The sequence below is a fragment of the Lathamus discolor genome, chromosome 6 (assembly GCF_037157495.1).
Source record: "Lathamus discolor isolate bLatDis1 chromosome 6, bLatDis1.hap1, whole genome shotgun sequence".
Classification (NCBI taxonomy): Eukaryota; Metazoa; Chordata; class Aves; order Psittaciformes; family Psittacidae; genus Lathamus; species Lathamus discolor.
The window spans coordinates 47,176,271-47,682,537 of NC_088889.1; the positions used below are offsets into that span (position 1 = coordinate 47,176,271).

Below are 506,267 nucleotides of genomic sequence, written 5' to 3' on the forward strand. Positions count from 1 at the left end.
AGCTAAAAACCCTTGTTTGTAGGCTGGGAAATTTGACTGAAAAGGGAAAGTAAGCAGAATAGAGTGTTTATGTTAGTTCACAAATGAAAGAGAATGATACTTTAAGAATTATGGGAAGCTTCCATGTGGATGATGTTGAAGACATGGTTATGTAAGGTTGCATGTATACTGTATTTCTATGTATAGTACTTTATGCAATTTCCTTAGAATAACTCTGTAGTACTTGAATTTAATTGCAGACCTATAGTAAGATTAGAAATACTGCACCATGGCTTTAGAAGAAATAATTTACTACATTAAACTTAAAATCACAATCCTTTAGTGCCCCATGTGTAAAGTATTTTTTGAAGTCACAGTGATGTTGTATAAAGGTTGGTTTAGTTCAGTTGTTTTTTATAGGCAGTGCTGTATGAATTCTTATTTATTTTATTACAGGTTGTTTTACTAGTGCATGTTGAAGATTTGGTTTGTAATTTGTCGTCTTAAAAGGTAGAATCTGGAATTCTATATTGAAAATTTAAGTCTTGTTAAATTTATTTATTTATTTTAGCATCTTTATTAGTAATGCCAAATTTGAAGAGACTGGTTGTTTTCTACAACTGAATGTTGTTCACATGTTCAAATACAACTTTCAGGTTTTGAAATTCCATATTTGTAGCTTAGCAGGAAGTGTAAGATTTTGTGAGGAGACTATTGCGGCAGATTTGCTCTGTTTTATTACTTTCTTTCTGAAATATTCACAAATGGTCAGTGCCAGAAACAGCCAGGCTAAACTGCTCTTTAACTTGACTTAGTGCTTATGTAACTTTCTAATTTTATTTGTAAATGTTTATATACATTTTGAAACTATGTAGCTGTCAAATTTGAGTTTGGTCTCATTAGAACTGGCAAGGTAAAGACCGTAATGGTTTGAATAAATAATGGTTGTATATTTGCTATTCCCAGAAATTATACTTCTTTATGTAATACACAGTCCGATTACTATATGCCTAATAAGCAGGAGTGAGGTTGTGAACACTTTGTAAGACTCTACTGTCAGCATGATATATAAGGCAATCTTGATTCTATAGTAATACTCAGGATCTTTCTGACATGAATGAGAGTTCAATGTCCCGTGTATTCAAGATTGGTTCTGACTGTTAATTTCTTCCTATGACCTTCCTGAAGAACCATTGAACAAAGCTGGTGAATTGTCATTCACAGACATTTTTCACTTTAAAATTACACATAAGTGATTTTAATTCACTTTGGGACCTGATTCCAGAAAAGTAAATTGATCTGACCTTGGAGTAATGGTATGTCAGTTTGGCCTAACTTCAGTCGTTGATTTTAGCATTTGCTATATAAATGAACACCGAGAATGTGGTCTTGCAGCTGGCTGCTTTCTGAAACATGTTTGTTTGGTTTTTTTAATTACTGACAATGTATTTTTTTTCATGTAATTTCCTTTAATATTTTATGCATCAGTTACTGTGGCCATCAGTACTAGCTCATAATCATCCAAATCTGTGGTAATTTAATCAAATGTGAAAATAATCTAAACAGTAAGAATTCTGATGCCACTTTTACAGAATTTTACTATTGATATCCAGGTTTTCATTATTACAGGAGGTGCTGCACTTACTGAGTGTATCTGTAGCTTATTTTGGGCTTGTGTGTCTGTTGTATGATTGTTTGCAGTTATGGTGAACTTGACTTTATAAGCATAAGAGCGCACCTTCATTGATATTTAAAGCAATTTATCTAGCATGGTTTGGGTCAGAGCAACTTATCTGCAGTGATGTGTGGTTCTAGGGTCTTATGTGTGAGTGGGCAGGTTTTTTTTCTTTGTTTTAACCCCCTCACAATATCCCATCCAGTAAAATTGTCTGATGACAAAATAGATCTTGTGAGTGCTACTGGTGACAGGCTGTATAGTTAGTATTCTCCTTGTTTTCAAGAATTTAAAACTAGGGTGGGTTATTTTGATACAAAATGTTTTCCTTCCTGATACTCTGGCACTCTGCTTTATAAAATAAAGATGATACTTTTTCCATTTCTTCTTTTTTATTTATTTCAATAAGATTTTGTAGGTAAGGAGTAACATTTTTGGAGCTATCTTTACTTGGAGTTTCTGGAAAACTAAAACAGAAAAAGCTTTTGGTACTTAACAAATAATAGCTTGTGCATATTTTTCTACTGTAGATAAGGTTTTCTTCAGAAATATTCTTCTTCAGTGTGTATTGCTATTTACAAAAAAGTGAAGTTTTGTGCTTTTCTATAAATGGCCATAAGTCATAGTCTCTAAGTCAGAGTATTTATTATTATTAATACTGTTTATTGTCTCTAAAGAATTATTGAGTATTGAAATATTCTGTGGAGTTGAACAACGTGCAATAACTTTTATATCATCATTTTTATATACAGTAATTCAGTATTTACGTAGGAAGGCACTGCAAAAAAGAAGGTATATCAGAAGCCATGGTAAATGCAATGGAGAGTGCTTGCACAGTTTTCTCAGAGGAAGTCCAAAATTGGTATTGGGAGGTTTACTTTACCAGTCATAACTGAACAGCACAGCTGAATACAAAGCACTGTGTATTTAGAATCTATTAACATTTAGCCATCTGAATTAGAAGTTTTATAGTATATATATTAACAGCAAATACAATGGTCTTGAAGGTAGTTAGCAGCTACAAAGCATTGAGAGTTGTAGAGAAATCAAAGTTATTTTTGTAGTTGCAGCTCTATAATTAGCTGATACGGTCTTGGCATTTTATGGTGATAATTCTTCAGCTAGTGGTAGTTGCAAGAGAAACAAAAGTACATGCTAACTTTTAATTCTGTCATGTTTTATTTTGATAATTTATTGTTTGACTTCTGTCAGTTCGCTGTGTTTAGGATAGTCAGCTACTCAACATTGCTACTTTAGAACTTCTTTTTGTCTCAGTTCTTCAGAAATGGTTAGTCACCCTTTTATTGCAACCAAACTGAATTAGTGCAATTCTCTGTTGGCTGGTGGGCTAATTTTTTTTTTTTTTTTTTTTTTTTTTTTTTGCATAAACTTCAAGTTGTTCATGATGTGTTGCCATAGGCAATTCTTTAAAACCATAATTTAGTTTCAGTGGACTCTTTTGAGAACATTGAAAATCCCTCATTATAATTTCCTAATTGCTCATAAAGGCAGTCTATATTTATATACTTACGGGAGATTAGTGCTGAAACTGTCACGCCTGATCTCTGCCAGATAGATAAGATTTTGTGAATATACGACAGAAAAATTCAGTCATTTAAAGAGAAAAGCAAGCTTAGAAATACAACTTTGTCCATATATTATATACAGAAAAAACTTGGTAGTTTGGAGCAGGGATAGGAAATTCAGTATTAATGTCATTCTGAGATCAGGAGTGGCTTTTGTTTTCCCAGACATAACCTTGTCATATCTTGTAACTTTTTATAAGACGCAAAGCCAGCGTTTGTACTTACTCACTCTGAATAAATTCTTATTTTGCTTAACCAGAATTCACTATCCTGGTGTCTTCCACCATGTAAGCTCTAATTTATTTGCTCTTCCAAGTGGTGGCTTGAAGGACCTAGTCTGAATTAAAACTGTGAAGTTCAAGTGAAATATATGTTCCTGCTCACACCTTGAGTCCCAGTTTCAAAGAGAAATACACTGCACTGAAAGAGATTATTTTTTTTAAGGTGTTGTTATTTGGTGTGGGAGTAGGGCCTTGTGTACAAGAACGTGGGGGTGTATTATGATGGGGAACAGAGGTGGAAATGATGGGCAAACAGTGAAATACGCTTGCTAGCGTTTGTGGGCTCTGCGTGGGCTATCTAAAATGAGATTTGGACAGATGCAGAAAATCTTTGTTTTGGCAGATTTAAGTCACTGGGATTGAAGTAACTGTGTTTTTGGGAACAAGAAAAAGCCCTACTCCTGTAACAGCGTTCTGGTTTAGGAAGAAACTTGTTAGCATATCTTTTCCTTTTTTTTTTTTTTTTGTTTAAATGTGAAAGTTCATAGCACTGTAGACTATAGAAAAAATGTGTTAAATAATCTGTACTGAAATTGGAAATGAAACTCGCGTCTTAAGCGAAAATAATGTAAATCTTGTTTACCAAGGTAAGTCACAGATTTTGTTTGTTTCTTTTTAACTTATACCACCAGATGGCAATCTAGCATATACTTTTGATCACCGGTGAGAGTGAATTTCGAGCATGTTATGATATACTGTCCTTTCCTCATTTTGAATTAAATAGTGTTGAAGTTGCTTGTAACATCACTGATTTGGGCCTTACAAGGAGTACTTGTGATATGCGAGGGATTCTGCAATACTGTAATAAACTTTCTTTTCTGTATTCATAAAGACTTGAGTCAGATTGCCTCAACTTTTAAAAACAAAGTGAAACTTTGTGGTATATAACAAATCATTAACATAGGCTATGTGTAAAACCCCAGTAAAAGTAATTTTTAAAATGTCAAGAAGAAATTTTGATGAAAATTTATTATCCAAACCATTCTGTTTTAAATAAGTAGTCTTCCAGTGAAGGTTTTTTTCAGCTTGACTAAGATCCTACATTTTCAACTGTGAATTGTAATGGGATTCCTCTAGAATAAATAAATGAAAACCCCAACCCAAACAAAATAAAACTTAATTTTAAATTCACAGGAGTCCTTTTCTGTGAATGGAATGTTAACTTGTGCTAAGTGCCTAGTGTTTGTAAACTAGGCAGGTAGTTGACTGACTTAATGTATGGGCTGAAAATATCCAACAGAATGAGTTTGGATAATTTTGTGAAGTTTTTGTAAGGAAGCAATGTGTTTCTTTCAGTGGCTTTTAAAAAACTTTATATACACATTTTTGTACTTCAGTGGAAAATAAGAATGCAGAGGCATGTAAATCTTTTAAGCCACATCTAAATTTTGGTAGTTAAGCCTGTAGTTATCCCTGGAGAAAAACATTTTTGTCTCCTTACCCAATAGATGCTTAGGTCACTGATATTACCCATGCTTTTGAAACTGGTGGCATGCATGTGTTTACCATTACAGGCTTTGTAGACATCTTCTACTAGGTATTTGATCTATCTTTGGTGGTGTAAGTTGAGCTTCAGAAAGGTAAAATGCCCACATCAAAAAGTGGTTTAGATTTAGATATTATTTTTTTTTTTACAGCAGGATGATTATTTAGTTCCTTCTGTAAAATTCATGTTACTATTTTATTGCCAGGCTGCTACCACTATAAAAATTATGAGTTATTGTTTGGCAGCAGCAACAGCTGTGAAGCCTGCCAAAAGCTAACTTAGAATCAAGAACTCATGTCAGCCTGAATCCTTTAGTAAGAGGGAAGAGCTTATTTTGGACAATAAGCAAGTAGCGTGTTGTTTGTGCTAAAGGCAGAAAAGTTTTCCTTATGTTTAATTTGTAGACAAATTCTGTTGATGCCTTTAAAATACCAGAGTCTGTCTAGAATGTATTTAGAAGCAAAAGCATAAAATTGTAGATTTACAGTTAAATGGCTTGAATAGGGTTTCATAAAACACATGGTGGTCCCAATTCAGATTATTTGACCTGTGCGACTCTCACAGCAAAATGCTGCACCTTGCAGTTGTCTCCAGTAAAGCAGAGTCACATGTATATATATATACACTGTGTGTTGTATATGATCGTTTTGGATAGATATACTGCAGTGACCTGATGTCATTTTCTTTCAATCATAGATTAAAAAAAAAAAAAAAAAATCAAGACAGCTTCGTGTTAAAAAAATTAGAAATACAAGGCATTATACTTTATGTAGATGAAACTTCTGATTAAGCGTGGTTCCATAAACAGCCAAATCTCAATCTTGGAGCATGGGGGAAGTCCTGGAAAAAACCTAGCTATGTCCTAAGGAGATATGCATTTCATTATGCTGTAGCAGTTGAATATTTTTTTTCATTAAATATATGGGCACAATGCCTAGCAAAACAAAACTCTAAGGTATAGAAGTGCTATGAAAAGGTTTTTGCAAGTTCACTTAGCAATTTAAAAATATGAACTCTAACTAAAATATTTTGCTAATTAGGGCAGGAAATTGTGTCCCAAAACAATGCACAGGCTACTTTGTAAAGCTGAGTATCAAACAAAGAAAAATGGAGAGACTTACAGGTGCAGTTCTAAAAAGGTACAAATGAAAGCCTTGCAGTCCTTAGCATATGTGTATAAATAACATTTATAAAAGGATAGCAGAAATAACTATACATAGTAGGTTCAGATGATTAAGTCATCTTGGAAATCAGATTTGCAGCTGCTTATGCAGAGAAGCAAGAAATGGAAGTTATTGTAAGCAGGCTGAAAATATCTTCTGACAGAATCAGCTTGTTCTGTGATCATCTGATTTACATCCCCGTGCTGCACAAATCAGGAGGTTCAGAGTTGCTGAATTTGATACATTTCAGTGCAAAATTGGGTACCTTGATCTGTGAAAATGGAAGTGGGAGCTCCGTTTTCATTAACACTTCACCACTATTGCTGTTTTGACCAGACAGTATCTGGGGAAAAATCAACACCTAGTGATGCATATAATGCTTCCTGCAGTACCTTAACAGTAGGGGGGTTTTGCCTCCAGGATAGAGAGAAAAGGAAAAGAATTGCTTCTTATGAGCTGGGAAAGCAGCGCAGTTGGCTCTGGCAGTGAGGGGGTTGACTGACAGTCTGCAGTGCAGTGGAGTTAGCTGAGCTCCCTATATGGCTGTGGATTAGCTATATGCTAATACTGATAGGAGAAGAGGAGCTGTACAGAGCGCAGTGAGCTGACGGTGGAGGCGATCAGAGTCACAGCAGAGCTGACTCCTCAAGAGCCATGGCTGAAGGGGGTGAAGGAGGAGAGGATGAAATACAGTTCCTACGAACTGTAAGTATCTGCTTTTTATAGGTCATGTAATACATGATTTTATGTCTCACGTCTATTCCTTTCCTGTTGTATTAAAAATGAAGTGTTATTTTTGTGCTGAGCTTTGCCAAATGGGAGAATTGATTTAGTCAGTGGGAAAAAATAAAGCAAGAATATGAGCTTTAATAGCATCAAGCAGTCTCAGTGTGTTCTTCCCTGAATTTGCTCAATAGCCAGTTTGGTATAAGGAGACCTATTTCCGCTGTAATCCCCTGTGTTTGAAGCGTCCTCGTCAACTTTGTACTTGGGTTTCTAAATGTAGCATGCCAAATATCTGACCTCTGAAACTTCTGTCTAGGTTAGGTTTCACTGGCATTAACAGAAGCTTTGCAGATAGGAGAGCCTTAAAATGATGAATAAACCAAGCAAGCCTTTGATGACCTGTTCTGATAAACACAGAATGCACACTTGTGTGTAGGGAATGCCAACAGATGTTGAAGTTGAGGCTTTGCAAATGTTTGGGGTCTCTTCTCTGCTTAAAAGAAGCTTATTTTAAAAGGAGATAAGGATTTCTTTGGGAAGGGGTGTTAATTAGTGAAATGGTATTTGCCTGGTGTAACTTGCTATAAAGAGCCCTCACACCATTCTTTCCTAAAGCTTTGCGCAAATCTAGTATGACAACTGATTTGGACTTTTAAGCAAGTAGTGGTCATGCATTAATTTTTGGGAAGAGGATAAGATCTTTTTCATGTGTCATCTTGTGTCTCTCATTATTTTTACCCTGCATGACTAAGAGTTTGTTGTTGTGTAACTAGCATGAAAAAACTGCTGCTGATGTGTGTATTCCATGCTCTTTCCATACTACCTTTACTTTTCATTTATTGCAAATAATGTTCCAGAAGCAGAATCCTCTAGAGTTGATACAACTTTAAAAGGATGAGTCTCTAAAATACAACATGCTAAGTGTCCAAAATAGAAAATTACAAGGCTCATTTCTGGAAGGCTGGGAATATATATTTCCGGGAATTAAAGGTTGGAGAGTGGTGATGCTTGCTGCTGCTTATGTAGATTGTTTAGGTGTGATAAAGTGTCATTAGCACCTTTAAGCCTAGGAGAATTTCAGGGAGGGGAGAGAAATGGATAATTACAACAAAGTGTTCTTTCCAACATCCCTTAACTTCACTTTTTAGAGATACCTGTGTTACATAATTTTGTAGGTTACTCAGCCTTTAGGAGACAAGAGCTTTAAATGTTCTTCATCCTTTCACTTTTTAAGATGTTGCCTTGACTGAACAGTCTTCCTCAGTGATGAAGTGATAAGCTTTGCCTATTCGTAGATAGCCTGTGTGTGCTACATGAGATGGCAATTTCTGCTGCTGTGACCCATTGTTTCTAGAACTCTAGTACTTCTTCCCAATGGGTGAAATAAAGCACTAAATAGAGGAGGGGATCAAAAATGGGAACAGCAGAAGTGAGACTATGCAGATATGTTCCTTCTACTTGGTGCTAGGAAATCTTTCAGAGGGGAAAAAAATTGACTAGATTTCTGTCATTGAAGTCCCAGTTTCTCCTTGCTGTGAACAGTCATATCAATTACTGCTGTCTCTTTCCCATTATAAGTTCTTTCACCTTTGTGAAGAAGGGATCAATTGTTGTTTTGTAGTATATGGAGAAAGGAATGGTTTATTAAGTATTGAGAACTACAGTGATGTTAAGCTTTCAGTAATTAGTACTTAGAGCTTTTATTGTTGCTTAAAAAGTTTGTGCATACAAATATTAAGTACAGTACATCTTTACAACTTTACAACTTTTTCAATGAAATTGTTGATCAGTCAGGTTCTTCTCCAGATAAAATGTTTTCTTGGAATTTGGCTTGCTAGTGAATGTTTCCCAGACTTGTGTAGCAGAATCTTCCTTTGAAATTGTTGATCTTCATACTCCTTATTTTTGTGTCTGTAGACTGAAGAATATTTTAAGCTCTTAGAGATAACTCTTCCTTGGTGAGGTATAAAATAAGATCCAAAAGTATCTTTCAATATTTTTTGAAGGAGCAAGACAATTAACTCTTAAAAGCCTAGTAAAATAAATTTTTGCTTCCTTAAAGGAAAACTTTGCATTTGTCCCCCATTTTTTGTTGGTTATGAAGTGTTTTTTCTTCTGGATTTAAATTTCTATTTAGTTTTATACATCATTTTTAGGCTCTCTGCTTATATAGAAAGGCTGGAAGCTCAGTAACACATAAAAGTGGTACCTGTATTTGCTTTTAGGAAGCAGCAAACTTTATAATCTTTGATGGAAGGCTTTTCACTATATCACTGTCTGTTCCCAAGGCATTCCTCACATTTGATTAATTTGGCAGCAATGAAAATGACAAAGACCTTAAGAATAAATTACAGAGAGAAGACATCACTTCCATTGTCATCATTTTTGTAGTAGTAGTGTGTCTTTGGTGATCATTTAAAGTAAGTCTTAGTTCTTGTGTGAAGTCTTTATGAACAATGATAGCATTTAAAGGAAGGTATTTCTAATAAAGTGTAATTTCCTTTATTAATTTTTCCCTGACTTTGTAAGTTCAACATGAATACGAATAAACAGTTTTTACTTACACTGCTACCTTGCTGCTGTGTCTTAGTTATGAAATCTTGATTTTTTTGTTTCTGTGGTAATGTTTGAATTGTTTCTCTAGTTTTCTGGTTGATGGTTTTCATTTGGATTTGACCCTGGATATTCAGTGTATGTATTCCCACTTGCATATTGTGTATGGAAGGAAGAAGCAAAACACTTGTTATATGTGTGTAATATGCAATGCTGCTATTTTTTATTTCCTGCCCTGGTAATGTTTGTTCTGCTTTTAGTAATCAGCTACTTCACCCTATCATTTGTTTGTTACCCCTTCCTAAGGTATGAATACATGAGAAATTAATGAAGGTAATGTTTATGCAGATTTAGGTGAGACCTTTGCTGTTTTGAGATAACATGCTGAGGGATATAGAGGGGGCCCTGTTACCCTTGGCAGTGTGAATATACGAGTGTAAAGCATTGTCATTCAAGCCTTTCCTAGCTACTGGGACTCTACTATTGTGACAAGTTGACAAAGTCCTTGTCTCTCTGGAACTTATTCCCAAGATGTCTGTCATTCTGACTACTGCTGAATTAATAAAAAATTAGGCGATGCCTTAGAGCAGATAGCTTTTGTCTTCCTTCATCAGAAATACCTATATATTCTCTTGCTATCAGAGAGCATGAATGGGGGCTGGGGGAGGTCACACCCTGCTCAAAGCATAGAATCAGTTTAAATGTTCTTATAAGGAAGCATGTCTAAGTTGTTTACCATCTTAAGAGTCCAAATTGTGATGGTAACAGTAGTTAATAGGTATATTGCTTTGTTACTTTTTTTGAAATGTATTAGTGGAAAGTATTTCCACTTATTTTAATACTTTTTTTTTTTTTTGAGATGGCTCATAACACATTAGTCAAAGTTTTGTCTTGTTTTTCATGGATCTGAACAAGTGTGTGTTGGTGTGCATGGGTATTAGTGTGTGTTCGCATGTGTCTGTGTGACTCCCCAGCTGGTTACAAATTCATTTCTCTGAATTACAAAGGCCTCTAACAATGGATTCTTTGACTTTTGCTTATTTAGCTCACTGGTAGTGTATCCCTAGTGACATAACAAAGGATGTGTGAAGTGGAAACATTAACATAAGTAGTCCTTAATAGTCCAACTTAATATCTAATAGTTATACTACTAACTGCACACTGATATTCTGTAGCACAGATCTCTATGGCTTGATTCAGTAAAGTATAAATATCTGCCAAGTAATGCTCACCAATAAATACCTGCAAACAATTGTATTGGACAAATGTCCAAATGTCAGAAAATAAGGGATGATATTTCAAGGAAGAAGGTTTTAGCAGTGGTTAATTAAAACCTGAGAAAGTATGGAAAATGTTCTCAGTGAGTTGTGTATGAGATTATATAAAGAGATACAGAAATTTGTATATAGTGGAAGTCACAAAGGCTAAGGAATGTATTAGATTAAATCAGTGGAATTTTTCTGAGGCCTGTTTGAAGGGAGCTGGCACAAGTTCTGCAGGCTTCTTGAACAGCTGAGTGTGATCCATGGTATTGTTTTCAAATTAATTAGGACATTTTGTCTTTTGTTACTGAAATGACTGCATCATGAAATTCATGATACAGTAGTTGTCCATTAGTCAGTGAATTTCTTTTAGGAAAAGGGTAAAAAGAAAGGAAGAATAATGTTATATAAAACTTGAGTAGCTTCTGAGAACTGGTATGTACTGGGAGTTGTTTAAGTGTTGATTTTTATGTATTTTTTTTTTTTTTTAATGTTTAGCTCTGTATTGTATGAGGCACTAGAAAATTTGTCAAATTGTAAATCTAATTTACAATATTACACAGACCTTCAGCAAGGAAATAGTCCTAGGCAAAGATTGAGCATGAACTCTCTGTTTTGCATGTAGTGACAAACTGGGCAAACCTATTCACAAAGTTGACAACACATGCAGGGAGTAAAAGCTGGCAATACAATGGGTGAAATGAAATAAAGCAATGTTATTTACAAAGAAGGACACTACAAGTTCTAAGCAACTTAGAATAAATTCATAAAATTAAGTATTACTTACATGGTAGAAACTGAAGGATAATAAGGCACAAAGAGTGCTTGCAGGTAGCTATATACTAAAAAGACTGAAAAAAGCATTTGCTAGGTGATAGTGTCTTGAAAGGCTATATCAGGTGAGGGTTGCAGAAAGGAGAAAAGGCAAATAGAGTTTTACAGATATAGCAGGTGGACATTGAAGACTTAAATCATTATTAGTCAGAGGAGAAAGCTGATTTCTCCCCATCAAAATGAAGATAGCTGACTTAGGGACACACTTCTGAAGGTCTTGACATTACAGGCTGCTGCTGTTGGAGATCATTTGTTGTTTGGGCTGTTTCCCTGCTACCTTCCTTATATTTTGTTTAGCATGGATTTATAGAATAAACTGTAAATCTATTTTTTCCTTCAAGGACATAGAGCATGTTCATGGATACATTGTACGACCTTGCATGTTGTATTATAGCTAATGATAGTACATATATATATATATATATGATGTATGTATACACATTGTATACACATATACATGAGATATATACAAGACATGTAATTATATGTAATGAGTTCTGTTCTTGCAAGCTGCTTCATATTAGCCCAGTCTACACCAGTTACACAAAGCAACATTGCACTACATGAACTCATCATTATGCTTTACCTGTTTCTTTCTACAGCTTAAACTAAAAAAAAAAATGCAATTTCAAAAAGAAATCACTGCATGTATCACAATAGTATACAGTGTATTGTTACAAAACAATTGTAAGATTGAATATAGTCATGGTCCCTTTAACTCCTAAAGTAGATATAACTAACTCCTTGTCAGTTTATTTTCCTTTATTTTTTCTTTTTCAGTTTGGTTTTTTTTTGGGGTATTGGTGTCAGTGCAGGTCTGGTGAAATAATATCGAATTTGTTGCAATCAAGCAAAGTTCTTCAAGTCTTCAACCTTAGAATGCTATTGAGTTAAAAGCCTTTTTAATAGGATTTAAGACCAAGCAATAATACAAGCATGCATTTCCCTATTTTCTCTTAGCCCTGCTGGTGGCTGTTGTGGGGATCCATCCTCTGCTCAAGCTCTGCCTTGTGGTGGCTGAAGGGGGATTAATATCTTCGGTAACAAACAGCAAGTTTGCTAGTAATTTTTGTGGAATGCAGCAAGTGGGTTGCCTGATCTCTGTGCCTTATTTCTAATCCCCTGCCATGCTAACTGGGTATGATTCATATTGAAATCCAGCTGTGAATATTGCTTCTTTCTCAGTTCCCATGGCAGTGCTGTGACCAGACAGCCAAATGCTGCCAGGTGCATTAGGTACAGATTCCAAAAACTAAAACAGAATGGTGGGCAGGGAGGATAAGAAAAGGAAATTTGTCATGCAGTTATTTAGAATATATTTAATTCAATCGCAGGACACTAGTTTTAAAGTCATGTATTTATTGACTTCTTTCATGAAATAAGGATTTTGCAAATGGCACTTCATAATAGTGCAGATATATAATAAACACAGACTTTTGTAGACTGTAAAATTATCATCTCAGTGGCTGTGCTTGTCAGCCATTGTGCACCTGCTGTCAGTCAAACTCTGCCTTAACAGATGTGGTTCAGCTGTAAATAGGAGCTGACGGCCAGTCAGTCAGGTAATCTCATGTTTCCAGTGCCCTTTTCTGGCACTTCATGTCTGTAGTGGGGAGTGGCAGCTTCAGTCAGTACAAGCAATGGCAGAGACAACAACAACATAAGGTGAAAGATTCAGTAGTAACATCAGGTTTGTTCCTTCTACTGGGCTTTTATCCAAATAAGCAAGTGCTAGTTCCTCAGTAAGATGAGTAGTCAGCACACGCCTGAGCTGTTTTTAGTCCACAACAAACATCTCTGTCAGTCTTGAGCATTTCAGCTACTTTGGCATTTAACTGGGTTCTCCAATACCTTGTACCAGAAAATCAACTTCCCTTTACCCAACTGAAACAGCTTTAATTCTCTCCAATAACAACATAAGATGAAAGAACTGTAACTGAAATAAAATCCTTTATAAATCACTTGTACAAACAATAGAGTTTCAACTTGGTGACTTGAAACAACTGTTTAGCAGAAGATGCAGAACTAATTTAAACACTAAAGATTTAACATGCTTTCAAATTGCATCAGCAGTACCATGTACAAGCGGGAGTACAAGGATAATCAAGCTTAGAATATATACTAAAATGCCTTGGATGAGTCACTAAAATGCTTAAGGCCAAATGACTTCCATCTCCCAAGACTCCCCCTGAAGTTCAACTGTATTGTCTCATCTTTTCTGTATATGGAGGGTGCCCTCAAGACCTATACACCTGGTACATATTAAGGATATTTAATGTCAATAGTTAGTAGAATTCAGAAGCTGTTTGATAATGTGTAAAAATGTTGATACGGTCAGTGCAGTCACTTAACATTTTGATTTAAAAAAAACCAAACCAAAATAACCAAAACAAAAAACCAAACAAACAAAAAACCCAACCTTCCCAAACTGTCTGTGTTACATACTCCATGCTACTAGCATGACTTTCTTCTGAAATGCATATCCATTTCTATCGCACTTTCCAAAAGATCAAAATCAATAGACTTTATAGTTCATATGTAGCCAAAGGTGGGAAAGGTAGACTTTACAGTTTGCAAGACCTCAGTCTGATCATGCATGTCATGCCTGCATTTGTTGCCACCAGAAAACTTTTTTTGTGAAGAACATTTACAGGACAAAAGATTCTTTGCTGCATATATGTTGACCATCCCAAGATAAAGTGTTAATGGGGATTAATAAGATTTGATTTCTTGATCAGTTACTTTGTATGGGAAGTGATTCTATTTATAATGTATGTCAAACCTTCATTTAAAAATTTGCATTTTTATCTTATGTGCATTTATGTACATTGCAATTAATAAGGAGTGTGGTTTTTGAAATGCATAGAATAATAGTAACTGTCAAATTTGCAGACCCTAAACATTTTCTGTGTGAGTTGCTGTAGACTGTATTTGAAACTCCTCACTTGCTTTCTTTGTGAGGTTTTGCAGATCTCTTGGAAATAGTCCTGCCTGAATAATTTATAATTCAGCCTTCATTATCTTCATTTATTTTAGTTACTTTATTACTATCCCTGGAAATAGCTGTAGGTAATGTGGTATAGGTGAAGTTACAGGGAATGGCTCATGCTGACTAGTGCTTCTGATGGCTGAATCACTAAGGTGTTTCAACTACATACATGCGTATTTATCTATTTATTTTTACACAATGTAACAAAAAATGTGAGCTTTCAAAAATGTTGAGAGTTTGCTTACTATACTGCTTTTATACATGTCTATGTTTATAATGGTTGTACTTCTAGCAGTTCTTAAAGCTCTCTTCAATACTTTAATTTTTGTACAGATGGAAGATTTGATTGATTTTTACATAATGAAATGAACTATGATAGGACATACAAAAAGAAGTTTCAGTAATATGTGTTAATATAATGTGTTTTACAAGAGAAGGAAAATTCAGCAACTACTATAGGACTGATTTTCTACTCCTGTAGTTTTGAAGCAGGGCTTTCATGCAGCCCTGAAAAGATAAACTTACTGGACTGGCCAAAGTTTGTTTCATAGAAGTGAATATAATGGTGTTACTGGAGAAGAGTATAAGATGTGTGATTATACAATCTTTACCAGTGATGTGAACATTCTCCCATCATTACTTCAGTTTAATGTGTGAAATAGTAAGAGCTTAGTATATCAAACTTGGCTTGATGAAGAGCTGCTTTACTTTACTTGCGCAAATCAGCCTTAGTTTCAGAATTGTTTCAGTTAGGTATTTTGGCCCTGTTCTCTTCTATGCGCAGCTCTTCTCTATGGTATGCTTTTAGGATTGCTTTAAGAGCAGCACACAGCAGCTACTAAACCAGCTAGACAGAAACTAATGGTGAGGTCTAAAACAACTTGGTGTGTTGTTTGTCGTAAATATTGTTTAAACAGCCAGATTATTCTTCCAAGATAAAACACGTTCTAATCATTAAGCTGTTACAAAATTTGGAGTTTCCTCAAAGAGGTAAAAAGTAGATTATGACCTGCAAATACAGGTTTCCACCTAAGAAATTATGTTGATAATGTTGAATATTTTCCTTTGTTAAGGAAGAGAATTTTATCAGAAGATGACATAGTTTTCTTATTCTGGCTTTTAGTCAATTTTGCTTTGAAATGCCACAATTTGATGAGTCATGTGAATGCCCTAGGTAGACTAACTGAAGGTAAGTTACAGAAGCTGTCATTAATGACCTTTTAATGTTAACCAGAGTATAGTTCCTATTTCTTGTCATACAGCTGGATAAGCAATAAACTGTAAAGTTGTATCCACTTGTGCCTTGTTGAGAAAATTTCTTTGAGAGAAGCTGAATTAGGAAGTACAGTCTTTGTGATTAAAGTGAAATTCAGGAAGCTTGATGGTATGGAAGATTCTGGATTCACTTTGAGCATGTAATTTTCATTTCATGATCAAAGTTTGGTTTTGTTAGAAAGATTTACACACTTTTATTTGCCAGGGATCTTCGCAAGTCAGCCTCTCTCAAGGTTGACCTTAGGCTTAAATAACATCATTGTCTAAATAGGGGCCTGTATATAAGGCTTAACTTGCCAATTAGGGTGGTAATATGACCTTTCCTATCCTTGCCAATATGAAGAACATTTAGAATCATCAATCAGAACAGTCTAAAGGGTGAAATATGTCCACAACAACATTAAAAAAAAAAAAAAAAAGGTTTGAGGGGCAGGTGCGCCAAAATCTTCAAGAAAAAAAAAGGCCAAAAGATGATAGTGGTGATAGTCTGTTATAGTTAATGTGTGACATCAGAAGAATGTTTCTAGTATTGTTTAGGAAATTAAACACATAATTGCATAACTGTGTCATGTATTCATGATATCTAATTTTATCCTAATCCATTTACTACTTTTATCTTTCACATCAGTCTTTCTTTTCTTTGATTATCTAAGAAAAACAGAGCAGTAATAACAGTAGCCAATAATAACATGGGAGCTGCTGGGAGATTATCCTGAACTTGGGCTACTTTCAGGCAACATCAGTTAACAGTATCCACCCTCTTTATTTTTGTGCATCCCTTAAATCTCCAGCGCCTATTGCTGTAGGGAAACTCCCTACCAACTAGCTGTGTAATTTAGCTATCTCAAACCACCAGATTCAGATACTGACTTCTGTGGACTCTTTTCTTTTCATATAATTTCTTGAACCAGACATTTTCACAGTAAACTGGAGACTGCAGTTTTTACAACAGAAGTTACTTAGCTATTCTTCTCAAGTGCAGCTGCAGAGGACAAAGGCAAAGACAAAGCTGTTATTTACTGAGAAGTAGGTATATTGTGTAAACAGAAGTATATGTGAGCTTTTAGCACTGCTGAGTTGGCCCCCATCAGATCATGTCGCTGCCCAGGTGCTTTTTTATTTGGTGGTTGATGTGGCATCTCAAAGGTGACATACCTCCTTTTTTGTTCAAGCAGAATGAAATGTAGTCGGGGTTCTTAGTACGCAACCTTCATTTGGTTTCTTTAAATGGTTGTAGGTTCTGTACTTATACTGATCAGTTGCAAGGTTACTGGTTTGATTGTAGGATAACTGTGCATTGATTGTATAAGCATTTTGGGGGGGATACACAAGGTGAAGAGTTACAATGCAGAAATGCTGCCTTATACAATGTTGTGCAATGTGCTGATGTCCTAAAATAGAGGTATGAAGCAATGGCAACACCTGCTTCTTCCGAAGTATTTCTTCTCCTGTTACAATATTATATATGTATAGCAATTGCTGGTTACTTTCTGTCTAGTACATGCATGGTTTGCATGGCTCCTATGATTACTAGCTGTGCTTGGATCTCTGGCTGCAGGCCTTGGCTTCAGTTATTTGCAAATTAGTATAATAGTAACCTGTAGAACTTGATAAAATGTTACAACTATGTGTAAGCGTCAGTCCTTGGTAGGTACGTGTGATGAAAGTGTACTGTTGCTAAACAGTATTTAGTTGGAAGGCAAATGTGCTAGACCTGAAAGCTTGCAAATTCAAAACGGGGGAACTGATTTTATTGAACAGCCAAAAGTAATCAGAAATTTAGTTTATACGTTTATATAAATATTTTAGTGTGAGAAAATGAGACACCATTAATCAAGTAGAACAACCACTTCTTATGTTACACTGAGCAGTATTAATTTCAGTCCAATGACCTAATGGTGGCTGGACTTGAGAGAATTATCTCAAACCATCTCAAGTGAGCCATGATTTAAACTTGGGATTTAGCCTAAGCAATGTGCTCTGAAGGACTCTATTGTGCTTACTTAAATTAAGGACAGCTTGAAGAAGAGCAGCTGCAAATGTTAATGTCTAGTACCTGTGATTGAACTGTGATTGAGCACAAATACATAGACTATCTTGGCAAGCAACATTTTTTTTTTTTTAATATATATCTAAAAATATACACATATATATATGGTTTGGTTTTTTTTTTTTGAATGATTTTCATTTAAAAATTGGCAATACTGTTGCATCCAGGTAAGGGCTAGGGTTTGCAAGGTGCTGTACAAACACAAGAAATCAATACATTTTCTGATATAAAGAGCTTCCGTTGATGAACAGGCTGCAGATGAGTACATAAGGAAAATAAGACTTTCCTAAGTATGAAAAATATTAAATCATAACAATTCAAATGTTGCACTGCAAACTGAAGGTGTTAAATAACACTCTAATAGTAATAAAAGCCCAAATAAACAAAACCAGAAGAGAGGTAGTGGCTTATGTCTACCAAAATACATAAGTAAATAAATAAATAAATTTGAATATTTTGTACATGGGCATTTGTGATTAGTACCAGAAATTTGTCAGACATGGGAATTTGCTTGGTTGAAGGGATTGCTGCTAAAGGAGGGATGAGTAGCAAGAGGTATGAAATATGATAAGGAAAAGATGCAGTTATCCCACAGAGATGAATTGACTTTTTTTTTTTTTTTTTTGTGACAAGAACAATAGCAATACCATAGCTGTTTAAAAAAAAAAAAAAAAAGGAAACAAAAAACCCCCAAACAACAACCCCCCCCAAAAAGAAAAATCAAAAAAAATCCAAAAAAAAAAAAAGTAGTATGTGGGTGGACTTGACTAGGGAGACAAAGAATCTTTATATTCATTCACTGTGACTATGCATTAGTAGTAAATATTTACAAAGAGAGAGATTGGAAAGATGGAAAAAGAGAGAAGCTGGGATACCAGTTTAATACTTGTTTCTGCTTCAGCTCTACCTGAAGCTGTAAAAGCTAGACTGAGAACAGCTGTCCTCCTGTCTCTTGTTCCTTGAGTTCATAAAAAAAATTTCAAGAAATTGTAAGAAATGGCAAGATTTTAATTCATTTTGACATGCATAACTTGCCAAAATTCAGAGTCTTAAAAGGCATTTGCTTGCTCTTGATAGAAAATTATATATAAGTAGGTTTTTTTTTTGTGGAAAAGAAGAACTTCAAAGTGGAATCTACATTAAAAAATGAGCAAGGCCCCATCTTCTTGATTACAGAAGGAATGTAGCAAATGGATAAAGATACTTTGCTGAGAGCACTGACATTCTTTGTCATTACTCCTCCAAGTTCATCTTCGTAAGTTATTTTTCAGACTTGTGAAGTCACTAAGAATTTCCAGTCATTCTGTTTGTTTGCTGTCTCTGCCTTATTTTTACCTCACAGCGTACATCTGAAGTATCTTTGCTTATATTAGTCTTGCATTTACTTTCATTTCATGTGGAAATATTTATGTATCACAGCAACATAGAACTGGAAAGAACTTTTAGAGTTATTGAATCATTTTGGACTGTTGTTCAATTGAAAACCTAATTTGGCTACTGCTTTTATCAAGTACCAACCCATTGATCTAGTAATCTTTCTTCAATTTTTCATCTTAAATGTATTTATATATTTTTAAGTTTATTTTTTTATGCGTACAAACAGTGTCACCTATCAATATAGCTACAAGAAAGAATTCTTTTCCCTCTCCAGTTTTGCCTTTTCTGAAATAAATAGCCTGAGTTTGTTTAGCTTACATTCATATGACTGGATTTTTGGTTTCCTCACAATTTTGTTTTTCTTGTTTATAGTCCTGCTGCTGAGTCTCACTCACAGGTGACAACCAGTTCTTGGACAGTGAATAATACTTGCCTATTTCCTTGGCCAGGACTTGCTCACCTTTCATAGCAAGGCCATACTGACACATTTTAAAGAATATAAATTCAACCTAGAGATCAGCCTAAAAAGAGACAATACACACTTTTTTTTAATCCTTTTCTGATAGCTGCAGAGTCTATGACTATGCTAGTAAATGATATAGCCGCAGTCAATTCTCCAGCCTTGAGGCAAAATGGAAGCATGCAGCTTTATGGGCATATAGCTTAACTAATTCCTCAGGGTGACCTTATTTGTACTGCCTTTTGAGAACTGTCCCTAACTTCTTTGGTACCCCAAGTCATGCAGTCACTCTCTGTACTGTTTTAGAGAAAGTAGTGAAATATGACGTACCTAAGTAGTCACTAGTATATATATTGGTATGAGTTAGAGGAGCATCATACTGCTTTTGATTTTCTTACATGTATTCTTTTTTTATGGTTACATTTCTCTCCAATATCACATTTTAGTTTTGAAGGAAGTAGAATTTTAATTGAGAAAGAAGGAATATCCTTTCTCCTTATAACATCATAGAGAAGAATCATAGAAGCATTTAGGCTGGAAAAGACCTTTACGTCTGTGTCCTTAACTGCCACATCTACACCTCTTAAATACCTCCAGGAATGGCCGCACAACCACTTTGCTGGGCATCCTGTCCAATGCTTGACAACCCTTTCAGAGAAGAAATGTTTCCGAATATCCAGTCTAAGCCTTCCCTAGTGGAACTTGAGGCTGTTTTCTCTTATCACTTGTTACTTGGGAGAAGAGACCAACAACCACTTTGCTACAACCTGTTGTAGACAGTAATAAGGTCTCCCCTGAGCTTTGTTTTCTACAGGCTGAACAACTCCAGTCCTCTGAGCTGCTCCTTGTAAGGCTTATTCTCCAGATTCCTCACCAGCTTCATTGACATTCTTTGGACATGCTCCAGCACCTCAATATTTCTCTTGTAGTGAGGGGCCCAGAACTGAACACAGTATTCTAGGTGCAACCTCACTAGTACTGAGTATAGGGGCACAATCACTTCCTTAGTCCTGCTGCCCATGCTATTTCTGATACAAGCCAGGATGCTGTTGGCCTTTTTCGCCACCTGGGAGCATTGCCAGCTCATATTCAGGCGGCTGTCAACCAGCACCCACAGGTTCTTTTCCACTGGGCAGCTTTCCAGCCATTCTGCCCCAAGCCTGTAGTGTTGCGTGGGGTTGTTGTGGACCAAATGCAGGACCTGACACAGCCTTTTTGATCCTTATAAAACTGGCTTTGGCCCATCAATCCAGCCTATCCATATCCCACTGTAGAACCTTCCTATCCTCCAGTAGATCAACACTCCCACCCAACGTGGAGTTGTCTGCAAATTTACTAAGGGTTCACTCAATCCTATCATCCAGATCATGGATAAGGATATCAAATAGGGCTGAGCCCTGCAAAACAACACTTAGTGATCAGCCACCGACTGGATTTAACTCCATTCATCACAGGTCTTTGGGCTAAGTCATCCAGACAGTTTTTTACCCAGTTAAGTGTATACCAGTCCAGGCATGCACCAGTATACCCTCTGAGATTGAATTTGATGGCAGAAAGTCTTTAGTGCCAAATCAGGAAGAAGAATTTAGGAATAGTTCTGTAGCTTGTTTGTAGGCCAGAACCCTCCAGATCAGGCTTACAGTCTTAGCTGGTTATTTGCCACTGAGAGCGCTGTCCTGAAGTAGAGCAGGAAGGGCATTCCTGACCATTGAGTATTTGTCCTGGAATCATAGAATAGTTCAGGTTGGAAAGGACTTTAAGATCATCTAGTTCCAACTCCCCTGCCATGGCCAGGGACACCTCGCACTAAACCGTACCACCCAAGGCTCTGTCCAACCTGGCTTTGAATACTGCCGTTCACAACTTCCTTGGGCAACCCGTTCCAGTGCCTCACCACCCTAACAGTAAAGAACTTCTTTATATCTAACCTAAACTTTAATTTTTTGAATTAATACGTTTTATGAAAGTGTCTTGCCCACCTACTGGGAAGTATTTTTTATAGCTGTAATTCTTTTGAGCATGGGATGCCATTCGTATTACCAAATTCACCAGTACAAATGCAGTCCCTAAGAAGAAGGGGAAAGATTGACGTCAGAATTCCTTTGTCTTTCTTTGGATTTTTTTTTTTTTTTTATATTACAGTTAAACCATGCCCCTCAATTTACTTGGAACCATTGTTGACAAGAAGTAATTATATTAATATGGTGAAGTCTTGCACTGCACAAGAAACTTATCTGCAGTTCTCAGGCAAAGATTTCTAAATTAGAAAAGCTGTGGCTGGAGTACTTGGTTAAAGTCTGTAAAAATCCCTCCCCTGAGCTTCCACTTAGAGGTAGAATTTAAGTGACCTAATAAAGCCTGAAAGTGGTGCAGTGTCATTTATTTGGCTGCCTGTGTGCTTCCAACAAATGTTTCAAAATGCTGTAATTTTTTTTTTCTGTGGGAGTCTTAGCTCCATGGTAACCATATCCAGTTTAACTCTTACGGAATCTTGTCACTGCAGAGAAACCCTCTTATCTAATGATAAAATCAACTCCAGTTTCCTTTCAACAGACTGCCTTTCCTTCCCACCTCTTCCCCTAGGCAAAGTTTTGTCAAGTATGAATGCAAATGATGCTCTGTTTTATGATATTTCAGAGTAATTCTTTCTGTTTTCTTCCTGAACAAGCAGAGAAAAAATGGTGAGGACAAAGGAATGCTAAGATGATGAGTCAGACTGTATTCTCACAATTTGCAGGACCAGTACCATTGCCACATTTTGAGGTCAGGACATAGGAAACAAAGTATGATAAGTATGGAAAAATTCTTGCATGAAATAATGCTGAAATAATTGTGACCTTTAGAAAAGAAACAGTGCTGTAACAGAGGTAATCTGTAAATTGCATAGGAGTATATTTGATTCTGTTTCATAGTATAAAATAAATTTTGAAGGTGAAAGATGACAAATTCCATTCTAAAAATTATATTGAGGTAAAAGTCTCATGTTCAGAAAGAACTAAACACTAGAGGATATGGGTTTTATGTTAAGAAATGTACAGGGGTTTTGCAAGGAGTTCTGCACCCTAGTACATGAGAAATAAAGTAACCTCTATACATTCAAAGATATAGGAGGAAGTTTCCAGAAGAATGTTTTTCAGATTTGCATGATAATTTGTGGAGTGTACAAGGAAGGAGAAGGTTGTTTGTGAATGTTTTCTACATCCCTCAGAACAACAGAGTTCACTACAAATCAGTGACATGTCAGTAGCTAGACCAGTAATCTGCTGCTGAAATGATTTGATCCAAAACCTAATGATATATATTTTTGTGAATTTCAGTTATTTTCAGTTAGCTGTCTGCGTATAACCAAGGAGAGAAAGTTCTGTGTGGTCTTGAAGTCTGATGGCTGGTGCATACTGAATATAGATGTAAATTTTTTTTTCTATATACCTCTTCTCTAATAAGCAGATACCATGTTGGCAATCTACAAGGGCATTAAATTCTAATTAGTCCTTCTGTCTACACTTCCAGGTTACGATCATTGTACTATTGCTTAGCTATCATAATGCAGCCATGCTGAAATACTGATGAATTGCCTTGAGACCTTCTTGTTTGTGTTGAAATGAACTTGTGTGCTACTGCTTTGATAGGAGTCACAATGGATATTGTTTTTTTTTTACTCTTTTTTTTTTTTAGCTGTTATTCAGAATTACTTTTTTTCCTGCTTAGTTGAAGGCATAGCTATGAAAAAAAATAGCACAGCTTGCAAACTGTACATTTTCTTATAGCTGAAGTTGTTTTGTTACTTGCTTGTATCTTCAGAGACTTTAATGGTACTACTACATATATTACTCTACATACAGCATTTTTAAAGGATGTCTCATTTCTGTGGACCTGAATCTTACTAAAACAAAAAATTGTTTCTTTTAAATTATTGGTTGTGCTTGTCCCCTGTTGCATGCAAACTACTGTCAGAAATCAGAGAATCATAGAATAGAATCATAGAATAGTTAGGGTTGGAAAGGACCTTAAGATCATTCAGTTCCAACCCCCCTGCCATGGGCAGGGACTTCTCACACTAAACCATACCACCCAGGGCTTTATCCAACCTGGCCTTCACCTGACTGCCATGATTTTTCAAATATGATGGCCAGTGGCTTAGCAACTTCATTCGCCAGCTCCTTCAGGACCCGTGGATGGATTCCATCAGGTCCCGTGGACTTGTGTACATTCAGGTTTTTAAGATGGTCTCGAACCAGATCCTCTCCTACAGTGGGCCTAAGGTCTTCATTCTCACAAATTCTCACAAATCATGGGTTCCCTTCTAGCTGAAATTCTTCACTAGGAAAACATGGTGTTTAATGCTCTCTACAATGATAACATAATTTTGTTAGTAAAGTCAAATCAATGCAGCTTGTCTTGTAGGACTTGAAATAAACTGGTGAGCAGAGTAGGAGTTAGGAATAACACATTTGAGGGATGCTGTGGTTACAGCCTTAGGACCATGTGTATGTATTTTTCACACTTAACATATGAATTAAATTTATTCTATATTCCCTGTGGCTGCCACTGGCCAAAAGTGTTGTTGTGGTTTAAACCGATCCATGCAGCTTGTCCACTCACTCCCCACCCACTTCTTTCCCTCCCTCTACTCCTGGAGGGACGGAGAGGAGAATCGAAAAGAATGCAACTCCCATGGCTTGAGATAAGAACAGTTTAGTAACTAAGGTATAACACAGATCACTACTGCTACCACCAATAATAATAATGTTAAAGGAAATAATAAGAGGAAAGAATACAACACCTCAGCACCAGCCGACTGATAACTTGCCCCACTCCCCCCAGCTGAGCACCCACCGATACCTCCTCCAACCCTGCAGTCCCCAGCCCTTCCAGGTCAACTCTCGGTTACATCCTGGGCATGATGTGCTGTGGTATGGAATACCTCTTTGGTCAGTTTGGGTCAGGTGTCCTGTCCCTGCTTCCTCCCGGCCTCCCCTCCTCCCTGGCAGAGCATGAGGCTCAGAAAGTCCTTGGCCAGACCAAACATTTGAGCAGCAACTAAAAACATCGGCGTTATCAGCACTGTTCCCAGGACAAAAGATCAAAACACAGCACTGCACTAGCTCCTAAGAAGGAGAAAAATAACTGGTACTGCTGAACCCAGGACGAGTGTGCAAATCAACTTCACAGAAGCAAGTCATAGTTTATTTTTATTATTTTTGAAAATCTTCTAGGGTCTTGTTTTTCATTAACTAGATGATGAAGTAATTTTTTTAACTAAGCCTTTATTTTTTAAACTAAATATGTAGTTTTATTAACTAAAATATTTTTGTCCTAAATACTCAGAGTATACTCTCTAAAACAGGGGGAAGCACAGTTTTAAAGGCTGGTAATATTTGGAAAGGATCTATTTTCAGGTGATTCAAGAGAGTCTTTTTGTTATTTTTACTATACAGTTATGTGATGAATACTAATTACTTGTTAAAAAAAAAAAAAAGAAAATTTAATAGCTATGATCTTTCTATTTTTTAGTGTGCTAAATTGTTTTTTAAGCTATCCTTTCAGACCTTTTCAAAAGCTTTTCTCTGGATTAAAATTTCAGTGTGTCATGCAAAATCAAATTTCCCTGCCTCTTTTAGGCACACTTACTGTTATTTCTACTGATGATATACATTAGTTTGACTTTTTTTCATTTCCTTTTTTTTTTTTTGTGTAAAGTGTTGCTAATCAGAGTTCATTGGTTAAAAAATAAATTAACATAATCAGAAATTTCTTCTGAGCCACTGCGATTAGTCTTTATTCAGTCTTTTACCTGAGAGTGAGTTCTTCATGTCTTAATGTGTGTGACAACACATTACTACTGTTCAGTGAGACAAATTGTCTTCTGTAAATATTTTCAGGCATACAGGGAGAAAATTGAGACAAGTGGGTTTATTGCCTCTTTTTATTTTTTTTTCCTGAGTACTAACATATATACAAATATATGATATTTGTATCTCAAAATTAGTATCCATTACTTTAGCATAGTAGAATAAATAATAAATGAACATCTGATTTATTGCAGTATTTTCTTTAGTGCTGGCTATACACTCTACTGGTCAGGCAAATCCAAAACTGAAAGTCATCTTTCTGGAGTTGGCTTCATGATTAAAAACTCCATCATCTCTAAACTTGAAAATTTGCCGATAGGTCATTCCGATCGTATGTCTTCCACTACACAATAAGCAACATGTTGTTCTTTTCCGTATATATGCTCCAACTCTGCAAGCTGACCCTGCAGAAAAAGAAAAATTCTACTCTGACCTGCGTCACCTAACTCAAAAGATTGCTATAGAAGATAAGATCATAATCCTTGGTGACTTCAACACCCGAGTAGGTAAGAACTTTGAAGCCTGGAAAGGAGTACTAGGCAAGCATGGTGTTGGTAGCTGCAATGATAACGGTCACCTCTTGCTAGAGTTTTGTGCAGAGCAGCAGCTTACCATCACCAACACTATTTTCCAGCAGAAAGACAGCCGGAAGACAACCTGGATGCATCCTCGATCTAAATATTGGCACCTTATTGATTATGTCTTAGTGCTCCAGAGAAATATTCGTGATGTCTGTCACACCTGAGTGATGCCTAGTGCAGAATGTCAAACAGACCACCGCCTTGTGCATTGCAAACTTCCACTTGAAGCCCAAAACTAAGAGGGGCAGCATTCTGAGGAGGAGGCTCAATGTTAATAATCTCCAAATAGCTGCAGCAAGGGACAGCTTTCAGGCTAACCTTCAAACTAGGCTTGAAGACCATCTTATAGATTCTTCTCCTGAAGTGCTTTGGCAACATATTAAAAACAGCATCCTGCAGACTTCCGTAGAATCCATTGGGTTCTCCTTAAAGAAAAACAAAGACTGGTTTGACGATAGCAACTAGGAGGTCCAAGAACTGCTGACAAAGAAGAGATCTGCTCATCAAGCACACCTCGCCCAGCCACTTTGCCATGTAAGAAAAGCAGCCTTTCGTCTTGCGTGTAGTAAACTCCAACAGAAATTTCGAGACATCCAGAACAAGTGGTGGCTCAACCTAGCAGAAAAGACTCAATTACATGCAGATTTGGGTGACCACAGAGGATTCTATGAGGCTCTAAAAGCAGTGTATGGACCCACATTTCAGGTTCAAAGCCACTTACTTAGTGCAGATGGCTAAACGCTTCTTACAGATAAAATCTCCATCCTGAGTCGTTGGTCTGAACATTTTCAAACACTCTTTAGTGCTAACCGTGTAGTCCAAGGCGAAGGAATCCAGCACATTTTACAACATCCGGTGAAAAACGAATTGGATTTAGCCCCTACCATGGGAGAGACTCTTAAGGCTATACAGCAGGTGAAAACTGGCAAGGCAGCTGGGGTCGTCGGAATCCCACCCAAAATCTGGAAGCATGGAGGCCAAGCACTTCATGCTAAATTTCACAACTAGCTGTGTGCTGTTGGTAACAAGGTAAATTACCATCAGATTTTCATGCAATCATCATCACTCTGCATAAGAAAAAAGGTGTAAAGTCAGACTGCTCAAGCTACCGAGGTATAACTCTGCTCTCCATTGCTGGAAAAATTCTTGCAAGAATACTATTGAACAGATTAGTACCCGCTATCACAGAAGAGCTTCTACCTGAAAGTCAGTGTGGTTTCAGAGCTAATAGAAGTACCACAGACATGGTATTTGTTCTCAACAGCTGCAAGAAAAGTGTAGAGGGCAGAATAAGGGGCTCTAAGTAACTTTTGTTGACCTCACCAAAGCTTTTGACACTGTGAGCAGAAAAGGCCTGTGGCTGATCTTGGAATGATTAGGTTGCCCCCCCAAGTTCCTTAAAATGATTATTCTGTTACATGAGGATCAGCAAGGCCAAGTCAGATATGGTGATGCACTCTCTGAGCCCTTCCCAATAACCAATGGTGTGAAACAAGGTTGTGTTCTTGCACCAACTTTATTCACAATCGTCATCATGATGCTCCAAAGGGCAATGGTAGACCTTGATGAACAAAACAGCATTTATATTCAATATTGTACAGATGGGAGCCTATTCAATCTAAGGTGACTGAAGGCCCACACTAAGACACTAAATCATCTTGTCCGTGAACTGCTTTTTGCTGATGATGCCGCCCTTGCCCACACAGAAGCAGCTCTGCAGCGTTTAACATCTGGAGGCTGAGCTTTTTGGGCTGGAAGTCAGCTTGAAGAAGACAGTTCTCTACCAACCTGCACCACAAGAAGAGGAGCATCATTCTCACATTACCATTGGCGAGTCAGAGCTTAAGTCAGTTCAAGCAGTTCAGCTACCTGGGGAAGCATTATTTCCTTGGATGCCACGATCGCCAAAGAGACAGACAACAGAATAGCAAAGGCATATAGAGCCTTCGGAAGACTCCATAAAAGAGTCTGGTGCAATAAACACCTGAAGTACAAAGATTAGTGTCTATAGAGCCATTGTACTGTCTGCTCTTTTATATAGGTCTGAATCATGGGTTATCTACCGCCATCACCTGCAACTCCTCGAATGCTTTCATCAGCGCTGCCTCCGTACAATTCTAAACATCCATTGGACTGACTATGTGTCAAATGTCCTTGAACAGGCAGGGGTCACCAGGATCGAGGCCATATTGCTGAAATTGCAGCTGCGCTGGGCAGGGCACGTCTCTAGGATGAAGTATCACTGCCTCCCTAAGATTGTGTTTTACGGTGAACTTGCCACCAGTTGCTGCAAGAAAAGAGATATAAGGACTCCCTGAAACAATACCTTAGCCTTGGCCATATTGACTATGATCAGTGGTCCACCTTGGCCTCCAATCGGGAGACTTGGAGACACACCGTACATAATGCCATTGACTCCTTTGAGAACTCACGCAGAACTAGTCTCGAGGAGAAAAGACAACATAGAAAGAATCGTGCCCCGCCTATACTACCCAAGGATATCTTTCGCTGTGTTTTTTGCAGCCGGATTTGCTTATCGCACATTGGCCTTTTTAGTCATCAGCGCACTTGTAGTAAGCATGGGTAAAGCCCTTCCCAAATCTTCATTCGCGAAGTCAAGCCATGACGTATCTGGTTTTATAGAGATTAGTATTAGGTGATTTCTTCTTCTGTCTCAGATGATCCATAATCCACAATAGATTTGCAAGTCATATCACTTCCTGCCTCAACCCTAATTCACCAACTAATCCGTCCAGTTCAGAACAGAAAATTCAATTTGTTTACCTGTATGTATTTTGTCAGCTGCTTATTTCTTCTTTTTTTTTTTTTTTTCCATGTAATGATATCAAAGAGTTATAGCCTTGAACCAACAATTGATTATAGTTGGTGTGCTAGAATCTCAGACCATGAAGATGATCTTAATTCAGGTCACTAATCTCACATCTGTTTCATAAATAGTTCTCGTAACGTTAATCAAACATCACATGATAGCATTTAACATAATTCAAATAATACAATATCTTGATTATGAAATTGTATTGAATATTACCTGTTTTGCGCTTTATTTATTTTTAAAGACGAAGAGTCCGAGGTCTAGGAAATACATCACTTAGAAGATAGGAAGCTGAAAAAAGTAGAACATTAACGTCCTTGACCAGTTCAAATATAGAAAAGAGTTTTATTAAGAAAAATTATTGAATAAAAAAATAGTTAAGAAAAAGCATTGAAATTAAAATATGAGATTAGCACTTAAACTGTGGAGAGACACAAAATTATGTACTTTCTGTTCAAAAAGCAGAAAAGTGCCAATCAGGTCACTGAATTTGTGCTTAGACAAATAAAAGTAATGTGTATTGGCAAGTTTCTCTGCAAGGAAGAAGACACAGAGAAACAGAAGCTTGTAGGAACAAGGGAGGCAGGAGTCTCTTCAAATGCAAACCAGTTCTGGCCTCTTTTTGCCAAGTTTGTTGGTCATACTGAGAACAGCCAGTTCAGTTTTGAGATGCTGAGGTTGAGATGTTTAATCAAAACCGTGAGGAGAAGCACTTCATTTGGGAGGTGGGCTTTATTGTAAGTTCTCAGCATATGTTACCCAGTGCAGGGTGAAATGCATCTTGGGAGAAAGCATTTTATACTTTTTTTAATGAAGAAAGATTAACAGGAAGGCAGCTGGAGTAATGAATGGCTGATTCATCTGAATGTGCTAAGATCTATGAAATGCACGTTTTTCCCAGATGTGGGGTTCAGATGTGGCTTATGTGAACAAAGTAGCTGTGAATGTTTATCTTAATAATCATATAATGTTCACCAGAGATACATGCAGAATATTTGAACTGTAGATTGTACTCATGCTAATGGTGTTATTAGTCTCCCAGGAGCATGCTACGCTACTGCAAGTGTTTAAATAAAATGTATAGCAGGGTCTCATCAGGAATTTCAGGCTTTACAAATCTAAATGCCAATTTTTCATTGTTGTCCTAAACTCTGTCCAGTTAATGTGATGCATTTAAAAATAAAACCCATTTTAGAAATTGGAGTTATTTATATAAATGACATAATCACCATGAAATTGTAGTGCTAGCTACAGGCTCTATGGCCACAGTAGACCCTGTAGTTACTTACTTTTTTCATCTTTTATCAATGATGGGAGTTGTTCCTTTAATATAAAATTAGTTTTGTTTAGAGTTATCAATTCTGAAATTATTATATTTAGAAAATACAACTTTTCTAGTATGCTGTAGAATCATCAAAGAGTCTTTTTATACTTGATGTTAAACAAGTGACAAGCTAGTCATGTGAAAAGAAATTTGATGTCCCAACTACTGTTACATGGAATTGGAAAGATCAGCAAGTCTGTGTAAGGAAGTTTTCTCAGGCTTGCACTAGAAGATTAGTCTAGATCTTTCCAACATTCACAGCTGCATTTTGTTTGTGCTGATTTTTACATGTTAATCAATGTCCAACCTTAATGGAACTTACAGAAGTATTTACATATTCTTAGTGTCTGAGTGGCTGTGTAACCCTTTAAATTTTTCTGTGAATAAGGAATGGCTTATGTAATTCATTTAGTAAATTTTATTGCATTTTGACTCACAGTTGGCTAAAAAGCTTTAGCAGCAATTTTATGTTAACAATATTATTTTCTGCAGTAAACTTTTATTTGTACTTTACTATGTAATTTGGAGCTTCATGTACAGAACTGCTGCTTTCTGTACTTTGTTTTGATTTCTGTTGGTGGCTTATAGAAGCTAGTGCTAATAAAATTAGTTTGATGTGAGAATAATAAAACAGTGCATTAACTAATGGGTATCCCAGCTATTCTTGCAGTATAACCAGAAATGCTTGAGGGTTTTGTGTTTATATGCTGTATAGGATTTCTACTAAGGGTAGGGAAAAGAATCAATTTTGCACCAACTGATAATCATCAAGCCTGTGATTGATACATATCCTTCATCATATGATGAAGGTATGTGATGTCTGGTCATCATATACCATAGTCTTTAGTGATTGTATGCTATATGATGCGAAATTGTTATATACCGTAGTGTTTCAGAGTGTCACAACTCAGGTATGGAGAAAACATTAAGAGCTAGGAAGCTCTAATACAATAATATCTTAAAAGTATTCCTAGTTTCTACAGGTGGGTACAAATAAAATCTGCTTTTCAGAGAGCTGGATTTAACAATTTCAAAGATTATTATTTCAATGCAGGCTATTTGTACAGTTGTGTATAATCTTAAGTGAACTATAATGCTATGTATAACAGACTTCCTCTATTATTTATAATAAATTTTAAATAAGCCTACTGATAATGCAAAGCACTGATATTATGTATAATCTCTACTCTTCACTGTTTTGTGTGATTTGGGGAAAAAAGTAAGTGTATTTTAGGAGATTAGTTTAGTTTTTTCAATAAGTTGCTCTAATGTTTTTGAGGCAGGATTTTGATACTGCCCCCATAATGGTTTTCTGTCATATTCCATATTTCTGTCATATTAGCAAGCTATTGTGTATGATGTTCTGTAATCTGAGAGAAGCATTTCATACTGTGTGGATCGTAAGACATTAGGAAGAGATAGTACCTCTGAAATTAATGTGCAGAGTCTCACAGATATGCTAGAAGCTTTCTCTGGGAAATTTTCATATATTGACGAAGTATGCTATCTGGTTTACTGCATAGGTGATATGACTGCTAATATTTTATGATGTACTGCTAAGACTGGAAGCGAGATCTCAATTTTATCTCAATTATTTGTGCAGTGGAAATGCATAGAATGAAAAAGTTTGGTGGTACAAACCCTTGAAATCTAGTTGAACCCCTTCTTTGTCCTATACATGCAGTGAAAAAACTACTTAAGAATACTTCTGTTTAATGACATGCTTTGCTGCCTATCAGGTTCTGTTATCTACTTTTCTGCTTCATATTTCTCATAAATTGAGAGGGAATTTCATCTTCAGACTTTTTTTAGATGGAATAAATTGGAATCACAGACTGTTGAGGCAGGAGCTAATATCTTGGTGAAGAAGCAGGGTAGGAAGTGCTAGTGTGAGAAGTGACTTGATGAGGAAGGAGATAGTTATGTAGCTTTTGAGATACAAAAAAGAAGGCTGCTTCTGTCTTGCGAATAGATCATATTCACACATTTGTGCTTCCTGTTCAGAATTGGGGATATAAGAAGGATTGAAATAAAGATCCTGCTAAGCAGTAAGGGACTGTATAATAAGGTAGAAGGAGGATCATTGACATGTTAAGTAAACTGTGACATTTTCTTCTTCCTGTCATGAAAGGGGTGGTAAAAGTCCCTGACCTTCTTTGTCACTGTTGACCATGAGAGTACACAGGCTGTTTATGTTTGGATGTATTTGTATGACATGGAGGTCTTTGATTGGTGTCTGCCTTTAAAGAGACGTTCCCAGACTCTTGTAGATGAGCTGAGATAAGCTTGTGGTAAACAGGTGTCTAACCTTTTGTACTGACCATGACAATCTATGATCGAACAACTGTCTATGTGGAGTGAACTTTGAATATTTATGATGGCATACCTCAAAGAACAGACTTAGTGTAGGGATAAAGAGATCTTTGTCTTATATTTAGGACTGCTTACAAATAAGGAACAGATTAATTCAAGTAATGGAGCTGTATTAGCACTACCTAGAACAGCACATAGTTACATATTTCTCAGTAGAGATTCAGCTTAGAAACAGATCAGCGTTTTCCCATGATTAAAAAAGTGTTTATAACTCTATTGTATATTAAATTGTCTATATTTATTTATATTCTGTACTGAGTTGGTTGGGAGATTCGGCAACAAAACATAGTGATTTAGAGTTTGCAGCAACTTCTTTATGTACTTCAAAACAATTTGGTTTTGGGTTTTTCTTGGTGTTTTTATTTTGTTGGGGGGAGGTGAGGTGAAGGTTGTTGTTTTATGGTCTTGATTTTTGGGGGGTTTGTTTTTTTGGTTGGTTTTTTTTTGTTTGTGTTTTTTTGTGTTGGTTTTTTGTTTGTTTTTGTTCGTTTTTTTTCTTCCCGGGCATAAAATTATCACACACACTGTGTCTTTTTACATCATGAAAGACAAATTTTAAAAACAATGGTTGTGCATTTGCTGTGCCTACGCACATCAGAAGTAGCCAGAACTCTCCTTTAACTAAAATAGAAACATGAGGTGTGGGATGGAGAAGGCAAACAATACAAAACTAGGGAGAAACAGTTCTAAGGTTGATGTAGAAAATGAAGAGTGAAGAAAATCAATTTGTGACAAAGTCTGAGGTGAGAGAAGGTGCAAGGAATTGTCATGAGAGATATGCTGAGAAACTGAAAAAAAGGACTTGATGGCTAGGTTAGGTAGGTTCAACTTTTTGAACGCTTGCCTTTAAGATCTTCATGTAGAAGAGCAGCTGTTAAAAACACATCTAAATCCATAAGGGTTTTGCATATTTTGTAGAGAATATAATTTATAATAATATAGTATCAGGTAGGTTACTGTAAATCTTTGGAGGCACCTTTTGAGTTCCCATTAAAACAAAGACCATGAAAAAGTGATGGGTATAGGCCCTAAGCTGATGTTCCGTGAGCTTTTCAACTGGTGATGTAACTTTTAGAAAGAGAAGGAATGGCTGAGGTTAGCAGTGATGCAGAAAACTTCATCTAGAAATAAGAGGATACTTTAGGAGCTTTATAATTCACATAAGCATATTTTCCTTTAGTGAACATGCTTGAAAATATAAGAACAGACTAATTTTATGAGAGCTTCAGACATCTTTGAGCCCTGTACTAATGAACAGATACAAAACTAAGAATGTAGAAGTGAAGGTTTTGCTAAGTTTGGGAGTAGTAGGTTGTAAGTTTTCTATTATTCCAGCCAGTTTTAGTTTGAACTAATAAAACTGTACTCTGTTGAAGATGGAGGAGAGAGTGTGAGAAAACTTGGAACATGGCAGAGAGCCCTTTTCCACTGTGATGGCAACATAAAACACTTCATAGTTAACATCGTTTTCATATCTGCCTTTCTGCAAGCATGTAACTCTTCATACTTCAGCATATCACATTTGTAGGGGACTAAGACAATTAGGCTTCAAAGAGGTTAAAATAGTTGTACATGGGACAGTGTTATTTGAAATAGCTTTTTCTCTGTTACTATAATTGAAATCTGCAGTTTCATCTGAATATCTAAAAAATACAGTGAGTGGTGCCTTTGCAATTCAGTTGCTTTTTCCACATTATAATTGTATGTAATTTATTTACAGTATGTCTACAAATAATACAGTATCCAATTGCATTAATAAACTGCAGATGCCCTCAAAGTATGAGAAATTAAATCTTGTAATTCCTGACTTCTTTAGAAGAGCTGTTAGTGGGTAATTTAATTGTGCAGTAGATTTAGAAACTGCCTGACCGTAAAATCTGATTTTATAGGTCAGTAATAACTGTTGAAACATTTCTGTATTATTTTAATTATGAGGTCAAATTTTTGTGCCTTTGCGCAAAGAAAAAAGTTGTATACTAATTTGGTTTTGAGATAGCGTGGTGTTTGAAATAACACACCGATGTTTTAGTTGCAAATTTCTCAGCATTATTCTCAGACTAAAGCCAAAACACAGCACTGTACCAACTAGTAGGATGAAAATGAACTGAATTTTGAATGAAATGAAAAGTCGCAGCTGAAACTAGGACTACGAGTATCTAAAAAACCTCAGAAAATTACATGGCTTCAAACATTAGCTGGTGGTAGAGTGTAGGTCAGCATTGAATCTGTAGAACTGAGACCAGAAGGTATATGCGCAGGTCCTATAAAAAAAAAATAAATAAAAAATCTGATAACCTCATTTTGAAAATCCATGCTTTGTACTTCATTCTAATGATTTCTGGACTTTTACAAGAATAAGAGTTACTCTTTTCACCTCTATTCTGTGATACCATTTTTAGTCATCTTCAACCTCCTGGCTTATTAATGGCTCCAGAGTAGTAATTTGAGATGATGTTTATATGGAGATTATAAATTTAGCAGAGCCAGAATATTTGTTAATCAGGGAACGATATGAAAGGAAGTGAGCACCAGATTTTACAGGTGGGAGAAGGTGGTATCAGCTATGTTAGTTTGAAGAGATTTTTCTCTGTAGTACTGTTGTATAATTGTTTTCATAGTTTCAGTCAGTGTCTTGAAGTCCTACTAGCTTGTTTGTGTTTAGGAAATTGTTGTGTTCTTTTTGTGTAACTTCTCAACAAATGGATAATTTGTTTGTACTCAAGTTTTTTTTCCCTCGGTTTATTCCCATTGCATAAGGTCTCTGACAGATATTTTAAAGCACACTAATCTCTACATGAAATAGAAGCCCTAGAAATAGAAAAACAGTATCCGAGTATGTATAGAAACACTGAGGGTAAAGCAGCTGTGATTTTTGTAGATTTCCGATCCTAGATTTAGTAACATCTCAGTGTTGCAAATGTGAGTCACAAGTGAGAGAGCTTTACGGTAGTTGTCTTTTATTTCCAAGCTTAGTCTTGTCTGAACTCATACAAAAGTTGGTTCTCATCCATTCTGTGAACTTCAGACACCTGATTTGTAACTGATTTTCAATCTGAAATGGGTAAAATTGTTCTAATCAATGATCTGCTGCATGTTTCTCCACTGTCTTCCCTGATGTGAATCTTAAACAAGACTAGTAACAAAACTGACTGTGCTAGCCCAGCTTTTTTAGAACATAAAGTTGTTTTCTTAAAGCCATCTCCGATAAGCAATATTTGTTCAGAGTTATTTCCTGTTACAAGTGACTGAGTTGAGCCTGGACTGAACAGACTGGGAAGGGAGAGATGGTTTCTTTCCTGCTGCTGAGCTTGGGAGCAGTGCGGGCTGGGAAGATTCTACTGTGGTGTAGCAGTAAATCGGAAGTAACATGAAAGTGGGAGGCTACAGCCTCTGAAGACAGAAAAAATTTTATGGGCACTCTAGATTTCAATCAGCCAAAAAGTAATTGATCTTTGTAAAACCAAATTTTGCAGAAAGGACCTGTACGCAGGGGCAAAATAGGCAGTTTATGCTCCTCTGTTTATACTGTTGGATTTTCCCTCCTAACATATATTTTTTTCCTTATTTAGACTAGAATAGACTAAACTAGTTCAGTTGGAAGTGACCTACAGTGATCATCTAGTCCAACTTCCTAACTACTTCAGGGCCAACCAAAAGTTAAAGCATGTTAAGGGCATTTTTCAAATGCCTCTTCTTAAACACTGATAGGCCTGTAGCATTGATCACCTCTCTATGAAATCTGTTTCAGTGTTTGATCACCCTCTCAGTAAAGAAATATTCCTAATGTAAAGTCCAAACCTCCCCTGGCACAGCTTTGAACCATTCCCATGTGTCCTGTCACTGGATACCAGGGAGAAGAGATCAGTACCTTCCCCTCCTCAGGAAGATGTAGAGAACAATGACAATACCCCTTGGTCTCCTCCTCAAACTAGACAAACCCAGACTCTTCAGCTATTCATGGGACGTGCCTTTCAGCCCTTTCACCAGCTTTGTTGCCCTACCCTGGGTACATTTAGGTACCTTAAAATCTGTTTTATTTTGTGGAGCCCACATATTTCTCACTGTTTAAATTCTACTATTTGAAATGAATCTATTAAAATATGGAATTTTATTTGTCTACATTTTTTTTAAAGCCTCTCTTTTTTCTCTTGCGGAAGTCACTATGAAGAGAAAGTCTAGCAGGTACACTTCAGATCTCTGGCTATCTCACTTCTATGTCTGTTTGTTTTGAAGTGTGAGTGGGACTATGTAACTTCACTCAGTGATCTACACAGTGGTTAGAAAATTAGTGAGGTTTTGTATATCCATTGCAGGTTTAGATCATAGAATCATAGAATAGTCAGGGTTGAAAGATCATCTAGTTGCAACCCCTCTGCCATGGGCAGGGACACCTCACACTAAACCGTGTCACCCAAGGCTCTGTCCAACCTGGCCTTGAACACCACATGGGATGGAGCATTCACAGCTTCCCTGGGCAACCCATTCCAGTGCCTCACCACCCTAACGGTAAAGAATTTCTTCCTTATATCCAGTCTAAACTTCCCCTGTTTAAGCTTTAACCCCTTACCGCTTCTCCTGTCACTACAGTCCCTGATGAAGAGTCCCTCCCCAGCATTCCTATAGGCCCCCTTCAGATACTGGAAAGGCTGCTATGAGGTCTCCACTCAGCCTTTTCTTCTCCAGGCTGAACAGCCCCAACTTTCTCAGCCTATCTTCATATGGGAGTGTCCTGGGTTCAGCAGTAGCAGTCATTTTTCTCCTTCTTAGTAGCTGGTGCAGCGCTGTGTTTTGACTTTCAGCCTGGGAACAGCGCTGATAACACCGATGTTGTTAGTTGCTGCTCAGTAATATTTACTCTGGCCAAGAACATTCTGAGTCTCATGCTCTGCCAGGGAGGAGGGGAAGCCGGGAGGAAGCAGAGACAGGACACCTGACTCAAACTAGCCAAAGAGGTATTCCATACCACAGCACGTCATGCCCAGTATATAAATTGGGGGTAGTTACCCAGAAGGGCTAGATCACTGCTTGGGTCAGGCTGAGTATCAGTGGCAGGTAGTGGGCAGTTGTATTCTCTTCCCTTGTTGTTTCCATTATCATTATTATTATTGGTGGTAGCAGCAGTGGTTTGTGTTGCACCTTAGTTACTGGACTGTTCTTATCTCGACCCGTGGGAGTTACATTCTTTCTATTCTCCTCCTCATTTCTGTGGGAGTGGGGGGAGATTGTGTGTGTGGGGGTGTGTTGGAGGGAGCTGTCAAGTGACTCTGTGGTTCTGAGTTGCCGGCTGGGCTTAAACAACGACAGGGAGGTGCTCCAGTGGCCCTCCTCTGGACTTGTTCCAACAGTTCCATGTCCTTTTTATGTTGAGGACACCAGAACTGCACACAGTACTCCAAAGAGGTCCCACAAGAGCAGAGAGTAGAGATGAACACAAAGCTAAGGAATCTATCTGAAGCAAAATGTGGATCTAGATTTGGAGTCATAGAATATTTGAAGATTCATACTCTAATTGTCTTGCCAAAACCAAATTTCATATGCATTAACATATTATGGATGTCAAGCAGTAATTTCTGTGGAAGAAACCCATAGTGGGAATATAACAGTTGCCCTGCAGTTTGAAATGGTGATAGATTTTGTCATTTCCTTTTTTTCATATGTTAAGAAAGATACAAATCTAACTTAGCACATGCAAGTATAAAATCAGCCCCAGTATTCCTGATAAGAAAATCTAATTTAGCTCTCCAGTGATAACTAAGCTTTCATAGAATCAGGTAGTATGATTGTGAATTTTGAAAGTTCAGGCACATAGTAACTTGTAAACTTGAGGAAGAAATTTTGTAACTCTCAGAAACAAAAGAATATCTGCCTTTGAAATGGGATATCAAAAGTAAAGCTTTCTTCTGTTTTATCACTTACAACTGTATGCTGCATTGTAGACTCACATTCTTTGTGCTTAGGATTGCCCTGGTCTATATGTAGGACCTTGCAATTGGCTTTTTTGAACCTCATGAGGTTCACACAGACCCACCTCTCAAGCCTGTCAAGGTTCTTCTGCATGTCTTCTCTTCCCTCCAGAGTGCTGACAGCACCACACAACTTGGTGTCATTGGCAAACTTGCTGAGTGTGCGCTCAATTCCACTGTCCATGTCGCTGACAAAGATGTTCCAATACTGACCACTGAGGAATGCCCTTAGCACTGGTCTCCACATGACATCAACTGTTGACCGCAGTTCTTTGGATGCGACCATTCATCCAGTTACTTACCTACCAAGGGGTCCATCTGTCATATCCATGCCGCTCCAGTTTAGAGACAAGGATGTCATGTGGGCAGTCTTAAATGCTTTGTGTAACATCAATTTGTTAGACACTGAGAAGTAATTATCTTAATTTTATGGGAAGTTATTCTATTCCCATTAATTGTAGTTGTTGTCAGTTGTAGATCCAATGAAATGAGAGCATGGCTGAGATGAGTCATCTGTGAAAGACCTTTCAGGAAGCTCTCATATTCCCACTCGGTTTGCTTGAGGGTACTGATGGATTTGTCACTTTTTAAAATACTGCTACTGCTTGCAGATTTGTAGGTATCTCTTACTGGAACAGCAATAACTGTAAGATACCTGTAAAATCACTATGCAGGGCAAACTGCCATGCAACTGTTGAATTTTTCACTTTTGAGGATATATGTGGTAGATATGATTCATTCATGCTCTGTCAGTATCTATCCCTTCCAGTTCTTGTTGAAACCTGGAGTATATTCCACTGTCTGTAGTCCAGCTTGAGTAATATGTGTAAACACTTGATATGGGGTGGACAGCAGTTGAATATACTTCAATTTTCATGTTTTTTTTGTGTCATCTTTTCTTCTTTATTCTAACATTTTTCATATATTTTGTATGAAGGCTGTTAAGATATCTGCTGTGGTTTTCAAATCCTATTTGAAAGATTTCTGTGGGAATTTTCACCTCATCTGATGCCTTTTCTCTTTTAAACTGTAACAGATGTGGATGATTTCTTAGTATGGTGAGCTTTTTGTTTTAAAGAATTGCTGAAAATATCAGAGACCTTACTTCTGAAATAAATCTCCAGCAAGTCGTAATTCAGGATTGTAACAGGTAGTTAAGTTTAAATATATATGACAGTAATTTATGATTTTCAGACATTTTTATCAAAACAGGAGTGTAATTCATCTTAGCAAGCTCTTGTTTGAAGAGTTTTACTCATAGAAAACAGTAAACTTAACAGGTATGTGTGTATACATAGTGCAATAACAGCATAGTAGAGTATGGACTAAGAAATGGAAGATGTAGCTGGATTTCAAAGGCATTATATCCTCATATTAAATGTATTCTAAAATAATTTGTATGTATTATAGCTCACTTTCAAAAGATTCTTTCAATTCTGCAATAGAGGAGCACTGTGTGTAAAAGCTCGTTAATGTTTTCCACATCCCTTGATATATCTGTACTTTGTCTGGATATACCCATATATACCTTAATATATCTGTGCATTCACTTGTACAGAATAACCATAGATATTGTAGTTCCTTTAGAATTGTTTTGCTTTATAATTTATGATAATTGTGTGTAAATGTAAACGATTGAGCCTGATTCATACCTATTCCTTTCTTAACCAACCCATGCAAGCCTTATTTAACTATTGGCTATTCACAGGCCTGCTGTGGTTCTGAGACCTGGGTAAAAGACCTGGGTCTTGCAAGCACTCAGTAAGTGTTTAAATGCTACTGCCCATTTTTCTGTAGTGGTTCTGCCTATACCTGACAAGTACAAGACTTAAATTCGGGTAACTGCAACACCATAAAATCCTCTCTCAGAGTACTATTTTTAAAACATATTTAAAAAGGTTTCCCCTATTATCATGTAGAAAGCAGCTAGCCTGTAACTTGATACCCTGACTGAGCAAATGTCTGCTTTGTTTCATCTTTTTGTAGAGCCTTTTCTAATTTGTTTTGAGATCCTAAAATCTTAGATAATAGTTTTTCCCATTGCAGCTCCCTAATTTTCAAATCTGTACTCTTAAGTATCTTGCCAACAGTTGGTATAGACAATACATAAAACCCTGAATGGTACTGGGTACTTAAAGATCCACAGTTTTTGTCTGTCACATTGAAGATTCCTAGCAAAAAACATTAGTCCAAAAGGGAAATCTTACATTCTTTCAGAAACTGCAATGTTAAATAAACATCTGAAATATTTATATTTGCTAGTTCAGGGATGTAATCTTCTATACAGTATATATGATTGAAAAAAATATGCTAAATACTTTGCACATTCATTCCCATTTGAAACAGATATGACCTAATGTCTGTTGCTATTGGTATCTTTACTAATCTGGTAGTGGGCATGCACTAGGATTCCAAAAGGCTGACAGCTTCTATTTGGATTACTTCTTGCTGTCATATGCCAAGATTTTTAAACTGGTTCATCTGTAATTGAGACAAGACACTGGATATTCCATTAATATTTCTGATCACCTGTTAAACAGTAAAAACTTACGAGTTAAACCATACAGGTTGAGTTTATTATGCCAAAAATTTTATATTTGTGAACTCCAGTTACCAGCAAATGGCTAAAATGAAAATGAATTTGTTGTTATGGCTATCCTATATTATATCTTTCTGTTGCTAACTGCTTGGTCTGCCAGTATATCCCTTGCATCAAATGTAAAAGAAATGGGGAAGCCAAAAATATATGCAAGAATGTGCATGTGCAGTAATGTTTCTTGCATTCATTTCTCTCTCCAAAAGGATGCTCCATTAAAATGAACTATAATGCCCCCCTTTCCTAATGAATCTCATAATTTCTTCATTTGCTCATATAATTTTATGCCAGAAGTCATGAATGTCAGAGGTTCTTGCCAGTACTGACACTGCAATTCATAGAATCATAGAATGGTTTGGGCCGGAAGGGGACCTTTAAAGATCGTGTAGTCCAACCTATGCTGCAGGCAGGGTCATTTTTCACTAGATCAGGTTGCTCAGAGCCCTGTCCAACCTGACTTTGAACAGTTCCAATGATGGAGCATCCACAACTCTGGACAGCATGTTCCAGTTACCACCTTCATGCTAAAAAAGTTCTTCCTTGTGTCCAATCTAAATCTTCCCTCTTTCAGTTTAAAACAGTTGCCCCTTTTCCTGTCATTACAGGCCCTGGAAAAAGTCTCTCTCCACCTTTCTTATAAGCCCTCTTTAAGTGTTCATAGGCTCTAATAAGGTCTCCAGAGCCCTCTTTTCTCTAGGCTGAACAATTCCAACTCTCTCACCCTTTCTTGACAGAAGTGTTCCAATCTGACCATTTTCATGACACTCCTTGGGACCCACTGTAACAGATTCATTCAGTAGGTAATGAAAAGTACTTATGCAGAATGCGCCTTTCTTGGCTGATTCCACTTCCTTGATCAGCATGGGATATGTTTTGATTCTTTTAATCAATCTGTCATTTTGAGAATCAACATGTGTACTTAAAGTCTCTTCATTTCTTCAAGCAAGACAGGATTTTGCCTGATTGAAGATGACGTATTTATTTTGCCACTGGTATGCATCAAGCTGGTGTGCGTGGCTAGTTCAGCTCAGATCTGTGAATAACGGTAGGGTTAAAACTACCGTTAAATATCAAAAAGCAAGATTGAAATCTAGAGATAGGTTGCATTCACATGCGGGATCCCCAGTCTCATGTAATGATTCATCTTCAACTAGATTCTTCCCAGTTAGGAGAGAGATTGCCTGAGATTCATGAGCTTGGTATGTTAATGGGATTGTATAAAATGTATGTGTGTCCATTTGTTCCTGACTGAAAAATACCTGATTTTATTGACACTCATTTATCAGAAACTATTAATCAGGAAGTTCCATCAAGGATTAGGAAATATCTAACCCCAGCCAAATTTTGGCCCAAGGGTATTTCTTATTTTCCAGTCCATGCTGGAGTGAAAATTAAGATTTTCTCCTTCCTTACAGTTTGAAATCAAAGGAGTGATTTTAAAGAATATTTAGTACTCAGCTTTTATAACAGATAATAAATATTTTAGATGTTACTTTTGGTCTTGATATTTGGTGTTTGTTCTTTTGTTGTCACTATCTTATTTCCATAAAGGAACTGGGTGAGGAGGGAGGTGGGGAAAGCTATGATACAGAAAAGATCAGACTGTTAATGCTTCAATGGCAAGTCTGCAGCCTGGAACCTGTATTGAAAAGAAGCAGCAAAATGGTCGATATTGATATACTTACTTTCTGAAGTAAGTTTTAATTCAGAAGTATTAATGTGTATGAAAACAACTGACTACATTTTAATACTGTCTAATGATTTGCTTATTCAGTCATGCTGATGACCTGATATAAGATACGGAAGTATGTTCCAGAGTTGAGATTACACTTTGATTCAGCCACTGCTGAAGGAGTAAACTGACAACAGAAACCCCAACTCTATTTTTAAAATCTTCTGAGAACTGTCAGATGGTGGTGTGTGAATTTCCATCAAATAACTTTGCTGTCATCATGAGGATCCATTTGCAGTGAACTGGCTGTGTTTACTGGGAGAAATTTGTGTTCTTACTGAGGGAAGAAAGGCCTCAGTATGTTACTACCAAATAAATAAAGACTTTTAATTTATAAAAAGATGCTAAAGATCTGCTCAGGATGTCATTTGTTTGTGGTTTTGTGTCTATACAGCTGCACTGCAGTACTGTAAAGTTTATTTTAGGATGTCCACACAGAAGTGCACACTACACAAATATTTTGGTCCCAAAATACAGACATCACAGTCATGCAATTGAACTAGGAAGAGGTCATATGAATCTATCCTCTTATGCTTTCTTTTGCTTAAATGTCTATAAATAAATCTTCTGGCAGGCAGTATGTGTTAATTTCTAAAACAAAAGTGTGCTTAAACCCAACTGTCATGTTGTAAATCATCATAAACCCCACAAACAAATGAAGGAAACCAATATCCAGAGCAGATCTTAAATCAGTGGTGGTGGTGGAAAGTGGATCCTCAGCAGGTTTAGCTTTACTTTCATTACCTGTTATCAAGTGTTTTTTTTTTAAATTAAAAGCCAATAATAATTACTGAAGTAATCCTAATAGTAATATGTGAGATTATAGGTTTGAAAAGTTTGTTCTTTTCAAATGTGGAAGTGGTGCTCTTTTAAAGTAGCTTTCTATGAAGCTTCTGGTATAGAATGAGTGGAATCAATAACTGTATCCATTAAGAAGCTGGAAATGAAGTAAATTATGGACTTTTTTGTTGTTGTTGTTTAAAAAAATTGATCATTTATTTAACAAACACATAAGTAACTCATACTAGTATTTAGGAAGTCTTGGTATGCTTCATCAGCTTGCTAACTTGAGTCACCTTTCTTCGTTTTATTTCTTTACTGTAGCAAGCTGAGGGATGTGTTTCACAGTTTCAAATACATTGTTAGCCTTGTACCAGAAGGTGTGAAATTCAACTACAGCAAAGTGATTTATCACTCTCTGAAAAAGAAAAAAAGTTCTGTTAGATCAAGTGAAAAGTACTTTGACCACACTGTTTTGAAGTTTTATTAAAGATGGTGTATTACCCATGATGAAGATGGATATTGACCATATCTGATAAGCTGTATGATCTTCCTTTTTAATTAAAATCTGGCTAAGATACTTTGGAGTTTTCTTGAAAATGATACTTAAATGTTTTATATAATTTGAATGGGTATAATTCATACTTTTTTTAACAGTTTTTCTATATTTAAGTGAACCTTCAATACATTTTCTAAAAGAAAAAAAATGCAATTCCTCATATTAATTTTAACATTTATAATTTTACTGATTTAGGAGTTCTACATAGTTTTTAGTACTATCTAGGAGAAGAGAATTAGACTCAATTTTTGTTTACCCAACTTTATAAGGCTATAGTAAACCTGTTTGAAAACAAATATATTTTTTTTATTTACAGTTATTTGCTATTTTATAGTCTTATAGGTGAAAAGTGCTGGGCAAAAAGTGTGTATATATATTTTGCCTTATAGATCTTAAAACCTGTAATCAGAATTGCAAAAGGGCAATAACAAAATATTTACACCTGTCAGCATCAGAATTAAGTTACCAGCAAATGTCTGACATGGAATACCTCTATGAACATACATTATTTTTAAATGTATATTTACTGTATTTTAATTGTGGTGTTGCATTTAATTTCCTTGTTGGAATGAACAGTTGTCTTGGTTTGTTTTCCTAGACTTTGTCTTGTTTCTTCTGTTCAAGAAGTCACTTTCAGATTAGGGCTAGGTTTTGCTGGGAGAAGTGCTTTATGAGTAACAAAGAAGAAATTAAAAAAGACTTGTTATAAAGACATTCAAACCTTAGCATGCACAAAGTTTTAAAGTAAAAACTTTAGTTCTGTATGCGCATTTTGTAATTAGAGTAAATAAAGCCAGGATGTTTGTTCTCTGGAACTTAACAGTATGAAATTATTGTGATTTCTGTTTTGTTAGCATCCTGACTGACAGTGATAGAGAAGCTAATTGTGAGATGTAGTGGTAATCTTTTTGAGAATATTTATTGTAATTTGATTGGTAATTTGTTGGTGGATAAAAGTATGAGCACTAATGACAAAGCAGTTAAATTTGGAGTGCCTTGTTTCTTGTGTGCTCAAGTGTTGTGGGAATAAAATCATATAAATAAAACTTATTCAGGAAAAGAAAGTGAGAAGACAGAACACTAAAGTACATTTCCTATTCTAATATCTTTCTTCAGGTTGTGCATTCCTTCTAATGAGACAAGATGAAAACATATGTAGATAGAAAACAGGGCAACATTACCTTTTTGAGTCAGGTTCAACCCAACATGAGGGTCTGTTGGAGAATTAAGTTGTGGATACTCTAATGTATATTACAAATCATGTTCTAGCATACAGTAGCCATTAAGGATTATGTATCAGTTATGGTATCTTAAAAAAACAGAGCTTTAAGTGACCTGATGGTCTCTTAATGAAACTGACTAAACTACAGAGTCACTGAGATTGGAAGTGATCTCTGGAGCCAGGTTGCTTATGACGTATTCCAGTTGGGTTTTGAGGCCTCTAAAGATGGATACTCCACAACCCATCACTGTGTTTGACTGTAATCATGGGGAGGTTGAAAGGGAGGGGGGAGAAGAGAGACACAGAGAGAGGCAACCTTGGAAATGGGATAAATAGGTAGAGCACTGACGGTAGGAGGTTTTTTAGGGTAGCAAGTACGTGAGCAAGCTGTGAACCATTGTAGAGGGGCCTTCTGAAGTTAAGTAACTGCAGTAACTTAGTAAAATGGCAGATGAAATTCAGGCTAAATATGACATTATAGACATGAGGGAAGAATATAGAAATCCAGCTTCATGTTAAAAATGATTGGCTCAGAACTGAAAAATCAGATCATGGTGTTATAATAGTTCAGTGAAAACACCCACTTGGTACTCATTCCTGGCCAAAAATGGCAATCAAATATTAGAAATTACTAAGAAAGGGATAAAGAACATAACAGAGAACATCTTTTTGCTATTGCATAAATATGTAATTTTTTTCATACTTTGAATAGTATGTGGAATTCTGGTTACCTCATTTCAAGAAGAAACCATTAGACCCAAAAATATTCAGGGAAAGTTCAGATGAGGATCAGGACTGTGATCAGATGAGGAACAACTTAGTAGTTCATGATGAGGATTGGCAGTAATCTTTACTGACTGCAGGAACTTGGAAATATTAAATGGAGCATGTGGAAAACAGGTTCAAGACAAACACAAGATTTTGATTTTTCTGTAGCTGATCTTCATCAGTGCAGAGGAAAGGAGGTTGTGAGTAAAAATCTTTGCTGGATTCAAGAGGAAGATGGACGGGCAGTGGATGGATGGAAGGCATATCCACTCCTTGTTTAAAAACTATGTCTGGATCTGAAAATTTCCTGATCTGAAAATAATGGTGCTTGTCCACCTTGAATCCTGGATAGCTGGAAAGAAATCATGGGCAGTGTAAGAAAGTTTCTTCTGTACTTTGAAGTCATGATCTTTGCAGAACTAAGTCACCAAATTAGCACATGTAAAACTCTGGCAAGGATTTGTTTGTTCATCTACTATGATTTACATCATGCTTTCTTACTGCACTTCAAATTTTTCTAATGGGGTCAGATTTAGGAGAGATTTATTTATTTTTTTTCCCCCTTAAGAAGAAGACAATCCAGTTCCATGTCCCAGGGCACCACTTGTCAAGCTCCAGCTTTCAAGTAGAAATATTCTTCTATTTCTCAATTAAAAGACCGTAGTATAATTTTAAAAATGGGTGAAAGACTGTACGTTAGAAGTGACTGGAAATATTTTGTGACATTAGCCATGTCACAACCTGTGCATTTTGAACAAAATTCTGCAAAAACTGCAAGTGCACTGCTTTGCAGTGACACCATTCCCCTTGTGAAGGGAAGTGGTGGGCACCCAAAAATTTACTGAAAATCACTAGTTAGAGCGTCGAAAATTCTGCCTAGAATTTCTTGTTTTGCTAAGAAGAATGCAGCCACTGTAACGCTTTCTGGTGAATTTTCACTTGTTCTAATGTTTTGTCCAAAAACCATGAAAGGAATACTGTCATGTGGAGAACTGGCTTGTAGCTAGTGTTCAAATGCTAATAAAGATGTTTTCTTATATCCTGCGCTTCGTGATACAGTAAGATACATGAGTGGGTTGTTGTCTATCAAAGAGTAAAGGTGGCTGTGGATTTTTACTTCCTTTGCAATGCTGATCTATATTCAGAAAGTGTCACAGTCTCACAGTAATCAGGCCTGTAAAAAGGATCAACTTGATATGCCTGCTTGTTTTGCCATAGAAAACAGGAGTTCCGAGTTTCTTTGTTTAGCTGATATGTTTTGGTTTTTTAAAAGTAAGATACATTTCCTCATGGAAGAGATATTTTATCAAGTAAAACTTCTACATGGTGTTGCATAAGTGCATACTTTCAAAACAATTCTTTGTTGGTTTACATGAAAGTTATAAATGTGCAAGCACCCACGTGCATGTTTATGTGCTGTTGTAAAATATAAGCAAAATATGTATGCCTTTTTGAGGAAGCAGCTTCTGCTTATGATCTGCAGGTTTAATAACAAAGAGACTGATTTTCCAAAACTGATTAGGTTTCAGTGTCATGCTAATTTTATCAGTTCATTTTCAGTACTGAATATGATAGAGACTATAGAGATTTAGTAGATGATGAATTGATAGGTAACAAACTAAATCTGTCATTTTCCAGCTAATTTTGAATATTTTATATGTATGTTATATCAGTATTAGTGGATTGATGGTTTTGTACTTTTTAATATGAAACATATGGAAGCGTGTCTACTGTTGAATGCGACCTCTAAACAGAATTAACTGTATTGTATAAATGACCATAATTCTGAATTCTGGGATATATATGCAACATAAATGAAGAAGGAGTTTCATTAGCTGTTGGAATTTCTGTGTTCTCAACTTCCGAGTTGAGAAATTAGTGAACTGAGCAGAAGCAAGTTCATGCCTGCAGTACATCGATTCACCTTGGTAATTGACTCTCCTTGCAGCAAGTCAAGTCACTGATTAATTAAAATTGATCTTGTTTATGTTTTGGTTTATTACTCCATCACAGGAATCTCATTTTCAGCTCACCACATTTTGTGAAACATGTGAAACTTGAGGAGGAAGACAGTCTGAAGAGCAAGGCTAAATACTATCTGGTAATAAACCACTGAACTGTGGCTCATTAAAAACTTCTTAAAATTAGATAAACTTTTTAAATATTAGATAGTATGCTGCTTAATGCTATATGACTGAAGGCTAGAAATCACAGTTTTCAATTAAGGAAATTGTTTGTTGTTAGACATACTTTTGCAAAGAGCCAAGTTCTATTTTGGTAACTTGTTCTGTCTTTAAAGAAGATACTGACTGAGTGACTCTTCTTTAGAAGCACCTTTGTTTCTCAGCCTATGCAGGTGTTGCTGGAGAGTGCAATTCAGATTGCAGCTTCAGCTCTGGCCAAAGCAGCTAGAAATTTATGTTTACAATACACACAGTTAAGCATTTAGAAAAAATCTCCAAAGCTCTCTTTTTTCTTTTTGCAAAGTCATGCATTCAAGTGGATAGATAATATAAGACACTTAGTAGATTCTACAGGATTTCAGACCACCTGGAATACATTTTAGTAATATCAATGTGTTTCTGTGTATAAACATTCTTAGAACTGGGGTTTGAGTTAACTGGTCTGAGACCTTTTGCTAAAGGACTGATGTATGAATCCTAGCAAGATAAGGGATTTCTGGTCAGAAAGGGAGAATTTTCACTTGCTCTTCATTCAGGAAAAAAAGTGTAACACTGCTGTTCATCTGTGTTTGTGAATAGATATCAATTATGCTGGTACAAAATGGATCTCATGGTTAACTTTATGTACTTACTGACAATGCTACTGGTGGAAACCAGATATTAGTAATTAATAGTTAGAATGTGTGTGCTTTTAGAAGATAAGTAAATCATGGATGTATTTTGATCAACCTGAAATTATGCTCCTTGAAGCAAAATATTCACTGAAGCAAAACCTTGAAAAAATTAGAGAACTTTGATATGACTGCACCATATTACACTTTTGATCTGAAGAGATGTAATGTGTGGTGGTGAGAGGTGTTAATCTGTAACAGTACTTCAAGCTGATCAGAAATTTGAAGTGGACTTTTTTCTTAAAGTAAGCACATTAGATCATCTGAGAAACATGATCTAGATTAGCACTTCTCTAGTGAGGTGTCAGACCATTGCTTACAGAGGTCCTTTTCAGGCTGCTATTCCTTGCACTCTTAAACCTGTTCTATTGAAAAAACAATAACAAAACCTACCAAAGCTAAACTGACTAGATTAAATAAAATTTCTAATCAGGGAAATATCAGAGCTCACATTTAAATATTTTAGATTTTCTATATTCCTCATTGGCAGACTGAGTCTCTAGGAATTTGTGTGGTTTGTGGTGTTTGTTTTGGGTTTTTTTTTTTGTTATCCTTAACTAACAACTTGTCTCTGCTCATCACGAGCCTCCACATCTCATTGGGCATGCAGGCTTCTCCTCACAGAATTATAAAATAGTTAGCATCATACTAAAAAAGGTATATTGAAGTAAATAGATGAAATTATGTGTAAGTGAAGATCAAGGTTAAATAAGTTTTAGAATGCCAGTATTTGTGTGAGAAGACTCAAGAAAAAGAGATACTGTTGAGGCATGATCTGCAATTTCATTATAGGATAACAACTCTATTAAACTCATTTCTATTAGTGTCTTCAGGCCAGAAAAGCAATTTCAGACCTCAGCTAGGATGATCTTACTTTAGTAAGTTCACTGTAATGCTGAGTCATCTTAACGGCAAATCGTCTTATTTGCAGATTATATGGCTTCCACTAGCTCCTTATGCTCAGTCCACCTACACCTGAATGATAAACTCTTTCAAAGTCTTCTCCAAACAATGCTGAAATACACTATTATTGCCACTTTTTAGAAACTTTAGTAACATTGTTCATCCTATGTTGCAGATAAATGTTTGTTAAATGTTGTAGCACAAATGAAAAGGGTACATTTGAAATTTAGGGGAATAATGTAAAACATCAATGTTGAACGCTGTCCTTACTTAAGATATCAGCAGTGTTTGTATTTTGGGGTTATGGCATTTAATGATTGATAAAGACTTAGTGATTCCAGTGTGTATTCTAAAAAGAAATGCTGATTTTTTGAAATCTAGAAAATTAAAAAAAAAATTCATTATGATAGGAACTGTAGGTCTTTTATGCATGTGGAAGTAAAAAGAAAATAGTTCATTTATTTGAGTAATTCTCATTTTAAGTAATTTTTAATGTATGTTGTCTGATGCATAATTTTATTTCTTAGAAAACTGTGAAATACAATAGGTACTATGTATATGTTTCTGTGGAATGATGGATACTTTAATGTAGTAGAGAGAATAAATATGATTTCAGCTATGTATAGGTAATTTAATGTAATCCACCGATAAAGGCAGGGTAAGTGGCAAATTTCAATTTTATTCTAAATTTTGCTATTTATAAATTTGTATTTCAGTATTTTAATCTTTTTAAATGTCTGAAATGTATATGTTCAAAGATTTATCCAGGAATCAGATGATAAAAAGTGTTTTAAAAATCTTTATTTTTATCTTACACGTTCTGATTTTTTTTGCCCCCAAATAGATATGCTTCTGATGCCAGAGGTTTTTTTAATTCATGAACAGAGAGATATAGTAATGAGTGTTTCATTATACTGTTTGGATTTTTCGACTTAAGAAGAAGTTGACCGAAGAAGAAATAGACCAAAAAGAAATTTAAGAAGTAGAAATGTCTCTAACCAATGAGTTTGAAAGCTGAGACTTTCAGAGAACATTTTACAGAAGCAGCAAGGGGAAAAGAAAATCAATTTGTTTAGCATTAATTGGCTAATTCAGTTTACCTCCTACTTGACTGTACATTTTAGGATTGTTTATAAAAATTTTTTTAATTCCCATTCTGTACTGTTAAAAATGCTACTGGTTGTTATGCAAAGATAGATAAGGAAAATGCTGCCTGTAACTGCTGATTAGTCTGTGTCATGGGTGAACAGCTGTCCGTTTTAGTAGTAGCAGATAGGCAGTGAAATGTCACCTGAAAGAAAGGCCTATAACTTGCACACACTTGCACGATCACACAAGTGAGAAACCTGCTTTTGAATTCCCATTTTAAAGTACATGTTAAATAAAGTTAATTCCTTTGGTGAAAATCACACTGTCAATCCCAGCTTTTATTTCAAGTGCCTGTAACTGTCTACTGTCATAGTACTGCAGTTGCATAAGGGGACTGGAAAAAGCAGCACTGCTTTTAGAACATAATTGTTCAAGTGATCCGAGTTCAGTACAGGCGGCTGTTGTGTATCTTCTTTGACAATAATAATTGACACCAGTGTAACTTCATAGTTGGATGGGACACTGCCATATCATATTGCTCTTGTTTTATCAGCTTCCGCCCCCTAGGAAACTTCTATGGAAGGTCTTTTGGTGAACAGTTTGCATACCTGTATAAAAATAAATTTTTCTGTGCGCTATTCTGCAAGTGATGTTTTCCATTGTTAGTGGACAAGTTTTGGAAGGTAAAACAACTTTTAATTCTGTATATACATTTGGCACAGTGGAGTACTAAAAATAATCTCTTTTGGCTCGCTTATATCAGCTTATATCACATGTTAAGAGGTGAATAAGTGCTTGGCACTTTATCAGTAAGTGTGTCTCTTGCGCTGCATTATGTAGCAATTTGTAAAAAAGCATTTAGAATAATTAGGATAAGCAAACAATAGGGCTATTGTATGTCACTTTTTCTGAATGTTCTTATTATTGGAATATGTCTTTGGAGGAGTAAGTACTTACGAGTTATTTGAGCCATTACTTGAAAAGTGATTTTTTTGATCTTTGGTCATCATGTCTAAATTAAACAAGGCCTTAAAAGTGAAGATTGTGCATTCAGAGGACCTGTGATGAGTGCTTACTGCGCTAACAAAAGTAATTTGTTTACATTTAGGTTACTGTTGTTTGAAAAATCACAGCAACAGGTTTTTATTGTAAACTTTAAACATGTTTTACTGAGTAAAACTGAGTAACAGTGTATTGACAGTTTTTTACGGCACCGTACCAAGCCACTGCTAAGGAGCGTACAGCACTTGTGAAAGTCCTGGAGACAGTACATCGTCTTTGACACTTTGATGTGGTCTTGAATATAAATCTATACATAAATATCTGTTTACATACACTTCAAAGGAATCTCTGCATATGTACATGATATCAGCTGTAGAAGTATGTGTTCATTTTAAATGGATTCCATTTTCTAGAATTTCTGAGCACTCTAATGTGTATGTAACTTCCAAATATTTACTTTTTTTTCCCTTGTACCTTGTTTTGTAACAGGATGACGAAGTAGTACTTCAGTGTGTTGCCAGTATCCACAAAGAACAAAGGAAGTTTTGCTTGGCAGCTGAGGGACTTGGGAATCGCCTGTGCTTTTTGGAACCAACATCAGAAGCTAAAGTAAGAAGTCAAGACTCCCAACTGGTGTAATGAATCAGTGAAACTTAACCTACTTATTATTCACAAATAAATTTAACTACAGTTTCTTTAATGTGATGCTAGATGCTGCTTTTGTTTGCTTTTCTTTTGTGACTGCAACATGAGATTTCTTGGAGATTCTAAGTATACTTTGAGATATACCTATTAACAGTCAAAAGCCACTATTCTTTATCTAAAATAATTTGTGTAACTGAAATACTTCATATTTTCAAGATAAGGCCTCCAGACTGTTATTAGGATTTAAGTTCCCAAAAAATCTTATTCCTATTACTGCTGTAGGTTCAAATATCTTGATATACGGGATTGATAATTTTAGAAACATTGTCACCTATTAGTTTCTGGCTTTAAGCTTTGCTTCTGTGTTGATTAATCGGAAAGTTGAGAGTACAGGGAACAGAATTATCAAGTAATTTATAAGCTTTTTATAAGCTTTAAAGAAAACTGGCCAATGGAAAAAAGAAGCTAGACAGCTGTGAAGAAAAAATAAAAGAAAACAGAGTAATAAGAGAAGCTTCAGAGAAGAGATGAAACTTTAGACTTGTGCTAGAGCAAAATATTAAAGTGTAAATGTAAACAGAGAAAGATCTCCTCATTCTCTTTGTTTTCTCTGCATCATTTACTTCTCCTTTATATCTCTTTGTCTTTTCTTCTGATAAATTATTTCTTCTGGGTTTTTTTGGTTTTGGGTTTTTATTTTTTTTTTTGGTTGGTTGGTTTTGGTGTTTTTTATAGTAGGGTCTTTGTATCTTTTCTTTTGAAATGTTGGTATGTGGTCCTATTTTTAGTCTGGATATTATGACCATGCTACGTCCATGGTTTTATTTATGCAGTATGAGAGGTCCTTGTCCTAGGACCTCTAGGGTGGAAAATTATGCTGCATCTAAATTTGCATTTCTTTGCATTCCAAGAGTTCAGTTAGAGGAATGGTGTGTATTACTGTAGAATGGCCTAGATCTACTTGCATTTCGTAAATGTCTTAGTAGCAGATTACAGAAGCTTCTGAAGTTTGTTTACAATCAAGAAATTCAGAAAACTTGTATGCAACTGTTTTAAAAGAGCTTACAGAGAGTGTTTTTGAACTGCTGGTCTTGACTGTGAACAGTAAAGAATTTTGGAAAGGGGCATTTAAATACATCTGTATGAAGGGAAGTGTAGACAGTTAATCTGGATGATTAGAGAGTACAATACTTAATAACAACCCTTAACGATGACACTTACTTTATTTAAATGTCGATGAAATTTTGGTTATGAAATAAAAGAGACAAAACCAAAATGGCACATATCCAGTGGACTAAAACAAAGTTGAATAGGTGTGCTTCTGATTAAATTCTACATGGTTATGTTCTCACTACTGTGCTATTGAATTTGTTTGTCAATTAAGACATCTTTTAAACTAACATATGCAATTTTTTTCAGATGATAAAAACATTGAGGAACTAGCAATTGGTGAAGTCATGCCACACATGCAAGATCTGCAGTGCCTTGTGTATTGTTAGAAAGTAGAGGTATATTTAAGGGCTGGCAGGCTAAGTTCTAGTAACTGAGCACATAAAGATGCTTATAAAACGGAAAATTATTCTTGCATTTTGTAAAGAATGTGGAGGTCATGATGGATGACATGGATGTTACACAGTCATAAGTTCACTGAATGCTGAATGATGATGTGCTCAAGGGACCTAGCATAGTTTTTAGAATTACTATCAAAAGAATCTTACTAGGAGATAGAAAGTTATACTGTCTCTGCATTTCTCTATCTATCTGTCTGTCTATCTATCTATCTATTTATGTATTTCCTCTGTGGCAGTGCTGCTGAAATACAGGGTACTGTCATGGCATTCAAATTCATATTAATGTCAATAAAATTGAGATTGCTTCAGGAAGTGCTGTGAGAATAACAATTGGAGGAGGACACAGTCTGTTCAGTTTAAACAAGGAAAGCTTCCTGCCTGTAAGCTTCCAAAATAGGAACATTGATAATAGAAGTCCTTTTATTTTACACAGCAGAAGACTGTCCTTCCTGTTACAATGGTATTTTTTTACCTGAAATGGATTCCTTATGCCTTTCTGATCCCTGAGAATTACTTTCTACAGTTAGATTTCTTCTCTGTGTTAAGAAGAAATTGCATTGAAGAAGATTAAAGGTGTGTTTACCAAAGAAAGTCCGCAGCAGAAAATCACAGTGTTGCCTTCTACTGTCTTCCCCAGTTGATTGCTTTACCAAAGCCAAAATATGTTTGCAGAAGATGTGACAACTTCTACACTAGTTGAACATTGGCTAAGTATTGTTAAATCAAGAAAAGCCTGTTTTTCCATTCAAGTAGTTCTGGAAAACAGAAGGTAGACAAGAAATAACTAAATGTATCTGTTCGTTTTAGAATGGAAAGGTGTCACTTTAAGATTAATTTTTTAATCTGAGTTCTCAGTAATCAGAAGATAGAAGTAGCTAAAAGTAAAGGGATGCAAGAAAAGAGGACAAAAAATTTCTTAAAACCTTACAGAGTTAAAAATGGGGTTTCTATGGTTAGCCGTTAGCTGATTTTGGTAATTTTTATGACATGCTGAAGGGAATAACAACTCTAACATACTTCTGTTCGAATTTTAATATAGATCCATATGCAACTTGCATATTATTTCTTTACAATAAAAACTATTGCAGTGTTGGTTTGCTAATAATTTGTCTTTACTACTTCATTGCTGTTTTCTTTGTTTTTAAAGTGATGCTTTAAAAATTGATGTATTTCAAAGCTGATAGTCTAGTGCAGCAACGTTGACTTCTATTGATAACTAAGAATATACCTAAAAAATAATAGCAATATACTAACATCAATTTTAGTAGCAGAATTGTCAAATAAACTTACATGCTTGAAAAGAATTATAACTAACATAAAATTTCTGTCCTAAGGACAGAATGTAATAATTTACACATCTGGTAAAAGTAAACCTGGTAAATCAGTACCAGCTGTACCAGCTCATGTTAGTGGCTTTTATACTGCAGACGAGAAGCTGTGGCCAAAGACATGATTAGTGAGCATATTGCCTACAAGAAATTAATATTATGATAATGCCTGGAGGAATCCAGAAAACTGGATTCAGAAAAGTGAGGTATCTTCAGTGTTGTGAGTGTGTTGATGGAAAACTGGTAACTCTACATGAAAGACCTGTAAATAACTTTATAACTTAAATAACTTTTAAAAAAGAGCAGCTGTCAGGGCAGGACTGTCACTTGTTTCCTTAAATTTCCTTTGCAAATTTGTGTAGGCTTCCTACATCAACTTTGTATTTTTGTGTCTTTTCCTGTATGTATGGACAAGGCTATGCAGAGGTGTGCTGGAAGAACTCCCCAAAACTCTCACTGACTTTGAAGGACTATTTATTCCAAATTCCTGCTTTCTTTTATTGTATATCGTATCAGCCTATTAATTCTGCTACATAAATGTACTTACAGTGCTTTTCCCTTTCACTGGGTACCACTGCACAGAGTCTGCCTCTGTCTTATTTGTACTTTCCTGTCACACATTTATATACATTTATGATTCCCCTTGAGACTTTATTCTTGGACACATCTTACTTTGGACACATGAATGCAAAGAAATTAAAAAAAAAAAAATAAAAAATCTGCTGCTCTTGAAGTGAATGTAAGTTATGTGTTTCAAATGCAGCAGACAGGTTGATCCAACAATTGAGAGGATGTAAAATAGTTAATATTGTTATATCTCAAGATTCTGAACCTTTGCTATTTAGTGACAGCTATAAATATGTTTGGAGTGTTGACCTTATATGTCACATAAGATCATATACCTTCTCTTCTGTTTTGTCAGTGACACTGGAGAAGAAATACAATGTTCATGGTGTGATTCTAAAAGACAGATAACAAGTAATATGTACTTTTGGATCTGAAGATGTTTTGGTTTACTGTGAGAAATACAACTCTAGGAAAAATTGCACTGACAAGTTATGAGGAATGGATTTATATTATTTTGATAAAGGAATTAGCATGTATCTCAGTAGCAAAGGAGTGAGCATTTTTAAAATTAAATACAGGTATGTTCAAACACACTTTTCATCCTGCTCAGCTGATCTTTTTCTACACTTTTTGTTTTTACAGTATGTTCCTCCGGACCTTTGCATCTGTAATTTTGTCCTTGAACAGTCCCTATCCGTCAGAGCCCTTCAAGAAATGCTGGCCAACACAGGGGATAATGCTAGTGATGGGGTAAGTAAATTGACATTGAAGAATATTAAATTTCTGAATATGGATTATTGTTCTCATTTCTTTCTTATCACCAGGGTTTTCCAGGAGAGGGGCCTCATGTCATAGCAGATTCTTCATTTTTCTTGTTTTTCTGGGGCATTATTGCTCAACTACTGTAATCGTATCAATTTGTCTTTAGCATTGAGGGGCAGGTGCAATTAGCCTTTTGAAATATTTCCAAAAGTCAGAAACATCATCTTCAAATATCATTTATTACTGTCAGTTCAGACCTAGGTACTGAGAAAGGAGTAAGAGAATCCTTGACTGAGTTTGGATTTTATGAACCTGAGGAGAATATATGAGATGTTTTTGTCTGAAACATAAATAATTGCCATAAAAACATTATTGTATTACAGTGCTATTTATTAATGGAGAAAGCAAAATAATTTTCTCATCATGTAAGTATTCTATCTCATTTCACTGAGCTAAGAGAGTATTTCAGGTATTTGGATTTAGTTTGATTTATCCTCACATGAAATTAACAGCTAGAAATTAAGTCCTGTCAATGAAATGAAGTGACAAATTTAAATCTATTTTAGTTCATATATAAATACACAATATTTATCTTTGTAGTTGCGTAACCAAATTGTTTCAGTATAATTTCAAGTTATTTAATCTGTGGTAACAAGTAAGAACTGCTGGATAGAAATAATTATTTCAAAATTCTCTGCTTTGGGTTTCTTAATCTTTTGCTATATTAGCACAAGCATAGTTACTGGAATGCTTACAATGTAGTGTAATGTAACTATGCTTGCATTTCATATTACTAATGTTTCAATTGAATTATTATTTAAAATCTAAGATATATTAAGAATGACTGAAAAAGGACTTCCACACTAGAGTGATGAGGGTGCCAAAAAGCTTTATTCTACATTATATATTACTGACCAAATTACTTAAGAACTGTATTTTTCATAGAACTTCAGAGGTATTTGGCAAAAACGTGATGGTGTTATAAGTAAAAATGAAGCCTAATCCAAACCCAAGATACAGATTTGCCTCTGTTTTCAGTGGTCTGCATGAACAATAATAATTTTTCACTGATTGGGTAAACCTCATTGCTGGTGGTGGAGGTCAGACAGACTTAGGTCTCATCTATGCATTAATACTTCTGGAAGTTCTAGAAGTAACACATGTTGCATCTGTGAATGGCTTTCCAGAGGTAATTTAGGTAAATTGTCTAGTTCTATATCCTTAGGTAGAGCTTGTGTTTCTCTAAAAGGAAATAAAATTGACCTATAATCCCCATTCCCATGGTCTCACTCTCAGTTGATTGCCGTTCTGTTATCCTCATGTGTGTAAATTTTAGGAATTTAAAATGTGACATCACCTTTATTGTTTTCTTCTATTCAGTGAACAACTGAAATCTGAAATAAAAAAAGTACCACTACTTCTTAATTCATGGGGTGAGGTATTATTAGCAAATGAATAATAAGACTTTACAATGTTTATGTGCTATGACAGATTCCATATTTGCTTTCTGGCACCACGAAAACCACAAAACATGTGTGAACAAAAATCCTTTGCATTTCACTCTCAGTTAAAGTTAAATTACTTGTAGTCACATGTAGGTCTCTTAAAGTTGACTTAAGCCTTGACTTTGTTGTGTGTAACCTGAGTGAATCAGTGCTTACCGTACCTGTTAGATTTCAGCTGCCTGGTCAGATCAACTTGCTGTTATTTTCCATGATGCTGGGCTTGAATTGATTTTCTAGCATAGTCCAAAAGCCTGGGTGGAAGACTTACCTTAATTTGCTTGCTTTGACCCTAACTCTCCAATTTCAGCTGAACTGAATTGAATGTTTGCACTCTTCTAAACCAAATGTGATAAAACTCTATAGCTTTACTTCTCTTATGAAATTAAATGGCAACTAATTATGATGCATATAGTCTGCAGAGCTGGATAGTCTATCAGTTTTCATTTTTATGTAGAACCAGAAAATTCATATTTTCTCTCGAGCTGAAGTTTGGTTTCTCTCTGGGATTCATATACTGTGCATTCTGTTTCAGTGTTTTCTTCCTTTTTGTAGTACAACCATAGAAAATAATGTCTGGGAGGAGGGGAATTTTAGTAAGTATCTTAGAACGGAGAATCAGAAGGGTGTTTTATTTACTTGAGGCTAATTTTTTGAATGTCATATCCGTCTATGCAGAAGTGATGTATTCAAAATGCGTTATTATTTTTCTAAAGATAAAAAATGTCTATAGTATCAATTTTTTTCTCTTGAATTATAATTGCCAATCAGCCTGCAGTCTTTCATTGTTGCAGAGCAATTCACCACTTTAAAACAGTCATAAATTTTGTCTATTTATAAATAAGAAGCATTAAAGCGCAGCTTAAGCATTTATTACACAATAGTGAACCTTGTTTTTTACAGGAAATCCAAGTGTAACTCTAGCTATGACTGTCTATGAATGCTCCATTCCCAGCAGTGTTCAAGGCAAGGTTGAACAGGGCCTTGAGCAACTTGGTCTAGTGGGAGATGGCCCTGCCCATGGCTGGGGGATTGAAACTAGATGATCTTAAGGTCCTCTCCAACCCTAGCCGTTCTATGATTATATGATTCTGTGATTGTTTGTTGTATGCTTTCGAAAGGAAACAAATATTTTTTAAAAACGATTTGTTTTTCAAAAAGATAAATGTTAAGATGGTCAAATATATCTCTTTACTTTTAAAATTTTCATTTGAAAGCAAGTTGCCAAAGCTTTATATCATCCCCAAAAGTAAGGCACTAATGATCTAAATTACTCTTTTTTGAAAAAATTAATGAATTGCTGCAAGCAGCCAAATGGAACTGTGGAGTTTCTTACTATGGAGTGAAAGAACTTCTAGACTAAAACACCTTATGACTTCATCAGTAAATATTAATGGCTCAAAGTTAGGATATATTTTTTTTTTATCTGAATTAAAAAAAAAAAGGAACAGATTGTAATTTAAAATTATTGACAGAATGAAACTTTAGTTTTATGCTTTCACAATTTTATAATGCTAAGTAATAATACTGCAGTAACTACCTTTCATTCTATTAAAGAATATTCTTTTTTTTTCTTTGTGAGCTTGTTTCTGTTGTACTTAATGCATGGAAATCATATCAGTTCAGTTAGGAGAGAGATACATATTCAGGACGTGTAACAGCAAGATATGTAAACCATATTCATATAGAAGTATGTGTATGCACTCATAGGGGGAGAATTATTACTGTCTGGTTTATGCTTATTTAATTCTCTAAGTTAGGTGTAGTTCCGCAGGCTAAAATAATGAGACGAATTTTGTATTTAATCTATGTATAATGGCCATAAGTCTACAAGAGTAGTTTAGGATAAACTACAGACAGTGTCTTAAAAAGCCCTGAGGTATCGTATAGATTGTGGACGCTGTTTGCTTAGTAAACTTGGTGGAATAAAGTAATTTCTAATGAGAAATCATTTTTCTTGTTGAGAAAATGTCATGGTTTAAGCCCAGCCAGCAACTCAGAACCATGCAGCCGCTAGCTCACTCCCTCCCTTCTTCTTCCCCTGCTTCTGGATGGATGGGAGGGAGAATCGAAAGAATGTAACTCCCACAGGTTGAGATAAGAACAGTCCAGTAACTAAGCTATAACACAAATCACTGCTGCTACCACCAATGATAATAATGATAACGGAAATAACAAGGGAAGAGAATACAACTGCTCACCACCTGGTGACCGATACCTAGCCCGACCCAAGCAGTGATCTAGCCCTTCCGGGTAACTACCCCCAGTTTATATAGTGGGCATGACATGCTATGGTATGGAATACTTCTTTGGCTAGTTTGGGTCAGGTGTCCTGTCTCTGCTTCCTCCCGGCTTCACCTCCTCCCTGGCAGAGCATGAGACTCAGAATGTCCTTGGTCAGAGCAAACATTACTTGACAACAACTAAAAGCATCAGTGTTATCAGCACTGTTCCCAGGCTGCAAGTCAAAACCACAGCACTGCACCAGCTACTAAGACTGAGAAAAATGACTGCTACTGATGAACCCAGAACAGAGAATTACTGCAGATTCATACACTGACCTCATCTGCTATGACAAGGTGACCTGACTGGTTGATGAGGGAAAAGCTGTACTCATTGTCTATTTGGACCTTAGAAAAGCATTTTACACTGCCTCCCACAGTGTTCTAGAGAAACTGGCTGCTTGTGGCCTGGAGAAATGGATTCTTCACTGGGATAAAAACTGGCTGCATCGTAGTGACCAAAGAGCGGTGGTAAATGGTGTCACATCTAGTTGCGACTGGTCACCAGTGATGTCTCTCAGGGCTCAGTATCAGGGCCAGTCTTGATTAATATGTTTGTTGACGATCTGGATGAGAAGGTTGAATGCAACCTCAGTAAATTTGCAGACAACACCAAATTGGATGGGAGTGCTGATCTGCTTGAGGTTAGGAAGGCTCTGCAGAGGGATCTGGAAAGACTGGATTGATGGACTGGGGTCAACTGTATGAGGTTCAAGAAGGCAAAGTGCCGGGTCATGCAGTTGGGCCACAACAACCCCATGCAATGCCACAGGCTTGGGGGAGAGTGGCTGGAAAGCTGCTCGGTGGAAAGGACCCTGGGGAGGCTGATTGGCTGCCAGCTGAACATGAGCCAGCTTGTGCCCAGGCAGTCAAGGTGGCCAACAGCATCCCACCCCCTATCAGAAATACTCAAATACTTTGTTCAGTTCTGGACCTCTCATTACAAGAGAGATACTGAGTTGCTGGAGCGGGTCCAGAGAAGGGCAACAGAGCTGGTGAAGGGCTTAAAGCACAAGTCTTATGAGGAACGTCTGGAGAAGAGAAGGCCCAGTGGGGACCTTATCGCTTTCTACAACTACCTGAAAGGAAGATGGAGTGGGGAGGTGGCTGATCTCTTCTCCCAAGTAACAAGTGACAGGACAAGAGTCAATAGCCTCAAGCTGTGCCAGGGGAAGTTTAGGTTTGATAACTGGAAATATTTCTTCACCAAAAGGGTAGTCAGGGATTAGTTGTACCAGTGTATCATTCCATTGGATTGCTTTCTATATTAAACTGAGTTTGGAAGAGTTCTGCTGTTTCAGATTTTTCTAGAGGAAGAATGTAACTTATTAGATTTGGGGTTTTTGTTGTTGGGGTTTGTTAGTTTGTTGTTGTTTAGTGTTTTTTGGTTTTGTTTTTTTTTTTTTTTAATGCGTCAGCCTTAAAAATACCAGTGATTCACTTAAAAGCTTTCAGTAAAAAAAATAGCATGAGGTGCTTTATTGCTTGCTCTCAGTATGTCTATATTTGTTACATGTCGAATACATGTAATTTTCTTCTGACAACCTGTTTGTAATTACAGTTGATTTTGCTGTTAAGGTTTTCCTTGTTGATTAAAAAAGCATTGTAATTTATGAAAGAAGTATTGTATACTCTGTTACATAATGTTTTTCTGGTTTTCTTCTCAAGCAGGGGTAAGTTCCTGCAGGATATATAATTAAAACGATTTTTTAATGGGTGACATATTTTGGAGGAGCTTTTGGAATTTTTTTTATTTATCGTTTCTAATCAGCCTTTTACAAGCTCAGGAGTGTTGCATCCCAACTAGAAGGTAGTGCAGCAGGAGGGCCAGGAGACCTCCTTGAATGGATAAGGAGCTGCTGAGGAAAATTCGAAGGAAAAAGGAGGCTTATAGAAGGTGGAAGCAAGGACAGGCTGCCTGGGAAGAATAGAGGGATGTTGTCCGGGAAGCTAGGGACCAGGTTATAAAAGCCAAGGCCCAGCCGGAATTAAACTTGGCTAGGCATATTAAGGATAACAGGAAGGGATTCTATAGGTACGTAGTGAATAAAAGAGTAGGGACAACGTAGGCTCCCTCCGGAAGCTATTGGAAGAACTGGCTACCCTGTATTTGGAGAAGGCTGAGGTTCTTAATGACTTCTTTGCCTCGGTCTTAACTGGCAAATGCTCTGACCACACCACTCAAGTCTTGGAAGGCAGACGCAGGGACTGTGAGAATGAAGACCTTGGGCCCACTGTAGGAGAGGATCTGGTCTGAGGTCATCTTAAGAACCTGAACACACACAAGTCCATGGGACCTGATGAAATTCATCCACGGGTCCTGAAGGAGCTGGCGAATGAAGTTGCTGAGCATTCTATATGTTGAGGTACAGAACGTGGTAGCTTCCTCAGCTTAATGTCTTCTAAGTTGTATTTCTGTAGAACACAAGTTGTATGTAGCATATAATCCTATTGACTTAATTGGTAGTTTAACTGGTGCATTGTTCATAGATTGCAAAATCGTTTGCCTACACATGTATAACCATTATCTGAGTTCCTTGAACTGCCCTTTAATTATCTTGGTCCCTTTCACATGAATCCAAGGAAAAGAACTGACCTTAAAGGCAATCCCCTTTAGCAGTATATAACACACTAGAGAGACGATCCTTGTTCTAAAGTTATATTTTGGGGAATCAGCTTTCATATTCAACAATTGTCTAAATACACCTGAAACAGTAAGACCATAAAGAAAATGTTCTTTTAAATGAATAAAAAGCTCTGTGTGAGAGGAGTTTCAAGCTATAACATGAGAAGTTAGGCATTCTTAAATCAGTGATTTCTGACTTATTATCGGGATTCTTATGTTAGACCTTCTCTTCTTACTCAAGACATATAAGGTGCAAATGTTATAATCAGGACTGAGAGAAAAGAATTAAGTATAATGTTGCCTGACATAGTATAATTAGTATCAACATTAACCATGATATCCATTCCTAAAAAAGTGCTTCATGTATAATCGGGGGAAAAAAAATAAAAATAAAAAATCAAATCTTAGTTTCAGTGGAAAGTACCACAATAAATCAAGGATTTAATTTCTTGGTCATATTGTTAATTTAAGTTTGAATGGGCTTGTTATTTATAAATAACTAGGAAACAAGATAGTAGATGCAGAAAAAAGCTGAGAGAGGCAGACTTGAAAAGGTGTAAAGCTTGTTGTCTGTTGCTCCATAGGTAACATTCTGGTTAAGATTCTTTCCTTGGAATTTATTTTCTTCTGGTCACCAAAAGGAGCTGAAAAGATGGTGTCAAATTCTCTAAAGGAAGCGTATGGAAAATCTAGTTTTGCCTCTCCCTGATCTAGTAATAAATTTCTATATCCAAAACTAATATCTGTGCTTGGTTTAACTTATAGATGGAGTTGCTCTAATTAATCTGTCAAATGCTTAAGATAACATTAATTCTAGCAAGAAGATATCCTTCATACATGCTTAAACTATTCTGGGCAATGGGTGCATTTTTCCTCTTTCAGATTTCAATTTGTGTGTATATTTATTTTGCTACTTTTCTTTTTTTAATGCCTCTGAGAAGTTTATAAGAAAGGTAAGTAGTATCTTTATTTAAATTTTTTTTTTTTTAATGCTGTGGTTTTACTTATAATAAAAAATAGGTCACAATAAGAGTCTTTGACCAAATATTTGTTCCCTTGGCAGATATTTAGCTAATGCTGTAGCTACTTCATAATTATGATTTTTGCCCAGCATATCCATTTCATAATTTGCTTGGTTATTTGCAGTTATTACTTGAACTATGGTAGTTCCTTGTGCTATTACATAATTGTGATCATAGTCCACACAGTGCAGTGCTCTGACATTCTCTGTCATTTCTGCAGGCAGCTCAAGGAGGTGGACACAGAACCCTGCTGTATGGCCATGCTATACTACTTCGACATTCGTTTAGTGAAATGGTAAGTGAATGAGCACTTGCAGAGAATGAGTAGCATGAAATTCAAATAAACATGTTTTTATCTAAGTCAAAAATGTATAAGTTTAGAAGAAAGTTGTTTCTAAGTTCTCTTCTTGACTAGATAAGCAAATAGGTTGCCGTGTTTCAGCACAGTCGAAGTATCCCTTATATTTTAGATTCAGATTCTTCAATCCATTTCACTCAGAAATGTAGCTGAAAAGCTCCTTTAGCCAAGGATTATTTCTGTGTCATTAAAGAATCCATTTTAATGATAATTCCATTAGCGAATTGCTGCTATCACAAATGAATTTATTGTGTTGTGTTATTTTTTCCATCATATTTTGTAAGTTGTTTCTTTTAACATCCCATAGTTCCCAGAGACTATGCCCACAAACATGCTATCTTCAGGCTACTTTATATAAATTTTGTTTCACTACATTGTACAACTGGAAATTTTTTACTGTTGTGGACCTTTGACTTACTAGGGCCCATGTAATTATACCTAAGTGAAGCTTTCATGAAGAAAACATATTACAGTAATTCTGTAATACGATGTTTGCCTGTTCCTCTCTGCTGAACTATGTGAAACTTTGGAAAGTAGAAGCTAAACTGCACAGAAGAATACTGCTTAAGAGGAAAAGTGTTTTGAGGTTTTAAAGTAAGGAAGAGCTTATATACATTAAGCATCATGCTTAATTAATTTTAAAAAATTGAGCACAGGCTGATAGTAAGATAAAGCCATGTGACTCCATGTGAATGTATTGATTTGGCATGTGCATTAGTGGATACTGATGGGTTTTTGTTTTCAATAATTTTACTGTTTTGCAGTATTTGACATGTTTAACATCATCAAGATCCCAGACAGATAAACTTGCATTTGATGTGGGACTGCGAGAAAATGCAGCAGGTATGGCAAGTTATTTTTGATGGAAACCGTGTCACACATTTCTTGTTTTAGAATAAGTGTTGAGATTGGTGACACTGTAAGCTTATGAATGTCATGTTTGTGTTCATTAGAGAAAGTGATGACTGTCAATACTGATGACTTTTGAGAATTTAACTGGGGAAGTTCAGGTTAGATATAAGAAAAAGTTCTTTACTGTGAGGGTGATGAGGCACTGGAATGGGTTGCCCAAGGAAGCTGTGAATGCTTCATCCCTGTCGGTGCTCAAGGCCGGGTTGGACAGAGCCTTGGGCGACATGGTTTAGTGTGAGGTGTCCCTGCGCATGGCAGGGGTGTTGGAACTTGATGGTCTTAAGGTCCTTTCCAATGCTAACTATTCTATGATTCTATGATTCTACTGACTTTGTGTAAGAATATGAGAGTGCCTTTGAGTTACCAGAACTGCAATGATACTGGTGATAATCACAGAATCACAGAATCCCAAGGGTTGGAAGGGACCTAAAAAGATCATCTAGTCCAACCCCCCTGCAAGAGCAGGGTAACCTACAGTACATCACACAGGAATGGTAAATGTAAAAAAATGCAATTGAATAATTTCAATGTGTTTCTTTTCTGATTGTGTGGTTGAGCACTTTCAATATAATTAAAGTACAAAAAGCCATATATAGGTGCATTCAGCATATATATGTAACCATACAGCAAAAGTATGCAACTTAAAATGCAGGAAACCAGAAAAAATGTAATCAGCGCATTGCTAAAAAAGCTGAAGAAAAATAGAAGCATAAAATGGAGCAAAATAATGAGTCAGAGTGGAAGAGATACATTACAAACAAGAAATGATGAGAAGGTTTTAAAATCTAATTAGTAGATTTCCAGGAGCACTGCCAGTAACAGTGTTGCTGACAGAAATACAGTAAAAATGATTGTGCTTCCATGAAATCCCATATAAATTATGAGATGCCACTGGGAGCTATGTTAAATGAATTTAAAAGCAACCTGGCCACAAAGAGCACAAATAGGTTTACATGCTGCTGTATATACATAGTGTTAATGGTTACTGAAGGCAATGGGCACTCATCAGAAAGTGACAAGTTACCTTGTAGTACCCAGGCCTAGACATGTACCTTGAAGGGAAAATCCAAGTACCTGTATAGAGATCGCACTGTATACAGACTTTCAATAAAGAAATGCCAGTTGTATTAATATAAACTTGTGCTCTCAATTGCAATTCATTATTTTGAAAAGAAATTAAAATCAATATAGACTAATGGATGACGAAGGGGTATTGCTCATGTAGGTGTCAAAACGTTTGTGGACCATGATTTTTGAAACTTTTCAGGTGGCTTTGCCTATCTGTATGACCTTCTGTTATGAATGAGTGAAATTTGTCTTTCAGTTATTTGTAGCCATAGAATATTATATTATATATGTCTCAGACAGATCTTAGCAGCTTGTTACTTGATCATATCTTTAGTTGTTGCCTTAGATGGAGACCATTGTTTTAGGCATGTCGCTAAAAGGAATGTATGTGTTCTATTTCTCTGAGAATAGGTTCAGTGAAATCTGTCTTTATGATTTTATAGTGTTTTTATCAGAGTTATTGTGCATGCGTCCAGAGGTTTTGTAATGAATATCTGTATTTGTCTCATGTTGGTATTTGCTTAACTGTACATACACAAATAAAACCTTGTACACATAGGTAAGATATAAAAAGCAACACATGAAAGGAATACTTAATTCTGGTTCTGTACAGAGGATTTTGGTAACTACTGCATGCTTGTAAACTGAACCCCATACAGTCACTTCCACTTGCCCTACTTCCCTCTCCATGAAACTGTCCTATTGAATCAATTTCAGCTGAAGGAAGTATTCTTCACCAACAGGTGTTGAGTGAAAAGCCACTAGATATTTAAAATTACTTTCTTTTAAAGATTTAGCACTTCATACTTAAGGGATGTAAAATTTATTTATTGTCTTCTTTAGTTTCATAACCTTCAAATTTTAAGAAGGTATTACATGAAATTTTTTAGTTGATCAAACAGATTTTTGTGTTATGCTACCAATTTTACCTTGTTTCATTTTCTCCCACTTCATTGCCCAGTGAGAAAGCTGTATTTAACTTTTCTTCAGGGTCTTAACTAAACCCTGAAGGGTGTGAAATTGTGGAATTAATTAGGTAATCTTCCCAGACTTGGTGTGTGCATGGGTGTGTGTGCAAAGTAATCTGGAATATTACAGTTAATGTGTAGGAAATGTTCTGTGGTTATCACCCTTAGGTTTATCTATCCTGTAGTTATATGTTCTGTAGTGCTAATGGAACTGCTCCCAAAACTGATATTTATAGTATAGTAATACTGTAAAGTTATGGAGTATTTGTTTCAAAATTCTGTATTCTACAGCATAAATGTAGCTTAGAGTGGAAATGATACAGAAGATGGTGAATTAAATATGAACATTAAGCAAAAGGAGAGATATAAGGTGATAATTAAGACTGAGGTAACTGTTGGCAATTTGCTGGCAGTGAGAGCCTGGAAGTGAGGGCAGTTCTGAGCAATGTTTTGTAAGTGGTTAGTTGCTTTAAAAAAAACATGCAAAGAGAAATATTAGCTTCAGTGATGGCAAAGAGTGGTTGACAGAAAGTTTCAAGGAAAGAAAAAAAATTGAAATGGATTGAAAAGAGGAATGAGGTGGTATTAAAAGGTGAATGTCTTATAAAACAGTTCTTTACTGCAGTATTTCAATGTTGTATAAGGATAGCCTTAAGTTTCCTGAGAGCTGTCTGTTTTGCATACACTCAATAAGTATCTCTGTTCTTTAGGTGAGGCATGCTGGTGGACAATACACCCTGCTTCTAAACAAAGGTCAGAAGGAGAAAAAGTTCGAATAGGTGATGATCTTATCTTGGTCAGTGTGTCCTCGGAAAGATACCTGGTAGGTTTGCTTGTTTAGCAAGTGGACACATGATGGGAAAATAAAAGGTGCTGTGAGGAGTTGGGGAAAACGGTTGGGATTCTTATGAATGATATCTTTTTTCTCATGTGGGAAATAATGCCTAGTTGTAATGAGCTATTTTTTTTATAATTATTGTTATTTATTTATTTATTTATTTTACCTCAGGGAAAGGTTTCCCTCTTCCCCAAAACAAGACTATTTCCATGCCTTTATCCCAAGGCATATTTCAGCATTTTCTGTTCTGAGAAGTTTTTCCTCTTGTAACTGTGGAAAATTTCTAAGGTGCAGCTGGAGTCTCCTGGTTAGATTTAGAAGAGTTAATTTTAAGAGCAAGCGACTACTCTTTTTGAAGAATATTAGTATATTTAATTGATTATATATTTATATTTTGTTGATAAATCAATATACTAAATATTTTTAATGAATAAATTTCACTGTTTCTTGTTACTGTTGCCTTATTTCAGCATCTCTCCATATCAAATGGAAGTATTCAGGTGGATGCCTCCTTTATGCAGACGCTATGGAATGTACATCCTACGTGCTCAGGAAGCAATATTACAGAAGGTTTGTCATTTTGCTTATTTAGAAATGTATTTACTTTAGATTACTTTGTATTGCTTTTCATAAAAAATCATAATTAAAAAAACCCAACCAAACAAAAAAAAAAAACTAAACCAAACCAAAAAAACCCCAAACAAAACCCAACCAACCAACCAAAAAAAATAACCCCATCACAACAAAAAAAAAAGCCTTAAAACTGAAACACCCTTAAAATATTAAACGAGAGAGCTTAATGCAAATAAAGAAAATAAGCATAGGAGAATAATGAAAGGGAAAATGAAGAAATATAGCTACATCAGCTGAGTTAACTGTAGAAAAGCTAAATAAGTGCTGCAACTTTAGAATAGGAAAGGATAAAAAGCTGCATGAGAAATTAGGATGGAGAGTGCAGCTGTGGTGGTGTGACCTCGGCTGGACCAGGTATCCACCAAAGCCATTCTGTCACTCTCCTCTTCAGCTGGTCAGGGGAGAGAAAATGTATCAAAAGGTAAAAGGCTCATGTGTTGAGGTAAGGATAGGGAGAGCATTCACCAGTTACCATCACGGGTAAACCAGACTTGACTTGGCGAAATTAGCTTAATTTATTACCAGTCATATCTGACTAGGGTAATAAGAAATAAAACCGAATCTTAAATTAACTTCCTCCTATCCCTCCCTTCTTCCAGGGCTTAATTTTACGCATGCGCTCTCTATCTCCTCCCTGACAGTGCCTCAGGGGGATGGGGAATGGGAGTTATGGTCAGTTCATGATGCATTGTCTTTGCTGCTCCTTTCTCCTGAGGGGAACTCCTCACACTCTTCTGTTGCTCCAGCATGGGTCTCTCCCATGGGGTGCAGTCCTTCAGGAACAGGCTGCTCCAGCATGGGTCTCCTGTGGGGTCACAAGTCCTGGAGCAAACCTGCTCCAGTGCAGGGTCCATTCTCCATGGGGCCACAGGTCCTCCCAGGAGCCTGCTCCAGAGTGGGCTTCCCACAGAATCACAGCCTTATTTGGGCATCCCCCTGCTTTGGTATGGGGTCCTCCATGAACTCCAGGTGGAGATCTGTGCTACCGTGGACCTCCATGGCTGCAGGGGCACAGCCTGCCTCACCGTGGTGTGCACCACAGGCTGCAAGGGAATCTCTGTTCCAGCACCTGGAGAACCTTCTCCTCTCCTTCACTGACCTTGATGTCTGCAGAGCTGTTGCTCTCAAATATTCTCATTCCTCTCTCTGGCTGCTGTTCCACAGCAGACTATTTACTGTTCTTACATATGTTATCCTAGAGATGCTTCCACTATTGCTGATGGGCTCAGTCTTGGCCAGTGGCTGTTCTGTCTTGGAGCATTGAGCGAGCATTGGCTCTGTTGGACATCAGGGAAGCTTCTAGCAGCTTCTCATAGAAGCCACACCAGTAGCCCTCTCCTTCCCCTCCCTCCCCCCTGCAATCAAAACTTTGTCACACAAACCCTACACAGCAACAGATGACTTTATTGTCTTCAGTTTAATTCTGGGGAGTAGGAGCTGCACAATAACTGAAGCCAAAAAATGTAGATTTTGTACAGTGTAACAGTCACTAGGCTTATGTGAGCTGTGGTTGGGTCCTTTTAACCCCAGGTGGTTTAAATCAGCATCCCACAGTATGTCTGTTCACTGGCCCATAAAAAAAATGTCTCAAAGTGTTTGTAGGTTTTCATTTTAAAAGCATATGAGATATGGATTTTCCTTGTTATACTTTCTGATTGCTTCTGCAAGAAATGTGTTATGCTGGAGCTGTATATTTATAAATGGCTATCTGGTCCCCTGCCAGCATGCATCATAAATAGAGTAGAGGTTAACTCTGGAAATGTCCCTCTGTTCTCAGGTTTCACAGGCAAAAAAAAAAATAAATCAAGCAAATGGAAAATATAGTATAGTAAAATCTATAGTAAATAATCTGATAGTGAAATTTAAAATTTGTAACAGATGACAAGCATAATGAGCTACGCAGAGATTATGGAAGATCATCGGTATATGTTAGAATTCTGTAACAGGAAGGATTTGGCAGCTAAATTTCGTAAGTGATTACAAAATCACATGGTGGTTGAGGTTGGAAGGGACCTGCTCAAGCAGGGCCACGGAGAGCAAATTGTCCGGGGCTATGTCCAAGTAGCTTTTGAACACCTCTAAAGCGGCAGACTCCACAACCTCCCTGGGCAGCCCGTGCCAGTGCCAAGCACCCTTGATGAAGTGGTTCCTGGTGTTCAGACAGACCCTTCTGTGTTTCAGTTTGTATCCGTGACCTCTGGGCCTGTCACTGGGCACCACTAAAGAGAGACTGGCTCTCTTCTCTTTACAGGTCAAACAGTTGCAGTTCTCTCAGCCTTTCCTCATGTGTGAGATGCCCAAGTCTCTTAATCATCATAGTGGCCCTTTGCTGTACTTGCAGCTCCTGTACTGTGTAGCTCAGAATCAGAAACGTAATTCAAAATTGCATAATAACTATAAAAAAAAAAAAAAAAAAGATAGAGTGGGGTAAGCAGAGAGTTAGGTTTTCTGTGTCAGTTTTTTCTCAAAGTAATACCATATATCACAAGACTTAGTAGCTTATCTCAGGTTGAATGGACAGACTGAGAAAGTGGGATTTCCTGTCTAAAATTGGACTGAAAATTAGACAACATACTTTTTGTGATGTGTCAAGTATCTGTGACGGAACAGTAAGATCAGAAATGTTTTTGTGGGGTTTTATTTTTTTCTTCACATTCTTTCATTGCTTTGACCTTTATATTACTCACCAACAGGATAATTGCCAGTTACTGTTTTCCTAATTTACTAATTTATATTGAATCAGCCATACAGTATGAAGGGTTCCTTTTACCCTTCCTCCTTTATGTGTGTTTGTTCTTTTAAAAGGCATCAATTTCACTTACAAGGTCGGAACAATTTGGACTGAGGGGCTGATGAATCATTCTCCTCCTACACCATTTTTTTCTTTTCTTTTCCTTTTTTCTCTGATGCTAAGTGCCTGGTTTTGACCTGTAGTCTTTGTGTTAAATGGATTGGAAAGTTTGCTTCCATTAAACTTAATCTTCAGAACTGCTAAGTGTTTTTTTGTCCTCTGTCTCCTGCTGCTGCTGCTGCGCAGTTTAAATTTTGACACAAATTATGAATGTCAGAACAAACTGATGAACTCACCAAATTATTTTGTACTGAGAACATTTAAATTGTACTAAGGGAGAGGAAACTCTAGTATACATTTGATTTAACTTTTACTTAAAGCATTCAGTTTTCGAAACAGTAATTGTTGCAGAAGTTGCAGGAGTTTTTGTTTTCTTTTTCTGTTCCAGAATCTTGATTTTAAAATGTTGAAGTGCTTTCTTTTTGTTTTAATTTTCAGAAGTATTTTTAATTGGAAAAAAATACTAAAAAATAATTTTGTCATACTAAGTTTGTTGTTCTTGTTTAATTTCAGTTATGAGTGAAAATTCACATGTAGATTTCACCTCAGTCTTTTGAGTTTTTTTAAATTTTTTTGAGGGTGTTATTTTTATATTGTCAGTGTCAAAGCTAATGGGTACATGTGCTGCTTCTACAGGATATCTTCTTGGTGGGCATGTAGTACGTCTTTTCCATGGCCATGATGAGTGTTTGACTATTCCATCTATGGATCAGAATGATTCACAGCACAAGTAAGTAGCTGTGCAGTGATGCATTGTTATACATTTCCTTCTCTCAAAAAAGTAGATTGTTGTTTGTCAGTTGAATTTGAGATTAGATAAATTAAACAGTCTTTACTGCTGTTTGTCATTAGGCAGTGACATTGTTACAAGAAGTTGAGACCTACTAAGCAGAAAATTAGTCATGATTTCTTTTACTTCTGACATTCAAGTAGTTGATTTCCAGTGAGGTTTCACCCTGTTATGTTATTTATCTTTAATGTGCACTACTGTAAGCAAGCATTAGCAGGGAAGATGGCAATTAAATAAATAAATAAAAAAAGTCTAAATAGTATTTTATATATTTTGCACCTCTTTCCAAGTTTTGGAGGTGCGTAGTAGACATAAGACCAACTTTGTACTGTGTCATAGTTGTAGGAGTCACTCTCACATTATACAAACCAAGATGAATACATGAAAAAATAATGTAGCAAAAGGAGCAGGGCAAAGAGCTATAGAAAATGGTTGTGTTTATTTCCATCTCTTTGTTTAATCTGTTTTATGCATTCTATTAGGGCTATTAAATAAGCGAAGTAAGACAACCGTGATAATTTCTCTTTTCATAGAACAGACATTTAATTTTCTGAAGGGTTCTGTAGAGAATAGTCCTTAACAACTCACACAGAGAGTATTCTCTGTCAAGAATCTTAAGGTCTTTTATTATAGGTCAAGTGAAAATACAAAGGGTGGACTTAATGAACATCAAAAAGACAGGCTTGGCAGAAACTCAGATGGGTGTATTGATAGAATCAAGAAGAAGATGAAGAAAAATGTTACGTGGATGCCATTGTAAATAAGCAGCAATTCTTTTACTTGCAGTTTCATTATTGTAAAAGCAGGTCACTAATGCTAGTACAGTGTTGCATATAGAAAAGGGTTAGAGAATTTAGGTAGTACCAGAATTTAAGAGGTATAAAAGGTGAACAGAGATCTATCTATAGTATTCCTTCACTGAAGGAATGGTTGATTTGGGCCAAGGAGAGATGAAGGAGGTCTAATAGAATGGAAATTAGTTATTAGTTTTGAGCTGGGGAGGAGTCCTACACAGTTTAAAGAGAATTAAGTTGTAAATGTATGTAGCACAAATAAACACAAGAGGATGATCTTCTGAATCTTTTCAGTAGGAAAGTACTTTATGAAACTGGAGGAGCTTGCATTCGAGCAAGGTCTTTGTGGAGAGTAGAACCCCTGCGAATAAGGTACTGATATTTTTTGAACTTTCTTGTTACCAACTCTTGCTATGTTAACAGGAATTTGATTGTTACAGACCCTTAAGGCAGGACATGAGTAATATGATTGTCCTGTTATATATGTAGTATGTTCATGGTAAATAATAAAAAGGAATCTATCATGATATAGTCATATGGGGAATACTAGTTTCACTTATTTCATCAATTATGTTTTGGTGTCTCATACATTTAGCTGGAGTGGAAGTAACATCAGGTGGGGACAGCCTTTCCGCCTTCGACATATTACGACAGGAAAGTACCTGGCTCTGAGTGAAGATGAAGGACTTGCAATGTTAGACAGAGAAAAGTCGGACACAACATCTACTGCCTTTTGTTTTAGAGTATCGAAGGTAAGTAACATCAATGCAAATTTGTATTAAATGTGGAGGACTCAAATACTAGATCTGTGTTGGTTCAATGACTTTCTAAATTACTTTTAACTTCTAAATTGTAGTAATTGACAGGGATTATGCATTTAACTACAGAGGTAAATAACCTGAGTCAAGAGTAACAGAGGTTTCCTTTAGGGAAAAAAGGGATGATGAATAAATTTTAGAGTAAACTATACAGTTGACAGGTTAAAAACCCAAGATTGGGTACTAATACAATGCAAGATACAGTGGTTTAATATGAATGCTTTAATCACTACAGAACCATTTTAGTTGGAATGTCATTAGAATGTTATTAATTCCAGCTCTACCTGTCATAATTGAATTCAACTGAATTCAGTTCAGTTGGACAAAATTCTGCCTTAACTGTTCTTTGTGCAGTGTTTTGATAGGTGAATTGCAAGGAAAATTTATTCAGTGATTTCTAAACCATATGTTTTTAAACTGTACTCCTTAGTGAGCTGCTAATTGCATGCTACTAGCTTTTTCATCATTTCCAGCTGAGAAAAACTGCGAGAGAGAATGAAGAATGATTATGGAGGTAGCAAACTTAATAACTTTTTTCCAAAAAGCGAAAGGTTTTTACACCAAAGATGATGCAAATTTTTTACATGATTTCATATTACTTCTAAATAGTTGCCATAGCTGCTACAGTAGAGTTTTTTATTGAGTATGAGAAGTTAAATGTTCCATATAATTCTGAATGCTCTGTGGTCCCTGAAGAACAGTGAAAAAGAATCTTTAAAGTTAAGTATATGGTAGGTAAGATCTAGTATTCAGAGTCTAAATCACCAAAATGCCTAAGGTGCACTCACTAGCAATTAATTATGCAGAAATCAGTAATGACTGTGTAATGCATTCATCTCTTCTACTGTGTTTGTATATAAAATAGTTGTTGATATACATTTTTATATGAAATGCAAGTTCAACACCTCTTCATCCTAGGATTTGTGCTGTCCTCTATAGGAAAGAGTATTTTTATCTCACAATAGATTATAAACTTGCTTTTTCCTGTGCCAAGAATAAGAATAGTTGTTTATTGTCTGGGCAGGTGAGAGCTGCACAGGCCCATGGGTAGAAACATTAGTGTTTCCAAAGTTGACATGAACAAGCAGTGACAACTTCCTGAAGAAATAAAGATGGGGTTTTGGAAACAAGAGAACCTCAGAGGTTGATTTGGACTGCAAGAAAGAAATCAATCATAAAACCAAGTGGTGATTGTATACAGATTGAGAGGAAAATAACTGTAGAACTGATAGGTAGTCTACATATATGCAAGTGTGATTATCTTAATTTCTGCATATTTGTACTTGTAAACCTTTGTTTTCTCTTCTGCATCTTTTCAATGAAGAAATTTTCCACTTTCCTGGACTTTAACATGGCATGAACTAAGGGGAATTTCAAGATAACTGTCTAATACCTTCCTATCCAGCTATGTACAAATCTTTAAAAATAGGATTCTGGAATATATGTCTGTTTACAGCACTCTAGTCCTTTAGAATCATGGAATAACTCTGATTAGAAAGGAATTTTACTAAACCTTGGGAATTCATCTAGTCCAGCCTCCAGGTGGGGTCAACACTGAATTCAGACCAGATTGCTGTGAATATACATTGCTGTGGAGTATCCAAAAGGAAATGAAACATTTCTCCATTGAGGTATTCGCTCCGGTTTCGAAGCTGGCAAAAGGGGATTTTGTGAAAAAAAAAAAAACAAAAAAAAAAAACAAACCAAAAACAAAACAAAAACCAAAAACAAACAACCAAAAAAAAGAGATTATATGTGCCAGTAGGCAGAGCTATCTGGAGTATTCAGGAGCCTGTAACATGTGACTTAAAGCCTTACTTTTCAAGTAGTTGTTATAGAGACCCTTTTGTTGAAAAAAAAATACATTAATTCTCAGCATTGTTACCTACCAGTTCAGCAGTTGGTGTGTTCCTTGCATTTCAAAACCTGTGATTGCATTCATATTGCATTTACTTTCACTGTTGTTTTTTGGGTTTTGGTTTTTCTTTTTCTTTTTGCTGGGTAATACTGGAAATTGAAACAGATATTTTAAATTATGAAATTCAGATTAGAGCTTTCCTTAATATATCCTTACACAAATAAGAGTAGAAGGGAGCTTTTAAAAAAGTGAAAGAGTATGCTAATGAACCCCCAAAATTATGCCTTTTGTTGGGTTTAATGTGAATCTTACTTTCCACAAAGTTTTAAAATGTCAACCTTTATATTTTAAGGCAGTGGTTCCATAATGCCTTGTGACCACAGAGGCAGCAGTTTCCCTACAGCAGATGGAATCCTGCTTTGAAATGGGATGTTCTCATTCCAGCACAGTACTTGGCTCAGTATACTCTGCAGAACCTTGATTCTGCTTATAAATTTCTTGGAGAATAAATACAGTGAAGAACAAGAGCATATTTAAAAGTACTTTTTTAAATTATTATAGTCTAGAATTAATATTTGAGATTTCATGTTTTCATGATGGTATATACAATTGACAATGAAGAAGTTATTGGTGTAGTCTGAGTAACATTCTGACACATTGAAAAGTCACAGATGACTCATGCAGAAGGATATGATATTTTAATATTACTGCCAGCATGTAGCTATCTTAGGGGCTCAACATGACATTAGGATGTCGTAATAGGTGAGTACTAATCATAAAGTTTAAAATTATAGATATTACAGAATCCTTTACTTACAATAGTCTCTAGCAGTTCAAGTATTTATTTGTAAGTTTATATTTTACAATTATCATTTCCCAGTAAGCACTGCATTTTAAACACAGTATTAAAGCTTTCTTTTCCTACTTATTTTATATGGGAGGAGAATTGAGACAGTAAAATCATTTCCCCCCCCCCCCCCCCCCCCGGGTTGTAGAAGTGTATACAACAAAATACACAAAGTTTAGTAAGCCACTAGCAGGATAGGTGAATTCAACGTATTAGTCCTCTGCTCTTACATTTGTAGAACTTTTATCTTTTTTCTGTTGTTAAATTGAGATAGCTATGGCAGTACTTTTAATGCAGTAACTGTGCAACACCAAAAAATACAATTTTAGTTAGCTCAGGTAGGTTAGATTTAATAAGAGTTCAGCAGTTGCATTGTCTTACCCTTCTTGGGGGTACGTAAAAAACGCTTGAGATTTCAAGAGTTTTTACAAGAGGACTGTTGAAAAATTGTTATAAAGTTGGGTTTATTTGTCCTGTTTGTACTGCTGTTCCATACTTTCCTTCTATCACATAGGAATCTATGACTCTATTAATTTTCTCATCTTCTAAATCTTGCCTGTCTTCTAGTATATTAGCTTGGGAAGTTTGCAAATTTTGACAACTTTGCCCTCAAGGTCCTGTGTTCATTCCTTCTTCCGTTTTGGGGTTGGTTTTTTTTTTTTTTTTGTTTCTGTTATTTTTTCTTTGCCATCTTCCAGACCCATGATGTGATTTGTTTTCTTTGAATTGACTAATTTTCTTCAACTTTATTCATTCGTGGCCTGAGGGAGTTAAACTGAGAATAGGTTGTGAAGAGAGAGTTTTGAACGAGAAAGTGTTTGGATATTTTGCTGCTAAAATATGTACAAATATCCAGATAAGAGATTTTTTTTTCCCCTTCTCTGCTGATAATCTTTTGCTGATTATACTTCTCAGCTGTTTGAAAATACACCCTGTCTTTACACACTGCTATCAAATGACTTGGCTGAAATCCTAGACAAACTGGACAGAGTACAGGGAGCAGAACTTCATGAAGAAGAATTTATGCTGTATTGCTTAAAGGGAAGACAGCCTTCAGGCTCCCAAAATAATTCTAAAATTTTGTTTCTGAAATTAAAATACCTTGGTTTTCTTTGCTTACTGTTGTCCAAAAGGGTCAGTGTGGCTCAATTTTTTAAAAAGTAACTTAATTCGGATCACTTGTTGATTTCTTTCATTGAGATTTTCCTTCATGCTTGATTAGAATCATAGAATCATAGAATAGTTAGGGTTGGAAAGGACCTCAAGATCATTTAGTTCCAACCCCCCTGCCATGGGCAGGGACACCTCACACTAAACCATCCCACACAAGGCTTCGTCCAACCTGGCCTTGAACACTGCCAGGGATGGAGCACTCACAGCCTCCCTGGGCAGCCCATTCCAGTGCCTCACCACCCTCACAGTAAAGAACTTCCTCCTTATATCCAATCTAAACTTCCCCTGTTTAAGTTTTAACCCATTACCCCTTGTCCTATCACTACAGTCCCTGACGAAGCGTCCCTTCCCAGCATCCCTATAGGCCCCCTTCAGATACTGGAAGGCTGCTATGAGGTCCCCACGCAGCCTTCTCTTCTCCAGGCTGAACAGCCCTAACTTTCTCAGCCTATTCTTGACGCAGATGTAATATTTCAGAAAAATGTTTTAATCTTCAGGGTACTATGCAAACCCAAGTAATTAATTTCTGTCAGTTAATGAATTTATGTTATTTTATTGCATTTTATTGAACAGCTTCACAGTAAATATGTATTGAGAGTTCATCCCTATCTGTATGTGATAGTGCAGTCCATGTAAATATGATGTGACACGATTTCCCAATAGTCTTGATATTGTAACTGTATCCCCAAGGAATGTTTTTTAATTTCATTCGACTTCATCTTGGCATTATGATGCTGTCTGTTTCAACTGTTGAAATGTGACAGCTACATTCCATATAAATGAAAGTAGATTAGCATAGTTAAAATAGAACTTCTCTTTACTCCACAGATGTTGAACATTCAGTAAACTGAAATGAAGTAAGAAAACCCGTTACACATAAAAATTTAAACTGTGTCTCAATGTCTATCACATTTTGTGTACTTAACAACAAATGAGCAACTACCAACACCTAAGTCCATCAGCATTTGAAATCATAGAAAAAAATTTATAACCTAATTACTCAGAATTGTTGGCTTAATCACACATATGTGCATGCATCCATAATTTGCTATTACAGAAATTGCTGCATAATTCTGTTCTTATTCCTGAATTCAATTTGGAAAGGAAAACTATTTTACTAAAAAAAAAACCCCAAAAATGTCAACTTGCTTTTGTGTTGGAGACTTAAGATCCTCTGGTTGTACATGATGAAGAATGGGATTAAGTAATAGGTTGGGCTTAAAAATTGTACTGGATATTCCAGCTGAGCACTGAGCAATGTATTTAAAAGAGATTTGAAAGAATCTAATTCCTCTTAAAAATGGATAAATGGAAAAATAAAATACACGGCGGGGGGGGGGGGGGGGGGAGTTAAAATCAAAATAAATGTAAAAGCTAAACTGTATGTATTTAAAAAGTTTCATCTTTGCTCGTTGTTGCAATACAGGGGCATTATTCCTCTTGTATAGAATTCCATGGTTTATCCTGTTCTGGTACAGAGATTAAATGCCAGCTTTTATCTTATCTTTTTAGGAGCTAAAAGAAAAGCAGGACTCTAGTCTTAAGCGTGACATTGATGGAATGGGAGTCCCAGAAATAAAGTACGGTGATTCAATTTGTTTTGTCCAACATGTGGCTAGTGCTTTATGGTTGACTTACAAAGCGCAAGATGCTAAATCAGCACGTTTAGGTCCCTTGAAAAGAAAGGTAATGTTTAAGTTTTTTTTTTCAGTTACTTGTAAAATGAATGTTAGTTGCATAACATTTTCTGTCTGTCCTGTTTTTTACCATTCTACCAATATGCCAATTGTGGGTTTAATTGTTCTGTGCTTTATGGAAAATAGTGTATTGAAAATGGTGTAAATGTTTCCTTCTAAAATGATAAACAATGGTGGCTATTAACATAACTATGTAACTGAAGAAAAATTTTGCCAATAAGAAATGCATCTACCTATTTTTTCTTGCCAGAGGAAATTATTAATTTCGGCTCAATTTTTATTTTTGATACTGCAGTAAAATACAGAAATTCCTGATTTGGGTGGTGAAAATCATTGTTTTGAGAATCGGTACTGTTTAACAATGTAAACTTATAAGTCATCTTACTTTCATTGGTATTTCAGATTTTTTAATACAGTGTACTGTATGAAATGGTAATTTAACTTGTTACTTAAGAAATGGCCCTAGAGGCTCCTCAAGTTTCTTAAGGGGTATTAATGAAAAATTTCCTGCCAAAATGTTAGATATAATTTTGATGTGGCATCAAGAAGGTCTTTCTCTCAGCCTTTTGATTATAAGGTATTAGTATATTCTAAATATAATGTTATATTCTTAAGGATCATATGGCCTGTTATCTCTTCAAACTTTTTAAGTTTCATTCACTATTAGCTGGTTTAGTACTCCCTTTGCATAATTGCATCATTGCCAAATGATTCTTTAACTCTGTATACACAGATTTTTTTTCAATTTTAATCTAACATTAGAACATTAAAAAGAAAAAAATTCCTTACTGAACATAAGTTGTGATTTTTTCTTTAATGGCTTGTATGAACATTACCAAGAGGAGGTCCTCAGCACGCTCCTGATACAATCTCGTTTATTTGTACAACACACATGGTCATAAATAGGCAGCGAGTGTCTCTGTCAGCAGCCTTGCTGTCAGAGAAATTCTTCTTTGTATGCCAGTCATTCAGTATTTTCTTAGTAAGAGTCATTCACACAAGGTTGGCCTCTTCCTTTCCCATGCCAGTGTTGGGTATAGGATTCTGTTTCCTCAGAGGGTCTAATTTTCCTTCTTGAAAAGGCAGCCTGTAGATTCTTCCTCTGTATTCAAGTGAAGAATTTTATACTAGCTTCCTGTAGAGTTTAGGGTTTTTTTCCCCCACTTTTCTGCTCAACAGCAAAGGACTAAAACAACTTCCATAATTGCCTGTCACTTTTATTCTCCTTTCAAACTGTTTCATTCATGTTCAAAGACGCCAAATCTTTTGTTGCCCTCTCACCTGGAGAATTGTCTCCTGTTAAGGGCCTTCAAACAGAAGAAAACCCAAACCTTTTTGCTTCCTGTAGTTGATATTTCCGTGAAGGCAAGAAACAGTTTTTTATCCTGTGCAAAATATAGTACTAGACTATAATATAAAGAATTTTTACATCCCTTGGGGTAAAATGATGGGTCCTTCACCATCATCTTGTCAGGAGATTTTTCACTTTCAGTCACTGTAATCCTTTTCAAGCTGACTGCAAAGGGTCTGGGTTTGGAGGGGGGGAGAGGGCTGGGGTTCCAAGTAAAATTTTCTGTTGTTTGGCTTTGGTGTAGTTTCATGTATCTAGTTATCATGCTGTCTTTGCAAGACACAAATACGTAAGAAATTCTGGCTTCATTTGTGAGGCTTCTGTTGCATGATATCTGCCAGAATTTTCATCTGTTGCATCTCTCTCCGAGATCTTGGTAACCAGGGGTTCAAGACTTTGCCAGGTAGTGATAACGTTTATATCAATAGCCTATTAAATATTTCTCCACCATCCAGCATGAGTGATAGATACCTTTCTTTCCAGTTTGAGAGCTTGCTTCTATGCAAACTGTGAACTCCTACAGAGCTCCAGAATGCTAGAGCTCAAAGAACAGAGAAACACATTATAAGTTTTGGATTCACATCCTGGAGACCATTGCTCAGGGTCTTGGTCAATACCAATGCCCTGCTGTACCTCAAGAAGCAAGGCAGTGCCAAATGCCCCCGTATATGCAGGGAAGTGGTTTGTCTGAGGTACTGGAGTAGGCAGTGCTGGATGCTTCTGGCCATAATCTACTTACTGGAGTTCTAAATAGTACTTTCTTGTCATTGTGGTGTTTCAGGATAATTTAATTGAGGTTTGGAGGTTGTTACTTTTTGGTCAGAGAAATAGGGAAGATTAAGTCCTTCTAAAAGACTTATCTCATCCCTAGTCTGCTGCATACTGAGGGAGAAAAGTGGATATCTGCTACGTGTGAAGATTCAGTTACTTTGCAAAGGTGTTACAACTTTAATGTCCTATCTGTCATTTTTTTTCATTCCTGTACCATTCCTGTAGCTCCAAATTCTGGAGCCTGTTTTCTTATTAGTTTTGTGATGGGAAGAACAGTTCTTTAGTTACTGTTCAGTTAAGAGACTCCTGGATCCTTCTTTATGTAATATTAAAGCTGATGAAGTCATCCACAGTGTGGCTCTATACAAGGTACTTAAACAAAGAGGAAAGTTGACAAATATGTAAACTAGTCTCCTTAAAGATAATATTATCAATATACTCATTCAGAAATACCTTCCTAGTCTTCTCTATCATATTTGTGGATTTTGGGGTCCAGATAAACTCATGGGGTGAAGTTTGTCTCTTTTAAAAGCATTACCTCTGCATGTTGGAGCACGTGTACTTTGAATTCTTTCACATACAGGCATATACGCAGTTATGTTTTTCTAATTGCCAATATGTGAAAAAAGCTGTTGGTAAATAACCTTCCCACATGGGGCAGTAACAACTTATACAGCATTATTAGTTTCTTGTTAATTATTCACTGCCTTCAGAATTCCTCAACTAATTGAGAAGTTGGACAGCAAATTTTCACCATCTCAGAGTTAAAAAAAATACATTCTTCAGTGGACGATTCAATAGATTACATATTGGGCAGGGAAAGGATAACTCACATTTAATTCTTATAAAAAAGCAGTAGTATTTTAATGGCTTGTTTTTATGCTAGCTTTTGGTGAAATTCTACTTTTATTTAAGGGGAAAAATTAAAACCCACTAAAGGATCTCTGTAATTGCTTGAGTTTCATAAGATATTCATATATGGTTCTGATGAGAATCAAACATAATGTGCAGGGAATAGTTAAATGATTCAGAAGTTACTCACAAATGTGATTACTCCTTTAGCTGCGTTGTAATTTTTATAATGTTTGTCGTTCCTGCTTGATTTTCTTGTGAGTAGTCTTTTCATGTGTGAATCTTTAGTAAAGTATGCTTAAGACAGTGAAGATCCTCTTTACCTGACAGCCAGAATATAGAAAGAATGACAGTTTTTGTTTCAGTCGGAAAATATTTGATAAGCATGTTTAATGAACTATAAGATAATAAAGGCACATTAAAATATGTCTCTGAATAACTTTTATGTGAGACTGACAGATTTTTAATAAGTTAATAAACAAGTATCCAGATAAAGTGATTAACAGGTAGCAGCTCAGCATGTATGCAGTTATTGTTTTCAGTGTGATATTGAACTAAGTTACAAAATACGGAAAAGCACACAAGTTATTAACGTAACTATTGTGATAATTACTGACTTTTAATAGGTTATATTACACCAAGAAGGCCATATGGATGATGGTCTAACTTTACAAAGATGTCAGCATGAGGAATCCCAGGCTGCTCGAATCATTCGCAATACTACAAGCTTATTCAGCCAGTTTATAAGGTAGTTGTTACCATCTTTTATAATATCTTTTTTATACTTGGCTTTTGAACTATTCTGGACTTATAAGAGTTACTCTAACAGAATCCTTATTTCCTGCTTTCAAGTATTGGTATTTAAAAGTTATTAGCCATATATTTTTACTGACTTACTTTTGCAATTTTGGTGAGTAATGCCATTAAATAGATAACATAGCTTATTTAAGTTTGTTTACGTGAAGCCAGAAAAAACTGGATCATAGTCCAGATTAAAGAAAACATGCTCAATGATTTTAGTGTTATTCCATTAGTAAGTATTCCATAGTAGCTAGAACTTCACAGTATTCATAAAAGAATTCTTTTTCCTTTTTTGAGTGTGAAAGTTCCATGTTTACTTCACTATAGCTCTTTCATAGGATATGTTTTTGGCAAATTTTAAGGTAAAATACAATTCTGTGTCAATGCATATTTGTTTATAGTTGTTGAGATCAACATATGAGTATGTATACACAATGAAATTGGTAATAATGTATATAGTACTGAAGAAACCGTTTTTTCATAGTGCTTGGCAGAAGTGTTATTAAGATGATCAAATGGCCATTCTTGTACTACTGCCTAATAGAATTAAAATAAAGAAAAATGAGTTTATAATTAAGACTTTGCTTTCAGGGAACCCACCCCTGAAAACATTACTTCTTCAGTATGACAGTAGTATACACTACTCCTTTGTATTTCTTGTTCTGGTTTTATATCCTCAGCACCACTTCAGCTCCTCCTAGATTAAATTATTTCCATAGTGAGTCAGACTCTGAAAAATTGGGTTGTCACCCAAGACTGAGCAAATGCTGGGACAGGAAAGAGGCATGCGCCAGGTCCCGCATCTGGTATCAATACAGGGTGGGGTATGAAGGGATTGAGAGTACCTCTGAGGAGAAAGACTTGGGGGTACTGGTTTATGAAAGATTGAATGTGAGATGGCAGTGTATGCTTGCAGCCCAGAAGGCCAGTTGTATCTTGGCCCACATCCAAAGAATTGTGGCCAGCAGGTCAAAACAGGTGATTCTGCCCCTCTGCCCTGGTGAGACCTTACCTGGAATACTGAGTCTGACTCTGGAGTCCTCAGTACAGGAAAGGTACGGACCTATTGGAGTGTGTCCAGAGGAGGAACACAAAAATGATCAGAGGGATGGAACATGTCTCCTGTGAGGAAGGGCCTAGAGTTGGGGAGAAGACTCCAGGGAGATTTTGTTGCAACCTTTTGGTACTTAGAAAAGGGCCTATAAAAGAGATGGGGAGATACTTTTTAGCAGGGCCTGTTGCGATAGGATGAGGGGTAATGGTTTTAAACTAAAAGAGGGGAGTTTAAGGCTGGACATGAAGAATTTTTTTTCAATGAGTGTAGTAAAATACTGAAACAGGTTGCCCAGAGAGGTGGTAGGTGCTCCAGTCCTGGAGGCATTCAAGGCCAGGCTGAATGTAGTTCTGAGCAACCTGTCCCTGCTTATTGCATGGGGGTTGGACTAGATGACCTTTAAAAGTCCCTTCCAACCCAAACCATTCTGTGATTTTATGATTCTGTGGTTCATTATGCTACTGATAACTGGGACTCCTTAAAATGCTTTTTATTTTTAAATACACCCATCTTTATTTCTTATATAGAGTAGATACAGTAGACGTAATTAAAAGTTAGAATTACCTGTTACTTTTGTGTTCTTTGTCTGGAAGACTGGGAGTGTACAGCCTCATTAACTGCTACTATTTTAGTCCATCTGCACATTATGCCTGTATTATCAATAGGATTTTAAACTATCTAAATAAAATTAGTTATTGTAAGAAAGGACTTTGGTACGTCTTTCATCTCTGTTTCATCTTTGTGTTTTTCTTTTCTTTCCATTTATTTTAGTCATTCTGTTTCTTTACATCAGTTCAGAAAGGGAAATGTGATTCCACTTCAGGAAGTGGATGTAGAATCTGAGCGCTGGACACCTAGACAATAGATATTTGAATGATTTGCAATTGATTTAGATGTCAACAGAATATAGGCTGCTACATAATACTGTAAATTACAGTGGGAAAATGAATAATGCTGCCAGTCTTTCTCATTGTTTTCCATAGTGGAAACAACAGAACATTATCACCCACTGCCCTGCCTGTTGAGGAGATGGCTCAGACTCTGCAAGACCTGATTACTTATTTTAAGCTTCCCGAAGAAGACCTGGAACATGAAGATAAACAAAACAAGCTTCGGTCACTCAAAAACAGACAAAATCTGTTCAAAGAGGAGGTACAGAGAGAGGAATTGTTACATTATTTTAATTTTAAGTGTATTGTGTCACAAACATTCAGAAGAACCTAAATATTATCATCTAGATGTATGCATATGATTTATAATGCAAAGTTCCATAGCTGGGTATATATAATTAATATAATATGTCTATTATATATAATAGACAAATACGGTATGATAACTTGCTGTTGCATATTTTTTGCTTTCACACTTGCCATAGGCCACAAGCTCTCTCATAAAGTTTGGTCTTAGTACTTCTGAGCATCTTTCAACAGATGTAATTTAAAAAAAAAAAAAACATTGTGACAAGAAGTTTCTTTTTCTGTCTATGAAGTTTTACATTCTGGATACTCCAAACAAATACTAAAAAGATAGATGTTAATTGTGATGTAAAAATTTTATGTAAAAAACAGTCTGTTCACAAAAATTATGAAAAGCTTTATTGTTGTCTTCATTTATTCCTTACTTTCTATAATGCTCAGCTGAATAAGGAAGCATGTAGAATCATTTTCTAAAATAGATGATTCTGTGATATTGAGAAATACATATTCAAATCTTGTATGCACAATAATTTGGTTTTGTTGTTTTGGTTTTTTTTTTTTAATCTAAGATGATGCAACTTTTTGATGTGTGCAGGAAGAAATCTTTCAAAAGGACAACAACAAAATCTCATTTATATACAGTTCACTCTCCTTTCTGTCATATGTGTTTAGGGAATGCTGGCAATAGTTTTGAATTGCATTGATCGCTTAAATGACTACAACAGCGCAGCTCATTTTGCAGGATTTGCAAGAGAAGAACACGGTACAGCATGGAAAGAAATTTTGAATCTACTTTACAAATTGTTAGGTAAGGTCTTCAATAGTCTACTAATGCAAAAAGCAGGATATGTATTCTTATATTGAACTTCCTTCTTCACCACCAGAACACTTCAAGTGTTATTCATGCTGTCATGTAAATTACAGAATTTCTTCCATATACTTACTGATAGTTATTGCAGAGAATAGAGTTTCATGAACAATGATACAGAAATAAAATAAATCTCAGCTAGGAAGATGATTGGCGAAGCCTGCAAGTGTGGTGTTTTGGTTTGTTTGGTTGGATTTAATTTAAATGTACCTGTGCTATGCAAATAGGTGTGAATTATTATTTTAAAAAGCAGAAAAAGAAAAAAAAAAAAGAAAGCTGTCTTTGAAGCTGAAGAGAAGCCTGAAGGTATTAGTTGGAACTTGTAGGTCTACTGAATCTGTTTGTCACCTGAGGCCCAGATTTAAATGTTAATAAAAATAATTATATAAATCAAATTAAAAGACTTTTTTCAATTTCAACACCATACTTCCTGGAGGAAACTGCTTCTGTGTTGTAGTAGGGTCAAAATTTACAGTAGAAGTATGTATATATGTATTTCTTCAAACCATTGTTTTGATATCCAAGTTTCATAATTCCTTATATAGAAGAATCTTGTCTTCTGGTGGAGTTTGAATACATTCTGATTTAATTGTAAAGAAAATTTGTCCTGAATCATAGTAAAATATGCAAACTGAGAGTTAGAACAAGAATAAAACAAACTAGGGTGTGTACTTTGAAGAGTGAGGTTATTCACGTAGCACAGACATGCAAATGCTTCTGGTGGAATCTTCTCGTTGCTTTAGAAAGTTATGAGATACCAATGCCTTACTACAGTCTTACGAGTTTAAAGAAAAGCAGGATGAAAAAACCCTTTTTAGTGATATTTAGGCCTTTTCAGATTTTGTCTTGATTTTCTTCTAAAGGTACTTCTTGAACACTCTTATTCTGATGTAATAAATATTAAGTTAATGTTTCAGAATAAAAATCCATGACAATTGTAAGCAAAAGATTTTTTTATGATAAGTAATGACTTTTTTAACTTGAGTGATGGTGAACTTTCAAAATGAAGTCAAATAACATTATGTTCTGTGCTGCTGAAGACTGAAAGCTTATCCATTCTATAACATGTTTTAATCACAAAGTAGAGCTAAAGAGCAGTAAACCCAACCTGCACTTGAGCTTAAACTTCTGCATATGATCTTCTCACTCATTGGTAGGAAGAAACAGAAAAAGTACTTCAGCCTCTCAATCATGACGGTGCTTGACATTTGCTTTAAACAAGGCTGGTAGATAGTTTCTATTTAAGTTTAACAATAAAGTAAAACATAAATAAAACATTTTTTATTTCTTAAAATTCTTATTCATCTGGTAAACCCCTGTCAACTTCAAAACCAGCATGCTCTTTAGAACTTATGTCAGTGACAGATATTATTACATTAACATATATGTATATGGGATTTTCCTACTTATTATTTTGTGAACTTGTTATGAAAATTGTATTAAAATATATATGATTAACATTGGTGACTTAAAGAGGAAATATCCTGTTATAACATTGTACCATGTTTTTTTTTTCCAGCTGCTCTTATTCGTGGCAACAGAAACAATTGTACCCAGTTTTCCAGTAACCTTGATTGGCTAATAAGTAAATTGGACAGATTAGAATCTTCCTCAGGTGAGACGCATTTAAATCAATATCAATCAATTACCAGTACACCACACCCAGATGTCTGACATTATAAATGTCAGGGCAATTTTCCTTGAAACAGCATATGTTAGAAATCAAATGCTTTATTTTTATTATTTATTTTTAGCAAAGTATTGCAGATACTGTTATTTATCAAGCTTTTAGATTGTGTCCAGTTGTGCAGATGATTTAATGACAACATTATTTCTGTGGCCTTCGTATAGGTATTTTGGAAGTGTTGCACTGTATCTTGATTGAAAGCCCAGAAGCTTTAAATATAATAGCTGAGGATCACATCAAATCCATTATTTCATTGTTGGATAAGCATGGGCGCAATTACAAGGTATGTTTGGAAAAGCTGAGGATGCATTGATAACTTTACAATGATTTCTGGAAAAAAAATAAAACAGAAAAACAAAAACCCAACCCATAAAAACAAAATCAAACAACAAAAAAACTCCAACCAACCAACCAACCAACAAACAAAAACAAAAAACCCACCCAAATAAACAAAAATCCCAACCCTGAAATTACATGATTCTAGTACTTTTAAAGGAATTAATAACCTTGAAGTGCATCTGCAAAATTGCTTTGCTGAGATTAAAAAAATGTGTAATATACAATTACTTTTCAGTTCCAAATACAACAAATAGGTAAGAAAAGCATAGTTGAGAAATACTGACATTATGAACTTTGGATTTGCTGAGAAAATGAAACATTCTGGTGGCTGTAAGCACATAGACAGAGTAGCTTGGGTTTTGATGCAGGGTCTGCATTGTTGTATCAGCAGACAAAACTGAATCCTGCAAACTCATTCCTAACTTGAGTAATAATAATAGTAGCAGAAAAGAACAAAATAAAATGAGAAATCGGAAAAATAATCCAAATATCTGAAAACACAGGTGTTCAGAAGAAAGAAAAAACCCAGAGTTATACCAGAAGAAATAATGGTGGAAAGTAATTTAGACATCAATGTGCAATTTAATATGACAGAAGAAGGTGAACAGAGTTTCTGGCTGCAAGCAGGATGACATCACAACACAGAGGAGGATATAGTTTTATGTGTGGTTTTCTGATGTGAGTTTCCTTCCTCAATTCAAATTTTATTTGAAAAACTTATAAACTGGAGGAAGAACAAAAAACGTTTTAGTGAGCTGAAATTACTGATTTATAGGAAAAGGTAATATAGAGAACCTAACCAACTATAGATATGGAAAAGAAGTATTTTTAAGCATGGTTAAGGAGTACAAACTGATATAAGCAGGCATAAGAAAAAGGTTGAAATTACAGTGGGAAATGTAGGTTACTGTTTTAGCTGTTAGCAAGATTATTGTGCCATGCCAGTCACCTGCAAAGAGAACTTTTCAGCTGAGCATCTGAATATAGACTTCATAGTGAGAACTTAAAGTAGAAAAGGGAAATGTTGTACACAGGAGAAGAATTAGACTTGCTAGTGTATTTGTGCATTTCCATTTGTTATATACTTGACTAAACATCATTAAGTAATGTGAATTAATTGATGTATTTGTAACTCCAGAAACAGTATATCTTGTTCTCCGAATAGATTAAAAATTCTGTTGTGATTTAGGAAGTAAAAAGCAGTAACATTATTAACCAAAATCGGTTTGGAAATTATTGATTTGAAGGATTTTTAAAATGAAAAGCCTTGTGTCAGAAATATGGTCAGTGAGGGCATGCAGATTATTTAAACAGTTTATATTCAAGGTTACTGATGATCATTAATGTTATTAAGATGCTTTCCAGCTGACTACTGGTCAGAGTTTCTGGGGTTGTTTAAGTTACTACCTCTATCCCTCTGCTAGAGGTTTCTGCCCAGCAGCAGAGATGATAGAAAGAAAAATGCATGGTCCTAGGCCATAGCAAAGTTTGCAGTATATTTGATTAAGCTGTTGTTGAGGGTGGTTTTGTGCTGTTTGCACTGTAAAGGAGTTTCCAAAATGGTAATCAACAGTGTGAAAGTAGTTCTCTGTCTTGGAGATAGTCTGTAAGAATTTAGACCATTTGAGCTCATTGCTTGAATGATTGCTTGTCTGAGCTCAACTGCATCTTTAAGCTTCCCTGTTTTTTGCAAAAATGTACAGCTTCCTCCCTCAGCTTCAAACAGCACTATGTTACTGTGTTTTCTCTTCCAAAACCTTTTGCTCCAGTAATCTGTGGGAGAGCTATGTCAATCTCTTTCACTTTTCAACTGGGGGGGGGGGGGGCGGGGGGGAGGCAAGCTGAAATTTTAGAATAAGATCTTTCTGAAATTCTGTTTTGCTTTATAACTAATTCTTTTAAGTATTTTTAATTTTAAGAATAAATGGATTACTTCTTGTATTGAAAATGTGCTTAATCAGAACAGATTAATATGAAGTCCGAGAATTGCATTTGAGACTTATCCTCTAATTTTGCCAGAAAGTTTCTTGGGCTGCAATAAATTTCTCAAATTTCATTTTACATTTCAACTTTCTAATGAGATTCAATTAAAAAAATATTAAAGAGTTGGCATACAGCTGTTCTAGCTTTGCTTTTTTCCTAATCAAAATTGCAATAAGGAATATTGAAGGAAGGGGTTTTGAGTCATTTTGCAAACTCTTTGTTCTGAATTTGTGTTCCATCTATGTTTGATATCCTCTTTCATTAGTACAGACTACACCTGGTCCATATATGTGAAAAGTATGTAGAAAACAATAATGGTAATGTGTACTATATTCCTTCCTTTAGGTCTATTCTGACTGTAGATTAAGCAGACAACTTAATAATAGTATATGCCTTTACCTGAGTTTCTTCTGATATATATATATATTTTAAGGTTCTCGATGTGCTTTGCTCTCTCTGTGTCTGTAATGGAGTTGCAGTTCGTGCCAATCAAAATCTGATTTGTGACAATCTACTGCCTAGAAGAGACTTACTCTTGCAAACACGCTTGATTAATGATGTGACAAGGTATAGTGACATCTTTTATTGTTATATTAGAAAAAATGGGACTTACATGTCTTTAATAATTAATTGAAGAAAATACTGTAACCGAAGAGATCGTCCACAGTTTTCAATATTGAGACATACACCTTAGGAATTATTTAAGTATTAACTTCTGAAAAACGAATGCCGTTTGTAATGGAAACTGTGCTTAAATAGAAATTGCTAATGTATAGTAATGTCTGTTCTGAAATGAAAGATGAAAGTTGTTTTCTTCTCATTCAAAACAGAACATGTTTTTACCTAATAATTATTATGGAGAATATAAACATAATGTGAGCTACTTGCATGTTTTAAGAGGGAGTCTATTTCCCTACAACCTCACTCTGTTTTTTGATTTTGGGAAATGATCTTGTTATTCCTCTTTTGACTATAAGGTTTTCAAAGGATGAAGCCTATACCTTAGAAGATTCTACAGCAGCTTTGTAAAGTTATAAAATGGCTCACTGTTTTAAAGATTATAAGCAAAATGTGGACATCTATACTCTTACATATTTGCAAAGTAAATTTGACTATTATACAGCAGTATAATACATATGTTGCATTTTTTGTTACACTAACTGATTTCCATTTTCTTTCTTAGCATAAGGCCAAATATATTTTTGGGTGTTGCTGAGGGCTCTGCACAATACAAGAAGTGGTACTTTGAGTTAATAATTGATCAGGTTGATCCATTCTTAACGGCAGAACCCACACATTTACGAGTTGGATGGGCCTCTACTTCAGGTTATGCCCCCTATCCTGGAGGTGGTGAAGGATGGGGAGGCAATGGTGTTGGTGATGACCTGTACTCTTATGGTTTTGATGGCCTTCATCTGTGGTCTGGTAGGTACTTTGTTCACTTCTGCTTATTCTTACATTTAGGAGTTACCTACCTTTACCTTCAGTACTTGTTTATACATAAGCATGCTTCTTTATAGTGAGCTACATTCAGAACTCTGGGATATGGTGAAGTTATTTAGAATTTCAGATCAGATTTTAGTCAATATTGAATTATACTAATTAGGCTTTTTAGCAGATAGCTTCTGTTTTCATGATTTTGATCAAAGAAAGGTATTTTCCAGATCTAGATGAATACTGACTGAAGTCTATCTGTTAAAAATCACTGAAGGTCTTGATCTCAGACAGATTAATCATATATGTATGTTAATATACGTTTGTATTATTCTTTCCCCTGAGTATGTACAGGTGAAGTAAATTGCCATTATTATCCTCACATCTGTTGATAGATTTAATACATTGAATAAATTAAATATAAGTTTTGATGGTTTGGAGCATCAGGAATTGCTATGCTATTAGCAACCTCTGGTTTTAAAGCATAAATTTGTGTGGTGTGATATCAAAATGAAAACCTGCAGTTGCTATGCTGTTTGAAAATATATTTTTCATATAATCTAAAATATGCTTAGCAGAAAAATTAGAATTTTTCTAAGTAGTGTGTCTAGTTATCTAAGAGACTGTCAATTAGTATTGCAGTGAAGCTCTTATGCTTGAAGTTTATAAAGAAGGGAGTTAGCAAATGTGTATCTTGTGGTCACTTAAGCATCAGAGATGGTAAACTTGTGATCTTATTAGCCATTCTTTGTTCAAGTGAATTGAAGATGTTAGTGGGTTAACAAAAAAGTGGATGTCACTGCCTATGCATTCTGTATATTTGAGTATAAGAGCTCTAGAATAAAAGCAGTTTACAGGAGGGCTCATCTGAAGTGTTGCAGTTCAAATAATTTTTGTAGTAATGAGTGTGTTACAAAGAATAACCACTGAGGAAAAAGGAGAAAACAGAAGAATCTGCTGTGGAGAAGAATTAGTGAGAGCTCTCTGGGGTGCAGAGTTAGCTGGAAAGCGGCTTTGAGCAAGGCTGGTGGGTTTTTGTATGGTTATCCCTCACCCAATACTATATCCAGGGAACGGGAACTAGAAAGGGAAAGCTGTGTGTTTTTGTAAACAGACAGCTTTGTCACAACTGAATACTTTTTGACCATGTCAATATATGTAGCTGTAGAAAAACACAGCAAAGTGTTTTGCCAAATTTTAAGAATCAAATAGCATCACAGGAAATGCTGATGGTTGTAATATACTTAATTGAACTATTAATAAGGAATGAAGGAGAAAGAAAAGCAGTTGGAAGCTAAACAGTTGCTAAAATTTCTAGATTTTACATATGTATTATATTTACATAAATATTTAAAACAGAGGTCTGGCAATAGATTTTATGCCTAAAATGTATAATGGTCTGTCTTAATCGGTAAAAGTCTTTTGTTCAGATAGATTTTTTTTTTTTTTTTTTTTTTTAAGAATAGAAAGGATTGCTTTTTATTAACATGGTTTTAATATTATCTAAAATTGTATTTTCTTTTGCTTACACCCTTGTTAATCATAAATTGTTTGAGAGCAAATTTTATTGGCTGGATCTCTGCCTCAAGGTAGAATTGAACTGAAAACCAAGTTAATTTTCCAGAATGAGATGTGGAATTTGTTTTTTTTTTTTTTCAAAGTTAGACAATTCTGCCTACCTTTTGTCTGAAATGTTCAAACACTGACTTGGAAGTGTAACATTTTGTTATAAAGGACATTTTGTAACAGGTTTTTTTTTTTCACCAGGAATTTATCTTTCTACATTTCCTGTGAAAGTCTTTTAAAGTTTGTTCGGAAGGCTTGGAAAAAACTTCAGTATAGCACACTCTGTAGATCTGTCTATATTTAATGGGTTTGTTTCTTGAGTGTGTAGCCATCCAAGAGCATTTAGAAGTTTGGGGGGAAAAAATAGGCATTATTTTCGTCTTTCTCTGTACAGTATTTAATGATGAAGTAGCATGTATTTTTCCTTCCAGATCTCTCCTGTGTATACAGTAAATTACGGTTATTTTTTAAATTGATTTGTGGCTTGTGCTGTATTTACTGTACGCTATTCAAGGCATGTAGACAAAATCATTTATTTCCCCATATTTTTAGTGCCTTGAAATGCCATATACAGATAATTTCTCTTTAATTGTTCAGAAAAGAATATGTGGGCCATGCAGTTAAAAGGTGTGTTGTAAATACAGTGTACATAACTATGCTGAGTTTGATTTTTATGAATCTGAATTCTAACTTTTCCTAATTTGAGTGTGTTTGACTTTCAGTTATATTAGCATTGTTCTAGCGCGGGATTTTGTATATAAAATATCTTTCTGTGTGTCTGCACATACGTAACTCAATTTTATTTTTTTCAGCACTACTGAACAATTCCCAAATGATAGAAATAACGATTTTTGGGAGTAGGTTGGGAGACATCTGTAGAAAGGGGTGCATAAATCATTAATAAAAAAATAAACTGTAACTGAACATCAGAAATACAGTGCTGGAAGGTCTCTTAAAGCTCATATCCTGCAGTAAGGGAGAATTCAGAGTATTTAAACTGTCCTGAAACATTGACTTGATTTGTTCATAAGAAGTTCCAAACACAGTGATTTGGGATAGTGCATAACTGCTTAGTTAGGCTTGCTTTACACTTAAAATACAATGTTTTCAGTGGAATTGTTCCGAAAGGAATTCCAAAGAGATATTCCTTAACTAAAAATGTAATCATACTCAAGTGCAATTGAAAAACTGCAGTTTTATGTAAGTGTGTGTAGTTATATTACGTCAGATGTATTATCTCTATTTATCAATATTATTATTGCTGAGTGCTGTTAATGGCAGTCTGGTTCCACCTTCCCAGGTAGGGAAAATGAAACTCCCTCTGTTTAGTGAATGGCTTGTAGCTGAAAAAGAAAACCTGGCCCATTAAATTATTAATCTTTTTTTTGATAACTCAGCATAATATTCTGCCTCTTGATACTGTATGCCTTGGTTATAATCACAGCTCCAGTTAGACTTATAGAAGCACAGAATGGTTTGAGTTGGAAGGGATCTTTAAAGATCTTCTAGTCCAACCCATGTGCTGTGGGCAGGGACACATTCCACTAGACTAGGATACTCAAAGCTCCATCCAACCCGACCTTGAACAGTTCCAGTGACATGGCTTCCACAACTTCTCTGGGAAACCTTTTCCAGTGTCTCACCACTGAATATTCACAGATATGTGACTGTGATATTTCACAAATAACAACAACAACAAAAGGATATATCGTTAGCTTTATAAAGAGGACATCATTTACTGTCCCTCAGTACTCTTGCATTAGACTACTGCGTGAACTTGTGTGATTTCAGCCGAGCACATTCTGTCTTGTGAACAGTGTCAGAGGTCTCAGTTTATGCACTTTTCTGCTCTATATTGGTTTGAAGAATGACTCATTGTCTCTAAAAGCAGAATCATTCATAAAACAGATGAAGGTAAGATTATGTCTACATGACTACAAACATAAAACTTGATGTTTTTTTGGAAATAATTTAAACCCATGAGAGTCTGCCTAAAGCTTCTGATTGCTAAATACTTTTATTTTAGGTCGAGTACCCAGAGCTGTAGCATCTGTCAATCAGCATTTACTAGCATCTGATGACGTGGTTAGCTGCTGCTTGGACTTAGGTGTACCCAGCATTTCATTCCGCATTAATGGACAGCCTGTACAAGGAATGTTTGAGAACTTCAGTATAGAAGGTTTTTTCTTCCCTGTTGTAAGCTTATCAGCAGGTGTAAAGTAAGTAAAACTTAATTTTACTTGTTTTCTTTGCTGTCTTTTCACACAAAATATCATCAGGGAGACAGGAAACTACTGATTCCTTTAGTGATGACTTCATTTAAGGGTGAAATGTCAGCCAGTTACCAATTTGACCAAGTCACAGTGTCTGAAAATTACTATTTTATTTGGTGACCTATGGGAAATTGATTTTGTCTCATTCCAATTATCAGTGAAAAAAACCCACATTAGGAACACAGCACCACATTTGGCACTAATAAAATTAGAATCATAGAATCCTAGAATAGTTAGGGTTGGAAAGGACCTCAAGATCATCTAGTTCCAACCCCCCTGCCATGGACAGGGACACCTCACACTAAACCATCCCACACAAGGCTTCATCCAACCTGGCCTTGAACACCGCCAGCAAGAAGTAAAATACTTGAGTCATCATAAAAACTGTTACTTTATTCATAGTAGGAAATGCAAAGGACTGATGAGAAGCAGTTTTGGAATCTTGTTACTAATATTGCCCATTTGTACCTGTTTTGCAGCTAAAATACTGAGATTAGAATTCACCATTTTCAAGCTTTGATTGTTCTCTTTAATTCGTTCAGAAAACCTTCTGCAAATGTGAATCTCCTTAAGTGACCAAAATACTTGTGTTAAGATTAGAAAGTCAACACAACAAAAGACTCTTCACTGTTGTTAGGACCAGTTTCTGTTCAGTTCATCTTAGAGCATCTTCTTATTTCTAGTATTGGTGGGTCACAACTTTAGGAAGAAAAGGCATAAGAATAATTAAAGAAAATTCTTCAATAAGAATGGTTGAGATTTTTGTCTTTTGTAGGCTGAGCATGATTTCTGCACAAAATCTTGGAGAAGTATGAAAATTTTTCACTATGAAAAGGTGTTAATAATCTAGATGTCCATAGCTGCCAGAAACTGCCAAGCTTAGAAGAAATAATCCGGAGCTGAGTAAGATATTGTGGTAAAGGAGTGAAAAAAATGCAAAGGGATTACTTTTATTTAAAGGAATGTTTCTCTTATAAATGGTAATTTTTGAGAAATGAAGGTTTGATATGGCTAGAATAGCCAGTATACAGCTTTCATAAGTGAAAGAGAACTCAGGTTATAACTAGTTCATATATTTAGCAATTGGAAAAAAAAAATAGTTCTTTTTTTTTCTGAGGCAAAGTAAATCAAATAATTGGTTGTCTTTGAGCTTTTCCTTCTGTTACCAATACATAAGTACTTTGAGCATCTCATGCTTAAGAGAACCTACCAGGTGAGAATACTAACAGAGACCAAACAGAATAAAAGAGGCTGGGGAAGGGCTTAATAAATCAATTTTCATTTATTCTCTGAGAGTGTCCTTACTATGCAGCTGCATTAGTACAAGGGCTTTTGAAAATGTTCATTACCTTTTTCTGTAAAAATATGTCTGAACTTGTGTAATTATTTTTCTTCATTTTTTATTTGATGTTTATGTATTTTGTGAGAAGATTTTCCCTTGTCATTAATAGCACCTGATAGCAGTAGCAGGTTATAATGTTGTCTTCTGTGTCTAAAACAGTGGATGTGGGTAGGTGATGGTGTTATTGATGTGCTAACCTGAATGCTTGGTAACACTTTGATGTTTATCAACACTTGAAATATACGAGTATTTTTGTAAATGCTATTGAAATAAATGTTTAATTTTCTAAACTATTTATTTATAATGGCAGTGTATGTCGACTATTTAAGAGTATAATTTCTTGGTTTGAAATTTCACAGAGTTCGTTTCTTGTTTGGTGGGCGTCATGGAGAGTTTAAATTTCTGCCTCCTGCTGGCTATGCTCCCTGTTATGAAGCATTGCTTCCAAAAGAGAAGATGAAACTGGAACCAGTGAAAGAATATAAGAGAGATTCTGATGGAGTGAGGGATTTGCTGGGTACAACACAATTCCTCTCCCAAGCTTCGTTTATCCCTTGTCCAATAGACACCAGTCAGGTATGTTAGATATGCAATAACAGGATTGTAAAATTTGTCTTAACAAAATTTAAATCAAAAATATGAAATCTGAGCTTGCTTGCCCCCTTTCTAAACAATTCTTTGTGTGTTGTGGTGTATTTAACTGAAGTAGTTGAACTTGGATCTACGAGGTTGGTAACTGGAACCTTTTCTTATTTGTGGAATTGTTATGCTTTTTTCTTAGATTGCTCTTCCTTTTCATCTTGAAAAGATCAGGGACAAACTAGCTGAAAATATTCATGAACTATGGGGAATGAATAAAATAGAATTGGGATGGACATACGGCAAGGTATGTTTTGGATGTCCTGTGTGGGTATAGTCACCTGTATTAGGTTGTCTCCTACTAGAAAACCTGGACTTGAAAGTTGAATGGAGTATTTAATGGTGGTCTATATGTTACTAACAAAAGGTGAACATGTAAGCTAGCAGGAGACAGTGATATTAACTAGTGATTAGAAGGCAAATATGGAATAAAAATAAGGTACATATTTTAGCACTACTTGTAATTAACCATTTGAAAAAATATTTTAATTGAGAACCATACTAGCTATACCAAGATGGACTTCTACTAAAAGTCATATGAACAGTAAGTAAATCTTCAACTACCTTTTTGGTTACTCTAGTGTTGGGGATCGAAGTGATAACAAGCAAAAAGTCCGTTGTGGAAATTTGCTTGTGTTGATAATAGAGGCAGGGTTTTGGTGACTTTACTAAACATTCAAATTCCTCAAAGCTCAGGTTTCTTACTTAATAAGTTACAGTTAAAGCTTATCATTGTGACAATCCCTTATGATATCACCTGACAGCTTGAAGAGAATAAGGCCATGTAGTCAACATCATTTAAATGCATATGACAAGGCATTCCCTTCCCATGGATGTCACCAAATGAAAAAAAAGTTAAAATGTTAGGCCAAGAATATTTGGAGATGGAAAGCAGCTGTATGGAGTCCCCAGCAACAAGCTGCAGAAACTGCTGAAGGGAATGGTAGATTATTTTGAGCCTGGTGGGCCCATGACACTTGAGGCCATCAGGGCAGAGATGCAATATACAGATCGAGGGGTGGACTTAGCAATGGACACTATTGCCTAGGTGATTCACAAGTGTGAACACTGCACACAGGCTCTCTTGCTCTGAAAGACTGTTACAAGAGATGGAACCCAACATCATGGACTGAATGGACTCAGCAGCTTTATAGGGATTGGTGCATGCACTGAGGAATGATCTCTTTGTCTGTGTGTATGTGGATGTATATATGTAAGATCGATAGTATATTGAAGATGTGGCACCTGAGCATGACGTGAATGGTATGGAATAAGGGGTGGATACTGTCCTGGGTTCAGCAGTAGCAGTCATTTTTCTCCTTCTTAGTAGCTGGTGCAGTGCTGTGGTTTTGACTTTTGGCCTGGGAACAGCGCTGATAACACCAATGCTTTTACTTACTGCTCAAATGTTTTAGTCTGACTAAGGACTTTGTGAGTCTCATGCTCTGCCAGGGAGGAGGTGAAGCCGTGAGGAAGCAGAGACAGGACACCTGACCCAAACTAGCCAAAGAAGTATTCCATACCACAGCACGTCATGCCTGGGGATGTAACTGGGAGTGACCCGGAAGGGCTAGTACACTGCGGGGTTGGACTAGATATCGGTTGGTGCTCAGTCAGGCTGGGCGGGGTGAGTTATTGGTCAGCGGGTGGGGAGGTGTTGTATTCTCTTCCCTTGTTATTTCCTTCATCATTACTATTATTACTGGTGGTAGCAGCAGTGATTTGTGTTATACCTTAGTTACTAAACTGTTCTTATCTCAACTCGTGGGAGTTGCATTCTTTTCTGTTCTTCTCTCTGTCCCTCCAGGAGCAGGGGGAGGGCAAGGGTGTGGGGGGGAAGAGAGCGACTGCGTGATTTATGGCTGAGTGGGTTTAAACCATGACAATATTAAATTCAGAATACTATATTAAATTCAACAATTAAAATTGGTATATAAAATTATGCAGAACACATGAAATAACTGTATTTTTTCTGATGTTACTCATTATGAAGAAGCATTATGAAATGCATTATAAATGAATCATGGGAAAGTTCATTTAGATAACGATGGTTAACTGTCAATGAGCAATATAAATGATATTATTTACAAGGCCCTTGTAATTGCAAAATATAACTTATTTTTTACTGTGATTCTGGCTTCAATGTGGTATAGTAAAAGTACTCTTTTCTGTTGCTTTCTTGCAGATACGGGATGATAATAAAAGACATCATCCTTGTCTTGTGGAATTCTCAAAATTACCTGAGACAGAGAAGAATTACAATCTACAAATGTCAACTGAAACCCTAAAGTGAGCTTGAAATTTAAAAGAAAATAAAATTGTTGTTGTTTTTTTTTTAATTGTTATCTTTATTCAAGCTTTTCATACTGTCGTAAGATATAAAACCATCAGAATACCTCTTTCAAATTGTGTTTTGCTAACTTTGCTAGAAGTTCCAGGGATACATTCAGAACAACTTAAAGAGTCTTGTCTCTACAGAGACAGAAACGAAGAAACACCAAATCCTGTTGGTTTTAGTGGAGTGGAGTAACTCTGAAACCCCAGATTTGTACTTTTTTAGACTTTGAAGGTTTTATTTAGTATTGCTAATAAGTCAAAATATTTGGGTTTTGTAATTCCATTATTTTAAATTGCTTCCCTGGTTTTAAATATCATTAGTTCTGTAAACCAAAAGAAATGTGCAAAATGGGTGAGCACTCTAATGCTGTGTTTCACTACTGCCATTTTATTTATGTTGGCAGAACCCTGTTGGCCCTTGGATGTCACATCGTTCATGCTCATCCAGCAGCTGAGGAAGATCTTAAAAAAGTCAAACTTCCTAAAAAGTATGTACTTTATGGTAACTATTATATATTTTTTGCCACTAAAGTATACTAATTAAACGAGAACATGGTAAGGTAATTTAAAAAATACTTGATATGAACCACATACTTCATACAGATTTACAGAACACATGATTGGTCCATTACCTTGCCTGTGGTTGTGGTGGACTGTGAATACTCTACATTACATCACATGGGGTGATTCACAGAGACACAAATAGTCATACACTTAAACCATATGTAAATATATCTGTGTTACATGATCTTAGAATAGATACTGCAAAGTTAAAAGCAACATTTCTCTGCTTTTCTATCACTTAGCAAAGAACAGTACATGTATAAGATGGTAAATTGATCTACTTGAAAAAGGATATACCATTTTCCCATTGCTCCTTCTTTGCACCTCTTTTTCCCACCTCTCCAAGAAAATGCTTTTTCGACATATACACATTTCCAGAGATATTATTAATGCGTTTTTTAATGATGAGGAAAAAAAACCAAACCAAAAAACCTGTTCTTATAATGTTGCACATTTCTAGGAAATGTACATAAGTAGATTATTGAATAAAATACAGTCAGGTTTTTCTTTAATTTGGTAGCTAAACTATGGCTATTTAGCTATAAACCAAATTAGGTGGATGATATTTTTCCTTTAAACATCCTTAAGTTATCAGTAATAATCATCCTCAAAGTGACAAAGATTAATCAAGGATTACATTTGTATTTTTGTGTTTTCTGTGAGGATTCTGTGGTTTTCTTGGGACAGACTGAAGCGCTGTCCTGCAACAAAACTTGAAGACATAAACAGTGGTTTGGATATCTGCCATTTCACATCAGTTTATCAACCCATAAGATGGCTTTTTCCCAAAATAGCTTTATCCACAAGAAACAAAGGTTTTTAAAGAGAGCAGTAAAATAGATAGTTCTATGATATGGAGATGCTAATCTTGATTCAGTTGATGGCATTAAGGAAAAAAAAAAAAAAAAACAGAAAAAGAACTTTTCCCAAGGTCCATACAGGTCCATCATAATACTCTTTTGATACTATTGTCTTCAATAACAGAACAAGTCAATCTTAATTTCTGACTCTTGTTAAAATAGCTACTGCCCACATGAATCATCCTAACAAATGGAAATTATCTGTTTTGAGCAAGAATCTAAATATGTAGTCTTAATACTATGTAAAAGTATTGCAGAGGGTAATATCTGCTAATGAAAAAATAGCCAAATTTACTATTCAATGAAAAAGTGTTAAGAGCAATAGTTGAAATGTTTTCTTCTGTGGGAAAAATGGTAAGCCAGTCTTTCTAAACTAGTACATTAAAATATCATACTTAATAATGCACGTAAAATAATTTCATAAGATGTCATCATGCAGATCTTTAAAATATCAATAACTTGAAAGATTTAAAATGGCAAATATGAAATTAGATGAAGAGTACTTGATTCATAAAAATCTGGATTTTTTGTAGCAACTGTTTAGGGATGCATATCCAGTTCAGGGTCGTATTTAATGAGATAGGATGCAAGCAGGTGGAAAATGAGTCTGTGCTAGAACACAGTTTACCCTTGTCAATGACCAAAGACAATGCAGGATTTTGCAAAGAAATGGGAGAATAGGAGATTGAAAAGTGGAGAAAGTGAGCCCTATGGATGCCACATAGAACACTGTAATGCCATCAGTGGAGTATCTTGACTCTTTGTTTTCCTTCATTGACTTACAGTTACATGATGTCAAATGGATATAAACCTGCCCCTCTTGATCTTTCTGAAGTGAAATTGTTACCTTCTCAAGAATTTCTAGTTGACAAACTAGCAGAAAATGCTCATAATGTCTGGGCAAAAGACAGAATAAAGCAAGGATGGACCTATGGCATTCAGCAGGTAAGGACTACTTTAGCTACATTGCATTAGTCTGGTACATTGTTGGACCTGCATGGCTGCAGCTGCAGGAAGTATGACACCATATTTCTATGCTTCTTTTTCATTCTTATCTTTAGATTTTTGATATTAACAATTTGGGCTTGCATTCGTAGAACTGTTCTTCATCAATATTGTTTTTCCTCCTGTAATCTTAACATTATTTCAGAGCACAATCTCTCATCATACAAAATCTTTGTGATGTTTAAACAGTTTTCTTCTTGTTCTTTTTTTATAACCTCTTTTAGGATCTTAAGAACAAACGTAATCCTCGGCTAGTGCCATATGCATTATTAGATGAACGTACTAAAAAATCAAACAGAGATAGCCTCCGTGAAGCTGTTAGAACATTTGCAGGCTATGGTTATAATATTGAACCACCTGACCAAGAGATAGGTAAGTACTTTCAATAAGAATCGTGCCATTTTTTTTGCCTCAGTGCTGGGAAAAAATCATAAACCACTGAAATAGGTAGGGAAAACATAAGATATGAATAAATAATACCATGTTTTTGCAGTTGACTTTAATGAAAGGTACAACTATACTTTGTAAATTACTTGTATATTACTTAGATATATTTTTTAAAGATAGATTGTAGTTAATGATATGACAATTCTAATTTCCATGATTTTTAGATTGAAGAAAATCTGGAATGTGAGTGGACGTAGTGGTTTTCATTGGACCTAAGGAAAGAAAGGAAAAAAAGGTGGAATTAATTGAAAACAATTTTTTATAGTGGTATGCAGATTTGGTTTGACTGCTTCAAGTCAAACTCAGTTCTTAAGAAGTAATCAAAGAAGTGCACCAATTTCAAGATTTTTTCTTTATTGGTATCAGGAGTATAAATTTGTTTAGACTTTTTCTTCATATTTGCTATACCACTGTAATTTTGGACAAAAAACAAATTCAATTTCTGACTCTAAATAGCAGAAAACCACTCATCCTGTATAGGATGTGCTAGCCTCTGTATTCTTATTACTGTTAATCTTTTTGTAACATTTACCATGGAGTTTCTTAAACATCCAATGGTAGATAATGGCTGTTTTCAGAGATAGAAAATTCTGGGTACAGATTAAAACCTGAACAGTGGCATTTATAGTTTCCTCTAATTATAAAAGGTGGGATTTTTTTTCTCTGTTTATTTTTACAGCTGACCAAATGGTGGAAAAAGTCAGCATTGACAAGATACGATTTTTCAGAGTAGAACAGTCTTATGCAGTGAAGTCTGGAAAGTGGTACTTTGAATTTGAAGCTGTGACAGGTGGAGATATGCGTGTTGGCTGGGCCAGGCCAGGCTGTCGACCTGACATAGAGTTGGGAGCTGATGACCAAGCATTCGTATTTGAAGGAAGCAAAGTCAGTACATCTCTACCTTTTTTGACCTATGAAAAGGCTAGGCAGAGAACTACAGTATAGGTTTTGTCTTATACTCCAGCTCAAATACTCAAATATTTCTGAGTCAAATAAATATGTCTGTTTCACGCTGGATAGTATCTGCTTTTTTGTTTTGATCGCTAAATTATGCTAAAAGAGGTGGGTTAGTTTATATCTATCTTCCTAAGATATACCCAACCAAGTAAAGAATTTTGTTGTAAGCATAATCATGATACATCATTCACTTCCTTTTTCTTTTTTTTTTTTTTTCAATTTAAATGGTGTTTTACAAAAATAAATCAGTTTCTTCAATAACTAGAAGAGATAACTACAGTTCTGTATTCCCTTTTCTGTCTTTTCTGCTTTCTGCACATTTTTTCTTCCCAAATGTGACTCCTAAAGGACTGGAAGGATGATAATGATATTGCGTATAAGAAGTGGAATCCAGTGAATAATGGTTATCATCCACGTTCTAAATTGCTCTTTACATATTAGAGTGCCTTAGTCTTTCTATGTGAAATAACTAAGATAATTACCCGAAAGCCATGATCGGTACTTTTTGTATTACTTTGAGATCCAGGAAGGTGAAATATTTGTTTGACATTTTGTATTTTATTTTTTAATTTTAGCACAGTGTTTGTTTACTATTTTATTTGTTTATTTACTCCTTTAGGGCCAGCGTTGGCATCAAGGCAGTGGATTCTTTGGACGAAGCTGGCAATCGGGAGATGTGGTTGGCTGTATGATAAACTTGGATGACAAATCAATTATATTTACTCTGAATGGAGAGTTGCTTATAACCAGTAAAGGTTCAGAGCTTGCGTTTGCTGACTTTGGAATAGAAAGTGGTAATTTTCTTGTTATACTTACATGGTGATGAGAAGACAAAGCACATCAAAACACAGAAAAAACTAATCTCTCATGATGGCTTAGTGAACTGAGAAATAATATTTTACTGATGTGTAGTGCAGTCTGAAAGCTCACATTAAGTTAAAAAATATTTTAAGAGTGCTTGTGGCACAAATTAATTTTCTTTTTTTTTTCCTTTAACCACAAGTAGATATGAATGGGATTTCAGCAATCAGAATCTTTGAGCCTTGCTAGGCTTACTCACAGGACTGAAATTCAGCATTAAGAAGTGGTAGTAAGAAGCACCTTGAAAAATTCCCAAAAGCTGAACATGTAGCCTCAGATTATTTTACTGGAGCATACACATATTATGTTCTTGTCTGTGAAGGACAAAATTGAGTACTATGTGGCGAAAGTCTGTACCAAAAGAACAAAACCTTGCAACATAAATTGAGCCTGATTTGTGACTTGTTTGTTTGTTTGGTTGGGTTTTTTTTGCTTTTTTCAAGAGTAATATCTACATAACTGCATTGAAGGAGGCAGGGAATATTTTCAAGCTGCTTTATTTTTTAGTTGACATTTTCTTCTGAATCGTATTTTCTCCAACCAGTAGTATCTTCATGCCCATCAGCAATTGTCAGAAGACTTTGCAATTGGTCTGACCACTGATAAGGTTTTTCTAATGGTAGGTACTGAGGGACTGCCTTAAGAGAGTTTTTCTGAAGGACTGAAGTGTAGCAGAGAAAAAATTTCTCCTTTAGAGGCTGAACTGTTGGCTTTTCCCTGAAGTTGCTCCAAGTTTATAGTTACTGATGTCAAACTATGTTTTAAACAGATGTGCTGAGATACCTGAACCTCCTTTTGAAATTTCAGTGTCTTCAGAGAGCATTAGTATTTGTTAATAATTTTAATCTAGCCAAAGATTTTTTCCAGCATCTAACTCACTGTATAAAGGCATGTTTAGTAGTCTAAAAATTAAGATAACTGATTCTTCTAATAAATTAATAACTGATGAACAAATCTTATTTTTTCAAATCTGGTTGTCCACAAAACTACTTCTTGACTTTTTTTTTTTTTGTCTTTCACACATATCTACTACTAATTACTAGTAACAGTTGTTAAACTGGTTTAATGTTTAAATAAATAGAATGGTATGTGTAATGTCCCTTCATTGCCTAAGTCCTCAGGGGTTTTTGTAGCAATTATATTTAATTAGAAATTAGTATTTAAGGTGGCTTTAAATCCTTGCTACTGTCATCACTTCATGTGCATTACTTGTAGGAGCTAAAGTTTAACTTACATTAGATGGATCCAGAATAGAATGCTTATGTTCTCCAAATAAATTACTGTTGGGTTTTTTTTGTTGTTGTTGTATTGTTTTTTAGGTTTTGTTCCAATTTGTGCACTGGGTCTATCTCAGATTGGTCGTATGAACCTTGGAATGGATGCCAGTACATTCAAGTATTATACAATGTGTGGCCTTCAAGAAGGTTTTGAACCTTTTGCTGTCAACATGAACCGAGATGTTGCTATGTGGTTTAGTAAACGCTTACCAACATTTGTCAATGTGCCAAAAAATCATCCTCACATTGAGGTAACATTACATGTTAGGGAGACACCTGTTTGTCAACTGTTTGTTTAGCAAGATGAGACATTAGACCCTTACTAATACTTACTGTCATCAGATAGTTTGTCATATAAATCTATTAAGTCATTCATAGATAATTCCAGATGATCTTGTCTATCTTCAACTTCATTTATGCTAGTATTAGTATCCATATGGATATACCTTTCCATTCTATTATGTCTTATTTATGTTGTGGTTAGCTACTTGAAACATGCTGATTGTGATTTCTTCGTACCATTTTTTATAGTCTATCTTACATTTGCTTTCAGTTTTTAAACCTCCTCTATTGCACATTTTTCTTAAATATCTAACAATTGTTCAACTGAATTCCGCATCACTTAAAGTAATAGAAGTGTGAGCTAAACAGAGACTGATTTAGTCCACTTCTCTAAAACAAGGGACATTTAAGTATACCTGTGTTGTCCCTGAGTGATACCTGTTTCATTCATTCTTATGATGCAACAGTGATAGGGATTCCACAGCTCCCTAACTAATCTACTTTAGAGCAGAATAATATATCCTGTTTTGTATAAAATATTCTATATTAATATATTCCACAATTATATGTTTGAATTCCTGATCAGTTTTTATCTTTACTGTAATCCCTAGGCTATTTACTATAACTTAGGAGTTTAGCCAATTATTCCATAATACTTTGAACATTTCCTTCTCAAACAAAATACACTTCACTGAATTTCAACTAAATTATCTCAGGATTTTTCTCAGTTTATCAGGATCATTTCAACTGTATTCCTCACTTTAAAAGTTTTTGAAATGTTCCTATCACTGAGATTAAAACATACTCAATTTTTCAGCACAAACAAAAAATATGTCAGCCTCAAACTTCGTAACAATCATTTGAAGGATTCTAATTAATATTGCCTCTCATTATGGTGGAAAAATGACTCATTCTTTCTTTTTTTTTTCTGAAAAAAAGCATTTTTTTAAGTTATTTTTGCTCTCGAAGTGAATGAATAAATTCTGTACTCTTTTTTTTTTTTTTTTTTTTAAATGCTATTTGGAATAACTTCCAGACATCTACTGTAGACAGGAAGGACTGAATCTGTTGCTTCCATTGCTCTTCAGGCTAGTTTCAATATCAGAGAAGAAAGTTTGAAATGGCTTCATTGTGGAAAATTTGACTGTTTCAGTTGTCTCATCCTCTAGTTAATGAAAAATTGCTTAATGAAAATTTTCATCATTTTTCTTGGAATAGTATTATTTTAAAACTATTATTTTTAGGTATGGAGAATTGATGGAACCATTGAGAGTCCACCTCGGTTAAAAGTTATTCACAAAACATTTGGCACACAGAACAGCAATTCAGACATGATATATTGTCGTTTGAGTATGCCCATTGAGTTCCACTCATCGTTCAACTTCAGCATGGGTGTTGAAAATGCCTCATCTGATATTTTCCAAAAACGGTTAGTCTTGGTTTTAGTTACCCCTATTTCCTGCTCTTGATGTACATGTAAAATGTTCTATTATCATACACTCAAGATTTCATACTTGGTTTTGTGCTAAGCAGACAGTAGCACAGGATGCATGTTACTGAGCTTATTTTGTTCTTGGTGCTTTTAATAAATTTAGAACTCTGCAGATTGCTATATCCAGATAAGACAGAACCGTTTTCTGAAAAGGTACGTCACAAGGTTTACAGTTATTCATTGCTAGGGGGTGACCATCCTTTTAAAATCATTGGGATTTGCAAAGCTCTTCAGCCACGCTGGAAAACCAGCTCAAGAGTTTTGCCCACTGGATTAATGCTCATCTGCAATGTTTTTCAGTAGCTCATTGTTACTGGAAAACTAACTAATTAATGCAAAGAAGAAAAGATGGTGGGACAGATTTTTCAAGATACCTGGCACTAATAAGTTCAGCACCTTCCAACATTGCCTGCATCTGAAGTGAATTGATACAAATTTCTCATCACCATCTCTCTCCACCTGAACTGAAATCAGTTATGTTGGGTGTATATTTGTATCCTGTACAGTCTTTGTGTACTCAATTTACTAATGCATGGTCAGTACCCAGCAGGCATGAGTACACTCAGTGTAATATTGAGAATTTTTTCCCCTACTATTTTTTTTAAACTAATTTACGGATGTTTCTTTATCTTTAGAAAGCATAGCCAAGAAATTGCTGCTCCTTCTACTACAGTAAGTAAATAAATTTTGATGATTAGTTCTTCTTCCTTTATGAAGCAGATTTAGTTGTGGCAACATGTTCATTAGAAAATGATCTGTTGAAAGAAGCCTTTTTAATAATTTGCAGTGATATAACAATTTGTATAAATAACAATTCCCAGAACTGTATGACTTGTGGCATTAACCTCACAGTCTTAAACCACTAGTGTAGCTTTATTGTTTTGTTTTTTTTTTTATTTAAAAGCATTTTAAATGACTTATTAAAAAAGAGTTAATTTCTATTATTTGTTTGATACATAGAAGATATTTTTAATCAGTATTTGAGTATTCCTTGATACAGTAATTTATATTTCTAATATGTTCTTTTCCTCTTTTCAGTATTTTTATTCGCTACGGATATTTGCTGGCCAAGACCCATCCTCTGTCTGGGTTGGCTGGGTAACACCAGACTATCATTTTTACAGTGAGAATTTTGACCTAAATAAAAATTGTACAGTGACAGTTACTTTAGGTGATGAGAGAGGCAGGGTTCATGAAAGGTATGGGTTTATTTATCACTTACTAAGAATGTATTTTAATACTGTTGTTCAGAAGTGAATTATTCACAAGCTTGATGATGTTTTAAACACTAATTTAAACTAATGAGAAAATTGATTATGGAGTAGGAGTGTTCTTTGCTCGTTTATATATGAATGTGTTTTACATAGATTCATTAAAATGAGTATATTTATCATTAATGTTCTGTTTGAAATAATGATTTGTGTTGCTGCTTTCTTTTAACATCCGTATTTGGTAACTGTGGATGAACCTGTTACTTGTTTCAGTGTCTTTTATCAGCACATGTAAGCATGTCAAATTGTTTCATAAATATAAAAAAGGAACATAAATAAAAGTGCTCATAGTCTGATCTCTTGCCTACGATGCTTACATTATTAAAAAAAAGGGAGTTTGTTAATGAGGAAACATAAAAATAATAGTGGCACAAGCAACTTTGAGGTTGTCTACCTGTTATTCCATTCAGAAGTACATCTTTACTGAATGCTTAGTAAAATTCAATATGACCTATGATTTGTTCTTGCTGTTCTTTCAGTGTGAAGCGCAGCAATTGCTATATGGTTTGGGGAGGAGATGTAATTGCCAGTTCCCAGAGATCAGGTCGCAGTAATGTTGATTTAGAAATTGGATGCTTCGTTGACCTGGCTACTGGAATGTTGTCATTCACAGCCAATGGAAAAGAGCTTGGCACTTGTTACCAGGTATTATCAGATTTTCAGGAAGCTATCTACTATGCTGGTCATTTTGATGCTGTTATAATCGTTTTTTTTTCCTTGTTCAGAAATGTAACTGAGCACTATTTATGTGACAATAACATGTTTTAATTTTATATCCTGTTTTATCCCTCCTTTTCTCTCTCTTTTTTAAGGCTACATTTTTCTAACTTCTTACAGTTGTCTCAACTGTGGGGGGAGGACTATTGGTAGATCTGTTAAGAAAACTAGAACTAGATCACAGAATCATAGAATGATTTGAGTTGGAAGGGACCTTAAAATTATTGAGTTCTACCACCTCTGCCATGAGCAGGGACACTTTTCACTAGACTAGGGTGCTCAGTGCCCCATCCAGCCTGGCCTTGAACACTGCCAGCAATGGGTCAGCCACAACTTTTCTGGGCAACCTGTTCCAGTGCCCCACCATTGTCACAGTAAATGTCACCCTCATAGTTCTAGGGCAACAAACCCCCACAAATCTTCACTACAGATAAAACTTTAGTGTTATTTAACTAAATTTAATGGAACATTGTATACTAACTCTATTGAAAACTAACTGTTGAAAAAAATGTAGCGAACACTTCAGGTAAAGATACAATGGTATATTGCAACAGGAGTGTTACATGAGCCGGTAAAATATTTCCCAACTTTTCATTATTTCAAGTAATTTAAATATTTTCTATGTGTTTTCAAAGTAGTGAAAATAGTCTTCTGTAGTTTTCATATGCATTTCTTGAATATTCTTCCTATAAAATAAAATCTTTAAAATACTTAATCTCTTACCCAAAGTGCAGCAAACGACTGATACTTCGCTGGTAGAGGCTGAAAGATAATTGTTATAACCTTATAATCATTTGCACATTTTTAGTTTTCTTAACTGAAGTAGAGGGACAACGTTTGTATGCTGTTTTCATTCTAAAATGCCTACAGATCAACATATTGAGGAGAATAAATTAATTTTGTGTAGTTCTTGATGTAGCTATTGAATACTAAGGTGATATGTGGAAAAAAATTCAACCTCTCTATAATAGAACAGGAAATGAAAGATAGTGTGTGTGTATATATATATATGAGATTTTGTCATTAATTGTCAGGCCAATGCTAAGGTATGTGTAGCAGAAAGGAGATCTTAAATAATGGTTCACAAGATGCTTTGTTTTATTCTGAATTAGTAATGGTTTTCTGACCGTCAAACAAGATCAGAAATTACAAATTCTATTATTATCACTAGTAAATGTCTATCTTTGGTCAGAGTCTGAGACATACATTCTCTCAGTCAGGTAATTTCAGGCTTTAATGAAATAAACCCCACATTTTATTAGTAGTGTCTTTCAGTCCAGGATACCTTTTGTTTCTGGATTTGGGTTTGGGTTTTATTACTTGTAAAAAAAAAATAAATTAGAATGTACATACCAGTCCTTAAATTCTTTTGTCTATCCTGATAGTCAAAGTTCTGAAAAAAACACAGCCAAGCACCACAAACAAGCAAACAAACAAAAAAAAAAAAAAAACCAACCAAACCACAAACCTATTCTGCATACAAATTTTTTGGTATGTGGTATTATTTTACGTTAATTTAAGTTATATTGTATTTTGGAGCTGTTTTCTCATCTAAAAAATTACAGATTTTTTTTATTTCTTCTTCATGACTGTTTATTATTTTTCAATTCTTTTTAGTTTGCTGTCCTCAAAGTTAGAAGTTGCACTCCTTCACAGCACAAGTATTGTAATTGTACTTAGTGTGCAGAATGTATATGCATAGTACACAAAATACACAATGATATGAATAAAATATTTAATTGAACTCCTGAAATCCTGAATTGTTTGTATAGAACATACCTTTTCTTTGCCACCCTGGAGCATTGAAATCTTTTTCATAACATGCCATTTTAGAAGTATCATTTTAATTCTTCTTTTCCTGGCAGTGGAGGTGGATGATCTTGTAGAGAATTCTTCAGAATAAACTGGTATTACTACTCTCATATGTACTTTGAGCCCAGCTATGGAAAAATCAGGATAATTTAGCTGTCAAAAAAACCCCAAACCTGACCAGACAGTTTAAAATGCAGCACTGTGATTTAGTGTAATTCACTGTAGTTTTTGTAAGACTGGAGACAAATGCTGAGCCTGGAAATAAAGAGATCTTTGAAAAAGTTGCATTCTTGTACTTTTGGAGTATGGATCAGAAGTTCACTTACCTTCATAGGAAGTAAAGATTTGCGCTGTCCTTACCAAATGATGCTCTGTCACGCTCATCTTGCTCCCTTCTGGTTCCATCTCTCAGATTTATTTATTTATTTTTTTTTTTAATTAGCTTTTTGGGGAGTGAAATATTTTATCCAGCATAAAATGTAAAAAAAAAAAAAAATCTAAAAAATGTGTGTTGGTCTGAAAAGCTGTATTCTACTCTCAGGCTGTGTTGAGGGTGCTTTTTCTATAACAAGAGTCAAAGGATGTAGCAGTAAAGTGGCTAGCTTTTTAAGGAGCTGCTCTAGAGTTAGAATCAGTGTTGAGAGCACATTAAGCAGTAGACACATCTGCCTGAAAGTTAGGTGAGCCTGTAAAGATAATTAAATGCAAGATAATTCAGCAAATGGTTTACTGTATTAGAGGTGAGCTACAGGTAGATGCTAATCAACACTTTAATACAATGTCTGCAGTTACTTGATACTGAAGTGTAACCTGTGTAGTATTTATTATATATCTCATAACATTCTGGGAGGAGATTCTTGTTGCTTTTTTAATTTCTTAAATTTTTTAATCTCATTTCTCTTCTAGGTTGAACCAAACACAAAGCTTTTTCCAGCAACTTTTGTACAGCCCACAAGCACTAACTTGATTCAGTTTGAACTTGGTAAATTAAAGGTACAAAATATTTTCTATAAAGGTGCTTTTTTTAATGTTTATTTCCACAGAAATTCCTGTTCAGTTGAATTTGTTTAGGAAGGTTGAATCAAAGGTGTGACTTTTTATTTGACTTTTACATTTACTTGAGTAAATGTAATCATTATATGAAATTAATTGTTCAACAAATCTAAACTGCATTTGTCAAACTAATGTTATTAGGGGAAAATGTTGTAAATGTTTGGTTTTTTTAACAGATTTTATTACAATAACATATTTCTATGAGTTCTTTGCTATCATTAAATTATACTTCCTTTGGGTATTATAGGTTTATTCATGATCAGATGTTACGAAAATTATTTTAATACTCTTGTTTGTTTCAGAATACCATGCCTTTATCAGCAGCAATTTTTAAAAGTGAAGAAAGAAATCCTGTTCCTCAGTGTCCCCCTCGTCTTGATGTGCAAACTATTACACCTGTTTTATGGAGCAGGATGCCAAACAGCTTTCTAAAAGTAGAAACTGAGCGTGTCAGTGAACGTCATGGGTGGGTTGTACAGTGTTTGGAACCTCTGCAGATGATGGCACTACATATCCCAGAAGAAAACAGGTACATTGGGAAGAAGCTATGGTGACTTGATGTGGACCAAATGTATTGAAAGCTGATATCTGGGTGTTAGTTAAACCTGCCTACACTGGAGCTGATGAGAATTTATCTGCTGCTGTAATATCCTATTTGTGAAATTTAAGTAGATACAGGAGGCTGAATAACTCTAATGCCATGTGACGATGTTTGCATACACAAAATGACTGATTTTATTTACATTATAAAATAATGTCTTAAATTTCTAAGTCTTTAAACAGATTTTCTCAACTTGAACCCTCCCCCCTGCCCCTAGATAGAAAGAACATGCAAGTACTGCTTTGCTGATTTTTTTCTGTAATAAAAACATGTAATCTGTTCCTGTTTCATCTGCTATGGATTAACATGAACTAAGTTTTTATGTTCTTACTGACAAGATCCTGACTTTCTTAGATTTTCGTTAGGTTTTATCCTCAGACTAAGGATAATAAAAATGTATCCAAATATCAAATATTGTAACCAGTGACAAATAAAGTATAAGCAAAATCATGGCAGAAAGGTAATGTATCTGCTGTACTTTCATCAGCTATTTACAAATTCATTTCTTACAAAAACAAGCCCTAATTTAGCATAGCTTCCAAAGAAGCTTCTCTGACTTACATTTTTCTTTTCTTTTTCTATGGAGTACTAATTATAGATAATCTCATCAAATTATTACCACCATTTACTGTGGTTTAATGATGCACGTTAAGATTGACGGTATCAACTTTAATGTTAATGGTTTAGAGTAGAACTGACCAAAATATGCAGACATTATAAAACTTTTCTTTTACAAAATTGTTATTAATGGAATTGACTGGTGTTCTGTTTCTGTATTTCATAACAGATGTGTCGATATTTTGGAACTATGTGAACAAGAAGATTTGATGAAGTTTCACTACCATACTTTAAAGCTCTATTGTTCAGTTAGTGCTCTAGGTAACACTAGAGTTGCTTATGCACTTTGTAGCCATGTGGACATATCTCAGCTGTTTTATACAATAGATAATCAATACTTACCTGGACTCCTGCGTTCTGGATTCTATGACTTGCTAATTAGTATTCATTTGGAGTACGCAAAGCAAGCCAAGCTTATGATGAACAATGAATTTATCATTCCAGTTACAGATGAAACTCGAACTATTAAATTATATCCTGATGAAACAAAGAAGCACGGATTACCTGGAGTGGGGCTTAGCACTTGTCTGAAACCAAGATTTAATTTTTCTACTCCATGCTTTATTGTGACCACTGAAGAACGCCAGACATCCAGCCCAGAGATACCGCTTGATACACTCAAATCCAAGGCCATAAGTATGCTAACAGAGGCAGTACAATGTAGTGGTACTCATATACGAGACCCTGTTGGAGGACAGGTTGCATTCCAGTTTGTTCCTGTCCTTAAACTGATAGCAACATTGCTCATAATGGGTGTTTTTGATGATGATGATGTGAAGCAGGTACTGCTCCTCATTGATCCCACTGTGTTTGGAGATCACAAGGTGCAAACAGAAGAGAGGACAGAGAAGGAAGAAGTTACACAAGTTGAAGAAAAAGCTGTAGAAGCTGGGGAGAAAGCAGTGAAAGAAACGAAAGCTCCCATGAAGGGCTTATTGCAGACAAGATTGCCAGAATCTGTTAAGCTTCAGGTGACCATTTAATTAAATATATCACAAATGTTCTACTGTTGATGAAAGAAAGGTAGTGCTTTCTGTCTGTTCTATAGTTTGTTAAATTTGAAATCCTGGAGATTTTTATTCCTCTTTGGCTTGTTACCTAACATTAATAACCAATTTTTATGTCAGTGCAATTCTTTCTATATGTATCTACACTCAAAATGATATGCAAATACTTATTTCGTAGGTGTATTTAAAAGAGGGAGGGTTGGACCAGGGGATCTTTAATGGACCCTTCCAACCGAAATATTCTGTGATTCTGTGAATTCTACGTGTTTTGGAGTGAAAGACTGAATGCTGTATAGCATTACTGATCAGATAAAAAAGCTGCATAAATTTGTCCCTTTACAGTGTTAAAAAAAAAGGGTGGAAAAAAAGTCTCTCATTTTTGCAGTCTGTTGCATTGTATAGGATCCACTGCAGTTCTTCTTCAATTAGTTTGTTAAACTGTTGAACTTAAGTTTTTTTTTTTCTATCCTAGATGTGTCATTTGCTCAATTATTTCTGTGACTGTGAGCTACAACATAGAGTGGAAGCAATTGTATCATTTGCAGACCGTTATGTATCAAAATTGCAATATAATCAAAAATTCAGGTACAATGAACTCATGCAAGCCTTGAACATGTCTGCTGCTTTGACTGCCAAGAAAACTAAAGAATTTCGGTCTCCTCCTCAAGAACAGGTAATATTAAAGAAATGGTTAATCTAAAGATTAAAAAAAAGTTCTTTATGATGATAGAGTTCTGACTTCTAAACTACCATTGGAACTGCTAGGGAACCAAAATTGAATGTGAAATAAATTTATTAAGTTGCCCCAAAATACTGAATGTCAGAATGCTTATACCTGTACTCCAGAATTCAAGCTCTAAGATGACAGGATTTCCCAGCAGTATTACTGCCCAATGCTGAGGAGCCAAGATTCATCCAGTTCTGCAAAACGATAATTTGATAAATTTGGTTGCTAAAAGTTAGCACAAAGTTGGTGTTGTGCTGACATCTGTATGATGAGAATAGTCTTTTCTACCTCCAGGAAATAACTTTATTATTAAGTGTAACTATATTTTGATGTTAAAGCTTACCAAGTACCATTGCTTTAGTATTTCCTTTAGGCTGTATTAGAAATCTGTGCTTTATTTCAATTTAACTATAAATTTAATCATAAATAAGTATGGCTAAATATTAGAATACATCTTAGGCTATCTCGGTGTTTTAACTATGTTTTAATTCCTTTAAAGATTAATATGTTGCTAAATTTTCAACTGGGAGAGGATTGTCCCTGTCCAGAGGAGATCCGGGATGAGTTATATGAATTTCATGATGATCTTCTAAGTCACTGTGGTGAGTGGCAAGCTTTTTGTTTTACCCAGTTCATGGAACTGCATTCTTTTAGTGACCTGTAATTAGCAGCTTGTGGTTTGTGTTTGGACCCATGGTGCTTCCCATATCATCCTGTGCTTGTATTGTTAAGGGTTGTCCTATCATCTTATGCTACTATTTCTGAGTACCCTATTAGAATCTCCAGCAGCCATCAAGCTTTGATTTTATAAGCCAGTTTCAGTTTTTCAACTTCCTTAGCCTTAGCCTCAGCCAAGGATGGGTATCTGGGTGTGTTTCAGTGGGTCATTGAGTATCTGGGTTGTGTTTCATCATCTTACTTCTGAGCAAGTATCAGAAGTTCTTAAAATCAAGATTTGTATCAGTAAGGTTAGCTACGTTAAAGATATTAATTTAGTTGTTTTAACATAATTTGGTTATGACGATCCTGAGTTGACTGTTATTCATCCTTGCTTCAAGTGCTCACCAATAACTGTGTCTTTCATTTCAGCATTTTTATTCCATGCATTAAAGTGAATAGTTAACATCGTTGCATGTACTCCTCTTTCTCCCCATTTTAATTAAGAAAGATATCGTCATCTCCATTGTTCAATGACTTAACATTTGATCTGACCTCTGTTTTTCAAATATATTGCCTATTTGGCATTAGAGAGTTGTCTGAGACTCCAGGATGAAGATTATAGAAAACCTTCAGCTTGCTTGGAAATGTCGTAACTCTAAAATATATTCATTTTACCTTGAAATCTTGTTGGTGGTATTGATTTAGCTTAGCTCCTGATCACTCTTCATTTTTTCTACTGATAGTGGTGGTGGGGTTTTTTTGGTCTTTTTAGTGGTGTACTTTTATTACTGTTTACTGCATTATAAATGTGTATGTTGAATAAGAGAAAGAATTGGAGATAGAGAAAGCACAGTCTCATGATTAAAATAGTTTAGCGATCCTCTGGATTCTAAACAAATCCCTATTCATTACGTTGTACAGGTTTATTACTGGTGGCCACTGTGGATAAATGCTCCTCATTAGCTGTGTCCTGACTTAGTCCTGAAAATCAGTACTAAGTAATCACAGCTGCAGTTAAAACGAACAGAAGTTGTGCTTGGAATATTTAATCATCTTTTTAATACTAAGCATTCTTGGTGGTCTAAGTGGAAAAATATGCATGCAATCAAGTAAATAAAGGCTGCTTCATAATGAATATAAGCAAATAGCCTGAATTAAAATTATTCAGGCAGTCTTAATCCTAGGATGTCCTAACTGTGAGTGGTTAATTTTGCCAGCAAAATAATAGTCCTCTATCATAATTTTTGTGTGTAAATTGTTAGTTGTAAACAAAACGAATTTTCAACAGATTTTATTGCATAATATCAAATTGACACTTATCTGGGTTGGAACCATCTGTTCCGGTGCACAGACCTCTGCCACTTGAATTAAGCAATTAGCCAATAGTAATATGAGATGGTCAGCTTCTGAATGAATTGGAACTCTGAGAGGATGGAGAATGAATAATAAACAATACAGAGCAGTAACAGACCCCATCTCCTCTGATTCAACACTGTCTTACCTCATCATTGTCCATTTCAGCCTCTTAAAAGTTCTCCCCCTTGCTGTCTCTCTTGCCTCTAGGTCCTAGCTTTTTTTCCAATGCCAGATATGATCTTGCTTTCTGTAACATCCTTGTCTGCTTTCTCTTTCCTCTCATAGGCTACATTTCCTGTTCTTACTTTTCCTAGTGTCTGACTGTAGCCTTGCTTCATTCTTAGCTTTGTATGTTGTCCAGCAAGTCTCACTTTTCCCATTCCTTAAATTCCATAGGTAGTCTCCAATTTCAGTTTCTAGTTCACTCTTTTCTCCCTCTGAATTTTCTTCTTCCTAGTCACTTAGTCACTCCTAGTCATAACTTTAGCTCTTTCCTCATGGTAGCTGCCAGTGGCAAAGTTTCTCCAGCTACATTAATTTTCCTTTCTTAGCTTCTTTTTTTAATATCAGTTTTAGCCTCTGCAATTTATTATTTTCCATCTGCTCCAGCTTGTATCTCTTCAGTATTCTGTCTGGAAGTCTTTTCCTTTTTTCAATTTCACTTTGACCAGCAGCCAAATAGCAAATGCTTGCATCTCAGCACAGCACAATTAGCCCATTTCTGAAGGGAACCTACTTAGATGTTCTGTACTTTTGCACATAACACACATGGTATCTGATCATCACTAAAAGGTGTGAAAGATCTGAAAATGCTTTAAATGGTTGTGAAGCAACGTAGTGAACTGAACTATATTAAATGTAAACTGACATCCCATCTCATCATTTACATTTTCATGAATAACATATCACTGGTACAGTCTCTGAACATCTCCCTTCTTACAGTTTTAAATCCAGTTAATGTATTTATTTATGACTGCTAAATATGTATGTAATTATGACTGTATAAATATGTATATGAAAAAATGTACTATTTTGTGAGATACAGCCATGCAATTCTTTAGCATACATTCTGCAATATGAAATAAAGGATCACGTATTTCATCAAATATTACTTGAATCCAAATTAATTGCCATACTAGAATCCTAGAAAAAACAAAACAAAACCAATCACCTCTTTGGTCATAATACTAGAAAAAAAAATACTGTAAGTCTGTATGTAAGAAGTATGTGTACTAAAATAAGCGTAATTTGAGGGGTGCTACTGTAGCTAACATCTTAAAGCTGCTGGCATTACTACCTACATTTTTCCTGTATAAATTTGCTGATTAAAAAAAATCCTGTAGATATTTGGTATTGGTTAAATATTGAAGGAGTTAATCTTCAAAGGTTTAGTTTTGTTTCTAAACAGTTTTATTATCTGCTAAGGTATACCACTAGAAGAGGAGGAAGAGGAAGAAGAAGATTCCTCCTTTACTGGAAAACTCCGTTCTTTAATGTACAAAATCAAAGGTCCACCAAAGGCAGAAAAAGTAGAACCTACAGAAGAAGAAGAGAAATATCCTAGTAAGTTTTCTTTCAACATAAATACTTCCATGATGCAAGTGTTAAAGATGTACTCTGTCAACAAGAGTGTATTTTCTGTTAAGAATTCATAGCAGACTGAAGGAGACTAACTGCTTAAGTTCCTTCTGCCTCTTAGAACAATCATCCTACATACTAAACATCTTAGATCCAATTGTTACAAAGAAGTTAAAATTGGTGGAAGATTTTGAATCCTGATCATTAACTCTGGGGTTGAAAATTTGCATATTCTTCATAAAGAAATGCAAAAAGTTATTTATGACACAGTAATCTAGACTCAGCCATTCTGAACTTGAGAAGTTTTCATTCATATGGTTTGTTTTTTTTCTAAATACAAAACTTTCTTCTTTACAGCTTTAGCTGCATTTCATTTTTCTTTGCTGCATGAGAAGCTTTATGCATCCCAGTACCAAGATATTTGTGACAAAATGGTTTTACAGTTCTGTGTTTTTGTATTAAAAGGGATGTCTTTTATGTATGATAATAGTGACTATATACATTCATTAAAACTAGTAACTTGTTCTGATTTATCTCAAGCATCACATACATGCAGATACATATTCCATACCATATCCTTTCTGAATTAATGTAATATTCAATCTATTTCACTAATTAAACAAGGAAGTAATATCTTTATCTTCACAAGTACAAATTCTGTATTCCTAAATGCTTAACAGAATTTTCCAGAATTCAGTATTGACATTCTTTATTCTGCTCTTTGATTTTATAAATCTTTCAGATGTGTCTCTACAGAGCAGAGAAAAATACTGATCAGATGTCATCAGTCTGCTTGAAAACTTTTCACTATAGTTTATTCATATCCCTTCACAGTGAGCTTTCATGTTGCTTAAATATACATAAGGAGACTCAATTTATCATAATTTTTTTTAATGTTCCTTTCTGCAGCAGAATATTATAGGGGAAGAGGACTGGAATATTATTGTGTTTGCTGAGTAATACTAACATGTCTTTAAAGTAGAAGTATGTCACTCAAAACATTTGAAAAGTTTGTGTATATGTTTTGAAAATAATGAGATGAGAGGCACTTTAATCCATAAACCTAAGAACAATATATATATGGGATAATGTATTTTACATCAGTGAAAACAGCCCTTCCACCTTGTACAGCTGAGTAAACACAGCAGAGAACTGAGAGTAACTGTTGAAACAATACAAGAATTTATTTAACATTAATTAGTTTAATGGTGTTCAAGAATAAGCCAATAGAATGTTGTTATTCCTTTGTTTTCAGATCTGTGCTGCCCTGAGGCAGTGATTTATAGCATTACAGAATGGCCAAATGGCTGAGGCTGGAAGGAACCTCTAGAGGTCATGCGGTCCAGTTCCCCTGCTCAAGCAGGGCCACCTAGAACAGGTTATCTAGGACCATGTGCAAACAGCTTTTGAGTATCTCCAAGAGTGGAGAGTCGACTACCCATGGTCAGTGTGTGCCGGTGCTTAGTCACCCTCACAGTAAAAATATTCCTTTTGTTCAGCTGGACTGTCCTGTGTTTCAGAGTGTGCCCATTGCCTCTTGTCCTGTCACTGGACTCTGAAAAGAGCCTGTCCCTGTTTTCTTTACACCTTCCATTCAGGTATTTATATAGATTGACAAGATTGCCCCTGAGCCTTCTTTTCTTTAGGCCGAACAGTCCAAGCTCTGTCTTGGTTGATGCTGAGCAAATAGGTTGATGAGCTTTCTTCTTAAAAAGGCCTGACACTCCATATTGCAAGGCACTGGCAGTTTGTTGGGTTTGATTTATATAATGTATATATCATCTGGTAACGTATATATCCATTTTGTATATTGTATTAAGAGAAAGCTGCGCAAAGCTTGACAAGTGTTAATCAACGAAAGTGTTACTCTTGAATTAAAGTTAGTTCTTGCAAGAAACAAATGTATGAACCCTCTGCACACAGAGGAATGATGGATAAACTTCGCACTGTAAGTCAGTTTTTGTAATACAGAAAGATGGAAAGTTTGTATTTTCTGTAGAAGAGTAAATTAAAATTACATTTGCTTATATGCAAATATACTTGCCATATTTCACGTCTTCTTACTACTTTATCATGCCTAATGGTGTAAAGTAAGCAGAAAAGAAGACTGAGAATTTGTTTCAGCATGTTTTCTTCATATTCCTACAACCATATTTAAAAACATTATCCAACAAGTATTTGAACACTTACAGGATATAATATGTTTTGTTATATACCTTTATTCAGAGGAAATAAAATAAATTCTTCCTTTTTTTTTTTTTTTTTTTTCTACTGCATTCAATCAGTTTTAACTTGTAAGTACTACCAGAGCTTATAATGAGTGTTATACTGTACGTGAACTATTTTTGGTTCTCTGAAATGCTGGATTTTCAGAGAAACCAAGCATGCTCATAACCACAGAGGGATGTCATATATAGCAGCTGGTCATTTCTTCATAATGCTTTGAAGAATATTATTTAGTTGGTTAACCAATTTAAGAAATAATGCACATGCATTAAGTATTTGATAACTGCATGTAGTCATTTTAGCAATGGAAAGCTGAAAATAGATAATTGCATGTATTACTGGTGCCTCGAAGATACACTAAATGAAGGAAGCATTGAAATAATGTTACAGATACTTAACCTGTAGTGTTTGTTATAGGGGTTCGTTCAACCCCTTCGCTTCTTGAGAGCAAAATAGACCTTGTTAGTAAATGGAAGTTATCTCAAGTTGTGTCTGCTTCAGTTGAGTAGCAATTTGTCATTATTATTTCATCTCTGCAATATTTCATGTTGCATTTTGAAGGTATATTGTTATTTTGGCTCTACTTTCTCCAATAAATTATTTATTGGTTCTGTTACCAGCAGGGAAGGACTAGTAGCAAAACAAAGTGTTCGTATTCCTCCTACTATGCCTTCTTAGGATATGTATACACATAAATACACATACATGCACATAAACACCCCAAAACACTTGAAATCACAGACTTTTTAGTCTATTATTCCTGTACATGTACATTTTTATACCCTGTTCCCTAACAAAGGAGGGCCTAAAAGGAAGGCAGGTGGGACAAGTTTCAATGTGTCTGTTTTTCTAGAAATTTCAGATAAGTTTTCCTGTCTTGGGCTTCTCCTTGGAATGCTTTCTCCTTGAAGTGATGCATAGTACAAATACATATATGGATGAAGTCATTCAAAGAGCAATGAAAAATTATGTATTCTATTCTATTCTTGACAGTAGCTGGAGACTATGATATGTAGTGCATATGTGCAATTCCACTTTACCCCCAGGAATTCTGGAATTCGGAGAGTGAATGGCAGTGCATGTCTGAGGTACCTCCATCCTCTTATGTCCATGAAGAAGGGTGGTGGTGTGCATGGTGTGTACTTATTGCCAAGACTAAAAGTCTCTGGCCTCTATCATCTGGTCATACATACTCAGGCTGTGAATATCTGTAGGAAGGAACTATTTTCTACAAGGAAATCTTCCTTTCCTGTAAGCATGACTTCATATTTACTAAAATGGACTTTTATCTTAGGAGAGGAATTTACACTAGTGCTAATGACGAATTAGTAATTAAAAACAAACAAACAACCCCCCCCCCCAAAAAAAAACCCAACAACAAAACACCACCACACATACAAAAAAAACCACAAAACAACAAACCCAAACCCACTCTTCCAAAAATAAACAAACAAAAAACCCCAAACAAGCTGGAACAAACAATGGAACTGGATTGCATTGAGGTAATAAATTAGTGTTCAGTGTGACGACTTTTGTATCAGTGAAGTCATACTATAAATCAGGCAATATATGGGGGATTTATCATGCATCCTTGGAAGACTGGTAAGGCACTGCAATTTCTTTTTAAAACTTGTTAAAATTAGTAACTATTTTAGCTGGTTATTGATCACCATGCCCATTATTCAGATTGCTCCTAGCTTCTGTTACAAGTTAATCTGCTGGCATTAACACTACTCCTTAATGCATTTGTGTCATCATACAATTCTGAGATATTTCCAGGTAAATCATATTTTTGAAGACAGTGTAGATCCTTCGCTTGAACAGCAAAATAGCTAAACATTCAGCAAGTGAGTGAGCAGCCACCCTGGCTAGGCCCGTAATTGGATGTTTGGTTTAAAAAGGCTATCTCATTCTCCTTCTTGGCAGTTTTATAAGTTTAGAACAGATTTTATTTCCTCTTCCCCCCGGCAAAACTGATAGGTAAGCTGAGCTCACATTCATGAATATTTCTGGGGTAATTGAACTCATACTTGTCAGCCAATAAACTGTTTACTGAAAACTTAATTAGCAATTTCTGTATTCCAAACCTAGGCTGATGATCATCAAAAACATAGTATTTCTTTGGCATTATAAAATTAGGTTTCTGTCTTTCCTAATGAACAGGTGTTTGTGCTGCATGTAGTGCTATTTTATAAATCTTAATGTAGGATAAATTAAAAGGTTAAATATAGCTTTTAACTTACAAGGATGATTCTTAAAGTCATGATCAACTAAGAAGTCTTTTTTGCCAACACTGTTGGTATTGACTTGAATGCTAAGTAGATGTTTCTTGTTTTCCATCTCCCAAGGATCACACTTACCTTGAAAGATCTAAGAATTAATTTTCAAGTTGAAAAACCCTGTACAGTCTGCTTGGGTTCTCTTGCTTTCTTACAACTACCTCATGGTCTACTGTTATCAGATATTTTACAATACATTTTACGAGACCTTTTTCGTTGTGGTAATAGCTAGTAACATTTTATGTATTTTACTCTTCTAGCTACACTGAAAGAACTCATATCCCAGACTATGGTGCGCTGGTCCCAGGAAGATCAGATTCAAGATCCAGAATTAGTTCGGATTATGTACACCCTCCTTCGTAGACAATATGACAGCATTGGTGAGCTACTGCAAGCTCTGAGGAAAGCGTACACTATTAGTGCTGTCTCTGTGAAGGATACCATTAATCTGCTTGCAGCACTGGGCCAGATTCGTTCACTTCTCAGTGTCAGGATGGGAAAAGAAGAGGAATTGCTAATGATTAATGGATTAGGGTATGGAACTAACATAATTTTTTTTCTAAATTTGTGTTAAGTTTTTTGTTCTATTAGTAAATGCTTTCATTTTAGATCCTGGATGAAAATTACTGCTCTACTAAAATGCAGATATGTACCAGAAATTTTCGTTTTCACAGGTATTTCCAAGATGGCTCCAATTGACCAGTTTCTCTCCTTTACAATGGTTGTAAGGAATCTCCATTATTCTTACTGTTTCACAATAAAAATCGTATTGTTTTTATAGAAATTCTGAAAACTAATCAGTTGAATTCAGCAAGTAATGGTTAACAACTCATTAGTTAATATGTCACAGTATTACTTTATTTGTCCCTGATGCTGAGTTTTTAAAGTTGCTGAGAATTCCAGGGAGGATAAAGGGTAGATTTTGTCTAAACTCATCAAGTGTGTAGCCACCTTCCTAGAGGTGCAGTGTTGAGAGTCATCTTCAATTCCCAGCTTTCTCTGTTTCTGTAAAGCAGGCATGATGTCTGTTATTTGCCATTTGTTTTTAACAGGTTGACATAAAATGGTAGAAATGAGTGGATTCCCTATTGAAACACATGAAATGTGTTCTGGATTATGAAATACAGCAAATTCTAGAACATGAGGATGGTGGGCATAGTGAAAATGTTAAAATATTCCTATTTAAGGGGACTGTATGCTGGTTTATATCTTCTGACAGATGGTCTTAATTTTGGAAATATTGATGAAGCACATTTAACAGATAACCTTGAATATTAAGTCTGTCTATTGTCTTCTATGTTGTGAACTAAAAAAATTAATTAAGGGATGTTACTGTAAAGGCAACATTAGATTCAGGTCTCTTGATCCCCACTCTACCTAAAACAACAGAATATATTCTTTTGCACTTAGATCATCATAGAATATATTTTTTCTTTAAACAGAACAGATGGTAAGAGTAATTTAAAGATGAAGAAATGCCATTTTGAAATAATTTAAAAGTTTAGATTCTTAGAGAAATGACAGCATATTGAAATGTGAAACATTTAGTTGTTAGGTGTTCTTGTATTATGCTGAAATCTAAGAATTTAAAATGATGTTACTACAGCAAATGCATATTTCTGACATCTCTAATAATGCACCATTGAGTCAAATTAAAATAGAGTTTCTTAAAACACATGGTTGCCTTTTCTTCCATTTCAGGGATATAATGAACAACAAGGTGTTTTATCAGCATCCTAACTTAATGAGAGTCTTGGGCATGCATGAGACTGTTATGGATGTGATGGTGAATGTGCTTGGAGGAGATAAATCTCAGGTAATTCCACCCTAATTTTATTGTGTGTTTTGCATTTTGAACCTTTCTAAAAGTATACTAGGGTGTTTAAAAAGTATTCAAATAAAAATATATCTTTCTCATGTAAGATAGATTTTGCCTGTCCAAACTGAAATGCTAATGTTAAAGGTAGAACAGTTTTTATAGTACTAGAGAGAAAAGCCCAGCATTCTAGGACTTAATTTTTTTTAAAGTGAGTGAGAAGTTATAGGTGTTTCATTTGTCTTTTAATAGGACTTTAAAAGATTTTGTTCTTATTTTATATTAAATGTATATGTTAGCTGCATTTATGGGAGGTGTTATTGGCAATAAACTATAATAAGAAACTAACACCAACTCAATTTTGGAAGTATTTTGAGCCTATTTTACTATCGTGTGCTTATCTTGCCTCTGGCAACTTTTCATTACTTGAGAGCCTTCTATGTGCATCTCCACCCCTGGTTTTTTGCCTCTTTGGTCACACAGCACATACACTTCTGTAAAATACTTATACATGTGTCTGGCTATACCGTCACAGTGTTACAAAGTCTTCATATACAGGGTTTGGTTATTCTGTCATAATATGCTCATATTTGAATTCAAGACAAGTTACAAGTAATTATCAGATGATTAATATTTTGCTAATTTACAGGTGTTGCAACCTTCAGTTTTGCTACAACATGTACATATAGTAAAAGTTGACAAAAAAAAACCCACTCAAAACAACCACCCCACACTGCCTTTAAGTAAATACTTAAATGTTAAAAAATATTTTTCATACAAAATCTTAGTAACACAGGTACATGTTTGTGCATGCCGCAGATCTTTCACTCTGCCAGGTAAGGTGTTCTGAATAAAAAGGAGTAGGGTTGGAAATTGAGCATTCCTCATCAGCTGTGGTTTTATGTTCTCATTTGAAATTCTCTGTGTGTTTGCCCAGTGAGTTGCTTATATACAGTTGAAGTGTAGCCATGGCATCAGCCACTAGAACGCTGTTTTTCCTGCTCTCAGTCGAGGCCCTCACAGCTAGATTGTTACTATATTTCCTTTTGTTTTCTCTTTCCAGTTTGATTGGCATTTCTTTCTGTACAATGTTTTAGTTTCAAGACATGGAATGAGCAACTTGCAATGTAGTCTCTGATTTAGGGATTGGTAAATTTCCTAGGTTGTGGCCACAGATGATTTAAACTACATCACCAGCTTCTTGAATTAAGTGATTTTATTATGAGACTGTATTGAGAGATGTGGTAAGAGTGTTACAGCTCATACAAGGGGTAATGGGTTAAAACTTAAACAGGGGAAGTTTAGATTGGATGTAAGGAAGAAATTCTTTACTGTTAGGGTGGTGAGGCACTGGAATGGGTTACCCAGGCAAGTTGTGAATGCTCCGTCCCTGGCGGTGTTCAAGGCCAGGTTGGACAGAGCCTTGGGTGACATGGTTCAGTGTGAGGTGTCCCTGCCCATGGCAGGGGGGTTGGAACTGGATGATCTTGAGGTCCTTTCCAACCCTAACTGTTCTATGATTCTATGATTCTGTGATCCAACCTGGCCTTGATACTTCTCTGAATGAATGGTGGGAAGGTAAAAACTTGGCAGTTCAAACTGAAGAAAACATATTTGGCTTCTTTCCAGCTGTGCTATTAATAAATGATTCTGAAACAGGTGAGAAGATCAGTGGAATATGATGTGGCTGAAGGTATCCCACTACTTTAGGAGTATTTTGCTACTGCAGGCTAACAAAATCCTGGAAAGGCACTTAATGGTGAAGTGTATATCCCAGAAAAAAACTGGATGAGCTTTGAGCGTTTCCATAATAGTTGGGTTTTGGTATGTTATCTTCAAGCCTAAAATAGTTATTTTAAAGACTGTCTTCAGATCTTCTAATTCTGGAATGGCAATGTCATGTTGATTTCTGATGTTGGTTTTTCATTCATTTTCAGAGAATCCTGAGCAATACCCTTTTTGGCTGTCAGAATTCAATCATTTTACTTAAAAATTGTTTCTTACTGATTGAAAGTTTTTAGAATTATGTATTCCTGATGAATTTCTAAAATGACAATTTTTAACAGAGTTGCTGTTACTGTAATTTTCTAAACAAATTGTTTCATACATTCTGTCAAACTCCCAGTAAATTTAGGGGGGGGTGTCAAAACTTTGTTAAGTGTTTTCATGAATGAATGATTTTTTTTTTTTTCAGTAAATTTCATCTACCCTGTATTTAAGAAGAGAAATAATATTTAATGCTGCTTGTACCTAGTAGATCCCTCATGACTGAAATAGACAAATGAGCTGCATTCATTAGCAAGAAAACTGTCCCAAAATAAAACAGCAGTTAATCGAGTCTCTGAAAGTTAGCAGTGCACCTGATGTATTGAAAAGATCATACCATATAGCTTTTAATTAGGTAGTTACTTTTTTGTAAAGATTGTTGTCCTGTAAGTGAAAAGGTTGCACTTCTCAGAATGAGTTAGAGTTATGTGATAATGAAGTGAACATTTACTGGACTTTGTTATAATAAAGATATAAGCAATTTGAAAGATATGAAGTGAAGGAGGCAGGTTGTCATAGGAAGAAGAAAAAAACACCCAACCATGATATTGTGATTAAAATGCTCGGATATCACCTTGCATATTGTAGAATATGTATATACTATATAGAATATATTCCTGCTTGTGCCTGAAGGGTCACAGTCAGATTATTCAAAAAAGAATTCTCCTTGATGGTAATGCATTTTCTTATTGATTTTATGAGTATCCTTAGGACATAGATCTGCAACTGGACTTGACACTTTTTAGAAAATCCTATATAATGGTAAATTAAATAAATCAGGTAGAAAAACCTTCAAACAAGCACCAAAAATCTGTCCCATGATTTTTGATCTTGTTCTTTCACCACATTTCAGTAATATGTGAGAACAGCGTAACTTTTCATCTCAGATGTTATGGATAATTTCAACTAATGAAACATTCTTTCATGAATGCTACAAATGAAATTATTTTATTTTCAGAGGAGAAATCCTTGCATGTAATGTGCAGCAAGTATTGGGTTTTTTTTTTATTTTTTTTTTGAGGATTTTTTGTTTGTTTTAAAAGCATTGGATAGTTGCAATTTAATGTTTTGGTTTGTTTTATCAGGCTTACGCATTATGCAACATAGGAGTCTGGTAGAAAAGTCTTACATGTATATTCTTATTACAAAATGGGAGGACAAACTAAGGCTCTTGAATCCTCTTTATGCTGTTATGACCTAATATTAGAGATAGAGCTTGTTATCATAATGCTGCTAAGACAGAGATTTTGTATAACTGCATTTTCTGGTCTGTTGATTGCTTTATGAGAATTTCTCCATTTTTCCCCTTATATGTCCCCTATAGCCCTCTGAAAAATGGTTTTTCAATGTTTGTGTAACCTAATGACCTAATGGATACAAAACTTAAAAGGAAACACAGGCCCTTTTTCTTAAGTTAGAAGCAAAGCAACTGTTAGCTGCTTATCACCTTGGTAACTTCACTGTAATTTCCTTGTTAGGCATGCAGGAAGAAGAATTGGAACAGATTGGTAATTACCATATTTCACTGCTTTGTCAACTTTCTTCTTCAGCAGATCGTTTTTCCGAAGATGGTGGCAAGCTGTTGTCGATTCCTGTGCTACTTCTGTCGTATCAGTCGACAAAATCAAAAGGCCATGTTTGAGCATCTTAGTTACTTACTGGAAAACAGCAGCGTTGGACTGGGTACGTCATGTAACTGTAACAGCTAAAAGCAAGACCAGGATATCACAAGACTAGTATACAAGTTCTAAAGCACGTTGAAGTATGTGATGAAGCCCCTCTGAATCTTAATCCACTTTGTTTTCACCTCTAACTCATTTTTTTTTCCATTTTCCTTTCATCCTTATGTGTCTTTGAATTGTGTTAGAAACAGAATAGCCTAAGTCTGTGTTTTTAAATACCTTGAAAAATTTAGGATTAAACTCAGTTTTGCATTCTTTCCATTCAAAATAGTTACGATTGAAGTGAGCTATAAACTGAAGGACTTGGGGGCAGGGTTCGAAGTGGCAGTGCTCGCACCATCACATCCAACTGGGGAATAAGCCAGGCCAATCAGAAAAGTGATAAATGCTCCTTAGCTGCCCACCAAGAAGAGAACCAGAAGACCAACCACCTCATGAGTGTGTATGGATATGGTGAATCCTCTTGCACCCCTCTTGGGAAACCTGCATCCTTGATTACCTCTTTGAAATGCCTGTGCAACAACATACACACTATGGGGAATGAATTGGAAGAATTAGAGATGGGCGGTCACAGGGCCGTGGTCTCATTGCAGTTACAGAGACATGATGGAATAGCTCACCTGACCAGAATGCTCTTGTGAATGGCTGGCTGCATGCCTTTTAGGAAAGTCAGGCCAGTAAGGTGAGCTGGTGGAGCTGCTCTTTACATGAGAGAGTAACTAGAAGGTATCAAGCTCTGCCTTGGGAAGGATGAAGAACAAGTTAAGAGCTTATGGGTAAGAATTAAGGGACATGCTAACATGGGTGACACTGTTGTGGGTGTTTACTACAGGCCACCTGATCAGGAGGAGCAAGTCAATGAGGCTTTCTACAGTCAGCTGAAAGTAGCCTCATTATCACAGGCCCTAGTTCTTGTGGGGTACTTGAACCAGCCTGATACCTGCTGGAAAGACAACACAGCTAGGCACACACAGTGCAGGAGGTTCCTGCAGAGCACTGATGATACCTTTTTGACACAGGTGGTGGAGGAGCCAAAAAGCAGAGGTGTGCTGTTGCACCTTGTACTAAGAAACAAAGAAGGGTTAGTTGGGAATGTGAAGACTGGGGGAAGCCTTGGCTGCAGTGACCATGTCATGGTGGAGTTCACAATCCTGTGTGGGGGAAGCTGGGCAATAAGTAGGTTTGCAACCCCGGTCTTTAGGAGAGCTAATTTTATCCACTTCAATGATATCCCATGGGTTAGGGCTCTAGAAGATGGGGGGGGGGGGGGGGGGGGGCGGGAGGGGGTCAGAGAGAGCTGATTAATACTCAAGTATCACTTCCTCCAAGCTCATGATAAGTGCATCCGTATGAGGAAGAAACTAAGCAGAGGCAGGAGACTTGCACGGATGAGCAAGGAGCTTCTGGCAAAACACAAACAAGCAAGTTTACAGAATGTGGAAAAAGGGACAAGCCACTTAGGAGGATTATAGAAATGTCAGAGTATGCAGGGATGCTACAAGGACGGCTAAGGTCCATTTGGAATTGAATTTGGCAAGGGGTGTCAAGGACAACAGGAAGGGCTAGTTCAAGTACATCAGTAGCAAAAGAAAGACTAGGGAAAATGTGGACCTGCTGCTGAATGAGGTGGGTGCCCTAGTGACAGAGGATGCAGAGAAGGTAGAGTTACAGAATGCCTTCTTTGCTTCAGTCTTTACTGCTGAGTCCAATTCTGGGTCCCCAGTTCAAGAAAGACAAAGAACTACTGGAGAGGATCCAGTGGAGGGCGATGAAGATGATCAGGGGATTGGAGCATCTGTCTCATGAGGAAAGGCTGAGGGAGCTGGTCCTGTTTAGCTTGGAGGGGAGATGATGAATATGTCAAGGGAGGGTGTCAAGAGGCAGGTATCAGACTCTTTACGTGGTGCCCAGCAACAGGATTAGGGGTAATGGGCACAAACTGAAACACAGGAAGTTCCATTTGAATGAGGAAAATCTTTACTTTGAGGGTGACAGAGCACTGGAACAGGCTGCTCAGAGAGGTTGTGGAATCTCCTCTGGAGATATTCAAAAAATGCCTGGATGTCATCCTGTGCAACCTGCTCTTTGGGAACCTGCTTTAGCAGGGGGGTTGGACTGAAATGTCTCCAGAGGTCCCTTCCAACCCTAACCATTCTGTGATTCTGTGAAATCTAAGATTAAATTAACCCTTTATGTTGGTTGCCTGTTTTATCTGGCTTCACTTTTCTTTCTTCTAAAACTTAGGCCACTGATAGCAATTTCATATTTTTCCTTTAAAGCACTAAATATATGTTTTTTAATGTGTGCACATGAGATTTTATAACAGAAGGAAAATTATCTTGGCTAGATAGACAGCTATATTAATAGGGTATATTAAGGCAAGATAACATGTGATTACACAGCGCTTTAGCTATTCATTGAGACCATTTCAATGCCTGCATTTGCCCTTATTGAACACAATAGATGGAATAAGACTAAAAGAAAGAAAACAGGTGACACTGAAGCCTGAAGATGTCTCTTTTGGATGAATATTTTAAAATAAATTTTAAAACCCTGAATTGATAAGGTTGTGCAGAATTGTATAGTGAATACATTGCTAAATAAATAGTATAATATTCCTCTAATTTTCTATGTTGCTGATACTGATTTCTTCTCTGCATTTAAAACCACTGTGGTTGAAAAGACAAGTCAAGTTAAGAAAACAAAATCAATCAGCACTTTTATTTTAACATTGTTCAAAGCAGTTACCATATTCTTGACTGAAAAACAGCCGTACAATATACTATTAATGTATTTATGTTCAAATTCCAGTGTTATTGCTGCCCTCTGCTGCATGAATATGATTACTGCAAACTGTATTTAAGTACTAACTTTTTTCTGCAGCATTTCCTTCAATGAGAGGTTCAACACCACTAGATGTTGCAGCAGCCTCTGTAATGGACAACAATGAGCTTGCACTAGCACTGGAGGAGCCAGATCTCGATAAGGTAAACCACTCTGCGATCTATTCATCTATTTATTAAATAATGTACTTGTGCTAGAAGGGAAAAAGGCAAGTTTAATCATCATAATTTTTGAATATATCTCCTCAGAAATACTTGCTCTAGGTATGTTCCTTCTCAAAGGTAAGATTGACTGAGCAGTACTTTCCATGATTTGCTTAATGTTTAGTAGGAATCACAGCAAAAGGGCTTTATTTCTATCTTCTGCATTCTTTCACTATTGTTATCAGGTAGAAAGGATGACAAAAAAGAAAGGCATGAAACAGGAGAAAGGCATATCAAGAAACATTGTTTGGGGAAGAGCAAATTTGAGAACAAAGAGGTGAATGTGAAGAAATGAAGCTGGTCTTTTGGCTTAAATAAAACAGAAAGATTGATGGGAATGTAGGTGAGAGCTAAGGGAATGGAAGGGCAGGTATTTGAAAAAGGAAGTTGGAACAGGAATTTAGGATAGTTGCAGTAGGAAACTGAATCCAGAAGTCAGATCATTGGCAATAGTTAGGAATAAAGGGAAGTATGAGAAGAGGCAGGTTGAACTAGAAATTGTGGATAAAAGGATACACACACACAAAAAAAAAAAAAAAAAAAAAAAAAAAGAAGCATGGAAGTTATTTGTATATCCTGGAAAGAAAACAGATTAAGAGATGGAAGATGGGTTCACAGTCAGAATGAAAAGGAGGAAATTGGGATGGAAGTCATATGTGCTAGCACAGCATTTGAGGAACAGAAAATGAAAGGCGGAGTTTAATATGAATGGAGGGGAACAGTTAAGCACCTAAATGATAGCTTAGCACAGGAAAAGTCTCTGTGCAGTATGGGAGAATACTGTGATGAGAGTAGAACGTGTTGTGGAGTGTTTGTGATCAGCATATGCTGTGGGAGAGGAAAAGTTGAGAAACAAATAAATGGGAGTGTGAAGGGGATAGTTAGAAGGCAGAGACAAGAATTTTTTAATGGGGAGGGTGTGAGAGAGCGCAGGAACATACTAATTAGATAAAAGTATGTAAAGAACAATTATCAGTTTTGTATCACTTGCAAAATTGCTGAGAGTGCACTCTGTCCTGCCATTACTAAAGATATTAAACAGCACTGGCCCCAGTGTCAATCTTTGGGATACACCACTAGTGACTGGAATGCCACCAATGAGTGTCTTACATTTTCATGGAAAGTACTGTAGGCCAAATCACTTAAACTGAATTTCACTGTTGACTTTAAATTGCATGTTCCTCATATACTGATTGCTTACCTTCGAATACTTGGCACCACGTAAGTGGTGAATGTTTAAAAGTAACAGATATCAGCACCAACATGCTGAAAAGTCAGGCTGTATGTGTCTTAGACTGGGTCTCCCAAATTCATCAGTTGTTTTATCTGTAAAAGTGGTGACTTATTGCCTGACTTTGGTGAGTCAATAACTTTATCTAGAGCAGTAGGTGGATGTTATTCAGTAAACAAATCTACATACTAAATAACAACAAAAAACAAATAGTGTATATCTATCAGTTCATGAATGTGGCATACATACTTTACTCACCAAATGACAGTGTTTCTATTCAAGGAAAATTTGTATCATAAAGCTTGTGTTTAAAGCAAATAAATTACACATAGACAACTTCTGAACTTTTATTGCAAATTTGATCTCTCTTTACTGCAAATGCATGAATGCATAGAAGGTAGAGGGCTGGCCTTATGACATACTGTAGTAAACTGAATAGGATTAAATTTGTAGGGTTTGGTGGCAGGATTATAAAATCTAAAAAGAGATGGAGAAGAGATGTATTCTCCTGATTTTCTTACATTTTATATGAGCTATATATGAGCTGTATCTCTAGACTCCTACAAACGTGTGTTCACTTATACCTTCTAAATGGACACTAGAAAGCTATCATGTCTGTTAGGAACTGTGTACTTTTCCCACCAAATGCACTGAGTAACTTCCGTACTGTATACTGTAATAAGCAAATTTTTCACATCAGCCCATTTTTCTTCTGTTGCAGTCTTTTGAAGGCAACTTACGTACTGTATCAGCAGAGGCATAATTCCTCTTCGCAAATTCTTAACTAGTTTCTCTCTTAGGGCATTAGGTAATGACAGTAAATGTGATCTCATGAATGGTGGAATTGCTATAGGGTGCTTAAGCAGAATAACGTATCTCCCTTTTCCAAAACCTATCTCCCTTTTGCCACCCATTTTTGGCTGCCTTCCATCCTAAGAAATTATAATTTGCATCTCTTTTTACAGGTTCATGAAAGGTCCTGGTGTTCATTACCTATTACAGAATATATTTAAGGGCTATAATCATGTTCATATGTTGTCCTTTGTGTATTTTCAATAAAAACAAAAATCACATTTGTGCAGTTATCTGCTAATTTCCATTTAAATGATTGAGAAAATATTCTGTAAATGATTGAGAAATTTAGTTTATTATAATTAATTAAATTTGTCATCATATCACAAAGATTTCTCTTAAAGATATTCCTCTTAATAAGAAATGTTGTGCTAGGAATTTACACATTACCAAAAATGTAAATCTTTTTTAATTTGAGAACTGAACATGAGCCGGCAGCGTGAGCTCACAGCCCAGAAAGCCAACTGTATATGGGACTGCATCAAAAAAGTATGTCATGTAGGTCAAACGAGGTGATCCTGCCCCTCTACTCTGCTCTTGTGAGACCCCACTGGGAGTACTGTGTGCAGTTCTGGTGTCAGTATAAGGACATGGAGCTGCTAGAGAAAGTCCAGAGGAGGGCCACAAGGATGATCAGGGGGCTTGATCACCTACCATATGAAGATAGGTTGAGAAAGTTGAGGCTGTTCAGCCTAGAGAAGGCTGCGTGGAGACCTCATAGCAGCCTTCCAGTATCTGAAGGAGACCTACATGTATGTTAGAGAAGGATTCTTTATCGGGGATTGTAGTGCTAGGACAAGGGGGTAATGGGCTCAAACTTAAACAGGAAAAGTTTAAATATAAGAAGTTATTTACTGTGAGGATGGTGAGGCACTGGAATGGGTTGCCCAAGGAAGTGGTAAATGCTCTACCCCTGGCAGTGTTCAAGGCCAGGCTGGAACAGAGCCTTGGGTGACATGGTCTAGTGCGAGGTGTCCCTTCCCATGGCAGGGGAGTTGGAACGAAATGATCTTAAGGTCCTTTCCAACCCTAGCTATTCTAGGATTCTGTGATTCCATGATTCTGTTTTCAGCCTATTAAAACTGATATTTATCAGTCTTTGAAAAATTTAATTGTTTGCATGGCTGTTGGAATTATAGTAAATAAACTTATAACACGATATTTATTCTGTTTATAGCAATTTAGCCATACATGGCTGTTGATGTGATTTTTGAAGTTGCATTTTGACTGTTGTTTATGTAATGTAAAAAAAAAATAATATCAGAATTCTACAATATATTATTTTACTTTTCACATTCCACATTTCGTCTTGTTCTATTGTTGTGTCATCATATAATAAGGTAACTTCAGAAATGAAAGTGTTTGACTTTTTGACATCATCACCAAAAGCAAGAACTAGAAACTAAGACTGATGCAGTTATGAACTATGTTGGTAGTTTCTCAGGTGAAACACCTATGTAAAAACCTTGTATTAAAAAAATTACTATGTTCATTTTGTTATTGTTTTATATTTATTGTGATTGTTTTATATTTATTTTGAAAAATGTATTTCTAAGCAGATGAATAAGTCATTGCTTCTGTGTTGTAGGTTGTTACCTACCTTGCGGGTTGTGGCCTGCAGAGTTGTCCAGTATTGCTGGCTAAAGGATATCCAGACATTGGATGGAATCCAATAGAGGGTGAACGTTACCTGTCATTCTTAAGATTTGCAGTTTTTGTTAATAGTAAGTGTGATTTCTCATCATCCAAATTCTATCAAAAAGTTTCCTTAAAATTACTTTTCTGACCAGAAAATATGTTGATATATGGAGAGAGGTTAATGCATACTGTTCTCACTACAAATACAAAATTATTGGTGTATGTTGCTTATTGTAATTTTTTGAATCTTCATAGTTGCATTTTTTTTCCTTACTCTTTTTGCAACTTACATAATTTAATAATCTGTTGAAGTAGCAAATTATATTAGGAATTAATTAAATAAGTAAACTGTGGTATTTACATATACTAGATATGTTGGTTATAAACATAACTGGTGAGCAGTGATTTTAGACCTTTCTAGGCCCCTTATAGCACTGGAATATTTAGAGGTTTGTAATTAAGCCATTTTGCACTACAAAAAGCAAATTTCCAATCGGTCACGCTTGCATAGTTGCGAGGGATTGGTGTTTGTAAAGCACCCTGACTGTGTACCTTTAATCTGATGTATTGAAAAAAGAGAAAAGTCTTCTCCTTTGATAACTGTCTTATACTTGCTTCTGTGGGCCATTTCCTTTAGAAATTTGTGAAACAAATATGCTAAAATCAAATTTAGGTTAATCTGAATGCCACTAAACAAAAAGCATTCTCCAATTCGTGTGGATTTTTTTTTTTCATCAAACTAGTTGTCGTGGTTTAAGCCCAGCTGCCACACAGCCCGCTCCTTCACTCCTCCTTTCCCCCCCCCACCCCACCCCCACTGCTCCCAGAGGGATGGGGAGGAGAATCGAAAGAGTGTAACTCCCATGGGCTGAGATAAGAACAGTCAAGTAACTAAGGTATAACACAAATCACTGCTGCTGCCACCAATAATAATAATGATAAGGGAAGTAACAAGGGAAAAGAGTACAACACCTCACCAATACCCAGCCCGACCGAGCAGTGATCTAGCCCTTCCAGGTAACTGCCCCCAGTTTATATACTGGTCGTGATATGCTGTGGTACGGAATACCCCTTTGGCTAGTTTGGGTCAGGTGTCCTGTCTCTGCTTCCTTCCAGCTTCCCCTTCTCCCTGGCAGAGCATGAGACTCAGAAAGTCCTTGGTCAGAGTAAATACTGAGCAGCAACTAAAAACATCGGTGTTATCAGCACTGTTCCCAGGCCGAAAGTCAAAAACACAGCACTGCACCAGCTACTAAGAAGGAGAAAAAATGACTGCTACTGCTGAACCCAGGACACTAGTAATTTAGATTAGGGATTAGGTGAGATCAAATGATTTGTCTTCTCACTGCCCATCTGGTCTGCCAATATAGAAAGTGTTGTAAAGGACAGCTAGGAACAGCCAGAAGGGAAACAACTTTAAACAATCTAATTTTTAGATTTTGGCTGTTCTAGTCATATAATGTTATTAGTCTGAAATTAGCAAATAATACCTTAAACAGAAACAATAAACATGTTTCCTGTTCAGTTTCTCAGTTGATAAGGCTTTAGCTATTGAATTGCTAAACTAAGTTGATAAACTGCTATAAGAAGTATAAAACACATAGTCATTGAGTTAATAAAGTGTGTTTCTCATTGTTGATTTTCTAAACAGATGTTAACAGCACTCTGTAAAGTTAGATGAAGATAGCTTTGATCTTACTTGTAATAGTTTGTATTAGACTAGATATTAGGAAAATGTTCTGTACTGTCATAGCAGTGAGGCACCAGAACGGGTTGCCCAGAGAAGTGAATGCTCCATCCCTGGAATTGTTCAAGGCCAGGTTGGACAGGGCTTTGAGCAACCTAGTCTAGTGGAATGTATCCCTGCCAGAGGATGCAACCCCCTGCAGGGAGCTGGAACTACATAATCTTTGTGGTCCCTTCCAACCCAATCCATTCTATAATTCTGTGGTGAATAAACTTTGCTGCATGGTCCGCTAGTAGAATGAAGTTTTAGTTTCAAGTGTTTCAGCTGCTTTTTATCTGAAAAACAGTTATGGTTGGGGTTTTTAATCTTATGACAGTTTTAGAGGCAGCACTTTCAAAAATCAGATGACTAATTTTTCTGTGTCCCCTGCTTGAGAGGACAATTACAAATATAGATTAGTCAAATATTTGGGTTGTTGAGATAAAAGCAAACACACTTCTAAAGGGATGAATGGATTTTAATTCTGGCAAATGTATCCTTGGAATAAGCAAAACTTTTTTTCTTCAAGCAAAATTCTTCATTACCTTGGCCTCTAAGTACATTAGAGCAGGCTTCAGGATATTAAAGCTGTTTTCAGCAGTTCAGTATCCCATCAGAAGGGGCATGGAGAAGAAATATAAATACAGAGAAGGTCAGAGTAAAATTCTAGTGGCAGATGCAGGGTACAAGAAACTGTAAACTGAAAATGTAGACTAATTCTTGATAAACTTCTGTTGACTTTAGTAGAGCAGCATTAAAGATTAATTCGATCTCTGTGCTTAAAAAAAGTTTCTTCCTGTACATGCTAAATTAAAACTATCTGCAAGGGGCTTATGCTGATACATGCTTTCTTTTACTCTAAATAGCACTCCTCGCAAAGCATATATTTGGTGTGCCAAAAACTGCCCAAATTAAAATAAATTTTTACATCTAGATCTAAAATGTATTGGAAGTGAAAGACTCAAAACAATATTGATAGTGCTTTTATCAAACTAAAAATTAATTGCATGATATAATTTTATTTGTATTTGTTGTTTGATTCTGCAGTATAGATTCAGATGGCCCCTTACAATTTTTAAGGGCATTTTGTATTTGCCTCCTCAAAAGATACAGGAAACATGCAAGGATTCGGGAACATCTAGTAGTTGTAGCTGAATGTTACACATGTTTGGAAAATTGTTTGTAGAACTATAGAGAGGTATATGGTAGACTTTTTGAGATTACATTTTACTTACTGCATTGTTTAAAAAATCTTCATTTAAAAGGTTTTATCTAAATGAAAGTAAAATTGTCAAATTCAAGTTTTAAAATCCTGCTTTTTCCCTGCTGCATGAAAAGAAGGTGAATGAAAGAGATTGAGGGGGGGGGAAAGAATCATTGGAAAGTCAGTAAGCAGGGCACCAAATCATAAAATCATTTCTGTCGGAAAAGACCCTTAAGATCGTCGCATACATCCATACACCTAACACCATCAAGTTCACTGCTAAGCCCTGTCCTTAAGTGCCACATCTGCAAGTCTTCTAAAATACCTCCAGGGATGGTGACTCAGCTGCTTCCCTGGGCAGCCTGTTCCAGTTCCTGACAACCCTTTCAGTGAAGAAATTCTTCCTAGTGTCCAATCAATCTCCCCAGGCACTCCTGAGGCTGTTTTCTCTCATCCTATGTTTCATATGAAGATCATACCAGTGTTTTAACTGTGGGAAATACAAGGCTGACATATCTGAAGTATTTAGCTGCTCTTTATTGAGCCAATCAGTCCCAGTAATCTCATCTACCATTGCCTTCTGTTGATTGTGGCTTCCTGGTAACACCACTGCTGCTCTCAGCTAAACCAGTTTCTCATGATACTTTTCTGGTAGCTCCTAAAACTACAACATTCAGTTTAGTGTAAACTTGCTACTTGCGTTGGTTTAGTATTGTACCTTGCATGTAGAATATAGATACTGATGATCTGAGCTACTGACATCACAATTTCATTGACTGTGAACTGTTTCTTTTCCTGTAATTTGCTTTCTTCCTAACATCCCATTAATTTCATATGGATTATCAGTATTCTTAATTATTCTTATTCTTATAATTATTCTTATTCTTACTGAATTTCTGAACAGTTGTATTTAACCATAAGCTGCTTTTGACCCTATTATTATCCCTGTCATGCTTCCATGTGCCACTAACTGCAGTCCATGAAGCAGTTACATGAAAAGAGTTCATTTATATGAAGGCTTCTTTTCCTAATGACTTTTATTCAGCAAGCATCTAGATCAAAACCTGTCTGTCTGTATTCAATTATACAATAGTTAAACCCACTCTTTTCCCTTTTCAAATATACATACGTTTTTCCACTCAAAGCTGTTATAAATTGTGCTGTTTCAGGCAAACCATGACCTTTAAATTATAAAACTATATAAATTATAGTAAAGATGAACTATTCAATTTCAGGCATTAAATACCAAGCAGAAGGTTTAACAGGTCTTTAAACATGCAGTAGAAAAAATCAGGAGATTTTAGTCTAGGTATATTTAAACTAAAATAGAATTTGTCATACTTTAGTTATATTGAAAAGATTAAACTCTGAGATGAGTTTTCTGCTGATGAAGTACTAAGAACAGAATGTTAAACAATATTCCTTGCTTCAGCTGGCCCATTAAAAGTCAAATAACTCTCATGCCCTGTACTAGGTCTGACTGGGATGGAGTTAACTTTCTTCAACCCATATGGTCTCCCCATTCAGCTCCTCCTTCCTGGGCCCCAGTGAGTAGGTCCAGGGTGGCAAAGAGGTTGGGAGGAGACACAGCTAGGACAGCTGACCCCAAATGACCAAAGGGATATTCCATACCATGATTTTGTGCTCAGCAATAAAAGCAATAAAAGCTCATGGAAAGGAGGAGTGGAGGCGGTGTTCATGGTTATGATGCTTGTCTTCCCAAACAACTACTATGCATGCTGAGGTGCTGCTTTCTAGGAACTGACTAAACATCTGACTGGGAAGCAGTGAATGAATTTGTCTTTTTGCTTTGCTTGTGTATATAGGTTTTGCTTTCTATGCTAGATAGTTGTTATTTGAATCCATTAGTCATCACACTTTCTATTTTCATCCTGTCCCACAGGAGAGGCGAGGGAGGAAGAGGCTGGGGGAGTTGGCTTGTGTTAAAACTTGCTTCTAAAAAAATAGCCTTCTATTGCCTCTTGGGACTATTAGCCTTTATGCCAGAGACTGTAGTATTTGCCATAAAAAGCAAATTAACCTTTGCTGTAGTAAAACTTTTGCAAAGCAAGTCACTGTCACTTTTAAAGCTCGGTTTTAAAGCTTTTCATAAAGCACACCTAATGCTGCCAACTTGATACCTTTTTGTTTCCAAAAATAAGGATGGGGAATTTTTTTCTGCTTTGTAAAATTTAGGGGGAAAACTTGTGTCTTCTGACTTAAGGATACCTTTCAGGAGAAAGTATGTATAGTGCTTTTTTTTGGTCCTCAGGTGAAAGTGTTGAGGAAAACGCAAGTGTTGTTGTCAAGCTCCTTATTCGACGGCCAGAGTGCTTTGGACCAGACCTTAGGGGAGAAGGAGGAAATGGTTTGCTGGCAGCTATGCAGGAAGCTATCAGGATCTCAGAGAATCCTTCTCGTGACCTTCCCTCTCAGGCATATAAAAGAGAAGGGTAGGTAAATGTGAATGCTTGTTCGGCAAATGGTGATTTAATAGCTGTTTTAATCAAGCTTGCAATATATGGATAATAGGCCTTGTTATTCAATGTTATACAAACATAGAGTATTAGAGATTTACACCCACAAGCAGTTGTCAGATGGAATTTGTAAAATGTGAGCTAGATAGAAGTGGATTAAGAGTTACAGAAAAAGCCTGAAGGGTAAAGCAAAGAAGAGAACGCTGTTGTGGAATGAAGCTAAGGTAAAGTGAAAGAGAAAGATAGAAGGCTCATGTGAAGTCATTTATTACTGTTCAATTGCATGCTTACTCTAGGGGTAAAACCCCAGTAATTCAGATCCAGGGAAAATTAATATATCTAATTAATAGTCTCTGGATCATGGACATAGCTCCAGAGAGGAGCTATAAAATTACATTAGCAAAAATACTCTGGATTTGTTTGTTTATGTTTTAGGGATGATGATGAGGAGGAGGAAGAGGAGATTGTGCATATGGGCAATGCAATCATGTCCTTTTACTCAGGTCTTATAGATTTACTTGGACGCTGTGCACCAGAAATGCATGTAAGTTCATTTTGTCACTTGCTCAGAAAATGTAGATTTGTAAACAGAACTGTACGTGTCTAACTAAACTGTTCTCTATTCAAAGGTATCTTCCCTTCAGAAGGTGGACTTTAGTATGTTTCTCGCTATATCTAGACAGATATGTTTCCTGCAAGCTGTTTATAAGGAATCATGGTCTTCTTATTACTTATGGTTTTTTAATATATCTGAAATTATGGGACTTTGTATATGACTGTGGAATGAAAGCAAAGATGAGCTACTAGTGTTGCACATTTATACTACCAGTGAAATTTCTGAAACTTTCCCTAGAAAGCCATAAAATAATTTTCTGATACAGAACAGCTTTTGTGTGCACTGATGAAATATGTTATCTGCACCACATGGATACACGGAAAAATGTGTAAAATAACTGTTTTGACTGCAATGCCTGTAACAGCCACATGCAAGACTTGGTTTTAGTTAGACAGACTTCTGCTTGTCAGGATTTAAAATTTGTTAGTAATACAAATCCAGCTGAAAATGCAGTATGTATCTCAAAACAAGAAGCAAGAAATTTGACTAACAGCTTCTGGCTACCTCTTTGCAAAGGTATTAGCTGTATTTTCTGTAAAGCTGTGTGTAGGAGTCTGTTGCCAGATGTAGTAGTTTCATGTTAAGAAAATTACTGGAAGAGGTTTTCAGAGACAGAGGTTGTGAATACCTAATTTCTGCTAGAAGTTGAAAGGAGTTGGTCACCTCTTCATTGTTAATACCTTCTGAAATTTTTACAGCATGGAAATATTGGAAAAATGCGTAGATGCATAAGGCAGGTTTGCATTTGTCTGTAAGGTAAAGAGGCAAGCTCAAAACCTGGTACTATAGGTTCTGTAAGTAATAAGTCTTTTAAAAATTTCCAGTTTTGTCACTTTGTCTGATTGCTTAAGGAATCTTATCCATATTTTGTGTGTTATTGGGAATTTATAATATTGTGAAATTAGCCAAATTAGGACAGATACAAAAGTAGGCTCAGCTGAAAATCAGCAACTGCTTTACAGTTCTGGGAGAAGTTAAATTTCTGTGCATTTTTTTTCCCAGTGTTTGAATAAAAGCATATTAAGATCTGTATTTTAACGACATTTCTCTTATGTAATAAATTACTTAATTGATTAACTTTCTCTAACAGCTTATTCAAAGTGGAAAAGGGGAAGCTATTCGAATCAGGTCAATCCTTCGATCTCTAGTGCCAACTGAAGATTTGGTTGGGATTATAAGCATACCACTAAAGCTGTCAACAGTTAACAAAGGTAACTTCAGTACTTTTATTGGGCCAGTTCACCTTATATAAAAATCTTCCGGCACATATGACTTCTGGTGTAAAATAGAGAAGTTTTGTTAGAGCTGAGTACAAAAAGAGAACTTTTCTTCAGATTTTAATTAGATAGCTATCAATTAGAGCTGATTCAGTAGAAAAAATACTCCTGTGGAACACAGAATATAAGGACATAGAAATATTTTACAGGATCTCACTGTAATGGGCTGTCCATCTCAGTGCTTGGTTTCCAACAGTGGCTGTAGAGATGCTATTTTTTTTTTGGGGGGGGGGGGTACGATAAATAAGTCTGGACAGAGTTCCTTTGTACTTCCACATTATCCAGTTATTTTATTAGAAAGATTAGAGTGTACCTCACTGCCCATTAGTATCTGCTTCTGGACCTGGTGTGCAAGAATGTATCTAATCCCTGTGGAATAATGTCTGTACCCACAAACTCCTGTGGCAGTAAGTTCCAAAAATTCACTATTTGCTACATAAAGAAGTGTTTTAAGCATTTCTGTCCATCATATTTGAAAAATCGTGGCAGTCAGGTGAAGTTCCCGACGACTGGAAAAAGGGTAATGTAACCCCAGTTTTCAGAAGGGGAATATGGAAGACCCAGGGAACTACAGACCAGTCAGTCTCACCTCTGTGCCTGGCAGAATCTTGGAGCAGATTCTCCTGGAAGGCATGCTAAGGCACATGAAAAACCCCGAGTTGGCTGGTGACAACCAACATGGCTTCACTAAGGGGAAATCCTGTTTGACCAATTTGGTGGCCTTATATGATGGGATTACAGAACTGATGGATAAGGGCAAAGCAGTTGACATCATCTACCTGTACTTGTGCAAAGCTTTCGAAACTGTCCTGCACGATATCCTTGTCTCTAAATTGGAGAGACATCAGTTTGATAGATGGACCACTCGGTGGATAAAGATCTGGCTGGATGGCCACACTCAAATTGCTGTGGTCAGCAGCTCAAATGTCCAGTTGGAAAACAGTAACGAGTGGTGTCCCTCAGGGATCAGTGTTGGGACCGGTCTTGTTCAACATCTTTGTCAGTGACATGGACAGTGGGATTGAGTGCACCCTCAGCAAGTTTGGCAATGACACCAAGCTGTGTGGTTCGGTTGATACACTTGGAGGGAAAGAATGCCATCCAGAGGGACCTCAACATGCTTGTGAGGTGGGCCAATGCCAGCCTCATGAAGTTCAACCAAGCCAAGTGCAAGGTGCTACACCTGGGTCGGAGCAATCCCAGGCACAGCTACAGGTTGGGCAGAGAAGAGACTCAGAGCAGCTCTGTGGAGAAGGACTTGGGGGTGCTGGTCGATGAGGAACTTAACATGAGCTGGCTTCAGTATGTGCTGACAGCCCAGAAAGCCAACCATGTCCTGGACTGCCTCAAAAGAAACGTGACCAGCAGGTCAAAGGAGATGATCCTGCCCTTCTACTCCACTTTCTTGAGACCTCATCTGGAGTATTGTGTGCAGTTCTGCTGTCCTCAACATAAAAAGGACATGGAACTGTTGGAACAAGTCCAGAAAAGGGCCACGAGGATGATCAGGGGACTGGAGCACCTCCTGTATGAAGAGAGGCTGAGAAAGTTGGGGCTGTTCAGCCTGGAGAAGAGAAGGCTGCGTGGAGACCTCATAGCAGCCTTCCAGTATCTGAAGGAGGCCTACAAGGATGCTGGGGAGGGACTCTTAATTAGGGACTACAGCGATAGGACAAGGGGTAACAGGTTCAAACTGTAACAGGAGAAGTTCAGGTTAGATATAAGGAAGAAGTTCTTTCCTTTTAGGGTGGTGAGGCACTGGAATGGGTTGCCCAGGGAAGTTGTGAATGCTCCATCCCTGGTGGTGTTCAAGGCCAGGTTGGACAGAGCCTTGGGTGACATGGTTTAGTGTGAGATGTCCCTGGCCATGGCAGAGGGGTTGGAACTAGATGATCTTAAGGTCCTGCCCAACCCTAACTATTCTGTAATTCTATGATTCTATGCTGTATGAACCATGATTTGTTTGAAATAACACAGCAGTCTGAGAAAGCATTCAGATTCGCTGTCTATCATGCCTAACAAACAAGAAATAGACAAAATTGGGGCTGTTCAGCCTGGAGTAGAGAAGGGTGAGTGGAGACCTCATAGCAGCCTTCCAGTGTCTGAAGGGGGCCTACACAGATGCTGGAGAGAGGCTATTCATCAGGAACTGTATTGATAGGAAAAGGGGTAATGGGTTTAAACTTAAATAGGGGAGATTTAGATTGGATGTAAGGAAGAAGTCCTTTACTGTTAGGGCGGTGAGGCACTGGAATGGGCTGCCCAGGGAAGCTGTGAATGCTCCATCCCTGGCAGTGTTCAAGGCCAGGTTGGATGGGGCTTTGAGCAACTTGGTCTAGTGGGAGGCGTCTCTGCCCATGGCAGGGGGGTTGGAACTAGATGATCTTAAAGTCCGTTCCAACTCAAACCATTCTATGATTCCTTCCCCTCCTTCTGTTGTCCTTTCTGTTTAACAGGAATTGTCTATTCCGCTTTACAGTCAGAGGTGGTTTTTCTGATACACAGTTAACTTTTGTGTAATTGTTGTCTTCCCCTTTGGTTCTATGCTTTTTTAGTCTAGCTTACTGTTGTGGTTTAAACCCTGTTGTCAAGTTAGCCACGCAATCCACTCTCACAGACACCCCACACACACACCCTTCTTGCCAATGGGGAGGAGAATTAAAAGAATGCAACTCCCATGGGTTGAGATAAGAACAGTTTAGTAACTAAGGTATAACACAAACCACTACTGCTACCAGCAATAATAATAATGATAAAGGAAATAAAAAGGGAAGAGAATACAACTGTTCACCACCCGCTGACCGATAACTCACCCCACCCAAGTAACTCTCAGTTACATCCTGGGCATGACGTGCTGTGGTATGGAATATCCCTTTGGCTAGTTTGGGTCAGGTGTCCTGTCTCTGCTGCCTCCCGGCTTCCCTTCCTCCCTGGCAGAGCGTGAGACTCACAAAGTCCTTGGTCAGACTAAACATTTGAGCAGCAACTAAAAACATCGGTGTTATCAGTGCTGTTCCCAGGCCAAAAGTCAAAAACACACCGCTGCACCAGCTACTAAGAAGAATTAAAAATGACTGCTACTGCTGAGCCCAGGACACTTACATGAGACAAAAATGAAAATTCTTAACCTTTTTTGCCTTCATAGTTGCTATACATTTTTAATATTTGCAGTAGTATTTATCTTTAATCATACTATATAAACATTCTCCTTATTTCTAATGAAACAAGCAGATTACCATTCATTTTTAAGCTTTCATTTAAGAGTGAAGTAATAATAAATTGCAAAATAATAAGGGTTTTTGAAATAATAGAAACTTAATAATCTTCAGCACACAAGAAAACAGAACAATAATATAATTTTCACTGAACATGTCATTTTACACATTAAATGCAATTATAGTGTCTTTCACTGTCTTGCTTTTTCTTGTTTTATCAGTTATCTACTATTAAAAATTAAATTATATATTTATGTAGATGGTACAGTAAATGAGCCAGACATGTCTGCAAATTTCTGTCCTGATCATAAAGCACCCATGGTACTCTTCTTGGACCGTGTCTATGGTATTAAGGACCAAAGTTTCCTCCTTCACCTACTGGAAGTTGGATTTTTACCAGATTTAAGAGCCTCTGCTTCTTTGGATACAGTAAGTATTTTACTATGGAGTTCAGGTGCAGTGGCTGAACATAGTGGCTCCATAAGTGTAAAAAATAGAATTTCAAGTCAAAAGAGCTATTTAAAAAAAGATAGTGTGGGCTTGCTGTAAAGACAAACAGTAATAATTCACTTACTATTAATTTAGGTTGTTTAATTACAACTTAATTAGCAATTAATTAATGCTTATGATCTTAAGCATTCAGCGCCACTTTATGAATCAAGAGTGCAATATAGTTTAGAAACTTTTAATGCAGGCTTACATTAATTATACAGTAAGTACATTTCGTATACTGTAATACGCCTACTGATTACTTTTATTGTGTCCTTCCAAGAGTTACACTGAAAACTCATATATGTGTAGATATGAAGAAATCAAGTGAGGTCAAAAGTGCTACGCAATGCTTTGTGGTTTTTGCTAACCTGTTTAAAGAAAGAAGATGCTTTTTTTTTTTTTGCTCCTATTGGTTCAGAGTACAGTAGGGCAAGAGATGAGTGATAAGCGCATGACTTGGATTTTACTGATTGAAAAAGAAAAAGCTTTTGTCCTTGTGTTATGAATGGATATAATTTTAGCAATCAGTCATTAAGGGGACTGAAGAAGTATTTAATTATTCTGTTTTATAGATTTTATATCTAGTAACCTTTATTCCATATGATACTAACAGTCATTTACTACTTCACACAGGTTTCTCTAAGTACTACAGAGGCAGCTCTTGCGCTAAACAGATATATTTGCTCAGCTGTGTTTCCATTACTCAAAAGATGTGCTCCCCTCTTTTCTGGAACAGAGCATCACGCCTCTCTTGTTGACTCTATGCTTCACACAATATATAGGTTATCCAAAGGACGTTCCCTTACGAAAGCACAAAGAGACACTATCGAAGAATGCCTGCTTGCTATTTGCCAGTATGTATTATACTTTGTGTACAAATTGATTTATTTTGTACAGTATGTGTATTTTAGGAATTTCTTTCTTTGTGTATAAAGAACTAAGATTATTTTATTCTTGTATGAAACAAATTACCATATTGCATGATAAGATTTGTTTTTCCTAAGAGAAAACAGATTTGATTTTTCCATTACGGGTACTGCATTACACAAACTGTCATGTTGATATGAGCTTTATGGTGATACAGGATAAATTCTGATTATCTGTAAAAACAAACCCCCAGTAATACCAAAAGTGTTATTGCAAGTCTGACAGTAAGTATGTGTCAGGGAATTAAGGGATTGATGTCTGTGGTTCTGATTGGGGGTGAAAAACCATAGCTGTAGTTAAAAAAAAAGAAAAAAGAAAAAGAGAAGAAAAGCTACCTCCCACTCTCCAAATCCTAAAACTGAACTGAGCACTGAAGACATATCAAGAATTGAAATGTAGATTTGCCAACTGAATCATAATTCTTGATCTTTGTTATAAACTGTAGTGCTACTTGTCTGGGCAGTGGACTGTGAAATTAGTAATGCAGTGTGCATTTTCAGTTTGTGCATAGCACTGGACCCCTGCCAAAAAAGAGGATAGAGTGGAAATGGAGAAGATTTGGAAAAGCTAAAAAAAAAAAAAGGATCAACATAAGGAATAATTTTGCTCCTTTGGGAACAGCTTAGGAGACCAGGAATCTTCAGCATTAAGAAGTGATGACTGAAAGGGAGATATGAAAGAAGTGTTTTTATCTTGATTTTGAGTCTATTGATCACTGAAATTAAATAGCTAGAAAAAAATGCAGAGTAATTTATTCAGTCTTCTAGTTGAGATTTATTTCTTACAAGAATAACTGTGATGTATTTTCCTGATCAGTTAGGAGTGTGTTGTTGCTTTTTAGTTTCATATCAGAAACCATTTTGTTAGGTAATGTTCTGTTTCTTTTGCTCAGATTGTTCTCTCTATGTATTCTGAAAAATATCCAGCACCCTTCCCTCTGCTGTTGTCTGACACAGTCATACACATTGTCTGTTCACCTAAGAGAGTCCAGAAGTAACACATCTTCCTGTGCTACATTCTTCTATATGTAGATGAGGCATAGCAAGGTTCCTTAAGCACATATCATTGGTTTTTCAAAACACATTTATAATGATTTGAATTCTAATATGCAAATTTTTACTGGACTGTATCAACTTCACTAAGAATTTAATATTTTTTTTTTAAATTACAGCCACTTACGTCCCTCTATGCTACAACAGCTGTTGAGAAGGCTAGTTTTTGATGTGCCCTTACTCAATGAATACTGTAAAATGCCTCTCAAGGTAAATGCTTTACTTTCTGTACATACGTTCCACATAAAACTTACTTCATGATAATCTGTCATTGTTATGTTTTTAAAAACCAGAATGGGGCAGGGTGAAGCACAGTTTTTCTGGAGAGAGATGGTTTAAAGGGTGTACTGCAGTCATCTTTTGCAATGTTTTGAATAATACTGAGGCCACCAACTACAAATGACAGAAGTAAAATCAATTCGAATTTGTAAAACTTTTTGCCAGAATCTGTCATGTCCTGCTTTATACCTTTTCATTGACTCTGTTTTATCCTCTGAGCTAATCTGTACTCACATGATGACCATCCTGAAATATTGTAATTTTGCTACTCACTGTCATCTCTGAGAATCCCACAGCAGCAGCTGGGAATAATACACACTTTATACTTTCAGAGTATGGGCTCTGTTGCTTTCCCAGAAAACAAAAGAAGAAAAAGAGACTGTTTTTATGAGCCATTAGAAATTAAGAAGCAGAAATAAAAAATGATACTTATGTAACTGTTTAAATAGATACTGGCAATTCAAAGTTCACTAACCAGTATGTTATTTTGTTAAGTACTGATGTTTTGCGTGCTTTTATTTTCCTTGAAAATTCTAGCTTCTGACAAATCACTATGAGCAGTGCTGGAAATATTATTGTCTGCCTTCAGGAATGGGAAGCTATGGAATTGCAGCAGAAGAAGAATTACATTTAACTGAAAAATTATTCTGGGGAATATTTGATTCCTTGTCTCATAAGGTAACAACTTTAATACACATTACAGTATGGGGTGACTAGAAAAGCATTACAATGATAATTTGTTGTGACAAGTGCCTGTTTATCAGTTCATTCACCTAATATAGGGGATATGGTAATGAATGCTTTTAATGAAGTAACTTTCTGATGAAAAATTGAATGCTGAATCTTGAAAGATTCTCTCCAAACTAATGAAATATAACACATTTGTCTTGATACAGCCATATAGTTTTACACTAGTAATGAGGCAGATTGGTTGCTGCACTAACAAGTTGGTGATGCCACCTCTCCTATTTTAGCTCTACTAAACTTTTAAAAATACTTTTTACTGGCAGAAAATTTATTTTAAGAAATGTATGTATATGCTTGTCAAATAGTTGGTGTATGCACAGTAAATCTACATTGCTTGCAGACGTAAACTTGTTTGGCATTTTGGGGGGGGATTTTTTTTGGTTTTGTGGGGGTTTTTTTCTTTGTTTGTTTTCTGGGGTTTTTTTATTTAGTTTTCTGGTTATTGCCCAGCTTACGAAATATAATGCAACGTTCTTAGAAATAATTTTTTTCCATTTTCCTGTTCCAAACTGTGATCCTGGGATTTTTTTTTTTTCACTTGCTTATTTTTTCTCTGAGTAAGAAATAGTTGCATTTCTGATAGGAGAAATGCCTTACTCAGTTAAAACTTTTTTTTTGCCTGATTGAGCTCAAAAATCAGGTTCTTGCCATGGAACAACAACAAGTTTTTCATAGCATTTCTGTGAATTTCTGTATGAGTTCTTATTGACTGATTTAGATGTTTGTTTCTGTAGGCATTCTGATTTATAGTATCAGTCTCTGCATTATTCTGCAATTACTTTTTAAGCCTTATTTGCATTTGGTTCTGGTGACATTTACTTCTCAGTGCTGTCACAAGTGCAGAGTGTCAGGAGGACCCCACGCAGTAAAATGTTTCCAATTAGATTGTCTTGGCTTTTTACAAATAAGTGAAGGTGATATGTTTCTGTCAATATTGATGGCCCTCTATAATAGTATTTTCATATTTCTCTAAATGATCGTAATTGTGTAAATCTGCAACAAAACTAGAGGAAGTTAAAGCCTCGAAATTTTAAGCATTCTGCTTGCTTTGATATAAACATGAAAATACTTGTTGATAAAATTATAATGGAACTTAATATTATGAATATATATACAATGGTATAATATACTTTCAGCATTTTCTTAACACAAAGTGGTCATTCAAATTTATAATAGCATATAAGTTTTCTAATAATGAAGCAAGAGAAATATTTTTGTAGTGTTTTGGGGTTTTTTTTTTGTCGCTAGATATGATTTGCGTCTGTGTTGTAACATCAAAAAGATGCCTGAGTTATCTGAGTAAAATTTATGAAAATATTATAATAACATTAAACTCTTGCACTTTAGTGTTCATCAGTAGATCTTAAAGCCTTTTAAAGCTATATCATCGTGCATTTTACAGCTAGGGAATCTGAAAGATAGAGAAGTGATTTTTATTTATCCTAAGCATACTAAGAATGTTGTTTCAAAGCTGGAAGGAGAACCTTGGACTACTGTGATCTGCTGCCACTTCTTCTAGCACATGTTTTTTTATGATTTAGTGTGTAACAATTGACCTTGAATATGTTTGATGGCAAGTTGCTAAGGATATATTCTTCAAATGTAATTCTACCTTATATTTTTATATATCAAGTACATCTGTGTGCTTTCTAGAGCTAAAATGACTATTCAGAAAAGCAAATGAACCTCTTAGGAGGACAGTTTTTGAAAAATAATGACCTGACTTTGCCAAAGTATAACACAACTTCCTTTAACCAATATGATTTAAACTGAAACAGATTACAGGAAAAGAAGGAGAAATTACAATGGCTTCTGCAGCTAACATAGCAATTAGTCAATTTAGAACTGAAGTTGTATTTCATAGATGGCTGTACTTCTATAACTAGGCAAACAGTAAGGCCCCTTACTAGCCCAAAGAAAGCTTAAGAATCGTACTTGTATGGTATATACATGATATATGGTATATACTTATAAAAGTGCCAGCATCCTGTTATGTTAATTTGAGTAGTCTTTAAAATGTATCAAGTTGGTATCAAGAAAAATAGATGTCGTGGAGGAATAATTTTGCTCTACGCTTAATTTTTAAATGTGCTTTACATTTTGTTTGCATCTTCTAATATTTGGACGTATGGCTGCTTGGTTTTCACTAACATTTTGCATGTTTTTCTGTTGGATTTTCCAACCAGTTCCTATCTCTCCTGCAGAAGTATGATCCAGAGCTCTTTCGAATGGCTTTGCCTTGTCTAAGTGCTATAGCTGGTGCCTTGCCCCCTGATTATTTAGATACACGAATTAAGTCAACTTTGGAAAAGCAGACTTCACTGGATCCAGAAGGAAATTTTGATCCCAAGCCTGTCAATACAGCAAAGTGAGTCATAAATCATAGTAATTTCCTTTCCTTAAATATTGTTGTACTGTTCCTTATTAACAATTTTTTCTCCTTTGTAGGAAAAGTTGGCTAGTCACTGGCTTTTAAATGATACTAGTACTTTTCAGAAGTAGTGTAGGGATTTTTGCTTCCTCCTGCCAAATACTTCACTGTGACATATCCTGTTTACTCGATATAAAACATATTCTCAGCACTGTATGGACATTAAGTATTTCCCTGTTACATGTGCAGACTACAAAACAAATTCTATACTTCTTATCTACTTTATGCCTAGTAATTCAAATGTTTGAGATATGTACACTTGTAATAGGTTTGATGCTATCATTATTTAGATTGTGCTTATGACAAATTGTACAAGATCAACAAAATCTGGTAAGTGATTCAGTTGGCCTATTGCCCAATTTTTATAAAATCCCCAGTTTTGAGAATTGATCTCAATCTGATACAGAAAGGTAAGCAGGTTATGTGTGACGATTTAATAGAGACTTGGCCTTTCTAATAATCTTGTGCTTTTAAAATTCAGTTTTCTAATATGTTTATATTCAAGAACTGAGGTTCACTAGTTGATTCTTGCTATTAAAGTCTTGCCTTTGCATCATTATGCAATGTGAAACATCCATACAAATATTTTCCGGTATTAAGAATTGTCAAGAAAAATACCTGTAGGTTATGGTGAAGCAGTGGCTTTTTCTTGTGATTTCAGTGTCTAGTAGGTGCAGCTGTTATGTATTTGAAGATTCCCTGTAAAGGCCATTATAGCTCTTTGTTTTGCAGCATTTCTTCTAAAGAAAATGGAATGGCAAAGCCAAATATCTTGCCTTTGTGTGGAAGTGAAGCACTCTGATTAGTGCGATATTATACTGACATTTTTTTTCATAAATCAGACTGTATTGACTTATGATTGAATGACCATACTCTCCTTTTTTTACAGCCTTGTGCTTCCTGAAAAGTTGGAGTATATTGTCAGCAAGTATGCTGAACATTCCCATGATAAATGGGCCTTTGATAAGGTAGGGATTATTTTAATACTGGCAACTGTCAGGAAAGGACTAGTTAATAATACCTGGTATGAATATTGTGAGAGAATGGGACAGTTTAACTGATAGGCCCTTGGTCAGAATGCGTTAATGTCTGCGTATTTACAGGTATGTGGAAGAAATCTTTTGCTCAAGAAAATGAACTGAAATTTGTCAGGTTTTCAAAGTGGGCAGAATTTATTATGACAAATATTTGAAGGAAATGAAAAGGGGCCACTGGCTTTGGGGTTTTTTTTTTTTTTTTTGCTTGTTTTTATTAATAAGGTTGCATAGATCTTACCTTCATTTTGCTTGGTAATATTTTTTGAGTGGAAGGCAGAGATTCAGTTTTACTGCAGCAGCTCTGTGATCTAATAGGGTATCTGGGAAGTCTAATGTCCTTTTTTTATTTCAGAAAATGCAGCTTTAAGAAGGCTCTTCCTCTAGTTTTCTAAGTGCTCTGTCACTGTGTTGTGTTTCTGTTTCACTACTTCAAAATAGCTACAAGATGAGACAATATATACTTTTTAATATTTCAGTGAAACATTAAAAAAAGGCCTTTTTACTGTTACATTTGCAAATGTATTTTACTGTTAATAAATATAACTGTCAGAGTTAAATTTGAGCAAAATGAAGTTTTGGGGAGTTGACAATAATTTTTGATAACTGTGTTGGAAATTTTCTGATATTGAACTAATTAATTCAACCCAAGTAGGAATTTTAAATCTCTTTCATTCAAGGAAAAAGAATTTGGGTTAAGTAACTTATTGTAACTATTAATAAAAAATCAGTAACAATTTTATAGAACACTTACATAGAAATAACAATTCTGTTGTGTGGGGCTGTGTATGCAAATTTGTAGAGGAAGATATATATATATATATATATACACACAAGGATATAAATATGCACACATTTATCTTAACCCGTAAATATCAAGTAGTATTGTTTGAGGTAAAAGATTCATTAAAGTTACATTCTTTAGTGCTTGAGCTATTAACGTTATATTTTCTTATCTGTGTTGCTGACTTTAACCTCCCAAAGAATAGACACTTTCTTTACCTTAGCTAGTACCATCTTCATGCTTGAGCCCATTTCAAAGGGGCCACTGTGTATTAGGCTCAGACCTGGCTTCATGAGACCTGCTACTCATAGGTGGCATCTAATTTGTCAGGACCATGTTTTATTCCAGTGTATCTACAAATGGATGCACGCTCTTATAAAAGAAATTTCTGTGGCACTGAGTAGCTATTGGAATAGCTTAGCAATTCAATACAACGAAGTAAACTGGACAATTCGTCATTACTCATCTATGTTGTTCTCATCTTATTTCAGTATATTTATTTTGCTTTCAGACTAATAGTGGCTGGAAGTACGGTGTTTCACTTGACGAAAATATGAAGACACACCCATTAATAAGACCTTTCAAGACTTTAACTGAAAAGGTAATAGAGGAAATTTCAGCTGCATTAATAGAAAGTAGATTGATTTGTGTACTTTTTAAAGTCCATTTCAAATATATGCTGTAAGAGACAAATTAGAATTCTTACAAATAATTCTTACAAGAATTCTTGGAATTCTTGTGGCTGTTAAGAATAGAAACATTTATATGCTCAGGTAGTTGGCTGGATGATCTTAGATAGAGTCTTGTATAATTTGCTTCTGTTAGGCAGTCCTCCTTGGCCTGAGCCAATTTGTATTCAGAGTATCAATAGCACAGGATTTTCAGGCCTTTGTGGATGAGGAATGACTGGCAGCAACTCCTGGGTTTTCAGATAAAAGTGTAATTTAACATAGCTGAAGGCAATTTTGTCTTCAAGAAAGATGGTAGAAAAATTTAAAGAAAGTATAGAAGATGCTTCAGTAGAAAATTGGGAAACATATTTAAACTATTTTGAATAAACTTTCATTTGAATTTCTTGACTGGACATGAGTATCTTCTAGTTGTCAGAACTGTGGACTGATTTGAATTCTGTTACATATTTTTCAGTGAATCATTGAGTGACTCATAAGTCAAATATTTGTCCCTTTTTACCAAACTTGTTCAAAAAATGGAAATGATAAAAAACCAAGAGGGATTCAAAAGGTTTAATTTCCCAGGGTTTGTAAATTGCTTTGAAGTCTTTGGAGAGGAGCTGAGGAATTGTTGGTTGAGTTGTTATTAAAACAGTTCGAAGAGATTTTTCTGAATTGTTTCAGATTAGACCTTTTGAACATAAAAATCAGGTCTTTCCATGCAAAGTGTCATGTTAAGTAATTGTCATAAAAATTCTTATTCATGATATGACCTGAAATACTTTTCTTAGGTTGATTTGAGAGGTCTTAATATGACATACTCAGAATTTTCTTTGCCACAACTTTTCAGATTTTCTGTAACACCTTTACTTTTCAAAAGAACGTTGGAATAAAGGCTGTTGCCTAATTTTTTATCAATGGCTGTATTTATATGAAGAGATACATAGATCAGTGACATTCTATGAGTGGATATAAATATAGAAAGACTAAAAAAAGGCCTTGTGCTGATGCATTCAAATGTACATACTTGCCTAACTAATTTCATAGTACTTGTAATGCCATCAGTTTTGTATTATTTTGGGCTAGAAGAATTAATGAAAAAGTTTCCAGAAGCAAACTACATCATTGCTCCAGAGCTCACTTGAATGCTGTTACTGTGTAACAGATATTCCAGAAATAAATGCTACTAGGAATAAAATGAACAAAAAAGTAAGTATTTTTAAGTTTTTCTCATGTGTCCTCAGATATAATATTCAAATTTTGTTTGCCATTGTGGCATGTGGCAATTTATAAAGAAGGACAGAATATTTTTATTGTGTGCTTGTTACTTGCTAAATACAGAGAAATTTGACATTTTCTTCTTCAAAGGAAAAGGAAATTTATCGTTGGCCTGCCAGAGAATCACTGAAAACCATGTTGGCCATGGGATGGAGCCTAGAAAGGACCAAGGAAGGAGGAGAAGCAGTAATACATCAGCGTGAAAATGAAAAGCTCCGCAGCATATCTCAGTCTAGCCAAGTAAGGTGGAATTGCTTAAATTTAGAAAGCAAAAGACTTGTTTGTTAATCTACTAAGAAATTATAAAAAACTATGTTAATTTTATACTCTTCTAATGAAAATAAATATTTAATGTTTGAGTTCTGAGATTGGAAGTCATGTCACTATAATAAAAACTGTGAAGCAACACTGAAGAGGGGATTGCAAAAAAGACAACTTTAAAATGATAAGGCTGTCACTATATCCATTTTCTCAGAACACATGGAGACAGTTTTCATATACTCATTTAATAATTGCATGCTGAGACTGCTGCTCACTATGTGTCTTGGAGGTGGGCAACTATTTAAAACTATGACATGTGTTGGGGAATTTTTATTGTAGCCCTTGAGGTGAATTAAACATTCGTGTTCAAATATAGTGAATAATATAGATAAATGCATTGGAGCTCTACTACTTATGGGGGGAGTACACAAAAGATGAGCCACAAGCTGATCCCTTACATACAGTTGCACCAGCACTGATTATCTGTGAGCATCAGGCACCTTAAACATACATTGGGTTCATTCCTCAGCAGCAGTTTTGCTTAACACAAGTGGCCCCTGAGCACTCTTGTTAGAAGACAGCATTTCTTATCTCTTCAGCAAACTTCACTCCTTACAGGGAGTCCTCCTGTTTCTGGCAATTGTGCTTCCAGCCAGCTGAAACTTTTCTGCAGTGGGCCTTCTTGCCCAAGAAGATACATGATAAAGACATGATTGAGTAGGGAATTTCAGCACATGTTTAACTTCAGTGCGGAATCACTGATATATATGTGATCATTTACATTTAACATAGGTTAAATAATGCTTAATTTGAGCACTTAAGGTTTGCTGCACTGCAGCTCTCATACTTTAAAGACTACATAAATATACCACACTTCTTTTTCTTAGTCTGTAAATTGCATGAGACAATAACCTATTTTAACTTTATGTTGTGATGTCATGTCTTTAGTTCATTAACACTCTTGCCACACTGTTCTGTCATGTATTGAAGGCGTACCTTGTATGCCAAATGATTGGTCCCTTCTCTTAGGCTGAAAAAGCATAGATCTTAGCAGGTAACCATTTGTTGCAAATAGGGCAATTTAAGTATCTTCAGTAACCTTCTTATTTCTGCAGATGTATTCTGTTAATCATCCTGTGTGTCTTCAGCACGTTGCAAATAAAAGGTGAACACAGGTTCTACAAGAAAGTTTAAAAGTGCGAATGGTGTTACTCTAATCAGATCAACAACAGAGATGATGTATTTCAGTATCTGATTCTTTTGTCTGAAATACTTTTACCTGAAAATAAATCCTTTTTCTTTCCTGCAGGGAAATGGATATAACCCAGCACCACTTGATCTCTCTAATGTGATGCTTTCTAGAGAGCTTCAGGTTTGTATTTGTGTTTTGCATATATTGTGCTGAAAAGAATTAATATATTTGTTCTTTTATACTTAATGACTCGAATTTTGTCAGGTTTTATGAGCCTACTTGTGACTGTGTTTGTGATATGCTTTTGTAAAAAGGTGCAAGCCATACTATTTATATATATATAAGGAAGAGATTTCTACTATTGATCCTATTGGTGCTTCTGAGTTCATAGAAAAAGTTATCATGTAACTAGGGAAGGGGCTGTAAACAGCATGTGATATATATGTACCCTGTGCCTATGCTGACTTCAAAGAACAGCTGAATGTAGAAATGATACTTAATTGTGATGTTTCTTTACCACAATAGTGTAAAATTACATAGAATTGCAAGTTTTGTCACATCCTAATTTTGCATCTTGTGTTTTCTGATGGCAACGTAGGGAATGGCTGAGGTAATGGCAGAAAATTACCATAACATATGGGCCAAAAAGAAGAAAATGGAGTTGGAAAGTAAAGGTAAGCCAGAATCCTGTAAACCACACACACAAAAATAGACAAAATAAAAAGACAAAAATGAGGGAGAAGAAACAGTCTGAAAGAAGACAGTGTAAGACAATCAAAATTGAATAATTCCCTTTTGTTCTTGAAGCAAATCTTGCAGCAGAAAAACTTACAGTTCTTTCAACTTACTAAAGGTGGAGGTAGTCATCCTTTATTGGTACCTTACGACACATTGACAGCTAAGGAGAAATCGCGAGACCGTGAAAAGGCACAAGAGCTGTTTAAATTCCTTCAAGTCAATGGTATAATTATATCTCGGTAAGTTGCACATTTTTTTTTGAGATGCTTGCATTCTGTGCAGGAACCATGATGATTGTCCTTATCTCACTGCAGTCTGTTAGTAACATAATTACCATTTAGCATATCTTATGTAAATCAGAATCCTTGTTATTTTTATGTTTAGAAGGACCTTTCTGAAACAGTGTAGACAGATAACATTTTTAATAAGTATGTGATCACAGTAGACACAAAATGCAACAGTAGTTTAATTAAACAAGCAGATGGCTCAAAACTTCTAAATTACCAGCCAGCAGTGTCAGTAAGTGTAATGGAAAAATAAATCTGAGATCTGATACTGAAACACATCTATGTAAAAGTGCTTTTTAATTCATTTTTTTAAGAAAAATGTTGGTTTGAATTCTGTGGAGCAGTAAGACAAAGTGGCTATTTTGTGGGCATTTCATACTTCTGCTTGAGCAGAAGTGCAGACTTTTAAATTGAGTTGCTGTGTCTGGAAGTTGGCTCGCTTGTGGGGACATACACTGTCAATGAAATGAAAATAACTTATTATACTATATTTTTTGCCTTATATGATAGAATTGTAAATTAATATACTGTAATTATCATCTTTGTTGTATGTGAAAACCCAAGGACTTAAGAAACTGCAGTTTTGCTGGCATTTTTGTAGAATAAACTATATTTATGAACAATTTTTTTCTGTATGTGCAGAGTCAGGTGATTTCATTTATTTCTGTTTTTCAAGTCTGTGTCTGTAGTGAAAGTATACACTCAGAAATGTATACTAATTGATTATTAGGATCTTCAAAAGGCAACTTTGTTGGCTTCAGCAATTAATAACGTTTTTAAAGGTATTAGAAGACAGCTCTAAATATACATTTCTGCTTTACTAGAAGAAAAATTCCCTCCTGCCACATATGTAGGCTCTCAGCCTGAAACCAAAATGTAGGTATGCCAGCAGACATTTTTGTATCTTCTATAATTGCTTTAGAGCCATTGAATAGGAAAAGCAGGTTTAGTTCCTGTAAATGAGTAATCCTTTGAGATACCAATGGAATTGCTCAAATACAAGTTTTAATAATCTCTTTGTGGCTGCATCTGTTCAGGTTAAGAAGACAGTGTTTCCAGTGTTAACTGATTGAAAAAGCCTGCTCAAACTCCATATGGGGTAGGGGCTGAGAGTTTTCAGCAATTGTCTATATAAGGGTGAATCACAATTATCATCTTCTCAGTGTTTTCTTAAAATGACTATATGCATATTTCAAATATATACAAATTTTCTTTTTGAAGTACTGATTGCAATTATCACATTTCCAGAATGTCAGTCTTGAAAATGTTGGGCTAATCATCAAAACATGGGAAATTCTTTTTAACGGGAAACATATAGGCGGCATAGTGTGCGTATGTTACATATACCATCTGCCTCTGTTTTGATTTTTGCTCCTCTGTCTTTGTCAAGAACACTTTTGAACTACTTTTGGGTGTTTATGAGATACAGAGAAATCTCTCAGGCCTTAATCAAGTGTAAGTTAGAAAAAACATGGTATTCTGTTAAGCATCTTTATTTTAAATCTCTAAATCTCTTTTGGTATCAGCTTTTTTATTTAAGAGAGCTACCAATGTCTTTCAATTTACAGGAAAGTACATATAATCTCTCAGCTACCATGACTTATTATAAACAAACAAACAAAAAGATAATATTGTCAGTGATCCCACTGAAAATACACATAAATACTTAGATAGATTACCCACTCCAAGAGTGAGGTAGCAGGAGATGCTTGACAACCATGTATACCTGTTAATACCCTTGATTCTCCCAAATTTACTCTATACCAGTGCTAAGGAATCTCAGGACAAATGATCATTTCCTCCATAACACAACAATGAATCCAGCAACTTTCCTGTTTTCTTGTTCCTTTCTTGCTTTAGCCTCAGTGCCACAAACTACCAGTTCCTCACTTAAGGTCATTTTCTCTAATTGAGAAAGGGAGTTCCTATCTGCTATTTCAAGAGTCTGAAGTAGCAAATGAAGTAACCATTTTGGGTAACAAGGTTTCCCTTAATGTTTGTTCTGTACTTGGCAAGCCAGTTAGATGTATGGTGGGCATAGACTACCATATGAACAGGAAGTCTCAAGTACAGTTTAGTCTTTTTAAGGTTGGAATAAAGAGACCATGAAAAAGTTGCAAACTAAACAAATATACAAGGAAGCTTCAAGGAAACGAAGAAAGAAAGAATTAATGACTTGTAAAAACAAGTATGTTTGAAAGCAGAATAAATTCAAAATCTATAAAGTTATGTCACCAAGATGCTTCAGGAATTGGCATGCATGTCATGCCAGGAGAGGGTCTGTGGACAGGCTAGATTTTTTCAGTATTAAAACAGAAGGCTACAATGGGGTTTTAATACTGTCTTCAAATACTTAGTGCAAGGTTACAGAGAGAAAGAAGTCATTCTCTCTTCAAATTAACAAGTTGTTACAAGGGAAATTCCAGTTAGATGTATGAAAGTATTTTGCCTTTATTTTTTCCACAGTGAGGGTGGTCAAACATTACAGTAGGGTCTCCAGCATACATTATGAGATTTCAGTGCATGAAGATACTCTGTACATTATTGGACAAGGTTCTGAACAACCTGATCTAACTTTGAATTTAGCTTTGACTGGAAATGAGACTTGGCTGAGATGACTTTCAGAGGTTCCTTCCAAGCTAATTTTTTCTGTGATCCTAAAGAATTTTAGAATTTCAGTAAGGTAGGTTTTATATGTAGCTGAAGTAAAATCTAATATTTTAAATCTAGGCACAGCTAACCATACATGTTTTTGTTCCTGTTTAATATATTTGAATGTACTAGTCATGATTTAGGTCATTAATTTATCTCAAAGAATACATAATACATGCACATTCGTAAAGTATCACATACCGTTGCAGTTTTTAAATTACTTTGAATAGGATAGTGGTTTGATAGTTGCATTTAGGTTTTCATTTAGTAATTTAAGTCATTTTGACTTCATAAAATTCAAGGAGAAAAATATGAATAATGAAATTGAGTGTAGTACTTAGACTGATTGTGTAAAGATGCAATTGCTGACTTCCTAAACATTTGGCACTTTGATCTGTGAACAGTAGAAATTGAGTGGCCACTGCATTGCTTTGTTGGATTAAAGTGAACTATGGCTTCATTTGTGCAATAAGGTAGCTCTCTGAAGTCCCTATTCTAAAACACATGCATTTTGGAAATTTTAACCCAAAGCTATTATTCCACTTAGAGAAACATGAACTTATTTTAACATTTCTGGCTATGTAGATGACGACTAAGAGTTGCTGTGGAAGGTCATTTTCTTCTTCTTTTGAAAATTAACACCAAAAATAATGAGGAATGAAATGTTTCATAGTACTGTCATTGTCAGTGATACTTATCTTAACGTTTTCTAAAACAGGGATCTGAATGACATGGATTTGGATGCTTCATCCATGGAAAAGAGGTTTGCCTTTAAGTTCCTGAAGAAAATTTTAACGTACGTTGATTCTGCTCAAGAGTTTATTGCACATTTGGGTAAGCTGCAGTTTTTAATTTGAAAATAATTAAAACTGTTGATAGCTAAATATCTGGATATTGGTATGTTTAAATTTGTAGCAGCCACTTCTTTCATTTAAGAAGCTTGAATTCTGTCTTTTAATTTGAAGATTGAATTCTTGGGCATCTTTAACTAGCTAAACTCTTTCTGCTGTTTTATTTGTATTTTAGCAAAAATAAGATTACAAAGATATATCAAAGAGCTATTATTTATTTTTAGACAACTTCTTATTTGTGTCTGCCTTGATTGTATCCTTGCAGAAGCCATTGTAACCAGTGGAAAAACTGAAAAATCTCCACATGACCAAGAAATAAAATTCTTTGCCAAAGTGAGTGATTTAGTATTTCAAGTAATGTACATATACACTCCATTATACAGAACTTGGAAATTTTTAATGTTAGACTGCTTTTCAGGTAATAGAAATATATCTATCCCATTTTTTTCATGGTAAGTAATAAATTAAATGTTATCAAGTATTTCAAAATACTTTCAAAACTATTTCAACACATTTGGTAGATCCAAATATTTCAAAATATCTGCTTTGACACGAGAAGGAACATAGAAATTAAAAGGCAGCTTATTTATTATATGAAATTAAATACTCTCACTGAATATATAAATTATTTCTGAAAATTTTTGCCCTGGTATACCACTGAAGTGCATAGTATCATTTAATTAAGAGGAAGAAATATTTCTATGCATAGTGTTGTTATATACATTTGTGTACCTAGAAAAAAAGTGTTGTCAATAATCAGATTTGAAGTAAGGAATGCCTAGAATTTAATTTAGGCTCTTAAAAAGAAAAAAGCCCTCTCCCTTTGTATCTGTACCGGAGATTTATGTAAATAGTGGAGAGGAAGGGTCCTCTTAGTTCAGTGTTACTTATCTTTATTGAATGTGAGAAGACAAGCCTACAGTATAGGATCCAAAATAGATTCGTGTAACTTTGTTTATTATTTATATCAATTTTAAGTAAAATTGTAAGACTTAAGATTTTAATTTTTATTATTTTGTGTGTGAAATGAGAAAATACAGCTGCTACAGAACTTGAAAGTTCTTTGAATAAACTCACCAATCAGAGCATTGTTGCAACATTTACCATTTTGCTCTGTGAAAAATACATTTTGTATCTGTATTTCTTAGGTTCTTTTACCATTAGTTGATCAGTACTTTACAAATCACTGCCTCTACTTCCTGTCTTCTCCAACAAAAACACTCAGTAGCAGTGGATATGCATCAAATAAGGAAAAGGAAATGGTAGCAAGGTAAGTAGAAAATTAAGATGTATACAGGAGGGTTCTATATTGAAAATCAAACAACTCTTAGATTAAAAGGAATGATAGTTCAAAAGCTCAGTTTCCTCAGATAGAAAGTAAATAAATTTATTCTCTATCAGAATGGCAGTGAGTGAATAGAATTCCTCATTTTAGTATTCTTAAGTACATAATTAAAGAATTAAGTATATGTAATAATACTAACAATATCTAATTGTGGATAACATCAAAACCAATGAATGGTTCTGTGAGCAATGGAACTATAATAAAGCTTAGTTTCTGATCGGTTTGCATGTCATTGTTGATGGCAGTTTCTGGTTGAAGCTTATCCCACAGTGGAGTTATTTAAATAGATTCACATTTAAATTTTCAGATATCAAAAAATGTGAAAATACCATGATGCAGCTTTTTAGGTGTCATTATGGATTCTTCCTTCTCTACAAAATTAATTCTGCCCCCAAAATGAAATTGCTGGAATTTAATAACTTAGATGTCTGTACTGTTTTATATTTGACTCAAAGTCAGCCATTTGACTCAAAGTTATTCTAGAAAACTCAATTAAAAAGAGACAGTTGCCTTTTAATTTATAATGTGTTGCCTTTACAAAAATACGGGTTTCATTTTTCTGCAATTAACATTTAAAAATCAGTACTTAATTTATTTTTAGTGATGACTGTCATCTAATATTTTTGTTGCCAATTTTTTATTCCATTTAGGGGTATGCCACCAGTTATTTTGTTTGGGAAATTTTGTGTCATAATCTCTCAAACTGTATTTTATGCTCATGCTTTCTTACATTGCAAACTGTCAGATTCTTAAATTTATTTTGCTTTCCTTCACTAAGTTGAACAGTTTACTTTTCCAGTGGAAGACTAGATATAAAATTTGAAAGTAAAGATAACTTGTTACATAACATCAGACCTAGCACTGAACTTCCTTGATTCTATTCTTCATTTTATCTTCCAGTGTCTCTTTGCATTTCTCTAAATTATTATTACCCTTTTGTTTCCATCTTCTAGATGTGCAGTAGTTATTATAAAGCAGTTGCCCATAAGACTGAGTGGACATAATGTCCCTAAAATTCTGTTTTACTGAGCTTTCAGATATATTATATACAAATATACAAGATAGTCCTCCAGTACCTGTGGAAGCCAGCTCAGGTTCAGGAGGATTGAAGCTTTGTTTAATTTCATTTCGTTTCATTTGAATTCAATTTCATACTCTCTTTCTGAATACCCTATTGCTTCTCTGAAGTTAGTCAGGTCAGCTTAATAAAGCTAGAAAGATGATTACTGGTGTTGTACAAAACACCTTCACAAAAGCTCATACATGCAGGAAGTTAGATCTCTAGTCTGCATATGTGCTATTATAAATTCAAAAATATAAATCTTTTTCCATTTGTCACTGAGCAAAGTGACTATCAGTTATTTTCATCTTATAGGAAGTATAACATTTTCTTACTATTGTGATATAACAATGACAATCTCTTGTTAGTAGGAGACCATAGCAATTCGTAAGGTATATTTTCTTCATTTTTTGTTACATCCTAATTCCATTTGTAATGTATAGCACAGATAATAAAAATGTATGCACAGCTGTCTTTACTTTCAGAAGTTGAAGTAGTCAGAGTTGGTGATTTTTGCTTTCTCTTAATTATCCTATTATTTTAATAAATAGGTTAGATATGCAAGTTTCTGACATACTTGCCAGAAGCTCTTCTCGTTTGTTTACATTTCAGGATTCATCTTATCATCAGTAGTGGCTAAACACGGATTTATTTATTTACAAAGGATATCTTCACAAATTGCTTTAAATAGTGTGTTATCATCATGCATGATTCAGGATGTGCATATTCAGGAATTATGTTGTGTGTTCTCTTTCATATCCCTACTACTCTTTACCTCTCATTCTAAATAAATCTTAATCTTTGTCTTGTCTTGTATTGCTCTTTCTGTTCTTTTCTACTTTAGCCTGTTCTGCAAACTAGCTGCTCTTGTTAGACATAGGATCTCACTTTTTGGTAAGTTGCTAAGAAAGATCTTTATGATAAAGTTAAAAACATAAAGAATGCATAACCACTGCTTCTATCTCACCTCTGCCTTTTCACAAGCTATAGGAAAAAATCTATGAAATGATGCATAAACTTCCAATACAATTAGTGAATTCACTGAATGTGCCTCTGAAGCTAACAAATAACAGAATATGTAAAGTGTTGGAGAAGGGACAAATAACAGCTTCTAGAATTTTTAGACTCCTTTTAAAAAATCTCATGCCTTTGCATTTAATTTTAGATTTTAAAAGCCATCTTACATCAATCGTTTTGATTTCTGTCATCCAACTGTTGAATCCAATAGATTAATTTCTTAATATCTTCTAGGGAAAAATAACATACCTTTTTTCAAAGGTAAAGATAAGAAAATTAAAAAAGAAATGTGGATACTACAAGATAGAAAGTTCAGAATGTTGCAGCATCAAGTAATGAAAGTGAGCCAAAAGTAGCCACTAGTTATTCTTTTAAGCTGTTGTATGGAAATGGACTTAAGAAATTGAAAGTTATTTCTAGAACGAGACCTAACTCTCCCTCCAGTGACTTAGGGTGGTAGACTTGTGTCTTGTTTAACCTCTGCATCTCTAATAATGACATTTTGGATTGTTAGATTATCCTCCATTTTCTATACTGTTGTGCTCTCATAGTATCTCTTTCTAACCAGGGAGTGATTCCTCTACAATGGTGAACTGCCTGCACATCTTAGCTCAGTCTCTTGACACACGGTAAGTTCGCAACATTTGTACCAGCTACAAACTACATAGATGTCCCCAAGCTTTTCAGGAGCAGTTGGATTATTTCTCTGTTTTTTTATTCCTTACTTATCAGCAGTATCAATAATTCAGATATTGACCATATTAATATATTCCATCTAAAGGGTTTCATCTCATTTTTCTGTTCAATGCCTGTCATTAAAACACTGAAACTTTTGTCACCATTTCCAAGGGTATTTGAAGGCTTTATTGGGAGATATAAATGACACAAACTTTGGAACTGCAAGTATTGATACCTGTAGAGTATGTTGAGACAGTTTAGTTGATACTGGGAAATTTGGCTTTAGAAGTATGAAAAATGCCTTGACATTTGTGCACAGTTACATTTGCAGAATTTTACTGTTTACCATTGAAATACTTCAGTATGTTAAAACACAGGCTGCAATAGTTTTCTAACATGAACTGTTTTCAGGCCTAGTTATATTATACAGCAGCCTGACAGTGAGCTCATTGTGAATAATAACACTGGAAAGCTTCATTAAGGTCTTGGAGAAGAGTGCAAAAACATTGAAGAATGGGACTGTGATGGTGGTATTGCAGTAGCATTTTCTAGATTTATTGTGCTTTGAACATGCTTCTAAGCATGCATCCTGACTTGCATATCTAATTGCTGTAGCTCCCATAAAAATTTAGGAATTAAGAGTTACTTTTCTTGAGCATATAGTACAGAGAAACTTTCTCACCACCTATGATGTCTGCTGAGAAGGCATTGTCTTATTGGAAAGCAGATGACAAAAATTGGAAAGCCATGACTGAGAAGCAAGCTCTTCTTATTAATTTGTATGAAATATTCCAAGCTAATGCTGCTTACTACTATGTAGATGTAACTGTCCTTTGCAGTTCATAACATAAAGTTCATTGATATATGTGTATGTTTTCAAAGATTGATAGAATGTAACGTACATACATATCTATAAAACTACTAAAGATCAATGCAGAGTTAATATTTTTCATTCATTATTTTTCAGAACTGTTATGAAATCAGGATCTGAGCTTGTTAAAGCTGGATTGCGTGCCTTTTTTGAAAATGCAGCTGAAGACCTGGAAAAAACTTCAGAAAATCTTAAGCTTGGAAAATTTACCCATTCACGAACACAAATCAAGGGTGTTTCACAGAATATCAATTATACTACAGTAGCATTGTTACCCATCTTGACATCAATTTTTGAACATATTGCACAATATCAGTTTGGAATTGATTTACTTTGTAAGTTTTTTATTTAATTTTTTAAGTTTATTGTATTATAATACAAATGCTTTTTAGTAACGATTGCATGAATTCAAAGGATGAAATTCTGTTTTCACTAACACGCATATTTCCAGAATTAAATCTATTAGCTGCATAGTACCTTATTTCTATTTCATGTTTAAAAATAAGACTTAGTAAGTTTCAAGTTACTTATGTACAATACTTCTGCAAGCATTGAGAGAAAGAAATCAAAGTTTCCTCTAAATTGCTCTCTTACCAGTTGTGTGGATGAGACTAGTTTCCTATAGAAAATTAAATTATCCTTATTTTTGTTGCATATTTTTACGTCATTAGATTGAAGGAGACAACTCACTGTTAATTTCTTGTGGTTTTTTTCTTACACTTGAAAACCACTGTAGATATTCTAATTTAAATTTTCCTTATTTTTAACATCATTCAGTTTAAAATTACTGAAATGCTTCAAGATTCAGCAATATGCTGTTCCAGCATTTTGTATATATTTGCATGATCACAGTTCCAAAGCAGAAGATAATTGAGAAAATGATAGCCCACTTTCTTTAAAACTGTGGGGAGCCTTTAGATCATGTTCCTGGAAGTTAAACATACAGACTGATGTTGTTTAACTTAAAACTGTACGCTGCAAGTGTGATAATCTGCAATACCTAATTAGCAAGTATTTGCTGGCCTCTTGAAATGTCTGCTCTGTTAGGTTTTGGCATGAATGTAGATGACAGTGCATTTAAGATAAATAACAATAGAATGTTCAGTCATACATACACTAGAAGTTTTAGACACTGATTTTCAGATTATGTAAAATGTTTTTTATATTTAGAAAGTAGTCTTTATTTGAATAAATATTAATATCTACCTCTTGTTTTCCTCTAGTGGGTGATGTACAAGTTTCATGTTACAGAATTCTTTGTAGCCTATATTCCCTTGGGACTGGGAAAAACATCTATGTTGAAAGGTATTGAATGAAAAACAGCATGTAAAATCTTTTCATTAGGAGTGTGTTGTTTAGGTGATAAAACAATTCGAATGAAAGGTGAATCTGAAACAGTGTGAGCATGTTTAAAATATACTTGAGCTGGAATATAGTTGCCTATACCTTAGAATTCAACTCCACTCCAGAAAAAGCAAAAAACCAAAAAAACAAGCTAAAACCATCCCAAACTAAATAAATGCCAACAATTCCTCCTGCATATGGTAGTGTATCTGCAGGGAGTTTTGTTTTTCGCATAGGAAAAGCTAATTTTTTCCATGAGTTGCCAGCAAGCTTCTCAGATTTTGGCTACCACATGTTGCAGTGGTAAGCAGGCTGAGTACTAAGTAGGCTGTGTCTGTCTCACACCCAAGGTTACACAGAGTTCTTAAAATAGTCGTCCCGAGCACAAAATCTTGCGCATATTTAGAGCATTCTGAGAGATTTTAACTCTATAAAGGAAAATAGCAGTTACTTGGAATTTAAAAAGAGTAGAGTCTGCAATTCCTTTAAGCATCTAGTTGCACCACCTTTTCCTACTGCAGTTGTCTTTTTAGAAGGGAAGAGTGATCAGGACAGATATAACCAAGGAAATGAATTTAGATTTTTTAGATTTTTAGAACAGCTGATGAAATATCTGTATCACTAATAAGAAATAAAAACTTCTGCGCAAGTTAAGAAATCGTAGCACTTTTTAAAATGTAGTTAAATATGACATTAACTGCTGTATTTAGTCATACATACATATCCATATTGTTCAGTTTAAGACTTTGATTTCACCTGTTTGAGGCTTCTCAAAATGAAGACTGTGAAAGATGCAAGAAAGTCCGTTGTAGCAATGGTGTAATAGTAAGTGCTTCTTCATGACTGTCATCAGTTGGTGGTCTTTTATCTTGGTTGGTTTCTCAAAGACTAGATTGATTTCATTATATTTCAAGTGTTTTTCACTTCCTCCAAGACTTGCATTTCAGTCTCTGACAGTTTTTCCTCATTCTTTGGAGCAAATGTTTCCAGTTAGTTGTGTTCCTAAAATATTTTGCCTGAAGGGTTAATTTGGCTTTAAGTATCTTTTACTCTGTTAAGTCAATTGAACCACTCAGTTTCCTAAGTGATTTATTTTACATTCATTGCTTTCTATGTCAGTGACTCTGAAATTATTTTTATCTTTTCTAGTTTCTGTCCTGCAAAATTATAGGCTTTTCCTTGATTTCTCAAATTTAGGAAATCCATATGACATAAAGTAGCAGTGTACTTAAAGAGTAATTTTCTTAGCCTTGTTGTGTAATTGTTCACCTTCTTTTGACTTCTTAGAATCCTCTTTTCATATGGAAAGATGGGTATGCATTATGACATTGTTATGCATGTGATTAAATAGCCTTAGTGCATTTGATGTTAGTCTTTTCAAATTACTTTTTAATATGTGTTTGTGTACATTTATATGCACACCCCCCCAAGTTTTTTCCTTGATCCAAAAGAAGGCAAAGATGTAATAATGTTTCCTTTTTAGGAAAATTTATGAAATCTCCTATATATATAACACTGTAACTTTCCACACAATTTAAATTGGAAGAGAACTTTACTGTTCTTTTAAATTTAGTAGGAATTATAAAATTATCAAAAATTTGATTTTTAATGAAATGTTCTGTGGTTACTATCTATGATACTAATGTATCATGTATTCTGTTGCAAAATGTACTATTTATTGATGGTCAGAATGTAAGGCAAATGACACAGATTATAGGTGGAAAAACCTATACACAGATTATAGGTGTAGGTTTCTTTATGATTTTGTGGTAATCGATTTCTGCATTTTCCATTTCTTTGATGGCAGTAAAACAATAGTAAACTGTAGTAATTCTGTACAGAGATTGAATGAGCATTCACTCTTGAAACTGTAATGTGAATCATGTTACATGAAATACCCAAGTGAACAGAAATCCTTTTTATAATGTTTTTTAATTATGTGAGGCCATTGCTTTTGCCAATTTCTTTTGTTTCTCCTAGAACAAAAGAAGTTGGAGGGTAGAAAGTTGCAAAACTCTTCATATCCCAGCATGGTTATGAAGTAAACATTGACACAGGCAGTTGAAGATGAAGTACTAGATGGATCACAGTTTTTGACTTTAGGTCATAAAATGAGGAAGGCTTTGTTGACTCAAATGAACCTTAAAAATATTGTAGTTAGCCCTGAAAGCTGAATGATCATAGAATCAGAATAGTTCGGGTTGGAAGTGACTTCTAAATGTTTAACTCCTCTCAATGAAGAGGAACATCTTCAACTTGATCAGGTTGCTCAGAGCCCTGTCCAACCTGACCTTGAATGTTTCCAGGGATGGGGCATCTACCACCTCTCTGGGCAACCTGTTCCACTGTTTCACCACCCTCATTGTAAAAAAATTCTTCCTCATATCTAGTTGAAATCCACCCTCTTTCAGTTTAAAACCATTACTACTTGTCCTATCTCAGCAGGCCCTCCTGAAAAGTCTGTCCTCATCTTTCTTATAAGCCCCCTCTAAGTACTGAAAGGTGACAAAAATGTCTCCCTGGAGTCTTTTCCAGCCGGAACAATCCCAACTCTATCAGCCCTTCTTCATAGGAGTTGTGTTCCCTCCCACTGATCTTTTCTGTGTCCCTCCTTTGGACCTGCTCCAACAGGTCCATGTCTGTTCCAAAAAAAGGCCATGAAGCTTCAAAGGATGAAAGGTTGTACTACTTTTATCCAATCTGTATGTCAAGCATAACAAAATCTGTGAGGCATCTTGTATAAACAGTGCTTCAGAAATTCAGAACTTCATAAGAGTACCTTAGCCAATGTGGGTCTAGTCTTATGCTGAAAGGGACTGCTTCAGAATCTCTTGCACCTTCATCTGTACATTTCCACCTTTCTTTTTTTTTTTTTTTTTTTTTTTCTGGTATGTAGTATGTATGCAGGCAGATGATGAGCATGTTTTGTTGCTGTTGGTTTGGCTTGGTTAGTATTCGTTTTATGGTGAGGTTTATTTTTGAGGGGATCATTTCCTTCATCCAGCTTATCAAGATGCTGAGTTCTACTGCTAGTACAGAACAGACAAATAGGAACATGCAGATGTTTTTTTGGGGGGGATGCTGTATTGCCTCTTTCAGAACATGCCACACAGAAACCCAGAAAGTCATGAAATCAGCTTTCAGTGAGTGGCAGTAGTGTTTCTTGCAATTTAACAATGTAAATGGTAAATGTGTGAAGCAAAAGAAATATATATTTATATATATGTATACATATATACAGAAAACAAGTAAAATCTTGAAAAAGGGTATGACTGCCAAAATAAATTCTGTGCATTTGCTCCTTGTTCAAGCAAACTGCAGCTATTATAATATGCAGTTACTAATCTATTTTTTGTGCACATTCTAGATGTGTTTTGTGTTGTTTGTAGTTGCACAGTTGCACTATGGAGCAGTTTACCTTTTAACATGGAATTTTTGGTACAAGCTGATTTGTTTTAAAACTCTGTTTCTTATACCAACATAATTTCCTGAAATTTTATCATGTGAGAAATGCAATTTTTCAAAATTGTCAAAGAGTATTAAAAACATAAATTAAATCAGAGTCAATATTGGTGCTTTATAATGCATGCTTGACATTGAAAGCCTGTGAAAGACTTTTCCTCTCAGGTAAATTTTGGTGTCTCATGCAGGCAGCGTCCCGCACTTGGTGAATGCTTAGCATCTCTTGCAGCAGCCATTCCAGTAGCATTCCTTGAACCTTCTCTCAATCATTACAACCCATTGTCTGTCTTCAACACAAAAAGTGCAAGAGAAAGAGCAAGTAAGTACTGTTCCTCACGGAAAAAATGAAACAAAACAAAAACACACATCTGTTTGCTCCTCTCCAACTAATAGTAATAGAAATTGTAATAACGTAAGGGACCTGAATGTATGCCTCAGTAGAGAACTCTTACTATTGCTCTTTCATTACTTGTCATTTTAGCCTTGCTCTGCTTTATTGAGACTGTGTTAACATTTTTGTCTTTCTCCTAGCATATTTGGATTATTTGGATGTATTTCTGAATGTGGTGTTTGAATTCTTTTCTGAAGCTGCATACTGTAAAATTTGAAGCTTAGTCAAAGATCATATCTACATTACAAAACCTCTTAGCAGATTGTATACTTATGTTCTTACTAGCAACATGCAAGAGGTGCAATATCGTATTTGTGTGAACAGGGCAATTACCTACGTATTTTGTTGTCTTACCAGTGCTCCACTGCATTTCAGTATAGGAAATGCCTGACAGAATATGACTTTGATTCCATGAAACCTTAATCCAAGGAACATGAGTCTTTTACACAGATTTTCTTCATTTGTTTTTCTCCCCCCTTATTCTTGATGGACTCACATCTTAAAGTATTTCAGTATTTTCCTCATTGATCCACTGTAGGAGTCATTACATGCCAAAATCATTGTTCCTTTTGGGGAAGGAGGGTGGAAGTAGGTAGATCAATTCCATATGCTTCCTAATTTTTTTATATAAAAGCAGTTAATGAAAAGCTTGTTCTAGCCCTTTGTTCCTTTCAGCTTTACCTTATAGAAGCAGCACTAGTGGAAGAAGAATTTTACTAGAGTGACTGGCATTAGATTATGATGGGTTCTTAATTGCTGAATAAGCTCTAAGCACCCTTCAATTTCTAATACAAGCGTCTGGCAAACTGAATTCTTTCCTGTCATTTTTGTTGGGAGATAGATGTGAAGAGTTTGTGAATTAGATACAGTTTCATTTTAATCTCGCCTATGATTTTGAGCTGCCTTTTTTTTTCCTTTTCCCTGAAGTGGATTTAATCTTTTGCAAATTGACATGAAAGTTTTGAAAGGTTATGAAAACAATGGCTGGAGTTTACCCAATAGCGATATAAGCTCTCGGTTCTGCACTTTTATATAGCTGGGCTTCGCACCAGATAATTGCAGGATACCTTATGGTAAAGCCGTATCTTTGTGGCATTGATTGCCTACGTCAGTGCTATATGCACATTATCAGAAGGGCATCATTTATGAGATGAGATCCTCATGTATGCCCCAAAGTTTTAATACATCTGCCCAAGATGGTGAGAGAAAAAAAAACTGAGTGACAATGTCATTTAGGGTTTAAACATAGATGAACATATATGTTCCCTTTTATTTTGTTAATTAATACTTTTCTTTTATACCCTTACTTGCAGTTTTAGGTATGCCTGATACAGTGGAAGACATGTGTCCAGAGATCCCTCAGTTGGATGGACTAATAAAGGAAATTAATGATTTAGCAGAGTCTGGAGCAAGATACACTGAAATGCCTCATGTAATTGAGGTTATCTTACCCATGCTATGCAACTATTTATCCTACTGGTGGGAAAGAGGGCCAGAGAGTGTTCCTCAAAGCACTGGGCCTTGCTGTACAATGATAACATCTGAGCATCTGAGCATCGTCCTTGGAAACATTCTGAAAATCATTAACAACAATCTGGGAATAGATGAAGCATCTTGGATGAAAAGAATTGCAGGTACTCTAAATATTTGTAAAGAGTAATTGTACCTAATCACATTTCATTACTTTGCTACACTTTACTGTATTACTCAGTGCTATAGTAATAATAAATTGTAATTGAAAACAAGAGGAAAGAAAGATAAAGAATAGATAAATAACAATAAGAGAAAGATATTTTAATTTTTAAAAGGTTTTTTATTGTTATTTTTATGCATACATTGTAGTATCACTATAAGCAGAGTGCTTTCTATACATTGTAGTAGATTCTGAAAATCTTACCTTTGCTATGCACTGTATAAGAGCCTTAACATTTAATTTGGAGTTGGACCAATGGATCAAAATCCAATTATTTTCAAGACATCCAAGAACTGACTATTGTAGTAGGGGGTATAAATCACATGAATTCTATTCATGAAGTAATCAGGTCAAAAGGGAAAGAAAAAGTGTAAGGTGAAATAATCACAGAAGTAATCCAAGTTCAGAATTAGTTGCTTTGCCTGAGTAACTTCCAGCTATTAAATGAGCAGAAAGATTTCACAAAATGTCCTGTAACATTTACTAGCTAGCTATCCGAAGAAATATACTGTATCCAGATTTTATCATTTGTCTTAAAAAACAGTGTAAAAGTATAATATATAGTAAGGTGGTTAAAAAAATCTACGTAAAAGTAATAATTTCCTGTGAAATTGTAATGCCCATTGGCACTGGGTTTTCAGTGGTATTTTACATACTAAAAGTTCTTTAATAATAATAATGATTCCATTAAAATTTAGTAAGAGGTCTGCTGCTTAACTGTAGAGACCACTGCTTGTAGTTTTGTAGGGGCTGCTTATCTATGTAAGGAGACAATGTACTAGTGAGGTTCTTACAAGGAATTTTGGCTTAAGTGATCTTCATTTTATGACAAACGCTTGTAGAAAATAGATCTATGACCTTGAATTAGCATTCATTCTATGCATTTTAACTTGCCCAAGGCAAAATAGATGCAGGAATTCTTGCAGAACACCGTCTTCTGACTATTTTCTGACATGGTATACAAAAAAACACACTTAAAAAACCCCAAACAAACAAAAAAATCCCAGTATTTTTGTGAGGACTTTGTGTCTCAATCCCTACATTGTTTATGTTCTAAGTTAGAGATGTGTGACTTGCCAAAACCATGATAGTTTATTTGACTTAAAAGTGAAATACTTACAATCTGAGCTCCCAGTAACTAGCTTTTAATCTCTTAATATACACAAAAGCTATATTTGTAGTTTTATTAATAATCTTATGATAGTCCAAAAATATGTGAAGTGTTATGACCTTTATGCTTTCTAGAACTCCAGAGTTCATATTAACATCAATTGCACATTAATCATAAGATTGTCTATATTTTTCTATGTGCAGTTTATGCTCAACCCATCATCAGCAAAGCTAGGCCTGATCTGCTGAAAACTCACTTTATTCCAACACTGGAGAAATTGAAGAAGAAAGCTATAAAGATCGTGACAGAAGAGGAGCAACTGAGAGCAGATAGTAAAACTGACACCCAAGAAGCTGAGCTGCTCATTCTTGATGAGTTTGCTGTTCTTTGTAGAGACCTTTATGCCTTCTATCCAATGTTGATACGTTATGTAGACAACAACAGGTAAATAAAAAACAATAATTAGATTCATATTTATTAGTTAAGGTACTGGACTCCATGATCAGATAATCAGAAATGTATTTAATGTTATGCTGAGAATCAGATCCTAAGTATTTTAAGATTCTTAATTTATGGAATGATGTACCTTGAATACACAACCTTTTCTCAAATGCATTAGGCTTATTTAGTTGTATTGTAACTACACTATTATCATTAATAATGCTTATCCTGACTAGACTTGCTACATACGCTACTGCAGTTCAGTGGCATTACAAATGAATATGCCTTTCACAAACTAAAAGATGGCTAAAACCCTTAAAGGGTAAAAAACCATTTTGCCTCACTGAACCAATCTATTTGTAGATAATACCACAAAAATGTTAATCCTTTGTGTTGTTTTCTGAAGATGGAAAAAAAAGTGGGCAACATTATATTGCCTTTAGAATTACTAGAACTTTTTCTCATCAACTATTTACAGGATTATTCCGTGCCTACACTTTCGCTTTCTTTTGTCCCAGAACATGACCCCAAGATGCTCTTCTGAAGAGTATCAATAGTGTGTCAGTATCTACAATATCTTAATTATATCCTTAACAACATTGTTCTTTACGCAGTCGTTGTCCATGTACATTTTTTAGATGTTACTACATATTGGGCTAGTTAGAAGCATTTTCATTGCATGCATGATCATTTGTCATGTGAACCAATTTACTGAGAATTATTTGCTTTTTGTAGATGAACTCAAGGCTTTACTATTCCATACCCTGTTGGCACGGAAAAACTTCAAATTCTTTAAAACCACAGTTTTAACTGGGCTATGGAGAAATCCAACTGGAAAGATAGAGTTAATGCACATAAGTTATAACATAGTAATTCCTTTCATGTCTGCTGTCAGGTGCCCACATTATGCATGGTCATATTAATGCATTTTAGTTTGGACATCTTTAAGAGGGCTGCATCTGTTAGTCCATTTGCCCAAGTTTTCTGAGCATCCTTCTGCAGACAGACCCAGACAGAAATTGTATTAGGTCCTGGATTACAAAAATAAATCAACCAAGTGAAGCACTCATACGTTATAGCTTTACCCGCTCATTCATTTCCTTCACACCCTTACAGTGTTTGTTTTTAGATTGATGGTTGGAGGGAAGGGGATGGAGAAATAGTCAGGGAAGTATTTTTGCTTTTCAACCAGGTCTGTATTTTAGTCTGGTTCACATAATAGGCACAAAACTGTGTGTTGATAACATGGGAAGGAGGAGCATGAAATAGAGAAGAATTAGGAGTTTTGTTGGAGCCTAGTTAAACTGCCATGAAAAATGGTCTCTCTAACCATGGTCATGGAAAATTGAGGTGATTCTCATTCAATTCCAAGATTAACTACACAAATGTAACCTGATCTGTTAAATAGAGATTGTTATATTCGGTTGTCTTACTTTAAATTTCTCTTGTTTTTGTAATTAGAGCCAATTGGCTAAAGAAACCAGATGCAGATTCTGATGAACTCTTTCGAATGGTAGCTGAAGTTTTTATCCTGTGGTGTAAATCACATGTAAGGCAATATATACTTTTTATTCCGTTTAATTCTATTTTTCAATTTAAATGTGGTAACTGCAGGTGAATTAAACTTCTGGTGATTTCCCCCCCCATTTTTAGAATTTCAAAAGAGAAGAACAAAATTTTGTGATTCAGAATGAAATCAACAATTTATCGTTTTTAACAGGCGACACCAAGAGCAAGATGTCTAAAGTAAGTTAATAAAAATTTATGGATCAGTTAAGTCTTCAGCATGTGTTTAGTATGTTATAAAAAGGCTGTGAAAATCTAGTCAGATTGCAGGGTAGAATAAATTAAAAATAGTATTGTTTCTTGATGATAGACATGACGACTGTACAAACTGTAGGCTATCTACCTTAGAGTTACTTGTTAAATGTCTGCTACGTAGTCAAAGACAGAAGATAAAAATTGAAAAAAAGTAATGTATAAGAGATTATGGGTTGTAATATAGTGTTGATTTAAAAAAAGATAAAGGTAAACTCTTTTATAAAAGCTAGTGAAGAAAAATTGGTGGCCTAATCTTTTTCTTGTCAACATCAGTCAGTATTGTTCTGTCAACACTGACAGAGGAATGCTGTCTTTGCATATGCCTCTTTATTCATAAATATAGTGTGCCACACGTGCACTGTTTCTCTTGCTTCGTATTAATGACCACATTAATTTCCTTTTTGCTCATTTTCAAAATGACAAGGTGCTGACGTGATGTCTGGGAAGTACATTTGTTACCTGTATAATAGAGAAAATGCATGTTATCAAGGTAAAAAATGTCACTGACATTAGCTGAGGAAGACTGCCTTACTCAGCTAAAGCCAGATGAAGCCTAATTCCAAGTGTTGGTGAATATAGCAAAGAACCCTTTGTTTTATTCATATTTGTAATGTGTTTGGTGTAATCCTATTTTGAAAGTGTTCCAGGGAAGTGGTGGGGTTTACGCTTTTTGTATTTCACTGAGTTATGATTGTAACCTAGCTACTGTAAGTCCAGCTTTAGACAACAGAGTCACAGAAAATATGCTATTATATTTCTTAATTCTCTTAAAAAGCATTTGCTTAATTTCTGTTATTTTTTTTTTAGTTCTGAAATATGGTTAAGCCAAACCCTGATATTGGAAAGTTTACAAGCAAAAAATTAACAGATTTTCTGCTTATAATTAGTTCCTGGCTGGTACTGAACAGCAGTTCAGACTATATATAGAATTCCATATTTGAAGAAAAGGAAATTTTTAATGTGTTTTTTTTTTTGTTTTCAAGATGCACCTCCCTGAAATTGTGTGATAGAATTGAAATGTTTGCACAATCCTCATTAGTGAGATGCGTAGTGGGCACAGTCCAGGCTGTTTGCTGATCACTGGCACTATAACAGTCTATCACGTAGTTCTGTACTTTTATCATATGGCAATCGCTACACATACATTTAATTACATATACTTCAACTTTTATACATTAGAATTGGCCTGAGGAGGAAAAAGTTAGGTGTACTGTTTATTTCAAGCATGGTAGGTTAGAATCAGGTGATTCATCTTAATCAAAATTGTGTCTCACTGCAGTGTTGATAAAGGGATAATATGATGTAAACTGCTAGTGTCATAGTCAGTCTGGAATGACGGGAATGACGAAACAAGTCTTTACAAAATGAAGCATAGGTATCCTTCATACTGCTCCAATTATTATAACATCACAGGAATTTAACATCAAGAATCTATATGCCCCAACTTTGAAAGAGTTTGGGTTTGAGATTTCATTTTCAAACTCCTGTTGTGCATATTTAAATATAAAGATACATTTATAAAAGTATTCATAGTGTATTTGTATATAACATGGAAGTAGATGCATATGTAAATGTACTTTCCTTCATTTGGATATACATTACATAACATTATGTATAAAGTTTATATTTTTTATATGCATATAAATTTTGTAAGCTTATTAATAAAAACATCGTGTTTAAGGGCACTGTGCATGGTTATTGCTAATATAGGAAGAAATAAAAGTTTTTTTAATGTATTTTTCATGACTATTTTATTAATATATTACCATATCTGCAGGAGTGATTGCAAAACAGCTGATCATTTAGATAGGCATTTGTTTCATGATGAATTAAATTTCGTGATACAATACGTGAGGCATCTTTTAGAAGTTTTGTGTTGGTTTTCTGTATATGATTTCTACGCAGGAAATTGATGACATTTCATAATGTATAATGTAAATGCCCTAAACCTAGCACATTCATTAAAGCATATATTTAGATCTGAATAGTATTTTTAAAAGACTGCATGGTTTGGAATAAAAAAGGAATTTCCTATGTAACTGAATTTCAGTGTTTTTTACAAGGTTTGATATTTATATCTGCAGAGAATAATCAGTAGAGGGCATTATATCAGGGAATATTGTTTTTATAATTTCTTGCTTTAATATTAAGATTCAGCTCAGGAAGTACTATGCTAACAGAATAATTAGCACTTTTCTCTTTATCACCACTTCCTCTATACTAGCATTACTTTTTTTGGAAGTAATCATATCCAATATTTATCCAGCATGAGACTGTGTAGATAACTGTGAATATGAACATTGCCTATTAACAGTTGGCCCGAGGCAGAACAGTCTGAGGTCTCTTAAAGGGGTAAGGCCCCATCCTGATCTTGGGCTGCTTTAGACAACTGTCTGTCTTCCAACAGAGCGTTTTTCCTAAGATGCTAAGTACTCTGATAGCACAAGTATGTAAGGTGTGATATACCATGTTCTGTATCTTCACATGCCATATCCAGAAAAAAAAAAACGTGCAGAGGATGAAGGATTTTGTTATTTATCAGTAACTAACAGCAGTGGTAACAAACGATTCATCATTACATTCAGTAAATTGATAACTTACCCATTGTATTTGGATTATACAGTATTACCATTGTTAATATTTTCTCAAATAAATGTATTAACAGCTGAGCAAGTTTTTAATTTTTCTTTTCTGAAAAAATGGCAGCAGATTGCTCGGAGGGGAATGGTAAGTTAGAGAACTGAGAGAGACTGGTAACAGTTTGCACTGAAATAACAGATTTGTAATAGGAGTGTTGAAATGGAGAATTTAAACGTATTCAACTCCACTAATCTGTTATTTGTGAACTTTTCATAGGTTTGTTGGTAAAATAGTATTTTTATCAAGATTCAATGTTGTCTTATTGTAGTTTACAGTTAAGTGATATAAAAGACTAAGCGCGTACATTCACATGTACATAATAAATGTCTAATACGTATGTGGGCAATTTTTCCTGAGTAACTTTTGCATCTAAAAGAATGTGTGGCTGGATATATAACTCAGTTGCTAAAAATTTGCATAGCCTACTGAAGCTTATTTGACTGGCTCTCATTCTTAGTTTTTTTCTTAATCTGTTTTTTAAAAGCATTTGGATAGACCTATTATAGAAGTTTGAGGCAGACATAAGATCCAAGTTGTATTACAAAACTACATTGTGGCATGTGCCCATTTGCAATATGTAATACATATTATTTGCAAATATATGATAATTAGAGCATTTCATGTTAGTATTTTCTGCAAGAGTTTTAGATCTCTTCGTTGAGACTATTTCTATGGCATACAATATGTTTCCTTTAGATACACTATTGTAAATCATGAGTGGCTTACTTTTATGGCCATCACAGTAAATGAAATATATTAACGTATCGTCTTTACTTATCTTTGGTGCATATAAGCTGAGCCATGTCTGTGCAGCATTTGCATATTTCACTCAATTGAAATTTTTAATTAAAATTTGTTATTTGTCTGAATAAGGTATTGAAGATTCTAAGATGCTAAACACTTAATTTGATGATTAGTCTTTCAGTGTTTCTTGTAGCTGGTTTTCTTCACTATGTGATATAAATATAGTAGAATATAAAAAGATATTTTAATAATATCTTGGCTTCAACATTTTGAGGCTAATTCGAGCATAAAAAGAAAACAAAGTTACTGTTAGACCTATCAGAGAAGTGGAGGTTCTTGCGTTTCTGTTTTTTTGGTGGGTTTCGGTGGGTTTTTTTTCTAATGTTTATTTTTAACCAACAGTTTTCTATTGTATTTTCCCATGCCTGGTCAAGGATTCCTACAAGTAGCAGTTTATCTTCTTAAGATTGCCTGACACAATGATAATATTGACTATGGAATGCATGTTTATTTAAGTGTATTTGTGGTATTAACATCATAAACAGGAATAAAAACTGTGTAGGTATAAGAGTAAGTTACAGTTGAGTATATAGTGGTCTCAGAACAGGTACTGCTGAGAGATAGGAGCTTAAGTTTTCTCTCAGGCTGTCTTCAAAATAGTAATGAGCTATGCAATGGGAAAATACTTCCATAAATGAAATGCATCTTCACAGTGATAGTTTGTTTTCCATTTCTAAACATAATTTTTCGCAACCATATTTTGGTGGGGAAAAGAGGTAGAAATAGCTATTTTTCTTGAAAATGTGAATACTTTTATTATTGGACTATCCAGAGTTCCAGACACCTTTCTCTTTTTAATGATCTTGGGAAAAAATGCAGTAATTAATCATATTGATGTGCTTACTTATTAGATGTACTTCCTTGTGAGCTGAAGCAACAAATAGTAGTGCTGAATAGCAATAGATAAATTCATAAGTTCAATCATTTAATAAGGATTAAGCTGAATAATTTTTTTCACGAAGATCTCATTTGATTATACATTTACAGGCTATTATTATAGCTAAAACTTATAATGTTTTAATTATCGTAGTAAAGCTGAGTCAGTTTATTACTAACTTGTAAAATTTTCATCTTTTCATCTCTTTTACTTATGATTTTTTCCCTTTATTTTTCTTTCATACAGGCCATGCAAGTAAAGGTACAGGTCAAAGTGCATGATGTGTCTTTGTTTTAGATTTAGAGATGATCAGGCTCCAAGCATTCTTTCCATTGATCATAGCAGTGGCGTCACAAAGTGAAAGCCCAGGTTCCACCTCCTATAAATTTTCTGCAAGTTAAAGGGGCAGTATTTGACCAGAGCAGATGAAATTCCCTTTTGCACTCTCACATGTTGCTTAACGTGCAAATGTTGTAAAGTTGCCTTTTATAATTATTTTAGGTGCATATTCTGCCTCTGCTGTCTTTCTGCATTCTGATTTTTTTTGCTAATATATTAAAGCAGTTGTAAAAGCAGTACCTAAGTAGAGTCATCAGAAATGTGTATTTGGCTTCTGATATTCATGAAAAGTATGTGAGAGAAATGCATTAAAACCTGCACTCTGTCAGTAAATGAATAAAGATTTTATTAGAACCAATAAGTTTAAATAAGATACGGAGTTCAAATCCCACCTTTTTACAAAATTAAAATAGTCTTTACTAAAGATGCAAGGTGTGACAAAGCCTTTGAACAATTCTTGTTTCTTTAATGTTTCTTTTATTCAAAGCTTGCTTTGTCCCCAGTGAACCACAGTTCACCTTCGTTTGTATCATTCATATTATCTTCTTTTAATATGAACTTCTGATATAGATGAGTACTTTGCAACCTATGGTATGTTCTTCACTGGTGAAGCAAAATGGAGTGTAAAATCCTTTCATCTTTCCCTTCACCCTGTGTGTGGAGCAGCTCCCAAGGTGCTGTGAAGAATTTTTAATGAATTACATTGGAGGAATAAGTTAAAAAGTGAGCAGTTGTATTAATCTAATAGATCTGATTTCATACTTTGCTATTGTCAAATTTTCCCAGTTATATAGAGTAGGATTTAACAAATGCCGTCTGGATAATCTCAGAGAATTGAAGGTTTAAGGAGGGCTTGGAGTACTAGAAATACTAATTCCATCATATTAACTAGTTTTAGCTGATTTATTTTTTTAATAAAGACTTTGTTTATGATTGTATTTTTATTTATTACAAATCTACTGGAGATTCTGTAATTATTTTTCTGTATAAGTTTAAGAAATGTCCGTTTGTGTATTTAGATCCTCAAACAAGTAAGATCATTATGTGCTGTTAGACAACCAGATTATCTCATTCTTCCTGTTGAGGTCCTTTTAGCACAGTTAATTATTTAGGCAAAATCTATCCACTTTAATGAAATCAAGTTATTGCATTTACTCCTATAGTTGCTTATTAGAACTGCAAGGGACATAATTTGGTTGCCATTTAGGCTTCTGTCTGTGACTCTACTTATATATTTATCAGCAGGACTTGTGAATTCACAGGTAGAAGAATTTGATGGCAAAGGCAGAATGGTTCTTTTAGATTTTAAAACTATTCAGGTTTTAAGGTTTACCTATCCTGTTCATACCTTGTTATTAATCTCAAATTAAAATAAAATTGGATGTGTAAAATGTCCTCAAGCCTAAAACCATGAAGATGCAGAAAAAAGTAAACAGTATCTCTCCTTTTTTCTTTTTTTCTTTTTTTTTTTTTTTTTTTAATATATCAATTATATATTTGGTCTTCCTTATTTAAGATGCACAGTGACGCCACTGGAATACAGTGATACATTGTGGGATTTGTTTGTCTGTTGTCAATGTAGAGTACAAATAATATCATTATTATAGTCATTACATCACTGCTACTTCTAAGGCACTTCCAAAAGCAAAGCTTTGAGGAGTACCCTCTTGCAATTGTTAGTTCCTTAGGAAAGGAAGCCACATCCATTGTGTGTTCCCTCTGACCTGCAAAATGCTCAACACCAGCTACATTCGCAGAGCTTCACCATCTAGAAAACTGAATTTGCCAAAATTTACCACTGAGTACAATACATATTGCTGCCTTTTTTTCTTCCAGTGATTACTGTGATAATCGTGTGGTAGTAATTGGTAAATAATGAATTGCAGTGGATTCTGCTGTATCCATATGTCAAACTACACAATGTATTATAAAAGCAGTAGTCAGTAAAACCTTATTGACAGAGGGAAAAGGATGTGGAGGGTTAAATGCAAGCATTTGCTGTTTTGTAGTGTTGTATAAGTCTGGAGGCCTAGTCCTGAAATCTTATCTTAGGCAAAACTCTTCTTGAGTGTAGTAGGAGTTTAATCTAGATACAGAATTCAGAACTGGGCTACTTTTATGTTGTTGTTATTTTTCATATGTTCATTAAATGTATGGGTCTATTCTAAAGGTTTTGATCTGCTGTCTCATAAATGAAAAAGTGTGTGAAATATTGTTATACAGTGTCTCTTGTAAGATGATAGGGCAGATGTTATTCTGTTGTGCTGTTTACTTCTCTGTCTCGTTTTCCTTTTCCTATTTCTTATGATCTCCAAAGATGCAAAAGACTTAATTTTTCATCCCAGACTTGATTATATTAACCAAAGCTAATGGGCAAGGCTTTTCCCAAAGGCACTAATTCATTAAATGCAATAAGATTGGCATTTTATTGCATTGAATAAGTCTTTTAGATGCTGGTATTTTTCAGTTGAGATAAATCAGACAATATTCATTCATTCAAACCCTGGATAACTATGTAAGTTTCTAATAAAAATTAAACATCCTGAATTTTGCTCTGCAACATGGAGAACTAATAGTGTCCCCTGAGACTGACTCAGCTTTTAACTTCAGGGTTGTTTCTGATTTGAGAGGCAACATCCAGAAAACATAGATTCATATGTCTGAATGCACACTCAAGGATGGTACCGCTATTAAAATATTAGTTGTTACAATTTCTGCACTGGCACACACCAAAAGTATTCCTTTACATTTCCTGCATAAGACTGTACACCCTTCCTCTAATGCAGCATTTTTCATCAGTTGTACATGAACATAGTTTCCTTGGACCATTAGGGGAAGAGCATGTTAGAAAAGTTTAAGAATTGCAGTCATTTACTTTTCTATTTTTTTAATTGTAGTCTGGAGGACAAGATCAAGAGAGAAAGAAATCAAAACGCAGAGGGGATTTGTACTCCATACAAACATCCTTGATTGTAGCTGCACTTAAAAAGATGCTTCCCATTGGTTTGAACATGTGTACTCCTGGAGATCAAGAACTCATCTCTTTGGCTAAGACTAGATACAGTCATGTAAGTGTATACTTTCTTGAAGTTTTTAATGCAAAATAAGCAGTACTTTATAAACTGAACTTTGAGGCAGAGATATCTAAGTAGTCAATATAACTGAACGTATCAATGTGCTGTAAGCAATTACAGCTGCTAATTGCGCTTTCACAGGAAAAAGTGCAGACAGCTGTCATCATTTCCATGTCATTTTCCATTTGTATATAATGTACATTTTTACATGTGCAATTTCATTTGGATCAAATACTGAAATAGCATTAGTTAGCTTTAATTCTCTCTTCAAAGTTTAATCCTTGTTTAGTGGTCAAAATTAAAAAAGGCCTTTGTCCCACACTCTTCTGTTAACCTTTAGTGCACTTGGAAAAGAAGAGAGTTTGAGGTTCAGTGTGAAAATGAGAGCTGCTCTAGGTTGTATGTGGTCTTATAAGTCATAATCTGAATTCAGAAATATTTTACTTTTCTACAGAGGGACACTGATGATGAAGTCAAAGAACATTTACGTAACAACTTACATTTGCAGGAAAAGGTAATGTAAAAAAAATCTGTCTTGAAGATGCTGGTGTATACTTTTAGAACACAGAAGTCACAATTGTTTTGTTTATCATGAAATGTAAAAGTAATTTTTAAAAAGAATTGCCCTTTCCCCCCCATTTTTTTCTGTAAGTATAATAGGTTTATTTGTAGCTTTGGGTGCTATTTTCAAATTTCAGGAATTCTTGTAGGGTGGAACAAGCATAAAAAATTGAGATATTGATAGTTTTAAAGCTATAATTACTTAGAATCAACTTGATCTGAGAAGAAAATAAAATTAAAACTACAGTGTTTCAGCTTCTCTTCTTGAACTTAACTTTCAGTAATGCTTAAATACTATTTCTAAGAATAGGTACATTTTAAAGTAACTATGATAAGAAACACTTGTGTCATCTTCAGATTTTTTTTCAAGATCATTTATGTTCCTACTATTTATATGCTGAATACACTGTCAAAGGTGATATCCAAATGGAGTCCTCAGCATTCTGTAAATAGTAAATAATTTAGAGCATTGCCTACAGTCTTTGAACATAATATGAGTAACTCATCTGTCATGGGAGATGACTGTCTGGTTGCTGTAAGTCTGTACTTACATAAATTTAAATTGGACACAGTAAGTAATTCTACTGTGTTTTTTCTATTTGTGTCTTGCAAAAAAACCTAAACCTTTGGCTGTAACTTCACCTACTGAAATTCCAGTTGTCTTTTGTAGATTCCATCAAACAGCTTTCCACCTGTTAGTACAGAAGTTCAGCAAGGAGTTAAATTCAATCCCAGTACTAAATTAGAGTCTAATGCCATTTTCCTGAGCAGCTAGCTGATATTAATTTTGACTAAAGGGGAACACATGAAGTGGGAGTATCTGCAGCATTCTTTATTATACTATGAGAATAACAGTGGTGGTGGTCAAATGCAGTATATTCATTCAGCAGCTTATGTACAAAATATGTTGATTTTTTAGTCTGATGATCCAGCTGTGAAATGGCAGTTAAATTTATACAAAGACATTCTGAAGAGTGATGAACCTACTGACCCTGAGAGAAATGTGGAACGTGTGCAGAGGATATCTGCTGCTTTGTATCACCTGGAACAGGTAAAAAGTCAAATGTCTGTACTGTGTTGGTTTTAAAGTAACTTTTTTTTTTTTTTTTTTTTTACCTTCTAGAGATTATTTTGACTTCAGTGAGTATCATTATTAAAGTTTCCAGATAAAAATTATTTTTATGCATGCATGCAGACTTGCACACACACATACAGATGCATATATGCAGTTTTTAACATAATCTGTTGTGCTTCAATTTAGCTTCAGGGAAAATTCAGTATATATTTGCCTCTGACTTTGTGAACAGCCATAAAAAGCATAGTATACAAATCATCACCATTCAGTAGCTGAAAACTCTGTAATTTTAGGAAAATATGTTTGCAAGTGTACTTTCTGTTTCTGGGTTTAGCCTGTCTCCTGCATCTGCACTTGACGATGCTGTAGCAGCTTTTGAATAGGTTGCCTGTCTATTGAAATGATGCAGTTTAATTACGAAAAGGTATTTGTACTCTTCCAAAATAAAGTTAACCCACCTCATTCACAAGTGCTATGGCATAGAAATTCACTCATATAAAAAATTGAATATGCATAGTTAGAAACAGACAAAATAACCATTCTGGAGCTTTACCAAGGAGTCCCACATGAGATACTCTGACATCTTGAGCTTTTATGTATAAACTGAGAGGTACTGTACATAAGGCCTCCAGTATTTTTTCTTACACATGAACACTATTTTTTCAGATGATGGGGAGCGTTTGTAACATTTTCTAATTTGCTAACTACATTAACCACTAGTTAACAGAAAATTTTGAATAAATGTTGAAGAGTTTCCACTATATGTGCTAGAATATATTTTTCCATAGGTTGAACAACCACTGAGATCAAAGAAAGCTGTTTGGCACAAACTCCTGTCAAAGCAACGCAAAAGGGCTGTTGTTGCATGTTTCCGAATGGCACCATTATACAACCTGCCAAGGTAAATAGCATAAAGGTGGTTTTGGTTTGGTGTTTTTTTTGTAACTTCTTTACATTTCTGAGTGCAAATATTACTTGTGTTTCTTGTGTGTATACATGCAAGTTTGTTGACTGTGATTTTGTTTAACAGACTAAAGAGTTGGCTGTCAGCTAATTCCTTGCAGTAACAAAATACTTGTCTCCTAACAAATAACCAGATGGGGAAAAGACCATAGGAATTACATTGCTTCAAAACCAAAATGCTTCATTTTTGTCAGCTGTTACTCTGTATAGTTCCCCAAGTTATCTGTGTAAATTGTTAAGACGTTGCTGTTACTGTCCCCTTTTTACTCTGCTTGCTGGTTTTACTCGTTATTTTCCTGTGTTTGTATTATTTTTTCTTTTTTAAACTTCATATGGCTATTCCTCTCCTATGGCATGAATGCTTCATTGTCTGAGACAATTTTTAGCTACTGCTACTGAATGTTACATGCATTAGAGTGGCTAGTGGTGCAGAGCAGTGCAGAATGATATTTTGTACTTGTGTTTTGCTCTACTTCTTACTGCAGTTGCATGTAAATACCACAAAGTCTGAGATAAAGTGCATCCTGTGCTTGGTTCTGTCTCCTGCTCTAAACAGAGTATTAAGACCATGAGGCATTGGGGTCATTACCTTGTTCTTTCTCAACAACTCTGCTTTTTATTCAGACACGCCCTAAGTACATCTTTTAAGTCTGCTTCTCACCTTCTGCATTTTTTCCACCTTTCATGTTTAATATATTTGTTCAAAGATTGTTTGTAAAGTATTTAACCGAAGAACTGCATTGCATTTTTAAATGCCAGTCTACATGCTTCACGTTGGCTTAAGGTCTCTAACTGTGCCACTAACATACAGGAAGAATATTAGGTTTGCACAAGACAAAAAAACAGTTTTAGAAACTGTTTTAGCCAATTAACTGTGGCGTTGCAGGCAAGACTTAGAATTGTAAAATCAAAGTGGTCTGGGTCAGAAGGAACTTTTAAAGGTCATTTAGTCCAACCCCCCAGCAATGAGCAGAAACTTCTAGGTATATCACTCAGTTGATAGGTGCAGAGCAAAGTTTTAAAATTCACTAGTTTATAGACACACATTTTCTTCTAGATTAATCATAGGGTTCTGACAGGAAAATAAGGCTGTCACTATTATGCACCTCTGTCTCCATCATTTAAATTGATTGTGGTGTTAAGACATCTCTGAACCCTAGAGAGATGATTTCAAGTGGGGTATGATTAATTCTAGGAGCTATATAAATCCCTTTGAACCAGAGTTTAATTTTTCCTCGTTTTAGTTGCAGCTTTCTATTGGAAATTTGAAGATTTCTGGAGATTTAGTTGGCTCTCAGTATAATTTAATGTTGATTTCATACTTTAATTTTCTTCAAAATTTATCCTTATATGTACCATATTTTAGTAATTCCATGATGATACTTCAGAAATTAAAATGTTTATTGATGTACAGGTCTTTGTTAAATGGTAGAATATTTATGCTAGAAGTGAAAGTAATTTTTCTCAGTACTTCCTTTTCTAGAAGTGCCTGAAGATACAAATTAAACAATTATATTTAAAAAGATTTTTATTTTTCAAGAAAACAAAAATCAGTTAAGTTAGGAAATACTAGTGTTCTGTGTTTAATTGATGTTCGTGGCTTTCAAAAAGTGTCTTATGTGATGTTTTCTCTGAGATGGATGTATGTATGTATGTTTGATGTTTTAAGGAAACTAATTTGTAAATATTTGTCTTACTGTCTGTCTTCTGTATATGCACATAGATACAGCAAAGTTGTACATGGCAATTTTTCATACAGTTTACAAATTATATTCTTTCTGACTGTTGAATTTAACTTGTGCCTTTCTTCAATGAAAACCTATATGCTTTTCTTCAGACACAAAATTAGCAATTTCTTCCTGAGCACCTTTCAACGTGTTTGGCTGGAAAAAGTACATGAAAAAACTCAGTATGACAGGCTTATACTCAATTTAATGGTAATGTAACTTGTGGAGAGCCTCTTGCTTATGCACACACTTATTCCTTCCCAGCCATGATTTGATGTTATCATAAAACATGAATTTGTACAATTTTCAGAAGGGATTCTGATTGGTCAGTTTTTGGAATTTGATAATAATAATAAAATGCCACCAGTAAAAATAAAATGCAGGAGAGCACAGAAGGTTGGCTCAGTAGCTGTTCCATTATAAAATAGTATTTCATGTGCACAGTGTCAGTTCAGACAATTTATATAGCTTTTCTTTGTGGTGCAGGATAAAAGTAAATGAAAAGGCAGCGTGAAACAACATTTGTAACTTCATGTAGTGTGCCTCAAAACAGAATTGTCCCCAAAATGTAACATAAGGATGGAATGGTTTGGCCATTAATATATGTAGCCTTATTGCCAGGAGCTGTATTTTCTGTGGATGTTAGTTAAATGGGTACTGTGTAGTAGTAATTAATATGCCTAGGAGATTTCTAAAATTGGTAATTTTCTAGAGCAGGTTTTGTGTATTTCTAATCAGCATCTTTGAGGACATATTAATACTGCCTTTATTTGGAACTGAAAGGAAAGGAGCTGAGGTTAGTCTTCTCTATGTGGAAGAAAGCAATGATTGTCTGCAGATAACATGCTGGAAAGCACTCGATACTTATTTTGTTGTTTGGGGCCAACTTCTGCTGTCTCAGTGTCATAAATCTAGTAAACAAGATTTACATCTCCTAGGTGTAAACCCCATCCATCTTTAAATCAGTCTGTTCACGTGTGTAATTTTTCCCATGCTTGCTAAGGTTCCAGTCCTGCAGTTTCATATATAATGTATGTTAGCACTCCCAAAGCTTTAAAACCGAAAAGTAACATATGCACACACGTATAGAAAAACAGTAAGAATATTCAAAGGTACGTGCTGGTTTGTCACTGAATGTTAGTTACGTTTTGCATTTTGTTTCACTGACCAATCAGAGGATCAGAATTGTACAAATATGTATCCTTACTAATCATTAACCACCTGAGCTGTTATACTATGTTCTGTTACCCCTCTTGATCTCACTTTCACAACCCCCCCAGGCACCGTTCTATTAACCTCTTCCTCCATGGCTATCAGAACTATTGGATAGAAACAGAGGAATATTCATTTGAGGAGAAACTAGTTCAGGATTTGGCTGTAAGTACTGACATAATTGGGCATATTTTTCAGTGCCCACTTTAGTGTATATTTCATGTTTCTGTTATAACCTATATTTAATTTTTGTGTACTGTATGCATAAAAATTAAAAAATATTATTCCTTATGCTTCATGGCGTAAGGTAATTTTCTGCTGTGGTCAAAAAGGCATTCATCCTGTGATGCACACTGCATTAAGGTGGTTTATGCCTTCAGATGAACTATGTGATACTCATTATTGGGAAGAGAAATGGATTAGATGAACAGCCAGACTATTTTTGTCATTATGGTAATTCCTATGTTCCTATATTTTATTTACTGTTTTTTTAAGCTTGACGCAGTTAATCCTTTTCCCCTTTCTAAATTTTCTGTTGATGCATAATATTTAATTTTAACATTTTCAGCTTTGATCCAAATTAATTTTGCTTTTTCCTTTTTGATACATCATAAGGAGAAGTAAACATATGCAGCCATATTCAGCAAAAATTAATTTACCTGTGTACTTGATAAAAGTGAGCAGTAAATTTCAGCATTTTGTTACTGAATATTGATTCAGAAAGCCTACTACTTTTTTTCTCTTCCCCCTCTGTAGTTAGTTTGTCTAAAATGCTTCCAAAGGGCCTCTAGTATCTAAATGCCATGAAAACGAATATATAGCTTCATGGATCATATGAAGACATACCAGCAGATGCTTCGGCATTAGCAAAACCAGTCATGTTGTGTTTATAAAGACCCATTGGTATAGAAGGTTGTATGATATTTAAAAAATCAAAGCTAATATTCTTCTTATAGTCATGCAGTCATATTCTTTGTTGGGGTTTTTTTTCTAAAGGAAGAAATGAAGCCACTAATCAAAACAGTGATTGCAATTGTTTCAGATTTACTAAAGCAGTAAATTGAACTCCTGTAACCACAATTATTACTATAATTGCAATAATTCTACAATAACTACAAACCTTGCAAAGGGGTGATTACACAAGTAAGGTAAAGGTTATATGCTGCTCTTCTGCCTGGCTCTTTTGTATATCAGACTGCCAAAAAATGTTCAAAATTGACAATAAAAGCAGTCATTACATTTGTTGAATCAAGGTTACCTAAATATGATGTATGTAAGTATTGTGGCAAAGAGTAGTCTGAATAGGATGTATCTGATGATATTATTATAACAGTTCCATTTACCAATAATACTTCTGCTAAATAATTGAGCTGGGATTTTCTTTCGAGTCTGGTCCAGTGGAAACATAATTTCTGCTGAATAAGGCTTCCCTAAGATTTTCACTGTCTCATTTTCAATACCTTGCAAATGAGAAACTTATAAAGTTAGTATCAATTATGAATAGCAATCAGATATTCTTAACTCCTCCTGAGACATACAGGCAAGTAATATTTCAGGTTATGCTATAAGCTGTTTAGTAAGGTGAATACTGGAAGTTAATACAAATTGAAGAGAATAAAATTACCGAAAGCTTAATTACTCAGTTTTTTTCTTACTCATGAAGCTTAATTTGTATGTTCTGATATAAATCTTGAGACAGACACTTCCAAAAAAAGATGAAGAGGAAGAGGAAGAGACTGAGAAAAAGCAGCCTGATCCACTTCATCAGATTATCCTCTATTTTAGTCGCAGTGCTCTCACAGAGAGAAGGTAAAAAAAGCTGTCTTGAAAAGCACATTGAGTAAAAGCACCAGTAATTGAATATCTAGTAACATTAAAGAAGTGATTTAGCATAACTTCAGTTCCTTAGAGTGCATGGTGAATACTTTTTGCCTCTCAGTTTCATTAAAGTTTTCATGTATTTAAATTCAATATAACCTCTTTATTAAGATAAATATTGACTGTTTTTGAAATTTTAAAAGCTTGGTAAATATCCAGTACAGAAATAACTGAGCATGAATTCTTATAAAAACATAAAGTCTACAGGAACTACTGGTTTATTCAGATTACCTTCCCCTGGTCTCTGCTGCTTATAGATGTGTGGTGATGGTGCTGGTATTCATTACATTTTATTCAGTATATCAGAAAAGGTTTCATTGACGATCAGCATGAATCTCTTTCAGTGACAGTTTCTGCTTTGAATTTAGACTGTTGATTGGAATATGTATTTTTTTATGAGTAGGGCACTTCATATGCTTTTTATGTATGACTAATGTAATCTTGCCATCTGATTGATTGCTATAATTATTCTAACTATATCTCCATTATACTTTTCTGCACCTACAACAGCCAGTGATCCTTACTTATCCAACATAAGTCCAAAAGTCCATGATGTCCAAATATACCTCTAAACTGTTTAATTAAAAATTAGACTTGGTTTGAGATAAGAAAATGCATTCAGAACATGATTTTCAAGTATAATTGTGTTTTAAGTAGCTGTGTGTTTCTGTTTTAATAAAATACCCTTTAATAAAATGGTATTTAAATGTTAGTAGGAGTATGACTTCTTTTTATTACTATATAATAAAATAATTTTGCTTATTCTTTACTCTTTATAGCAAACTAGAAGATGATCCTTTATATATTGCCTATTCCGCTATGATGGCAAAGGTAAATATAGTATTTCAAGCTCCATCCCTCACTCCTCTCAGGTGCTTCCTGTTCATTTTAGATGCTTCCCTCTGTTTTAAGTGTAAATTCTACTTGTAATTTCTATATTTTAATGAAGTAAATGCTGTTCAGTTATATATGTATAAAATGAGACATTTCCTACATTAATAGTATGAAATACCAGTAGGTGCAATCCTATTGGTATCACTTGGCACTTTGTTTTGTATGGGATTAACTCATGAGCAGTCGTAACATCAGTTATTTTTATTCTTTGGGTAATTATTTTGGGGTTAAAATTTTAAGTCTGTCAGAAATCAGTTGACAGGTTTTGCAACATACTGATCACAGCTGACACATGTGAGGAGAGTTTGACTGTGAAGAAAAATATTATGGGTATAAATAGAGATATGAAATAAGAACACATAGCCTGCAGTTACAGGGTGTATGTGTAGTTGAATGAATACAGTGAAGTACTCACACATTAGGGAATATCAGTTTCTTATGTGGATGAGAACAAATATTTATAATGACAGGGATTTAAAATCTTCCTAGTGCCTTTAATTGTTGCTTGAAAAGAGAATTCTTTGGTCATTTTTGTAGAAATACTATAGTAAAAATAGACATATTTTATAATAAGAAAAATCTTGTGCTTTCTCTTTCTAACATAAAAAGAGCTGTCAGGAAGCAGAAGAAGAGGAAGAAGAAGAAAAGGAAAAGACATTTGAGGTAAGAGTTTAAATAACATTTCTTTCTCATTGCCTAATGTGCTAGTGTTTTAACTATTTCTTCTAGAATAAATGCAAGAATAACATAGTTATTGAGCTGATTAGTTATTGAGCTGATTTTCTAGGTTGTTCGTATAAAACAAATACGGTGCATTCTGAAGTTTTGGAATCAAACAATCCATATGGATTATGGAGGCAGATGGCCTTCAACAACTTCAGATTTCTCACAATTCTTTTTTTTTCTGAACCAGTTCCACTCTGTATTGTGTTCTCATTTTTATTCCCAAACCCAGGAGAAAGAAATGGAAAAACAGAGAACTCTCTATCAGCAAGCTCGCTTACATGATCGTGGAGCTGCTGAGATGGTCCTTCAAATGATTAGTGCAAGCAAAGGTAATATTCTGTGCAGCATTAAAAGTATACATGATGTACATATCATTGGTATAATGCTACACATATATAGAATGTATTATGTCATTATACTTATGATACATATAACTTGTATATGGCAATGAGGCAAAATAAATATCCATTGCAATGATACTAGGTAAAATTTCCAGACTGCTTTTCTGGTTAAATAGTTCATAAGTGCAAGTTCTAATGACTGCACCCTCGTTTGACAGGTCATACAGGACCCATGGTTATTGAAACACTGAAACTTGGTATCGCTATTCTAAATGGTGGGAACACAATAGTTCAACAGGTAATGCTTTCCTAATGACTGTGAATCTTGCTTGTGGAAAGAAGGAAAGTAATTTTGAGAATTTTAGTGTTATAGTGCCTTTAATTTTAAGCTAAACAGTGAAGAAATATCAGGGTATTTTTGGTACAATAACAATGACACTATTGCTTGCCAGTGACTTGCATTTCAAATGGTAATTCAAAAAGTTGTTAGTTCATATAATTCTAATATAGATTTTTTTTTTTCCTCCCAAAATGTACACCTTCTAGAAAATGCTAGACTACCTGAAGGAGAAAAAGGATGCTGGATTTTTTCAAAGTCTCTCTGGCTTGATGCAGTCCTGCAGGTAAAAGCATAAATCATATTATTACAGTTTCAGTTTTATTCAAGTTGGTGGCTTATCACTCAGTGCAGGTGGATTTGTTAAGATTTAAATTACAGGAGTCACAGACTGTAGAATTCTTGTTGAAAATTTTTGTGAATAGAGGAACGGTATGTTAATCTTTTAGAGTATTCTTCCAAAGGAGAAAATAAAGCAAAGACTGTGTATGCCTTTGAAGGCTTAGTTTGGAGAGGCAGAAAAGTAAACTGTAAAGGCTCCTTTACTGGCCCAAGATCCATCAAATTTTCCACCTGGGTGGTTATAAGGATAGAGAAAAGCCATCACTGAAGGAGAGACAGGCCAGTGGAGCTTTATCAGGCTTTCAGTTTCTCCACATCTCTGATGAGTTACATAATCTCTGTTTCTTCATTTGAATCCTCTTCAAATATATGTCAGGTTTGTTAGAAATGGCACGTCACCAGTGAGACTACAGTAGCCCATTCCCTTGATAAACCGTAAGTTCTAGTTAAGGTGAAGGACTCATAGAAAGAAGTTGGGAAACTGTTGGTATTTCTGATTACACTTACAGTAGAGAACCTCCTTCTTTTAGTCTTTTAAAGCAACAGGAGAGTTCTGAAGGAGTAGACTGGAAATTAGAATTGGAGGAGCTGTGTGGAAGGAATGGTGACCTGCACTGCAGAAATTATTGCCGAGTAGTTGCAACCTAATTAAATAACATCTGACTTCTAATTTTTACATTTATATAGAACAATTTAGCAAGGATTTGCTCAAACAGGACCTACAGCAATGATATTACCAATAGTGTATGTGTATTGTTCAGGACTTCATTAAAAATTGTTTTGATCAAATGACTTGAACACTTAGAATGAAAATGATGCTTTAAAAATGCTTTTAGTTTTAATGATGTTGCTAGATAGAATATGTGACTGCATTGCTTTTAACTGAAAAAGAAAATAGATAATCATAGAATTGTATTTGAACTATCTGAATGAAAGTATTCTGATTCCATATGTCTTCTGAATAACATAATAATGCATAATATATGCAGTAACAATATAATAGAAATAGTAGTGATAACTTAGTCGAAAAGAGTGTGATGAAGAAATGTCCTTTTGGAAGGCAGATTTAAATCAATATAGAGAGTAATATTTCAGGTTCCTTTCCCACTTCTCATTTCTATATGAAACCATGAATGACTGGAAGTGAGGTTAGGTAAGTCGTGAGACCTAACTTGAGACTCATTTCTTTCCAGAAATCAACACTGGATCCTCATTTTCATCACAAGCTCTTTTATTTAATGTTCATATTAAATAAAATAAGAGGCAATGCATGTCACAGTGGGTCAAAGCTAGTTGTTAAAGACCTCCAGAGATTTCCCAGATGAAAATAATTTTCCACTGTGTACTACAGTGGTTGTTCCTGTTTGTTTTTTTTTCCAATGAAAGTGTTCTTGACTTGAATGCGTTTGAGAGACAAAATAAAGCAGAAGGCCTGGGGATGGTTACTGAAGAAGGAACTCGTAAGTAGCATGAAATTGATTCCAGTAGTGCTTCAAACGTTATTTGTGCTTCCTTCTTTAACTAGAACTGTTATTTACTGTGGCTTGAGTTTTCTGTCGATAAACTTACTATAAGTAATTCTAGGCTTTGGGTTCTGAGTATGATTTATATTTACAATATCTGTAGCAGTAATTAAGAAAAACATTGTAACTTCCAATATTCTTATCTTGTATTCTTGTTATTTTTCTTTGATCCACAGTCATCGTTCGTGAGCGTGGTATGTTTGGGTTTACAGTTTTTGATACTATTGTTGCAAAACTGTGTTGCAAATACAGAGAGAAATATTTCATTGCATCTTCCAGATATATTTAGGTTTAGCTTTATGGTCTGCAGCAGGTTGTGTGCTCAGCTTGGATAAACAGTTTGATGCTTATTTAATAAATGTCATTCATATTTAAGGCATGATTTTAGTTATGACTAACAATTTATTTATTAGATATATATCCTGTTGTGCTTTTTAAAATTATTTTTTAATTTTTTTAACCATGGATGCATTGGAGTGCTAAATATTTTGGCTTTGCTTTTTCTGTCTCAGTTTTTCTTTTCATTATTATCAGTTTGTTTCTTTCGAATTGCTTTACGCTTTTATGATACTGTCTTTTACTAAAATTCCAGTTGTAAAGGTTGCTGTAAGATTGTGTTCTGCATATTTAATCATAACAGTTGTCACATAATTATTGTATTTATATATTTTAAAGGTGAAAAAGTGTTGCAGCATCATGAATTTACTCAAGATCTATTTAGATTTTTACAACTCCTCTGTGAAGGGCATAACAATGGTAGGTGAACTGAATTAATTTGGGGGAAAATGTATGATGAGTCTCTGTTCTTAAACAGAATTGAACAAAACTGAATAGATTCTAATGGCTTATTCCTTCTAACTCATTTAGTGTTCTGAGCAGAAACTGATATGCCAAGAACTTGAATTGTGGAGTTCAGTTTGAATTTTTAAGTCTTAACATAATTTCAGTTTTTATGCCAATTATTAATAGTAAAGCTTTTTGCAAGTCATGTGGGTAACAATTCTTCAGTTGCATTTACTTTATGATCTACTGTAGTTCAATTTCCACCACATAAACATCTGTACCCAGCAAGCTACTTAAAAAGGATGCATTCTGCATGTCTCCATGAGAGCATGAAAACAACCTTGTATTTGTTAATTCCTATATATATACTAACCAATCACAAATCACTTCTTATTTCAGATTTTCAGAATTACCTACGTACTCAGATGGGCAACACCACAACAGTGAATATTATCATTAGTACAGTTGACTATCTCTTGCGTCTTCAGGTGAGGCAAAACCAGAGAAAAATGGAATACAACATATTTGCCTTCTCTTCATTTTTCTAAAATCACATTTTACTGAAATAAAATGTGAAAATCCTCTCTTCAGGTATTCTAAAATGAAGAATTCTGATTTAATTTATTTCATCTCTTTTTTCCTTTTAAAATAGATGAGCTTTCAGAATTCTGTGTGAAACCAGGTGTTTGTTAATTTACTTCATTTTTCACTTCTTCAAGGAGCAGTTTGATAAAACCACAAAAAGTTATTTTCATAAGAAACAGATTGATACAAAATGCTAAAATTCATCTGCTGCTGATTCAACTTTTGGTGATACAAATGCAAGCATACTGCATACAGAATCCAAAATTAGACAATGTATCATTGTTGATTTTTTCTTAGGAATCAATCAGCGACTTCTATTGGTACTATTCAGGAAAGGATGTTATTGATGAATCGGGACAACGTAACTTCTCTAAAGCTTTGGCTGTCACCAAACAAATATTCAATTCCCTTACAGAATATATCCAGGTAAACAAAATGTTTTACTCGCAGTGCCAGCAATGAAGTTCTATGGCCTGATAATATCCTATCACAAATCTGTAAATACTTTGGCTTTATTTTTCTTAAATTTGATAAAGTTACATAGCATCACTGGTCCAGTGTAAAGTTAATACTAAAACATGTGAATGGCTACATATTTAATATGATACGATTGAGTATTCATACACTAGATAGCAGAGACCTTGGGAAGCTTTCTCCTGTAGCTTCATGGAAATCTGAAGTTTCTCTATTTTATTTTTTTTTTCAGGGAGAAATCCTATGAAATAATTAATTTTTAAAATTGTATTTCATATAAATAAAATGTGCTTTTTTTTCTTAAATTTTATAGGGTCCTTGCATAGGTAATCAACAGAGTCTGGCTCATAGTAGGCTGTGGGATGCAGTTGTTGGCTTTCTTCATGTGTTTGCCAATATGCAGATGAAACTTTCACAGGTATTTTCAGTAGTCAAATAATCTCTTTCATGTGTTAGTCAAGTGAAACCTGTAAAGCAGTTAATGTGCTGCTACTCATCAGTTATGCATGGGCCTAATGTAATGTAGAGACCCAAGACTAAATCTCACGACTAGCATCTTCATATCGCTCCTTTCAGCATTAATCATCACAGTGCACTCACTTTTTCGAATATCAAACTCACTGCTTCCAGCTCCATTATACCTCTCTGATAATGAATGTGGCAGTTTGTTCAGTTACCACAACCTGATGATCTGTCAGAGCAGAAACACAATTAAAAGCATTTTAATTGGCTTCCGTGCTACAGATCAGTAAGGCAAGAGAAAAGCTGGGAAAAATTCAAAGAGGGAGGGAATGTGGCAGGCAGTCAACTTGTCCCATTAATCCGTCACAAGCATGGAGCAAGAGGGCAATAAGCAGTGTTCATTTCACTGTGCAGAGCATTGTGGAATCCCAGCCCTCCTCACAGTTTCAGGCTTCTGTGTTCTTTTGCAACCGCTGCTAAATGTACCCATACAGTCAGGCCACTGGGAACCGAAGGCAACCGTGCAGTCATTTTCTCACTCTTGTTCAGTGCTCTGCTACCCTCTGACTTACTCGTAAGATTTCTACCCACCCTACAGAAGTATATCTGAATTTTCAGGGTACTTAACAGTTTTAGGTCCTTCATCTTAGTCACAAACCCATGTTAGACTATTCTGTAGTTAAACTGAACAGTTGTAGTTCAGTTTGAGTGGTAATGCATCCTGCCGCTAAATAGTCCCTGTGAAGTGTGAAAGGGTGAATTCTTTCTGAGGTGAATACTGCCAGATGTGCCAAATAATCAATTTTGTGATTTTTTTGCTGTCCCTTATCTGCCCTTTCGTACTCCTTAATGCTTTATTAAAGCTTATCTTTATGGTATTAATACCTCTGCTGTAGTAAGTTACCCTCATATTGTATAAGATCCCTGGTAGTAATCATAATGAAATGACAATGAAATCTTGAGGAATGTGAACTACATTTAGATGATCATCCTGCATACTGCTTTTTTCCAGATGTATTTATAGTTTTCCAGATAAAAACAAATTAAAAAACAACCTTATATTTTTTTAATTTTTTTTTTTCCCAGGACTCTGCTCAGATTGAATTACTCAAAGAACTGTTAGATCTGCTAAAGGATATGGTAGTGATGCTCTTGTCACTGCTTGAAGGTTGGACCTGTTTTTGTTTATGGTCAATTATGATTTTCCCAGCTTCATAATGTAAAGTATGATAGCTGTGTTAATCTTTCTAAACTGTTTTTAAATTGCCTTTATGTAATGTCAGGAAAAAAATATTTCACATTTATTTAATAATTATTGTGGAATATACTTAAGTCTTGAAAAGAGGGCTGCTACAAAAAAGCATATTGAAAGAAAAATTACAACGTTTGAGAACATTTGTTCTGTTCTCAGAATGAATATGAGATCATTTTCTTTAACATCTAGCAATGACAAATAACTTCCTGTTTTCACTCACTGTTTAGGCAACGTTGTAAATGGAACTATTGGAAAACAAATGGTTGACACACTTGTAGAATCATCTAGCAATGTAGAAATGATTTTGAAGTTCTTTGACATGTTCCTTAAGTTAAAAGATCTGACTAACTCAGATGCTTTCAAAGAGCATGACCCAGATGGTAAAGGCATCATTTCAAAGAAGGAATTTCAAAAATCAATGGAGGCTCAAAAACAATACATACAGTCAGAGATTGAATTCCTGCTGTCCTGTGCAGAAGCTGATGAAAATGATATGTTTAACTATATTGATTTTGTGGAAAGATTCCATGAACCAGCTAAAGACATTGGATTTAATGTAGCTGTATTGCTAACAAACCTTTCAGAGCACATGCCTAATGACTCACGCCTTCAGAGCTTACTTGAACCTGCAGAAAGTGTTCTTAATTACTTTGAACCATACCTTGGCCGCATTGAAATAATAGGTGGAGCCAAGAAAATAGAAAGAGTTTACTTTGAAATCAGTGAGTCCAGTAGAATGCAGTGGGAGAAGCCACAGGTGAAGGAATCTAAAAGGCAGTTTATATTTGATGTTGTAAATGAAGGTGGAGAGCAAGAAAAAATGGAACTCTTTGTGAATTTCTGTGAAGACACAATCTTTGAAATGCAGTTAGCATCCCAGATCTCTGAAACGGATTCATCTGAGAGGCCTGAGGAAGAGGAAGAGACAGAGTCTTGTTATGTAATGGATATTGGAGATGATGAGGAAGACGAAAAGTCCCTGGAATCTGCTTCAGCTTTTGCAATGGCCTGTGTTGCAGTGAAGAAGAATGTTGCCAACTTTTTTAAAACAATCACTGTGAAGAACCTAAGGAAACAGTACAGGAAAGTTAGAAAGATGACAGTAAAAGAGATGGTGAAACTGTTCTTCTCTTTTTTCTGGCTCCTATTTGTAGGGATGTTCCAACTGTTCTTTACTATAGTGTGGGGAATTTTCCAGATTCTTTGGAGCACTGTATTTGGGGGTGGCCTAGTTGAGGGAGCAAAAAATATTAAAGTGACTAAAATACTAGGGGACATGCCTGACCCAACACAGTTTGGAATTCATGATGATGTTATGGAAGCAGAAAAAGCTGAAGGTGCTGAGCATGGCATCAGAGCTGACCTTGTGCAGTTTGCAAAGGGTGAAAAGGGAGAAGCTGACATCATATCAGACATTTTTGGCATTCATACAAAGAAAGAAGGTGCCTCAAAACATGGTCATGATGCTGGGCTTGGAGATATTGCAGAAATCCTTGGTACTGATATCCAGTCATCTTTGGAAAACACAGTTCGTAAGAAAAAAGGACTACAGGTATGCTAAAGAGATTTTGTATTTCCTTGCAAAAAATAATAATAAGACAAACATTTTACTGAATTTTCTATTAGTAATTGAATTATTTGTCAGTTAACTGATTCATAAATGTTCTTGGTGAGAACATACTTTATAATCTGTATTCTTAAAAAAAACCCAACAAACAAGACAGCAGAGTTTATGTGCCCAGTGTGTTTAGATTTCACTGTAGTAAATTGTTATTGTGCATTTGCATTCAAAACAAAAATTGCTAGCAGCTTTCTAGGCATGGATTTTGGTTTAAATGGTTTACAGTTTTGTTTATTTTGCATGCCCCATTTTCCCACAGTATATTTCAATCAGTTTTATGATCTACTTTCTCCGTAATGCCTTGTCATTATCATCTTTCTTGTACATGCTTTACTGGTCTCTTTTTCCTATTATTTGAAATAATTTTTCCCAAATTTGTTGTTACTGTGTTTACCATGTCATCATTCTTTCCTCATATTCTGTTTTATGAACAGTATATTTTGTTCCACTCAGCTGAGCTAAATATAACTTGTCATTCTGTTTGAAAATGGATTGAACTAAATGTCAAAACCAAAATGCATTTGTCATATTTGGAAGGCATTATGTTTCACTCTACACTTTAGATCTGTTTCTACTTGTTATTCAAATATATCTTCCCTTTCTTTAATCCACCTCTTTACAGTATGCTTTCCAAATATTTTCAGGATGAGCCTCCATTGTACAACTTCTTAGTTCATTAAGTCCTCTTCATTTGTATGCTTTTCTCAGAGATTTATTGCCTAGATCAAACTATATATTTCTATTTACTTTTATTATTTATTTATTTATTTATTTTTATGTGTGTACTTCAAAGTTACAGTCTTTTAAAAAAGGGATTTATTAATTCTTCTCCTACCCCTTAGAAGAACTAGGCATTATCAAATGATCTCTGAATAACCCTTCACCAGCTTGAAATCTTAGGGGAAACTATTTGTGGAAGTTACACATGCTTTCATTACATGTACTAGAGGAGGTTCCCAGATGAGAGGTGATATAAGGGAAACAAAACTGATTTTTTGTAGATTCTTTCTCTACTTATGTGTGAGGCAGACATGCAGGTGATTAGTGGGGGAAAAGCACAGATAGCTGTAACTTTAGAGTCCTTTGTGAATCTAGGACTTTGGAGTCTGCATCTCTTGGATTTCCAGTGAAGCTTAGTTATTCAAGCTACATTTAAAAATGAGTTTACTTTGGTCTTGCAACACTAAACCTAAGCGTGTTTGAAATCCAGGCTCAGGCTTCTTTGCTGCAGTTAGCTGTCTGTAAAATTGTATATTGCTTTTTCCTTATCTCAAGGGGCTGTTGTAAGCACACACTTGGGTGGTTTTGAGGGGTGCAAGTAAAGGTTTAATGAGCCATCAACCTCCCTAAGACAAATAGTTTGAAGAAAATATTGTAAAAGTTGTTTAAATAATTGTGTAGTTTTGACTGCATCAGTTGATCTTGGCAAAACCGACTGGGTTTTGTAGTATCTGATAATTACACAGGTCTTTTTCAGATTTTTGATGCTATCACTGATACACTGTTCTTCATTTTGTATTTGGAATGTGGCAAACTGATGCTCATTTTCTGCATAATCAGTAACTGCACTGAGTTTTCATGAGTGACTATTGTATTATGGTATGGTCTAGATGTAGTTAATTACCTTCATCCTCAACTGGTCACATAAGCTGTCTGATAACCACATATAATTACTTTACATTCTTAAAGGTCTTTTCCAGCTTAGTTGATTCTATGATTCTAAGTTGTTCAGTCAACTGAGCTAGTTACAGTAGTGGTAAAACTATGCTGAAAAAGGCTATCAGAAGAATTTCTGTAATTTTCACTGTTTACATCTAGTCTGAGCTCTCTATTATTTAAAACCAAATACTTTAAAAGTGCAAACTGGTGTAAAAAGTATAACGTGGTAATTATTGTATTTGTATCTTAGAAAACAATAACTAAAGTTACCAAAATGTTATTTGATTGGATCCATTTTGAGAGTTAAAATACTTTTTGCAGATATCTGAAATTGCAAAGGCTGAAACAGAAAGAAAAGCAGAAGCTGAGAAGGCTGAGTAAGTTACACAATTCCTGTTTGATTCCTTGCTAATTCCTAATGCTAGATAATTTCTCCAGAAATAATCCAAGCAATGCTCAGTATTCAAAGCACTTTATGTACACTTTGTCTCATCAGTATTTTGAAAACCAGCAGTCCCTAAGAGGCGGCAAAACCATCTCAATAGGCAACAAAATGGTAATCTGATTTTTGTGGCCTTTGACAATTCTGCATATATAAACCTGTGGCCATTGTCTTTCTAAAAATTCCAGTAACCACCTTTAAAAATGAGCACCAGGCTTGGAAAAATCTCTGCAACTTGTCATTATTGCTGTTTACACTTCCACTACTACGCACTATAATTTTCAGGCAGTAGTAGTTTAAATAAATATTATTACTGCTGTTTATCTGTTTTCAAGTCCCTACGTGCATTTTATTGTTACAGAATTGTTTTGATATGATCTGTCTCTCTCTTCAGTCCCTGCAGGGATGTTAAACATTATTTTCACTGTTTAGAGCACTTCCAGTAATTAAAAAGTGCACTTCAAATCTTCTATGGCTTTTTCAGTACAGGTATCCAAAGAACCTGTTGATGAGTGTTACTCAGTACGAAGACAATAACTAAGATAATAACTAAGATAAGCAATTTCTGAAGCTGTTGTTTCATCTAGGCCATGTTACATTATAATATTAAGTTGGTTAATGTTTAAATGGCTCAAATTACACCTTTTAAAAGTTTTGTTAAAACATATCACTGCTGGGCTTTTTTCTTTGTTGACTGATTTTGGTCTCCTGATTTAGACACTAGTGGCATATTCAGCAGAGCTTCAGTGAAGCAATTTCTAATTATCTAGGAATTTTCCCAAAATCTCCTGTGCCACTCATTTTATCTTATTTTTGACTTGTTCACCTCTTTTTTTCATAAGCATGATCTCCTTCTACTTCTATAATTTTATTGGACTTGTTTTCCTGATTCCCTGTTGCCTTGTCTGCCATGCTTAATTCTGCTCTCAAGTAATTCTGCAGCATATTCAAATTGCCTTCAGCTTACAAATCTGAGTTTAATGGCTTACATTCTGAGGCCACAAGAGGGACTTTTTTTGGTAGAAGATAAATACATTCTTGGACACCCATCACATGACTCCGACTGCAGTAGTAGTGTGATAAGGCGAACTACATACTGCATTTCTTTATCCTCACACCTTGAAACTTTCAACCACCTCAGTGCCTCAGCTTTCTTTTACATATATGCAAATTCAGCTGGGTTTTTTTTTTTTTCGCATTTGTTTTTTAGTTTAGTAACTAAATTCCCCTATTACTATACACAGTCTTGATACTTAATTTTCATAAAGGCAATTCAGTGGTACAGGAGGAATGATTGTAATCTACATACTTTGTAAGCTGTGACCTTCCGAAGTAAACTTCCTTCTCGTTAGTCATTCAACTCTGTAAGAACAAGGGCCTTGACTGAAATTAATACATTTTATGATACTGTGATTCAGGTATGATCCTGTGTACCAAATCCCAAAAGCTGTATTTCTCTTTTTCAGCCACAGGCTCAAAAAATTCCATGTGAACTCTCAAATTTTTTATGTTACTTGTGTTGGGTATATATGTACTTCACTGGTTTTGGCAAACATTATCCACTTCACACTTGATGCAGTAATTTCTGTCTGGTTTTTGGCTTTTTACCACATTGATCTCTCGTCAACAACTCTATCCGTGCATATAATTTGAAACTAAGGTTCCTTTTTTTACTCTGGTTTGCTCTCTACCTCAAATCTTAGAATAATTTTTCTTGCAGTATCAAAACTAGCTTTCAAAGCCAAACTTTCTGAATTGGGATTCTTTCTAAAGGAATGCATTTACAATACAGAAGTTTGGCTAGGTATTTTTGTTTTGATTGCCTTTCTTCTAGCATGGAAGATGGTGAAAAACAAGATAAAGCAAAGGAAGTACAATCCGAGCAGCTAGAAGAGGGAAAAATAAAGAAAAAGAAGCGGAGGCATGGACAAAAGCTTGAGAAACCAGAGGCAGTAATGGCTAACTTCTTCAAAGCTTTGGAAATTTATCAAACAAAAATGCTTGTAAGTTATTCCTAAATTATTTTAGTAATTGAATTTTTTTTAGGTACTGTAGAACTCTCATATTGAAGGGAGAGACATCATCATAAAAAGAACATTGGCCTGAGTTTTCAAATGACTGGCTGTATTCAGTCTGTTATGATTTTTGTAATACTTCAGAGAGTTATATACATGAAGTCTTTATGTGTGTGATATCCCTTATTTTGGTCTAACAGGACAGATAAACCTCCTGAGCTCGTTGTTAGGAGCTCCCTATTTTCCCTAATCTAACTTCTAGAATCTGTAATTCTAATTTCTGTGAGATATTTCTTTATTCTTAAAAACATCAGATGATGAACTCTATGAATCTGTCTCAAGTAGTTTATTGCAGTATTTTAGCATTCCTATGCCAGACTTCCTTCTAGAAAATTTTCCTTATTATTTCAGTATATCAGTCCCATTAATCCCATTTACCATGAAATGGCAGAATAGGCTGCCAAAAAATGCCCTTCTTTGTTGTAACTGGTGAATGAAGGCAACACAATTACATATTTATTTTCTTAGAAACTTTCTTACCTTGGTGTTAGCTAAAGGCTGCTTCTAATTTTCTTGATTTTTATTTTTTTTTTAATTTCAGCACTACTTGGCAAGAAATTTTTATAACTTAAGGTTTCTTGCTCTGTTTGTTGCATTTGCCATCAACTTTATTCTTCTATTTTACAAGGTAAGATTATACATTGTTCTTTAAATGGTTTGTTGTTACTTTCAGAGGAATATTTAATGATGGTTTCAGCGCTTGTTTAATAAAGTCCTTCAACATGAACTAAAGCATTTAGATATGAAATAGTTAATATTTTAAATTTTGTAACTAAAATTTGGATATTAAACCTCCTCGGTTTTTATTTTGTTCACACTAAATGAAAATATTTATTTCATCCCTCCATTATAGTTGAGCTTGTGTTTCTAGGCATTCTTTTCATTTACTCACAGAAATCTGTTACTGTTTGAATTTTAATCTCGTCATGGGAAATTTGAAATCCAACTAAAATAACTCACATGTCAAAACTGTTGCATTTTTTTTCTCTCATTTGTTTTAAAGATACTGAGAGACTTCATCTGATTATTCTCAGTGGTTATATTTCTGCTTTTTCTAAAGAACCGTACTGACTTCAGTTGGGTTTGGCTGATCAGTATAAGATTAATATCTCAGTTTAACTAGATCAGCTCATATGTTTTAGTTATATTTAATTTGTTTATAATTTTTTTTTCTTCATGTGTTTCAGGCTCAGGGGCATGTTTGCTTCAATTTATTTTTCTGTGAATTTATTCACCCGTAGTGAACATGAAATGTTTTTTTTTGTTGTTGCCATTTTTCCTATTCTCCCATTTCCATGTGGGAGTATAATTCAGCTTTCATACTTATTAGTTCCATTTTCTCTGTTGTCATTGCCAATATGGTTGTTCGTGACTTTTGATTAAGATATTTCTATACTGGGATTGAGACTTTTATTGATGGGTATGGGCAGGAACAAGAAATGTAAACCAAGAGAGTCCTTTTCAGAGTGTTTTTTCTGTAACCAATGAAGAAGCTTATTTATCCATACTTTAAAATTAATCTTAGGGTTTTACCTGAATGTCATGAGTTGTTCCAGGTGTATAACCCAGTGATACAAAGTAGAACACCTTCACTAATTTTATTACTGAATCTTCACAACCTCTGTCTGTGAAAAGGAGTAGAATTCACTAAAGAACACTCCCATCCATAAAAGCCTCAGGTTTCTTTCCTTTCCTTACACATTTGAAGTCCAAAAGAAAAGACCTCTAAGCTAAGTCATGAAATAAATAACAGACAATGTAAAAGTCAATATGAGAACTTGGTTAAATTTTAGACTCTAGTATTCAGGAACAATATAGATTACAAAACACACCCTAAATTCAGTCATATTAAATAACCCTGTCATTGTCTGATTCTTTGAAGAAAATATTTTGCACAACTTTTTCATTGGTGGTTTGTGCTTAAATTTCTCTCAGGTGACAGAAGAGCCACTTGATGAAGTAGACGAAGACTCTAATCTTTGGAACTCTTTTGATGAAGAGGAGGAGGATGAGGGCATGGTGTTTTTTGTTTTAGAGGAAAGTACAGGTTACATGGCACCTGCTCTCAGAGCACTGGCAGTTATTCATACTATCATCTCCTTTGTCTGTGTGATTGGATACTATTGCTTAAAGGCAAGTTCTGAATCTTATTTTTCTAATGTATTATTTGTTGAGGAACATTGTCAATGTACTTAAGTGATTTTTGAGCTAATACTGGAATACCTGTTTGTACCTAGTTGTCTTACAAATGCTCACTATTCAATATGCAGCTGTTTGTTTTCCTCATTTACTTAGTCTGGCAGAGGCTCAGTTAGCTTTCTTCATACTAGAGCATGTTTTGGATCTGTGGTTAAAACAGTGTTGCCGACATACCCACGTTTTGGTTATTGCTGAACAGTGCTTGCACAGTGTGAAAGCTTTCTCTTCTTTAGCCACTCTGTTCATCCTCCAGTGAGTACGCTGGGAGGACACAAAGGGGCTGGGAGTAGGGGTTTGACTTCCAGTGTCGCCGTTGGTCAGAAACTCTCTAGGCCTTGATTTGCCCGTGGAAGGTGTTGGTGTGATGTTTGGTCTTACATGGTATTATAAAGAGTATTTAATACTGTAGGTAGATATCGTGGTTTCTAAAGATATGTAAGCCATGACAAAGATGTCCACTATCATTTTCATAGGTCCCACTGGTTGTATTCAAGAGAGAAAAGGAGGTAGCTAGAAAGCTGGAATTTGACGGACTGTACATAACTGAACAACCATCTGAAGATGATATTAAAGGACAGTGGGATCGCCTAGTTATAAATACTCCGTATGTAATATTAAATTGTTATATGTAAGCTGCTTATAAATATAGCTCATAAAGCCACTGATCTAGAACTTTTGCTGTCCACCTGTTACTTAGTTCATCTAAAAGAAAGGCATTTTTTACCTTAGTTTCGATGCTACAGCAGTAGATTCTGATGTGAAATCCTGCATTATCTGTTTATTTAACAAATACCATCCTAGCATGTATATTCCACCTCCTTTTAATTTTTCTAGTTTGCAAGGATTGTGCACCTTCTCTTACAAGCTCTCTTCAAGACATTTCACATATTAGTCACTATTGAGAAAGCTTTAAGAAAATAACTTCCTTTTCAGTGACTCAATTTCACATTCATATTGTATAGCAGCATTCTCCTGTCTTTCTTTCCCACTTCTTTGTAACAAAATTTGTGTATGAAAAGAGAAATAACTAGTGGAAAATAGCAATCACAGAATTTGAATAGGTCTGACAGGAATTAGTCAGGTTGTATGCACTAGCAAATATGGTAGTAGTTATACACTGATTCTAGAAGACTCACCTGCTCTGTGAGTGAATGATCCAAGTAATAGGCATGAGAAACATCAGTAAGCTCCAGCATTCTGTAGAAGCAACACAGACAACTACAGCAAGTCAACTCTCTTCTCTTGAAATAATGCCTTATCTACAGGCTATTTACTCTTTCAAACAAATGGAATCACGTTTTGGTACTAGTATACCTAGGCTTAGATTACAGTCTTTCCCTAGTAACTGGGTGACTGGAGAGCTTTGCTTCATTTCCAACTTGTTTCTTTAGCGATTGACGGCAAGCTATCTAGACATCCGTTAAGTTTATTCTCAGCAAAACCAAGCATGAATTAATGAGTTATATTGTCAGCTTATCCCAAAAAGACATGCTGTACAGCTTGTTCTCCACTAATCAGACTAATTCTTCCTTCTTATGTGAACTGACTTGAGGTTCAGTGCACATATTGTACCATCAGGATAACAACTGCTGGACAGTGCCTGGTACAGTGTATATGCTGAAATGTGCTTTCCAGAGCTGAATAAAAGAAGTAATTAAAAAGGCAAAAGAGGTATCCTGATAAATGCAGCACCATTAGATGTTTTTGGTAAAAAGAGGTATCCTGATAAATGCAGCACCATTAGATGTTTTTGGTAAGAGAGATAGACGCAAGCTGGCTGCATTAGAGACATGTTTTGCTTAAAAGCCAGAGAAACGAAGGAAGGAAATAAAATAACACAGATCATTGTACCAGGAAATACCATCTGAGTCACTGGAACCATTTGCCTTTATCTGGAGCAGCTTCATTCAGAAGTGAACTTTTTTATCCTTCTGCATATTTGCTAACCTCAGTGTTACATCTAGGAAGTAAGGAGAGAAAAACTTTAAATTTTGTAGTGTTTCCTCCTAATTGGTGTTCTTCAAAACTGACATAATATACAGTAAGACTGTCAGAATGAGGAATTCCTGGGAACTGCTGTTCATAAGCCAGTTTAAGCAAAATGTTTTTTATTATCACGTTAAAGATCAGGGAAATGTCACTGACAAGAGAGAACACTATCTTTGTTCTTGCAGTTCAAAGCTGATGTATTTCCTAGCGCTGTTACTGTTAGCTCTACCTTGTCTTGTTCTGGGACTTCAGCTCCAGTAATGACAATATGATACACCTGAGATTACCACTAACCCAGTGTTTGCCAAATGATGTTTGCAATTTTATGGGGCTATTTATTTATTTATTTTAATTTTACTTTATTGGCAAACTATCTACTGGTTCCCAGGAGTTCAGCCTCTATTTGAAATGTAATCCAGCGAATTTAAAAGTTATTTATGCTACAAGACTTATTTTCTTCTGAAAATCATTGTCCATATTGACTGTATTGCTAGAAGCAATTATGTGTTTATTTAGGAGATGAATGATACTACACTGACTACCTTGCTATTATGGAGCTGTTAGGCTCACTAGGTGATAATATTTAGCCTACTGTCCTTTTGTAGCCAGTTGTGTTTATGGATGGGAAAAAGAAAAGGAGACGTTAGGGGGAAGGATGATATTGCAGTAAATGATAACTAGTAACAGCTGTTGTCCGTGTAAAAAGAAATTGTAATTTGAAGCACAGTGTGTAGTGAATGAAATTGTACCAGAATCTGCAGTGATCAGGGACATAGTGTTTTCTCTTTTTTTTTTTTTTTTGGGGGGGGGGGGTTGTTTTTCCTCTAACAAGTTAAATATCTTGAAATATCTTTGCCTGTGCAGGTCCTTTCCTAATAATTACTGGGACAAATTTGTAAAACGGAAGGTAGGCTTTTTATATTTCTATTACGTTAATCATGGCGATAATCTACTATTCACTTAGCTCAAATATCTATGTGTAATATACTCCTGTACACATATATATACAAATAATTGAGAACTGAAATTTGTTTTATGGAAGTCATTGTGGTGGCAAATGTCTCAGTGAACAGGCAGCTGCAGCGTAGGTGGTAGGAGGGAGGAAGACAGAAGGCTGTGGTTTCCTTCCTAGACTCAGGCATTCAAAATAACTTTGTGCTGTCAATCAGCCACACAGGTCTAATTTAAAGTCATTGTCATCTTTAGGATACAAAGCCTCCTCATCCCCCTAAAATAAGAAAAACATGCCAGCTTAAATGATGGCAAATTATATATAAGCTTTCAGATAATAGCCTTTAATGCTTCTATTTTTCTTGTGTATGCTCCCCTGCCTGGCTTCCCTGGAGTTCTGCCTGTTCTAGTAGTTAATTGTGAAAGACTTTTTTTTTTTTTTTTTTAATTATTTAATTTCTGACAACTGCTGGCTTAAAGCGGGGTGAATGTCACTGAGGACTTTCCCTAAGCAAAAGCTTCTCTTATTCCCTTTTTAGGTTATTAACAAATATGGAGACTTATATGGAGCAGAGCGCATCGCAGAACTTCTGGGTTTGGAAAAAAGTGCCCTTGACTTCAGTCCAGTGGAAGAGAGCGAACCAGAAGAGGCATCTCTTGTGTCCTGGTACAATTTCTGAACTTTGCAGACACATGTGTTGGCACAACTTCACTGTCAAAGATTTAAACCAGATTTTATATTGAAACTGTAGTGATGTTTTCCTTGGCATGGAAAATTCAAATGGAGAAGTCTTCCTAGTGTGTAATTATAATAAAAAAGCTTTTTTTGTTGTTTGTTTGTTCTAAAACATGTGTATGCTTACTGTTAGAAAAGTTAGAAAAAAATCATTAATATGATGCTGACTGATACAGTCGGCCACTCTTTTAGTTTAAACAATAATCAGTGTGGCATTTAAAAGCTCCTTAGGTGTTACAACGGAGTTAGTTTATAAATCAAAGGACTGGAAAAGTATTGATAAAAAAAAAGTCTATATGCGAGGTATCTAGAAAAAAAGGTAGAGATATTTTCCTTAACGAATCCATGAGTGAAGATCAGAATTTGAAAGTATCAAAGACCCAAATGAATTAGGCTTCTGCAAGAGTTTGATTTCCTCGATACTTAAGGCACACAAGAATAAAGATTTCCATTTGCATGCCATCTAATGGCTAATAAAATATTTAGAATCGTGCAGAAGGCATTACCTTTTCTCTTGGTCATTCTGGCAACATTTTACACTAGACAGAACACCTCTTAAAACAAATCGGGTTCCACATTTCACTACTTTTAACACGTTTTAATTTTTGTAAGTGGAATACTGCAGTATTGCTCTACTGAAATTGTTCCAGCAGTTTTAGTGGTTTAGAAACTGTGTATGGGCGCTCTCTGAAAAATGAAGGGCCTACATCACTCACAAGATAACAGCTAATGTATACCACTACCTTCAGCAAACAAATGTGACATGCTAAGCCCAGTTTGTTGTTTATCCCTATAGAATTCAATACTTAATTTTAACATTGATGCATATCTAAACCTTTGTATTTCCTAGGTTAAGCTCCATTGATACAAAGTACCACATTTGGAAGCTCGGAGTTGTTTTCACTGATAATGTGAGTATGCTTTGATTTACTCTAAACATGATTGTGTCTTCCACCATCTGCTTTTATTTTAAACAAACATACACAAATAATACTGCATTACAGAGCCATTTTAAAATAGTGGGGTTTGTGTTGTAGCAAACTGCTTTAATTTATGCTAGAATTTTCTTTTTGATTCAAATGGGTATTAAGCACTTCCTCACCATTAATACAGTGTCACCATTCTGGAAGTTAATTGTACATTCATTTAATTTCATAGAAATCAATCTAGCAACCAAAGGTGTCTTTTCTAAATCAAGCAGCATCTATAGGATTCTTATTCTTGAATCATCTGTTTGCTGTGGTTGGTTAATTTTTTTTCTTTCATACCTTCTCCTTTGGAAGGACCACACTTATATTAAAATCCCCATTTTACATGAACCCTTTTCTTGCATCCTCTTCAACAATCCAAAACAAACAATAAGGCCAAGGTGAATCAAGAAAAGATGTATAAATTCATTGTGCACTAAAAGCACACTGAGCCATTGTCCTTCAGTAAAAGCTTTCACATCAAAGAGGCTTCAGGTTCACTGCTTGTTAAAAGAATAAGCTGTATTACGTGCTTTAGGTTTTCTGGGTGTCCTGGTTGATGTGGTCCTGAGACTTAAGAGTACAGTGTTTTATGAGTAATGCAATGCATTTTCTCTCCTCCAGAATCAGTATTAAAAATTAAAGTTCTGTATAACAAGCTCCCCAACCAAAACAGTTTCAAGGTAGGGGATTTTGATGTTAATAACATATATACTGAAGACTGCATTTAAATATGAAAAGACAGAGGTCTCAGCAATAAACACAGTGGAGATGGTAAGAGACAGAGTAAGACTGGGTTTGAACATGTAAAATAGAGGTATTACATTCAGACTGTGATTCAAATCAGAATGAAAATACTGCTTTCTTTCATAAACTGAGTGACTAAAAGCAATATTATGCATCCAGTAATGCACATTAGCACCTGCTAACATTCTACTGCTTTTCACCTTCTCTGCAGTCATTTCTATACTTAGCTTGGTACACGACTATGTCTATCCTTGGGCACTACAACAACTTCTTCTTTGCTGCTCATCTGCTGGATATCGCTATGGGTTTCAAGACATTGCGTACCATTTTGTCTTCAGTTACTCACAATGGCAAACAGGTTGGTGCTACATGCAAAAGTCTGAAAATGAATGTGTTTGGTAACAGTACTGGAAAAAAAAACAATTGTGGTAACTAGGAAATACTGGAATTTAATCCATATTGATCATGATTGGATTAAAGAATCCATCCCATTATGTCCTGTGCAGCACACCTAATACATGTTAAATCCTATGAAATTATAATAATCTATACCCCCCAGAGTGCTGATAGCTAAAGAAGTTTTGTACACAATAGAGAAATGCATCATTTTAGAAAAATAGAATAATATGAATTAGTGTCTCCCCAGCTCCTTCTCTGTGCTCAGTGATGAACTAAATAGTGATAACTAATAAGAATTCACAATCTCTCCTTAGCTACAGCAATAATAATGATCTGGGCACTGAGATTTCAATACTTAGCTACTAAGAATGTGCTTGCAGGTGGGGGCTTTCTGCACTGTGGAATATATTTATATGTCACTTCATCATGCAAAAATCAGATTTTCTTTCAGCAGAAATGGAACAATGGAAGTTTCTTCCCTTATCAGGAAAGCAGTTTCTAAAACAGTGCATTTTTTGGGAGGGTTTTCTCTCCTCTTTTTTTCTCCAGGATGGCCAAAAGTAATATTATTTTTAATGTAGTGATTTATATATTTGCTTTATGAATAAATGTAACACTCAAAACCTGGCATAACTGACAAAACTGTTTCAAGACAGCATTTAGTTACATTCTGAACAAGGTAAGATTAGTTTTTCTAATCCTGTTGCTTTTCTTGCTAGCAGATATGAACACTGAAAGCTGCAGATTTTTCAGTTGAAATGTTCACAGTGGGAGCATACTGACAGATCTGCAGAAAGAGATAAACTGAGTTGTTCAATAACATTTCTTTTAAAGGAGTAGTAGTAATTGTTGTATTTTTAAAAGATGTAGCCTTCATTAACTCCTCTCCAGAGCTGCATCTCCTAATGCTGCATCATCTAACTTCAACAATAATCTAGTCTTATTAACTGCAACACTTTTTCACCCAAGAGTTTTATTTGCTTAAATTACTTACTCTTTGGTTATCTAGTTTATTGATGGCTTAGCTAACCAGCTTTGGAATAGAAAATAGATGATGCATAATGTAAGTCCCAGTTAAAATTCTTTATTACTTACTTATCAAATTAACTGAAGTTAGTTTCTTTTTCAAGTTAGTAGAATTTAACTTTTAAAGTAAATAGTGGAAATATTGCTTCAGTGATACACAGTTTTTATGCATATAGTTCAGAGAGATGGAAACAACTTCAATTTCTTGATACAAAATCCCTTTGATTTTCATGTGAGAGCAGGGTAAAGTAACACGCCTCCAAGCAACAGGGAGACCCCAAAGCTATTGTAACTCCTGTCTTTAGTTTCCTTATTGGGAAAGGTACAATATGATACATTTTCAATACTTAAGGCAATAACTGAGCTAGCGTATCTCTTCTGACAGAATGAAATTGAAACTAACATTGTCATATGTCCATACACAGCTTGTGCTTACTGTAGGACTCCTCGCTGTAGTAGTGTATCTTTACACTGTTGTGGCATTCAACTTCTTCCGCAAATTCTACAACAAAAGTGAAGATGAAGATGAACCAGACATGAAATGTGATGACATGATGACGGTAACTAAAATATTACTGGCATGCTTCAAATTTCATCCTGAATTTTCAAATGGATACTTAAGAGAAAATGATAAGCAAGCAGGGATGCCTCTGATGTTAAATTCATTGGTCTGTTCTTCTAAATTCAGCAGTAGATAGGTGACACTTAAAACCATAGGAAGATATTCTGGATTTTTGTCTATATTCTGTGGTCTATGATTTGCTGCAACACCTCTACATTTGAAGATGGCAAATCCTTGAAGTACATGGGAGAAATTTCATGACAAACTGGTCAACTCTGCAAAAAGAAGCTGTGTTGTACAGCACAAATAAACCCAGTTTGTTCTTAATGTTTGCAAGTGTGCAAGCTCTTCCTATTCTTATTTCAGTTATATAAAGTATATGATGTTATTAGCACTAATTATAAAAGCCTGCTCCAAACCACTTACAACTAGTAATTTAGTCAAGAAATAAGAAGTCAAGGGTGAGTAGAGAAGGGAGAAATTAAAAGTTATTATTACCAGTGATAATATAATGCTACTAATTTCCCTTCTGGCTACCACCTGTTACCACAATGTTATTTATGTCGTATTCAGAGATATTCTACAGATACATACTACAGTTTGAAGAGGTTTTGATTTTCTTACTGTCAACAGAAAACAGAATAAATTAGGTATTAAAAATGTAATATTCAGAGTTAGAGGACAGCTAATTTCTTCCATGGAAAAGTCAATCTCTGCCCTGTGTTACAAGCCAAAGATAGAATAAAGCCCCTCAGAACAGAGGTGTGTCACGGACTTCACAAAATGATCTTCCCTATTCTTGGGCTTTCTTTCAAGCACTGAGTGCTAAGTCAGATGTGCAAATGCCAGAAATAATGAAAAATTCCCAATCAGTATTATTTATCTGGGCCCTCTCCAACTTGGATACAATCATCTGGTCATTAAATAAATGTAGGAGTATTTGGAATAATGAAACTTTATTACATCTATATTACATTTTAAACCACTCTACCAACTGAGGTAAATAAATTCCAAGTTATGTTTTAAAAATATGATTAAACTAGTAACAGCATCTTACATCAACAGTAAAGTTGCATTATAAAAATGGATGTACACTTCTGTTTAGTGTTTGCTTAAAAAAAATCAGATTTGTGAGGTTTTGTGCTGATTATTTAACACCAGCATTGATTTCTAATGTGACTTCAGAACACTGGCTGGGCTTAAAGATTTCTGTTGCTTTTAACCCACAGTGTGACTAAAGGCGGTTTACAAGATTCTGTAGCTGACTTATACATGTGGAATGATATTATGTGTTCTTTTTTACTGTAAATTGTGAAAAGAATCAGCAGAGCAGGCTCATTTTTCAATAAGGAAACAAAAGTTGTGTGGTTCGTTTGATACGCTGGATGGAAGGGATGCCATCCAGAAGGACCTCGACATGCTTGTAAGGTGGTCTGATGCCAACCTCATGAAGTTTAACCATGACAAGTGCAAGGTCCTACACCTGGGTTGGAGCAATCCCAGGCACAGCTACAGGGTGGGCAGAGAAGAGATTCAGAGCAGCCCTGTGGAGAAGGACTTGGGGGTGTTGGTCGATGAGAAAATAAACATGAGCCAGCTTCAGTGTGCGCTCGCAGCCCAGAAAGCCAACCGTATCCTGGGCTGCATCAAAAGGAGCGTGACCAGCAGGTCGAAGGAGGTGATCCTGCCCCTCTACTCTGCTCTTGTGAGACCTCACCTGGAGTATTGTGTGCAGTTCTGGTGCCCTCAACATAAAAAGGACATGGAACTGTTGGAACAAGTCCAGAGGAGGGCCACGAGGATGATCAGGGGACTGGAGCACCTCCCATATGGAGACAGGCTGAGAAAGTTGAGGCTGTTCAGCCTGGAGAAGAGAAGGCTGCGTGGAGACCTCATAGCAGCCTTCCAGTATCTGAAGGGGGGTTATAGGGATGCTGGGAAGGGACTCTTCATTAGGGACTGTAGTGACAGGACAAGGGGTAATGGGTTAAAACTTAAACAGGGGAAGTTTAGATTGGATATAAGGAAGAAATTCTTTACTGTGAGGGTGGTGAGGCACTGGAATGGGTTGCCCAGGGAGGTTGTGAGTGCTCCATCCCTGGTGGTGTTCAAGGCCAGGTTGGACGAAGACTGGTGTGGGATGGTTTAGTGTGAGGTGTCCCTGCCCATGGCAGGGGGGTTGGAACTAGATGATCTTGAGGTCCTTTCCAACCCTAACTATTCTATGATTCACAGTAAATGTATCTGTAATTTTCTTCTTTTTTTTAGTGTTACCTGTTCCACATGTATGTGGGCGTAAGGGCTGGTGGTGGCATTGGAGACGAAATTGAGGATCCCGCAGGAGACCCTTATGAAATGTATCGAATTGTCTTTGACATCACATTTTTCTTCTTTGTCATTGTCATCCTACTGGCCATTATTCAAGGTACTGTCCCTTACCTTAATAGAGACTGTTGGAATTTAGTTTACTTAAGTTCTGCAATGTATTTAAACCATATTTGTGTTTGAGGTAAATTTATCAGTATATTGCTGTAAGGAGTTACGTCTGAGCTGATAAAATCATTAATTCTGAAAGTAATAATTTTTTACTTAATCCATAAATAATTCATTGTCCCAGGTTCTACAAAACGACAAAGCACAAGAAACATAACTCAACTGGGTTACGGTGTTTATGAACACTGTGACAGCTACCCAGAAGTGATGCAGCTTGTGCAGGATCACTGTTCTTCCATTGGTAATAACCATTAAAACTTGGAGAGCCTTGCTGTAGGCACTCTTCACACCTTTAGCTTGAAACCACCATAGCTGGCTGGGGAATGGAGACTTTTCCCTTGAAAAAGGGAAAGGACATGGAGAAAGTCAACACGGCCACATACCCATTTCCTCCTTTCTTTAGAGGACAATTTGTGGTTTTAATTGGTTTGAAGCTGTGGTTTACAGAGAATGAGACCTTCCTTCAATGACTTTGGTATGCAACATTCATTGTATAACCTGACCTAACGCTGTTCAGAAGAAACACCAGTTTATGGCAATCTGGTGGCAAAGAAAACTGTAATACATCTATACTGAGAAAAAATTAGGAATGTCACAGTTCCAAAATGATCCAACTCTATTCTTAGCATGTTGGAAGTAGCAGAATGCTGCTCCAAACTGGCTGTGGGGGGCCTGTGGGAGCAAAGTTGTCTTTGTGCAAGAAAAGCTGAGAGACAAGAGTTCCAAGAGAAGGAGAATGAAAATTAAATTCTTTCACAGGAACAAAAGAGATGAGGTTATGGAAGCTTAAACTGACCAAAATATAAAATCAGAAAAGCCTTTTCACTCTGAATATTGTACTTCTATGTAAGAGAAATTGTCACTGCTAGGAGCGTTGCGTAAACACTTCAAATGTCTGGAAATTGGTAATTGTACCTTGAACTTTTCAACCTAGACATAAGTGCGCTAAACTCCAAAGACAATGGAGGATATCTGGTAAATGTTACTTGAAATATGAAAATTGCCAACTGCTGAAGTGTTGCTACTTTTCTATTTTAAATAGGTCTGATCATTGATGCTTTTGGTGAATTAAGAGACCAGCAGGAACAAGTGAGAGAAGACATGGAGGTATGAGGACACACTCTACGTTTTTCATTATTCTTACTCATTTAGATTGTAAGTAGTTAAAATAGTGTCTCTGAGATAAAATTGATTTGTAACCACAACTTGTGTTTCTAGACCAAATGTTTTATTTGTGGAATCGGCAACGACTATTTTGACACAACCCCACATGGCTTTGAAACACATACTTTGCAGGAACACAACTTGGCAAACTATCTGTAAGTATATTTTACTACTGGAATTACAATAAAGTGACCTTTCAGCTCCAGAGAAATTTAGATGCACACATTGCTGACAAAAAGACAGAACTCTGTAGAACTGGGGAGTATCTCCATTCTTTCCTGATCTCCCCTCCTCTACTCCACACCTATGATTACATTCGACATGCTCATCTTATATAAGAGCTGCCTTAGTGGAATGACACCTGAAGGCACATTAACTCCTCATTCCTCTCAAAGGAAATCCAGGTATGTGGAATGATAGGGAACAACAGTTTAGTAATTTGGGTTAGTTTGGAAGTTTTGACTGTGACTACTGGGGGCTTGGTAACGTTGATGAGACCACTGAAAATAGATTCAATTTGACAGAAAGAAAACCCAAACAAAAGCATTTTGAGAAGATTCCTGAAAGATAAGCTACAAAACAGTGTAAAATTCTACCCTATAGCTCTTTAGTGATAGTGCAACTTTCTGAAACATCTAAGCAATCAGGAGTTGTATCTGTTTAGACTATTGCCCAATCTCCTAACACAGTGATCTTCTACTTTCATTAGTAAATACAGAGCAGATCAAAGAGGATATTTAAAAAGTTAAGTTGGTGGCATTAGACATGCAACAATGCTAATTACATGAGCATTGTGCCAGCAGAACTAAAGGAGCTGAACTGGTGGTATCTTATAGACGTCTGGCTTTGGAAGGCTGCATCTGAACTCTTTAAATTAAAAAATAATAGAACCTACTTGAGCCTCCTAGCATGGAAGCTGCATTACTCCTTGTATAGCAGCTGACACTGCAAAAATCAATGTGCATTACTTTTGTGAGGCAAATTTCCATTAACATCCATAGTTTTACCAGCCAACAACCTCCAAGCTTTTCTTACTATATTGAAATGCTTAATTAGTACATGGGAACCTGCAATTCACAGTAAATTAGAAATGGCCATTTCCTTAATATTATATATAGTGGACAATCTTTTTAACCAGGTTGCCCTTTAATTATACAAATGCTAGTCAGTGTACATTCCTTTCTTTACAATGAAAGCACATACCAAGTTTAACTAACTCGGAAGGCACGGCATGAAAAGTGGCCAGCCACGAGTTTTGTAACACAGAAACAGAGCATTGTTAGTACGCTGTAGCCTTCCTAATTAATTGAAGCTTTCTACATTTGAGTAAGCACATGGATCTGAGATAGCCAGGTTCAGCTTATGAGCTGCATGGCATCAGTGTTTGGAAATCTTGGTGCATCTGAGGATTTGCCACACTTCTAAACTTCTTGCATAGTAGCCAACTTCTTCCAAAGTGATGGTGGAACATATGTGTATAGGAGTTGGCATATGCCTAATTCAGGTATTGCTCCTAGCACTGAGATGAAGAAAATGCTAAACCTAATTTTTCCACTTCTATATACTTTATATCTTTAGCACTTTTATAGGGGATGTGCTGGAGGATAGAATTTTCTCCTTTAGCATAAGCAATATCATTTCTTCACTGATAGGCATAATCTCCTTCACATACCCCACGCTAAGAAAGGTTAGGCAGAGGTGTCTTCTGCATTAATACCTGCTTTCTTTATGTGCTTCTTTCAGATTCTTTTTAATGTACCTCATTAACAAGGATGAAACTGAGCATACTGGCCAGGTGAGTAGAAATTACCCTGTAGCTTGTAGCAGCCTTGTAGCTCAGTACCACCAGGTGGAACTGATGTACCACCAGGGAGTGGGGATGATGCCACCCTCCCTCATTGTTTTCTGCAAGTGAAATAAAAAGGGTTAAAAAAAAAAAAAAAGAGGGTAGAGAGGAAGGCTGCAGCCCTGTGCTATTCTACCCAGCACTGTGGTAGCACTGACCCAGACCTGGGTCAGAACTCTACTAGTTACCTTACTGTCACCTTACTGTCATCTTATCTATCTCTGAAATGAAAGCCTGAAATATACCAGTTGTAATTTATCCCAAAAAGATTAAGTAGCTAAGTTACTATATTTATAGTCTAAATCAATATATACGTATATATAGATAGGTACGTGGATGTGTGCATGTGTGTTCAGTGTTGTTAGGCCCTAAGTGTAAATAAGAGATAATTAAATCCTATTTATTTTCTTATTTATCTCAGATGAGAAGCTGTTATGTAAACACTGCAAATGAACCGTACACTTCAATGTTTTCCAAGCAAACTAAACCACATTCTGTCTATACAAATTGTGTGCCGGTTTGCTCTGATATAGCTCAGACTGATTAATTTATACGAATGCAGTTTTTTTCTAACAGGGCTTAAATTTCAGTAGTACTGAATCAAGAGAAGTGCAGAACAATACTTTTACAAACATTCTTGATATACAAGTTTTGAGTTTTAATGTCTTCACAGTTCTACTCCATGGTCATAGGCATAGTACCTTGTTACTGTCAAACAGCACTAACTGCAGCAAGTCTGTTAAAACAAATACTCTCTATCTTTTTCAGGAGTCATTTGTGTGGAAGATGTACCAAGAAAGATGTTGGGATTTTTTCCCAGCAGGGGACTGCTTCCGGAAACAGTATGAGGATCAACTTGGCTAATACCACAAAACAAATTATTTATTCATTAACTGTTAAGATCCAAGATACAAAAAAAACCCACCTTCTTTTCTTTTCATGATGTAATTTCACATCTTGTCTTTACTTTAAATGTCTTTAAACTTCAAGACACACATAAAATGTGATACTATTTCATAGGCTTTTTGTACCTACCACATATGAAACAGGTCTTTTGTTGGAATTTTCACTGAGAGAAAGCTGTGCTGGGTTAAGCCTTCCAGTTCAAACGTGATCTGAAAATATAGCAATTTTTTAACCATGTCATTAACCTAATGCTTTGGCAGTGCAGTTGAAAGGGCTACAAGGTGTCTTAATTGCATATTTGACATTTAAGAACTTGAACACCAGAGGCCATGCCTCAGAAAAAAATACTTCTTTTAACTAACTGCTGTCCATTTATTCCCCCACCCAGTATTTGCTAGTGAATGTATTTTAAGATACAGCTTGAAAAGCTTTAAGTAGTTAAAAAGAAAACATTTTCAAACACTTTGTCAACCTTGAAACATTAAGTGCCTTAAAACCTCTGTAGACATAGCTATGCAAACTTTTTATTTATGTTAGTGTTCTAGGTGAACAGATCCATTAACTGTATTGCTTTTCTGTCTTTCTGTATGAAACTGCACTTAAAGTTTGTTTATACACTACCTTCAATGACAGCTTATTAAATGCTGCTGTTAAAAGACACACTGTATCACAATGAATACAATTTAAATCTTAGGCCAAAATAAAACAATGATCAATGGTCACCTGCAAGTAGAAGCTGCTAGGATTATGCATTTTTTTTTTCCTTCCAATAAAAAGTGCCCACTGCAATAAAGTATTATGAACCAAATACTATGTTTGCTATTGTCTTTCTCATTTCCCTACAATATGAAGATGTGAAGTGAGGATGGTGACTATAAACACATGTATTCATTCATCATTCATAGTTTTATTTTTAAGGACTACATAGAGCAAGTACAAGCTGAAATAACTGTTCTCTTGGATATACTGTAGCCTGTATCTTTAGCAAATCCTAATTTCATCACAAATTTTAGACCCTTCTAAGAATATTAGACAATTTTCAATCACATCGAGATTAATTTTGGTTGCACAGAATTTAAGGTACCAGCAAAGAAAGCTGGACCTTTGGCAGACTGAAAAAAAAAAAAAAGTGAAACATAAAGGAAATAACAAGGAGTTCAAAGAAGATTCAACTTTCTACTTAATGTTTGCTATATTCAGTTATTCACAGAAGAAAATCTGAGCTTCAGGAAATCATGCTGTCCAGCCACTCTTCAAGCTCTTCCTCAGTAACAGTTTTAGATGTACTTTGCTGTTGCTTTGATGCTGGACTCTTCTCTTCAGGCATATCTAGTTTTAAAGGGTCTAAAAAGCGAAAAGAACACACTTTAAAATCCGTAAGCAATTCCATACCAGCTCTTCATCCCAGATCATTTTGCTTTTTAATGTACAACTGACTCTATTTAAACAAAATCTCTCTTTCCTGAAGAATCACAAGTCAAGAAACAGTAGCAACAGTAAAAGACATGAGACAGCTTAATAAGCTCAACCACAGCAATGTGGCTTCCATCTGCTTCAAGGCAGACAGGGCTTGGTTTGCAGCAGACAGTAAGTGCTCTCCCTACTGCAATTTGTTGGCAATCCATCACTGCAGAGGTTACTTTAATGTAGAAGAGCAGGAGACCACAACAGCAGATTGCCTTGCACAATTATTACAGCACATGTTACAGTATGAGTCCATATTCTGATGGCATTGTTTTCTTAATGATTTAAGCTGTGCTTTGGAGTGGGAAGCATGACCTACCACTGAAATAAAAGAGCACTTCAAGACTGTCTTCAGTAACAAGGCTTGCTATATTGCTTGTGGTGACATCCTACATGTTCAGCCATCTTGGACTTAATTTTAAGATAGCAAGAATATCACACACAAAAAATCAAAGATGCTAAAGATTCTTTTAAAGCATGGTGGACTGGGGATGAGTAGTAAGCCACCTCCATCAAAACAAACAGCAGTGTAGCTTCAAACAATGCAAACAAAAGAAAGGGGTTGCTGATGTTTCTGAAATTGTAATTTTTGCATATGTTTTGTTTCCATACTAAACAATTCTATAAAATTGATGCTAGTACAGTTTGAAAAGAGCATTTATAACAAGCTATCAGAAATAGCTGTCAATTCTGTATGCTATCAGCTCAGTGAACTAAGGGCCGATAATGTTACATGAAAGCTTTACCATCCTCTCACTAAAATTCTCTAGTAGTGCTTTATTTTTGGGTGGTTTTTTTTGGTTTGTTTTTTTTTTTTTTATTTTTAATTTTAAATTTTGCTGATTCACAATACCAATGCTGCTCTGCAGAAGGAACTTCTTTAGTGGAGAGAGAAAATTCAAAAGAAACAAATGTGTCTGAACACATCCTCAGGTAAATGCAGTGTGACAGAGATGATGACAGCAGTACTTTGACTGGCCAATCACAAATTCGAAACATCACCAAAACAGAGAGCAATGGAAATTAAATAAGGGCATGCTGAGGAGAAAAGATATCTTACTGTTTTCTTTACAATCCATTTTCAACATTTTCTCAGTCGATATGTTGTAGGATAATGCTTCTGACACAAGACTGTTTTCTTTATCAATGGGGGCATCTAGATTCAGGAGAAGATCTAGTTCTTCATCCAAATGGTCAGTCTCTTGCTTTGATAGTGGATGACCCCTCTTGAAGGGTTCTGCAGTTGTCCTAGGACCATTTTTACTTCCAGGCTCTGGTGGAGCATCAGAATTGCCAGTGGCATGGGACACCAACACTGTTTCACTTTGAGCTGGAGCCTGTCGGAACAGAAGCTCTCTCTTCTTGCCATCTTTGATAATTTTAGATTTCATCTGTGGGAGCTCTTCAGGTGTTGATGCCTAAGAGTACAAGAAAGTACTTGATGATACTTTCACCAAAGCAACTACAAACTCTTTTTATCACTTATATCAGAATATGAGATTGTATGCTAAACTAGCAACTTCTATAGTGTCACAAATAAATACTTGCTTCCTGGAGAGTTACTCTTTAATACTTCTCTACTGAAATCCTATTGATACTCAGAATTTGGCTAGAAATATTATCCCATGTTAGGCCTTCCCTCCAAAATTCCAGTCTTGAAAGCAAACCATACTACAGGCTGCTGAAAATCATTTAGCAAAAGTTACAGGTTATAGCTGTATATTTTTAAAAATGAAACCAAATTACAAAACATTATCACATAGTGAAACAAGAAGTGGCAAGTCATTATTTAACCATGGAACACAGATTCTGCTTTTATCAGGATGTCCTGGCATTAGTAACACTGCGCTGTATCTGATGACCACATCACCACTCAGAATGCCAAGACAAAAAGATAAATGTCATAACACACACTTTATAACCCTGACAAAAGTCAAAGACAATGACTAGAACTCTTAAGAAGAAAACTGTATTTGAAAGTAGCATTTACTTGCAGATTCCCTTAGACATCACATCTGCAGATTTATTTGAGCTCCCTTAAGAAAAAGCACTGTTGTGTCAGTCACAGAAGCATTTCATGTAACTACAAACAGAAGCAAAATTTATTCTGTAAGGGTCACCTTGCGTGAGCAGATGGGTTTGGTTTTTTTTAATAGGAATTTTATTTTAATATTGAAGTGTTGTTGGTTCTCTGTCCTGGGTTCAGCAGTAGCAGTCATTTTTCTCCTTCTTAGTAGCTGGTGCAGTGCTGTGGTTTTGACTTTCAGCCTGGGAACAGCCCTAGGCACAGCCCTGGGCACACCAATGTTTTTAGCTGTTGCTCAGTAATGTTTACTCTGACCAAGGACTTTCTGAGTCTCATGCTCTGCCAGGGAGGAGGGGAAGCTGGGAGGAAGCAGAGACAGGACACCTCACCCAAACTAGCCAAAGAGGTATTCCATACCACAGCACGTCATGCCCACTATATAAACTGGGAGTAGTTACCCAGAAAGGCTAGATCACTGCTTGGGTCGAGCTGGGTATTGGTCAGCCCATGGTGAGCAGTTGTATTCTCTTCCCTTGTTATTTCCCTTATCATTATTATTATTGGTGGCAGCAGCAGTGGTTTGTGTTATACCTTAGTTACTGGGCTGTTCTTATCTCAGCCTGTGGGAGTTACATGCTTTTGATTCTCCTCCCCACCCCTCTGGGAGTGGAGGCATGAAGGCGGGGAGTGAATGAGCGGCTGTGTGGTTCTGGGTTGCTGGCTGGGCTTAAACCATGACATTCTCTTATTTTTTCCTCACAGCCTGAAGAAACTTTTTCTCCTAATATCGCTGCCCATTTTTTTCCACCAGAGCATAAATGACATTTTCTTCACCTGTTTGATTGACAGTTCTAACTACTCTAAGACAGATGTAAGTTTGATTCATGGAACAAACACGTATGTTGATATTAGCTGTGTAGAAGTGTAAATCACAAATAATTATGAGGAAAGAATATGAAAGCACTTTCAAAGTGTTGGTGCAAGCTTTTAACAGCTGCTAACAAAGGAAGCAAATAAAAAACCAGTGCAAATATTCCATGCCAAGCACTCCAATACCTGGCTTCAAATCTAATGTGCTGCACAGCAACACATTTTGTTTACAGAAAGCATAAGTGCTGATAGAAGAGTAGCCTGCATTACCTGCCATGTGACATGCCAGTCTCAATAAATGTACTTACTTATAAAATGCATTGTACTTACGTTTGAAGACCAAGTTTAAAGTAATCATTCTTGCACAGATTGTTTCACTTAAAATATTTGCTTTTTCTTGTGAAAATTCGCAGTATTACCTGCACAAGTTCAGCAGCTACATTCAACCTCAGATGTAGAGGTAATTCCTGAAGGGCCTGGGCCAAAGACTGGCAGTCAACAGAAAGTGCCGATAACTGAAATATAATTCAACACATAGTATGGCTGTATTGAAATAAAAATGAACTAATAATGACTTAAATCATAGTTTTAAATGACACACGTACAAGCAGTTTGGCTAAATTACCATATAAACAGCTACAGTGAAAATAATCACTTAAAGGTTTGGAAACAAGGTATATATGGAATGCTCTTTGGGCAATGCCTTCAAAATCCAAAGCAGGAAATAGTTCTGCAAGTTGACAATGATATAGGAGGCTTTTCCAGCTGAAACATCTTTTAATCTGTGATGCTTGCTATACAATGGGAATTGCCATTCTTTAATTGAGTTGCTATTTTCTAAGCAATCAAACCATGTTGCTTTATGTAGCTCTACTGGTCTTACTGCCTAAACAAAATGGCCCTTTTTGTACTTCCCCATCTCTTAAAATATTTCAATGCTTGAAAAAGCAACCAACTATAGCTACATACACTTCTAAAATGGTGTTCAAGACAGATACTCTAATGCTGCCTAGTTTTGTAAAAGCTGGAAATGCTACTTACTAACATGACAGATACTGAAGTTACTTGTTCTGTTGGCCCTTTTCTTTTTTGGCTGTAAAGGATTAAAAACAAATATACAGAAAATGGACCAGAAATATTTGAGGCTTTTAAAAGACGCCTTGGACTTTGGTAAGCTTAAACAGATTTCAATCTCACATACAGCAGAACATTCTGAGCACATTAACTATTAATGAAAAAGATCATTTGATATCCATTACATGTTTTAAAATCTGAAAATAAAATGCTCAAGTTCAGTCCATACTTTTATTTTTATGGAAGCAAAGAAGCTGCTACCAAATCTAAAGAGACAAAAACCTGTCCCTCTCAACACGGTATAGACTAACACAGACATTCAGACTTCCAAATACTCATAAATTAATAGAGAGTGTTTTGTGTCATATCCTAAGAGATTTGTCAAAGGAGTTCACACTGCTCCTTCCCAAAGCCAGTCAACAGGATGGCTTCTGACACCTGTACGCACAGCAAGAATGAACATCAAAGACACAGTATGTTCTCATAGCATATTTACAAAGCTAAAAAATGAAACAATGCAGTTGGTTTAACATTTCTTGTATGCAATTCTGGTTCTGGTATCCAGTACTGGAGTAAAAGGTCCAAACAACCTAACTATCTGATGGTTAGAATTTTTCTTCTTTACTAACAACTTTATTTCACAGTGGATATGTTACCACAATCAAAAATGATTCACTAGTACAAGTAACCTCAAAAACGCTTTAACAAGCAATTCTTGTTGCCCAACAATGACCTTGAATTTCAGGAAAAAAACACCAGTTCTTTTGACAGATACTGAAGATAAAGTATGGTTTCTACATATTTGCAAAGGACAAGGATACTGTATGAAATCCAGTAACATAAAAAGAGTGTAAATAGTCAAGTATCATTGAATAACATTTAAGTCCATTTGGGAAGAGCTAAGTATACTTGCCAAAAGATTAATGTGAATGAACATTGTGAGTGAAGGTGGAAATGGAGACAGAGAAGAGTAGGAAAGGCTGAGGATGAAGGTAAAGAAGAATTCTGTGAAATAACATAATGGAAGAAGGAATTCAATATCCAATTCACTAGAAGTGATGCTTCAATAAAAACAAAACAAATAAGAAATAAACCCTAAAGGGATCAAAGCAGCATTTAACAAATCATAAATGCTTCATGGCACATGTAATTACTTGTTCAAGAAAATAAGCAGGGGCACATTTTGTTGCTGTAACTGTCATCTTCTACTGAAAAATACAAATTACTATTACCTGATCCAGTTTTCATGGAAAAGAAAGATGGGGCAGAAAAAAAAAAGGGGATAACAGGCTGATGAACAGAGACAATGTGAAAAAATAGTGTTATGAAATCATTCGTGCCAGGATTCTGATCTAACATTGGAAGTCAAATGAAGGGTAATTGTGACTAGTGCAGTAAACTCTTTCAAACTGGTGCAAGAACAGTGAAAGAAAGGAAACAGTTTGAAACAATTAATTTGGATGGGGCAGGATCAGTAATACCAATTTGGTAGGGAAAGAGGCAAAAGAATGTGCTCACCACAGCACACTTCACAATGAGCCAGAGTGTGAGAACAGCTCCAGAACTGCGCAGTCTCATTAGTGGCAGCCAGAAGAACATTGTGAAAACCATAGACAATGTGCAACTTCACTCTGCTCAGAACGGCATTAGCCATTCAGAAATGAATTTATGAGTTCAAATCACCTAAATGCTCTAATGTAAAGCCTATGAGGAAATCATGAAGAAATTAATATTCTGGACACTGACATCCTGCATAGGAGGAGCAGGAAGAACTAGGAAGAAAAGAAACAGTCATTGAAAGACTGCATCCCACTGAACAAACATACGATGGTTTAAAAAACTGCACTTGGATTTATTTCCTGATTTTAATTTGACTTTGTGACTTTAATGTACCTTTAAATGTCACTTCCTAGGCAATAATTATTGTTAATATTTTAGGAAATAAATAGCAAACACTCAAACACAGTTTTGCAGCAATTTTAAGAAAAGCTTGGAAGACAAAAGCGTTTATCTTGCAATAATTTAGGTGATTTACATGAGGAAGGCAGCTGAAGAAATTAAGACACTTCCCCGTATCCTGATATAGAAAACAGCTGACTCTCTTGCTTTGTCCCTTTTTATTCCAGCATAAATAATCCGCATCCAAATAATCTAAAATCTAGTTGGACCCATAGTAATTTTGGAGATTAAGCTGCAACCATGAACTGTTAATTTGAAAGAACTAGAAGCTTCATAATCAAATATGACTATATTCATAGGTAATTTTTCTAAACATTTTCTCTTTAATACCGCTGAAAAAGGCAGGCTGACTTGATACATCAGTAAAGCAAAGTGAGTTTCTTACTCTCCCTTCACTGTATGGATTTGCTTCTTTTCCTCCAACGTTACTCAAAAACCTTGCCTGCTGCTTTGGTTAGTCTCCAATAGGAAACAAATAATAAATGAATAAATAAGGACAAGACCCAAGAGACTCCAGCATCAGAGGCAAATTAATAAAAATATACAGATTAAAGAGCGCTATTACTGTATTAAACTATTGGTTGCTGAAAGCACAACTGCCTAGGTATTCTGTGCCAGGCGCCTATCCATACGAACTCATTTGAATGATAATTCTGTTACCTGCTTATGGCACGTGCTTTCTCTATCCCATTCCTTCTCATCAGCAAATCGGAATTGTGAAAGGAAATCTCCTACAGAAAATAAATAAAACACATTTTTTTTTTTAATAACAAGGTCTCTCCAAAGTTCCCAAACTTACAGAAGTAAATTCAATCAATGTCTCGTCTTCAACAAATTGGCATATAATTTTCATGCTGCATGCATTCACAGTATTAAGATTCTTTAAGCCAAAGTCCTATAGAAAGATCTTTTCAACTCTTATTTGCAAAACAGTACTGAAAGGTTCAATAAGTTCAAAACTGAATGAGGAGATGCTAGATGTCATGTCAACAAGCAAGATTTTAATTGAAAAGTCCAATCTGGCAACAGACTAGGAACACGTACAGTATTCACAAAGTGCATGCTTTAAGAACATCTTTGAAAGTGCTGTAGACAGATTTTCACTTATGGACATGCAGATCTCTTTTAAAATTGATAAAAAATGTCCTAAAAATCAGTCTGTACACACCAAGTAAAGACTTCTTGTTTGATAGCTAAATTCTCCAGACTCTCTCTTTCTTGAACTTGTCCCTACTCAGGCATGTCACCAAAAAAAAGGCACTGAACCCTGAACTCCAGCTCATTTGCACAAAGGACTGAATTAAAAGACACCTTAGATAGGGCCAGCTAAGATACACTTATAATCTTAGTTATAGGATCTCCTAACCTCTTACCACATTCCTCCAAGCCAGTAGGAACTTTATTTTACTATAGGGGAGCTTGGGCTATTATCTGGTTTAGATGCAATATTTCAATTGCAGTACCATGACAGGTTGCAAAAGACAGTCCTATAAATTTATGCACTGAAAAAATGGACAAAAATTCTAGGAACTCAAAAAAGATAGTAAGGTCTGTGACAGACAAAACATGAAAGATCAGTGTTGTGAGATAATGGCTAAAGATTGAGAGTAACAGAAGCAAAGATGGCGCTGATACAGAGTATGGGACATATACCTTCGTACACTATGCAGTTTAAGAACAAACAGGTGTTTCAGGAGTTCTACTGGAAAAAAACAAAATAAAAATAACAACAAAAAAAACCCTGCTGAATTATTGCTTGAAGGAGATGAAATTTTATCCTGAGAATTGCAGCTCACCTATGAATCAGTAGGATTTAGCCCAGCAGTTAGCTGAGAAACAACAGCTCATTTTTTCCCAAGTTCTAACAGAGAATGAATGTGCTAGAGGGAGTTTTCAATGACATTAGCAACAACTGAGCATCTAACTTCCATTTGGCTAACATCGAATTGCCATTCATAACTTCAGCAATTCCTGAATCATGCCCTTAATCCTGCATACGGAATCTGAACACGTAATGTGCTGTCCCCAAAATTGGCTTCTTTTCCACTGTTTGCCTGTCCCAAAACTTGACCAGAATTCAGCCTTTCAACAATGTTACTCAATGGTGCAACCATCAGCCAGCTTCTGTTTTGCAAACAGAATGAATAAGCAGCAAAAAGGCACAGAGATTTCCACATTTCTTTGCCAAACAATAAAAGAAGGGAAAGTAACTATTCCCCAGCTGGCATGTAAAATTTATTGTCCATGGCTTTTTCTATATCTGAAGTGCTTTTCTAATTCATTGCATTTTATGTATGCTCATGAGGTATGCAGTGTACTTGTATACTAAACACACTGTGTACCTGGCATGTCCATCACTGTCACCTTAAAAACCATTCCAGAAAAAGTTCTCAGTTGAGTATTTATATAGATATTTATGACCATTACCATGTCCAGCTTGAATCTGCATCTCCCTGTTTTCATTAGGTTTAGCCAACATTAGCCAGCATTAATGGGTTGACATACAACCCTGCCTGGTCAGCAAGGCTTTGGTTTACATTCAATACGTACAGATATTACTATTTTGAAAATAACCAGTATCAAACAGTACAAGTGCAAATAATTTAAGTTAATCACTGAAATTAACAATTAGATATGCAAGAAGACACCTAATTTTACAAATATTTAGTTCATATAATTCACAAACACCATGTTCCATGATGGCTAGGTATGCTTAGCAGTACAGAAAAATAAGATCCTGTCTTTATGTATCTATCTGAAGATGCAAAGACTTAACTTGAGCACTCACAGTTGACTCACTGCTGACAAAAGTGCCTCCCTCTTCATTGCACACAGCACAAGAAGAAATAAATCCCTCTGTTTTAGAATATCTAGAATACTGCTAATAAGTAATAACTAAGGGTGAAATTAAAGAAATTCATTCTTCAGTCTCACGACTTTGAAATGGGTATGAAAATGTGGAAATTAATTTCTATTTTAACAGCTCATATTTTAAAGGCTCAATTTAGATACATATATAAAGAAGTTTTATTGAAAAATAATTAAACCAAGTGATCCTCAAAGTCTTCATACTATCAGAACAAAGGCATAAGTATTTTCTTCTGATATCCCCAAGACTCCTTCAGTTCTTTCTCATGCTGAGTCACAGGGAAAATAAAGTTTCCTCTGTTCTCGCAAAGAAGTAAAATTTAACTGAAGAATTAGTTAAATGCTCTCAGTATCTGAGAATGACCAGATCTAAAGCAACTAAACAAACCTATTTTATCAGGAAAATCCACTGGGATCAAGAACTGGTTTATGAATCTCCACACTCAAAAAGTTGGTAATAACAGACCCTCAATTTGATATTGCTGAATTAAAGGGTATTACTTAAATGTAGTTTAACTGGACTTTTTAAGTAAATTAACAAAGCATGCCTTTCAAATGGAAAAGCAATAACTACAATTCACAGTAGCACATTTAATGCAAATTAGGTTAATGAGAATGTTGGTCTAACCAATTATCTTTTCACAAATTCCTCTACCCTGAAAATAACTTCCTTTTATGCCATGAATACTAATCACATCTTGCAGTGATTACTGTTCCTTCCAACGTAAGAAAATACTGTGAATAGCTTTTGTTAGTTACAAATATCACTTGGCCTTCAAATACAAAGCAGCTAAAAAGAATGCATTTAAGTAAACCTCACACATTGTCTTCAGTAACATTCATAGTAAGCCTTAATATTGTTTATTGTGTAAAATGTAACTTTATTATGAAAGAACAGCAGATCTAAACCACCACGCTTTCCTAGCATTTCAATTTATTTTAAAGCTCAATTGATTTAAACAGAACACATTTCATAGTCTCAGTAGCAGAATTATCTCTTCATTTAAATATTCACTAGATAGCAGAATCAAACAAATCTTACTTGTAATTTAATAAAATCTTCTAATCTGTGAAATGATGAGTCTAAGAGTTGAAAATTTTTAAGAAAAACTGATTTCAGTAGAAAAACTTACATATCAGTGGAATCATTTTGTTCATCTTAACTCTCTAATTCATTAAAAACAAAAGACATAAAACATTACTGGAGACAGACAAGAAATATTCCGTATTCAGAAATTTTTCAAATTAGAGGGAGGGATCAATGTAAGAGGCTCCTTCTAAGACTACTGTGATTGTAAAGAAGCACTGCAAGGGCAAACATAAGACTCAAAACCAATTTTTTCAATCAGAATTTTGAATTCCCCTAAATAAGCACCAATGATTTTGATAAATTTATTTGGGGTTTTCCAGCCTTCATTCACCTCTCATTGATTATACTTTGGGAATTCAATCCTCTGTCTTCAAATGTGTTTAGTCAGCTAAACAAAATGCAGTAAATTTAAGACAGCATTATGCAGCTGAACCAAATAAACCACAGCAGAAAACTACAACTTTGCTACATCTGGGAAATTAATAACAAGACGTAAAATATCTCAAAGAGCACCCTCTACCACACTAGTCAAAGTTCTTCCGGAGCGACTAAATTGATAATATCCTCTCAAAGGAAGTCCACCTTCAGAATAGATTTTAAGCAACTTTGCAAGTTTAACTTGCAAGAGATCCTTTTTTCTCTATATTGATCCCCAATTCATCGCTAATGATATAATATCAAAATAAGCTACCTGCCTGCTCCACCAGTCTTCTTCATCGGTTGCAATAATGCAGGAGGAAGTAGATGTTATTTTAAGGTGAAAAAAAAAAGAACCAGATCATCCAGTCTAACACTTTTCTGCAGGAAAAAACAACGAATTGCAGAATTTAGGCATGAATGAAGCTTGAAATCTGATCCAACATCAAGGGTTCATAAAAGATTGATCAACTTCTCTTGAGAAATTGGAGGAAGATAAGCAGTGTATTCTTTCCCTTTTAATAGCGCAAGACTTCATGCAGAAGGTCCAACAGAAGAGAAAAATCTACAGATATTAGAAAAGCTGGGCAACTACTAAGTCATGAATTTTGAGCTAACTTATGAGCACAAAAACTAAAGCTTACCAGTCTTTGGGATTAATTAGGTATGAATCTTTCTCAAGCTAGAAGAAAAAGCATGAGGAAGAACTCTCATCCATCCATCCATGCTGTGGCCTGCTCAACTAGACTTTAAAAACAGCACACAAAGAGCGAGAACCACAGACTAGGCAATTTGGAACATCATCAGAATGAAAAGATTTCCTTGTTCTTACACAGTAGTTACACAGTTCTTACACAGTGTTTCTACACAGTGCGATTTTCATATATATATTATAGATATATTTATAATTTTATGTGTATATATATAAATTGTCTATCTAAAATTAATCCTCATTTTATATAAAAATCTCTTTGGATAAATACTACTGAAGACTGCCTTTTATAGGACACCTAATGTTTTTTCCTATTTTTCTCCAACAAAAGGAGACTTACATGTCTTCTAACGTTATGAACGTATGTTCTGCAAAAGTTTTATATGAATAATTTTACACAAATCATAAACAGATAATCATCCAGGTATGATTGTTTTCCCACAATGAGGTAGCATACAATACTGAAAACAGACTTCTCAAAGACACATAGCTTCCAAAGTCTGTACATGGAAGTTCTAATAACATCACTAATTTTCTAGTTCTGCTTTTTAACTTCTCCAGTACAGTACACATTGCAACTCTTACCATTTACTGTAACGAAGGCTGCAATGTGCTACTTATGCATAGAATGATAGCAATTTTTAGAATGTGAGAATACAAAAACAGTAGATAAATACTCTGTAAGAACTCAACATTCGTTAGATTTCTTTAGATGCTATTAAGATCCATAATATTGCCTGTCACTGCAAAGTCCATCTTTTATTAAGAACACAAGTATTTCCAAGCAACATGCTTTCATCATAAATACTTTAGCACAACCCGATTTTTTCCCTGGTTCTGCCGCTTGCCAGTAGGTTGCACAGTCGTGTTACAAACTCCAGAAGGCTTATGCAATGGCTCAGCATAAAAATTCTAACTACAAGCAGAATACATATCACAAAGAAAATATTTCAAATAACATTCTTCTACTGTTACCAGCAGAAGTTTTTGAGCTCTCTGCAAACATACTGATGTCAAGGATTTCTGTGGCCTTCACTGCAAAATATAAAGCATATTTGTAACCAGATTCAGAAAGAAAACTATTCAAATTAATTCCCTCGCACAACCACACAGTACTACAAGTCACAATTTAAAAAAATAATATGTAAATTTGACCTAAGAGCAGGCTCATCTGATCTAGGCTAAATGAGGTCCTCAAAATCTAACGTGTCACAGATAAAGGAGTAAGAAGGAAGGATCTTTGGAAACCAGTGCTGCTTCGGGAACAGAGAGCGTCTATTCAGGAAGAACAGAACTACTTTAACATACAGTGGAACTGCAGCCTCCTGAAATCCAGGTTGGATGCCAGTTTTTCAAATGAAAAGGAGACTAAAGCCAACAAATTGCAAACATGATAGTTTGGGGTGGGGGGCGGGGTGGGGGGGGGTGGGGAGAAAGAGGAAGAGAACAGGCAAAGCCAAACCAAAACAAGAAAAAACCCAACACCTCTTTTTATTAAAAGCTAGAGCAGAGACTGACAAGAGTCAAAACAGGAAAACAGAACAAATAAAATGATATTCAAAAAGTTTCAGAAAAACAAACAGCTGTACACATGCTGCTGCGTGAACACTAGGTGACTAAGAAATAAGGCAGATGAAACTGGAATGCCTTTAAGGCATTCAAAAACCAAAATGACAACACAAGAATACTGGAAGCAGTGAAAGGAAGACAGAAGGACAGTGCAAATGAAGCCAGCAATTTATATAAAAATCTTTTTGGTTAAATGCTACCCAAAACAAACAAAAAGTGGCAGATTTGTAAGTGAAGCTCAGTTGTGGAACTCCATGCTATCAGGAGGTGCAGATGTCACAAGTTTCCACAGATGCAAGGAGGGATATAACTACTGTTAACTACAAAGATTTTATATCTGGCTCAGGAAGTGTCTGGGACACAAATCGGTGCAGGTTAAGAAAGTGTTTGGGAAAACAGCATATGGGAAAGTTCTGTATCATATCAGATGCTCAGGTGCCTTACATGAGGTATCTCCAGATGAACATTATGTATAATTCAATTGGGTTTTAATTCAAACCTTAAGTTTCAGTAAACAGGTACTTTAAAAAAACCCACAAACCACCAACAAATAATTGTAGAACTCTACCTTGCTCTTAATTAGTTTTCTTTCTGCAGGAAAAACGGGAAGGAAAAGCAGGTGATCTACAAATTTATTTTTAACCTGTAGCTGCTAGTTCCTTCAAGACAATGCACATTTTACATCTGCAGGGTGTATAAGCAGACAGACAACACTGCCATATGGGAAACTGTATAAACAACATCAGACTCTCCCTGCTTTCTAATTAACTTTTCCACATTTTCTTAAATGTATCACTATTTTTCATACATAATTTTTATTAAATATTTAACTATTATAGCTTGTACAATGTTACAAAAAAAATCCCAAATATTAAAAAAAAAAAAAGAATTGAGCAAAAAAGTGTATTTAAAATTTAACCTGATGTGGTTATTCATAAGTATCAATCCCATCATCTCCATCTTTCTCTTTTTTACTGAGTAAACGATAAAATGATCTTTAAGTGTGAAGTTACTGATTTCCCCATAGGTTAAGCTTAAACCTTTCATTAAGTTTAAGGTAGTCACCTTAAATATTTATATTTTTTCCTGATGCTTCATGACATTTCTCAGTGTCATTTTTTTCAGGTGACTAATTTACAACATACTTGGTGATTTTTTAAATGTCACTGCAACCAGCCTGCTAGATTACACAAAGTATAAAAATCCACTGAGCTCACTGTGTTTTGCAAAGCACCATTCAAGAGAAAGGCTGAAAAAAAAGATCAAAGACTGGTGCATAACTTAATGAATAAATACTGAGGACCAAAGACTATTTTTGTGTAGCATCAGTATGACATAGCAGGAGGTGAAATTTGTGATTCTCCCCATTATACACCCATCAAAAAAATTCTACGTAAAAAAACCCCAAAAACAAAAAACCACAAAACATTATTTTAGAGCACGTGAAGAAACTTAAGAAATACTTTGCTTTAAGCAGTTTGCTATAGCAAATAGCCACTAACTTGACACAATTAAAGAAAAAAGTCTGTATATGTATGTATATCTGTAGCTCTTACATGCCACATACACACACAAGAAAGCTTCCCTTTCTCCCACCCCCTTCCCTCCAGTTTTCATAGCAGACAAGTCATGACAGTTTACAATAGTTTTGACAGTTGTCTATTCAAGCTTCCATTTTAAGCATTAAAGCCAGTCTTAATTTTAGATGATGATACACATGATTTGACAGTCTTTGCACTATTAGAATTTTATAGCCCAAAAACCCCACCTAATTTTTTCTTAGTGCTACATTTTCATTCCTTACTCTGTACTGATAGAACACTCACAGCAAAGAATGAAGTTATGTAATCGATAAAGTTCTTTTTTTTTTGTTCTTTTTTTTTTTTTATCCTGTTGTATTTTTAATATTATCACATCCAAATTAGTACCATTCTTCCCTAACGCAGAATTCACTATTCATGCAAGCAGTACAGTATGCCATGTCCATGGGACTATCTTTCCCAAGTATCCATAAATTATAAATAAAGGTGCAGGCCTAAAAATATTCAAGTGGTTTGATACAGTGAGTACAAGGCTTGGCTTTCCTGCATTTATGAAGGGTTCTGGAAGATCTGTCAAGTCATAGTACTAACATAAGCTTCTAAGATATTTTTTTGTTTGTTATGTGTAATGACACAGAAGAAGTACCTTCAGAAAACAAGACAGGATTATCTTCCGATATGTTAATAAAATAACAAGGATTATAATTAGCAAAGAGTAAATCTAGTAAAGCTCTAATTTTATAAGCATGCAAAAGTATTTCTTTGCATATGCAAGTTACTCATAAATCTCCAAAAATAGTAGTGTAATGGCTTATCAGTGAGTCTGAACATCAACTTAAAAGTTAACAACAGACTGGCAAGCATTCATTTCAGATGAAAAATAGAAGTATATTCATTTTACCAAAGGCATAGGAAGCCACTACATTCTTGCCCAACTTATATTTGTAAGAAAAACAATCAATGAGCTGGAAGCTCATGATAATTTTTCAAGAAATGTCCTTCCAAAAAAGGTTGCAGTATCTAAAGCAGAGTTTTCCCATTGCTACAGATTAGTTTGTCAATGCAAAGTTTCAAAACTTGTATTAACAGAAATTATAAAAGGAGAAAAAACCCAGTATCTACAGTTCTTTGGGTCATGTGAAAAAGCAAGTTGTAGCCACATACAAGCTTCTGCTAACCTTTTGTATCAGGTACCTTGACAGTTTTTCTAACAAATTTATCATAAGCAAATCAAGCTCAGGTTAGCTCAAGTGAAACGACCAGTATCCCCTGTGTTGACCCCGTGCTTGCTCCTTTGTGCTGAACACATTACAACATTCCACATTCTATAGCTTACAATACCTCTTAGCAACACATCCTGCAGCCTTATTAACACGAGTTCTTCTTGCATGGTAGTGACAAGAATTACAGCTCTTCCACAAACTAAATTCTATGAAGAGATCATAGAAAATGATAAATTACAGTTTTCTGGATGACAAACACCATCTGGACTATGTATTTACCACTGACATACAACTGTTTTCTAGGTCTGAATAATGCAAAAGCATTGATCTTTATTTAATTACCTTCTGAATTCAAACAGAAGTGAAATATGCACTCTATGTTAATTTTTAAATATTAATTTCAAGAATTTATTTTCTATCACACTATTGGCATACTAGTAAATAGCATAATAGCAATATCAAAGTTCAGGTTTTAGATATTGAAGACAGTGACATTGTCTGGTAAAAATAAAAAGGCTAAAATGAGAAATCATCTACATCACGGCTATTCATTAGACATACTTACTTCCTGTTGTTTACTTGTAGTTTTTCTATGATCTTACTCTCTACAGTCAAAAAACAACAACAAAAAAGGCTCACACAATTTTGCCCCAGAGAGACATTACTTCATGGTGTATTTTAATGTTGTGCTAAAGCCTTCCTTGCCTATTTATTCATTCATCACCCTGCTTATCCTACCTCTGCTTATTAGGTTTATTTTAGCTTTTGACCTTGTTTGAAACAATTCTTTCAAATTTCTGACTATGATCATAGCACTTTAAGTCCCTCTAGCCTACTTAGAACATAATATGCAGGTGCTGATCAATGATTTATTTATTTAATTTATTCAGGCAGAATTTTTCTGAGCAGCTCGAACTGTCTGATTCTTAATCTACTGAAAGTTTATTTTAAAAGCAGCATCAGAGACACTGAGATTTGTAGCAAGTTGTTAGATTATAATTTCTTTCTTCCATAAAATAACCAACTCCCCTTCTATAACCACTGTCCAGCAATCACATAGGGATGGGTTTCACAACACCCCTTTCCCACTAAACCAGCACACAGTGAAAACATGCTTAGAACAAGTAAAAGATTCTTGAGTTAACAGTTATAAATCTTAGCCATATATACGTGAAAAGGAAAAATAATAGTCTTCATAGCATAAGAGAAAAAAAAGCATTCACCAAGATGCTGCTCTGTAGATGAAAAATGGATGACCTCTAGACACACATTCAGGGGGGTTTTCAACAGCTCTTCTAGTTTTGGTCAGCACTTTGTCTTTTTTTTTTTTTTTTTTAATTAGTATTTGTAAAAGTAACATTCATTTTGGTTTTAAGCTTCTGAATGAGAATCTACCAAAAGTTTTAGGATGACAAGAAGGCAACCCATGATTCTACTGATAGCTTAATATCAGAGACACCATTTCTTCTTCTGAGCCAGATGATTTTGTCCACAGGCTGCAGTTAGCTAACAGTTTTGCTGTACATCTGAAGGTCAACCCAAAAATGGAACACTCACTGGCAAGGAATGTAGTGGAAGAGGATGGAAGGGGAAAAAAAAGCCTCTCTCCATTGTTACTAGGAAAACAATAACATGGTACTACAGTGCCAGTTCTCACGTGTAAAATACAGCCTGTTTACAGACTTAAATCACTCTTTGTAATGCACCCTAAGATCTACACACAAGTGATAAGGTTAACGCAGGTATTTGTTGCCAGTCCCACTACCATCAAAATAGCATCCTTCTACTGACGCTTAGTTAAGTAATGATTTCAAAATCACTTAAAAATTAAGATTATGGCTAATGCAGAAGCAAAAAGAGATAAAATACTTGGATGAATGACAATCTGTAAATAAACTAAAATAAATAAATCTGAATAAAAATTAGTTAATAAACTAACCAAATTCTAACAAATCAAGTAACTGAGCTCAACTTTAAAAACCTCTCTGCTTTTCTAGTATCCAACAGCTCTCAATGGGGGGAAGTCAGTTCTGGTGGTTTTCACATCACATTGCTTGCTTTTGCTAAGTGCAAATACACAATGCAGGTGTTCTACTAATAGTTCCCAATTTTTCTAAAATTGAGTCTGAATAGCAAAGCTAGGCTTTTAGCTCTTTTGGAAGTGAATTAAGAGACTGATCCTATCTTCAGATAAACGACAAACTACAATATCTTCCAGAGTACTGCATACCACTGATTATCTCAGTTTTCAAGGGACAGGCTTCAAAGTATTCAGAGGTTCAATACAACTGTACAATAATACCATGCAGAGGTTTATAGGAGAACCAGCCTCCAATGTGTATTCTCTTCCACATTATTTTTTTTTAATGTGTTTTCAAAGGCACAAAAATAACAGTAAAATGAGTACTTCCCATGCACACTTGTAAAGATACTTCAATTTGAAAATACAAAACAGCACACATGAGAACCTGCAGAGTGAGGATTCTGAGCCTTCTCAGGAGAGAGTTCTTCCTCACACTGACTAGAAAATACTCAGAATACAGCAGAATTTCAATTCATTAACTAAAAGTGACAAAGGTTAGAATGATACATCAATTATATATATAAAAGATAAGATTTAAACTTAAGAAAACAAAATGAAATTTCAGGGGCATCTAGGGTTCTCTGAAAGCCAAATTAAAAATACACTTGAACAGTCAAAGCTCACTTGCACTTTATTCATATACAGGTTGAGAGATGAACTGCACTAACCTGTCAGCTGCAGCTTCCTTACCTACATCAAACGAGTCATTGCAGAAGCTAAACATACTACGAGGCCAGTTTTGATGGATGACTTAGAACTAGGAATTAGCAACCTCTGGAGGGAAAATGAAAACTGAGGGAAAGTCGGGAAGCTCACGTATTTCTAGTCAGATGCACATTTCAAACTGAAACTTAACTATCCCTATAACCCCAAAGATCATGGCGGGGAAATCTCTCAAAGGATTCCTGGATTAAAGTTGGGAGGAAATAAGGGACAAGGGGTTGTCATCCTATTGTATTCTAGCAAAAAAAGAATAGATTCCTGTGCTCTTATCTCTTCTGTATTACATTGTACAGAAGCACAACATCCAAGATTAGATTTTTATTATTTTTTAATGGTAAATAAATGTTAACATACCTTAAATACTGAAAAGCAATGCACGTCTCTGGTTCTACTCAAGACACAACAGTTGAAAATGACTCGCATTCAAAATACACTTACAGAAAACATTTGCAGCCTCAACTGAATTTACTAAGTTCAGAAAAATAAAAAACAGTTTGGCAATTGATAATCTTAGAAACAAGCTTTCTTTCTATGACTGTCAAAATGCACACCAGGAAATTTTGCGAAATGACACCGACTGAATTAATGAGCAATCTTTCTGTTTATCACATCTGCATTTCACTGTAAGACTTTCAAGCTGGGTAATAAAAAAGACTTGGAAGTCATCAGCCTACTGTGTAGATCTAGACTTGCCCTCACTATTGGTTGAACCTGCAAAAGGGAAAGCAGCAGCCACATCCATCAGCTTGAGCTACAGACACCCCTAGGGTCTCTGGGCTGAGCAGAAGGAATCCCCAGGAGCTGTTGGAGGCATGGCTGCTTATAACACCCCTTAACAAAACAACAATCAAGGAACTCCAGCACGATATCCTTGTCTCTAAAGTGGAGAGGTGCAGATTTGATGGATGGACCACTCAGTGGATAAGGAACTGGCTGGTTGCACTTAAATAGTTGCAGTCAACAGCTCAACATTTGAATAGAAACCAGTGACAAGTGGCATTCCTCAGAGGTTGGTATTAGGACCAGCACTGTTTAACATCTTGGTCGGTGACATGGACAGGGGGATCGAGTGCACCCTCAGCAAATTTGCCAATGACACAAAGCTGTATGGCGCAGTTGACAAGCCATATTGAAGGGATGCCATCCAGAGGGACCTAAACAGGCTTGAAAGGTCGGCAAGCACAAACCTCACAAAGTTCAACAAGGCCAAGTACAAGGTCCTGCACCTGAGTCAGAACAATCCCAAGTACAAATACAGGTGTGTCAAAGAACAGTTTAAGCACAGTCCTGAGGAGAAGGCCTAGGGAGTGTTGGTTGATGGGAAGCTCAATGCTATTTGGCAATGTGTGCCTGCAGCCCAGAAAGCCAACTGTATGCTGAGCTGCATCAAAAGGAGTACATCCAGCAGGCTGAGGGAGGTGATTCTGCCCCTCTAACTCTGCTCTCGTGAGACCCCTGCCTGGAGTACTGCCTCCAGCTCTGAGGCACCCAAAATAAGACAGAAGTAGACCTGTTGGAGAAAATCCAGAGGAGGGCCACAAAGATTATCTGAGAGCTGGAGCATCTCTCCTCTCTCCTATGAAGACGGGCTGAGAGACTTGGGCTTGTTAAGCTTGGAGAGAGCTACAGGGAGACCTTAGAGCACCCTTCCAGGGAGGCTACAAAAAAGCTGCAGAGGGACTTTATACAAGGGTGTGAGGGAGGAGAAGAGGTAATAGCTTCAAACTGAAAGAGGGTTTGGATTAGCTATTAGGAAGAAATCCATTACTGTGAAGGTTGCCCAGAGAAGTTCTGGATGTCCCATCCCTGGAAGTGTTCAAGGAATGGAAGTTGGAACTAAATGATCTTTAAGGTCCCTTCCCAAACTCACTCTAAAATTTTTGTTCTGAATAAAAATGGCAAACCTCTTTGTAATCATAACAGAATGGAAAAAACTAAGTTATAGCTCAATTATTCCACAAACACCAATTTCCTTCAGTAGATGAGTTCACTGTGGTTGACAAAGATTTTCCCCCACCCAGCTACAGGGAAACATCCTTCATGAAAAGGTGTGTAAGCGAACACAGCTACCAGATGAATGAGATGTCATTAGAAAAGAGATTCATGACTTCTATCACTTTGGTATAATGAGAAAAGTTATATATTCTGTACAATGCTGCTGTAAGCGGACATGAAAATTTTAAGCGACTGTTACTTGGAGACTACTATACACACATGCTAGACGAAGACAAACTGTAGAAGAGGTTCACCGACTACATGGAGAAAGCATAATACAGTGTATTTGACACTGTTAAGTACAAAGAGAAATATGATTACATTATTATTTAAATCTTTTCATTTGAAAACATGTCTTCTTGTATGATTTTTGTGTACAATTAGAGAGATCAGTTTAAGAACTGTAATAAAATCTTTCCAATTCAGACAGTAATTAACATTTTTTTGGGTATAGTAAATCGATTTACTTCCACCAGCTTTTGTCATCAGGTGTGCTCTGAGATTCAACCATATAGATTATACATATTTCAAATAATTAGGAAAGACATGATTAATGGGCCTAGTTGGAATTATTAGTTATTCTGGGTTACTTGACAGTAATAGCTCAAGGTAGAAAAGCATCAGCTGATTCCATTGTAAAACCATGAATTCATTCTAAGCCTATCTTCCAAAATTCCAGAAAGTTTTGCTCCCTCAAAGAAACCCAAACAAACTACACCACCAACAACAAACAAAAACTAAAACAAACAAAAACCAGCCAAAACCCCTCTACACAGTTTCTCTACAATGCACTTATCTGGACTGTAGATTCATTTAGCTTCTTCCAGGTCATAAATAAATAACGAAAAAAGCTATTGCATGAGGTGCTACATGTCTGTAAGAGATCACATGACCTAAAAGGTGAAAAAGTTCATACTGGAAACTGCAAACTTGATTTCACAGTGCAGACTGGCATCCATTAACAGGGCATTTATTCACACTTCTGTGAGCCCAGAACCGTGACCATAAATTTTACAGGGCAGACATAGTAAAAAGGTCTGTTGCATACTTTTTCAGGGGTAAACTTCATAGGAGGCTACTAAAAAATAGAAGCCCTCTTCTTGAGCTACATATTGTTTGCAGGCTTCCTTTGATACCTTTTATATTCTTGCACCAGACCAATAACTGCGTTTTTGAATCTGTTCACAAGAAATGTCTTTCATAAACCAGGTATCTTCATATATGAGCAGCTGCACAGCCTGGCAGCACACACAGGCCATTACTACTGCAGTGATTTCCTAAATGTTCCTGCTACTACTGAAAGGTCAAAGCATCAGCCTGTACAGGTGCTTAATACAGGAGTATAATACATTCCAAGCGAGGATCTCAGAAGCTTTATGTTGGCTGGTAGGTATCTTTGCTATTACTTTTAATCTGGTAATGGAAGTAAATCCCTATGCGAATAAAACACAGCAGTTGAAAGCATTCAATTCCCTCAGCAGAATTCACCTCCTTTCTTCTTTGGAAGCAGGAAGTAATAAAGTTTCCTCCTCTGAGATAACAAGATACAAATCCCATTCTTCCAGCGATAAGGGCTTACTGTCTCTTTGAATAGCTTTTCAATGAGATACATTCCTGAGAGTAGAAAAAGGACAGCTGGAAACAGACAGCATGTGCATTTTGTGGATTGTTTACCTCGTCTGTCTTCATCAGTGTTCTCTATGATATGAAAACTTAATAGAGGCACTTTTCTTACGAGCAGAGGATTATGAAAACCAGATACAGTCAAGATCAAACATTCAGTCATAAAGTGTGCCTACTTGGGTGAACAATGTGTCAACTGATCTGCTGTCATCTTCCTGGGTTTCTTCATAGGTTTTAAACACTTACAGAACATGGTCCCAAAAATCTGATAATGAATGTCCCTGTAGTAAAGGATCATCAGCTAATTTGATATTGATACATTTTAAATTTGTTTCCCTGGACTGGTACTGTTGAATTTTGGAGTTATGCGAGAGTGAGAAATACCACTGTTCTATACAGCTTCCTACAAATTTAGTGCTTAAGATTTTAATAAGAGTAGCTAATGTTTTATTCTACCAGCACCCAAATAAGATTGCTACATATACAGATGTTTTAGTTTCCCAAACATAGAAAGAACAATGGGTTGCATAAATATCCTCAATGCATTTTTCATTCTATCAGTTGGTGAATGCAACATTAGTGGCTTCTGTTATACTGAAAAAAGATAGTGGTGGCTCTGTTTTGCTGAAAAAATATTTCCGGTTGTTAAATAGATCCTGGTGGAATCAAAAGTTTTAACAGCATGTATTTCTACTTTTGAAGCATCTGACATCTAAGTGTAAGCTGTAACTTTCATCCAAATTCTAGCCATAACATAAAGAATTAGTCTATCTGGTAAAATAGGAGATTTGATCTCAGGGTACCATGTCCTCAGAGAGGAACATGAAAAAAGAAAGAGGGATCAGAGAATTTAGGTCACATGCTGTTGTCACTGAAGTAACAGGCAAAGAGAAATTAATTTTCAGAATAGAAATATGAACTTCATGGTCTGAGAATATGATAACTGACCATATGATGACACTTGACTTCTCCCTGTGGGCCACTAGTTCTTAGCTCCTAAGGTCTGACCCTCTAAGCAGCTATAGAAGGGGGTTTTATGTATGGAAAACATCATATAATATTTTAGTTTTTTCTTATAAGATTTTTTAAAATAATCTAAGACAAAATGAAAACACAATTTCTTTTAAAGCCTGAAAACAAAAATCTGTACTATTACATTCTCATTTTAAAATATCTTGTACAGAAATCTAAGATCAATAAGTATGCATTACCCTATTTGGAAATATATTTCTTCTTCACGTTTTTCTGCTGTAACCTACTACACTTTTTAGCAGATATTAAAAAACAAAAAAGGTATCCTTTAACTTATAAATAGACTAATGATGAAAGGTAGAATCACAGAATTATAGAATAGTTATGGTTGGAAAGGACCTCAAGATCATCTAGTTCCAAACCCCCTGCCATGGGCAGGGACATCTCACACTAAACCATGTCACCCAAGGCTTCGCCCAACCTGGCCTTGAACACTGCCAGGGATGGAGCACTCACAACCTCCCTGGGCAACCCATTCCAGTGCCTCACCACCCTAACAGGAAAGAACTTCTTCCTTATATCCAATCTAAACTTCCCCTGTTTAAGTTTTAACCCATTACCCCTTGTCCTGTCACTACAGTCCTTAATGAAGAGTCCCTCCCCAGCATCCTTATAACCCCCCTTCAGATACTGGAAGGCTGCTATGAGGTCTCCATGCAGCCTTCTCTTCTCCAGGTTGAACAGCCCCAACTTCCTCAACCTATCTTCATACGGGAGGTGCTCCAGGCCCCTGATCATCTTCATGGCCCTTCTCTGGACTTGTTCCAACAGTTCCATGTCCTTTTTATGTTGAGGACACCAGAACTGCACACAATACTCCAGGTGAGGTCTCACAAGAGCAGAGTAGAGGGGCAGGATCACCTCCTTCAACCTGCTGGTCACGCTCCTTTTGATGTGCCTGGGATTGCTCCGACCCAGGTGTAGGACCTCACACTTGTCAGACACTAACTAGTCTTAATGGAAAACTTGACGATCCAAAACCAGAAGCTGTTGTGCTCTAATGCCTACTCTCAGAAAAGTACATACTTCCCTCTTCAAGTTTTTAGAGAAAAGGAAAATAATGGTCATATGGTGCATGAATGAAATCTAATCACAAGTTTTAAGCTTCCATAATATGTTCTTTTAAAACAATCTCTTAAAACAAGATTCAATTATTACTGAAGACTTATGAAGTACAGACAAAGCAAAAGTATTCCCTGCAGTCAGAACTTAAGGACCAGAGTAAAACTGTCAATTATGTGCCAGAATCTATTGACATTTCTCCCCTCTCCCTTCAACTCCTTATCTTGCAATACCTGGCTCAAATTAATATAAAAATGAAAACTTTTGCTAATATTCTTTTGTATCTTTTCAAACACCTACTTAAATGCAGAAGAACAATGGAAGTTTTAATGAAGGCTAAGAAACAAAGAAACAGAAACAGAGAAACACATATAGAACAGAAACACAAAATAAAATCTGGAATTTAGAGTAACATTCCATACAAACACACTAGTTAAAAACAAGAAGAGACTGTGTCAGAAACTGCAATTAACAAACAATAAAAAAAATCTTAATTTAAAATTAGATGTTTCTGCAAGACAGCTGCATTTAAAAGCACACAAAAGTCTACAATTATCGACTTCCATTAAAACAGTACTCAATGAGTCCAGAAGTTTCACTTCCACAACTAAACAAATCCCTAACAATCTGTATTCTGACCAACTTCTACCCTTCAGATCCATTATCTTCAGATAACATTCTGAGACAGATAAAAAAGAAATGTGTTTAGCATAACACGAAGCAAGTAATCAGACAATACAAAATATTTAGGTAATTTTTACTTCCAGCTACCAGCAAAAAATCAGAACACTTCTAGGAAGTGTTCTGTTTCTATTCTAGGAAGGACACAGTCATATCTATAATCATACATTTTCTGTTCTAAAAAATACCAGGCAACTCCCCGTATCACAAATATTTACTATGTGAAGTTTATAGTAGATGGTAAAGGAGAACTCCATTCAAGATCAGAGCATGACTTGAGTCCCTACAATTGTATGCCTAAAACTGAAGAAATAAAATTGCAACAAGCTCAATTAGTTAGAAATTAATATAACATTAACTGCCAATTAAAAAATCCATTTGCTTTGCAACTGAGCATATTATTCAGAATGAAAACCATTTTCCCAAGAATGTACAATGTTTACCAAGCTGAAGATGTAACAGAAAAGCACAATAAATGGGCTTGCATGTATCCTCCATGTGATGAAGTCAGCATAACACATTTTGTTTAAAGGACACTCATGCATTTTAGCATGAAAACGTAGCATGTCTTTACTAAAAGAACTTTCAGGAAATCACTTGGGTAGAGCCTTTTCATTTCTTTGCAAACTAGGATTATGTAGTCACTGTATTACAAAAGATATAAATACATATCTGTGGTATCAGTTTGCTACTAAGGAGATCTATACTGTAGGAAGAACAAGGAAAGCACCTCTTAGTCTCACTAATGCTCATTTTCAACTTAAAGAATAAAACACTTTAACCCATGCAAAAACTACTTCGCAAAAAGTGCTGTTCTGACGAATTTCAGATAAATGCACATGCAACTTCTGTTACCAGCACATGCACAACTGATACGTAAATGGAGCTAATATCTGGAATGCCATCTAACTTGTTTTGCTTTTTAATCCTCCATTCTGAAAAATCTGTTTTTCCCTTTTCAATTAAACCTTCTTAACAGCTTTCTGTCCCCAAAACTAACTTAAGGAGCTCCATGGCTCAATCAAAACAATGAATTATTAAAGAACAACTATCTCATACTTTTTTCTAAATTAACCTAAAACACCCTCACTTTATTATTATTATCCTATTAAAAATCAACATTGATGAAGTATTTCTTATCTTTACACCTGAAAATACAGTAAAGGATCATCCTATGAAAATGACTGGAACTTCCACAGAAAGTCAGCAGTCATTAGTACACAGTTTAGAACTGAAACGAAACACAAAACAGTATTAAAAAGTTTACTATGAAACCTGAATTCTTTTGATATCTAGCAACTAAAAATCATTTCAAATATACTCCATCAATTGGTCTATGCCCCTGCAATTATCTTTATGATGCCTCATACATTTCTATGATGCCAAGCTGCTTAATTTTTGTTTTATTTATAAGAATTTTCCATTATAAAATACAGCAATAAACTGTCAATCACCATGAAAATAAATGATAAAAATTATTTAGGCAGGCATCCTAGTATAGTCAAGAGAGTGTTATTTTTTTAAAGAGAACCATCTTTTCAAAAATACAGCTTTAAGTGTCAGGCAGGCTGAAAGTCCACTTCTAGAGAAGGATAAATTTAAGCAAACTGTCTACATATGGAAGAGTCATGCAGCCTTGGTTTAAAAATGATGCCGCTGAAGACAGCAAACATCATATCCACAACTTGATAACTAGCAAAAGTCACGTAATTATAGATAAGCTTCATACAAAACCAAAACAAAGCACAAACTTCCCGAGATATGTAAATAAATATATTAAACCTGTTGAAATTAGTATATCCTGAAACTGACAAGCAAGTACATCAGATCTGGAAACAGCATGCCTCCACCAGTTTTTCTCACTAATAGTTTCTGTCTGTTAAGCTACACACAGTAGAAATAAAAGCTTCATAACTTTCAAAACAACTTTATTAAGTTTTCTCCAGAAATCTACAGTGAAGTACAGCAAAGGGTTCTCTATGAAGAGGAGAATATTTTTAAAGGGGGAAAATAAAAAAGTCTGCATTAACCAAATAATCATGTGGTATGAACCAAACCACAGACAGTAAGGTGGAATGACAGTGAGATTCACTTCAAAACTGCATTTCTTTTCCCAGACTAAACACCAGCACAGACCATGTAAGTAAGAGAGCTCAGAGATCTTTTTCTGCACATACCTGCAGTAAGTGTAGTGTGATCATACGAACCCTCTCCACAGTATTAAAACGCAGGTTTATCTTTTAAACTGAAACCATCTAAGTAAAACTCATCACCAAACATGAACTTTGTTTACTATTAGATATTTAACTCTCAGATTAAAATAAACAATCAACTAGATTCACTGTTACCTGAAGTTAAAATTCAGATTAGCAGTCAAGTACCAACAAAGGGGACAACAATGCAGCAACATTCACAATAAACATGGGGTCAACATATTGCATTTGCTCACATGGCTTCTGAAGGGCAGCTGCTTCACACCTGTACCACTTGGAGCTTGTCCATAGGCAGCTACATGGATAGGTGCAACCACCTCCAACACCTGCCTTTTATTCTTGTTGCTTTATTGAGATGCCTACAGTTTACATGTTTCCTGCTTTGTATTGATTAAGAGGTAGACTGCAATTCTACTTCACAAGAAGCATTGCTCATGAAGTTAACAAGACTTAGACTTATGAAAGTACTCAACATTATTCTTTTAAGTACTTTACAAAGAAAGTATTTTTATTTTCAAAATCTATGGGCCAAATCTGAGATTTAAATTTACATCCTAAAATAAGATGAAAGCTTATATATTTTGAGAAGTACAAGGTGAATAAATGGTGTATCAAGAAAAAACGTGGCATTTCAAATAATTTAATGGAGAATCTTTCTAGTCCATTAAATTACAGCAGCCTTTTAATAGCTGAACACTTTCCTTAATAGCATGAAGCTGAATGATTAAAAAGAAGTTTTTCATTTTAGTAAGAAATTAATCTATTTGTTTTAATGAGGGTTAAGCATGCTGGTTCTTATTTCAGAGCCAAAGAGCCCCATGGGAGAAAGCAGTTATTAAACAGCTCTAAGTATCTGTGTGTAGGCTGGCATAGATACTTGTTCTAGAAGGAAAACACATTCTAAAAAAAGACTTTATCCTGAAGTCTTCAACTTCCACAGTACAAACACTCCATACCTGGAAAATCAAAGGCCTTATTAAAATATGTTCTTTAGTAGGTAAATTAAATATCATCATATCAGCCATCATGCTGAAGTTACATGGCTATGCACGCATAAAACTATTTATAACTCAAAGTACTGTAAAGCATTTGTGCTGTCACACAGTAGATTTGCCCTAATACTTACAAAGCCCAATGGATACAGGCTATAAGGCCTACCAAATCTTAAAAATACCAGAAGCTCTATAAAACATCCCTCATTGCTATATCCTCATTCCTTCCCCAGTAGTAACAAAACAACGAAAGCTTTTAGCAATTTAGAAATGTTATTCTATTAAATCATCAAAAGACAATCTTTGAAGTGATCTTCTAGTTCAGACAGAAAAATTCCAACACAGCCATTCATTTGGAGCCTTTTCAAAGTTTTGTTTTCTTTCCTCCCTGCCCCAACGCCCCACATCTTCACTGGATGAATCAAGAATAATCCAAAAAAAAACAAAAAAAAAAAGCCAGTCCAGCATTTGAACAGAACAAGGCCATGATATGCAGCTGCCTCATATGATCTGGCTTGCGTTCCCATTGTGGTCACCACCTCTATACTTTGAGAGGTATATAACAGAGGTGTATAGCAACTACGCATCTTTTTTTCCCCTCCTTGGGTGGTCAGTCTATAAGGGAGACATTCCCACACGCCCTAGTGACAAGTACAGCAGCTACTAAACCTCTGACTACAACAGATAACGCAGCTACTCCAACTCAAAGCACAGCAGCTACACCAACCCCAGCGACAAGGACAGCAGCTACTCAAACTCCGACTGCAGCAGACAGCGCAACTACTCCAGCTCCAGTGACAAGTACAGAAGCATCATTTGAGAGTTTTGAAGGTTTTGAATGGCCTTTGGGTACCCTTGAGACCTGCCTGCTGGTTGTGATGGGGATCACCATGTTCGCGCACACACAGAGTGTGTTTTATCCACAACCATTTAGTCTGATCTTGAAAGTTAAGCAAAGTTGTGTTTGGGTCTTGTCCAGGATTAGACAATGATATAGGAGGACCAAGAGATTTTCCCCGAGGCTGGACAGTCATGAGTGGCAGGGTGTGTGGGACAGTATGGGACAGTCCACTGGGCCCCTCTAGTGCTTTAGAAGCATCAGAGCTGTAAGGCAGCTGTATGGAGTCCCCAACAACAAGTTGCAGAAACTGCCGAAGAGGAGGGTGAATTATTTTGAGCCTGGTTGGGCCATGACACCTCAAGCCATCAGAGCAGAGATGCAAATATACAGATGGGCTCCTGATCGAGGGGTGGACTTAACAATGGACACTATTGCCCAGCTTATTCACGACTGTGAAACGTGCTGCAATTAAACGAGCCAAGTGGTTAAAGACTCTTTGGTATGGCGGATGACGGCTGAAGTACAAATATAGGGAGGCCTGGCAGACTGACTACATCACACTCTCCTGCTCTGAAAGACTGTTACAAGAGATGGAACCCAACATCATGGACTGGATGAACTCAGCAGCTTTATAGGGATTGGTGCATGCACTAAGGAATGATATCTCACTCTCTCTCTTTGTGTGTGTGTTGATGTATATATGAGACAAGAGCGATGATATATTGAAAAATGCGGGATCTGAGCATGACTTGAATGGTATGGAATAAGGGTGGATACTGTCCTGGGTTCAGCAGTAGCAGTCATTTTTCTCTTTCTTGGTAGCTGGTGCAGCGCTGTGTTTTTGACTTTCAGCCTGGGAACAGTGCTGATAACACCGATGTTTTTAGTTGCTGCTCAGTAATGTTCACTCTGGCCAAGGCCTTTCTGAATTTCATGCTCTGCCAGGGAAGAGGGGAAGCCAGGAGGAAGCAGAGACAGGACACCTGACCCAAACTAGCCAAAGAGGTACTCCATACCACACCATGTCATGCCCAGTACATAAACTGGGGGCAGTTACCCAGAAGGGCTAGATCACTGCTCAGGTCGGGCTGGGTATCAGTCGGCGGGTGGAGAGTGGTTGTATTCTCTTCCCTTATTATTCCCCTTATCATTATTATTATTGGTGGTAGCCGCAGTGATTGGTGTTATACCTTAGTTACTGGACTGTTCTTATCTCAACCCATGGGAGTTACATTCTTTCAATTCTCCTCCCCATCCCTCCGGGAGCAGGGGAGGAAGGGAGTGGAGTGAGCTAGTGGCTGCGTGTTTCTGGGTTGCCGGCTGGGCTCAAACCACAACAATAAATTAATGAGTGTGAGAAATACATATGACTGACATCTTCCTAAGTTTATTCGCATTAGGAAGAATGAAAAAAACCTCGGAATTTATAAGCAAACAGAAAAGTTGAAATTATTACAGAACTGAAGTGTGAAAAAAAGGGGGAGTATTTTCTACCAATCCCAGATAAAAGTACCTTCTGCTGTTATTTACTGCATACATGGCTGAAATAGCTCCCTCTACTAATAATATGATTAAGACCATACTTCCTATTATTCCTAAAATACTTGTGAATGTTTACTTCCTTAGAACCTTTGGGATAGTTTAGGTAACTAAAGAATTCACACTGCTTTCAATAAGCAAGTTATATAAAGACTTCTTTTCAGACGAGACTGATCTTTCACCAAGAAATTGAAGGAATATGACAAATACCATACTAAAAATGTACATGCAATGTGTTTAAGAACAACACAAAAACGTAACAATTAAAAAAAAACCACCAAATGCATAAAAGCATACACTGAGTTAGTTCATTTTGGGATGTATTTAGTTACTTAAAATAATAATTCTTAAGGAAACACGGTTTATAAATTATACCTTTTGTTACCTACCCATAACTTTTAACCTATTTAGCAAATTTCCACTAAATATAACAGCAGGTGAAGCTTTGGAACATATAAAGGTCCAAGTTTTGTCACCAACACTCATCAGTGTCCTCGGTTCAGCAGGTTCCCAGGCTGAAAGTCAAAAACACGGCACTGCACCAGCCACCAAGAAGGAGAAAAAATGACTGCTACTGCTGAAACCAGGACAATTAGGTAAAGAAGAGCCCTTGAATGTCTTGTTGAAGGAATGACAATTAAAGCTCATTCTCTTACTCATTCAAAAAATGCACCAACCAGCAGGGCAATCAGCAAATCTGTTAAGTCTAAACCAGTAACAGCATGGACTGTTACTGGTTTAGTTACAGTTTTATTTTGCCCAGCCAAAAAAAGCTAGGAACAGAGAAAAGAGCATATAGAAGCAAACTAAAAGAAAATAAATTCACTAGTGCTCTTGCCCATGGGAAAACCTGTTTTTAAAAAAAGCTTTCAGAAAATACCATTTTTATTATCAGGGCATTATCTCATGGCATTATTAAAATATTTCCTTGTCACTGTCAAATCTTGGGCTGACTACACAGTCTTCCACTTACTGATTCCTGTTAATGACTTCCCAAATTGAAATCATTAAGATATGACAGACAGAAGGCCATAGCCTTCACAAAAAGAATCACTTAAATCACAAAAAACAACTGACACCTTAATGCCTGTTTACTTTCAAATTTAATTGTTATATTTTGTGCTTCCTGGTTATTAGCGGAGTCTGGTAGGAACTTTAACATAATACATTTCTGAAAACCTAAGTTTATAATGTTTTCAGAGAAAGGAATTTATCTTCCAGTGAACTGTACTAAGAAGAATATAGATGTTACAGTAAAACAAATAATGAATAAAATATGGGGAGAAGGGCTACAAAATGTGTGGTTATTGCCTTATTTGACTGTTTTACAGTGCACACCTGACTATTTAATAACCCTCTTTTACCTCTTTCAGATTCTTTTAATCTTAAGGCTTTTTGACACACACATGCTATTCCTCTACATACAATGAAGAAACAGAACATCTACAGGGGAGAAAGACAGAGGATGGGAGCAAGCTGAAAGGCAACGTCATAAAATTAGATTATTGTATTTTCAAAGAAAAAACTCTCCCATTAATTATACGCAGCCACTTACATGAGAAAGCATAAAATGGTACAAAATATTTAAAACTATACAACTAAATCCTAAGGGAAACAAACAGGTTCTACTTCAGTGGAATCCTACCCTTATAGTGTCTTATTAAAACCCAAAAGCATTGCTTGCAAAGTAGAGCATAACAATATATATGAAGGTGGCAGAATCTATCCTTTTATCTATAATGCTATTTAAATTATTATTTGTACTACTGCATCTAGTCAATTAGTTTGCAAAATGCATTACATAAACAAATTAGTAACATAGATTTCTCTTAAGCTTGTAAATGGGACAGAGGAAATAGCACTGATTATTTCCGCTATTACCGTCATTAACATTGAAAATAAGGGCTGCAGAAGGGAGCATTAATTTATGTACCTCCAATTCCATCTTTAAAAGAAGCCTCTGATATATAAGCCGTCTTAGAAATAGAAAACTAAATCTATAGCAGGGGAATTTCACCGATACCTGGTTAGACATAAAATATACCAAGTGCAGGTAATAAAAACTTACACTTATCAGGAAACATTTTTAAAATAACACAGTAGCATAGACAAAGCTTGTTCTAAGTGTATCTTTAGGATATAGTCATTCAAAAGAATGATCAACCACGCAAAAATGTTCAAAAACCTGAAGTTAAAGCTAGCATTAAAAATTAACACCAGAACTACAATGCGAACTTCCTATTTCTCCAGTTTCATTAAGATGTAAATTTCAGTCAACTGTTTACTTGAACAAATATGACAACACTGAAACTAAACTGAGGAACTGAGGTAAGGAAAAGCCTTTATGTTCACTTCAGCCTCTCCCCTGACTTCAGGCTAACTGCTCTTAAATCTGCTGAGTTGGCATTTTTTAAAGCAACATTCTGCTTCTACTGATGAAAACCACTGGAGATAGCAGTTTGAGACCTACAAGAACTGCAAAGTAAGGAACTGTAAATAAAATTAATTCAACTCAAGCTTTTGCAGGGATTTTATCTTATTGCTGTTATTATATAGCCTTAACTTTTTTCCTTTAGAAAATCGGCACCTTTTTCTTGAGCAAATCCCCCTCAAAATTCAATATGATACCAATAGTATACTAGGATAGGATTAGTTTTAAGCAACCATTTTGTTTGTAATTGAATAAGCAACAGCAATTAAAGAACAGCAGATGTTGGTACATGTATAGATGGCCATAAAGACCAAATAGTCATAAAGAGCAAATCAATACCTGCCTCCAGTTCCATTAGTTAAGACACATTCATATTCCCTAATGGCCACTGAAAGTGACAGAAGAGAAATACTTACAATTTTTGTAGAAATTTTCAACTATCGGACTTCATACTACTAAACTACTTTATGAAAGAAGAGGATTCCAAAAGAAAAATGAAAGGTTATTCATGTTTTAAGATTAAAAGTATCACAGCCTCTTGGGCATAATTTTTACATAGCCCATGATCTTGGGAAAGGAGCTGGTGAATGAAATGGCTAAGCCACTGTCCATCATATCTGAAAAACCATGGCAGTCACGTCAAGCTCCTAACAACTAGAAAAAAGGAAATATAGCCCCATTTTCAAGAAGGAGAAATGGAAGACCTGGAAAACTACAGAACAGACAGCCTCACCTCTATGTCTGGCAGGATCATGGAGCAGCTTCCCCTGGAAACCATGCTAAGGCACATGAAAAACAACAAGGTGGTTGGTGACAACAAACACAGCTTCACTAAGAGCAAGTCATGCCTGACCGATTTGGTGGCCTTATATGATGGGATTACAGAACTGATGAATAGGAGCAAAGCAGTTGACATCATTCACCTGGACTTGTGCAAAGCATTAGACACTGTCCCGCACAAAATCCTTAACACCGAACTGGAGAGACATCAATTTGATGGATAGAACCACCAGGTGGATGAAGAACTGGCTGGATGGCCGTACACAGTTGCAGTCAATGGCTCAGTGTCCAACTGGAGACCGGTAGAAAGTGGTGACCCGCAGGGGTTGTCTGTTGGGACCGACCCTGTTCAACATTTTTATCGGCAACACGGACAGTGGGATTGAGTGCGCCCTCAGCAAGTTTCCCGACAACACTAAGCTGTCTGGTTTGGTTCTTAAACTAGAGGGAAAGAATGCAATCCAGAGGGACCTTGACACACTTGAGAGGTGAGCTAATGCCAACCTCATAAAGTTCAACCAAGCAAAGTGCAAGGTCCTACACCTGGGTTGGGGCAATCCCAGGCACAGCTACAAGTTGGACAGAGAAGAGATTCAGAGCAGCCCTGTGGAGAAGGCCTTGTGGGTGTTGGTTGAAAAGAAACATAACACGAGCCAGCTTCAGCCAAGAAAGCCAACTGTATCCTGGGCTGCATCAAAAGAAACGTGACCAGCAGGTCAAAGGAGGTGATCCTGCCCCTCTACTCTGCTCTCGTGAGACCTCACTTCAAGTACTGTGTGCAGTTCTGGTGTCCTTAACGTAAGAAGTACATGGAACTGTTGGAACAAGTCCAGAGAAGGGCCACAAGGATGATCAGGGGACTGAAGCACCTCCCGTATGAAGACAGGCTGAGAAAGTTGGGGCTGTTCAGCCTGGAGAAGAGAAGGCTGCGTGGAGACCTCAGAGCAGCCTTCCAATATTTGAAGGGGGACTACAAGGATGCTAGGGAGGGACTCTTCATTAGGGACTACAGTGATAGGACAAGGGGTAACGGGTTAAAACTGAAACAGGAGAAGTTCAGGTTAGATACAAAGAAGAAGTTCTTTACTGTTATGGTGGTGAGGCACTGGAATGGGTTGCCTGAAGAACTGGTAAATGCTCCATCCCTGGCAGTTTTCAAGTCCAGGTTGGACAGAACCTTGGGTGACATGGTTTAGTGTGAGGTGTCCCTGACCATGGGAGGAGAGTTGGAACAAGAAGATCTTAAGGTCCTGTCCTGGGTTCAGCAGTAGCAGTCATTTTTTCTCCTTCTTGGTAGCTGGTGCAGCGCTGTGTTTTTGACTTTCTGCCTGGGAACAGTGCTCATAGCACCAATGTTTTCAGTTACTGCTCAAATGTTCGGTCTGGCCAAGGACTTTCTGAGCCTCATGCTCTACCAGGGAGAAGGGAAAGCCGGGAGGAAGCAGAGACAGGACACCTGACCCAAACTGACCAAAGAAGTATTCCATACCACAGCACATCATGCCCAGGATGTAACTGAGAGTTACCCAGAAGGGCTAGTTGACTGTGGGGCTGGACTAGGTATCGGTCGGTGCTCAGTCGGGCAGGGTGGGGCGAATTATCAGACAGCGGGTGGTGAGGTGTTGCATTCTTTTCCCTTGTTATTTCCTTTATCATTATTATTATTGGTGGTAGCAGCAGTGGTTTGTGTTATACCTTAGTTACTAAACCGTTCTTATCTCAGCCTGTGGGAGTTGCATTCTTTTTGATTCTCCACTCCGTCCCTCAGGGAGTAGGGGGAGGGAAAGAAGGGGGGGAGTGAGAGAGAGACTGTGTGGCTGACGGAGTTTAAACCACGACAGGTCCTTTCCAACATAGACCATTCTATGATTAGACTTTTCAGTGCTAGCATTAAAGCAGATGACTAATACATAGGGGGGGAAAGAACAAAAAAAAATTGTAGAAGGAACCAGAATCTCATTTGACCTGAACACCTAAACTCACTTATTATTCTCTTTTTCTGAAAATATATTATCTAAATGTAAAACTGTCAGAGCTATTAATACAATTAATTTTATTGTTGCCTCATACATAACGGAAAGAGTATTTTTTATTCAGTTTAATGTTTTAACATGATGCATAAGAATTAACAATATGATTAGTATTTTTCAGAGTTACGTAATAGCCATCTTTTAGGTCTAAAAAATGTTCTACTTTCCTTTCCCCTAGAAGAAAGTCTAGAAGGGTACTTAGATACTATTTATATTTTAGAGAATTTCTTGACTTTCATGATCGACTTTAAACAGAAAAAAGTTAACCTGTTGTGTTATATGGCAATGAAATGTCATAACCCTAAACCTCTTGTGCATAATATTTGGTTTCTTGAATGCATACCATTTCTCAAAAAAGATAAATAGAAGACCCAAGAAAGTAAGTCTGTCTGCTGGGCAAGCACTGTTTGTGATAAATTGTCTTCCATCTTAGAAGTCCTAAGTAGGGATTCTTTTTTATGGTACTAGCCTAATACATGTAACCATAACAAAAGTAGAACAGTAACAGTATAAATTTAGGCTAAGAAAAATTCAAATTGTTTTAGCTGTTGAATATTTTTTCTTTCCAGGGAGAAAGAAGAAATAATAAAGAAAACAGAACAAGATGCACTTAGCAGAAATTTCTTGTATTCTGTTTCTCATAAAATTATTAGAGACCTATTGCAGACATTTTTTCAAGCACTTTACAGCTGCAGATTTTTTACTGCGTAGCGTGTATTAAAGCATGCTGCAGATGTAGCAACAAGTGTACCTTTTCAGAAGATACTTTGAGAATTTGACAAGGGTTTTTTTCCCTGCATTTGCCATTCCACTGTCTTTAATTCAGTATATTTAACTATTTAGCGGATGAAAGATGAAGGGAAACACACCTTTGAAAATGGTATTTGGAAAATAACAGTAAGCTTGGAGTTTTTTTAAAAACCTCAAGACGGGACTTATTTTTGAAAGCAGTGTCATACACACATCTGCATTAAAACCTTCAAAAGAAGATAATTATGAAATTAGGGAGCTCTTAAAGCTTATAAATTGGAAAGAAAAATCACAGGTCTAATAACCATTGGCAAGTAAAGTGTAGTTCAGCTTTTAAATATTTTTACATATGCCCATGTGCATGTATATAATTTTAACTACATGTAGATAAATAAATAACAACATATAGTAACCTGCATTCTTTAAACTATTACACTTAGAATCACAGAATTATAGAATAGTTTGGGTTGGAAGGGACCTTCAAAGATCATCTAGTCCAAACCCCCTGCAATGAGCAGGGACATCTTCAACTCGATCAAGTTACCCAGAACCCCAGAACAACATCCAGCTTTGAATGTCTCCAGGGATGGCACATCTACCACCTCTGTAAGCAACCTGCTCCAGTATTTTACCACCTTCTTTGTAAAGACTTTTTCCTGACATCCAAACTGAATCTCCTCTCTTTCAGTTTGAAACTAAAACCGCTTATACTATCGCAACAGGCTCTGCTAAGAAGTCTCTCCCCATCTTTTTTATAGGCACCTTTTAAGAACTGAAAGGCCACAATAAGGTGTCCCTGTAGTCTCTTCTCCAGGCTGAACAACCGCAGCTCTCTCAGCTTTTCCTCATAGAAGGGGTGTCTCAGCCCACTGATCATTTTTGTGGCCTTTCTCTGGACCCTCTCCAACAGGTCCAAATCTTCCCTGTACTGAGGACTCCAGAGCTGGATGCAGTACTCCAGGTGGGGTCTCACCAGAGCAGAGCGGAGGGGCAGAACCACCTCCTTCAACCTGCTGGCCATGTTACTTTGGATACAGCCCAAGATACATTTAGCCTTCTGGACTGCAAGCTCACATTGCCAGCTCATATCCAATCCTTCATCCACCAGTGGGATACACTCAGTTGAAAGCTAGAAAGCTAAGTACCATGGTGACAGATATGACAGAAACACCTGAAATATTACATGTCATTCTGTAGTGATCCTGACACTAACATTTACTATGGATAAGTTAGAGGAGATGCCGCCATTAGAAAGGGTAATTATAACAGTTTACAGTAAGCAATTACATTTTTTAATTGCAACTACTAAAGAATGGTTATAGGTAAAATGAAAGAAGAAGGGTGCATAGGCTGCATAAGGATAGTTACAAAAAAAAGTAGTTAAATCTTTACAAAGGACAGAATTCCAAAAGCACAAAATCTCAACGTAGTTCTCTGCATAGCTTTTGAAGACTCTAGGACATGGGACATTACTCCGGTATGGCTGCACAGCTTCTGGGTGTGACCCATCACACCAACAAATACTCCTAGCTAGGAAAGTAATGCAGTGTCTAGCCGTCTTGCACAGATTCAACTCAACATGAAAATTTGATTTCAAACAAGCACAGAAATATGAATGAGACAATCATATTTTGGAGATAGCACCTATTTCCTTCAGCTATTTAACACACCCAGAACAAAGACATGCACCAAAACAAAAAAAGGAAGGCAGAGGGCACAATACAACAGGGAGGAAATTATTTGTCTTTTCTGGCTGGTGTGTACGTCTGGACAGAAAATAAGGCATACACATTTTAAAAGGGAAAAATAACATTTTAAAGTATGAACACATTGTCAAATTGCTAAAAATTAATGGATCTACCTTTGTCAATCAAAATTCTGCAAAAATTGTAGCAACTTCATTTCTGTACCTAAGTCAGGAGTAATCTACAAACAGAAAAGCAACTAACAAATTATAATATTTTCTGAGATCAAAATCTGAAAGAACAGAATTCTCTTTTGACTGCCCAAATATAAAAAAATTGGTAATTTTAAGACTTTTTCTAGTTTTACTTTTTCACCATCTCCAATGTATTTTATTATTTTTTATGAAACACTAAAAAACTGAAAAATTAGAAGTGATAATATGCTAAAGCCCTCAGCTTCAAGGTTTTCTTGGACTTTTAATAAAAACAACCAAACAAAACCAAACAAAAACCCAAGCAAACAAACAAACAAACCAAAATCGGCCAAACAAAACAAACAAAGAAACAAAAAAACACCCACCAAAAAAAGCCAAACAAAAAAACCCCAAACCCAACAAGACTCATACATACATAGTGGCATAGCCTATCCTTCCAAATGAAGTCAATAAACTAGGTATAATTATAATTACTTTAAAATCTTCTAGGACAATAAGCCATTTAACCCTTAATAGCTAGATACAGAGAAATAAAAATATTAATATCGATCATGTATCTTCTCATTAAACCTCAAAGTGTGAAGACAGAAGAATGAACTAATATCGTGCGTGCATGCATGGCCAAGTACTGGTAACCAAGCAACCAGCAGGAAACATGTCAGAGAGAAAAAGCATATTTACAGTCCTAACAGTCTCTCATTTATATACAGCCATAGATACCAGTTGCAAGAGGAGAGGATCAGAAAGCAGCAGAAAGCAGTCATTGCACCTTCTTCTTTTTTTTCTTTTTTTAATTTTGCTTTACCACAGATATTCTCTGGTTTTAATTGGATTAATCTCACATCACAATAGCTGCCTTAATTCCACATTTTACCCTAATAAGTAATATGCCTAAATTCTTCATGAATAGATGCACAAATACAGAATGCATCCTGAACTTGCTTGCTCCTAGTATGTATATACAGCAAGATTATTCATGCAAAGACAATTAGTCACATACATTGCATACTTAAGAGTTATACATTTAGCCTTTAAGCTCTTTAAGATTTAGTGCAAAATATTAAAGCCTCAAAAGCAGAAATAATTTTTTATTTGTCCCTTTTAAACACAAATGGCAAACAGGAAGGTTTTCAAATATATTCATACCAAAGTGTTTCTGAGAACACAAGTCTAGCAGAACCAATGGCTATCAATGCGTCTTCAAACTAAAGGGTTCTCAAGACTTTGAAAAACAAAACCTTGTATTGATTAACATTTATTTTGGAAGCAGAGGAAGGAATGGGGTGTTAAATGCATTGTTATTATTATGGTCCATTTCTATTATTTTGATATTGCTATCTAAGGCTTACTGGAACACAACCATTAATGTATGCATGTTGATCAAGCAGCGAAAGCAATAGCAAGCCTGGTCCTCACTACACCTAATATACATTTGCCAAACCCACCACAACACATACACACATAGGATAGATGTCTCTTGATTTGGGTTTGATTGGGCCTATGGGGGTGGGAGAAGTCTTTCCAGGGAAGATTTCTGCTTTCTCAGAGTCTAACACCATGCTGAAGTACCACTCCTACACAGCAGGCATAATTTCTTGTTTTGATATAAATATTGGTGTTAAATAATCTAAAGTCTATCACTTAAATTGACAAGATGGATTGCTCCTAATTTCTAATAAAGTTTTCTAATAAAGTTTATTTATTGGTTTGTAATCCAAATTTTAAAATACAGTAATTAAACAGTCATCTAGAAACCCAGTATATAATTTATTTGACCACCATGATATTTGTACTCTTTATTATAATCATGCATGCAATTTAAATCATGCTCACTGCATTACAGGTTATTAACTCAAAGAAGATTTAATAAGATGACAATATAACTACTCTGATCCTGAAATAAATCTTTAGGAACCAGATCATGAAAAGAAACAGCAAAGAAGTGCAAGTGGTAATTTCTAGGACTGCCAATGGCATCAGCTGTTTCTTCTTTCAACTATCAGTGATATGGTAAAACTTTATATACCATAATCAACGAACAGTTTCATAGAATCACAGAACTGGGTTGGAAGAGACCTTAATGATCACCTAGTTCCACACACCCCCCCCCCACCCCCACCCCCCCCCCCCAGGGACACCTTCCAATAGACCACGTTGTTCAATGCCCCATCCAACCTGACCTTGAACACTTCCAGGGATGGGGAGACACAGCTTCTCTGGGCAAGCTGTACCAGTGTCTCACCACCCTCACAGTACAGAGCTTCTTCCTTGCATCTAATCTAAATCTGCCTTATTTCAGGTTAAAACCATTACCCCTTGTCCTATCACTACATGCCTTTGTAAAAAGTCCCTCTCCAGATTTCTTATAGGACCATTTTAGGTTCTGGAAAACTGTTATAAAGTCTTCCCAAAGCTTTCTCTTCCCCAGGCTGAACAAGCCCAACTGTCTTCATAGGAGTGGTACCCAGCCCTTGGACCATCTTTGTGTTATATATAAGAACAATATTACAATAACCAAAGAAAAGTTGAAAACAATATCATTAACTGTGAGAAATATAAAAGGGTACTGCTAAACAAGTCTTACATGAGACATGAACATTAATACATCATCAGTTTAAGATACATAGATTGAAATGCAATCAAGCCAGAAGAGAAATGGTGACACACACACGTGCCTTTTTTTCTGTTTTCATTTCTACAGCTTATGGTATGTAGGGTTATGCTCATTTATACACACATAACTATTTCATGTAATGTTAGCTCAAACAGCTACTAATATTTAGAAAGAAAAGGGGGTGAGAAGGGTGCATTCGTTTTCAGACAGGAAATCACAGGACTCAAACAGGCTTCATGTGATCATCTAGACCCTTTTCCTTCCCAAGCAGGCTCACCTATTCCTATGTTGGTCCTGGAAGCTGTTTTTCTAACTTGTCATAGAAGATCTTCAGGGACAGATACTCCCCAGTGACTTTAGAGAGTTTCCTCAAAATGTTTTGCTGTTCTTATATGAGAATTATTTCTTTTCTTTCCCATGCTAAACCTAAAGCTTCTCTCGCTGCAGTGTATTTGCTATGTTACTTTCGATCTACACTATGCAGATGTGTCCAGGCTGCAACTGACTGGGGGCAACTGGGGCCTTGCGAGGCAGCAATCTCCACAGGAGCCAGCAGTGCTCCCTCAGACCTTGTCAGATCACACCAAGAATACCTCACTGCACTCTGGCTGAGGTCCCCAGTAAAGGCACTGATAAACTGCATGGAGTTCAGCAGAGAGCCACCAAGATGGCTGTGGGCTGGAGTACTTACCCTGTGAGGAGTGGCTGAGGGAACCAGCCTTGTTCAGCCTGCACAAGAGATGGCTTTGGGGGGACTTAACAGCAGCCTGCTAGTACCTACAGGGAAATTATCAAGGTGACGGAGCCAGGCTGACGAAATGTGCATGGGGAGAGGTCAAAAAAATAACTGGAATAAATTGAAATTAGAACTTCAGACTGGATATAAAGAAAAACCTTTTCATCATGAGTCAGGTAGTGGAGCAGGTTGTGCCACTGCCATCCTTTAAGATTACTACTGGGTAAAGCCCTGACCACAGCTGACCTTGTCTTGTTCAAGAAGCTGGACTAGAGTCCTGAGGACTCTGTCAACCTGAATTGTCCTGTGATCCTATAACATCCATACAGTTTCTATCTTTGAACATGCAAAGGCTAAGTGCCCCATTTCATCTTGCTTTCCTTTATAAGCTAATAGTCTATCACACAGTATCTCACCTGCATGAGTGGTCACAAGTAGCTGCCTAGGGCAAAATAAAAAAACAGAAGAAGGATACTCTTTCCTCCCTGGTACCTCAATTAAGTAGACTTTTGAGCCTGACACTTCCAGAATTCTTTAACAGACCCTGCTTCCAAGTGTTGTCAAATATGTTAGTTATCCTGTCAGAAGGGATCTAGTTAGTGTGGATTTATGCAAAAGATGACATTCAAAAGCTTCCATTTTCCTGCTTTCAACTATTGACAACTTTCCTTTCTGCTCAGCAGGACAATTCCTTATTTTGTCATATTTGTTCAAAAGCCTGTGACACAACTAGCAGCAGAGGTAACTAGAAAAGAAGAGCATCTTTAATTACTCTTATGCTAGAGCCTTTGCATGCTTCCACTCTGCTTTTTTGACCCGAGATCACCTCTTTTCTTCTACCCCTATCCAAAGTATCAATATATATATGTACATGGTTTACAAACTGCTGAGTAATCTCTTTTTATCAGGCCAAATTCAGGGTTTCTGTAGCTTGTTTTTTTTTTTTTTTCTTGTTTTTTAAAGTCTCCAGTTTCTTTTTCTATTCTTCTCCAGTCTTCCCTCTCTCAAATTATTTTCCTGGGTTTCCCACCAAAATAACAGTTATGGATAAGCAGTGCAAAAACTGAAAAATCAACGTAATTATGGCAAAACCCCTCCATCATCTGATTTTTCATCATGATTAACAGAATCAGAGTAAGTGTCTACCTGGACAATAAATTGATACATCCCATTTTTAAATACACAACCCAATGAAATAGTATTTTACAACTTTATACATGCATTCTACAGTGGTCCACTTTTCTGTGCTGCCTGCCAAAGTTTTCAAGTAAAAGACTGATTATTTGATCATAATTGTTGAGAAAACTCAGCACCAAACTCCCCCCCCCCCCCCCATATTACATCAAGTTACAGTTTGTTAGAACAGTGTGTTCCAATGTGGGCTTCAATAAACCAAAATTATACAACATGCAGTATCATTTGAAGCATTTATAACTTTTAGTACACTGAAGTTGCCAAGAAACCCTGAGAAGCAGATGGGCATTACTGCTGTTAAAATGAAACCAGTTACACCAGAAAAGAGTTGGGTCCATCATACTTACAGAAGAAATGTTGAATATTACAGCTTCCTATTATTTATTATTTTTATTAACAAAAAGCATAAATTAACTTAATTTTAAAAAAATATTTCCTTAGAAGATTCCACTAGTGGCTTAACTATTTATATTTAAATAAGTAAATTCTATAAAAATAAGTAAATAAATAAACCACTCTCTGCGCGACAGTCATATTCACAGAATTCCCAGCAGCAAACCAACTAAACCTCTGCCTCCATCTAAAGCTCTTCTTAATGAATGCCATAAAACAAAGCTTGACTAAAATCTTAATTTGCTTAAAGTAGTAGTAATAATAAAAAGAACCAGTTTCAAGACAGGAACTAAATGGTAGCATTCACTTTTAGCTATCAAGGCATTTCGTCTTTATATTCAGCACTCATCATTATTCCTTAAAGAAGCAGCTCCAACTTCCACTATAAGGTTACAGTTCATATACAAGTATAAATTCAAGTTATAAAATTTCTTAAAATTTCTATTTCAGATCACAAAATATTATTTCAAAATTACTGTTAGTAATATCAAATGAAGGCTTATATGTTTGATTACTCCAATGTAATTTTTCTGAACATTGAGACAAGGGGGGCACAAAATCACAAAATGGAATATATAAACCTTTAGAATTAGTTTTGTAACAGTAGCAATGGAAAATTACTGAGGTGCATGATACATAGAAAAGAAAAACCACATAGTACAGCTAGAGAACACATTGAGAATTCTTGTACAAGATAAATCATTATAGTAGACATAGTTTTAAGAAAAACAGTCTAGGAGAATAGGACTCAGGGATAAAGAGTATCTGGGAATGGCAGGTGTCCAGGATGGGCTACAGTTAAACTAACTGATAAGTAGGAGGATAGGAGGATTGTTATGTCTCTGGTGCTAACGAACCAATTAAACTGGTATGAGCATCTACTGCACCTGCTTTGAAGGCTGCCAGAAGTGATGAAGTTTGTTGGAAGAAGTGAACGACCCTCAGAGACCACCACCACCACAATTTTGTACGCATGCAGGGAACTTTCTGGAAAATTATGTAATCCATACGTAACCTCATGAATATGTATGTAGGCCCAGTGACCATATAAGGGCGGCTTGTGTAGCAATACAGAGACACACATTAGGAGGAGCTATCCCCTGTGTCTCCCGGCACCACAATAAAGAATACCTGCTTGTCAGCTTGAAAAAACTTTGTTGGCAAGTTTGTTCCTGGAGTTTTCTCCGAATCAACATCATTACATCAAAGAAGGTGCTTGCTTCCAAATGGCCATGATATTTGTTTCTACTCTGTAACTGATGTTTAATTTAACATTTTTAAATGTATATCCTATGGATTATTTCAAAATGTTATAATAAATGTTAAAATTGTCCTATTGGCACAGTCTGCATAGAAAAATATAGTGATTTAGAACACACATAAGAAATAAATGTCTAAATCAACATCCTCAACATACATTTTTAACGACTCTCATTCCAATTATACAACTATATTCTGTTATACCAACAGAACATTCATCATATCTTTTCTTTTCAGAAGCAGATCGCCTGAATAAAAGAATACATGCTTTATAGCAGAAGGTACATTTTGTACTCAGTCATCCTCATTTGGACTAGCTCCAAAGCTAAGATTATTCACCAAGGTGTTTCTACAGATAGCAGCATCTCTTAGGCTGTTGAAGGTAAATGCCATCTTTAATTAGTTAAACAAACAGCACTTCTTTTCTCCTAGACAGAAAACACTGTCAGCCATAATATATTTAAGATATTTTCTGCAGGTTTTGTTACTGAGAAAACAGAAAAACGAATGAAGAGGGAAGTCTCTGAAGCATGAATATCCCTCCACAGGTCCAATGAATGATAATATTTAAAAAAATAAAAAAAAGGCACTAGAAGTCTTTCAGATGTCTCAACTAATACACAAAATAGTCTCAAAATATTGTTTGTATCCCAAGGATGTAAAATTGTAAGAAATTGCTCTCATTCCTCTGATCTATTCTGAAAGGTACTGAAAGAGCAGACAGCTGTTTCATAGGTCCCATTAGCTTCTAGAAGGTGGTTCTTTTATTTCCTGGACCACCCAAATAAAAGTTGAAGCACACAGGTAACAGTCAACTTCCATATTCTAAAATTCAATTTGTTATTTTTATGTCTCTCTGTTAAACTGTGCTTCATGATACTTTAATATCCTTCCTATTTTTTAAAAGCCTTTTGGCTAGATATCCCCCCCAAAAAATGGTTCAAATTGAAAAAAAACAGGTGACTGGGAAGATGAACCATCCTGAAAAGGCAGGTCAAAGAAACCTCCTAGAGAGACAAAGGATGGAACAACAAAATTACCACCTGCTTACAAAACCAATTCCATCTGAGGGTAGAGCTTCATGGAACCCTTCTCCATTCAAATACCCATATCAGGAAGCAAAGCCTAACATTTCCAAAGGTACTTGAAGGCTTATGATGAACAGAATCACAGCTTAACTTCCTGTTTCTTCTCATCACACAATTGGTCATGTCTCCATCAGTGACATTTTATCTGAATAGATGCATTATTTTCCAAGTGTCAAATTTTAATGTTTAGCTCTGTTTTAAAGTGGCAATCAAGAAAACAGGCTTTCCCAAAAAAGCAGTTCTTGGAAACATATATGAAATGTAGAAGGTGCATGCAGGAGGCAAAACAGTGAGATGGGCAGTTCAGTTCAGTGACAATGCAGACATACATCTGTATCAGTTCACATAAGAGGTGTGTCCCTGTCCTATAGGTACCACAACTGCAAGAAGTGGTGTGGGGCTTTGTGCTTTTGCACAGCCCTATTGCCTCTCACCCAGCTCATGATGCCCACAACTCTTTAGACTGCAAATTTTTTGTTTTCTACCCAAATGCGGTAGAAAAGTATACCTAATTCATACAAAGGGTACCAAGATAGCAGTCTTCTGCTGCCACTGGACAGGATGCTTGCAGTGTGGCAGGAGATTATGTGGTGAACAACAGAAGCACGAGTCTTGTGCTCCCCTCTGAGACTTCACACTTGTGTAATTGAAAGAAAATATGAAGATTCCTTAAAAATAAGTCTGAGATATGGCATAAAGCATGACATCCATAATCCAACTGACAAATGCATTTGTACATTGAGTCACTCAAAAAAGCACCTAACGAAAAGAGTAGTATTTTCATAATTCCCCAGCTGAACGGAAATGGAAGAGAATTACTCTCAAGTACCATTTAAATAACCAGATAATTATTAAAAGTAATTGTGTCTTTCCTACTGTACATTTCCAGTCCAGGCACAGAAAGAAGCAATGGCCAGTAATCAACAGCTAAAGGAATACGGAACGCTTTCTGATGTGTAGTTTCAGTAACAAAACCAGAATTACATACCTAAATAGATGTCAAGATGCTATTTGCACTACCCCAGCACTACTCACCAAGAAGCTAATTTCCACCCTAGGACACCTTTACTGACAAATTATTAGAAATGCAATTAAAAAAAACTGTAGCTGAGCATAACTAAAATAGCACGTAAACATATAAGTAATGCATTATATATAGGTTAGTTTATCTTCCTTTGGCTTACTCAAAAGCTGAAGCGTAGACAGTTACTCGATGCAATGTGTTGCAAGAATATAGAATCATAGAATAGTTAGGGTTGGAAAGGACCTTAAGATCATCTAGTTCCAACCCCCCTGGGCAGGGACACCTCACATTAGACCATGTCGCCCAAGGCTCTGTCCAACCTGGCCTTGAACACTGCCAGGGATGGAGCATTTACCACTTCGGGTAACCAATAAAAAACTTCTTCCTTATATCTAACCTGCCCTTCCCCTGTTTAAGTTTTAACCCATTACCCCTTGTCCTATCACTGTAGTCCCTGATGAAGAGTCCCTCTCCGGTATCCTTGTAGGCCCCCTTCAGTTACTGGAAGGCTGTTCTGAGGTTTCCACGCAGCCTTCTCTTCTCCAGGCTGAACAGCCCCAACTTTCTCAACCTGTCTTCACACAGGAGGTGCTCCAGCTCCCTGATCATCCTTGTGGCCCTCCTCTGGACTTCTTCCAATAGCTGCATGTCCTTATGTTGACAGCACTAGAATTGTAAAACAGTACTCCAACTGCAGTCTCATATTCATTATAATCTATTTTTCCCCTCTCTCCCTTAGTTCCTCAAAATATAATATCCTTAAAATCATAAAGATACACCCAGCACCAAAGTATAATCTCTCTCAAAATTCTAAAATAATTTTAAAACAGTTCATAAATTGTGGTCAATGGCTCAATGTCCAGCTGGAGACCAGTAATGAGTGGTTTCCCTCAGGGATCGGTGTTGGGACCAGTCTTATTTAACATCTTTATCGGTGACATGGACAGTGGGATTGAGTGCGCCCTCAGCAAGTTTGCCGATGACACCAAGCTGTGTGGTTCAGTTGATATGCTGGAGGGAAGGGATGCCATCCAGAGGGACCTCAACACGCTTGTGAGGTGGGCTGATGCCAACCTTATGAAGTTTAACTATTTTCATAGATTACCTTAAAAGAGACATTTCTTCAGGTGTTTTTTGTTTTTTAACTCTGAGAAAGAATCCTGGAACCTCCTCCAGAAGTTGGCAAGCATGATAAAGCTCAAATTACATTTTTTGTATGCTGATTTCACTTCAGAATTGCCAATCGTACGAGCCTTTAGAAAATCCTGCATACAGCCTGAAATCAGGAAGAAAGGATTTATTTTCCCACACAATAAATATATGAAAGCAGACATAAAGCAAGAAGATCATAGAGGTTCTTGAACAAGACCTGTTTTTCTACCTCTCCTGGAAAATCTCAAGAAACTATTCCTCATTCACTGGAAAGCTGACAAATTTTGTTTGTGCCCTTTGCGTATTTGCAGAATATAAATGTCTTTCATTTGCCACATGACAAGACAGAGAATGAGGACCACACAATACCACTATAAAAAACACCTGAATTACATGTGTTTTTCAGATGTGTGACTATGTGCTGGGTCAAACCTACATGCAGGATTCACAAAGAACATTCTTTACATTACAAAAACACAGGAAACTAATAACCTTTCAGGTAAGGCTGAAACTTAACAAAATTTAAACCCAAGCTCAACTAAAGGCTGAGCAATATAATTTCAGGAAGCTTATCTATTAGAAAGCAAAGACTTACGATTCCATACTAGTGAATGTCCAAGAGATTCTTTTAATCTCAGTAATTTTGTAACCATGTAATATTTTTGAAGGGGACTGTTTTCAGAATTAGGCAAGATGTGAAGTGAAAAAAAGCTGATTGTTTTGTGGAAACAAGCTACACCGGGGCATTTATGAATAATAACTTTTAAAATTTGCAAAGCATAGACTTAAACAAATCAGCCAACTGCTTTCTGCAATTCCATTTAATTCTTCCCTTCATAAATGTGATACTTTCACTACCTAATCTGTAATCACTCAAAGAGTTGTGTTTGATGGGTGGATGTCCAGGTAGAGACCAGTGACAAGTCATGTTTCTCAAGGGTCAACACTGGGACCAGTGCTGTTTAATGTCTTTGTTGGTGACATGGACAGTGAGACCAAGTGCACTCTCAGCTCTCAACAACACCAAACTGTGTGGTGCAGTTGAAATACTGTATGGAAGGGATGCCATCCAGAGGCACCCTGAGAAGCTTGAGAGGTGGGCCCATGAAAACCTCATCAAGTTTTAACAAGGCAAAGTACAAGGTCCTGCACATGGGTCAAGGCAATCACAAGCAGAAATACAGGCTCAGTGGAGAACAGATTTGAGAGCAGACCTGAGGAGAAGGACTTGGTGATACTGGTTGATGTGAAGCGCAACATGACCTGGCACTTTGTGCATGAAGCCCAAAAAGCCAACCGTATCTTGGGCTGTATCAAAAGGAGCATGGCCAGCAGGTCAAGGGAGATGATTCTGCCCCTCTGCTCTCATGAGACCCCACCTGCAGGTACTGCCTTCAGCTCTGGGGCATCCAACACCAGAGGGATGTGGACCTGCTTAAGTGAGTCCAGAGGATGGCCACAAGATGATCAGAGCACTGAAGCACATTTCCTGTGAAGACAGGCCGAAAGAGCTGGGGTTGTTCTGCCTGGAGAAAAGAAGGCTCTGGGGAGAGCCAGCAGCATTCCAGTACATAAAGGGGGACTATACAAGAAATCTGGAGAGGGACTTTTTACAAGGGCATCTAGTGACAGGACAAGGGGAAATGGCTTTAAACTGGAAGACGGTAGATTTAGATTATATATAAGGAAGCTGTTCTTTACTCTGAAGGTCATGATACGCTGGAACAGGGTGCCCAGAGAAGATGCAGATGGCCCTTCCCTGGAAGTGTTCAAGGCCAGGCTGTATGGGGCATTGAGCAACCTGGTCTAGTGGAAAGAGTCCCTGCCCATGGCAGGGAAGCTGGAACTATCTTCCCTTCCAACCCAAACCGTTGTATGATCAACACAGCATACATCTTTGAAAAATAATTTTAAGAGATTTTGGAACAACTTAGCCCAACAACCCAGACTTTATTAGTTCTATACCACTCTTCTAAAATGCAACTGACATCAAACCTCACCTTTCAGCCCAATTTTCATCGACAGAAGAGAGGTAAAGAGACTTTCTTGTAAACCCTTTTAACTAATCTTCTTAATAGCTCCAAAGAGTTGCATTACAAATTTCAAAACAAATGGAGGTAGACTATAGCTTACCCATAGACTGTAATATTATAATATTCCTTTCAATATTCTCCCTCATCTGAAGAGTACCATGAAGATCAGTACCACTTAAACTACCATTCTTTTCTGATATTTACTCAAAAGAAAGAAGTTGCAGAGATAAGTCGCTATCACTTCTGATAACTATGAAACCTGCAAAGGATACAAATGTTTCTATGAATTCTTACTTATCAGAGAAAGGCCAAAATCTTTTTAAATTAAAATCCAAACAGAACACAGAACCTACAAAACAACTAAGGTGAAAAACTATTCATGTTAAGGTTAAAAATTAATCTTCAAGGTAAAATAACTCTCTGAAATTCAAAGCTCCATAATCTTGGAGCATAAAGGGTACTGGCTGAGGGAGTAAAAGTAAAAATTTATCAAAAAAACAATAGGAGAACAAACAGACGTCTGTAAAACCTAGGAAGAGAGATGCAATTTTCAACTACCACCACGATGTAGGTTTCTAGAAGTATTTTATTTATTTAGGAGTTGTATTTTTTCTTTCAACATTTATACGTTTTTGGCTGCAATCAAACAGTCAGTTGGAAACAAAACTCTCCAAAAGTCAATTCCATTAATATGATTTCAAGAACTTAACAGAAAATAGCTAAAAACTAATCAGATGATTGGAAGGAAGGTGAAAATACACTAAAAAGTGAAAAATAAAAGGACCGTAAAATGCCTGGACACAGGAAATCCTGGTTGAATATTTCACTTGTCTGGAATTAAACAAAGTCAAATCAATGAGCTTTTAAAAAAAACTACTTGTAACTTTCTGTTGAGAGGTACCCACAATCTTTCTGCATTAAATAAATGATTTTTAAATAGTATGATTAAATTAATATATTCAAAGTTTAAACTAGATTTTCCTTTAAAAAATAAAAAGAAATTGGCCTTTGAAATGAATAGCTATGCTTACTGCAGACCATTAAAATGAAACAAATCAAATGAGTGTTTCTTTATATGTGGTTGTTAAAGTTTTTCACAGATCAACTGAAGAGATACAAATGTCTAAATACCTGCAATTGTATGTTATTACAGTGAAGAAGTTACATAAATGAACTAAAAAACCCATACTTATTTCACATTTAAGTGATTTTATGTAAATGAAGCCTTTACTTCAAAGTAAAATAAAAACAATAAGGGATTAAAAAGCAAAAGAAAGTTTGTTCCCTTCTAAGTAACAACAGAGTATTGAGTGTTGTATAATGCACAACTTTGTGGTGTCTCCTACATCAAAAAAGCATCACTTAGTTTTAGGACTACGGGTCTTGCACTGCACTTGACAATTAGCTAAAAAAAAAAAAAAGGGGGGGGGGGGAGGGCAAACAAAAATTCCACAAGTCTTCATAAATATACACTTTGTAATTATTCAGGGCATATACATACACAGCAAGTCAGTGTTGTGCCTTGTAGATCTGCCTGAAACTACTATGTTAAAAATAAATAAATACATAAATACATAAATAAATAAATGATCCATTTCTGTTGAGGAAAGTCCTCAAACAATCCCTTTATCACACTTGTAGTGGAGTCACTTGTTACAGAATACAGAGCAGATCACTGGCAAAATTATATAACTCCTTAGATGGGTTTTCCAGGTTAAACAATCTCCAGATTTCAGAAAGTTTCATTAAAGTTATGCACAATTCCTCACTAAAACTCTACAACAGGAACTGTTCCTACAATGAATAACACTTTTTTCAATACTAGTTGTTGCTCATAGGCTCCTCTTCAACTTCCTACATTTCAAAAATCGCCCACCATTGAATATAGCTAGCCCTTATTTAACATAAAATTCATTATTAAAGTTTTGCAGATGTGAAATACCTATTTCTCAATGAGATATGAAATTCTCTGATTAAAAAGGCTATATTTTTTTTTTTTTACTTCCCAGAAAAGCACCATGTTCACACTAACCTTTTAACTAACAGGAACAGATGGGTCTAACTGGATACAGGCGTGATGGAGCATTGTGGTAGAGCAAAAGAACGTGTTGATTCTCATACCTCTGGCAGATGGGAACCAGTCAAAATTAGTTTTAGACTAAAAATATTTTGCTACTTCTCAGTAAAAAAGAAAAAAAAACCAAAAATGAAAACAAAACCAAAAAAAACCCACCCAAACCCACACTTGAAACAATATGCTATTTTATACATGCCATCAGAGATCAGACAACAGCAGCTTTCAAAAAGTCAGTAGTGTACATTAAAACCAATTACACAGGCTTACTGTATATCATTTTTAGGCCTGTGAATAAATTACAAATTCCTGAAAACAGTAGCTTATAATGGAAGTGCTGACACAATCTTAACTGTAGCAGCAAATGCGCTGTTATTATGAAGTTGTTATGGCAACTAGAATGATCAAGTTGGGAGACAAAGGGTGTGCATAAGCAAAACTTAAAAAATCTTTGACACTCCCTTCTCCCTCCCTCTTCTAAAATTTGTGGCCACAGCCTATCACTCCTTAGCTTTTTACAACAAAAAAATTAACTGCAAAACTTCCCTTTAACACAGGCGAGGGTAGAGAGGCTCCACATTCGTGTAAAATCTAAGACATTAAATCCAAGGTCATAATCCAACTGGTGAATGCACATATCAACAGTCTACAAAAATTATGTCAATTGAAAGACTTCAGGTAACCAGATGCTGAGCTCATATTCGTCAGATATCGCCAGTTAACAAACTGTAATTATGCAAAACTGTTCAATCTTCAATACAGTTTCATAATTGGCTACCAACCTGAATAGTTTCGTAACAGCACCCCGCTTTGACTAAATCAGACACCACATTCACAAATACTGAACCATTAATTAAAACACGATTAAAATATAATTGAAGGTCATATTTTATGAAACAGCCATTACTATCTTTCCTAGTGCTGTGTTAGACAGAAGCAGAAATCTTTGGGTATTTCTATTTCCAATATTAAAATAATGGGGAAAAACATATCAATGCAGCCTCATTTTAATACACAAAAATGCACAAGGTATAATTTATAAAACAAATTACTTAAAACCTGTGCCAGCATGCCAGTTACTTTACTCAAAAAAAAAAAAAAAAAAATTGTAGTTTAATTCCAGGGTTTTTTCCTACCAAAATTTCATTGAATATAAATTTCTAAAAAAATGTTAGTAGAAACAGTCTTAGACATAATGCTGAATTATCATTATACATTTTTATTAAAGCATTCTGTCCAAATACACTTACTAGCAGTACTTCCACTGGAAAAGTGAAAAACAAGTTGCCTTTCCTCTGAAAGGATTTCTATTAAGGCCACTTAGTCTCAAGTCTAAACTTGACTGCCATAACTAAAATCTGGAAAACACAAAAGCCCTCAGATGTCTGACATGATAACAGTTGTGCTAAGTAGTTAACTCATTTCCTAGATATCAAAAAAATTCTAAGCTATCTCAATCCATTTCTCTTTTGCATTCACTGTTCTAACCCAGTTTTCAGACTACAGGAAAGACCCATTTTATGAGAAATGGTCAAATCTCAAGAAATTACAAACTATCTGTATTTTCACTGAGAGCTAGGAGATATTCCTCTTAAATTCAAAATAATTGTAAGATTCAGGCTGTCACATTTCTAGGTCACAAATTACTCAGTATTAGTCATCTGATTGATTTCAAAATTTTAAAACTGAAGACTGTTTTCATTTATATAGTCATTTATGGGCTTGGGGGTTTGTGATTTTGTTTTGGGGTGGGGTTTTTTTGTTGTTGTTGGTGGTTTTTTTTTTAAGAATCATACAATGTATTCTATATTGATCACTGAAAATGATGGTTTGCAGATTACTTTAGCTGAAAGATAATCACATATTCCAATGACAAACCTGAATTATTTAATCTGCAATAACAAACAATTATTGATCTGAGGTCACAACAATACACACAGAAGCACACCCCGAAAAAATAAGGCTGAAGAGTATGTAGGAAAATAATTTTGTTCACAAAAGCAAGAACTACTTGCAGGCAACAAAAGCAGCAGCAGTAACAATGACATTTTCTTCACAACATTAGCTCTTCAGCAATTTTAAAGTTCAGATAAATACACAGCTTTTATCTGAAAAGTGACCACTGCAGTTATCAACTCACTTGAAGTGGGTAATCATGCAGATCTATAAAAGTTGAATGACAACATTCAGAAAAAAAGGTAAAAATGGGATTTCCATGTGTGTAACTGTTTGTTAATGATAACTGCTTTGTAAAATTCTCAAACAGGAAAATGCTTAGAAGTGTTCTCTAACACTATGGGGTTTGTTTGGGTATTTTTGTGTTTGGTGGGTTTTTTTCAAATTTATTCACAGTTCTAACATTAGTAATCTGTAGAAACATTTATAATCTGTAGAAACATTTCACTGAGATTTGGCTTTACTGATCATTCAGTTTTACTAGAAAAATGTTTTTGCCTGATATATTTGACAAATTACTTTCATACAGCAGGGGTAACTCTTGGCCTTTTAGATTTGAAGAATCCATAATTATTAATCATGAATGGACTAACATAGACAGTAGTACATGGCTTAATACTATTTGCAAAGCTATCAGCTTTGATACTGTAAATATCAAATCCCACTGAGACTGCAATGAAACTTCAGTGAGCTTTCACCTTGAATGCTCATGCACTTAAAACATAAAGCATTTTTAAAGAAAGCTGCCTTCTGTTCTCACTTCTTATGCAACTTTTAGAAAGCAGTCTTCTTAAAACAGGAAGGTGCATGATTCACCCTAGATCTGATTTCCAGGTGCAGAGTTACAATACATTGTTAGCCAAAGCTACATAGTAGTTATTTTGAGGTTTGTAGCTATAACATGTACATACATAATACCATCCAAAAAAAGGAATTGAAACAGAAGTCTGTCCAAGAAATAAGGGACCTTTTCATCACTACAAATTAACCTGTTATCAGAAAGTAGTGCATAAAACAACATAGCGTTGCATAGTTGGGGTTGGAAGGGACCTTTAAAGATCTTCTAGTCCAACCCCCCTGCCATGGTCAGGAATACCTTCCACTCAACCAGGTTGCTCAAAGCCCCATCCAACATGTCTGTGAACCAAATGAAACAAAGCAGAGGGATGTATTCCTTCCCTCTGGGTTAAAAGTATGAGAACTTCATGCCAAGTGATGTTATTTACAGATATGGAATCCCTTATCACATCATTTTGTGAGTGCGAGATAACTAGATTCTGCAAGAATTAACATAATTGTCACATTGTAGATACCCAGTCACAAAACAGACTATAGGACCTACAGAGTCCATAGTTGTGCATGCTTGAACCTTTTGCTACTTCAGATATACCAGCAACTTTCACCACTACAGATATCACCCCCTTTATATATGCAGCTTATATATATATATATACATATATATATATAGCTTATTCCTGTTGTAGCTTGACCAACCAGAAAAGATTTTCAGAACACCATGCTAAAAATTAATTTCATCTCTGTGTTACATTCAAGGTTGAAAATTTTAACCAGCTTTGTCTTCAGATTTTGAATTCTTAACACCAATCACCTCCTTATCTTCAATTCAAGTTGCACACAAAGATGTCAGGATTGCTGTCATCCCCTAAACTTTAAGGTGCTGCTTTATCCAAGTTTAGTCTCATCTCCAACCTTGAGACTGCAGAATACTTTTGATACTAACACACAAATAGCTCAGTTTACCCAGTTCTAAAGAGGGGAAAAAAATGGGGTTTATACAAGTATCTATATGTGTCCACTTGCACACATGCGTGTATTAAAAAATTCTCTATTTTATGCTTCAGGACTTATTTGGGGGATAAACACAGAGTAGATAGATATTCAAGTGCCCTGTTTGGGGATTTGCAAGGCAGAAGCAGACTGGGACTACTGTTTGTTCTTTATCTCCCAAAAGATTATTTGAGAATACAAATTGTATACAGATATCTTATTGCTGCACACAGGAAGATTGTGCCTTGTCAGACTCCAATTACTTCGAAGGGCTTCATAAGAATCAGCACCATTATGAAGTATCTTAATAAATTTAGGACACTTGCAGCTCAGGCTAGGCTACCAGCTCCAGATATGCATTGTATGCTAGAGGACAGGAATCATGAGACAGAAGTGTTAATATGATTTCAAAAAGTATGCCTTATTCCAGTACTTTCAGCATGGACATCATGTACCCATTGTATCCTTGGCAACTCAACTCCTTATCTAAAGAGACAACATTGACAACTTGGATTTAAAGTACAGCCATCATATGCTACTAGGCTTAGATTTGGTCTGGAGCTATTTAGGATGCCAGCTAGAGGCCAAAGATTCCAAAACTTATCTGATGTTATATAGATGCATAACTCTGCTCATCATTATTGACACTATAAATCAAAAAAGCTTATCCAGATGCTCTCCGTTGTTTTATAATAAGGAAAAAGAAGGTAACTTTGCTCTTTCAATGAAAGAAGACCAGGGCAAATTATGAGAGAGGTTCTTCATAATTACAACAAACCAGTACAAACCTGTAGAAGTAGCTCCTTATCCCACAATTTTTTTGGTTCATGTTTCACTCCAGTTCTAAAGTAAATTACACTATTTTCTTTCTCAACTTCTTCAACTTCAACAGAGGGCAAAAACAAAAACAAAAGCAAAAAAATTTATTGTAAAGATTTTCTTGTCCATAGATTAAAAAGAAAAGCTACAGTAAATATGATTCTAATAGGGGATAAAAGAAGGAAAGGAAACTATATTCTAAGGAAAAGTTCCAAACGTTTCATTATTCTCCCCACAATCAGCACACGTTGCCCCTAACAACATCGGTACAGTGAATGAAGATTTTACCCATCATATTTTAGGACAGATTTACGAAGAACTTATGCTACACTAAAGTGGGTTTTCTAATGTATATTGTTTCCTACATATTAACCTCAAGAGAGCAGTTAATTAACATTAAATCAGACTATTTAAATTTCTAAAATTAATTAGAAATGGATTTGTGAGTCAGAAAGCCTTTGTTTCATACAAAGTGTATAATGAGTTTGAATATCATCTTCATACACAGAGTCCTTTGAAAAACATTTTTAAAACACTAAAGGTTTATTTTTGAAGGGAAAAATACAATAAAAGAAAAAAAGAAAAAAGATAAAACACCCATGAATGTGTAGGCTTAATCTGCACCTTAAATCATTAATGAAAAACCATAGGACTACAGCCAGGTTCCCCCAATGAAAGGCTACATGAAGCAAAGCACAATCCACGATTTTTAAAGCAAATCTTCTGGAACATCTTTTTTGGTAACAAGCAAGCTATGAATAGACCTTAACCTGAATGGAGTTTTTAACCCTGTGTGTAACATCTACCATGTCAAAACAACTCTGGTCCGTTTTATCTAATTCTACCCTAAAACAGCATTTTTTTTGTGGATTCATTTCTTGATGACAAGCTGTTCAAACACAGAGCACCTATCAAACCTAGTATTATCATCTGCTGCTTTTTTCTTCTAGTAGACACTGCTGTCCATCAGAAGAAATAATTAATGGGTCTATTATGTACGAAAGCGTCATCCTGTCAATTCAGTGACTGGTTTGAATATCTCATATCTGCTATTCATTGATGCCATGCGTGCTCACTGTCCTGAGAGATGACAAAACACTACACCCTTCGGGATTTTTTTCCTCCCTCTGTTCTAAATCAGCATTTCACATCCGTGTCTGACAGAAGCATAAGGATCTGAGAGAGATACACCATCATTCTTCAGAGAATAATGTTGCATGGGTTAAAAGTTAAGACCTGATGTCTACTGATCCTTCATGCATATTTCCTACAAAAATCTAAAACTTGGAGACTACCTAAATGTGTAGGAAAATAACTTCAGTTTTGGAATAGCTACAGAAAACAGATGGAATTTACTGGATACTAATTCTTCACAATTTTCTTTTTTCAAATGGGTGCTGAATACTTGAGTTAACTGGGGTCAGTGCATTTACCTTTTGTTTGTTTTTTTCCTTTTTTTGGGGGGGGGGCTCGGGGCAGGAGGAAAGATACAAAGTTCACAGGTTCTTTTCTGTTACCTGATTAGGGCAGAATATACACAAATGCTGAATATGGAAGAAATTTGATATTGGAGATACCTGGAAATAAACTACTAACAACCAATACCACAAGACGAAGCAGCAGTGAATAACAAGACGCTGTGGAAAAAGAAATCACAAGACGAGAGTGCACAATGCATTTCAAATAGAAAAAAGCTTCCTATCTTCTGAGTGAGTCTCAGTACATTCAGACAGAGCACAGCTAAAGCTTCAATCAAGTATCTTCTAGGTAAGTTTTTATTTCATATTCTGCTTTGATTTTTCATCACATCTATATATAATGTATGGACAATAACTCAATGAATTTAAATTTCTTTATAATGATACTGAAGTTTAAATACTTCTATGACTAATATTTTATGTTCTTAGATTTCCTACACTGTTAAAATAGTAGCTCTCTGTTGATATTAAGGTTATTCAAAGGAAAGTCATTAAATGCTTTCTCTCTTGACTTACACTGGAATACTTCCTAAGACTTAAATCCTTCAAAATATTTTTAATATATATTTCCAATCATGGCTGTTTAAGAAAAGTATAAAGTAATAAAAAGCCATGCATCTGTTAATATTACTAAAACACATTTACTGTACTTCATCACCTATTTAATCTAGTAAAGCAAAGAACATTTTGCACCACAGCAGTAAAAGGATATCTTTTATTATAGGATAATGAATTTTTGTTTATATAAAAGGATATTAAACAAAGCTAAAAGTGTTGATTAGTTATTTATGAAAAATAAACTACAGTACAGTAAGGAAAGAGCACCATGTTAATACACCTGAAGTACTGTGTACAGAGTTTTAATGAGACGACTGGACACCAGTGCCCCAGTAAAACTATAAAATAGAAGGTGCAGGTCATTTCAGTTATTTCACTCATTTGGAACATCCACTACATAAGCCACATAGATATGAATTCTACATGGAATTAACATGCAAAACATTTTAGAATTTCTAACATCTAACAGGACTTGAAAAATAATATAAAAGTAACTTGAAAAATGCCTGTGCTCACACACACAAGACCCCACAGTCTTGAAACAGAAAAAGTATAGTCATGTACCATTTATAACATCATTTTATAGTATCATATTGATCGATTTTACATGCAATATTAGCTTTGAAAACCTACATCTCTGCTTTTACTGTCTTTTACTGATTTCACACCATTTTTTGTTTACTAAGACACAGTATTTCTTTTTCCAGCATCATTTTAAATAGCTTTCCTCTGCATCTCTCTGTCTCACTTCCCTCATTTTTATTTAGCACATCTTTCTCATTTAACGTATCCAGCAATCCTTTTTCCCTCTTTTTTTTTTTTTCCCTTTTCCCTTCTTTTTATGTTCTGCTAATGCACTAAAATAATCTCTCTCTCTCTTGCCTGATGCTTGCTAAGGACAAATTTGCCATTCATAAGCACCTCTTTTGAACCCTTCACTTACGAACAAAGAAAGGGTTTATGAATTCCACCAAATGCTAGCAGGTTAAACTTACTTGCCAAAGACTAACAGAATATCATGAGACTAAAAAACAAGAAGCTGATACTATGCTGACCCTTGTCTCACATCAAGAGTCAACAACATACTCCCAAAATAATGGGATTCCTACCAGGAAAAATGTGTGAAAAAACTTCCACAGGAGAGGGGTCATCTTGTGCATATAACTGCAGAATACTTTTTTATATTTGAAATTCCTCCTACAAGATCTCACTCTTGACTGCCACGACTAGGGGGAAGGGTGGGGGGGGAGGGCGACTCAACACACAACGCGTTCCGTAGTCTAAACTTTCACGCTTAAGTCTTCTGCTTAAAACAGGAATGGATTTTCCATTATTCTAACCCTTTTGCACTTTCCCACTTGATGTATTTGATAAGAATTTAATGAGAATTTTTGATCGCGTACCTAGCCACTCAGCCATTTTGTTGCTGACAGGTTCCAGCACTCTCTATATCTCCCCAGTTTCTGTCTTTTTCTTTACTAAGTATCTCCAACTGCTCTTTTCACAAATGCTCAAACACCTCTCAGTCTTATTCTCCTTTGCCTCACTTCACATATTATATTGACCCAGTAAGAATTCTTCCTGCGTCCTCACTGCTCCTATAATAACATGCACTGATACTTTTGTCTTTCACCTAACATCTCGGTGGGGGGGGGGGGAAATCATCAATTAAGTGGGTTCTGTACAATGCAAAACAAAACAATAGGGCTATAAGTTTCAATGGCACCAGTTCAAGACTGCCATAACTTGAACCATCAAAACCTATTACAATTCGATTAACATGTGTAACAAGCAGCAGATGTAATATAGCTTTTGTCAGTTAATTTCAGAAGACTGTTGTGTATCTGTGCAATCTAGTTCAGAGTTGGAAGTAAAAGAAAGAGGAAAATAAGAACTGTAATTTGAGTTTTGATTCTCCGGTTACCGCTCTCACACTGACGAAGTTTTCTTACCTTGGATGTTGGGTGTGAGGTTTTTGCCACCTCTTTTGTAAAAAGTATTATTTATCATGGCTTAAAAAAACAACAACAACAAAAAAATCCCACTTAAAACAGCTAGCCAACGTGCCTGTTTAAGAAAAATCAGGTTATTATTCAATGAAAGTCTCAAAAAGCTTACTCAAAACTTAGTGTTTCAGAAAATTCTAAACTGAGAATTGCAGTTAAAACTTTTTAAGCTGTTTCAAATACGAGAAGCCTAAGAATAAGTGGAAGGCTTGCCTGTAGGAAGGAGAACTGGATACAACTAACGTTTTTAAAAGACTACTTACAACTACGTAATATTTTTTAAAAGTAATTATTTTTTTCAGATGTTTTCATTAATCTCTTAAGTCATCAAGGTAAGTGTTCTTTTTAAGTGCATGATCACTTCAAAGAATTCAGATGTATAGACATAAATGAACAGTTCATAATGAAGTTTCAAAATCTAAACTTCTGCACAACCAGAAATAAATACATTGCCAAATGTCTTCCAAAATGTGTAATTATGTAATATCACCTCACCTGAAAGCAGTGAGTCAATATTTATTATTCACCTTTATCATAATCAGTTGTTCAAGGATCACAAGGCATCTGAGAAGTATATCTTTTCATTTCCTCTATGTATTAAGTTGCTTGTCTACATGAAATGAGTAAACCACATCACAAAATAACTCCAGTCAATTGCCAAAAGAGAGTACATCTGCTCAGCAAAACGGCACAAACAGTACATACAAATGGGACCACCTCCCAACTAATTCAGCAGGTAATAAATATTAAGTGGCAGAGCATGGTTTAATAAGCCTTTTAGAAATTATGCAAACAAAACACAGAACACAAGTCCAACTGCCTCTTTTGGGTGGTTATAGCTAAAAGAAATCAACAAGTAGCAGCACATAACTTGTAAGTATATATATTCCTAAACTGTTGACCTAACTTTTGCATTCACTTCCACATCTACTCAAGACTATCATGCATACAGGTAAAACATGAGGTTTCTACCTTTTTGTTAAGGGATATAACTTACATAAGCTAGTAGAGAAAGCAAGGAGTTTAATCCACAATTTCTGCTCCTATAGTTAAATCACTGGCCTAATATATCCATTTCACCTTGAATTAGATGGACACAAAATTCACCACAGCCATTTGCATCTCTCTCAAGCCCTTTCATTAAATAATACCCCACCTCCAAAAGTCACTCTAACAAGAAAAAAAAGGCTCTAAAACACCTTGGGACCATTGGCACTGTAAATACATTCAGGTAATATTACGTAGTATTACCAACCACACATGAAGTATATTCCAGAAATCCAAACTGACCAATATAAGTTATATTCATATCCTTTGTCATTAAATAAACAGGCAGAGACAGGTCAGGCAAAACCAGTTTATAGCTACAGGAGAGAATGCAGAGCGACAGACAGCCCTCTAGCATATGAACTCTGGCTTAAAACAAAAGCACAAAAGCTTATATATATTTATGGTAGATATAAAGTGCTTTGTGAAGGGGCCTGATTTGCCAAAGCAGCATCTGCATAGAAGAAAGCTTTGTTACAGCGGATGTAACTGTGGGCTCCTGGTAACTCTCAAACCTGCTGCCTTGCAGCCTTGACTTGAAAATGTTCAGCTCACCCCTCTCTTTTGCTTGTGAGGCTGCTGGTCCTTAACAAACTTTTAGGTCCAACAAGGCCTGCCTCCATACTTTAAATCATAATTAACCAAATCATGTATCACATTTTCCATTCTTTTTTTCCAGGACTGATGTTAAGCTCATGGGCCTACATTTATCTAACTAATTCCATGCAACAGCATTTTTTTTCAGTATTCAAGACAGACATCCTTTGTCTTCTTCAATGTTCCTGCAATTATGAGGCATTAAAAGAACATCCATTTATACAGTCTGCCCCACTGAGTGGTACTGATGCTTTACAAGGAATTCAACTTGCTACCCTGCTATTATATATCAAACAGTGATGAAGTCAGCAATCTTGCTGAAAATACTAAAATACAGAAAAGTGAATCCTTCACTGGACCTCAATCCCTTTGACACCATCTCAAACTTTAAATATTAATTTATCGATTCTAAAGATTACAAACAGCGAAGAAAGAAGCACATTACTTGGGAAAGGTCACACCACATTGAATCAGAGGTTACATGTAACCTCAAATGCTGCACAACAGTGCCCAGTAGTTTAAGTCTAGGGAAGCCTGAGAATCCGGCACACACACAGGAACACTTCCTCAGAAATATTCTGCCAGCCTCTAGCTATTTGTAGTTTGGGGATTTCTCAAGCCAGAGGTGTGTCTTACTTATAAGATAACCTTCAAGGGATCTTTCCAGCAGTTTTTTGAACATGCACAAAATTTAAGCTTCCACAAGATCCTGTGACAAACTTCTCTATTTGAGTTACATCAAAAAATACCTTCATTTGAATTTGTTTCATTCAACACTCCCTACTACCTGTGCCAAAAGAGACAATAATAATTTCATATTTGCCATATCTATCTGAAAAGCAAATACTGTGGCACCCAACTATTAAAATTCTATACAGTAAGTGTTGCAAGAAGATGAGGAAAGTGAACCGATTCTAAGTTTAGCAGTGCCAAGCTGTCAGAATGCATACAGAAGGAGACTCTAGGAAAAAAAAAAAAAAAAATAATTTTCTTAAACACCTATATATATATTCTCCTTAACAGGTTGTTCAAAAATTCTTTTACCTATTCTAATGTAAATTAGATAAATCCCTAATGCCATTATGTGGACATCATCTTTCCTGATATCATAGGTGTATACTATCCCTGTCACCAATATACCTTGTCCATGTGATAGTCTTCTTGGATTTATCTACTGTACTTTCCTTTCATTATTAAATGAGTTCTAGTCACATGAAATTACACTGCCAGTGTAGTTGTTCAATGCTTCAATTTTCAAAAATGCATTACAGCAGCTTTTTATCATGAAGTATTGCTTGCTCAGGGAGTTATTTTTGTAACAGAGCAAACTTCACTAGTCTTTCTTGAATGAAATAATTTCAATTTACAACCAGTCAGGGAGATTTAAGAAAAAAAAAACCCACCAAAAAACCAACCAAACAAAACAAAACCTAAAAAAACCAAACATTGTCTATGGCATCTGTCATCACCATAAAGCATTTGCAATTGTGACGTAAAAATAATTACACTCCTCTGCAGACTTTTTAAATTAAAAAATGTCCCCTTTTATTTTTATTTATGCTAAAATTTAGACCATAAATACTCTTTCTATTAAGTAAGTTTATAAACACAGGTCTTTAATTCATACTCCAATTCTGATTCCCAAAAGGGTTCCACTGTCCACTCCCTCAGTTTTCTACAATCACTGCAGCAGCAGAAAATGTAGCATGTTACAATACTTTAAAAGTAGAAAGGTTTGCAAAATGATAACCCTTAAGAACTATTACAGGACTCCACTATTAATAAATAACAGCCACCAAAAAAAAAAAAAAAAAGAAAAAAAAAAAAGAAAAGAAAAGAAAATGTTAAGATTAACAGACACAGAAAAACTATTTGAAGTACAGGCACCAAACACAAATAATCACATGGGGGATTTTTCTTGTTGTCTTGTTGCTTGGTTTTGGTGTTGGCTGTTTGGTGGGGTTTTTTTGGTTGTTTTTTTTTTTTCCTAACACAAAGATAACATGACCAAATCAAATACTTTGGAGACTTTAAAATGCTTTGCCTCTAGTTAAATGTTACTTTACCCAGAGATATTTATAAAGACCAATTTTCTTTGACAAGCTGAAGTGCGCTTGTAAGTTACCGGTATGAGATTTGATGCTTTCAGATTACAGTTCTACAAGTAATTTAGTCATCTCATACTTGTAGGCAATTTTGCTCTAAGTGACTAGATTGCTCTTCACAAAGATTTTTACTCCTCCTTCTTTCTCTCCCTCCTCCTCTTTTTTCATATTCAAATACAACTTGGAGGAATAAAGTTGTGTGATAGAAAGAGGATATACAACAACAAGAGTAAGTGAATGCTTATTGAGGCATTATGAAATGAACAACAGAAAAATGCAAAAGGAGGGCAGACAGAATCACGTGGAGCTACAGAATAGAAAATTCAAAGCAAGAGAGACTGTGGTCTCTTACTTACATTAAAAAAATTACTTGCTGTCAGTATTCTAACTGCCAATGTATATTAAGATAAATCAGAATTAGGCATCTGGATTTAATCCAATACACATGCATGCTACCACCAAAAAAGGAGCTCTTGCTTCTTCCCTTACTACTATGAATACCAATCCTAGTGTTTCCCTGATTACCCAAGATCTTTCCCTTCTCACCAGCTGTTCCATTTCACTTTCCTGCCAACTCTTTTGCACCATTCATGCAGTCAAATCAGGCAGCTAAACCCATATCTGGTGAGAGGCCAAATCCATATAGTCACTGAAGTGCCTTTCAAACATGCTTCTTCATCAGGAGAGGCAAGATGATCTTATTATCAAAAGCAGAAGCAAAATATAAAGCAACTTCAAATTCATTACATTTTTATTGATAAGACCTTCACAGCTGCACAAGAAACATAACAAAGCCAAACACTCCATGGAAGCAAGAGAAGCAGAGACATTCAAGAAACAAAACGTAAGACATGGACTAGGTTCCTTCTCAGAATGTACAAAAGGAAGAGAAAATCAAAAATAAATTATAGCTGCTTTCATCAGAATTCATGTTTTAGTAATGACTGACAAAATGGCTAAAACAATTAATAATTACATATAAAATTACTTAAGAGATGAAAAACATTATCAAATGAAGCCAATTCACAATGATTGGTAACAGCTACAGATTTCTTTTGCTGGTATTTAATGTGTGGGAGCAGGGGAAGCCAATACAAGTCTATATTTTGCAGCTGAAACAAGCAGTGTTAGCCAGCCCTTTTTTGGGCGAATTAAAGTATTTTGTTACTTGGGGTAAAAGTCAGTTTCTCCCCTTACACAGAAGTAATTTTCTGCATCTCAAATGATAAGTGACACAGTAAGATGAAAAGGAACATGCAAACACCTTCCATTTTCACTTTTGTGACAGTGAACTGTCCCTTCAAACACAACTAAACAAAATGACTAGTAAGTGCAGGACAGAACTCCTTGTCAGTTTTTGTCCTAGCGGTAATGTAGTCCTGAAAGGGGCACCTGAAAGGTGCAGCAAATACATTGTTTTTCTTAAAACAAAAACAAACCAACACCAAAACCCAAAACCAAAACAAACAAAAACAAAGCAAAACACACACACAAAAAAGAAAAGCATGCTTTTCAAGATAAGAAGGTAAAGGGAAAGTGTACAAAAATTAACCACGTACAAGGCAGAAAAAATGAGAGAGAATGAATGTTCCAGGCCTTAAGAAAGACTTCGGAACAATTAACCAGCACATACTACTTGCTTCCTGCATACAACAGGAGGTGACAACAAGCAGGATTTGTTGACTTTTCAGGAGACAGATCAAGTTAGTAGTCTCTGAAGTAATGTGTAGAGACCTGTGACATTTGGCAATGCCGAAAGTCCCAGACCGTAAGTACTGTCTCAAAGGATCCTGTTTCATTTTGGATTTTTTTTCCCCAGATTTGATGGATGACTTATTGCCCCAAAATGAAGCACAGTATTATGTGGGAAACATGGATAATGAATAAAGGACAATAATAATGCTTTTAGACTGACCTAATCACTCTTGTCCACCCCTGGGCGCACAGACACATTGTGACAAAGCCCTGTACAGACAGCAATATAGTGAAGTGAGGTGTAGCAACTGGCTTTCAGAATGAGTCTGTCTTTCAATGGGTCAGACAGGGTAGCAACATGCATTAAGAATCATATCTATGTGAGATATTCAAAACATTTTTTTGAATGTTATTTGCCTTTGAAAGTTGTTTGCCTCTTCAGTTAAGCATAACTTCTGTCTGGACAGTTATTTCTGTGTTGAGAAGTGTGTTAGACCAAAGCAAATCTTAGGTTAGAAAAGCCAATCAACGTTTTTCATCTGTCATGCTGAACTCTAACAAGTTCAGAAACATAAAGTACACCTGGGGGGGAGGGGGGAAACCCAACTCTGGCATGACTCCATTAGCAAAGAAGCCAGGTCTAAACCGCTGCTTTCCGTAATAACCACTTTGGTAAACTTCCCTGAGCATCAGAAAGGTGACGATAAAGACTGCAAACGGGGTCTCTTTTCCTGAAAAAGTACAAATCAGTACTTTCTCTCTGGGACTATTACTCTTGCAATCCCAGTACTTCATTTACTCAGAAAACTTTAACCCAGTTTACCTCCTATTAACACTGAACTGTCAATTTAAAATACTTAGCTTTCCAAGACCTCCATTCTGCCAGTATTTTCCTGGCATAAAGTTAACCAAGTGTCTTGAATGAAAATTTCTGTGCTATAAATATCTGTAATTGTGGCCTCTAACCTTTACGGCACAAAAACCAATACAATGATGCCATCCCGTTAAAGCTCTCCAATCTTGAATTATTCTTCCACCTTGCCCCCTTTGAAGCTAGCTGATACACACTTTTCAGTGACACATTTTTTTGCATGTGAATGCACATGCACATACTCAAGAAAAAAATAACACATTATCACAGGCTGTTTTCAATCAAGAACTTGAGAGAAATAGAGAATGATCAGTCTCACAATCCAAATTATCTGCAGCAGATTCAGAAATACCACGCTTTATAAACTGAGATGATGAGTGTGTACTGTCAAAGGAAGGTCATCTGATTCATATTCCAGAAAAGGTTGAAAATGAGTCAGAACCAGAGAAAACATAATTCCACCCCAGTCGCACCCTATTCTGTCCCTCAAGCACACTTTTTTTATTGACAGAATTTCTAGTTCACAGTTTTACACATGCAGAGGGGTTTGGTTTACAAGAAACAACAACAGGATGGGAGAGATCCCTTGAGGCTGGAACAGACAGTTAATAAAACTCTTGTTTTGAAACAAAGACTTTGGCAAGGTTCAATATGCCTTTGACATTCTTCAAGAATATTACCCAAATCTAGACAAAAAATAAGCCCTTTGGGAAAGAAACAGATCTCTTAAGTACTCAGAAGCACCATCTTCCTATACGATAGCCAGAAACCCCAAAGATGCCACTCCCAGGAGACCTGAGAGTGAACAATAGCAAAGAGAACACAAAACATACAAGAAGCCAACACATGATTTGGACAGGTACGAAAATATAGGGTAGGGGAAGGATCAAAGAAAAGCATAGATTGGAAGTTGGATGTGGGAACTGGGAACTCTTCAGCAACAGGATGAGATCAGTGAAAGAACAATGACAAAATTAATAGGTATGACTCAGAAAGCATTAAAAGGAGAAGGATTAGGAAAGCCCAAGCTATCAGTAGCAAACATGAAAAGGAATTTCAGCACCACAAATGGAATAAAAGAGGAGCTGCAACTGAGATTAAGGAAGAAATAGGCACTCTTTGTCCTTTAGAGCACTGCCTACATCACAGCCCTTTTTTCACTCCAAACCCAACATTTAGAAACAGCAGTGCTCCCTGCAAACAAATTTCTTGGGAATCCTGCTAAAAGAATAGCAGCAGCTTCTGTTGGTCTCTTCTGATGGTACAGTCTGGTCACAACACTGCTTTGGAGCCTTCACCAATGAACAAGGAAATGTTCATATCACAGTTATTTTGTCTCTAAACTGTTATCAGGAATACATCAATCCTTATGAGAAAAAGAATAGTAAATGAAGTCTGGCTTCTGCAATTAAACCAATATGCTACATCTGATTCTCCTATCATCCTTACCACAAACAAAAAAATCTGGTTTTATGGAATTTTTTAAATTTTCTATTTTTATAGTTCCTTTCTTTAATGTAGGCTGCTGAGAGATGGCACAAAAATATTTGAATTAAAACTAAACACAGCTCCTCCATATCAATCAACATCTTTGAATATTAACTTAGAAGTAATATCTACTAATGCCATCATTGGAAAAGAGCCAATAATTTACAGGCAAGCAGAAGAAAGTCTCTGCTCTATAAAACTTACAGCCTAACTCAGAGGATTTAACAACAGCTCAGGACACTGCTCTAAAAAGTTGAGTCTAATTCAGGTAATTTAACAGTGGTTCAGAATCAGAAGTGCTAAAAAGAATCTGACAGAAAAGATTAAAATCAATCAAACTGAAACAAGGAAAATCACAAAGTTCATGGAGTTAAAGGAAAATTTGCAGGAAGGGAGAATGGCAGAAAGTAAGTAAAGAGAAGTAAAAAGGAGAAAGTGAACAGGAATGTAGTGGGAATAATATATTAAATTTTGAAAGTGAAAACAGGAATACTAAACATATTGTCTGAGTACAGGAGTCAGAGGAATTTGGTTTTGATTAGGGGATTTCACTGGCAGGAAAATCAGAGATGATGATGTGGCAGAACCATGATGACCAACGTGCGGCCTAGTCAAAGCTGGTTTTAGGGGTATTATAAAAACCAAAGGACACGATTAAACAAAATAAACAGTGAATCAAGTGAGTAGACAATTTTTATCTAGCTCTCCAGCCTACAAACTCAAGTAGTGGAAATTACAACAGCAAGACAGGAATAAAGATAAATTGTTCCACATTCTAACTTACTGATTTGAGACTTCATAACAAAAACAAAACCTGTAAACATATTTCAGCAGAAGTACTGTCAATATATAACAGCAGCAAAGGATTAAGACCCAAAACTACAGAAGGACGTTGGCCAGAAAACTTTTTAAATGCAGAAATCTGGAACTTGAAATAATTAGTGAAATCAAGGTGTGAAAAACTAAAATAATGGGAGAAAGCATACCACAGTTATTTTAATAGGAGCAAAATTTAACCCTTTTAGTCTATGAATCTTGTTCTATTCAGTCCTAATTCTGGCTAAATTCTCCAGTAAAGCCTATAAATCTCTGAAACACTGAAACCTTTTAGATTTTTCTTTTATTAATTACCATTAGTTTTGCAGTACTATCACTGACACATATGGCCACATAGTTCTAAGATAACAGAATTTAAATGCATTCAAATCACAGATCACATTATACTTCAATCATACAGTTTTGACTACATTTTACATAGAATCATAGAATCATAGAATAGTTAGGGGTGGAAAGGACCTCAAGATCATCTAGTTCCAACCCCCCTGCCACGGGCAGGGACATCTCACACTAAACCATGCCATCCAAGGCTTCATCCAACCTGGCCTTGAACATTCCCAGGGATGGAACATTCACAGCCTCCCTGGGCAACCCATTCCAGTGTCTCACCACCCTCACAGGAAAGAATTTCATCCTTATCTCCAATCTAAGCTTCCCCCGTTTAAGTTTTAACCCATTACCCCTTGTCCTGTCACTACAATCCCTGATGAAGAGTCCCTCCCCAGCATCCCTATAGGCCCCTTTCAGGTACTGGAAGGCTGCTATGAGGTCTCTATGAGCCTTCTCTTCTCCAGGCTGAACAGCCCCAACTTTCTCAGCCTATCTTCATACGGGAGGTGCTCCAGTCCCCGATCATCCTCGTGGCCCTCCTCTGGACTTGTTCCAACAGTTCCATGTCCTTTTTATGTTGAGGACACCAGAACTGCACACAATATTCCAGGTGAGGTCGCACAAGAGCAGAGTCGAGGGACAGGATCACGTCTTTCTACCTGCTGGTCACACTCCTTTTGATGCAGCTCAGGATACAGTTGGCTTTCTGGGCTGTGAGCGCACACTGCTGACTCATGTTCATTTTCTCATCAATTTCTCATCAGATAAAACTTCGGAGGAAAAAAGGCACAAATATGAAAGCATATATAATAAGTACAGATTACCTGTTACAGGAAAATACATTTACCAAGAAAATGTAATACTGAAAATCTTGCACTTCCTATTTTTAGTTCAGAAAATAAAGAAAAAGACAGCTTGCCTGATTAGAACAAAAAAGATGAATTTCTGTAATGCTAGGAAAAGTTCAGGAGGAAGCACTGAACAGATGGAGAAACAGCTTCCACTGATGCCAAGTCCTGTGATTTTACTGCAAATCTTCAATACGGATGGGTTTTTTCTGTTTGTTCAGGAAAGTTATTTTGGCTAGGGAAGGGAGAGACAGGAGGGGAAGAGGTTACATTTTTATTCTTTTCAGATACCTACAGGTATATAAACTATATATATAGGGTTTTATATATATACACACACACATTATTATTATATAATTGTATATTATATATAATTATATATTTATTATTATTATTATTACATATATATAGTTTATATGAGAGATATATAGTATCTCTCAGGTCTATGAACAAGTCCAAAGCTACAGACTGCCCAGAGAATAACTGTCACAACTAAAACCTCTGGCAAGTGGAAATTATACTATTTGCATAAAGAGCCTCCATGGATGGGAAACGGTATCTACCACGTGACCATAAAGAAGGAAAGTTCTGATGTGCTAGAATGGGGCTAGAAGGAGAAGCAGGAGAGGAAAGCATGTCAGGAAATCTCAGAGAATGTTTATGGAATGAGGTAGCAAAAAAAGGAGAACATGAGAAAAGATGCATGTAAATGACACAGCCTTAACTGCTTATTTCAGGAGCACATATGCTAGGAATGTTCAAGTGCCCTATTATCACAAAGTTTATGTTACCTGATGAACAACAAAGACATGAATTTCTGCATCTGTTGAATTTTCTGACCAAATAAGATACACTAGTTGAAAACGCATCCAATCCACACATAAAGACATGCAAAGGATAATGAAAAATTACTTCTCAGTTGCACAGAGTAAAAATGTATTCAGAGTTGATAACCAACAATTCTTCATTAGTCTAGATATCTCAGTGGTTCAAAAAACAGAGTTACAAAAACAGAGCTCTGTTGAGACCTATGGTCATAAATAATTTCACAGAACATACAAAATGAAAAGACTGGTAAATGGGACCCCTGATATATACAGTAACCCAAATCAACAGTAAGTTAGGCAGTTCTGTAATGGAAACCGATTTTCAGCTATTCTCTAGGATTCTAAAACTGAAAGGATTGGGTTTTAGCACCCAAACTGCACCCTGCCATTGCAATTCTTTTTCTTTGAACAGAATTAGCGTCAGAAATAAGAAAACTCATTCAGTCATCACTCTTTCCCCTCCAAATCTGTCAGTATATACTACAGATAGAAAAGTTGCAGGAACACCCATTTTTAACACAAGCCTTGCTCCACTAGTTTATCTGTTCAGCTTTTCCAAGACAGCCAACAGTCTTCTGTACACTGTTAATTCTCATGTATATATCACTCATGAAAATGACAAAAATGCAGCAATATATTGCAATAGACGCATCAAAATTAAGCAGGGGCCCCAAAGCAAGAGGTTAAAAAAGCAAAACAGTTTTAGGGAACAGAAAGTAATCCTGTATTTACCATTAATTACTATTATGCTAAAGTGATTGCCTTTTTGGATTTTTGTTCCACACTCCCTATTTGTGGAGGATTGGCTTGTCGAAAAAGGTCAAAAGGTCATGCTCCCATCAACAAGCTGAAACAAGACATCTGTGTAGAACATGGTGCAAACCTCTCACACCAGATAATGAGGAAATGAAGGACACCGGCAAACAGCAACATACTATGACCAATCACAGCCAAGGCCACTAAGTGATAAGTGCATGAGAAGGAGGATGGGGGGGGGGGGGGCACGGTGTAGCTGCAAAAATGTAGAAGCTATAAACCAATGATCTTGTAACATGTAAAAGCTATAAGCCAATGATCTCTCTGTAACCAAACTATAAACATGCAAGCAAGGTATATAAGTATCGATCTGCTTAGCAATAAACGAGACTTGTCGGTCATCATCTGATGAGCTCGTCTCCCGGCGATTCCCACACCTATTGTACTTGAGTTCTAAGTACCTACAGAAATTATACGAATTCTAACAATACCAAAACTATTCTGCCAGTTTTGTTTGAACTACACAGCAGTTCTTTCTTACCCTTTAAGGCCATTCAGAATTATTCAGTCATGGCCAAAAGACCAAATGGAAAAAAAAAAAAGAAGTCCAAAATTATATTTTTTTCATCTTGATAACCATCACATCCTGCAACTCAGCATACTGCTACAGAAGCACGTATGTTGGCAGCTTTTGGCTGCCAGTGTTTAAAAGAAAGCGATCCAGTCCCTGCATACAATTTGGTCAGATCTATAAAGAGATTTTAGAAGCATATTTTTAAACCTAAAGCATCTATTCACAGTCAAAAACCTAACGAAGAACTGAAATCTATTTTGGGATGTTTAACCTTCAGCAGTCAAAAAATGAGGACAGCTCTTCAAACATGGCAAGACTCTTCTAGCAAAGTAAGGTTATCCTATCACTTCTGCTTCTCTTGCTCTTTATGCTTCAACAGCATTTTCACTAAATTGATTCAAGACTTATTCCCCAAAGGCTTCACAATGGACTTGTAGTTTACATCAGCTAGACACCAAAAGCAGTACAGAAAAGTTTGCTTTGCTATATTCAAGGTTAATTACAGGAAAAAATAGAAAGTGGTAAAAAGGAAAGAAATAGACTTAAAAAAAGTTATCATACTACTTTACACACAAATATAATAAGCCCTAGCAAAGAAGCTCTATCAGGCTAGAGACATCAGCAGTTATCAAAGCCACCTGGCAGCTCTTACTTAAGACTATTTTCAGCCACTTTTTAACTATTCAATCTGAAATCTTCCATGTCAATTGTCTGCTTCAGGTGGTCTTTTTCTCACCCTCCACTCACCACCACCACCTTTAAAAAAAAAAAAAAAAGGTCAGTGAATGGCTGGAACATTTTTCTACCACAAAAGGACCTGAAAACAAAGGTCTTGAAACACTGTAACCACTTTCTTTCCCTGAATCAGTAACTTGAAATCAGGCTGGACAATGGTTTTGTAGCAGAAAGGTACATTTTGCTCATTTTGTGAAAAATCTGACCCGATTTAGCCAAGCTACACACTTCTAGAAATGTAAGTTTGTATGTATTTCTTGGCAAGATCTGCTAGAGCTTAACAACCAGTCACCAAACAGTCCATCCTCAGTGATCTTTATGCCATCTCCACTGGCAAGGCAAATGAAGTCAGATCTCCCCTAACGTCTGGTTATGAGCGAAGAGCCAGATTTTCACTGTAAGCAAAGTCTACATTTAAGAAGCATTAGGTACAACACTGAACAAAGTGTCACATGCCTATTTCTTCAACCTCAACTATGCCAATACCCATACAACAGTTAAAAACAGTGGCCTGTCACTTCACATTGTTGGGTAACTGAGTAGGATTTAATGTACACCGACAGAGTGTGTGGAGCGAAGATGGAGGACACAGCTTGTAGTAGAGATTAGAAATTGAAGCTTGAAAGAATAAACTGGGATGGACTAAACAAGGCAAAAAAACTAAGAGGAATGTAAGAAGATGTGATAGTCGATGAGAGAAAAATTAGGCCAAATAAGCAATCCCAGGCAGAACAACTCAGAACTGGGGACCAGGGGATCACCAGGACCGGACAGTGTGAGGGAAAAATATATGTGGCAGAGATAGATTTTAGTGAATATATGTGGAAGAGAAATGGCTCAGAAGAAAAGTCTGAGAAAAGACCCACCACCAGCAATCAAAAACAGACAAGAAGAAAATCAACAGAAGCAAGAGTGAGTGAGAAGAAGTAGCAGGCAAGCAAAGGCTGACAACAGAGAGATGAGGTGCAGTCTAAGGCAGTCTGGGACTAGTCAGGCCTAAATATTTGATTGAAAAGACAGAATCAGTGCTGCACTAGAGACTGGCTTGAGGCAGGGACAAGTTGGAAGCCTAGGGAAAAAAAAAAAACAAACCAAAAAAACCCCCAAAAACAACCAACAAAAAAAGTGTGTCTTCAGAAGGTATAAAAAAAGATAAAAATACCCTAAAGACTTATTGTCCTCTGCAAATGTCTGCAAACCTCTTCCTCCTCAAAAAAAATATCCCACTTTACTACAGATAAAGCCCTAACTCTGCCACTTTCTTAATCCAAACAGTAATGTTTATGTACTGGATTTAAAAGCTCCAATCCTGCTAATTATCAACATGGCACGCATATGACAGTATATCAGCGTTCCCATTTTGCCATTTTTTTGGTGATATTAACTATAAAATAACACGCAGAAGCACATTTACAAAATAATAAACAAAACCAAGCTTGGAATTTTAGTTCCTTAGGCATCAGGAATTTATTACTATATTATTTCAAACTATTTTTTCTACACTATCTCATTCAATTAACACAATATTTTCTGGGAATAAATCCAAGTTGCATCTTGAAGGACGGCACTCCCTTTAAGACCCTGCTTTCAGTATAGTGGAACTTAAAAGTTACATGGGATAACCTTATTTTTATCTGAGCTTTTGCCAAAGGAGTCTTAACTGGCTGCATTAATTACATTGTTGAGTATTAACAGTAAATTGCAAGAACTTTCTAAGCTTTTGCATTAATGAAAAATGGCACTGTAACTCCATTCCCCCGCCAGTACTCCCCTAACTGCTTGTTGCAATTGAATTGGATCCAGTGTGCAACTCCAGAATGCTAAACGGCAATATGCTAACAGAAATCAAAATTATCAGATAAAGCACAGATGCAAGCTTTTTCTCAGACCACTAGAAATAAAGATGACTGAATTCTCAGTTTTTGCATGTAAGCCAAAGAAATCATGCATACACCCCCAACGCACGCTGCTTTATGCGACTCCAAAAAAATCGGCATTATTGCTTAGAAGGTACCTTTTTTCTTCCTCTTAAAAAAAGTACTTCCTTTAGTTGCTGTTTCTTATCAATCTATTTTAATGTCAAGAACAGTCACAATATATCCTAAAATAAAGCACTCTTTAAATGCAAGATTCAGAATTAATAACTAGTAAGAATACTAACAAACAAGATTTTAACTGTAGGCACCCAGAGAATCTACAGAGTAAAATAAATGGGTTGGTAATAACTGTATTGGAGTATAACTTAGCAAAAATAAAAATTAGTAGAAATATGCAGTATTTTCTTATATACTCATTTCAAAAGTACTAATCATCAGAACATTTTAAAGAGATTCTGAAGGCTAAGTATAAAATTAGAGATACTAAAGTTTGTTTTAACAAGGTACGCCATGGCAACATGCAGCTCAGGGTAGATCTCTTGATTTAAAAAGTTTTCAGTTGTGATTATCTACTTTGCTTCCAGGCTATGTTACCTATCCAGCTCTGAGAACCATACCAGATGTCTTGGACTCCAACCATCCAGAAAAGTCAATACATACCTTATGATTCTATGATTAAAACTTTCAATTTAGGTCAAATTCTGCAATGTTCATGTAAAACTGGACTTTAGAAATTGATTCTGGCACAGAGAAAGAAAGGTCTGGGCCTTGTTTCTTTACCATAGATAATTTCTAGCTACATCCCGCCAACCTGTGGCTGAAAAATCCAATTACTCAGATTTCAGAGTTTCCAACTTGCTCAAAAAAAACTCCTACAATACATCTTTTGCAGCTTTTTACTACATGGCATTCCAACACAATGGCATATCAAGAGCTTCTAAAATAATTTTAGGTAGCTAGGTTTTGTGCAACTACCCATACTATTCACATATAGATAGAAAATAGTATCTACTACAGCCTATGCCTCAACCACCTCCTTTTATTATCTCCTTTAAAGAGGGGAAAAAAAACTTTTCTTTATTTTCAAGGAGAGTAACTTTTGCTACTCATGCACATATCTGTGCAGTGATGATTACAAATGCGTTAAACAACAGCAAGCACCTGCTTGACTGCTTTGCTGTGTTTAGCCATACTAGCAACCTTTTCCAGAAAGCAACAAAATGACCAAGATCAGTAAGAAATTCATTGTCAATAAGAATAAGCCCAAAGTAACTAGATGCTGCACACACTCAGACCCATACACAGCTTCACTAGGAAGCTATAAATGCAGCAGCCCTCTCTTATTCCCCATCTGTCACGGCATCGTGCACCCTGTATGCTATAAGGCTGCTTGCTCACATGAGACTTTGAGCACTCACAGATACATCAATAGCGGACTTACCGAGGCAGATAGGAATGGTATTCTAGGGTCCTGTTTTATCATCAAAGATAATAGCCAGAACAGTAGTTACCTATAGAGTACAAAATACCTACCTGCTGAGCTAAGCAAAACACTGAAGTCTGTTCCTCTCTGTGTCTCCCCATGTTCATTCTGTCCCTCTTTTTCTGCATCCTCATAGCGGCTCCAGTTGGAAACGATTTTTCTTCTTGAATAGCTTTTCAGTTCTTCCTTCTCTTCTTCCTCTTGTGACTCAGTATCATCATCCTCCTCTACCTGTAACATGTAAATGGACAGTTAAGCCGCTGCAACTCGAAAGCATTTTGTTCCGTATTTAACCAGTCATTCATACAAACAACCACCACAGAATTAAAAACCAGAAAGACGACTCAGCCTGCATCCCCACCAAAATTTTAGATCAGGTGCTACCATCTTCCTGATGTAGTTCCTCAACAGTATAATTAAAAACACCTAATGAAGCTTCAGTTCTTACAGGGGTCAAGCTGTGACACTGTTGCTAGCTCACTCGTTTCTCTCCTATTCTGGAAGCCCTTAATGAGCAGCTTGTCTCCTGAACCTGAGAGCAACGTGCAGGGAGCAGATCTAAGAATTTAATTACAGTATCTCTGTCCAAGTGTTGCAGTGATACAGATGACAATTGAAAGAACTTATGTTTGTAGAGCAGAATAGGAAGATAACATAATTCTGCAGAAAATCATCTGGAAAAGGGTGATCTAAGTAAGAATTTCCACTACAGCTAACTACAGGGTCTTAAGTAATACCGTATCATTAGTCAAATTAATTTCCATCATGAAAGCAGTTTTATGGAAATACATATGGAAAAATTAAATAGACTGCTGGCAGTCAATCTACTAGCCCAAGCCCTAAAAAAGCTCTAGGGTCAAAAAGAGAACTCATCACAGAGACGTAAGCCTGGGGTTCAGCTGGAATGACTACCAGCTCACAAACAGAAAGACTTCCTGGAGGAAGGAGCACTCCCCAGGCAAGAGGAGGGCTGAGAGCACCTAGGAAAGTTCTGTACAAGATACATTCCGCAGAAGTCTAAAGCTCTGAAGAAGCGGAGTAAAGGAGTCAAGAAAGAAGAGATTCCCACTGTGTCTGCTTCCAAACATTCCTGCTGACAGCTTCACACTCTCTCCTTTACTCCACCTCTCCTTTCACAAACCACAGTGTGCTGCTGCTATACGTTTAAATTTTGCTCTCCCAATAATAAGTACGTTCTTCATGACTAGGGCAGTAAAATTCAAGTTTATCTGCATTGCTGTAAAGCTTACAGCCATCTGCATTCAGTACAAAATAATTTAAAAAGCAAACTACTTTGGAGTAAGCCATCCTACATCCACAAGCCAAAACACCCTTACAGCTCACCATCAGACACTGAATTTCAGGAGGAGCTTGGCTTTGATAGTTTAAACTAAATGTAATCCTGAAATAAATGTGAAGAGCAATTATTTGTATTTTTAAAAAGTCCTCCAAGTGAAAAGCTATAACATCTTGTGCAAAAAGATTACTAAAATCTCTAGTAGTTACCACATTTCTAAAACTACATTAGGGTTTTTTTAAGCACATATTGTGGACTTACATACTGGTACAACATTGGATAACCTGGTAAAAACAACTGCACAAAGCCGCTATCAGGAGCAAATCACCATCACTTCATTAACTTGGTTTTATAATCGAGTTACTTTAATAGCTGAAGAAAGGACAAAAAACAATGAAACGCATGCTTTAGATTGATTTTAGAAATCCATCATGAAGAAGGCTTAACGACTCCATACAAAACTTAGTTACACTTTGGCTCAGCTACACAAGGACAAGCTGAGATTTTCAATGTTCCTTTAGTGTCTGATTACACAATAGAAAAACTTCTGTCAGTGTTAAATAAGCCCCTACTGCACACCAAATACCATATTTATATATATCATAAAAAGACAGCAAGATACAGACAAAAAAGCTGTAAGTAGCATTTTGTGGACAACAGACCATCGCTAGTTCTTAGTTTTGAAAATACATTAAAAATTACCAAAAATAGCAAGGAAGCCTATTTCATGGCTTTTAAACAAATGTCCACGCAAAAGCATCTTCAAACACAGTTCTGAGATTTTAGATTCTCTCGTTTGATGTCTTAAAAACTAAAACTGACTTCCCAGCATATCATATAGTAGCAAAATCAGAATTCAAATAATGACTTCCCATGAAAAACAATCCACCACAAGCTTCTTTCACCACCATTTGAGAGACCTGGTTAAAATCATCAAAAAGCTAAAAACACAGATTAAAAGCTGTCAAAATCATATAAATATAATCCCAGTTGTCAAACAGCTGACAATAAGTAAAATATTCTGCGCATTCTCACTGGTTCTGTGCAATTTTTAAGTAAATTCTATTTCTGCTCATCAGATAAATGCACTAAAGTGGTTGTTGTGGACATATGGTTGTTGCATGAGCAAGGGGATGAAGTCATAACTCTCTGGGGATTGATCCAGAGCTTCCAGTTTCCACAGAGCCAAATCTGCTTACAGCAAGAAAAGAACCGCCTTATTTCTCTTCAGTTCTTCTCCTATAAATTGAATGATTTTCTATAATCCAGCAAACCTAGTGAAATTCCAAAGCAGCTGATACAATTCACAAGTCAAAGCAAGAATAGTGCCACACAGATGTATCTGTGCTATACTTTGGGTTTTGGAACTTTTTTAAGATCAGAATTACTTTAGGCAACTACAATATTATATGTAATTACTTACTACAGACCTGTTTAAAGGATTCACTCCTTTCAGCCGTCAACATAAACAAAACAGGAGTATCACCTTATTTTAACAAGTTTCCAGTAAACAAATACAGATTCAAACATTTTCTCTTACACTGCACTAAATTCTTTTTCAGATTCTGTTATTAGCAACACGCAGCACACCTCAAGGAAATTTCATTTCTTAGACCTGAAACTGCTAACTTGAACTTTAGGAAATAAACCCCAAAGTCTCAGGAGGATTAACAGTAGTTGTGCAGCCTGGCTACCCAAATACTGTGCCGAGGTTTACTTTTGACCTGCTTACATTTCCAGTAAATATTTAATGGAAAATTTTACATGATGTACTTCCATGCTACAAGATATAACTGAAAATAAACACATTTGAATATTCAACATACGAACAACTTAAAGATGTGTTTTCACCATTAATATAATCAAATACATTTAAAAACGCTGATGAATGATGCTTCAGAAAATAAGCTTTTACCATTTCACGAGACAGCTACCATCTAAAGTAGCAAACTCAGAAACACATAAACATAAATATTTACTACTTTCCTCTTAGCTGCCTATTCAGCTAGTCTATATGCTGATACCACTGTATTCATACCTTACTGAAAATGACTCTTAATCAGTACAGCGCAAACATCTGCCCTATGTGTAATGAAATAAAATAGTTTTCCCTCCCACCCCATCCTCAAAAAACAAATGATACAAGCTGAAACAAATTCTGGAAGCCAATGCAAATATAACCTTTAAACTATATTACTCAGGTAAGGAGAAAAACACCTTCTGCCACAGGAGGTATAACATTTACCTGCTGTGCCTCTATTTCAGACGGTATTACATGCATTACCATTTGCACATTTCATTGAAATTTTGAGAATGGAAAAAGTATCCAAAAGCCCAGTTGAACAAAACCAGGAAACCTTCAGACTGTTTTGCATATCAGAAACAAATATATACACAGTGTTCTGCATAAACACTAAGTTCATAGAAGCCCTTCAAAGAACAGTTAAAGGGCCATGCTCCCCTGCAGAGAAGCTTGTATGATGTGGGGCCTTCCACCAAGAAATGGATTTTCATCTTCTACAAGAGCCTATGACTCCACTTTCCTTCTCAAGACAAGCAAAATGCATAGCACACATGACCGGAATCTACAGGCTCTACTACTGCAAAACGATATTTTAGTACACTTTCCTTTATGCACTAGTTTTGCATACAGGGATGAAAAAACCAGCAAGCAGGCTTTCTGTTTGACTTTTCTCACAAACAAGAACATGTTGATGCACATGGTTCAGGAATGAAGGTGTCAAAATGAAGTAAACATTGTTCTGAGCAGGTAATTTCCCCTGGCATCATTCTTCTGCATTTCACTGGAACCCAGAGTGGTTTCAGATCAAACCAAGGCTGAAGTACACAATAGAGAAAGTGCAACAGTGACCTCTTCCATCCTGCTTCAATTACTCATTCGCTCTTCACTGCAAGTGCAGTCAGTCCCAGCATGTTAAGCACACGTGTCCAAACACGCCACAAGGCCTGTTGAGCTCACAGTCCTCTAAAAAAACTAGAAGTGCATTAAAAGGCAGAGTTTCCATTAAGACTTTCTAAACCTGTATGTATTACCCTTAGGAAACCACAAGAGTTGAGACTTACAGCCATCTTCCTATTAAGTCTGTAATAGGAGTTTAAAACATTCAGTCTTTGTCAGTACTTGGAATACTCTATGATGACCGGGAGGAACATAGGAACAACGTATTTTCAGCTTGCCTTTCTTTGGGCCAACTGCCCTTCCCCACTATGTAGGTATCATGCATTATTAGATTTCCATTTTATTTATTTTGTAGTATTTCTCCCAATTCTCTTTCCAAGAATGTAACTTTATGCAATACATGAAAACACAGTTTGATCTTTTTTGTTAATCTGTTACATAGAGCACAGCTATTTCTCCCATTCACCTTCTTCACAAAGTTATACAATAACCTTTTTATTTTCTCTTTAGAAACCCTTTACAATTATATTGATCGAGTGCTACTTTTCCCCTTTGTTACTGTAACTCCTGCATTACTGTTTTGAATGTTACACCTCTCAAAAACATACATATTTACTTAATCTTTTCTCCATTCTTTATTAGGGATACTTACCTGCAATACACCAGACATACTCCACTGCTATGCATAGATGCTTCCAATGTTCATAGGCAGTGGCAACCACTGTCTAATCCTTAAATTTGCTTTTCTCCCAAACAGCAACAGCACACACCAATTCCTTGAGTAAGTTTCTACCTTGATTCCATCCTCCCTTCTTAGAAACTGCTGTAAAGCTGTGGCCAAGTGCAATGACATTCAGTCTCACCTGTCTCAATCCCAATTTCTCTTCTCATCAGGAGGAAAGACTAGCAAGACAAAATGAAAATATTCTATGGGTTGAAGCTGACATAAATTATCACCTGCATCATGGATGGGCATACAGCTTTTCCTCATTTGTATTTAAAATAGTAATGTGTCTGTGCAGAGACAATTTCTCGTCTCCTCTGAGCAACATCTGTTACAGTCAAAATCTCACAGATGGAATTTGTAAGTCGTGGGGTCAGAAAACCACATATAACTAAGAAGCAAAACAGTTCATGATCTCTTTGAATTGTTTTGCAGAGTAAAAGTCTCTACACTTGTACGAGTGACAATAAGAAAGGTAGCTCAGCTGATATTAACTAGTTTCCTTCAGGCAGACATAAGTGGAAATGTCAAAGACATAACAGTTACTTTAATGACTTAAATTGCTCTTGGAAAGACATACCTGCTTTTAATTTTGTGGTTCAAATTATTGTTGGTGTAATCAAACAGGAGCAATGAGATTACACCAGCAATTATCTTAGCACAATAAGAATACAACACCATCTCAAAAAGACTTTTTTTTGTAATGGTGATCATTAAATGTGCCTTTTTTTTTTTACCTTAATTCCAGAAAGGTACAGGAGAATCCCCTGACAGCTTAATTTTCTCTATCACAATGATTGATAGGCTTATACCTCATGATAGTTATATATAGTATAATAATCTTCAAAAAAGTTCTTCTGATTTTCCACATTTACCTAATAGCAACCCCTAGATATATGTCCCTCTTCTCTGTCTTGGAAGTAATTAGATTTATTAAAATTAAATCTAAAGTTGGTGAAGGAATACATTATCTGATTTATCACAGTGGAAATTTAAATATGCTCTCTAAAATACAAACTGTATAGGATATTAAAGAAAAAAAATACATATTCAGAATTACGGCAAATGAAAGCCAAACTGCATTTTAAAACATATTTCTTAGATTAATGCTATTATTTTACAAAAGACAAAGTACTAATGCAATTTTACTGATACCACTGCAAGTTTGTAGGTGTTTAGAATCAACATGTCCTTACCTACCAGAAATAATATAGAAGTTACCTAGAGAGGTAGCTCCAATTCAATGACAGAATTCAAAATACAATTCACAATGACACAGACAAATGGGAATTTAGTTTTAAAAACAAACAAACAGAATTACCAATAGTGAATTAACAAGGTAAACATGTCTGTCAGCATGTTACACACATACACAACTATCTGGGAAAATACCATGAAGCATGCCAATACATTATTCTGTCTACCTAGGAATGCTGATGATAAACTTCTATAGAGAGAAAAAAGAGAAAGTTTGAGCAATAAAAAGGTCAGTACGAAGTAAGAGTAGAATACAATCCTCCAAACTGTTCTTATTTAGTACTCTTACTCCAGATTTTAGAAAAGTAAATAAAAGGTAAAATTTGTAAATTTGCCTGAAAAATAAGATGTTCCTAATGCAGTGACACCATAAGATACCACAGTTTCTTTCAGAGAGAGAAGAAAATAGTTTGTGCTCAGCAACACTTTGCAAAAAACGTGAGCTGTTAGCTTATCTACACGTAGTTGTTTTCAACGGCTATCATATTCACAAGTCTGACCACAATAACAACGAAAAGGTAAATGTAATAACCTTGTCCACCAAATTATTTTGCTTCAAAGTTCCTGCTTATTCTAGCTGTGAGATGCAAATAATAGAAACTTATTAAAAACTTCAAAATAAAGAGACTGTTTTTGCATTAGTATTTAACTGGGAAAGAAAAAAAAAAAAAAGAAACAAAACCAAAAGAAGACCAAACAACCCTGCTCTAAAAATATTCTTTGCATTCAGTAAAGTTATACCATGCTCAAATGCCAGGAGGCTACAAGTCGCACTTCATCTTTCTCACAGATCATTACTAATACTTCCACAAGCTATAGCCATATTTTAAAAAACATACACCTCATTAAATTAGAACAACAGCTTCTATTAGGAGCTAAATAAATGTTTTCCTTAGACTCACTGAGCCAGGGAAAAAAAAATAAAAATGGGTCCTGAAGGGCAAACAGCTTGGTTATTTTGTTTATAACTATTGACCTAAATGGCATTAAAAATCCCTTTCAAAGAACTATAAAAGAATCCATAAATTCTAATATTCACTTCCCACTACTAGCTCAGAAATACCTCTGTAACCTGCCAGCACATGATTAGCTCCATGGTTGTTCAAATGGGTGGCTTACAGAGGCAGGATAAACCAACCTCTACTATGCACTTCTGAAGTTTTGTACTGCAGCTTCTAAAGACTGAGTTTGAAAACTGTTCACTCATAGATAAAATAAACTTAATAACCATGCAATGTACATTCACATGAAGAAAATCTCAAAAGCTCTATTCTCTAACATTAGCAGTAGACTTCGAAACTTGGTAGAGCCCATCAAGTAAGTAATTATTTCAGAAACTACATATTTCAGGATTTCGCTCATTAGATACATCATTTTCCAAACTACAAAGCCATCAGCTAGAATTTAGCTCTACTCAGATTAAAACTCCAAACTACAGAATATCTGATGGGGTTTGTTGCGAGAACAGTATCATTATAAATTCAGCACTCATTCTGCAGTAATTGGGAAACTCAGCAGAGAATCAAGCTGCATTAACTGTAGAAGCAGTCCTTTGCCTCCCTTTCCCAAGGCTGAGCCATGCTGCAAGCAAAGAACCTGTAGGAAGCTTGTCCAGCTGCTGTCTATAGATAAAGAGACTTCTGATTTTTCAAACTTTCCAAGACAATACATTTCCACCAACAGAAAATCAACTCTATTTTTTTGCTTAATTCAGTGGAAATGATTATATGAAAGTTACTGGCAACTATGCAAACTCATCAAGCAATTTATACAAAATGGTCACATGAACCTACACAAAACCTGGTAGCTCTATTACTTTCAAATTATCAGCAGCTTAAAAAAGCTGAATGTTTTTCTTACAAACATTCAATCAAAAAAAAAATGAGTGCAAAGACTAAATAGGAGCCTCTTGTCTTGAAAGAAATAACAGGTTTCAAGAAAACATTTCAAAGTAAATATATTGCCCCAAAGGTTATAGCTTTTTCTGTTCGATTACTGATTGTTCCTATGTATAGGCTGTATTTGCCAAAGTCAGAGTATTTATATATTGCATACTTGTGAACATTGTATGTCATATCCTAAAACCAAATTATACTTAACATCCTGGATAGGTTAAGGAAAATTTCCACAGAAAGTTGCTTGTTCTTACCAAATCTGCCATTCCTGAACAGAAGTATCCTGAGCTGCATTAGAGACTGTATTCAGAAATGAATTAATTTCTTATGTGTTAATGTCACAGCATTATAGACCAATCTAAGCCAGAAGGAATTGCAAGAGGTCATCTTGTCCAACAGCCTACTCAAAGTCAAACTGAAATCAGACCAAGCAGGCTGGGGCTTTGTCCATTCTGAGCTTGAAAGCCTACAATAGTATACCTAATTCTTAAGAGTGTTATTTTGTTGCTTTATTCTAGCACTTCTAAAATTGCAAAAGCAGTTGTATTAACAACTTGTAAAGAAAATGCAGGAAGAGTTCTGTAACATCAAGGAATCAAAGTTTATTGAGAGTATACATTAACTTCAACAGTTCAAACTCAGACTTTTTAGAAGAATATTGCTATTTTGCTAGTCTTCACAAGTTAATGGGTAAGACAGCCTCTCCCAATAAACAGATACATTATAAACTGATACACATTGAAAAGCTCTGTACTTTTGCAACCATATCAATGATGAAGTAAAAGTATGACAAATTATGCAAAAAGCTCACTAAAAGCAGCATCCATCTGGAGAACAGAGAAAAATTTGCATCTTGATTCTAATCCACAAAGGTTATTTCACAAACTTAACAAAATCTGCTCAAAAGAGTAAAGTTTAGAGAACACCTCAGTTACACAGACAAGTCTAATGTTTATGTAACACCCCCTACACACGCACAGTTTTAGAATAAAACCAACACAAATCCAGCAACTCTCTACCAAGTTCAAAACCAACATGTTGAAGAAGCTTCAGAGTTTCTCATGCAAAGAAAAATATGTGACAAAGTTTCTCAATACAACATTTTTTTTGCCACAATGTAAAAAAAAGAAAAAACTCAAAAACAAGCTTTTGAAGGATTTTAGCTGTGCTATATTCAGAACAAAGAGAGTGCTCCAAAACTTATCTTACATTTGAATAACAACATAACTATTTCCTACCTTTACATTCAAAAATATTTATAGGTTTCTTTAAATACACCTATTTTGTAAGAAAGCAAGCACATAAGGAATAAGATGTTTTGAAATCCATAGAAAAATAACATGAAAATAACTACTGACATTCACCCACACTGTTACATTTTCAATTGGCACAGCATTAAAGAAGAAAAAATTCTGAAAGACACCAAAAAGAACAGTATTCTTTGAAACTGTACACCTAAACAGGCAGAAAAATAATATATAGTTTTCTTCTCTTTCCCACTGTTAACCTTCTGCCAGCTTAAGTTCCCTGTATCAGTTCACAGCAGAAGGAGACAAGCACAAATAACAGTTAGATAGGCTGGAAACATGCCATAAAACATGGGATCTGGGAAACAGGTCCTTCTTTCATATCCGGCAGCAGTTATCCTCTAGACTGGCTAAGTGTATTGGTAAGACATATCCTTGGCTTTAATCTCCTGCAATGTTAAACTTGTTTTCTAAAGCCGATTTTGTTTTTCTATTAAAGACTGGTAGATTCTCCAATATTATCCTTGCTACACATAATACACGTGGACACACAGGTGTTCTTTGTCAAATTCAGGTATTTTTAAAATAAACATTTTTGTAAAACAGATACTTGCTACAAATATTTATGTCGACTGGTGAAACTCTCAGCTTCAACTTTATAACATTTGCAACCATTTTCAGTTCCCACTTTAAGACAGTCACCAAGACATATGTAATGTACACTGAACCTCTAAAATGATGTGGGTATTGATGTTTCGTTCAGGGGGAAACTTTATCTTGACTTTAATTAAAGCACCTAATATCTGTTGCTTTTCAGATCAATTATCACATAGAAACAGCATGTGAAACAAAGATACTAACATAATGAAAATTAAAGCTGTAAATAAAGACACTCTACTAATTTGAAACACTAAAAAGGACTAAAGAGGACAGCATTCTGCTTTTTCCTCCCTTTCACTATGTCTTCAACACTGTCAACAGCATAGTCCCTAAGTTTTTCATCTTTCATTACTAGTATACTTCCATTTCCTAATTCTAATTTCACATGCCTCTGAAAAACCTCACATCTCTACTACCCTTCTATCAACAAACTGGCATATCCAGCCACCATGCATTTTTGAAATTAAGTTGTATTATCACATTTACAGTGGGGCATGATGAAGCAATAAAGCTTCAGTTGCAAATAGCTTAATTTAACGATATTTTCAGAAAGGGGGGATCAAAAAGGGGTAATTTAAACACCAAGGCACAGCTACACAGTAAATCAATGAAAAATAAATTATAGAAAAGACAATAAGGATATAAAGCAGATTGCCTAACATGCAAATGCATAAAATAATTTAGTCACACTAGATAAAACAACAACATATTACAACAATGCTACATTAAGAAGATACTATTCTCAAGTACCAGGGCTTCAAACATTTCTGAGACCAATACTAAAATTAATTTATTTATGGAAAAACATAAAAGACACAGAGAATAGTAACTACCCGCTCGATAAAGAGACACCAAAACCTTTCTTCTTCCTTGTCTTTTCAATGACATAAGAAACATATGGGCTGGTCAGTGAGGAAGCCCAGTTTTTCTCCTTTCAATCTGCATAGATGTATGCATACCAGACAATGAACACAGTGATGCAAGGAAAGGGGAAGTGAGGAAAAAAGTAATGCATCAAGGATATACTTTCAGATTTAGAGGTTGCAATCCCTGTATCATAATCAAGGTAGGATTTCCCTGACAGTATACGCAAGGGGTGCAAAAACAGCAGCCACTCAAACACTCCATTATCAACTTTCCAAGTACGAGTCAGTAGCCCCCTTCCTAGCACAAAGTCAGCAAAAAAGAGGAACTATCAGCTGGAGCTCCCTCAGGCACCATGCAAAGTGCTGTTCTATAATGAAGCAAATTACTGCCAAATATCTGATTTGTGGTGGGTTTGCCTCTAAGAGATAGGCTTGTGTTGAATCCACAGGCACTGCAATTCAAAATATAGCTGTATGATAGATAGAAAACATGTATCTATGCTGCTCCTTCAAAAGGCAGCAACGCACCACACCTTCCATTTCAAGCTCTTTTCGCAATATAGCTCAGAGATGGTAGAAGTAGTAAGTATAGCTCCCAGAGCAGTATTCCCTCTAACTGCTGTACTACAGTTTGAGAAGCAATGATGAACATTTTTGGGAATCCTGTCTATATATCAAAATATTAATGCAACAAACAAAAAAAAAAAAAAAAAAAAGGTGTAGAGACATCCCACTGCCCTGACTTAGGTAAGTCAAAAGGAGAATTTTATACCACCAATGTGTGGCATGCACTTGGTCTCAAAGCAGTTGCCCACTACAGGCAACAGAAATACAGAATTTATCAAAACCCTCTAACAACTACATAACCACTGTACACTTTTAACAGAAATACAGAATTTTCTTGAGCATAAATAACTGTTTGTACTGAAATGACCAAAGAGTAGATGGAGACTGTGGTGTAAGAGTGGAGTGTCAAAATAAAGTATCTCAAAGTGACAGTGCAAATAAATACAATCCATGTTTATTCAGCTACTGCAGAACTACAGTTTTATCCAGAAAGTGGAAATAAAGTCAATTACTTTCTCTGCACAAATGCATTTCAAGTCATACCTCCCACATCCCATGAATGACTAAATACTCTGAAATGGGTGATCTCGCCTGTTTTCCCAGCCAGAACTACTTTGTACAGTAACCAGACATTCCTGGCAGGAGAAGCTCGTGGTCTATGCATCAGGCAGATGCCCAACCACCACGCGCACACACACAAAAGAAAAAAGAAACAAACAGAACATTTCATATCATTATTTCTTTCATGCCTGCTCTCTCTCTACGGCAGTATCATGTTTTTACAGGAAGTACAAAGGAACTGGAAAAAAAGGAATTGAGGGAAGTTCGGTTCAAAAAGTATCACCTCTCAGATAAGTGAAAAAAATTGACTGCATTTTGTATTTGAAACTGGGAAGAAAACAAACCGAGTTTAAACTTTTTCCTTTTCTTCCCATTCTTCAAATCCTTTACTTGATTACACATTGCAGATTGAAACCTTTTCATCGTGTACTCTCTGTATCTAAAACAGGCCATGTGTCCACTGCCTGCCTTTTTACAAAAAAACATCAGTGCTAATGGCTCTCTAACCTTATGCACAAGCTGTTTCTGATATAAACTGGGATGATTTTCCTATATATTTTAAGAAAAACCTCAAAATAATATATTACTTCACAGAGAATATTTTTTCTGCATCATAAACAACATTTTTAATGGCTAACAAAGGATATAACAAAGCAAGAGAATAAGCAATTATTAATGAAAAGTGCATCAATCTGCTTTGCTGCCTCACTGAAAATTATTAAACTATTTCTCATTATACTTCCTCTTTAAGGGTTTCACATAATTTAAGTAAGAGGTTTTTTTCCCCCTTCCAATTGTTCAACAGAAAAACCAGCATTTGTAAAAGCCACTCGACAGCCAGGTATAGGTATTTGCAAGTCCTTTTATGCTGTATTTTTTCTGTACTATACCTAATGAAATGTAAAGACAAGAAGAAATCTTTAATTTTCTGTGCATTGTACTTCATGATTTTTCAACAGCATAAATAAGATTAAATATTGCCAGATGTTAAACCTATTCCATCACTACAGTGACACATATAATAGAGCAAGTTGAAAATTATTTCTTCAAAGGTAATGGGGATGAAGTCTGACACTCTGACATACATGCCTGTATGTTCATACTCTTCTTATATTGGCATATTTACATAATGATGAATTTATAGTGAGCCTCCAGTGATTTTTTAAGCACTGCATCTCATTAACAGGAACAATTTATTTCCTTATTGTTCACCTAAACATCATGGCTCTTCCAGTACAAGTTCAGGTTTCTATTATGACTTGATTATTCAACTTGAGGGGGAAAATGAAAAGCCTAATGCCTCTTCTCCACCCCCACCCCCGTTTTAGACAAAGGAAGAGCCTTGACTGAGGTTCTTTCATGAAGAGAAAAAATATTCCCGCAAAGAGTAATCCTCTTCACTAGTCTGCTCTATTAGTGACCTTTAGAGAGTCTACCAAAGCTAAAGAGAAGCTTAATTTGAAGAAAGGGCACCTGAGAGAACAGGTTAACAAAAGCTTTTAGTCTTTATGGTACAGGATGAGAATTTTTGAAAGAGGGATGAAATCCTAAGACTGCTTCATAAATGTTGGATACTGGAACTCATCACTTTGGGTTAGGTAAAGATAGAATTAGCCAAGAGAGACATCCTATTCTGAAACTCGTGTTTTGTATAACAGGAATGACACTCAGTTAAAGGGAAGAATATCTCATGAAGCACACAAGGAAAAGACTTGTTCTTGCAGTTTTTACATAAAACTGTTACTACTCCAATACTTACAAGTATGGCTCTACAAGATGTTTTACTAATTCTAATTGCAAAAAAACATTTCTTTCGCCTTGATTTTTAAAATGCTTTATGGGTAATTCAAATTTATTAGCCATGTGATAATGACCTGGCATGAACTACAGTCCTCTATAGTATGTAACTTGTAGATAAAGAGTGTAACCAAAGTTTCCCCCCTGAAAAGGATCACTGCAGTTGCAGAAAATCAATCTGAAATAATAGAAGAAAAACAGTCCAGATCCTGACAAGTTCTTGTGTTCAAACCTATTTGCAGCTAAGAAATAAACATTGCTCCTATCTAGACAGAACATCTGCAAAATGCCTATTATTAAACAAGGCCCAAATAATTCTATATAAACGTAAACCTATCAAGTACCCACAAAAAAATCCACTGTGTACTGTATCTCCATATTTATTCTGTGATTATCAGCCTTTTGAGAGGCTCAAGAAGCAGTACTGTTGTTCTGCTTTTCAATCACCTTTATGAAATTATTTTATGACTACACTGGGGTGGTAAAGTGTTTGCATTCATTCAAAAATAAACCCAACCAAAACCCCTTTGCTATTTCTGTATCAAATCTGAATGCAACTTACTATAGACATTTTAGAGATCACCACTCAAACCTCAGACACACATTCCTTATTAATCTCCAACTTTTTTTTCAAGGACAGAAGAGGGAAAACCCTATGAAAGATATTTTTCCAGGAAGCTTTAAAGAATGTGCTTCCCTAAACTGAACATGCATCATGAGATAAAGTAGTTAAGAATCACTGTCCAAGTTCCTCAATATCCTAATGGCATACTTATAAAAACAAGATGTTAAAACGTCATTTTATTTTGCTGTTGGTCAGAGTATAGTTATAAAATGCAAGAGCTATGCAAAATGATGCTCTGATCCTGCAGTTCACTCTACTGTGAAGAAGCTCTAAGAATAATTTAGAACTTGCTGGAAGTACAAACACATTCAAATTACCAACAAGATAAAGGAGGGCTGGGTTGCACTTGCTGGGATACACAACCCCAGGATTTTATGTGCGCATTACATCTTCACCTCCAACAGTTTGCACTGATTGCCAGCCCTAGATGCATATGGAACACTAGCTGTCGAAGAACTCTGCATCCATTTTGCAGTGGTAAGCTCTAGGCAGAGCTCAACTGTCTAGACAATTAGTGGACAACTTCAGCTACGGTTCCATCAGTAGGGAAACCGCTTTAAATTCACAAGTACTACACTTGAGTATAACCCACAAGGCAAATTTGCACCAAAAAAAAAAAAAACCCATCCTTGACAATAACTCAAACTAAGAAACAAAGAGCCATGCCAAAAATCCTGAAGGCACCATCTTTTCACATTAGCACAATTCATTTTTTAATTTTGCTTCTACAAATAAATCTTTACTCTTGAGAAAATAATCCTTTAACATCATTGCTAAGAATTAGAGTGAAGTAGAAGGAAAAGAAATAAGGAGTATGGGATCATTCCAGCTTCTGGTATTCCAACAGCTGTTACAAACTAACAGGACCATAATAAGCTACTGAAGGCAGCAAAGCAGTATCACCTGAGGAAATACAGCCTGAAACAGAATACAGAAAGGAGGTAAGGAGGGAGAGAGGGAAGAAAAATAAAATAAATAAATAAATTAAAAAAAAAAAAAAAAACAAAACCAACCCTTGGTTTGTCAGGCAATCAGAAAAAGCTCAAGGCCTCACAACATGCCTGTGTCAGAGCTGTAGCCTAGGAGGAACTGTGGCCCAGAATCAGAACTCTGTTGTGTAGAAGACAGCGATTCTGGCTATTCCAGGGTTAAAGACAAAGTCTGTACAGTCAGTAACTGTATGGTTATCCTCTGGGAAAAGTGAAACAGGAATAGAAACAGGGCCTTAAAGCAAGGTTCTCACACACTCCAGCGGATTTACAGGTTTCCCCAGCAGGATGTATTACTAAATCTACCTGCAAAAGCCTCTTTCCAAGGAAGTCACAAAAAAAAAGTCGGACATGATGCTGTTACACAGCAATAATGCTGAATGTTCACCTGTGTAACCTCTCAGTAAAAGTGTCTCAAGTTAAATCAGCAGGGAAGTTGGTTAAATAAAGTGAAGAAATAATGATAAATATTATAAAACTATTCCACCCTAAACAATCTGGGATTACTTCCAAGCACGACAGTCCCCAGTGCTGTGAAAAGCAGGTTTCTCTATTGTCTAGAAACTGACAAGACTAAATTAACTTTGGCTGGATAAAGAGTGTTTATCTTTTTCAATTGCAAAGAAAGTCTTAAAAAAAATAAATGGAAAAAAAATAAAAATAAAAATAGGGCTGGGCAAGTAGTTACACAGCAGCTCCACCGAGTACTCTCAGTAACCTTTACTACACTCTTAAAACCTCTGACAATATTTTCCTGTACTGATCTCCATATACTTCTGACACAACACATTCCACAATCTATCTACCCTTTCAGTCACAATTTTTATTCTCAATGCCCAAACTAAAATTCCTCCTTCTTAGCAAAGGCTTTCATCTTGTCCTGCTTAAAACAGATCTGTTGGCAGAAACCTTTCTACAGTAATCAAGTGATACCCAGGTTTCCCTACAGTGTTCTCTTCACCAGACAGAAATTTAAGGGATGAGATGGGGGGAGAGAGGAGAATCAGGTCTTTTCCTTCTCAGTCACATCTGCCAAGCTTCGCATCTTTCTTCAGCCCGCCCCCCCCCCCCCCCCACCCCCCCCCCCCACCCCGATTAACTTTCCCAGCTTGTCCGAATCTTGCAGAAGTACAACCAGACCTTCCAGTGTGACTACTCTGCTAATTGCTGCTTTCTCATCCACTGAACAGCCCGTTCCCATCTATGAAATGCAGCTTAACCTGTCACACACCTCTGCAGGTTTTTCCTATGTAAATGTGTAACAATATGGTGTTACATTAGACCTTGAATTACATCTTAGCGTAGGCTGTTTCTCCCATTTGTTGAGACTGTGTTGTGTTCCACCCCCCTACCTACCCTTCCAGTTTAGCACTGTCTGCAAATTTTAACACAGTGTTTTACTCCTTCATCAGAATTATCAATAGAAACACTGAACGTGAGCAGATACAGAACGTAGGTCTTGCAGAATCCCATTTAACAAACACCAATCTGACATTGAACTAACCCTTAAAAAGTTTGCAACTACTTGTTCACACATTTTTCAAGAGTCTTATTCAAAATCAATACACTCAAAATAAAATAATCCACACTTCATTCACAGTTAGTGCCTCTTCACACCTTATCAAAGTGGAGAAACTTCTCAGAAGGGAAGGTCTTCACACCTCATTAGTAATTAAGTACAGCTCACAAACTGATATACATTAATCTAAATTATTTTTTCCTAGTTGTTTTGAGAACATTAACATCAAACCTCAAAAATTTGTGTTCAAGATCCAGAAATCTATTCTTCTTCTATCTGCACAAGTTCTGTTACAGTATTCCAAAGGAAATCGAATGTATCTGTATTTGAAAAATCAAAGCTTTTGCTACCATGGCCGTGAACAGATTGCTTTTGCAGTTGCTTAGACTGCAAAGATTTAGTTCATACTAAACTAGGAAAAATTTATCTGATGTTGACAGCATTAAGTGTTCTCTTAGATAAGTTCTACACGTGCATGGATTATAAGAAATTAAGATATACTAAACAATAAATAAATGAGATTTCATCCTGAAACTAACCATAAGCAAGAAAGACTGCACTAAAATCTGTCTGTTAACCTCCATTCTTTAGTAATAAAATGTTAGAATAAAAGTGAGATATAATATTGGGTCAATGCCAACTGGATCTTATACTTCAAGCATCATAATTCCACATTATTAAAAAAAAAAAAAGCAAATGTGTTCTATTTATTTAACACAGAATAGGTGAGTTAAAGCAGATAACAGGAAATTATTCAGGATGACAGATCTACAAAGAAATCTGCCAATTGTTAAACCAGCTGGTCATAATTAGACTCGGATACATTTTTAAAGGGAGGGCACAAAATCTTCAGTAATCAAACCTGTTAAATCAACATGCACACTAGTTACAAAAAGATGTAACAAGCGCAAGATCCTTCTTCCTCTTTACCAGGATTAAGAACACTTCTCACAGCTTCTGAAACAACTCTATGTTTGAGAGAGGCAGCATCTTGTTTCAAGAGCAGCTCTGAGGAGTTCCTCAGAGAGCTATCCCCTCAAGAGCTGACAGAAATCATGAAAGCTTTCATCTTTAAGACTCTGATCCACAGCTGGATCTACCATGCAGGGTATGAATAAGTCAATTATTTATAAACAACATCCTGATCTCCTTCTACATTAGCACCCAGCAGAAGAGGAGAGAACTGACTCAGCAAGTAATGGGCCTTGGCAGGCTTTGCAAGTAGCACAGCTGATCACCCATTACTAAAACCAAAGAACTGCAGTACACTTAGAGTAGTCTAAACCAAGTCAAGTGGTGTCCAGCCTTCACTGGTCCACAAAAAAATTGAAAAGCCAATGTGCCACTACACTCAGAAATACCGTACAAGTCAGAAATAACAGCCTTCTCTAGCTCCAAATTCAGGTTTAGGAACCATTAAATTAAAAAAAATCCAGACACAGCATTTGAAGATAGTAGCTTTAAATGAATGCAATTGATTAAAAAATATTTCTGCTAAAATATTATGCAATTTAATGCCAATTTCTACTTCACTGTAAAAATTGCTAAGTATTTCCAATAGTTTTATAACAAAGTTTGGTTTTATTAACAATCTTATTATGCTTCACTGAATCCATTCACCTATAATTTTACTTGCATTTTACTACTCTGTCCATAGCAGACTTGGCAAAACCAAATCCAGATACTTTAACACAACTTCATGTAGGTTTTGTCATAAAGCTTTTCATAACTGAAGACACAATAAGATGCAAACTTTCTAAGCAACAACCAATGCTCCAGCAATGAAGAATTAAATAGCCAGCTTAGCAGCAATATTTTAATAAACAAATGGGGCATTAAAAAAACTATAATTATGAATTTATCACAGCTTTTAAACTACAGAAGAGCCTAGGCTTAAAATTATTCTCAGGAAATAATATCAAGTCACACATGTCCTGTGTTTATAAATCTGTATTATAAAATGTTATTATAAATTTAGTTTATAAAACGTTAGAATGATCCCAATCTAGTAAGAAAATTCATCCAAAATGCCAAGCTGACACCAGCAGTGTGGAAAATGCAGAATGTAATCAACCACAACTTTTAGCCGAGAAAGCAGAAGGGCTAGAATTAATTGCCCTTGGAAATACTGTATATTACAAAATTACAGGTGAATTTCTCCAGGAAATTTCAAGACCCATTTGGGGAAAAAAAAAAAAAACCAAAAAAACCCGAAATTTTCAGAGCAGTGTGGTAAAACCACTCACATTCTCGATACCATTATGCTGGCTCTCCCGGTTTGCAATTTACCCATCATCACTTAAGAAACTCTGACCCCTGTTGGTGAAAGACAGCAGAGTAGCAGGGTCCTCTTCCACAAACCGCTCTCTCACGGAGCTGGTGCACTTGTGCAAAACAAGCCCCTTTGCTGAACAAAGAGAATGCTAAAGAATTGGGAATAAAAGGGGGTAATTTCCTGCCAGGCAAGAGCAAAATCTATTCAGAAAACATGGTCAAGCACACATCAAAGACAGTACAAGGGAGCTTGTCTGACCACACAGATGTAAGGAGAAAGAAGGAGGTCCTCTCTGTTTCAGAAGTGGTAAATTGAGATTGGCTCAGAGGTAGCAATAGACAGCAGCAGCTGCAGGCTGGCACAGCTGTTGACACTATGGCTGGATTGCTGGAAGCCAGTTCTGTCTAAGCTGCTAAACATGAGATTTGTGGCAGGTGTGCTAAGAGACCATACAGTGCCTAACAGCAAAAGCCTCCAGCATAGGAAGAGCAGTAAGCTTACTCTTCAGTAAAAGCTATGGGGAAACTTTAGCTACTGCTTCACTTAAAGGCCCAACCCACCCTATTAGCCTTAGCCAAAAATAAACATAGTCACTGTGCTAGACTAAGATGATGTGTATCAAAGTCAGTAACACAGTGATCAGGCAAAACATACTGTAAACTGTCCCAAAAAGAAAATTTTCTAACTGCTTCTTAAAATATTTCAAACAACAATCCAGACAAAAATGCACACATATAACACAATTCCCTTCCTGAGTGTGTCTTTTAAATTATGAAGAGGACTGTGCTGGGTCAACAATACCAGAGAAAACACAGATACAAATGCATCTCTACTTAGTCAGAAATGGTTCAATGACTTTAAAAAAAAAAAATAATAATAATAATAATAATAAAAAATCAGCTCAAGATAGAAGTTTCCTCAGCGAATACAGGTGCTAAATTTCCCCCCTATTTCTCTGTGGCTTATGATGGAGCACTACTGTTCACATCTAGCATACAAACCTGTCCACACACATAACTATGAACTCAACAGTTGATATCACTTACAGGTGAAATCACCAACCAGCACCTTAGGCAACAGTACTGATCCAACCTTTTATCTCCCAAAATAGGGGTGCTAAAAAGTTTCTAAAGACAGTAACAAGAGGGATGAATATTTTACATTTTTTAAAAAATCCAGCAGCAACTACAGGAGTTCTAATGCAGATAAAACACTGCTGGGTCCAACTGAAGCCATGGCATCATAAAAGTCAAAGTGAATCTAATCAACATGATGCTGAAAATGGGGTAGCAGCTGGCCCATCTACATTAGGACTCCCAATGCTGCCAAAACTAATCAGTATTAGGTCATCATTGTAATCTTTTTCCAGTCCAGGGACAATCATGATTTCTATGTTGCAACAACATTAACAGAAGCAAAACAATCTGAATGTGGTATTGTCAACACACTTATAAATGGAAACTGGTTTCTAAGGGACAGTGCTGATCTCGTACCTTGGTGGGCTGTAGAAAGCATTTTAACATCTCTGCAGGAAACTGAAGGTAGTTGTGGTACACTTTGGTATGCTACTTTTAAACTACTAAAACACTTTAAAATTGGTCAAACCACAACAATCACCTTTTATTAACGGCAAATATGTGTTCCAGTGAATCACACATACCAATGCCATAAAACTAGCCACGTTACCACTTCATTGCTAGTACCATGGGCTGGACAAGTCACACTCATTTCAACTTCTAATAAGCTTTGCCGAATATACTTACAGCAGCACTTCACCTCTATTTACAGACAGATGTATTTTTCAGATGCATTTATTCAAATGCCACTTGTTTTTCTCAGCACAAAAGTACAAACTTACTTCGGCAAAAAAAATCCCTATCTATGTTTTCACTAGACCAAGTAAGTGCTGCCTGCTGCTGTTTCAGGAGTGGGAGAGCGCAGAGGCTGAGCGCAGACACCGAGCCCACCGGGAAGGCAACGCCAACCCAAACATCCCCCCTTCCCACCACCCCCAACCCCGGGAGCGGCCGCTGCCTAGCTCCACCCGGGAAGGGGTGGAGCAAGGGAGGAGAGGCAAAGGGTTGTACCCCTACTCCGACAGCCACGCCGCGGTCCGGTTGCGCTCAGCTCCGCCTCTCCGGTGATCTCCTCGTGCTTACCCGCCGGGGCCGCTGAGCCGCGGGCGGCGTTGCTCCACGACCTCGAGGTTCTCGCCTTCCCCGGCGCCCGCCTCCTCGGTGTCCGGCAGCACCGCCTCTTGCCCGGCTCCCGTCTCCACCGTGGCAGTCCCGGCTACTTCCTTCAGTCGCCGCATCAGCTGCCTTCTCCGCGCCGTTGGGCCGCCGGCGGCCATGCCGGCCACCTTCCCTGCGGGGCAGGCCGCCGCCCCGCTCGGGCTGCATGGTCGGGTTTCGTGCTTCCCAGGCGCCGCCTGAGGCCGGGCCGGCCTGTGCGGCACCGGTCCCCGCCTACTCCCGGAAAGAGGCCGCCTGCCGAGGGCGAGAGAGGGAAATGGCGGCGCTGCGGCGCGCCCGCGCCCTCAGGAGCTCCCCCTGTCCGCGGCACCGGCGGCCGCGCTGCGCGGGTTCCGCGGCCGGGGTGGGAGCGCTGCTGCGGGCCTGCCGTGCGGGTTTGACCTTCCTGACACGCGAGCGGCCCCACGCCTCCTGGGGCGAGCTCCTGGCCGGCGCCTGGGGAGCGTTTCCTGCGCAGCCTCTGCAAATAGCTTTCCAGGTGTATTTCAGCCAGAACGGCCGTTAATGTTTAGAAAGAAAACAGCATCCATAGCTAAAGCCGTTTAAACGATGGCCTTCCATTTAGGTTGGAAAAGACCCTTAAGATCATCGAGTCCAACCATTAATCTGTCACTGTGAAGACCAGCATCCCACACACACTACAGCCTCCTTTCAGGTAGTTGCAGAGAGCAGGAAGATCTTCCGTGAGCCTTCTCCAGGCTAAACAACCCTAGTTCCCTCAGCCATTCCTCATAAGACTTGTTCTCCAGACCCTTCCCCAGCTTCATTGCCCTTTTCTGGACCCGCTCCAGCATTTAAATGTCTGCTGTGTAGTCAGGGGCCCAGAACTGAACGCAGTATTTGGGGTGCCGCCTCACCAGTGCTGAGTACAGGGGGATGATCACTGCCCTGGCCATGCTGCCCAGAGTTTTTGATGCAGGCCAGGATGCTGTTGGCCCTCTTGGCTGCCTGGGCACAACTTGGCTCGTGTTCAACCAGCTGTCAACCGGTACCCCCCCCAGATCTGTTTCTGCCAGGCAGCTCTCCAGCCACTCTTCCGCACACCTGTAGCAGTGCATGGGGTTGTTGTGACCCAAGTGCAGGACGCGAAGTTAGCTGTGCACAGCAAATGAGGGGAAAAGTGACTCCCAGCTGACAGGGTGTCACACACAAGCCTGCACTGCATGAAATATGCGTCCTCTGCTGCCTCTTGAGGATCATCTTGCTCTGAGGACACAGCACAAGACACGGGAACACCTTTGTGCTGTACAGGAAGGCCAGTTTATCCTGTTCTGCTTGAACTAGTTCAGGCACCTGTGCTGTCCTGAGGAAAGTTCAGTGATCACTCCTGAGCATGCAGGCTGCCATTTGACAACACACATTAAAACATCAGTCTGGTTTTGTAGGGTTTTTAAACCTAAGTAGTCCTTACAGCAAAATGTGACCACAACTCTCATACTGTGAAATCATGAGCTGTCGCGTCTGTGTGCTACTGCCTGTGGCAAGGGCTTCTTAGTTCTGGGGCATACCATGCAGCAAATCAATAAATCAGCTTAGCATGAGTCCAGTGCAACACAAGCAAATAAATGAAGTAACAGGGAGCAGCACTGGCAAGCACTTTGCAAAGACATCTAAATGACTCCTTGTGCAGCCAGCACAGGTCTGGCAGACCCAGTGCTGAGCTAGAGATAGTAAAACCTGGCAAACCCAAGCTGCGCCTGCATATGTGGTGCAATTAATCTGTGACACGAACAATCTGCCTGCAGATAACTGCAAGATGACTATATGTACAAATTTAACAACTCACTTTAGTTAATACTTACAGCTACATTGAAAAAAAAAAAAACCCACTAATATTTAGCAACAAATAGGAAATATCATTACAACTGACAAGCGCAAAGTTCATGCATTGATGATGAGAGACAGCAAAGTCATGATACTGTACATGTGCATTCTGATTTTGTAGTTTAATTTTGATCTCCCTATTATCATCTCTTATGATCGATAATTAACATAAATTATGTTATCATAGCACACAGAAGTCACATTTACAGGCACTATTGCCCTGAGTGATATGCAAATAGAGCACAAAAGGTAACACTGAAAAATGTTAACACAGACCTATGAAACAAAAGATGATAGAATATGAAGAGATGACAAGAATGGCCAACATGCCAAGAAGAGATCTTTGCATACTAGCAGCTTAGCTACTGTCAATGTTTATAGGCATCACAGTAAAGCAGCTCATTAGGGAGGAAAGACTTTGCATGATGATAATGAGAGTACTTTCTGTTTAGAAATTAATTATAGTTTCTATGCTGTATTACCATTGTTTCTCCTGCCCGTGTCAGTTCAAACAAAGAACAATTGTGTCAGGACAGCAACAATTTCTGCTTATGCTGTGGCTCTGAAGTCTGCAGTCCACATGGGGTAGCTTCAGCAGTCTTTCCTCCTAAATTCTGATGTTAGGCAGTGAAGAATGTAGGAAGGGATGGACATCAGAGGCATGTGGGCATTAATAGAATGACAGTGGTGCCATTTCTACCTTTTGCTGCTTATACAAGTATTTGAATTGGGGTTTTTTTTGTGTTGCTTGTCATTGTGGTCATTCATTGCTGCTTCCACTTCAGTTCACTACTTTCAGTCAACCCTGCCATCCAGCTACCCACACTACCCAAACTGCACTTCCACACCTGGCCCAATCAGTGTCCTCTGTCCTGAGATCTCTTAGTAAAGAAAAGTCTTTTCTGGCCTATTTTTCCAAAAACATCTCAATGTTGCCTCCTTCCTTAACTCAAGGATTCCTCCTCAATTGCCACTAAATTGTTACCTGCTGCCACTATGCCAGCATGGCTGCTAATTTTCCCCATTCATCCTCAGTTTCCTCTTAGTCTCTTTCTATTGTTGGTGACTTCTCCAAATTTTCCAAAGATAATTTTTGGAATTCTGTATAGCACTGTTGGAAACAATACAGTGATCCACTGCCTTACTTCACTGCAAAACTTTAATGTCTGTCTTCACGAATATGTAGAGTGTCTCCTAAGATATTCAAAATACAAGAGCAGGTGTGATTGACTGTCTTAAGAAACAATAGTTGTTTTGATTGCATTTAGAAATGTCTTCAGGTGACATTGTCCAAGAATGTATATTTGTGTGGTTTAGTTACATTCATAATGGTAGAAACAATAATCAAAATACAAATAGAGAGCACAAATAATTTGAAATATTATTTTACAAGTGTTCTATCAATGAAACTCTGTGCTATTTAATGAACTCTTTTCTTTTTATCTTTCATGTTTACAGCTGTCTCCAAAAGAATATTTTTGAGTACAGTAAACAATATGCAGCAGTGCTAGGATCCTGATGACAGTATACCAAGAACAAGAATGGAAGTAAATTTATTCAGCAATTCTACTGTTGTAAACAGTTCATCCATCAACCATAAGCAGTTAGAAGGGCATAGCCTCTGGGAAGTCATTACTATTGCCACTGTAACTGCAATTGTAAGCTTAATAACCATAGTGGGAAATATTCTTGTGATGATATCATTCAAGGTTAACAGTCAACTCAAAACTGTCAACAATTATTACTTGCTCAGCCTTGCCTGTGCTGATCTCATCATTGGAATATTTTCTATGAACCTTTATACATCCTATATACTCATAGGCCATTGGTCTCTTGGAAGCCTTGCCTGTGACCTGTGGCTAGCACTGGACTATGTAGCTAGCAATGCCTCAGTAATGAACCTCCTCGTCATCAGTTTTGACAGATATTTTTCCATCACAAGACCTTTAACTTACAGAGCCAAACGCACGCCCAAAAGAGCTGGCATCATGATTGGTCTGGCTTGGCTAATTTCTTTTGTGCTGTGGGCACCCGTGATCTTATGCTGGCAGTATTTCGTGGGTGAACGAACAGTACCACCTGAAGAGTGCCAGATACAGTTTTTATATGAGCCTATTATCACCTTTGGTACTGCAATTGCTGCTTTTTACATTCCAGTGTCTGTAATGACCATTTTGTATTGCCGCATCTATAAAGAGACAGAGAAACGCACCAAGGATCTTGCTGAACTGCAGGGTTCGGAGTCTGTGGCAGAGTTTGAGATGATAAAGCCTCAGAAAGCATTCCTGAAGTCTTGCTTCAGTTGCAAGCAACAAAACTTAGTCAAAAGAGAGAGGTGTCAGGCTTCCTGGTCTTCATCTAGTCGAAGTACATCAGCTACGGTGAAAGCCTCTCACGCAGCAAGTACTTGCATCGATTGGACTAAGGCTGACCAGTTAACCACCTGCAGCAGCTATGCATCTTCAGAAGAGGAGGATAAACTTGCCACAGATTCAGTTTTCCAAGTAACTTACAGAAGTCCATCTAAAGATAAGGCAGAAGAGTTTAATGAGAGTACGGATGTTGTCAAACACCAGCCTGAAGAAGATGATTTTGAGAACCAGAAATACTTTTTGTCACCTGCCAAAGGCCACATACAAAAAAGTAACAAATGTGTGGCCTATAAATTCCGGTTGGTGGTTAAAGCTGATGGCACCCAGGAAGCCAACAATGGTTGCCGTAAAGTAAAAATAACTCCCTGTCCTGCTGCTCTGTCAAAGGATCCTTCCATCAAGAGCATGGATCCAAATATAAATAACCAAATCACCAAAAGGAAACGGATGGTTCTTATAAAGGAACGCAAAGCAGCACAGACTTTAAGTGCCATACTGTTGGCTTTTATTATCACATGGACTCCCTACAATATCATGGTTTTGATTTCCACATTCTGCTCTGACTGCATTCCCCTGACACTGTGGCACCTTGGGTATTGGCTGTGCTATGTGAACAGCACTGTTAATCCCATGTGTTATGCCCTCTGTAACAAAACTTTTAGGAAAACTTTTAAGATGCTTCTATTCTGCCAGTGGAAAAAGAAAAAAGTGGAAGAGAAACTATACTGGCAAGGCAATACCAGATTGCCATAATTTACTCCTATATAAGCGATAAGGGGAGAAATAGATTTTGGTGTAACGTAGTAAATTGGGTCTGATTCTGTCTTTTCAAAACTGTTTTATATGTCTAGGGGTTAAAAAAAAAAAAAAAAAAAGATTCTACCAAAAAAAGATATTTTGCATTAAAGTAGTGTGCTTGGGATAAAGAAGTCAGTGGCTACTGTGAGCAACACGGGGTGGTTTTGATTATGCAGTATATCTGCATTAAAGTTATTATGCTTGGGGTCTTCTTTCTTTCAGTTTCTTTTAATCTGACAATATATGGAGTAAATAATGACCTACTAGAAATTCAAGTGGGATGGTCATCCAGTCGTCAAGTCAGGTCATCCAGTCTATCTCCCTGTGGTGCAGAACTGTTTCTTCCTACAGTTCCTTTCTAGTGTATTGTCTGCTTAGCTTTCAGTGTTCCAAGTCACCAAACAATGGAGCTCGTACTGTGGTTTTTGAGACTTTTCTACCTGCTGTTGGAATGAAACAAGGACTATTTAAAGGGGAAATGCTGTCATCCCTGATACTAAATGATTAGGGAGATTCATAGCACTCCAAATGAAGACACATCTTGTGGGAGAATGTAATACTGGGAAAATTTCCACTTTAAGGATGACTTTTGTGGACACATAGTGTCCTAGGTTCAGCAGTAGCAGTCATTTTTCTCTTTCTTGGTAGCTGGTGCAGTGCTGTATTTTTTACTTGCAGCCTGGGAGCAGCGCTGATAACACCGATGTTTTTAGTTGCTGCTCAGTAATGTTTACTCTGACCAAGGACTTTCTGAGCCTCATGCTCTGCCAGGGAGGAGGGGAAGCTGGGAGGAAGCAGAGACAGGACACCTGACCCAAACTAGCCAAAGAGGTATTCCATACCACAGCACGTCATGACCAGTATATAAACTGGGGGCAGTTACCCAGAAGGGCTAGATCACTGCTCAGGTCAGGCTGGGTATCGGTCAGTGAGTGGTGAGTGGTTGTATTCTCTTCCCTTATTATTTCCCTTCTCACTATTATCACTGGTGGTAGCAGCAGTGGTTTGTGTTATACCTTAGTTACTGGACTGTTCTTACCTCAACCCGTGGGAGTTACATTCTTTCAGTTCTCCTCCCCATCTCTCCTGGAGCGGGGGGAGGAAGGGGAGGGAGTGAGTGAGCAGCTGTGTGGTTCTGGGTTGATGGCTGGGCTTAAACCACAACACATAACAAGGGCTTGTAGTGGAGGAAATAGATGATCTACTTTGTATATGAAGAAGTGAGTTCCAGTTTCAGTTCCATTATGCAAGTCACTGTCACCCGTAAAAAATGGTGATACTTCCAAGTTTCTCCATTTCCCAATGACTCTGAAGGAAATTTTGAAATTTTGATGTGATAGTGTCAATTCAAATCAGAACTGACTGAAAGCATAATGGACGTAGTCTATCTATTTTACAGCACAAGGAAAGTCTTCTTTTGCAATCTCCTTTTTTGCACTTCTCCTTGCTCCAATATTCCATTACTGATGGGATGATGTAAGAAGAGGAAAAAATATGTATTGATGCCCCGTGCATTTTTGTATATGTTACGAAACTACTATAAACAGTGACAGAGTTGGCATCTCTGAAAGAAAATAAAAAAGGGGGGTTTTAGTAATTTTCTAATGTTTCTATAAAACTATTAAGGAGATTTTGCACCTTCATAGCACTTTATATCTTCAAGTAGCTTTACAAATATTAGTCAATGTCAGGTGTCTGGAAACAGAAGTTATCTTCAGATGCTATCTTTTGGTTCAGCAGAACCATATCTGCTGCTGTACTGGGGGCTAGAGTCAGCCCTTCTGCTGGCTGTGGCTTCTGGGACTGGGCTGTACTGGCCTAGATACAATGAGCTGAGACTCTGGCCGCTAGCTGAGGTTTGCGGGGGCTTTGTGGTGTGTGGTGAAGGACCCTCCTGTGGCAGGGTTGAACAGCAGGTGCCTGTCTGATGTCTGTGTTAAATTGTCAGGAGTCCTGCAGCACTGACTGAGCAGGAGGCCATTGGTGCAGAGCTGGTGGTGCCCTGGCTCCTTGCGGTGGGGACAAAACATGAAGCCTCAGGAGAGAGGAGAAAACACAGTTAATGGTGACAGGAGTCATAAAGAATGAAATCCTAAAGTAAACAAATGTTTATGAAGTTCAGATTCAGTTCTAGCCTTTCTATCAAATTCTGAGTGAGAAGCCCTGGAATATTAGTTTGGGCCAATCTTCATATTATATCTAATATATGCTTTAGTGGGACATTGCAGTGGTGACATGACCCAGTTGCACATTTCATGGATTGTATTAGTCATCCTGGATGTACCATTGCTTCCTGTGAAATTGGTCATATTAATTTATTAAATTATTGTACCATCAAAATGTTGCTGTACAGATAAATAATTATTCCATGTCAACAACCACAGTACAATTGATTAATATTTTATATCCCCAATCTCCAGAGGGGAAAATTGTGTCAGTGAAAGATTAGTAGTGTAGTAATATAAAAATATGTTCTCTAAACTCAGATGATTGCTTTTGTAACAGACCATACTGTGCCTATTGTTTTTGTGCATTAGCATATGATTGCTTATTAAAGAAAAGTAAGGATCTTTATATAATATAAAGACCTGATCAACAGCTTTCCTCTGTCACTATCCAGAGCTTTTCCTGTGCACAGTAACTATGTACAAGTTGGTTATTATAGTGGGTTTATTTTATATTACACTGGATCATATATTCAGTAAACTGTTTGATTTTTAGCAAATGAATGTGTCCCTGTGTGGCACAAGCTATAGTTAAAGGCAAAATTTATGAGCTAGTGAGAGTTCCTGATAGCTACAGTGCTGTTGCTAAAGTAAAGCATTGGCTTCTACTGAAATTAAATGGGATACTTTTTGTTGGCTTTGGCTTCTTTTGAACAGTGTTCTGTAGATGTTTATGAACTCTGTGCTCAGTAAATGTATTAGAATACACAGTGATGGCTGCCACAAAGTTGGTTCAATGTATTTGTGAAATATGTGCTCAAACTATGCTGCTAGCACTTCACTGTGTGAGATGTGAAGACATTACATGGCCTTACATGGCCAAACATGGGTACATTGTAAATACCTGGAATTCTATAAAGAGGCGTGTGTTGCTTTGCTGTCATGTGGGAAGTTTATTCTTATAAAGACCTCAGAATCACAAGAAGAAAAACGTGATCCTCATCAGACTGTTAGTACTTAATTATGTTTTGTTTTCAAATTATATTTTGTACCTTTACAAAGTGTTGTGGACTTTTACAATGTAGAACAACCTTGTTATCTGTATTTCTGTCCTTTTAATGAACCTTATACTGATCCTATAATTGATTATGGTCATGGTCAGGGACTGGTGAAAAGAACTTTTTTGTAAAAAGTACATTTTATTTATACATAATCACATACACATACATATATATGTATGTATTTATTGTTGATACAGATGCATAAATATACATCCCTAAGGTTTTCAGAGATATGGCACCTTTAATATTTTTGAATATTGAATTTTCTCACAAACTGGGGTATTATTTTTGTGTCTCCCTTTTTATACATACCATACATATTCCGATCTCCATAAACCATCAAGAAACATTCATTTTCTGTAAATATAATTTATGTTTGTAGATAAATACTTGGAAGAGTTCCCAGAATTTTTAAATGGGTATAGAACACCTAGTTACAGTTTTGCACTTTCTGTGACTTGCTAGCACGAAGTGAAGAGTTTTGCAATGGACAGAAAGTCAAGATAGAATATAAATGCACAGGTTTTCCTTTATAGAAAAAGTCCTGTTGAACTGAGGAAGGATGAAATCAGAAGGGTTATAGAGAAAATACTGTAAGAACCTGTAAAATATGATAAAGTGTATTTTGCCATTAATTATATAATTCAATTGCGAATTATGCTTATCCTACTCAACTATGCATGTCAATTAGTAACTGCTATTAACTGTTGAAAGTTATTTTTACATGTGGATTTTTGTTCCTCATCTCTATTGTACTGATAATGGGACCTGTACTGGCATATATGGGCTTGAGGAGTCTAGATACAGAGAAAGTGATACATTTCAAGGCAAAATCCTTAATTGTACTTCCTTATCACCCTTTAGATATTGTTCCAGTTTCAGAGCTGAGTGTCATGAAAAGCCTCCATCTCTAATTTAATTATTCTGACTGTTTTATCTCCCACAAAGAGCTTTTTTCAGAAATCTGTAACATTGCCTCCTTGTCATATTTGATAAGCGACCTGATCATTGTAATCCAGGAATTCAGTAAGGCCTACTGAAACAGGAGCCATCACTGAGCAGGATCTGGAGAAGTACTTGTTGAGAAGAAAACTTGAAGTTTTTTAAATGTCTAGTTGTTTGGGGAAGACTGGCTTGTTTGATCTATCAGCAGATACATGAGGAAACTGATGGCGTTTAGTAGCTAATGGCCTATTACTCAATAATAGTATTTACTCAATTTAGTATTGAGTAAAAGGCAGCAGTTTTACTGAGACTAATTAAAACTGAAGTTCCTGATCTGATACATAGCCAACAGTGCCTAGTAAACATTTACCAAATTGGAAAAAACAATTCCAACACCCTCCCTTTCTGAAACCAATAACAGTCAGAGATTATCTGGCTTCCAGTTTTGTGCTTCCATGTCAAGGTTATTGAAAACATATTTTTGGAAGGTGTGTAAGAATCTGGCTATATGGCAAAGAAAATAAAAGCTATGGGAGACTGGCAGCACTTGCGTGATTTTCTTATATTGTCATTACAACTTTGGAGGCAACCTGATAGAGTTGCAGCAGAACCCACATTAAATTGACTCAATGACATAAACTCAATTCAGCCACTATCTGTTTCTTCCCCTATTGCACTTTTGTCTTTGAACACAATTTTAGAGGAGGAAAAAAATCAGATGCTGCGAAATAGACATGTATGCTATACTGGCCTCACCCACCTAAGAGATCTGTAGCTCCTTCTGAAAACGTTGCAGTGCATTGTAAAAAATAAAAATTCCTTTCTTGGCTTTTGTGCTAATTAATTTCTCTTGCAAGTGATTCTGGCAGTCTTGGACTTCTCAAAACACATTATAACTTTTTGTCTGCAAAGTAATTTTCATGGAAATTATGAGATTTCAGTTTTAAATTAAAAAGCAGGAGTTTGCCAGTATGTGTTGGTCAGCTTTCTGTAACTGAAATATCTAAGAAAACATAAAAGATATTCTAATATTATTCTGACATTTATCATGCAACAATTAAAACTTCAGTTGTTATTCAGCTTTTCCAGCCATACAGAAATGTGTGAAGTAACCCAAACAGCTGTAAAAGAAAACAAGGTCTTCAGGATTATCAAAACTGAAATCCTTTTATTTATTGTTTTAAAAAAGGTGAATTTACGATGAAATTTGAAGATCTCTCTTTATTGTATAACCAGAAAGAAGGTACTGTTTAAATAAACCTTGAGTTTAAATTAAAAGTCAAGGTTGAGTGCCAAAACAATTGAAGCTAGAAAATACGAAATAAAGGCAACACTTTTATTTTCTCACAGTGATACTGAAAAAAGAGAAAGCTGAGGCACATCATGGAAGAAGCAACAGTGAAAACATGGTAAATAAAGTGCAGCAATGTCCAGGGGAAAAAAAAAAAAAGAGCAGTAAGTAAACAATTGCGAAATCAATTTGATCATTTAAAGAATGTGTCCACTGAGTTTCTTGAAGAAAAATGCAGAGGAATTGTAAGTTTTGGATTAGCAGCTTTCAGTGGAAAAGCTGATTATTCCATTAGCTCTGGGTCCTTTAAAAAGAAGGAAGTAAAGAAAAATCGATGCTGAATACTTCACTGTGTATGGTATAATTAAAAAGCTGAGAAGAGTCAATGAAGGGGAAAAGAAGCCATTGGAGATGAGGCTAATTCCAGTTTTATATATTAAAATACCTTTCACTAAAGATAAAAAGGAAAGGGCTGATGCTGCCCTATAGTACACAATACTCTCCAGTATGTGTTTTGTAAATGTAGGTACTTCACTGGAAATTTTCTTCCTGCATGATATGTGAAGATGTGTAATTATAAGAGATCAACATTCATACTGGAGCAAAACTTCTGAAATGTGTGTATGTTCATGTATATCTTGTACAAGACACCAAATCTTGGATTTCATATGTGACTCCTCTTATGGCTAAAATACTATAAAATTAAATACTTAAATCTTCTAGTAGAGGCCTCAGTTTCTGACAGTGACTTCTCACTTGTGTGGTTGGATGATGTCTATATCCTGGTCTAGTCCTGGACAATATGCTGTCATAAAGCCCTTGCTAAGGTCCAAATTAATTTTTAATCGTGATTACTTAATGTGATCATTGAGTCAGTGTGAGTTGACTTCAGTTACTGGAGAAAGAATCCATGGTCCTTTCAAAGTACACGTGGCTTATCTACAGTTCAACTTTCTGACACAGACAGGACTTGGTTGGATATGACAGGCTATACTCAATGGGTTTGATCATCATCCATGCAAACTTGCACATGCGTTGCTTGTTGCAGTCCTTTTGCCAGTAGATCACATTCCTACGGTTTAGATTTGCTCCAGCACACGCATCATACCACCAGCCTCCCCCAGGAATGCCATTGTGTTCCAGTTTAGCACAATTCTGAAAGTAATTGTCATTGTCTCTGTCTTTGGTGGTGAATTTCTGGTTGTCATGAAGATAAGCTTCTGTGTCCAAGCTTAGAGCATCAGTGGCATTGCCTTGGTATACACCAACCCTGATTCGGTATTGAGACTCTTCATCTTCAATAAGGAATGGTTCATACTGTCCCCATTTGATTTCAGCATTTAAGTTTACAAGTTTAACTCCAAGTATATATCGCACGGAGCTGCTTGTTAACTGATGCATATATTCATTTCCTAACCAGTGGTTGTCATGAACTGAACCAAATCCATATTTGTAATCCTGCCAGGTCCTATCAAAGTCGACAGTACTATTGGCTGTAATGTGCTGGATTACTGTCCAACCACCATCTTGCATGTTACACGAGACTACAATTGGGTCCTCCTTTGGCTGGATGATGTAAAGACCATCTCTGGAATTTCCTTTGGAATGCTGAAAAATCTCAAAACAATCCCTTGGATAGTCTTGAGTAGGCAAAAAAAAAAAAAAAAAAAGGAAGAAAGTAAATTTCTGTTCAAATAGTGAATTTTAGATATGACCTCTGTCCTTTAGAATGAATGAATGACTACACTCTGACCAGAAACTGATTCTGACTTCATTCCAGGTAGTGGGCACCTGCTCAGCTAAAGGGGAAGATTGCAGAGCAGAATGTGCAGGAAATGTTCAGAAATTTTAAAATGGGTTTGTTAACCCTGTCATAAAACATAAGTGTGATTTTGCATTTATGACAGCAATATAGTTGAAAACCAGAAGTTAGGTACAGACCGTTCCTTTTCTTCCTGTGTTCTTCTAGTGTGAGTAGTCACCAACTTTTCAATTCCCTGTGCCGTGTGTTAGACCACTGTGTTTAATTACAGGAGCTATCTTTATCCTCAAATAAATCTAATTTCTCTTTAACCAATTTGCACTTTGGGCATATATAACATCTTTGCATTGAATTCTGACAAGTATGCCATGTGTTCAGTGGTAAAAGTGAGATAGTAAAGCATATTTCTTGCTAATATAAAACTTAAAAACATCTGAGGCTTTTCTTAAGAACAGTTCATGCCACTCAAACTCCAGGCTAAATCTTCCCATGGATTTACAAGCAGAACTACAGTGCTGTGCAGTGACAACACAATACCAGTAAAATAGGTGAAAGTGCTTTTACACTTTATTATTTATCCAATAGACTCAGAGGTAACAAAAATGGCATGTAAGGCTTAGGATAACCCTCTCGATTGGGCTGAAATATACTGTGTTTTTTAAATGTAACTTGCTTCTGAGGTAACTTCTTGCTATAGTATAGTGTCAAGCATCTCTGAGACTAAGGCACAATGCTCTGCTTTTTACAAATGGCTATGAGACTTCTAAAAGCCAGAATATAATTTATTTAAATACACATTTCTGTATGTATGAATTCATATATAGAGAATTCCTTTTGTGGAGAAGGATGTTATTCAATGTCTGTTCTGCTTGTCAGAAACATGTTTGTGAATTGAAATCATTCACTTCTTCATAGAGTTGAAAGGCATGTCATTACATCATTATACTATGGGATATTTGTAATTTATGTTTAATAAAAACTTGTTAATTTTAGTATCTCTATCAGAAAAATTGCTACAGACCACCTGTGATGTAAAATGAGAGTTCTTCAGACTTAGGAAATCTTATGTTCTGTCCTAACAGTGACTGATAGGAATTTAAATGCTGAATTTAGAATTATTTTCTTTTTTCTTCTGGGAAACCAGGATAATTGAGGACAATTACGGCAATTGTTGTTTTACTGTGTTTTTTTCAATATTTACCAAAAAACAACTAGGGAAAAATATTTCCAAAGATAAAAACTTTTAAAATAAAAGCTCAAGAAAAAACCTCTTCTCTGCCCAAATCACTGACCAGAGATCAGTGATCCTTTGATCCTTCTACTGAATACATTGATTTGCTTTTCCTGAACAGAAGAACAGAGTCTGAAAGGAGTGAATCTCATTGTATTGTCTTGTGACCAACAAACCAAAAGTACACTCAATGATTTGGCTAGTGTTAAAAAAAAATCAAAAAACAAAAACCAAACAACTTTGTGGAAAGAGAAAGGCACCAGAAGTGACTATTTTATCTATTTTATCTATCTATTTTATCACTGGTCCTGCAGCGAATTGTATCATACAGTCTTCTTCACAGAATTGTTGAATTTCTTCTCTTCCAACTGTAAAGCATTGTAGATTTCAATAACTGTGACTACTCCATTAGCAATACTGATCTGGTTCCCAACCTCATTTTATTAATGTCCACCATCCACCTTTTTCCTTCTTGTGTCATGTTGTCCGTTAGTTAAATAGTGCTTCTTCCTGGATAATAAAGCCCAGTGAGGACAACTGTATTTTTATTCAGCCTTTGTTTTGTTAGGGTAGCATAAAGAAGTTATTTTATTATTTAGTGTAAGATAAATCTTCTGTTCCTTAATTGTCTTAGTAGTTTTTCTGCACCTCTTCATTGCAAATTAATCTCCTGGAATGTGGGTAAAATTTGCACACAGTATTGCAGATGGCCCTAAGCAGTGCCACTGATTCTTCCCAAGATTTATTAAAAACACCTTTGTTGATATATTCCAGGATTGCATTTGTATTGCTTAATTTCCTTTAATCTAGAGTTGGTTTTGGGATTTTTGTAACTGGTGAGGTCCTCACCTTGCAGTAAAACCTAGGATCTTGTGCTTTAGTTTTCAACCAAATGGCATTACTTAAGAACATCTGATTTATTTATTTTTTTCCTGTGTAATATTCTGTTTTTTTGTATTGGCATTTCTCTACTTCATGTTATCGTTAACTTTTGTCAGCATATGCCTGGTTTTGCATCAGTATACTTAATAAGAATATGGAAAAGATTACCTATGAGCAAATACTTTCAAAGTCTCCTCTTGACTTTATGGTTTACTTTTCTAACCAAGTCATTTACTTTTCAATCTCTACTGAAATTATAATATAACCTTAACTTCCCTGATTTAATATTGCATGAAGTATTATATCATAAGCTTTGTAGAAGTCCAGATGGACTAAACCCATTTTCATAGAATCACTATTGTGTTAAATATAGTAATTTATATTTGATATTCAGAAGATTATTAGTACTTCTGTGCCACTCAGGACAGATTTACAGGAATAGATAGGGTTTCCAAGGTCTTACTTTTATGTCTTTCATTGCCTAATAGAATCTACGGCCATGAATAGAATACTTTATATCTCAATATTATCTGCGTGCCGTTATTAAACATCCTGAAAGAGCAGAATTCTGTACATGACTGTACTCCAATTGGTAGAACTTTTGCCTGGCAGACATAGCCTGACTCCAAACCCGATCCCATGATTTTGTAGAAACACCATTTAAGTGATTATATAGTGATGTATACATCAGTGATATATACAATGACTCTTGTATTTGCCCTTCTCAGTGAATATTATTCAGGCAAAATACAACAACTTCTATAGACAGATAATGAGAAAATAATTAAGGCTGAATGTCACAGGATTCACTTGGAAAGTGGATTTTATAAAACCTCAAATGCCATCAGTCAAAGGAGTAAAATGAATCAGCCAACTACTCCTTTTATATACAATTTATATGGGATCTACTTTGGTAAAATGTATCAGAAACCGTAACAAGCTGGACCTAGCAAGCTAGATAAGCAGATGGATACCTCAGTTATTGGTACCAATGGGGTTTAGGTACTGATGTGTATGATGTAATCTAGATATGATTGTCCAAACAATAAGTCTTCAAATGAAAAAAACCCTGGTAATTTCTCTTGAATTAGATGGCAGCTGAGCAAGGGATTAAAGATGCTGGAAAGGGACTCTTCATCAAGGATGCAGTGATAAAACAAGGGGTAATGTGTTCAAACTAAAACAGGAGAAGTTCAGGTTAGATATAAGGAAGAAGTTCTTTACTGTGAGAGTTGTGAGGCACTGGAATAGATTACCCAAGGAAGTTGTGAATGCTCCATCCTTGGCAGTGTTCAAGGCCAGGTTGGACAGAGCCTTGGGTGACATGATCTAGTGTGAGGTGTCCCTGCCAATGGCAGGGGAGTTGGAACTAGATGGTCTTAAGGTCCTTTCCAACTCAAACTATTCTATGATTCTGTGACTTCAGGTCAGGACATATTCATATTGCAAAGCAGGCCAAATGCAAGGTCTTGTGCCTAGGTTGGGGCAATTCCAAGCTCTGCTAGAGGCTGGGCAAAGAATTGATTGAGAGCAGCCCTGAGGAGGACTTGAGGGTGTTGTTTGATGAGAAGATCAACATGACCCCACAATGTGCACTTGCAGCCCAGAAAGCCAACCATATCCTGGGCTGCATGAAAAGGAGCATGGCCAGCAGGTCAAGGGAGATGATTCTGCTCCTCTGCTCTCACGAGACCCCACCTGCAGGTACTGCCTTCAGCTCTGGAGCATCCAGCACCAGAGGGATGTGGACCTGCTCAAGTGAGTCCAGAGGATGGCCACAAGATGATCAGAGCACTGGAGCACATTTCCTGTGAAGACAGGCTGAAGGAGGTGAGGTTGTTCTGCCTGGAGAAGAGAAGTCTCTGGGGAGACCTTAAAGCTGCATTCCAGTACGTAACAGGGGACTACAAGAAATTTGGAGAGGGACTTTTTACAAGGGCATGTAGTGATGGGACAAGGGGGAATGGTTTTAAACTGAAAGAAGGTAGATTTTTTATTAGATCTAAGGAAGAAGTTCTTTACTATATGGGTGGTGAGACACTGGCACAGGTTGCTCAGGGAAGTTGTGGCTGCCCCATCCCTGGAAACATTCAAGGCCAGGTTTGAAGGGGCTTTTAGCAACCTGGTCTAGTGGAAGGTGTCTGGGCCCATGGCAGGGGAGTTAGAACCAGCTGATCTGTAAGGTCCCTTCCAACCCAAACCATTCTGTGACTCTCTGATTTTTGCAGGGCTAGCTTTCAAATACATTGGCTGAAAATGTTACAGCAACACAATAAAGTAAAACACAGCATGAATCCAAATTACCCAACTCTCTTCATGAGTACCTTTTTCATTGCTGTTAACCAGCCTCTCATAGCCTCTCTGGGGAAGAAGGTGGGCATTAGCCAAGACCACTGCCTCTTTGGTGCTCACTGACACAGTGCATTGAGAGAGCAAGAACAGAATAAATCCCGCTGAGCTCATCATCAGCATCTTCCTTCCAAGTCAGTCCTTCTGCAGCAATACAGATCTGTAACACAGAGTGGATTAAAAATGGAAAGATTTATGACTTCTAATAGGAAAGTCCTGAAGAACAAAGGTATTGAAATACTGAGCTTTAGGGTAGTAAGCCTCTGCCAAAATCAGCTTCTCCCATCTTTCAAGGACCTCTCCCTTTCCTAATGTCTTGCACCCTGTACCTGACTGGTCATTCCTCTGACACAGAGGATTAGAATGTCTCTTAGCTGTTACCTTGTACCATGCTGGGCAATGAAACAGAATGTAATTTTGTGTGTGACAGAAAAGTAATGATGGAAGAAAAAGCACATCTTGTATTTATCGGAATTGAAATATTCCCTGAGTCCAAACTGTAGTGAAATAGAGCACCAATGGTCAACCTGGCAGAAATGGTAACACTAGCTCTGCTGTCTGGTTCAAACAGTACTCAAAGACATGGCTTTCTGAGTGCTGACAATATTTCTATGCCCTGGATAACTTGCTTCAGCTCATCTGGACTATCCTTTTTATGAATTTCTATCTACAGCTTTAAATAATAGGTCACAGGTTTAAATCAGATTAAAAAAAAATGAATAAAGCAAAAAGAATTTTTCTTCAACCTCAAAACTCACAAGGGGTTAATATATTGTATCAAAACCTTTTTGAGCTTATCCTCCTTTTGGGGTTACACATCTAGTAACTCTCCATCCAACACAGCAAGAAGTCTTGCGCTATTACTGGACTAAGTCCTGGGGTCCTCAGGGAAATCCCAGTTTGACGAAAGAGGAATTTTTGTATCAACAGCAGCATAGGCTGAATCAGGATAACTAATGTTTCCCGTACCCTCAAAGGACACATTTGCTTAAGACTTGCCAAACTGGGGTGGTTTTTTTTTTTGGTTTGTTGGGTTTTTTAAGCCACATTCCTTATAAATGCAATGACTTAGCAGCAGATTCAGCAAACAGTATTCCAGATAGAAAAAATATTCACCACATTTTAGAAAATGCCCAAGACAAATCACGATAAGAGAGTGCAGGTATGAGAGTTAATATTTATAGCTATCGTGCAGAAAAACAGCAAACCGGAATTTTCTACTCTACCTAAAGCGATTAAATAATAATTCTGATTTACTATTAATATACAATGTGATATTTTATGCAGGGTTGGTCATTTGTGAGATTGTAATAAACTGGGAAATTACCTCCCATTAAATTTGTCGTAGGGTTTCCCTTAAAGCATCTAAGTTGTACTCTGCCTACATTTCCCACTGTCATGTATCCTTTTCCGTGTGAAAGCTTCTATTATTGTTTCTCTTATTAAGTATTATGTTATAAATGAGTTACTTAAAATAAAAACCTAACCCACAAGCATCACTAAACTTCAGGAAAACTGTACTTGGATCCGGAGTTATTATTTTAGAAGTTTTATTTTAATTTAGCATTTCTGATTGAGTCAGTCTTTTTTCTTCCTTCATGTTTACACACTGAAATGATTTACAGATCCATTTAATTCTAAAATAGTATTATAAATTATTAAGAAAGCAAGTGAGGAAAACAGCACTATGCAGGCACCTTACCTCTTTCAAGTGAAGCTTGGCAAAGAAAATCATGCAGAAATGAATAAGCTCATTCTGTACAGTTGTACTTTGCCTGATACTTAAGCCCAGGTGAATAAATCAGCTCCAACATGCTATCTCAAATGCAGCAAAATTGCATCTTCATTATTTCACACTGCATGCTTACTCTGGTGGACTTTACTCTGACATATTACACTTGCAAGTATTTATGAATTATCAAGTACAAAGTCTTTCTGTAAGTATTAAAACAACACAGTAACTAATTAAATTTCCTTGATCAATAAATAGACACACTGACAGAGAACCGTGAAGAGGTTTTAGTTCCAAAAATTACTTATGTTGCTTAAATACACACAAGCAGATGCTCAAATTTACTGTGTCATTTTGCATAGGTGAATTAACTCAATGGTATACTGCTATTCACATTAGAATTGCGTAGCAAATTATTAGTTTATAAAATTACTTATATTGCTTAAAAACACACTAGCAGATGCTCAAATTTACTGTGTCATTTTGCATAGGTGAATTAAAACTGCATAGAGACAACTTGAATTTTAAGCATTAGGAACAAACCAACCATAAACCTTCTTACTTCATGTTATAACATGAATGAATGAGAAGCAGTGTCTCAGAGCTATAAAAATGGAAAAAAAACCCCAAACCACCAAATCAGAAAAGGCTGGTCAACAGAGTGCTGTTTTAGTTTATTTGAATTAACAGGAGTTAATTAACATTAATTCAGGTCAAAACTGTAATGAATTAGATTAATTAATTGTTTCTATGTTTCTGGAAGTTGCACTGTCTATCTGCACGGCCTTTAGATGACGTCTAATTAGCATTTACCCCTTTCAAGATGAGCCAACAGTTGAGTTTTTGTGCTCCATGATCCAGCCTGCAACCCACTTCGATCAGATTCTATCCCTGAAACAAGCCACAATTAAAACTGATGAAGCATTTACATCCTCTGCAAGCTCTCCTTGAGGGTTTGTACTATGTATAATTTCTGTCCTTCAATAATTTATCCTCAGTGAAAGCACATCATGTGTGGATTTCTATTTCATGCACAATTAAATAAATACATGTAACAAATGTTTTAGGGAAGATTTTCTTGTAACTCCTAAAACTCAGTGATATTTCTCCTCATTTTTCAAGTACAAGCAGTGCTTTATTATACATGAGGATGGCCACAAGGAGTCAGAACAGTATCTTTTCCATGACATTGGGCAGTAGCAGAGCTTCAGGGTAGTTTAAGAACACATTCTCTCCACTTCTAGTGTTATGCAGTTCACAGAATTTCTGGTATCGATATGTTTGACATATGTAATTTTTGGTTGGTACTAAGCTTTATAAACCTTGGCTAAGGCATGAAAATACCTTATGAAATAATTAAAGTGCTTTGAACAGATACAGATCTTGCTGAAATGGTATGCTAAAAAAGGTCAGAAGGTACTGCTCCATTCTGTCCATATCGATAAAATCTAGAAAACACCACTGACTTTAGTGGTATTTACTGATAGGTCTCATGTTATCCTGGTTTAAATTGGGGTGCATTTTTGCTTTGTGCCTTTGATTCCTACATTTTCCATCACTGTTTATCTTCTAACCATCTTTTAATTTTTCTTTAATTTCTTGCTGTTTGCTTCTCTTTGTTATTTCCAAACTTTCATCTGAGCTGTCAGAACAGAAGCAAAGTGGGAAGCATTTAATTAGAAGAGAGAAGAAAGGGCAGAAACATTCATTCACTCGTGCTCAGTAAGGCATCTATTTCTGTAGATGAAAACTTTGAAAAATAATGAAAATTACTACATCTCTCTCTCTGATCTTGATGACATATTTTGAGAATAATTTTTCAGCCATGAAAATTATATAGTGATCTTAAGGTACTTTACATTGGTATGGTTTGGTCATATAAATTTCAAAATAATGCATTACTATAATGACTTATTGTCAGCCATGTTAATTAAGATAGTTAGTTTCTCTGCCCAATAACCAGTTCCTTCTCCACAATATGCTGAAGTTTTAATTATCCCTCTGATTCTGTTAAGCTTTAACTGGCAAGCATTCATTTGAATTTTTTCCAGTGCATGCTCTCCTTTGTGGAAATTGTCTTTACAAGTTCTCGATATTTTAACAATTCATGGCACAGCCTTGCAAAGGGAAGATTTGTCTCTGATCAATTTCATCAAGCTCTAAAGTAAGTTGCAAAAACAGTCTAGCTCCTATTTTGCAACTCATCAGACTCTGTCTGTAAAGGATGTGAAAAATGTCCATATGTAAGCCACACAATGAAACCATCCATTCTAGCAAGGGCAAAGTACTATTAATTTAATCTTGGTAGTCTGGATAATTGTGTCAGCACGTAGCAGTATTATACAGTCAAGGAACCATAGAATCATTTTGGCTGGAAAAGACCTTTAAGATCATGAAGTCCAATCATTAACCTAACACTGCCAAGTCCACCACTAAACCATGTCCCTATGGCCCACATCTACACTTCTTTTAAATACTTCCAGGGATGGCCACTCAAAACACTTCCCTGGGCAGCCTGTTCTAGTGCCTTGACCAATGCCTTTCAGTGAAGAAATTTCTTCTACTATCCAGTCTAAACCTCCCCTGACACAAACTGAGTCATTTTCTCTTGTCCTATCACTTGTCTACTTGACCTTTCAGGTAGCTGTAGAGAGCAGGAAGATCTCCCCTCAGCCTTCTCCAGGCTAAACAACCCCAGTTCCCTCAGCCATTCCTCATAAGTTCTCCAGACTCATAAGTTCCTCTGGCTCTCCAGACCCTTCCCTACCTTCATTGCCTTTCTCTGGACCTGCTCCAGCACCTCAATGTCCTTCTTGTGGTGAGGGGCCCAGAATTGAACACAGTATTCAAGGTGCAGCCTCACCAGCGCCCAGTACAGGGGGGTGATCACTGCCCTGGCCCTGCTGGCCACACTATTGCTGATACAGGCAGGGATGCTGTTGGCTGCCTGGCTACCTGGGAACACTGCTGCTCATGTTCAGCTGGCACATGTGGCTGGCCTGCTCTTTAAGATTTTCTTCTTGAAGAATGCCCAGCCTTCCTGGACTCCTTTGTCATTCAGGACTGCCTTCCAAAAGTGACTCCATCAACCAGTCTTCTAAACAGGCCCAAGTCTGCCCTCTGCAAGTGCAAGGTAACTGTTCTGCTAACCCCTTCCTTACTTCTTCAGGAATCAAAAGCTCTGTAATTTCGTGATCACTATGCTCATGACGGGCTCCATTATTAATGGGAAGGGCTTTGACAGGCTAGCAACTTGCATACCCAGGGGATTCAAAAGACTTAAGCTGGGCAATATATGGCTTTGTATTGTTGCCAGAAACCTGTAAAAATGCTAACTTTTATGCAGTAATCTTGTTCAGCATACTAAGGAACTCAAAAGACAAAGTTCTACTAAGGCAAACCACATAAAACATAAAAAAAGGCTCACAGAGTGTCTTCCCTGAAAGTTTTCTGCCTGCACAGCATGAGTGGTTGCTTCAGGGAAAAACAATCCAACAAAACAAACCAACAATTCCTGCCCCCCCCCGCCATCAACCAAACAAAAAACCCAGGGCATAGAAATACCTCTGCTACTTTGAGTGGCTTTGAATTGCTTTGCAACCTTGGCTAAATGCACTTTGGTATCTTTGTATAGGAGCCGTTGAAAAAATGAATGTTCATAACAGTTTTCAATTGTTCTTGAACTTCTGAGCTGGCAATGGCATATGAAGTGTGCTTTGTCTGACAATGCAGAAAGCAGTTATTAACTGCTGAAACACATTGTGCAGGTTCTCGGTCTCTTTTTACACATTCATTATCTGTGAGATTTACCACTACTTTGGGAATGAACCAGGGTATATATTTTTTACTGAATGTAAAAGAAAACAAATGCTCCCCTCTCAGAAACATTTGACTTTTCAAATGTTCAGCAACCTTTTTTGTTTTTTTTAAGATTTCTTTATGAAAACATTCCAAGATCTGAAGTAAACACTGAAAACGTATCTTCATGTCTTCTGTTGAACCACAGACCAAATTCTAAAGGCATAGGAACTTAAGTGAATTGAAAAGGGTTCACTTTCTACAAAAACACGGAATTAGGACCTAACTTGAAAAATACATCCAAATCCACCATCATGGAAGATGCTGGAAAATAATTGTTTGATTAGGTGACAGACAGAACTAGAGGTAATGAAAAACTTAAGTTACACAGCTAGCTTTGGAAAAGGGTATGATAGGACCCATCTTGTAAATGACTTTTCAATTCTAAAGGTGGCAGAAATTGCCAGATATAATCATGGAAGGTGAAAACTGATGGAGAGTTATTCGTTGGAGAGTGTGGAATGCAATATAAGTGGCACCTATCTTAATAGGGTAGAATTTGTGATTTTGAGGAAAGGAAAAGTATGTACAACAGTATAATGACAATATATGTAAAAAAATAAATAAATATATATAAAAAAACAGACCAAGAAACTTAGGCAACCATTTTCTATCCTCACTTGCTAAGAGTCTGAGAGAGAAAGGCTCTTTAAGGGAGCTGGCAACTGATGAAATGTACTATAATGAAGGAGACATGACAAACTATTTCTTGTGAAAAAAGACAGGAACCATACTAAGAGCTCAAAAGGTCTGGTTCAAGAGTTCTTTAGAAATTTGAAAATCAGAATGAAGTTGTGCAAACAAGTGGAATAAAAGGACAAATTCCTAAGAGTGACTACAGAGGAATAACAGAATAACAGACTAGGATAAAATTTGAGGTTAGTTACTGTTGGCAAGGAACATAAAAATTAGACAAATATTCTGTAAATGCACTGGAAATATAAAGAAATAAAAACGAAAAATCCATTATTTAATGAGGGAGGAGGACAAAAGGCACAGATTTGACGACCTTTTTTGTTGCAGGCTTTATAAACAGTGATCAGATACTTAATGAAATTAATTTTATGAAGGAGTAGGACTGGAGGCCAAATTAGATGAAAAACATCTCAGAGGTACCGAAGTAGTTAGGTATTTTCAAAGTGGCAAGGACAAATTAAATTCTACGAGCAAAAGTCCTCTTTGAACCATTTACAATTACCTTTCAGAAGGCATGGAGGTCTCAGAGGACTTCAGTGGGTACAGCAGAGGCCTATCTTTTAAAAAGAGGAAAGACCAAGAGAAATAAAGAGAAATTAGCTAAAATAAAGAGAAATTCAGAAAATAAAAGACCTAAAAAAGTGGAATGATAAGGTGATGAAAAGCAGCCAGTGTAGACTGGTCAAGAGGCTTATTCATCCATGCTACATGGATCCCTCCCTTTCCCGTCCTTTGGTCCTTTCTCAAAACATTCCACAGAAAATTTCACACATTCCCAGAGTCCTGTTAAAAGCACCCCATGATAACTGCTAAACAAATCTGAAGTGCCCTTCCCCCTGCATGCCATTGCAAGTCCCGTGTAGGCAACACTTCACTCTGCAGGGAGTTCTGGGAAAGTTTCTTTGGGTTTCACACCAGGGACAATGGTCTAATAATTCCCTTTTGGTAGCCTTAGGAACAGTCAAGTCTGTCTTCCAGTTTTCACTGATTAGGTTAACTAGGGCTCCTCTGCCTGTCACTATGCATCTGAACCTCACCAGGCCTTTGTGTTTACCATGATTAATCACATACAATAACAATGGTTCAACAATAACATGGTTCAACAATGGTCAACGATAACATGGTTCAATAACCACAACCTGTGACTTGGAATGTTCAAATGCTACATCTGGGAAAGCTTGCTCACCAGGAGTAGTACGGTACGGGAATAACTTTCCCAGACTGGTTGTGAAACCTCCATGTTTGGAGGACTTCATACTGGCTAGACACAGCATGACTGAACTGAACTAGTGTTGGTGATAATCCTGCTCAAAGTGAGCTTGATGAGAGATCACCAAAACAACAAACATTTCCATCATCAACAGTCTGGACTTCAGAGCAAATAAACCTTAAAAGTGCATAGCATTTACATTTAATCCAGGTCTGGCATATTGCAAAATATGATTCAAACTCAGAGTCATATTTAAAACATTACTTATCTTGGTATCAGTCACCTTTCAGGATAATTTCTACTACAAAAAAAGGGTATTTAGTAAAACCAGTAAGATGAAAATATTTTCCATCTCAATGCACCAGTTTTACCTCATTGATCTGATTAAAAACAAATACCAAGAAATATTTGATAAGTACCTGCACAAATATTTGATTCAACAATTTTAGCTGATTATAAGCCCAGGTTTTTAACAAGCAATGTGTCTGAATCAGTCAGCTATACCTTTAGTTTAAAACACTGTAGCCTAACCTTGTAACATAGGAGTCTAAAATTTATTTTCTCATCTGGGACAAGAAGCAGCTGGGAGCATTGTCATGGCAACCATCTTATTTCCAAAGAGAGATTCCATGACTTCTGTTGTTCTCTAGCAACCTCACAGCTGAAGTAGCATCGCTACAAAATGCAAGGGAAAAAAAAAAAGACTTTTCATATACAGCAATATACCACCATAAGAAATGCTTGGAAGGATCATAAAAAGAATGCTTCAGCACATGAGGCAGGCTTTAAATAAACAAATTAAATTCTCAGTTTGGTGATGAGCACAGGGAAGAAACCAAAACAATCCCAAACCACATGTATCCCACCACACTAACATGTGCCTGTGCAGCTGACTGTGGGAATTCTGTCTCCTGGAAGTGATGGTTATCACAGTTCTGTCTCACACTAACTCCGTGACTTAGTTTCTTGATCCTGCTGCTGTTTAAGGAAAATCGATAGCAACATAAATAACACACAGGAGGTGGATAGGGTGGGATCAGCAAAATTTCTACCAAAACAAGACATTTTACTGCTCACAGTTCTCCCCAGGAGAGAGACTGGGATCATATCATAAGAATTAGTCAGATTGCTCAGTAACTACTAAAAGGTTTAAGGAACTGTGGTGTTGAGAATCTATAGTCTAAGAACCCATACAGACTAGAAAACCTGCCATACCTCTTTAACACACTGATTCTGAAACCCATCTTACAGGGTTTAGAAATTAAGGGAAGTTCATGCACAGGTGGTTTAAACTCTTGTTTACTTACCTGTGCTTCAGTTTGGTTAGCTGAACGACCTTTCCTAACTACCTAATTTTAAACGTTCCTGGTTATGGCATACTTGGGTTACTGAGAGGAGATTATCTGTAAGTGCTACAGCAGTACAAGTCCATACATATGTGAAAATTACATCCTACAGCATAGGCTAGGAGTTTTTCATCACCTGCTATCTGCAGCCATCATACGGAATAGCCATAATGCTGTGTTCAACAGCCAAGATCAATACCCCTTGCATTGGCTAGAGAAAGAATACTGAACCTCCCTTCAACAGTAACGCTCTGTAGCAGAGCAAGATATTCAGATGCATTTACATATTTTTCCACAGGTACTTATATATATAAAGGTATAAATACCTTTTCCACAGGTATTTATATATTTATATAATATATATTTATATGGAAATTTTGGTCTGTATTTTGTTCATGAAGGAGGTAGCTGAAGCAAGTAAGCACTGCTAAAAATAACAAACAGAACAGAGCCCATTTCATGGTTTGGACTTCTGTTGATAAACTCTATTAATATTCCTGGTAAGGCATATTGTTATTCCAGAAATACCTGCTTATTCTAATTCCTAACTTGGAACATGAAATAATTATTAGGCCCTAAAGATATGTAAACAAAAATATATGTAAAATATTAAAAATACATGAAAAAGAGTAGGCAATGTGAGCACCATTTAAAGAAAACCCACCAACAAACAGTGCTTAAATTAGAAATTTAAGCCTTTATAGCTGTAATCACTTCCTACAAAGAAGCACATTTCAGAATGCGGAAGTTTACCTGGTTAAAAAAAAACAACTATCAAATTTGAACAATGTACAAAAGACTGAAAAAGGCCAATAGGGTACTGCAAAGCTATAAAGGCACTTAATGAGTTTCAGAGGGCAAGTTTAGTCCATCATATATAAAAGATGCATGAAGAGCCACAATGTATGAAGAGGAGCATACAGATTTTTTTGTCATATAGATTTAAGATGGAAAGAGGCAGAATTCTTTAAGTCTGCTTCATTCCTATGTGATACTAATGAAGTGGGCTGAAGGCAGCTGATAACTTTCAGTGTTAGGCACTGTAATGTAAGTTGACATATTTCATGAAGGAACTACTTAGGCCCTCTGGACATGTTCTTCAATTTTATATTTACTCCCTCTCCTCTCCCAAGAAAAAACTGTAAACAGTACATTTTGTTAAGCTTCTGTGTGTTCAGTGAACTGTGGGTCACTGCACAATCTTTCTCATATTATTCTCAGGGTACATTTAAAGGGTTTGTAAAAAAAAATCTACAATAAAATAAGCCTTAAACATGTTACAAAGAAAGAACTGCAATTTGATCAGATCTTTCCAGGACAAATGACCTCTCTACCATTAGTTAGCTACCTGGTGATAGAAATAATTGGTTGCTACCACTGAAACCCTTGAAAGCACAAGTGATGGATACAATTATTTCTGCCAGCACCAGGTGAATTGATTTTGCTACAGTAATTTCAACAAGAGGCTTGTTGTCTGCATGTAATTAAGAGTAATAGCAGAAAAACAAACCAAAAGAGGGAGTATCAACACTACAATTTGAATTAAAAAATGAGAGGATTAGAAGGTAAGGTTGCTCAAGGAGTCTCTACCAGCTGTCTATAGATTCACATGCCTAACATGTGGGTGACCCTTACAAAGCTACAGGTAGAAGAATTATTTTTAAGAAAGGACCATCTGGATCCTTTAATCACATACCCGGTAACAACACCATGGTTCAATTCTCATCATTTTTGGTAAACATGATGATGGATGCTGCACTTACTGCACCGTAAACCTGTCTTTCATCAACTGCTCCACCTCTTACCTGAGCTCCTCCTTTTTGTATGAGATGTTTAGCGCAGCAAAAACACAACCTCATTAGAAGGCTTGATCTCCAATTTCTTTAAATACTCTTCACCTTCAGAGTGTTCTACTACCACAGTCAAGAAATTAAATCTTTATTAATACAGTTTATACATTTCCCACCATCCAAGCTGAAGCACACTGAACCATCTCTATGGACGGTTGAGAAAACGAACTGGTAGAAAAAGAAACACTCTTCCCTACTCCCAAAAGTTAGTTAGAAGTGTTATCCTGTTCTGATCCCAGGAATAGACAGTATTACTCTGAGTATTTAAATGGATTCTCCTTGCATCTGCATTGTAAACAGCAGTCCCGTGCCCTGCACACCAGCCTATGAGCTTGGGTGTTGTATTCTCCATTCTGAAACACAATGGGTGTACCACACAGCACAAAGATCATTAAAAGAATCCAGAGAGCTTCTGAGAGGAACTTTCTAATATTTCAAACAGAAAATATTCCTTTAAATTTTTTTTTTTTTTTAATTTTTTACTTGCTCTGTTTTCAAATGAGTTTCACCACCTTCTATATTACTTTTTGATATTTGTATTCAAATATCAAAGAATGTTTGAATTAAATATTCTTTTAAAGAATACTGTTTTGGTCAAAAAATGAAAGCTTTTCTTTCTGTTGTATATTCACCACCATTTCCCTTGACTGACTGACAGTCTTTTTATTTTTATTCCTATCAGCCATGCAGAACCAAGTACATTATAAAAATGAGCTCAACCGTAATCTGTTTCTGTGTATCATCAATAAAAGAGCTAACTAAACTCCACTTGCACAGAAAATTATATTGTCATTAAATGTTCATAAATTTACCAGAAACAAACTATTCCGCAAGGGTCACTGCCTGAATAATCTGAAGGAATAACCTTGTAATTTTAAAGGTAGACAGGTTTTCCTGGAGAATCAGTATTTATTCTAACAGAAGATTTAAATCCTTCATGGATTTTGAAACAAGAAGAATAAAAAAACCCAAACACCTGTTTGTGACCACAAGAAGCTTCCACTAGCTTAACCTGAAAGTAGACTAAAACCATACTATTCCTACAGACAATTTTGTGACTAAAAAGCTCCCTCAATGTTGTATTATTTTATGGTTTATGGTATGAATCACCAGATTTTACACATGGTATCAAGTTCAAAATAAGTCATTAAGGCCCTGTCTTTACAAGACACAGAATTGAGGAAAGCAGTAATTTTGAAAATCTGGGTATTTTTTCACAATTGCTTGCTTTTTGGCACTTAAAGTGTAACAATGTGTTCTGTATTTAGTTTGTCCATTGGCACACTATCACACAGAATGAAGCCTACACTGATAGTGGGGGAAAGGTGAATTACTGGATGGCTAGATTACACCATTTAAGGAAGAGCCTTAAATAGAGGCCCATTTTTTATATAGTGTCTGAGTTAAAAACTGATGAACTTGATCTCTTGAATGTTACAGCAATCTTACCCAGCTGGAAAGAAATACGGGATCACTGCTTTTTCTTCTCTCGTGTAGGTAACAGGCTAATGGAGAAGACTGTGCTCTCTTAACAGCTGTGACTAGTTATGACATACAGACATAGAGGAGTCATGAAGTGGTCTGTCATCTTCATTGGCTCTCTTGTAAACATTTGTTCATATATGCTAGCACTACTGCCAATGTTACAATCAGCTAGAAAAAATGTCTATAGTACATCACAAAAACATTATTCGTCTACAATTTTCTGGGAAGTTATTTTTTGCAAATCTTACTATTTTGGTCAAATCTTCCATGACAGAAATCCTTAAAATTTCTTCAGACTTTTTCATGTCTTTACATTACCTCAGGGGCTTTCTTTTTTATGCTTTCAGTCATCTATAGCTTCAAGTGTCTTACTAAATAAAACACTGCCTCAGATCTTCCCTGGGAATCTGCTGATTCATTGTTTTAAGTTTGTGCAGTAGTTGCCGATACACTTTGGATATGCCAAATAACAACTCTCTCAGGAACTCCTGGATATGGTAGGGAAGTTGGCATGGGAAACAGCTCCTGAGATGCAGTGTCTATGCACTGTTTTGGAGAGTAGAGCATGCACAGAAGTTGTTCCAAGTAGGCTGGCCTCAGTGCCAGCTACCTGTTCAGTAACGGGCCTTTGGAGATACAGGTCACTATTAAGTCAGTTAAACAGGATCTTCCCAATGCCCTCTGGACTACAGGTGCATCTTGTGCTTTTCCTGCTCAAGAATGTGCAAAATGTACGTATGTGTTTTTTTGTAACCTTTCAACATACCTTCTTTGGTAGATCTGCATTTCCACTGACTTCAAAACTTTAAGTTCTGTATTCCATTAGCCCGTCAACAGTGTATGTTTACACTTCTATTCTCCTTCATTAAATAAGTGTAATACATAGCCATACATATTGGCTATTTTCTTAATACAATAGGAAAATATGAAACAAATGAAACAAAAAAATCATAGGAGTACAAGTTCACTATATACTGTCAATAGCAGTAGGATTAAGGTCACACATGATGTCCTAAAAATGAAAGTGAAATCCCATTAGTACCTTGGCACTGCTATCACTGTTAGCCTGTAAAAATAGGGTACTTTAATCAAACTGTGAAACAAACTGTCCTCTTTGAGCTACTGATCACACACAACCTGTATGCAATTAAAGGTCCATTAACACCCAAGTAAAGATGTTTAAATGGATCTTAGTGATTTAATACACTTTTCACTAAATTGGAAAAGAATATATAAATTGCCTAATTACTTTTGAAACCTTGACATGTGGTTACTTAAAAGGGCTGCTTTCATAAATATGTATGAAGAATTACATAAAAATGCTTAATAAAGGTGCTCATTAAGATTACTTACTGGATTTTCTTCAGTAAGCTCTCAGCCAAACTATTTGAGTACCTGTTATTTATTACTAAATATATCCTTACAATTACTTTTGAGAGACAAGCTTCTCACTTTATAAATAAAAAATTGAAAGAGAAATCATAAATGATGTGCACAAAGCCTGACAGTTGCATCAAAATCCAAGGCAATTAACCTTAGAGTTCTAAGTTCTCTTCAGAAATACAAATCTTAACCTCAAGCCAACCTTTCTCTTTGAGGCTATATACACCCCATTTACACACAGCCATTATCATGCCCACTTCATCAAAACGTAAAGAGCACCAACAAATATTTTCTGCTTAAAATAGTGAGGTATCTATACATGAAATTCCTTCTTTACATGTAAAGAACGGACACGTCTTTGATGAAGCGATTGATAAAATTATTTCAAACTGTTCTAAACACCTTCCAGGCCATCTTAAATGACTAATAATTGAAACAGACTTCAGCAAAACATGTCTCCTCTCCCTTCTACACCACCTGTCATAAACTAAGGAGACTCATTCAGAACATGACTAATTGAGCTCTTGGGCTATACATCCTTAAGATGCAGTGAGCTGACAGTATTACTCATCTTCGCTGCCAGAAACAAATTAGTTCCTGCTTCTGACTGCACGCCTCTGGTGCTTACTTTCTGCTGGCACTGATACTTCTTTGATCCTTTTGTGAGCTCTCTCAAACTCTTCTGCGAGCTCTCAGAAATCTAGCAGAAAGATGGCCAAATTTCTTATAAAGTCAACAAATGGCAAAGCCTGAGAATTACCAGAACCTCTAGGCAGAAGGTAGCAAGATTACATAGTCCAACCTGAGGAAGCAAGTCTTCCTCCTTTTGGCAATGAGAAAATCAGCTTGTCTCTAGTCCAAGCAGATTCTGTACATCTTTGTGTTCTGAGATAACAGCTTGACTTACCATCTGCCTTATGTTATCTCAAGTTTGGATTGTTCAGGTAACAGGTATCTGTGGGTGAGGCAGGATATTCTGTTGAGGAAGGAAAGGGAGGAAAGCATCAGGATAGGGCACTGTACCCTACCCTGATGCACCAAGAAATTGCCTGCACCTCAACACGTAAGTTCTGAGAGAAGTGTTGACTATTCTATATGCTCCTTCAAAAGTTTTATTAGATCCTCACAATTCCTGTCATTTTTTTTTACTCTGAACTCTTTAACAAAGGCTTTCATCTTTTCATGGCTTGAATTCTCCATTCTTTCTCAAAGACAGAACAAGACTGTGAACAGACACAATGAACAAAGGCACAAATACTGCTGTTCTTACCTTTGTAACAGAGAAAAATGCATCAGTATGATTAATTACTGAACAAACTGTGATTAAAACAAGTTAATGCAATTTAATTGTCATTCCAGGTACTGTTAAACAAAAGCAACTCATGGCTTGTACTTGCTAGGACAGCACAGTAACAAAGCTAGTTGCTCCATCTGCAAAGACCTGCTCCCAGTTTTTTCTATGAATTTTTCAGTAAAATGCTGCTGGAAGACAATGTTTTGTTTTGTTTTGTTTTCCCAAAGGCAACATGGCACTCATTTCATTAAGTCCTTCCAGCAAGAATATCCAAATACTCTCTTGTCTCTATTGGATATATTTTACTTAATATACAAAACAAAAAGACCATTCAAGTGGCTTCTTTTGTAAAGACTGAAATATTTCATTGTCCAGAAAAACACTGATTCTCGAACATCTTAAAAGTTGACTCAATCCTATGAATGAGTACTTCATTCTTTTGCAGTTTTTATGTTTCACAGCATACTTTCTAAGTATGTATTATAAGACAATTTATAGCCCTCCTAAGTGTTTGGCAGAACAAATAAATGCACTAGAATCGGTTTTTCTTCAGGTGTATTGTCAGGCAAATGTTAAATAATGGGTTTGGAGTGAGATATATATTACCCATACTGCATGGATACTATTACCTAAGAAGTTAGTAATTTTAAAATTGGAAAATAACATCATTTATGTTAATGGGGTTTGGCAGATATTGCTGTAATTTTAAATTGCAAAACAATAATTTTTTTTCACCTTTTCTGTGAAGGTACTGGCGAGATTGAAAAGATATTCCAGTACAGACACACAGGCACGCTCAAAGAATCAAGTTTTGCCAGTTACTCAGCATATCTAGATAGCCATACATTTGTGCTGAAGTAGCTAGCAGGTGAGCTCACCAAACCACTCTCTATTGTTTATCAACAGTCGTGGTCTAGTGGGCAGGTCCTGAGGACTGGACATTGGCCGGCATGTCTCTACAGAAAGGGCAAAAAGGAAGACCCTAGAAACTACAGGCCTGTCAGCCTGATCTCAGTGTCAGGGAAGGTCATGGAGCAGATGATCCTTAGTTAAGATCATAAAGCAGGTGCAGGAAAACTGGGGTATCAGGCACAGTCATCACGGGGTCATGAACAGCAGGTCCTGCTTGACCAACCTGATTTCCTTTTATGACAAGGTAACGTGCCTGGTTGATGATGGAAAGGCTGTAGACATTGTCTATTTGGACTTCAGTAAATCATCCAACAGTGTCTCCCACAGCATCCTCCTGGAGAAACTGGCTGCTCATGGCCTGGACAGGCAGAACCTTTGCTGGGCTGGAAACCGGCTGGATGGCAGAGCCCAAAGGGTAGTGGTGAATGGTGTCACATCTAGTTGCCAACTAGTGGTGTCCCTCAAGACTTGGTGTTAGGGCCAGTGTTATTTAAACATCTTCATTGATGATCTGGATGAGAGGATCAAGTGCACCCTCAGTAAATTTGCAGATGACACCAAGTTGGGTGGGGTGTTCATCTGCTGAAGGATAAGGCGGCTCTGCAGAGGGATCTGGACTGGTTGGATTGATAGGCTGTGGCCAATGGTATGAGGCTCAATAAGGCAAAGTGCCGGGTCACACACCTGGGCTACAACCACCCCATGCAACGCTACAGGCTTGGGGAAGAGTGGCTGGAAAGCTAAAAGTACCTGAAAGGAGGCTGTGGTGAGGAGAGGGTCAGACTCTTCTCCCAAGTACCAGGTGATAGGACAAGAGGTAACAGCCTCAAGCTGTGTCAGAGGAGGTTTAGATTAGATATTAGGAAAAATTTCTCCACCAAAATGGTGATGAGGTGTTGGAACAGGCTTCCCAGGGAAGTGGTGAAATCGCTGTCCCTGGAAAACGTGTAGACAAGGCCCCCAGTGACATGGTGAACTTGGCAGTCCTGGCATAAATGGACTTGATGATCTTAAAGGTCTTTTCCAACCTAGTTGATTCTATGATTTTGGAACATAATTTAAAAGATTAGTGAGACTTACCTTCCTAGTGTACTTCTATAGATTTGATTTTTTAAATTTTATTTTGTATATAGCCTCAGATCATGCTACTGATAAAGTGAACAGAATACGACAGATCATGCCACTGATAAGCACACAGAAAACAGTAAGAACCAAAAGTTTTGCAGAAGTCGTAATACATGTGATTTAGAAAGGAGAGATCCAAGATAAATGCTTACCATGTCATACAGATACCTTAGATTCATAGCTAACCTGACAGAGATTCAGACTTTCTGATGCAGGATACTTTGCTTTCCCCTCCACCAAAGCGCTTTTAGCGGAAAGTAGACCAGAATTAAACTGGGTAATAAAAAGTGGAAAGTCCCTGAACTAAAGTGTACAGGCAGCAAACACTGTAAAATAAAATTATATGTTAACATATTAAAACCTGACACAGCAAATTACTTAGTAAACCCAAGGCTCAATTTTGGAAGGATGTGTTAATTTCAGAACTCAACAGCAATCTTCAGACTAAACTGAGAGGAGATTTAGATTAGATACTAGGAAAATGCGTTGAGATACTGGAACAGGATGCCCCATTCCTAGAAGTACTCAAGGCTAGGCTGGAAAGGGCTTTGAGCAACCCGGTCTGGTAGAAAGTGTCCCTTCCCATAGCAGGGGGGCTGGAACTAGATAATCTTTAAGGTCACTTCCAACCCAAACCATTCTGTGAGTCTATCATTCACTTTTATCATCTTCAAAAAAAATTTATACATTGTCTTATGATTAAGACATTTATTACTGTTCAGCACATCATATAATTTATAATAATTCTCTACAGAACAATATAGTTAATTCAGTGTCATCAATAACTTTATACAGATACAGTATTGAAGCCATGTCCTCTTGCTTACTGTCAAGTACAAAACAGCTTATATAGACTAAAAAAAGCTACACACCACAGTTGTAGCATACCATACTGTGTGCCTGATTAAAGTTTACAGTAGTGGAGTTTTGATCTTTCAACACAAATAAACAGGATACCACATAACAAACAGTTGTGCAAACTCAGGCTCAGGATGAAGACTTTAACTACCTCCTTTTTCCAGAACTACTTTTCCCTGCTTTACTGCTGCTACTACCAGACTTGCTGGAAGATTTTGAAGAGAAAAGTCTTGTCATGAATTCAGAGACATCTGGCAGCTCATGGTTGGAATTCAGCATGTTCATTGACTGCTCCATTTCCTGCATGCAAAGATTAGATTAGCTTGTAACAATTCTGGCTGTTTCTAAGGCATCAGTTATAAGATCGTATCAGGAAGATGTCAATTTTTCACAAATATCATTTTACTATCTGTTGTTCTCTAAGGTACATATTGCTACATATTTTTATGCAACCACAACCAAATGCCCAGCTACATACACAAACACAAACCCCCAAAACTAAAAGCACTGGTGTATGGAAAAAGGTAACCATGTCTTAAGCAGTCTTACAGGGCAACCACCCGATTAAAAAAAAAATCGAAAGGAAAAAAATGCCATTACTTATTTTTAGCATTACTTTCCTCCATCTTAAAATTTTAGCTTTTGTTAAGATTTTCACATCTGTGTTCTCATAATTTTCACATATTTTTGTGTATTCAAGTTAGCCTTGTTTATGCTAAATTTAACAATTTTTTAGTCTGTTTGAAGGGATTAAATATTTTTATTGCCTTACTTTGTAACATCAAGCTGTTAGTGTTAGGTTTTCTTTTATTTCATGAAAGGAAGGATTTAAATAACACCATATACCCAGCTAAGCTTAATATGACTTCAGAGTTTAACACAGTGGCTCTGTGATATGAATTAGTACAGTTTAAAACAAACCAATGAACCCTGAAGTACTTTTAATGCATACAACAGCTGAAATGCACATCCACAATGTGATAATGCTTATAGTAATAGCCAATTTCATGTGGGATTGTCACTGTGCTCTTCTAGTTACCATACAGAATGATACAGCTTGAAGTGTTTTGAAGGTACAAATGAAGCAAGAGCTGTAGCTTTTGTTACTATTGCATCTAATACTACATCTGTATACTTCATGCCTCTATAACAGGCAGAGTTACTAAATCATTAACTTTCTATACATAAAATACTGTGCTGATTCCGTAAGGAAAAAACAAGCTAACTTGAAAAATCTAATACGTGTTCCATGCCCTCCACAGCAAACTGAAGTTGGATATACACTTAAGAATTTAATACCTGGTCATCTAGAGAATGCCATTAAAATTGAGTTCTTAAAAAACTACCTTCTCCTACTCTTTAAAGATAATTTAAATTACAAGCAAGATTCCTTCAACTTAAAATTTCTCCTTAACAAGTCATATCAATTAGCTAAGAAGAACTAAATCATCAGAAGTTTTGATGGTTTACCATTAGAACAGCCTGTCTGTAAGCAGTGTCAGATCAGTTAGAAAAGTAAGGAATAAGTGATTTTTTAAAAAATTAAACTTTCAAAGTTCAGTCTGGTTTGAAGACCATGCCATGGATATCTTAACATATCTTTGTATCCATTTTTTAATCAAAATTAAAGCCAAAAGAGCATTTCATAGCTCTGATATGCTTTTTATAGGTATTACTTTAAATTAAAAAAATTAAATACTCAGACACCTATAAAGTACTACTGAAGACAGTGGTCATTTAGAGGAAAAGGAATTAAAATTAACCAAACCCTCAAAAAGCAGCCACCCATGACAGCCAAGGAATACTTCCAAAAATAAGAAAAGATTTAGCAAACACCTTGAATCTCCATTTTGTCCTAGCCTTCTGCTATTCGGCATTTTGCATGATGAAAGGACAATAAATAAGACAATTTAATGACTACATTAAGACTCCATATCATATACACTGTTGTCTGGCTTTAACAGTCTTGTAAGCTATGCAGTTTAGGCTGATGGATATGAGAACCCCACATCATACTCTTCTCCACACACGACACTTATGAAACGGTGTCTAAAAATGAAGTGCTAGATTTCAACATAGTATAGAAATATGCTGGAAATTTATAGAAAAAATAGTCTTTGAGGAATTGTACTTATCGCTCTAAAGAAACTCTGGAAAACATCATTCATACTGTTATGCTTTCAAAGCTGTGCCAAACAATTTAATTCTGTGTTGTACTGTTTAACAGCCCATTCATGAGTCGAAAATGTTAGAATTCACTGTTAGAACAGCAACACTGTATTAATTGAATAAATTATTCCTATTAAGACTTCCTTAGAAGCCCAGGATTTTTTTTTATTGCCTTTCTGTACCTTAAATCCTCATTATCCTTGCTCTCTATGTCTGCATCAATTGAACACACTTACCCGTCTCATATCAGGATCACTGGTGTTGACAACTTTAGGCAACAGCACAAATATCAGTAACGGAAGAACCATCATCATCACCTACACAGAAAACAGCAGATCTTTCTTCAGCTTATTTATTGCTCCAGACATTATCAGACATACTGACATAAAGCTTTTACCTAACAGCCAAAGTCTAGCACTACTGCATTCTGAGTCAGTAACCCAGTAACAGTAATCCATTTGTCAGGAAAGAAACTTGATATGGAAGTATTATGTTTTAAATAACAGATTTCAAAGTCAGACCATTACAGTAAACGTTTGCTCTCTTTCAACTGTTGTAATTAGAATCCTGCAACATGCTGATCTCCACACTATTAGAACAGTGTCATGTTGTCAAAGGAACCATAGTATGGGCTATTTTCAAGGACATACAGTAACAGAATACGTATACAGGGGAGAAGAGATCATAAAAAAACTTTCTATTTGTAAATAAGTAAAAACCGAGGGAGTAAAAAATTTCTTTCAGAAAAGTGTGCACATATTTTCTATTATTTTATTCTCGGTATTCTAAAGAATAGCTGTATATGCATCTTTAGCATACTTTTAACCTTTTTGTGTTGCCTGTACATACCATAGGGTTCATGAGGAAATCTGTCCATCCCCAAGATTCTCTCTTTATGAAGTATGAAGGAGGTCCAGAAGATTTCATCTGGAGGGGGTATGGCAGCCTGACAACTTCAGAGGGTTTGATGTAATTCACATATCTTGCTCTAATGAGCAAAATGTAAATAATTATAAATGCAACCTTTAACAAAAAATAAATACTCTTTTTATAATATTCCAAATAAAGTTTCAGCAACAGCCTACAAACAAAACTATCTACTAGGCAGCGTCAGCCAGGCTTCACTTTTCAGAAGCTAATTTCTCTCAGCAGCGTACTGATATTTTAGCTTTTTTCCAAGCTAGTTATTAAGCAGGCTGAAACTTGATATGGAAAACAGACCTGTGTATCAGAAACATCAGAAATACTTGTTTAGATGCGACTTCTGCAGAATGTCTTATCCCACCTTGGTAACAAGCAAGGAAAGGTACAATATTAAATTACATCTTTGAACAGTGTAGTGTAGCTTAAACAGAGTTTGCACAGGACAAGTATTTATATATGAAGTTAATACTACCTTCTCCCTAAGTGACTTACTTTGCATTTATCAATACTGAATCGCAGTCTTTATTACCTTATAAGGTCTTTCCGTAGTCCTTCAATAGTTCTCTTCACTTGGGCCCAGTACTTAAGACAGTTACTTGGTACTGTCATCTAACTTTGTCACTCTTCATCCACTTTTCATTATTTTTGCTTACCTGCCTCATGCAATTCTTGGGATGACTTCTTCCCATTACAATTTCCTTCTGAAATTTTCACCAAATATTCATCCACAGGATGTCTTTCCCTCCCTACTTTATGACTACTAATTTCTTCACAACTTGAGATTTTCAAGTATCCATACATATCCATTACTCACATGGTGTTTCTTCTAAGAATTCCAGCTTTTTTAAGGCAGAACTTTCCTTAGAAAAGCCCTGTGTATCACATTTTTTTCATGCACCTCCCAGCAGTATTCCTCAGGTAGAAGTATTACTTTCTACCTGTTCGTCTGGTAGAGATGTCAAGCCAACTAGTACTTTACTCTGCAGATACAGCCTAGTAATTTGCTTAACATCAAATTTGTTTACCTCTAGTTCTCAGATACCAAAACAGTGCTAAGTGAAAGGATATACACACTATTGTGTCTATTTCACAGAGTTCCTTCCATATTTATTACTATCAATTGTTGCCACCAAGATACTGCCTTACAAAGTACAAAGATTCCATAATATTTGGGGGGGAAAAAAATCTAAGCAGAAATTGTGCTATTATTATTATTGCACTATTTGCACTGATTCAGTTTGAGATTTCAATTTTTAACCTTCCCTAAAAAAACTGCCGCAGTGTTTATATTGATGTTTGTACTCCTAAAATGTAATGTATCTTTTATAAGATAATGTACAAGCCAAACCTGAAGTTAAAACACTACATGTGTTCCTGTAAAAGAAAAATGAGCTACAAACATGTTCATTTAAACACAACCACCTTATTAGATAGCTATTTCTCTGTATTTCTTACTGAATAGTGTGCAGTTACAGATGAACATTTATAGTTGACAGGGATAAAGTATCCATTTGTAACATTACAAAAAAAAAAAAAAGGCTAACAAAGGTACAGGAATACTGCAGGCTGCCAACTACCAGCATTTGCCAGTAACTGTTAAGGAGTACCTTATGGAGATGTAACAGAAATATTTTAGAATTTAGAGTTAGAATGAATTAAAATGTCATTATGCCAAATCTTGACAGAACATTTACTAAAATAAAAAAAAAAGGAAAAAGAAGGAAAAAAAGGTATTAGCAAAAGTAGTTAACTGATTTATGTCTGGATTTTTTTTTTCAGGATAGCTGTGTAAGAAAATAAAAGTAAACAAACATAACTCTTTTTAACCATTCCCTTTTATTTAAGGTCATAAATATGAAAGTGAAAAAAGAAATCAAACTTTAGATTTTAAGAAATGTGATCCTAGAAGCAATGTTAAAAGCTGAAATACATGGTCTAAAACGAAACATCAGATCTGCACTACTGTTTACATACTGTGCTTCAAGTATACTTTAACAGATTAATTCAGAATCAAATCAGGAAAGACTCACCTCATTTTGCCTTTTGAAGTTATGTCTACTCGCACAGGCTCAAATTTATGAGCAGGGGATATAACTTCCACTACGTAAGATCCTGAAGGTACATCATGAACCACAAAACTTCCATCTGTCCTGAAAAAAATTCAGAATGTTCCACTACATTTCAATACACTTCACCACACTAGAATATGCTTTTTATTTTTTTCAAGAAGGAAATGTAGTAGTATCATTTCATGTTATAAATCTTCATATAACAATTACCAAAAGGAAAACTTAAATCATTCAGCACTTATAATGTCAGTCCCCTTAGGGTCATCAATGTGTGCCACAACAGTAGCTGAAATTACCAGTTAAGGATTTTCTTATGCTCTCAAGCTATTGTCCTGCTGAAGGAGTAATTTAATAACCTAAGTAATATTTGAAATGGTTAGATTTCAGGTACTCGGATGATGGCAGAATCAACAATTCCTTCCTCCTTCCAGAATACATATAATGAAGTTTACTTTGCTTCAGTACTTCTGCTGGAAGCATAAAAAAATATCCCCAAACCAACCTAAAAACTGACATCCTCCACAGTGTGGGTAGATGTTAGAGATGACTTGCTATGCACAGAAATTGTGGTTTGTGCCTTTATTGCAAAATAGAGGATTTTACTTTTAATTGCTCCCTTTAGGACTAGCCCACGCTAGAAAGCTCTATCACAACAATAAGGAAACTAAGAGCTCTGAAGATATATACAGAAGGGAATTTTAGACAGACTGCTTTTATGTTAAAATGTGAAGCTTTAATACTCAGTGAAAATATTAGTAAAAAGATACTTTAAAGCTTCAGCACCAGTTGCCATAAAGTACAGAAGCGTGTAGTTTTCCTCCTACGTGCTTCAAGAAGTTCCCAGGAAGAAAAAATGTGTTCCCTTCTCCTTTAAAAGGTTAAGATAACTCTCTTAAAAGACCCAAATTTTAAACAAAGTTGTTTAAAGGGAAGAAAAAAAAAAAAAAGGGTAGTTAGACCTGATACAATAGAAACTTGCATCAGGAAAACAAATAATGAACCCTCTTAACCACTGAACCCTCAAAAAGAATTTTATCCTCATGTCCTTCACACAACTTCTCTCTCTCATAAAGACCTTCCCACCACAAAACCAGCAGCATATGAACAGTACTGTGTAGGTGGGTTTCACTAATGACGTGAACACCTAAGAATGCTTATACTCTTATATTGCACCCGCTGTAAGTATGTTTCCCTATGAATTCCCTTTTCATTTTTCATTCTTTACAGTATTATTTTGACAAAATCCAGTTGGTCTGGTTTGTTGTTTTTTGGTTTTTTTAAATTTATTTCTATGACTAAGCAAATTCTCACTTCATATACGTGTCTTCAATATCACCTTTTAGAAAAACAAGTTTCACTTTTATTAGTGGGGAAACTAATCAGATTTATAAAAATGCTTGTACCGGAGAACAACTTTTGAAATACTCAAAACAGCAATGTTGCTATGTCAAATGATCATTTTTCTCTTTTTGATAACTGGAAGGATATCTATGTAACATATAATCAAAACCTGCCTGAGAGATAGTGACAAAAGATGGTGACAAATACATCTTCTGATATATCAAATACATTTAAATCTATCACTGGAAGTGAAGGATCTTTCTACTGAGCCTGAAATACCACTGTTATTTAAGAAAACTGTTCTTTCTTCTAACAGTTCTTACTAAAAGTGTACTGTCATCCAGTGCTACACTCAATACATGGGACAAAACCCGCTACTGAACATTAAAGCATTCTTTCTAAAATGTGTCATATTTATGGTAGCACAACATCTACAGGTATGATTATCAAACTCAGTAACATGTAATACTAATTGCTTGGCTTTGAGTTATATTAACATAATTTGATATACCCATAAATAGACATATCAAATTAATGTAATCAAAAGAGCTTGATACCTAGATTACACTGTCATAACTATGGTATGCTCTTAGCTAAGGCTATTTCCTCACACTTCAGACAACTCGAGTTCCAAGCATTTGGAAACTTACCAATCCCATGGTATTTATTAAATCAGCTCCTAAATATGATGCCAGGCTCCCACAATTTGGTTGTACCAGCTTATGAGGTGCTACACTGACAAAACTCTTCCCATTTTTGCAGAGTAAAATCTGTTGTGTTAACCAACTGACAATTCCTAGAGTCAAAGTTCAGTTCAACTTTTATTGCAGAGCAAACAACTGAGAATTTGTACTCATTTGTACTCATTTGTACTCATTTGTACTGTGAGACGGTGTATCTTAAATCGTTCTCTCACTTTAATACATTTTTTAGAATTACCTTCTATTATTGAAACTATGATATTAGTTGTAATCTTAATTCTGGGGACATTTTCTGCCTTAATATTGCGACACCCTTTGCTGATCTGAAGACACCCACTACCACCTGAAACTGAATAAGCTAATTTGATTCTTTACGGCTTCCAAATACATTTGCATGATCTTGTGTAAAACAGTATAGCTGTATGTCTCAAGATAGCCTCCACGGGTACAGGAAGTTTTTCAGAGGTTCTGTAACAGGTAACTACAACTGTAACTTTCTGCCACAAATATTTCTCCAGAATGAATGAATTCTTAGCTAAGTGAGCAGGTTTTAAAAAAGAAGTAACAATTTGCACCCACCAAAGCCGACGACACGGTACTCCAGTACTAAACGCAAACGTGTGTTTGATTTGTTGTTTTACTTGTAACTCAGTTCCAACTTTTTGACTGCTAAGAAGCCAGGAGCTCTTGTAATCAATTTGGCTGCCTCTGCAGGAGCCTGACAATACCTACAGCACACCGGTTTCCACTAGAGGCCTAGCTGCTTTTACCGCCTCACAAGGCAAGGCGCAAGTGTACCGGTAAAGCCCAACTCGGAGGCTAGATGTGCATGTACACAGCTGCCCGCTGCTAGGTAGGACAGGCCCCTAACTCGTGTGGAGCTGTCCCGCTCTGCCACCGCTGGCCGCCATCTTACGGCCGCGGCAACAGAACAGACGCTAAGCGTGTCAGAGGCGGGGTACCTCCGAGCGGCACCCGCAGAAGGGAATACACGGGCCCAAACGCGGCGGGGAGACGCTCCCTCCCGCGGGGGACCGACCCCCCGCCCCTCCCGCCGCTCACTTCAGGAAGCCGACGTGCTCCTCCCCGTCCACCAGCACCCGGGCCCCCGAGATCCAGTCCTGCGGCTTCACCCCGGGCACCACGGCCCGGCCCTCGATCTTAAACCGCTCCCCTGGGCCGGCGCCGCCCGACGACTCCGCTGTCCCCACCGCCTCCGAGCCGTGGGCACCACCGGGCAGCGACGACGCAAGAAGACAGAGCAGCAGCAGACACGCTAACCCCCGCCTCCCCGCCATCACTCCGCCACCTCCGGCGGGGAATGAGGCGCTGGCCCTTCCGCATGCGCTGAGCGAAAGCCCCCGCGGAGGAGCAGCGCCGCAACCTTGCTGCGCCTGCGCGCCGGGCAGGGAGAGGAGGGCACGCAGTCAGGTGACGTCAAACGCACTGGCGAGCAGCGCGGGAGCTGCGCGGCCCGGTGGCGCCGCGGGGCGGAAGGGGCGCTGCGAGCGCGAGCGCCCTCTGGCCTCCTGTGTCGGCGGGAGCTTCCGTCGGGGCCGGGCCTGCGTGCGGCTGGCCGCTCGGCCCGGGCACAGCCCCGCAAGGCCGCGGGGATGGCTTCCCCTCGCTAGAGCCGATGTCGCTGCGCCGGGGCTGGCTGTCGTGCAGATAACTTGTCCCCGCACACAGTGTGCTGCTGCCAACCTGAGAAGGGCACTGCGTGTGGGTAGGGCTCCTTTGTTTTTCAGTTGTGAGTGAAAATGAACGGTGAGGTAATGAGGGACATTACCGCTCTCTACAGCTACCTGAAAGGAGGCTGTAGTGAGGTGTGGGTCAGGCTCTTCTTCCAGGTAACAACAGGGCAAGAGGTAACGGCTTCAACCTGCACCAGGGGAGGTTTAGCTTGGATATTAGGAAAAATTTCTTCCCCAAAAGGGTGATCAGGCATTGTAACAGGCTTCCCAGGGAAGTGGTGGCATCGCCATCCCTGGAAGTGTTCAAAAGTTGTGTGTATGAGGCCCATGAGTGACATGGTTTAGTGGTGGTCTTGGCAGTTCTGGGGTAAAGGTTGGGCTTGATGAACTTAAAGGTCTTTACCAAGCCATTTGATCCTAAGAATTGGCTACTTAAAATGTGTACGGACACAGATGTACCAGAAGAATGTGAATGTGTGAGAAGTAGATGTATCTTCCTTGGTAAAAGGTGTATTCACTTACAATTAAGACAGTTTTAAGTTAAATCTTAGTAGTTACAATTAAAAATGTAATGATCAAGCTTTTTCTAGGAGGTTACAAAAAAGCTCACAAAAGATTAAAATCAAAGCCTAAAGTGCCTTCTTTTAACCAATGATTTACAGCACTGCAGTTTCTGACTAATAACTAGAACTTGTTGACAGTATAAGAATTAGAACAACAAGCTGCTACTAAGTAGGTAGGCACAGTTCCAGCAGAAACCAAGAGGGCTGTAATACCTTCCCTACCCCTATTTTCCCTTTATTTTCCCTTTACCAGCATGCCCTGCTGCGTCATGTATATTCATTGGCATGTTGTGGCTACACTTACTTCCTTTTTACTTCTCTTACGTCAGAATTAATTACTGAACATGTTGAAAACATTATTATTAAGCATGATTGTCAGAGATGATGAACCTGGTCATCAGCTGATATTCAATAAAACTATTACACTAGGAGGATTGTTAAAAGTGTCTGTCACCCCATGTGAGTGGAATAATGTGAATTATTTGTCTTGTAGTATTTTTCAGGTGTCTCTGCTTAGGAGACAACCAGGAAGACAGATGATCCGTGAGGTTCTGCTGCCACATAAACTCACAAAAGCAAGAAAATCCAGGAGGTTTGAAGGTGGAAGCCTAAATAATGCTGGAACTGAAGAGTGTTAGAAAGTGGTTTCTCTGAATTTAATAACTTCGAGCATTGCTTGTTTTTTAATGAAGCAAGTACTTACCACTCAGATCACTATGCAGTAGGATTTATATTAAAGCCATACGCAACACCATTTCCAGTCTAACACAACAGAAAGACATCGCCTTCATAGTAGTATCTCACATTACTAGTTTTTATATGCAGTTAGTGTAAAAATGCTATTTTTTAAACATCCCCAGGGAACTGCTTTGGGATACTCTCAGACCACATAGAATGGCTGTGCCCTCCTATTCTAAGGATTTCCATGACCAAATAATTTATAACATACATAATACAGTTACTTGACTTAAATCCTTGTGAACCCAAAAGAAGAAAACTTAATTTGTTCATTTAATCCAAGAAGCTTTTCTCTCTGTATGATCCTGCTAATAAACTGAGAATTTACTTAAACAGCCTCTTGGCTAGAATCCCATCTTTGTGTAGAAACCCTGACTATAGGTGCAGCTTTAATTGTAGAGGTGTATCTTTATATATGCAAAGTCCTGAATAGTTGTATTGGCACACAACCTTTTTTGTTGTAGGCAAACGGTCACTTCTCTCACTGTGTAACTTCTTTACATATTAATAGTTCAATTTCATACAAACACATACTTCAGTTACCAAATTTTTAAGTGTACACAACTGAGAATTAATTTGGTTGATTGCTGTCTGTTTTGATTAAGACCAGCTCTAATAGCATCTCATTTGAGTGGATTGCACAATGCTATTTGTGAGTTTTGATAGCATGCTGTGGGTGTTTGCCTTCTAGGTAAAAAGAACAAATCCCAGAACAAAAGTATTACAGATGTTAACAAACTTCCCCCCCCCCCCCCAAAAAAAAAAACCCCAAACCCAAAAACCACAAACCAAGGCTGTGCAGGTATAAATTTATCAAAATACAACCAATATTCATTTTCTTAGAACATCATCTGGGAGATGCTACCTGGGATTTTTTTTCTGGGAGGAATTTTTGCTGTTATCAAAGCTGATGTCAAGTGAATCCCTGATCAGGAGGTAGATAAAACTGCCAAGCAACAGCTTCAGTTCAGTTGAAGTAACCGAGCAATTCTATCAACCACCTGAAAGTGCAATCAAGGATGACCTTCATGTTTTATAACTGTCTCTTCACTGATGGATTCAGTCCTTCAGTAACAGCTATGTAGAAATTGGCACGTTTATAAAAATTTCTGTCCTACTCACAGGCAAATTTTTGGTTTTGTCCAAGTTATTTCAACCAGCTGTCACTAATGCAAAGGAACTGTTGGCCTGATGGATGAGAACTGACAGTCCCTAATGGGTTGAACAAAGAGGAGGTCGAGACTAATGTAGTGCCATCACACTGAAATCCGTATCTTCAGATTCTTGTCACCTTTGGTTTCAAGTACAAACCAAAAATAGCAGAGGAGACCCATTAAATTCCTCCTAGCTCCCTGAATGCAACATCAAAATCCATGAGCATCATAGCATGTGATAAGACAAGGAGTAATGGCTTTTAAGCTGAAACAGGTTACCCAGAGAAGTTGTGGATGCCCTCTCACTGGAAGTTCAAGGCCTGGTCGGATCGGGCTTTGAGCAACCTGGTATCCCTCCCCATGGCAAGGGGAGTTGGAACTAGATGATCTTTAAGGTCCCTTCCAATCCAAACCATAGCTGTTTACAGAGCTATCATGTGGTCTCTGATGCTGGTGGATACTCTTAAGTAGGAAGAGAGGGTTTTTTCCCCTGAGGGCAAAACAAGTTTACAAAAATGTAGTAGAACTTATTTTTGTGCTGAATCCTTTTCACAGAATGCTAGCAAAACTGACTACATACATTTCTTGCTTACGTTTCACCATTAGTAAAGCATTTAAATTCACCTTTGAACAGTTCAGTGCAGTTACTCCCAAAATTTCTCTTTCTGTAAAGCTGTTAGCACCTTGGCTAGTCTTTTAAGTATTTGCTTGTGAAAAATAGCATGATCCTGTAATTGATACTGGTTTAATACACTGCACACACACTGGACCGCAAACAGCAGCAGCCCACAATCTGTTTTGTGTGTAATTCAGGCCCTGATAGGCAGAGCTGTTGACTTTCAGCAGACAAGCAGAGAGCAGCTTCAGCCATCTGCCTCCAATCTTACTGTATTCAAGTCAGTCCCCCAGTACACCCAGTGCACCAGGTGAGCAATGCTCATTCACAAACTCCAGTGGAAGCAAAGACACAGAGCTGGCTGATTATTAAAAATAAATGAGATGTGCATCAGAAAACTCATACCTACTTTTTTGTTGCTATTGTTTTTTCAGAAACTAATTAAAAGCGAGAAGAAATCAAAATGCCCACCCAAGCAAGCAGATCTTTGAGAATACATAAACTGAAGTTAGATAGAAGAATTCAGCATTAAAAGTACTGTGAAAGGCCACAGTGAAGTAACTGATTTACTGAGCTCACTCCTTCACAAGGAGCTTTACTACGATTAAATGTACAAGTAACAAAAATTGTGCATTTTATTTCCTTCAGTGGGGAAATTTTCTTATAGCATGGAATCATTATGCCATCTACTGGCAATTTACAGTGCTACACTAGAAACGTTTTAGGATGAGAACATGGACAATTTAGGATTGCAGCCTGGATTCAGTCACAGTCTTTGTGCTGTCCTGAATATAAGATGCCTTGAGAAAGTCCTACTTTTGACCTGGGGCAGAAGGGAATGCAGGCTGCCATCTTGACTTGCCTCAGAGTACCAGTCTGCTTAGAAAATGTTTATTATACCCTGAAACTTTGCATTATCACTTGGAGTACTGTGTGCAGTTCTGGTGTGCTCAACATAAAAAGGACATGGAACTACTGGAACAAGTCCAGAGGAGGGCCACAAGGATGATCAGGGAGCTGGAGAACCTCCCATATGAAGACAGGCTGAGAAAGTTGGGGCTGTTCAGCCTGGAGAAGAGAAGGCTGCGTGGAGACCTCATAGCATCCTTCCAGTATCTGAAGGGGGCCTATAGGGATGCTGGGGAGGGACTCTTCATTAGGGGCTGTAGTGATAGGACAAGGGATAAGGGGTTAAAACTTAAACGGGAAGTTCATATTGGATATAAGGAGGAAATTCTTTACTGTGAGGGTGGTGAGGCACTGTGTTCGGGTTGCCCAGGGAAGCTGTGAATGCTCCATCCCTGGCAGTGTTCAAGGCCAGGTTGGGCAGAGCCTTGGGTGGCATGGTTTAGTGTGAGGTGTCTCTGCCCTTGGCAGGGGGGTTGGAACTTGATGATCCTAACCCTAACTATTCTATGATTATCGAATCCCCCACTGTACAGCTTTGTGAAGAAACCTCTTCGCCTTTTCCTGAAAGATGTTAGTGCGGGGGTGGGCAGGCACTGGCTGACGCAGTGTTCCGGTACTCAGGATTGTCCTACCTTACTTTTGCAACAGCAATTAAACTTCTCTTTCCGATTTTCCTTATCTCCATTTTCCACTTCCAACTTCAGGATTATTTTTTTTCTCTCTAGGAATGAATTGTTTCCACTTTTCTAATAATATGTGCCCAAAGCCATAAACAGGATACTTCTTTAGTATACTCTTGATGGGAGTTAGTAAATACTGACACTGAGATTGCTGGATGATAGCTGGTTTGTCTGGTTGCAGTTGCTTAACTTATCGTTACTGAACTCAAGTTTTATTTGATAGTGGGAAAAAATTATTAGATTTAAGTGCAGGGAAAAGGTGCATAATTTTGCTGCTGTAAAAATTTCCGGACCTGCTCCTGCACATAGAACAAATAATAGGTGTAACATGATGGTAACGCAAAAGTTGGATTTACAGTACTTTGACCGCAGTCCTCATTTGCTTCTGTTCACTCTAAAATTTGTCCCTACATCTCTGTTAAGCAACAATAGTGCATAAACCATGCAAGCAGCACGTTTAAGAACCACAGCATTCATTAAGATGACTATGTAAGAAGCAATGCCACACAGAATGGTGCTACACACGTCGTCAGATTCCGGTGGTGTTGCCTGTACGGACACCACTTGTAATTAGTTGCATAAGGCTAGAATGACACATCACTGTGACGTTTGGTTTCCAAAATTATAAGCAGCTTGAAACCCCTATTTCTTGGTATGCATTTTGAATGCTGTGTTTTTACATCTAGATTTTACTTCCATAGTGCCACAAGATGACCTCCACATAACACAGCACTATTGCATCCTTTACAGAATGACATACGAAAGTACTTTTTTTTTCCCACTTTACTCAGTATTGGTAATAGCCCACCACAAAACAACATTCCTTTCTTTGAAGGAACGCAAGAAGCTGCTCACATGCTGTGTAGAATAGGCTCACATCACACAGGAGGTCCGAGCAACACAAAGCAACTGCAAGCACTTGGGTAGGATGTTCTACCAGAGAGAATCCTGTTCAGGAGCCAATTGACAAGTTCACAGTCAGAGCAGGTCTGTAAGCTGTCTGCCCTGCAGAGAGGCTGGGAGATCCTGTGTCTGACATGCAAAGGGCTGCGATTTAGACAGCCTTAAATTGTAGCTTAAATTATGCTAGTTGATTCTGTGCTAGAAATGCAGGCCAAAAGCAGCACAGAGCCTCCTTCTGGCTGGAAATTCAGGCATTTCTGTCCTATTATGAAACTTCAGGCAAGTTTTCAATGGGATGATTGACCAAAGGCCATTAAAGATTTCTCTGTGCCATTTCAAAGCCCCCCTTTTCTTAGCTTTTTTTGGGTCTTTATTTTACACAACTTACAGTGGAACCTACAAGTGTAATAAAGCAACTGTAATTGGTGCAAGCATTTTCTAGATGATACCCTCTTTGGTGTATTAAATATGTTGCTACAAAAACAATTACAGTGTGTATTGCTAGCAAATCTGGATTCATACTAACTATGAAGTAGTAAAACCTAGGCGCTTGCATTATTTTCAAAGCAAAACAAAGCTGTCCCTTCAAGTCCTCTTATTTGTAGAAAATTTGAATCGTCAAATAATTGACTTGTCTCAGTTATTGGAATAACTGAATTCATTTGGCTAGGTCTTGATCTGAGAAATGAAGTAGTGTTTCTGCAGTGCCTTGGGTTTTATTCTGAGGCTTTAGCTACTCCTATGGCTTGTCATCTCCAGCAGAAGCTGTAGGTTGGGGTGTTTTTGTTTTGTTTGGGTTTTTGTTTTGGTTTTTTTTGTTTTTTTAGACAAACACATTGTGGCTGTTCTTGAGAAGCTGAGAACTGTAACTTTTCTTGGCTTTAAGTTCCTCTGTATGTACCTTTCCTGTACAAGACTGGTATTTGGTATTTATATATATAACTTTACACTTACACAGCTGATACCTGAGGGAGTTTACCAGCTGGTGCTTCTTTGAAATTCAAAATTCAACACTTTGAAGAATAACTGCCAAAAGCTCTTTCCTGATGTGCTGTTTTACTGTGCTGGCCTGTGATTCTGCTGTAAGATATCCTTGAAATAAGCAATTTTTGTTGTTCTACCCTTGAATCTTTGCCTTGTTTATCTGAATGAAATAATTTGGAGGTGCATTACACCTCTATTACACTGTAAGAAAGCTAAATATGAGTCCTGTTTTTATCTTTAAAATACAGTCCTATTTGTGTGGGCTTTTATGCTGAATTAGACTGTGCAAGTAAAGACATGCCTTGATGAGCCCGAGTTAGTATTTCACAGAGAACTGCTCAAATGAACCACTGTGGTGAACTGCACACATTATCTATCATTTATCAATGGCAAACAAGCTAATTTTCTATGCCTTGTTACATTACTATTCAGTGTGTTAAACAGCTTCATTAAAGCAACATGATTAGTAATTATACAATAAGTAGTATTTCCTGTTTGACTCAAACAGTATCCACGTCAGCCCTAGACTAGAGGTTAACAAATATCCCATGGGAGTGTAGTGATTCTTCCTATATTCTATTCATAGGGTTTTTATTTTTTGGTTGACTTCCCCCCACCTTGCCAAATCCGGGTTCAGCCTGAAGCAGGATTTGGCATTTCTCAGATCAGCACTTAGGAGTTAAATTATACAATTGTTAGATTCTTAATACAAGCTTTATAATAAAAAAATTTCCAGTTGCAACATGAAGTCTTGTACTTTCCATATATTTCATGGGGTTGGATGCCTATTTTTTTCCCCCTCCTTAGTTTTCTGATCTATGCAATAATGGGCCATTTTTACATTGCTCATGTAATAGTTTAAGTTTTGGGGGGAAAAAAAAAGTAGCATAAGTCACCTTCAAAGACGTCTTCTCCCCCTCTAGCTACTTGCTTTCAATATTTGTAAGTGGATTTGATAGCATGCTTCTTTGGCAAGCTCCATATAGTTCTGGTGAAATACAGGGCCCACTGGAGACAGCAGCTTTGCCACAGAAAGCAGGGGTCCTGATTTTGTATATAGCTTTTAGAACTTTTATAGCAAACTTTTAGGCAAATAAAGTAACAACCAACATAAAAATTATTGCAGGATTTAATTTATAAACTTTTACTGTCTCCTTCAAACCTAAAGAACTCAGCAAAGCATCTTAAAAGTGGTGCTCACTCCAGTGGCAGACTAGTGTCTAGTTTAGAATTACTTTTTGCAAGGGTGAAGATGTGCTTTTAGATATTGACATGTCAAAATAAGAATTGGAAAGGGGAAGCAAAAATCAAATCCCTGCTACTCTGTACTGATGCAAGAGCTGGGGGACAAAAAGGGGGAAGAAAAAGTGCATGAACTCCAAAAAGCATGTATCAACAAAGTGAGGCCCCAAATAATACCTGCTTCAGAAAGAGGAAAAGACCACCACCAAACAACAAACTAAATAAAACCCACTAACCTGCTCATCTCAAAAGGATAATCTTCTATATTATATCCCTTTCTCGGCATGATGCTGGATGAAAAAGCAGCTGGACCTTTTAATGGCTGTAATGCAGTTATCTGGAATAGAAACATTCTTCAGCAACGCCACAGAGAGCTCAAGCTCAGGTGGACTACCAGCAAGTCCCACTGCAGGCTTTTACACAGCCAGTTATCTGTCTGGACAGACTGTGTCAGACAAAACACAGGGAGATTAAAAAGACTGAACTTGTGCATTTAAAATGAGAAGGTTCTCATGGCATACAAAGGGCACAGTGGCATCTTGACCTAGAAGAGGCACATACAGAAAAAACAACAGGTTCTTCTGTAACTGAATCACAGACACAACTTTAGATAAGAGTTTGGAACATCTTTTAAGGGAAGGTCTGCTAAGAAAGGATCCTACTGAGGGTTCAGCAAAAGGGTCTCCTACTTTCTTGGCAGAGAAACCTGTGTCTGAAGCAGGATCTGGGAGCAGCACATCATGGAGCAGTGCTGCAGCTGCTCCACAAGTGCTGCACCTCTGCATGACTGACTGCTGGTGGTTCCCTGAAGAGAAAAAGTGGTATCTATGAGACAGTAGCTGTGGGTGAGGCTGGGTTCAAAAGCTGGTTTAGAGCAGTAATTACTGCTTATCTTCCTTTTATCTTGATGCTGGATGCAGAAGCAAAAAGGTAGGGCTTGCTGGAGCCATCCACCTCCAGTTCTTCTCACTCAAGTCTCATTGCTGAGAGTAAAATTCAACTATATTGCTCCAAAGCCACTGCAAATTATACTTGCATCAAAAAGTACAAGAACTGTTTCAGACCATTACAATCAGTTCAGGTTCTGAATCGGATTGAGTTCTGAACGGTTCCTGCCAAAACACAACATCAAACATCAAAAATCTGACAGTTACACTGAACGCCAGGAAACGTGGGCAGCAGTATCTTGGAGATACACCTCAGAGTTAACATATCCTGGACTGCATCAAGAGGAGTTTCGCCAGCAGATCCAGGGAGGGTATTCTCACCATCTACTCCACTCTCCTAAGACCACACCTGCAGTACTGCATCCAGCTCTGGGGCCCACAACAGAAGAGGGGTGGGGACCTGCTCAGGTTCAGAGGCCATGAAGATGATCAGAGGACTGGACATCCCTCCTATGAGGACAGGATGAAAGAGCTGGGGTTGTTGGAGAAGAGAAGGCTCTGGGATGATGTTAGAGCAGCTTTCCAGTACCTAAAGGGGCACTACAAGAAAGCTGAACAGGGATTTGTTACAAAGAACTGTAGTGAAGGACAAGGGGTAATGGCTATAAGCTGAAACAAGGTAGGTTTAAGATTAGATACTAGGAATAAATACTTTACTGTGAGGATGGTTGTCCAGAGAATCACAGAATCCCAGCATCCCAAGGGTTGGAAGGGACCTCAAAAGATCATCTAGTCCAACCCCCAAGTTGTGCCTGCTCCATCCCTGTAAGTGTTTAAGGCCAGGTTGAACAAGGCTTTGAGCAATCTGGTCTAGTGGAAGTTGTCCCTGCCCATGGCAGGAAGGTTGGAACCAGCTGATCTTTAAGGTCCCTTCCAACCCAAACCATTCTGTGAGTTTATGATGGAACCTGCTTTAAGGTATGAAAACCAGCAGAAGTTTAATTGCGATAATCAAATACTGCAAAGAAACCATGAAGCAATCCATTTTGCCAGGAAAAAAAGAAAAAAAAAAGGTGTTAATGAGGATACCAAGAACTGCGGATAAACAGATTTCTCAATACAGAAGCCTATTATGATCAGGGTTTAGATTTAGTGAGGCTATGGAGGAAGAAAGAAGGTCTTGCAGTTCCTGTCACATAAGCAGAATTCTTGGTATGAGAACCATTTAATCCAAACCAGACTTGAGTGAGTCACCAGAGGCTAAATTCTTATTTTCCAGAGCTCACAGAGAACTATTAAATGAGGAAGCATGTAACAGAACTGTGTATGCCAAAGCCTGCATAGAGAAATGCTGAAATACGCCCCACTAGTCCCCAGGGTAAAGGCAGATGTAGGCAAGCTGCCAGTTGTGAAGATGGCTCCAAGGGCGTTCTCCTATTTACAGCTCTTCTCAGAGTAAGGTGGCTGAGGTCATGCACGAATATTCTGACAATCTACAAGGTAAACTGTTAGATCACAATGCACTATTTCTTAAAAAAGTAAATCCGTAATGGCAGAGACGTCTTACTCAGAGACATCAATATGTCCCCTTTTTAGTGAAAATGGACAGCAACATTTGTTCTTACCTGGCCACAGCACTACTTTATAACGGAGACAAAAAACCTAGTTTTGTTTGGTAAGGTTTGTTTGGTTTTAGCTTTAGTAGCAAGCTTATCTGTTCAGCTGGAGAGCAACTAATGCTGCTCTTTGAATCAAGAATTAGGAGATGGAAAGAATCCCTTTGCAGATGTTCTAAGACATGCCACCAACAGAAGGCTAAGTGCACCAGAGTGAAGAAGGAAATGTAAAAATGATACTTCTGCACAGCAATGAGTGCATATGCGTGCTTACACAGCATTGTGTCAACAAGATGTATCCTCCCCAGTCATTTTCTGTGAAGTGAGAAAATCCTAAAATGCATAAGCTTGCAAATATAAAGAGTTCAAGAAGGCAGCGTTACTTTTAAAGACCTGCACTCAGAAGGGCAGGCAGGACGGGTGAGTAACAGGAAAAATAAACCCAACAAACCAAACCACTCACCTCCAAGCAGAAGGATTACTCCTTAACTAGCCACCAGCCCACCATTTATGAATGTTCAGAACTGTGGGCATTTTTAACTAATACCTGGTAGAATATTTGTTTAAAGCCCATTTATACACATACACACAAACATTACTGACAGCCTCATCTTAAATCTGGTGATTGAAATAGCCATTAGTGTGTATCATTCTGCTTCTCTAGTGTTAATGTAAGGGTTAAACAAAGTGGTAGCATCCACAGTTGGTTGCCATGTGTTATTCAGAGGTATAAGCCTGTACGTTTTCACAGTTCAATGGCACTAAGCTGGTAATTTGGTTTGTAATGAGAACCTGGAAGACTTGAGGTACTTGGGAAACCAGGTGTGCCGAATATGAAGGCATTTTATTCTCACTTGGATAAGTGACAAGGTTGACATGGAGCTGGGATCTCAGCCAAGCAGATGTGCTCCAACACGTCAGAGGGGTGGGAAAGCAGCAACTGGGAGGAAACGTGACTGCTTTGCAAGCACCAAGTGTCCAACCTTCCTTTGCAAAGTGTCTCACTGCTGTGGAATCAGGCACACAGGACTGGAACGACTTCCTGTATCATCAAACCTGAATCTCTATCCATAGGCGCCCTTCTCAGGTGATGGGAATTTTTGTACTGTATCTAAACCAAACAGCCCCCCCTTCCCTAGTTTTCATTTTAGGCAAGTGAATTCCCTACACCAACACATAACCAGGAATGCATACATTAGCCACAGTCTGATGACAGCTGGCCTGTGTTCAAGCCTTCAACCCCCTTTAATGATTATCGATGCCACCACTATTTTTAGAGGGACCCCTTACAGCACTACTCCATCATGCAATTAGGATAATGGTTCAGTTCATAACCAGCTACCCAGCTTATTCTTATTCTAATGCTGGCTGTTGGCACACAACTACTCCAGAATTAATACTTCTGTTGATCATCACTCTTTCTGGTTGATTAAAAAGCATCAAGCTTTTAGACTTACCAGAGCATAGAGCAGAGAACAGAACTTGCCAGTTACTCTTCAGTTCTGATCCACTAGTAATAGCCAGAAACTTACAACGTTGAAAATAAGGTTTTACCACTACTTGCACAATGATGGGTTGTTATATTTTTAGAATTTTATTTACTTTCCTCTCCAGCTGGAACAGGGGTGGCACAGTCATCCAGAAATGAACTAACACAGCAAAGGTTTTTCTCCTTTTCAGTCAGAAACTTCATTGTTTTAAACAAACATGCATAAATGTCTATGCCTTTCAGCTTCAAAACAAAGTACTATTAGCAGACACAGAAAGAAGGTATTTCATCCCTCCAAACCAAGCACATGACAAATGGCTCCTCTCTGCATTCATTGTAGCAGTTTCATCAGCAAGGAAATAGCATTTTTGGTTTCTTACAGCCAAGTTGTGAAGACTTCAACTCCCCAATAATCCATCATTCCACTTTTATCTAAACCAACTAGATACTACCACAGCTGATTCACACGCGATAAGAAAACTCAACAGTAATGAAATACATTCTCCCAACAGCTGTCTGTATTTGTGCAACTTCTCCGTTTGGAATCAAACATGCCACAGGCTTCTTGGATGTGGCAATCCTCCTCTGAAAGTGTCGCTAAAAATGATTTAAACTCTGGCAGAAAACAAGTTTGTCTCATGCAGAAGAGAGGCATAATGAAAGCCTGTTGACAAAAAAGACCAGCTACTTTTTCTGAAGCTGAAATCGTACCAAGTCTTTCAATCAATTCAATCCAAAGACATACCAAGTCTTTCTATCCAAGTCTTTCAATCCATCCTGAAACAAAGTGAAAGTAGCAACTGCAAGTTGCAAACATAATTCAGACTTTCAGAAAGTGAAGCTCAGTAGATTAAATACAGCCTGAAAAAGAGCCATCAACCTAAATTACAAGAGCCCTTTGAAACTGTCTGCAGGTCACTTTAAAATATGATGCCAGGGTATGTATGTATTCCAACATTTACACCCACAAAAGCAGGCAGTCTTGGAATGCAACATTATCTTGATATTCAGATTTGTCTTAGTTGTTTCACAATACACATAGTGCTTACCAAAAAAAAATTATTGTAAAGCTGTTTTCATCATGTGTTCACGTGGTCTGGAAGCTGTTACTTCCCAAAGGGAGTTTGAATGGCTTTAAGCATTGAAATTAAGAGCAGTCGGGGTGGAAAACACAAATATGACATCCTTGTATTTTGTTACAGCAAAGTAAGATGTTCAAGACCCCATGGTTGTTCATCTGTACTTCAAGTAATGACCAAGTGAACTGAAGCAGTGATCTGTACAAAACTGAAACGAGGTATCACATTCAGTCCAAAAAAGCAGACCTCATTTTATAGCAATGTGATCAGGAGCTACAATCTGCATAGAGATATACTACAAAAATCTAGTCTGTACGGAAACAGTTGAAGGCTGTGCGACTGTTCCTATTCTATCGCATTAAGGCAGTGCTACACCTCCTGCCTCCCGTACAGCAGGTTTGCCACAGAGCCCAACTTGGTACTGCACAGAAAAAAAAAAAAGTAATTCTGCAGCTATGGTTATTTAGAGTGAGAATGTTTTTTCCGATCAAGTTCAAACTCAAACTTGCATCCATGAGCATCCACTTCAGTTAGTAAGTATTAACAAAATTTGTGTGAAAAGTTTTAGAGGGAAAAATGTTCACAATTGCTTCAAAGTGAATAATGTTAAATAGCTAGCCCTCAGGTTTATCACGAATTTCCATCCTCCCCTCTTCTAACAATACTCACATTATGTTTCAACCAGAAGAGGAAGCAATCACATCATTAAGCACTGAAGAATGAAGGGAGAGAGAAAATGCATACTTGTATTTAGTCTCAATCCTAATACACAAACCAAGCCATTTAGAGTAGTGTAATATAAGCAGTATCAACACAAGCATGCTTTATCTATTCTCTCAGTGAATCTTTATCTGTAGCATACAATGATTACTGTGTGTAGGAAGGTAGACAAATTAAAGTACACTGTCTGATCTTTACCAAGGCTATTAAAACCAGTTTTCTCCCCCCCCCCCAACACAGCATCAGTTCAACATAAAAGTTCCTCACACAAGAGCCAAATGCTTTCATAAACTAATTTGCCTTATACAAAAGTTGGAATCATTTCACACCAGTAGCATGATTTGCATGGTTTTGTATTCTGAAATAGTTGACTATAAACCACCTGCTTTCCTTTGTACTAGCAAACTGGGCACAAAATATAGCTGCAAATTTCCACAGAGACAGACATTCATTCTTCTGTAAAACTGGAAGATCTGGCAAGATGAACTGGCAAAAGCAATCGCTTGCTAGCTGAAAGGCATAAGCTTTACACAAAGACACTTTCAAGTTTCTACACACAAAAATGTTCACCATTTCAAGAAAATGCCCGACAAAAACAAAATACCACAAATCAGCACTTCAAACTTATTTCTTCAATGCAAAATGCATAGAGACCTGTAACCCCAAAACTGCCTACCTCATACACCTGAAAATGAAAATAGAGCCTGCTTTAACATAGGTACAGTACAATGCAGTGGGACTGATCTCACTCTATCAGTACTTTTTTGTCCTTTCGTATTCTCTCATCCCTCCTGCACCCCACGTATTAAAACTGCAGCCTCTGATAACAATAAGACAGCCGACAGAAAGGGGATGATAATTTTAATTATACCTTACTGCAGAAGATAAGCTCCTGTAGGGCTGATGCTAATTTCTTTAATACCAGCAACAATTTGTAAGCACTATTAAGCAGCCTGGAACTGCAGCACCTGTGCAATACAAGCGTGTTCCACTGCAGAGTACTCTTCACTAAGAAACAGGTGGAACTCCTTAAAAATGGAGCCACACATAATCATCAAGACACACGAGCTTCTTTGTACTCAGCTAATTAATGGGGTAGCTTTTTCCACCTCCACTCTTCAGCAAGCTATCAGCAATACCTAAACTCTGATTCTTACATCAACAGAACACTGGAGGGTTTTCTCACCTGTGCAGAAAGAGGCAGTTTACCAGAAGGCTTCTTTAATTTCCGTTTAGGGGATGAATAAGCCCTAGTTCATGCTTCAAATAAAAAGCTTTTCAGCAAAACAGACTCAAGTACTCTTAAAGAACATGGAGGCAAAAGACACTGTTTTTCAAAGACATTAGTTTCATATCAAATGCTATAACATGAAGAACAGCTTTGCAGAGTCACCCTTCACCCTCAAGTATGTACATGCTCCTGCATCACAAAACCACACAGGATAAAGGATTGTCTCTGGATCTTTTGACACTCCCAGAAACAGCAGTTTGAGAAATTATCACATAAAAATTAGTATTTGTGCACATGACTGTTCATAAACTTAATTCTTAGATTCACTGAGACAACTGCATAGATTTCAAGGAGTTACACAGCTATTAAGACATTTTACTCATGTTACCATTGAGCAGCTATCATACATCTACATTCTATTACAGCAAAACCGATTTCTAGCTATTTGAGAAATAAAGAGCATACAGGCACCCGAGCTTGAATGTCAGTGTGAATAGTTTGAAATCCGTTGAAGATCATGACAGAAAAATCATTTCTTAATGGAGACACCAGAATCCTGTTCTTATAAATCTAGTAACTGCCTGAAAACAGTAGGGAAATTTCTTTTAAAGTAAGGCACAGATACTAATGACTTAATGTTTAATACTGTATTATTTATGCTGTCAAAATACAACTTTTTGGCAGTTAAAAATAATGCATAATTTTATTAGATATTTCTCAGGAGTGATCCTCAAGTCAATCTTACCTTGCCACTAGAACAAAAGCACCATCCACAGTTACAAGTTGATAAATCCATGGCCACATGCAGAATTCATTACAAGCCCATGTAATTACATCTACAGTCAAGCTGGATTTTTGAATACTAAAGTATTTAACTTTGATCAATTAGAATGATTACTTATTATTACCAGAAATAAATGGCCATTAGTTACTTCATTCTATTAAAAACACCACCCCCCCACCCCACCCCCCCCAAAAAAAAAAAAAACCAAACACCCCAACAAACAGAAGATCTGAGTTTCATCACCTTTTAGGTAATTGCACAAGAATACTGTAGAGTTTCAGCAGCTGCTACCCAAATTATAAAGCTAGTCTTTCTGTTACTTTTACATGTAAGTGCTCAACAGAACAGTAAATACAAGAATGGAATCATACTATAGTTCCTTTAAACTTTTAATTGTCAACAAGGACATCTGAAAAGCAGTAAGTTTTATCTCAAACTCCAAGTGTGAAATATCTCTAATGATACATGAACATTCAAGCAAAAAGATTTGGCTGTGTGTATCTCAAGATTGTCCCACAGAGTTATCCGTTTTGGGATGTCCCAGAACACTTCCCTGTAGCCAATTGCCCTGGGAAGTGCAAAACCTTTGGTGGTTTAAAGAACATTCAAATAACCAAAAGCACCAAATTCTGGTATCTTTTCAGCTGGCCTTTAACAGACAGCAATAATATGTAAATTAAATACAAAACAAAGCAACAGGAGGCCTAAAGCTGTTGACCACTACACATCAGTTAAAAACTAATTTATTTCATCTGTAAAGCAAAAACCACTTGGGGCTATCAAAAGACTCTTGCACATCAATAAAAGTGCAATGCTTAATGCTAGGTATGAAAACAACTCTTGTAAATACTTAGTTTTTTTTTAAGAAGTAGACTGGTGATACATGCTTTGCATGTATTTATGTTTTAAGTGAATAGGTGGCACTTCATAAGTTTTAATTGGAAAAGAATGCTTCCTAGTCATACAATAAAAAGGCAATAGCAAGCCTAAATCAAAACTCTCTCAGAGCTACTAAGCGATAGCTTTTAAATTAAAACAGTACAGGATAGCAAAAGGACAGTAGAAGAGCTTATAGCTGTATTTTCAATGCTATTGTTGGTATAAAATTGCCATCATTGCTCAGGCTAAAACTTGATTAATTTTGCAAAAGCTCTGTCATTTTCTTAAGGAGGTAGTATAAAAAGGGTGCGACTTGCAAAACATGGCCTCGTCTGGCTGTAAACATTTCAAACAATAGACATAAATACCTATGATAAAAAGTACAGTGGAAGAGATTATTCTAGAAATTGTTTTATGAACTTGAAAACAGTAGATACATTTAATATATTTACTTATTTGCATGTACTTTAAATGATACAGAACAAGATTACTATGTTAGAAATTCACACACAATATAAAAACATTTGTTAGACAAAGTCACCATTCTGCTGACATTTGCAATAACTGTTTATCCGAGCTTAACTTCAGGTATTTATAATATTTTTCATACATGAATCTTTGTATATGTGCAATGTTTCATTAACTACACAATGTGAAACCCTGATTTTTGTAGTTTTTCATCACAATCTGAACATAGTAGCTATCTGCATCTTAACACATTGGCTTGTTGAAACACTAGTAATTAAGGCATCTTTGCTGTGTAGTTTCTCAATAGTGCAAACAAAAACTGTCTTTAATAATTTGATTAAAACATAGAAGTAATTGAATATCCTGAAGTTTTTTTTGTGTTTTTTTTGTGGTTTTTTGTTTTTTTTTTTTTTTGTAACTGGAAGATAGTTGTGCATTTTGGAGTTTTCTTGTGAAAGACAGATTTAAAAACTCTTAATGCTGATTGCTTTTGTTGGTTCCTTGTAACTGGTTCAGCTGTCTTGGCTTCATGAGACAGGATAATTCATCTTTTGAGGGATGTTGTAGTAAAATACAGTAGCATTTCAATGAATACCTAGTAACTAAGTGAATCCCAAACGCAGCAAAGGCATACAGTTTTCATAGTGCACTTTCACCTCACTGAAGTAAAAGTTGCTCCTACTAGACATTTTTCCACTTCAATGTGAAGTAGATTGTTATGATGTTAGTGGTTTTATTAAACAGCTTGACAGTTCAGTTCTCTTCCGCCAATATTTCTCAAAAGGCTTTCAGACATAGTACATATTTCACATAAGCCCAGTTTCCCGATCGTGTCAGTGCAGCTGTAATAAATAAGCATTTATATCCTGGAAGGAAAGAAAAACAAAAACCAGGAGAAAGTGTTTGTCACATTACTTGTAGCTGTAACATTGACTGTATGTCTGAGGCAGGGTAACCTACCAGGACCATAATACAAGAGTATTTAGGCCAAATTTCAGAAGTTATCTTCAAGATTACTTTCAATTAATGCTTTTAATGGCATTTCTTTATGTAAAAAAAAGTCTGTAGAACAGTGCAATTAGTTTCCAAAGCACCAATTCAGTTTTTTCCTCTGCTCAATGGATGCACAGGAAAAGAAGTCATTATCATGAGATCTTGTATTTCAAACACGTTTATTAAGAGTGATGTTCCCTCACCATATCCCTCCAGCATATTTGTACTAGTCCTATTGCTCTTGACTTGTTCAGATCACAATCTATCCTGATATACATTAAGAAACAGGCAAACAAACAGGAAGGAAAACAGAATCCCAGAGAAATAAACTGACACTGGCTGTAACTGCTATGTTGATCTACCAGAAGAACTAGGCAGTCTGTATTACAAGCTCCTACTGCTCTACCATTTGGGAGTTAGAACTCAGTTCTGCATGCCTGCTGACTGAAGCTGTAAGATGTTTGTAATTATCCTCATAGAAACATCAGAATTGAAGTAAAGAGGAGCACAGCAGTCCTAGAAGAAATAACTTACTTGGTTGATACATAAAAGTAACAATTCTATGGCTACAGAATTTGTATCTGAAGGATCTTTGCAGAAGCTATAAGCATTCAATCTCTAAGTCCTTCTCAAGTTCACTCAAATCCTGCACATAACCAAGTGTCTGCTTTAAGTCCTTCCCCACTGTCTGCCTTCATCAGGTCCCTCTATGTGGACAGGTTTCTTATTCCACGTAATTCTTAGTGCCCAACCTCAGAAAGCCACGTTAATAGACAGGAGTATCATGAGCAGCAAATCATACATCTACCAGACATCCTCATTATATTACTGATACCACAACATGTTTGCCTTGAGAAAAGCAAATAAGGTTCACTTCAGATGGAGACACTTCTTTGCTATCCACAAACTCATTTAAGTATTAGGCCAGCAATAAGCTTTAAGATTTAGTATCTTGGCACTTGACCCAATCACTTGATGTGCAAATACTAACAGTGCTGGGCTAAGATTCTCCCTTCTGCTTTACACTTACAACAATGGCTATAAAAAAAAATAAAAAAATCACAGAATCAGCTAGGTTGGAAAAGACCTTTAAGATCATCAAGTCCAACCTTTATCCCACGATTGCCAAGTCCACCACTAAACCATGTCACTAAGGGCCTCGTTTACACAGCCTTTGAACACTTCGAGGGACAGTGATTCCACCACTTTCCTAGGCAGCCTGTTCCAATACCTGATCACCCTCTTGGTAAAGACATTTTTCCTAATATCCAGTCTAAACCAAACCTGGCGCAGCTTGAGGCTCTTTGCTCTTGTAAAAATTGTGCAACATGCTTGAGCATTAGTGGAATATAAAGGTGTTTATATCCATCAATAGTTTAGCATAAATAACACCAAACAAGAGTAATACTGCAAGTGATGCAATTGTAACTTCGTTACTAAACACAACTGGAACTGGATTACCTTAGCTATGTTACCAGTATATCCTGGAACCAGTGTCAGATGATTCTGCTGTTCCCATAAACCACTTAATTCTTGTTTTAAAATATGAATATTTCTGAAAAAAAAAAAAGAATGACCACCACTTTATAACATACATACATTTCAGTACTTTCTGACTGAAACACAACTACTACATATAGTCTATATGATATTGCCACAATATAAAAAAAAAAACTTTGATCCAACTTCTACAGCATTTGTATTAACCCCTGATATGACTATATGCTAGATGTATTAAAACCAAAAAACCCCCCCCCCCAAAAAAAACCCATCCCAAAACATGACAAACCTTAAAATTTCCAAACACCACCTGTATCTTAAGAACATAAGTGCTTTTAAGCTTTTACTTTCAAATTGTATTATTTTCCTTTTGTAGAAAAGGTGTGTTCCTACTGATCAAAGTTGAAACAGATTCTGAGATGGAATAAGCTACAAACCCACATTTAAATATTTCCCAACACTATACTCACCCATCCTCTGCCTTTTCTGTATGTGCAGATAGTTCTGACCACCATCTTTTAATGACAGCCTGAAGCCAGTTTAAACCAACTATCACATATCTGTAACAACATATTTTACATATTATGCTTTTCTCCCGTTCTCCAATATCTACAGGTCAGCTAAAGTGTCAAGACAAAACGGTAAGCAACTTAGAATGCAACATGTTTTCTATTCTGGAATATAAATCCAGACAAATTGAAGACAGGCAAGTATTCAAAGTGCTAAACTGAAGCTCACTAAAAAGAAGAAATTCAAATATTTCGCCTGAAAACTTTGCCTTGATTTCACGTTATAAAGCATATTAAAACCCCAGTGCTATTCTGTTTTACTGTTTAGGATAAATAAAATTGCCTAAGGGCAAAACCAGTTCCTGCCAGTACTTAACCTTGCAGAAAAGGGTTTCTGCACCACCAGTTTGCTAAAGGAGAAAGTTTCAGAGGAAAGATTCCCTTCAGGTAGGCATTTCTTTAGAAAAGCAGCTTTGGGAGAAGTGGCAGAGGCAACATAAGTCAGAGGACTAAACACCATTAATGTCTAGGACAGTGCATAGCCAGGAAGTAGAAGTGTTTTGAAAACATCTGAAACTAATACTTACTCTTCATATTTGCTTTTAAGCAGAGATTTCACTAAAGGCAAAAGATCCACACAGCAGCCAACTGAAATAAATGGTTTTTCTTCCTGTAAACTTAAAAAATACAAGATGTTTCAGAAGTGCTTGAACGTCAGAGTGGTTATAGCAGATTCTTATCCCCCACTTCTTTTTGTTTGTACCTCTTTGTAAGCACAGGAAGGCAGTCTACTACTACTCCAAGATCCTGTATCCTAGAATCATTAAGAAAAAAATATCAGAAATGTTACTGGTAAAGCATAGATTGAAGTATATGCTTCAACTATGATTTAAAGAATAAATATAATAAAGTTACAACATTTAAGGAACCCTTAAAAAGTACTACAGCTTATTTGGGATTGTTACTACTTTAAGAATATAGAAGAGACACCTAATTTACCTCACTAAGTAGGTGACCAGTTCATTTATACTCCTTCTTCTCCAAAAGGTTAAAGCTACATTCAGCCTCAGATTCCTGCTGAAAAGAACTTGAGTCATAGTTTCATGGTCCTGAGAAACCTGTATATTTATGAAAATATAAAAGTTTACCACAAGTTTAGTAGCCAGCAACAACACAATAAGCTGCTCTAATATAGTAACTTAGTATATGAAAATATACTTTCCTACCTGTATGCTTTTAGAAATTTAGCTAACAGTGGCCTTAAACCCCCAAAATTTCCCTTAGAAGGCGGCACAAATAAAGACTACTTAACCCACAAGCTACAAGAATAAGGTTTGCAGACACCTAAAGAGAGGTATCTAATGATTAAATACAGCATTCATGAGCATGAACCTATAATTCTCACCAACTTTGAGTACTTTTTACTTACATGTTTACTAATTTTTACACGATTCAGACATAAGTAATTATATGTATTCTGTAATTTCACAGAAAGGGTTCGTTTTTGAAAAAGCTCATTCTTGGAATGAAGTTTAGGTATTTTATTAAAATTCCTTGGACTGGAATAAACACTGCAGAGCCATCCATATTTCAGTCATCTGTGGCCAGTTATCTGGTCTTTAGTTTCTCAGAGGTTAAATCTTTCCCAGTCTTAATTTCTTTACCCTTCTTTTCTTATTCTAGCTATTCTGCTCCTAATTCCTTGAAACCATCAATATGATGGAGTGCAGGAGTGCCAGATTTGTACCTCCAGCCCACTGGACTCTGAACTGTCTCTTCATGGCAGCCGATGTTTACAGTACCATGAAAAGGAAGCATGGTGATAGTCTTCAATCTGATCTTCCCTGCCATGCCTCACTTTAAACACCCGCAAGCCACAATGGGTAACAAGCATCTAAAGTGACAGAAGTGGAAATTTCAACATTAAGGGACTTAAATGGACTACACTGTCACAACACCCATTTCATTTAAATATCTGACCTTTTAGCCAGTTTCAGAAGCCCCACAAATATTCACCGAATTTCATCAAGCGACCTTAACAAGAAATAGTGTCATACAAACTCCTAAGCTAGTTACATACACACTAAACTGACACTATTACTGAAGATGGTTTTATCCTACCTCACCAGCTTATTCCCATTCACACCCCAACACTTTCACACTTCCATAAACATGTGTGAGGCCATGCATCATGCCACATCATGAAACCTCACCAAGTGCAAAGAACGTTTTCCTTTGGAGCTGGTGCAGTTTTAACCCAGACTAGCCTGGAAGATCTGAGCTTCTGTGCTAATCCAAACATGGGGAAAACTGGCAGTACTATTACTGTTGGCAACGGTATTACAATAAACTGATAGATAAAGATGGTAAATCACAAGACCTGAGCCAATCTGTATGTTAAGAAAATTAGTATTGTTGAAAAATTTCACAGCTAACCACACAAAGAAACTACCAGGAATACTTTTATTTTAAACTAAAGTTTCTTTAAACTCTATTTACCTCTGAAAAAAATCCACTGTATTTGGATGAGGGGCCTTCTGTTTGAGATGAGCCAGAGTCGCTAGAATTCAGGAAGCACGTACGACTATTGTGCACTTTTGCTAGCAGATTCTCTGCACAAGCCAGTTCATTTTCTTTATTTGCCATGTCACAGTCCCTAGATTTAGGGAGCTGTTTCTTTCTGTAACAAGGCTTTGGAGTATAGCAATGAACTTTTCTTTTACAATAAACTACTTTGAAAAGAGAGAGGGGACTTGTCACCGTTCTTCCAACTGTTACTCTGCAACAGTAAAGCAGTATTTTAGTGAAGGTTGCTGTAAACCTAAGCAATACTTTCTGTTAAGTTAAAATACATCATTATGAATTCAGTAGTCACCTAGCAGGTTACTTAGAACACATTATCCCCAAGATACTTCTGATCACCCAAACAGTCTGGAAAGTGTAAGAGCTACCACCAACATTTTTTCTTGCTTTTATGAATGCAGAGACTTATTATGGAAGCAGACACAAGAATCAATTGTCAGTAAAATTAAGACCTATCTTTTATCTGTGTCTGTCTGGGTATTGTAATACATTTAAACTGCTTTCTCCTCTGTCACCCTCTCACGTGAAACTCCAGACTCTTCACACCACTGCTCTCCTACCTGTTTGCGTATGAAGCCAGCTGTTTTGGAGATTTCTTACCCTGAGAGAAAGGGATTAGAGAAGAAAAAAGTCCGCATTACTAAAAAGGATCAAACACTCCCATACTTTGTCAAAAAGAAGTGGTCCTGCTTGACCATAGCCTAAGTTTACTACAGATTCCCTCCCTTCCACCCGCTCTTTCTATTCTGCAACTTAAGCACAGCTATGTTAACCTTCTGTAATCTTCAAGTATTTCAGAGTGGCCTAAAGATGGACCCTGCCCCAGCTGTCCTTGGAGCACCATGATCAGCTGTAGGGTATCTTTGGGAAGAGGCGGGATTGTGACATCAGCAATGGATTCTTTAGTTATGAGCAAACTAAACGCCAACATATGAAAAGCCTACTGGAATCTGATGGCAAAACTGCATTACTTGTCGCAAGTATATTTAAAGGTCTGTAATATGCCTGTAAGATGCTAGTATTAGGAAGGATAATAGCAGAACACTTCCCCATCAAAGCACAAGAGGAAAAAAAAACAAAAAAAAAAAAACAAAAACCCAAGACTGCTGTAGACAACACGAGCTTGATTATCCTGAATCCTTCACAGGAAACAGACTAGCATCCTGACACCAGACAGGCTGCATAGAACAGTGGTATCCTATAAGAAAAACAAAATTCATTCAAGGTTGTGCCACACCTTTGAAAATTAAGCAACACAATTTGAAGATGAATTTCTGAAGACTGATTTTTATACAATAGTCTTCAATGTTCTAGAGCTTCATGTAATGAAGATGAGCTTAATTGCGTCATTCTCTTTTTACTGGTAAGAGAAAAAAGTACTAAGATGCTCAAGTTAGAAACACGTATTTTCACATGAACAGGTACTAAGCTCATATACTGCTGGCATTTCAACTTGAAAATTTACATAGAATCACAGAATAGTTAAGGTTGGAAAGGACCTTAAGATCACAGAATCCCAAGGGTTGGAAGGGACCTCAAAAGATCATCTAGTCCAACCCCCCTGCAAGAGCAGGGTAAACTAGAGTAATCAAGTTCATCAAGATCAAAAGATCATCAAGTTCCAACCCCACCGCCAAGGGCAGGAACACCTCACACTAAACCATGCCACCCAAGGCTCTGTCCAACCTGGCCTTGAACACCGCCAGGGATGGAGCATTCACAACTTCCCTGGGCAACCCATTCCAGTGCCTCACCACCCCAACAGTAAAGAACTTCTTCCTTATATCCAATCTAAAATTCCCCTGTTTAAGTTTTAACCCCTTACCCCTTGTCCTATCACTACATCCTTATAGGCCCCTTTCAGATACTGGAAGGCTGCTATAAGGTCTCCACGCAGCCTTCTCTTCTCCAGGCTGAACAGACCCAGCTTTCTCAGCCTGTCTTCATATGGGAGGTGCTCCAGTCCCCTGATCATCCTCGTGGCCCTCCTCTGGACTTGTTCCAACAGTTCCATGTCCTTTTTATGTTGAGGACACCAGAACTGCACACAATACTCCAGGTGAGGTCTCAGGAGAGCAGAGCAGAGGGGCAGGATCACCTCTTTCGACCTGCTGGCCATGCTCCTTCTGATGCAGCCCCAGGATAAGGTTGGCTTTCTGGGCTGCGAGTACACACTGAAGCCAGCTTATGTTCATTTTCTCATCGACCAGCACCCCCAGGTCCTTCTCCACAAGGCTGCTCTGAATCTCTTCTTTGCCCAACCTGTAGCTGTGCCTGGGAATGCTCAACTCAGGTGTAGGATCTTGCACTTGTCATGGTTGAACTTCATGAGGTTAGCATCAGCCCACCTCACAAGCGTGTCAAGGTCCCTCTGGATGGCATTCTTTCCCTTCAGCGTATCAGTGTCATCGGCAAACTTGCTGAGGGCGCACTCAATCCCACTTTCCATGTCACCGACAAAAATGTTGAACACGACCGGTCCCAACACCGATCCCTGAGGGACACCACTCGTTACCGGTCTCCAGCTGGACATTGAGCCATTGACCACAACTCTCTGTGTGCGGCCATCCAGCCAGTTCTTTATCCACCGAGTGGTCCATCCATCAAATTGATGTTTCTCCAATTTGGAGACAAGGATGTCGTGTGGGACAGTGTCGAACGTTTTGCACAAGTCCAGGTAGATGACATCAACTGCTTTACTCTTGTCCATCAGTTCCGTAGCCCCATCATAGAAGGCCACCAAATTGGTCAGGCAGGATTTCCCCTTAGTGAAGCCATGCTGGCTGTCACCAAGCACCTTGTTGTTTTTTGTGTGCCTTAGCATGCCTTCCAGGAGAATGTGCTCCAAGATTTTGCCAGGCACAGAGGCGAGACTGACTGGTTTGTAATTCCCTGGGTCATTCATTTTCCCCTTCTTGAACATGGGGGTTATATTTCCCTTTTTCCAGTCATTGGGAACTTCACCTGACTGCCACGATTTTTCAAATATGATGGCCAGTGGCTTAGCAACTTCATTTCCAGCTCCTTTAGGACCCGCACATGGATTTCATCAGGTTCCATGGACTTGTGTACATTCAGGTTCTTAAGATGGTCTCGAACCAGATCCTCTCCTGCAGTGGACCTAGGGTCTTCATTCTCACAGTCCCTGCATCTGCCTTCCAAGACTTGGGTGGATGTCTTGGTGGACATGACTCTTTACATTTATGCTGTGCACATCAGCAAAACAATGCTATGATCTTAACACCAACTGAAAATCATGTGGGTTTTAATACATAATTTCAGTAAGCAAACAGAGGATATTGGCATCTTTACCACTGTTTGAAGCAATCTTGCAGTAAGTTTACTTCCCTAATGCTTCCTCCATGCTCTGCTGCCTTACTCTTCAGCCAGTAACACAGGTAAGAGGTTTAAGAAATTGTTCTGATTAGCAAAAATCCAGTGAAAGCGTATGTGTTGCTAGACAATGTGGTAGATCCAGCTATACGATAATACAAAGACAGGTCCATTTCGATGCAGGTATTCCACCTACCCCACCTCTTACCTGTGCCATGTAGCTCTCCTGGCAAGAGAGAACTTTTTGATGGTAGAATTCCTCTACTGTAACAGTTCTTAAATAGACTGCAGAGTAGGCATGAGTAAAACCATATCAGCACCTGCTGCTCACATGGATGATACAATGCCTGTAATTGTGTAGTCTGTTCAGTGATGGCCTATCACAGAATCTTGGAACAGTCTGGGTTGGAATGGATCTTCAAAGGTCATCTAGTCCAACCCTCCTGCAGTAAGCAGGGACCTCTTCAACTAGATCAGGTTACCCAGAAACACATCCAGCCTGGCAATGTCTCCAGGGGTGGCACATCCACCACCTCTCTGGGCAACCTATGCCAGTATTTTACCATCCTCATTGTAAAGAAATTTTTCCTAACATCCAGCCTGAATCTCCCCTCTTTCAGTTTAAAACCAAACCCCCTTGCTGTATCACAACAGACCCTGCTGAAAAGTCTACGTATTACAATGTATAGTTTTCATAATATAATTGCTGTTAAAGCTGAAGTTCTCTTGCACATCTAAACATGAAATACCCAATAGAATCATAGAATCAACCAGGTTGGAAAAGACCTTTAAGATCGTCGAGTCCAACATCTACCCCAGCACTGCCAAGGCCATGACTAGCCCATGACATTGAGGGCCTTGTATATGTGGTTTGTGGACACTTCCAGGGATGGCGACTCCACCACTGACCTGCACAGCCTGTTCCAATGCCTGACCACCCTTTGGGGAAAGAAATTTTCCTAATCTCCATTTAAACCTCCCCTGGTGCAGCTTGATAATGCTGTGCTTCTAGTTTTAGACTGCTCAGAATCATGAACTTGTTTGAATGTTTACTTCAGTTTCATCTGAGGACATAAAAAAACCCCAACAACTCACAAACACAAAGAGCTTACCTCCTTCATGATCTTTTTAGTGGAAGAAGAGATTCTTTTCCTGGGGAGCTCAATGGGATGACCTTCGATATGCAATATTTTCTGTTTTCTAACATTGTGGGCTTCAGATGCCATAATCTCTCAAATCCCTGTTTTCAAGGGAAAGATACTTAGTTATGTCGTCTAAAACTTTCAGTCAACTTTCTTCAAATACAGGTGGCAAAACAGTTAAAGTTCAACTATTCACAAGACGTTCCATCTAAATAACCCAAGACATCCCTCAGCAAATGGCAGCTAGATCATTAGTAATATACTGATGAGCACTTCAAAATTCCTATTTAGTTTTCAGCCCCTCCCGAAGAAATAGAGGTAGAGAGTCTGTTTTCAATCCAGCTTAGTACACCTGCGCTGAGTGGGTGTCATACAGACAAGAATTCAAGTAAAGGAAAAGGCAATTTAGGAGACTCCTCCACATTCCACACTATGAATTTCATCTGCAACCTAGAGGGGAAAATAAAAATAAAAAAATAAAAAAAAAAAATCCCACAAATGTTTCCAAGTGGGAAAAGGCAGCTAAATAAAAATAATCCCTGGGTTTTTTTTGGGGGGAAGAAGGCAAAATTTATCAGAATAACAAAGGTAAAAAAAAAATTGAAGTGAAAGACCTCCCTGTAATTTATTGGCAAATCCACTCCCCTGCCCATTTTTCTCTGCATATAACTGGCTATTTTCGTATTTAAAAAATTAAAGTCTTTATTCTACAGTTAACCAATACTAAAAAATCTAAGGGACTCTGCCTTGAAGTATGCAAATATTTCTACAAGAATCAAACGCAAGACTTAAACACTTGCACATATGGTTTTACAATGTTTTTAGTGATTCAGACAAGACACTGCTTGAGACTGGATTAAAGAACTATATTATGTTTTAGCGTGAAAATGTTCTAGCAAGACACGCTACCTTGCTTTTAAAAGGCCATCTCTTTTCTCCAATTTTATTGGTTTTTCCCCCTAGGTGGCAAAACTCTGGTCTCAACATGAATGTCCCAATTTCTCCCCTCCACCTTTAGTACCAACAGTCCTATTTCCTCTATGTAGCAGATTTATCCCACATTAAGAACTTCAGTATATCAAAGACTAAGACACTTAGCAGTGGAAAAAGCCAGATGGGAAACAGCCTACTAGCCACAGAAGACTTGTCAATGCAGTAGCTAAAGGCCATCAAATGAGACAAACAGGTGACAGGCTCAAAACAAACTAGGTGTATTCACATAATGCATATTTCATTCCATATTGTAGGACACAGCGGAAGCAAGAAATAAATCACCGAAAACCCAAACCCACCTTCAAATGCTTCAGATCTCTTTAGAACAGGATCAGTTATAGAAGAACTACAGTAACATCAAAAGCCCTTATCCTGCAAGGTGGGAACATGGAGTCCTCAGGCCAAGGATTTCACGCACTGCAAATGGCAGCATTTAGGGCAAGACTTCTAACAGTTTGTGATCCATACTTCTCCAGATACAAAGCTGGCTTAAAACTAGTGCATTAACTTGATTGACTCTTTTCCTGCATACTGTGGGATGGTGACAGAACAATTGCCAGCCTGTGAGCTCTCAACACTTCCAAGGCTTCCAGGCACCAGGCTTATAAATAAATAGTTGTTTGGTTTTTTTTTTTCCTTCCCGGGAGTTTAGGAGAAATTACAAGAATAAACCATTCCTCTGCTTATCAGACTCATTAAAAACATTATTTGGCCTCAAAATGGACAGTACATTAAAATTTGAACTTAGAGCACAACACAAAGGCAAACAACTGAACTTCTAAAGAGAAGTCCACTGTAACAGCCCTAAAAACCAAACAAATCCAGCCTTATATTCAGGTTAATGCTGCAGGCAGAAAGCTAGGAGGACTTGGAAAAAAAACAGCTGAGGGCAAAGCAGTGAACTCCAGGAGAATAGCAAGGATAATCTGCAAACCTGCAATGCAGTCACCAGAGCTAAACCCCACAGAATCACCCCATCAGATGGTAAAAACAAATAAATAAATAAATTCCATGATCTCTGTTCCTGAAGGATAACTTTCACAATTGATTCCATGACACACCGACAGCTTACAACTCTTCATGCAAATTCATGACCCCTCCTTATGTACTTGTTAAATAAATGATCTCAAACTGTCCTCCTCTTTCATGCTACGCAGTAAGCAAAAGTCTTATCTCCAATATACAAGACAGTGCTGTTAAACTAGAATGTTTTTTACTTAATAGAAGTATAAAATTTCTGAAGGCTAGAAAGAAATGCCTTACCAAGGAAACTCAACTAGCATACCAGTGTTTAATACTGGGCTCTAAAGAGTCTCAGATGACATCTCAAAATACCCAAATTGGAGGTATCTGAACTATCCTGGAGGAAAGAAAACACCCTACAAAGAGTTGAATGTGTTCAACAGAAATGAAGATAAGGACACACTTTGCCAAATTTGATTTAAGAACATAATGCTGCCTAGCCTCCCAGCTGAAACAGGAAAAGACAACAAAACTATCAATCCTTTCTTTAAAGATTGGGAACAGAAACCCAGAAGGCTAACAGATAATCAGATATAAAGGAACATCAGATGAAGTGAAATCCTTATGTCTGTGTTCACTGTCCTACAGAGAGGTTTCCATAGCTTAAGCTGTTTTGTGAGAGTCTTTGATGATCCAGAAGCAACTGTGAATATAAGAAGTAATGAAATAGCTGCATTGTTAAGTAAGATGCAGAACCTCTCTGAGCTGACAAAGCACCTAAAGAAATCATGTGTGGAAAATAGTATTTAAAGACAGCATCAAGGAAGATCCAGACTGTCATCTCTGCCGTGCAAATTAGTTAACAATGTAAATTAAGAATAGAATTACTGGACACAAGCAAATAATATATTGGGAAACATTCAACCTGGCTGTTGTGAAGGCAAGTCATGCCCTGGCAAAATTAGGTACAACATGGGTAAAGGAGAACTAAATGATAAAAATCTACCTGGGAGTCCAAAAAGCTTTAAAAAGTCCCTCAGGTAAAACTCCTGAGGAAACTAAGCAACCAAGTGATAAGAGAGAAAGACCTTGCATGGACAAATAGTTAAGAAAGTCATAAACAATCTAAACAGTTCCCACATTGAAGGAGGCCTCAGCAGGTATCCCGCAGAAAATCTACATTGGTTTATGCTGTTCAATATATTCATAGATTACATCTCAAAGGGGATGAGTAACTGATGTTGACAATACAAAGTTATATTAGACACTGAAGATGAGGGCTAACTGAAGAATTAAAGGACTGTGATTTACAATAAGAAGCAGCAATGATTATAGATTAATATAAAACAAAGCCTATGTGCCTGCAGGCACAGGAAATTCTGGGTTCTCATACAGAATCACAAGCTGTGAGCTAATAATTGCCACCCACAACAAGATATATGACAGTTTATTTTAGATAATTTGGATTGCTTGCTGCACCATACGGATCAATAGTTAGAAAAATAAACAGAACTAATTTGTGCTTGTATTTCAGATACTAAGTGCAGGTTTAGTATTCTTCCCTTAATAAAATAAAAACACCCCAACCCACCACAAGACAACAAAACAACTCAGAACACTTTTAAGTAAAAAACAACAGAAAACAAACAAAAAATCACACCAAAAACCCCACAAAAAAACCCCAAAAAAACCAAAAACCAAAACAAAAAAACCCCAACCAAAACACACAAACAAACAAAAACATCAGACAAAGTTAAAAGTAGTATGAAACACTTTCCATACAGTCAACAACTGAATAGACCAGGACTTCCCAGTCTGGAAAGAAGGCTACCTATAGCAGAGAGGGGAAAGAAGACAAAGGTCTCTAAAAATGAATAGCTTGGAATAGTTGCATAGAAATTGTTCATTGTTTTGCCCAGTGTAAGAATGAAGGGTCAAAAGCTGAAGGTAGGTTCAAAACTTACAAAAGGGGGTGGATCTTCATGCATATTATAATCGACCTGAACCTGCCACATGATGCTGCAAACCCAAATGTTTACATAGGTTCCAGGGTAGATTGTGCAAATTCATTAAAAAAAGATTAAAGACTGTGATTAAATATGATTAAATACAGAAACACAACCTGGGTAGTAGCCCAGAGACAGAGCAGAACACAAGCAAAACAATCTGGCATATCTAAATCTAATGCTGCTATACCAAACCTAGTCCATCTCTCAAGAAACTTGCTTCCAAAGACTTAGTAACACATGATAAAATGATAGCTGGCCAGGCACTTTACAGGGTTTTTCACAACTTTTATCTCCTATCTGCTATAAGGTATCATTACCTAGAGATAGCTAAATAGACACTATCACCCACTGTCATTTTGGGATATATGCAGAGTATTTTTAAACTGCCATTAGATACTAATTTGTGCAGGATCTAATACTCTACACTTTAACATCTTGCATTCTTTGACTATTTCCTTATGATAAGCACAGCTGGTTGTATTTGTTCAGAACAATATGTCATGCAGCTCATTAAGGCCAATGCAATCCCTTCCTTTACAAATTTTAAAAAGAAAAGGATAGAATGCAAGTCCTTTCAGCTCTGCCTCAGCCCTTCATCACACAAGCCCAAACTGTTTTACAACTGTAACAAAGTACACTGCAATTATGAATGGAGACACATAATTTTATTAAGATGATGGGTTCACATTCCACCAATTTCAGCCGTTCCACAGGTGACTTCTCATGGCAAATGCCAACCCTCCTTCCTCCTCATTTATTCTCTTCAATTTTCAGGAAACAAGCCTAGAGTAACAGCAGCCACATATCCTGATAAGTAAGCTCATTTGTGTCCACATCCAATAGACAGTACCTATGCAAAGTTTTCTTGATGGCTCCGCTGCTGTTTCCTCTGATCTCCCCCAGATGCAATACAACTACCAGAATCAAGCAAAGAAAGCCATACTAAAAGGCTTTCAAGTGTGTATCTATCGAAGGCAAGTATTAACAGCTCCACCACTCCCTCCCATCATCCCAAATTCTGGGCACGGCCCCCAGAAAGGGACAAACTTTTCTTCATGTTACGTAATCTACACATGTATTAACATAACATCTATTTCTTACAGAACACACACCACAATACTTTGCAGGACAGCAAAGCATATGTAACATAGCTAGGTATCTTAAGTCACTGACACTACCCTTTAAAACATTCCTTCCATCCAACACTTTGCCCAAATTCTTAACAACTTTTTTTTCCTGTAGCACCCTATGTACACTAGCCATTGCAGATGTTCCCAATTTCCCACCCCCCGCTTAAATCAAGTGCGAGTTCAAGGGTGACAGTATTACACTCAGATGAATTAACTGTTTCTCTCTAAGAAGGGGAGTTCATACTTTGAAAGTTTTCAAAGTACGTATACATCAGGGAACTAATAATGGTCAACTAACTTTCCTAGTCATTATCAGATTTAAAATGTTTATGAGAAACTTCCAATAATGGTTATTCCACATTTATTTCCAAAAGGGTAATCTGTCTACAAAAATAAATTGGAACTATGTCATGATGCAGAAGTGATTCTGTAAGCTTGGCATAATTTCCTTTCATTTTAACTCTGACAAATGTTAACAGAATCCATCTGTCTCTCAGTTTTAGATGGCTTCTACATCGCTCGAATATGAAACAGTTTGAGTAAAAAAAAAAAAAACAAAAAAAACCACAATCCATCTCCTGGTTTAGGAATTTATGCTGACAGTTCACTGGATGTAAAATACTGAATTCTCTTAAAAACAAACTGGAGGTAAAAATTCCAAGGAGCATGTAAATGCAAAAGTTTTCTGCAACACTATAAAAAGCGTGTCTTCAGTGCCAGCAGGACACAATATTTTAATGTGCCATACCTGTCAGGCCATTTGTTACAGTTAGAAGTTTCATGTGTGGCCCAAAATTAGAGGAATTTTATTAAATTTGCCTTAAAGACAAATCTTATATGAGTAACTAGTTATGGTAAGTTAGCTTATTCCTACAATTTAAGCTAACTTTCATATTACTCTTACATATGGAATCTGTATGTGTCAGTCTGGCACAAGCAGTCACCAAGAACCTTTAAAGATGACCACAACTCAGATTTGGTTAAGTTTATTGAGTATGAATCCAGGTGTGAGTTAGCTCTCCTTGTAGGGCCAGCCTAAAGGTCTAATAAACGAACTTTATCCAGCTTCTGTAAAAAAATAAATTTTAGAAAAAAGTTAAATAAACCAGTATTCAGTTTTCTGCATCTGGATGTACCATTTACAGATATTTTAAGCTGCCATAAAGTAACGTTAGTTGTCAGTGACTTAGTCTTTTCTGAAGTCATCCTTCACTAATGAAAAGATACTTTTGTCTGTGGATTTTCACTTACGAACACCCAACTAATAGTTACATTGGAAAAATTCCATTACTGACATTATCTGAGAGTTGTTATACAGGAAATAAAATTCCAATACACTGCAGCTTCCCCATTAGTATTTGACATCAGCTTTAAAAAACTACTCAATTTTTTTCCTATTCATTGCTCAAACCAAAGAGCTTCAAAAACCTACAACAAAAGTTTTTAATTCAAACCTAGAGAAAGACATGTTGGAAAACCCCTTAAGTTCTAAACTAAGTGGAGGCATGGGTACCAACCTCATCCCGACCTGACTAAACACCGTCTGTGACTATATCTGACATAGCTTGGGATCATACCATTTTCTAATGTTACCCTCAAATACAAGGTAGCTCATTTATAGCATTTAAAAAGACTTCTTAATTCATATTCAAGCATCTTATCCTGGGACCAACATACAAAACTGTTAAAAATATTCCAATGGAAACACATCAGAAAAAGAAGTATCACAACTGGGCAAAAGAGAATGTCCGCAAAACTAGAATGACACATATATAGCAGTATAACCACATGTAATTTTTTTATATATACAGAAATAATATTATGGTATTTTATATAAGATATTATAATAAAATTCTGAGTTATAAAGTTTATGAACTCAAACCAATGGTAACTTGAGTTTGATGAAATGATATTACAGAAATTTTAAACAAAATTCTATACACTGATAATAAGAAATTAAAGTGACAGGTTTTGACTGGAACAATCTGTTCTTTCTAATCAGCAAGGCCAAAGAGGCACTAACTTGCCTTTTCTTACGCTTTAATTCTATTAAACATGGCTACCTTGTATTTCCTTCCCTGAGTATAGCCCAAGAACAGAAGGAACAAAACCCCTGAGGAGTGGGAAAAGCAAAATACATGTTCCAAAAAGAGATGGAAGAAAGCTGGTTTTAAGCAAACTGACTTACTTAATCTTGCTGCAAAGCACAGCATGTTACAAAAGCAGCAACAAAAACTTCCTAAAGCTACCTCCCAGTCGCTCTCCTTAACAGACCTCACTATTCAGAATTTCTTCATTTTAGTTCTACATTAAACAGCACACAAACTACTCCAGCACTGCAGCTGAGGAAAGAGCTTGAAGGCTTTTTAACAAAGCAATTAATACAGGATCTGATCTTCAAGCGTCTGAAGATTTCCTCCCTCCTCTCCCCCCTCCCCGGAATCTGTCACGCCCAGGGAATAAAATCCCTGAGGCCTCACACCCAGCCTGTTATCTTCCCCTTCGGTAGCACTAGAACCTTTCCTGCTTTCCTTACACTGGCCCACCGTTGCACACACTTGCTTTTGAGTTGTGGCGGATGACAGCACTTCAGAAAAAGACAAAATCACCAGAACTCGCCCGCTGGAGACGCAAGTACCGAACAGCCGTGCCACAGGCCGGCCGGTGCGACTGCAGATGTCCCTGCACTGGCCAGCCAACATCCCCGCGATGCCGGCAGCGCACGCAAGTGTGTCGGGTTAGGGCCGCCGCGGCAGCGGGAGGCAGACCTGCTCCCCGCCAGCGGCCAGCCCGCAACCCCGAGCCCATACTCCAGGCGGGGCGCCCCGGGGCAGCACCTGGCCCCGGCGAGGCAGAGCGCGGCCTGGGCCGCCCCGTCCGCCCCGCTGCCCCAGAGCCAGCGGGGAGGCGCAAGGCCTCGCCGAGGATTACCTCGCTCCCGGCTTCTCAGCGGCCGGAGACGCGCCCCCCGCTAGGGAGGGTCTCTGCCCGCTGCCGTGCTCCAAGCGCCAGCTTCCTCGGCCGCTGCCCTGTGAGCCTCGCACCCCATCACTCACCCGCTGCTCATCGTACCGGGCTGACCCGCGCCCAGCGGGAGAGAAAGCCACGAACACCGCTACCACCGCGACCCGACACCCCGAGCCTGCGCCATTCAAACGGCGCCGCGCTGCATGCCGGGCCGGGCCGGGCCGCGCCACGCCCCGCTGCCCGCGCGGGCATGCGGCGCCCTCTGCCGACCACGCCGCCCCCTCCCGGCAGCCGGGGGCGCGTCCGGCGCCGCTGCCGCAGAGCCCGCCGCAGCGCGCACCCCGCTCCGCCCCGCCCCGCCTGCCTGCTGTGGCGGCGCGCACGGCGCGGCGGTGGGGCCGCTGCTCCCTGTGCAGCCAGGTGGCTCTTCCGGGCGGGCCGCCTGCGTCCTGGCGCACAGGCTGCCGCAGCCGCCTTACCATGGGCCTCACCCGGCCCTCCCGCCTGGCGGCCTGCCCTGGCTGTCTGCCCGGCCGGGCCGGGCCGAGCCGCGCCCCGGGGCAGTCGGCGCGCTCCGCTGACCCCTGCCGGCCTGGTCCAGGTTCTCGTCGGAAAAAGCTGTTCCCCCCCGCAACCCGCCTGCGTGGAGCGGAGCCTCTTGAGGCCGCGGCGGTGCTCAGCCGGCAGCCTCGCTGCCCCGACCGCGCCCGGTCCCGCAGGGCTCGCGGTGCGGAAGCACCCGCTGCTGCTGAGCGCGGGGATCGTTCCAGCTGGGTGCTGCGCAGCGTACAGGAAAGTTGCTGCTGTCTCGTTATCCCTGAATGCCTGTATTGTACCGGGGGCCTCTGAGCCCCCGCTCCACAGCGTGTTTGTAGGCTGCTAATGACGAAGCGCGGTTACGAGTGTGCGATGTTTCAACTGGCTGACAAACCCACTCTAGTTCCAGCTTATAGCTGAGTGTGGGCAGCTCTATAGTGTTCCTGAGGCCTGAGTGACATTAAAATTCTCCCTTTGATCTAGATTAACATTTTAGAACACACCTAAAGCCAGGGGGAAGAATGGCTTGTTTTAGTGATAAATGGAGGGAAAGGTGAGGTTCATTCCACATCTCCCCTCACTTAGTGCCTACTTCCCCTCACATGTTATAATCTGAAGTGTGTTACTTTATTATACAATCTCACAGCATCCCTATGAAATAGAGGCTTCATCTGTCCGTGTTACATTAAAGTTTTGGCTTGGCTGAAATTTTGCCTAGTGTACCTTACTCTCGAGTTTAGGGGAGAAGGGCAGGCTGTGACAAATTACATCCTTTCTTCTATAAGTTAACTGGGCATGGAAATCTAAATAGTAACTTGGTTATGAAGATATTTCCTCAGTGTCTGAACAACTCCAAGACTATCTGGATTTAATCAGAGTCTACGTTACCACTTTTTGTGACCTGCTTTTCATGTCATGATATTATCAGACTTTAAAACAAGGTGATCCATAGGATACGAGCTTGTGACACAAGTCTGCTATACAAAGAAGGCATTTAATACCATTAAAAATGAGCTGCGAGTATATAATCAAGTCCTTAGGTCAGCCAGTGTTTCATTTCAGAAGTTTCATAAGCGTATTGATCTAAAAAGTCATTGGAGTCTTTCACCATAATCTTTCTCCTTTTGGAAAAAAATGCCCTGGTGCTTAGGAATGCATTCCAATTTCCAGTCTAAATTTACTCATGTCCTGACTATTCTAGTGCCAGTATTACCTGGTAGTTTAAACAACTCTCACCTTCTGTGAAGTCTCTTTGCCATAAGAGAATAATTTTATCCTCTCAACAGTTTCATTTCACTAGCCTAACAGACTTAGTCTCCTATGGCAGGATAACCTTTATGGTTGCGTAATCATCCTAATGTCACTTTTACCTTCATTGTTGCGGATGCTGCAGTTTCAGTTCAAGCTGTCCTGTGTGCACTGTGTTTAATATGTACATGGTTCTCTTACTCACCTGAGCCTGTCAGCTGTGGCTGTCCAGGTCAGTAAAGGTTTTTAAGCATTATTTTCTTTGAGCTGTGCATGCTGACCCAAAAACAAACAAACACATAATCAAAGGAAACGGATGATATGTTGCTTTAGAGAATGTGACAATTACCAGATGATGCACACTTAAAAATGCTTGAGCTTTCCAAACCAGACCTTGTGAAGTTCGTCAGGAGCACGTGGTTAGATACCAAACTATTTTTAAAAGACTGCCAGCTAAACGTGGCTAAGTTAGATGCTGACGCTAGACAGTGGCAGAAATGGCAGAAGAGCTTCTTATGTGGTCTTACGTTTAGCTTTTAAAGGGAAGAGCGACTGGCTTGTTCAACCGAGGTGCCAAACAGAGTAATATTTTTTGTTACTGGGCCTGGTTATTAAATACCTCTTCTGAAAAGAAGCTGTTCTGCAAGTCCAAGTAGGGGTCAGATTTTGTAATAGTACCGTAATTTCTGTCAAAGGTCTAGTTCTATTTTCAGAATCGCAAAGGTACCTTGGTTACTTAGCAATGACCATGGACCATCTAGCTGCTAATACTAAGTTTAACCATCCTCAGACTCAGCTGCTATCATTTACATTAAGAATTCCCACTTCTTTCATGTATCTGCCTTCGATTCTGTTTTTGATATGCATTCTCTGGTTTACGTTACTATCTGGGCCTGAAAAACCAGTCTTCTTAGCTAAGCATCCTTATACCTTTTCTAAGTATGTATCTTCCTTAGCCTATTTTAACTTACTTTTTGCTGCTGTCTTCCCTAGGTTACACTGGGAGGTGTTCCTGCCCATGGCAGGCGGGTGTTCAGAACTAGATAAGATACTTTCCAACCCTAACTATTCTATGATTCTGTGATTCTAAATTAAAGAAAATATCAGAGTTTCTTGCATTAACTTCAAAGTACTGAAAAATTATATTCTTTTTGAAACTTTCTTTTCCAATTCCATGTTTCTTTCCATGTTTTGTTTTTTTTTGTTTGTTTGTTGGTTTGTTTTTTTAATGTAAATTTCACCAGTAGAGGAAAGATCTAATGTTGCTGCTTCTGTATACTGCTAATAGGGGAGTGCTAGTATACCACACTTGTAAGATACCTTTAATGTGTTTGAAGTTTGCATTAAGAAAATGCTGCTTCTCTAACATTGCTTATTTTAATTCTCTGGAGCCAGTTTTGCTACACTGGAGTGAACAAGGGGTTTTGGCAGAAGAGCTATATCAATCTTATTACTGAAGCTGAAAAAAGAAAATGTCACACTTTTAAAATAATTATTTCAAGAAATTCAAACCTCAAGACAATTTTAACTGCAGTTCCAATATAGAAAAGTGTATACGTGAGGGATTTTTAGTATTTTAAATTTTTTGGCAAGGCCTAGTTATGTATTTTCAAGGAAAAAAAAATATCATAGGAAAAGAATCAGCATAAAGAATATGTAATTACTTTAGAACAATGTTTTTGCTACCATTACTATGACGCATAGCATGCTGCGATAGGATGGTTTTATGGACAAAAGATGGGGTATTTTCAGTCCTTAGAGACATCATAGCTGTAAATGAATAAAGTAAATTGTCATAAATCTTACGCTTACCAAGCACTTACATATAATGCACAACTTTCTGTATCTGCCATGTCAAGCTATATGAAACACAGAGTGAGGAATGAACACTAAGACATCTAAGGTAGCACCAGGGAGCTATGCTTACACTTTTTGCAGGGCACATTTTGTACAGTTAGTTTCATGGTTCCTTTGTAAATGAGTTCTTTGTGCACTGCTTGACAGGTTTAAATAGTCAAATCTTCCAGATGGGTAAAAGAGTCTAACTAGATAAAGTAAATATGGTGTAATAGGATTTTATCAGATCATGATATGTAATCTGAATTGTGTTTTTCTTCAGGACTGAAGGAATATAGATCCAAATATATGCAGATCTAATGCAGAGAAATGTAAACATATCTACATATAAAAATAACCTACTAACTCCTTCCTCTTGTGTTCTCATATTCTCAAAACACATATTGATATTAAACACATCCACATTTTTAAAGAATTTCAGTGATTGAGTCTGAATATAGAGAAGCTCAGGAATTCTTTGAATTGTTTCCTTCGCAGTTATCTGTAACTCCAAATTATACATTTTGTGTCATCTTCACAAATGTAACACTAGTTGCCCTGACACTTTGTGATGGAAAGTAGGAATTTTGATAGTGATTTTTGATGCAACACAGATGCCTAATGTCTAAAAATGGAAATCTTTAATGTGCAGCAAAACAAAGTATTTGTGCAAAGGCAAAGAAAACTGTAAGGATGGGATGAATACGCTCACTAAAAAAACCTAGTTCTACTGTTCAGAGCTGATTAAGGTGTTTGACTATTTTCTAATTGTACTTTCTATTTTTTTTTCCTGTAGCTTCTATTTTTCCTGATATTTTATTTGCAGTAAAGTTTTCCTTCCAGCTGTTGTATGAGTAGGACTATGCCAATTGGTGGTGTTATTTTACCAGCCTGGCTTCTTTTTTATTCCTCCTTAGGTAGAATTTAAGTTCAATAAAGTGTGCTGACATTTATGGATGTCTTCTGAAATCTGCTCAGTAGGTGCCTGGGATGGGTTGTAGATAGGATGTTTGAGGGGGTGGTAGTTACTTCAAGACTATTAACTATCTTTAGCCTGCAGGTGTGAGACAGGATGGCTCAGGCAGTTGGTAATGGGATAAAGCTTTTCTCCCCTGAATTGCCAACTCTGGGCCAGATTAGTAGGAACAGAGTATTTCCACCATCTGGTGTCTGGTCAGTGACCCATATGAGAGAAACTGGTAGCCATCCCTGCTACTGGTGATCAGCTTTACAATTAAAAAAATTCCCAAAACCCACTCTGAGAATGATTTAATCACTAACCTGCCCCAAATGAACATGAGGACTAACAATCCCGCTAGAAACCTGATTGTTAGGCCTCAGCACACTGAGGGCAACATAGCAAAATTTGTCAGTGTGGGCTGTCAGGAGATGATGGGTTTTTTTAGAAAGCAAACAACTGATAACTTTTTGCTGAAAATTACAGCAGCTTGTAAGAAAAGTGACTTGATTTTTCAGTGATGCAGGAAAGCAGGTATCAACATCCTCCAGAATCTTACCACTCCTCAAAACGAAAATGTCCATTATTAATAAGAAAATAATTGGTGTAGGATGGCAATATTTGATTAGAACTTAGTTCAGCTGGAAGATAAGCTCTATTCAAATATATAAAGTTTTGCCTTATTGCAATCTGAGACTGTTAACTCCAGCTGACTGAATGAATAATAAGTTATGAATCAGTGTGACAAGTTGGGATTCTTTGTAACATAGTGCTCCTGAACACTGCATCCATTTCTATTGGAGAAATAAAGTCAGATGTAATTACAGAATCTGTGAATTGGGCTAGTGTCTGAATTTCTGTAATCCTATGAAGCAGTTTTCTATCTGACTGAAAAACCCAATTAAATAGCCACTTAAAAAAGAAAAACACCCTACTGTAATATTCAAGAAGGGTGACACTGAAAATTAAAATTTGTAACTAGAATCTTTTATTTTAATTGATAAATTAATACCAACCACTTTACAGCTTCATTTAATGTTCCTTAAGCAAAACTATGCTTTTAGGGTGATAATTTTGAGAGAAACTAAACATCTAGGCCTTAATAAATACCTTTAAGAAAATGTATGAAGAATCTAGGATATGATTTTTGGGGTTGATAACACTATCTGGTTTTGTTTGAAGTCAGACATCTGAATGACAATTATCATAGTTTCAGACCCACAACTACTAACATGATGAGGTAGTACAACTGTATGCATTCATCTTCACATCAAAATTATGCTGTTAAATCTCGTGTCCGGTAAAAATGAATTAAAAATTAAACGTTATTTTTTTCTGCCTTCCCTCCACTGACCAGAAGGTGGTGCCCACACACTGGACCATGGTCAACTTTGAGTGGTCTGTCGTTAGGCTGAGCAGTGCAGTTGAGTCAAACGTGGTAATACTGTTGTGGTGGTGGTTGTCTTTTTATTCTTTTTAAGATGGAATAGCAAGAAACATGAATTTCGAAAATAAACATTATGTTCATTTATTCTCTCTTGTCTGAGCATTGTGTTTGAATCCTTTGTCTGGTTTATGCATCTACATACTGAACGCTTTCCTCTTCATTTTACTTTCTTTCTCAAGTAACTGATTCTTCTTCCTACTCCCCTTTATCGTTTCGTCCTTTTTTTTAATCTCTTGAACTTCTCTCAGACATCCTTACTGAGATGCCCAGATGCTGTTTATTTCTAAACATTATCAAAAAAGAAGAAGAGAGAGGTATCATCTGCTGAAGTAACTCCAAATAAAAGCTGGTATCTATTTTTCAAACCTTATTTCTTCTCTTTGCATAGCTATGCTGAAATTGATATTCTTTTGCAATTGAGAGTGACTGTTTCGTAAAAAAACCCCAACAAAAACAAACCTTTATTCATTTATGTTTAATGTTGTATATCTGTGGTTATGTTGTGGTTCTTCTATCTTCTGGCGACTTCTTGCTTCATGAGCTATGGATCAACCAGACATCATAACCCTTGAATAATTTTTCTCATCCACAATATTGGAGAAACAGAGGCTGTAGGTCTTCTTGGAAATAAATTTTCACTTAATAGTTTATAAGGGCAGTAGGCATTTAAAAAGAAATAATCTTGGCAAGCTTTATGAAATGTTGGAATTTGGTGGCATAAGGTAAAGATTGGAATTTTCTGTATGTGTGTCAAGAATCTTCAGATTTCAATAATAGGCTATGGTGGGTGTGATCTCACCTGCGGTTTGTATACCATGCCTTCACTTTCATAGCAGCTACAGAATGCATAATGACTATATGTTCTGGGATACAAAGAGGTTGTTAAGAAATTTCACCTCAAATATGTGCTTTTTTTGTTAGGTCTTTAATCTCAGAAATATACAGATTTTAATTTTTATGTTTCTCTCTGCAGATTCAGTTGCTGAATAGCAAACAAATAAAGCAATATAACATTGCCCACAATTGCAGCTAATTTATTTAACAATTCTTCTTTAAAAACCTTTACTGAAGGTAATATAGTTTTTGTGCTGCCTTCTATATCTTCATTCTCTTAAATTTAATTTATTTATTTCTCCCTTTAATCCTTCCATGTCCTGAAATCTTTTGGTTCAGCCTAATCCTTCAAATCCTATAATTACTCTAACAAAGCATTTTAACCTTGTGGCCTTCCTGGACTCTTGCCTATTGCTTATGACGTGTAGGTCTCGCTTGACTAATGATGTTTACTGCTGCGTTTTCTTTCCTAGGATACTCATGGAAAATTTCATGCCACATGGCTCCTGTTTATAGCAGGGCTCAGTGTCACAGTATTACTATGGCCATTGTAAAAATTGTGGTGGCTGTTTTCTATTATTAGAACAATTGCTTCTTGTAGTTAGAAGTTAATGGCTGACCTTGATGTAATCCCAAATAATAGAAACCCAAAGCCTAGATGTTGATTTCAAGTAACTGTTCCGAGGTTGTTTTGTCTATTCAGCAAGTACTATTTTACATACTGTGTAAGGTGTATAACCAGTTTAAATCAGGTATATAGATGACAACGTGATGATAGTATGTTGGGTTGCCTGAATATGTATCTGAACATTTCATAAACATATTGCATTAGTTTCCCTTAGGAAATTATGAACATTAGGGTAAGGACACTGTTTTATAGTACTTAGAATTTTTAATGACAGGTTTATTTGTAAAGAAGTAGTCAGAATTACTTAATTATTTTTATTTTATTTTATTTTATTTTATTTTATTTTATTTTATTTTATTTTAAATTTAATTTTTTGAAAGAGTAGGCCAGGGTCTGACTAAAATTAATCAGTGTTTTTGTTAATAGGAGTGATATTTAAAAGTATGATGAAGAACAATTTTATTTAATGCTATTAAGGGGAAAAAGGTAATAAGTGTATGGCAGGTATTTTAGAAAATGATTATAAATCTTAATGAGATATGGTACTAAAAGAAAAGTACTTGTTTGCTATGGTGAAATGACACAATTTCATTATTCCAACTAAAAATAAAAATCCCATATTCAATATTAAGCATTTATGTTAGGGAAAAACTCTAAACTTGTGTCGTGAGAAAAATACTTCTTTGGGGGTGATGGTAAACAGAAATCTGCATCTGTATTCTGTGTTCAGCTGTTCAGAAGCTGTGATGGAAGGCAAATACTCATGGTTATACAGAGATGTACATATAGTTTGAATCATATAAACTCTAGAAGACTTGAGCAGAAGACTGTGCCTGTTACTGGTTTTATGATCTGTGAGCAAAATTCTCTAACAAATGTTTGAACCGTTGCTCTGGTTCTCAACTCTGTGCTTTTTATGTACAGTTTATATATCACATATTTACCAGATGTACATTGAGTGATTTTCTTCTACTGTGCATGCATTACTTTGCCTAAACAAACCGTGGAAGCATTTATAAAAATAAGCCGGTATGACTTTTAGGCATCAGAGCCTTGCACATCTGGACCTGACACAGATTTATGGCCTTACCTTTTCCAACATGTCTTTGAGAGAGGTTCTGCCTAAGAAAATATGAGTTTGTATAAGGCACACTAAGCCCAGCTGGAAACAACAGAATGCCTGGAACTTTTTTCTCAGTACTGTTTCTTGCAAGATTAATTTTTCTTGGCATGAGTAACTGAGCCTAAGCTACTGAATATGAAAAGTTTGTAAATCAGATGTTCTTTTTTTCTTTTTCCTATTTCCATTTTTTTATTTTTTGTTTTTTTTTATATTTAGGGTAACTGAAGAGTCTCCTAAACTAACTTCGCCATCCCATCTTAAAGAGGCCATAATTGTAGGTATCTAAAGGGGGAACAGAAATGAGAAGACATAGGATGTGGGAGGAAATGCATTTCCAGAGAAGAGATGTTAAAAAGCCCTGAACTGTACAATTTGTGGAGGAGATGTCATGAGCTTGCATTTCGTCCCAGTGAAGTCAATGGGAGCAGAGTTGTCTCATGAAAAAACTTACTAATTAGTGAAGAGCATTGAGAAAGGCACAGTACCCAGCACACATTTCTTACATTCTCAAACACGGTGAGTAGATTAAAGAAACTGAAGCGGCAATTAAAATACAGATGCTGTGGCATAATATATAGATAGAAATATTCAGGTTTTAGACCAAGCTAAAACAGCTGGAAAAGTGAGACCTTTTGGGACACATTCAATTTGTGTGTGTTTGAACCAAGCAAACAAATGTCTATATCAGCACAATTTAACTAAGCAGTTGAGTTCACCTCTGCAGGATGTTAGTTAGACAAGCAGCACAATATGATGATAAAAAATAAATGAGAACAGGATTTCAGTTAGACTAACATTAAAATGTTTCAAATACTGATAATTTAAGGGATAAGATTGTAATTGGTAGGAACATGAAAAAAAATGGCACCATTGTAATACTGCTTCCAGACCCATTATTTTAATGTTTCCTTAATGTTTGTCACTGCTGATAAAAATATCCTAGATTTACTGAAAATAACCTAGAGATTGCAGTGCTTGACTGTTTAAGAGAACGCCTGGTGACTGCAATGTCTTTGAGCTTGCCATTGCTTGCATGAAATTATTACAGCTGTGAAGGCAAGCTATAAGTGAATTAAACCAATTTAAGGACCAGCCGTACTTGTTCCTTGTGAATCCTGGCAGCCTTTTTAGTAGTAATCACAATAGACATTATGCACAATGAACAGCAGAAGTCCACCATTATTAGGGCAACAAAGCATCATTCTGGTTTCTTTGTTTTAGACCTGCTTCTTGCTGTTTATCAAGAGTAACTCATCAAGTGAGCAACAAGTTCTGGGATATTTTCCTCTTTCCACTAAATGTTAGCCACCTTACCATGCAAAATCGTCTGTGTCTATTCTACAGCTTAATCTTGTACAGATCCTAGCCCTGTCTTCATAGCTTTTTCTTGTTGGTTAGTTACCATCTTACTATCTTTGTTGAAGCCTGGCAAGACAGAAAAACCAATAATCCTTCAGGGAGCTTTGATTTGACTAGTTTTCAGACTTCTACTTTGTGTCTGCAAGTGTTGGTTATGACATGATGAACATTTTGACACTTTTCTAAATGATATGGAAATAGTAAATTTTATTTTTATGCTTTTAAATCTGGCTCCAGTTTTATCCTTTCGGTGGCTGTTTACTCTTCTGTATCTGTATTTTGCAATCTTTCCTTTTTTGACTACAGTTTTTAAAATTTGAGTTTAAAAAGATTGTATAGATAACTTGCAGGCTGAGCTTTTTTTCTCTAAGTAAGGGAAATAAGCCTTTAAGCAATCTGATTTAGTATTTTCACATTGTAGGCTATATATATATACATGCTTCACTTCTGAGAGATCAGTTTGGAAGATCCATAAATAAAATTAATCTGCCCCTGCTATCTCTGTTCTTATCTGCCATCCAGATTGTCCCCTCAAAAAGGGGAGGGAGAGCTGTGATGGGTGAAGGGCCTGTGTGGGAACCTCAACGTTGTCTGCATCTTTTGGAATCCATCTATTTCAGTCTGTTGCCATGGGATTTTTTGCATCTCTCTGCACTTAATATGGAGAGTTACCTCCTTACTATTCACATTTTAATAGTGTGTCTTATGGTGTATTTAATGGCAATGACATGACACTGTCACATTACTGGATTTCAGACAATACCTCTATTTTTATTTTTAATTATATTTTCAATGCTGTCATTCTTAGAGGGTTTTTTAAACATAAGTTCTGTGGCTATTGATTGAGTAGAAGCTTTGTGGAGACTTTTAGAACTATTTCTGTTATTTTCTTGTTTATTTAAAAACATAAGGAGTCAAAGCAGATAGTTTCTTCCAATCTTTGTTAAAGATACAGTGTTTGTTTCCATACAGGGTTATTTACTTGATGCCCTGGGCTTCATAGGAGACAACTTGTCATGACTTAAATAAGCAACTGTTCTCAAAATCAGGTTGAAATAGATTACATAGGCTCCTTTTAAGATGCAGTGGAATTAAAATGTGAAACACAATCTAAAATACTGTGGTTGAGACAGTCACCATTAAACAGTGAGTAAAAAGAGTATCCAGCTGTTAGGCTACAAATGTGTACCCAGGCCTGCAAGAAAGAACAGGGTGCGGAAATGTAATTTTAACTGCAGTACTGTAGAACCATATCCTAATAATCTCATCTCTAACAATATAATTCTCTGTTCTTTTGCTCCTGTACTGTTTGTTTGTTTCTTTCTTCCTTCAAAGTCTAGAACGTTTAATTCTGGGCCCAAATGATCTCAGACATGTCAAAAAGAAGCCAGGTATTTCTAGTTTTGATTGTACTTCTGAGCCTGTTATTCTGCATTACTCCACATGGTGTCTTCACAGACTGTAAATCTCTACAGCTAATTCAGAAGCCAGTTCCCTTTGAATCCAGACTTTCATTTTTCTTCCCTTCTCTCCTGTGCACATACGTATTAACACACAGCTTGTGTTTACCTACTTGTGCACTTTACAAGATTTGAAGATGTTTAATTTAAAGGCTTTTTTTTTTTTTTTTTTTTTTTTCTGTAGGAAATAAATGAATTCTAGTAAATGAATAATTTTAAATTGCTTTAGGGAGTTAAGGCTAAATCTCCTTGACTCCTATTAGGAGAATCTGGTTTTATTTTTGAAGGCTTTGAAAGGATTCGTCTTTACTTTCCAAATACATACATGCAGAAGCAATGTTGTTCAATATGCTACTGTAGGGAAGCTTCCCAAGTAAGTTGCTGGAAAGCAGTGGGTGAAGAATTCCCCTAGAAGAAAGGTCAGAGGAATGGAGTTTATTCAACCTGGAGCAGAGAAGGCTTGGGGGAAACCAGTCAAGTCACAGTATTCCTGTACCTGAAAGGGTAGCTGTGGTGGAAAACATTCTCTTCTCAGGCAAGCACAGTGATGGAACAAGAAGCAACAAGTAAAAGTTGCTTCTGGGGTAATTCTCTCTGCATATAGAAAAGATTTTCTTCATCGTGAGAACAATTAAACCCTGGAATAGGTTGCTCAGGGAAGTAGTGGAATGTCCCTCACAGGAATTACTCAAGACTTAGCTTGGCAGAGCCCTGGATAGCATAATCTAAATCCCTGCTTTCAGGAGAAGTTTAGACTGGATCATCTCATGAGCTACCTTTCAACCTGGACTCTTCTGTGATTGCGTGATTCTTCTTGTTATCTAACTTGTAAAGTCAAAGGTCTGAAAAATCTGTCCTTAAGGAGAGAAATGCTGCTTTTAGTGTGCTGGTAAATTACTGTTATGAGGGCTTAAAAAATAGTGGTATATGATATATAGAAAGACAGGTTGACATACAGAAAGACGTAAGACATACAAAAAGAATATAATACATAAGAAGTCTTCCAGTCAGGCAATGTGCTTCACAGGCTCCTTCTCCCATTTTGCGATGCATCAGTTGCAGTGAACGTCTTAGTGAGACTGGTAGGAAATAAGCTTCACAGACACTTCCCAGACTTTAGAAAGCCAGAGTAGCCACTGTTTTTATTAGTATTGGAGAAAAGTGTCAGTCCCTGTTTACATCATTGTTTCTGTTTTTTCTATTAAGCATGCATTGACATCTAAAATGCAAGTAAAAAGATTAAAGAGCAAAGCATAGAATCTCCCCTAACTGAACTCCCACTTTCGTGACAGTTTTATCACCCTGTGAGTCTCATGATTCCTGCATGGAATCTTGCCACAGCTCCAGCAGGAAGGGAGGATGTGGTAGTGTCTAACAGAAGGGGCAGAGCTCTGAGTCAAAGATTGTAAATATTCTTATTAAGCTTGTGGATAGTTTTGTATAATAACGTATACATAACTTACATGTAAAACAGCAGCTTTTAAGGAGGGAGAGAGTTCTTTCTTCAGGCCTTTGTTGGGATGCAAAACTAGGTCCTGCTGCTTATAATGAAAATGTTCCAGGTTTTTTAGAAACAAAAATTCTGTTAAATGAGTAAGTAAATAAAGTGAGTGATGAGTAAGGGTCTAATTACTGTAGTAGACAATTTACATTTTAGTAAATTGCAAATGTCAGGTTTTAGGAAAATTTTCACAGAAGACAAATTCTTGTGAATCATAGTGTTGTTACAGTCCTTGATAAAAAACAGTAGTTCTCATTCAGTGAGAATGAAGCAGTCCAGCACCACATATATTCCACATTATTCAAATTCTGCCTTTCACAGAAGGTGATTAATTTCACCATCCAACTTTTATTACATCCATCATTAATATTTCAGAAGTATACAGATATTACCCATTTTACCACTCTGCAAAAGGAGACATTATTAACCTTACTCAGCAAAGGGGAAACAAAGATTTAAAGGTCTGTGTTCTCACTATCTACTGTAATCTCAATTCAAGATAACAGTGATTTAAACCAAGCACTTTTCAGGGCTGCTAGATCCTGAATTTTGCCACCAAATGGAAGGTTATAGTGTCTATTTTGCATTATGAATTGCACAGCAGTCTGAGGAACTTGTTTTAAGAACTTGGAATACTGTTCAGAAAAATCGGGTAAAAATAAATGTAAATTTTGAGTATCTAGCTTGGGACATTTTTGGTATGATTTCTTCACTGAACATGGCATTAAATTTTTCATATATTTAGATTTCCAATATATTTTAGGTACCTTTGCAACTGATCAGTATTTTTGCACAGCAGGCTAAACAGTAAGTATCTCATCTAGAAGTATGCTCTACTTTCAGTCTGTGATACATTTAATTTACGTGATTTGTCAGCATTGCACAGGAATTCATAATGTGCAATATTGGATCAGAGGATCTGTGGAAAAAAGGCTATATAATTTAAGTCTGTATCATAACACAGTCAGAAATAATGAAAACTTAAGCAGTTACTAACTTCAAAGTGATTGATTCTACACTCATATATTATTTTCTTAACATATTTTTTGTGTGGATAATTTCTTAGCTTAAAAAAACGGGAACTCAAAGGTCCACATTATGTGCCTCACTGTGCATCATTACAGTGAAGCACATCAGTGCTCTTATAGAGAGATACAGTAGAACAGAAGCTCTTCTTGGCTTGCCATCTGTCCTATAACGTGTATCAAGATGAAGTATATCTGCCAGATAGTAACAATCCAAACAATTGTGGGATAGAATAAGTTGTTATTTTTAACAATTACTTTATCTATGCATTCACATTTACACTTTATTTACGCACTCCAATTTTTATCTTTACTGATTGAATCTTATATATACTAATTCCATCTTTACTAACCCAATCAGCCAATTTCTTTACTTACACAAACATTTCTACATTTATGACTTTTACAAAACTTATATATTGCTATTTATATTTTCTCTGTAGTGATGTATCTGGTTGACTGTGAATGCCATTTTCTTAGAATGCCAGAGTAAATCCATGACTAAAAGGAAAATGGAATTTCTTATTCTCAGGGCCATGACCAACAGTATTAGAAACATGAGACTGATCATTGCATTTACACTACCTCTGTCCCCCATTAGTTTGGTTTTCTGCTAGCTTTAGGTAAGCAGCACATCCTGGGGAAGATCTCTCTTTTGTTGATAGGAGGAATAAGCATTCCTAATGGTTATTAGAGAGGAAAGATTGTTTAAATAATATAAAACATCACAAGCCAACAGTCTCTTAGGTCTGCTGCTTTCTCCTTTTTAATTCATAGGTCAGAAAACTCCCAGAACTCCTGAAATGCCAGTGGTCAGTTTGGCATTTCCTTATAATTTGTGTTTTATAGATTATCTCTCCAGCCCATACGAGGGGTACTTCTTTGCATGACAATAGACATCTGTATTGTGGGCAGTCATTTGGGACTTAAAGTATAAAATGCATGGATTTATAATGTTGTGCAAGTAAACTCATCTTTTCTTCCCAATAGTTGATCATACAGCTTAAAACAGATGTGTTTGAAGTAGACCTAACCACATACACTCTGGAAAAACTGAAGAATCATCATGGAGCTTTTCACACAGTGGTCAGAGAAGAAATAGTCTTCCTGTGTACTTAGGTCCATGCTTTTTCTTCCCCATGTCCCAGCACATATATATACGTTCTCATGAAACAGCATGGTTTACAGAATAGAGGGATTAAGTTTTATAATAAATATTTTTTATAGTTTTTGATGTTTTAAAATGGTTTTAGTTTACAAAGAAGATTCTTGGTTTTGGTCTGTACAGCCTCTCAGCACAACCTGACATCTTACATGGTTAGCTTTTTGGAATAAAGCTTTAATTACTGTTTTGTTTTTATAAATACATACTAACATTAAAGTACCACCAATCAATTGATGTATTTGAATGCTTAGTTAGGAATGAATCAATTTGAGGAGGATTTTATGTATGAAATGTATCCAATCAACTTTATGAGAGAAGAATTTAACATTTAATGTAAAGATTTCTAGCTCTTCCCTTTCTTTCTCCCATCTATCTTCTCTGTTGTTTCTTTTGTGTTGGCTTGTTCTAACTTTTCTTTCAAATTAACGGCTGTTCCAAGGTGAGTTATTCGGGTGTCTGGCCAAGCGATTGCACTTTGACTCTCCCCTTGTAAGTTGATATGATATTTCTGTAAAGTAGAATACATATCTATGATACAATAAAGCGCACACAACATTTTAAAATTGGTTTAGATTCTGTAGGTTTTCTCATCCTTAAGTCTGCAAAATCCTTAAGGAATTTTTCTGTGTGAAACAGAAATTAAAGCAATGATAAAGTATTTTTGATGACATTTACTTTGGAAATGAAGTAATAAGCACTGTTGTTAAACTTGTCCATTTTAGCACATTAATTCGTATGGGATTTTTATTTATTTTTTTTTATTCCATGTGGCTGAAAAAGTTTTGTTTTAATAGCGATGAAAGTTAATTATAGATTTGTCTATGAAGTAGCTGGCCATTTTCAGTGACGGTTTGCAGTCCAGATAAATTCTAGTGACTTGACGCAGAAATTTTGAATGCCTCTTTTAAGGCTAAAATTGTAGCAACCCTCATGAAATAGTCTTTGATATAAGTGATTTTTCCAGCAGTGACAGGTCAAAGTGACAAAAGGGGACTTTCTTCAGAGTAGTTGACGAGTCTTTTGCCATTTTGCTCTCATTTACACTGCCTGAAATTCTAGGAATCTTACCTGTTCAGCTACTGCTTTTTCTGTGAGAAAGCCCCCATGGCTATAATCAGCATGGGTTTTATAAATCCCTTTCATAATGAGGTGTGTTGTGAAGTAGCAAAAATTTCTTTTATGAACTTAATGAACTTCTCTGCCAAACCCATAGAGAAAAGGCAGCAAACACAGGGAAAGAGCCAACACTTCTGACCCCATTCAGTTTGTTAATTGATATTCTGCACAGGTTTTATGGGGATCGTTGTATTTCTACTCATTAAATAAATCTTTGTGAAAATTGGAAGCTGTGATAAGTGTCCATTCAGACTTCCTACCATAATTTTCATTTCCCTAATTTGTACCTGCATGTAGGTCCATATACAGTGAGGAATAAAAGTACTATTTCATAGCTCCTGGGTACATTGTATTTTAGTTTTTACAAAGGCAAGGACAGTTTTCCTTCCCTGTGTGTTTTTCTCTTGGGTGAAACATAGCAAAAAAAGAGCATCTTTAATATTATGAGAGGGCTTGCATACAGATCTAGGTTAGATTTTTCATTTGTACTAAATGGCTTTCATGATGGGCCTGATACAGTTGTTTAGTTAAGTCTTCATTTATGTGGAAATATTGGTCAATACAGAAACCCCTGGTAAAATTGCTGTGAACACTTCTGTCTGCATATTTTGTAGAGTGTTTTGATACTTGATTTAGATGTGAAAGGATGCTGTTTCTTAAAAATCCTTGTTGCTCTGCCCCTTTCATGACCTTCAAAGAAAGTCAAAAGCTGTCTTCTTCCATGCTGTTGTTCTTCTCTACTGCAAAACACAAATATTCTTTCCTGGGATGTTTCCTTCTAAGTAGTAGAGAAGGCTAGCCTTCTTTCTAATAGCTCGTTTTACAGAGAATACTCACAGGAAGGAGCATGTCTTCTTTCCATTTGATTTTTATTTCTGGAGCAAAGATTTTAGCCTCTTTGTCTACTTCACTGCATTTTCAGACAAGTAGAATGGTTCATTCTTTCTCCAAGACCCCTTAACCTCATTTTTTTCAAGTGAAGTCAGATTGTGTTTCAGCACTGAGGCTGAGGAATAAATTAAATCCTTTATGGTGTATGTAATACATACACCTTTTAAAATATGTATTGCAATTCATGTTTATGTATTGTATGCATCATTTTCCAACTGATTTGATAACTTATTGAAAAATATGGTAGTTTTTAAAGGGAAGAGAATATAAAAACATTTTTATTAAACTGAGAAAAGATGTATTCTTTAAATAGACATTATAATATCTGCCACAGTGTATTTTGAGCAGAATTGTACTTTACAATTAATTTTTGGACTAATTTTCCAGCACAAATTGCTACTGTCCTTAAAATTATCAATAAAACTGTCACATACATTAGTACAGGAAACTTACCAAAATTATGTTTTTATGTTTGAATATAGAAGCCTTTCATAAAACCCCTCTATATTTATTATGTGTATAAGGAGAAACTCATGAGAAAAAGAGTTCTTAACATCTTCCTAAATGCTACATGTAATTTTTATAACTCTGGAAAATGTTCTATATTAGAAATTCCTGAGGGACAGGGACTGCAGTGGTCTTACTTTAGTTTTATAACACCTGCCCTGTGAAGAGTTACGAAGTAAACCAGGTGTTGTCCTCTAGCCTATCAGTATGAAACAGTATTCTAAGAAATTGAGTATCTTTTCACATTCTCGTAGGGACCATGATTTTCAAATTTGTATTCAAAGAAATTGCATCTATCATTTTGACATTCATTTACTGAAACTTTTCAGATAGTACCAAAACATCTTTTGTGAGCACACTGTGCTCATTTTGTGCAGAACGATGAGTCATTTTAGCCTACTGCAATTGTAAACAAGAAGAAATTGTTCTAAGATCACACATGCCTTTCTGATACTGTTCATTTTAACGTTTAGGACAGGGTGGAGCAGCCACAGAATTTTCACTGACAAATCCTTTTAATTGCTGGAATTATATCTTATTTTATATGGTTTTAATCCAAAATTTACACCTGTAAGTTAAACTAAGTTTTATAACAATATTATCCAAATATGTTCCAAATATTTTGTTCGTCTTGGGTTTTTCTTGTGTTTAAAGAAATAAAGATTGACCTTAGGAAGGAAAGTATATCTGAATGTGCAGTAGCTGATTTAAGTAATAATTAGAACAGCTATGTTTCTATTCTGGGAATATCTCTATAATTTGCCTTTGCTGTTTTCATTTGGTAACAAACTAAAAAGAAATTGAAGGCAAGATTTAGTAAAGTTTGACACCGTAGCACTTAGATTTTTAGGCACTTTACACCTGAATTAGACTTCAGAACACAGTTTTTATTATTACACTCATTCAACAGTGAGCTTGAAGTGAAAGTTTTGTAAAGGTCAACTGCTAAGAAGGAACCTAGGCTGATAGCTGAACTGAGGTGAGAGGAAATCTCAAATACCATTCTTCAGACTATTTCGTTCAGTCTACAGGAATACATCCACTTACATGGGATCTGCAGTACTAAGTTACTTCCTGGAGGTAGTCACTGATGTAGTAGTCACTTTTTTTCCTCATAGCACAGGTGAGGCTTATTCTTTCTCTTGTGAGTAAAGAATGGCAGCTGGAGCATATTCTGAGTTTAATTCTCAGCTTTTGTAGAAGGTACTCACACCCACATCCAAGAGAATTTCCTCATCAGAAGCCTAGAGATTTCTGCCCGGGCACTTGCTACTTCTCTTGACGAAGCTGTGCAAAAAATACTTGAGGTTAGTCATGGCCATTCAGCTGAGAGATTGGTGATTGCTGAATTCCTGATTCAAAGCATGCTTTCTGTTGTAGCTTGAAAGAGAATACATAAAGAGACAAGACAGTATAACAATTGTACTTATTGCAGTTTATTCCTCTTTGGACACCCAGCATTAGTCACACAACTCATTGCCACTTCAAAGGTGCACGATTGTCACCATTTTTCCTATGAAAATTCAGAATAAAATTATGAGGTAGAGTTCCTCCAGAAATTTAAGGTAACAGCAATCTTTGCTTATGCTTGACTGGATTCAATGCCTTAGGTCTTCTGTGGTGCAGATACCATTCTGGCAGAAGAGGCAGAGCAATAACAGGCTAGATGCATACGCAGTCTGAAGGCATATTTTTGTTACTTCCCTCTAAATAATCTCCCCAAAATATATCATGATTCCAATTGATGTTTTCTTTCTCAGAAAATTTCATTCTGAGAATTATTAGAGAAGCATTGTCCAAGAAAAAGTCCTGCTGCAAAGTTAGTGCTTGTTGTCAGGAGCCAAAGCTGTTGTGATGATTCAGTCTCTGCTCAGATGCAGTGTGATGGAGGGGACAGTCTCCTTTAGGTGACCTATGGATGTTTCTTGCTAGAGCTTCCCCCTGGAAATTTCACAGATGCAGATATAATACTGTTCCTTGGCTTCAGGGAAGGCTGGATTTTCACTGCTGTTATTAAGAACAAATTTTGGGCTTGTGAGTGTGACTGTGGTTACTTAGTGTGTAAGGTCAAGAGCTGTAGTGAGAATAACAATACAATGTTAGCCAAAGTTAGCCAAGCCTTTGATAAACCTGAGGTGGTTTTCATACTTTAGGTAAATGAGGTGCACAACTTACTTAGTAATTCTCCACTTTAAGTCAAGAGCAAGATACACATAGAATCGTAGAATCATAGAATAGTTAGGGTTGGAAAGGACCTTAAGATCATCTAGTTCCAACCCCCCTGCCATGGCCAGGGACACCTCACACTAAACCATCTCACCCGAGGCTCTGTCCAACCTGGCCTTGAACACTGTCAAGGATGGAGCATTCACAACTTTCCTGGGCAGCCCATTCCAGTGCCTCACCACCCTCACAGTGAAGAACTTCTTCCTTATATCCAATCTAAACCTCCCCTGTTTAAATTTGTACCTGTTACCCCTTGTCCTATCACTACAGTCCCTAATGAATAGTCCATCCCCAGCCTCCCTATAGCTCCCCTTCAGATACTGGAAAGCTGCTATGAGGTCTCCACGCAGCCTTCTCTTCTCCAGGCTGAACAGCCCCAACTTTCTCAGCCTAACTTCATACCTTCATATGTGCAGAGTCAAGCCTTGGGGAAGGTAATAGATGGCACAGGGAATTCTAGCACAATATAAAAGGAAGTGAGGACAGTGCCTGGAAAATTGTAAATAATTTAATATACATACTTCTTACTGTAAGCCATGTTTTCATTGCAGCTGATTTAGTCAGGACCTATTACAGTGATGTGTATTCCAGTATCTACCCACCCAAAAGTCAGACAAGTGATCAGTCATTTCAGGAGCAGCTGTTTTTCAATATGCTTATTTTTCTTTTTCATGATGTGTTCTTAATCTTTGCAAATTTATTTAAGAGCAGAAGAAGGTTTATGTGGTAGCCTGATTTTCCATAGCTTCCTATCTGCTTCTGGAATAAATGTGGGATTATTTAATTTACAGCTGAAGGCACCCAACTCCATATTCAAATGACCCTGTTAAGATGTATGAAGAAGCTGATTTAGTTCTTCAGAATGCTTTAGTTTTGACATTTCCCACTGTAATAGTGAAATGCACAAACTTAGATCTTTACAAGTACTTTGCCTTACAAGGACTGTGAATTGTGTACAACTCAGAGAAAGCATTTATTAGTTTAAGAAGCACTACATGTATAGTAGATTTTTCTTTTATTTCTTTTTTTCTCCTCAAGGAATATAGGCTAAATCTCACCACTTGGAAAAGTCATACATTTAGAAAACATTACCCATTTTAATAAGAAAAAAAACCTGATAATAAGCCAAATCTTACTAAATGTGAAGATCTAAGTAGTTATATTGGATTTTTAAGTTCTTCTGCACTACAAGCAGTAATACTAAACAAATACCACTCTGTTGGAACATGACAGTTTTTATAGTATCATGTGAGCTGGAAGAGACTTCTGGAGGTCATCTAGTCCACTCTCCTCAAAGCCTCTCTAGAGTCCTTGGCTTTACCTCTCTTATTTCTTGTGGTATGAGAAGTGGTGGAGGTTCATGCGTACGATGTGTTATTTGTGAGCCACAGTTAGGACACCACTGGCTCGGTAATAAGAAGAGCACATATGTTCCTTAATTAGTCTTTGCATCTGTAGTTTCCATGGTCTTTTGAAGCTCTGGTGAGTAACCTGATGTATACCTATGATCTTGACCAATGTAATACAGAAAATAACCAGTTGAGCTGCATACAAAATTCAGAAAGCTGTCTCCATCTTTTGCTCAAACCCTACTCTCTCTGGACTGCTTTGAAATTCTTATATGAAAAGATCCTTATGGAATTGTGTTTAAGACTTCTGCTGAGGCATCAAACGGGAAAAACTGTACCATGGAAATTGCTGCGTGATGGCACTGCACCATATGTAACAATATGTTCAGCTCTGTACTTATCTATGGCATTAGTAAAACATGAAGAAGAGATATTTTCTATTGTTGTCCCACAATTGTTGGTGATATGGAAAAAATAAGTCAAATTAAAAATAGGTGATCCCATTTAGATATTGCTGTTTGATTTTGTTCACAACACAGTCCCCACAGTATTAATAAATGTTAATCTGAGCAAAGTTTTACATTGGCAGATGGTCAAAATGGAGGATTAACACTGCTCGCTCAACAGGTATTAGAATTAGTTTTATCATGTAGTAAATGGAGAAAAATTTCTGATAGACTGAGGAAAGTTCACTTTTAGCACTTTCATTACAGAAAATAATAATTTCCTGAATTTTGCACTGAGTAGTTTCTTAGCTAACAGTGCAGGAATTTTATTGCTATTTGCAATGTTTGCTCATGAAGCATCTCCTGAAGAAAAGACATTCAGATAGGTTTTATTTCTGTTGGCTCTGCAGAAAAAAAATCTGTGAGAGATGAGGTGTGGGTACGGATTAAGGGAGCAACAGCTTTCTCGTGACATTTGATGTGGCTGTGGGACCTGCAGTTTACAGGGTTTCATTCCAGCTCCTGCATGGTACTGGAAGAGTTGGCATCCAGTGTGGGTTATTTACTTCTCAGGAATAATGCATACTATCACACTACAGGGTAGTGTATTTCAAGTGCTGTCCTTACTGACTGTTTTGTGAGAGGATATTTGATAGTGAAAGCAAAGCTAAGACTAATGTACAAATCAGTATTTCTATATAATCTTTATGCAGCATAAAATTTTACATGTTTATGAACAGGGATTACAGTACAAGCTCCATACAAGCAAAGGCTGGATTAAATGTGTTCCTCTCCTGTGTGTTTGGTACACAGCAGTAGGATCTATGATAAAAGAATATGGCATTTCAACTTTGATTGCTGCCTCCTTTTGACATGAATGGCATCCTAGTAATGGCTGAAATGTGGTGCAATGCTATTTCAGTTTGAAGGAGAAATTAGTGGTGTAGACAATACCATTAAAAGAAGGTTGAAATACACTACTAACTTTTATTTCCCTCACTTGGGCAGTAATAGATAATAGGAAGACATAAAGAGTGAGAGTTGCCCAATGCTCTATAACTTATTCAACCATCCTGAGCCATAAAAAACTTTCCCCATTTTTTTTCTTGGCACCATTCTATAGGTGCTTGTTCCTGGGATACCTTGCTGTTTCTGCTTTCAAGGCCACCTGCAGTTATAATGCACGTAGTCATTGATGGAGTAGGAAGAGGAAGTCAGTCTGCTTGTAAAAAGTAAATGTGTACTGAGTTCAGTGGAACACATAGGATGTTCAGTTAGAGACTTAAAAGCCATCCCAAAACAGACTTCCTTCACCATGTGAACCAGTGGAAACCCAGAAAACTTCAAGCAGTCCCTTTCCTTTTTGAATATATGCATCCTACTAATAATTACCAGGAAGGGTCTGTTTTTCTATTAGAACATTTTCCTAAAAGGTCTCCTCAAGGTATCTCCCTCTTAGCATAACACATTCTTGCCTTTTGGGGGAAGCGGGAAAAACATTCACTATCAGGATTCTTTGCAAAATAGCTCTAGACACCTGATACTATATGTGTACTTTTTAATTATTCTCTTTCGTTTGAGGAGATTCTTATGTGAGGTGTTGCACAGAAGAATATTGTGAGGGCTCTACTTGATATAGGGAGCGTGGCGAGATCTTCACATTTCCACAGTTTATATTTTCATAGTCTTTCATCTTTAGCCAAAGTCTGAAAGTTCTACTCACATCTCTGTTAAAAATTCTGGGAGGAGAGGTGGGCATAATTCCAGCATCCCTTCTGAGCATACCCCATGTAACCTCTGGTAACATCAAAGCACTTGGAGGATGATGACAGGAAAAAAAAAAGTCAGCTAAAGTTCAGTGTCTGAAGAGGTTGCATTTGCGTTTAGATTTGTGTGAGAGGAGTAAAGAGGTGGTGGTGTCGAACGACTCACATGGAAAAGTTAGCTTTTCCTGAAATTAAGTCTGTATATGTCTGGATAATGAACTGGTCATTAACTATTTGCCTCCAGTAATGTAAGAAACATTTAATGCAGGAATTCAAGCTGGTGATTTTTATCCCTTAAGTATCAAACACCTGAGTTTCATCTCTAGAAGCAATGTCTGACTTGCTATGTGGCAGTTTTAGAAAAATTTGCAGCTGATAAATCACTTGAATTGCATCTCTACTTCTAGAACTTCCTTGCTTCTGTATGGAGCCAAGTATAGGCTGTATATATTGAACTGATTTTCAGGATCAGAAAGAAACTGGCACTGGATGTCACTTGCACTAACATTTTGAAAACAGTCACAAAACATTTACTATGTCCAGCTAGGGCAGGTAGGAAAGTACATTGTCCCTCGCATAAAGGCAGTATGCTCAACAGACATCCCTTTCAAGAAACACCCAATGAATGCTGAGACCATAAGAATATAGATTTCTCCCCACATCTGTTGTATTGATTTTAACTCCTGGTGAATTATTTGCACAAGTTCTGCTTGTTTTTGCAGAAGACTTGTTAACAAAGTTATCATTTCTACCTCTTCAACTGCTGTAAAATATTTTCTGCCGATCATTTCTTGGGGTTTTGCTGCTTTCTTGGAAGGAACATGCCAATTAAAACATCATCAATGATTGCCTTGTAGATCAGAGCCCAACAAAGAGCTTTCTACCTTGAACTTTTCTTGTCAACTATCTCTTGCTTACTACATCAGATGATCTTCCTCCACTGATGTATCCTGACCAATATCGCAGCGTTCCTGGACATCTGGTTACGCAAAGAAATGTTATTCATCACAGAAAAGGGCTCAGGTTCAAAAGAAAGATGTGTGAGGTGTCTCACTGTTGTTTTCTTCCCACTGTGGTACTTGCCAAATTCTGATCCTCCTGATGATAGTTAAACTTACAAAAACTTTTTGCCCTTTTCTCTGTACAAATCTCAGGCAGTGAAAAATATCCGGAACATCTGAGTAAGAATTAGTTTGGGTGCACTAAGAGTGACATATTTTGCTCTCTATAAGCCTATTACTGTAGCAACTTATAGGAAGTTTTTCAGTATAGCAAGTGAATGGAAATTTACTGAAAATAAATCTGTCTGAACAACTTCACCAAATTTTTGTTTCTTCAATGTAGTATCTGTGATTGAGAAAAAGTTAGTAATTTCCTCTTCTTCATTTGCATGTACCCAAGTGCAAGCTACATAGGAAGAAACTAGTCTTAAATACAGACATGAGCTGAACACAATGTTTTCTTTCCTCCCTAACTGCTTCTTATGGCAATTATTTTCTTGTAATTCTTGATTTTGTAACTTCATTTCCCTAAAAGTGCAATGATTATGTCAGTTAACATAGCTGTGGTGGATTAAGACTAAATAGAATTTAACTTTAGGTCAAATGAAGGGTATTGGAACTTTGAGCAAATCAAATAGACTTGTACCTTGTCTAATACATTCATGGTTTTATAGACCTTATTGTAGCTCAGGGTATGGCTCCCTTTGTTGTTCTCATTACACCCCTATACAAATCAGATGTCTCATTTAGCTTGCTAATGCACAAGTACATACAAATGTGAGGTGGCTTCAAGCGCAGTGCAAGCTTTTCAAAGGGTACAAGCAGAGTTCTGTGAGGAAGCAGGTAGTGAAAAGCGACCAAACATTTTCAGTACATAGATTTTTACTTATGCAGAAAAAGAAAAAGCCAAAAGACAGCAAATGACCCATGACATGCAAAGATTAATGTTTAAAACCAGATGAAGAAGCAGGGTTATAAAAATCTGAGGACAATGGAATAAATCCATTGAGTTCTCCCAAGTATATTTTTTTAATAGGAGAGCAGCACGTGTTCAGTTAAACTAAAAGTTAGCGGTTAGAAAATTAAAAAGTAAATTAATACGTAGCATCTGAAACTTATTCCCTAGGTTTGTCATGGACACTTGAGAGATTAATAGGATGGCTAAAAAAAAATAACAATATGGAGTTTAACAGAAAAAAACAGCAAACACAAACAAAAAAAAAAAAAGTGCTGATAGTTATAAAGCTATTTAATGTTGAGATCTAGAAGGAAGTTCATTTTTGGCCATACTAAATATTTTCTAATTTATTTTACAATATCTAATGAATTCTGCTAAAACTGTAGGGGTTTGTCCCTTCCTAGCCATTGTTACATAGAAGCCACTGCTTTACATACATTACTTGTCTGACACCATGTGAAATTTCATATATTTATACATATGTGGATTGTACTAAATTGTCTACATAAAAAAAATCGTGTTACAAGTTGGCTTCAAATTGGCTTTACAACTTATTTATGCTTTCAATTCTCAGCTTAAGTAGAGAAGATTTGTGAGAGCACAATGTTTTTCTTCTGTTTCTTGCAATTTAAAAGCATTTTGGTAAGCTTGGATTACTCTTAAGTGCTAAGAATCAAATGTGCAGCAAACCTGTGATAACTGGTAGCTTACAGTGGATATCATAATGGCTGAAAGAATTTAACTCCTACTTTAACTATTTGATTTTCATATCAGTGAATTGCCATGACATACTTTTAAGTAAACATTAGTCCAATCAGTGGTCATGGCTATAATATACATTTAATATTCTAAGTCTTCAGTGATTGGCAGTTTCACTTGAAATAGATATTTGTGTAACAGCAAGGCAATTCTGTACTTTCCTTTTGCAAATAACTTTTCCATGTAATTGACCACGAGGAAACCAAGGCCTCCTGGAGCATTCCCTTATGGAAACATTTCTTTAGATTTCAGGGTACAAAGTAGACAAAGGATAAGCTCTGAACCTACAACTTCCGTTGCTTAAAGTCAATGCATTGATTAGAAAAGCCTATATTCTGCTTTTACATGTTGTTTAACAGGCTTAGTGTGCATTCATAAATGTTTACTCTTGGTCACATACATGTAGACAATATTAACAAAATTGGACATGGCCAGTTGTATCTTATTTTGTATACTCTGAATAGCTTGGACTGAAGTCTTTTGGTTTTGTCAGTGAACATTAACTAATACTGCAATTGCTGGTATTCATCCTGGCATATGCAAGGAAAGCCTATTTCAGACAGAAAAAATATCTTCCCGAACTAAAATATTTAAAATAATAACTATTTTTTGGCAAATTCTGCAGTTTGTGTTAGGAAATTGCAGACTTCCAAGTCCAGCTGTTATAACATTTCTTGTGTTAGGAAAGTTGTAAACTTGTTGTATACACACCTGTGTTTCTGGTTTGGTCAAATTTCTATACTTTTTTGTCCCCAGGATTGCAGATTCATTCTTAAAATAGTGGAATATTGCATTATATGTATCCCATTCCTCAACTATATAACACATCTATATATTATGAGGAAGGCTTTGGGGCTTCTTGTGTAAGAAATTGGATGAACATCAACCTTCTCAGCCAGAAGACAAATAAAATCTTTTAATCTCAATAATAGATTATAGGAGGCCATATCTTTCTTAAGGAAATCAGCAGTCCCCAATGTCCTATAGTCTGTTACCAACATAATAAAAACTTCGGAATTAAATGACCAAATAGAGATTCATATGAGATTATGAGGATTCTTCACACTGTAGACAGAGAGAATTCAACAGCTGACCTCTTCACTGCAGCCTTACAAAAGTCATTTCCAGTATTCTCAGGCTTGTAACAAGGAAAATTGAAAATCCAGGCTAGACAGATAGTTGTTACCTTGGCTATGGATACTACCTGTAGTCACTTAGAAAATATGTCAAGTAGACAATCTCTTAAAAGAGGCATAATGTCAACCCCACTATTCATTCAAAATTTAAATGATGGATGAAAATAATGGAGACTCGTAATTTTCTTTATATAACAACATTTGATTTGCTTTAACAATGTAAATATATTATTATGTTAATATCAACTCATATGAACTGTAGTTTGAGGTAAACCTTGAAATTAAAGAAACCCAGAGGACGGAAACACGGATGTATGTAATAAAACATTAATGGCTATGTAGCAGATTTTTGTATCCTTCTCTCAGTTGAGAGAGGAAGAAATAGGAAAAGATTTCTGAGGCAGAGATTAATAAATCTTGTTCACTCTGACTAGCTGTAAAAATTTGAGATCCTTTTGAAAGTTTGACACCATTTTTGAATGTGAACAGACTTGCATGTCCCAAAATTGCATTTTGTAAATGAAAATTGTTATTAAGTAATCCTGTAGTTTTCACAGCTTGTATATACTTTTCAGGTTCCCTTGGGCTCAAAAGACCTCAGAGTTTGGCCAACTGTATACCATTGCTGGCCATTCCACTTCAGCAAAGTGAAATATTAGGTTAAGATGGTGCGTTGGGCAATAATGGCTCTAAGTAGAAAAGCACTCATTAATATCAGATTTTAAGAAGTATCAGAGTTGCAAGCTTGCAAACAAGTTTCTGGATTTCAAAGTTTTATAATAAAGAGAAGCTTAGGGAATAGAAAAACATTTCTTGTTTACTACTCTGTATTTGTCATGGGGGAATATGATTAACTTATAATACTATGAGTTTATTTCCTACTATAATAAAATGCTGTAAAAACCCCCTGATATTCCAGATCCATTAGACTTCAAAACTGAAGGTGTCCTTCCTTGCTGTTCTTTAAATGGACCTTTCCCAAACAAAGTGGCATTTGCTAACTTCTATTTCAGTACTTTTTAGCAAAGATGCGATGAATCCAAAAAGCCTGCACTGACACAAGGAGATGGTGTGAAAGTTTGGAAATTCCTTAATAGAATTCACAGGCCTAGTTTAAAAATATAAACTCTTTTTTTCCTACTAGTCAAATTTAAATCTGTGAGGAGAAAAGTTTAACTCCTGTGAAGCTAAACTTGTGCCTCACCAGATGTAATTTGTACACAATGCTTTCTTAGTTTCTTTCCTCCTTTTTATACAACTAGATGATCATACCAGCTTGTTCCAATGTTGATAGGAACTTGTTGATCTGGACTTTCTAGGACATAGCACAATCTTATTCATCCTCATGGGTAAACACGTAATACTTGATAAGGCAGCATGCTTGAAGATACGGATTTATGAGGGAAGAATTTTTTTCATGTTAGACAGTTGAAGCAAAATGAACTCTGAGCCAATCTGGACAGTTTTCAAGCCCAACCAACATAACTGCACATTACCCTCAAAATCAGTATCAAGAAAAGTGGCCCTGTGGCATGGGCAACATCATATTTTAATGCTGTGAAGGTGCTTTGAGTGTGAAAGTAAGTCTGTGGCTTTCACCTTATGTGCATAGCAGCTGGGCATCTGTCCAGCCATTTAATTCATGAAGTGGCTTCCCCTCTGCTTCAGGTGGGGAGCTATAATGCCTTGGTTGGCACAGGATGCATGCAGTCCCAACCAAAAAATTCCAGCTGTCTGACGCTTGACTTTTTGCTTTTGAATAGCAATTGAAACACATGTCCTATTAAACAGCCTTCTGTTCATTCCTTTTACCACAGTGATGTGTTATTGAATAAACTAAACTGGTGACATCACTTGGTGAGTTAAAGGTACTCAGTACAAACCATTCAGGAAATACTCAGACTATTGCAGAATCAGGCCCCTAATTACAAACTTATGTGCAGTGTTCTGGTCCTTTTTGCTACTGATTTCCTATTTCAGAGGCTTTTTTTTTTTTTCTCAGCAATCCACCTCTGTGCTCTAAATATGCTCCAAGGATGAACAAGAATGTGTGCCAAGGTTCCATAGTTAAATTTGAGGCACAACTTACATTATGAGGGCATGACAGAAACAATGTCTGTCTTGTATATTTCTATTATTGTCTCTATCAATTAGGGTCAAAATAGTAAAACCTCATTTTTATGCTAGCCCGCGGAGTAATGGGTCTGATGGTCTGCAGGTCAACAAAAACCTCTTGGGAATTACTACACAGAAAACAAGCTTTTTGACAGTTAGACACAGTATTCTTTTCTTGACCAAACTTTTGGATAAAATAATTGCCAAATTGTTCATAGTTTTACAGACCGTTTCTAGAAAGCATATGTAGAAATTGATTTGAAACTGTGCTTCTAGAGTATCTACCCCAGTATTTGGAAATGCTGTGTAACTAAATAATATGAATTTTAAGTTAGGTGACTAATGCATTTTAATTTTGATGTAGAAAGACAGAGGGTTGGTCACCCATTACTATATTATTTCCAAATTCATAAACTCATATTCTCTGGCACCAGGCAGCGACTGGACTGTGATATTTTTTTGGAAAGGCCCTACCATCTGATACAGACTGGCCCTATCTCATACAGACTGGCGTAACTGGTGGTCTATGCACCAAGGACAAGAACAAGCAAAGGCCCTGCTCATTCTCCATACAATCTTGCTCCTGTTTACTGACCACAGAGTTCTGTCTAACACTGAGTGATATAACTATAGATAAAGAGAACTGTGGCCTGGTGTAACTCTGCAGATGTTGAAAAGAAAGAGGCTTGTCGTGGAATGCCATGCTGGCCTCTACAGACTTGGCATTTACAGGCCTTTTAAGGCTTTACTAAGCAGCAGAAATCTCTAGGTATCACTGCAAAACACATGGATAGTCCATACATCTGTGTGATTGTACTCTGATATTTCTTAAAAACACCAAATTCTTTGTTATATCCCTTTTATTTTTAAAGAGTTGCCTGGTTTTATGTATGTATGTATTTGTTTAATTTTCAAGGGCTTGCATAGTGTGGTCTTGATTAATGTTGAGGTTGCAATGGATTCTGTTAATGTAAATAATAGAAACTAAGGGTTCTGTCAGTTAAAAGTAGTATTTGAACACTACATTCCTCCTCTCTTTTTTGTTCTTCTAGCTCTTCTGCAAGAACATATTTGGAAGCAGAACTCCTAATAATATATATTCCTGATACCCATTTTCTACTTACAGTCAGAAACCAGGAAGTACTTCATCTAAAGACTTCAATTAAGATGGTGCAAATATTAATGCTTCAGCTCCCATTACATGCTAGTATTTATGGCTGTACATATAAATTGAAGAACATATGGTTCTGATCACATTTTACAGCAGCTGAGGAACAGCACAGCTTCAGGATTGCTTTAGCCCAGTATATTCTTTGATGTGATTCTTGAAGGGTGCACATGCAAACAGGGATTTTTTCCAAAAGTGCTGTATTAAAACTTCATCCTGAATCCTTTCCTTGACACTGATTCTTCAAGCTGCTTTTTAGAAGCTGTTAGAAGTCCAAAGTTTTATACTCTGTCTTCTGTGACATGTTATGCCGATACATTTCTGTACACAAAGAGCAGAACACAGCGCTTCCTCTGGTTCACTTTATCCACGCTGCCTGTTTCGGGGAATGGAACACTTGCAGTTGACAGTGTTGTATATTTTTATCATGTTATTATTTTAGTCAGTATTTTTAGGGCTATCTTAAGCCTAATCATGTTCCTAAATCCAAGGAATTATTGTGCAAATGGGAAAATAAGTGGCAGAAACAAAAACGTGTTTTATGAAGCAGTCATCCCATCTTCATTCCAAAGTTCAAAGGACTGAAACTGTCAAGGAATAAAAATACAGAGAATATGTGATATATAAAAATTGCTTCTGAGCAGAATGTTTTTTAGGAGAGGTCATCTGTTTTTTTTAAATGATTGGGGAAGGGACAGCTGTAAACACTTGAAAGAAATATCTGATAGTAATTAAAAACATGTTTACACAACCTTTTATTTAGACGATTAGAAAGTGTTTCAAAGCAACCTTCTAATTCATGAGGCAAATCCATCTCTTTTTGCTTTGAAGCTGTGAGTCTTGTCAATTCCTACTACTGAAAGTAAACAGAGTAACTCCTAACAACTTTTTTGTCTTCTGTTAGGTTTCCCAGAAAAAATGTCTGTCTGGCTTCTGCCTCTTTATTCTCTGAGTTGTTTATCTGTCAGAGTGAAATGACTTCATTTAGCTATATGACATTTTAAATCAAATACTGTGTCTAGTCACCTGGCAAATATCAGATCAATTATTTTCCAGTGTGGAGTGTCTACTTGATATGCCTCTCTGTCCATTATCCTAGAAAGAACTTTTAATTTTAATTTGGGAACTCCGTATCTAAAAATCTTACCCTGACCACTCACTTTTATGAAAATTCCTTATCATCAGGGACATAGAATGGCCTGTTTTCTTCCACAATAGTTGCATTTCACTGGTAAACAATGAGTAGGTATCACTTTATTTCTTTCAGCTAACCTTCAGAGTTTTTCAAAATGAGCCATTTTAAAAACATAGTGAGAAAAATGGACAAGATCATACTTATACATACATAAAGCTAAGCTTCCAGATTTACCTTTCTGCCCTAATAAATACTCCACCTATCTTATACATGGGGCTGTTGCTGTTATCCTGCCGATAACAAGCTACATTCCAAAATTATATCTTTTTTTATTGCCATAGAAGTGTTGCATTTAAGTGCCAGTAAAATGCCAATCTATCTGTGATTCAGGTTTATTCACCGCAGTAATAAGCCTATGGGTTATTCTAAATAAACTTTCAACCAAAAGTATTGAAAATGTATTTTATCTGATAGGCTGTTATTTGATAATTATATTACTATATAGTATGACTGTAATTTAATACCATTAGATCTTGTTCCAGTTGCATGTCTCTACATTCTGCTATAAACACACAGAAAAACTTAATTTACGTTTTCTGATATTTCTTTGTTTTAAAGAAAAAAGAAGAAGGTTAAAAAGAAACTAGAATTTTTATTTAACCTATTTGGATCTTTTCACACACAGATCGACAAGTTAATTTCTTAAGTTCTGCAGCCACATGTTAGTTCAAAACAAAACAGGACAAACTGTATCTTTGTCAAATTTAAATAATGTGTAAGTCCTTCTAGTTTTTATGGCTTGGTATTAAATAAATAGTGCTAGGGGGTTGAGTTTCTGCAGTGGCTTTTGTCACAGAGACATTAACAAAACTCGAATACACACTCGAATTTAGCATCTGCTACTGACAGCTTGGGTAGCAGAGTATGAGTTAAAGGACTAGGATTAGCTCCCGCACCAAATGCAACATCCATTTACAGACTGAATGTACAAGGATCCTAACACACAAAGTATAACTAAAGATGCTGAATGCCATAATATTAAAGGGCTGAATTTACCGAATATCCTTTGATGTGACTTGCCAGGTGTTAGATATTACATTCTGGATTGTATCCACTGTCAAAATACACTTACTTTGAGCAACGTGTCTTATAACTGAGCTAAAACTCCTGATGTCCAAAATACAGAATCACAGAATAACCAGTACGCAATTTTGAAAAAAGTGTAGTCAGACTAAGAAGGGATGTTTGAAAAAAAAAAAGAACAATCTGGAACGTAGGAATAAACAGATTCAGCAAAAACAATGAGAAAGTTCAGTATTTTTCTGAAGTGATCAGGCTGAAGCTCCAGTGACCTCCCAAGCAGCTGCTTGAACTTTGTGTATGCAATGCATAGTCCACATTCACCTAAATTCAGATCTGGGTTGAGTTTTTCCATTATTAATCTTGCCTGGCTCACCCACATGTGAAAATGGGCAGATCCTAGCTACGTACAACTCTGTCTAGGAGGCTCTTAGGACATTTTAGAGCCTAAATAATATCTTTATCTGAAAATTATTCAAGTTCAGACAGCTGTGCGTAGAGTTTCCCATCCTATTCCTGAGAGAAGAATAAAAGTGAGAGGAGTTCCTTGTAAATTACTATTGTATACTGTTAACAAATTTCAGGCCACAGCAGTCAGAGGTAGTATATGTTTTAGCAGTTATGGGCTGGGGCACATGAATATGAAAACTGTGTCCAGGGTGAAGCAGTAAACAGCTTTATTACAGCTCTGAATCTCATTCAGTGGTAGCTGACATATGGCCACAGAAGTTGTTTTTAAGGGAGTGCTGGACAGGAGGTAGGAACTATCCTCGGCTGTTTTCAAGAAATTCCATGGCTGTTTGATTTCCATGTAAACAACTCATTAAAGATGAATTGTGAGACTGTAGCTTCTATGATACCATCAAGACTGAAAATTCTAAGCCTTTGATGTCTATAGTGCATTTCTACTGGGACTAGCAAAGGCAGAAACTGGATTGAAAACGTGGCATAGAATTAGATGAGGTAATATGCCTTAGCTTTACAGCAGTATATCCTTTCCTGTAACCCCTGCAGACAATAGTATCTATGTTTTCTGTGGTTGCCCTTGCCTGACAGAGCAGAAACATCTAGCTAAGCATTGCAGGGCAACCCAAAATGGTGCAAGGCTTCATTTTGAGCTTTGGGAATGAATCCATACATTCTGATTGTTGGCGAAAAATTGTGCCAACATATCTATGACAATAATCACTTTAGAAGAAACTCTGTTAGTCCCTTTATCTTCTAAATCTGATATGGGTGTCACAGACGAGTGGAAGGCCAACTTCCCACATTGGCTGGCCAGCACATCTATAAAGTGACTTGGAAATAGTATTTTAGTATTCCTTGTTCTCTCTGAAGAGGCTGCCAGCCAGTCTACGAGTAATGCCAGCTGAGGACACTCCATTTTTTATATTTTTTGCTTGTCTCTACAAACAAAAGTAATTGTGCATTGATTTGTTTATATTTTGCTATATGAAATTTGTAATAAGCCATGCTATTGTAATGGAGTGGAGGCATAACCTTCATTTATCACCTACAAGCAGTTGCTGTCTTAGAAAAACAAGGTTTTCTGTTACTTCTGTTTTGTCCTGAATGATCTTAGGCTGGAAGGTTGCAATACAGGATGAAACCACATAACCCTTGTTTTCTGTTAAGAAAACGTTTCCATGAATAGATGAGACGCAAACCCTCAAGGTCACTATTTTGGCAGAGAATGTTTAAAAGAAAATATGTGAGAAATGATGCTTATTCTAGAAGAAATTACAGGAAATGTATAACTTTATTATATTTCTTAAATACTGACATTTAAAAAGCATAATAATTTAAAACTGGACTTTAGGAATATCCTGGACTGGAAGAGAACTTAATCATACATTTGGAGAAATGAAAAGCAAGGAGATTTGAACCACTAAAGTAGCAAGACACAAAAGGAGGCAAAACTACGAATAGCCTTGGCAGCACTCCATGTGCAGATTTTGTGGGGCCTCCTGATCACACCTTTGGAAGGCAGCTGAAACTGTTGTAACTTCCCAGCATTTGTCTTTTTGCTCAGAGATACTACAGAGCAGTCAAGAATTTCCTTTAGGACAGCCGCTGAACCAATTTGTTCTCTTTGTCTGCCACTGAAATTGTTGCTATATCTAGTCTGTACTGCCCTAGTTTGCTATTACATATTTTACTTCTTAACTAGATTTTTCAGTCTGCAGTCTGATCACTTTAGCAGAGTTTATTTTGTGAAACTGTCATTTTTATACCACTTTGGGCAGCAAAATTTTTCACTTCCTAGAGTCTGAAACTGCTTTCAAAGCTTCCTTCAAGTGTCCCTGGCAGTGAAACCGTAAGGATTAATTTATGAATTTTTGACTAATATTAAATACTCAACTTTATAGGAAATGTTTCAAATAAGTGAAAATATTTCTCTGTGACAGACTATATGAAAAAAAATGTATATCCTTTTCCCAACCTTTCTGCACTTGTATGTTTGCCACATGGTTACCTAAGGACAGGGACTGGCCGTTTGTGAATTTCTGGAACGAGTCTAAAATATCACAGTTGTTGCTGAAAACAAGTCTCTGTATAGCATCTATAGTACTGCTTTATTTCTTAAATAGCATCTTAGTCTCATATTCAAATTACTGATTATTAGTCTAGATAATTTATTTTCTGTTAGCTTTCTAATACTGTATTTTTTACATACATGTGTGTGTATGTGTGTGCGTGCAAATGTGTATTTTTGTTGTATACTTGTATAAGCAATACCAATATATTTATCGTCTCTCCTCATGGTAAATTTCGAAGTGCATTACAAACTATAAAGCCTCTCCTTTTCTCTTGAAATTGCTGCCTCACTAAAATGTTTAAGAACTAAAATGCTTAACGATGACTATGGAAGTGGAGTAAGGCAGAGCAGACAGTTTTGAAAGCACCACAACTTTATACTTACAACATTGTCAAATAACAAATACAGCACATGAACGCATGTGCACTTCACATCTTTCTGCCATGCAAATTATTTGACAATGAGTCTGTGGAGCAGATATGTCTATGGAAGTTCTTGGAGATTCTTCTTGCCTTTGAGATAACATTATTTATGACCTGTGGTTCATGTACATTTACTTCCAAGGTTCTGCTTTTTAATTCTTTCAGAGATTGTTAGTGCTTCTGTCAGATGTTGAGATCAATTCTGCGCATACTGGAAAGGCAAGATACTGGAACTGCAGTAGTAGTCCCTGAAAGGAGAATTTTATTTCAACTGAAGAACTTGTCAGCTCCAGTGAAGGAGATGCATGTATTGTGAAATAATATAACTTGTACCTATAGCTATTCTTTCATAGTTAGAATGTAACTTAAACTGAAAGTAAGGTCAGAATTATCACAGGCTTTTCTCTGCATCATCAGCCAGGGACAGACTTATTCTCTCTAGTCAGCTTTTTCTGTTTTGTTGGCTTTATCCAGGTGTGTATGAAAGAGGTATTCTTTAATCTTTTCAAGGTTGCCTGGTTTATGAACGGGATAGTTTTTCTCCAGATCTATTCACTTGTACAAAGGCAGTGCATCCACAAAATCAGTGGAATTATTGTTGTTATAAATGTCCCTCTACAATCGCTACCTACAATAGAAAAATGATAACTCAGTTCCAAGTTGCCTTTGAGATAAAGCTTAGTGCTACTCCAGTGCCTTGTGTTATGTCTTCACTGAGTGTAAATAAGCATTACTAGATGATTTTGGTGAAAATGTGAAATTCTTTTACAGAATACACTAGTGTAATAGCTTTGCTGAAGTGACTTCCTGAAAATAATAAAGTTTTTTTTTTTGTTCGATTTGTTGTGTTGTGGGTTTGTGGTTTTTTTTTTTTTGTTTTGTGGGTTTTTGTTTGGTTTGTTTTTTTAATTAGAAGCATGTAAAATTATTTGATATGTATAAATTAAAAAAAAAAGATTCTTGGTCACACTGGACAGTTTATTCGAGTCTATCAAGGTACAGTCCTACAAGATAGAATGATTTATCTGTGTCCATTTGTGCAAATTCAACTACACAAATCCACAAGCAGTTCTCATAACAATCCTTTTTGATAATCCATGGACCACCCTCTCTAGGCCACATCTTGCCAACAATAGATAGGCATTCAGCTTTCATTCTGCTTGCAAGTTTATTACATGGTTATTATTAGCCAGATGTGGGCCCTTAGTTGATTCTTCTTGCTGTAGATGAGTCTCTTCATTTTCCTTCATGACACTTGAACTATGTATTAAAAAACACCCAGTGAGGAACAATCTCTTTCCTTTCCACCCCCTCAAGAATTCAGCATTGTTGTGAATCCATCTGAGAAGCCCTGGTAATGGAAATGTTAACAGAAACCAGACAGCAGTGTTTAGAGAGCTATTATGAAATTTAGCTTCTGTTCACAGTTCTCAGAAAAAACAAGACTTACAGTTGCTGAAACTGCAGTCTGAAGGGGGTGAATGTTTACCAGATTCTTTGTTGCCAGCCAGAGAATCCACAGAAAGCATATTCCATCATATGTTTACATAGCAAATCACATCCACATACAAATGCTGCTTTCATCAGTTGAACTCCATTGGAGATGCTCAGCTGAAAAGGCTTGAACTAAAGCATATTGAAGTCAGTGGAAATTTTCACATGAACTGCAGCAGGCTTTCTTTCAATCAGGATTCTAGATCCATCTTTACCAGTTAAGCTGAAGAAGTAACTCCATAAGCCATAAACTTGTAGCAGATTGTGATCTGTGCCAGACTCAGCCTTGTGACATGATTATCAATCATCATGCAGCAGTAAAACAATAGTGAATAATGCACATTTTCTGTAGATAAAATCTTATGACCATTCACTGTAGAATAAACCAATGCATAATTAAACTACTCCATAGAGGTACTGGATCCTCTTAATATGCACCAATTGTCCTGCTTAGAAAGGATGGTTTGATTTGGCTTCACAGGACATATGGGTTATTAACCAGGCCTGTGGTAATTTCTTTCATAAAGATATATTTTTTGAAATTCTATTCTACAAAGGCAAACAATGCAGACGGTTAGAGTATGGGTTGCAGTTCAGCCTCTGTGTGTCTTCTGTTTTTCTTTTTGAGTCTGGTTTGGGATGGCAATTTGAACAGGGAAATTACTTCAGCTGATAGTGAAAAGCAGCCTCTGTACAGTCTTTTGCTGATTTCCTGTGATCTGTACTTACCTTTTTTGGTAGTGGTCCAGGAAGGCTTTTTTTTTTTTTTCAGTTTGAGCCATGAGTATTTTACTACATGAAGATGGCAAAAGCCAAGTTTCCGGTAGTGAGTACTTTATTATTAGATGGGATTACTGAAGACTGATATTGTCAGTCAACAAATCATAGATTCACAGAATGGTCTGAGTTGGAAGGAACCTTTAAATATCATCTAGTCCAACCCCCTTAAGCATGGGAAGGGTCACCTTTCACTAGACTAGGATGCTCAAAGCCTTGTCCAGCCTGGCTTTAACACTTCCATGGATGGGGCATCCACAACTCTTGTGGGCAACCTGTTCCAGTGTATGTCGTGCATATCCTTCTCTCTGATGACTGAATTGGTAAACAAGTACTGTTTGGATACAAAGGTCAATGAATCTATGTAGACTTCAGGGGAAGTCAACAGAAAGTGCTGAGAGCTGCTGGCTGACCCAAGAAGTTAGGAGCATTACTGGGCTACACATCCTGTATTCAAAAATTATCACTGTGTCTCTCCATAGGAAATTCTTACCTTCATGCATATATGAAATGACATGTCAGGGCAATGCATGAAAAAATGGAGATTCCTATCTAAAGGACTGGATCAGGGAAGACTGAGGAAGGCAATGGAAAATGCTTTTATTAAGAATTTGAGATTTTAAAGTTTTTATTAACCTTCGAAGGTTAGCAAAATTCCATTACGAGAACTTTTGAAAATAAAAAATTGTATGTTTTTGCAGCTAGCTCACATCAAAGAAGGTGTTTCATTTAAACAGCTTATCTTCTGAATATAGGAGTAATTCAAATTCAGACAAAGTATAACAGTCACAGAATGTTTCTATCTATAAAATTGTTCTAAATCCTTTCAGGTATAAAAGACAGACATAGAACATGACTTCAGAAAAACAGTCTGCTAACAGTCTAGTTGGGGCTGAACTTTGCTCGCAGCATGCTCTAGGGAACATGATGACATGCAGTGACCTTAGTCACAGAAAAACATAGAATGCATTTTTTCAAAACAAGAAATAGTGAAATAGTGGTAGCTCTGCTGTCAGTTTCTATAAATCTGTGAACAGAAGCTGTGAACCAGCCTTCTGTCAAAATAATCTCCTAATAAACCACAAACTCCATGGTTTTGGGGTTGTTTTTTTTTTTTTTTTTGTTATTTAATTTTAAATATTCACTTAACTTCTTAGCTTACCAAACTTGACACAGTACTTGGATTTTCTGTAGGCCTCCATTTTCTGTGCCTTACCACTTTTCTTCAAAGCATGAACACTATATTTTGAATCTAAAGTTCTACCTCACGACAGATGAAATTAAGGATAGAAATGAATTCAAGACCTGGGATCCTACTCAAACTGAAATCTTAAAGTAAAAGCAGATTCAATGTTATAGTATGGCTTTAGTTTTCCCTTAAATTAGGCTTTTTATTATGGAATTCTTATTTTAAGTCAGGAATGAGGTTGCTCACTGGATTTAAAAACTCTGTCCACAGCTGAGTTTTGTCACTGACCTAGCACAGGGTGGAATGTCAGTTTACATATTTCAGTCAGGTTCCCCTAGTTAGGTTCAGAGAGTTGTCTTAAAAATCTCTAATTCATGTCTTTTACACCCAGAGACCAGTTTAGTTATGAGATTGCTCCCTAAAAGCATGGTTTGGGAAACAAAACACATTGTATAACAGGATTAGGATCATTTTGAATGTTTGAGCTGTTAGTGGTTACTTAAAAATAACCTTGTGGGCTTATAATTCAAAATTTCAGTTTTATTTTTAACAGTAGGTGTTGCTGTAGGAAAAGAGAACAAAGCACACAAAGCTGAATGCTGAGTTCATAGGAGCAGCACATTAATGAAGTGAAAGGGCAGCCAGAATGCTTTACTCAGAACTATTTAAAAAAAGACTGATTACACTTTTTGTCATTTAAAATCTGAGATTATGGCTTTTTCCAGTTAGTTCTGATTAATTGCTTTTTAAAAATTATCAGGAAATTTTGCATTTTATTTTTTTTTTTTGTCTGATTATAAAATTACCAAGAAGAATGAACGTTTCTCGTCTCAATAAAACCTACATTGATACTCTGCATGAAAACCAAATCACAGACATACCTGCAGTTCGTCTGCTGAACTGGCTGGTATTTCAACCTGATGATTGTTGGCAGATCAGAACAAAGGATAGAATCTATATTAAAAATTTATGGTACCTAGCTTACCCTTGTGTCTAACAGATAACAGATACTGCTGGCAAAGCTCATAAAGTCCCTTTAGGTCCCCATTCGGCATGTTGCGTTAGGAGCTAGATATGGTGGGATGATGCCAGCACTTTCCAATACACTGATATCATTTATTCATTTGTGTCACTATAGTTCCAGACCCTGAGCAGAGAGAACTCAGAGTACACATACTGTATTCTGATGTCTGTTCTGTAAGCCTCTAGCCTTGGTATCGAGGTACTGGATAGACACTTCAGTGTCTGAGGAGCAGCACAGCATGGAAGAAAGATAAGCATGTTTATGAAATCTGAGCTCTAAGAGCAAGCAGCTGGAGGGGTTGGTAGGAGACTGTGCTGGAAGCCAGTTTGGTTGGACAAAGACGGGAGAAAAGGCACAGCTGTGCTAATGCGAAGCGTCACCTGGCATGAGAGTATGCTCTGCTCCAGACAGAGCTAATGGTGGGCGGACAGTCCCTCTTTTAATCTGTGCTTTTTTTTAATTTTTTTTTTGTTTGTTTTCCCCTTCTCACTTAAAGTTCATAACTTCAGAAGAGAAAAACTGCTCCCTTCAGATGCTTAGCAGATTTGGTTGAAGGATATGTGAGGTCTGTAGAGGAGTGCTGGGTGAGTGAGCACAAGCTGACAACTTGATGAAAGCCCAGGGGCTAGAGTTTCCTTGTACGTTGTGTTCAGCTTATACTCTCATTAGTATTCCTCTATCTGCTAATGGGGAAGGACAGAAAGCTGCTTCATTTCTCACTCTGTTTGTGGAGGAATACAGAAGGCAGGATCTCAGCTGTTATTTCTTATTTAACAACATTGTGTTGCTGTCAGCAATGTGAGCTCTCGGCTTTCTGAGCATAAATAATTCACTGCAATATGAAAGCTTTATAGAAAAAGCTTTCTTAAAAAAAAAACCACCTTTCATATTGAAGTGAACCAAGATGCCTTATAAGGACATCATTGTAAGCACCAGAGCCTCAGCCTGCTCCCAGATCACAGTACTAGATCCATCTGATGCTGCCAAACTGGAGCAATGACTCAATAAAGCTATAGATTCCAAAGATTTCATCAAGCTAATAAAAAGTTAAGAATATAGCAGAAAGATGCCTTCTTTGATATATCTAATTAGAGATTTAAGCAGTGATATCTACTGAGAAGTAGTCAGAGGTGATGAAGTGAAAATTGCAACATAGTTAGAAGTCATTTGAAGGTCTCTTTTTATGGCATGAAAGTTTTTGCTATGCCGAGAAGTTACTGATGGAAGGTAATTTTTTACCATTCCTAAGAGAAGCAAAAGGGTTTGAGCTATGCTTAAAACTGTATAAAGTTTGTATATATGGCTTCCAGGGTCCAAAAAAAGTGAGTGAGTGAATTGGTTCACTGTTGTATGGAAATACTTTCCAGTTGTCCCTAACCCATGCTATGCAAATTTAGAGAAGTGAGAGGATGAGCACAGTTTAATTACGAATGACTTTCTTCATGTTTTTTGTGCTATGAAGGTATGAAGTATTGTCCTCAGAAGAAATTACAATACATATTCGCTAGAAAGAGATGAAAAAATATAATTTATTGGAAAGCAAAAGAGGGCCAAGTCCTAACCCAGGGAGCAGACTAATCTGGCAGTAATAGCACTGGCAGATTAGCAATGAAATATCTCATCAGTTAAATTTGTAATAATGTTGATAGCAGAAAGGATCAACAAGTATTGCAATACTAATGAGTATTTTGGCTGAAGGGTTAAAGTTGTGAAGTGGGCTTGTAAATGGGGTTGAATTCTTATTCTAACCTTTCATGGGTCTGTTCTTTCAGGGGTATCTTGGCACCCTCGTGGTAGAGAAAATTAAGATTTTTCCTCCATTATATCTCTAGGTTATGCAACCGCCACCTACCTCGAGCTCCTCAGAGCACCCACAGGTTGCCACTAGTTCCATACATGCAGCAGCATCATCCTGCCTTGCACTCTGCTGAGGGAGGAGCACCTCTAGCTGAGGTGTAGGGCAGAGCTGCTTCTTGCTTCTCATCCATTTTGTTCAGGCAGCAGTAGGAGACCTGATGAAGTAGAAACATAATATAGAAAGGGTGAAAAACAAGCATCAAAGATCAGTTGTTAGCATAGTTTTTATTTTATTTTGCATGCCTTTATATGCTACTTCTTCATTCTCTATAGGTTATACTCCATAATATCTTCTACCATAAAAGGCGTATAGATAGAATAAGAATGAAACTTCATGTCAGTTTGAACACATATGAATTGTTTTCAAGTGAAGGAATAGGATTTTTTTTCCTGTTTACTAAAGTCATGCAGCCCTGATATTATTCCAAATTTTGGCTATAGAGAAATATACACCAGAAAGACTCACTTTTCCATAATGAACGATAAATCAGAGTACATTCCCATGCTATGCTTGATTTTAGAAGCATAATGAAGACCCCTGTGCTGTGGGCTGCAAGATGTATTAGAGTAGGTTGCTCAAGGTTTTACCCAGTATCTGCTATGTTCTTTTGAGTAAACAATCAGCTGAATAAATCCTGTGATTAGTTTTCATGTAAAATCATGCACAAGGATATACATAACATGTTTTACTCGACATCTTGAAAGATGTAACTTCCTGTGAGAAGCAGGGAGTAGGACTTGATGATCTTTATGGGTCCCTGCCAACTTGAGATATTCTATGATTCTAATGTTTTGGAGTCCAAAGGACTGTGTTTGAAAACTATTCTGAGGAAAAGATTGTGAAGGGTATTTGTTTTCCTTAGTTTGTTTAGGCCTAATAAAATGGGAGAAGTAATATATTTATATATTCATATAGACATAAAAAGCTGAAGGTGCCCTCTCCTTGGCAAAGTGCAGTGTATCTTGCTAGCTTCCCTGGCTTCCTTTCTATTCTCCAGCACGGTGATACACTATGTAAGAGTCTTGAGTGGGTAGGAGGAGTGAGGAGTGTGCCTGGGGAGTGTAAGTGGTAAATTAAAGTGGCTGGATCTTATTAAGAAAAAAGGAGCAAATCTGTTGGGAAACCAGGGGCTGCAACAGGTCATGCTAGTCTTCTAAAGGGAAGATGAAGGGAGCAGAGAGATAGTTATCAGATCTCAACCGATTCAGACTTATCTCTGTGCTAGAGGTCTGCATGAGACTGTGAGGTAAAATATCTATTAGGACCGTTGTTCTGCTTTCTTCCTTGGCCCCTGAAGAAGTCTTCACTCCAGTTGTGCTTTATGGTGTGGACTTGGTAGGCAGTATTGAGCTGCTGTTTCTGCCACTGCAGGTCCCCAAGACAAATATTTAAGCAGGAGGAATGGAAAGGAAATGGATAACCTGCTGCTTGCTATGCATCACTTTTCATGAGGTCTTCCTCCATCAAGAAGCAGATCTCACTGTATGGGAGTCCTTGTTGCTCATGCTGTCTGTGCATATTGTTAAAGAAACCCTTCTCCCTTTCCAAAACTAGCAGTGGAAGTTAAAAAGGATGTGAGAAAAGAGGAAGAGTACAAAGATGTGTTGAGATTCCCAAAGCAGACTAAAGATGAAGTAGAGAACATCTTGCTTTTCCCAAGGCTCTGTATATAGTTGACTCACAAATTCTCTCAAATGCCTCTTTTCAAGCAGTAGTAGCACCTAAAAAAAAGTAAAACTGCTGAGAGATTGAAAGCTTACCTTTGCAACAGTGCTCAGGTCTCTTTATGAAAGGTACTGTATAAGAATATAAAGGGCTTAAACCTTTTTCCCACACTGATAATAAGAATTCATGAATTTGAAAGAACTGTGTTTGTTAATTTATTTATTTGACCCTGTACCCAGTAAAACAAATTCAGAAGCATTTAAACTTCTTCCATACAAGGATTGAATTCCTTTGAAATTAAATGATATAAAAATATGAAAACAGTCTGCAGTTGAATCATTCCTACTTTTTTTTTAATATAGGTTTATTCAGCAAATTGGCTACCAGTTGAAGGCAATGGTTTCCATACTGCGATTTGTGGTGTATTTAAAACAGATGGAAGCAACTCAAAGCCTGCTTTGTCCAAAGCCAAGAACATTTTTTCGGCAAGAAGTCTGAACTTGTTGCCACATAAACAAAATGAGTGATTTAACTTAGTGTCTACATATTTTGGATTGGCAAAAACTGCTGAAAAAAAAGCGAAGTCAGAGAGCAGACTCTATGAAAACAGCAGAAGATGGAGCAAGAGAAAGAGAGAGATACATGCACACATGCATGCACCACACACAAATACACATCCTGGCAGCTGTTCAAACTGAAGGGTTTGTGTTGTGAACCTCTAAGCTAGTAGTAGGGTGTTTTGGTCCATCTGGAAAATTTCTTACACTTTCTGTTCCATGAGTTTAGGCACCAGTCTAAATATTGAAGAAAGCATACATTTGCATGCTTTCTATTGGCTAGCTCTAATAATAAAATGAAGGCTTACCTTTACTTCAAGTTTGTTTGTGATGTACAGATTCAGTGAGATGCTTGCCAAAAATTTAGATGTGTTCTAGACCTGCAAAATATGGAGAGGTAATGAAAGTAGATAATAACCTGAACAGCTGTAAAGGAGTATATTTGTGTGGAAGAGGCCAAAGAGGCTTAAAAAAGAGTGCCTTTATGATAAAGTTTATTATTGTGCTCTTACTGTGCATGCCATAGAGGCCAATTTCATTTTGGACAGACTAATACTCATACATACACTGAGCTGATTGATTGGTTCTGAACTTTACCCACATGATTTCGTTGTAGAAAGCAGCATTGATTATTTTCAAATCTGCAGTTTCTGGTGGTACTGAAGTCTGTCCTGGAAGCACTCATGGATGTGGACTGAGCATGGGAGTAAACACAGGAAGTCGTGCATGAAGTCTGATTCTGTCACTGACAACCTTTGGCATTGGTGTTGCTGAGCTGCATAGGTGTAATTGGCCACTTGTTTCCTTTCCTGGGGTAGAGTGAGTGGTTAAAGTGTATATTGGACTGTTTGCAAATGTCTTCTAACTTTGCTTAATTTCTCCTGCAGCAAAATCGAGGATGGTGACATTAAATGAGAAAAGTTATTACAAAAAAAGGTCAAGCATGGTATCAGAAACAAACTGAAGCATTATGTGACATTTTGAAGACTCTATGTAATACAAGATTCAGGAACGGACTGAACAGGAAAGTGAGTTCTAAGTGTCATTCACAAAAACATAATAAATTTCTGATTAAAAAAAGCTAGGACAATCCAAGAGTGCTGCTGTTTGGTTGCACTGTATTCTTAACTGCAGATTTTTTTTTTTTTTTTTTTACTATATATCTTACAATTTGAGAGCTATGGGACACGCAATGAAAACTGTCAGTACATTTGCTTGTGAACAAGCAAAAAAGTTTGATTGTTTTTTTTTTCCGAGAATGAATAATTAAATCATGGAACTTATAAATACTATGGAAGCAGCACTAGTCTAGATCCAGAAAAAGGACAGAAAAAGTAATTTCCCATAGCAGATACTAAACACTGCAAGAATTTTAGTCAGGGCAGGAAAAGCAAAGTCCAATTTGGGCATCTTAATCAGACCAGCGTTTATCTGCATTGAGAACACGGTGTAAGTTGATTCAGAACTGACTTACTCATGGTGAACTTGATTCGATGGTCAAGACTAGGTATTAGAGAAAAAGCTCAATGCTTGGTTTTCCTAAGAAGCAGAACCCCTAATGGTGCCATGAGTGGTAATTGAATTGTTGATGAGATTTTAGTGGAATGTGACAAATGGTCTCCAGCACAGGATCTGACAGGATCTGGCTGACCTCTGTAAGAGACATCTGTAAGAGACAGAATCTAGAGAGGTATATGAGGGAGATCCAGGACTTCCTGCCATGCATTAAGGTGGTGATGGACACATGCCCAAGCAGCACTTTGATTCTGTGTTGGGGTCAGATGCAGGTGTACATTCCATCATTCACAGCCCCGAACTTCCTTCAGAATTAAATCTAGATGTGAAACAGAGAAAAGCTTCATTTTAGTCTGGATGGGTACCTGATTTGGACAGATGGGAAAGTGATATCCTGAGATACATGGCAGAGTGCCATTGCTCTGCATTTTAGATAGACTATGAGAGGCAGAAATTGGAAGAAATAAAGCAATAAATCTTACAACTGAGAAAACTTCTGTCTAAGAAAAAACTAAGTGGGGCATGTATCTGGCATAACACCAATGATATACTGAATTTTTTTGTCACCTATCAAGACTTCCTGTCAGGCCCCTTTGTGATTGCTATATATAGCAAATTCTGCACCAAGATATCTCATGGATCTCTTATATGACTGAAATAGTAGGTCGGGGTGTTGAGATGTAGTCATTATTATGCCACATGTCTTTCACTATTTCATACTTGTTGGCCCAGCAGTCCAGTAAATCATCACAAATACAGAAGACAAACTCAGACTGTGGGGTACAGTTTGCATCAGTGATTTTTTAATTATTTTTTTTCTCCATACAACCCTTCCTTTTCTCTGCTAGTATTTTATTAGCAAAAATAGGCCATTTTCTTCTTCTGTGTACCTCTGTTAAAGCCGGTGAATTCAGAAACATGGACTTGGGTGGCTGTGCATTTCTTTGAAATGTGCCAGATTATTAGAAAACTGTCTTGATGAATATTATGGAATGAAAAAGAACTATCAGAACTCCTGGGTTTTTCATTTGGTTTGCCAAAAAGCATTCAACAAACACACATTTGTGTCTTTATCAGTAATATATTTTCTTCTAATGTATAATATAATGAAACATATGCCAACAGATAATAAAGCACAAGGGCAATTTAAATGTGACTTTACGACTGAGAAAAATGGCACTTCAGGTCCAAAACAAACAGCTGAGGAAGCACAACATGAGCTCTAACCTCATATTTAAAAACTACTGTGCAGGGGTTTTTATATTTTAATTCTGGCTCAATTTCAGTAAAATGTATAATGTATAGTAAGAGGGATAGTAATTTCATTTTATTGAAATCCATTATCTTATTAAAGGCATTAGCTATAAATTGTAGTAAAATTTACAGCTCATTTAATGGATATGAAGGTAGTAAATTCTTTAGAATAGACCAAGGCTTTGAAGAGCTATGCCAGTACTTTCTGCAGAGAGAAGATGGGATCAAATAGATTCACAGATTCACAACTTTTTTCCTCATCCCTGTATTTCTGATGTTCAAAATGATACTTCTAAAGTTGCTGCATATGAAGCTGGCATATGAAGACTTGTGATTTCAGGCTCCATTCAGGTTACATTAGGTGCTCTTGCTTACATATTTCTGCCATACTTAATTTTAAATTGCTTTATTAATACTATATTTAAAACCAAAGTCCAAAACAGCAGCCTTTTAAGGATTCTGTAGCTTTGTGCTCCTGGTTGGATTTTTGTGGTTAGAGATCCAAATTTTTGTTTCACATCCAACAGCTCTGTTATGAGAAAAAAGTAATGATGGGGAAAACGCTTGCTCAGTGATGATTCCTGGTGTATATCAAATGGAAGAAGTAGTGCTTATAGTGAAAAATAGCTTCTCTGATTCCAGGCTTTACATGTAAACTAAAATTGAGAATTTGTAATCTGAAAGAAGATAAACTATACTAACAGTAGGGATTTTCACACTGTATCATAGAAGAAGTACATAATTACAAATGGTTTCACTCTGTGTAGGTGGTCCTTGCTCATAAATTGTCTGCTTTAATTTTGACATCAGTCTCAAAGATGTGTCAGAGATCCCTGAATAGCAGTAAAGCCAGAATCTATGACTGCAGCCAACTTAGGGAAAGGTGGAGGCAGGCAGTGAAGCAGATCAGCTTATTAGTTACTGAGACTTAGCACCTGGTGGTTTTCCTTGCATTGATGCCAGTCCATCTTTAGGATTAAAAACATAGGCCTTTTGTAAGAGTAATGATTTTCTGACTAACCACTTACTGGTCATTAGAAAATGCAATACCAAATCAGAACTGGCCCAATTCTTCAGCAGTGTAGAAAACCATTAATTTTGCCATTTCTTCAGAGGGTCCTACCACAGGAAAAAGTAGGGAGCAACATATAGGAGGCCAGATATAAGTAAGAATCTTGGATAGCAGAGGTTGCTGCTCCTACTGCCATGGGAAGGATGGTCTGACAGCTGCTGTTTGGAGAGACCTCTCCACACCACAGCATGAGCTTATGTCAAACCCACACTGGTTCAGAAGCAGCCAGACTGGTTTTCCAGACCTCAGGTGTGGGCAAAGGAAGCAACCAGGCCAAGGCTATTGCTAACACCCCAGTTTGCTGTGTTAGAAAACCTTCTGCTCTGCCTGAGCCTACAGCAAGTTACCAAGTGGATGAGACCTCCATTATTTCTTTAATAGCTTCTCAGCGTTTCACTTTCTGATTACACAGTATTTCCTGTAACAAGCTTACTTTCATATCAGATTCTCCTTGAACATACCCGTGTGTTTCAATTTTACCTCTTTTTAGAAAGGACTACATTCCTGCAGGCCAAAAATGATCAAAGAGCAGATTCTCTGACAGATGACATATATTCCTATATCTGCATCTGTAGATAATGGATTTAATCTGCACGAACAGTGGAATGAGTTTTTACCAACACCAAAAACCACCCTGTGAAAATTTGAAACGTAGATACCCAAAGCATTGGAGACATTAGTAACAACACACATTTTGTAAAGTTTACATTTGCCTGCATGCTCTGGTTGTATGTACAAAGAGAACCTGTGTTTTATTATGCAGCTGAGATCCAGGAATTTCTGCTTCTCTTCATTTTAAGCTTGAAACGCTGTCTTTGTGGTCTGGATAAGTACTTTTTAAAATTTTCTCCACCTTTTTCTAGTTTCACAGTAAGTCAATCACTCACAAGACTGTGGCTACAATTTGCCGGTATGGGTAAATGCCGGTAAAGGGTTTTAAAAATAAAGCCTAATATAATTGCTACATTTTAGTGTCACAGGGTGCACCAGTTAAATATCGGTTTGTATTTCATGCTGGATGGCATGTTCATGGGTGATTACCTCTTTTCTTCTCTCATAATACCATTTTTCCCAGATTATTCACTGAATACCAACTCTTCTGAGATGGAAAGAGCCCTCCAGGTCAGTCATAGGCATCTCAACATTCAGCCAGGACCAGCAAACTGTCTGAGCTCTTCCTACACTAGATTTTGTGCTGTGTGTCTGTGCCTAACAGCATTTCATTTACTGCAACTTCCCTTTGCAGTTGGGTTTGTGGGTCTATCACTTTGGATAATAGCCTGGTAGAGCCAATTCTGAGAAGGGTTATAAGAAGTTCTGCTAATACCAGAATGCGTGGAAGAGTAGCTGGCTATGTAGGAGAAAGGAGTATTCTGGTTTGAACAGTCATAACTCTCTGAAAACCGAGAGTAAGATACCAGAGTCCTTATTTCTTCACAAATTCCTTTTGATCACAAAAATGTGATCATTTTGCAAATTACATTTTCATAATTGCAAATTGCTTGAAGTTTGTCACAGAAGCTTATCTTTAAAATATACATTGAAATACATGCTTTTAAGGTGCTAGGAAATATATTCTTTTCTGAAAGCATACTTACTGTACTTTATCAAACACATATTTAAAAAATAACAATTGCAAAATTGTATTTTTAACTAATCGAGGTTTCTGTGTGAATAGAGAGGGCTCAGCTGAGTCTTAAAATATGTCTAGGATTCTTAACCATAATAAGCGCTATCTTGATTATACTTCTGGGGATTTTGTGTCTGGTCTAGAATGCTAACTCTGAAAAATGTCTGGTTTATTTTAGCATGAGAAAGCTAGATGACTTAATTTAACTGTAATTTTTCAACTTAGCACAAGCTTGAGAAGTCTTGGTTTTCCTTCCATCTCCTATGTTGCCTCCAGTTATGAAAGTACAAAAGGAAGTAGCATCAGATAACCTATGCATGTCCTTTGAATCCTAGCAGTTCATACTGCAGTTGGCAAGCACCAAATCACTTTCAAAATTAAAGTTTTCAAGCAGGTAAATGGAATCAGTTTTATTAGGCAAAGAAACATGCCATGCAAACCCATTTTGAATTACAGATTTTCATACCTGAGACACTTCAGAGGTAAGCCCAGTTGGCTATATTGTCTATTAGCTTTGATGGCCCATAGTATAGTTTTGTAAACACAAAGTAGGGTGTGCATGGTCTCTGAAAAGGAGTCCTTTTATTTACCAAGTTTCTAAACACTAAATCTCAGAAGAGAACCCTGGGACAAAAGGAGTCTCCCTATGTTTAAGGGGAGATAGATACCATTTGGAAGTCATTTGCTCAGTGAAGAGATAGAAGGGAGAAAACATCTGTTGACTTTGGGAGGCTTGCCAAGCAAAACAGGAGTTGCGGTTGATAGGACATGCTGACAAATCCAAGGAAAGTATTATTTGTGTATAGAAGCATAGAAGACACATACTACACATAGTTTTCAAAGGATAACCTTCAAACTAGCACAGCTGGATTTTTCCTGTGATCCAAATTTTACCTGTAGGCTGGTTATCTACCTTTGCATTGCTTGAAGAAAGAAAATGGAGGCTAAACCAGTTTTTCTTAAATATTTTTTTATATGCACAGAAGACAGCTCACTTTGTCAGCTGTTCTTCAGCTTTCCAGATAATTTAGAAGATATATTTGTGCTGAAACTAGGAGAGAAAAAACTGAGAGACATAAAAAAAAAAAAAATACACCTGTATTTTACAAATTAAAATATGGCATTATTACAATCTGTGATCAAGATTGAAGCCTCACATAACCTGTTAGTTTTCTTTTCCTTAACTTTGAGAGTAAACATCCCGGCATATGCTAATTTAGAAATTTTATTCTAGGATGCTCCTGTGCCTTCCCTGTTGTAAGTGACACTTGGATGCTCTCATGCAGGTCTTGGTAGCTATATTCCATGTATGCACAATTGTTAATTCACTTTGTGCTGTCTGAAATTGCTGTGATAGACTCCAGTTTAGGCCCTGCTTTTATCTGCCCTGTTCATTTTCAGAAGATGAACTAACCTGTGGAGCAAGATGCCTTTGACAAGAAAAAGCACATGGTAGGATTATCTGTAGCTGGTGATATTGTTATGAAGCAGTTGTGCTTAGAGATTTTTTTTTGGGTTTTTTTAATGACAGGTGAATAAAGTATCCTGAAATATCAGAAGCTTTTAATCTCCATCATTGTAACAACGTAAGTGAACGAGTAACCATCCATAGACAGGACTTTGTGAGAGCCTTGCAGAGCTCATTTCCCTATTAGTAGGCTTCCCAGAAAGTAAGAAAGGAATCACTCTGAAACTCAAATGAATCTCCTGTGTCAGTCTGTGAACTGTTCTGAATATATCCTGGCATAAATGAGACGTAGCTCTTTCACTATTAAACAAAGCAACCAGAACATGGAATGGTACCTATAGCCCCAAAACATGTGTGCAGGGATATTCACAGCTCCATGTCTCATGAACAGGCCTCTCTCTGGTTATCATGAAGTCAGATTTTGCACTGCGGTTGTGGGTTGTTGTCCTTGAATCTATAACATTTTGTCTGCAGCATTCATAATTTTGAGTCTTCATAATTTTTTGAGTCTTATTTCTTGCTAGATATAAGCTTGTATTTTTGTTCCTTTGACTGACAATTCAGTTTAGTCAAAAAGAGTTAAAGGATGCTAAAAACCTTTCCTGGACTAAATTATTCACCAGCAGTCAATACAGAAAGGAATATTTCCAGGAACTCATGACATTGCTATCACAGAGGTCTCAGAGGCAATTAATTTTCCTTATGAATCAGGAAAAGGCTGAAGCAATGGGAACTGCAAGAAAGGAGGATAAAGTCAAGGAACAGACTCATTATCTACTGAGTGATGAAATTGGGCAGGTTTTTCTGAGATAAGGTGAAATCAAGATTATTTGTGTTTGCAGTGTCTATACATATACTCCTTCTACTCATCCACTGTTGTGTGCGTGAACTGAAGTCTGAAGAACGAGAAAAAGTACTTCAAATCTCCTAAGGATATCTTAATAATTGCTAGAAATGTGATAAGTTCCTTTGTCTTTCAGGAAATTACTCAGGACTGGGACTAGTTTCAATATTTGGATAAATCTTTTGGTCAAAGAAGGCTAGGTAACCTATTCCTTCACCCTGTTGTTCCACTCTCTTATGGGCAATTACCAGAGATTATCTCAACATGGCTACTATTACTGTTAAGCTGCTTAGTTAAATGGAGTTAATTTAAAATAAAGACAGTGCTTGATGTCAAAAAAAGTAAAAGGAATGTTGGTGAGGTGTTGTGGAACAATTTAGAACTTGTTTGTCAAATCCTTTTTTATTTTTTGTTTCTTTCTTCATAGAATATTACTCAGTGTACTCTAAGGATTTCTGTCTCTTAAAAAAATCCTCAGGTTGCAATATATTGAGTGGGGGAAAAATAATCAGCATGAAATATAAGTATTAAAATGAATTAAACAAACTGGATGGAACCCCCAGTGCTGGGTAATATAATAATAGAACCTCAGAGCTAGGAAATGGGTTGCTGGCATATCTCTTTAATCGTATCTGTCTGGTCATCTCATCAGTAGAAAACTCTTTCTTGCTTTATTTCATCACTCCACCTGTGGTCTCAGATGGTATCAGGAAATGCAGAAACACAGAAAAATGAAATCAGCAGAGTCTGTTAAATAGACCAATGTGTCTGTTTAAGGATTTATGACAGAGACAGACAGGGTCTCCAAAAGGCAGAATCAGTCTCTCATAACTTTCCATGCAATCTCAAAAAAAAAAAAAAAAAAGATAGTGAACAAAAGGAAATTAAATATAATTTCCCATGAGCTTTAATATTGTTAAGATTTATTGCAAATCAGCAAGAGCTGAGAAATACGTCTTTAGTTCTTTGATGTCACTCCTTAATTTCTGTCCTTAATTTCTGTATCTTCTGGAGCTCTCTAATATTGGTAATGCTAAAGTCTGTATAAGAAAAAAACTTCCTAACTAACTGGAAAGAATTTTGATTAATTTTAAGTCTTTTAAGATTTTAAGTCTTCCTACTTTCACTTCAGAGGTCTGTTGAAGGTTTCTATTTCTTTATACGGAAGATATAAATATGATTTTAATGGACCCACTGCTATTTAGCTCTTGTGATGATTGTGGCCAAATGGAAAGCTTAGGGAAGTCCACATTTCACAAAATCCCAGAGATTTTCAGTGTTTTAATTTCAGTATTACTCTTTTGTCCTGGTAAGGGGGTATATTGATCTCCATACCAGGGTCCATGGAGGACCTAATTATGTCACCAGCTTTACTTAAGGAGACTGCTAAAAGGAGGTGTTATGAAAGAAGATGGCACACAGAAATACATGGACAGGCTAAGAAATGCTTCAGAGAGGCTTTTACATGCGAGATCAAAGGGACAAGGTGGGAATTGAGGCCAGCAATCATTACAGGGATGAAGATGGATCTAGTTTTCCCTGTTTCTGCAGAAGAGAAGTGATCATCCTGAAGACAAAGAGCCAAGAACAAATGAATCCCAGGTTGGACAGAGACCTAAGACTGATTCTATTATCCTCTGGATTTCAAGGAACGACTATGAACTCTTTGCTATGCCGGAGAAAGGTGGGATCTTGAATTACCCTGAGTCCTTTGTGTGGCCTCTCCTTTCCACTTGGTATCAATTAGAAGGAGTTTTTGAGAAAAAAACCCATCACTTAATTTTTATATGTCTCTCTAAATATTTATGATTTTATATAAATACTAAGTTTTACTGTTGCTGTTTTTATTTCTTCAGGATGAAACTCTTACCAAATCGTTTGCTTGCAAAACTTGTCATTAAACATAGCAGCATAAATAGCTATGGATAAGAGACCTTTGTGGTGTTTTGGGTTTGCAGATCCTCTAGAACTTTTTCTGCATTTCATAATCCTTCAAACTGGTGAAATGTGCCAAGTCTTTCTCCCCCTAATTTAATACTCTTGCTCAGCCAATGTATTTGTAACTGGGTGGAATTATGTGTTATTTAAATAATGACTCCTGTCTGAAAGTAATTTCTGCCCTGTTTGTGGAAGAACTGTGCACGCAAAAACAAAACCTGTGGCAGCTTAGGATTTCTGTTTGAAATCCTGAATGGAATAAAATGAGTGGAAATAAAGCCTCAAAATATTGTGTGTTGTAACTCCTTGTTCTGTTCTAAACATAGAATTCTGAACTATTAAGAGGTCCAAGTTCTGGCACAAACAATTTTCTCCTTCATTTTAATAATTGCCATGTAGCCAGATCTGGTGACAACAAACTTTGATCCTTACAGTAGTTTTTATAAATCTCCAAGTTGCATCTGGGTTGATACTAGTCAAATAATTTCAGAACACATTAAAATAAGTTGTCATTTGCTAGATCCACGTATATCTGTTGTAAGAGTATCAAAATTTGAGTGCATTGTGTGTTGTTTCTTGTGAAGGATACTTGGGAGTATTAGAAACCTGGAGGATAAACTTTATGGTTTCCTTCATATCAACAGTGCAATAGAAAAGCACCAATATTATTTTGATAATGAGAACAGCTTGTGCCAAATAGCATGCGATACTTAACTCCAACATGTTTTATTTAAGTACTTGTAGTAAACTATTCATTCTAGATTTTCTATTACACACATACATAAATTCTATATAAATATGTCCACGCATATATCAGAATGATAGAAAAAGTCAAGTTTATATAGACTTCTGTAATTTTCCCTGGAACATCTTTTTTTCTTTATGCCTGTCCAGGTTTAGAACTATCTCTGAAGTATTATCAAAGGAGTAAAGGAAATGGCTGAAATTCCACTAAAGCAAGGTAAATATTGTTTTTAAACATTGGATTAGAGTAAATCTAATCCAGCCTTCACAGTTAGGGATTCAGTACTCTGCACAGCGCTACCTCAATTCCCAGAAAGAATGATTGTAAGCAGAAATATAATAGTCTGCCAGGAAATCACTAGTTCCGAGTTATTAGATTCCAGCCCTAGTTGAGGCTGAGGCAAGGAGACGGCACAGGAAGCATTCAGAGTTCTTTGTAAGTGTGGCTCGACATTTTTTAAACAGTCTACTTCCAAAGGTAATGGAAATGATGGACTGCAGCAACTGAACTGCAGGTGTAGAGAGACCCTCCTGTAAACTGGGATTATTTATTCTTTTCCTGTTGGAAGGATAAGTTCAGTGTAAGCACAAGTATTTCATTCTATTCTCTAGTGCTCAGACTTGAGGCATTTGTACCTTTTGCAGTCTGAAATAACTGTATCTGTCTCTGCATGAATCCCTGTATGTGAGATGCAAGATGTCTGTTCTGTTTGTGCAAAACTGATAAAATTTCAGTCTTCACTAAACATCTTCAGTCTTAATCAGAATCTTGGACCAAAAACCCTCTAAGGTTACTGAAGCTGGTATTTGATGCCATACTCTTCTGTGCTAAGGAGCTTTACAGTACCCGTTAAGAGGATCCTATTGTCTACATGTGTGAAGTAGGTAACTCAAACCAAATAGTCCACAGTGAATTGATTATGAAAATTATTATTTTTTTTGTTTTTAATCAGGGGAATACTGGTATTTTATTTTCCTTTGCCTTTAATTTTAATGAATGTCTTTAGGAAAAAAGCATCCATTTGGTGAGGGTCAAGAAAAACATTCTTTAATGATGGGCTTTTGTCACATGGGACCTGTAGTTCAGGTATTTCATGTTCCTCTTACCTTCTCGCAGTTGGGTTTCCCAGCCAGACAATATCTACTCTTTTATTTTTCAGCACAAATCCTTATTGATTTTTCTTGGGACAATTGTACTAGTTACATTTAAGTCTTCCATTTAACAGATCAAATTCTTAATTGGTCAGCCTTAACTAGAATAGTAAATATCACTGAAAGGCTGTTTACATGGATTATAAAAAATAATAAATAAATAAATCTATGTCCAGTTAGAAGTGGGCAGCTATTGTTTACAATAAATCCCCTTAACACGTTTCCTACCATAGCAAACATTTGTATTCCTAGTTTTAGCAGGGGTAAAAGACTGCACCTACTATGGAGAAATAATTAAGTTCCTTTCTTTGCGCTAACTATATAGGAACACAACCCTCCCCCCCCCCCCCTTTTTTTTTCCCCCTGTCCGTAACAATCTAGTTATTGACGCAAGCACACTCTGGATAGGTAACTCCAGTTAATGCAATCAGGGAACAAGGAGGGTCCTCTTAATATTCACTCTTTCATCTTGAATAACTATCCCTGAAATTGCTCTAATGATCATTATATTTACACTATTCAGAAGGATCTTAAACAGTATTTGGCAAGTGTCCTGCCTTTCGGACTTGTAGGGAATTTGCCATCTTTGATGGCAAACTCCAGGCAAGTCTGTGCCACTGTTCAGCAGGTCTGATTAATCTCTTAAAATGGGTCATTGAGAGCATTTCACTAAATTTGCAGTTCAGTCCTTCTGGTACACTGAAATATAAGTCTTGGGGTGCAAATAATAAGTGTGTGAATTCACACAGTAAATACACGAAGATATTTTCAAAACCCCATGTAAATGAGAAGCACAGATTTCCATGATTTCTTTTTCTCCTCAGTGTTTACTTCATCGGGTCCAATCGCATTTCAGGTCACAGTAACCATCAACGGGGAAAATGATGAAATAACCACACAGATATAGTAGAAATAGAATAGCTTTCTGACTGATGTCCATGCTATAATTTTTCACTGGAATCCTTATCAGAAATTGTAAATCTAGCAAAGGTAAAGTATTTTGCAGAGATGTTAATTCCTGTGAATATTAATTTCAAAAAACACTGGAAAAAAGCATAGCTATAACTGTTATGTTGATCTACTGAGTTTTTAGCAAAAAGAACAGCTGGATAAACACTGTTTCTAAAGTTAATAATATGCTATTGGAGGTATGAGGTGCATCTCCAACGTAATCTTTATGAAATAATCATGTTTTTCCTCAGTAGTAAAACTCATGCTAAAATATTTGGGCTTGCCAGTCAAAGTAACAGAAAATAAAATAAGTCTATTTCGTTTTTCTTGGATCTTGTGGAAGGATATTACTTTTTAAATTGCAGCTCTGCTACCTCATCTGTCAGGTTAATTTCACCAATGTTTTCCATTTCCTTCTGTTGAAAACCATTAAAATTATGATATTTAATATGAAGCTTCATCTCAGTACACTGTTTATTTAAGACAATTGATGTGAATGAAAGAATTTTGGTCTCTTTTTCAAAGGCTCCAGTATTTCCGCTGTCCAGATACAGCCTTCCTAAAGTGACCTGTTAGTTAATTTTGGTTAACATCATAAATCCTTCTAAAAATTTGCTTTAATACTTGTTCATAAGCCTGGAGTAAACACTCTAGGCTAATCCTGTCTGCATATTCTCATTCCATACTCATTTATTGTAGGATGCTGCCTGCCCACTATCTATCTCTGCCTCGCTGAAGTAGACAGTGTTACAAATGAGAATTTATTTCCCATAATTGTTCTGCTTGACTGATCTTTTTGTCAAGATTAAGACATCAACAAACTGCCTGAATTTGAAATCTGGCGGTTGCCCTGGATGTTTTGCTGAACCAACGACAGAGTGAAAAACTGTGCCTTTCCAACAGCCAAGGGGTTGTGGTTATTACTAGCCTGGATTGGGTTTGATCTGGTAAATACAGGACAGCATACCTTGTGCCCCATCAGGCAGTCTGGCCGGTTTGGAAGGAGTGGAAGATCTCGACCATGTGAATGCTTGACTATTTTTAGTGCTTGAATTTCATTTTTTTGTGGTTGATGTACTTAGCCAGCTCAGAGACTGGAGGCTAAAGCCTGTCACTGGGTGGGCGCGAGGCCAGCCTGACCACTGCATCTCCTCTCAGGGTCCCTGTGGCTGAGGCAGGAGCAATCTTCCATATCTTTCACTGGCCAGTTTTCCCCTGGTACTGCCAGGGCCTGTACAGCTGGGTGGTTTGGGTACAGCCCTGACAGTACCCATCAGGTATTAAAGTGAGGCAGCACCTGCTGGTCCACTGATGAGTTTTGTGATACTGCAGTGGCATTCTCACCTCTCACTTGCAACAGCTTTACCCTTTACTTGAGGGGAAAAGTGTGTATTCGTATCTTTTAACCTGCTGTTAACCACGTGCAGGGACACCTTCCACTAGACCAGGTTGCCCAAAGCCCTGTCCAGCCTAGCCTTGAACACTGCAAGGGATGGGGCAGCCACAGCTTCTCGGGGCAGCCCGTCCCAGTGCCTCACCACCCACATTTGGGGAGATTTTTTTCCTAATGTCTAATCTCAGTCTCTCCTGTGTCAATTTAAACCCATTCCCGTTTGTCCTGTCACTACACGCCACGAAAAAATCCCCCCTCCGCTCGCTCAGCCCCACCGCCTCCCGTGCGCGGCTGTCACGGCGGAGCAGCAGAGGGCGCTAGCACCCCGCCACTGCACGCAAACGGGCAAGCGCCCGTCAGGCCTGGCGGGGTGGGGGAACGGGGATCCGTGGTCCCCGGGGAGCGTCCACCTCGGGGCGGGGGGAGAGGGTTTGCGTTCCAGTTGCACAAGGCCCTGACTCGTTCTTCAGCTGTTCTGCCCGTGCCGGTCCGTCACCGGCAGTTCGCAGTGTTGGTAAATTGTGCGAGGCACGTTTTAAACACCTCCCCTTTCACTCTGCCGTCCGAGAGGCAAATGGGAGACACCTGATGCTAATCAGGTTCTAGAGCCCCGCTGGGTCGGCCGGCTGTGCTCCTGCGGGGCGGGATGCGCTTCCCCGGTGCCAGGCCCTCTACAGACCGCTGTGCTCAGGGCACCTCTTTGCTCCCAGCCGCCGCTGCCGCCTCCCGGTATCCTCCGCTGGCAGAGCCTGCCCAAGTGTTAAGCTCCTGACAGAGTAGCTTTACAAAGCTTTCCAGGGTAAATTTCAAAAGGTAGGAGAAAAAAAGCTACTCCGGCTCTGCACAGGAAGATCCGTGTGGATACATGTGTTTATTTGAAGTGCATACAGTAAAAATGGTATTCATTTAAGCCTAACAGGAACAACATTTCTGTTGGTGTTGAGAGCTTTTCCACTGCTGCAGGGGTTTTGATACTATTTTACTTAGAGGTGTTGCTAGTTTTCAGTGCAGAGCAAGTCATGACACGGCATTTTCAGTATCTTGAGAGAGACTCTCAAGGGCAATAGCATATTCTTTGTCAAATGTGGGAACTTCACTTTCTTAGTTTTAAGTAAGAATGACACTTTCTTTTTCGATGCCATTTTCTTTAGCAGCATGCCAGATAATTGATAGTCATGGGAAACTTTGGAGCAAAAAAAAAACTTATTTTTTAAGCTTTAAAGTATTATTCTGCTTCTGGGCAGGGTTAGTTCTCAGTGGGAATACCATCGTCTGGTTTGGAAACAGAGATATGAGGGGCTTGTTATTGAGACATTAGAGGGAGAGGGAGATCTTGTGGTCTAAAACAAGTTTCAAGGCTCTAATTCCACATCCTCTGCAATATTTACAAGGCAGTTGGCATAGATGTAATCTGGCTTTACTCAGTGGAGTTCCTCCTGATCTATACACTGCAGTAGAAATCAAAACCAGATACTCCACATCTGTTTCTGTTTTTCCACGTGGGAACCAAAACCTATAACATCTAAACCTCAATTCATACAATTTAATGTTTTAACTGAGACTTCTCTCCAGTAAGTTTGACTTAGGAGGGAAGGCCTGCTTGTATTCAAGGCCAGGTGGGATGGGGCCTTGAGCATCCTGGTCAGGAAGGTGTTCCTGACCATGATGGGGGTTAGAACTAGATGATCTTTAAGGCCCCCTCCAGCCCTAACCATTCTGTGACTTTCCTTCTAAGGAGGTGACACAAGTTAATTAATCAGCATCTTTTGCAGACGCTTTTTAAAATGCACAGCACTAGAAATACAGGGCCACCAGTTACTTAAATGCATCTCCCATTAGCAGTGCTTTTCTGACTTACCTCAGCAATCAGTTTTAAAAGCTATGTATTTTCTATGATTCTGTCTTGAATACAGTAAAGCAGCAGCACTGGCACTGAGACATACCACAGCAGGGTTTGTGGCCTTTCCCAATGACTAGGTGTTATCATGGTTATAGTTCTAGATGTTACTATATAGAATAAATGATAGGGCCTGAAGTAAAGTCCTGTAAACATTATGCACTGAAGGGATAATGACATCATAATCAACCAGAAGAGCAAGGCTCCAGAGCTTGCTGTTGTCACCAGAACCTTCTGTAATTACAGATTTCTCCATGGTAGCTTCCTGTTTCACTTTTTTCCCTTTATAATTGAGAGAAAGAGTAAGCATATTTAGTGGAAAACAGGTTGCTAGTAGAGGAATATAATCTGACAGCTAAAAATTGTAACTATGAACACTGGTATTTTGCATAGCCTGAATTGCTATCAGCATCAAATGTACTTGACTGAATAGGACAGTTCTGTTAACAGGGGATTAATGCTCAGCAAAGGTATTTTTTTGTCAAAACTAGTTCTTACACAGAAGTTGGGGTGGAAAGAGAAGGTAATTCAGGGTGTTTCAGTTGTCTCATTGAATGCTTCTCTTTGCAAAGAGGTGGTGACACTGTTTGGAATTTCAGGATGTAGTGTGCTCCCTGCTTTATGCACAGTAACACCTGAGTACATTTGCTGCATAAATGAAGAGCAGGGATGGGGCATAGTCAGATGTGCTGAAGTGAAAGAGTCATTTTGGGACTATAGGTGTCTCAGAGTAGTTCTGTTGCTGGATGCTGACTCCCTTGCATCTGGCCTTTAAGAAGTGTGTCTAATCATCTGTACTTCTGATCACCTCTAGCTGTTTTGTGTCTTCTCACATGACTACTTAAGTAATCTTTAAATTATCACAGTACTGTAATTACAGTGCTGCAATTACATTTGTTCATGATTTATGACACACTTCCAGTGAACAAAGAGTGAACACTTGTCCTGGGTTCAGCTGTAACAGTTATTTTTTTCCTTCTTAGTAGCTTGTGCAGTGCTGTGTTTTCAACTTTAGCCTGAGAACAATGCTGATAACACACCAGTGTTTTAGTTGTTGCTAAGTAATGCTTAGTCTGATCAAGGACTTTTTATTCTCAAGGACTTTTCAGTCTCATGATCTGCCAGTGAGGAGGGGCACAAGAAGCTGGGAGGAAGCAGAGACAGGACACCTGACCCAAACTAGCCAAAGGGGTATTCCATACCACAGCACATCATTCCCAGTATGTAAACTGGAGGGAGTCACCTGGAAGGCCCAGATCACTGCTTGGGTCGGCCAGGTGTCGGTCGGCAGGTGGTGAGCAGTTGTATTGTGCATCACTTGTGTTTATTATTTGGGTTTTTTTTTATCCTTCCCATTTTAGTTTTATATTCTCTCCCCTTGTTAGTTCCTTTATCATCAATATTATTATTAGTAGTAATTTTGTATTGTACTTTAGTTACTGGACTGTTCTTATCTCAGCCAGTGGGGTTTACATTCTTTCGATTCTCTTCCCCATCCTGCCAGGAGCTGGTGGTGGGGGAATAAGAGGAAGAGTGAGCAAGCCGCTGCATGGTTCTGAGTTACTGACAGTCCTTTTTGGTGGCCAGTAAGGGGCAACTGGTAATGACACGGATTGGTCCTTTGGTTCAGCTGCAGTGTCTGTCAGTGGGGTTGCAGTGGTTGCTGTGCTCATTGCTGTGGATGGAGCAGCCACATTGTCTGTTGCTTTGCCATCAGATCCAGAGACATCTTGCTCCTTACAGAGCAGGGCTGTGTAGGTGTATGCCAAGCCCCAGCAGTTTGCAGTGATTTGTCCTCTGGTGTCGCCAGGACCTCAACACACCTTGTCTAAATGTTTTATGGGTTTTTTTTTCAGATTTCACACTTGTTCAGGCATGAAATTCCAAAGCACTGGAGGTGCCACTGGCCTGGGTACTTGCCCATACGATCCCACACCCCCTGCCACGCATGACTTTCCAACCTTGGGGAATATCTCTTGGTGATAGACAGTTGTTCAACCTTAGACTACACTGCAAAAAGTTATTTTAACATGAGGTTTCATTCCCATGGAGTTGACTCTGTGTGTGTGTGTGTTTGTGAAAAAAAAATGCAAGAGATGATTGCTTATCATTCCTAAAGGCCCATTACTCATTTACCTCCATCCTCGTTTCATGTTTTTGGCAAGATAAAGGTGGTACTGAATTTGTGCAAAATGCATTGAGAAATAAGCCACAAACTCCTGTAGCAATATCCTTACTTCTTTATAGGGTCATTGAAATAGAAGGGCTGGGTGTGACCAGGAGAGACAAAGGTTTCAAGGAAATCTTCAAGGTCCAAATGAATCACTGTTACAAACTCCTGTTTATTTTAGTCCTGTTGTGGAAATAGGAAGGACTAAGTTGCTACTGACCGGCATGTTCAAAACACTCAGTCAGCTGCCACAGAGCTCCTTCCTGTGTCTGATATTTTGCAGTGTTTTATTATCAGGCTGCATATTTGGTGAAATATGGATACTTCTTCTCTTATTAGTAGTTAGAGTGGAAGTGTGCCCATGTTGTAAAGAAGTCTTACTGGATGGTGGCTTAATTCCATAATTGTAAACCAGTGGGTTTACCTCTACTTATTTATACAGGATCAAACCTTATAAGATGTTTATTGTTAGTTTTGGTTTTGCTTGTTTTCAGAAAGCACTAAAATAAAGCAAAAGTATTTTGTTTTGTTAATGCATCACAAACATATTTTAACCTTAAAGTTAGTACAAGATAATTCAGGTAATGCTATCTATCTTAATCCAGTAGTGGTTATGATTACTTACAGTACTGTGGGCTTCCAAGGTTGATGTTCACCAGCCCACAGAGTGTCCTTCTGTCCAGCGTTGTACAGAATACTCAGGTTTTTCCTGACTGGAAGGCAGACAGTGCAATCTTAAGGTGACAGCATTAAATTCACTAAATTTACTTTGTGTAAAATAATAATTAAATCAGGGACTGGGTTGTTTCCTACTGGTTAGTAAGTACTTTCTCGCCTTCCGCCTCTAAGTAAATGAATATGTAAATACTGTTTTTCAAGGAGAACAGTTTCAGTGGAAGGTAAAATACATCCAATGGTATAAAAAAAACCTTAAAGTGAATTTGTTCAGACTCCTGGGGACTATTGAAAACAGCAGAAGATATGTGTTTTCTTAATTCTGAGTGTTTCAATTGCACAGTAGGTAAAAGAATTTTTGCCTATTTCTTATTTCATACCTTTGTTGCCTTGCATTTTTTTATTAGTATTTAGAAATACATTGTTTTGAAAGGATTGAATCAGTTTGTTTTGCCCAGTCACCAATATTTTCTTCACCTTATTTTTTTTTTTTCCCCAACTTCCATTTCAGATCAAAGCAAGTTTGGATTTTTCTGTTCAGTTCTGTAGCTAAATTGGCAAATTAGATACTTACAACTTCGCAGTTACTCTTAACTTTTGTTTTTTCTCTGATGCTCAAGCTTAAAACTGTGTTGCTGTGTTTCAAGCCTATGTTTCTAATAAGCTTGTTGGGGTTTAATAGGTGAGCTTACAGCTGTGTTCCTTGCCTTGAGATTCTTTAATCTTGAAATTGACTTTCAAAAATTAATAAAATTACAATTTGATTATTAATTAGCCTTCATGTTTAATGATACAGTGTTCTATTTGTGCCTCTGGACGTATCATAACTTATTCTTTCCAAGTTAAGTATATATCAATTCCATCTCGCAGAGCATTTATGAGCTTATTGGTAAGGCCAAGTATTAACACCAGAAAACCTCCCTGTAACTTAGAGGGGCTTGCCTTGTTTCCTGCCCAAGGGGCACCCTTTTACTTCTGTGAGGGCCCCTTTGCCCTTTTTGAATTAGGCTATGGCTTTGCACATTAGACAGTAATCTCACTTAGGAATTCTGGCAAGTGTTTTCTGAAAATCCAGGTGCACAGTATCCACAGCATTCCCCATGTTTGTATTGGCAGCCACAAGCTTAAACAATTCCAGCAAGTAAGTGAGGCATGCCCTTCCCTTCCTGAGATCATGTTGGCTATCCTTGGTTCAAGATGTGGTTTACTGACTATTCTTCCATTTGCTCTATCAACTCTTTCTATGGCTTTCCTCACAACCGATACAAAGCTACAGAAATAAGTCTGTACCTTCTTGATGAATAGGTCCTAAAAATGGCCTTATTTTGGTGACTTGCCACACTTTCAGTTCTTTTCAGTCTTGGTTCTCTGAGTTTCTTATCTTTGAGTTGAAAAAGCTGTCATTTCCTATCAGGCTTTCTGTAGGATTAAGATTTGTCAGAATTTGCTACTTGTAGCTGATAAATCGTTAAGAGCTTCAATGCAATAAACTGGGCCTATGAAATGGCAAAGAGAAAACAAAGAAGTTAAATAGGTGCTTGGTGGTTCTTTTTGATTTTGTTTATTTGTGGTTTTTTTGTGTGTGTTTTTGCTTTTGTTTGTTTGGGGATTATTTTTTTTTTTTATTTATTTTTTTTTTCTTGGATGAGGTGAAGAAATTATTCCTAGTAGGGCTTGACAAATTTCTAGATCTTATAATGAAAATTGGTACCTCTTTGGAGACTTTCATGTCCCAAATCATAGAGTCTTCCAGTTTCTTGCTGTGCTGGAATTTGTGGGCTTTTTGCTTTCCTAATGGAATAATACTTGCAGCTGAAAATAAGTTTCAAAGTAAAGGACCATTCAGAACAAACAGAGGCAGAAAAACTGTCTTTGACCCATCCTTCTTTCACATCTATTCATTATAAAAGAAGAGGTTGCATATTATTAAATTAGAGTTCCTGTTTGGGTGACAGTAAGTGTTCCCAAAAGATTTGCTTTGAAGTTACTGTATCAAAGCTCAGTAGTAACTTTTTCCTTTGCTAAGTTGTATTTTTTAGGGGGGTTGGTTGTGGTTTTATTTTGGTTTTGGGTTCTTTTTTTGATTTTTAATTATTTTATTTTCAGTACCTTACCTGATGAACTTCAGAAGACAGAAAAGAATAGATTGATATACTTTTTCTACAAAAAATCCTCAGATTCTTGCTATGACTGTCCATGTTATGATATGACGTTATTGATTTCTGTAAATTCTAATTCATATTACAAAGGATAGAATGATAAAATAAAGAACATATATAAATGTGGCTAAGTAGTGGATTGTATTCTAGTGCTAAGTTCTGCCTGCTGCTCAAAGAGAAAATGCTTTGACTTGACCATTCTTGGACTTGTTTTTATAATGGAACAACTACAATACATAAAAATTATGTTCTGCAGCATAAAGTGATTAGAAAATTCCTGAAAAGGGAAGAACTTGTCATTTTTTTTAGAGTAGAGGCAACCCACATGTCCCAAAACCTGGTCTTGAGTCCACTGTCAGCTAGTCTTCAAACTCTCTGTTAAGGCCTGGCCATTCTGCCAGCTGTGGGGAGGGGCAGGACCTATAGTGTCTTCTCTTCTGACAAGCTTGGACCTTATCAAGACCTTAAAGTCTCAGGATAGGCAATGTAGTCAAACTGTAATCAGGATCTGCGTCATGAGTTTGGTCTGCTCCACCTAAATGCTTCCCCACAATTTCTAGGCATGGTTTGGTTTATTTGGCTAGTTAGGCCAGTTCCTGTTTGATTCAGTGTTTTAGTCAGTTGTAACTTTGATAGTCCATTAACCTGCAAATATTTTATCTTATTAGTAATGGCATTAAGGCAGCCCGATTTTTAATCTACTGTTCTATTTCAGGGTGTTTCATGGTAGATCAAAACCTATGGGTATTATGCAAGAAGGTCTTGTGATTGCTCAAAATCTTTAGCGTTTTGGCCTCAGAAGGACATAATCTGTAGGAAAAAGGGATCATAGCTTTAATTAATGAAAAAGTGGTACAAATAAACTATGAAAAATGGTTTTCTTTCCTAGTCAACTATCTCCAGAGCTGGAGGTAAGCTAGTGCACTCGCAGCAAATTTCTTGATTAGGAAAAAAGGACAAGATAACTTGAGTGGACTGATAAATAGCAAGATCAATTGGCTGAACTTTGTGTGATAAGGAATGTACATTTATGGCTAATAATGGATGGATAGACTACTTTCTCCAAGTATCTCTGTTCCTGGGCTGTCCCGCTATTGATAAGTTACCTTCTAACAAAATGAGTAACAGACATCTGGGAACATTCTCAGTATTGTGCTATCAATTCTATGTTGCTTGAATAATATTTTGTAATAAAAAAGAATTGTTGGTACATGACATGCAGTATTTATTCAAATGAAAAGAACTTGACTGCAGCAGCAAAAAAAAAAAAAAAAGCAAAACAGATGAGAAAAATAGTTAAAATTTGGCAAAGTAGAAGACCTTTCTTTTCATAATTTTAATGATAAATTGAACTAAAACTCACAGTTGCTTTACATTTTATTCACACAAGACCTTTTTTGGCCATCTGCTGTTGCCAAGTGCTAGGGAGCCACTTTAAATTTTTTAGCACTGGCCTGCCAAGTTATGTAAAGGAAATGTTTGCCCTAGAGGTTGTTTTTCCTAAATTATCTGGAATGCTGTCTTTCAGTTTCCTTTATTAGGGTCTATTCTTTTTATAGAGGTTTTGTATTCTGTCCCTTTTGTTCATCTTCCAATAAAAGCAAATGTCTTATAACCAGAAATCTTCAGTTGGTGCAGATAGATCCCTCAATTGCTTGATCCCCAATACCCTTCATACAACCTATGCCTGTCTTCTCTGTCACGGAAATGTCTTTAAGGAATCTTATTTTCCCATGCTGTTTACTTTCATCTTTTATTGGTTTTCCTTCCCTGACTCATTTTTTCTCTGTCCCCCTCATGTTGCAGTGATAGAATACTTAAATGAGCAACAAAAAAGCGAATCAGAATTTATAGTAACAGGGAATCAACTGACTATTCAGAAAGGAGTCTGGATTGGCAGGTTTAAAAATACACTTTTTCTATCAAGACAAAGCTGGTAACTCCCCACGGAACCTTTTAGAGGTGGGTAAAATTGCCTGTTATGTAGTAGCTAGTGAAGTATGGTCATGAAATGCTCAGTCTTTAAATGAAGAAGCAGAGAGTGGCTGGCCTCACAGCTCATTTCAGAAGTGAAATGTGATGTAAATTGATTATGGAAATATGTGGCTTAATATAACCTTGTCCAAATTGGTTCTTTGCTGCACACATTTAGCTAAATGTTCTGCTGCTTCTGCATGGCTGTGTGTATATTCTGAATGGGAGAGATCACAAAATTAATTTACTCAGAGCCATCACCCATGGTAACACAGGTGATGTTGTTAATTTCTGTTCTCTGAAAAAAAGGTGTGATTCCACTAGATAATAATTTATGGTTGGTTGTTCTCCTGGTCCCAGTGAATTTAAGACTTGCACCAGTGCAGATGTGTGCATGTTTTTGCATAAGACCAATCATCAGGTACTGCTGTGTCTTCATTTGGCAGCTGAAAGAAGAAAGAGTAAAAATTCCTGAGCTACACTGAGCAACTAATAAATAATTTAGCTATTGTGTTTAAAGGGCTTATTTCATGTTTTTTTTTCACTTAAGTTTCCAGTTTCCAAAAGAAACCCTTGTGGCTCTTGGACTTCAGCACATATGGGATCTGCATCTTTGTTGCTGACTCCCGCTTCTGTTTTAGAAGGTGGCAAGATAAACAGATGTGTGACAGGAGGTTGACTTATGACACAAATGTCCCAGAATTAAGGTACAGTTATATCTCTGTAAACCTAAGCATCACAACAATGTAAACATTGGTATGTGTGACTAACAGTGGAGCATTGTTGGGAACGTTTGTGCCAATTATATTATTAATGATGGAATTTCAGGCACGTGTTTGGATTACCTATTCATTTCAATCCTTTCCTGTTGTTGATTCTTTCTAGCAGTAATTTTTTCCAATTACAGGAATCGTATTTTTTCTTTTTTTTCCTGGAGACACTAGGCCTTTAGTATAAGTAGGAAAAGAGACTGTAAGATGGTTTACATAGCCATATCCTCAAAGGGGCAGCTGCATAGTGTATCGTTCAAAGCTTAGCACAGCGCATACCACAGCTAGAGGATGTAGAACATCTCAAGGGTCCCTGCGGCTGTTTAACTCTTTGAAATATACTGTTCCTTCCAGCATGAGAAGGAAAAAATACACATTTGCTTGCCAAAGCTGTGCAAACACATTCATCCAAATAACGTTGATCAATTATGTAAAAAAATGAAACATTTTAGGAGCAAGAGGTAGATGAAGGCAAAGAGGCACAGTTCATTTATTTAGTGATCATTTTTGCTTAAAGGCACCCTATACAGGGAAAGAGCAGCTACTAAAAGGGATATGCAGAGGAGACTGTATTGTTTTGAGAAGCAGAAGGTGCAATGTTGAAAAACAGACCTATTTTGAGGAGCACACACATTTTCCTTCTTTGGGGAAAGGTAGAAAGAAATATAGTGGGGTTTATAGTTAAAAATGTTGATCACACTGGCTGTGGAGTAAGGTGCCAATGCTGTCAGAAATATTTACCCTAAATGTGAATGAAATTCCAGGTATCAAAGGAAATTCTCAGCAATCATGGCAGTTTGTATAAATACTATTCTATTCCAAGCATATTATAGTCAGAACAGTCTTAACTTGCATAAAGATGGGATGTCATCCTTCTCTGTAGTAAAGATGAAATCCACCTTGCTATGTTTAGCTGTAAACACTAAAACGCTTGCATCATATCCATTCTGTGTGTGTGAAGTCTCATCTGCTAGAGGACTGTGCATTTTAGTGAGTAATCTTCCCCCTCAGGTATGTATGGCTTCATAATGCAATTTGAGCTTACAAAATATCTACCCTGGCTTTCTGCTGATGTAGATGTCCTGCAGAAAGTTCTTTTTAATAATCAGAGAAATTCATGTTGAAGATCTGTTGCAACAAATAGGGATGGAAGCTTCTATTTTTTTTAATGATGTCCTAGATAGCATTTACATGCTTCTTTTTGTGTGTGATTGTGGTTAACCTGCTGATTGGTATTGCAGTTCTGAAAGGGCAGTTTGGGCAGCGCCATCATTCCTTAAATGTAGTTAACCTCATATCTTCTACATGTCTAGAGGTAGCTCTGGCCAATCAATATAATACAAAAAAGGCTGCATGCATGTAGGTTTACATAAGCTTAGAATATATTGCAGCTCAGTAATACAGAGCATCCTCAAATCACTCTGTTCACTGGACATTGTGGAATCATATTCCTGGAAGACAGAAAATGTAGATACAGTTGAGGCTGTGGATACTGATTCTTCTTATTCCCGGCTGCACATGGAGGTGTAAAAAACCCCTCCTTTTTCATCATGTAAGTTCTATGGGCCAAACTTCTACACACTTTTGCACTTCTCCTCCATAGAATTTTGTGAGATATGGACTGTGACTTTCTCTCATCTTAAACAAAAATTGAGGATGTAAACTTCTTTTTAAACAAGGCCTTAAGCATGTAATGGTTTTGGGGTCACATCAATGAACTCCAGTGCTGTTTCTATCTGTTGGTTTGTTTTTGATGTTTCAGTTTTCAGTGCTCTAAAATGTCTCCTAATCATGAATGAGAGCTTGTTATGGGTAAACCTCAAGCAGTTGTAATTGCTGTACAATGAAGCCTTAAAGATGTCTGGATATCAGAATTGAAAAAATAATAAAAAACAACCCCAACAAACCAAACCGAAACATTGTGAGCCTGGGTAGACAGTTTTGCTGGAAGGGGAAACCCAAATCTGTGTATATTGGCTAGACTGGAGTCTACTGAATGCAAGATAGACATAGAGAGACAGTTAAGTCTTTTGCCTAAGGTGTCAGTTGATAATTCCTCACATAGTAGTCCCGGGAGAAAAACCTAAAGTCTTTATCCAGGATATCATCTAGCAAGCTGCTGTCAGGAGAAAAGTTCAGTACTGCTGAAGACAATATTAGCCCTCTCAGTATTTGCTCTCATCTGCAGTAGATACAGTAGTGCTGTTCTCTGGTCACCTGGTAAATTATGTTACCTCTACCCATTTTTTGTGTCTCCCTCTCAGTTTTATAAAATGCTTCTATAAATTGGCAGATTCCTGTAGTGTCCCTGTGTAGGAAAAAATGACCATAGAAAGTGAATTGTGTACTCAAATCCAGTTGAAAGCATATTTATTTTCAGGAACTGTAGTAGGAACAGGTGTATTTGAGTTCTCCATAGATCAAGAAAAAAGGCATGACAAGTAAGAGGCTAAACAGACTTTTAAGTTAATATGCATTCAGTTATAGGAGGCAGTATGATTTAAAAGTACTAAGGCTTTCTGAAGATCTGTGGGTATACTGAAAATTAAATTGCTATCTCTGTTTGACTGTGGAATGGTCAAGTACAGAGCAAAGGCAGCTTAGAGGAAAGGTCACATCATCAACAGCTACCCACCTTTTCCTGGACTTAAAATTCAATTTCTGATAGTTCTTTAACTTTTATTATCTGAAATGTTCCTCTACTTCATAAAAGTCAACATGAGTATTTCTGTAGTTGTGGACACCTCTCGCACTCTCACCTTTCCACCTCCATATGAAGACAGGCTGAGAAAGTTGGGGCTATTCAGCCTGGAGAAGAGAAGGCTGTGTGGGGACCTCATAGCAGCCTTCCAGTATCTGAAGGGGCCTACAAGGCTACTGGAGAGGGACTCTTCGTCAGGGACTGTAGCGATAATACAAGGGGTAATGGGTTTAAACTTAAACAAAGGAAGTTCAGGTTGGATATAAGGAAGAAGTTCTCTACTGTGAGGGTGGTGAGGTGCTGGAACAGGTTGCCCGAGGAAGCTGTGGATACCCCATCCCTGGCGATGTTCAAGGCCAGGTTGTACAGAACCTTGGGCGACATGGTCTAGTGTGAGGCATCCCTGCCCATGACAGAGGTTTGGAACTAGATGATCTAAAGGGCCCTTCCAACCTGAACCATTCTATGATCCTATAACTCCATGATCAATGCAGGAGTGTCTCTTTGGACTGTTGCCTCAGCTAATTACCATGGCTTGTGATGTAATTGTTCTTTAAATGGCTGAAAATGCCAAGAACATGTCATATGTAGGGGATATACGATATGAGAAATTATTTACTACAGAAGTTTTTTGAGAGTCTGGGGCTTACCAGGCCTTTATAACAAGCTTTTGAAGAGTTTTGAGCCACTAAATGACTTACAATCATATTAAGATTTCAGCTGAAAGGATATTTTTATTTTTAAAGATGGGGAATAAATACACGTTATTATAAAAGAAGCCCATGTTATCAGAACCAGATAAGACAACAAGGAGACCTATCATCTGGTTGCTGTTTCTATGTCTGCATGGAACACATCATTGTCTAGGACTTTGTCTTAACAGGAGACAAATAATTTGAAGAGTTACATGGATATAATCTCCTACACGTTTATTAGAGGAGAAGTACTTGCTTACTTTAGCTTAGGACTCTCCATGTGACGCAAACAAACTTTAAAAAGTTTTGTGGTATTGGAGTCAGAGCATCCTCATATAAGACTGTAACTGTATTACTTTAGATGTACAACATAACTGTACCAAACCAATTCTCTTGTGAGGACAAGGCTCAGTTCTGCAACCTCGTATGCGTGGTCAGCAAAAGGGAGTGATCGAAAAAGCTTGCTGTTCTCCACCAAATGAGTAGTTGGGAATGATGGATTTGAAAGAGTAATCTGTGGCTAAGAAAGAAAATCACTACCTAGTGGGCAGGAGGAAAAAAGGTGTCAAATACAATTGTTTTCAACAGAAATAGCCCTATAATTGTATCTTAGATTTATAAGTCTATAGAAAAAGGAAGATCCGTTTAATGATACATAGACATTGCTTTCCAAAAACAAAGAACTAATGAAGAGAAATAAATATACATAGCAAGCTGAAATTTCAATATTGAACATTTTGAAAGAAAAAAAGGGTTATTTAAACTCTCCCTACAGGTCTCCTTGCTCAGGATCCAGCCCTTCTCTTTTTAACAGTGTGCATTTTAACTATTTGCATGTTAATGTAATGGGCAGTAAATGAAAACTGTGATCAATTATATAGGTTTATAAACAAGTTAAAATAGAAAATTACAGTAATATTGCTATCAAGAATACATTGCACTATTCTAATATTTTCCAAAATTGTGTGTGGGATGCCTTTGAGCAGTGACAGAAAAGACTGTATTGGTGCTTGTCTCGGTGCCAGTGTCAGCATGGAGTCATGACTGATTCTTTCCTGAGACCATGTCAGCTATGGCCATAAAGACAGCTCTGTTGGAATATTGCCAACTGGTACAAATTAGAGCAGCCCTCAGGATGTTAAAATTTGTACTGAAAATTTAGCCAAGTTTGGCCTCAGACAAAGGAAGCAGAGAGGTAGCTCAACATCTCCTTCTGGGTCCTTTTGTGTGGGCTGGTGTAAGAGGACCTATCTTCAGACTTCAGTAAGCTTACACATTGCAAAAACATGAGCAAAAACATGAGCAAAAAAATAAATGAGTGTTTATAGATAAAATCACTTAGCTGGTTGTAAATATTTAGTCACAAAGTTCAGAAGGTTTTGTGTGATGCTTCTTTTAGAGTGGGTTTGTTCCCATGACAATTTTGGGTAAGTTATTTCTTGTTTTTCCCAACAGGATATAAGGAATGGTCGTCTACTAAAATGGTGTTTGATAGCAATAGCTTTTACATGGCTGCATTGCTGTTATTTGTGAATGAAAGGATCTATTTATTTGTTTTCCCCAGACTTTTGGATATTTTGGTCTTTTGCTTCTGGTGAATGTTGTATAAAGTCACTGAATATTCCTGTCTGACACAACGCTGGAGTGGTTACTGGAGTCCTAAAGGAGAGTTGTATCTGTAACACACATCCTGCGGTATCAATCTGTCTGGCAGATGGGAGAGAGCAATTATTAGTTCCTCCAAGCCCCTAAGCTGAAGAGCTTTGTATTCTTAGGATATTATCAAGCTATTGGATGGTATTCTGTTAATTTTAAATATCTGGTTTGTGGAGACAATAAGAAAAGTGACAGGTGGTTATATTGAACAATAGTGACATGTATGATATTCTTTAAAGAGCCCTGAAATATAAAACCATCCCTTGAAATGTCTCAACTTCACATTAAGTGTTGTGTTAGTTTTGTTTTAACTAAACTAAGTCATCCTCCTCCTGCATTTCTTATGGCACTAGGTTGAATGTGACTATATTCACTCCTGAGCAGCCATTTTGTTTATAGAAATGTACAAATGAGCAAATTGGACAATGAAGCTGAATTTTATGTCTTTGTGTAACACTTGATCTTTACAGTTGGTGCCTCCTTACAATGCTTCCCTTTTCTGAGGGTGCCTTGGTTCAACACAGGGTTTCAGCAGGCTGCTGCTGACCAGCACCACCACAGGATGCTATTTAAGCATCTAAATAACAGTGACTCTGTTACACCATAACTAACTGCTGGTTTATTTTCTCCTCAAATTTCAGAATCTTCAGTCATACAAAGAAACTGAAATGCCTTGTTTGCTTAAAAATACAGCTATATGGTGTTTTCTCTTTCTGACTGAGAACCCGGAGGGTTGCTTGCACACAAATTGTCCCTCAAATGAGTTATAGCCAGGGATTTGCAAAATCTAGTGTCTCACAGTGTTTACAATTCTCCAGAATGAGCAGAGGTACTCTGAGATTATTTGAAGTCAATTATGCATAAGGATTAGTTTATACACTTACACAAAAATGTATTACATATTTTAATTTCTTTCTTGTCTGTTCTTCTGTGTCAAATCCATAAGTTCTGAAGTATTTTTTCAGTAGCTAAACTATCAACTTTGCTTTGTATACTTAAGCAACTGACTTCAAAGTTCTCCTGTGATGCCTCTTGTAACATGTAATATCTTCACTGATTATCTGGATGAGAGGATTGAGTGCACCCTCAGTGCATTTGTGGATGGCACCAAATTGGGTGGGAGTGTTCATCTGCTGGAGGATAAGAAGGTTCTGCAGAGGGATCTGGGCAAACTGGATTTGAGGGGCTGTGGGCAACGGTGTAAGGTTCAGCAAGGCAAAGTGCCGGGTCCTGCACTTGGGCCACAACAGCGCTATGCAATGCTACAGGCCTGGGGAGGAGTAGCCAGAAAGCTGCTCAGCAGAAAAGGACCTGGGGGTGCTGATTGATGGCTGAACATAAGCCAGCTTGTGCCCAGGCAGCCAAGAATGCCAACAGCATCCTAGCCTGTATCAGCAATAGTGTGGTCAGCAGTGCTAGGGCTGTGATCATCACCCTGTACTTGGCGCTGGTGAGGCTGCACCTTGAATACTGTGTTCAGTTCTGGGCCCCTCACTACAAGAAGTACATGAGGTGCTGGAGTGGGTCTAGAAAAGGGCAATGAAGCTGTGGAAGGGTCTGGAGCAGAAGTGTGATGAGGCGACTGGGATTATTTACTCTGGAGAAGAGAAAGCTCAGGGGGACCTTATTGCTCTCTACAACTACCTGAAAGGAGGGTGTAGTGAGGTGGGGGTCAGTCTCTTCTCTCAAGTAACAAGTGTTAGGACAAGAGGTGACAGCATCAAGCTGTGCCAGGGGAAGTTTAGACTGGATATTAGGAAAAATTTCTTCACTGACGGGATGATCAGGTATTGGACAACCTGCTCAGGGAAGTGGCTGCTCATCGTCCCTGGAAGTGTTCAACAAACTGTGTGGATGAGGCCCTTGGTGACATGGTTTAGTGGTGGTCTTGGCAGTCCTGGGGTAACGGTTGGACTTGATGATCTTAAAGGTCTTTTCCAGCCTACTTGATTTGATGATTCTGTGGAAGAGATTAATTACTCTAAAAGGCATAATGAGCTTCCCCTGCATAAAACCCCAGTATTTGTGTTCTCTGGGGAAACTGGTAGTGGAAGGGTAATATGATAGCCCATCCTGAGTCACCTGTGCACTTCTTTTGATGTATTCAGCACTGGTGACTTTTTCTGGATGACCTCCATTTTCTTGTTTTCTCTGTGGCTATCCAAGACCTGAGGGGGAACTATTTTGGGAGATGGAGATCTGTTCAAACTGCTCCACTACTGCTTCCCAATAATGCTGATGTTAAGTGGTGGCAATACTCTTAGTTCATATCTTTTCAGCAGTTTTATGTCACCTTACTGTAGGAGAAAGTCTGCAGCAAAAAGAAATTATGGCGGCCTTATTTAGACCCTGATTGAGAAGACTACTAGTGTGCATGAATTTAAACATGTACTTAAGTGCTTTGCTGGATGAGGATATCAGTTTACATCTCTTCAAACAGGAAATTTATTAAACATGAGAAGAGGGAATATTTTACATGGAAACACATGGAAGTAATTTCTGGTTTGTATTAATGGATCTGGGTTTAATGTATGAAGATATGTAATGCTGTAATTGTTGGAAAGACAGATAGTGAAGATAGGTCTTTCAGCCAGGCCTCTACCAAAGATAAGATATTCTGTTCTATTCTCTTCTTATTTAGATGGCTTTTTGTTTCCCATATGGATGTGATTTTTTTTTTTTTTGTCTTTATGGCAAAAATATTATGCAAAATTTAATAGAAAGCTGTGATGTTTCTTTGTATATTTTTGTAAAAGTCTAGTGATGAAACCCAAAAAACTGCTGAAAAATCTTTTTCTACTCAGACCAATAAATTTTTAGAGTATATATAAGACACATGCATTGACAGTCTAGTAAATTATAGAAAACTTTTTAAAGCTACTCTGCAAGCTTGCAAGCATCCAGGATCTGAGCATGTGTTAAGAAATTAAATGCTTGCACCCAGAAATCAAATGCTTGTGTGTCCTGGTGTCTAAAACCCTACAGTAGTAATTAAAATGAGTGTGACGCATTCATCTATGAAACACAATTTTGTTTGGAGAGCCACATGCCCCTTTACTGTAGTACATGGCCACAGGTCAGATGGGATACTGCTGCACTGGATCTTTTCTCTGAGATAGGTCTGGCATCTTCTGAAGTTTGAGTGAGTATGTAACTCTCTTAAGCAGTGTTCCTTCCCTGAGAGAGGGAGTTGCTCTGTCCTGCCTGTATCTCTGGATTAACATGGGATTAAGACATTTTATTCCTCCTTTGGGAAACACCAGCTCCCTGCTGTATTCTTTTTCTGCCCTTCTTATTTGTTTTCTCAGAACAAATAACTGCAAATGAAATACAACAGAATCTGTCTGTGTTTGGAGAGACAAAGATGCAAAATGCAAGGCAGAAGTTTTTGGAGCTCTCATTTTGCATGCCAGCCACAGGGGAAGATTACATTCCATTTAATATATTGTTGTAATAACACCTTGGAAACTTTGTTGTATGCAGTTGTGGTCGCATGGGAGAGCTGTTTGTTTATACAATTGCCAGATCCTGCTACTTTGTGGTGGTGGTTTTGCTTGAAGTATGTATTTTTATTTACTTTTTTTCTTTTTAAAGTATGTTTTTTTAAATGCTGAAGTTTTTTAAACTGAAATACACTTGTTTCCATCTGGTCAACAAACAAGTGCGTGTTGATATCTTTGCTGAGCTGGCAGTCTGGCAGTCTTGTATAGTATCAGGAAAAGAAAACTCCACTTGTAATAACAGATTTAGTATGATCTCCCTTACTTTAAAGCAAAAAGGAGGAACCATACTTCAGCTTAAAACAACCATCCATATAATTATCATTCCAGCTGTAAATAAATATATCCCAACAGTGGTTAGGAGAGGGTGTCTCATTGTACAGCCTGTATGTCCTCAAATCAAAATAGACAGTAATGATGCTGAACATTCTTCCTGTTGCCCATCACCTCCCCGTAGAACCATCTAAATGGCAGATGGAAGTTGCCCTTAAATTGCAGTAATATTCTATGCATTTGACATGATGGTGTTGTGTAGCTCCTCTCAGTGGCTTCCAGAACTGTTGCTCTGATTACAGGTCAGATAGGCAACATGAAACATTAAAAATGCAGAACTGCCGTGATAATAAATTGGGATTATTTATTTATTTTGAAAATATTTTAAAAAGCTGTCATGGGATTGCATGATAGGAAAGTGGCTCCTGTTCTCTAGGGAAACGGTGTCCAGGTCACTGCCTACCATTTCAGTGGGGTTGTGTGGTGTCAGGGAAGATTGTTATCAGTATAGTGATACCAGTGGATGTTAATACTGTGATGCCAAAGGGAATTAACAGAGATTTTATGTAAACAAATACTGTTTTCTTTTGAAATGCAAATAAAATCAAAATACCTGGGGCCAAATATTTTATTTTTATTTTTTTGGGGGGGGGAAAAGGATTTCAAAAAAAGTTATTCAGATCATTCTGTAATGACTGAACCAAATCCTTGATTCAAAAATCTCAGATGCTGGAATGTTACAAATCCTCATCTAAATTTGGATGCAGTAGCTCAGCTCCTGTTCTAGATATGACTGAATTCTATCATAGTTCTCTAACTTAATCACATTTTAAATTAATGTTTTGTGTTCCCTTTGTGTTGAGATTTCTGCTAATTGAAATGCCACAAATAATATTTGCAACTGAAGTAAATTTAAAGCAAAACAATAATCTGGAATTAAGAATTTTTAGTACACTTATCAGTCTTGCATTCATTCAGCTAAAGAATCCTGTCATGTGCACATCCAGTGATGTCCAGGAAGTGTATCTTTGATAACTGTTGGTTATGATTCCCCAGGATTGTCTCAAAATCGATGCACAGTTTTATGATTATTGTATAAGAAATAATTTTGTGAATAATTTGAAACTATTATTTGAAACTATAATGATGACAGTTCACAGCAGGAATAATGCTGTCAAACATTTCCCTTACATTTTTCTGCCCAGCAACTTTTATGCTTGAAAGAAGATGTTAGAAAGCTGTCATCTGAGAAGGTTCAGGAGAGTATGCTCTCCATGATCTCAACTCTTCAAAGCAAGTCTGGAGCCTGAAGGCCAGAAAGGGATTCCTTTGTTCTTTGGACAAATTGCTATCTTTTCACACTTTTTGGAAAGTATTTTTGCTCAATCCCCATGCTCATCCAGTAAAAACAAGATACCGTTGTGGGATGGTTGCTACCTGACTCAGAATCCTCTGTTTTGTAGCAGATCTGACTTCGTTTCTGGTCCAAGATCGACTTGTATTCATTTTACATTGAAGAACTGATGGTGGCGCTGTGGAGAAGCTGGTAGAACATTTTTTACTTTGCCTTAAGTAAGTCTTACAGAAGGCTAGTATTGTACTCTGAAAAGAGCTGCCTGGGAAATGTTCTGTGTAATGGAAGCTACGGAGTTTTTCCTAATCTTTCTACTCTTTATGGGACAAGTCTCTTGCAGTTTTTCTTTCCTTTAGACATGTTTTTATGTATTTTGAATGAAATTCAGTGAAGGAGAATAACCACTCAGAGGAGAGACATATCTTACCTGCAACAGTCAGTAATTCAACATGACAATACTAGGAAGTGAGAAATACAAGTGCAATCTTTGTTTGCCTGATTTGATGCAAGGACAGAACACTTCAGTGTCAGCTGAATGTTGCAGCCACAGGACAACTAGAGTTTCTAGCGTGAGGACTCTGTCTGATTTACATCCTGCATCTAAGAAACATTTCCTGGTGAAGTTGAATTTCCACAGAAAAATTCCGTTTGGTCAAGAATAGGCCCACATGTGGCTTGCAAATTCTTCTCACTGTTTATAGCAAAATAGTCATTAAAAAGAAAGTTGTTGTATGGACACAAATTGCATTCACCACCTTGAAACTTCACTGTTTTTCTTAATGTGGATAAAGAGGTGTAGGGAATTCTAGACAGTATGCAGCTGCTCTGAAAGTTTCTTCTCAGGGAGCTACCTTAGCCAAGTCTGTCCTATGCCATATGTCCCTTTTCTGAGCCAGCTATAGTATCCATCACCAAAACCTGATTTGTTTGAAAAACAGTCGTTCCTTCTAGGACAGAATTTTTTCTTTTCAAGAGGCCATCAACCTGAGCTTTGTAGGTGTCCATGAAATACTGCACGATAGGTGTTTAAGTATCTCAATACATACACACAGACTGGTGCAGTAAGTCCAAATCCATGTACTAAGTACAGTTGCCACAAATCTCCAGTACATTGGTACTTTGGATTTAGCCAAGTGCCTGGTGGTTATCTAAATTCCAGAACTTTATTCTCTGTTTCTCTCTGACTGATATTGCAGCTCAGGTAAGAATAATTCCCAAACCAACATATTGCTGAGAGTGGGGCTTCCAAGGGAACACACTGTTCACCTCTTAAAAACACACAAAAGTAATGGTTCTAATTTATCAGTGAAGGACTCTGTTACCTAAGCTGACTATTGTCATGGTGCTAAGAGAGTCTGGAGTCTAATATTTCATATTTTGAGACATCTTGTATCTAGGGGTTGCTTTGATAAGCATGCACCCTGCTAATATATCATCTAAATAACTGATGGGTCCTCAAGCAGAGGGGTTTTGCCTTCAGCAATCTTGCTTCTTCATTTGACAGCTCAAGAAATACTTCCCCAGATTAAATCTCTTGGAAATGTGTTGGATCTATCCTTTAGATGTCAGTGACTGAAAAGAGTTAGATATACTCTGCATATGAAACCTTTTCAATCTTTATTCATGAGAAAACAGTGCAGAGACATCTGCTGAATTAGTGTTTAAAATGTGATTTCTCTTAGAGATCGCATCAGGTTCTGAAAGAAACGTGCAGCTACATATTTAATAAATAATATGACAGCTTAGAGTGCCAAGTCTATGAAAACAGACATACATATTTAATTAATTAATTTTGGTAGCCATTTGGCTCCTGTAAATTTATTTTTTTATGACATTTTCAAAGGAGTGTGTTTGAATATTCTCCACTTACAAACCAACAGTGGGCTGGAGTTTTGATGCTTTCCTAAGCAAGGGACATGGGAGACACAACATGGCAAATTGTTGATAGACTGCCAGCACTGTATTGTGATGAAGCCTAACAGCTCTGTCATAAATCAGGTACTCAGCAAATAAAGAGGAAAAGTTAACACATGCCAGTGTAAGGATTGAATCAGAGGAAAGACCTACTTTGGTAAATAAACAAATATTATAAAATGTTCTTTCCTCTGGGCAGTTTCTCAAAGAATGGGAGATTCAGTGCTTTCCTCAAACACGTCTTGACAGCTGATGTCAGACACCAGACAGCAAAGTAGACAGTTTGCTAGAATATGGTTTGCTTCTAAAACTTCCCTTTAGCCCCAGTATCCTGAGAAGGCTGTAAAGTAAAGGAAGGGCATTAAGGAGTATAGGCAGTGGAAACCTGAAAGCAAGCATCATTTAAAATAAAGCATATAAATAAAAGGGTAGCAGAGTAATATTGCCTTTAAATACAGAAGTTAAAAGTAAAGTAATGATTTTGGCTCCATCAGACAAAAAGAGCAGTGGGAAGTGACAAGTCTGCTAAGGAGCTATTCTTACTTTTACCTCTGCTTTCCCTTTAATACTTTTTCTTTCTTTCAGTGGAAAGTGTTGGCTTCTTTTTCCACCATGTTTATTTTTTCCCTTTTCTTTTGGTGAAAACATGTTTCCTTCCAGAAATCCACTTTGCCTTAATCCTGGCAGAAACTCCCACTGTCCTTAATATCCCCTCACACTTATAAAAAGAAGAGGTAAAGAATGATTTTCTAGTTTGAGGCAAGGCCTGTTCTCTAACTCTAGTGTGCCTGCACTCTTGTCAGTTATCCAAATGTCTGCTGAAGACCACTCCATCCAAGTCCACAAAGATCTGATGGAATTACCTGGCTGAGTGTCACTCTTTAGAGGAAATAGTTATTTTGGATGATATACAGTGACTGCTTTTTTTGCTACTGCTTCAGTAATAAACACACTATTTTGATGACTCTTAGAAACAAATCCTTCAGTCCTCACTCAGCAAAACTCCTGTTGACTTCAATAAGCTTTCCTGAGCAAGTTTTGAAAAGTGGCTTCAGTATTAGGCTGAAAATAAGCAACCTGAAATGTCTGTCTTTTTCATGACTTTAATAAAATGTTGATTTTATTTACTTTTAAAATGACATATTTAAATAACTTTGCCACCACCCCCTAAACCAAGAAAAAGCATCACGATTGCTGGAACTTAATGTCCTTCAGGCATTTGATTTTTCCCAAGAATGCCAGGACCAAAATTCCTTTCTCAAGTGTCTGTGAACTGGAAAAAATGTGTATTCTGGTTTCTGGCACATACATATGCATAAATTGGCTATTTTTCCTCTGCATACTTTAATAATCATAATAGTTTTCCATTACTTGTTGATTCCTGTTAATAGCATAGCATCAAGGGATCACAGTTAAAAGAAAGGTTGATAAAACTCTGACTCACTTGTAGCAAATGGAAATTTGGATGGGAGACTTGTATGGCTTAGCACAATGAAAGGCTCCTCTTGGTGGGTCAAGATATGTTACTGTAATAAACTCAGTCAATAGTGGTGTGTGGCATTTTTACTACAATGAATATATACCCAAAGGGGAAGATAAAATTTGACACTTAGATTCTACTTTGGTTCTGATGCACCTGCTTCTTGTGAATGGCAGAAGGATGTTTGACAGCTGCTTATCTACTCATCCAGAACTGGAGATGGCTTCTACAGCTGGAGAAAGTAAAAGTGCTGCAGAAAAGCAGAGAAATAGATGGTCTAATTTTAGGGATAAGATTATTTTTCTGAGTCTGACATTGAAGTTCTTGATTAGTATTAAACAAAAGTGATTTTCTGGTGACTCCTTAACGTTGTAGTAGGACACAAATAGGCACAGTCTTTCTGTCACACCACACAGTGTGGTAGTGGGAAGGAAGAGGGTGTAGGGAAAACAGCACATGAGCTGGAAATGAGATTGAAAGATTCTTGCTGCCTGGACCATGCTTTCTTCACCGACACAGATCCTGATAAAGAGTTGTTTATCAACAACTGACATTTCTGTCCCTGTTGTATGGAAAACAAAAATTGCTAAAAATGATAGCTTATTTGGCTAGCTTGCAGAATAACTTCGGAAGTTCAGGTTTCCACTGGCAAAACATAATACCTCAGTAGCCTAACCCAGAAAGGGACTTCTAGCTTACACTGATCAGTGGATCATGCAAAAACTGTCAGGCAGGACAGGCTGTGGTGAATGCAACAAGGCTTTTTTGAAACACTTTTTTTTTTCCTTTTTTTTTTTTTTCAGTTTTGCTCCTCATCCCACTGCTTCTGCTGAACTTATTGCTCCTGTTTTCCTGAGCATGTAGCTTGCCTCTCAGCTCAGAGGAAGCTGATCCGTCACCATTCAACTTTTCTTTTCCTCTCCCCGTTTTTAAAAGTATTACACTTTAATGTAAATTAACCATTTTACATTAAACTTCCTTCTTAAGTTTTTGTTTCCGTAAAGGGACTGACAAATACAAATGTCTTTTCCTCCATACATTTTTCCTTATATAGTTAGCAGTAAGGAGTGGAGGTGAGAGGAAACAATTTATGGTAGAAATTTTACTTGGATTTGAGTTTAAAATTATACTGACCATTTTGTAAACTGCTGTGTTCAATAGAAACTTCAGAAATTTCCCATTTTTTAAAGGTCTACTGATGCCATTCCCAACCAGGATTTTCAGGGATCTCTAGTTCAGATACCTAGATTACATGCTTAAAATTTCCCTGTATTCCTCCATGAATGTTGCAATTAGACGTGAAGACTGAAACACTGTTTGTCCAGTGTATCTAGTTTGTCAAGTTTAGTTCATTATCCATTTCCTCTTTTTTTAAATATATTCCTGTATCTACCCTTGAAAGTAAAGAACTGTAAATTTAATTGCAAATTCTAAGGGGTGGGGAGGGCATGATGCCTTTAATGCCTGAACAGTATTCGAGCAGGAATGGTAGGCTGAGAGCCTGGCTGGTTCCTCCTATCAGGTCCTACAGCTCCGATTCTCAGCTCTTCATAGAAAAAATATTAGCTTTAGTTATGCCTTTAATTTGAGCATGTCCAGGTTTTCAGCTTACAAATCTGAAACTCATTTTATATCATAAATCGCTTCTAGACAGCTCCATGGCATGAAGAAAGTACTGTTTTATTTCCACCGTGATTGATCTGAGCTTTTCCTTCTACTTTACATCTTCTAGAAAACAGCATGCCTGAAAGCACACGTGCCAGAGACCAAACATTCATCTTCATAATGCTACCGAGAACCTATTTGCCTTCTGTGCTTTAGGTAGAAATATATAAACCTTTTTAATCAAGATTGGGCAGTTGGATTGAAGTGACTTGAACCTTCAGAAAGGTTTGCAAGATTTTAGAGGCTTGTTCTTTGACTTTCAAATATTTCATTTTGCTGTAATATTTCCTATTTCTGTCCAGAAGCAGAGGCACTGATACACTGCATGAAACATAGCTCCTGTGTATTTGTTAGCCTCAGGAGAAAAAAATTCCAAATATATATAATATTTTGTAATGGTATCTGGAATAGAGAGTACATTTGCAGACTGTGTCGTCTCTGTATCTCTAAACACTTGCCTGCCACCTTTTTGTTTGAATTCTGATGCTTGCCAGAGATTTTGCAGGGACTGGAATTTTGGTCTGGATTAAAAATATTCACTGTGTCTTTTGAGCTGTGTCTCAGTGTAGCGATACATAAGAAAATAGTAATCTAAAAAGGCTTTCATATAAAATGAAATAGAATTAGCTATTGTGGCTCAGCATCTGTCAGATGTCCTAGCTCAGGCCTTGACAACACTGATGAGATTAGCTTGTCATTCCTGGTGTTGATTTGTGAATGGATGGATTTGTCTTCTACTGGCCGTAGCTCCAAGGATAGGAGGAAAAACAGTTATAAATTCTTCAGAGTTCTTTGGAGCCAAGAGCCACTTTTTCAGCTGGCTTTGCAAGTGATTCTATTTAAAAGGTATTGGGACACAAGAAGATAAGTGAAGAGTAAAATAAGGAGTGAAAAATATTAAGAAGTTATTTCTCTTCTAGAATACCTGATAAAAACTATATACATAAGTATCTCCAGCAATGTTTCTCATCACTCATAACCATTCTTTGCTGCATTCTACAGGCACATTACTTATTGCCTCAGCTATATTTACCACTGTTTATTGCTCATTCTCTTGGAATATATTAATGAAAACTGGGCAATTGTATTTTACAAAGATTTATTGAGTTTTGGCCAATAAATTCCATTGGCTCATTTTCTTTTAAAATGTCCAAATTGAAGTTGGCTGGTAAAGTCAGACAACGAATGGCAGGGTGTTGTTCACTACAAAAGAAGACACAACAATAAGTCAAATCAGGAAGCTTTTATTTGGGAGGGGAGAGTCAACACTTATTTTTCCTTAGTGAATAGAAACGCGTGAAGCTACTGAGATATTGCAGAGCCACCATGGAGTATTCTGTCAGACTTTGTTTCCCTCTTAGCTATCACAGGTGAAATTTAAATAAGGAATGCTCCAATTGGAAGTCATTAACATGTACACAATGAACCTCAGAATGATTATTAGTAGGGAGCTGTCTTTGAAAAATGTGGTTGTAGTTCAGATTCTCTGAAGGTTTAGATAGTGAAGAAAAAGGAGCTGGTGAAAAACAGCAGCCTTGAAGTTTAATTCTTATGTTTTTTTCAGATCATGGGCCAAATTTAGCTACAGACATAATGCTCAGCATCACCAGTTAAAATTGCAATTCGTTAGTCTCAAAAAGAGAAAACCAGGGTTTTTTTTATTATTTTTTTTTTTTTAGACATTTTCATGAGGCTAGAGAAGATCTAATGAGAGTCTTGTCGAAAGACTTGAGGGTAAGTGAGTTGGGAAAGCATTGTTTTGGAATTATGACCCAATAGCAACATTTCAGTCTGCACCACTGATCTGCGGACCTGGAGTTGTGGGAAGCAGAAGCCAGGAAATATAGTAGTCATGAAGACAGATACTGGCTGTAGTTGAGCAGTTCACAGCAGAGCTGAGGGTCTCAGAATTAAAAAATTAGCTTAGTCACTCTTCTGCATAAATGAGACTAGATAGGGGTAAGCAACAATGACAGAGCTGCACTGATGTGATTGTGAGAAAAATTAGCCTCATCAATTTGGTATTTGTAGGTGGGAATTCTGATCCAGATCTTGGAAAATGTGTACCATGTCCTGCTGAAAAGAACTCAGTATTCATGCCTGGATACCAATTGAGTGTTAAGAAGTCTGAACCATGCTGTTGTCCCTTTCTTTGAAACTTGCTGGTATTTTTCCTGGAAGAAGAAATTTAACCCTTGAACTGTTCCAGACATATGCAGTAGACCAACAAATTATTTCAGCAAAAGAACTTAAAACTATGTGAGGGTTTTTTACCTGAAAGAGGGAGATATATAAAGTAGTAGGTATATCATTCTAAGCATTCCTTGTTTTCCTTTTTTACTTCCTTTACTTTCTGCTACAGTCCTTCGAAAGAGACAGGACCAGGCAGACTTTTGATCTTACACAAAATGGATAGCTAGTGCCCATAGCTTCCTAAGTGTTTCCTTTTGTCATTGTTTAGAATACTTTTGGCTAAGATTCTTTCAGTGTAAATAAGCCTTTCTTTGGGAACATGATGTTTCACTTTCAGTGGAACAGTAGCTAGGGAATTGGGCAGGAATAATGACAGGTCCTATTCAGGTTGACTTCCATCTGTTCCAGAATACTCTGGGATGAAGATTCTGACTCCAAGGCCCATAGTTTCAACACCCAGTCACCAGGATGCCTTTTGAATGGCAAAGCTTGGCTCTTCACACCCAATTCCTTTCAATATTGTCAACAAAATTAAACATGTTGAAAACTTGAAAATTGCTATGAAAATAAATACATGCCCTGTAGACATCCCTGCCTGTGCTTCAGGTTCCCTAAATAAGTAGTTCAAAAAAATTGCACAGTATTTAAGCTGTGTCAGATTAGTAGGTGAAAAAGATTTTGGTACTCTGTGTGGTTATTATTTATTTATTTATTTTTATCAGGGGTTCCTAGAGAGTGAGAGTAAGTTTTGCTTTTAAATATGCCTGTGGATACGTATGTACATGTGGCTTAAAAGCAAGGTTCCATGTGTTATGGAGCTAGCGTATTGTTTGATCTCCCAGTGCAAATACTTGAGTTTTTCTAAAAGACTTTAATCAGAAGTTGCTGTTCTAAACACAGGACATGGGAACACCTGGTGACACTGGGATTCTGATCCACTCTGTGTACCAGCAGTACCTACTTCAGCCTTTAAAAATGTCACATAACCATAGTCTGACTTAGAGCTATTGTGGGAGCTAAGAGGAAGTAAATACAGACGTAGTTATGATTTTACATAAACGGAAGACCCTCTAGACAGAGCTTTGAGTCTCCAGGAAACTACAGTGGGTAAGAGAACAATTTTCTCACAGGAATTAAGCTGAAATGTTTTCGGCTTTTTCATGTGTTATGACATTTTTACTCCATAACAAAGCTATTTTTGCTGAAAATATTTAGATGCACTTACAGATAAGTAATGGATTACATTCCTCTTGGAATATGTTTGTGAGTGATTAAGCATAATCTTGAGTTTATTGTAGAAAAAATAGAGAGCAGAGGATAATTTATTAGCAACATACTAATAGAGGGAAATACGGATACAATGACAAAAGTGGAGGCTATCTTAGACAAAACAATTTGTACAATGTGTCCAGTTAAAGAATACCAAATGCTTATTCTCAAGATATTAGGATACTGACTTCCCAGGTCCTTGCTCACAGCCTTAATCTTATATTAGCAAATTGTTTTATGTAATATTGCTGGTTGGCAATTATCAAATTTGTGGATGATTGCAGTCCAATTTCTTTTCATATATCTATACTCACAAGGTCACTGTTATATCTGAACCTATCTGATGATTCTGCAGCAATGACAGTAAAGAATGAATTCTGTAAGGATGTAGAATAGTACAAGACTTGGCTAAAATAGAGTATTTCTGTACAAGAAGAAATAGAAAACCTATTCCTGCTAATATTTCAAATCAACCAGGCCTTAATAGATTTGTCTTTTATTTAAAGGTATATTCTTACTCTTTATTGTTTTCCGTAGTTGTGTGCCACATAGATCCTATTTGCAACTCCTGCAGAGCTATCTAGATTATCACAGAAAATTGATTTAATGGAGGTGTTCATTTCCTCTTGGTGAAGGGGAGAATAATTGGATAACATGAACCATGATACATCCTGAGTTTGGACAGACATCTCTGAAAGGGTAGAATGAGTGGCAAGTTAACTCAGTGCGCTGGGAAGAATTAGAAAACTAGAAAATGTATTTTGGGAACTGAAAGCTCCATAGGCATTGACAATACATAGAAAACATGACTTTCTTTAGGCGGGGGGAGTAGGTGGTTGCTTAGCTCATTTGCTCTTGTGCTCAGTAAATATCATTGCATATACTGTCCCGAATGTTAATGTTCCTTTGTGCTTGGGTAGAGCTTGAATTGAGAGAATCCCTGAATGCTGCTTCCAAAAGGCAATTTTTGAATCCATTGAACTGCATTACCTGCAGCTGCTTTGCCATTTGCAATTAGTTATTCTACATAGCAGAGAAATTGCTGTACATTCTTACACTGTAATGTAGTCAGTAGTGGTGCCAATAATAAAGTGAAGTTTCTGTTATAAAGTGGCTTGAATTTTGGGTGGCTTTTTTTGTCTAATACACAATTCCAATGCTTGTGGTACTTTTTTTTCCACCTGCTTTAGCTTCATCATGTACAACAGGAGAACATGAAATGCCTGTTACATGTTATTTTATGGGATCCATTCTCATCATCATGAAAATCTCTTTCTCAAACTCTTTGACTTAAATACAGTTTCTGTAAGACACTATGTTTTCTGCTGCCAGAAGTATGTTTTATATGCTACTTGTAGATCCAATTGCAAATCATGGTTTTTGCTTAAATATATATCAAAGGGACCTATGCCAGTGATGACCTGTGGGACTTTTCTGTACTGCATGGGAAGAAGAAACTGGCCAATTTCCTTCCTTTAGTGTGCTGGTTTTGGACCATAAATTTCACCAAATAAACACACTATTATCTCTTCCTCCTGTTTCCTCCTCTTGCTTTGTGTTACCACGCTTCTTCCTCTTTTTCTTCCTCCTCTTTCTTCATGTTGCCTTCTCCTGTTCCTGTTGCCTCCTCTTGCCTCCCGTTGCATTATTCTCTTTCTCTTGCTCTTCCTCTTGCCTTCTGGTCCTCCCGTTTCTTGCTACTGCCTCCTGTTGCCACTTCTATCACATCCTACTGTTGCCTCTTATTTCCTGTTACCACCTCTTTCTCTTCCTCCTCCATAAAGCAGACAAAGCAGCATGGGGGCTATGACACTCCGTCTCCTGTGAGCACATTGAGATCAAGAGTGGCAGCTAGAAACCGTGCCAAATAGGTGGAAAGGAAGAGTCTTGAAGGGGGGCTGAAGAGCAGTCCCCTCCTGCTGCCATGTTGTGGATCACTTCTCTGTCCTTGGTCCCCACAGCATCCAAGGGGGTACCAAGGTGCTGGAGTGAGCTGGTAGGGTGGGGCAAAAAAGCAGGCAGTGACAGCCAGGAGACAGATCCTTCTCTCGGTTGCATGGACACTCCTGTGTTTAGCAAAGTCATTGGGTTCCAGTAGGACCAGTGAACAGTTTGTGGTGCCTGGCAGGAGCAGCATAAACTAGTTATGTCTCTTACTTTGCTCTGAACTTGCAGAGAGCTACAGAGGCGACAAACTTCTTGGCCTAGAAGATCCTCCTCAGGTGACCCAGCATGTGTTTGAAATCCACCCAAGGAGGATTTAGGCGTGTAGAAGAAAGTCCCAAAGCATCAAGCTTTGGATCACCACAGCAGCCTCTGGAGTAAAAAAAAAAATAAAAAAATAGACAAGTTAGAGCACTTTTTTTTTTTTTTTTCCCAGTTACAGTATTCTTAGATGTCACAGTGATGAACAGTGTATCCAGTGTGAAGATAGCTTCACAAGTTGGTGTTTCCAGTGTCCATGGAGGCAGACACGGTCTGCACAGGTGTGATAACAACAGTGAAATATATATTTTTTTAATTTTTTTTGTCTTTTTCCCAAGGCACCCTCAGAGGAATAATATTAAAAAATCAAATAAGAAAAAAACTGCAGACTGGTCATCTTATAGACAAGATGTCTTCTGCAAAAGTAGCCCCTGGGGCACAGGAATTCTTCAGCCATATTCACACCACCAAGCCCACCCAGCATTTTGTTAAAGGTAATGAAGCTGTAAGAGACAAGGTACTTTGCTACATGAGAGTCTCAGACACAGTCCATTCCTAGGAAGAGTGGAAAAGGAACACTCAGCAACTCAAATGTGCCAGCCAAAGCTGTGGAGAAGCACACTTAAATGCCAGGGCAGGATTTTATTCATCTGGCTGGCATGGTTCCAGGAAAAGGCAGGAGCTCTGCCAGCAGATTAAGAGTCTGAAGCATTGGGTTCAGCCTAGAGTGACAAGGAGCTCACCCTGACTGATGTGGGAGGGAGACAAAAAAGGAGCAAGGAGCATGGCCAAAGCATCTGTTAAAATAGCAGCCAAAAGCCAGTTGTTCCTGCATACTAGAGGGGCCAGTGTGGGCTGGAGAGCCAGATGGCTCTGCTGATAATGCTAGCCACAGGTAAGCAGCAGGTGCTTTTCAGAGAAGGTGATATGAAATGCAGTCTTTCAAAAGGGTCTTGGTAATTGGCAAGGAATTGCCCAAAGAAAATTAATGTGGCTGGTGCTCCATCCCAGAATGTTGATGTGCTGACAACCTAGAGGGAATTCTTTGGTAGCAGCCAGACTCACTCAGGTGTTTTTGATGAGCCAGAGGAAAACATGTTAAGCTTCCCCCAATGTTTCTGGTTGGAGGTTAGAGCAGATTTTCCTGGGTGCTCCTGCACAAAACCTGGGCGTTAAAATATGCTTTTGTGCAACAATTATCATCCCAACTCTTTTCAAATGTCATTTCACTGCAGTACTGCCAAGGGAATAGCTCCACTACAAAGGATCCCCTTTCCCCTGGAGATCTGCATGGGCTGGCAGCAAAGACAAAAAGCTAGAGTGGGACTCCTCAACCTGCACTATACAGTGCTACCTCTTTCCAACTGCCTGCTCTCTTGTGAGCACAGCCGGTTGTGTGAGTATTTCAAGGACATCTTGCAAATCTGTTGGGCGTTTCAGTGCCTCCCTGGAAGGACACGCTCCATTCCACTTGCCACCCACCACCAAGCCCTGAGGAACGTTGGGAATTGGGGGAACTGTTCAGTATAATACTCTCTTTCTCCGTGCTGAAGGACACCGCTTGCAGGTTCATAGTGGGTCTCCTCAGCATCAGTTACCTGGGTCTTGTCAACTCCTAGGAAGTGTCTGGGCAAGGTCATTGCCCTGAGCTGAGTGTTCTCCTTTCGTCCTCCTCCAGGCAGCCTCAACTGTCACCACAGCTCTTGAGGACACTGTGAGACCTGACCACCTGGATGGTGAAAATGACTGTGCCACAGTGGAGGCTGCAAGAACAGCCTTAAACAGAGATCACTGTTTTTTGGTTTTGTTTTTTTCTTTTTGGTGTTTTTTTTTTTTTTGTTTGTTTGTTTTTTGGTTAATTTTTTTTGTGTGTGTGTGTGTTTTTTTTTTTTTTCCTTCAAATGTTCTGATTTGGAAACTGGGGAAAGGGCTTCTTCACTGGCACCATCATACGCCCCTTCCTTCCTCAGTCAGGTGGATTCTGTGGGACCAAATGGTCTGCCTCGTAGGATTAAGGTACCTGTGGGGATGTGGGTCAGGGCAGCAGATGGATGGCTGATTTCTTTCTGGGCTCTTGCAGCTAGGAACCAGGCCAAAGAAGTTCAATGGAGGAGCTGGCTTTGAAAATGCCTAACATCTTTATAATTGAGATTTTTTCATTGGTTCCTTTTCAAAGACATTCTTGAACGTACTTAATTAAGTGTGTAGATATTTGCAAACACCCTCTTCCTCCTGGGACTCTCTTGATCCTCTTGATTTCTTTACACACGGACAAACCTTAAAGTATCTTATTCCAAATGGACCTTTGTGATTTATTGCTATTGCTATTGGTTAATCTAAGAGAAAACTCCCATTTTTTAGCTTGTAGAGCACTGGAAGCTGAAGTATTAGAAAGTTTTATGAAACAAGTAGTTTGGTTGCTCACAATATTTTTATTCTTTTGTTACTGCTGGAAATATAAGCAGTTATATAATTTTTATCTAATTATTCATGACTAGAAAGCTAATAAAACCTGGGATTATTTCAAATATTCAGAATGGCAGATTTTTCAGGGTAAAGAAACAAACTTCTCCCTTATGAAGTGTCCAGAGAGAGTGCAGCTGACTTCTGTTTGCCTGAGCATGATCCATAAATCTCTTCTTTAGTTTATTTTGATAAAAAACTGTCTTGGTCCTTGCCTGAATGAGGATTGCAGGGAGTGAGAGCTTGCACTGCACAGAACATGGAGTCGGATTGGTCTAATATTGGGAGTTATTTTTTTATCTTTATTCCAGAATTTTGTTGTCATAAGAAAAAATAGTTACTTATTCTTGGGTGTGAAAGTTGCCCATGTCAGTCCAAACCAGAGCAGCCCCAGTCACGTGTCTGTATTTTGGTCCGACTTGCTCAAGAAGCCTCAGCACACCACACAAAGCCCCTCTGTCTCTATGTTGGGTAAGAGCTATATGATACTCCCAGGCATACCTTTCCTAGCCACATGACATATTGCCATTCCAAGTACTGAAAGACCGTATATTTCTCTTTCCTGTTATTATAAATTCCATGTGAAAACTGAACTTCAGAAATACAGTGTGGTATTTGCCAGAGACTTGATCCCAGGAGAAAGAGTCTTTCTGGGATCTCCTCTGGCAGTTTGGACCTCTCCACACACTCAGGTTGCCCGCAGGGAATGTGTGGAGACTTACTTACACTCAAAATGGGGGTGCAAGAAAGAGAGATGTTGTTATGGGTATAAGAAGTGGTGACCTGAGGTGGCCCCTGTAAATCAACAAAAATGTGCAAAAGCTTTTGGTTGCCTGAGCAGAGAGCTTGAGTCATCTAGAAAAACAGGGGGAAAAGGAATGTGTCAGATGGAAGACAGCAGGGACAGTGTGAGGAGAGTGGGAGAGGAAAAGCCCGAAATGGGAGTTGGGTGCAACAGGCTCCAAGAATGAGAGATCCCATGGAAAGAAGAAGCATGTGTGTGTGTAAATTCATGGTAGAATTTCCATTTGGATTTCTATTTAGGGAAAGCAGGGCAGCAAACTACTTGAGAGAGGTAAGGATAGAAGTGTAAATAAATAAATTTAAAAAAATCCTCCCAAACCCACTAAAAAACTTCAAAAGTGTCCCTCAGCGAGATCTGGCTTCACTGCTAGAAAAGTAATGATATTGTGGAGACAGGAGTAATCATGCCTTTCAGATGAGAAGACAAATCCCCAGAAGCTTGCAAGACAAAATTAGCATGGAAGATGGATCAAAAATGGTCCCAGAGCTGAGAGGGGTATGAAATGCTGCTGATGTAAAACAGAGGGAATTATCCAGGGCAATTAATGTGTTCCTGGTGTGAAGGCAGGGAAAGGGATTTACCTGTCACAGAGCAGCCTTACCAGTGCAAATTAGATTCACTTGCAGTTCTGTCATGGTTTAAGCCCAACCGGTAATTCAGCCATGCAGCCCGCTAGCTCACTCCCCACTCTTCTACCCCCTGCTCCCGAAGGGATGGGGAGGAGAATCAAAAGAATGTAACTCCCACAGGCTGAGGTAAGAACAGTCCAGTAACTAAGGTGTAACACAAACCACTGCTGCTACCACCAATGATAATAATGATAAGGGGGATAACAAGAGAAGAGAATACAACCACTCACCACTCGCCGACCAATACCCAGCCTGACCTGAGCAGTGACCTAGCCCTTCCGGCTAACTGCCCCCAGTTTATATACCGGGCATGACATGCTATGATATGGAATACCTCTTTGGCTAGTTTGGGTCAGGTGTCCTGTCTCTGCTTCCTCCTGGCTTCCCCTCCTCCCTGGCAGAGCATGAGACTCAGAAAGTCCTTGGTCAGATTAAACATTACTTAGCAACAACTAAAAGCATCGGTGTTATCAGTGCTGTTCCCAGGCTGAAAGTCAAAACCACAGCACTGCACCAGCTACTAAGGAGAAAAATGACTGCTACTGCTGAACCCAGGGCAAGTTCTTACAGCTCCACTAATTACAGATGCCCTCCTCTGTGGCTCTTCCTTACTGACATTGCCTCCTGTTTATGCCCCTACCCCTTATGCCAGCTGCTGGGACATCAACCCATCTCTCTGAGTGGCAGCAAATGTCAGCTGCAGGCTTTAGGACTAGGAAGAGCCTCTTCCCATTTGTGCAGATCTTGCTGTGACTATACAGTCCTACCTGAAATTTGGCACTGAAAGCATTATTCTATGTAAATACTAGAGTTTAAAAGAACCTAGCAAAACCCCAACTTTACAACAAGGTAGGAATCTGCAGCCATTTCAAACAACCTCTAAACTGTCATTTCACTTACAACCTGGAGGAAGGCTCAGAAGATTCTCATCTTCAGAGATAGTCTACTTGCCCATCATTCTTAACAAGGATTGATAACAGTTTTATGACCATTTTGTTGACTTGAGGGAAGAAATGTTAAATCAAGTGAGCAAGTGAGTAATGGTCCCTGTCCATTCAAACTTCATCTGTACTCAACTGTGTCCCAGCCACACTATAATTTGGGTAGATTGCGCGTGAATGCTGACTTTAGTACATAGTATGGCAACTGCAAATTTCTTTACAGGAAATTATATTCCAAAAAGTAGCATTAAATATTGCTGGATTAGATGGACAGAAAAAGTACAAAGACTGCTTATGAAATTTGCCCTTCAACAGATCAGAAGCAACCTCAGGGAGAGGTACAAGCGCTCAGATTCTTATGGGAAACATGCATTTCCTGTTTGGTTTTCTCTCTTCATTAGTCTATGAAAGCAGAGATATTGCACACAGTTTCTTCATAAAATGGGTTCACTAAATATCATTGAAATTATGTATTTGTGTAGGTGCATACTGAGTGCATACAGCTACACTGAGGGTGTGCAAAATTAGCAAAATACTAAGTTTGTAGAGCCTGTTCTTTGGGACTTTTTGATGTACGAGAAGTTTTAGAGAATGGATATAATTATGTCTCTCTTCTTAGAAATGGACTTAGGAAATTAGTATCAGTTTCCAAATACAGTATTCTTCAAATGTGTTTCATTAGCATGCAGGCGTTTGATTTAGTTCCCTGAGTCCAATTATGAACCAATGAGTCATTACTAACTTTTATCTGGATCTTTCTTAGTGCAGTATGTACAATATTTTCTCTAAGAATACAGCTTTTCAAGATGATGGTTTCTGCTAAAGATGGCCTTGAGCCTGGCCTGACTATCCCAAGGTCTATGGAGAAAGGAAGTGGGTGGAGATCATGATCTAAAACTAGATCACTGGCCACATCTTGCAAGTGACCTCTGTCTGAAAAAAGACCTGGATGCCTCTAAACTTTGAAATGTTGGTTAATGACTGCTCATCCTTTCCTAAAAGCATGGTTCATCGCAGAAGCAAAATTGAGCAAAAGTCTTGTTCAATAAGTTCATATGGCAGGTACAGCACATGCCATTACCAGTCACAATCACCTCTAGTTCTAGTAAACAGAGTGCAATCACAAGACCTGAATTGCTATAACTTGGGATAGTTGCATAAATTTAAGTGGTGCTGCTTTGATTTATAGCAACAGGGACATGGTCCTCATTGCTTTGAATGAGAAGAATAACATATCTCATCTCCTGCATATACTATGTTTTCCTGCATATAACATTTGTGATTACCTAATGTTCATTATTACTGAATAAGGGGTGGTAATCCAAAAGGACAGCTTCTAAGGAGGCTGGGGCTATTTTGCCAAAAACAACACCATATACCAGCTTTTACTTCAGGATGAAGTCTGTTAAGTATCTAACTGATTTGTTTTTCATCAAAATAGAGTTAATATATGGTATATGTGGCCCTTTAAAGGCTACATGGTTTCTGAAAAGGGTTCTTCTGGGATCAAATTGCATTCATTGCAGAACTTGATATGGAGATGGTGAAGCTCATTGAAAAGCTTTATGGCATGTAGTCAATGCCACTACTACCACAAGTCTACAGAAATTTTCCAAATTACAATTCCAGGCATATTTTGGTTTCTTCAGAGCAAAAACAAGTGACACTGTAGGAAACTATAGGCTAAGAAAAGAAGAAAATGGGATGTGTTTCTCCATTTGAGTTCCTTCTAGCTTGCAATAATATATTGAGGATCACTGTGAAAATCATTGAAATGCCGACCAAAACACAAAAGACAGTATTAGGCATAGCCCACCCAGTTTCAAAAAAGGGTTTAGATTCCAGTGACCTAACTCTGTATCTGATCAAGAACTTTTTTCACCAGTTTAAGAATGGTCAAGTTTTCTTGTTTGTTTGTTTGTTTTTCATTACAATACTTTATTGTGTTTAATTTGACATTCTTAATGGTGTACTTAGTCACAGTATGTTATAGTAAATACTAAAGCTTAGGCACTGGAATTGGAATGTAAGAAGAATTCAATAATCAAATTCAAAGCAGTTGTTTCCCAGTCTTCATTCAATCAGTGTTATATAGTCATTCAGCTATCCATGTAATTTCCTTAATCTTCAGGTAATTAACCTTTTTCTTCTGGACATGGACAGAAGCATTTCAATTCTGGTTTGTCTGAGAATTTTGGCATCTATCACAAATACTGATAAGACTAGGAATTCTATGTTTCTGTTGCTACAATGATATTGTTTTTGTTTTGACTTCCAAAAAGGAGTCCGGCTGTGAACTGAAGGTTGTAAGAATTGCAAAAGCATATTTTTGGTAGTCTCACCTGCATTTTCATGGCCTCCTAAATGTTTTGGAAGAAGCTGCCATTATTGAGAATTATTGTCTTATAATTCTCCTGCAAATTGTGAAGTTTCTTAACTTTGTAGCTATCCTGTTAGCTCTTTTAGGAGCTCTCAAATTTTGTAACCTGATAGAAGTGAGGCTGCCACTGCTTCATCTCCCCAGGTGCAACCAGAGCATGTATTCACAATACACAAATATATATAAAAATATACATGTATTTGTTGCTGGTCACATACAGGCAGAAAACTCTGCACTCACACAAACACAAACAGCACCAATGGCCTCCACCTCTTCCTCTGGCTGCTCAGGATGAAAGCCCATTAGTATAAAATACATAAGTATATATGTATATAAGCCAAAATGGATCCCTATGTAGTAGCTGTTCTTAACTGTTCAGTCTAGCCAGTAGCTGGCCCAGGATCCTCTGGTCTCCAGTTGCCTCACACACAGACACACAGCTATAGATGGGTTTCTCCAGTGGCTGGCCCAGAACTGTGACCTTACCAGTGGCTGACCTCCAAGTCCTAAGGTGTCTCCAGTAGCTGCCTTTTGGATCTTTTGGTCCTCCACTAACCAATATATACACCGCTCTTGTCCCCCTCAGTTATCTGTCTCAGATGTATGGCCACATCATTACTTGTCTCCTAGGCATGTTACTTGCCAGCTAGTCTGGCTTGATTTTCAGTAGTGATTACACACTGACATACACACTCACACGAATGCACACTCTCTTGTCTCTCCTGTTGTTGCCACCCTGATGTTTGGGCCCTCATGTCCCATGGTTTGACCCCAGTTACTGCACTTGGACCTCCACATGCACATGAACCCAGGGAGTAGAGAGCCTCTCACCCATTTCCAAGGGTTGGAAATGGATTTTAATGAGAAGATGACTGTGCTGATCAGATGCAGGGCACGGCCAGACAAATGTACTGGCCAAATGCCAGTTTATAGATGGCTTTTATACTTGTTTTCCTCTAGTTTTTCACACTTGTTCCTCCCTTTCCCCATCTTTGTTGCTTACCCTAAACATCTTGTAAGTCTCTTAGAACCCCACAATATTCATCCTCTGTATCCCGGAATGGCTCCCTTACACATGGGCTAATCCTCTCCAGTCAAGGCTCCCCTGCAACAGCTTCTTTTTCCAAGCATGTTACTGGAGCTACCCCATCTACTGTTGTGTCTCTATGCTCCTTCATGCTCATGGAAATGAGCCCATAATCATATTACTTAAAAAATTCCTTTGTGTCTTAATGTCTTTCAAAGATTTTTCTGAAAGTCTGCTACAGATAACTGGAATGGAAGTGTTACAGGATGCTAACAGATGGAGGAAGCAAAACACAATTCCAGCTTCGTTAATGCATTTTAGTTCTGTTTGGTGACCAAATTAGAGCAATATTTTCTTAATCTAAAAAGCACTTATAAAAGAGTAACGCTTTTAATCTAAAATTACAGTTCTGCTTATTCAGCCTGGAAAGACGTGATGAGTCAAGACAGTAGACATTGATAAATCAGAATATTTGAAAAAATTACAGTAAAAGAGAAGAAAAAGATTTTGAAAAAGTTTGTTTGCTTTGTATTGTTTGACCAGTGTAGTGGAATGGTGACGGAGGACTGCAGAGGGGTGGTGTACTGTGAGTGATGTATATTACAGCTGCCATTAGTTCAGATAGGATCTCTGGAACAAGAATGTAATATCAGGAAATGCAGTATAGCATTCAAAACTGTGTTCCCCTATGCATGTAAATTTTGGATTTTATTTCTGAAATTCTGATCAGTGAAGTGTCATGCTATTTTTACCCTGGCCATGTTGTTATAATATGGGAGTAAGAGATGGTGACTTTCTCAGTAAGTGTCTGCTGCAAGCTGTGAAAAGTGAATGCCTAGCCTATGGGTTGCAACAGTAGCTCCTACTATCTGAAAGCATAGTTTAGAGTTCAGGTCATTTTGTTTGCTTAGGAATGTCTTTCATGTGGTAGTGATAATGTTGGCACACATTGCTGGGAGTTCAGGAGCTAGGGAGCACAGTTAATTTTAATTTGTTGGCTATGGGAACCTGGATGTGGGGGAAGTTTTTAGAAATAACCTATGGACACAGCTGAGCCAGGACTCCTAAGTTCTAATTCTAGCGCTGTGACTGAGTCCCCGGTAGGGTTATTAATAGATGCAGTTCAGTGCCAGTCTCGAAGGCCTGGCTTGTGGTGGCTCTTGTCCTGTAGGAGCTGGTGTCCTGTCACTGGGGTCCTCTGACTTCCAGTCCTAGGCTCAATGCAGGCTGAGTGAACTCAGATCTGCCTACGCCCAACAGTTCAGAATGGCCCTTCATATCTTTACAATGTTGTTTTCCCACTGAGACTGCTTTTTGAAACCTGTGGATTCAAATATTTAGAGTTATTATACATAGGTGCAGTGCCAACATATGTAATGCATATATGAAGGTTAAACTATAAGTTTGACCAGCCTTTATAGGTTTAAATATAGCTAGGAACCTGGTTCTGAATTTACAGCTAGAAGCCATACCTATTCTCTATGTAATTACTGTAGCATTTTATAACTACTCTGATTATGCAAAGGAATAAAATAATTTTTTAAAGATGGTGATATCAGTGACCATAAATTCAGTATTTTTGGTTTCCTGTTGGATGGTCTAGGACATGAAGTTCAACTTGTACATAGGAAGCAGGTTAATGAAATACACAAATAATCTCATTACAAAGCAAGAAAAAAAAAAACAAAACAAACCCACACAAACAAATGATGCCTCCTGAAATAATTATATTGGGTTTTATGCTGTTATTAACTATGTAAGCAGCAATAAGTTTCTAACCTGACTTTAAGTCCAGTTCTGTTAAGAGCCATACAAACACACTGTAAGAGACAGCCCTTTCATCAAAGAATTTACAATCTTCAGTCAGAAGTTTTGTTAAGACCCCCTTCTTCACATCATTTTTGAGACAGGGAGGAAGCCAGGACTGTTACTGCAAATATAAGCACAGAATGCTTTGTGAATAACTTCATTGAGAGCAGGGCTTCTGAAGGTGCAAGACAATGTTGAAAATTTAAAGAAAAAAAAAAAAGGAAGTTATAAACTACTTACATGTTTTAAACAAGGTTCTAATCCAAATTTATGGAGGAGTAAAAGGTGGGATGAAAGGTTAAAGACATGGAAAGCTTTGGAGTAATGAGTAAGGTGCTAAATAATAAATGAGAAAGGACATAAGAGGGGCGAGGGTGGAAAGAAGGGTAAGAGTACATACTGTACATACTGTACTTTAAGTTGTATATTGACTTTCTGTGGCAATCAGCAGGCAGGAAATTTTTGGCATCATTAGAATTAGAAAAGAATTCTTTGTTTAAATATTAAAATTTATAATCTCACCAACATGCCAACCTCAGAGTTGTTAAAAAGAGATGAGAAATGCATCTGTCAGTAATGAAGGTTTCTTACTAATGCAAGGCTTTTCCTTGTTTCACAGCATAATGAATGAATGCTAGACCCAGTCCTGTAAGTAAGATAAATGGGACTATATAGGGAAGCAGAGAGCAGAGCTTTGGGTTTTCGAGTTTAACAATTGTTCTTTTGAACTTTATTGCATTTGCCATTGATTTTCTGGATGAAATAATGATTCTCTTTCCCATGAAAAATATTTTTCCAGTATGATTTTTTTTTGAAAATGAATTTTTCAGACATAATTTTAAATACTTGAACACACTATCATATAACACATTTGGTTCTTATTCTTAATACTTTTTATCCGCAGCTATATTGGAAAGAAGGATTAGTCAGAGAAGAGAGGAAGACTGTGAGCATGCATGTGGCACATAAGAACTTACTTTTTTGGAGCCTGACTTTGTGGCAAAAAGGTAGGTTCTCTGACAAACTCTGTAATCACAGAATTCCCACACATGCTTGAGCTCTTCTGAGACTGAATGTTATCCAAAAGCAAGACAGCCATAACTGTCATGTATTCAAAAGGTAATTGGACAAACAGACAGCATGGATGAGAGCTGAAGAAGTCTAGGTAGTTGGCTAAGGGGTGGGCAGAAAGATAGTCTGACACTCCGTGTGCTTCCTCCTTGCTGATCATGTTTAAATGCACTTTTCCCTTACACACTCAGATTTTCCTTTCCTCCTTCTTTTTGACTTTAAAAACCACCTCACCTTTCTTCAGTGCCCATTTTCTAAGCCCTAGTACTCCTCCAAGTCAGAGCAATGTAAATCAGAAGAGGCCAGTGATACTGTTACTGTACAATAAGGAAGGAAAGAAGAATCAGGATCATCCAGATTTTCAGGATCAGCCTGATTAATACACAGCTTCTTCAATATGCCTCCTTCAATATACCTGGTCAGACTCTTTGAGGAGAAAAATGCATTATTCTTAGTTGATAATTGAGTCAAATTGTTCCTTTAATTTTGGCAGTAAAATGTTTCCAACTGTCTCCTTTCTTTAATTTTGTGCTTCATTCTCAGCAATTGGCCTAGCCAACAAAATAACATTTTTAAAAACTATGTGCAAAGTTCTTGATTTCAAATGCTATTATGCAAATCTATCTTGAAGTGTGGGAAAATGAGAAGTTAGATACTGATATTCAATAGAGAAAAACAAAGAAAATGAAGGAGGTACCTGGATTTTTATTTATTTTTTTCATTTTCTTGAATATTTAGCTAGACATCAGATAAGGTGTGGGGGAGCAACATGGAAGTGGCTTAACTAATTTTGCAAATACATTAAAATTTAGATAAGAGACATAATATTCTTCACATTTAGATAAGATTGTACCCATTATTATTTTCTGGGTTTACCCCAAACTGAATGACATTGGAGAAAATCCCTGCATCTCCTCTTGAAGAAATACTCCATCTCCTGTATTCTGGAGAAATGCCAGAGATTCCCTGTTTGCAGATATCTTACATCAGATGCTGACAAACAGAAGGCTGGTTTGACCAGTGCCCATGCACAAAGACCGTTGACATTTCCTGGTCGCTTCTGCAATGGCATGGGAGATGGTTCAGAGAGACTCTGCAACAAACATACATGCAATATAGGGATCCTCTACACACAGAGGATCCCTGTAGAGTTTGTCTGCTGTGCACATACAGTAGTTCTGATCCATCTGGTATTAGACGTATAGCACTGACAGGGGCCCACCTCCAAAATTATAGATAATGCAGTCCACATTTTCTTTTCAGATAGAGCCATTTTTTAATAGCTAGTAAAATTTACTAGTAAAGCTGTCATAGCTAGTAAAATTTAGGTAGGAAAAGGAACTTTAAATTTTTGGAGGAATCTATACTATGACAGAGCTAATACTGCTTCTACAGTTCCCTCTTTGCTCTTTGCTCAGCTTAGAGGCTGTCTCAGCCTCTAAAGATCAGGGCTGAGAGTGTATGCTCAGGGCTCTCTGCTATTGCACTTACTACTGGCATAATAATAGATATAAGCTGAGTGAAGAAGTTATTTTTGGCTTTACCTTAAGGATGTCAAGTTAAAAAAAATGACTTGTGAAGATTCCACAGCACACTGAGACAGGTCGGCAAATTGGGTGTTTACAAACTCAAGCTGGAGTGTGAAGATGAAGACATGGGTATTTCTTACTACTGCCTGGCATTAACCGCTTTATTATATATATTGACTTATTTTTCTAAAATCAAGGAATATATCTATGTAGGTTAGACCCTGAATAAACTATCTTGTAGAAATGGAAGAGTCTCCACTGTGATAAGAGACATACCACAGTTACTGTGCATGAACACTGGAAAATGACATTTCCATTCTTGGAATTTGATAATATAAAATTCTTATGTTGAGCTTCCAGGACTGGAAGGGCATTTGTCATGGAAAAGCATATGGTTTCTCACACAGGACTACACACTATTCCATTATGACCACCAGACCACTGACTAAATGCAGTGAACGTAAAATCTGAGAAGTAGTTATAAGGCTACAGTTGAATTGCCAATTTGGGAATTGAAATTTAGGGTCTAAAGTGGTTTTTACTTAGGCACCCTGTTCTCCTGCCACTGGAAATGAATAAGTGACAGTGACTTTTTAAAAGTTGCTTGTCTCTAAAGTGGGAAAACAAGGCCTTTGGGTATACCACAAATCATATACGTGCTCTGTTCTTTGTTTTCTCAAGCTTGCCATCTCATTCTTTAGCCATCTATCCATTCTGAGTTTTGTTTTGTTAATGTTGGATATTCATAGATAGAAATTATTCTGCATGTGATGAATTTTGCAAGTGAAATTCTTGTTCCCTGCCTAACTTCATAAGAAAACAAGCCTATAAGCATCTCCAGACAGAAGCAGAAGCCGTTGAATTTAGTGCATGGTTATAACTAAATATAGTTAAACATATGCATATATAAGCATAATTCACTTTGCTTTTTCACTTTGTTTCTTGTTCAATATGTTGTTTTCTGAATCAATAAAAAGATGGTGGTGGGAAAAAATTGAGTTACAAATCAAAAATAAACGTCATGATCTAGGAGACAGGAAGATGCAAAGTTGTACGAATAGATGTACAAAAAGGGGAAGAAAGAAGGTAGGAATTTCCAGTATCCAAATGTATGAGACAAGTATTAGAAAAGCAGAAGAATCTCAAGAAGACTGTAGGAAACAAAAGTAAAGTGATGAGTGGGGAATTCTGTTATAGAATAGTGAAGATGTCATACTCTTAATGTATGTTTAACTAAAGATCAAATTATGTGATCTTTTGCAATAGGGATAAAAGACACTCAGATTCCACACAGAAAGGTTATATGAGCAATGTAGATAAATTAATGAACTGAGGAAAAGCAGGTTGATTAATCTTTAGCTTTCATGACTGTGGTAAGGATCTGATAACAAGCCAAGAAAAGCAGCACAAATAGGGAGCTCCTGTTAAGCTTTCTAGCTGAGAAATGATGTTGAGGTTTAATTTTAATTAGGATTGTGAGTGAAAGATAGCAGAAAGTAGCTTTCATATTTAAGAAGTGATGAGTATGAAACTTTTTCCATATTAGTTAGGAACAGAGCCTAATATTACAGTCATTAAAATTTATCCATTTATCCATTTTCATTTTTATTGCTGATTTTTTATTTTTTTTTCACTCTGTGAATATGTTTTTGGATATTCATGAGACTATTATTTTAAACCTTAAAGAACAGAGAACAGTGTCTGAAAAGTAACTGAGCATGAAATACTCTTTTCCTAGTGACCAGAGAAATATAGCTTATCTGAGCTTAATGTTTGCAGGACTAATCCTAGAGCAGATGCCTTAGTTATGTAAATAATTATGTATAACTTTACTTGTAGCTTAGAAATCTAAAGAACTTTAAAAAAAAAACACTATAGATCTCTTAGTGAGCAGTATGTGAACACCGAGTCCTCTATTTACTCCTTGGTCATATTAAATTATTAGTTCTGTTAAATATGGATATAGTGCAGTCCTATATACAGTGCGTAATGCAATGCTGTATATTAACCACTTAGATTTGGTTACGTTAATTCAACTTCTTTGGACTAAGTAGCCCTGATGTAAGTCTTTCCAACAGCTTGCTCTCCTTTAGCTGCTGGTGGATTCTCCAAAGCCTTATCACTGCTGTCTTTGTACTCTTGCCCTAACGAAAGCTGCAGCAACACTGACATCAAGTAGCTAGAAAAACATCTGCATGTGCATTACATTTACTTCTTTGGGTTCAGCTCACCTAATGAGCTGGCTGCTTCCATGTAAATCAAGTCAACCAAAAACAGTTAGTGCTTTCATCGGGTGAGCAGTGCTCCGGAGTCTCTTTGAAGGTGGGGCCACATTCAATGCAGCGGCTGAATGTTGTCCATATAAACACCCCATCTCAAAGATGTTGTTCTGTTTTTCAGACAGGCTTACAGTTGTTGAGAGGAAACATGCCACTGTGCCAGGTACCAGAAGCCAGACCAATTTTACTTTGAATTTATAGAAGGGGGGGGAATTAAAAAAACACCCAACAAAAATCCCACAAGTGGTTTTGGAGGCATTAGCAAAATAGAAAGCATGAAAAGCTGAGATCACATCTGGGATTTATCACTGTGTTTTGATAAACCTTTGGGCTTAGCCAGTACTCTGTCCTGCACTGGGCATTCAGTGAAATTACAGCAGACTTTCTCAACCGGGTTTGTCAGATCAACTTTATACTTGCGTGTTTTTGACTGATTAATTACCCACATAGACAAGTGAGAAGTTCAGAGAAAGGTGACTTTTTCTTCTTAGGAAAATTCAGCATGAGAAGTATTACTAGGGAGTGTGACTGAAATTAGAAGGACAGGACTTGTCAATTTGTTACAATCCTAATTTAAAGGTAACTTCTGTATCTTCTTATAAAGTAATAGATCCAGTCTGCTTGATATCAAATCAATATGCTGACATATTGCCAGCAAAGGAGAGGTCCATAGAAAGATGCTTTTAAAATTACTCTCAGGTTAGTTTTCCAGGGACTTTCATAACGCATGAGCTCTGAGGTACCTAAATTTGGGAAGCCAGCTCAATTTTCTGCTTGGAAAAGCCAGGGGGAGAGTCATGGTTAACAAGCTTTAGAATCATCATTCTTCTATGACTATATATTTCATTATATATGCAAATATTGTATTTGACAATGATCGATTGCCATTCAGAACCTTCTTAGAAATATCTGCACTGGAGGATGAGAATGAGTACCAGTGGAGGACTCCCAGTTAACTTGCTTTTAACTGATTTTACATGTGTTTTGTTGATTCTGAATTCCTCTTGGAAGATTTAAATACTATATCAAACTATGGGCCTCTGACACTATGTAACTGTAGGTTCTGTCTTAGGGTTATAGTCACTGGCATTAACAGTGCTATCTTCTTTCACATTTTTTACTTATATGGCTCCTATCACATATTAAAGTGCACTTTTAAGATATCAAGCACACTTTTCCTTCCAGGGCTTCAGTTCACAAGCAGATTTTTCTAAAACTGGGGTTTCTTCTTGCTTAGGTAAGAATAGCTGAGGCAACAAAATGTAGTTAACATGGTAATACAGCCAGCTAAATTGCAGGTTTGGTGACAAGTGTGTGATACCTTCTATATTTACCTAGTCTTGTTAGTGAGGCACATCTTGGAGCAGATTCTCCTGGAAGGCATGCTGAGGCACATGAAAAACAACAAGGTGCTTGGTGACAGCCATCATGGCTTCACTAAGGGGAAATCCTGCCTGACCAGCTTGGTGGCCTTCTATGATGGAGCTACGGAACTGATGGACAGGGTAAAGCAGTTGATGTCATCTACCTGGACTTGTGCAAAGCGTTTGACACTGTCCCACACAACATCCTTGTCTCTAAATGGGAGAGACATCAATTTGATAGGTGGACCACTCAGTGGATAAAGAACTGGCTGGATGGCCGCACACAAAGAGTTGTGGTCAGTGGCTCAATGTTCAGCTGGAGACCAGTAACGAGTGGTGTCCCTCAGTGATCAGTGTTGGGACCTGTCTTGTTTAACATCTTCATCGCTGACATGGACAGTGGGATTGAGTGCGCCCTCAGCAAGTTTGCCGATGGCACCAAGCTGTGTGGTTCGGTTGATAACGCTGGAGGGAAGGGATGCCATCCAGAGGGACCTTGACACGCTTGTGAGGTGGGCTGATGCCAACCTTATGAAGTTCAACCATGACAAGTGCAAGGTCCTACACCTGGGTCGGAGCAATCCCAGGCACAGCTGCAGGTTGGGCAGAGAAAAGATTCAGAGCAGCCCTGCAGAGAAGGACTTGGGGGTGCTGGCTGATGAGAAAATGAACATGAGTCAGCTTCAGTGTGCGCTCGCAGCCCAGAAAGCCAACCGTGTCCTGGGCTGCATCAAAAGGAGTCTGACCAGCAGGTCGAAGGAGGTGATCCTGCCCCTCTGCTCTGCTTTTGTGAGACCTCACTTGGAGTATTGCATGTAGTTCTGGTGTCCTCAACATAAAAAGGACATGGAACTGTTGGAACAAGTCCAGAGAAGGGCCGCGAGGATGATCAGGGAACTGGAGCACCTCCTGTATGAAGACGGGTTGAGAAAGTTGGGGCTGTTCAGCCTGGAGAAGAGAAGGCTGCGTGGAGAACTCATAGCCTATAAGGATGCTGAGGAGGGACTTTTCA

At 36.8% G+C, this 506,267-nt stretch overlaps 6 protein-coding genes and 1 long non-coding RNA gene across 12 annotated transcripts; 3 read left to right on the plus strand and 4 right to left on the minus strand.

Moving 5' to 3' along the window:
- The first annotated feature begins 38,867 nt into the window (after positions 1–38,867).
- RYR3 (ryanodine receptor 3) lies at positions 38,868–223,370 on the plus strand. The gene is made up of 107 exons (XM_065685792.1): positions 38,868–39,034; positions 48,293–48,380; positions 52,617–52,736; positions 56,881–56,988; positions 64,352–64,363; positions 64,653–64,727; positions 65,555–65,633; positions 68,449–68,561; positions 69,047–69,146; positions 72,697–72,790; positions 73,939–74,016; positions 74,240–74,396; positions 79,853–80,026; positions 83,638–83,759; positions 85,850–86,018; positions 86,735–86,870; positions 88,450–88,545; positions 88,782–88,900; positions 91,373–91,506; positions 92,123–92,364; positions 95,966–96,158; positions 97,914–98,130; positions 98,336–98,440; positions 100,379–100,482; positions 100,935–101,018; positions 102,740–102,899; positions 103,184–103,331; positions 104,086–104,291; positions 104,983–105,157; positions 106,544–106,752; positions 108,028–108,212; positions 108,911–108,947; positions 109,314–109,474; positions 110,026–110,191; positions 112,982–113,068; positions 113,431–113,657; positions 114,517–115,318; positions 115,827–116,027; positions 116,581–116,683; positions 119,523–119,660; positions 124,441–124,714; positions 125,882–125,996; positions 129,593–129,725; positions 132,608–132,711; positions 136,443–136,578; positions 141,695–141,875; positions 142,335–142,443; positions 143,606–143,726; positions 147,267–147,436; positions 148,133–148,353; positions 149,598–149,688; positions 150,295–150,435; positions 152,691–152,872; positions 153,825–153,903; positions 155,265–155,354; positions 156,793–156,942; positions 158,273–158,335; positions 158,754–158,829; positions 159,009–159,132; positions 162,551–162,666; positions 162,949–163,016; positions 163,832–163,953; positions 165,933–165,982; positions 166,674–166,734; positions 167,751–167,989; positions 168,878–168,959; positions 172,649–172,779; positions 174,165–174,485; positions 175,859–176,099; positions 177,558–177,645; positions 177,750–177,842; positions 180,624–180,644; positions 182,485–182,499; positions 185,475–185,645; positions 186,106–186,165; positions 187,132–187,263; positions 188,076–188,188; positions 191,258–191,354; positions 192,889–192,998; positions 193,847–193,898; positions 194,571–194,624; positions 194,917–195,016; positions 195,247–195,326; positions 195,575–195,651; positions 197,094–197,167; positions 197,407–197,424; positions 197,906–197,986; positions 198,413–198,501; positions 198,896–199,024; positions 199,386–199,490; positions 200,621–200,702; positions 201,017–202,341; positions 204,391–204,446; positions 206,346–206,514; positions 207,128–207,214; positions 208,522–208,719; positions 209,259–209,389; positions 211,639–211,681; positions 212,265–212,392; positions 213,312–213,372; positions 214,388–214,534; positions 216,027–216,161; positions 218,432–218,588; positions 219,699–219,763; positions 219,875–219,975; positions 221,564–221,615; positions 222,435–223,370. The coding sequence occupies exons 1-107, from the start codon at positions 38,868–38,870 to the stop codon at positions 222,528–222,530; spliced, it is 14,874 nt and encodes a 4,957-aa protein (XP_065541864.1). The 3' UTR covers positions 222,531–223,370.
- An 89-nt stretch (positions 223,371–223,459) lies between these two features.
- On the minus strand, positions 223,460–322,027 carry AVEN (apoptosis and caspase activation inhibitor). Of its 2 annotated transcripts, XM_065686638.1 has the most exons (6): positions 321,662–322,026; positions 300,354–300,534; positions 230,626–230,696; positions 227,352–227,447; positions 225,097–225,454; positions 223,460–223,916 (listed from the first exon to the last, which is right to left on the minus strand). In XM_065686638.1, the coding sequence occupies exons 1-6, from the start codon at positions 321,902–321,904 to the stop codon at positions 223,798–223,800; spliced, it is 1,068 nt and encodes a 355-aa protein (XP_065542710.1). In that variant the 5' UTR covers positions 321,905–322,026; the 3' UTR covers positions 223,460–223,797. The 2 variants fall into 2 exon arrangements, with proteins under 2 accessions (XP_065542710.1, XP_065542711.1); XM_065686639.1 differs by lacking the exon at positions 227,352–227,447 and having other exon boundaries at positions 321,662–322,027.
- A 3,095-nt stretch (positions 322,028–325,122) lies between these two features.
- CHRM5 (cholinergic receptor muscarinic 5) lies at positions 325,123–326,743 on the plus strand. The gene has a single exon (XM_065685443.1). The coding sequence runs from the start codon at positions 325,123–325,125 to the stop codon at positions 326,704–326,706; it is 1,584 nt and encodes a 527-aa protein (XP_065541515.1). The 3' UTR covers positions 326,707–326,743.
- A 5,501-nt stretch (positions 326,744–332,244) lies between these two features.
- LOC136017283 (fibrinogen-like protein 1-like protein) lies at positions 332,245–345,262 on the minus strand. Of its 2 annotated transcripts, none has more exons than XM_065685450.1 (3): positions 345,226–345,262; positions 338,413–338,597; positions 332,245–333,853 (listed from the first exon to the last, which is right to left on the minus strand). In XM_065685450.1, the coding sequence occupies exons 2-3, from the start codon at positions 338,558–338,560 to the stop codon at positions 333,153–333,155; spliced, it is 849 nt and encodes a 282-aa protein (XP_065541522.1). In that variant the 5' UTR covers positions 338,561–338,597; positions 345,226–345,262; the 3' UTR covers positions 332,245–333,152. The 2 variants fall into 2 exon arrangements, with proteins under 2 accessions (XP_065541522.1, XP_065541521.1); XM_065685449.1 differs by lacking the exon at positions 345,226–345,262 and adding an exon at positions 340,983–341,112.
- Positions 345,263–355,296: 10,034 nt separating this feature from the next.
- Positions 355,297–364,794, minus strand: EMC7 (ER membrane protein complex subunit 7). Its single transcript, XM_065686640.1, has 5 exons — positions 364,453–364,794; positions 361,310–361,429; positions 359,205–359,343; positions 358,592–358,672; positions 355,297–356,486 (listed from the first exon to the last, which is right to left on the minus strand). The coding sequence occupies exons 1-5, from the start codon at positions 364,686–364,688 to the stop codon at positions 356,334–356,336; spliced, it is 729 nt and encodes a 242-aa protein (XP_065542712.1). The 5' UTR covers positions 364,689–364,794; the 3' UTR covers positions 355,297–356,333.
- A 169-nt stretch (positions 364,795–364,963) lies between these two features.
- Positions 364,964–366,723, plus strand: LOC136017915 (uncharacterized). The gene is made up of 2 exons (XR_010614149.1): positions 364,964–365,116; positions 366,141–366,723. It is a non-coding gene; the product is annotated as an uncharacterized LOC136017915 (long non-coding RNA).
- A 14,327-nt stretch (positions 366,724–381,050) lies between these two features.
- On the minus strand, positions 381,051–400,734 carry KATNBL1 (katanin regulatory subunit B1 like 1). 4 transcript variants are annotated; one of them, XM_065686663.1, is made up of 10 exons: positions 400,628–400,734; positions 392,057–392,184; positions 388,172–388,212; positions 387,528–387,807; positions 386,028–386,146; positions 385,792–385,842; positions 385,616–385,705; positions 384,990–385,079; positions 384,481–384,574; positions 381,051–382,892 (listed from the first exon to the last, which is right to left on the minus strand). In XM_065686663.1, the coding sequence occupies exons 2-10, from the start codon at positions 392,168–392,170 to the stop codon at positions 382,860–382,862; spliced, it is 912 nt and encodes a 303-aa protein (XP_065542735.1). In that variant the 5' UTR covers positions 392,171–392,184; positions 400,628–400,734; the 3' UTR covers positions 381,051–382,859. The 4 variants fall into 4 exon arrangements, with proteins under 4 accessions (XP_065542735.1, XP_065542734.1, XP_065542733.1 ...); XM_065686662.1 differs by lacking the exon at positions 400,628–400,734 and adding an exon at positions 400,513–400,621; XM_065686661.1 differs by lacking the exon at positions 400,628–400,734 and adding an exon at positions 400,238–400,352.
- Between the last annotated feature and the right edge of the window lie 105,533 nt (positions 400,735–506,267).

Coding starts and splice junctions, on each gene's coding strand:
- CHRM5 (XM_065685443.1), top strand. CDS start 325,123: ATGGAAGTAAATTTATTCAGCAATTCTACTGTTGTAAACAGTTCATCC.
- RYR3 (XM_065685792.1), top strand. CDS start 38,868: ATGACATCAACTGTTGACCGCAGTTCTTTGGATGCGACCATTCATCCA. Junction 74,017..74,239: donor GTAGAACCCCTGCGAATAAG/GTACTGATATTT, acceptor TCATACATTTAG/CTGGAGTGGAAGTAACATCA. Junction 136,579..141,694: donor ATTTGCAGTTTTTGTTAATA/GTAAGTGTGATT, acceptor TTTGGTCCTCAG/GTGAAAGTGTTGAGGAAAAC.
- EMC7 (XM_065686640.1), bottom strand. CDS start 364,688: ATGGCGGGGAGGCGGGGGTTAGCGTGTCTGCTGCTGCTCTGTCTTCTT. Junction 359,344..361,309: donor ACTTCAAAAGGCAAAATGAG/GTGAGTCTTTCC, acceptor TTTGCTCATTAG/AGCAAGATATGTGAATTACA. Junction 358,673..359,204: donor ATTTCCTCATGAACCCTATG/GTATGTACAGGC, acceptor TTTTCTGTGTAG/GTGATGATGATGGTTCTTCC.
- AVEN (XM_065686638.1), bottom strand. CDS start 321,904: ATGCAGCCCGAGCGGGGCGGCGGCCTGCCCCGCAGGGAAGGTGGCCGG. Junction 300,535..321,661: donor CGGCTCAGCGGCCCCGGCGG/GTAAGCACGAGG, acceptor TACATGTTACAG/GTAGAGGAGGATGATGATAC. Junction 230,697..300,353: donor TGTTTTGCTTAGCTCAGCAG/GTAGGTATTTTG, acceptor TATTTTCTGTAG/GAGATTTCCTTTCACAATTC.
- LOC136017283 (XM_065685450.1), bottom strand. CDS start 338,560: ATGCTGATGATGAGCTCAGCGGGATTTATTCTGTTCTTGCTCTCTCAA. Junction 333,854..338,412: donor GGTTAACAGCAATGAAAAAG/GTACTCATGAAG, acceptor TGCCTACTCAAG/ACTATCCAAGGGATTGTTTT.
- KATNBL1 (XM_065686663.1), bottom strand. CDS start 392,170: ATGGCATCTGAAGCCCACAATGTTAGAAAACAGAAAATATTGCATATC. Junction 387,808..388,171: donor CTGGCTTCATACGCAAACAG/GTAGGAGAGCAG, acceptor TTACTGTTGCAG/AGTAACAGTTGGAAGAACGG. Junction 382,893..384,480: donor ATACTGGTAACATAGCTAAG/GTAATCCAGTTC, acceptor CTTTCCTTCCAG/GATATAAATGCTTATTTATT.